We start from the raw sequence: 576,716 nt of genomic DNA on the forward strand, positions 1-576,716 counted from the left end.
TGCTTATCAGCCTCTCACCTCCCAGCACATACAGCTCCCTCAGATTTCTACCCCCCCCCCCCCCCCAAATGCATCACACTGCACTTCTTCGCATTGAATTTTAGTTGCCAGACATTAGACCATTCTTCTAACTTTTGCAGATCCTTTTCATGTTTTCCACTCCCTCCGGGGTGTCCACTCTGTTACAAATCTTGGTATCATCTGCAAAGAGGCTAACCTTACCTTCTAACCTTTCAGCAATGTTGCTCACAAACGTATTGAACAGAATTGGTCCCAGCACCGATTCCTGAGGCACTCCACTGCTCACCTTTTCCTCCTCCAAGCGAATTCCATTAACCACCATCACCCTCTGGCGTCTGTCCGTCAACCAGCTTCTAATCCAGTTCACCACTTTGGGCCCTAACTTCAGCCCATGGAGTTTAAGAGCCTCCTATGAGGAACTGTGTCAAAGGTAACTTACAGTATTGTGTAAATTACATGCATAAGGGAAGGCTCACCTACTGTATGTCCTGTCCTTGTTCCACCCCTATATATAACATCCCTCCAACTTTTACAAATACCTGTCTTATATGTTAAACAGGTACTGTATTAGCAGAATAGTGTTTAGGTGCCATGCTAGCACTTGTGTAGTTTTATGTCCACAAGTAAGAGTATTCTAAATATTTAGCTTCCTGTTAGGCTAAGGATTACCTTTTAAATAATGCAAACCCGGTCCTATTGAAAATAGCTCACCTTGATTAGGTGTGAGCTAAATCTAAATATTATGACGGAGGCAATGAGGTTTAGCAGAGTTGAAAGGGAAGGGTAGAATTAGGTGAAAAGCAATATTTAGACCAAAATCAAATAAATCAAAATCAAATAGATTACTTTGTTTCCATCTGTAATACCTGTGGGATTTTAGCACAAATAATAACATAGTAGATGATGGCAGGTAAAGACCTATATGGTCCATCCAGTCTGTTCAATAAGATAAACTCATGGCATGTGGTATAATTGGACCCCCTCTGAACACTACCAAAGGATTTCTCTTCAGTTATAACAGGTATTTTGTATTATATTGTATATAGTTGTTTGAAAGATATTCTTGTGGCACACAAGTCTTATGAAGACTTTATCAATTTAGATTTTACTTCACCTCCCCTGAGGAAGCTTATGGTGAAACACAAATTTGTGTTGGGACATGACAATATGAATACCTGTGCTTCCATATTTTGTAATATTTTTTGCATTTTGTAATATTTTTCTTGCTCTGTGCTCTTTATATGCTTAGGTTCAAATATGTTATTGTTATTGACATATGTACCAGTCAGTCAATAGCACCACTCTTAATTAATATTTCAAAGGATGCATAAACTATGCCTACTATGAATTAGCTGGAGACAAGTTTTTCCCCCGCTATTAGAGCAACCTTTGTAAAATTTATAAGATCCTCAGCAGCACCACTCAGGACTCAATATTATTCATCGTCCTAAGCTTTACGTGTCTAATCGTCATTGGATCTAGTACTTAAACCCTTTTCTTTTATTTTTACTTTTAAAGAGCGTAACTTCTAATTTATTCCATTCAACTTTATCAACCCACGTCATCACGTTGTATTTAGCCAATGAGGTTCCTCTAGCTATTTAAGTTAAAAAAACGCCGCCGCCATTCCTGTGGATAAGATGTGGTCACAGATACGGGTGGCATTTGTTAGGTAAATGGAAGATAAATAGGCATGATCCAGTAGAAGGTTGTATTAAGCTGGCAATTTTAAGAGCGCAATGTTATTAATACGAGGGTTGTGTTTCTAGGGATCAAGCCTTGAAAAAGCTATCTAAGCGAAACATGTCAGCACAGACATCCCTAGCTGGAGATCACTAGACCACAAGTTAAGTATTAGCCTAAAAGCATTGAAACATTAGAAATTGAAAAATAAAAAAGATATTTAAATATTGATAAAGTTGAATGGAATAAATTAGAAGTTACGCTCTTTAAAAGTAAAAGAAAAGGGTTTAAGTACTAGATCCAATGGCGATTAGACACGTAAAGCTTAGGACAATGAATAATATTGAGTCCTGAGTGGTGCCGCTGAGAATCTTATAAATTTTACAAAGGTTGCTGTAATAGCGGGGGAAAAACTTGTCTCCAGCTAATTCATAATTGACATATGTACAGTGTCTATTGTATTTCTGCTTTGTATTTCATTAATAAAATGTCTTTGGAAAAAAGAAAACAAAAGCAAAAAAACTTAACCTTCAAATAATGGATATGGAATTGAGAAAAGCAGTAGCTTTCTTTTTGAGAGCAGTGTTGTTGGGTTTTTTTAGCAAAAGACATTCCTGACCTACAGTTAGATAAGTACACTTTCGATTTCAGTCTTCTAGGGTGTATATCTGGTACTCTGGTCATGAAACACAGAGGGAAAATGACGTGGCATTCAATAATAAGCTTTCAAAGATGGTACAATATTATCAGTGATATAGACATGTCAATCCATCTGCAACGATAAAACATGGCATCAGGCAAGAATGCATCTTGTCACCCTATCTGTTCAACCTGTATGGTGAAACCATCTTCAGAAAAGCAAATTTGGAAGAAAAGAGTGTCAGTTTCCAAGTTGGTGGCCGAAATATAAACAACCTGCGCTATGCAGATTATACAACGCTCATCATTAGCAGCAAAGAAGACATGCCATATCTACTGAGAAAAGTCAAAGCCGAAAGTCATAACATGAGATTAGAACTAAATATAAACAAGACGAAGATCATGAACACGGAAAATGATGAAGATTTTGAGCTTGAAGGCAATAGAATAGAAGTTGTAAAGGATTTCAATCTCCTGGGCTCTTTTGTAAACAAAGAAGCAACTAGCAAGGAGGAAATACTCTGCAGGATAGCACTTGGTCGCTCTTCAATGAACACTCTTGACAAAGTATTCAAAGGCAAGGAGGTAACACTCCAAATGAAGATTAGACTTGTCCATGTACTCATTTGCTTAGTGGTCAGTTACGGATGTGAAAGCTGGACACTAAAGAAACAAGACAGAAAGAAAATTGACTCATTTGAGATTCGGTGGAGAAGAATTTTAGGCATGCCATGGACTGCCAGAAGAACTAACTAATCGATTTTGGAAGAGATCAAACCGGCTTTGTCACTCTAAGCCCAAATGATGAAGTTACGACTGTCTCATTTTGGTCACATCATCAGAAGAGAGAGATCACTGGAGAAGGACATCATTTTTGGGAAGATCGAAGGAACCAGGCGAAGAGGGCGACCTGCAATCAGATGGCTGGATACGTTGAAAATAACCATATGATGCCACTGGAGGACCTCTCCGGACTGGCACAAAACTGATTTCTCTTTAGATCTGCAATTCATCAAGTCGCTAGAACTCTAGCAGGAGTCGATGGCACCTAACAACAACAGAGTGTATATACTGATTTAATGTGCTGTAATGTATTACACGCTGCCCTCTCATTCACTGATTATTTTTATTTATGTATTTAATTTGTTTTCTATCCCATTCTCCCCAGTGAGCTCAGAATGGGTTACATGTTAACACACCAAAATTACATAGGCTAATGCCAGAACAAACTAATCCTAATAACACTCTATCGGAGGCTAGAACAAGTTTGTCTTAATTCTGAATAGGTTATATATTAAGGAATTTTAGTAAGTGTAATATATACTTTCATTCTTTTTTATATTCCATGCCCTGAAGAAGCTCTCTTCATAGTGTGAGAGCGAAACGGAGATCTTCCGTCGCTGGTTTTGAGGCCGGGTAGAAAATCACACCCGAGCTAAGTACTTTATACAAATACTGTGGCCCTGTTAGGGACTTATATACTTTCATGCTAGTTAGGTAAAAGTCCTTTGGCATTTATTTATTTATTCATAAATAATTAAATTAGGAATTAAGTAGCACTCAACAAGAGACCCTTTGGACCAATGATAGCTCGCTTTTTGGCTAGTAAGCCTAGACAAGTTCAATTGGCTACTAGCTGCGAGCACTTGAGATCCATAAGTCTCCGATAGAGTATTATTAGGATTAATTTGTTCTGGCATTAGCCTATGTCCAGGTAATTTTGGTGTGTCTTACATGTTAACATACATAATATACATGTGGCACTTTTGAATTACTGAGCATATTATACAGAGGAAAGGCGGGAGAGGGGAGATATGATAGAGACGTTTAAATACCTACGTAATGTAAATGCGCATGAGTCGAGTCTCTTTCATTTGAAAGGAAACTCTGTAATGAGAGGGCATAGGATGAAGTTAAGAAGTGATAGGCTCTGGAGTAATCTAAGGAAATACGTTTTTACAGAAAGGGTGGTAGATGCATGGAACAGTCTCCCGGAAGAGGTGGTGGAAATAAAGATTGTGTCTGAATTCAAGAGGGCCTGGGATAGGCATGTGGGATCTCTCGGAAAGAGAAAGAGATAATGGTTACTGTGGATGGGCCATTTGGCCTTTATCTGCCATCATGTTTCTATGTTTCTATATGATCAAATTATAATTTTAAAATATTATTTATTACATTTTTCCCCTATACATTTTTTTCTTTTTTATATAGTAGGTAGTAATGCATATAACATAAGCATACTTTATCTTAATCTGTCTTTGCCATTTTCATAGCCCAGAGGCTCAGATTCTATAATTGGTGCCCTTGTCGGCGGCCATTATAAAAGCAGCTGCCGATCACGCATCAATTATGCAATGGCACCGGGCACAGAATTGCACCTACATTACTGGTGCCTACCTATAATGAGAATCGCACCTCTGTAGGCACTGTAGGCCACCTAATGCCACTTCTGGAGTTAGTCATGCCCACAGTGATGTTAGGTGGCCTAAAGCATCTACAGAGGTGCAATTCTGATGCCAGTAGGTACTTTGAAACTCAGTTAAAAATGTTGTTTGGGCGTCCACCAATGAATAAAAACTGGCACCTTTTGGAGAATCTGGACCAGACTGTACAAGTCTACCTGGCACTGATCTTATTTTTCAACTACTGAAGTTGCCCTTGAAGTTCACTCAGGCCCATCCAGATCTGTCTAGCTATAATCAAGGTTAACAAAACCCAAGTCTTTATAGAACAACAGCATCAACTGAAAAAAGACAAGTTCTATAACATGAATGTTAGACAAACTATGCAGCGCAGCAACAAAAGAAGAAACCTTGTTTAAAGCATACAATACTTTGAATTTTAATTTGTGTTAGGAAGAGCTCAGTGCAGGATTGAATAGTCAGATAAACGAATTAACATTCAATACGTCAATCTGTGTGTCGGCACAGCTCAACACACCTCACCATCATAGAGTCTTCCAGGTGAGATACAAAATGATAAAGTGCAATAGCACTAAAAAATGTGAACATTCATAATGCTGCGCTAGCACAGTTTGTAAACTGCACAGTCCTGAAAACTGAAATGAGACACAATTACTTATCTCAGTGGGAGATCCGGACACCCTCAGGGCTCCCAGAAATGTTTCAGGACGAAAATCCAATATGTGTGGTGATAATGCACTGCTTGGAAGTGAAATCAAACTCAAAAAACAAGGCACAAATGTAGAAGTCTGCCCAACTACAGGTGCTGCCATCTAAGCACTGCTAAGTTTTATTTTGATTCCATTCTCTCTCCGCATAGAAATCCTTTGTGTTTATCCCATGAATTTTTGAATTCCTTTACCGTTTTTGTATCTGTCACTTCCCATAGAAGATCAGTGTAGGTATCCACCACTCTGTGAAAATGTACTTCCTGACGTTATTCTTATATCAACCCTCTGCAACATCAATTTATGTCCTCTGGTTTTCCTGCTTTCCTGTCTCTGGAAAGATATGTTTGTATATTGATACCTGACTGAAAATGTTGGGATGATCAAGACAAGGCTTTGTTATAGTTAGAACAATGGTATTTTATTTCATTTTAATACTTTTGAAATGAATGGATTAAATGCAGTGATTAAAGAATGGTTTGAGGTTTTATTATTTTTTATTTTAGTCTAATTTTTTTCTCTGATTTGATTGGTTCAAAACATAAAGTCTTTTTCAATTTCATATAGAGAGTTTATACATGACTACCGGTACTCATCATTAGGTGTCTTTTTGCAGTTGGGGGGTAAAGAAGGAAGGCTACTTGCTACCTTTTGCCATAAATGGTGGGAGGGCCTGGTAGTTTCTCAGTACATTTAGAAATCTTCAGGTTATTGACCCTTGCACTCTCTCCACCACTGTTTCACCCTTCCTCTCAACCCCTATGCTACACAAGTCTATCAATGAAGCTCTTTCCTCCTATAATACCATTCTCTCTATATCCTCGCTCCCCCCCCCCCCCCCACTTCACATTCTGTAAGGCACATCAAAACCCAGCCCTGGCTGACCTCTAAAATCTGCTACTTATGTTCCTGTGCCAGGTTGGCTGAATGTCCTTGGCTGAAATCCCGCACTCATGCTTATTTCACACATTTCAAATTCCTCTTGACCTTCTTCCAATCTGCTCTTTTACTTGCCAAACAAAACTACTGCGCCCATCTGACTAATTCTCTTGGCTCCAGCTCTCACCGTCTCTTTGCCACATTGAACTCTCTACTCAAAGTGCCTTCACCTCCAACCCCTCCATCACTTTCCCCCAGACTATGGCTGAGTATTTCTATGGCAAGATTAACCTTGAGTTCTCAGTCAAACCACCTCCATCTCTCCCTCCCCCAGCCCACTCTGTCAACCTTCCCTCAGTCCCAGCCCACTCTGTCAACCCTCCCTCGACTTCTGCTGCCTTTTCTTCCTTTCCTGAAATCACTGAAGAGGAAACTGCACATTTTCTTTCCTCCTCCAAACTCACCAGCCGCTCCTTTGATCCAAACCCATCTTCAGCATTCTCTCCTATTCTATTCTTATTTATTTATATTCCACACTAGTCTCAGTTAACAACAATTAAAAAAATATTTTATCCATACAAAATTATTCATTTAACAATCATTAAAAATAAAAAGTTGTTAATTTTCTAAAGATATAATAAGAAGAAACATTTCTTAGTGCAGATGGAAGATCATTCCAAAGCTTTGTTACTATAAACTCGAAATATTTGTTTATCAAAGATTTCAAATAGCCAAGCCTCAATGACTGTTTATACCGGGAGGTAGATCTATTTATTGGGAAAGTCATATACTTAATTAAACCTTCTGGTCCCATTCCCTGCAACAATTTATATATAAGTATAACCAATTAAAAAATTTACTCTCTTAATCGTCAACCAATGTAATTGATTCATAAGAGGAGTAACCCAGTCATATTTTTTTGCTCTTAAAAATCAAACGCACAGCCATATTTTGAAGCAATTGCAGCCTATTTTTTAAATTCAGTGTAACACCACAATATAAAGAATTATAGTAATCCAACTGAGGCAGTAAGATAGTTCTTACCACAGTTTGAAAACTCTCTAAAGCTAAAACAGAATGTATTGCCCATAATTGGCACAAACGAAAAAAGATTCTCTTTATCAGTCCGTTTATTTGATTCTCAAATGTCAAACCACAACCAAAATAATTCCCAATCATAAGAATTTCTCCAATACTCAGTACTATTTTCTGACCAATAAACACACTTGGATTACCAAAACAAAATAATTCAGGGTTCTTTTTACTAAGGTGCACTTCGCCGTTTTAGTGTGCGCTAAATATTAGTACATGTTTAACGTTAATGTGTTCATTGTAGTCTATGGACGCGCTAGTGTTTAGCGCGCGCTAAAACGGCTAGTGCGCCTTAGTAAAAGGACCCCTTAGTTTTTTGTTTATTCAGCTGTAAGAAATTATTGACTGCCCTATTATCCATTAATATAATTACCATTTGAACAAATCTCAAAGCCTCCTCCAGATTATCCAAAACTGGACTAAGGATAAAAATATCATCAGCATAAGATTAAATAAAAATGCCTAAATTTGTCAACCATTCACCAAAAGCGCTCATATACAAATTAAAAAACAAAGGAGACATAGGTGACCCTTGAGGAACACAACTTACATTCCAATACTCTGAATTTACATTAATCATTTTAACATAATACTTTCTTGGCCTACTGTCATCCCTTCCATCTGTCATATTCTCAATCTATCACTTTCCATTGCAACTGTCCCTGATGTCTTCAAAACGTGCCATAATTACACCACTCTTAAAAAAAAAAAAATTCTTCATTGGGTCCTACCTGCCCTTCCAACTCCATCTCCCTCCTCTCCTTTTCCAATCTACTTGAACGTGCTGTTCACCACCATTACTTTGATTATCTGTCATCCCTAGCTGTTCATGACCTATGTCAATCAGACTTTCACCCTTAGCACAAAACTGCCCTTGCTAAAGTCTTCAGTTCCTGGTCAGATCCAAAGGGCCTCTCTTTTATCCTCATCCTTCCTAATCTCTCCACTGCTTTTAAAACTGTAGACCTCAACCTTCTCTTTGATACCATGTCCTCTCTTGGATTTCAGAGTTCTGTTCTTTCATACCGTGTTTCCCCGAAAATAAGACAGTGTCTTATATTAATTTTGGATCCAAAAAATGCACTAGGGCTTTCTTTCGGGGATCTTATTTTTTTTCAAGTACAACAATCATCTCTCTCTTCCTCTCCTCCACCCCAATGCTTCCTTTTTCCTTTCTCCCCCCATCCATGTGCAGCATCTTTCCTCCCCTCTCACCCATCCTCTTGTGCAGCATCTTTCTATCCCTCCCTCCCTCCCTCCCATCTCCCTTTGCAGAAGAACCCCACCAACCCTCCCACCGTGAGACTGACATACCTCTGCTCCAAGGCCTCCTAAAGCAGCAGGGGTTCCTGAATCAACGAGTCCGATTTTTTCAGCAAATCAGGTAGCAAAGATGGACTCAGGGAGTGTTGGGGACATTTGGGGAGGAGGGCTTTGGGAGGTCAATCTTGTCTAGGGCTTCTTTTTGGGATAGGGCTTATATTAGGAGCATCTTATAAAAATCATGCTAGGGCTTATTTTTGGGATAGGTCTTATTTTCAAGGAAACAGGGTAGTTCTCTTCTTATTTCTCACATTATGCCTTTAGTGTATGTAGTGGTGAATCTCCCTTCCACTGCTATCTCACTATCTGGACTCTGTCCAGGGACCTCTTCTTTTCTCTACCTATACTCATTCCTTTGGTGCTCTGATCTCATATGTACAAAAAAATCCCACTCTAAGGTGTGCAGAATGAGAAAGGAGGTTAAGAGTCTTGGAAACCTGCTTGGGTTCAAGTATAATTACCCCATGTCAAGACTCACAGGTTCTGAGTCTCAATCATCAAGACTGCATTATTTCACTTTAATATGCGTCCTTCCTCTCTTAGGGTCATCATGATTAAATGGCCCTATGAGAGGAAGGACGCATATTAAAGTAAAATAATGCAGCGTGTCCTATGATCCTTTGAGAAAGCCACCTCGGTGGTTAAACGGGTCCCGTCGGGCTACTTGGAAGTCAGCATATTGTGACCAATCAGGCTCCGGGCCTGCCATGGTCCCTGTTAAATCTGGGTGACGAGAAGCCCAAAAAGGGGATTTCCAAGGCCAGCTCCCAGTACCAGTCAGACCAGCTTGATGATGTCATAGACCCAGAATGGGGGGACAGGGAAACCCTACCCAGCAGAGCTAGAAACATAGGTTTTAAACCTATTCCTGGGAATAGGGAGCAATGCTATTTCCCTAGTGTCCACCAGGGGAGCCAAAGAGAGAGAGACCCAGGTGAGATCCAGCTTAGCCAGGGTAGGGCATGGCTCTCCACATGAAGATATAAAAAGGATGGAGTTGGTCCAGAGGAAGGCTACTAAAGTGGTATGTGGTCTTCATCATAAGGCGTATGGGGACAGATTTTAAAGGAAAGGTGGGAGAGGGGAAATATGATAGAGACATTTAAATACCTACGTGGCGTAAATGTGCATGTGTTGAGTCTCTTTCATTTGAAAGGAAGCTCTAGAATGAGAGAACTTAGGATGAAGTTAAGAGGTGATATGTTCAGGAGTAATCTAAGGAAATTATTTTTTACAGAAAGGGTGGTAGATGCGTGGCTCTGTCTCCTGGAAGAAGTGATGGAGACAGAGACTGTCTAAATTCAAGAAGGCATGGTACAGGCAGGTAGGATCTCTTAGAGAGAGGAAGAGAGAATGCCGCCCACCCTCCCCACCGGTGTGCCGTTGATCAGACCTACAGATCAGTTTACAACAAGAGTTAGCCTGGGCATTTCCAGGGAGAATACATGGTTAATAGATGTACTATGCGTCGGGATCTGTGGAGGGTCGATCAGGTTTAGTTAGATCATTTGACAAATTTCTTGAATAGAAAAGTTTTAAGTTCTTTACTAATGTTTTGTAGTTGGGAGTCATATTCAGCAGATTGGAGAGGTGGCAGTCTAGTTTCGCTGCTCTGGTGGCTAATAGCCCGTTGTATATTTTTTTGCTTTGTATACCTTTGATTGCGTTTTCCTTGGTCTGGATATGTTTTTCCTGATTAGGCGGTTGCTCAGATAGCTTGGTCCATTTCTATTTAGGGCTTTGAATAGGGTGCAGTAGAATTTGTATTGTATGCGTGCTTGTACTGGGAGCCAGTGTGAATTTCAGAAAGCGGTGGTAATGTGGTCATATTTTTTCAGCGAGTAAATCAGTCTAAGAGCTGTATTTTGGACTGTATAATTGTTTTAGCATGTTGATTGGGCATGATAGTTATAGGATATTACAGTAGTCCAGGAATCCTAGGATTAGCGCTTGTACCAAGAGTTTGAATTGTTCGTTGTTGAAGTATTTTCGGATTTGCCTTAGGTTGCGTATGGTTGCAAATGCCTTCTGGATCGTTTTGCTGATTTGAAGTTGCATGGTGCAGCCTTTGTCTATCATTATTTCCAACAGTTTTAGGTTGGGTTGCATGGGTATGTGATGGAGTCTATTTCTAGATTTGTTATGGTTGGGGCTTTGTTTTTTTCTAGAACTAAGAATTTGGTTTTGTCTTGATTCAGCTTTAATTTGTGGTCTCTCATCTATTTTGACACTGTTTCTAGTGCAGTGTGTATTTTGTTTGTTGTGTTGGGGTTGGTTTGGTCGAAAGAGAGGAGGATGGTGATGTCATTTGCATAGGGTGACGGGATAATCGCGTGCCAGACGCCAGCGCGCTGACAATCCAGCGCCAACAATTCGGCGGAAGACAGAAGCGCGCGGGGGAAAAATAATTTTTAAAGAGCTCCGACTGGGGGTTTGAGGTAGCAACCCCCCACTTTATTGGTTAGTGTTCTCGCTGCCCTTGCGGGGGGTATGGGGGGTGAAAACCCCACATTAGAGAGAAAACGGAACTTTTCCCGAAAAAAATCAGAAAAAGTTCCGTTTTCGCTATAATGGAGGTTTCCAACCCCCCGAACCCCCCTCCAACAGCAGCGCGAACGCTAACCAATAAAGTGGGGGGGTTGCCACCCCAACCCCCCCCCCGTCGGAGCTCTTTAAAAATTACTTTTTCCCGCGCGCACTTCTGTCTTGCGCCTAATTGTCAGCGCTGGATTGTCAGCGCGCTGACGGCTTGCGCTCCACTGTCTATGAACCCTGCATAGCTGTATGAAATTATGCCGATTTCGTCTAAGCGTGTACCAAGTGTGGCTTTATAAAGGTTGAAGAGTGTTGGGGATAGTGGGGAGCTTTGGGGGACTCAGCAGGGGTTGTTCAAGGATTCTGACTGTTCCTTGTTTGCTTTAACTTTGTATTTTCTTGAGTGGAGGAATCCTTAAAACCAATTGTAGACTTTGCCTGTGATTCCTATTTCCTCCAGTGTTTGTAGTAGGATGTTGTGATCTACTAGGTCAAATGCCGCTGTGAGATCAAATTGTATGAGTAGCAGTTTTTTTGCTTTTACTTAGGTGTTGCTTGGCTGTGTCTAGGAGGGAGACTAGTAGTGTTTCTGGACTGTAGCTGCCTCTGAAGCCTGATTGTGAGAGGTAGAGTATGATGTTTTCTAAGTATTTGGTGAGAAGTTTTGCTACGAGGCCTTCCATTAGCTTGACGTATAGCGCTATTGAAGCTATAGGTCTATAATTGGAAGGCTGATCTGTAGCTCCCTTTGAGTCTTTCAGGATAGGGGTTTTGATGATTTCGGATAGGTCTTGTGGAAATTGGCCCTCTGTGAGCATATAACTGATCCACCGCATGAGGTGGGTGTGGAATTTAGTGCTGGCTGCTTTTAACAGATATGGGGGGATAGAGGTTGAGGTCGCAGGCTGCATGATTAAATATGTTGTAGAGTCTTTCTAGGTCGGGCCATTGTAAGTTTGGGAAGCCTAACCAGTTTCTGTCTGCTTCATAGGCCTCTTTTTCTAAGGGTGGAAGTGAGATTTCGTCAAGTTGGCTTGGGGTCCCGGTGAAAGTGTTTCTGGCGGTTGAAATTTTGTTTCTGAAGAATTCAGCCAGTTGCTTTGCTGTGGGGGGGAGGGGCAGTTTTGGTGGCTAGGTAGGGTTTGGTGTCTGTGAGTTCCTTTAGTAGTTTGAAAAGTTTTTTGTTGTCTTGGATTTCTGTGCCTATTTGACTGGTGTAGTATGATTTTCTTTTTTCTTTTAGCTTTTGTTTGTATTGTATTCTCCAGGTTGTTTTTGTGTGTTCTTGGTTGTCTTTTCTTCATTCTCTTTCAAGACATCTGCATTGTCATTTGCGTTGTAGTAGTTCGTTGTCAAACCATTTGTCTGAGCCTCTGCAGATTCTGTTTTTTATTTGCGGTTGTGTCATGTCTTCAAGGATGGATGTGCTTAGAGTGCACCAGTAGTTTAAGAAATCCTTGGGGTTGCCATTTTGGCTCATGGTATCTACTTTGTTCCAGAATTTAAGTGAGTTGATCTTTTTGTGTGTTTCATATGTTAAGCTTTGGTTATTTTGTTTGGTTTTCAGTTTGTTTGGTTTTCAGTTGATTTTGAAGGTGTACCTATAGTGGTCTGACCAGAGGTTGCGAAACCTTGTTCCATTTGTGGTGAGTGTTTGGGACATGAAGACTGCTCTCTCTGTGACCTTGGACAAGTCATTTAACCTTCCTTTGGCTCAGACATGAACTTAGACTGTAAATCCTCTGTAGAAGGAGAAATCCAGGGCATTGCTAGTGCATTAGGCATCTGAGGGATGGGATTATTGAACAGAAAAAAAAACTCTGTCTAAAATGGTGCCTATAAATGAAATGGTTTGAAAGGCATTGAGTATCTCAGAGTTAATAATGAAGCCCAGGGTTTGGAGTAGGCAGAGACTATCTGGCTCCTGAAGCCCATAGCAAGTTTCCAGATAGCTTCTAGGAGCCAGTCATCAAGATACAGAAAGAATAGGTGGCCTTGCTTATGTAGGGCAGCCATCATCACAAGGCATTTTGTAAATACACTGAGAGCCAAAGAAAAGGCCAACAGAGGGACCCTAAATTGAAAGTGGTCCACATGAAGGAGAAAGTGGAGGCTGGTAGAATGAAGGGAAAATATTCATCTTGAATTTCTCCTTGCAGAGAAAATGGTCGATGCCTCTAAGGCAGTGTTTCTCAAACTTTTTTTTAGCTCCAGCACACTAAATGAAGCAAATGTTTTGAAATTATAAAATTACAAAACCAACAAAAAAATTAAATTTGAGAGTTATTTATCTAAAGTTCTTTATGCTCTGTATGGGTAATTGTAACAACAGTGAAACTAAAGTAGATAGAATTGCTAATCAATGCAATGGATGTGCTTGTTTTTGAGTGTAAATTAACTCATAATGTGGCTCAATAGTCAACAAGCAAACACACATTTCATCATCCACCATCTGCAGTCATTCTCTCTTTTTCAATTTAATTTCTGTCAGAGCTGAAAATCCAAGTTCGCAAAGATAAGAAGATCCAAGCGGTAACAAAGCCTTGATTGCTTTGTTGCTCAAGTTAGGATAAGTACTGCATTAAAAAAATAAAACTGATATTACTTGCTTTTAGTTTTTTTGTGTGTTTTTTTTTAATCTTTATTCATTTTTAAGCTTTTAGTTTTCAAGGACCAATCACTTCAAAGAATGATGCTTGTCTCGGCAGTTGTATCCTTATGCACACAGACACTCATAACATTAATACTCTTGCATATGTGACATACATGTCATCTATTCTATTGTATACTTATGGAGGAATTTGTAAATTTAAAGTAAAATTCTGGAATCTCTCGTGGCACACCCAGAATCTCCTTCAGGCACACCAGTGTGCCGCGGCACACAGTTTTGAGAGACACTGCTCTAAGGCCTAGGATGGGGTACATGCCCTCCCAATCTTCTCAGGAATGAAGAACTACCTGGAGAAGAAGCTACAATTCTTCCTGTGGGACAGGGCTCTATGGCACTGGACATCATCCTCTGGCAACTGGATGACAGCAGCCCCCAAGAATGCAGAGAAGAGATCCCAAAAAAAGAGGTGTGGAGGCAGGTGTCAGGTCAAAAGCGCACCAGGACAAAGGCGCGCCCAGACAATTGAGCGCAGCGCGGAGGCGCACGCCGCAGAAAATTACTGTTTTTAGGGCTCTGATGGGGGGGGGGCGTGGGGGGAACCCCCCCACTTTACTTAATAGAGATCGCGCCGCGTTGTGGGGGCGTTGTGGGGGGTTTGGGGGGTTGTAACCCCCCACATTTTACTGAAAACTTCACTTTTTCCCTGTTTTTAGGTCATGCATTGTCATGATGAATGTGGATCGTTTCCAGGTTCTTTTTCAGTGTCTTCCTCCTAATGGCTTCTCTAATCTTCTTGAGTGTTTCAATGTACTGCTCATTGGTCACGGTACTGCCACGTTCCAGAAAATCAGGATGAATGACATTATTGTAATCCCAAAAAGCAGCCACCATGACTTTCTGTGCTGATTTATGACTTGATCTTCTTAGGCCTTGGAGAAGAGATTTGACACCATTCCATGGACTGATTCTTCATAGAATCACTAATAAAACCAGAGAACCGGCTTTCATCGATAAATTATTCATCCCTCATGCTCCCTCTAGAATTTTTAGATCTTCCTCCCAAAACTTATTTTTTTGTCCCCTTGCTCAAGATTATCACTCGCCGTACAACCTCTTTTGCAATAACTGCCCCCCTTACCTGGAATTCTTTGCCCCTCCCATCACAGAGAGGAAACAAACTTAGATAAATTTAAAAGAGCTTTGAAATGTTTCCTATATAAAGACACCTTTGAGCACTGACGCTAGTCCACCATCCTCAAATTTGTAAAAGGCAGCTTCGAAGATACCCCCTCCCTTCCTCATGTTCTTTCCCTTTTTTGTCTTTTCTTGACTTTATCATAATTCAGCCCTCTTCCTTTTGTTTCCTTGTTCATCTGTCCTTGTCTTTGTTATTTGTTTTGTATTTTGAATTTATAAAGCCCCCTTTTTTATTATTATTGTATATCGCCTAGAATCTAAGATAGGCGATTAATTAAATTTTATTAAACTTGAACTTGATTTCTGGATCATAAAGATATGCCCACGTTTCATCTTAGTCTGCTGTTGAGACAGACATGGGAGAGGCCACTGCTTGCCTTGGATTGATGGCATGGAATGCTGCTACAATTTGGGTTTTTACCAGGTACTTGTGACTTGGATTGGCCTCTATGAAGACGGGATACTGCGCTAGATTGACCATTGGTCTGACCCAGTAAGGCTATTCTTATATTCTTATCTTCTGTCAGAAAAAAAGTGTATTCATCGGCTTCAAACACTTCCAGCATATCCTTCAAATTGGGTGTCAGAAGCCAAAGTGCCCACCTTGCACACACTTTCTGATATTCTAAGGGCTCCTTTTACAAAGCCACGTTAGCGGTTTAACGCGCGTAATAGTGCGCGCTAATTTGCCGGCCGTGCTAGTTGCTATCACCTCCTCATGAGCAGGCGGTAGTTTTTTGGCTAGCGCGGGGGTTAGCACGCGCTAAAAAGGTGCGTGCGATAAAGCCGCTAACGCGGCTTTGTAAAAGGAGCCCTAAATCTTCCACCATCTTCTTTATGGCTTTGTGACCACAGATAAGTTGTGCAGCAAGCTCACAGGTTGTGACTCATCTGTCCATGCACATCAATTTGTCCACTCGCCTATGATTCATGCCAGTGGTCAGAGTTGATGGTCTCTCACTGCGTGGTTTGTCTTCAGTGCTGGTTTCTCCTTCTTTAAACTTCTTTATCCATCTGTGCACATTGCTCTTATAAATGGTGCCATCTCCATAAACATTCTGTAGCCTTCTGTGGATGCATCCTTCCTTCGTGAAGAACTCAATGATGGCACTTTGCTTCTGCTTGGAATCCATTACTCACTTGCAATGAAGAAAAGGTTTCTGAGACACCCGTGTAGAGGTAGAATTGCTCTACCAACACGTGCATTTTGAATGACCTATGTCAGTTAATTTTTTTAAAAAAAAGTTATGCCCGATTTTGCATTACTTTTGGTACAAGCCTCATTTAAACAAGTTTAATACTTTAAAAAAATATATATTGGATAACATTACATTACATTATCATTTATATACTGCATAACCTGATTTAGTTCAATGCAGTTCACAACTTTAAGAATCTGAGACAATCTCAGGAACTACAGGTTTTAAGGGCTTTACGAAAAGGGCCAAACCAGACCTCAAACAGAGCTCAAAGAGCAGTTGTTCCAAAATAAAGGGGCACATAGAAAAGGTGTAAGCCCTCCAACATGTATTCTTAATTCAGTGCACTGAGGGGCTTCTAGAAACTCTCCAACTCAATCAAAGAGTATAGACATCAGAACAATGGGAGCCATAAGTGTTATAGCACGCCTAAGATTTTCCTTCTCTCCCTCCCTTGCAAGGTGTTTATTTTCTTTCTTTCTTCCCTCAAAACATCAATGCTACAATTCTAACAAATGAGGCTTCACAGTTGTCCAGTAAGAGGCCTTAAGCATCCGTGCATGTACAAGGCCTGCTGACTTTTGCCCTTCTAAAACAGAAAGTTTAGAGGGGGCGGGAGCTGGAAAGCTTATGTGCCAATACTCAAGGATCTATGCCAGCTGGCCTGATACCTGTGCTGTTATGCTGATTGTAGTGCCCTCATGTCAGAAGAGGGAGGTAAGAAAATACATACTTTATGGGGGGTGGGGAAGGAGAGAAATGCTAAAGGGGAAACATAGGGAAGGATAAATGCTGGGTACCATGGGAGAGGGGAGAACTATGGAATGGTATGGAAGAAAAGGAGAGATGCTGGGGTTGGAGCCCTAAAAAAAAAAAGGCAATCTGCTACCCCTGTCGAAGAGGACAATTAGCAGATAGGAAATCCATTTCTGAAGCAAATAGATTGGTCCTAGTTATTCAGTACCTAAAGATTCAAAAACAAATCACTGTATGTTTAAGACAATCAAGATAATAATTCTTCTGATGAAAGAGATGCTTTAACAGTCACTGCCACCCCCACTTAGGCTTCTTTAATTAAAACTAAGGGATGAAGATCCAGAAGACTGGATGAGAAATTAAACTCTGAAAAAAAAAAAAAAATTCACCTATGGCAGTCTTAGAAATTAAATCAAATTAGGACCACAAAGTTGTCCTAAACACAGAAGTAAGACTGATCCACTGCCCCTTTTCATCTCATCCTGAAAATGAGAGACTGTTAGTTCTGAAATTTCTGCCAACAGGCCTGGAATAAAGTTTGTTGAACAAAGGCAGAATGAATCTGCAGAATTTTGTTATAGTGCTATCCTTAAAAATGGATTTATGTAAGCATTTTGAGTCGAGTTGTGCTTAAATATTTATATGACAGATTGTAGAGATATCAGGCACCTAATGTCCTGCGTATATCTGTTCACCTAATAAGCTAATCCAAATACATTTATCATCCTTAAACAAATATAGTAAAAGACAGAAAGGCCATTTGCATAAGGGAGTGAGAAAATTTATTTAGCCAGTGCTCGTATATATTCAAAATTTTGTTCTTTAAGGATTTGGACAGTGTTCAAGTACATGAGATCAAACTTGCCAGTGGATACCTCTTCATACAGACAACATAAAAGAACTGAGCGTGCTCAAGGAGTCTCAAGCATCGGCAGCTGGAGGCACGTAGCTGAGTTCCTCTGTCCTGCAGCAACACAAGAAGGAAGGGAGGGAGACTTGGGCAGTGGCTGGCAGGACTATGGCATTTCCACCAGCCATTAAATGGGTGCTGCAGTTTTGAAGGGGGCCTGTGTGTGTGTAGGGGGGAGGGGGCATGGCCACCCTCCTCCTCCTGGCTACACCACTGCACTGTAGTTGTCTTGTCATCCACATTTGGGGATGGTCTAAGGCCTCTAGGAAATTCTTTTCAGATTTTTCTCATCTCTGATCTTCCAAACTCTGCTTCAGGTCACTTAGAGGAAATGTGATTAGAATGTGGTCAGCCTATGATAGAAGTGTTATTTCAATACCACTGTGTTAGAATACTAGCACAGCATATATATTATTTAGGTGTGTATAATTTAGGTGTGATCACTTATACTGGACATGGAGCTGGTGTAAATGCTTGCATCTTGATTAATGTAACCCCAGAGTTAATTTTTTTTTTTTTTTAAAGGTGCCTGCCTGTGAATCCAGAGCCACAAAGAGCAGGTTCCAGGGTCTGAAGAGCTTGACACTGGTGAGCTACGATTTCGTGGTTATAGGTTGTGGCTGGAGGCTGACTGGGGTAGGAGCTCCGGGCTGCATGAGAAGTGCTGGGGATGAGGCAGAGCCGCAGTACCAGGGAGTATGGGGCAGGTTCTGGCAGTGCAGGGTGACCTGAGGCCTTATCAGGGCATCACCAAGGAGATTTTTGGAGTCTAGAGGGAGGGAGAGAGTTCCAAGGCAGTGAGGGAACAGAACACTGGGGAAGCTCTAAAGAGTTCCTTGAAGATCTACAGGCTAGTCTCAGTGCAGGTTCGAGTCAGCTATGCATGCAGGCGCATTGAAGAGTGCCACCAGGCATGCGAGGCTGCCGGTTCATGGGCAGAGCAGTGCAGCAGAAACAAGTGCTGATGCCTGAAGAACTAGGGTCCAAGTCAGCTTCATAGACCCTATCAAGGTAACAGGAATTTATTCTGAATTTTTCTTCCTTGTTTAAGGTAGGTTGGGGAATGTTTAAACAAATAGACCAATTGAGGGAGAAATCTGCTGCAATTTGCAGCTTGAGCTGAGCAAGGCTGATGGAATCCTTAGGGTAGGGTTATCATATAGCTCCAGAAAAAGGAGGACAGATTGAAGCATCTAGGGTTTATTTCCATTGAAAGCAATGAAAGTAAAACCCGGATGTCTCAATCCAACCTCCTTTTTCTGGAGCTATATGGTAACCCTACCCTGATTTAAAAACATAAGAATAGCCTTACTGAGTCAGATCAGTGGTCCATCTTTGGTATTAGTTTTCAAGGACCAATCACGTCAAAGAATGATGCTTGTCTGGACGGTTATATCGATGCTCATAACAGACATTAACATAGCATTGACAGACTCTTGCGTATGCGATGTACATGTCATCTATTCTACTGAAGGGAATTTTTAAAAATAAAGTAAAATTCTGGAATCTCTTGTGGCACATCCGAAATATCTGCGGGGCATATCACTGTGCCGTGGCACAGAGTTTGAGAGACACTGCTTTAGACAGTATTAGTTTCAACATAATAACTAATACCAATTGTCTTTACAGCTGTATTTTACCAAATTGGCTAGGCTTCAGGCGCCATCTAGTGGGAATTGTACAGAAAACAAATCTCTTAAGACATCCATGGGGATTCAATCCTAAGTGTTTGCATTTTTAATGGCTATTACATTTCTCTAACCTTCAACACAGCCCTATATATTTAGATGGACTATCAGAAAATTCCAAAGAGCCAACCAATGTAGGTAAAAAGAGTTTCTATTTAAACCCACCTTTGGCTCAATCAGTCCATCAAGTGCAATAACCAAAATATAACATAAAGTCTCCTTAATCACAACACAGAACTGTTCCCATATTCACAAATATGGCAGTAAAGAATACAATGCTTAGTTTATATATCTGCTCTGTCTATTTCTTCACAAATGGCTGGTATTGTTCCCACAGTATGTCAACATCACAAAGGCCCGGATTCTCTATACAGCACCAATATCAGCGGCCACCTAAAAAAGCAGCTGCCGATCACATATCAATCATGTGATGGCACCGTATAGAGAATGGTGCCTCCGGAAAACATAGGCACCGGACATGTAGGCCAGTGTTTTCCAGGTCTAGATTTCCGGCCCCTATCTTTGGCATAAAATCACGCATACTAATGCCAAACATCAACCCCGCCCATAACCATGCCTCTTGTGATGTCTGGCACCAGTAAATGTCTGCATAGACGTGATTCAGGTGCCTATGTTTTTTTCTTCATTAGTTTTTAATTACTGTACCGTTAATGGCCAATTAAAACACTTAACTTAGACGCTGTTTGGGCACCTTCAGGTGCCTTCTGATTAGCGCCAGGCCAGTCAAAAATAACTGCTGGCTCTGTCCATGCAGCACACATATAATCTGGCAGCAGGCTTTCAATCCAATTGGAGCTGTTATAATCTTAATTGCCACATTTGGGAATATGGACACAGTTCTGCATTCTCTTTAAGGACACTTCATGCTATCTGGTCAATATTCAAAATGATTTAACCAGATGGAAACAGCTGCTGACCAGTTAAACTGCTTGTTGGTGGCAGTCCAGTCATTTTGGTTATCTTTCCTGAAAATGACCGATTATTGCCTAAGTGAGAACCGACTATGGGGGAGGGCAGGGAGAAAGAAAGACAAAGAAAGAAAGGGGGCAGGGAGACAGAAAGAACGATAGAATGAAAGGGAGAAGGGGGCAGGGAGAAAGAAAGAAAAGGGAGGGGGCAGGGAGGGAGGAAGAAAAAATTGGTGGAGGGAATGAGGTTTGGAAGAGAGGAAGCATACAGGAGGCTGAAAGAAGGGAAGAAATATTGGACGCACAGTCAGAAGAAGAAAATGCAACTAGAGACTCATGAAATCACCAGACAGCAAAGGTAGGAAAAATGATTTCATTTTCAATTTAGTGATCAAAATGTGTCCATTTTGAGAATTTATATCTGCTGTCTATATTTTACACAATGGCCCCCTTTTACTAAACCGCAATAGCGGTTTTTAGCGGAAGAAGCCTTTTATCGTTGAGAGCAGTGCGGGGCATTCAGCGCAGCTCCCTGCGCTAAAAAAACACTATCGCGGTTTAGTAAAAAAGGAGGGGTATATTTGTCTATTTTTGTATAGTTGTTACTGAGGTGACATCGCATAAAGTCATCTGCCTTGACCGCTTTGAAACCCCCCCGGAATATAATGCTGGCCTACATTATAAGTAGACGCGGCCGCTATACTTATCGCGGCAAGGGATCTCTCTGCCGCTATAAGTATAGCGGGCCGCGGCCCCCTGACCAGGAGGGTGCCCAAACCCTCTGCCCGAAGACGCCCCCCCCCCCCGACACTACCGACCGCCCCCCCCCGACATTACCGATCCCCCCCCCGACAATATCGATAGCTGGCAGGAGGATGCCCAATCCCTCCTGCCCGAAGACGCACCCCCCCGGCGCTAACCCCCCCCAAACCTCCACTCCACCAAACCTGTTCTTAGAAGGGTCTTGCACGTCTTGAGCCGGCAGGCACGCCTCGTCGAAATGAAGCGGGCCCGCCCCTTCCCGGCCCATCCCGCCGAAGCCTAAGGCCTGATTGGCCCAGGCTCTAGAAGCCTGGACCAATCAGGCCTTAGGCATAGCGGGTCCGCCCATCCCCACTTAATCTAAGGCCTGATTGCGCCGGGGAGGGGGTAGGAAAAACAAGGAACATGAATATAGAATGTTAGGTGTAACATTGGGCAAATGCGAACAAGAAAGGGACTTGGGGGCACTGATAGACAGGACCCTGAAGCCGTCGGCTCAATGCGTGGCGGCGGCAAAAAAAGCAAACAGGATGTTGGGCATGATAAAGAAGGGCATCACGAGTAGATCGGCGGACGTCATAATGCCGCTTTATAGAGCAATGGTCAGACCACACTTGGAATACTGTGTCCAACACTGGTCTCCATACCTTAACATTACATTACATTACATTAGGGATTTCTATTCCGCCTGTGCCTTGCGGTTATAGGCGGATTACAATATAGAAATATCTGGGATATTCCAGTAGAGTTACATTTCAGGATAAGAGTAAGTTACAGGAACAGTAATGAGATATAACCCTGCTGCAGAAGGTGCAGAGGCGAGCCACGAAACTAGTCAAAGGTATGGAGAATTTGAGCTACAAAGAATGCCTCAGAAAACTAGGACTGTTCACCCTTGAAAAGAGGAGACTGCGAGGGGATATGATAGAGACTTTTAAAATATTAAAAGGATTTGACAAAATAGACCAAGAAACAGCATTATTCACTTTTTCAGATGTGACATGGACAAGAGGTCATAGACTGAAACTGAGGGGCAGCAGGTCCAGGACAAATGTCAGGAAGTTCTGTTTCGCACAGAGACTGGTGGACGCTTGGAATGCTCTCCCGGAGGAGGTTGTGATTGAGACTACCGTTCTGGGATTCAAGCGCAAGTTGGATGCACACATCACATCGCGGGATAAGGGAAATCAGGGTCTCCAACAGGGATCACCTAGCTTGGCCTCCGCATGTGTGGGTTACTGGACTAGATGGACCTAGGGTCTGATCCAGTGAAGGCGTTTCTTATGTTCTTATGTTCCATCTCTCCTTCCCTCCCCCCTGTGGTTTTTAGCATCTCTCTTCTCATTTCCTCAACTAAGATCTGATATCTCATTCTCTTCTCTCTGTTCCCTTTCCTTTTCTTCTCTGGTCTTCCTTCTCTTTTTTTCTGCCTCCATTTAAATTAAATTCTTTCTTACTATTCAGTCCTCAATTTCCCTCTTTTCACTGTGTCAGCTTGCCACTCCTTTCCTTCACCTCTCCAATATCTCACTATCTCCCTTTATCTCTTCTTTCCATTCAGTATGAGAATGTGTTCTTCCATTTAGCATTTGCTCTCCCCTCTCATCTCAACTGACATCCGTTTGCCCTCTTCTCTCTCTCCCTTCTCCCCACTTCCATCATCTGCCCCTTCTCTCTCCTTCTTTCCCTCCCTCCAGCCCAGGCAGTTCCATCATATTATCCTACTCCCTCACCTTCTCACCGCTGCTGCTGCTGCTTTCCTACATGCTCCTGACACTGACGGCATACAAGTTCTCCCCACTTCCATCATCTGCCCCTTCTCCAGTCCCCACTTCCATCATGTGCCCCCTTCTCCAGTCCCCACTTCCATCATCTGCCCCTTCTCCAGTCCCCACTTCCATCATGTGCCCCCTTCTCCAGTCCCCACTTCCATCATCTGCCCTGCCCCCTTCTCTCATTCCGTTCTTCCCACTTTCATCATCTGCCCTGCCCCCTTCTTTCTCTCCCTTAAGTTCTCCCCACTTCCATCACCTGTCCAACTGCCACCTTCTCTCTCTTTATCTCCCTCCAGCCCAGGCCCATCTCCCTCCCTTCCCCTCAGCTTCATGGGTCACCACCATGGCACTCACTTACCTTTCCAAATGGAGACGGGCCCCGGCATCAATGGCGTTGTATTGGCAGTGACAACCATTATCTTGCAAGTGGTGCTGCTGCTCGGCCAAAGCTTCCCTCTAATGCGAACCGCTCAGGCAGAAACAGGAAGTTGTGTCAGAGGGGAAGCTTTCGGCTGAGCGCCACTTGCAAAATAATGGTTGCTGACGATGCCAGGGGGGAGGCGAGCACTGTATTGCTGATCTTACTTTCCTGAAGTAATGGTCGATGCCGGAGGGAGATCCATCACCATTTGAAAAAAAAAATAATTACTGAGTCATCTGTTGTTTGTCCTTCTTCAGCGGGTCCCCCTGACAAATTTGGGCCCTAGGCACTTACCTAACGTTTAGGCGCCAGTCCGTACAGTTGTCAATCAACCACTAGGCATCCTTTATAAAATCATGTCTAGTGGTGCCTAGGTGTCCTTATTGAGGTAGGCACTGGCCTAATTTACCGGCACCTATCTCACAGGCCTAGAGATGCTTAAGTTTATCATGCCTATTCTCCATTCCTAACCATCCCTACTCTTCAGTTAGGAGTCGTTAGGCATTGGAGGTCGCCTGGACTTAGGCATTGATAGGCACTGCCTGGATATCTATGCATAACACTTAATTATCAATTAAAACAATTTTTTAGTATAAATCATTTTTATTAAATAAATAAAATAATGTAGTGTACAATATATAAACAAGTGAGTGCAATCATGTATAACATATAAATATAAATACAAAAGTAAACAATTCATAGAGTAATGAAATACACTATATTTCAAATACAATTATAATAAAAGAAAGACTATGGGCTCCTTTTACTAAGCTGCACTAGCGGTTTTAGCACACGCTTAGTGCGCGCTACATTGCCACATGCGCTAGACACTAATGCCACCATTGAGCTGGTATTAGTTCTAGCTGCATAGCGTGGGGTTAGCGCGCGCTGATATTCTGCGTGCGCTAAAAACGCTACCGCAGCTTAGGGCTCCTTTTACTAAGTTGCGCTAGCAGTTTTAGTGCACGCTTAGCGCACGCTCCATTGTCACGCGTGCTAGACGCTAACGCCACCATTGAGCTGGTGTTAGTTCTAGCCACGTAGCGCGGGGTTAGCGCGCGCTAATATTCTGCGTGCACTAAAAATGCTACCACAGCATAGTAAAAGGAGCCCTTAGTAAAAGGAGCCCTATTTAACTAATTTCCCTCTCCCAACCCCCCCCCATTCCCCTTCCCAAGACTGCATAAAAAAGAAGAAAAAATAAAAAATAAAATTAAGATCTACTCAATAAAACACGACTTCGAGCTGCAGGTGTCAATGTATTTAAAAAAGTTTGCCAAATTATAGTCTTCCCTGCTTCATTTTCCAATCAGAAACAGACATAGCCTCCATACATACAAGAGGTTAAAATAATTTTTTATAATCAGTCGTTAGTGGCGTGACCAATTACTATGCCAATTATCCAATTTTTTAAAAAATGAAGTTACTTAAGGATTTATAGAATCAGGCCCTAAAGGCCTGTTTCAAAGGATTTTTGATGCCAGTGATTTCCACTTAGAAGGCTTTGTTTTTGGGTTGTTGTTTTTATAATTGAAACATCAGTATGATTTCTCCCTGAACTGGAAAATGATTGTATAATCTGTAATTTTTTGTGTGAAAAGTAACAATTCTATCCTAGTTTGAAAAGCATTGTAGTAATTGGGAGAAAATTAAGGTCTTTTTTTAAAACATCATTTTGTGTTTCTGCCAATGCTATGTCAGATAAATTACATAATAACACAGTAAATGATAGCAGATAAAGACCTGAACAGTGCATCCAGTCTGCCTATTAGTTACATACATTATAAATTCATTATTAAATTGTCTTTTTTTTTTTTCTTTCTTTCTTTGATATTTCTGGGCCATAGATCATAAAGTCTACCTGGTACTGTCCTAGGGTTCGAACTACTGAGTTGCCATCAAAGCTCACTCCAGCCCAGTGCTGGACCTAGGTAGGGTATGTGACACCCAGAGCCGATCATTTTTTAACACCCACTCCCCTCATATAAAAAATATTTTTAGTAATTTTATTTATTTATTTTTATATCCCATCCACCTCAAAGAGCTCAGAATGGGTTACAGTTTAACATTCATCATGTTACAATATAACATTAAATAGGGTTACAACCTCTCCAACCTTACGCCAGCGCTGTGGTGTAAACAAAAAAGACTTTTCCTCATTCTTGCTTGCTAACACCAGCCCTGGCAGGATACACATTTCAAATATGCCATATTGTAACCACAAAAGAGAAAATAAAATTATTTTTTCTACCTTTTGTTGTCTGGTCATTTTATTATTCAAATCATGTTGGTCCTAGGCTCTGGTTTCTTTTTGGCTTCTGTTAACTTGCTCACCAGGGTTTCCTGCCCATTTGGTGTTTTTTTTTCTTTTTCTGTGCTCATCATCTATCTTCTGTCTCTGTACCTTTCCTTCCACTGCCATATCCAACATTTCTTTTCTACTGTCTACCATCTCTTGTTCTCTCTGCCTTGTGCCCTGTGTCAAACCTCTCTATTCCCCTCCATGCAGCATCGCTCTCTCTCTTCCTCCCCTCCATTATTAGGTGCAACATTTTTTTCTCTCTTCCTATACACCATCTCTCCCTGCCCTCCACCCTATGCCCATCATTTCTCCCTCTCTCTTTTCCATGCATGTCTCCCTTCCCTCCACCAGCATACCAGTTGTCCAGAAGAATGTTCCAGCTATTGGCCTATTGCAAATATTCTGTTCCAAGCTAAACTAACAGAAAATATAATATTCAACCAACTGATTCCATTTTTTTTAGAAAAGACCAATGCTATGCATCCCAATCAAACAGTTTTCAAGCCATACCATTCCACTGAACATTCACTCCTGGGCATTCTAACCTCAATCAGATACTTCCTAAATCATACAAAATCAGTTCTCTTAATATCATTAGGCTTAACAGCTGCATTCAATACTATTGATCATTCATTAATAAAGAGACTTAAATCATGGGGAATTTCAGGAACAGCTCTGGCATGGTTTGAATCGTAATTTGCAGATCGTATATATCAGGTTAACTTCTTTAACTCAACTTCTAAACCCTATGCTTAGAACTTTGGTACCCCAGGGATCTGTACCATTACCAATGTTGTTCAATTCTTTTTTGGTTCCTCTACTGACTCTTGTCCAATCCATTGGTTTTACAGTCTGCAGATGACATCCAGTTACTTCACCCGATTCAAACTCAGAACACACAAGATATTCATGAAATTCATCAAAACCTAGATAAAATTAGTCAATGGCTCTCTGATCATTTGCTTTCATTAAACATTGGTAAAATCTTCAATTCTGATGTCAGAGAGAAGGTTGCGCAGCTACGCAGCGTGTGAGTCGCTGCCTATGTCCCTGCATGGAGTTGCTGCTGGAAGAGGATGGAGCAAGTCTGGCTCTGAAAAAGTAACAGGGATGGCTTTGGGAATGGGGGGGGGGGGGTTGCAGTGGCCATTCAGATAGGGAGGGGGGATCGCTGGCTATGGCTTCAGCAGTGGGAAGATAGGGAGGGATCCCCTGAAGCAGATTCAGCAGTGGGTGGGCAGGGAAGGATCCTGGAAGCGGTGGCCAGGGCGTGTACTCTCAACAAGTGGCCCTCATACCCCCAAGGGTATGCGTTCCGCGTGTTGAGACGTATTTTTCAAGAATGAACATTTGTGCTCTGCCAACATTGGGCAAAAAATGCCTTACGTCCAAATCAGACTTAGACATATGTTTTGATTATGCCCCTCCAAGCAATTATATATTATAGTGATATATATTAATGAGTATAAAGAAACAGATATCTTTCAGAGGAAATATATGACAATCGGATTTATTTTCCCTATAAACAAGGTTAATAAGAATAGGCTAACCAGTTTGTCAAACATGAAGCCAGAACGAACAAGAGTGTCCCACTTAATTTAAGTGAGACTATCAGTACATGAAATCCATCTCAATGAGATTAAATATCCAATATATTTATATCAGTATGTATAAACAAGATAGAATAAAACAGTGAGATTAACCCATTTTAATCTGTTGGAACCAGATGCAAAGAGTTTTGGATTCATTATAATTATGTGACCCGCATTCGAGTTGGATAAAATCATCCAAATCGTACTCCTATATCTTTTATATCTTGACACAAGGATAAAAAGGTTGTCTTCATAGCAGCTAAATCTGGTACAATCATAAATTTGCAACCTTGGTTGAGTAAAAAAAGATTTGTTTTTGACTGCCATGAGGATCTGTAAATGGGTCTTGGATATTTGGTGCCAGATTGCTGTTTGGAAGGAGAGAGATGGGCTCTCTCAATTTCCAGTGGTTTGGAAAATTCAGTGTGTCCAAAATTTTTGCCAGGCAATTTTCCAGGTATCGTATGATGTCAATTCCTTCTGCATCCTCGAGAAGCCCCAGAATGTGGATCTAATTTCTGAAACTACGGTTTGCTAAGTCTTATAATTCCTCTTTCAGTTTGCTTATCCCCACTGTGTTAGCTCAAATACCAGGTAGCTCAGACTCCATCTTGCTAGTACAATTATTGCGAGCTTCCAATATTTGCTGAGTAGAGGTGATTTGTAAATGGATGGTTTCAAATTTCTGTCACATGTCTGGTGAAATTGCCATGTGATTATGTAACAATTCTTTAATGCCACCACGTTCTTGCATAACTGGATCTTCATCTAGAATGCCATGGCCACTGGACTTTTCAGGTGAGGGAGGATTTGATTTGAGTCTTCTAAGTTTCCAAATTTATTAATAGTTTGATATACCGACCATTGACAAGTATCTGGTTGGTTTACAATGCTAAAAAAAATAATAAAGTATAAAATTCTAAAATAAAAGAGTAAAATAAAAGAAGGGTGGGGTAGGAGCGGGGTTGAAATGACTAGATTGACATAAATGATACAAGAGGAGTTTGAGGTGGAGAAGATTTTGCTGTTTATGTGTCAAATTTAAGTGTCTTTGTGTCAAGTTTATGTGTCAAATTTAACATAAGAGTTGCTGCTGCTGGGTCAGACCAGTGGTCCATCGCGTCCAGCAGTTGGCTCACGCGGCGGCCTCCAGGTCAAAGACCTGTGCCCTAACCGAGACCAGCCCTACCTGCGTTCGTTCTGGTTCAGCAGGAACTTGTCCAACCTTGTCTTGAATCCCTGGAAGGTGTTTTCCCCTATAACAGACTCCAGAAGAGCATTCCAGTTCTCTACCACTCTCTGGGTAAAGAAGAACTTCCTTACGTTTGTACGGAATTAGAAACATAGAAACATAGAAAGATGACGGCAGATAAGGACTACAGCCCATCAAGTCTGCCCATACCATTGACCCCCTTTTAAGTCTACTGGCCCCCTTAACTCTACTGACCTTCTCTATCCTAGCAACCCTATTCATTGGTATGACCCTCGCAGTGATCCCACATAGGTATCCCATTTATTCTTGAAGTCTGGGATACTGCGGGCCTCGATCACCTGTACTGGAAGCTTGTTCCAATGCTCTATCACTCGTTCCGTGAAGAAGTACTTCCTGACGTCTCCACGAAACTTCCCTCCCCTGAGTTTGAGCGGATGTCCTCTTGTGTTCGAGGATCCTTTGAGAAGAAAGATATCATCTTCTATCTTGACCCATCCCGTGATGTACTTAAATGTCTCAATCATGTCTCCCCTCTCCCTACGCTCCTCGAGAGTATAGAGCTGCAATTTGTTCAGTCTTTCTTCGTACGAGAGACCATTTAGCCCCGAGACCATCCTGGTGGCCATCTGCTGAACCGACTCAATTCTGAGCACATCTTTACGGTAATGTGGCCTCCAAAATTGCACACAGTATTCTAGATGAGGTCTCACCATGGCTCTGTATAATGGCATCATGACCTCAGGCTTCCTGTTGACGAAACTTCTCTTGATACAACCCATCATCTGCCGTGCCTTAGATGAAGCCTTCTCCACTTGAGTAGCAGTCTTCATGTCTGCACTGATGATCACTCCCAAGTCTCGTTCTGCCGTAGTCTTGGTCAAAGTTTCTCCATTCAAGGTGTAAGTTCTGCATGGATTTCCATTTCCGAGATGCATGACCTTACATTTCTTGGCGTTGAAGCCCAGCTGCCAGACAGAGGACCAACTTTCTAAAGTACGGAGGTCCTGTTCCATAGTATCAAGTTTCAAGTTTATTAAATTGTTTGATTAAACGCTTTTCCAATTTCAAAGCGTTTTACAAAATTAAAAACAGAGTTAAAAACAAAACTAACTTATACATAATGTTATACTACACAAACTAGAGTAACATCTTTTGGACAAAAGAAAACTGGAAACAGTGGGAAAATAGGGACGAAATACAATTTTTGTTTAAAGAGAACATATAAGGAAAACACATTAGGGAGGTAGGGAATATAGAAAGGCCTAAAAAATGTCATTATAGAAGTATAAAGGTATATATTTAAGGGAAAAGAAGTTAACTGATATTATTGCTCAGGAATTAACTGATATAATTAAGAAAGAGAACTATCAGTTAAATGCTTCTTTAAAAAGAAGACATTTTAAGTTCTTTTTAAAAGTTTGCAAATCTTTTTCTAATCTTAAATACAAAGGGAGAGAATTCCATAACATTGGGGCAGTAACAGAGAAAATTGAAGCACGGCGGGTTCCAATAATTTTCAGTGAAGGAACATTAAGGGTAGATTGAGAGGCTGATCTGAGAACTCTGGATGAACTGTAAGGAATCAGGAGCCTATCTATAAAAGCAGGAGTATTGGTTTTTAATGTATTATGAACTAGAAGAGCTAATTTATAATTAATCCTGTAAGATATAGGCAGCCAATGAGCATTTTGTAATAGAGGTGTGACATGATCAAACTTTTTGGAACCTGTAATAATCTTTATTGCAATATTTTGGATGAGTTGAAGACGTCTTATATCCTTTTGGTAAGCTCCTTTTAATAAGGAGTTACAATAATCTAATTTTGCGATAACTAAGGAGTGAATTAATGTATTAAGGGAAAATGAATCGAGAAGTGGGGCAAGCGAACGGATCATCTTTAACCTGTAGAAACAATTTTTAACGAGAGCACTGATGTGTGCTTGGAAAGTGAGATTGTTGTCTATTAAGACTCCCAAAATTTTTGTGTTAGTTGTTTGATTGAGGGGCTTATTGTCAATTATTATTGGATTGGTAAGTTGAACTCCTTCTTTCCCTGAGAAAAGCACAGTGGAAGTTTTAGTTATACTTAGAGATAATTGATTGTTGTTTAACCATTCGTGAATTTTGGCTAACTTATGATTGATTTCTGATATGTCATGTGAACTGTTGGGATCAATAGTGTGCAAAAGTTGAAAATCATCTGCATAGGCATATACTGTAAAGCCTATGGATTGACAGAGTGTTAAAAGTGGGGCCAAGTAAATATTGAACAGTAATGGTGAAAGTATGGATCCTTGAGGTATTCCATAATTGTTTTGGTACGGCTTTGAAAAAGCATTGTTGAAAAACACAGTGGAAGATCTTTCAGAAAAGTAAGATCGAAACCAATCTAGTACTTGATCTTTAATGCCAATGGATGAAAGGCGCTGTAGTAGTAAATAGTGATCGATAGTATCAAAAGCTGCAGCTAAATCTAGAGAAATGAGTAGCCGTTTACGATATTGCATAGTTTGGCGTCATCAGCGAATAAGATTACCTTACCTTGAAGCCCTTGAGTCAAATCCCTAATGAATATGTTGAAGAAGAGTGGACCCAGGACTGAGCCCTGCGGCACTCCGCTGGTCACTTCCAACGTTTTGGAGAGGGTACCGTTAACCATCACTCTCTGAAGTCTGCCACTTAGCCAATCTTTAACCCATGCAGTTAGTGTTACTCCTAACCCCATTGATTCCATCTTGTTCAGCAGTCTGCGGTGTGGGACACTGTCAAAAGCCTTGCTGAAGTCAAGGTATACGACGTCTAAGGACTCTCCCGAGTCCAGCCTTCTTGTTACCCAGTCAAAGAAGCTGATAAGATTGGACTGGCAGGACCTACCCTTGGTGAATCCATGTTGACTGGGGTCACGGAGATTCCCCTCATTCAAGAACGTATCTAATTTATGCTTAATTAGTGTTTCCATGAGTTTACACACTATTGAAGTGAGACTCACCGGTCTATAGTTCGCAGCCTCAGCCTTGCAACCCTTTTTATGGAGAGGAATGACGTTGGCTGTTTTCCAGTCCAATGGAACTCTGAAACGGGTCTTCCGCAATTTGTTTTGCCTTCAACTGTGGTCCGTGTCCCGGTGCCTCACAGGTGAAGACTGAGCAGAAATATTCATTTAGTATTTCGGCTTTTTCAGAATCCACCACTGCGTAGTTTCCGTCCGGTCTTCTAAGGCGTACTATGCCGTCTGTGTTCCTTTTCCTATCACTAATATACCTGAAGAAAGATTTGTCCCCTTTTTTAATGTTTTTGCCAAAGTTTCTTCCACTCGAAGTTTGGCCTCCCTAACTGCTGTTTTGACCGCTGCAGACCTGGTCTTATATTCTACTTTAGTTTCCCTTCTCTGCGTATGTTTGTATGAAAGAAATGCTGTTTTCTTCTCCTTAATGAGGTGCGAGATCTCCTCAGTGAACCATTGAGGTTTATTGTTTCTTTGCCGTTTGTCTACCGATTTTATGTGGCGATTAGTAGCTTCGTGTATGGATGATTTCAGGTACAACCACATAACTTCCACATTACCAGTCTCTGCTTGGTCCTGCAGCGTCTGATGAACGAAATCTCCCATGCGTGTGAAGTCGGTGCCCCGAAAATTAAGTACCTTTGTTTTTGTGATTGATTTAGGGAATCCTTTCCTAAGGTTGAACCATACCATGTTATGATCGCTGGAGGCTAGCGTATCTCCTACCGAGACCTCTGAGACGCTTTCCCCGTTGGTGAGTACCAGGTCAAGGATCGCCTGGGTCCTAGTGTGCTCCGCTACCATCTGTTTTAGTTGTGCACCATTTATGGAGGCCAAAAGCCTCTTGCTGCTACTGGTGGTTGCTGAAAATGTGTTCCAGTCTGCATCAGGCATGTTGAAGTCCCCAAGCAGTACAGTGTCGCCCCGTAGAGTGATATTCTCTATGTCTTCAATTAATTCCATGTCCATGTCTTCCATTTGTCTTGGGGATCTGTATACCACACCAAGATACAGGCATTTATTGCCACCTCTTGCCAGGTTAACCCAGAGGGACTCCCCGGTGTATTTGACATCTGTGATCCTGGTGGTTTTGATGTCTTCTTTAATGTATAGTGCTACCCCACCACCTAACCTGCCTTCTCTGTCACGACGAAGTAGATTGTACTCCGGTATAGCCATATCCCACCCATGTGAGTCCGTAAACCATGTTTTGGTTATTGCCACCACGTCTAGGTTGGCATCCCTTATTTCAGTTTCCAGCTCTAGAATTTTATTGCCTAAACTGTGAGCATTAATATACATGGCCCTCCACACATTGTGTTTGCTAGGTCGCTGTAAGGCGTTATCCACCTGAGTCTGTGTGGCTCCTAGAGAACTGTTTGCTATGTGTGCCCTTACCTTGGAAGCAGAGTGTCGACTCATCCCATCAAGATAGTTCCTTTCCGCACCAGTACATGAGTAGGTACCCTCCCCCAACTTACCTAGTTTAAAGCCCTACGAAGCAGGCGGGCTAGTCGGTGTCCGAAGATGTTCTTAGCTCTGCTGGTCAAGTGGAGTCCGTCTGGTCCCAGAAGTCTTTGTAACGCCTCTCAATGATTCAGGAATCCAAAGTTCATATCCCGACACCATCCTTGTAGCCATTCGTTGGTTCTTAGGATACATTCATCTCTGGCTCTTCCCTTGCCTCTGACTGGGAGGATTGAAGAGAAGACCACCTGCGCACCCATCTGCTTCAGCCTCACATCCAAGGCTCCGAAGTCTCTGGCGATGGTCTCCTGGGTGTTCCTTGCAGTGTCGTTCGTACCTATGTGGATAAGAAGCATAGGAAAATGGTCATGAGGTGTGAGTAGTTTACCCAGGTTGGTTCAAGGCGGATTACATAAAGTTTTCAAGAGGTTTACAATAATTGTGACATAGCTCTATCCCCTTTTAACTTCAGAGAGTGCCCTCTCGTTCTCTCTACCTTGGAGAGGGTGAACAACCTGTCTTTATCTACTAAGTCTATTCCCTTCATTATTTTGAATGTTTCGATCATGTCTCTTCTCAGTCTCCTCTTTTCAAGAGTGAATAGGCCCAGCTTCCCTAATCTCTCATTGTACGGCAATTCCTCTAACCCCTTAACCATTTTAGTCGCTCTTCTCTGGACCCTTTTGAGTAGTACCATGTCCTTCTTCATGTACGGTGACTAGTGCTGGACGCAGTAGTCCAGGTAAGAGCATAGCATGGCCCGCTACAGCAGCATAATAACCTTCTCCGATCTGTTTGTGATCCCCTTCTTATTCATTCCTAGCATTCTGTTCGCCCTTTTTGCCGCCACTGTGCATTGTGCAGACGGATTCATTGATTTGTCGACCAGTACTCCCAGGTCTCTTTCCGTGGGGTCTCTCCAAGTACTGCCCCAGACATCTTGTATTCGTGTATGGGATTTTTGATACTGACATGCATTACCTTACATTATCCATGTTGAACTTCATTTGCCATGTCGCTGCCCATTTCTCGAGCATGGTTATATCACATTGCAGATCTTCACAATCCCCCTGCATCTTCACTGAATAACTTTAAATCGTCTGCAAATTTAATCACCTCACTCGTTGTACCCATTTCCAGATCGTTTATGAATATGTTGAAGAGCACGGATCCAAGCACCAAGCTCTGTGGCACCCCACTGGTGACATTCTTCCAGTCTAAGTATTGTCCATTTACCCCCACTCTCTGTTTCCTATCCGCTAGCAAGTTTTTAATCCACGTGAGTATTTCACCTTCTATTCCATGGCTCTCAATTTTTCAAAGTAGTCGTTCATGCGGAACCTTGTCGAATGCCTTCTGAAAATCCAGATATACAATGTCGACCGGGTCACCCTTGTCTATCTGCCTGTTTACCCCCTCGAAGAAGTACAGCAAGTTCGTCAAGCAAGATCGTCCTTTGCTGAAGCTGTGCTGACTGGTCCTCATAAGATTGTGTCCATCAAGGTGATCAATGATGCAGTCCTTTATCAGCGCCTCTACCATCTTTCCCAGTACCGAGGTCAGACTCACCGGTCTGTAGTTTCCCGGATCTCCCCTCAAACCTTTTTTGAAGATCTGCGTAATATTCACCACCTTCCAGTCTTTCGGAATCCTTCCCGATCTGATCGACAGATTGGCCATAATAAGTATTGTAGGCTTACATGGAAATATGCAATGTTACTACTTCTGTAATAAAGTGAGAAGAGGTATAATCACCAATGATCTATAGAGGAAGTGGGAGCTCCTCATTCAAGTGGCCAGCATGCTTTAGCATTTGCTGGAAGTCAGAAATGTCAGTTTCATGCCCTATTTTGCCCAAAACAATAGGAAACACCTCCCCCCCCAAAAAAATGTTGTTTATAGTTCACACTCTCTGGAACATGTGCACTATTTACAAAGAGTGTGCACTATTTTTCAGTACTGCTCACTATTGGGAAATATTGTATGCATGTGTGCACTACTGAAATAAAGTGCACACTCTTTTTTAAAAGTGCACACGTAGAATATCGCCTTAATTAAACAATATTAAAAGGAAAACAACAAAATAAAAATTTTGTAAACATGGGAAACTAAACACAAAAAAATATTCTGGCTGCACAGTCCTATCATGCAATTAGGGCCGGATTTTATAAATGGTAATCTAATTTGGCATGTTTGTCAATCAACTGCTAGGCTCCATTTATAGAAATGAGCCTAACAGCGCTTAAGCAGTCTTAGGTGCCAGTAGGCGTTAAATCCTTAGATGCACTGCTATTTAGACCAGGGACAAACATAGATTTCTTGTTTTTCTTGTTACATAGATCTTTTTGGACCCCTGTTTGTTTACAGAAATTGGATAGTTCTCAGTCTAACAGATGTTGGCACTGTCATCTCAATGTAGGGACATTGGATCATCTACTGTTCTATTGTCCCTTGATACTTAAATTTTGGAGATCCATTTGGGGTCAAGTGAATAAAATATTGGAAAATCCAGTGGCATTGATGTACGATACCATGCTATTTGCACGTTAATGAGGGATAAAAAGTCCAATATCTTCCCATAATAATAAACTTCTCTTTATTATGACGGGAGTTGCAATACAACTTATTTTGAAGAACTGGAAAAACTGGAACCAGTTAAATTATAATTTCTGGTGGCAATCTTTATGCCACATTTTTAAAATGGAATGTATGATTGCTATATAGTAGGGTCATTATAGGAAATTTAAGGAAGTTTGGGAGCCATTGACAAAATTCTGTAAGAAGTGATTACAGATTTTGCCCTTTGAACATACACATCCAGGGTGGGGAAATACTTTTAATTTAATTATGGTTGAGTACAATTGTTGGGTATATAGAAGTGGGGGGAAGGTACATGTATTTGTTATGAAATATAATTTGATGGAATTTAAGTGCTGTTAAAGTGTAAAATGTCTGTATAATATGTTGCACTTATTTTAAACTTTAAAATGAATATAGATATTTTTTTTTAAATAAAATAAATTAACCCCCAACCCCCGCACCCCCTCCACTTTTACAAAACCGTAGCACGTTTGTTATAGCTCTGGCTGCCATGGTAACAGCTCCGATGCTCATTGGGTGTTGGCGCTAAAAACCACACTATGGTTTTGTAAAAGGGGGGAGGGGTAAGTTAGGTGCCTAGATCAGCAAGGCACATCGATCTAGGAGTGTAGCTGTAGGCATCTTTTATAGAATCAGGGCCTCAGTGCATTAGTAACTGCATTAATGTTTCCAAATATTAACTCCAAACAAACGAGACTGTGGAAACTCAACGTCCTCGAACTTTCAGTTGTGATTTATTCAAAATATTCTTGATAAAATCAATATAAACACTGTCTGCATTTACAGTGAATGGACCCTGTCCACATAAATTGAGTTTCCATAGTCTCGTTTGTTTGGAACTGTTCTTCTTCCTATGTGGAAATTTGGGTCGTCTTGTATTTGAGTGGAATATTAACTTCTACTCTCTTACTGAACAAGTACATTCTCCTTTATATAATTGGGTTTGTTTATTATTATGATTTATTTACCCCATTTTTGAAGAAAATCACTCAAGATGGTGTACTGCCTGAATGTTGTGATGTGTCATTGCTAAACTGTTGATAAGAATGATTGTCTGTTAGTGTAAGAAAAGTAAAGCAGGGACAACTCATTTTTTCCACAAGAACCTGTTACATCAGCGGTCTGAAGACAAGCAGCTTAAAAATAGATTCCATAAAATATTCAAGCAGAAAAGTCTCCTTTCAGGGAGAAAACATGATGTATACTCCAATTATGAAGCTGAATAATCCATAGAGAAATTATCTCTTCCATTTGCTGCTTGAGAAAGTAGCTGACAGCAAAATCAGAGCATACTCATGTGTAAAAAGGGGGAGATTTGGAAACATCAATACCTTGGAGAGGTTATTAAATCTTAGCAGCACATGAATCTGTCTGGTTTGGGCCTAAAATCTTTAAACTTTGGCTTTATGTCAAGAACTGTTTACCTTCCCTCAATATTCCTTTTGTTTCCTGTCTTCACACCTACAACATCTCAAATCTTGATTGTTTCTCAAGCTGGTCCTAGAGTATCCCATAGCAGGTTTAGTTTTCAGGATTACCATGATGAATATGTACAAGATAGCTTTGCATACAGTGCAGGCACTGCATACAAACCTACCTCATGCATATTCACAGTGATTACCCTGAAAATCAGACCTGCTAGGAGATACATCCAACAAACTGCTAAGGCCTGTCACTTCTATCTCTACAACATCACCAAAATGTGCCCCTTTCTCTCTGAGTACACTATCCAGACCCTCGTCCACTCTCTTGTAACCTCATGCTTAGATTACTGCAATCTACTTCTTTTTTTAAAAAAATATCTTTATTCATTTTTAAGCCATACATAAGTGCAACATATTATACAATCATATTACATTATAAAGGCACTTAAAATCAATCAAATCTTAATCTATGACAAATAAATACATCACCCCCCAATATTCATATTCAAAAATTGCACTCAAATTAAAAAATTTACAAACTATTTTCCAACCCTCCCTCCCACCCACCCACCCTGGACGTGCATGACCAAAGGCCAAAATCAATAATCATTCTTTACAAAATTATGTCAATGCTTCCAAATGTTCAGAAACTTTTTTAATGTTCCTATTGTATAGTCATAGTATGTTCCATTTTAAAAATGTGACACAGAGACTCCCACCAAAAGGTATAGTTCAGTCTATCCCAGTTTTTCCAATTCCTTAAAATAAGCTGTATGGCAACCCCTGTCATAATAAAGAGAAGCTTATTATTGTGAGATTATATTTGGCTTTTATCTCTCATCATAGTGCCAAATAGCACAGTGTCGTATGTTAGTGCCACTGGATTTTCCATTACTTTGTTTACCTGATCCCAAATGGATCTCCAAAATTGAAGTATCAAGGGACAATAAAATAATAAATGATCTAATGTCTCAGGTTCAAGATGACAGTGCCAACACCTATTAGACTTGGAACTATCTAATTTCTGTAACCGAACTGGGGTCCAAACTGCTCTCCTTCTAACTGGACTCCCACAGTGCTGCCTTTCCCCCCTGCAATCTGTGCAAAACACTGCTGCACCACTCATCTTCTACCAACCTCACTACACTCATGTCACCCCTCTCCTTAAATCATGTCACTGGCTCCCTATCCGCCTTCGTATACAGTTCAAACTCTTATTGCTGACCTACAAGTGTGTTCATTCTGCTGCCCCTCAATATCTCTCCTCTCTCCTTATACATCTCCCAGAGAATTCTGTTCCTCAGATAAGCCACTCTTAGCCTTCTCCTCCACTGCCAGTTCCAGGCTTTGTTCCTTTCATTTAGCTGCCTCCTATGCCTGGAATAAATTACCCGAGTTTGTCCGCCAAGCCGCTTCCTTTACCTTGTTTAAAAGCAGACTGAGAACCCATTTTTGATATAGCCTTCAATCCATAACCCTACTCCCCGCTGCCCACCAATCTAGCCAGCAGATTAACCATTCTCTTTAACTGTATCCATGACATCCTGTTGTCCTGTCTTGACTGTTTAGATTGTAAGCTCTTTCGAGCAGGGACTATCTTCTTTGTGACTTTGTACAGCGCTGTGTACATCTGGTAGCACTATTGAAATAATTAATAGTAGTAGTAGAAACGATAAGTGTGAAAAGCATAAGATCCAGCATCTAGCATTGACCCAGATAGCTAGTCTATATATTCAATGCCAGTGCCCAAACATATCCCAGTATCAAATATCTGGGTCTAATTTAGCTGGTGATGGTTAGTGCTTTCATAAAATGCTGAGCACCATTGGATCAATATGGAGGAAAAAATTTTAAGCTCCTACTTTTGGGTGACTTTTCAGCAGAAAACTTAGGCTCCAATGCTTGACTGAAAATAAAGGACAAACCTAGCCATAGAATCCTGACTTTAGGATCTCAACTTTATTTTTATATCAGGCCTAAATATTAAGCCTAATACTATGCATCTGCTATTTGTGCAGGTGACCACAGAAAGCAGCGTGGGAGCAAAACATGTACTTTTGAAAATGCCACAGATGCATTTTCCTGATCACACCCAAGGGAATGTCTCTTTGTTAACTCAGCTAAAATAGGCTACTTATCCAAGAAAATTGCTTTGAAAATTAACCAGTATAGATTAAATACTATGATTTCCCTTTGTATGATTTATTATGAAGTGCTTCTTGCATCTCATAAGAACATAAGAGTTGCCATACTGGGAAGACCAAAGGTCAATCAAGCCCAGTATCCTATTTCCAATAGTGGTCCAATCTAGGTCACAAGTACCTAGAAAGACCCCCAAAGAGTAAAACAGATTTTATGCTGCTTATCCTAGGAATAGGCAGTGAATTTTCACAAGTCCATCTTAATAATGGCTTATGGACTTTTTAAGGAAATTATGGAAATGTTTTTTAAAACCTGCTAAGCTAACTGCTTTCATCACATTCTTTGGCAACAAATTCTAGAGTTTAATTGCACATTGAATTGGAGAATAAGATGTACAGCATCAGCATCTATGAGACAAACTTGGTTCTTTTTGTTATATAGAATATTTTGGACCCCAGTTCATTTACAAATGTTGGATAATTTAAAGTCTAATAGATGCTGGCACTGTCATCTTAAAGTAGGAACACAGGATCATCTTTTATTTTATTGTCCATTGATACTCAATTTCTGGAAGTCAATTTGGTGCAAAATCAACCTGGTATTAGGTATCTCTATTCCATTGTCGTATGATGTGGTTTTATTTGGGCCATTGTTGAAACTTAATAGTCCAATTGACAGACTTATTATTATGACTGGGGTGGCCATGCAATTAATAACTAGAAATTGGAAAAATTGGGATAGGATGAATTTTTCTTTTTGGTGGGAAACACTTTGTTTATACTATAGATATGAAAGGATGATAGCAGAACAATCTGGAAATAGTAAAAGGTTCAGAAAGATTTGGAGTCCATTGAAGGTATTTGTCAAGCAGCAGAATGATTAAATCCTTAGTTCCTAGATTTACTTAGATTCTACACACATCCAGGTAGGGGGAAGGGAAAGGAGGTGGAGGGGATAGGGTAATTTATTTCAGTTGTTTGCAAGAATATAAGTGCAGTTATTTGATATTTTTGAATGTATAATTGTTGCACTTTTTATAAGTTTTGAAAATCAATAAAGATTAAAAAAAGTGCAGAAATGTATTCCATGCTACTGGCTTCCTATAGATTGTGGTCTGGAAAGTATGTGAACTCTTTTCAAGAAATATATCCAAAAATTCAATTTGATGACAATCATATGAAATTTTAAACTGCAGAGAGGGATCCAATGAATTCAACCATTCCACAGGGGTGGAAGGTTTTACAAGCTGTTGTTCCGTCCCTGTCCACAAGAACAGGACATCATCCAAGAATCTGTGCCAGGGGTTGATAGATTGAAAAAAAATGTAGAGGTATATAAAAATTGTTCCTCAAAATTCACCACACACAGGGTAGCTAAAGAGGGCGCTAGAGTGGCTCCTATAGCCACTCCTCCCACCTGTTAGAAATATTTTCCTTCAAAGGAAAAGTACGGTAATTCTGTGTACTCACCCATTCTGCCAGTGCTAGGGCAAAGTGGTGTGCCCTGAAGAGATTCCAGGTGTGTCATGAGAGATACCAGAATTTTACTTTATTTCTAAAAATTCCCTTTAGAAGTATAAACTAGAATAGATGACATTTATGTCGCATATGCATGAGTCTGTCAATGTTATATAAGCATCTGTGTGTGTAAGGATACAACCGCCCAGACAAGATTGGTCCTTGAAACCGCCCAGACATGATTGGTCCTTGAAAATGAACAGCAAGTAATTATATTTTTATTTTTTAATGCAGTAGTTATCCTAATCAAGGCTTTGTTATCCTAATCAAGGCTTTGTTACCGTTTGGATCTTCTTGTCTTTGCGAACTTGGATTTTCAGCTCTGACAGAAATTAAATCGGAAAAAAAAAGAGAACTGCAGATGGTGGATGATGAAATGTGTGTTTGCTTGTCAACTATTGAGCCATGTTTTGAGTTAATTTGCACTCAAAAACAAGATCATCCATCGCATTGATTAGCAATTCTATTCTATCTACTTTAGTTTCACCATTGTTACAATTACCCCATACCCATAGAACTTACTCAAAGAACTTTAAATAAATAACCCTCAAATTTAATTTTTTGTTGGTTTTGAAATGTTATCTTTTCAATTATAATGTGCTGTGAAAATTATTTGCATGGTTTAGTGTGCCAGAGCTAAAAAAAAAGTTTGAGAAACACTGGGCTAAAGTATAATCTGCTGATTAGGTTAAGAAGAATACCCAAGCGGAGATGTTACGTGAAAGATTAGTGAGTAGGGTTATCCTAGGGGTGCGATTTGCCAGGCATATCTTAGAGCACAATTTGTTAATAGAGATCTATTGATGGAGGAAAGGGTTCAACAACAGGAAGATATTTTAACTTGTGTTCTGCAAATCAATTTGCAATTTGGAACATAATGGAATTATACCCCTGCTTCTCTCATTTTCTGATGATAGCATATGCCAGAGCAGCCACAATTGGAGAGTGGTTGGGACATTTAAAGTTTGGGGGAAAAAAAGGATAGATTGGTGGAAGGTAATTATGGACATGATGTATGTGGTAATTGTCAATGGTGTGACTGCACATTGAAAGGAAGTGAATGGACAGATTCCCAAACTAAAAGAACAGTGTGGGGCTGGGGTAATACAGATTGCAATACAACTCAAATAACTTATATTATTGAATGTCCCCATAGATTGGTTTATATGGGTTGCACTAGTCGGCCCGTAAAAATAAGACTGAATGAGCATACATCTCGTATAAGGGGTGAAGTTTTACAAGCACTCCTCTCACAGCATTGGAAAGATAAATAACATGGGATTAAGGATATCCAATGGAGAGTGATTGACACAGTAAAGCAAGGGAAGGAGGGTGACAACTGGGAAAAGTGGTAACATTTTGGATATACACACTAAATACTGTGACCCCGTTAGGGTTAAATTTGGAGATTGAGTGGGCGTCAGCTGTAAATTCTGAACATCAGCAGATACTATCAGCTGTTCGCCTGCTCCTGCCTTTTGCCTACTCGCACCGTAACTGACATCTCCAGGGCTCCCAGGACACCACTCTTCCTCCGGGGCTCGGCGTGTGAGTGAGCTCAGCCCCCCAGAAGCAGCCGGGAACCCTCCTGAACTGCGGAAGTTGAGCCGTTCGCCTGCTCCAGTCTTTTGCCTGCTTGCACCGCAACTAACATCTCTAGGGCTCTCATGCCACCTCTCTTCCTCCGGGGCTTGGCGTGTGAGCGAGCTCCACCCCCCAGAAGAAGCCAGGAACCCTCCTGAACTGCAGCAGTTGAGCCATTCGCCTGCTCCTGCCTTTTGCCTGCTCGCACCGCTACTGACACCTTCAGGGCTCCCAGGCCACCTCTCTTCCTCCGGGGCTCGGCGTGTGAGCAATGCTCCGCCCCCCAGTAGCAACCGGGAACACTCCTGAACTGCGGCAGTTGAGCCGTTTGCCTGCTCCTGCTTTTTGCCTGCTCGCACCGTAACTGACATCTCCAGGGCTCCCAGGCCACCTCTCTTCCTCCGGGGCTTGGCGTGTGAGCGAGCTCCGCCCCCCAGAAGCAGCCAGGAAACCTCCTGAACTGCGGCAGTTGAGCCATTTGCCTGCTCTTGCCTTTTGCCTGCTCGCACAGCAATAGACACCTCCAGAGTTCCCAGGCCACCTGTCTTCCTCTGGGGCTTGACGTGTGAGCAAGCTCCGCCCCCCAGTAGCAGCCAGGAACACTCCTGAACTGCGGCAGTTGAGCCGTTCGCCTGCTCCTGCCTTTTGCCTGCTCGCACCGCAACTGACATCTCCAGGACTCCCAGGCCACCTCTCTTCCTCCGGGGCTTGGCATGTGAGCGAGCTCCGCCCCCCAGAAGCAGCCGGGAACCCTCCTGAACATGAGAAGCCCCTGGCGCAGACACACACCCAGCTCCTCAACCCCATCATCTCCATCACCCCATCACCGGAGAGAAGCCGGCCGCTGAGCTGACGCTCGCCCCGCCGCTGGCGGCGCCTGGCCCAGACTCCAGCCGACCCTTCTGAGCAACGTTAACCCGGCGAAGGCTCTGCAACCGCTGGCTTCGGCCATGGAGAGGAGCGTCCCCCACAGCCACCGCTGCTACCGCGAAGGGGAGGCCATGGTTAGCCCGGATGGCATGGTCGCCGAGGAGCCGCGCACAGTCAAAATGGCACAATACCTGTCCAAAAAGAGACAAGTTCATCAGGTTTGGCATGCAGGAGGAGGATGTGAACTTCTCGGTCGAGTTGAAAAGCAGAGACACTGGATCTGGGGCTTCCGGTGTGTTGGCAAGGATCGGATGATACCTGGTGAAATTTGGCAGCCTAGCAGTGAAGTCATCTCAATCTGGACTTTAATCCGACTGTTCTGATTTTTATTTTTATTTTTTTCCAGTTTATGTTTTATTGTTAATTTTATTCATTGATTTGCCCCTTGTTTTGCTTTATTTTTAACATTTAAATTTCTCCAAAATTCTATTGCTCAACGGTTCCCCCTTTCTGCAGCTATTCCTATCTCTCTTCTTTTCTACCTTTCAAAGTCCTTAGATCAATGTAGTCTTGTTAGAATGTTTATTTTCTTATTTTTTCTTCCATTTCTATTTCTTACTTTTATTACTCAACTAATTGTTATTTTTCCAGGTACTTTAGTTAGATTGTGAGCCTTCGGGCCAGTAAGGGAATTTCAAAGTACCTATTCTTTATTTATTTATCTTATTTTTATTGTATCCTTTAATGTTTATTTCTCTGTTAACCTATATTACTTATAATTTCAATGCACCCTATTGTCTATTTTCTGTAAACCGCTTAGAATCCTAATCGGAGTTTAGCGGTATATAAGAAATAAATTACATTACATTACATTGTTTTAAACCAGGTAGGCTGTGTGATTGGTGCATGGTTTAGTACATCACAGATCAGGTTTGAAAAAACTTAGCAATGGTGTGTCGTGGCCATTTTGTTTGAAGCAAATAGGGGTAAATGGATTATAGATTACTGCACAAGCATTTGACCTCCATTTTGTTACTCCTAACCAGATAAGAACATAAAAACATAAGCAGTGCCTCTGCTGGGTCAGACCAGAGGTCCATCGTGCCCAGCAGTCTGCTCACGCGGCGGCCCATCAGGTCCAGGACCTGTATAGTAATCCTCTATCCATACCCTTCTATCCCCTTTTCCTTCAGGAAATCATCCAATCCCTTCTTGAACCCCAATACCGTACTCTGTCCTATCACACCCTCTGGAAGCGCATTCCAGGTATCCATCACCCTTTGGGTGAAGAAGAACTTCCTAGCATTGGTTCTGAATCTGTCCCCTCTTAATTTTTCCAAATGCCCTCTCGTTCTTGTAATTTCTGAAAGTTTGAAGAATCTGTCCCTCTCCACTTTCTCTATGCCCTTCATGATCTTGTAAGTCTCTATCATGTCCCCTCTAAGTCTCCGTTTCTCCAGGGAATAGAGCCCCAGTTTCTTCCAGAGTTTTCTAGAAAAGATGACCTTTTGTTATCCATGCCTGAAGACCGCAGAGTTCAGCAGCCCTGTGGCTCCCCTCTGTTCCCTTTTGTATGCCAGGATGGTCAGACATTTTTCCATCCTGTAAACTCGCAGATTCACTGGAACTCCCAAAAAGATATAGCAACATTAGAAAAGGTCCAAAGAAGAGTGACCAAGATGATACAGGGGATGGAACTCCTCTGGTATGAGGAAAGACTAAAGATGCTAAGGCTCTTCAGTTTGTAAAAGAGACGGGAGAGAGGAGATATGATCAATGTCTACAAAATCCTGAGTAGTTTAGAATGGATACAAGTAGATCGATTTTTTTACTGCATCAAGATTTACAAAGACTAGGGGACACTCGATTAAGTTACAGAGTAATACTTTTATGTTCAAATCTTTTTATTGTGATTGCAAATAGCAAACAACCAAGAACAGGGCAAAGTCAAAAGGACCATCCAGCAACAATACAGCAAATTCAGATATGTAGCCATTAAAACATAAATAGGAAACCCCACCCCACCACACCCCATCCCTCCACCCCAACCCAGCTAGCAAAATCCCCTAGCGTAACCTCCCCACCCACCCCTCAAAAAAACAGACAGAAGAGATCCAACAGGTATCTCACATCCCAAAGGCCCGTACTCTTGTGACCTTTGGTATCTTCAGTGAGGATTCCCCCCCCCAATAAAAAAGGTGACTGCAGTGACTGCAGTGACAGCAGGCACATAGCACAGCAACAAAGCTATGCCAGGTGATTCAAAAGGAGACTACGTCCTCGGGGAGATAAGGAAGCCGAATAGACTCTCCAAACCAGCAGAAAACTACGCCGTTGACAAAGGCAACCAACCGCCTCTCTTGCCTCCCATGTGGCCAAATGGTGCACCAAAGATCTCCAGTTCCAAAAAGAGGGAGGCTCAGAAGCTGTCCAGGATTGCAAAATGCATTTGCGAGCCAGGAGACATACCTTACGACACCAGTGGGGACCCCCCTTAGGAAGGCCATGAAATGCCCCAGGCAGGTCAAGGACCAATTACTCTACAGTACCCTCAACCGGACATAAAATTAAGCCCCGTAAGTAACAGACAATAGACGTCCAAAAAGCCTGGATAGTCCAACAATCCCAAAAGGAATGGGCAAAAGTGTTAGGATCCCGACCACATTTCAGACAGAGAGGGGAATCAATAACCCCCAGTTTATGCAATTGTACCTGAGTAAAATAGGCCCTATAAATCACCCTAACATAACACTCACGAAACACCTCTCCAGTGAGCAAGCGAGGGACCCCCCGCAGGGCCCGCAGAACATTCCAATGACTGAGATCCATATGAAGCTCACGCCCCCAGCTCCCCTGTATCCGTGAAACATCTTTGGGGTCAGCAAATGCCCAAAGTACCTTATACAATACTGACACCGAAGTAGAGCAAACCGCTACCCCTTCAAAGAAATCCCAAAGACGCACTCCCAGTGGCTGTGCGATCCGTTCCTGAGGAAGGGAGAGAATATAGTGTTTAACTTGACAATAGGCAAAAGTATCACCCCAGCACCCACCCAAACGGTCCCCAAAAGCAGCAAGGGGCTTCAAACAGCCCTCCTCCATCAACAGGGGCTAGAATAGTCTCCATCAACGAGACTAATTCCATGAGCAGCCCAGCTAAGAAAAGCAGGGTTATCCCGGCCCGGCTGAAAGGCCAAATTCCCGTGAAGGGGCAATTGATTCATCACTCGTGGGTCCCCTCCCAATCTACAGATCAAGTTCCCCCACACCACGCGCATTGATTTCAAAAGAACAGAAGCACGGAACACAGCGGGGAGCTCCTTAGCAGGCAAGAGACTAACCAAAGAATGAGGTGCGTAAAAAGCTCTTTCAAAATCCAAAGCGGTAAGAGCTGTTAATGTAGCTGGTTTTAAAAAAAGGTTTGGACAAGTTCCTGGAGGAAAAGTCCATAAACTGCTGTTGAGACAGACATGAGAGAAGCCACTGCTTGCCGTGGATCGGTGACATGGAATGCTGCTACTATTTGGTTTTTTGCCAGGTACTTGTGACTTGGTTGGCCTCCGAGAAGATGGTATACTGCGCTAGATGGATCACTGATCTAATCCAGCAAGGCTATTCTATAGTTCTTACAACTAAATGGAATGACAATTGTCTAATTGCAGAAAAGGCACTGATGTCAGTTTGCAAACAGATGTTGTCAAGTTTCATCATTCAGAAACCATATTTAGCACAGAATATGGCTCTGTAATGAAACCCTTGACTAAAGCTTTGGACATTCTTCAATGTGAAACTAAAGCATTCATGGCCTACCTTGTGCCCACTCTGGTACTGCTGATAGAGAAATGTGAAAGAATAAGGGTTTATCTTCCACTAATACTACATTCCACTGCCATACAGCAGAGGCTGCCAGCCCAAGGCTGAGTGGACTACATGTCCCAGACCGCATTGGGCTTAACAGCTCAGTGCTGAACCACCTTAACAAGGTAACCCTCCTGAGGCAGAGGACAGGACTCAGCAGGGAGGTGTTTATCTGCCACAGGAGAATCATTCAAGGAGGTCCCAGAGTGAGAGGAGGCTTCCAAATCTAGAGGCTGATACAAGCCTCAAGAGACATTCTCCAGGAGAGTTCCCTAGCCATGGGTTAAGGGGAACCTTGGGAAGTTAAGACTGGAAAGGACTGTTTGAAGAAGCTGACATTGTGAGACTATTGATACTTGGTTGGCTGAGGTAAGCCCATCTTATTATTCTGAGAACTGTAGAATGTGTTCACGGGTCTGGCCGGGACTGTTTATTTGAAGAGAAACTACTTCCCCTAAACTTGTGAGGGAACTGGTTCATAAGAGTGTGTAAATAAAAGCTTTTCCTTATACCTTCCACGCATGTCTATGCTGTGTTTCAATACATGGGTCCAGGGCTCCAGGAAGGTCTGGACTGGACTCTGCCTCAAGGAACTACAAGCATTTGAGAAAAATAACACACTTCAGACCTTTCAGACTTTAGTAAGAGGATTACTAAGTGTCATACAGAAGTACTTTGAAGAGCAGTTAATGGATGAGGAACTTATAGCAGCTGCAATATTACATCCAAAGTTCAAGACTGCATGAATCAAGGACCTTAAGTAGAAATGGCTAGGAATGGATTTTCGGTTGAAAAAAAAAAAGAAGTCCAAAGTTCAGTCACAGTTAATGCTACTGCAGATGCTACATTGGCTCAGACACAGTTGGACATGGATGATGATTTCTTCACTTTCAAAACTGCAGACACCAACACCATAGGTGGCGAAGCTATTCTGTCTGCCTGTGTGAACAGTATAAATTCTGTGGCAGAACTTGTTGGATAACCTGTTCTCAAAGACACCTTTTCAGAACTAAACACGGCTTTACCAGCCAGTGCTATATGTGAATGTTTGTTTGGTGTTGCTAGATAGTTGCTTAGTCCAAAAAGAGGTAAAATGACTGATTTAGGGTTACCGTCTGGCTCCAGAAAAAGGAGGACGGAATTAGACATCTGGGTTTTACTTTCATTGAAATAAGGAGGACAGACAGACAGACATCTGGGTTTAATTCCATTGAAAGCAATGGAAGTAAAACCCGGATGTCTCAATCCGTCCTCTTTTTTCTGGAGCCATACGGTAACCCTACTTGTTGAATAGCAGCTACTGGTGTGTCTTAACTTAGCATTTGACAAAAACTCATATAAGGAGGACTAAAATAATGTGTCCAGCCTGTTCAATAACTTCATCAAAAATAGAAAAGAGGCAATCAATCTCAACTTAATAAGAAAGAAAATGTATCAACAAAAATAGAAAAGTCACTCCGTATACCTTAACATACCTCGGGTAGCCGAGCCTGTGGGAACCAGCAGGAGAGGAGCGTGGGAGCCCTGCTCCGCCCCCCCTCCCGAACCCGACGCCTCAAAGCCGCCGCACCCCCGGAGAGCAGCCTTCTTCTCTCGGCCCCCGCACTGTTGCCAGCGGGTAGCCGAGCCTGTGGGAACCAGCAGGAGAGGAGCGTGGGAGCCCTGCTCCGCCCCCCTCCCGAACCCGACGCCTCAAAACCGCCGCACCCCCGGAGAGCAGCCTTCTTCTCTCGGCCCCCGCACTGTTGCCAGCGGGTAGCCGAGCCTGTGGGAACCAGCAGGAGAGGAGCGTGGGAGCCCTGCTCCGCCCCCCTCCCGAACCCGACGCCTCAAAGCTGCCGCACCCCCGGAGAGCGGCCTTCTTCTCTCGGCCCCCGCACTGTTGCCAGCGGGTAGCCGAGCCTGTGGGAACCAGCAGGAGAGGAGCGTGGGAGCCCTGCTCCGCCCCCCTCCCGAACCCGACGCCTCAAAGCTGCCGCACCCCCGGAGAGCGGCCTTCTTCTCTCGGCTCCCGCACTGTTGCCAGCGGGTAGCCGAGCCTGTGGGAACCAGCAGGAGAGGAGCGCGGGAGCCCTGCTCCATCCCCCTCCCGAACCCGACGCCTCAAAGCCGCCACACCAACGGCGTGCAGCCGTTCGGCGTGCCGTGCGCCTTAGCACGCGCCTTTGCGAAGCGACTGCGAGCGACTCTTGTACTTGGTGAGCCAGACCCCATCACCCGGATCCCAGCATTACCTAGGGCTGCCATCTCATCTCATTTCTTCTCTCGGTGAGAGAGCATTATTTGCTCTCATCACAATCGCCCCCCCCCCCCCCCACGCGGGGTGCTGACATCACAGACTGGCCTAGACACAGCCTGGTCACCCCACACTATTGCGACGGGTCTACCGATACGATTCTATCTGGCCTTCCTGCAACGCGGAACCTGAGCTGATAGGGCAGGGCATCATTTTACAAAAGTACATAGTGTTTTTTGCATTGTACCGCCTTATTCGTTAGAACCTAGAAAAGTTTACATTGTACTGCCTTGCTGCACTGCGTGAACCCGCTTAACCTGCTCAACCTGTTTAACTTTACATTGCTTTATTGCATCACTGTAACCTGCTCAGCTTTGTACTGCCTTAGCGCACCGCTGTAACCTGCCCAACTTTGTATTGCCTTATTGCACCGCTGTAACCTGCTCAACTTTATATTGCCTATTGCACCGCTGTAACCTGCTCAACTTTGTATTGCACCCTTCCCCCCGTCTATTCCCCCCTCAGCCTCCCCCCTGGCTACTACCAAACCCCACTACCTTCCCCCCCACGAGCGTGTCACCATGGCATGGCCAAACACCCCTCAATGTGCAGCACTACTTCTACTATATCTCATCACCCTCAGGATCTGCTCTGCAGACCCATCACACGCCACCACCATCCCTGTCCACTTCTCCCTATATCGCCCTTTAAAACCCAAAGTACCTTCGCTCACACCCCACACCCCACATTTTCACCCTAACACGATTCCACCCCCAAACCCGCCACCCTCCCGCAAACCCACCAAACCCTGCTCAAAAAAAACAAAACCTAGAACACTAAAAAAACTGGCCTACTCCCACTATGCCCCAGCCAACCACCCAAACCACCAGAACCTACTAGGTTTCTACCTAAATATTAGATCCATGAGGAACAAAGCCATTCTAATTAGAGACTGGCTGACTGATACCAACCCCGACTTTGTCCTACTCACCGAAACCTGGCTACTATCAGACAAGGATATTATAATCAAAGATTGTCTACCCGCAGGATACAAGATCCTCTCCCTGGCCAGAACTTGGGGAAGAGGAGGAGGTCTAGCAATAATCTTCAGAGACCAGCTTAATTGTACTGTACTTAACACCAAATCCTCTCCCAATGCAGAAATACTAGCCATCTCACTCACCTCTAAATCCCTGGCCTCCTCGCTAACTATCACTCTATTCTATATCCCGCCCAAAAAATGGTCCCTAGCCAAAGAGGACCTCGCTGATTCCTTATTAACTAATTATCTAACAAGTCCTTACAACCTTCTATGCGGAGACATCAACATCCACCTGGAGCAAGCTGACCAACCAGAAGTTGCTGACTTCTGGTCACTCACCTCCCAACTAGGCTTCTTCAAACCCCCCCAATCAAAACTCACCAAAAGGGCCATCAGCTAGACCTGGTCACTTTCTCCTCCAACGAGCCGACCAACCCAAAAATATACTGGAAACAAGCCAACTGGACAGATTCCCTATGGTCTGACCACAGACTATGCGACTTTTCCATGGGCTGCCAACAAAAACATTCAAAAAACAGCAAAACAAGAAACATCACAACCCACACTTCCAGAGGATTGATAGACCCAGCGGAATTCTGGTCTCGCTACGACACGCACACAAAACAAAACGAAGAAACAGATCAACTCATGTCCGCCTGGATTATTGACAGCACAAACATTTTAAATGAAATAGCCCCTATAAAAACCCGCCACATCAGAACCACAAATCAAGAGGGATGGTTCGACACAGAGCTGCTACTGTTAAAGAGGGACCTCAGAAAGTCAGAAAGATCATGGATAAAGTCAGGAACCCAGGAACTCAGAACTGCCTGGAGACTCAAACTAAAAACCTACAAAAACCTTACCAAGGAAAAACGGAAAAAATTCTACTCCCACATAATTGGTAACATCACAACCAACAGCAGCAACCTCTTTAAACTCGTCAATAACCTTTACAACATCGAAACACTTACTAACAACCATGAAGAATCAACACTAACCGCCAACACCCTAGCGGATTTCTTCAACTCCAAGATCCTAAAACTAAGATCATCATTACCCACCATGACCAATCCCCTAGAGCTCTTTCCCATCCTCCCTGACATCGACATAGCTAAACCAGACCAAGGGTCTAGATCCGACTTAAACTGGAACCAATTTACCACAATCGACTGGAAAACCTTCAACAAATATTATAATAAATACACCAACTCCTTCTGCAAACTAGATACCTGCCCCCCAAATGTAATGAAAACGGCTCCGATCCACTTTAAAGCAAACATGCTATTATGGGTCAACTCCCTACTATCCGCAGGAAACTTTCCTCCAGAGCAAGGACATATCTTAATAACCCCAATCATAAAAAGCATAAAGGAACCTTCCAACGCACCTTCCAATTATAGACCAATAGCTAGCATACTGCTATTTACCAAAATTGCGGAAGGGGCAGTAAAAGCAGAACTCTCCGCATACCTGGAAAAATTCAATATCTTAAGCGACAATCAATCGGGCTTCTGCACGGACCACAGCACAGAGACCATTATAGCCTCCTTACTTGACCACTTGCACATACTCTTCAGTCGGGGCTCCAGCGCCCTGATCTTGCAATTTGACCTAAGCAGTGCGTTTGACTTAGTTGACCACACTATTCTCCTGGAATGTCTGGCCCACATTGGCATCTCCGACCTGGTCCTCAGCTGGTTCCAAGGGTTTCTACGAAACAGATCCTACAGGGTACGCAAAAATGACAATTTCTCCTACAGCTGGGTTAACTCCTGCGGCGTACCGCAAGGCTCCCCCCTGTCCCCCACCCTGTTCAATATCTACCTCGCCTCCCTCAGTAACCTCCTTCACAAACTCAAGCTCAAATTCTTCATCTGTGCAGATGACATCACAATTGTCATCCCTCTAACCAGTCTATCCCAGGAACTTCTCACCTACATAACTAGCATACTCAGTCAGATAGAACTCTGGATGCTCTCCTTCAGACTAAAACTCAACCCGGACAAAACAAAATTCTTCCTAGCCACCCCCAAAGACAAAATCAAAGACACCACAATCCAAGTGAAAGGATTGGTTTTCCCACTCGAACAAACATTAAAAATACTAGGAGTCACGCTTGACAAACATTTATCCCTAGAAAATCACACCGACCTCACTGTCAAGAAAGGCCTTTCAGCACTCTGGAAACTCCGTACCATAAAGAAATACTTTGATGACACCGCATTCCGCCTACTAGTTCAATCCTCCATTCTCAGTATACTGGATTATTGCAATATCATTTACCTAAGCTCCACAAAGAAAGTCACCAGAAGACTAAAACTGATTCAAAACACAGCCGTCCGCCTCATTTTCGGCCTGAACAAATGGGAACACATCACTCCCTTCTACCACCAACTGCATTGGCTACCTTTCGAATCCCGAGTCCTTTTCAAGTTCGCCTGCATCTGCTACAAAACAGTATTTGGTCTTTCACCAAAATACCTCTCCCCCCATTTCACTATGTATTGCACCAATAAGAAATCCCGCAGAATTCAGATGTTTGCCTTCCCCTCCATAAAATTATGCCAGCTCAAAAGATTCCTCGACAAAACCTTCGCCTTCCAGGCGGCCAAGCTGAACCCTTGGCTAGCCCAAATGATGCTAGTGGTCCCGACCTACCTTGACTTCAGACAACTTCTCAAAACACACCTCTTCCGCGAACAGGACCCTTAACCCTTATTCCCCGCTACAATCCTACCCCCCCCCACCCCTTCCTTTCTCTCCCCCTCCCCTCTCTTGGCTCCCTCTCCCTCCCTTTTCTCTTCCAATCCAACTATGATAAACATCTGCTAAAACCCCAATACTTCCTTCCTCGTTGCTTGTAATTCCGACAAAATTTTGTAAATCCGTGTTCAGACCGGATCCTAATTTAATTGATGTGAACTGCCTAGAACTCTTTGGGTATGGCGGTATATAAGAACTTAGTAATAATAATAATAAAAATATACTGATAATGCTTCTTTTACTGTAATTGAAACTTATGCTCAGAGACATGAAGGCGAAGATACCGCCTCACCACCCAATCATTGCTTTGTTCAATACAGTGTCAAGATGATGATATTAATCACTATTGGATTTTTAAAGGCCAAGCTGGCTACAACTTTATCATCTTATATATGTGGCTTAAGGAGATAAAACTTAGCTTCGGAATTCACGTTTCGGTCCTGCTTCAGGGAACCGATGTAACTCTACTGCACCCCTCAACATTGGGTAATGAAGTCTCATGTAATTTCAGAAAATCGTGTGCTGACCGCAAAGTTTTACTCCTTCTTAAAAATCTCCTTAAGCCACATATATAAGATCAGAAAGTTGTAGCCATCTTGGCCTTTAAAAATCCAATAGTGATTAATATCATCATCTTGACACTGTATTGAACAATGCAATGATTGGGTGGTGAGGTGGTATCTTCGCCTTCATGTCTCTGAGCATAAGTTTCAATTACAGTAAAAGAAGTATTATCAGTATATTTTGTGTTGTTAAGGTATACGGAGTGACTTTTCTATTTTTGTTGTTCAATAACTTCAGCAGACATCACACATTACTTCTGTTTCTTTTCTTTAGGTAACAGTAAATAAGGGATCACTGGGGTGAATGAAGATTAGAGTTAAAAATAGCAGTTTTTTATTTTCCTCAGTGATTTAGGGGAAGGAACCTATTCCAACAAAATGATTTTCAGCTTAGGCTCACAAACAGCTTAAACAAGCTTGTTAATAAGGTTGATATTAACATATGATCCTTGCAAATTATTGAATCAATGTCTTTCCACTGCATCAGGAGTCCCTAAATTCTAACCTTTAAAAGCAAAACATTTAGAAACATAAAATTATACCTGCAGAGAGCTAGACATATTACTAGTATTGCTTCTTAACCTACTAGATGCTGTACTCCAACTTGTTAAGAATACTTTTTATTTTGTAATGAAAAAGTAGCTTTAAGAGCTGCGCTTTTTCATTTTTACTTGAATATTTTTTGGGCAAGACTTTCTACTTTTACTTTACTACTTTTGAAGCCAGAACTTTTACTTTTAACTTAAGTACTTTTATGTTATAACATTTTATTGAAGAAATCCAATAAATATACAATAATACAAAACAATAAAATAGTCATTACATTTAAATTTACCATATTAATTTTCCATCATATGTCTATCATTCCTTCAAAATAAATTTCCAAATTACCTATTACATCTCTCAATACTGTTTCCTTCCCCCCTATCCTTTCCTCCCATTCACCTCAGGCTGTGGATCATGAAAGGTCTATGCTGGCAGTGGGTATGTCCAGTGGTAATCCCGAGGGGAGAGAAGTTCTAGGAGGGTTATAGCAAACAAATAGATAACAGACCCAACTGCCAACAGTTAGACATTTATACAGTGGTGGGCAACGAGGGCCGCAATCCAGTTAGGTTTTCAGGATTTCCCCAATGAATATGCAGGAGATCTATTTGCATGCACTGTCTCCCATGGTATGCAAATGGATCTCATGCATATTCATTGGGGAAATTCTGAAAACCCGACTGGATTGTGGCCCTCATTGCCCAGCCCTTACACCAGCCTCTGACATAGTGTCAGTGCTCATGCCTAATCATGACTATCAAACTCGGACAGATTACTAAACTTGAGCAGGAACTAAAGTGCTCATGCCTGACATCAGGTGAGAAACTGCAGATTTATTTTAGTATTCTGCATTGAAATGTCATTATAGATTTCATACTTAGGCCCAGATTCTATAACCGGCACCCATCATGTGTCAATCATGTGATGCGCCGGGTACAGAATTGCACCTCTGGCAAAGACAGGCACTGGAAATGTAGGCTAGGGTTTTCCAGGCGCCTACCTTCAATGTGAATCGCACCTCCATAGGTGCATTAGACCAGTGGACTCCAACTCTGTCCTGGAGGACCACTAGGCCAATCGGGTTTTCAGGATAGCCCTAATGAATATACATAAGAGAGATTTGCATATAATGGAAGTGACAGGCATGCAAATCCGCTCCATGCATATTCATTAGGGCTATCCTGAAAATCCGATTGGCCTGGTGGTTGAGGACCACTGCTTTAGACTGCCTAATTACTATCTCGCACCTCATTAAGGAGAAGAAAAAAGCGTTTCTCTCCTACAAGCGCACGGAGAAAAGAGAAGCAAAGGTAGAATATAAGACCAGGTCTACAGCGATCAAAATGGCAGTTATGGAGGCAAAACTTCGAGTGGATGAAATTCTGGCAAAAAAACATTAAAAAGAGGGACAAATCTTTCTTCAGGTATATTAGTGTCAGAAAAAGGAACACAGGCGGGATAGTATGCCTTAGAAGACCGGACGGAAGTTACGTGGAAGCAGATTCTGATAAAGCCGAACTACTGAATGAATACTTCTGCTCAGTCTTCACCTGTGAGGCACTGGGACATGGTCCGCAGTTGAAGGCAACACAAAGCACAGAAGACCCATTTCAGAATTTTGAGTTCACACCAGGTGAAGTTTACAGTGAACTGGCAAGACTCAAGGTGAACTAAGCCATGGGACCAGACAATTTGCACCCAAGAGTGCTCAGAGAATTGAGCGATGTCCTGGCGAAACCGTTGGCTGAGCTATTCAATCTCTCCCTAAGTAAGGGGAAAGTTCCCCTGGACTGGAAATTAGCTAATGTCGTTCCTCTGCATAAAAAGGGTTGCAGGGCAGAGGCTGCGAATTATAGACCGGTGAGTCTCACATCAATAGTGTGCAAACTTATGGAAACACTAATTAAAAGCAAATTGGACACGATCTTGAATGAAGGGAATCTTTGGGATCCCAGTCAGCATGGATTCACCAAGGGTAGGTCCTGCCAATCCAATCTCATCAGCTTCTTTGACTGGGTAACAAGAAAGTTGGACTTTGGACGTCGTGTACCTGGACTTCAGTAAAGCTTTTAACAGTGTCTCACACTGCAGGCTGCTAAGCAAGATGGAATCGATGGGGTTAGGAGAGACACTAACTGCATGGGTCAATGATTGGCTGAGTGGCAGACTTCAGAGGGTGGTGGTTAATGGTACCCTCTCTAAAACATCGGAGGTGACCAGTGGAGTGCCGCAGGGCTCGGTCCTGGGTCCACTCCTTTTCAACATATTCATAGGGGATCTGACTCAAGGGCTTCAAGGTAAAATAACACTATTCGCAGATGACGCCAAACTATGTAATATAGTAAGTGAATGCAGTTTACAGAATTATATGGCGCAGGACCTGCTTACATTGGAAAGTTGGTCCTCAACCTGGCAGCTAGGCTTCAATGCTAAGAAATGTAAGGTCATGCACCTCGGAAGCGGAAATCCATGCAGGACGTACTTCTTGAACGGAGAAACTTTAACTAGGACTTCAGCAGAACGAGATTTAGGAGTAATCATCAGTGCAGACATGAAAACTGCCAATCAAGTGGAGAAGGCTTCATCTAAGGCAAGGCAGATATTGGGTTGTATCAATAGAAGTTTCGTCAGCTGAAAGCCTGAAGTCATAATGCCGTTGTACAGGGCCATGGTAAGACCTCATCTGGAGTACTGTGTGCAATTCTGGAGGCCACATTACAGTAAAGATGTGCGCAGAATTGAATCGGTTCAGTGGACGGCCACCAGGATGATCTCGGGGCTCAAGGGTCTCTCGTACGAAGAGAGACTGAACAAATTGCAGCTCTACACTCTCGAGGAACATAGGGAGAGGGGAGACATGATCGAAACATTTAAGTACCTCACGGGACGTGTCAAAGCGGAAGATGATATTTTCTTTCTCAAGGGACCCTCAGCCACAAGAGGGCACCCGCTCAAACTCAGGGGCGGAAAATTTCATGGCGACACCAGAAAGTATTTCTTCACAGAGAGAGTGGTTGATCATTGGAACAAGCTTCCAGTGCAGGTGATCGAGGCAGACAGCGTGTCAGACTTTAAGAATAAATGGGATACCCATGTGGGATCCTTACGAGGGTCAAGATAAGGAAATTGGGTCATTAGGGCATAGACAGGGGGTGGGTAAGCAGAGTGGGCAGACTTGATGGGCTGTAGCCCTTTTCTGCCGCCATCATCTTCTTCTTCTATGTTTCTGGCATTAGCCACACCCACAGTGGCATTAGACAGCCTAAAGCACCTACAGAGGCGCAATTCTGGCGCCTATCTTTTAGGCACTGGTAGGCACCTTGAAACTCAGTTAAAATCATTGTTTCAACAGTGTTTTTCATCGAGCTTCAGCACCAGTTAGAGAATCCAGGCCTTAGTGTGCATTACCTTGGTGCTTAATGACGTTTGTTGTTTGTCTGTCTTGATTGTTTAGAGTGTGAGCTCACTCAAGCAGGGCCTGTCTCCTTTGTGACTCTGCATAGTGCTGCATACGTCCGGTAGTGCTCTAGAAATAATTAATAGTCATCGTAGTAGATGGAGATTGGACATAAAGGTCCAGATTCAGTAACGGACGCGTATGTTAGGCACCGCTAGGTGCCCTAATCATGGATGCTCAGCAAAGTCTAACTGTGAGATCTGTGCATAACTTTTTTTTATGAATTGACATGGTAATTGAGCGTACCAGTTTTCAGCTAATCAAAAAAGAAATGAGTAATTAAGAGTTCTGCGCCACACTCTTAGGGTGCCTAGTGATGCCTAGGTGGAGGTGCTCTCCGACACCTATCTGAAAAGTAGGTGTGGTTAGGGGCAGAGAATGGACATGGTTGACTTAGGTGTTGCTAAGTAAAACCTGGCCTAATATACAGGCACTTACCTCTAGGACACCTAGAGATGTTTAAGCATGTCTAGGCACCACGTATAGAATCCTGCCTAGTGGTGCCTAGCGGTTGATTGACAACTGCGCTGTGGCACCTACAATAGGGACACTTAGGTGCTGTGTATAGAATCTGGCCCAGATTGTATATTGCGATTATTGCATGATAATTAGTGTGTGCTAGCTGCAAAATGTGTAATTAACATAGATGCACTTAATGCAATCCCAAGAGGTACTTATGAGGTGCATTTGTGCTAATCATGCTTGACATTAATGAGGTTAGGAACTCGTCTGGGTAGTAACTACAGGCAGATTGCTGGACCCCCTTCCCCCCCCCCAACAGTTACTGCACAATTGCAATTGGCTTTAACTGCATGTTCAATTTGACTGTTAATGCACGTTTAATGCAAACATTTACTGTAGTTCAGTTACAATGCCTCTTAATATTTCCAAAAGGATGCTGTAGCTAAGTACGTGTTTCTGTGAATATTTTTAACTAAGCAAATTAAGAACTGAGGCATCAGTTTTCAAAGAGCCATGGAGCATGTGCTGCAAAATCTATGTCTCTTAAATACAGCCCATATCTAATGGGTCGTAGTTCATTTACAGGTAGTTCTCTGCCTGATCTCACCAAATGATATAAATGAGTCCAAACGTGCAGTCTTGTTTTTCTATGACGACACTATGGGCTCCATTTACTAAGGTGCGCTAGCGGTTTTAGCGTGTGCTTCAATACCGCACGCGCTAAACGCTAGCGCCTCCATAGAGCTTGCGCTTGTATTTTTCATTTAGCGCATGGTTAGGGCGTACTAATCATTAGCAGGCGCTAAAAACGCTAGCGCACCTTAGTAAAAGGAGTCTTATGTTGAAAACTTGGAATGAGAAAATGAAACTATTGTGCTAGTGTCAATATAAGCAAATGAGTAAGATTAATTGATAATTGAGGCACAAAAGGTATTAATATGCAAAGCAAACAAATAGAAACTATTATCGAAGCGGGACATGGTATTTCACATATATTTCACAACAAACACATTTAATACCACTATCTGAAACATTATTATTTAATTATTTGTCACTTGCTCACTAGTGCTCACTAGTTTGCAAAACACATTCATTTTCAAATATTATATCATCTTAGATTCATTCATTTATGTTCAATAGGACCCCTGATGAAGGCGTGTTATCCGAAACACGGACCGTGTCGGGTCCCTTGGTTGGTAATGAGGTTGTAGATTTACTGCATTTCATTGACGGTATAATAAACAATGCCTGCATCCTGTACATAGTCTGCAGTTTTGGTTTTGGTTTTCGTTTTGCTGCTTGGTTCACTGCAGATTTGGTTGGATATTTTCTTTTTTGTGGTTTTCCACATGAAACTGAACCATTTTTCACTAGTGCTTTTTTAAACTATGACATCTCTAAAATTGACATTTTTTTTAAATTTCAGATTGTCATGAATTATCCTAACCACAGTTGTCTGGCTCATTCCTGCTTCTCTTGCTATTTGGGAAATTGTTCGGTGTGTTTGCAGCAAGTTCTCCTGGCTCAGTACAAGAGCGCATACAATGTCAAAGTGCTTTTGTGTGTGAATTGAGCGTGGCCATCCACTGCCTGGTTTACAATCCATAGTGCTCATTGCTCGGATCTTGCATAGCAGCACATCAAGGCCATTTTTGTTCCAACCTTTCTGTGGGAACTCTTTCAACAATCGTCGACTGCTGTAACCTTTTAGCAGTACCAAGTTCTTTATCAGAATTTGGTCTTCAGCAGCGAAAACCATTTTGATACAGAAACTATTTACAAACTATCATCTGCTTCTGTGCGTACCCCATACAAACACTTCATTTTCACAAGGTAGTGTTGTGGTGCGGTGAGAAATATTTACATTTTACATCAACTTCATTTAGGACATGGTGTTCTAAATTTCATAAGAATTGGCCAAGTTCTGTGGAAAAAACGACAAAAAACAATTTGGTGTGTTTTTTTTTCAGTTCATAATCATACCAGCAGATCAGTTCACACAAGATGTCTTCAATATGATACCCACTTGCAGTGGCTTACCAAGGGGGGGGGGGGCAGGGGGTAGTCCGCTCCGGGTGCACGTCCCCAGGAGGTGCACAGCTGGCCACTCTCCCTATTCTGTCACTGCTGCTTTCCTTAACCAACAGCAGTGGCAGTAAACAGGGGTGTCTGCGGGTGGTTACTCCGATTTTGTTCAGCTTCTGGCCGGCTCCCCTGCTCAAAGCCTTGGGCGTCGGCTCCTCACGTGATCCACAGCTGCATCGGAAGCGTTCCCTCTGACATCACAAGCATTGGAGAAGGGATGGAGACAGAAAAATGGAGAGGGGGTGAAGCTGAAATGAATCATGTGCAAAGGAGAGAAGGGACACAGGATATACAGTTTATTGAAGGGACATAGAGAGAGGGAAGATATCATATGGAAGAGAGAGAGGGTAGACAGTAGGTGGAAGGGGCAGAGAGCGTGTGAGCAGTAGATGGAAGGGGTAGAGAGAGAGGGCAGAAGCTGGGTGGAAGGGGCAAAGAGAGGGCAGATGTTGCATGGAAGGGAGAGAGGACAAACGCTGTATAGAAAGAAGAGAGCAAAGAGAAGATGATTAAAGCAGAAACGACAAAAGGTAGAAAGATTTTTTGTTGCTATACTTAGAATCAAGTAGTATTGTAACTGTATTGATAAAAGTTTATAAATAGGAAATGGAAATAAGGGAATTTTTTGGACTAAACCTCTTTCCTCAGGTCAGGACAGGATACCATAACAGCTGTATACTGTACTGTTCTGAAGAAAGATTTGGCCTCTGAAAGCTAATTGAAAAATGGATTAGTCCAATAAAATTGTATTTTCTTATTTCTCATTATTTGTTTTATTTTTATTTGTTAATTTGTAAAGTGATGACTGTTATGTATCAGTTTTTTCAAATTTACATCTACTGTCTTTATATTTTGCACAGTATTAGGGGACATGTGTCACTGTTTTTGTGGTGTTGTGGTGTTGCATTGTATGCAGAGTCTGGTTTCTTGGCGGTTCAGTTTAACTTTTGTCTACATATTTCTATTTTTAGTTTGTGATTATTCCAGATTGGGCAAGGGTATATCTCTGTTCTGTGTGTATGAAAAGGACATAGTTTTCAGTTGGCATTGACTGCAGGATCAATTGACTGTGCGGGATCTGGCTTGTTTAGTTTTACAATGTATGGGTTGGTGTTCTAGTGCTCACTGCAGTGTTTAAGATGCTGCCTTTTCCTAGGTACACTCTTGTGCGATATGTGGATTGTTACTAAAAATCATATTTTTCATATAGATGGGGGGGGGAGTGTCAAAAAATAATGGGCCCCGGGTATCACATATGCTAGGTATGCCACTGCCCACTTGTGACTCTGGGCAAGTCACTTAACACTTCATTGCCCAGATACAAAATATGTACCTGTCTACAAATATGTAAACTGCTTTGATTATAACCACACAGAAAAAGTGATATATCAAATCTCATCCCATCTGGTGAAGGACATAAGAAGACTTGAAGAGGTCCAGAGGAGGGCGATGAAAATGATAGGGGGTTTGTGCCAAAAGACGTATGAGGAGAGACTGGAAGCCCTGAATATGTATACCCTAGAGGAAAGGAGGGACAGGGGAGATCTGATGCAGTAGTTTAAGTACTTGAAAGGTATTAATAGAACCAAATCTTTTCAAGAGAAAGGAAATTAGTAAAACCAGAGGGCATAATTTGAGGTTGAGGGGTAGTAGACTCAAGAGCAATGTAAAGAAATTCTTCTTTACGGAGAGGGTGGTGGATGCTTGGAATGCGCTCCCGAGAGAGGTGGTGGAGAGGAAAACAATGACAGAGTTCAAAAAAGCATGGGATGAACACAGAGGATCTAGAATCAGAAAATAATAATAAATATTGAAGAACTAAGGCCAGTACTGGGCAGACTTGCACGGTCTGTGTCTGTATATGGCTGAGGAGGGCTTCAATGGCTGGGAGGGTATAGATGGGCTGGAGTGAGCTTTGATGGAGACCTCAGTAGTTGGAACCTAAGAACAGTATTGGGCAGAGTTTTGGATTCTTGCCCAGAAATAGCTAAGAAGAAGAAGAATTTTTTTTTTTTTTAAATTGAATCAGGTTGGGCAGACTGGATGGACAATTTGGGTCTTTATCTGTTGTCATCTACTATGTTACTATCTCCTTTACCTTGTAGCATATAAATTAGATATTATTAAATTTGCATTTACTAGTTACTACTACTACTACTATTAATTATTTCTATAGTGCTGCCAGAGGTATTGTGCAGTATATTACCTAAAAACCCAAAAATAAATAGTTAGATGCCTATTACACCCTATTTGCATACCCTAGAAATTGTCAGTTGCTATAAAATATGATCAAACATAAAATACATTTCCAAAGGGGGTTTATATTACCATTTATTTTTTTGGGGGGGGCTTGAAAGAAAACAATTTGTTTCCTTATTAGAGAACAAGAAAAATTCTAAGAAAAGAATTGCTGCAATCTGTCACAAACAGCTTCAGCTGTCATGGTAACCAAAGTTCCAAGAACCCAAGGAAAAAAAGACCATATCGAGAACAAGGAACTACAAAGAATAATTACTTAAACCTATTATTCGTGTCCTCCAAAGATACTACATTTACTGGAGTCACACTGATAGATCATGTGGATTTTTCAGCATAAAGTATTATGGAAGTCTTTAGAGCTTGTGGCATTGGAAACTATTTACCTATGAACTGCACCACACCACAGGCCCAGACCAAGTTATAATAGTTAAAGAATACTAATAAAAATAGGGAAAAATGATGGAAGACTTCCCAAAGAGAAGGATAACTGTAATGTGCAGCACTATTTTATTTTTATTATATATCTTTATTAATTTTTCATTCTAAACACAGTACATAAGGGAATACATACAAATAATTTGAAAAACAGCACTTACATCCATCAATAAATACATGAGAAACCATTTTCTCCCTCCTCCCACCCACCCTAATTCCAATGTATTCAATTAAACCATACAACAGTACATACATGAAATTAATAAAATCCTAATATAATATCCCTCTCCCTCCCACCCACCCCCCTTCCCTGGATGTGCAAATCAAACCGGTAATAGGGGAATAATCCATTTAATTAATATTAACAAAATTGGTCAATGGACCCCACGTCAGTTTAAACAACTTATTACCCATTCGTTCAGAATTCATTTTCTTGTATTTATAACACAAGCATAATGAATTCCACCAAAAAGTAAAATTTAATCTGTCAAAATTCTTCCAATTTTTAGTAACCATTTTCATGGCTACCCTAGTCATTATACCAAGTAATCTGCTTTTATGTCTATCTAGAGGAGGTGTAGGAGATAACAATGTCCCACAGATTACCACTTCATACGACAGCAGAACCACAGTCTCCAAACTGTTCAGCACTATTAAAAATACTGTTTTCTCACAATAGTAATTGTAGATTTTTACAATATTGTAGCATGTTCTATGAGGATTAAATGACAAGGAGTGACCTAGTGGTAGAGCTTCTGCCTCAGCACCCTGAAGTTATGGGATCAGATCCCTTCACTGCTCCTTGTGACCATAGGCAAGTCACGTAATCCTCCACTACTTTTTTCATGTTTGTTCTCTGGCCTTTGTGCACCTACAGTCGTATGACTCGGGATCTTCTCATGTGCTCTCAGGTTGAATATCATGTTATGCTGCTATTTTGCTGAAGAGTTTTAGTGATGAAATGTAGTGTTTGATGGTGCCATTTTTATGTTTTTATCATATAACTTATTTTTACAAAGGACCTGTTATTTCTGAGCTACAACGTCACAGTTTGGTTTTATTTATTTACTAGCTGATGCCCCAGCGTTGCACGGGTATTTAATTATAGCAATAAGACAGTAAATGGATTGAAATAAAGATACTTTATAGTGGTGAATGAAATTATTTTTTTACAGCTTTATAAAAAGTACAATATTCAAATTATAATGTGAAATATTTGACAAAATGAATACAATACAACTAACACAAAACTTGATTAAAAACAACATTTTTAGTTTCACCTCCAGGAGCAAGAACATATAAATTCTTGGGTGAACCCACCCTTGATCAAGAAACATAGAGTTGACCATGGGAAAAACAGGGGGATCTAAAATCCACTCCACAGTATGTAATAGTCTGTCCCTGTGATTTGTTGATTGTGATAGAGAAAGCAAGTCTCACTGGAATTTGCAATCTCTTAAACTGAAAAGGAAGATCTGTTGGAATAAGTGGCATCCAAAAGTTTCAGTATTGATTTAAACAACTCAATATGTGGAAACTCAGGTTGAAAAGAAACTCCATGCAGTTTTTTCCCGGTTCAGAATGGAACCTGTGTTCCTAGTTCAGCATATGTGAGTACTCATGTAATGTAATAACATTATGAACTGGGGTGCATGAAGGAAACAGTTACAAACACAGTTAGAACATACAAACTCTATATGTATGGTGTCCGTGGTAGAATAGAAACGATGTCCCTAGTGGTTATAGTGTCATAGAAAGTGTTTTATAGTTTGAATTACTGTGAGAATGGCAGCTTTTTACATTTTTTCCATTGACATGAATGGGTGAAATCTGATTTTCTGTTTCTAGCTCCGCCCACGTGTGCAGGTGGGCTGCGAGACCCCCAGAACATATCATCCCAGGTAGTGAGGGATCTGCATACCAAGTTTCGTTCAAATCGGTCAAGCCGTTTTTGAATTACTGTGAGAATGGCAGGTTTTTACAATTTTTCCATTGACATGAATGGGTGAAATCTGATTTTATGTTTGTAGCTTCGCCCACGTGTGCAGGAGGGCCGCGAGACCCCCAGAACATATCACCCCAGGTAGTGAGGGATCTGCATACCAAGTTTCGTTCAAATCGGTCAAGCCGTTTTTGAATTACTGTGAGAATGGCAGGTTTTTACAATTTTTCCATTGACATGAATGGGTGAAATCTGATTTTATGTTTGTAGCTTCGCCCACGTGTGCAGGAGGGCCGCGAGACCCCCAGAACATATCACCCCAGGTAGTGAGGGATCTGCATACCAAGTTACGTTCAAATCGGTCAAGCCGTTTTTGAATTACTGTGAGAATGGCAGGTTTTTACAATTTTTCCATTGACATGAATGGGTGAAATGTGATTTTATGTTTGTAGCTCTGCCCATGTGTGCAGGTGGGCCGCGAGACCCCCAGAACATATCACCCCAGGTAGTGAGGGATCTGCATACCAAGTTTCGTTCAAATCGGTCAAGCCGTTTTTGCGTGATCGCGGCACATAAGAACATAAGAACATAAGAACATAAGAAGCGCCATCTCCGGATCAGACCTTCGGTCCATCAAGTCCGGCGATCCGCACACGCGGAGGCCCCGCCAGGTATACACCTGGTTTATTTATAGCCACCATATCTTTATATGCCTTTCTCAAGGAGATATGCATCTAGTTTGCTTTTGAAGCCTGGGACTGTCGATTCCGCAATAATCTCCCCTGGGAGAGTATTCCAGATGTCCACCACTCTCTGTGTGAAGCAGAACTTCCTGACATTAGTCCTGAACTTGTCCCCCCTTAGCTTCATTTCATGTCCTCTTGTCCGTGTCAAATTGGACAATGTAAATAATCTTCTCTGCTCTATTTTGTCGATTCCTTTCAGTATTTTGAAGGTCTCGATCATATCCCCCCGCAGTCTCCTTTTCTCAAGGGAGAACAATCCCAGTGTTTTAAGTCGATCCTCATATACCAGTTTCTCCATACCCTTCACTAGTTTAGTTGCTCGTCTCTGCACCCTCTCCAGCAGTTTTATATCCTTCTTTAGGTAGGGAGACCAATGTTGGACGCAGTATTCCAAGTGAGGTCTGACCATTGCCCTATAAAGCGGCATTATTACTTTCTCCGATCTACTCGAGATTCCTTTCTTTATCATGCCCAACATTCTATTTGCCTTCTTTGCCGCTGCCGCGCATTGTGCCGACGGCTTCAGGGTCCTATCTATCAGTACACCCAGGTCTCTTTCTTGTTCACTTTTTCCCAGAGTTGCACCTGTCATTTTGTACTCGTATTCCTTATTCTTACTGCCTAAATGCATTACCTTGCATTTCTCCACGTTGAACCTCATTTGCCATTTCTCCGCCCATTTTTCTAACCGACACAAATCGCTCTGGAGTTCCTCACTATCCTCCTGCGATCTGATTGCCCGGCAGAGTTTTGTGTCGTCTGCAAACTTGATGATCTCACTGGATATTCCGTTTTCCAAGTCATTGATATAAATATTAAAAAGGATCGGCCCAAGTACCGAGCCCTGGGGTACACCACTAGTCACTTTCTCCCAGTCAGAGAACTTCCCATTTATGCCCACTCTCTGCTTTCGGTTTTCCAGCCATTTGCCTATCCATCTTTGTATATCTCCCTCTATGCCATGGCTTTGTAGTTTCCTGAGAAGTCTTTCGTGTGGAACTTTGTCGAACGCTTTCTGGAAATCCAAGTATATTATGTCCACCGGCTTTCCACTATCAATTTGCTCGTTCACGGTCTCAAAGAATTGGAGTAAATTCGTCAAACACGATTTCCCTTTCCTGAATCCATGTTGACTGGGTTTCATCAAGTCGTGTGTGTCCAAGTGCTGAACTATGCTATCCTTGATCAGTGATTCAATCATCTTGCCGGGGACAGACGTAAGACTCACAGGTCTATAGTTGCCCGGTTCTCCTCTCGATCCTTTTTTGAAAATTGGTGTGACGTTTGCTTTCTTCCAGTCGTCTGGTATCTGTCCAGTTCTGATTGACAGGTTTGCAAGTTTTTGCAATAACTCTCCGATTTCAACCTTCAATTCCTTCAAGACTCTCGGGTGAATTTCATCTGGTCCAGGGGATTTGTCACTTTTAAGTTTGTCGATCTGGTAGTATATCTGATCCAAGTTCACTTCAACTGTGGTGAGGCTGTCCTCTATTTCTCCTGTAAACAGTTTCTCCGCTTCAGGTATTGTTGAGGTGTCCTCCTTCGTAAAGACGGAGGCAAAGAAGGAATTTAGTTTGTCTGCGATTTGTTTATCTTCCTTGATGTACCCTTTTATTCCCTTGTCGTCCAGGGGTCCCACTGCCTCTTTTGCAGGTTTTTTCCCCTTCACGTATCTAAAAAAGGGCTTGAAGTTTTTGGCCTCCCGGGCTATTTTTTCCTCATAGTCCTGTTTTGCATCCCTCACCGCTTTGTGACATTTCTTCTGCTCATCTTTATGTTTGTTCCAGGCTTCGGTTGTCTTCGTGCATTTCCATATTTTGAAAGAGTCCTTCTTTTCTTTTATGGCTTCCTTCACCTGTATGGTAAGCCATGCCGGTTCTCCTTTGCCTTTAGTTCTCCGATCTTTAGAAATCCTCGGAATGTAGAGATCTTGTGCTTCTGCAATAGTATTTTTCAATAGGCACCATGCCTGATCTACTGTTTCAAGTTTGTCCACCATCTTCTCGAGTCGTTTTGTTACCATGGCTCTCATGCAATCGTATTTACCCTTTTTAAAGTTTAAGGTGGTGGTTAAGGTTTTGGCATGTTTCCTTTTCCCGATGTCCAGTTTAAAGTTGATTACATTGTGATCACTCGTTCCCAATGGAGCCCTGACTTCTACTTCTGTTATCGGTCCCTTGAGACCATTTAAGACTAAGTCCAAGATGGCGTCGCCTCTTGTCGGCTCTTTTACCATTTGCTCCAGGAAGCAATCCCCTAGCACCTCCAGGAACTTGGCCTCCTTGCCGCAGTTGGAGGCTCCTAGTTTCCAGTCTATTCCTGGGAGATTGAAGTCTCCCAATATAACTACATTGCCTGTCCTGCATACTTGTTTGATTTCCTCCATCATTTCTGAGTCAGTGTCTACCGCCTGTCCTGGGGGACGATAGTAAAGGCCAATTTTTGTATCTGCGCCATTTTGACCAGGAATTTTGATCCAGAGGGACTCCAGCTTCTCTTTCCTGTCTGTTGTAATCATTCCAACAGAATCTATTTCTTCCTTAACATATAGGGCAATACCTCCACCTTTCTGCCCTTCTCGATCCCTTCTATATAGTTTGTATCCCTGTAGTACTGTGTCCCATTTGTTTTCTTCATTCCACCATGTTTCTGTTATGCCAATGATATCCATGTTCTCATGTCTTGCTATCATCTCTAGTTCTCCCATTTTGTTTCCTATACTTCTAGCATTTGTATATATGCATCTAAGTTCCCTTCGTGTTACCTTATTGGACCTTCTACTCTTGGCTGTCCTTACAGTTTTATTTACGGTATCCTTTACTGCTCCTGTGTTATCTTCCATGTTTGCTGTGTGGTCTTCCCCTCCTGTGTCTGAGTTGTCCCTTCCTGCTTGTTCTCCTTTGTTAGCTGTGAGGTCGACCTCTCTTATGTATGAGTAGTAGTCCTTTGTTCCTACGTCGGGGCATCCTGTTGTCCATACCATCGACCGGTGGTCGACTGTCGGCTTTCCCCTGTCCTTCAGTTTAAAGCCTTCTCTATTGCTTTCTTCATGTTGCCTGCCAAAACTCTTGCTCCTTCCTTGTTGAGGTGTAGTCCATCCCTTCTGTAGTACTTGCTTTTTCCCCAGAACGCCGTCCAGTTTCGCACGAAGTCGAAGCCTTCGTCTTCGCACCATCGTCTCATCCAGGCGTTGATTGCTTGCAATTCCCCTTGTCTCTTTCCATCTGCTCTTGGTACAGGGAGGATTTCAGAGAAGGCCACCTTCACCTCCCTGATCTTCAGTTTTCTTCCGAGTGAGCGGAACTGACCCTTCATCTCTTCCCTGTCATACTTCCGCCCGCTCACATCATTTGTTCCCACGTGGATAAGCACAGCGGTGTCCACTCCCCCTGCGCCATCTATGATCCTGGAGATCCTGTTGGTCACATCCTTTACTCTTGCTCCAGGCAGACAGGTGACGACTCTGTCCTCTCTTCCTCCTGCGGTGTGGCTGTCCACGTGTCGTATAATGGAGTCTCCTACGATGATCCCCATCTTCTTTATTCGGGAGTTCCTTGGGGTGCGTAGGTCTACGTCCTTGGAGTAGTGCCAGTCCTCTTCCTCCAATGATACTCTTGAAATTGTTCCCTGTTCTTTGAGCGAGGGGACATCTTCCTGTGCTCTCACTATTCCTCCTGGTGTGCGGTTTTCTCCTACCTCGTCTTCGCTTTCTTCTGTGTTTGCATACATACCTCCGATTTTATATATATATAGATTTAACTGGTTGTCCTGTATTTATATCTTTTGTTCGTTATGAATATTTTTAATAGTTGTATCATCACTGTCTTTTTATTTGTTCATTTTGATTGCCTCTTTGGTATCTATTATTTATTTGTATGAATTGTTAATGCATTTTTCATATTTATTGATCATTTATATTTATATTGTATGATTAAATATCTCTATTATGTTTTTATGTCTAGTGACCCCTGATGCAGGCGTCTTCTAGTTGCCGAAACACAGTGCTGTGTCAGGTCCACAGCTTATATATGTGTCCTTTATTGAAATAAACAAGATCTTTTTACATCAGTGATCTTCAGTGGTGTTCACTGTCCGTTCCCACTATCTTCTGTGTTTTTATCCTGTTGGACTTTTGGTGTTCATCTGTGCTTTACATATACTATATACAGGTATTTTTCTGTCCCTAGTGGGCTCACATTCTAAGGTCCTCTTTTACTAAAGTGTGCTAATCAATTAGCGCATGTTAATTGAATTAGCGCATGCTAAACACTAATGCGTGCATGTTAGTCTATGGATGTGTTAGCGTTTAGCGTATGCTAATTTGATTAGCGCACGCTAATTGGTTAGTGCACTTTAGTAAAAGAGGGGGTAAGTCATGTTATTGGGGTAATGGAGAGGGGGTTAAGTGACTTGCCCAGGGTCACAGAGAGCTGCAATGGGGAATTGAACCTTGTTCCTCAGGTTCAGAGCCCACTGCACTAACCATTAGGCTACTCCTCCACTAGTGTTTAATAAGAACATAAGATTTACCACTGCTGGGTCAGACCAGTGGTCCATCGTGCCCTGCAGTCAGCTCATGTGGCGGCCTTTAGGTCAAAGACCAGTGCCCTAGTTCAGTCTAGCCTTATTTGTGTATGTTCTGTTCCAGTAGGAACTTATCCAACCTTTTCTTGAATCCCTCAAGGATGTATTCCCCTATAACAGCCTCCAGAAAAGCATTCCAGATTTCTGCCACTCTCTGGGTGAAGAAGAACTTCCTTACATTTGTATGGAATCTTTTCCCTTCTAACTTTAGCGAGTGTCCTCTCGTTCTCTTCACCTTGGAGAGGGTGAACAATCTCTCTTTCTCTACTAAGTCAATTCCCTTCAATATCTTGAATGTTTCAATCATGTCCCCTCTCAGTCTCCTCTTTCAAGGGAAAAGAGTCCCAGTTTCTCTAGCCTCTCATTGTACGGCAACTCCCCCAGTCCCTTAACCATTTTTGCCGCTCTTCTCTGAACCCTTTCGAGTAGTAGTACTATGCATGAGAAATGTGTGCACACAGGAAAAATCATTTTCATAAGCATTTCAGGGGTCATGTAATATATTGCCATAAATAGGGTAAATTTATGCATGTACAGCCTGTTTGCACACAGAGGATGTGTTCCCACAGCAGGACTGGAGAAAAGTTTATATTTACATGCATACTTTTCAAAATTCAAATGCTTATATTATTCCTGAAACTTGTGCATGCTAAAGATCTGGTATAAATGTACGTGTATAGTTTTTCCTGGAGTAACTTTCAAAGTGGAAGATATAAATGTAATGTTGCTTTAACAATGTAGAAAAGTCAGAACAGAGAAACATATGTGGATATTGAACCCAAAACAAGCCCAGTTCCTTTGCCAGAAGGAATCTAGAAACAACACAGGAGTTGACTAGATTTCTCTTCAAGAGAGGAGGAGTTTACAGTTTGAATCTTTCAGACAATGTGATCCAGTATTTAATATAGCACAGTACTGGGAAAAGGGGAGTCTGTACTCATAGGGCTCTCAAACTTAAAGTAAAAAAAGAGACTCTGTTATAGACAAAAACAGAACCATATCATCCTCAATAATCTTCAAAACTTCATGTATCCTCCACCAGATTTTGTATGGAAACTCAGCTGCCCCCCCCCCCCCTCATCCAACTATTCTCTACTGCTTGGTCGACATCAAGAAGAATCCTTAACAGAATTCAACTAAACATGCCATCCACAAAATACCTCCACTACAAGCAAATTTTCCACTCTCTGCTAACTTATCTGGGTGTAAAAACCTGAAACTACCTCCCAGAAGCAATCAGGAAGGAGACAGACTAAACCGCATTCAGGAAAAACTTGAAGACCTACCTCTTTGACAATTAACTGTTTCAGCTCTGTATAGCACTGCCTCCTTCTAGGCCCCTCTCCTTGCTTCTCCATGCACCATCCCCTACTCCTTTTCCTTCTCCCTCTTGGATCTGTCACCTTGAGCTTGTATAGGTTTGTGCAAATCACAAATGGAAGATTAGATTAGATAGAACCATGGTGTTTCAGGTACCAAGAGTGTCCTAAGAACTATAACAGTTTCAAAACTTGCCCATCAGGCTTTGGAGCTGGTGCATTGGTCACATTTTGCTTTGGTAATTCCCCCCCCCCCCAATTTTCTTTCATTCAGCTTTTTTCATTTGGTTTTAGTGCATGTTATTTGCAAATACGCATCTGAAAAAAAAAGTGAAAAGAAAAACCCACCATAAATTTCACCATCTAGAAGTGAAGCAACAGGAGCTTTTTCACCACCAAGACAGCCATAAGGATCTATGGAAGCGGGCGTTAAATTTCTGTTCCAGATCGGAGCCAGGGGACACAGACCCCTTACCTTGATTTTTCTTATGGGTGGGGCTTATGCTCTCTTTTGTTGTTTCTTCACAGGGTAGCTGCACTTGTGAGTGTGTGTGCATTTGGGTGTTTGGTTGTCTGGGGGTATGAATGTGGAGTGTTTGCTGGCTGTAACAGAGTCTCTTTTTTTACTGTGTCTGTGAGTTTGGGGTTTGTGTGTGTTTGATTGAGGGGTTTTGTACTTCAAAAATGTCAATTGTGTTGGGCATTCAGTCATTGGGTTCCTGTACTGTGCACCATTTGCTGTCATAGGTTTCAAGTGTTGTTTTCTCTGCCTGCTATGTTTTTCTATGCTTGTCACGCTCCTGATTGTATGTTCCCTTTGCAATTGCTAATAAAGACATTTCAAAAAAAAAAAAAAAAGAAGTGAAACATGCCTGTTTTGTTGCACTTTTTATTTCATATTTCCATCTATGAGGAGATCCTACAACATTCGAGGAGTCTTATATGTGTCAGTTTAGACCAGTATTGCAAACTGTGTGCCTCTTGAGATTTCAGGTGTGCCGCAACCTACTGGCGATGAGGAGACAAATAAGCACCTTCTTGTTCTTATAAAATGGACTTGGAAGCCTGAAAACACACTTAAACCAGACACCCCTTAAGATTACCCTTCACAAGTATAGATACTGAATTTGTCAGAGTTTAGGTGTATAAACCAACCAACCAACCAACACCCGCAGCTACTTTTCACAATAGAAATAAAATATTACGAAAAGACAAAAATAAGAGATGCCTTCCTCTGCTATGCATTACTAAGGCGTTTTTCTTTATTGACATCACTCAGTGCAACAATTTTGTTCACAAAGATGGTTACTGTGTTTCTATAAAGCCATGCCTGATAGTAGCAGCCAGTTTTCCATTCTTCCACCTGTTTCTTGAGATACCATGTGTGGGAGTGTGAAAGTATTAATTCAGAGGGTTTTGATATAGTGTGATTTGATTCGTGTTTTCTAAAAGGATTCTTAAAAATCTGCAGCTCCTTATGGCTGTTTTGGAATTCAAAATGTTTCGGCCTATAGATTAGAAACACTATTAATATTATTAGTCTAGCAGATATGCCATAAATACATGATGATCTAAGGCCTAGATTTACCCAATTTATATAGACATGTGCAAAGCATTAATGAATAATGAGAAGGATAAGTACTTATTAAAAATCCACTTAGTTAATATATATTTATATATACAATATATATATATCTATAAGGTTTTTATATACCACCTATTATCTAAGTGGTTTACAATCATTTTTCCTATCTGTTCCAGTGGGCTCACAATCTATCTAATGTACCTGGGGCAGTGGAGGATTGTGTGGCTTGCCCAAGGTCACAAGAAGCAGCACAGGATGTGAAGCCACAACCTCAGAGTGCTGAGGCTGTAGCTCTAACCACTAGGCCACTCCTGCTGGGGTCTTTTAGATAACTGTGTATCACCTCTATGTAATGAGATAAGTAGTTGATTTTTTTTTTACAGTATTTGAATAATTTCTGTATGCTATTGAAGTCTTTTTAACCACATCTCTTGCATTGCACAGAGCTCTTTAAATTGAGTTACTGTCTTAGTAAATGGGAGATTTTTTTATGCCAATGACATGCTCTTGACCCCATATATGCACTGCCTGATCTCTGGAGGGTAGTGGTGGGATTCCGAGGATTTTTCCTCCCACTTTGACACAGAACCTTTTGCTTATTCAGAGTTATGTGGTACATTAGCTTATTTTAATCATAACAAACTTTTGCACACCTTTGATTTCTGAATCTATGACCACTAGGTCGCACATACATTACTCTGTAGCAGGGTTTTCTCATTGATATTGATGATTGCTATTATTCTTGGATCTGACATTCTTATCATCTTAACATCCATAGGGAACTAGGGTAACTCCCTATTATCTTCCCGAGAATGCTCAAGACTTGACTTGATTAGGAAGAAGATAATTTTGTAAGCATGTAAGTATGCCCCTACTAGCTAAAACACATCTGATAAACAGAGTGCTTTCTTTTAATTGGTAATGTGAGATGCATATATACTTCTGAATTTGATCTTTGAAAATACAACTATTGAGGGCAATTTCTAAAATGATTTACCCATGGAAATAGTTAGTTGCCCATGTGAATAGCCCAGGTAAACAACATAACAGGGCTAAAAGTATGAATGGGAAATATTTGTGGCATTTTTGAAAATGTAACCTCCGAGACAGGCTGAAGTTCAGTGGCTTCAGATGAACCAGCTTGAACCGGCCCCAAGCTTCCTGGAAGATCAGGAGGGAGAAGAGGGGTACGATCAAGGGAGCTCAATGACGATCCTGATATTGATTCATGAGTATTACTCTTAAACTTTGGTGGCTCAATTAAAGTCAAATGCTTATCCATGGGACCAGATGTTATCGGGGTTGACACATGGATCTTACCCTTATGCTAATAAGATAAATGAAAACATGCATTAAATAATATTAATATCTCAAGCTTCTGTTAGTCCAGTGGCTCCCCATGGCTCAGAGGGGTCAAACATGCCCCTTAGGGCATGCCCCTCTGGCCACACCCTGCAGCAGTGCGCCTGTGGCTGCGCACCACAGGAGTGAGTGCATATTTCACTCCAAGGCTCAGGACCATTCCGCCATTTCAGAAAACTAGTCAAAACCAACCTGTTTAACCGATTTGTAACCAAGAAGTCTTAAAGACTTTCCCCTGTATTCTACTTACTTGTACTTGACGTCCCTACAATATGACTTTCACTCTGTTTCTCTTCCTCCCCACAAATATGCATGTATTCTAAGACATCACTGTTATTCTAAAAATTCATTGTATTCAAGGACTTCATTGTTATGTCTTCGCTGACTGACCAGCTCTTCTTATTGTAAACCGCCTCGAACTACTTTGGCTTTGGCGGTATATAAAAAATAAAATTATTATTATTATTTCTTTTAGGTATAACAAGAAAAATTAGGTAGCTAGTATTACTTTCTTTCTTTCTTTTTCAGTTCAATAATTTTATTAAGTTTCTGTGATACAGTAACAACAGGTACAAACAAATAACAATCAGAACCTCTAAAGTACAGAACATAGCAGGTATGAGATGTATATACAATAAAAGAAAAAATCAAGATTCCAGTGGTATCTATAGTCCAGAGGGATAAACGAGTATAATCTATGATGCAGCTAAGGGGATATATCAGTGAACTGTAAGCTGTATAGCAGGGGTGTCCAACCTGAGGCCCGAGGGCCACATGTGGCCCCATGAAGTATTTTGTGCGGCCCCGGTCGAGAGCAATGCAGTGTTTTCCTCTGCTGCCTCTGGGTGTTTAATATCTTGCCGGCTCCCTCCTCTGTCTTCCTGCAGCATTTGTGCGGCCCCAGAACCATTTTTTTTGGCCAGAGCGGCCCAGGGAAGCCAAAAGGTTGGACACCCCTGCTGTATAGCAATCTGCAGAATAATGTGCAACTTAATCTGCAGAGTCTAAGGGGGAAAAGAAGACAGTAAGTCAACCAAATAGCTATCTTGTAATCTTCTGGATATGACCAGAATCTCCTCTTATTGTAATCCACCTAGAACCGCAAGGTATTGGCGGAATAGAAGACACCAATGTAATGTAATGTAATAATGACGGAATTGAGCCCATATTTCCTTGTGTCTATGCATAGTACCAGAATATTCCATCAAATGATACTCGCAGGTAGATATGAAGCTTACTTGATTCCACCACTGAGATACTGTTGAACATGCTGTAGTTTCCCAATGAAGAAAAACAATTTTGATAGATGCAGCAGGTAACTAATATTACTTTCTGATTGAAAAGCTCAAGAAGCTCTTAAAGCTTAGAGGTAAATATGTAAACCTCTAGATAAAACCTTGTTGATTATATGACTGGTTAAATGCAAAAGACATAGTTTTGACAGCGTAATTAGACCAAGAAAAATATATGAACTAGCTAGCATGGATCTTCAGTGCTAACCAGCTAACTTATACCCCTTAAACTAGATGAATTACTTACTGACAAATTTAGCAATGTGCATTAATTTGAAACATGGTAAATGGATTAATAATAGGAAGGAACCGTATATGCTGGGAGGAGAGAAGCTGATATGCACGGACGGGGAGAGGGACCTCGGGGTGATAGTGTCCGAAGATCTAAAGGCGAAAAAACAGTGTGACAAGGCAGTGGCTGCTGCCAGAAGGATTCTGGGCTGTATAAAGAGAGGCGTAGTCAGTAGAAGAAAGAAGGTGTTGATGCCCCTGTACAGGTCATTGGTGAGGCCCCACTTGGAGTATTGTGTTCAGTTTTGGAGACCGTATCTGGCGAAAGACGTAAGAAGACTTGAGGCGGTCCAGAGGAGGGCGACGAAAATGATAGGAGGCTTGCACCAGAAGACATATGAGGAGAGACTGGAAGCCCTGAATATGTATACCCTAGAGGAAAGGAGAGACAGGGGAGATATGATTCAGACGTTCAAATACTTAAAGGGTATTAACGTAGAACAAAATCTTTTCCAGAGAAAGGAAAATGGTAAAACCAGAGGACATAATTTGAGGTTGAGGGGTGGTAGATTCAGGGGCAATGTTAGGAAATTCTACTTTACGGAGAGGGTGGTGGATGCCTGGAATGCGCTCCCGAGAGAGGTGGTGGAGAGTAAAACTGTGACTGAGTTCAAAGAAGCGTGGGATGAACACAGAAGATTTAGAATCAGAAAATAATATTAAAGATTGAACTAGGCCAGTTACTGGGCAGACTTGTACGGTCTGTGTCTGTGTATGGCCGTTTGGAGGAGGATGGGCAGGGGAGGGCTTCAATGGCTGGGAGGGTGTAGATGGGCTGGAGTAAGTCTTAACAGAGATTTCGGCAGTTGGAACCCAAGCACAGTACCGGGTAAAGCTTTGGATTCTCACCCAGAAATAGCTAAGAAGAAAAAAAATAAAAAATAAAAAATTTTAAATTGAATCAGGTTGGGCAGACTGGATGGACCATTCGGGTCTTTATCTGCCGTCATCTACTATGTTACTATGTTACTATGTCAACATTTACCACATATTTTTGTATCATATTTAATCCAAATTTTGTTTTTTTCCCATGCCAACAGTGTGCACTAATATATCAATAACCACATGATTGAGAGGGACATGTCAAAGGCAGAGAGTGGGTGATCCTGCATTAAGCATTTAGGCCCAGAGTGTTATCGGGCCTACACCCGCCCAAACTAAACCCGATTCTGTAATCAACGTCCATGTTACAGACGCCAGTTACAGAACCGGGTTACTTTAGACTTACGCTATACTTAATCGCGGCAAGGGATCGCCCTGCCGCGATTAGTATAGTGGCTGCAGCCGCCAGTCTCCTCCTCTCCCTCCCCCTAAATCAGGGGGTCAAAGTCCCTCCTCGAGGGCCGGAATCCAGTCGGGTTTTCAGGATTTCCCCAATAAATATGCCTGAGATCTATTTGCATGCACTGCTTTCAATACATATTCATTGGGGAAATCCTGAAAACCCGACTGGATTGTGGCCCTTGAGGACCGACTTTGACACCTGTGCCCTAAATGAACGAAGCAGGAGGGATGCCCAATCCTGCTGAAAGACCACCCACCCACCCATGATGATTGCCGGCAGGAGGGTGCCCAAGCCCTCCTGCCGGTATAACCCCCCGATGATCGCAGGAGGGTGCCCAACCCCTCCTGCCAGTAGGCCCTCCCTTTTCCCACAGATCGCCAGCAGGAGGGTGCCCAATCCCTCCTGTCGGACCCCCATGAGCCCCCTGTCAGACACCCTCAATGAAATCCCCTATCCCGCCTTCCTGGACCCCCTCCCCGGGCTCACCTAGCAAGTTGGCTGGCCGGCTGGGTCCTCACTCCAGCCGGAAAGCCCACCTCCATCCAAATGAGGCGGGCCCGTCCCTCCCCTGCCCAACCCACAGGAGGGGCCTTAGGCGCCTGGGCCAATCAGATCCTAGGCTCCTGTGGGTTGGGCAAGGGATGGGTGGGCCCGCCTCATTTGGACGGAGGCGAGCCTGCCTACTTGCTGGTAGGCGCCTAGGAGCAGATGCCTACCTCGAAGTGATAGGCGCTTATTGAGTTAGGTGACTACTAGCTAATTAATTTTTAAAATCATTTTTTTATGCCACTTTCAGTTAACAGCACCGATTAAGCCAATTAAAAAACCCTTAAGTTAGGCACCTAGGCAACATGGTAAGCTTTTAAAAATAGCTGTAGGCTAATAATGGCCATTGATCAAAAGTTCCATTAGAAACATAGAAACATAGAAAGATGATGGCAGAAAAGGGCTACATCCCATCAAGTCTGCCCACTCTAATGACCCACCTCATTAAGTCTGAGTGCTAATGACCTAGTTCCTTAACTCGACACTCGTAGGGATCCCACGTGAATGTCCCATTTATTCTTAAAGTCGAGAACGCTGGTGGCCTTGATCACTTGCACCGGAAGTTTGTTCCAGTGATCCACCACCCTTTCTGTGAAGAAATACTTCCTGGTGTCACCACTAAATTTCCTTCCTCTGAGTTTGAACGGGTGCCCCCTTGTGACTGAGGGTCCCTTGGGAAAGAATATGTCATTTTCCACCTCGACACGACCTGTGACGTACTTGAATGTCTCAATTATGTCACCCCTTTCCCTGCGCTCCTCTAGAGTATAGAGCTGCAATTTGCCCAGTCTTTCTTCGTATGAGAGACCCTTGAGTCCGGAGACCATCCTAGTGCCCATCTGCTGGACCGACTCAGCTCGAAGCACATCTTTCCGGTAATGTGGCCTCCAGAATTGCATACAGTATTCCAGATGAGGTCTCACCATGGTTCTGTAGAGTGGCATTATGACTTCAGGTTACCTAGCCACTTATAAAACCACCAATAATTACACTGACTTAATATACCGACACCTAACATTATGACGCCTACAGGAACCTAAGTCAAGTTAGATGCTGCTTTGTGCAATTCTACAAACGGCATCTAAATTTGATGGACATGCGTTAGGATCTGTTTATAGAATCTGGCTCTAAGTGTGACTTGTATAATGACGGATCCATGCAGAACCACTGTTATATAATACTACAATAAGTCCACAGTTTCTCACCTCACTTTAGGTATGAGCACTTATGCCATGTCAAGGGTTGGTGCAAGTGCTCATGCCTAACTTCTAGCAGTTAGGTGTATATCTATTATGCACTAAAACCTGCACCAACTGCTTACTACAGTTTTGGTTTTTTATTTTAACGTATGCATGAACAGAAATAACAAGTATACAAAAACTTGTTAGGTAGCACGGTTTTGTAAAAAAGTTCCTGAGACAGCAATGCTGGTTAAATATCTGAAAGCTATCAAACCATAAATAGATGCCCAGATACAAAAGGAAAACGATGATCTAGAGCAGGCTTGTCCAACTTTTTTCTATCAGGAGCCACAGTTTATATTTTGTAACATTTGGAGGGTCAAAACATGAATCATCGTATTTTGCCATATGCTTTGTCAAATAGTGGCAAAATACAACAGTGTGTCATCATCTCCCAGGCAGTCTCTTTCTCTGTGTCTCATCTATCTGCAGCCTTCATCCAGTCTACTTGCTTTATCCAGTCTCTTTCCCCTCACTTGGTTTCAGTTGCAGAACAAACAATGGGCTTCTTGCTTTCCCAGCAAAACTTGGCTCGCTGCAAGTCTTAAGTTGCATGGCACTGGAAGTTCAGATTCAATCCAAACTTATGGCACTGCTAAGACAAACTTACAAAGATGAGTCATGGTGGGAAAGCAGGAATCTTCCCATAGGCACTAGTGCTGTGGGTGATAAAGCACCCTCAGTATTCCTTCCAGTACTACCCAGACATCAGTACTGAAATCTTCCCAATGTAGAACTCCAGGGGAAAGCAGGAAAAAAAGGCAGTGCCTTTGTAGCTATTGCTTCTGCCTCCCCCTCTAGTCCATTGGTCAGCGAGGCCAAGAATTACTGGGTAGGAATACAGTACTCCCTCATGAATTCGCCGTCGGCAGTCCCGGTCATTCATGGTATTTTCCGACCATGAATGACCAGGCAGGAGAGGGCAGCTGGAGTGCCGGCGAGTGAAGGAAATCACTCGCTGTATGCTCCGACCGCCTCTTCCTGTACTAAAGTCGGGCCTTACCAATCAGGAGCTGTGTGTCAAAGCAGCTCCTGATTGGTGAGGCCTGACTTTAGTACATGAAGAGGCTGTCGGAGCATACAGCGAGTGATTTCATTCACTCGCCGGCACTCCGGCTGCTTTCTCCTGACTCTCCAACTGCCATCTCCTGTCTCCCCTGCCTAAAAACCGTATTCATAGCTTTTTGAAATTTGCGGGGGGTCCTGGAATGGAACCCCTGCAAATTCTGGGGGCATACTGTACATTATATTGTTAATTGAGTTGGGTCAGGTTTGGGTACCTGCTCTTTTCTTCCAACTTTGCAGTCACAGGGATAAATAAGGTATTTCATTAGAAGGATGGGGAAAGGTAACGAGGTTGCGGAAGCACTGAATTCTATGAACTGGTAAGCTCCTTTTTAAAACTTACTTTCTCTTGGCAGCTCTGGTATTGAGAGGGGATACAGTCAGGGATTGACCTGAAGGGGAATGGAGAGTAGTACTGTTCCAATTTCTCACAAAAATAAAAAAATATTATTCTCCATTATATCTCACAGGAGGTAGAAAAACATAGCACAGCAGTAGCAGTAGGAAGAGATGGCATGAGATCGTTGACAAAGTTGGAGTGATGGGGACATAGGCTCCAATTCACTAAAGTCAGCAATCATCACTAAACCTGCTCATAATGACCCTCCCCCAGCGATTATTGGCATCTGAGCCAATCAGGGACTTCCTTAGGAAGGAGCCTAAGGAAGTCCCTGATTGGCCTTTTGTTTTGGCCAATCAGAGACTTCCGTAGGCTCCTTCCTAAGGAAGTCTCTGATTGGCTCAGATGCCTCAGGCCCCTCCCAAGGGGAAGCGGGTGAGTCGGCTGGAGTCTTCATGACACAGGGCTGTGGGCATCCCTCCTGCCGGTTTTTTCGGGGGAGCAGGCGGGCAGGGGAACGGTGGCTCAGGGGGCGGGCGATTGTCAGCTTTTTTAATGGGACAGATGGTGCGCATTTAAGTCAAGGAGAACATATGTCCCATTTTTGAAAAAAGCAGAAGCCCTGACAGCAGTGAGAGGCTGCTTTTCCTGTCACTATTGTCAGGGCTCTGTGCATGTCTCAATTGCTCACTGAGCGACTGAGTTGGTGGGTTTGCATGCAAATGATTTGCACCTCCGTGCAAATCATTTGCATGCAAACTTGATAATGAATCACTCGCTGTTTGAAAATCGGCCAGAGAATCAGCCAACAGCGAGTGAGTCACTATCTTTAGTGAATCTAGCCCATATTGTCTCACAAACCCTGTGTGTTTCTTGGTTTGGCTCCCTGGCGTTCCTTGTGTTTAATTGCTAAATCCTTGTTCTTGGCTCTTAGTAAACTCTGCAGCCATCACCCAGACCTCAACTTGGCTCCCTGAGCTGGAAGATTGTTCCTTAGCCACAAGAGCAATATTATGTAGGCAGCCCAAACAGTGCCTTAGTATGAGTGCATACTGCTATGCCCTGGGCTGCTGGAATGTTTTCCCACTTGACATGTAATCTCTGAGGTTTCAAACTGTGATTCTTGCTGGGTGAGCATGTGGCAAAGAATGTCATGTAGACTCTACAGCAGGGGTGTCAAAGTCCCTCCTCGAGGGCCGCAATCCAGTCGGGTTTTCAGGATTTCCCCAATGAATATGCATGAGATCTATTAGCATACAATGAAAGCAGTGCATGCAAATAGACTTCATGAATATTCATTGAGAAAATCCTGAAAACCCGAATGGATTGCAGACCTCAAGGAGGGACTTTGACACCCCTGTTCTACAGGCAAAGGGCGGTCATTGGCCTGGAATCTGAGAGTACTCGTAAAAGAGGAAGTGCCACAGTGCAAAAGGGGATGGGGTCAATATGAAGTCACAAACTGAAGATGAGTTAAAATTTTAGAGGAAAGTAAGAAGTGGGAAGCAGTGAAGGGATGGATGAGCTAAACCTGTATCTAAAAGCAACTGGCTAGGGGAAAGTACATTGGAGCTTGCTGGGAAGTGTAGGGAAATAGAAGTTTGGGTCAAGAGAAAATGAAAATCAGAACAGGTTAAAAAAGATTTAGGGAGTGGAGCGGAAAGAGAACTATTAAACTCCCTGCTCCCAAATATAAAGCATCATTTAATTTAATCTTATCTATTGTTTTGCCTTTTGTCTTTGTTTTGTTCTATTTCTATCATTTAAATTTCTCCAGAATTCTACTGTTCAACGGCTCCCCCTTCTGCTTCTATTCCTTTCTCTCCTCTCTTCTACCTTCCAAAGTATTTAGATCAATGCTGTATTGTTAAAATGTTTATTTTATTTTTATTTTTCCTCTAACTCTACTTTTCACTTCTCTATTACCCTCCAGGTACTTTAGTTAGATTGTGAGCCTTCGGGACAGTAAGGGAATTTTTCAAGTACCTTTCTTATTTCTAATCTTAATGTATATTTTCTGTAAACCGCTTAGAACCTAACGGATGTAGCGGTATATAAGAAATAAATTACATTACATTACATCAAATTATGCCTGTGAAAAAAGAAGAAAAAATTAAAAAGTGCAGAGGGAGTAGGGAGGGAGGGAAACAGGACAAGGAGAAGCAAGGAAGAAAAAGAAATTAGGGGAAAGTGAAAAAAAAAAATTGAAGGAAAACATTGTGGTGTAGTTGATGGGTTGAGGGACTGGATGGAGAAATATGCTGTAGATAGCCTGAATGGAGAGACAGAGAGATAGAATGTGATGCTGACAAGCTGTGAGGGGAAGGAGAGAGTGGCAGGACCCTAGTGTTTTATTTGTCTACATTACCTGCAGGCTGGTCATTCAATAACAAATCCATGGAATCCACAGAATAGAATAGATGTATTTTGGCTTTCTTTGCTTGGTAAGGGGAGATTTGCTGTGAGTTTTGAATTGCGCACCCCCAATCATTTTCAAAAGTTTGCTCCTATGTATCTTACTATAAGCTACATGAATTACCAAGCTTCAGAGGGCCAGAAAAAAGCACATGGAGGACTTCTGGCCTCAGGGCCATAGGTTGGACAAGCCTTGATCTAGAGCAGTGGTTCTTAACCTTGTTGGAGGTACTGAACCCCACCAGTTTCATATGCGTGTTCACCGAACCCTTCTTTATTGGAAAAATAAAATATGATTTTTACAAATTCAAAACATAGGTATACAGTGAGGGGAAAAATAATATCAATTTTGAAAACAAAAAGTTCTCCTATATTTCGAATAATAATAACATAATAATGAAATTTACTGCAAATCAGTGTGACTTCTGCTGTTGATTGATAGATCAAGAAACCGAGTACACGATCAGTCTTGATCAAAATCACTGAATAACTGATAGATGATTGAACGTGACCGAAGCGCTATATGAGTCGGAGGTGTGTTTTGACCTCCGCCGAACCCGTGAGACAGACTCACCGAACCCCTGGGGTTCGGTCGAACCCAGGTTAAGAACCACTGATCTAGAGACTTGCTAAAATCATTCATTAGTAAAGAGAAATACAGCTGCTATATAGATGGTTTTTCATATTTAAAAAATAACATTGCTTTATTTAACACCAATGGGACAAGAAACCCCTGTGCCACCAAGCCCGCAATAGCCAGCTGGAATCTTGCTTAGGTACTGCTGATGGTAATCTTCAGCATAGTAAAACCCTGTAGTCTCCAGGATTTCTGTTGTGATTTTCCCATAACTGTTTTCAGTTAAAACCTGCAAAGAAATTATAAATCAAAATTGAATTAATTGTCCTTAGGCATTTCAATAAGAAGAAATAGAACATGGTAACATTTCTTTTAACAGAAGGCAACACAGTTAAAGATTAACATCAGCCATATGATTTACTAAATTTTCATTGCCCTTGGAGGCCAGAGGTATGCAATTTTATTTAGGAAGTTTGTATTAATGAAACTAAAACCATCCAAAGTAAAATAAATTAGACGTCCTATCGAAAATGCCCCTCCATATGTCTAAACTCATCCTACAGCACATTATTTTTTCTTTTTTCTAAAGAAATATAACCTCAAAATCTTACCACACTATCTCTATCATACTTCTCCACACATACGCTCTTAACCCTCAAAAGAATCACAAAATAATATTAAATATTGAACTAGGCCAGTTACTAGGCAGACTTGCATGGTCTGTGTCTGTGTATGGCCGTTTGGAGGAGGATGGGCAGGGGAGGGCTTCAATGGCTGGGAGGGTGTAGATGGGCTGGAGTAAGTCTTAACAGAGATTTTGGCAGTTGGAACCCAAGCACAGTACCAGGTAAAGCTTTGGATTCTTGCCCAGAAATAGCTAAGAAGAAAAATTAAAAATAATAAAATAAAATAAAAATTTTTTAAATTGAATCAGGTTGGGCAGACTGGATGGACCATTCGGGTCTTTATCTGCCGTCATCTACTACGTTTTACTATGTAACCTGATTAGGAATTTACTTCTGAAATTCCCTTAGTAATGTGATAACAGGATATTTTATCCCACTAGCAGCACATTCATTTTTCCACATTTTTTGTGTGTGATAATTTGATAGTGAATGTTCAACTCTATCGGCCTCTTTTACAAAGCCGTGCTAGCGGCTGTCCTGCGCTAACGGCCCCAAAGCCCATAGAGATTTAAAGGGCTTCAGGGCTGTTGCTGCACGGCTCTGTAAAAGAGGCATTATGTTCATTTAGTTCCCTTATATTCAGCGGTCTCAAACGCAGGGCCACATTTTGGATTTGTAGGTACTTGGAGGGCCGGAGAAAAAATAGTTAATGTCTTATTAAAGAAATGACAACTTTGCATGAGGTAAAACTTGTTATAGTTTATAAATCTTTTCTTAATTGCTTCTGATAATTTCAGCTCTACACAGCTGAAATTTAATTTTAATTTAATTTAATTTAATTTCTTATATACCGCTATACCGTGAGGTTCAAAGCGGTTTACAATAAAGATGCATTAAAGATACAATAAAATAAAAATAAATAAAGATAGGTACTTGGAAGTTCTCTAACTGTCCCGAAGGCTCACAATCTAACTAAAGTACCTGAGAAAACAATTATTAAAAAAAAAAAAAAAAAGTTTAGATAGTTTTTCACTTTCTGTATGGTGCACTGCTTTCAGCTGTGTAGAGCTGAAATTATCAGAAGCAATTAAGGAAAGATTTATAAACTATAAAGAGTTTTACCTCGTGCAAAATTGTGATTTAGATTCTAAAATATCAAGTGCAAGAGACAAGATTTTGGTGTAGTCTTCTAGGCTTTTTTGTAGAGGGGAGAATCAATATCCGACTTGTGCCTGGAAAACTTGTGCCTTAAGGCCCAAATTCTGTAGCCGGCGCCTAATGTTAGGCACCTATTTTGGAGGTCCCCAACTAGATAGGCGCCTATCTAAATTGAACAACAAGCTCAATTAAGCTTTTTAATCAGCACTAATTGAAACTTAGGCACCAAAAAGCGATTCTGTAACAAGGCACCTCAAAAAATTAGGCGGCCTTCAAAAAAAATAGGCACTATGCGTGCTAGGCGTGGACATGGCTTTGTATTAGATGCCTTGTTACAGAATCGCTGTTCTTAAGTGTGCTTAAGCGCTCACATGGGTACCTAACTTTTAGTTGTGCCTAGAGCTGGCCTATTTATTGGACACCTCCAAAATAAGTGCCACTCAGTGTGATTCACTAAACAGCACCCAATTTTACTTGAATTGCACTGAACGATTCCTAATTCAGCGCCTAACTTTTGGACACTTCTTATAGAATTTGTCCTTAAGTGTCTGGTGGTTGCGTCCGCAACCTCCTTCAGCTCTCACCTCCTCCAGCACCGGACACAACCGCCATGTTACATCAAGCAGTCACCGCCAGGAGAGGTGCCGATTTTCACAAGAGTTCATAAAATTATGTACACACGCACAAGCTGCACTGCCTCCAATGGTTACCTTACATTCTGGAACATTGCCCGCCTCACTGCTGTAACCTCATGCAAGCGCTTTCCTGTGTCCGTACGCGATTGTCCTCTCCACTCCACCTCACAATTGCATACAGATGCAGGAAAGCGTTGCGTGAGGTTACAGCAGTGAGTTGGGCGACGTTCCAGAACAATGGTAACATACCGAGGGCCTTAAAATAGTACCTGGCAGGCCGCATACGGCCCCCGGGCCGTAAATTTAAGACCACTGCTTATATTCATCTCAACGTGATTAGGTATTACCCCCTATAAGTATCACATTGAGATTTTGTTCCCTTTTACATTTTTTTCTTTTCCATGGCACTCCATCACCATAGAAATCTTACATATCATGATACCATTTTCTCAACATTTTGTTAACATCACTTCTATGACAAGTAACATATTACAAAACTTTGACTCAACAATAACAAATCTTCTTTTGTGTTTGATTTTCATATCTTACAACTAGACAGTATTTTCTGATTAGTACCTTATATTTATTTGTCTCTTTTACCCATACCAAAGTGGGCCAGACTTCTTTGGCTCCACTTTTCTCCACATTCTTGACTTGGAAGGACCTACGCCTAGGTCTTTGATCCCCTGAATCAAATTCCCTAAATTAGGTGAGGGAACAGGTTTGGGTTCACAGCTCCCAGGGCTAGTCGCTTCCCTGGTCTCCCATCTGAAAGTTCTCTCCTCTTGCAGCGAGAGGTCTACAGTCCCAATGGGGCTTTCTCACTGAAATAATTTCCAGTTGCACAGGTGACAACAAAGCTTATGGTGGATCTCGCCACTCTAGGTGTCACATCCCCTGCAGATAGTCTGGTCCACTGGATGACCGTCCTCCATGGAAATCTCCCTCCAAGCGAGTTGTCGGTGTGCCATTTCCCACGGCGTTGGATCAATCAGGGCCCTCTCACCTCTTTCTCCTTCACTTTCCACATGCAAACTCGATCTCAGGGTGGGGTTCTGGTCTACCATTTCCTCTCTCTCACCAGAACCCTCTCCAGAGTCCACAGACATCATCATATATCTCCTACAGATATATAACTCTGGGAGGGCAACTCCACCTTCTCTTCCCTCTTTGTGTCGAGTAGGTGGGAACGGGCGCCATTTTAGTTTCATTACTTTCCCGCCCGAATGCTGGCCTGCTGGTACTCACAGTTTTCAGCAGGAGCTCTTTCCACAATCTCTCCTGGCAGTTTCCAACGCGGAGGCAAGTCAGTCTCATATGCCTCTTCCTCTGGCATCTCTGCTCCTCCATCTCTCCAGAATCTGCCATCCTTACGACCCATGTTGGGTGCCATTTTTGTAGCCCTGGCTCTGCCTGCATGCGGCCCACAACTTCCTGTTCTGCACAAGCAGGACACATCTTGGGGAAGACTGAGGTTCCAGGGCAGCTTCTCTCAATTGCTGCGGTTTTTCTGCTGGCAATGATTCAGGTAGGTTAGTGAGCACCATTGAACCGCCGGGAGTGGGAGAGAGAGAGAGGAAAGCTGCAGGTCACCTATGTCGGGCTGTGCTGGGAAAAAGGTGTTAGGCCATGGGACCCAAGGAACTGTGGGCACAAGGCAGCTGGCCTGTTTGCCCCCTCCTCTCTAATGCTGGCCCTGACTGTAGCTCAAGGTAAGCCAGCATTGACATATGGCAACTTGCACATAAATATGCTGCTTTATTGTACGCAAAGGATTGCATGTTGCCTCATCTACTCAGTCTATAGCATTCAACGCACATACGAGTATGAAAATGAAGCCACATGGCTTGTGTAGGATCCATAATAAAGTAATGCTTATTATGCTGACCTAACAATAAAGAAAAATGAATGCATTATAACTAAAAGGAGTAATTTTCAAAGGTTTTTCCTTGAGTAAACAAAGTTTAGCCTTTGGAAAAAGTCCTGTTAAAAATTGCCCAACCCATGTACATAATGGAGGTAATTCTATAACTATCATTTACAGGAGTAATCAACATGTAAATGTTAGTGAGTACTTCATAGAACTGCCCATGTTAGTATTTTACTGGTGACTAAAAAGAGGAATAACCAAATTGGAGAAAGTATATGCAGAGCTTACTATTTCAAAGCAGGTGTAAATGGGGTGACACAGCCCCGTTTCTAAGACTGGCCTAATTTGCAAAGGGAGCTTCCTTTAGGTTATGGGAATATTGCCCCCAAAACATATACCAGATAGATACTTATTTTTAAAACGATCTTCTCAAAGACATAGTATAGGTTAAAATTATAAAAAGGAAGGGACCCAGGAATTCATGTGTTTGGAGTCTGGAAAGCCATTCCTTTCAGCTCACAATCTCAAGGGATCACCCTGTTTGCCCTTCCCTTCTTACAGTCTATTATAGAAAATATTTGGAACTTGTATTATGCTGTTCTCTATATACTTTACAGTATAGGTTTTCAAGAAGTGGTCTGCGTACCTTTTGAGGCATGCAAGACATCAGCAAGGGGTATGCGGCACCCAGCAAGATAGAAAAACTGCCATTGTTAAGTGCTTGTTTTCTGCTGCTGCTAGCCACTCACAAGTGCTCCCTGTCCTCCCTCCCACAGTTCATAGAGCCCCATATAAGAAACGGGGTGGCTGGGCCTCCCCAGCCTGAACAGTGACCTTCTTCTCTCCTGTTTTGTGACTAGACTAGGTCAGTTTTGGAAAGTACATCTGCCAGAGCTGATTAGAGCTTGGAGATGCTTGGCTGAATTTGTTTGACCTAGCTTGGAGAAGCTGAGAAACATTGCTTTGCAGAAGCCCTGTAATACACATTTATTATTTTGAACACATTCAAAGTCAGAAAATAATATGACTTTTATGCATGGAAAGTCTAAATACTAGTCAGAGGGCTTAAGATATAGACTGCCTGCTGACCGGTTACATTAGTATTCCCAAAATGAATGTAAATAATTAATGTATGCAGCTTTTAAGTAAAACCATTATTCAAAAAGAAACTGTAAAAACCTTCCTCATTTACAGTAATCTTAAAGTGGCATATAAATCCAATCTATATCAGGCAAAAAGGGTGATTACAACGTCTCTTTAATAAGCATGCTGAATCTGTAAATTTTAAAAAAATGTATGCCTCATTCAATTATTACAATTTTTCTCCTTAATAAAAGATAATGAAGTAGCTCTTTACTGATAAAATATGAAACTGATAGATAATGCACTTGAACATGTCTTATGTGTACAGGAAAGATCTTTCTGGTTCATTTTATATATTTACAGAAAGTGGGTTTTTTTTATTCCTTTTATAGCTTTAACAAATATAAGCTATAAACAACAGATATGATCTTGCAAAAAAAAAAAAGTGATGCTGGACTATTTCAAAATACAAATATTCAAAGTATGAGCTAAACAAAAGAACTAAAGGAAGGAGAAAGATCTCATATTGAACCCCATTTAAAAAATCATGTACTTTAAAACATGGATAATCCAATACTGGCTGAAAAAAATCTTCTAGTGCATTTAGGGCAAAACTCAAAACAAAAGTAATTTAGTGCAAAAAACTATCATAATACTGAGACATCTTATTGCCTTCTAATACAATGCTCTGCTTATTTATAGAAAGAAAGAGAAACATAGAAAGATGACGGCAGAAAAGGGCCAAGGCCCATCAAGTCTGCCCACTCTATAGACCCTCCCCTTAAGATTAGCCAATGTTTTGCCCTGACCCACGTAGTGATCCCACAAGGGCATCCCATTTATTCTTAAAATCTGGCACGCTGCTGGCCTCGATTACCTGTACTGGAAGCTTGTTCCATTGATCAATCACTCGCTCCGTGAAGAAATACTTCCTGGTGTCGCCGTGAAATTTCCCGCCCTTGAGTTTGAGCGGGTGCCCCCTTGTGGTTGAGGGGCCTCTGAGAAGGAAAATGTTATCTTCCACTTCTATACGTCCAGTGACGTATTTAAACGTCTCAATCATGTCTCCCCTCTCCCTGCGTTCCTCGAGAGTGTAGAGCTGCAAATTGTTTAGTCTTGCTTCGTATGAGAGACCTTTAAGCCCTGAGACCATTCTGGTGGCCATCCTTTGGACCGACTCAACCCTCTGCACGTCTTTGCGGTAATGTGGCTTCCAGAATTGCACGCAATATTCCAGATGAGGTCTCACCATGGTCCTGTACAGTGGCATTATGACAGCAGGCTTTCTGCTGACGAAACTTCTACGGATGCAACCCAGCATCTGCCTTGCCCTTGAGGAAGCCTTCTCCACCTGATTGGCAGATTTCATGTCTGCACTAATGATTACTCCTAAATCTCGTTCCGCTGAAGTCCTGGTCAAGGTCTCCCCGTTTAAGGTATAAGTTCTGCACGGGTTTCTGCTACCTAAGTGCATGACCTTACACTTCCCAGCATTGAAGCCCAGCTGCCAGGTTGAGGACCAGCATTCCAATGTACGCAGGTCCTGCGCCATGCTATCTTGTAAATTGCTCTCGCTTACCATATTACATAGTTTGGCGGCGTCGGCGAATAATGTTACTTTACCTTGAAGCCCTTGAGTCAGATCTCCTATGAATATGTTGAAGAGGAGCGGACCCAAGACCCAGCCCTGCGGCACCCCGCTGGTCACCTCCGATGTCTCAGAGAAAGTACCGTTAACCATCACCCTCTGAAGTCTGCCACTCAGCCAATCATTGACCCAAGCCGTTAGAGTCTCTCCTAACCCCATCGATTTCATCTTGTTTAACAGTCTGCGATGTGGGACGCTGTCAAAAGCTTTACTGAAGTCTAGGTACACTATGTCCAGTGAATCTCCTTCGTCCAGTCTTTTTGTTACCCAGTCAAAGAAGCTGATGAGGTTTGATTGGCAGGACCTACCCTTGGTGAATCCATGTTGATTGGGGTCCCGTAGATTCCCTTCGTCCAAGACCGTGTCCAATTGGCGTTTGATCAGTGTTTCCATAAGTTTGCATACTATCGATGTCAGACTCACCGGTCTGTAATTTGCAGCCTCTGTCCTGCAACCCTTTTTGTGCAGAGGAACGACGTTAGCTGTTTTCCAGTCCAAGGGGACTGTCCCTGTACTCAGTGAGAGATTGAATAGCTCGGCCAACGGTTCTGCAAGGACATCACCTATCTCCATGAGCACTCTGGGGTGCAGATTGTCCGGTCCCATGGCTTTGTCCACCTTGAGTTTTGTTAGCTCAAAGTAAACCTCGCTGGGTGTGAATTTAAAATTCCGAAACGGGTCTTTTGTGTTTGACTGTGGCTTCAATTGAGGGCCGGACCCTGGCGCCTCGCAGGTGAAGACCGAGCAGAAGTATTCATTCAGTAGTTCAGCCTTTTCGGGATCTGATTCCGCGTAATTCCCGTCCGTTTTTCTCAGGCGTACTATCCCGTCTGTGTTTTTTTTCCTGTCACTGATATACCGGAAGAAGGATTTGTCCCCTTTCTTAATGTTGTTTGCTAGAGTTTCTTCCACTCGAAGTTTGGCCTCCCTGACTGCCGTTTTGACCTCTGTGGACTTGATCCTGTGTAGCAGTTGATCTTCGCTTTTCCCCGTGCGTTTGAAGGAAGCAAATGCGTTTTTCTTCTCCTTAACGAGACGTGAGATCTCTGTGGTGAACCACTGGGGTTTGTCTTTTCTTCGCCGTTTATGTGATGATTTTATGTAACGGCCGGTTGCCTCATGTATGACAGATTTCAGGGATGACCACATATCCTCCACATTCCCTGTCTTAGTTTGGTCCTGGAGTGCCTGATGGACGAAAACTCCCATGCGTGCAAAGTCTGTTCCTCGGAAGTTGAGTACCTTTGTTTTAGTGTTTGATCTATGGAAACCTTTCCTCAGGTGGAACCATACCATGTTATGATCGCTGGAGGCTAGCTTATCTCCCACAAAGACTTCTGAGACACTTTCCCCATTGGTGAGTACTAGGTCAAGGATCGTTTGGGCCCTGGTGGGCTCCATTACCATTTGATTGAGGCGTGCTCCCCTTATGGAGGCTAATAGCCTCTTGCTGCCGCTGGTTGTTGCTGAAGGTGTGCTCCAGTCTACATCCAGCATATTGAAGTCTCCCATTAGTACACCGTCCCCCCGTAGAGCGATATTTTCTATGTCTTCGATTAGTTCCGTGTCTTTGTCTTCCGGTTGTCTTGGAGGTCTATATACTACACCAAGATACAGGCATTTCTCTCTCCCTCTGGCCAGGTTCACCCAGAGGGATTCCCCGGTGTATTTAACGTCCGTGATTCTGGTGGTTTTGATGCCTTCTTTAATGTATAGCGCTACCCCTCCGCCTAACCTGCCCTCTCTGTCTCGACGAAGTAAACTGTAACCCGGTATAGCCATATCCCACCCATGAGAGTCCGTGAACCAGGTCTCGGATATCGCCACCACATCTAGGTCGGCATTCACTATCTCGGTCTCCAATTGCAGAATTTTATTGCCTAAACTGTGTGCATTGACATACATGGCCCTCCATCCCTTGTGTTTGCTAGGGCTGTCATGCGTATTATGGGTGCTTACCTTGGGCTCAGAAGAGCGGTTGTGTCTCGCCTCCACAGGATGATTCCTTACTGCTCTGGAATGTGAGTGGATACCCTCCCCCAACTTACCTAGTTTAAAGCCCTGCGAAGTAGGCGGACTAGACGGTGGCCAAGTACGTTTTTACCTCTTCTGGTCAGGTGAAGTCCGTCCGGTCCCTGCAGTCCCTGGAGTGCCTTTCCGTGGTCTAGGAATCCAAAGTTCATCTCTATGCACCAGTTGCGAAGCCACTCGTTGGTACGTTGGATGCGTTCTTCCCTGGCTCTTCCTCTGTCTCTAACTGGGAGGATGGATGAGAAGACCACCTGTGCACCTGTTTGCTTCAGCTTCCTACCCAGGGCTCTGAAGTCATCGGGTATGCTCTCTGAGGTGTTCCTTGCAGTGTCGTTCGTACCTACATGGATAAGAAGCATAGGGAAATGGTCATTAGGTTTTAGTAGTTTATTGAGACAGGTGGTGACGTCACGAATCCTGGCTCCAGGGAGACAGCAGACCTCCCTTGACTGCAAATCTGGTCTGCAAATTGGACCCTCGGTTCCTCGCAGCATGGAGTCCCCAATAACTACCACTCTGCGCTCCTTCCGGGGGGGCTGATCAGCGTGTTTTGGAGTCCAAGTTGTGCGCTGGGTGTCTACCCGAGCCTCTTCCGCTACCTCCTCGGTAGTAATGTCCTGCAAGACGTGGTATCTGTTTTTCAAGCTAAGTTGTGGTGAAGAAGTAGAGCTACCCTGTTTGGGACAAGAAGAAGAAAAAGGAAGTGAGAAAAGGGGGGGGGGGTTTCTGTGTTTTCCCGTGGAGGAGGTTACCAGCTGCCAGGGGCCGGCATCCCCTATCATTTCTTGCACCCCGATCGTGGAATTTAAAACTGGAGACTTGGGTGTCTCGAGGATGGATCCGTCATGGGTCAGCTCTGTCAAATGGGAAATCTCCTTGATGGCTCCGTCGATGAAGGCCTCGTCCTCCCTGATGCTCCTTAAGCGCTGCACCTCCTCCCTGAGGCTCCATAGTTCCTGTAGGATATCTTTGTTCAGCTGCTCCATCTCCTCTGTCTGAGTAGAAACTGTAGCGTGGTTTGGGGGGGCGGCCTCGGTCTGCACAGCAACCTCTGCCCTCCGTCCAGTGCCACCCTCCTCCTTCTGCACCATCCCCTGGATCCCACCGGACGTTGGCGTGATGAACTGGATGGTAGTCTTGGTACTCCGCGTCCTCCCTGCCATATCCAAAGATAGAGAGATTAGGTGTAAAATAGAAAAGTAATGAGAATAGGGAGTTGGAAAGAGAATAGAGCGTGTCGGGAGAAGACTATCTGCCTGGATGAGAGTGTGTAAGAAAAGCGTATGTGGAGAGAGTGAGTGTGTATAAGAGTTTAGAGTGTGGAGGAAATGTTTTTTTTTTTTTATATATGTCCACTGCCGTGTGGAATGGAACAGTTAAACATAAATCATTTGTTTGATAGATGCCATTGACTCATGTTCAAGTCCTAGTGACTTGATAAACATCACCAAGTTTTCATGGAAGAATACAGAAGCAGATTACCAGGACTTTCTTCTGCACAGTATAAATTTGATGTTGTCGCCTTTGTCACATCAAATGCGATCCTCCGCCTCCAACACTGCCCATCTGCTGTTACCCAGATGGGTGGTAGTACATTGTTAGTCTGGCATCTCCGCTGAAACCTTTCTGCCTTGGGAGGCTCTGCTGGTAGTGAAATTACTGATGGCATAGCTTTCAGCTACTCGGATGCACACAAGCTTCAGTGGCACGACAAGCCCATGCACCAGGACTGGAGATCATTTGTTTACTCTTTCAAAAGTAAAAAAAAACATAAAAATTAGTGGACACACCATGAAGTTTCTAAGTAGTATACTTAAAATAAATAGGAAATAAGTTGTGGGTTGAGATATGCCTTGTACCAAAGTGGTACTGGCTCCTCATACTGATAGCCACAGCAGAGGACAAACCCACAGAGGTTCCAGAAGGCCTCTGAGAAGATCTCTTAAATACTAACTCAGTCAAAGTTCCAGGCTGTCCAGGGGGCTTACTGCCTCACAGGGAACCCCCCAGAAGCAGATGTTCTCCAACTGTCTGCGATCTCCCGCCGCAAGGATGTCCCCACAGGGAACCTCCACAGCACAAGGGCTGACTCACAAGGGAAATACCAAAAACATTACTGTAACTATCCAAAGAATACACGAGCAGAAGAAATAAGCTCTTACAGGCTTGGTATGTAGAAAGCAAGACTGGAATGTACTGGGCATGCTCCAGGATATGCTAGGAGAGGGAAGAGTTATGGCTTCAATAATCTGAAGCTTTCTACAGTGCTTGGCGGTCAGAGATGCATAAAACCCACTGGTCCCAGAATAAAGTGGGATTGCACAAGAATGGTATTGTAAATAATTCCCTATATCCTATGAAGAAATTAACTACTTCAAGTGTTCATTTTAATACATAAGAACATAAGAACATAAGAAGTTGCCTCTGCTGAGTCAGACCAGAGGTCCATCGCGCCCAGCAGTCCGCACCCGCGGCGGCCCATCAGGCCCATGACCTGTACGGTGATCATCTGAACCCTTAAATCCCCTTGGTCTCTATCTAAACTCTCTCTATATCCCATCTCTACCTCTATCTGTATCCCTCAATACCCCTATCTTTCAGGAATTTATCTAATCCTTCTTTAAAACCCTGGAGTGTACTCTGTCCTATCACAGCCTCTGGCAGTGTGTTCCATGTGTCCACCACCCTCTGAGTGAAAAAGAACTTCCTAGCATTGGTTCTAAACCTGTCCCCTTTTAGCTTCTCCGAGTGCCCCCTTGTACTTGTGGGCCCCATTAGTCTGAAGAATCTATTTCTGTCTACCTTCTCGATACCTCTCATGATCTTGAAAGTCACTATCATGTCTCCTCTGAGTCTCCGCTTTTCCAGGGAGAAGAGCCCCAGCCTTTCTAACCTGTCTGCATATGAAAGGTTTTCCATGCCTTTTATCATTTTCGTCGCTCTTCTCTGGACCCTCTCAAGCATCGCCATGTCCTTCTTGAGGTACGGCGACCAATACTGGACACAGTACTCCAGGTGCGGGCGCACCATCGCTCGATACAGTGGCATGATGACTTCCTTTGTCCTGGTTGTGATACCCTTCTTAATAATACCCAACATTCTATTTGCTTTCTTTGAGGCCGCTGCACATTGTGCCGTTGATTTCATTGTTGTATCCACTATTCATCTTGACTGACGTCTGTTCCTGAAAAGTGATCCCATTGGATTACAACTATACCCCTGCAGGGGAGAAAACAGAGACTAGGAAAGCTATAAAGAGTGATAGCCTTGGAAATAACTTACCCTCTGTCCTTGCCCTACAAGACTGATCATCTATTTCAGGGGTGTTAAATTCAATCAATAAGGGGCCGAAATCTAAAACACGGGCTAAGTCGTGGCTCAGACCCCACCCAATCTCCACCCCAGACCCTGCCCACAAAACAGTACTAATTGTAACCATTTTTTCTATTCAGTTTTCATATATACACACAATATAATCTTATTAACAACACATAATGGGAAACAAATACATTTCTTCCTGAACAGTGCACAATATGGACAGCAGATATAAATTTTCAAAACTGACACAATTCAATCACTAAATTGAAAATAAAATCATTTTCCCTACCTTTGTTGTCTGTTGATTTTGTTTTTCAAACCATCTTTTCCCAATCTCTGGCAGCACTTCCTTCTTTCTGTGCTCTTAACTGTGTATCCAGGGCCACCTTATCCATTTGCTGTTTTTCTCTCCTTCACTTTTTGCCAAACATCCATCTTTGGTCAAAGCATTTTCTGACTTCTTCTAGTTTTCACTAGTAACATCCCCGCTACTCCAAAAGGAAACATCCATCTTTAGCATTAACTTTTAGCATTCAGTTTTCTTCAATTTTTCTGCTTTCTTCTCAAAATAATAATAATTTTATTTTTATATACCGCCTAACCAAAAAATGGTTCTAGGCGGTTTATAACAAATAAGCACAAATCTTACAGTGGAGAGTAATTTTAAAAGGAAAAAACAATTCAAAACAAAATGTACAATAAATAAGAATTGGTCCTACAGTAGAAAATCTATCTACTTTTCCATGTCATCCCTTCCCATCTATTCATGTGTACCATCTCTTCCATCTTTCTTCTCCCCTATTCCCATCTATCCATAAGAAGCATTTCTTGTTATCTCTTCCCTGCTTCACCCATTGCTGTGCACCATCTCCTCCCTCTGTCCCCCCTTCCCCTCCATCCCTGTGCACCATCTCATCCCTCTCCCATGGTCAGACAACTCTGTCTTTCCCCTTCCCCCATATGGTCTGGCATCTTTCTTCTCTCCTTCCCATAGCCTGGAATCTCTCTCCTCTCCCATGGCCTGGCATCTCTCTCTCCTTCCCTCCCTCTTCCCGAGGTCTAACTTCTCTCTCCTTTCTGTGGTCTGGCAGTTCTACTCCCTGCAGTATGGCATCTCATTCTCCCCTCCTTCCCTTCCATTCTGTGGTCTGGCTTCTCTCTCTCCTTCCCATTCCAATGGTCTGACAACTCTCTGTTCCCCATGCATCTCTACCTCACTCCTCTCCCACCACCATCTTCAATAATTCTCTCTTCCTCCCTCTCTCTGCCCAACAATTTTCCTCTTTCTTCATCTCATCATGTGCACCATCTCTCTTTCCCTCTCTCAGACACCCAATTCTACCTTTCTATTCCCTCCCTCACCTCAGAATCTCTATCCCTCACTCTCTCCATTCTTCCATTCTATGGCTCATGCTCCCCTCTCTCCTTCCCTTTATTCTATGTCTCAAGTTCATGCCTCCCTGCCTCCTTCCTTCTATCATTTGTCTGAAGTTTGTGTTCCCTCTTTCTCGAGTCCCAACATGCCCCTCTCCTTCCCTCCATTCTGTGCCTCAACTAGGTGCCTCCCTCTGGCGGGTGTTTACCTTCTGGCCGGCTCCCTCCTCCTCACTGTCACAGTCGTTTGTGTGCATAAAGCTGCGGGTGGCAGCTCCTACGCGCATCTCGTACCTGAACCAGAAGCTTTCTCTCTGATGCCACAATGTCAGAGGGAAGGCTTCTGGATGAGGTGCAGGATGTGAAAGGAGCTACCACGCACAGCTTTGTAAACAGAAATGACTGTGGCAGTGAGGAGGAGAGAGCCGGCCAAAAGGTAAAACACCTGGGGGCGGCAATGAGGAAAATACCACATCGCCCTCAAGCCAGCCCACAGTCACCATGAACCACATAAAACGGCCAGGCGGGCCTTGTGTGTGTGTGATCTATTTGTGTACCCCCAAAGTTTGCCTTTGAACAGCTGTCTGTATGGGAGTCCTTATATACCCTATGAACTACAGAAAAAAAAACCTTCTTTGGCACATTATAAATATTGCAAAGAACACTAGCAATAAATTTGAGATTAAAATGATACTCAACATACACTGGATTAGATTGAGGTTTATGGTTTGCAAAAAAAAAAAAATGGTGGAGACACTAGCTCAGGAGAAATCCTTGCTAATCTGATAAAGGTACAGAAAAGAATATCAATCAGATTGATGATGGTTTAGGACAGTGGTCTTTGCTAATTTTAAGTGAGGGCCATTTTTGGTCCAAAAGGGCTAAAGGAGAACCAACAAATATCTTCCTACTTGGGGCCATGACACTAATAACGCTTCTTGACATTCATTCTTGCCACAACACCAGGCCTTGGTCACACATGCGGAAAACAGATAAACCCTCTGCAAATACATGACCACAAATCCAAAGTCCTAAAATACACAAATGAAACCCTAAGATGCCAGACTCTGCATCTAGTACAATACCAGAGAAATAGAAACAAATTCATTTCTTTCCGAACAGTGCAAAATATAGATAGCATATATAAATTCACAAAACTGACATATTTCAGTCACTAAATTGAAAATAAAATCATTTTTCCTACCTTTGTTGACTAGTGATTTTATTTTTCTATTCATCTTTTCCCAGTCTCTGGTTGCATTTCTTTCTGTCGGTAGTTTCACTAGTTTCCAGGGCCTTCTTATACATTTGCTGTTTTTCTTTCCTTCACTTTCTGCCCTACATCCATCTTTGGCATTAACTTTTAACAATTAGCTTTCTTCCATTTTTCTGCTTCCTTCTCAAATATATCTACTTTTTCATGTCTTCCATTCCCATCTATCCATCTGCACCCTCTTCTTCCTCTTTCTACCCTTCCCCTCCATTCATGTGTACCACCTCCTCCCTCTTTCTTCCCTCCCCTATTCCAATTGATCCATAAACAGCATTTCGTCCCTCTCTCCCCCCTTCCCCTCCATCCCTATATACCATCTTCTACCTCTCTTTCCCTCTCCAATGGTCTGACATTTATCTTCCTCCTTCCCCCTCCTATGGTTTAGCATCCTTCACCTCTGCTTCCCCTAATCTAGCATGTCTTTCTCCTCCTTTACTTCCCTCCCCTCCCCAGGTGGTCTGGCATCTCTCTATCTTTCCCTTCTCCCTCTCCCTACCTTAATCTGGAATCTCTCCCTGCTCTTTCTCTTCCCTGGTCTGGCAACTCTATCTCCTTCTGTCCCCGCTCCAGTGGTCTGACATCTCTCTGATTCCCTTCCCCCCCTTTCTGTGGTATGGTATCTCTCTCCCCTCCTTCCGTTTTCTGGCATCTCTTTCTCCTTCTCTCTCCCCTCCCATGATCTGCAATCTCTATCCTCCCTTCTTTCTCTGGAGGTCTGGCATCTTTTTTCCCTTTCTTCCCTATACCCAAAGTCCAGCATCTCTCTATTACCCTCCCTAAGTGATTCCCCTTCCCCCGGCGGGATCCGGTGCTTGCTCACAATTCTCGTTCTCAGCAGCAATGCTCTTTCACTCTTTGGGCCCCGGTAGTGTGAGTGAAGTAAACACGCTACCTATGTGGGGACAGCAAGCAGTAGCTGAGGGAAAGCTTCTGGGCTGCTGAAGGCAATGTGTTTAAGTCACTCATGTTGCCAGCAGCCCTAAGAGTGAAACATCAAGCACCGAATCCCATTTGGGGGGGGGGTATGTCTTTGTATAGGTGGGTGGGCTGCCCAAAAGGTCTCCATGGGGGACCTTGCACTGAAGACCACTGGCCTAGGAAATAACTCACTTTTCTAAGTAACAGTAATAAATGATTTGAAGTATATTACCAATGACTGTATTAGACAAGATCCTCTCAAGTATGTGGTTCAATTTTTGCTTTTTAGGCCTAGTTCACTATGGGAAAAATCTTACAGAAGACAAGATGTAATTGGATATACTTATTACTGCTAAGGAAATTACACCTGAAATCATCTTTTATATCAGTAAATTTCCCAGGTTTAAATGAACTTCTAACTAAAATTCATATGAAACAAAAAAGCCCTATAGTGCAAAATTATGGAGAGTATATAATTGTAGTTATAAATTAGCAAGATTACTGTACTCACTGTAGAGTACACTAAAGAGTAATTTTATTTTAACCATTGATAAGTAGAATTGATTCAGCCAAATAAGTGGGTGGCATCATCTAACAGCACCAGGATGGTACAGCTTTTCCAGAATTCAGTACTAAGTGCAAAGTTCTGAGCACCAGAGCCAACCCAACCACTAGGTGGACTAGTTATCTGTCTAGGGTGATAAAGTTTAGGGGGTGGCACTATAGCAAGAGAGGCCCTGCTCCTGTCTCTTTTACATTATCATAACTGTCACTCTACCTCTGCCTGTCCCTGCAAGGCATCTGAGCACAGGTGCAAATTTGAGCTATGCTACGTCCTGCTCCATCTGATCTTCTACTAGAGGGGGCAAGCCCCAGCAGAGCTTCTGCACACCTACACTCAAATGCCTACACTCAAATGGCATTCACTCCAATCCCTATCACAGTAGCCAATGAGACTTCTTCATTTATCTTGCTGCCTCTGTCAGAGCAGCCACATTTGTTCCTGCAAAAGGTGATTAATGAAGGAATGAAGGATTACTTTTGTAAAGATCTACCATATGAGTAATATCAACAGTCAAGTGTAATGCCATCTCAATCAATAGGCAATACTCCTGTGTAGAGAGACACGTATTCGTATCAAGACACGTATTCGTATCAAGACCTGATAGTTTCTGTACTGTCTATATCACACTCACAAAGGCTCCTTTTTGCATACTCAGGGAAGCTACTCTCAACCTGAATGATCAAATCAAATGATTATTCTACCTCAATCTCATGAGGTTCCAAGTGATATTCTGTACCTTTCGAGTATTTGTATATCTTCATCAGAATTGCTCTATTTTACTTCAGATGGACATTCAAGTTACCATATGTGGGCATTTTCTCAGTTCTTGTATAAATCAAGTATATGAGTGTCTATGCTAAGATGTGTAAGCAAAGTGGACTCAATTCCCCAGAAAGCTTTGCTTCTTCCAGAGAGCCAGGCTGCAACCAGAGAGCTTAAGACCACCCTTTTTTTTTTTAGTTTCTAGGAGAGAACAAATATGACTATATGGTTGCATGAAAACTTGGGTCTCACCAGGTTTTCACTCTTTATTTCCACTAGCCTAATACAGCTTAGGCTCAATATCTATGTCTTGAGCACAGTGTTATTTCCCACAAGGTGTGTGGACACACTCTCAGCTTCCCTTTGAATAGGATATGTTGGTAGAGTAAGAAGATTCTGTAACAGTTGGACTGCCTTGAAATTTTCAAATTGTGAGTGTTTATTCTTTACTTCAAGTTATTAAAGAAAAGTTGTTTTACATGGTCTAAGTCACAAAAACCCACCTAAACTCACAAGATAAGCACTGCAAACACATAACACAGACCCCCACACACTACCCCAGTGATCATATGGTCTAAGTCACAACGTCCAAGTTCCGTCGATCCTGGGCTGTATAACTTTCGGTTATACATGCTGTATGATTAAGTCTAAGCCAGTCCACGTCCTGCCCAACTCCCGCCCTCGACACGCCTCCCACAACGCCCCGTTTAGCTTTGGATGTTGAGCGGCACTATGAAGGCCTAGGTCGTTTAGAAATACGTCCAAAGCACGTTTTTATTTTCGGCACTTGGACGTTTTTGAGAAATGTTCGTCCAAGTGCTGACTTAGGCCGGTTTTTGGATGTTTTTCTCTTTCGATTATTAGCCCCATAACGTCCTTACTTTAGGAAATTGCATTGGCTTCCAGTTAAAGTGAGAATACTTTTCAAATTTGCTTGTAATAGTTATAAGATGCTGTTTGGTAATACACCATGAAACATTTCAGATTTTCAGATAATGAATGCTGTACAAGTGGTTGTTCTTTATTCTCTTTTCCATCCTTAAAAGGATGTACATATAAAAATTTTTTTGAAAGAACCTTATCTTTCCAAGCTGGTAAATGGAGTACCGGTAAAACTTTAAGTGGTTTGCTTGTGGCTGTGGCCGATGTCAATGGTGCAATAAAACTATAGAGGGTAGCACTTGGGTAGTTCCCAATAAGGGATATATCATCAAGGCAAAAAGTAACACCAACTGCAATACTACAGGGGTAATATATGCAATGGTTTGCCCCTGTTTATTGATATATATAGAACGCATCAGTAGGACAGTGAAAACCAGATTGAACGAGCATAAATCTCGTATAGTTACCCAGAATGAGCAAGCACCATTGGTACACCATTGGACACATAAGCAGCATACAGTTGACGATATGAAATGGCGTGTGATTGAATCAGTGGAGGGGGGGAGGGAAGGTAATATGGAACAAGTTTTAAACTTTAAAGAACAGGGCTGGATTCACCGATTGGGTACAGTGGCTCCAAAAGGCCTAAATTCTGAAGTCGAATGGGCCACATTGATCTAGTTCCTCTATGGGGGAGGGGCGTTAGTCACTGGAGGAAGTACTATAAAAGGATCTCTTAAGTGAGCCGCCTCCATCTTGCAAAAAACTTTGAGTAAGATGGTGGACACAATGGCTCTGGTAAACATTGACGGGGGTTAGTGTGATAAGGTGGAAGGTATTAGGAGTTTGAGTTGAGTTTGTTTAGTATGATATAAAGCATTGAAAACTCTTTTTAATATTTTACAGGGGGATCCTTGATAAAGCAAATTGTTGTGAAACATGTCAGATCATATAACCCAGTAGCATGATAAGCTAAGGGGTTCATAATAAAAAAAAAAAGTCTAAAAAGTGTCCTAAATGGCAACTTGGACGATCAAAAAGCCTGATCGTCCAAGTACCCATAACTAAAGCTGATTTTTAGACGTATCTAAAAACAGCTTAGGCCTTTACCCTTCCTCTAAACGCACAGAGAGAAAAGAGGCATGTTTAGAGGAGGGGAAAGGGCGGGCAGTGGGCGGGAGGTGGGCCGACCTACACGTAGGTGTACAACAGGTATAACCAAAACCGTAGGCAGGTTGCCTAGTCGGCACTTATACCTTTTTGATTTAGACGAAGTCAAACCAGGTCTAAGTGCCAAAAAAGGGGCCTCTGAGCTGATGGCCACTGGCGCAATCAGTTCAGCGGCCCGGCAACCTACCCACCGCAACCATTGCGGCAGGAGAGATGCCTCATCTCCCCTACCGTTATGCGATCACCCCTCTACCCTAACTGCCGTGATCCGCGGCAAGAGAGATGCCCAATCACTCCTGCCGCGGGTTGTGGCAGTTCGGGTACAGGAGTGATCGCATCGCGGCAGGGGAGATGGCCAATCTCTCCTGCCACGATACATCACTCCCCCCCTGACGATATCAGGGCAAGAGGGAGCCCAAGCCCTCTTGCCCTGGCGATCGTGCCCCCCCAACTCGATATGGCCAGGAGGGAACCCATGCTCTCCTGGCCCCGGCGACCGCCCCGACTGGATTGGGACAGGAGGGAGCCCAAGCCCTCCTGGCCCCAGCGACCCCCTATCCCCCACCCCCCACTACAACACGGGCAAGAGGGATCCCAGGCCCTCCTGCTCTTGACACAACCCCCCTCCACCCAACGACCACCCCCCGAACCCCCGATTGGTCCCCCCTGCCGACCCCATGACCCCCACCCCCACCCCTTCCCCGTACCTTTAACGTTGGCCAGATGGATGGGTGCCAAGCCCGCCTGTCCGGCAGGGCAGCTGGGTCCAGAATGGGGACGGATTGGCCCAGGCGGTAGAAACACCGCCCACAGGTGGGGCCTGAGGCACCTGGGCCAATCAGAATAGGCCCGGGAGCCTTAGGCCCCTCCTGTGGGCGGGGCCTTAGGCACATCAGGGGCCTAAGGCTCCCGGGTATATTCTGATTGGCCCAGGCACCTCAGGCCCCACCTGTGGGCGGATTTCTGCCGCCTGGGCCAATCCGGCTCCATTCTGGACCTGGCTGGCCTGCCGGACTTGGCACCCGTCCGTCAGGCCAACGTTAAAGGTACGGGCAAGGGGTGGGGGTGTGGGGTCAGCGGGATCCGGAAGGTTCGCCCCCCACATTTCGCCCCCAGCAATTCGCCCCTCACATTTCGCCCCCCGGATGTTTCGCCCCCACACATTTCGCCCCCGCACATTTCGCCCCCCGGATGTTTCGCCCCCACACATTTCGCCCCCGCACATTTCGCCCCTGAGCGTTGGATTATGTGTACTGCACATTTCGCCCCTGAGCGTTCCTCCGTTCTCTCTCTCTCCGTACCCCACCCCCAATCTCACTTACCCGAAGCAGTAGTGGCAGCCTGTGAGCAGAGGCAGTGCCGTAAACAGGCTGCTTTCGGCCAGCCCTGGCAGGGCCTTTCCTCTGCCGTGTTAGTCCTGACAACACCCACTCCCGCAGCTAAAAACGGATCGGCTGGCAAAAAATCTGACTCCTCCCGGGATGACGACCAAGTCATAACACTAGTTATGAAAATGTTTTATAATATAAGACAATTAAGAACTATTCAATTCTCACTAGATCCCACCAGCTTCTGAATTATTACACAAGCTATCCTACTGCCTCTCATGGACTACTGTAACTCCCTATATGAAAGCAAGTCTACAAAGCTCCTGAAAAAAAATACCCCTATAATTACTGCAGAACACCGCTGCAAGGCTGATATACGGGGCTAAGAAGTTCAACAAGGTTACACCACTGTTGAAAGAATTACACCGAATGCCCATTCAAAGCAGAATCAAATTTTTGTTTTGTCTTTAAATCACTATTTGGACAATGCCCCAAAGTAATTAGCAAATGGTGGCCACTTCTACAAAATTGGGATAATTCAATTACCTGGGAGCAAAAACTAGGAATGAATTACTAGTTACAATTAGATTTTCACCTACCTACACTATCTTTTGAAAAGGAGAAGAATCTACCTGTTAGAAAACTGGCCTCTGGGATAATCCTAACAACCCCTAACTCTAAAGTGGTCTGGCAACTGCTCAGTCCTCATGTAATCCAATTGAACCAACTCCTGGACTATGGGCTAGATTCACTACACCTACCTTTGCTGGACGATCCGTGGCCGAGTCTTCCTGGGCGATCGATTCAGCAAGCCTCCTCATGCAAATTAATGCAATCGGAAGCACGCCCTACAGTGACTGAACGATCGCGATGCATTCGCAGACCATCTTCTTTTCCTGTAGATGGTCTGCGCATGTGTTTGCTCTCAGCACAAGCGTGGGAGGGAGAGGTGGGATCGTGTTGTACAGTCTTCTACTGTAAGGCTGTATTGATAATAAAGCTGGGAGCGGAGGTTTTTAAAATACAGGCACACTTGAAGGCGCACAAGGAAGTCCTCCGGTAAGGGAGGGCTGACACAGAAGAGTACACTCCAGCCCTTGTCTTCCTCCCTGCCCCATGAACACGGGTTGGTTGCCCTAGAGCGGTCGTGTGACTCTTCTCACGCTAGGGAATGGGGAAATGCCAGGTCGGGGCATCGTGACACCGCACGCTGAGATCAGCTGGGGATGGTGGCGAGATTGTGATCCTGATTTTTTTTTTTTTTTTTTAGTTTATCACCAGCATCACATCCATCCCGGACTCGCTGGGAGGCCCCTTTGCCAGCGTGCTGTCCTCGCTGCAGAGACCCGGCATCCCCAAGACGGCACTCGTCAAGAGCAGCATGTTTTGAGGGCCGGCAGCAGGGCTTCGGTGTTGGACTATGAGGGCGCGGGGCGCCGATCAGGAGCTGTCCACGGTGCCGGCCGCTGCCTCGGAGCTTGGGCGCCCACCACAGACTGTCTCGGCTCCTTCCACCTCTCTCTCCTACTCCCCCCCCTCCACCATGGGGCTTTTTTTTAATGCATTTGTTCTTTCATGACAAATATTAGTTGAATGCAGGGGCGAAATGTGCGGGGGCGAAATGTGCGGGGGCGAAATGTGTGGGGGCAAAACATCCGGGGGGCAAAATGTGTGGGGGCGAAATGTGTGGGGGCGAAATGTGTCTGGGGGCGAAATGTGGGGGGCGAAATGTGAGGGGCGAATTGCTGGGGGTGAAATGTGGGGGGCGAAACTTCCGTGAACCGGGGTCAGCCGGTGGGGTCACGGGTCAGCAGGGGGAGGCCGATCGGGGGTTCAGGGGGGAGGTCATTGGGGGAAGGGGGGTTGTGTCGAGGGCAGGAGGGCCTGGGATCCCTCCTGCCCGTATTGTAGTGGGGGTGGGGGGTAGGGGTTCGCCGGAGCCAGGAGGGCTTGGGCTCCCTCCTGGCTCAATCCAGTCGAGGGGGTCGCCGGGGCAAGGAGAGCTTGGGCTCCCTCTTGCCCCGATGTTGTCGGGGGGGGGGGGTGTTTGCGGTTCAACAGGGCAGGAGGGCTTGGGCACCCTCCTGCCTGGATCGTTGTGGGGGGGAAGGGGGGTATTCTGTAACCGGTGTTGTTTTTGACAGACACCGGTTACAGAATCCAGCTTTTAGGCGAAGGACTGGCTCCTCCTTCGCCTAAAAGCCCTTGTGTTGGACGTTTGGGGTTTAGGCATTTTTTTGGTTAATTAAGGGCAAAAAGTGTAGACGTCGTGGGGGTGTACTTGTAGATGAAGTGGTGATCTGGGCGTTTAGTAGAGGCAGACCATTATCAAAACAAGGACGTTTGTTTTGGTTTTGGACATTTTCCCTGCTTCTGCTTTGAACGTTTAAGGACTTAGGCCAAAAGGGGACTTAAAAGTTTTTTTTGATTATGCCCCTCCACGTATGTAACTTATTTGAAAATTTTTAAATAGAATAATCTCAATGAAACTTCTAAAAAGAGCACGATGGATAAAAAAGTTAAAAAGTTTTTAAAAAGTTTACTTAAATAATTGCAAAAAAAGAATATGAGCCAATGAGGAATGAAAACACCAGTATTCCCACCGATATTGAACACTACTAAGGGTGGAGGAGGTATACCTGAGGCTACATTTTGTTACATTTGAAATATATGAGAGTATGTTTAACAATTTGTAATTCTACGGAGGGGAACGCTGGATATTTTGGAGGTTGGGTAAAGTATTGGAGAGTTGTGTTATATGATTCCCAACCATAAATGAAACAGATTTAAATAGTGCCATCTTTAGTGTGAGTGCGCAGTATAAAAATAAACATTTATTATTATTATTGTGTGTAATACATTCACAATATCTGTGCCATTAAAAAAAAAAAAGAAAAGAAAGCCAAAAAGCCTCAACAGCTTTGGGGCTTCTCCTGCCACTCAGCTTTTCGGGCTTCCCGAAACATGTGCACATGTGTCAGTTGCTCTCACAGTGACTGATTGGACGGGGATTACCACGAACCTCCATACAAATAATTTACATGGAGGTTTGTTGGAACATCAATTGCTGTTCCAGAGTTGGCCAAGTAATCGGCCACAGTCTTAATGAGCGGACTTTGGGCAAAGTCACTTCACCCTCCACTGTCTCATGTATAATTTAGATTATAAACCTTGCAGGGAATGGGTCTATCAACTATATTGAATACGTAACTCATCTAGAGGTCAGATTTAGAAGATGAGTAATTAAAAATGAAACTACATTCAGGATGATCAATCAAATACACCTACACACACCTCCTGGTCTTGCTCTCCTTCTACAAAAACTTAAGGTGATCCTACTTCAAATTTCTACCAAGCTATTGGAATCAACTACCCCACAGATCCACTGAAGGACTCCTGAACTTTAGGAAAGCAATAAAATGTACCACTTCACCCGATCCCCCTGCCGAGTGCTAAATGAGGAACAATAAAGAAAAGATGTACTGTTCCCTTAAATAACTAGATCCTCTGTCTAGACCAGTGGTCTCAAACTCAAACCCACTGCAGGGCCTCAGAAAAAAATAGTTACTGTCTTGTTAAAGAAATGACAATTTTGCATGAGGTAAAATTCTTTATAGTTTATAAATCTTTCCTTTTGGCTACGTCTTAATAATAATATTGTAATTTATAGCGAAAGAGACATATGATCAAGAAACTGTTTTATTTTACTTTTGTGATTATGATAAACGTACCGAGGGCCTAAAAATAGTACCTGGCGGGCCGCATGTGGCCCCTGGGCCGCGAGTTTGAGACCACTGGTCTAAACCAATTCAGATCAACATATTGTAAATAAATAAACTGTACCCTGCCTTGCCTGTATTCTATGTATGTTAATCTATCATGACTACATTCTATGCATGTTAACCTGTAAACCGTTCTGGGCTCATTAGGGAGAATGGGATATACAAGGGTCATTTCATAAATAATGACATTATTTTTTTTTTAATTTACATGTGTTTTTTTTCAAGTATTTCTTTACAATCCTTCAATATAATAATAATAATAATAACTTTATTCTTATATACCGCCAACAATCTTGCGACTTCTAGGCGGTTTACAATGAAGAGAAACTGTACAGACAGCGAATTACAGAGTATAGCATTCAACATCAAGTGATAGTAACAGGAGAGTTACAGGGCTGTGTATTACATGGTTTCACAATGAGTAGCATTATACAGTCGACGATAGTCTCCCTGCTTTGCAATGACCGAGCCGGAGGCGCCCCCCCCCTCCGGACTTCTCCCCCCACGCTAATGCCCCCCACGCTAACACCGCCCCCTGCGCTACCACCCCCCCCCCCCCCGATGACCCCCCTAACCCTTCCAACTAACATCTAAATTGTTGGCTGGCCGGCCGGGTCTTGCTGCCATCCATCCGGCATGCCCGCCTCAATGAAATGAAGCGGCCCGTCCCTTCCCGGCCCATATCCGCTAAGCCTAAGGCCTGATTTCGATGAGACAGGCCTGCCGGCCGGCCAGCAACAAGACCCAGCAGGCCGGCAAACAATTTAGATATTAGATGGGGGAGTTAGGGGGATCATCAGGGTGGTGTTAGCATAGGGGGGCATTAGCGTGGGGGGGAGTCTGAAGGGCACCCTCCTCTAGGTGATCGGGGTGTTGGGTGGGCAGCCTTCCGGCAGGAGGGGTTGGGCACCCTCCTGCTGGCGATCGGGGGGGGGGAGACAGGTAGACGTGGCCACTATACCTATCATGGCATGGAGATCCCTTGCCGCGATAAGTATAGCGGCCACGTTTACTTACAAGGCCTACATTGTAAGCATCTCTCCCTCTACTAGGAAGACGCGTGGGGCCACCTAGGTTCGCCTAAGGCCCCTAGGCGAGCTTAGGCGGTCTTGCGGGCCTCCCTAGGCTCCCGGAGGCGCCTTCAATATTGGTGGCCTGCATTTAAAAAAAAAAAAAAAAAAGTGTGTTCCGATTGGCTGATTAGACAGCTGTAGGGCGCCTACAGCTGCCTAAAATTGGGATGCACTTTGTAGAATCCGGGCCTCAATACCTGTGAAATGTGTGAATTAGTAATTACTCCTGATGTGTTAGAATTAAGCGCAAGTTTTACTGTTTACTTTATACCAGCTCAGGACCAGTATAAAGATACAATGTGGGAGCAATGGGGTCATCTTAGGTAAAGTGTTCATGAAAATGAGGATGTATATCAGTACATGCTGAAGGGCTAAACTGCAGCACTACAGCAAGTGGAACCACCTTAAGCTAGGCTCACCATTTTCCATGATAACAATATTGAAAAATGAGATGGAAGAGCAGCAGATTTGTGTGGGAGAGAGGTAACTTTGGATCTGAAATGAGAGTAGCTCTAGCCTGTCACTTTTTCAACTAAACTATGAACACACTTGTTCTGTAAAAATATTAAATGCCTTGTACAAAGTGAAACAGCCATAGAGAAGGACATCTTATTGTCAAGACAGCTTTATCAATACAGCTCCGGTAGTAAAAAAAAGAATGTGAAGCCACCATATATTGCTAACTGAACACATGAGACAAAAGACAAAAGGTGAAAAATGCAGAGAATGCAGCTCTCTATTCTGAAAGGAACTGGCACAGACAGCATATATCTCCTTCCTGCCAATTCTCAAACAGTAGCAACTTGGCAACAGCTAGGAAGCCAGATGTCGTCCTCATCTGGCTGTCTTGGCTTGGTAATTTGTTTCAAATGAACAGCAAAACAGAGGGAGAGAGAGGGAAAAAATAAATACCTGAGAATCTTCCACCACAGCTCTAATGGAAAACAAGAAATCCTAAAAAGACCAGAGGCTTGCAGCATCCCAGATCTAGACACTATGTGCAGGAATGAATCTGCATCAACTTGTCGCAAACACATCTCATGAAATTTACTGCAATAAATACCATAATTTAGTGCAGATGCCACTTTGGCAATTAAGGGGCCCCTCTACTAAAGAGTAGTAAGTTTTTGCACTTATCACAATTTATCAGCAAAAATTAAGCAGCAATCAGTGCAGTAATTGTTGGGGGTATGCCCAACATGTCCTCTGTAGTTACTACAAGTTAAAGACTGCAGTTAGCATGGGTGTTGTACATAATGCCTCTTCTTAAGGAAATGGTGATTGTTCCCTCATTAACTGCACAAGTGTGGTATATATCATGCACTAATTGCAGTGTACAGACCATGCTTATTCTCTGCCTAGTTCTCCCCTCCCCAACACAACATGCAATGGACATGTGAATTAGTGCATACTATCATGCCACCTTTGTAACAGTTATCACACTAGTGTTGTAACAGCGTGCAGTAATTCACACATTACAACGGCAGTGCTATAACTAGGTGCCTCCATTTAAGTACCCTGAGGGTGGCCAGTAGGAACTTATTCTATTACAGAAACTATAAATAGTGTGTAACTCTTAGGCGCTGTTCGGCACATTTGTCAATCAACCGTTAGGTGCCGTTTCTAGAATTGTACCTAGTGGCAGCTAAGTATTCTTAGGCACTGACAGGCGTTGAATCCTTAGGCACACTGCCATTTAGACCAGGGTTTTCTTGGTCTAAATGAGTTCACCTAAGTCAGGGGTGTCCAATGTCGGTCCTCGAGGGCCGCAGTCCAGTCGGATTTTCAGGATTTCCCCAATGAATATACATGAGGTCTATTTGCATGCACTGCTTTCATTGTATGCTAATACATCTCATGCATATTCATTGGGGAAATCCTGAAAACCCGACTGGATTGCGGCCCTCGAGGACTGACATTGGACACCCCTGACCTAAGTCAATCCACACCCAAACCTCACCCTAAACCTGCTCCAACCACACCTTTACAATTCCTAGCATTCTGTTTGCCCTTTTTGCTGCTGCCGCACATTGCACGGACGGCTTCATCGACTTGTCGATCAGAACTCCCAAGTCCCTTTCCTGGGAGGTCTCTCCAAGTACCAACCCGGACATCCTGTATTCGTGCATGAGATTTTTGTTACCGACATGCATCACTTTACACTTCGTTTTGCATGAGACGCTTTGGCTCTAGTTGAGTTGAGTTCAACGAGACATTACTTTCTTTTTCTGAATTTTGGTTAAATCCACGTGGGTGGCAGTATTCTTCATACCATCATTCATGATTCTTAAGACTCCTGAGGCAGGCCTATTGGCCAAAACATGTACATGTCGAGTCATTGAATGTATCATTGCGATATTGGAGAAATAAAGATCTTCACATTATCAGATGAGTTGGAGGACACTATTTTAGTGCACATCATTCTGATTTGGACAATTCCATTTTTTGTTTTCTTACATTTGTGTTTGTGATTTTGTTTTCCCCTGGTTTGTTCTTTCTCACTTTACACTTATCCACGTTGAACCTCATCTGCCATGTCGATGCACATTCCTCGAGCCTGATTATGTCACGTTGCAGATCTTCGCAATCCCTCTGCGTCTTCACTACTCTGAATAACTTCGTATCGTCCACAAATTTAATCACTTCGTTCCTATGTCCAGATCGTTTATAAAGATGTTAAAGAGCACGGGTCCAAGCACTGAGCCCTGCGGCACCCCACTGGTGACGCTCTTCCAGTCTGAGTATTGTCCATTTACCCCACTCTCTGTTTCGTATGCTCCAGTTAGTTTTTAATCCACGTGAGTATTTCACCCTTGATTCCATGGCTCGCAATTTTCCGAAGTAGTTGTTCATGTGGAACCTTGTCGAATGCCTTCTGAAAATCCAGACATACAATGTTGACCAGATCACCCTTGTCTATCTGTCTGCTTACTCCCTCAAAGAAGTGCAGCAAGTTCGTCAAACACGATCTGCCTTTGCTAAAATCGTGCTGACTGGTTCTCATCAGCCCATGTCTGTCAAGGTGATCAATGATGCTGTCCTTTATCAGTGACTCTACCATCTTTCCCAGTACCGAGATCAGACTCACAGGTCTGTAGTTTCCCTGATCTCCCCTTGAACCTTTCTTGACGATCGGCGTAACATTCCCCACCTTCCAGTCTTCTGGAATCTTTCCCGATTTGATCGACAGATTGGCTATTAGTTGAAGCAGTTCAGCTATGATCCCTTTCAATTCCTTGATGACCCTCGGATGGATGCCATCCGGTCCCGGAGATTTATCGCTCTTAAGCCTATCAATCTGCCTACACACCTCCTCTAGACTGACTGTCAATCCTGTCAGCTTTCTGTCTTCATTTCCAGCATATAGCCTGATGGGTTATGGTATGCTATGTACATCTTCTTCGGTAAATACAGACGCAAATAATGTGTTCAGTTTGTCGGCAATTGCTTTGTCCTCTTTTAGTGCTCCCTTTATTCCATGGTCATCCAACGGTCCCACCGCTTCTTTTGTGGGTCATTTCCCCTTAATATATCGAAAGAACGGCTTGAAGTTCTTCCCCTCCTTAGCTACTTTTTCCTCGTAGTCTCTTTTGGCCCCTTTTACCACCTTATGGCACCTGCGTTGATGTTGTTTGTGCTTGTTCCAGTTTTCGTCTGTTTTTGACCTTTACCATTCCTTAAATAAAGTTTTCTTGTCTCTGATCGCTTCCTTCACCTCTACAGTGAGCCACGCCGGTTCTTTGTTCTTTTTCCTCTTGAATCCCTTGTTGAAACACGATATATATAGATTTTGCGCTTCGGTGACTGTGTCCTTAAAAAGGGACCAAGCTTGCTCTAGCGTTTTTACAGTGCTTATCCTCTTCTTAATCTTCTTCCCTACCATGAGTCTCATCTCTTCGTAATTTCCTTTTCGGAAGCCTTTTCAGAATTCCCTTTTCAGTGCCGTGGCTGTCGTTTTGGACCGATGTTTCTCCCCTGCATCCAGATCAAAGCGGATCATAATGTGATTGCTGCTTCCCAGCGTCCCTTCTACTTCTACATCTTGTGCCGGTCCTCGCAGGCCATTTAGAATTAAGTCCAGAATTGCATTTCCTCTAGTATTTTCCTTGACAAGTTGTTCCAGGAAGCAATCACCTACAGCATCCAAAAACTTGGTCTCTCTAATGCAGGCAGAGGTGCCTAGGTTCCAGTCTATTCCCGGATAGTTGAAGTCACCCATGATAACTGTGTTGCCTCCCTTGCAGTTGCGTTTAATCTCGTCTGTCATTTCTCTGTCAATTTCTTCGGACTGCCCTAGGGGTCGATAGTAGATGCCGATCTTCGTTTCCAGGCCATTTGTTCCTGGAATTTTGACCCATAGTGACTCCTGTGTCATAATTTGTATTATGGAAACATAGAAACACGACGGCACATAAAGGCCAAATGGCCCAATGTAGTCAGTCCATCCACAGTAACATTATGAAGTATTTATGTTGAGTATGTAAGTATATTTTAATCTTGTGGGGGTTTTTTCTTTCTTTCTTTCTTTCCTATTTTTAATGGAGTTGTTTTCATTATTTAAGATTATATTGTAAATCGCTTTGATCTCATTTGTAGCCTAAGAAGTGTAACACCATTTTCAGGTCTTGGGCCTAGTATAAGAAAAATCATTTCCCCTTCTGTTTCTGTTTATTAAGAACTTTATATACCGCATAACAGCCTAAAAAGATCTAAGTGGTTTACAAAACACAATTCATATTCATCAGGAAAAGAACTCCATTAAAAATAGAAAAGGAAAGATTAAGAACAAAAGTTAAATTTTTTTTTTTCATAAAATATCATAGCAAATATCTCAACAGTAACAATTCTAATAGTAAAACAATAAAAGACAGATCACAGTCCCAAACTCTGTTCTAAGTTGAGAAAGCCGATTGGAAAAAATGTGCTTTAAATGTCTTTTAAAATTTATATACGATTCTTCTTTTCTCAAGCCTATCGGAAGATTATTCCATAACCGTGGAACTAAATAAAAAAAATGCATAATCTCTAGTTGATGCAAGATGTGCCTTTGAAATATGAGGAACGACTACCCTATTGTCATTCAGAGATCGTAATAAACGTCTTGGGACATAGAATAGCACCAAATTAGAAAGATATGAAGGCTGTAACTGGAATAATGCTCTTTGTGCTAACATTAAGGGCTCTTTTTACAAAGGTGCGCTAGTGTTTTTAGCGCACGCACTGGATTAGTGTGCGCTATAGCGTATGCTACCTGAAAAACTACCGCCTGCTCAAGAGGAAGCGGTAGCGGCTAGCGTGCACTATTCCATGTGTTAAGGCCCTAACGCACCTTTGTAAAAGAAGCCCTAAGATCTTAAATTTGATCCTAAATTCCATTGGTAACCAATGGAATTTTAAATACAAAGGTATCACATGATCACGAATAAACGCCCGACCTAGTAATCTAATTGCAGTATTCTGCACTGTTTGCAAACGCTTCAACTGTCCCAACCTAACACCTGCATATACTAAATTACCATAATCTAGCTTTGACAATACAAAGCAATGAATTAATGTATGCAATGATTTCTCATCCAAAAAAATCTCAAATGGCTCTAAGCTGTCTTAGTGCCCCAAAACCTTTAGCAACCACGCTCGATACCTGTTCCTGAAAATGTAAATTCTTAAAAGACACCAAAATATAAGTTGGGCGTGCCCTAGGGCATTGCAGGAAAGTTGACTCCCTAGACTCTATGCCAGAAAAAATATATATAAACCTCAAATCAAAATTTTTACACAAGGAGTACCCTCAGCATGAGTTTGAAAGCTTTAAAGAATGGCTCAAAGAGCAACTCTGATGCTTAGAATAGCAAAGCCAGCAAACGCGGAGCAGAAATTACTACTCCCGCCAGTCCTGGGTGCTCCTGTGTACTTTAAAGTGCAAGTTAAGTGCCAACAATGTACAATAAATAAATATATATAGGTGGAAGACAAAAAGTTCACTGTCCTGCAATGCCCCAAATGCCAAACCCATTGACCTGAACAGAAGATATAGTAACTTGTCCTTTCAATTACTTAGCTAAATAAAGGTTCTGTGGTCAAATAGTAACAAGGAGAGTCCAACTTTTTCTCAGTCAAAGACCAAAGTTAAAATACAGTCCTCTTTCAATACGGCTCAACCCAGCAGGGTTTCAGGGCAATAGCCCCTTCCTCAGGAACTGAACAGGCCAACACAACTGTAGTATGCTTAACCACGAAAATGGACTAAGTCCTCTTGAACAAATCCAAATAAACAAACAAACAAATAGAGGACTAATAATAACAAGAATTCTTGCTATTCTATACCGCTCTCAGAAACCTGTAATGTTCAAAACACATCAGTGTCTAGACACCACTCGTACAGGTAAATGGTATCTTTCATTGAGCCGGTATTTTTATGTGCAAAGCTACAAATGTGCAAAAAGCTGTATTAAAGTGCTACGTGAAATAAATAACTTTAAAAGGTATCAAAAATTCGCACTTAGCTTTTGTATGAGCTTGATTTGTAGTAAATCATTGTAGTTAACAGAAAATGGCTAAACGCCCTACGGGACCCGTTTCGCCACAATGAAGGGCTTCTTCGGGGGTCTTGTATTTATGAATGTGCAACTTTGTTTCGGTTGACACGTATCAAAAAAATGGCGCTGTAGGTCAGAGTGATTCCAGGCAGGCAAATTTTGGTTTGAGGTTTATATATATTTTTTCTGGCGTGGAGTCTAGGGAGTCAACTTTCCTGCAATGCCCTAGGACATGCCCAACTTATATTTTGGTGTCTTTTAAGGATTTTCATCTTGGGATTTTTCCTGAAAATGTAAATGACAGTCAATTATAACCCCCAAATATCTGAAACTATCTACTAGTCTTATACTGCAATTATTTAAGGAAAAATCTAGTTGAGGTGTTGCTTTATCTCCAGAAATACAACATGCTAAGGGGTCTTGGACATATTTAAAACCATTTTATGATCACTCAACCATTCTTCTATTCTATTTAAGCTAGCCAAAAAAGAACCTAGATCTAATGTAGTAGGATGTCATCTGCATAAATATATGTACTAATCCCTAATTCCTGAATTTATCTTGCCAAAGGGCTTAGGAAAATATTAAATAAAACTGGCGATAGGGCTGATCCTTGCGGTACCCCACAATCTAAGGCTCTATCCTGAAATATTGATCCTTCAGTGACTATTCTAAAAGTACATCAAGTTTCAAGTTTATTTAAAATATTTGATCTGATCGCAAAATCCAAATTCAATGCGATTTACATTTAGTTAAAAATTAGGTTAAAAAAAACCAAAAACAAAAAAAACAAAACAAGACAATTAGTACTATTTTAACAAAACAATACATATAAAAAAAGGGAGGGAAAAATCTGAAGGATTAAATACAATTTGTAAACAAATAAAAAGGGGTAGTAATAAAACAGGAGGATGGAGAAGGTTACCCACTTAATTTTCGCTTACCAGCACTACGTCCACGGAGAAATGTTGAAAACCAATCCCAAACTATTCCTGTTAAACCAATCTCTTGTAAAAAACTTTAATAGAAGACCATGGACCACTAGATCAAACGCTAAACTCAGATCTAATGAATCTACCATTGCAAAATCCCCCCCCCCTTCCAAGATAGAATGAACCTCACTAAGAAAGCCTGCTAACACTGTCTCAAGTACAATTCATTGACCGAAACTCCACTTGCCTTGGATTAAGTATATTTGTTGATTTGATGTAAGACACCAGCTGTTCCAGAACTATCCTCTCTGTTAGTTTTGCTAAAAAGCAAAGATTAGAAACTGGTCTATAGCTAGCTGTATTCAACATATCCAAATCTTTCTTCTTCAAATTTGGTTTAATAATCACCTTTTTCCAACATACAGGTAACACTCCACTATTTAGACTATTCTGTATCATTTTTAAAGCTAAGGCCATTAGACCATGTCTAGAACTTGAGAGCCATTTTGAAGGTACTGGATCTAAATCACAAAAAGTGACATGCATTGTACTAAATAATTTTTCCAGTTTAGTTAAAGATGGTATTTGGGAAAACTGACCAACTTGATTTTCCTAGAGATATACTTTTTTCTTTTGAATCAGTCCTCAATAGCTCAACTTCACTGATTTGCAAATTTTTCAACCCTGATTGGAATTTCAAGCTGTTGTCTGTTAGCCAAGTAAACCTACTGCCTGAGGAATGTTTAAGTTTTAAGTTTAAGTTTATTAGGATTTTATATACCGCCTATCAAGGTTTTCTAAGCGGTTTTACAATCAGGTACTCAAGCATTTTCCCTATCTGTCCCGGTGGGCTCACAACCTATCTAACGTACCTGGGACTATGTGTGATAAGAAAGATCCAGCATGGACCAGTGTTCATCAGAGCCTGGCAATCTTATCTCTAGGACAATTTATGATGACAATGGATATTGGGTAAATAATGCAGGACATTTCGGTATATGAGAAAAAAATCTGCCTGGTAACAAAGACTTTATTGGTCAAAGATACCTTTTTGGCGGGGATCAGAAGACAAGAAAAAGGATGTGACCAGTCTCGGAGAGTTGGTCATTGGGTGTGGAAGAGATAACGTCAAGATTGTGCTGGAGAGAGAAAAGGGAAGCTGGAGTAACAGCATGTGCCTTACCAGACCTAAGATCACAAAGAGTTCCCTTGGCTGTTCACCTGGACTTTGGAACTTTTTCTCTAACTTGTTGAGATTGATATCAGCTGATCACCCAGGCTGAGCCAAGCCCTGTGAAGTTTGCCGTGTGCTGAAATTCTACAACTGTCCAAGGAATTATGGTCCCTCCTGGCTCACTGCCCTGGATTGCAGACCAGGAATGAAGATGGTGAGCAGGTTAACCTTTTACAGATTACAGTTTACCTATGCATGTGACAGGCAGTTTACAGGACTTCATCTGTGATTTAGCCATTTGGAAAGCATAGCTGTTTATCTCTCTAGGACAGGGATGAGCAACGAGGGCCGCAATCCAGTCGGGTTTTTAGGATTTCCCCAATGAATATGCATGAGATTAATTTGCATACAATGGCGGCAGTGCGTGCAAATAGATCTTATGCATATTCATTGGGGAAATTCTAAAAACATGACTCTTTTCAAGGTAAATTAACACTATTCGCCGATGACGCCAAACTATGTAATATAGTAAGTAAATGCAGTTTACAGAATTATATGGCGCAGGACCTGCTTACATTGGAAAGTTGGTCCTCAACCTGGCAGCTAGGCTTCAATGCTAAGAGATGTAAGGTCATGCACCTCGGAAGCGGAAATCCATGCAGGACGTACTTCTTGAACGGAGAAACTAACTAGGACTTCAGCAGAACGAGATTTAGGAGTAATCATCAGTGCAGACATGAAAACTGCCAATCAAGTGGAGAAGGCTTCATCTAAGGCAAGGCAGATATTGGGTTGTATCAATAGAATTTTCGTCAGCCGAAAGCCTGAAGTCATAATGCCGTTGTACAGGGCCTTGGTGAGACCTCATCTGGAGTACTGTGTGCAATTACAGTAAAGATGTGCGCAGAATTGAATCGGTTCAGCGGACGGCCACCAGGATGATCTCGGGGCTCAAGGGTCTCTCGTACGAAGAGAGACTGAACAAATTGCAGCTCTACACTCTCGAGGAACGTAGGGAGAGGGGAGACATGATCGAAACATTTAAGTACCTCACGGAACGTGTCGAAGTGGAAGATGATATTTTCTTTCGCAAGGGACCCTCGGCCACAAGAGGGCACCCGCTCAAACTCAGGGGCAGAAAATTTCATGGCGACACCAGAAAGTATTTCTTCACAGAGAGACTGGTTGATCATTGGAACAAGCTTCCAGTGCAGGTGATCGAGGCAGACAGCGTGCCAGACTTTAAGAATAAATGGGATACCCATGTGGGATCCCTACGAGGGTCAAGATAAGGAAATTGGGTCATTAGGGCATAGACAGGGGGTGGGTAAGCAGAGTGGGCAGACTTGATGGGCTGTAGCCCTTTTCTGCCATCATCTTCTATGTTTCTATGACTGGATTGCGACTCTCATTGCCCACCTCTGCTCTAGGAGATCTTAGTATATGCTGTGTGCTATATATTTAGTTCTGGTGCTGAGGGTATTCCAGTAGCTACCACTGGTTTAATTATTTAGATAAGCCTAGCTATGTGTTCTTTTCTCTTAGCAACCTTGTTTCTTCCTAGTCTATTCCAGTACTATAATTTGTGTACATGTTTCAGAGTTACAGTATTTTGTTCACTTATAAATAGTTACCTTTGCATGCATGTAACTGAGCTGTGCTATTCCTGTGTACATGTGCAAGTTTGTTTTCTGTAGGGAAAACCACATAATAAAGACAATTACTTTCAGGGCAGTGTGGTCATTGCCTATAAGTGAATAGACAAGCAAGTTGTTCTCTGGGACTACTGGGTTTAGTGCTAAGATAAAATAAACCCCTAGACAGAAGAGATTTTTATTATCAGTAATTGCATAGCACTAATCATCCTACAGAGGTATATTAAGAGTTTTTAATAAACATAAACATAACTCTTATGCAGTATATTTGTGGGTAAGTGTGCACCTAATAAGCATATGTACCAGCATTCTAAATATTTATATGCACAATAGATGTGTAAATGTTAGCGCCAATTTATAGAATAGTCCTTTACCTGCTTAACACACTTCAAAATCCTGAAGGGCATAGAGAAGGTAGACAGGGACAGATTCTTCAGACTGTGGGGAACCACAAGTACAAGGAGGCACTCGGAGAAATTGAAAGGGGACAGGTTTAGAACAAACGCTAGGAAGTTCTTTTCTACCCAGAGGGTGGTGGACACATGGAACACGCTTCCGGAGGTTGTGATAGGCCAGAGCACGCTACAGGGGTTCAAGGAAGGTTTAGATAGATTCCTAAAAGATTAGGGGATTGAGGGGTACAGATAGAAGTAGAGGTAGGTTATAGGGATAGTCAGGGACCACTTCACAGGTCATTGGCCTGATGGACTGCCGTGGGAGCGGACCGCTGGGCGCGATGGACCTCTGGTCTGACCCAGTGGAGGCAACTTCTTATGTTCTTAAAGGGCTCCTATGAATTTTAGGATACTGTAAGAAGAGAATGTACATATGATTAATTAATAGGCTTATGCTGCACAAATTACTACATTAGCACCTTTTGATATCTGGCCTCACCTGGGCAATATTTGATGGCAGGTGAAATCACCACATTTGCTCACAGCCAAAAGGATTTGATGTTAAGTGGTTTTGATTTGGTTTTTTTAAAAATGAATAATTTTGTTAGTGAAGTATGAATCTAAATATTTGCAAACATTTATATTCCATCAGTTAATCCCATTCCTCTCATGGTTCCTGTCTGTACCAATGAATGTAGCTCACTGGCAAACCCTTGCCTGTTTTCTCATCTGACAGTTTCTGAGTGTTTCTGAACCGATGCTACTGAAGCACAAAATGTTCCACGTGTTTAGGACCCCAGGAGAGTGACCTTATAGAAGACACAGTCCATACTGAACACAAAGTGTGATAGCAATAGCTCTTCTGTGTGTATGTTTGCATGCATGCATGCACACCATAGTACAGTATGTGTGATAAGAAGGCTGTTTGATGTAGGAACCTGCCAAAAAATCCCATTTTTGTCACCATCTGTTATGAAGGGAGCAAGCACCTGTTGTGAGCAGCTGCCGAACCCAGAATGTAGGTATGAGAAAAATCAGTTTCACTCTCAAGTTGGCCTGCTGCAGGTTAAACATGGCCCATGCGAACAAGAATGCCAAATGTTTTCTTTGTAAGCGCTTCCTAATTAGGAAACGGATATTGTCCTAAAATCTCTCCTTCCAAAAGAAAAATAAAAAACCTGTCACATTTTGTCTCTAGGCAGGAAGTTTAGAGAATCATGTCTGTTTTCGATCATTTATTTCATCCTGTACATATTACAGTAAGAAAATATTATTTCTTTTTCAAAAAAAACATCTCTCATTCTGTATCTATGGCAACATTTCTTATATTTATTTATTCAATTTTCTATACCGTTCTCCCAGGAGAGCTCAGAACGGTTTACATGAGTTTATTCAGGTACTCAAGCATTTTTCCATGTCTGTTCTGGCGGGCTCACAATCTATCTAATGTAGCTGGGGCAATGGGGGGATTAAGTGACTTGCCCAGGGTCACAAGGAGCAGTGTGAGTTTGAACCCACAACCCCAGGGTGCAGAGTCTGTAGTTTTAACCACTGCACCACACCTTCCCCCTACCACTACATACCATGAAACAAAGTAGACCAGCATCCTATATTGCAGAAAAAGCATTAACTCTTATTATTGCATACAGTGTTTAGTTGTGATTGAAAGTTTTCTTTTTACTTCATTTACTGAACTGGATAAATTCTTGTGAAAGACGTTAGATGGGATCAGTACAGGACTGAAAAATAAACATTCTTGGGAATCAGGTATCTGAGTATTATAAGAAGGGATTTGACTCCAATTTTATGGAACTGAATCAGGATTATAAATTTGAATGGATAAGAGAATAACATGTTGCCTTGCAGTACATTTGAGACTGAGATCATATTCCACATATCCTGGCTTAGGAATGTCGTTTATTATTGCCAAGATGTGCACAAAACTAACCAAGCTGGAGACAATGATGAACCACCTCATCTGAAAATATAGAGGAAAATGGTAATCAATTTGTTTTTCTTACTTCAAACTCAACAGATTTTCTTCAGGAGTGTGATTTTCATTAAAATTGAGGGGTTGTGAGGCAGAAATATGAAGTTTAAAAATGGATCACTAAAAATCCAAGATGGCCACCACCAGGAAATTCACTTCTAAAATGCCTCTTGGAGACTGAACTAAAGGTCTAAAAACAGCAATTTATAGGTTTTGGGTGTGGGAGACCTGCCCCCTACTCCCAGAAAGTGTTGAAAACCATTTTTTCAGGACCCCTCCCCCCTTCACCCATAGGAAGCAATAGGGCTGTACTTACATTCTCCAAAGTGCCTGACTGTCAGCTCTGTCAGTGCAGCTGAAGTGAAGGGAAATTAATATCTGCCTCAAATTTTTCTACTAACAGTCCAATCTTCAGGATCTTCGGGATGCCAGTAGGATGGACCCCGACTGAGAAATCCGCCCCCACAAAAACTCCTCTCACACCCGGGGGCGGGAAAACGCAGCTTGTGCTCTGATACCCCAAGGGCACACAGGGCCCAAAAAGCCTACACTTAAATCTCTGGCAAGGTCCGAAGACAGCACACAGCACATAGCAGGCTGGCTCCAAAAGATCACCTGAACCTTCCTGTGGAGTAGCAGTCCGGTTCTGTGGAACTGCATCCCTTCCCAGGCAGAGGGTAGGGTTGAATAGTCATTTTTCTCAATGGAGGAGAATAAACAGTGGAGTGCCACTGGGACCGTGCTATTTAACTTATTTATAAATGATCTGGAAATTGGAATGATGAATGAGGTGATTAAATTTGCAGATGACACTAAACTGTTCAAAGTTGTTAAAACACATGCAGATTGTGAAAAATTGCAGGCAGACCTTAGGAAGCTGGAAGACTGGGCGTCCAAGTGGCAGATGAAATTTAATGTGGACAAATGCAATGTGATGCACATTGTGAAGAATAACCCAAATCACAGTTACTGGATGCTAGGGTCCACTTTGGGGGTTAGCACCCAAGAAAAGGATCTGGGTGTCATTTTAGACAATACGATGAAACCTTCCATCCAATGTGCTGCGGCAGCCAAAAAAGCAAACAAATTGCTATGAATTATTTAAAAAGGGATGGTTAACAAGACTAAGAATGTTATAATGCCTCTGTATTGCTCCATGGTGTGACCTCACCTAGAGTATTGCATTCAATTCTGGTCTCCTTATCTCAAGAAAGATATAGTAGCACTAGAAAAGGTTCAAAGAAGAGCGACCAAGATGATAAAGGGATGGAACTCCTCTCATATGAGGAAAGACTAAAAAGATTAGTGCTCTTTAGTTTGGAAAAGAGATGGCTGAGGGGAGATATAATTGGTCTGCAGAATCCTGAGTACACTAGAACAGGGTACATGTGGATTGATTTTTCACTCAGTCAAAAATTACAGATTAGGGGGACACTCGATGAACTTACAGGGAAATACTTTTAAAACCAATAGGAGGAAATATTTATTCACTCAGAGAATAGTTAAGCTTTGGAACACATTACCAGAGGTTGTGATGAGTGGATAGCGTAGCTTGTTTTAAGAAAGGTTTGGATAATGTCCTGGAGGAAAAGTCCATAGTCTGTTATTGAGAAAGACAGGGAAAGCTACTGCTTACCCTGGATTGGCCACTTGAGAACGGGCTACTGGGCTTGATGGACCATTGGCTATTCTTATGTTCAAGGTACCAAAGCCACCCCAAAAAATGACAAACTTTAGCAAAAAAGTAACAGAGCTCTCCTTCTCAGGCCTTCTTCCCTGCTAGCACCCCCTACTGGCATCTCAGGGCCCATCTGGAGGGCATCTTCATATGGGATGATGTCAGGCATATGCGTTATGTCATCATGGTGACGTCCTCACACTTCTGGGTGCCTCAAACTGTGGCCACTACCTTTAGTGTACCCCAGCTCGAGAAAGTTTGAGAGACACTGCCTTACAGAATACTGACTCACACTCATCTATGACAACACTTCTTATACCATTAATGTGGACAAAGTAGACTATCAATGGGCTTGCACAGGAGGGAGGTTTAAGTGCAATGTGGGTGAGGGTGCACAAGTAGATTACAAAATACTATAATTTACGCACAAATGTGACAAATATTGCTGTGGATATCTACACCTGCCCTAGGGCTCGTGGAAATGTCTATACTTTCCACTTACATTAGTATTTTATAAAGACTGAAGTGTGCTAATTAATGGATAAAGTGACAGATAGCAGCTAGTCTCCTAGCCTAGCTAGTCCTGGCTCTGACCTCCAAAAACTAGTTCTACGAGTATAACACTTATAGTAACCCGGGTTACACATATAACAAAGAACCTTCTGTAAGCACATAGGTATGAAATTATATGATATTCTGAGACAATTTAACATAATATATCTTTTTAAAAATATATTATACTATTCTTTGTCATATGTTTTTTGATTTTGTATGAAGCATTTCTTTTGTTTTAGTATATGTCCTAAAATATTTCAACAACTGACATATTTCACAATGACCATTAGCCACAGGCTGATGATTGTTTTTGCTAAAACAGGTCACACGGTCGGTAAACTGGGTGGAAACAATTTATGAAAGTTGCCGTGCTTTAAAAAGCATTCCTCAAGTGCAAGCATAGGATGAATCAGCAGTGATGATGGATTTGATTTCAATCATTATGAGTGTTTGTGTTGAGGTTTTCTTCTTCTCTGTTTGTAATCAGACGTGGCCCTTTGGAGTGGATTTTCAAAACAACTATCTGGATAGCTAACTTGAGAAATTAGGCAGATAAATATAACTGATTAAAAGTTGCTCTTTCCAATTGGCTAAATTTGTCTGCAAAAAGATCATAAGATGCAAAAATTTGCAGGCTTATTTACAAAAGTGCATTAAAACCTTACATTAATGTGCAATTGGTTACACCTGTTACTTTGGTTACCATGGTATTCACTACTACTACTAATCATCTCTATAGTGCTACTAGACATATGCAGTGCTGTAAATCAAAACATAGAGCAGACAGTCCATGCTTAAAAGAGCTTATAATCTAGTCCAGGGCTGCCCAAGTCCGGTCCTCGAGATCTACTGGCAGGCCAGGTTTTCAGGATATCCACAATGAATATGCATGAGAAAGATTTGCATACCAAGAAGGCAGTGAAGGCAAATCTCTCTCATGCATATTCATTGTGGATATCCTGAAAACCTGGCCTGCCTGTAGATCTCGAGGACCGGACTTGGGCAGCCCTGATCTAGTCAATACAGACAAACTGGAAAAGAAGGTGCATCAATACCACAGTGCACAAGTGGGGGAATTACAGAGGGAATGATAATACAGATATTTGTGCTTAGCGGGTAGGGAAATTAAAGCGGGAATGATAAGACAGATATCGGTGATTAGAAAGCAGGTTGGAGTTTGGAATTGAGAGCACCTTCAAAGAAGTGGGCTTTGAGTCTGGATCTGAATACTACCAGAGACAGAGCTTGATGTACAGAGTCGGGCAGTTTGTTCCAGGCATTCAGTGTAGCAAAGTAGAAGAGATACTTATCTGATAAGCAGAGTGTTTGTGTGTGTGGGGAGGGGTGGGGGAAGGGGGAGAGAGATGAGAGATACTGAGAAGCTGCAGAGTGAATACACTTGTAGGTCAGTAACAGGAGTTTGAACTGTATGTAGAAACAGACAGGGAGCCAATGAAATGACTTGAGGAAAGGGATAATGGTTTAGCTGAAGGCCAGTGAGAAGCAGGTTGCAGTAGTCTAGGTGAAGGGTTGGCTTTTAGTTATATTGTAGAAAAAGAAATGAGGTTTTGGTAGTCTGTTGGATATGTGAAGAAAAAGAGAGTCAAAGATTACCACAAGGTTAAAAGCCGACAAGACAGTGAGGATGAAGGTTTTATTCACAGAAATAGAGAAAGGGGGGCGAGGAGAGATGGGTTTAGGTGGAAAGGTAAGGGAGCTCAGTCTTGGCTATGTTTAATTTTAGATGGAAATGAGACATCCAGGTAGTGATGTCAGAAAAGCAGATTGAGACCCGAGACTGAAAGTCGAGATTTCAGATGTAGAGATAGATCTGCAAGTCGTTGGCATAGGGGTGATACTGAAAGCCATGGGAGGAGATTAGAGCATCAAGGGAAGAAGTGTAGAAGGAAAAAGGAAGTGGTCCAAGGAAAGAGTCCTGAGGTACATCGACAGACACTGGGATGGCAGTGCAATGGGAAAGATAGAAAGAAAAACATATGATAACAGAGCCCTGAAATCTAAGAAAGAACAGCATATCAATGAGTAGGTAGTAATTTACTGTGTCAAAAGCTGCGGTGAGATGAAGAAGGATGAGGACGGAGTGCAAGCCTTTGGATTTGGCCAGGAGCAGGTCATTGGAGACTTTCGCAAGGGCAGCTTCTGTAGAATGAAGAGGTTGAAAGCCTGATTAAAGTGGGTCAAGGATAGCTTGAGATGAAAGAAAGTCAAGACAACGGCGGTGAACAGCATGTTCAAGTAGCTTGGATAAGAATGGGAGGAGGGAGACAGGATGATAGTTGGAAGGGCAGGTAGGGTCCAGCAAGGGTTTTTTTAAGGAGTGGTGTAACAACGGTATGTTTGAAGGCATCAGGCACAGTTGCGATGGAGAGTGATAGGTTGAGGATACAGCAGATAGAGAGGATGACAATAGGAGAGATGGTGGTAAGTAGATGGGTGGGGGATAGGATGAGTTTGGACGACAAAAGAAAATGTGCAATTTCCTCTTCAGTAATTTTAAGATAGGAAGGTAAGGTGGCAATGGAGGGGGGACGGATTGGTAGAGCAGGCTGGGAGAGGTGGTTCGGTTGGGAACTCAAGGTTAATTCTGTGAACCTTGTAGAAATACTAAGCCATATTCTGGGGTGAGAGCAGTGACATAGCGAGGGTGAGAGGCACCCGGGGCAATGGTCCCCTCCCCTGCCCTCATCTCCATTCTTCCACTCCTTCCCCGATCCCATCTGCCGCGCGTGCCCCCTTCCCTTGTACTTCTAGTTGAAGTTGTTGCTTACAGCGTTCAACAACGTGCTCCTCACAACCCCTTCAGCTCTCCCTCTGATGTCACTTCCTTTGCACGGCATCTGGAAGTGATGTCAGTGAGAGAGCCGACGGGGTCACAAAGAGCATATTGTTGACGGCCATGAACAACTTCAACTAGGGAGAAGGGAAGAGGGTGCACGTTTGGAGGGGAGGAATGAGAAGAGGCGGGGGGCATAGAGGAGGAGGGGTGTCAGTGCCCCCACAAACATGGTGCCCAGGGCAGACCGGCCCCCCTTTTACTATGCCACTGGGGAAGAGTGATGGAGGAGTTGAAAGTGGGGGGACCTTGAGTAAGGAGTTTAGTGTGGCAAAGAGGCAGCAAGGGTTTGAGCCAGGAAAGTCAGTCAAGTGTGTGTAGTAATCTTGTTTGTCAAGTGAGAGAGTGGATTAGAAGGCAGTCAGTAGGAATTTGAAATGAATGAAGTCAGCATGAGTACGGGAATCGAGCCAGAGCCATTCAGCAGACCTAGCACAGGAGCATAAGTAGCAGATTATAGAATTTAGTCAGGGATGGAATTTGGGATGCTTTATAGAGTGTGGAGTAGGGGGAACAAGGGTATTTAGAAAAGAGGAGAGTGTGGTGTTATAGGAGAATACAGCCTTGTTTACAGATTTGTATAGTATAGTGCAGTGGTCGGCAAACTGCAGCTCTTTAGCCACTTGAGTGTGGCTTGCGGCTCGTCTAGAGCAGGGGTGCTCAACCTGCTTTCCTTCCCACTGCCTTCCGCAAAGCCACCGCCATTGGGGAACAGGCTGCCACTGCCGCCGTCAGGGAATAGGCCGGCGCCGAGTTCCGAGCTCTCTCTGCTTTGCTTCTCTGCGGGGCTGACCAACTCTCGCCACCCGAGAGTCAATTCTAATTACGGAGAGGACGTTCTGGGCCAGCCAATCGCTGACTGGCTAGCCCGGAACTTCCTCTCCGATGTTAGAATTGATGTCGGGTGGCGAGAGTTGGTTGGCCCCACGGAGAAGAGAAGCAGGGAGAGCTCAGAACTCAGCGGCGGCTTGTTCCCCGATGGCGACATTGGCAGCCTATTCCCCGGTGGTGGTGGCAGCATGTTCCCCAATGGCGGTGGCTTGGGGGAGGGCAGGGAGAAAGAAAGAAAGAAGGGAGACAGATGGAAAGGGGGCATGAAGAGAGAAAGACAGAAAGAATGAAAGAAAGGGGGCATGGAGAAAGAAAGAAAAAGTTGGGGGAGGGAATGAGGTCTGGAGGAAAGGAAGCATACAGGAGGCTGAAAGAAGGGAAGAAATATTGGATGCACAGTCAGAAGAATAAAGTGCAACCACAGACTGATGAAATTACCAAACAAAGGTAGGAAAAATGATTTTATTTTCAATTTAGTGATCAAAATGTGTCCATTTTGAGAATTTATATCTGCTGTCTATATTTTGCACTATGGCTCCCTTTTACTAAACCACAATAGCAGTTTTTAGTGCAGGGAGCCTATGAGCATTGAGAGCAACGCAGGGTATTCAGCGCAGCTTCCTGCGCAAAAAAAACGTTATCGTGGTTTAGTAAAAAGGGAGGGGGTATATTTGTCTATTTTTGTATAGTTGTTACTGAGGTGACATTGCATAAAGTCATCTGCCTTGACCTCTTTGAAAACCCGTGAAATATAAATGATAATTAACATTTTCTCTGCATACAGTGTGCTTTGTGTTTTTTAAAATTTTATTGTTAGTAGATCATTTTGCTGACCACTGGCCTAGGTGAACACCTGCATATTGATTAAAAGGTTTTTTCCCTCTGGGGTGGTTTAGAAATTAAAGCAAATAGTCCCAGGTCAATCCCCACCCCCAAAATCACATTATCCTTTCCCAAACAGTAGCCCCTGGCAGCCTTATTTCTTATCAATAAACCCTGCCCCCAACAATCTTTTCAAAAAGACTTCCCTCTGACATATAGTAACTACTGTTCAGGCTCCCTTGAAATCTGCTATGCCTAGCCAGAGGAAGCCTGGATGCACTTACCATGCTGTTAAAACATTTACAGTACAGCAAGGAACTTTTCTGTGTAGTAACTTTATAGGTACATGGTGTGCACACCCCAACAGTTTTATATAAAATATAGTAGGATATATTCTTTACAAAAAAGTAAAAGTAGAGGGAGAGTGCCTTTCTGAACCACATTTCTTAAATAGCTGATTTTTAATTACAAATAACAAAAACGCTAGTTGAATGGAATAAATTTCTGCCATGCAGTCACAGACAGCAGAAGGAACACTGGTATCTCTGTATTATAGAAGGAGAATAGAAATAAAGTGGAGCTATAACAGCTGAGATCAAGCTTTTGGAGCTAGCATATCTGAGCAGATGGTGGGATGAAGTGTAAGTGTTCCTTTCTGATTTAGATTTTGCAGCAGAAATATTAATGTCAGAATGAACATGAGAAAGAAGCATGTCAATAGTTCTGGGTCCTTTTGCTTGAGACGCTTGGCTGTATTCATATGAATATGACAATATGCCTATATATTTTTTTATACACTACAATAATTGTATGATAAAAGTTACTTTGCAGAGTCTTCCTTATCATTACAGAAAGCCATGGTGCAAAAAACACCTGCCATAAAAGACATAATATTTAATGCTATCCTCATTCTAGAAAGGGTTCTATTTCAAAACAGAAAAACCACTTTGCTACTATGAGATGCAATCAGTATTAGTCAAGATATATTTATTAGTCAAGATATATTGTTTAGTAGGAGTTACCAATTCTCAGTTCTAATGTCCCTTCCTACTGATTTAGAACGAAGAGGATTATTGTTTTTTGAAGCACTTTCGTACAAATTTTGTCCTAAAGTACTTGACAAGCAGAATTTTTGATGGCATAGTATTAGTGCAAAAGAAAGACAAAGGGATGAGAGATGATAGCAAGAACAGTGAATGACACAGTGGTCAGGTTAAGATCTCACAAAGCTCTTAAGAGTACTGCTCATAGGCACAGCATGAAAGAAAACCTTGTGTGATTCTATAGGAGAAATGTTTTGAGTTCTGTGCACATGCACACTATCCCCCTCTTCTACGAAACTGTGCTAGCAGTTTCTAGTACAGAGTCACGCTGCTCCTGACGCTCATAGGAACTCTATGAGCGTCGGATGCAGCGCGGGCCATTCAGCGTGGCTCCCTGTGCTAGAAACTGCTAGCGCAGTTTCGTAGAAGAGGGGGTATGTCAGAGAGAAATGGACATATACAACAGTGTGGAATCCATGATAAAAAAATTCCATGTGTGAAGGAAAGGAATATCCAGGTAGGGCTATACTACTGTCTTCTGGGACAGAAAAAGCAGACAAATGAAGAAATGTTTTCAGAGATTAGGAAAGCTGGCAAACTGGGCAACAGTATAATAACAGGTGGTTTTTCAATTACCTGATAGAACAATACTTAAAGGATAGAGTGGTAATAAATCATACACAAATCAAAGACCCACCTCCTTCTATACTTATTCATAACAATGGAGGAAAACAAGACCTCGGTCAGTATCAAAGCATGCGGCTGTGTACTGGACCCTATTGAAGAAAGCACATTGGTTGGCTACACAGAGATAAGTGACTCTCTTGTTTCTGGACTTTGAGTCAAGTTGTGGCTTGTATATTGTAGATATAAGTGGACTGTGTGATTAATGTGTTTTGTAGGTCTTGTACAGGCAGATGATTAGAGGGTTGGAGAATATGGAGTTTCATGCAACCAGTGAAAACTTTGGATCTTGATCACAGTGTGTAAGAAGAAGTATGAAATGTGAAGTACAAAGAATTCAGAATTTTCCTATTGGCTGAGGCACTATGGCATGTTGTTGTTTTATACAATGAGTGGAGTTTTTTTTCTGACCAGTGAATGAGGGTAAGCCTGCTGTTTATTGAGAGCTGATGCTTGTAAATAGCAGTGCTTTGATACTGACTGAGGTCTTTTTCTCCATTGTTTTCAACAAGTATACGAGATCCTTCTTTCAATAGAAGGGGGTAGGTCTCTGATTTGTGTATGATTTCAGTTACTCCAACACTGACTAGGTAAATGTTACATCAGGGAGTGCAAGGAAGGTAAAATTCCTAGATGTCAAAAATGACTACTTCTTGGAGCAACTGGCCTGGGAACTGGCAGAGGGGGAGCAATTTAGGTTTGGTCCTTACTGGAATGCAGGGCACAGTACGGGAGGTAATTGTGTTGGGAAACTGTGATAAAGTGATCAAATTTGAGCTGATATCTGGACTTATGTCGCTAAAGAAATCTACTGTTGAGGTATTTAATTTTCGAAAGGGTGACTACAATAAAATGAGGAAATTGGTTAAAAAGAAGCTAAAAGGATTGGTGGCAAAGGTTAGGAATGTAAACCAGGTGTGAGTGTTATTTAAAAATACCATCGTGGAAGCCCAGAGCAGGTGTATTCCATGTATTAACAAAGGTGAAGTGAAAGAGGCTATTAGAGCCAAAAAGTCATCCTTTAAAGAATGGAAAAAGGATCCAAATGAAAACACTTATTTTTTTATAATCTCACTGCCCGCTTCCAAAAGTGCTTAATGTGCCAAATGCAGGGTGCTCTATTCTCCGCTCCACCACCAACTTAGGCTAGCCACCATTTCGCCAAAGGCAGCTTCAGGGCTGGGAACTCCTGTCACCATCGGTGCTTGAACTCCCTAGTATCCCACACCTTTTTGAATTCCATCACCGTTTTCATCTCCACCACCTTCAGGAGGGCATTCCAGGCATGAAAAAGAATTTCCTAACATTACTCCTATGTCTGCCACCCCGCAACCTCAATTCACGCCCTCTAGTTTTACCATTTTCCTTTCTCCGGAAACGATTTGTTTCTATATTAATACCTTTCAAGTATTTAAACATCTATATCATATCTCCTCTGTCCCTCCTCTCCTCTATAGTATACATATTCAGGTTTTTCAATCTCTTCTTGAATGTCTTGTGGCACAAGCCCCCATACCATTTTTGTCACTTTTCTCTGGACCACCTCAAGTTTTTTTACATCCTTAGCCAGATATGGCCTCCAAAACTGAACACAATTTGTATCATTTGTCTGACTGTGGATTATGAAGGCCTTGCTCCCACACAGCTCATGCACACTGTCACAGTAGGATAGGCATATGGGATCTCTTAGGGAGAAGAGGAAATAGTGGATACTGTGGAAGGGAAGACTGAACAGGCCATTTGGCCTTTATCTGCTGTCATGTTTCTGTGTTTCTGTATTCCATTTAAAATATTCAAAATAAAATGCTTTTCTTTCTATCTTTGTTGTCTGGACATCTTATTTTTCCATCATGTTGGGTCCATTTTATTTTTTTTTGTTGTCTTGTCAGTTATCTGTTAATTCTTCTTCAAGCGGCTGCTGTCCAATTTGGTTTTTTCTCTCTTGTCTATTCCCTCCTAAGGATTGGCCAGGTGCATGCAAATTTTTTTCATGTGTGCAACAAATTCTAAACTAGAGAGTGACGTGGGGACAAAAATTCATCCCCGTCCCCAAAGTGAAGTGCATTTTTCATCCCCGACCCCTCCCCATTGTTTTCATCCCTGTCCCTTCCCCGTCACTGCAGTCTTAATTTGCTTTCCCACATCTCCCCGCTCAAAGCAGAAACATGATTTTATGCAATTTTATGAGCCTAGGGAATTGCAAATACAGTAAAACCTTGGATTGCAAGTAACTTGGTTTGCAAGTGTTTTCAAGCAAAACATTATATTAAATTTTAACTTGATATACAAGCAATATCTTGTAATACAAGTACAGTGGTGCCTCACACAACGAACTTAATTGGTTCCAGGAGCAAGTTTGTTATGTGAAACGTTCGTTATGTGAAACGCGTTTTCCCATAGGAATACATGTAAAAAAAAATAATTCGTTCTGCAGCATAAAATATGCTAAGATGACATAAAAAAAGATAAATTTTTGGTTATTATTTTTATTTAGATACATCTAAAAACATAATTGTTTTTTAAAACAACACACATTTTTTAAATTTAAAGACAGACTAAGTAGAGTCTAATTTTACAGTGAGAGAGGGCAGAGTCTCAGCGGCAAAAACTGGGACTTAACTGTTCATTTTTTTTTTTTTTCTACCGTGTTTCCCCGATGATAAGGCAGGGCCATCAAATAAGACAGCCCCCCCTTTTTAGAAAAAAATGTAAAATAAGGCACCCCCCCGCAAATAAGCCACCCACCGATACCTGCGCTTACCCGAATCGGGTGGTACGGTGGGTGACTCCGTGTGGTCCCTGGCACCCCCGACACGATCGGGGCAAGAGGGAGCTCAAGCCCTCTTGCCCCCCCGACTCCCCGACACGATCGGGGCAAGAGGGAGCCCAAGCCCTCTTGCCCCCCGACTCCCCGACACGATCGGGGCAAGAGGGAGCCCAAGCCCTCTTGCCCCCCCGACTCCCCGACACGATCGGGGCAAGAGGGAGCCCAAGCCCACTTGCCCCCCCCCCGACTCCCCGACACGATCGGGGCAAGAGGGAGCCCAAGCCCTCTTGCCCCCCCCCCCGACTCCCCGACACGATCGGGGCAAGAGGGAGCCCAAGCCCTCTTGCCCCCCGACACGATCGGGGCAAGAGGGAGCCCAAGCCCTCTTGCCCCCCCGACTCCCCGACACGATCGGGGCAAGAGGGAGCCCAAGCCCTCTTGCCCCGCCGATTCCCCAACTCCCCGACAATATCGGGCCAGGAGGGAGCCCAAGTCCTCCTGGCCACGGCGACCCCCTAACCCCACCCTGCACTACATTACGGGCAGGAGGGATCCCAGGCCCTCCTGCCCTCGACGCAAACCCCCCCTCCCCCCAACGACCGCCCCCCCCAAGAACCTCCGACCGCCCCCCCAGCCGACCCGCGACCCCCCTGGCCGACCCCCACGACACCCCCAACCCCCTTCCCCGTACCTTTCTGTAGTTGGCCGGACAGACGGGAGCCAAACCCGCCTGTCCGGCAGGCAGCCAACGACGGAATGAGGCCGGATTGGCCCATCCGTCCCAAAGCTCCGCCTACTGGTGGGGCCTAAGGCGCCTGGGCCAATCAGAATAGGCCCGGGAGCCTTAGGTCCCTCCTGGGGGCAGGGCCTGAGGCACATGGTCGGGTTGGGCCCATGTGCCTCAGGCCCCGCCCCCAGGAGGGACCTAAGGCTCCCGGGCCTATTCTGATTGGCCCAGGCGCCTTAGGCCCCACCAGTAGGCGGAGCTTTGGGACGGATGGGCCAATCCGGCCTCATTCCGTCGTTGGCTGCCTGCCGGACAGGCGGGTTTGGCTCCCGTCTGTCCGGCCAACTACAGAAAGGTACGGGGAAGGGGGTTGGGGGTGTCGTGGGGGTCGGCCAGGGGGGTCGCGGGTCAGCTGGGGGGCGGTCGGAGGTTCTTGGGGGGGGGGCGGTCGTTGGGGGGAGGGGGGGTTTGCGTCGAGGGCAGGAGGGCCTGGGATCCCTCCTGCCCGTAATGTAGTGCAGGGTGGGGTTAGGGGGTCGCCGTGGCCAGGAGGACTTGGGCTCCCTCCTGGCCCGATCGTGTCGGGGAGTCGGGGGGGCAGGAGGGCTTGGGCTCCCTCTTGCCCCGATCGTGTCGGGGAGTCGGGGGGGCAAGAGGGCTTGAGCTCCCTCTTGCCCGATCGTGTCGGGGAGTCGGGGGGGGCAAGAGGGCTTGGGCTCCCTCTTGCCCCGATCGTGTCGGGGAGTCGGGGGGGCAAGAGGGCTTGAGCTCCCTCTTGCCCCGATCGTGTCGGGGGGGCAGGAGGGCTTGGGCTCCCTCTTGCCCCGATCGTGTCGGGGAGTCGGGGGGGCAAGAGGGCTTGGGCTCCCTCTTGCCCCGATCGTGTCGGGGAGTCGGGGGGGGGCAAGAGGGAGCCAGGCGGAGAGAGGGCAGTTAAGCGCAGTGCCTGCGCGGAAGGATGCAGCTCGGGCGACTTCGTTGTGTGAAACGAAGTTCGTTGTACGAATCAAGACATAAAGTTCGTTGTGCGCAGCGTTCGCTGTGCGAGGCGTCCGTTATGCGAGGCACCACTGTACATCCAGTATACACTCATCACAACTGAGCCGATGGTTCTTCTCTTTCTGACGCTGCAGGAGTGTAGTGACTGTTCTAAATGAACGAGGTCTTGCAATACAAGTACATATAGTATTTTGTTTTAAAGTTTTTGGGTTGTGGAACGAATCGTCTGAGTTTCCATTATTTCCTATGAGGAAATTCAATTTGATATACGAGTGCTTTGGATTACAAGCATGCTTCTGGACCGAATTATGCTCGAAAACCAAGGTTTTATTGTAAATATTTTAAGTATATATATATATATATATATATATACTCTGCATTCTTTCCCTACTTATTCGCATGTAGTTTATAGCTACTTTGAATAAAATTCAGATAATGGATGTTTAGCTTATAAAGAATACTGCTCCCCCCTGTATTAGCACCACTCTTTAAAAACATCCATGAGTCATGTAACAAGGACCTACTTAGGAAAGCACAGCATCAAACACAACAATGAATACTAAAACATCAATAAACCTATTAGAAAACTAAAAAAAGCCAGATTAGTACAGATCCATCCTGCACAGTTAATGCTAAAGACCTCAAAGTCATATGTGCAGAAACACAGAAAGATCCTCACACAGTGTAGAATAACTAAGCACAAATCAAAAATAGAAACACATGGAAAAATATTAAATTGAGTCCCCAAGAAGCCACAATGCAACAAAGAGAAAAAGTGCAAAATATAAAGATAATAAGTGTAAATTTCAAAAACTGGCATATTAGAATCATTACCTTAAAAGTTAACACCTGTTGTGGATCTCTCCCTCCTTTTCATATCCTCCCATAGAAACATAATGGCAAATAAAGGCCAAATGGCCCTTCCAGTCTGCCCATCCACAGCAACCACTATCTTCCCCTCTCCAAGAAATTCCACATGCCTTTCTCTCTTTCTCCCCCTCCCAACATCTCTCTTCCCCCATGCAGCATTCTTTTTCTTTCTCGACCATGTCCCACATTTCTGTCTCTCTTCCACTATCCACCATCTCTCTCCCCCGCTTTTGTGCCCTGGGTCAAACATCTCTCTCTTCTTCCTGTCCACCATAATTTTTAACATTTCTTCGTCTCTCCCCATGCACCCCTATTCCCCAGAATTTCTCTCTCTTGCCCCTCTCCTTGCAGTCTTTCTCCCTTCCTTGTACCCCACAGTAACATTTTCCCTTTCTTGCCCCTCTCTACCACTTTGCAGTTTCCTTCCTATCCATCCCCCACCACATTTACAGCTAACTTTCTTGCTGGCAATGGGGAACAAGCTGGGCTCCCGCGGTCCCTGCACCTCCTTCTTTTCACTCTCCAGTGGTGGGCTTCAACAGGTCAGAATCAGTGGCAGCCATTGCTACAGGCTGCCTGCTGGTAACCTGGAAACCTGTCCTCTGTTGCATCTTGCCTGGGCAGAAATGGAAAACTGTAACAGCGGCAGAGGAGAAGCTTCCAGGTTACCAGCAGGCAGCCTGTAGCAATGCCTGCTGCTGACTCTGACCCATTGAAGATGGCCAGCAAGAGAGAAGAGAAGGAGATGCCGGGATCGCAGGACCCTGCTTCCCTGAGGCTCTCTGATGCTGGGCGGGCGAGCTAGCGCATGTGTTAGGTTGCCAGGACAGCCCATTGCTACACCCCTGCCCTCCTTCCTCTTCTCTGCCTGCCATCCAGCCATCACTTACCCCCTTTGATGCAACCCCAATTCCACCCAGACCTCTGTGCTGTACTTACCATCCAGGTCACTAGTGCCTGGCAAAAACCCAAAGAGTAGCAACATTCCATGCTACCGATCCAAGGCAAGCAGTGGCTTCCCCCATGTCAGTCTCAATAACAGACTAAGGACTTTTCCTCCAGGAAATTGTCCAAACCTTTCTTAAAACCAGCTATACTAGTCACTCTTTACCACAACCTCTGGCAATGCGTTCCAGAGCTTAACTAGTCTCTGAGTCAAAAAATATTTCCTCCTATTGGTTTTAAAAGTATTTCCCTGTATCTTCATTGAGTGTCTCCTAGTCTTTGTAATTTTTTACAGAGTGAAAAATCAATCAACTTGTACCCGTTCTACTCTACTCAGGATTCTGTAGACTTCAATTCCCTCCCCTCAGCCATCTCTTTTCCAAGCTGAACAGCCCTAATGTTTTTAGTCTATCCCCATACAAGAGGAGTTCCATCCTCTTTATCATCTTGGTTGCTCTTCTTTGAACCTTTTCTAGTGCCGCTATATCTTGAGATAAGGAGACCAGAATTGAACACAATACTCCAGGTGAGGTCGCACCATGGAACGATACAGAGGCATGATAACATTCTTAGTTTTCTTAACCATCCCTTTTTAAATAATTGCTAGCATCTTGTTTGCTTTTTTGGCTGCTGCCGCACATTGGGCAGAAGGTTTTATCATATTATCTAGAATGACACCCGGATATTTTTCTTGGGTGCTAACTTCCAAGGTCGACCCTAGCATCTGGTAACTGTAATTTGGGTTATTCTTCCCAATGTGCATCACTTTGCTTTGTCCACATTCAATTTTATCTGCCACTCAGATGCCCAGTCTTCCAACTTCCTAAGGTCTGCCTACAATTTTTCACCAACTGCTTGCATTACAACAGATTACCATCCTAACCCACCTCTTCTTGTTCCATAGTCTTGCAAAATAAAATATGAGATTAATTGAAGTGTCATGTTCTTTCAGAGTCACCAACACTTCACAATAATAAAAAAAGGAATGACAGAAAGAACCTGAATAATTATATGAATAGTTCTTTTTTTTCTTTACAAAGTGATTGTCTCACGGACATAAATCAGAAATAATGGGGACAATAAGCATTTGCTCTTGCAATTTAGTTCATGTGCAGAGGTTAAATCTAAATTATAATGGAAACCACAGACTGATTGATACTACTCCTTGTTATTATACAATTTAAGCTTCTGTGATCAAAAGATATGGACGTTGTGCCAATGAATAGCTTTACAGGTATATTGTGCCAATAAGTAAATAGCACAACATACTTCTGAGATGAGATAGTGATATTCCTGGAGTTACCACACAATTCCTTTCACTCTGCATTTGTATTGTAGCACATAACATCTGAAAAGCCACTTCAGGCTTTTCATCAGGATGATAAGAGGGCAAGAGGTTTATTTGCTTTGTTTGCCACAACAGAAATCCTCTAATCAATGGCACGCTCTTGTTGAAATGTCTGTTCTCAGAGTAGAGATGGGAAGAGTTTAACATTCCATTTGACCTCACATACTTTAACATTTTCATTAAAAGTAAGCCAGAAACTATTAAGGAATAGGAAGTACTACTGATAGTTCCAACATATTGTTTGCAACTTCTAAAGAATGATTGTTCAGGTTTGCAGTACTGTAAGAAACTATAATTTCTCTCTAGTGTCAACAAGTCTGGGATTAATTTGTTGGTTTAATAATAACTTCCATGACTGCTGGATCAGTCATCGGCTGACGGTTGGCAAATTATCTCATCACCCTGTGCCTCTGTCTATTCAATTTTAATTAGTAAGAGTTATAATCAATGTTTCTTGAACTTTAATTGCTGGGGGTGATGTGCTGATGTCATAAAAACTATACACATATATGAAAGTACAATAAGGCAGCACATCTCATTCACTGGAAATACTACAGGGATATTTATTTATTTACATTACATTAGTGATTTTTATTCTGCCATTACCTTGCGGTTCAAGGCGGATTACAGAAGAGGATTTCAGAATTACAGAAGAGGTGTTACAGAGTAGAGCAGGTTGCTTCAGAGGATTGAAATGTTTCATTCGGTGTTAGTTAGTCTTCATGGATTTTTTTAATAGCAGGGTTTTTATTTCTTTTCTGAAAGTTTTATAGTCTGGGGTCGCGATTTGTAGATTGGAGAGTTGGTGATCTAGTTTTGTTGCCTGTGTGGCTAGTAGGCCATCGTACAGTTTTTTCCATTTGATGTCTCTGATTGGAGGCAATGTGAATGGTGTCTGGGTTCTCCTGTGTCTGGTTGTGGTAGTTTGGATTAGGCAGTTGTTCAAGTAGGCTGGGCTGTCACCATTTATGGATTTAAATAATAGACAGTAGAATTTAAATAGTATTCTTGCTTGAATTGGGAGCCAGTGTGAGTCGAGGTATGCCTCAGTGATGTGGTCGTGTTTTCTTAGTGAATAGATTAGTCTCAGGGCTGTGTTTTGTACTGTTTGTAGTTTTTTTTAAATCATTGTTGTGGGGCAGGGAAGATAAAGGATGTTGCAGTAGTCAAGGAGACCTAGGATTAGGGACTGGACCATGAATTGGAATTGTTTTCTGTCAAAGAATTTTCAAACTTGCCTTAGGTTTCTCATGATCACAAATGATTGCTGTATTGTTTTGTTGATTTGTGGTGGCATGGTGCAGCATCTGTCTATCGTCATTCCCAGAAGTTTTAAAGTGGGTTGAATGGGGTATGTGATTGAGTTTATTACTAGGTTTGTTATGGTTGGGGTTTTATTTTTTTCGAGAAGTATGAATTTTGTTTTCTCTGGGTTCAGTTTTAGTTTGTGGTCTTTCATCCATGTTGCCACTGTTTCAAGAGTTCTGTGTAGTGTGTCTGTCTTGGTGGGTGTTGGCTGATCAAAAGGAAGGAGAATGGTGATGTCGTCTGCATAGCTATAGGAGGTTAAGCCTATTTTGTCTAGGCAGGTGTCGAGAGATGCAATGTAGAGAGTGTTGGGGATAATGGCGATCCTTGGGGTATGCCACAGGGGTTGGACCACGGTTCTGACTTTTCTTTGTTTGTCTTTACTCTGTAGGTCCTGGATGGAATCCTTGAAACCATGTGTGTACTTTGCCTGTGATTCCTATTGTATTTAGTATTTGTAGCAGGATGTCGTGGTCTACAAGGTCAAATGCTGCGGTGAGATCTAGTTGAATAATCAGCATTTTTTTGCCTGTGCTGAGGTGTTGTCTAGCTGTGTCCAAAAGGGATCCTAGTAGTGTCTCAGTGCTGAAATTGGTTCTGAATCCAGACTGTGTAGGGTGGAGCAAATTGTGGTTTTCTAGGTAGTTGGTGAGGAGTTTAGCTATGAGGCCTTCCGTTAGCTTGACATATAGTGAAATTGAGGCTATGGGTCTGTAGTTGGATGGTTGATCTGTTGCTCCTTTTGGTTCTTTTAAGATTGGGGTGACGATGATTTCAGAGAGGTCTTGTAGGAAAAGCCATCTGTCAGCATGGTTTATATCCATTGCATGAGGAGAGTGCAGAACTTTAGGCTGGAGGTTTTTAATAGGTATGGAGGGCATTGGTTGAGGTCGCAAGCTGTGTGGCTGTGTTTTTTATAGAGTTTGTTAAGGTCGGACCATTATATTGTGGAAAAGTGGGACCAGGTTCTCTCTGCTGCAGCTGATTCTTTTTTTGTGGGGGGCATTGTGATCTCTTCTAGGTGGGTTGGAGTTCCTGCGAAGTTTGTCCTGGCAGTTGTAATTTACTTTAAAAACTTCTACCCCGCCTACAATTAAGCAGCTTACAAAATTAAAAGAAAGGCTTTCCACACATATATGCCAGTATACACACATAAAATGCTGCTTATAAAGTTACCAAAACTTAAGGAATCCTTAACTGGGTGGTATAAATAACCAGTATACAACAGATGACAATAATCCACTCAAATGAAAAGGTCTATATTTAATAGACTATTAACCATTCTTATTGGACCTGTTAATTAGTCATATTTTTGAACATACTGTTTATGCAGGTAAAGGCCTCAGAGTTAAGGAGTACTACGCTTATAGTCTCATCGACATTCACTGCCAGCGTAGATGTAATCAGTGTACATACTCCATCCTTCAATCACTAGCCAAAAACCTGCTTAGTGCATTTTTACTATTCATGTTTTACTTATAATCTTTTTATCCTTTTTTTTTTTTAAACCTTTTTTTAAACTATAACTTGTGACTAATTCCCTTCACAGTAAACCTCTGAATACAGACCACTTCAAAGTTTGAAAAAAGCTAACGAGAGTTTACTTATCTTTAGTCTTTTTGGTTTTTCATGTTCTGCTTTCACTCATAAGTTTCATTTACTCTGTGCCATCTCAGACTAACGGGACCAGGACCGGAGCTATTCCATGCTCTTGGAACCAGGGCTGGAGCTGACGCGGCCGGCGTTTCGTGGACCGTTAGTTTGTCCACTGCTTCAGGGTCAATTTCAGGGCACAGTGGTATTGCCTCTTGATATTCTGTCAGAAAATTTCAAATACTATTGAATATAGACCTTTTCATGTGAATGGATTATTGTCATCTGTTGTATACTGCTTATAAAGTTACCCCATAAGTAAAATTACACATAATGACAAAAATATGCATACTTGTGCATAACTCAGGTGTAGGTATGCTTGGAGGTGGAATTTGGGAACAGCATGGCAGTCTCTGTAAAGTACACACATTCATGTGTACTATATGCATGTACATTTATACAAGCTTCTAAGCTGGTAGAAATGTACATGGCTTCATTACAGTTGCAATTTTTGCAGCTTTTGTGAAGCAGTTTCAGAGAGACACATAGGTGCCTATGTAACTTTATAAATAAGATTATAACAGGCACCTTCTTGACTTTCCAGTTGTAAAATTACCTTCTATGGCCTTGCTGAGCCAGGAAAAAATTTGTTGGTATACCAGTGCATAGTAAGGCCTGCTAACTAGTGTCCTCCTCTAGATGGAATTTACATCAGGGTTTTGCTTGATTGTCTGGGGTGAAAGAGTTCTTTTAGGTGTAGTTATTCTGCAAAAGTTCCACATACCGAAATTTGGTTAGCATTTGTTTAGTCTCAAGAAAAAGTTTTTATCCCTGAGTGCCAGCCTATGAGGCACAACTTTGATGGGACTTTAACAACCAAAATATTCTTACAGTCTCTGAATTTCCCAGAGCTTACTCTCAGTCTTTTAAATCCAATAACAGTGGTAAATCACAATCTGTGTTATGTGACCTTGCTCACATTTGTTGTTCCTGTGAGTAAATATGCTCCCCTTTATCTTGAGAGTAGTGAGAGCTCCTTCATCTCCTCCTTCCCCCGCCAGTGCTGTGATAATCTTAATGAAAGTTTCCCAGGCCAGCCTATAGACCTTATTGAAATTTCAATCACAGCTCAGACAGACACATAAATTTGTGTATTAGATGTGGCAGAAAGCACCCTAGATTTGGGGAAGATTTTCTTATTTATTAAAATATCATCCTTCCATTTTTCTAAGTTGGTTTCTAACTTGAATTCAATCTGTTTTGAAATTAGGTCAATTCCCTTCTATTTTGGGAGACATCTTATTAATGTTAATTCTTAAAAATCCATTAGGAGGAAAACGAGAGCTCTCCAAATACAGACAAATAGCAAATATTCCATTATTCACAAAAGCATTAGAGGCTCTAGAAGCATAATATTCGGCACTCTTCCCAATCTGTATTTTTGGAAATGCTTTAGCGCAGAAACTCTTCTAAGTGCATTAGCAAATGAGCTGAGACTCTTATTAAGTAAAGGGTATCAAGCAATAATATTTGATCTACCAGAGATTCTCTTACATATGCTGAGCAAAACTGGGATAACTGGAAGGGTACTCACATGGTTTAATATTTTTTTTTTCCCAAGCTGAATACGAGTCTGAATACATAGAGTAAAACAAGATAGGGAATTCCCTGTCTCATTCAGGAATAGCTACTTGTGGAATCCTTCAGGGCTCTCCATTCTCTCCAAATCTTTTTAATATCCTGATAAATTCCCTTGGAAAGGCTCTACAAAACTTACAGGCAAGCTTGCATACTTATGCAGATGATATTACACTTCTCATTCCAATTTATTCCTTATCCACATTCATACTTAATGATATTATGTCCAATGATCAGCACTGTATATATGCTGTTGAGAATTGGGCTTTACAATATTGTCTGACATTAAGGGCTCCTTTTACTAAGCTGCAGTAGCATTTTTAGCGCGTGCGCTAGACGCTAACGCTTCCATAGAGCTGGTGTTAGTGTTTCCGCGTAGTGTGGGGGTTAGCACACGCTAATCTGCAGCGCGCGCTAAAAACGCTACCGCAGCTTAGTAAAAGGAGCCCTAAATGTTGATAAAACAAAGCTACTATGGTTAGGTCCCTTGCTGAACATATTACCTGACACCAAGATAGTCTTCAGAAATAACACTTCCTCTTTAAGAATTCTAGGGGTTATTCTTGTCTTTTGATACTCCCTGACTGCTCCTTCAGAGTACTCATCCCTTTGACTAATTCTGAACTTTAAAGACTTTTGTAATGTTCCCCAAGAATCAGTCCTATCTCCACTAGTGTTTAATATTTTTGCACAATATCTTGCTTGTTTTTACCCAATAGCCCTATATGCCAGATCTTTCCATCCTTCAGTCTAGTCTTGATAAGGTTGATCACTGGATAAATGAAAATTGCTTGGTCCTTAATCCATTTTAGTCAGTAGCTCTTTGAATCATTCAGCTGCCCCTATTCTCCAGAACATCCCCTTGTTTTGGTGGAACCTCTCAAATATCTTGGAGTGCTTTTTGAAGCACAACTCTCCTTTGCACCACAGATCATCACATCAGTGGTCAGTGGTTCTTGTCCTTAAATACCACGTGTCCTCCATCCATATCTGGATACTGAAGCATACACCACCCTTCTTTATGCCTTTGTCTCTTCTAATACACTCCTCAGGAACTGCCATTCATTATTTTACGGTGCTCACTGCTTTGATCATGTTTCACCCTTACTGAAATAGTGCCATTAGCTCAGTTCCATATAGAATTCAGTATTTTACAATAACTCATATAGTCCTTTATTCAGAGACCCTATCTTACCTCTCTTCACTTCTCTTACCAGCCACCAAACACTCTATGTTCCTCCACTAGTAATCAGTTATCAATCCCTTCTTAATTCTATAGGTTACTCTCTTTTTTTCTTTGTTGCTTCTTCCCTTTAGAATTTCCTCCTGCCCACTCTTAGAGCTGGATTTTAGGCTTGAGTAAATTGCTTCGATTCATGTTTTGAAAGGTGGAATATCAAGTCCAAATAAACATAAACATAATTTTACTAACTAGGAAAGTGTTCGGGAAATTTCATGAATTGCAGAGAATTTAGGATCATTAGGACAAAAGCTTTAATCCTCTTACAGATTGATTATTGTAATAAACTGTATGCTAGTGGAGCTGAAAAATTGAAAAAAAAATGTCTGCCAAATAGAGCAGCTAAATTGCTTTGCTGTGCTCACAGATGTAACACCACTTTTTCAGAGGTTATATTGGGTTTCTTTGGAGGATAGAATAACCTTTAAATTATGTGCTATGATATTTAGAATTGCACATGGATTAGTCCCGTTATGCAGTATAGCCTGGATTCTCTATAGCAGTGGTTCCCAAGCCCTGTCCTGGGGGGACCCCCAGCCAGTCGGGTTTTTAAGATATCCCTAATGAATATGCATGAGAGAGATTTGCATACCTGTCGCTTCCATTATATGCAAATCTCTCTCATGCATATTCATTAGGGATATCTTGAAAACCCGACTGGCTGGGGGTCCCCCAGGACAGGGTTTGGGAACCACTGCTCTATAGGGTGCTGATATTGGCGGCCACCTAAAAAGTGGCTGCGGATTGCATATCAGTCACGCGATGGCACCCTGATCGCGCCTCCATGAAAAGACAGGCACCAGAAATATAGACTAGAGTTTACCAGGCCTACATTTCCGGTGCTTATCTTTGCCATGAATCGCACCTACGTAGGCACTTTAGGTTAACTAACATCACTTACGTCATTAGCCACGCCCATAGTGGATTTAGGTGGCCTAAAGCGCTTATGTAGGAGCGATTCCAGAGGTGATTTTTTTTTAGGTGCTTTGAAACTTAATTAAAAACATTTGAATGGCGCTTTTAACTGAGTTTAGGCGCCTAAAAAATTGGCATTAGTTAAGAGAATCCAGCCCTACATGTTTTCATTACTGACTTTCTCCCTGTCAAGGAAAACATTATGCAGAAAAGTTTTCACTTAACTTTACAACAATAAGTAATTGGAAGTATAAATTGATTTTTTTCCCCTCCTCATTTTCATATAGGCAGCTAAAACCTGGATTCTGCTCCCAAAGGATATAAGATTTGAATCACACTATGGGGGGAATTCAGGTAGTATTAGGGCTTACACACTTTTAATGCACTTTAAGGGAATTGCATGTTAAATTCTAAAGTCCATTTTATATTTATGAGCTTTTAGGGCCAGATTCTATATATGGCACCTAAAAAATCAGCACTAATGCAACAGTAAGAATGATTCTTTTAAAGGCGCATGCTACATATTGAATGACACAGTGGCATTTATGGTGCACACGAGATGGCACACAGTGCAAAAGCAGTTGGTGCATAACTTTCCTGTGCAGCATTTACAGAATCAAGCCGATTTTGCACGCTGAATTGATGTAAGCATGTATGGACACCATGATGTCATAAGCACAGGGATTTATTTGATAAAATGGCTACATGGCGCAGACAGCCAAAATTTTCATTTGGAGACACAAAGCTGCTAGCCATATGAGGAAAGAAAAGTGCTATTTCATCCTCTCAGGCCAAAAGAGGACTTATTTAAAATATAGGAGGGCCTGAGAGAGACTAACAGAGGAATACAATGCCCAAGCCTCCTTTCTTAGAGATGTAAGTATAAAAATTGCAAAGTACTGTACATACTTTATCCTCATGATTGTATTGGTCAGCTGGCCCGGGGCAGTACAGGATGGGATGAACTGATTGCTGGGATCTGAACCAATTACTCCTGAGTGACAAGTTTGCTTTCTAACCAATAGGCTACCTTCTTACCTGTGTAGCGCTAACTCTTAGAACAGTAAAGCCTGCATCCCTGAGGAGGGAAGTATAAAACTAGTGATGGGACTTGAACCCCCACTCCCCAAAAGAAGGCAGACCCTCTTGCCACTAGGCTAGCTACCTCCTTTCCTGCTTAGCAATGCTCTTACAACAGTGAAGCCCATTTCCTTGAAGAGAGGTGTAAAACTCCAGCAGTCCAGGGGAATAGAAACCTGTGATAGGACTTGAACCCACCCCCAGTGAGAAGGCAGGTCCTTTTACCACTTGGCTAACTACCTCCTGCGCATTACCTTATCAGCAATGTCAGGTATTATCATAGCCAGTGGAGATTCCTTAGCAATGGAGTGGCGGGTTCAAACTTAGATTGAATAAAAATCAGACAAGTCAATGTATTCTGTAATGTTTGTAACCTTTTAAGCAATCCTTCTGACAATCCTATCAAAAGTGAATTACAGTAACCAATATGTGCTAAAGTTACAAAGGCATTAGTATTAAAGTTAGCTCTAACCCTATTTACCTTTTTTATGGAATCAAATATCCCTAGTATTTTTAGTTGTTTTTCTATCTTAAATGATGCACAAGTGTGCTTTCTATATTTGATTTAAATGGACCCTCTAATATCAGGTATTTAATCTTATCATTATTCAACTATCTAAAAGCTGATGTTCATTTAGGCAAAATATCTAACCCTTTAATTATTAGATGATTAATCTCAGCCAAGGAGTCTTTAAAATGTAGAATCAAAGGCATATACAACTGTGCTTATAACTTTACATACCCCTGACAGAATTTAACTAAGATATTTACTATTTGTGGAAAATACGAGTGATCAGACTAAAGACATTTCTTTTATTTTTAATGTGTTTCTAATTAAACCATTATGCATCACAGAATAGTACAAGCATTAAATAAACCATAGCAATACATAAAGGGCATAATAAAATGGTCCTGTTCAAAAGTTTACATACTTATCTGCCACGATTCCCTCCCCCCCCCCCCCAACTTCCTGTTTCCTCCTGGGTGGATCACAGCACAGGGAAAGCTTCGGGACAACGCCAGCAGCTTTAGAGAATGGCTGCCGCACCAGAGCCCTCTGAAAAAAAGATTTTGACTTTGAAGGGAGATCGGGAAGGTGAGGGGAAGGGAGATGGACAGATGGGGAAGGGATGCCCGAACCGCAGGTCCCCTGGAGCTGCAAGGCCCAGGGCAGCTGTCCTGTTTGTTGTCCCCTAATACTGTCCCTGGTCTAACATGAATTGTATGTTTGAGTTCTCTCCAAAGTGGCTCAATGATGTTGAGATCAGGAGACTGTGAAGGCCACTCTAGAACCTTCACTTTTTTCTGCTGCAGCCACTAAAGGTTCAACTTATGGTTATATAATCTGGACCTATATGCTCCATCTCCTCTGGAAAAAAGCCTGTCTCAAAAGCATAATGTAAACTAAGATATATAAACTCCATGAATATAGTTGAGACATTTTTCATCAGAAAAGCAAGACAACTGTACAAAATACAATAAGATAACGCTTGTTTTTTATAGCTGACTTCAAGTCAGCGTAACTAGACATAGGGCTCCTTTTACAAAGCCGCACTAGCGGGGTTAACGCGCGCGACTTTTCATCACGCGCTAACCCCTGCGCTGGCCAAAAACTACCGCCTGCTCAAGAGGAGGCGGTAGCGGCTAGCGCGTCCGGTGGTTTGGCGTGTGCTATTACGTGCGTTAAACCGCTAGTGTGCCTTTGTAAAAGGAGCCCATGGTGAATGAGGACCAAATTCTGTCTAATAGTATCCTATCTAACATGGCATCAGAAAAAAAACTCTGTATCAGATGAATTCTGACAGTTTAAAAAAGATCTAATTTTCTCTATTTTGGTTTTTTAAAAAGTAGCCAAATCATCTGGAGATGGAAAATCATTGTCTGTGCTAGATAGATCCATGATTTTAGTCATTTTATTCAAAATTTGATATAATATTTCCATATTAAGCTTCTCACTCCCAAATAAAAACATAAGGGCCTGATTCTTAAAACGGCATCCCGATTGTAGGCGGCGGTAGGCATCCTACTACCGTCCAATGGACCAATAGGGATACACTTTAAAAAAAAAAAAAAATCAATGCAGCGAACGCCTACAATGTAGGCATCTGACTCACGCCAACAGCCAGTGTAGGTGTGGCTTAATCCAGAAGTGGTACGAGTCAGATGCTTTAAATCTAGGCCTGTAAAACACTGGCCTGCATTTAACGTGTCTTTACAAAAAAATAGATGTGATTCTGGACGCAGCGCCTACCGGTGATTGACACGTGGTAGGTACCTGTTTTGTAGGCGCCTACTGTGGCAGGCGCCATATCCAAAATCAGGTCCAAAATATATTTGTTTTAGACATTTAAGAGTCATTTGTAATTATTTATGGATTGCCTCTAGCAAATCCTATCCTCATTCAATGTTTTATGCGACTCTACAGGGCCCTCCACAGAGCCATGGATTAGAGATGGAAGCATGGCAAGATGCTGGTGCTCAAAGGCAGAAACAGAAGATTTTGCTCCGTCTGACTATTTTGTGTTTCCAAACCTTAAGAAGGTACCTTTTTGTAGTTTTATAACCACACTCAAAGCAGTTTACATATAGGTACATCAAGCATTTTCCCTATCTGTCCCATCTAATGGACCTGGGGCAGTGGAGGATTAAGTGACTTGCCCAGGGTCACAAGGAGCAGTGCATAGTTTGAACCCACAACCTCAGGGTGCTGAGGTTGTAGCACTAACCAGTACACCACATTCTCATTTGAAAGGACAACAATTTTTGAGTGATGTGTAGGTGATTACAGCAGCGGAGCAGTATTTCAGTGACCAGACATCAGAGTATTTTTTGGGAAGGGTTACAGAAACTTCAGACACGATGTGCCAAGTGTGTTGAACTTAGCGGTGAATATGTGGAATAATTTGCAAGTTTCATGGCTCCATGCCATTTCCTTCTTGGCTGGGCTGAGAACCTTTCAGGGCCCCCTCGTATAAAATACTGAGTGGAGTGGAGTGGAGTGGGTAGATGCGAGTTGCTTGTTTACTTTTTCCAAAAATACTAGGACCAGGGGGCATGTAATGAAGCTACTAAGTAGTAGATTTATTAAAACATGAGAAAATATTTCTTCACTCAATGTGTAATTGAACTCTGGAATTCATTGCTGGAGAATGTGGTGATAGCAGTTAGATTAGCAGGATTTTAAAAAAGGTTTGGATAATTTCCTAAAACAAAAGTCTATAAACCATTATTGAGATGGCTTGGAGAAATACACTGCTTATTCCTAAGATAAGAGGCATAAAATCTTGGGATCTTGCCAAGTACTTGTGACCTGGGTTGGCCACTGTTGGAACAGGATACTGGGCTTGATGGACCTTCGGTCTGTCCCAGTATTTTTTTGTTTTTATTATGTACCTAATATATCACCCCCCCTCTCTTTTATGAAGCCCTGTTAGACTTTCTTATCACCAGCCGCAATGGTATTAGCTCCGATGGTTATAGAATTCTTGTGAGTGTCAGAGTGATAAAAAAAGCCTAACACAGCTTCATAAAAGGGGGGATAATTATTTGTCTTTTATTGAATTATTCAAAATTTCAATAAAAATAAAATAAGACCTGCAGTAAAATAGTGTGTGTTAATGGTGTTAGCATATATTAACTACTCTAATGTGGTAGTGCATGATAGTATTCTAATTGTAAATTTGGGCACTTAAGTCAGTAAATCTTTTAAGGGAATTTTTCTGAGAGAGGGTCATTTTACTATGTTACTACGTTACTGATTTCACTGCACAACAAAGTTTTTGCTTCCTGAACACTGCTGGGTGTTTCTTATAGAATTTTGGGTGCTGATCATGAATATTACATCAAAAATTACCCATCACGTACCATTTCAGAGAAATCTTCAATTTTGTCGTGATTTTTTCTTATATTTGGATGCAAACAATTTTTTCTCCCATAAGTGTCTTATCAACAACGGTTTGTGCCGCCTGGGTATGTCCATGCATAAAATCTAGCCAGGTTGGAAGCTGTTTTATGGAAGATGACATCCTGGGCATGTCTGGGCAGGTCTGAACGAGCTTGCGCTGTCTCACCATGCTATAATGGTGGCTTCCATACACCGATCCTGCTCATTTGGTTAATATAGATAGTCCGTGTGTGTATATAGTATCAGTATAGTAAAGTATAGTAGTATAGTAGCTGTAGCAATATAACAGTAAGTAAGCTTGATGCTATAGACGTTTTGGTGTCGGGCAATATGTCTCGTCGGTGTCGTAACAGCCGCGACACATTCTGCTATATCTGTGGGGAATATACACTTACGCCTCAGAGACGTTCGATGACTGCCCTTGTAAAGAAAGCCTATCATCTGTATTTTGGCTGCAAAATAGGTGATCAAGACAAGCAATGGGCGCCTCACATTTGCTGTGCGACATGTGCTGTTAGTCTGAGAGCCTGGCTCAGAGGTACTCGAAAGACGATGCCATTTGCTGTTCCGATGATATGGCGAGAACAGAAAGACCATGTGACGGACTGTTATTTCTGTTTGACTAATGTGTCTGGTTTCTCTGCCAAAAACAAGAAGTCAATTGAATATCCTAATCTGCCTTCAGCAATGAGACCCATGCCACATGATGACAGTCTTCCAGTTCCGAAACCACCAGAGGATTGGACCTTAGACGAACCAGATGAAGAAACTGCAGTGCAGGGTTCTAACAGTGACATTGACCCGGATTTTGAACCATCCTCATCAGGCGATCCACATCTGATAACACAGTCCGAATTGAACGATTTGGTCAGAGATTTGGGTCTGTCAAAAGCAAAAGCTGAGCTGCTAGGTTCGAGACTGCAGGAATGGTGTTTGCTATCACCAGGTACGAAAATTTCTGTGTTTCGAGACCGGCATCATGATATAACCAAATTTTTTGCACAAGTCGACAGTCTCTGTTTCTGTTGTGACATTGAAGGATTGTTCTCGGTCTTTGGTTGTGATCACAACCCGGAAGAGTGGCGTCTTTTCATTGATTCGTCAATGTTAAGCCTGAAAGCTGTTCTGTTGCACAATGGCAACGTTTATCCTTCAGTACCTGTTGGCTATGCAGCACATATGAAAGAAACATATGAGAATATGGAAATGTTACTAAAGTATGTCCAGTATACCAGGTATAACTGGAATATCTGTGGAGACCTCAAAGTCGTTGCTCTGTTACTAGGACTGCAGCTTGGCTATACAAAGTACTGCTGTTTCATCTGCGAATGGGACAGCCGAGACAGAGAGTCGCACTATTCTAGAAAGAACTGGCCACTCCGTAAAAAGTTAGTTCCAGGACAGAAAAATGTAGCACATGAATCGCTTGTTGACCCGACAAAGATATTTTTGCCTCCTCTTCACATTAAACTGGGACTCATGAAGAATTTTGTGAAAGCAATGAACAAGGAAGGGGAAGGTTTTCGTTATTTAAGACAGATGTTCCCAAGAATAACTGATGCCAAGATCAAAGAGGGTATTTTTGTTGGCCCCCAGATCAGACATGTTATGAGTGACAAGCGATTTGAAGATCTGTTAGTTGGGCCGGAAAAAATTGGCTGGAAAGCCTTGAAAGACGTTGTTGACAATTTTCTGGGCAATTACAGAGCCCCAAACTACATTCAGCTGGTAGACAAACTTCTCAAAGCATACAAGAGAATGAAGTGCAATATGTCACTCAAGATTCATTTCCTCCATTCACACTTGGACTTCTTCCCCGCAAATCTCGGTGCTGTGAGTGACGAGCACGGTGAAAGGTTTCATCAAGACATAGCTACGATGGAGAAACGATACCAGGGCAATTGGAATCCGTCAATGCTTGCCGACTATTGTTGGATGCTACAACGTGATGCACCAGACACTGAATATAAAAGAAACTCGGGAGCAAAACACTTTTAATTCTGTTTCATTTAGTCGCTTGTGCGAAACGTAAACTTGACTATATATTTTATTGTCAGTAAACATAAAAATGTCTATTTCTCATAGTTCTTACGTGATGCAGTAAAACCAAAACCATATTTGAGCATACCAAGTTGGTACCTGTCATAATCACCAAAAACTTTTCAGGAATCAAGACTTAACCAAAAAATTGTTGTGCAGTGTTTTAGGACATAATAATAAAGTGGATGAAGTCTTTTTTTTTTTTTTTTGCTTTAGCTGCTGCTCTGTGGACCGCGGATAGCCAAGCCTCGTGCGCGTTCCTGTTTGCCTGGAGAGGAGCGTGGGAGCACTGCTCCGCCCCCTCCCGAACCCAGCAGGAGACCAACGACTTCAAAACAAGCCGCGCCATCAGAGCACAGCCTTTTTGCTTTAGCTGCTGCTCTGTGGACCGCGGATAGCCAAGCCTCGTGCGCGTTCCTGTTTGCCTGGAGAGGAGCGTGGGAGCACTGCTCCGCCCCCTCCCGAACCCAGCAGGAGACCAACGACTTCAAAACAAGCCGCACCAACGGCGTGCAGCCGTTCGGCGTGCCGTCGAAGGCGCAAGTCAAAGGCGCGTGCGCCTTAGCACGCGCCTTTGCGAAGCACCTGGGCGAGGCACCCGCATAGGAGGCCTTTGATTCCAGCACCCAGAACCCTCCAACCCAAGCCTAGACCACTGAAAATACGTAGCCGACCACAGGTCCCCACTACAGGCACACACATCGCAGCCAGACCGAGCCACAGCTGGAGCAACCTACAAGTGAGCTCCTTCTCACGGGACAACCCCAACAAGACCAACTCGCCAGACTCCAAATCCCACGGAGCCAGACTTGATAGCCTAATCGGATAAGTATCACTGCTGCGTTACTGTTAGTCACTGTATTTCCTTGCTAGACCTTTGCATACTGTAACACGAAACAGCACACAGCCTATTCACATCACTCAACAGCTGCCTACACATCCTCATATACAGTTTACGCAAGATAAGAATATCGTAACCAGTAACCCCCCAGACTGCCTAAATACTATGTCGGTTTGTACTCCGCAAATTGAATGTTTTTGACATTGTTCTGAACTGTATTGGATAATTCTGTAAAACATTACATTGCACTGTATGATTGGATTTCACTGTATTGTACCATACTCTACTGGTCTTTACCATACGGTTCGTGACCTACGAAAACCTGTTCTCTACAAATACTCCCCATCTAATCACACTACCCTCGAAATACCAAGCAACTAATCAAGATAAATAACGCTCCAAACGCTTACAGCGCCCCATCCACTCACTCATCGCCCCACTACGCCCCCCCGCAAGCGCTCAAATCATATCCATTGCGGTTGGACGAGCCTTTCACAATGGCCTGGCCAAGCACAAAACGATGCATAGCACTATGCCTACTCTACCTGCTCACTACTAGGTTCTGCATCGCAGACCACTCTAACGCCTCCCCCATCCCCATCTATGTCACAACATCAGTAAAACCCAAACCCCTGACTTATACTCTCCCCAACGCACAAGACCACCCTCACACCAACCCGACCACTATCCCCCCTCACCCCAACTAAACCCCACGCAAAAAAACCACGAACCCTAAAAAAACTGACGTACACCCACTACTCCCCAACCAATCACCCCAACCAACAGATCTTACACGGTTGTTACCTAAATATCAGATCAATAAGGAACAAATCGACTCTGATCAAAGATTGGCTGATTGAAACAAACCCCGACTTCGTCCTTCTTACTGAAACCTGGTTGCTATCTGACAAGGACATCATCATTAAAGATTGCCTACCCCCAGGATTCATGATCCTCTCACTAGCCAGAACTTGGGATAGAGGCGGAGGACTTGCAATAATCTTCCAAGACCAACTAAACTGTACCACTCTCAACACAATATCTTCGCCCAATGCAGAAATTCTAACCATCTCTCTAACGCCAAAATTACTGTCCTCCGCACTAACCATCACTCTATTCTACATCCCTCCAAAAAAATGGACCACGTCCAAAGAGGAAACGCGGAAACGCTACTAACCAATTCATTAACCAGTCCTTACAAACTACTATGCGGGATATTAACATCCATCTCGAACAAACTGACCAATCAGAAATCTCGGATTTCTGGACCCTGCTCACCCAACTAGGCTACGACAAACACCCCCCTATCAAAACCCATCAAAGAGGTCATCAACTAGACCTGGTGACTCTCTCCAACAAGGAACAGATCAACCCCACTTTTTACTGGAAACAAGGCAACTGGTCAGACTCTCTATGGTCTGACCACCGTCTATGTAGTTTCACCATTGGATGCCAACATAAGCACCCCAAAAATAGCAAAACTAGAACTACTAAAACCCACACTACCAGAAGAAAAATCGATCCTACGGGGGGTCATGTGATGGCCGGCACCTGATCGGACGCCTGGACGCGGAACTCCGTCCTCTCTGCACCGTTCGGCTCCCCTAACGCCTGCCGCCGCCGAAATTTTTTTGATTGTTTTGGCTCCCTTGAACTTTGTACTTGATGTTCTTCTCGTTTGGTCACACTTTGTATCTTCTCGTATGCATTGATCCTTCAATAAAAATATTTTCAAAAAAAAAAAAAAAAAAAAATCGATCCTACGGAATTTTGGTCCCAGTTCGAAATCAACACCAAGCCAACCGAAGAAACGGAACAACTCATGAGCACCTGGATCAAGGAGAGTACCAATATACTAAACGAGATAGCCCCCATTAAAACACGCAGAATAAGAACCACAAACAAAGAGGGCTGGTTCGATTCAGAACTACGGCTATTTAAGAAGGATCTCAGAAAAGAGGAAAGACTATGGCAAAAATCCAGAATCCCAGAACATAGATTGGCCTGGAGACAAAAACTAAAAAAATACAAAAACCTCACTAACGAAAAAAGAAAAAATTTCTACTCCCATAAAATCGGTAACACTAAAACCAACAGTAGTAACCTCTTCAAACTGGTCAATGACCTATACAACATCGAGACCTTCACTAACACACACGAAGAATCCACCCTAACGGCCAACACACTTGCAGTCTTCTTCAACTCCAAGATTCAAAAACTAAGGTCTACACTACCCACCATACCCAACCCCCTCGAGCAGTTCCCAATTCTCCCAGACCTGGATATATCTAACCCTGACCCAGGAACTAGAACAGACCTAAGCTGGAAACAATTGACTGGCACACCTTTAATACCTATTACAACAAATACACACACTCCTTCTGCAAATTAGACACATGCCCTCTGAACGTCATGAAAGCAGCCCCGCCCCACTTCAAAGCAAACATGATGACATGGGTTGACTCCCTTCTATCCACAGGAAACTTCCCGTCCGAGCAAGGTCACATTATGATCACTCCAATCATAAAAAACGTAAAAGAACCACCAAATTCCCCAGCTAACCACAGACCGATCGCAAGCATCCCCCTATTTACTAAAATAGCAGAAGGGTTGGTAAAGGCAGAACTCGCAGCATATCTCGAAAAATTCAACATCCTAAGTGAAAGTCAGTCAGGTTTCCGCGCAGATCACAGCACGGAAACCATCATAGCCTCCCTTCTCGACCACCTCCACACGCTCTTCAGCCAAGGCTCAAGTGCCCTGATAATACAACTTGACCTGAGCAGTGCTTTCGACCTGGTCGACCACACCATTCTCCTAGATTGCCTGGCCCACATCGGCATTTCTGATCAGGTCCACAACTGGTTCCAGGGGTTCCTAAGAAATAGATCCTACAAGGTCTGCAAAAACAACGCGTTCTCATACAGCTGGGACAACAGCTGTGGGGTCCCTCAAGGCTCGCCGCTGTCACCCACCCTGTTCAATATCTACCTGGCCTCCCTAGGAAACCTCCTACACAACCTCAAGCTCAAATTTTTTATATATGCAGATGATATCACAATAGCCATCCCACTAACCAATTTCTCACAAGACCTACTTAACCACATTACAAATATTCTTAACCAGATTGAACTATGGATGCTCTCTTTCAGACTTAAACTCAATCCCTATCAAACAAAATTCTTCCTAGCCACCCCCAATGACAAAATCAAAAACACTACAATTCAACTGAAAGGAATTACTTTCCACCTTGAATCCACCCTAAAAATTCTGGGAGTCACTCTGGACAAAAATTTATCCTTAGAAAGCCACACGAACCTCATGGTCAGGAAAAGCTTCTCCGTACTATGGAAACTGCACACCATAAAAAAATACTTCGACGACACCTCTTTCCGCCTACTGGTACAATCCTCTATCCTCAGCATTCTTGACTACTGCAACATCATTTACCTTAACACCATGAAGAAAACCACCAGGAGACTAAAAATAATCCAAAACACCGCAGTGCGCCTCATTTTCGGCCTAAAGAAATGGGAACACGTCACCCCCTTCTACCACCAACTACACTGGCTGCCTTTCGAATCAAGAGTCCTTTTTAAATTCGCATGCTTCTGCTACAAATCGGTAAATGGTTCTTCACCAAGCTACATCAACCCCCACTTTAACCTCTATCACATAAACAAGAAATCCCGTAGAACTCAACTGTTCGCCTTCCCCTCGCTTAAACTCTGTCACCTTAAAAGATTCATAGACAAAACCTTCGCCTACCAAGCAGCCAAGCTCAACCCATGGCTGGCCCAAATGATACTCGAGGCCCCCTCCTACCTCGACTTCAGAAAATCACTCAAAACCTATCTATTCAGCAAACAAGACCCCTAATGGCCCCTCCCTTGCATATTTACACTTCGCCCGCCCCTTCCTCCCCCCCCTGCTCTCCTCCCCCCTCATAATAGCTTCTCTTCCCTTTCCTCAACAAGCTCTCTCCATACCCTGTCAATTTCGGTTTTCCTGTTACATTGTTGTTAATTTCTTCAACAAGCTCTCTCCATACTCTGTCAATTTCGGTTTTCCTGTTACATTGTTGTTAATTTGTTTGTAAATCTGCGTGCAAACGTAGATCCTAATCTAACTGATGTAAACCGCCTAGAACTCACCGGGTATGGCGGTATATAAAAATAAAATTATTATTATTATTATTATTTTATTAATAAACTTGTAAGTAAGCTATAGAGATGAGCAGAAACCCTTTCCCCATTATTGGTTTATTGCTTTTAACATTTTTTTTGTATGCATGTGTGTTTGTAGGATTGATGAAAACAGCACCTTGGAAGAAGGGAAGGAGGCATACACAATTAACATCAAGTTTCCTCTCCTCTACTGGTGACTCACCCACATCTTTCAGTTCATTCTTTCAAGTCTCTCCCACTCTCCAAATAGCCTCCCACTGCTTGCCAAGCAGTCATAATCTATAATTCATCAGCATGCCAAGCATCAAACAGCTGCTGCTCTTTTTATGTATGAAAATGTCTTTGGACCAACAACAATTGAATGGACCCTGTACTTAAACACCACCTGCCAATAAAGAGAACCTGGCTATTAAGACTGCATAATAAACTGCACTAGCTATTTATCAGTGCACCTTTTAGATTGGAAATCTGAGCAATACTCTAATAATGAAGTTAAATTTTGGGAAGGCAACTCCCGTTGGACCTCTCTAGGAGGGTATAGATCCAGAACAAAGAAACACAAGATGAGTTATTTCTTCATAAAGGGGGTAATTTATAAATGATTTGAGCATGTGAAGTAGTGTTTTACACACTCAAGGAGGTGCTTATAAAATTACCCCCACACGTACGTGCATAAATGCAGAAACTAGGAAAAAAGCAATATACATGTAGACATATTCCTGAAGGCAGAGAATGGGCATGTATCTTGTGAAATACAATAGCAATCTATACACAACAGCTCCACTAAGCTTACTCAACCCTAGAGCTATTATACACCACTTCAAACTAAACAGAGGAAAAAGCCTCAGGTTATGAGTGGGCTGTACTATATTACAACTCCACTCACCAACATCATAGGCATAAAAAAACCTCTGAATGGCTAAGCCAGCTGACTACAGAAATTTTTGATTAGTGCAGTGGGCTAAGAACCTGGGGAACTGGATGCAATTCCCACTGCAGCTTCTTGTGACCCTGGGCAAGTCACTCAACTTTCAAATGCCACAGATATAACTTAGATTGTAAACCTACTAGGAACAGCAAGTATCTGCATATAATATATGTAAACTGCTCTGGAGCCATTCTATGTCAAGTGGTCTAAGCTAGTGGTTTCCAACCCTGTCCTGGAGGACCACCAGGCCAATCAGGTTTTCAGGCTAGCCCTAATGAATATGCATGAGAGAGATTTGCATATAATGGAAGTGACAGGCATGCAAATCTGCTCCATGCATATTCATTAGGGCTAGCCTGAAAACCCGATTGGCCTGGTGGTCCTCCAGGACAGGGTTGGGAACCACTGGTCTAGGCCTCTCCACTTGACCATCCCAGAAGATGAGGAAATTTTTACTGAAAGTACAATAGGACATGCAATGAATATGTGCAAAGTCTTAGAGCAGAATCTCAACTTCTTCTAAAGTTAGCGGCCACTTTTTTCATTCCATGGAAGATAGTGAAATAATGTCAACTTTTGGTTCAGGTTGTGGAAAGGATAGTTGTTTGACCAAGCTAAAAATCATATTTCTTGTAAAACGTTTTGTGCTGAATTCAAATATACTACTCAGATCATTGATGCATTCTTTGGTGTATCACTGGGGGACCACAAAATTTATGAAAAATTTGTCATGGAATGCACAGGCAAATATTTGACACAACATAGCTCCTGAACAGAAAGCACAACAGGGCTCAGATTTTAGGTACTGGAAGAGATTACAGCCAGTTAGTGCCCCATAAGCTTTTAGGCACACTGTGCTTTTCTTTTATGAGATAAATCTTTTAAGATTATTGAAAAAATGTTATGCAAATCTTTACCTATATTTAAAGTCATATATATATCACAACTATATATCCTTCAATCTCTTTCTTGCACCATTTGAAAGAGCAATGTTTTGTCTACAAAACTCACTGAGCCACATTTTTGACTCGCTATTCCTAATAGCTTAAAATAGGCCTGAAAGTACACCTTGGTTTCAACCTACCGTATTTTCACGCAAATAACACGCACCCGTATAAAACGCGCACACGTGTATAGCGCGCAGAAATCACGATGATAAGCACAAAAACTTTGGTATAACGCTCTCACGATTATACCGCGCATGCTGCCCGACTCTCCGTTCACCCCCCTGACTTCCGTGCACTGCCCCGCCTCTCCGTGCGCTGTCCCGACTCTCCGTTCACCCCCCCCTGACTTCCGTGCACTGCCCCGACTTTCCGTGCGCTGTCCCGACTCTCCGTTCACCCCCCCCTGACTTCCGTGCACTGCCCTGACTTTCCGTGCGCTGTCCCGACTCTCCGTTCACCCCCCCTGACTTCCGTGCACTGTCCCCCCTTGAAGGTCTGTCCCCATCCTGAAAGCCTGATGCCCCCCCCCCGACGTCCGATACATCCCTCCCCCCGAAGGACCGCCGATTCCCCAACAATATCGGGCCAGGAAGGAGCCCAAATCCTCCTGGCCACGGCGACCCCCTAACCCCACCCCGCACTACATTACGGGCAGGAGGGATCCCAGGCCCTCCTGCCCTCGACGCAAACCCCCCTCCCCCCAACGACCGCCCCCCCAGCCGACCCGCGACCACCCTGGCGACCCCCACACCCCCCTTCCCCGTACCTTTGGTAGTTGGGCCAGAAGGGAGCCCAAACCCTCCTGGCCACGGCGACCCCCTAACCCCACCCCGCACTACATTACGGGCAGGAGGGATCCCAGGCCCTCCTGCCCTCGACGCAAACCCCCCTCCCCCCCAACGACCGCCCCCCCCCAAGAACCTCCGACCGCCCCCCCAGCCGACCCGCGACCCCCCTGGCGACCCCCACGACCCCCCCACCCCCCTTCCCCGTACCTTTGGTAGTTGGCCGGACAGACGGGAGCCAAACCCGCCTGTCCGGCAGGCAGCCAACGAAGGAATGAGGCCGGATTGGCCCATCCATCCTAAAGCTCCGCCTACTGGTGGGGCCTAAGGCGCGTGGGCCAATCAGAATAGGCCCTGGAGTCTTAGGTCCCACCTGGGGGCGCGGCCTGAGGCACATGGTCGGGTTGGGCCCATGTGCCTCAGGCTGCGCCCCCAGGTGGGACCTAAGGCTCCAGGGCCTATTCTGATTGGCCCACGCGCCTTAGGCCCCACCAGTAGGCGGAGCTTTAGGATGGATGGGCCAATCCGGCCTCATTCCTTCGTTGGCTGCCTGCCGGACAGGCGGGTTTGGCTCCCGTCTGTCCGGCCAACTACCAAAGGTACGGGGAAGGGGGGTGGGGGGGTCGTGGGGGTCGCCAGGGGGATCGCGGGTCGGCTGGGGGGCGGTCGGAGGTTCTTGGGGGGGGACGGTCGTTGGGGGGGAGAGGGGTTTGCGTCGAGGGCAGGAGGGCCTGGGATCCCTCCTGCCCGTAATGTAGTGCGGGGTGGGGTTAGGGGGTCGCCGTGGCCAGGAGGGTTTGGGCTCCCTTCTGGCCCGATATTGTCGGGAAGTCGGCGGTCCTTCGGGGTGGGGGTGCGGGTGGTCCTGCCGGGGGGGGGGATGTATCGGACGTCGGGGAGTCGGCCGGGCAAGAGGGCTTGGGCTCCCTCTTGCTCCGATCGTGGATGCGGGTGCGGGTGGGAGCGCGTGCGAGCGGTCGTTCGGGGTGGGGGTGCGAGTGGTCCTGCCGGGGGGGGATGTATCGGGGAGTCGGCCGGGCAAGAGGGCTTGGGCTCCCTCTTGCTCCGATCGTGGATGCGGGTGGGAGCGCGTGCGAGCGGTCGTTCGGGGTGGGGGTGCGAGTGGTCCTGCCGGGGGGGGGGATGTATCGGACGTCGGGGAGTCGGCCGGGCAAGAGGGCTTGGGCTCCCTCTTGCTCCGATCGTGGAAGCGGGTGCGGGTGGGAGCGCGTGCGAGTAGTCGTTCGGGGTGGGGGTGCGAGTGGTCCTGCTGGGAGGGTGAGTCGGGCGGGGTGGGAACTATGTTTTAAAACTTTTGTATACCGCGCTCACGCATATAACGCGCGAGGGGTATGCGCGGTAGGTAAAAACGCGTATAACGCGCGCGTTATATGCGTGAAAATACGGTACATTTAATGTTAAAATATGTTGAAGATGTAGCTAGGCACTGGAATAATGAGAGAAACTTTGAATTGGAAATTTACAGCTTTCTAATAACTAATTTTTTATTAGGATGAAAAATGAATATGATCAAAGAACAGTATGGTGAGGAAAGAGTAACAATTTCAAAGTCAAACCATGCTTCACAATCACTTCAAACGCTGCTCATCATGCAGCTAGCCTGAGTATAATGCATTGAATTTGTTGACAATATTGGCCAACACAGTCCGTGAATAGCTGTATTGCCTTCCTGCTGAGGTTGGAGCTTCAAGAACCATAAAAATATGTTCTTCTGAAACCCACGCAGTATCTTTTTTAATGGGCCAATGAAAAGATTGGGCAGGGCAGGGCCTCGTAGATGCAAAAAGTTAATTAAGGCATCATTGTGTTCTGAGGAGCTTTCAGAAATATTTCCAATCCATCAATAACTGTCATACATGCAAGCAACATGCAAGGCTGCAGGTTCACATGTTGAATAAATGGAGCATTATCAGCTTTAGTGTCCATTTTGATGGGCCATTTACAAGAGTATGTGTAAGAAGTGGATGTCGTAACCTGAGTTAGCATGGCAAGCCAAACAAGCTTAGCTGCACCATGAAATTTCACACCTCTAGCTCATTTGCATATTACACAATAGGATGCCAAAGATGACCTTTTTTACCATTGCATGTACGCATGGGAATAATGTATGCACTTGAGACCTAACTTCTGGTCAAAGCAAGGCAGGGTTAAATATGAAACAGAATAGTTTTTGTAGCAAAAAAGATGCTCTTTCAAGTGATATAAAACATTTTAAAAAATGGACGATGTACAGTTCAGATATTTTCACCCCAAAAATTGTCAAAATTTGAATAAAGTACTAATATTATTTTGTGTAATAATATCTTTGCTTCCAATTAGCTGCAAAGCCTCTTAATGCAAATCCTATGTGCATGTCATGCAGGGCCGCCATCAGGGCAGTACCACCAGTCCTGCATTCAGGGGCCCGGAGCTGACAGGGGGCCCGGGCTCCCCCAGGGTCCTAGGCCACAGTCTAGGGGGAGGGGCGGTCCGCCCCACGTGGACAGGAGAGAGCTGGACCGGGGACCCGCGGAGTTCAATACATCTCGAGCCGCGAGGCTCGTCTTCTGTTCCTGCCTGCCTTGCCGCTCACATATAGCCGATCGCAAGTGTTCCCCGATGTCAGTGCTGACGTCGGAGGGAGGGCTTAAGCAAAGCCTGCCCTCCAACGTCAGCGCTGACGTCGGAGAATACTTCCGGTCGGCTATTTGTGCGCGGCAGGGCTTGCAGGAACAGAAGACGAGCCTCGCAGCTCGAGATGTATTGAACTCCGCGGGTCCCCCGTCCAGCTCTCTCCTGTCCACGTGGGGCAGACCTCCCCTCCCCCTAGACTGTGGCCTAGGACCCTGGGGGAGCCCAGGCCCCCTGTCAGCTCTGGGCAGGAAACAGAAAACAAGCCTCGCGGCTTGAGCTTCGTTTTGCTGAGAAAGTTGCAAAGATGGGCTGGGAGGCAAACGCGGAACACAAAAGGGGGGAGGGAGTGCGTTTTGGACACAAGGCATGAACTTGGGAGAGAGGAAGGGAGGGAAAAAGATGCTGAGGTGGGGGAGAGAATGGGTTTTTGGACACAGAAGGCATGGACTTGGGAGAGAAAAAGGGAGGGAAAGAGATGCTGAGGTGGGGGAGGGAATGGGTTTTTGGACACAGAAGGCATGGACTTGGGAGAGAGGAATGGGAGGGAAAGAGATGGTTGTGTACACGGAGAATAGAAGAAAGGAGAATTTTTGGTCATAGGGAGTGAGTGAGGTACAGAAAGTGGCATACCAGGGTGGGGGGGGGCGGTCCGCCCCGCCCCGGGTTTACGTCCCAAGGGGGTGCACAGCTGGCCACCCTCCAGTGTTCTCCCTAGGCCGGCAAACTGCGGCTCTTTAGTCACTTGAGTGCCACCGCCGCCATCGGGAACAGGCCGGCGCCAAGTTCTCCCTGCTTTTCCCTGTGGGGCCGGCCAACTCTTGCCACTCGCGTCAATTCTGATGTCGGAGAGGACATTCTGGGCCAGCCAATCGCTGCCTGGCTGGCCTAGAACGTCCTCTCCGACGTTAGAATTGACGTCGGGTGGCGAGAGTTGGTCGGCCCCGCGGGGAAGAGAAGCAGGGCGAACTCGGCACTGGCCTGTTCCCGATGGCGGCAGTGGCAGCCTATTCCCCAGTGGCGGTGGCAGCATTTTCCCAATGGTGGTGGCATAGGGGAGGGCAGGGAGAAAGAAAGAAAGGGGGGACAGGAAGCCAGAAAGAAAGAAAGGGGGCAGGGTGAAACAAAGAAAAATGGGGCACGGAAAGAGAGAGAGAGAAAGACAGACATACAGAACGAAAGAGGGTGTGGAGAGAGAAAGAAGGGGGCAGGGTGAGAGAGAGAAAAACAGACATACAGAAAGAAAGGGGGTATGGAGAGAGAGAAAAAGAAAGAAGGGGCAGGGTGAAACAAAGAAAAAGTTTGGGGAGGGAATGAGGTCTGGAGGAGAGGAAGCATACAGGAGGCTGAAAGAAGGGAAGAAATATTGGATGCACAGTCAGAAGAATAAAGTGCAACCAGAGACTGATGAAATTACCAAAGGTAGGAAAAATGGTTTTATTTTCAATTTAGTGATCAAAATGTGTCTGCTTTGAGAATTTATATATGCTGTCTATATTTTGCACTATGGCCCCCTTTTACTAAACCGCAATAGCGTTTTTTAGCACAGGGAGCCTATGAGCGTTGAGAGCAGTGTGGGGCATTCAACTCAGCTCCCTGCGCTAAAAACCGCTATCGCGTTTTAGTAAAAAAGGAGGGGGAATATTTGTCTTTTTTTGTATAGTTGTTACTGAGGTGACATTGCATAAAGTCATCTGCCTTGACCTCTTTGAAAACCCACGGAATATAAATGATAATTAACATTTTCTCTGCGTACAGCGTGCTTTGTGTTTTTAAAATTTTATTGTTGGTAGATCATTTTGAACTTGGCCACAAAGGTAAGGGGGAGGGAGGGAGGGGAACTGCTGAAAGACATCTAGTAATCCTTTAAGGCTTGACTGTGCAGGGAATTTAATCATGTTTTGTTATGTGACTGGCATTATTTAGACTTTAATTTCTATGAATGAATAGAATGAAAATGATATAAATTACTTGCTTGTTTTTATGTGCGTGTGCTGAAGGAAAATGGAGAGAGAGTGGGCTGAGGACGCTGAAGGGAAATGGGGAAGAGAGAATGGGGAGAAGACGCTGATTTATAAATTGACAATTGTACAGAATATTGTTTCTTTTTTATATTCATCCATAGCTGCATGTTAATGATGTGCTCATATGCACTTATTTATCATCATAACATATACATCATCATTAACATGCAGCTGTGGATGTGTAAGGACAGGCTGAGGAGGATGGATGGGAAGGAAGGAAGGTGCACATATCAACATATCGTAAATTTTTAACATGCATGATGCAGCTATAGGCAAGCAGAGGAGGATGGGATCATACAGATGTGTATGTTCAGATATGTGCTCAGATGTGTAGTTTTTTCTGATATATTTATTAAGCTTACAGTATTTATAAAAACACATTTAATACTTGTTACAAAAAATATTGTGCAATTGTGATCTACTTCTGGCCTTCAAAGGTTAAAAGAAATCCTTAACTGAGATTTTACATTCAAAAGTGAATTATAGCTACTAGCACTATTATTTATTAGTTATTTATTATGCAGATGTTTGTTAGTTTGTTATTAGTTCAGTATTAGACATATGTTAGTTTAGAATAGATAGGTATAGATTAGTTTAGTTTAGGTTAGGTTAGGGCCCTGCTGAAAGAGTCTACCTTGACGTGGTTGCAGGCTTACAAATCTTTTGGTCAAAGAGTGCGGCGACAGAGAAAAGTATGTGTGTATTCGGCCCATGGAAGAAGGGGAGTCGGGGGGGGGGGAAGGGGTGCGTGGGGGGCCCAATAGGATTGCTCAGTAAGGGGCCCAGAAATTTCTGATGGCGGCCCTGATGTCATGTGCCATGACTGCTGGTACAGTTGTGACTTGATTTGAAATACAGGTCAGGAGCAATAAGCCAAAGTGGGCATTACATTTCTTTTATAACATATTTTGCCTACTTTGCTGGCTCATAAAAGGGAAGGTAAACTAATGTAGCATTCTAAACTTTACACATGAAGTTAATGCCAGGGGTTGTATTAATATGCAAAATTTCAATTCTCTTTGAGGCTTTGTTGAGCTGTAGTGGCTGGACAAATTTGCAATTTCATGTTATGCAGAGCACAGAACTCCAAGAGTGGCCTACATTCGACAACCTCTAGGTCTCAAATCAATAGAGATCCAGCTGAAAAATATTACCGTATTTTCGCGGATATAACGCGCGCGTTATACGTGATTTTACGTACCGCGCATACCCCTCGCGCGTTATATGCCTGAGCGCGGTATACAAAAGTTTTTAAACATAGTTCCCACCCCGCCCGACGCCCGATTCACCCCCCCAGCAGGACCGCTCGCACCCCCACCCCGAACGACCGCTCGCACGCGCTCCCACCCGCACCCGCATCCACGATCGGAGCAAGAGGGAGCCCAAGCCCTCTTGCTCGGCCGACTCCCCGACGTCCGATACATCCCCCCCCCGGCAGGACCACTCGCACCCTCACCCCGAAGGACCGCCGACTCCCCAACAATATCGGGCCAGGAGGGAGCTCAAACCCTCCTGGCCACGGCGACCCCCTAACCCCACCCCGCACTACATTACGGGCAGGAGGGATCCCAGGCCCTCCTGCCCTCGACGCAAACCCCCTCCCCCCAACGACCGCCCCCCCCCAAGAACCTCCGCCCGTCCCCCAGCCGACCCGCGACCCCCCTGGCCGACCCCCACGACACCCCCACCCGCCTTCCCCGTACTTTGTGTAGTTGGGCCAGAAGGGAGCCCAAACCCTCCTGGCCACGGCGACCCCCTAACCCCACCCCGCACTACATTACGGGCAGGAGGGATCCCAGGCCCTCCTGCCCTCGACGCAAACCCCCCTCCCTCCAACGACCGCCCCCCCCCCAAGAACCTCCGACCGACCCGCGCCCCCCCTGGCCGACCCCCCCACCCCCCTTCCCCGTACCTTTGGAAGTTGGCCAGACAGACGGGAGCCAAACCCGCCTGTCCGGCAGGCAGCCAACGAAGGAATGAGGCCGGATTGGCCCATCCGTCCTAAAGCTCCGCCTACTGGTGGGGCCTAAGGCGCATGGGCCAATCAGAATAGGCCCTGGAGCCTTAGGTCCCACCTGGGGGCGCGGCCTGAGACACATGGTCGGGTTTGGCCCATGTGCCTCAGGCCGCACCCCCAGGTGGGACCTAAGGCTCCAGGGCCTATTCTGATTGGCCCACGCGCCTTAGGCCCCACCAGTAGGCGGAGCTTTAGGACGGATGGGCCAATCCGGCCTCATTCCTTCGTTGGCTGCCTGCCGGACAGGCGGGTTTGGCTCCCGTCTGTCCGGCCAACTTCCAAAGGTACGGGGAAGGGGGGTGGGGGGGTCGGCCAGGGGGGTCGCGGGTCGGTCGGAGGTTCTTGGGGGGGGGCGGTCGTTGGAGGGAGGGGGGTTTGCGTCGAGGGCAGGAGGGCCTGGGATCCCTCCTGCCCGTAATGTAGTGCGGGGTGGGGTTAGGGGGTCGCCGTGGCCAGGAGGGTTTGGGCTCCCTTCTGGCCCAACTACACAAAGTACGGGGAAGGCGGGTGGGGGTGTCGTGGGGGTCGGCCAGGGGGGTCGCGGGTCGGCTGGGGGACGGGCGGAGGTTCTTGGGGGGGGGCGGTCGTTGGGGGGAGGGGGTTTGCGTCGAGGGCAGGAGGGCCTGGGATCCCTCCTGCCCGTAATGTAGTGCGGGGTGGGGTTAGGGGGTCGCCGTGGCCAGGAGGATTTGGGCTCCCTCCTGGCCCAATATTGTCGGGGAGTCGGCGGTCCTTCGGGGTGGGGGTGCGAGTGGTCCTGCCGAGGGGGGAGAAGAATCGGACGTCGAGGGGGGGCATCAGGCTTTCAGGATGGGGACAGGACTTCAAGGGGGGACAGGCAGATCTTCAAGGGGGACAGGCAGACCTTCAAGGGGGACAGGACTTCAAGGGGGGACAGGCAGACCTTCAAGGGGGGACAGGCAGACCTTCAAGGGGGGACAGGACTTCAAGGGGGACAGGCACGGAGAGGCGGGGCAGTGCACCGAAAGTCAGGGCGGGTGAACGGTGAGTCGGGGCAACCAGAGGAGAGTCGGGGCAGTGCACCGAAAGTCAGGGTGAGTCGGGGCAACCAGAGGAGAGTCGGGGCAGTGCACCGAAAGTCAGGGTGAGTCGGGGCAACCAGATGAGAGTCGGGGAGGGCGAAAGGAGAGTCGGGGTGGCCAGAGGAGAGTCGGGCAGCATGCGCGTTATATGCCTGAGCGCGGTATAGAAAAATTTTTGTACATATCATCGTGATTTCTGCGCGCTATACCCCTGTGCGCGTTTTACAATGGTGCGCGTTATATCCGCGAAAATACGGTACATGGTTTCATTTGAGGCTATAGGGAACATCCACACAAAATTTTATTCCATTTGAAGGAGGTCAAGTGGGGATGATTTTCAATAATGGACCACTTCACATGGAATTACCCTTTGGTTGAATCCACAGAAAGGCAGTATATTAAATTCATGATACTTTACCTTTACCAGGTACACTACTATCCTATAATGGAATCTGGATGCCCAGAAGTAGTTATCGAAAAGGCTCTCACCATATGGCATCTTTTCCCTTGTTCCCACACCCTGTAGCTAGCATATTTCCATCCTCCCTCCATCCTGGCCCTGCCAGGTATGACATCTTTCATTTCCCACCCCTCTCTCTTTCTCTCCCCTCGCCCACAAGTCCTGCATCTGGCCCTCTCCCTTCCACCGGCACCCGCAGCAGCGATTAAGACAGGATGCCGGTGTCAGGGCCTTCCCTCTGTGAGTCCTGCCTATTTTGTTTCAACTAGAGACAGGCGGGAATCACAGAGGGAAGGCCCTGATGCCAGCAGCCTGTCTTAATTTCCGCTGCTGCCGAAGAGGGCCGTGGTGAAGGGGATGTGGTGTAGGTGGAAGGGAGAGGGACAGATGTGAAGATTGCTGGAAAAGGAAGAATACTGATCCTGGACGGAGCCCTCAAAAAGAGAACAAGTCCAGGGAAACTCGGACACCTGGTAACTCTATCTGAAAGGAAGTACCTACTTACAGAATAACCCCCAAAGTATCCTGTATATTATATAGACATTTTTTTCTAAGAAATAAAGCATTGTTATCCATGGTTTGATTCTTCTTTTGATAAGGGTTATTCTATAGTCTTGGAAGAGAGAGTTTGCAAGTTCCTAGTCTCTGCTGATACATGCCCCTTCCAAAATGCACTTACTACTACTACAGTACTACTGTTATTATAGGTGCCAGCTCTGCCCAATATTTTCCCCTGTAGCTCTGGAATCTGTGGCAGCAAACTCTCTGCTGCAGAGCTACAAGAAAACTCAGGAAGGAAGTGTTTCTGTATCCTAGCTACTAGTGCTGTCTGATTCGCCGATTCAAATCAATTTGTTGTCTGAGAAAATCAGACTCACCGATTCAGCAACCAACACCCCCGACCCAGAACACCCCGGTGAGACCTGACATACCTCTAAGGCCTCCTAAAGCAGCAGCAGCAGAAGCAGTGCTCTGAATGGGCTGATGCCCTGCCAGGGCCTTTCCTCTGCCACATCACCTACCATATCCAACATTTCTCCCTCTCATCTCCCTCTCCCCCATGCATCTCCCTCTCCTCTCTCTATAACCAATTTTCCTTTCTTCCTTTCTCCATGTGCCACCATCTTTCCCTCTCACTTACACACTCATACCCAATTCTCCCTTTCTATTCTCTCCCTCTTATGTCCCAACTTAGTGCCTCCTTCCTCCCTGTCTTCTGTGTCCAATGTATATGCCCCGTCCCTTCCATCTATGTCGAGTTCGTGCCCCCTCCCTGCATGTAAGTAGCTGCCCATCTGTAGCAGCTACCGCTGCATATGGGGATCCTGCCTTCTTGCCCACCCCCTGCCACTGCTAGGGATTCCTCCCTCCCTCCCTAACCGTCTCCCCTCCCCTCCACAGCTGACCCAGTTCTTGTTTGAGCCACACTCGCTCCTTCTGTCTGCAGTGGGGACGACATAAGCAGCGATTCATACACTGCACGTGGCTGACCCACAAGCCTTCTCTCCTACTTCAACTATGACGTCGGAGAGAAAGTTTCTGGGTTAGCTAATTACATGTGTGGATCGCTGCGTGCGTCATCCATGCAAGTACTGTAGTGCTGTTGAAGACCGAAGGAACGAATGCGGCTCGAAGAAGGTGGTAACTATGTTGGCTTCAGGGGCGGGGCAGGCAGAGATCGCCGGAAGTGGCTTCAGCGGTGGTGGTGGGGCGTGGGTAGGCACGAGTGATCCCCGGCAACCTCTACATACAGACAGGAATTGGTGGCCAGGCCATGTATCCCCAACAAGCGGCCCGCACACCCCCAAGGATACGCATACTGCATGTTGAAAAACACTGCTCTAGAGCATGTGCTGATGCTTGTACCTGCAAGTTAGGCATGATTTATGCTACTCATGCTACATGTCTTTATAAAATTGGGCTTATGTAGATACCTACTCACCATCTTAAATATGATGTTCTATAATAACATTACCCTCTACATATGTATGTTGTGTAGGTCATTGAAACAAATTCCTACTTTCATACATTTTGAATAGTATTTTTTTAGACAGCAGAAAGTGAAAAATGTACAAAGATGTGAGGATTTTCACAAGATATTGCAGATACCGTAGATAGAAGTACAGTTACTAAAGATAGATAGTTTCTCAATAATATACAACTGCCATAGAGATATGGAATTGCTTATTGAGACGTACTCTTGATATTATCACACCAATTAAAATTATAATAGTGAAACAATTAAGGAAAATCCCATGGTATACTGATGCATTACATAAGCAGAAAATTGAAGTGCAAGCCTTAGAAAGAAAATGGAGAAAATATCTGGATAGCTTTGCTAGAGAGGCTTATCGAATAGGTAGGGAATCATATCATATTGCAACTATTAATGCTAAAAATAGACTTATAATTGCAAGATTGAGTCAGTAGCAAATAGAACTCATGATGTTCTCTTGAAGTTAACAGATTCTAATACTATAAATTACGATTCATGGCCATCTTTAGATGCAGAAAAGGCATTTGATCGAGTGGAATGGACATTTATATATCAAGCTATGGAATGGTTTGGTATTGGTTCTGGATTTATTCGGATGATTCAAACCTTGTATAGCTCCCCCTTTGCCAGATTATATATTAATAATAGCTTTTCAGAACGTTTTCATCTGGAGAGGGGAGTTAGGCAAGGATGTCCATTATCTCCTTTACTGTTTGATATTGTTTTGGAACCCTTGTTATTAGCTATTCAACAGGTAGAAGAGATTCAGGGTATTCCTTATGCAGGTCGGGAATATAAAGTCTCTGCTTATGCAGATGATATTTTGCTTCATTTGAGAAATCCAGAGAATACCATTCCACATTTACTGGAGTTGATTGATAAATTTGGGAAGTTTTCAGGATATAAGATAAATTGGAGTAAATCAGAGTTTCTTCCTTTAAATGTTAACTGTTCCAAAGGTTTATTTGACACATTCCTTTTCCTTTGGAAGGAAGGTGGTATAAAATATTTAGGAATTTGGATACATAAGACAATGGAAGAAATGATACAAGTAAATGAAAAGGCTATATTATTAAAGATATCGGAAATGTGTGAGCATTGAAACACACTGCATTTATCTTGGTGGGGTAGAGTGCAGGCAGTAAAAATGATGATTTTGTCTGTAGTTTGTTACCAAATGGGTATGATACCGGTTTATTTTCAGGGGTCTTTTTATAGAAAATTGAATAGTATTCTTATCAAATTTATTTGGCTGGGTAAAAAAGCCAGAATTGCATTAGTATCTTTGCAAAAACCGATTGCGGAGGGTGGGGTAAATTTTCCCAATTTTTATAGGTATCATCAGGCCTATATAATGCGCCAGGGAATGTATTGGATCCTCCTCAAGCTCATGGAACATCTTCCAGATTGGTTATACCTAGAATTGAAAATTATGTCCCCAATGAGATTATCCCATATATTGAGTATCAGAATACCAACATATGCTAAAAACAACATAATTGTATTGGATACATGGAAAACAATTAAATTTATTAATACACTTACAGATGTTCCTATAATCAAATCTACTTTACAGTCCTTATGGTTAAACTCCAAGATTCAAATAGGTGGTGCTGGGATCGCCTGGAAGAATTGGATGCAGGCAGGTATTCGGACATTACATGATGTTATATCTAATGGAAAACTGCTTGAATTTTCACAGCTGCAACAATCATTTGCCATTTTAAAATCTCAACAATATAGATTGTTGCAGTTGAAGCAGGCCATTCAGAGTGGGTTCCCTGAATGGAAAAATTTAAAAAAAGATCTAGTAGGACATCAGGCCGCCCAGTGGTACAAATTGATTTCTGAATTATTGAATAAAAAGCCAAAAAAATAGTCTTAGAGACATTTGGAGCATCGAGATAAAGCAGTATATTTCTGCATCTCGATGGACATGAATTTGGTCTTGGAGGCTAAGATGTACAGTGTCAGCATCTATGAGACAAACATGGTTATTTTTGTTACATAGGAATTTTTGGACCCCAGTTCGATTACATAAACTTGATAGTTCAAAATCTAATAGATGCTGGCATTGTCATATCAATATAGGGACATTGGATCATCTATTGTATTTTTGTCCAATGAAACGTGGAGGGGCATAATAAAAAAAACCATCTAAGTCCCCTTTTGGCCTAAGGCCTTAAACGTTGAAAGTAGAAGAAGGGGAAAATGTCCATAATCAAAAAAAGTCCAAAAGGAGTTTTTAAAAAAAATAATGGCCTGCCTCTACGTTCAGCTGTTTAAACACCCAGACCACCACTACATCTAAACTTATACCCTATAATCAACCTAAAAAAGCCTAATGCCCAAATGTCCAAAACAAGAACTTTTAGGCGAAGGAGGAGCCAATCCTTCACCTAAAAGCTGGATTCTGTAACCGGTGTCTGTCACAAACAACACCGGTTAGAGAATCCACCCCAAACAACCCCCCCCCCACCCCACGACATCGGGGCAAGAGGGAGCCCAAACCCTCCTGCCCTGGGCACCCCCGAACTCCCCGACGACATCGGGGCAGGAGGGAGCACAAGCCCTCCTGCCCCGCGATCCACAAACCCTCCGATTATGTTCAGGGCAGGAGGGAGCCCAAGCCTTCCTGCCCCGGGCACCCCCGAACTCCCCGACGACATCGGGGCAAGAGGGAGCTCAAGCCCTCCTGCCTCGGGCACCCCGAACTCCCCGATGACATCGGGGCAGGAGGGAGCCCAAGCCCTCCTTTCCCGCGATCCCCAACCCCCCGATTACGATCGGGGCAGGAGGGAGCCCAAGCCCTCCTGCCCCGCAGCCCCCCCGATTACGATCAGGCCAGGAGGGAGCCCAAGCCCTCCTGGCCTCTCGCCCCCCAACCCCTACAAGAATGGGCAGGAGGGAGCCCAACCCCTCCTGCCCTCGACACCACCCCCCTAATGACCGCCCCCCCCAACTCCCAATCGGCCCCCCCCACTGACCCGCGACCCCCCGACCCCCCCGCCCCACTCCCCTTCCTCGTACCTCAAAACGTTGGCCGGATGGACGGGTGCCAAGCCCACCCGTCTGGCAGGCCAGCCGGCTCCGGAATGGGGCCGGATTGGCCCAGGTGGCTGAAACCCCGCCCACAGATGGGGCCTGAGGGGCCTGGGCCAACCAGAATAGGCCCGTTAGCCTTAGGCTCCTCCTGTGGGCGGGGCCTTAGGACATCTATCTTTTTTAGCCATTTTCAAAAATAAAAATGGCCACATGAAAAACACACAAAAGCAAGTTTTGTAGACATACCCAACTACCTTAGCTGATCTCGGCAGAGGAATCCCTATCAGCTGAGCTGGATTCCTGCTGGCTCAGCTGATGGAGATTCCCCCTGCCAGGATCAGCTGAGCCACAGAGCCTACACCCTTCTCTCTGACATCTTCCAACATCCCCCTGACATCCCCAGACTCCCCCCATATTCCCCCTATATCCCCCAACATTTCTGGATCCCTTCATCCCTGGACCCCCCATAACTTCCAAAGACAAAATGGCAAGAAGGAAGCCCACTCCCTCCTACCAATAGGGCTGCATGCTGAGAATGATAGGCCTTCCCCCTCCCAATGCATCTTTGGAAGCAGTGGGAGGGGCCTAAGGCCCTGATTGGCTCAAAATTGCAAGTTTCCTGAGATGATTGCAAACTCGGTCCTTCTCTCCATTCTGGAATCCTGGCTGGTGAGTGAGCTGTCGAAGCCTTTGGCACTTGGTCTGGCCCAGTTTGAGCAAGTTCATTGTGTGGAGCCCTGTCCTGGCAAATTCCTTAACTTGGGAATCCACCTTAGCAGCAAATCCCGTTTGCTTAATATGAGATTGTACCACCTCTGGAAGTTGAAACAATTTATCTACATGTTCAGTCAATTTTTCCTCTAGGGCACTAACAGCCTCCCATACCTCCTCCAGTGTCAGTTTTTCCGGTCTTCTCTTCAACCTAGTGGAGCTCTCAAGTCCAGCAACTTTGATTTTGGTTGCCGCAGATTCTGACCTCTGGAGGTTCTCAGGCCATCCTCCTGTTGCTCCCTCACAGTTTTCCTCATATGGTTGCTCCACCACAGCAAGCGAAGAGAGGAGTGATGTCACAGCAAGGAAGCTACCTTCAGCAACCTCTCTGGTATGCATGGGGCTTCCCATTGACTTCTCTGCTTCACTTCCGGGTTGAAGTGGTATCTCGTGGTCTTCGGGGATCAGCGTGGTATCCATCACGGAGCTGGTGAAATCCTCTGTCTGCTGCTCACCTCCGCTTCGAAGATTTTCTTTAACCATTGCCAGTAAGAGGAAAATTTCCAGTGGACTGAGAACTTTTCAACACCCCCTCATACATGTATACTCTGACAGTTAAAGTAGTCAATTCTCAAAAGCAAAATATAAATCCCAACGCTTGTGTTCACTCAAAATCAATGTCTTGATGAATCAAACTTGCAGTTTTATCGCAGGAAAATATAAAAATTGTTTGGAAATTAACAGTCCAAAGAACAAAGAGCAATGCTGCCATCCATCATTAATTCTACTGGTCACACATCTTAGGATCACGTATTAAAAAATAGGCAACAAAGCCTAGTGCACCTTATATAAAAGAAATCCAATTTATTTGATCATTTGTGACTGGGGATTTTCAATATATATAAAGCTTCAAAGATTCTCCAGTTAAGTTAATGTGCAAGTTTGTGCAAGACTATCATGCACGCGGGGTATAGCAGACCATAACATGTGTTTAAAGCTTCCACCTATAGTTGCATAGCTAAAATTTCTTCATGTCTCTTTGCACTAGTAAAATCTTGCACAGTGCTGAATTTATAACCACGTCCAGGCTGCTTATAGAGCTTGCACTTAGGTGAAATAGAACAATTTTGCAATAAGCCTTGGTTGTGTTGTATTCTGATGTCTACTAGCAAAACTCTGTGTGAAAGCTAAGACTCATCTTGACAGCAGATTCTCCAAATAACTGATCTCGAGAAGAGAAGATTGCGAGGGGATTTGATAGAGACTTTTAAAATATTAAAAGGATTTGATAAAATGGACCAGGAAACAGCATTACTAACATTTTCGGAGGTGACACGGACACGGGGTCATAGCCTGAAACTGAGTGGCAGCAGGTTTAGGACAAATGTTAGGAAGTTCTGTTTCACACAGTGAGTGGTTGGCGCTTGGAATGCTCTCCCAGAGGAGGTTGTGGCGGAGACTACTGTTCCAAGCGCAAGTTGGATGCACACCTTCTTGCAAATCATATTGAGGGATACGGGTAATCCCGGTCTCCAAAAAGGAGTACCAAAATGGGCCACCGCGTGCGCGGATCGCCGGACAAGATGGACCTCGGTCTGATCCGGTGAAGGAATTCTTATGTTCTTAAGTACCTCTGTGCCTTCTGCAAGGCCTAGTAGCTTGACTTTGTTCCAATGACTTCTGTTGGCTAAGTCATTTATATCACTCTAACTGCATGATAGTCTTTGCATTTTGCTGTGTCTGCCAATCCTGTTTTTAAAATTTATAATACTGTCCTAGTTGCTCAATGTGATTTTGCCAATTTTCCACCTGTTGTGTTAAGTGTTTCCAGATTCCATTTCATATCTCTAAAGGCATCAAGCTGTTGCTGCATCATGGCTTTAATATCTAGCAATTCCTCCATTATATTAGAAGCCAAGACCTGTTCTTGAATAGCTTAATGGGGATACTATACTGGAGAAGGACAGTAAACCTTAACTTGGAGTCGCTGCTGAGTCTGAACTGCTGGTACATTCTGGAGGTGTTAATATCACCATAGAAATCTCATCCTCTTCACCATGTGCAAATGAAGTAGTGGATAGTTCCAGACATATCTAGATCAGTTACAAAGTAAGAAGGCTTCTTACCATTTAATTTCCCGAAAAAAAGAAAGAAAAAAAGAAAATGTAACAAAGTTCATCCATTCTTTTTCTCATCAATAAAGTCTTTCTGGAATACGTGTTCTGTAGTGCTTCTTCAATAAGGAACTTCTCACAATACTAAGGTCCAATGTATGAACTGTTTGTTCTTGTGAAAAAATTACATAACTACAATACAAAATGATAAAAGATTACTCATGCTCCAAAGGTTATTTATTTAAAAAATTTATCATGCACTCTAAAAATGGTTACACTGAACCACAGTGAGCAGCAGTGATTTTCCAAAGCAGATTCAGAACTGGAGTTTGTTGACTGCAGCAATCCACATTCCATCTTCCTGATAATTAGATCTAAAGTCTTGTAGAAGAAATGAGCTTTAGGCTTTCCAGGGTGTATTCTGAAAAATTACAGAAGCTTTCAAGAAAAGAAATTTCACTATTTTTTAAATTGTATAAATGACAACAACAAATACTCATTTCACTACAAAATCAAGTGGTGATTGAAGAATAAAAGTTTTCCCAAGACTTTTTAAAAAATATTCTTGAAATGATTTCACTCCAGGCACATTTGGTATTTGCTTAAGCTCTGTATGATTTTCACACAAAAAAAGAGATGCTTATAGATAGTTGCTATTCCGGAGGCGTTATTTTAAGATGAAACAATGTAAATTTTGATTTGGATGGCAGATGGTTGGCAGTTCAGTGTTTGGCAGACCAACTGGTATGGTATGTTAGAAAGTCAGAGCAGCAGGTAGTACAGCTAATCTGAAAGGACCACAGATGCTCTTAAAGGAGAGGGGGAAGGGCCCAAGCTGGATCAGAAATTAAAAACAGTAATCAGAGCTCAGAGGCAAAAGAAACCTGACGGTAATTAGCTTTACATTTTCTTCTTTAACTCAGTACTTTTTCATGCATATTGTGAAAAGAGGGACAAGGCATGTAGCATTAATTCAACTTAAATTATAATGTGGAGGGGCATAATCGAAAGGGACGTCTAAGTCCGTTTACGTCCAAAGTTAAAAAGAGCCTAAAACACATTTTCGAAAGATACATCCAACTTTTTTTTACTTTCGAAAATCGTCTAATTATATGTCCTGCCGATTTGATCGCCAAGCTGCTAAATCATGTATTTTTAACTATAGACTGCTTCATAGATTTGAAAAAAGCCAACAGAACATTACTTATCTTCGATATTCTATTTCTTTTGCTTTTTGTTTTTTTAACTTTCTAATTTAACTGTGCCGTGTCGGGCTTTCTGGGCCAGGGCCGGGGTTGTTCCATGTCCCGGAACCAAAGTCAGGGCCGACACGGCCGGCGTTTCGCAGACCGCTAGTCTGTCCACTGCTTCAGGGCCAGTTACAGAGTACAGTAGTATCTGTGCCTCGAAGGTTCCAACCTCAAGGGACACGATCTATGGCTGCCAAACTTATTTGTGTCACCCCTGGACACGGCAAAATGCAGATCACTTGCCCCCGGGGTACAGAAGCATTGTGTACGGCTAAGGGAATGGGCTAATCCGGATTTGCATTTCGAAGTGTCCAAGGGTGACGTGAATAAGTTTGGCAGCCATAGATCGTGTTCCTTGAGGTTGGAACATTCGAGGCACCGATCTTTGTAAACCGCATAGAACTTCACGGCCCTGCGCTATATAAACTGTTATTATTATTATTACTACTGTGTCCTGTAAGTGGCCCTGAAGCAGCGGACAGACTAGCGGTCCGCGAAACGCCGGCCACGGCTTTGGTTCCTGGACGTGGAACAACCCCGGCCCTGGCCCAGATAGCCCAACACGGCACAGTTAAATTAGAAGGTCTATAGTTAAAAAGACATGAGATTAGCTAATAGTCACAAGTTAGTATTAAGAAAGTGTAAAAATGATATATAAAAAATTAAATAGTAAGAACAGAATGAGCAGGTTTTTGGCCAGTGATTGAAGTACGGAGTAGCTCTATGCATAGCGTCTACCCCGACAGTGCAAGTCGATGTGACAACAAAGCGTAATACTCCTTGATTCTGAGGCCTTTTCCTGCATAGTAACTCTTTAGTAATTATACAGTCACTACGTTTGAAAAAAATATGTTCAAAAAATACGAAAAAAATATGATTAACAATAGTTGGTATAGACCTCTTCATTGAAGTGGTTTATTTGACAGTTTCTGTATATTGATTATTAGTACCACTTAGGATTTTCCTAAGATTATAGGCCGATATTTAGTGCCAGCAATTGCATGACTAAGAATCCATATTTAAGGAAGCTTTTAGTGCGGTCATATCTGACCACTTACCTATTCAGGCAATAGCATTGAACATCACTGGTACCTGCATAACTCCCAGCATCTCCCTGACTCCATTCACAACTGTCCTTCTACTGCCTGCATTCTACTTGGGCGGTTTGAGACAATATTTAGTGACACTGTTTAATTAAGTACTGCTGAATATCAACACTCAACCCACTCAACTTGGTTTAAGCGAGCAGAAGCCTCTCCTACCCATTGATTTTATAATTTACAGTGGTTTTTGTATCATCAAGTATTACTGTTTAGCACTGTCCTTGTAAAAGCAGGTTTGCACGAGAAAAAATAGTCAAGACGCTTAAATAGATGTTTCCATTTTTTTTGTCTGATGGGATATAATAGTGTGACAGATTTGTCAAATAAGCAATTGAAGCAGTGCTCTGACTCAGAGACATTTCAGCATAAAGCTAAAAACAGTCTATAATGGTAACTATAAAGGCTCTGGGAAGGATTAACTTTATGGTATGGCCAGGTATGTGGATGGAGTACCTTTGATAAAAACATAAGAATAGCCTTACTGGGTCAGACCAATTGTCCATCAAGCCCAGTAGCCCGTTCTCTTGGTGGCCAATCCAGCTCACTAGTACCTGGCCAAAACCCAAAGAGTAACAACATTCCATGCTACTGATCCAGGGCAAGCAGAGGATTACCCCATGTCTTAATAACAGCCTATGGACTTTTCCTCCAGGAATTTGTCCAAACCTTTCTTAAAACCAGCTATGCTATCTGCTTTTTACGCTATCCACGTTTACCACATCTTTTTATCCCCTGACAAGCAGGCAGCATATTCTCATAGAATGTTGATGTCATCCATGGAGCCCTGTACGGACAATGAAAAGTGTACTGTCACTTTAAGCTTCAATGAAGCTTCGTGACTACTTGTACTGCGCATGCAAGAGTGCCTTCCTGACCAATGAGGTCATCAGTTTTTCATTTTCCGCAGCGTAAAGATGACGTATCTGGACTTCATCCAGTCAAGTTTGCCTTCCTGGTTTGATTTTTCTTTATTCTTACTGCTATTTCCATTTTTTTTTAAGTTAGTGTCTATACGATGTTGCTTCATATCAAAATTTTTTAACCTGTTTCTAACTTCAGGTCTATTGACATTTTTCTGCCTTCAGCCTTACCGAGGGCATCAAAAGGATTCAGGCAGAACTTTCACTTGATCCTCGGTTCCCTCCTTGTCTTCAAGACTTCTTCCTGGCTGCAATAGTTTTTCTCCATTGTACTCTTTTTCTGTCTGGAAATTCTCCTGATATTCCAGGGCTTAAAATTGAAAAATTAAATTACAAATAATAAGTTATATCTCTATTAGGCCTGGACCTTGGGTACCCTCATCCTGCTGTTACAGCTTATTTTTCCCTCGATACAGATCCTATTTTATGTCGATACCAGTGGACATCGACGTCGGCATTGATATCATTCTCAAGCATCATCTTCATACTCAACATGAGAAACCTCGACAAGCATCACATGCATCAATAGCATCAATTCACTCGATGCATGCCTTACATCAACACCTTCCAAACTTCTCTGACTCACTTATATGAAAAATTCATCCAATCCTTAAGCGCTCAAGAACAGCTATATGGGAGTTCAGATTCCACCATTTCATTCGAAATTGGTAGTAGTGGTATTCTTCATTATTCCCTTCATAGCTTGACTTTTATAACTTTATAACTTTACTTTTTAGCTTTACTTTATAGCTTGTCTAACTTTATAACTTTACTACTATTTATTGCTTATTATGTTCAATTTTCTTTATTTTTTATCCCAACTCTTTAAATCTTTAAATCAAAATAACTTATCTTTTGTCATTTTTGTTTCCCCTTCCCGACGCATCAAAACCATCATTCTTTGATGCAGGCTGTCATCTCTGAAGCATGCCTCTTCAACACGCTGTTGCACCTTCATAGCACATGATATCAGTACATCCACTCCAGCATGTGCAGCTGGAGCTACACTATGGAGGGGTGGCTGCGATGCTGTAATGCTAATTGGCATCAATGCCCTTCTCATCTACATCAGTGCTGGCCCAGCTTGAATATAGTTTATTAAGGCCTTATGGTACTGGATATCACCCTCTCTGTCATAAATCGAGATTCATCGATGTTCAGTACTCATTATTTCTCAGTATCAATCAATGCTTGGTACCAATGATACTCTCATAGCCTGCCCACCTCCCCTAGTTGACTTCTTCACTTGGGCATAGAACTGACGACCTCACAAACTGGCATCGGGCGGGAAGGCACTTGCGCATGTATGGTGCAGGCAATCACAAAGCTTTGTCGAAGCTTAAAGTGACAGTACACTTTTCACTGTCCGTACCGGGCTATGTGGATGACATCACCCATTTGTGAGAATATCTGCCTGCTGTCCCTAGATAATACCTGTTACAGGTAAGTATCTGTGCTTTCTTGTGTAATGCAAGTACCTGTTTTCAAGAGTCCAAAAATAGAGGCATTGAAATCTGCAGCAAGGCAGACGATGAAAAAGAGAATGGATCTCACATTGAATAAAAGATATGTTTCATCCCAGACTGGGCTGCATCAGGGGCTACATTCAGTTGAAAGAGTGTCACTGTCATGTATTCTAACAAAGCAAGCTGATACTCAGCATAGATCAGTCATCATTCTCTCCAGGTGCAGCTAATCAATGGAAATGCTGCTTGAAGGATTAGCTGCACATTGTGCTGCAGGCACCTGGAGAAACAGATGATTGATGTATGCCGAGTATCTGCTTTTGTTAGAATGCCTGACAATGGCACACTTTCAATTGCATGTAACCCCTGATTCAACCCAGTTTGGGGCGAAACGTGGCCCAGGTCAGTTGATTATTTTTTAACTGATTAAAATAAAATTCATCTTTTATTCAATCTAGTACCTCTTTTCAAGTCATGACAAATTTTTCTTTCACTACACTGAATATCTTGCAAGAATCCTTTTTATGACAGTTGTAAAATGAGAAAACCCTATATTGACAGAAATTCACTATCCAAAGATCCAAAAGCCAAGGGTGGAGGTTGGAAGGAATTAAGTGTTTTGGTGATATACTGTTGTCTTTAACAATCTTGCACTGTTTCTAACCAGTTCTTATATTTACACATAAGCAATGGTTTTATGGATGGTCATTTACATTTCTAGGACAAATAACCACAATGCCACAATAGATGTACTTGCAGTACCTGCAGAAGTTCAACTTGAAATTGCACAGGAGCCCCTTTGATAAGCAGGGGTCTTAGTGAATGTATTTCAGTCTATCAAGCACCAATAAACCATAAATGCTAAGTAAAATTATTTCATAGAGTAAAAGAACATTCTAAATATTATCTACCAGAGCACTGGTAGATTCTTATAAGACAATAGTAAAATTTCCAAGTAAAACAGCAGAAAAATTCATTCTGTGTTGACTTATTTTTAATTTTTTTGTTTTACATTTTTTTGATTCTCATACATTGGACTGGTGGTAATTTTCATCCCTAGAGCTTGATGCATGCTTGATTCACAGACTGCAGCAGCATCTCTGCACCAGATGGCACTGAGCTAATGAACACAAACTCATCACTTTTACTCACTGGGGAAATGTGCAGCTCCATCTGATTTGTATTTCAGTGTGTGTGTGTGTGTGTGTGTTTTTTTCTTATAGCATTTTGCAGTTACAAAATGACACTTCGGTAAGCACTAAAAGGACATTGTTTACCCCCTAATAGGATCCCATTACTACAGAAGCACATTGCTGCAGATATGCTGTTTCCTCTCAAATGTCCTCAACCAAAGCACTAGGTAAACAATAAAAGTTCTAAGAGAGATCCCGTTTAATTTGTTTTGGGTTTCTCATGAAAAGACATATAGAACCATCTTTCTCTCTTTTGTTCTTCTCTCCTCTTTGCAACATTGAGGGTTTGGTTCCAGAATGATACTACCAGAAACGAAATCCCTGCTTTCAGCCAGGGAGGACTGCATGAGCAAATAGCAGTGTAGGCTTTCCCACTTTCTGCCAGTGTTCCTGCTCTGGAGAAAAACCAGCAAGAAGAATGTTGTGCTCTTCTCCAATGCCAGATCTTTAGCTAAGACTGACTATTATAGTGCAAATTAGAACCAGTTACAATGAGGGCTACTCTCAAGTCATTTTTTTAAATTTTACTTAATAGATCATTAAAAAACACACATTAACTTAAGTGTGAACAAGAATAAAAAGAGATGATACCCTGGAGCTGGGCTGCATCAGGTTACAAAAGTAAATTATATGATGTAGTAGCTTGGACGGATAGGACTAGTTCATAAAAGAGATCATTAAGACTAATCAGGGAGTTAAAGGGATACAATTCAAGTTGTAGAAATCCATCTAATAGTCATGTGTAGGGTTACCATATGGCTCCAGAAAAAGGAAGACAGATTGAGACATCCGAGTGTTATGTCCACTGAAAGCAATGGAAGTAAGGAGGACAGAGACATCTGGGTTTTACTTCTATTGAAAGCAATGGAAGTAAAACCTGGATGTCTCAATCCATCCTCATTTTCTGGAGTCATATGGTAACCCTAGTCATGTGAAGACAAGTGTTTCCTGTGTGCTGCAGTGCTTTAATTTTCTGAGTTCCTCACCTGATTCAGAAATAGTTCCTTGCCTAAAGTAAATGTTTTAAGGAACATTGACCACTCAAAGGTTTAACTATATTCAGAATGGCAGTGAAACCTTATGGTAATAGGTCTATTAAGTTATTCTCTGCAATATTAAGTCATTCTCTGCAATGTTCTACATTTGTAACAAAATTATTATTTGAATTTTATGAACATGAAAATGCTGTTCTTTTCATGTAATATCTGAAGGGCAATCATGATTTTAATAAAATATAAGAATTTAAAATATTTTAGTAGGCTTGTCTGACATTTACAAATGTAAATAGTGGGTTTACATGTGTAAATGGTAAATTATAACTACATAGCTATTTTAGAAAAGTCATCACCCACATATGTATGCCCATGGCTTATTCAGCTTTTAAAAGATGGGGGAGCATGTATTGAGTGTTGTCTGGACATATCTGAAAAGTATGCATGTATTTCTTATTTTGTAAAGGAAATATATTCCTGCTTAATAAAACCTTAGATATCATTTATACTTGCTCTTAGGAATCCAAATCAACTAAATACTTGTTTGAACCTGGAGTTTAGAGGAATGAAGAAGGGGCAATTGTGCTTAATTTTCTGGCATTAAAAACAGTGTGAAAATGTCAGATGTAGAAGCCCTCTTCAGTGATATAGCAAGGGTGAGAAGCGCCTGGGGCAGTGGTGCCCATCCCCCACCCATCTCCTTACGCTCCTTCCTCACCCCCTCCTGTTGCATGTGTGTCGTTTCCCTTCCCCCATACCTCTGTAACGTTCTTTGCACAAGCAGCAACCCCCAAGCTGCTGTCGAACCAGTATCAGCTCTTCTTCTCACGTCACTTCCTAGGCATGGGTCCAGGAAGTGATGTCAGAGGAAGAGCCAACGCTGGTGTAACTGCAGCTTTGGGATTGCTGCTCATGCCAGGAACTTTATAGAGGTATGGGGGAAGGGAAGCGGCGCATACGTGCAGTAGTGGGGAAGGGGCAGGGAAGGAGCAGGGGGTGGAAAGGAGGACAGGCACCTGCACCCTCACCAAGACGGTGCCTGGGGCGGACTGCCCACCTCTCCCACTTTCCCATTACTACACCACTAGCCCTCTTACCAAAGAAAAGTGTGTACTAATGGAATTAGTGTACATGCTAAGAAGCTTCTTACCATTTAGCACACATTAATTCTGTTAGTGTGTATTCTTTTGGAATCTTGCCAGGTACTTGTGACCTGGATTTGCCAATGTTGGAAAAAGGATAGTAGATAATTTACCTCAGACTAATTCAGAGGTTTGAAAAGAGGAGATATAAAAGAAGATGAATAAATTTTCTGCCTGTAGATAAGGTGATTATATACTTTATATACTTTTTATATGAATTACTTTATGTGTGTTCCTCCACTGGGTTAACAGCAGTCCTAATAATGTGGACTAGAAATTTATGTTGGTGTATGATTTCTTTTTGTTTCCTGGAACTGTTTTGTAATTGCTTACAGTTTTTATTTGTTATAATAAATGAATAATCTTATTTAAAAAATGATAGTGGGTTTAATTGACCTTCAGTCTGTGCTAGTATAGCAACTCATATGTTCTTATGTTGTTATGCAATAAGCTTTAATAAAAGTGCCCCTTAGAGGAGTGGTCTCCAACACGTGGCACCAGCTGTCCATTTTTGTGGCTTTCATATTCCATGATCCCTATTATTACTGCAGGTAGAGAAAAAGCCCCATACAGCTCCACTAGGTCATATGTGCCTGCATGGCCATACTGACAGGTATGCACACATGCAAATAGTGGTCAACTCACCTTTCCCCGTATATGCGTCTGCATATACATCAATGTGACCCCACAGTCACACACAACCCAGTGGAGTTCGTGAGGCCTTTTCTCTACCTGTGGTAGTGGGAAAACCTCCTTACAGTGCACCTCTGCTCCAGCTCAGCCCCCCCCACCCCCCCAATCTAAGCAAAGTAGAATTACAGGTTTACTGGTTGCTAGTGATCATATATCTCCCATTTTAATATTTGTTTGAAAATTAGAAAAAGGTTTGTGATACTTTGCACTAAGGTTGGCTTATACACAGCAATGGAATTTAGTGGCTGTGTTGTGTGCAACCTCATCACTTGTGTTTGGTACCAATCATTTTGAGGTGCTAGCATCGCTGGTTATAAGTTTGGAAGGCAAACATGCTACCTTCAATTGACAACTGGCACATAAACTGACAACTGGCAATCAAACTCAAAAATGCAAACCTCTTTCCATACTGATGCAGACTGGAAGCTAAGAAGAGTAAATAGATCTAGAACAGGTATATATGTCTTGGCACTGATATCATTATCCTGTCTGTAATGTTTGAAATAAATTATCCGTACTGTAGCTCAGTTCTGTGGCTGATGTGTTTGGTTCTCAAAGAAGCTGGAAGTCTTGGCAGCCAATTTTAACATGGAAAGGGCCTGAGCAGGAGTGAGTGGGGATCACTCCTGCCCCAGTGTGCCACTAGACCACAAGGGAAGCAAGGTGAGGCCTGGGGCTGGGAAGGGGCTATGCCCATTTGGGTGGGGGAGGGGAGAAGGAGAGGAATGATGCCTGTTTGGAGATAGGGCAGACATGTGCATGCTATGGTGGTGGTGGTGGTGTTCTGCTGGTTTGGAGGGTGATGGTGGTGTGTGCTGTTGATGGCAGAAAATCTCTGCCAGCTCGGGAGGAGGTGGGGTAGGGGTGGGGGGCTTCTGACATCTGTGCAAAAGGGACATTCAAGTTCAAGTTTCAAGTTTTATTTTAGTTTGATGACTCGCTTATTTAGTTTTACCAAGCGAGATACAACATTAATAAAAAATATAAGCATATATTGAGACATATCATTTAAAATATAAAATAATTGGTTAGAGTAACCAACAGACTTACAGACTAATCAATAAACAAGGTAAAAAGGGACAGAACTACAATTCAATGCTTTAAATTACAGAGGAGAACCATAAATGGAAAGAACATTAGGGAGGGAAAAGCGGAAACCTGGAAGGAGACTAGTGTAAAATTTGAACATAATTTAAAGATTAAAAGCATCTTTAAAAAGGAAACTCTTTAAATTAGTGTTCTTCAACCGCCAGTCCGTGGACCGGTGCCAGTCCGCAGAAATTTCTTGCCGGTCCGCAGGTCCATGGTGCAATCGATGCGGCGTTGTCTTCAAGGCAGCTCCCTCTTCCTCAGTGCACAAAGCCATGGGCAGAGGCTCCTACGTGCGTCCTGCACCTGAACTGGAAGCCTTCTCTCTGATGTCACAACGCCAGAGGGAAGGCTTCCAGATGAGGCATGAGGAGCTGCTGCCCACGGCTTTGTGCACTGCAGCACTGAGGAAGAGGGAGCCGGCCCGAAGATAACACCGGGGGCCAGGCCAGAAGGCAAGGCACAGCATGGTGGGAGGGAGACAACAACGGTAGGGGGAATGATTTTATTTTTTAATTTAGTGATTTAGTGATTGATTTACATCTGCTGTCTGTTCAGGAAGAAATGCATTTGTTTCTTTTCCTCTGGGGTTGAACTGCATGCAAAGTCTTGCATCTTAGGGTTTGTTTGTATATATTAGTGCTTTTAGTTTGTGGTCCCATATTTGCATGGGGTTATTTGTGTTCTGGTAGGAATGAATGTTGAGAAGCATACAGTGTGTTTTGTGTAGTTTATTTTTGTTGTTAACCATTGTGTGTTGTTAATACGATTATATTGTGTGTGTGTGTATATATATGAAAAATGAATGGAAAAAATGGTGTTACAATTAGTACTATTAAGGGGGCGGGGTCTGAGGCAGAGATTGGGTGGAGATAGGCAGGGTCTGGCCCATGACTTAGCCCAGTGCTCTTCAACTGCCGGTCCACAAAATAATTATTTTATTTCCGCCGGTCCATAGGTGTCAAAAGGTTGAAGAACACTGCTTTAAGTTACTTTTAAAATGACTCAAATCATTTTCCTCTCTTACATGCTGAGTCAAAGTGTTCCAAAGTTGCATAGCCATCACTGAAAACATATCATGTCATCGGGTTCCAATAACTTTCAAAGAGGGAACTACTATGAGCTTTTGATTAGTGGACTGGAGAGAACGCGACGTACTATAAGGGATAAGTAATTTATTAATGAAGAGAAGGAGAGAGGGTGGATGGTTGGGGAAGAAATGATATAATATGAACCCTTGGTTTATATTCAAGATACCATTTTCCCCTAAAAAGCTGGGCAAAAATGGTATCTCAGTTTATATTTGCATGGGTTTATAGTCAAGTATATTTGATAGATTATTGATGGCAATATTTATGAAATTTCCCAAAAAAGGGACTTTAGAAGCTCCAAAGCGATGCATCTTTGTGATGCGGTAAAGCATGAATTGTTTGCCTCCTTTCATAAACTCTTATTACTCTGTTTGAATAAAGGACTTATGCAACCTTCAAAACCCGTTTACTACAACAGGTTATCAAATCTTACAAACATTCTATTCAAATTTCCAAAATCAACAGATAATTAGCATACTGCTCTTGAGGAGAGAGAAATGAATTAAACACTTTCTACTGAATATAGACTTTTGTTCATGAATTATAGATTGCAGATTTTATGGCAAACTCAAGGGCATGCTGGAGGGGCTTTTACAGAACAGTTGCTTTATTCGGTACACTGCTGACAGTGGCATCCGCTAGGTAGCAATACATCTAAACTGTCACACTAGAAATCTCTAACTGTAAAGTACCTCTTGTAGTATTGTATTGTTGTGTGTCTGTTAACCTGACATAAAATGGCTTGTTTCTTCTCAGAGCCCAGGTTGCATCTTATCATTCTCTATCTCTGATCCTAGTCTGGTCCACATTCATGAAGTGCATGCCTTGCAAGAGAGCAATGAGGGAGTGCTTAGATTAATTTAAATTAACAGAAGTATTATAATCATTTACTTAACTGTTTCCTTGGCAGCATTTGTAAACATCTGCCCCCTTCCCCCATCTCCTCACAGTATGCTAATCACCCACACCTTGGTAATTGATGTGTTCTTTCTATGTGGTCTCAACATCAACACTGAATTTATACTGAATGAACCAAGGCACATTCAACTGATGGCATATTTCCCATGACTTACCATACTCTACCCCAGTACACATGAACACAGAATTTCCTCTCCATTTTAGAAAATCAGTTCTCAATACAGGGAGGATAGTTCTCAAAAGCATTTATGTAGAACTTTACCTGTGGAAATAACCACTTAGAAAATAGTATTTCTGATATACATATAGGGATAGGGATTGGTTTGCACTTCCATACATACTTTTAACCCAGCAAATTTGTGTGTGATAAAGGGCAGCATAAATGTAGGCCCACAAATTCTGTAGGGTAATTTTCATAGCAAAAGTAAGTGCATACTTTTCTAAAACTGTACCGACGACCACACAGGGAAAATAACAGGCCACCTAGGCTATCAAAAGAGGTTGCTATGAGATGGCAGGTGAACAGATGGAAGGGGACAAGCCTTGAAAGAGCCTTTTGGCAAAACATGATATCATGGCAGGAGTCCCCAGTACCTCACTGGAGATCTATGATAAGTACTTGATTTTATTTATGAATTGTGGAAAGTTGAAAAATGAAATTAAAGTGATGAAAATATTGTCTTATGATGAATCTGACTAGTTAATTCTCAGTGCTGACAATATTTGTCATCTGATAGCCACTGAGGTCGACTTTATTTTGATATGAGTGGATTAGTGGGAGGATTCTGTTGAAAATTGGACTTTCCGATTAATCCTCTGTATTATTCTTAATTGAAGAAGTGTTGTTTATTGTGAAGTGTTTTATAAAGGCAACATATATGCCTACATAAAGTTATTGTAGGAAAAGTAGGCACATATATTTACAACTGCTCAGGCAGATATAACTCTGTATATGTGTGTGCTATCATAATGGAAGCCTATGAATGTATTTTAGACAATATGGAGATTTCAGAAGAAGCCACCTAGGGGCAGCAAACATAAGTGTAAAAAGTGGCATTTTAATCACTTACATGTGTAAGTGGGCATTCACATGTGTAATAAGCTCTTATAAAATTCCAACCAGTGTAAAAAAAAAAAAATTATAATCACTTTGTTTGAATTGTTCCCAGAGGTGGAGTTTGGGAAGAGCATACACATACACATTTAAATTATAAAATACAGTACTATAATTTACATACATTCTTGTTACCATCTGGTTACCCTTTTTATTGTATAGGAACTGGACTTTGCTCTGATACCAGAAGTCAGTATCATTGCTAGACAAATTGCCTATTAACGGCAATGAAAATTCAGACAAAGATCTTGCAAAACACACAATTATGAAGGGAAATATTTATAAAAAATTTTTAACGAACTGTGATATCAAAGCTTATCTGCAACATCGAAAGCTTCAACTGTTATCCAAATAGCTCTTCCATGCATTTGTGAACAAGTGCAATGTGCTTTTATACAGTACTGGTCTTTAAGCCCGTTACATTAATGGGTGCTAGAATAGATGTGTGTGTCTGTCTTTCTTTCTCTCTCTCCTTGGCCGCTTTCCGTCTGTCTTTCTTTCTTTTATTCTTTCTCTCTTTCCTCGGCTGTCCACCACCACCCCTTGCCTGCTCCCCCTGTCCAGCAATAGCCCTTCTCCCTTCCTTTTATCTCACCCCCCAGTCCAGCAGCACCCTTTCCCTGCTCCCCCTGTCCAGCAGCAGCCCTTCCACCTTCCTTTTACCCCCCTGTCCAGCAGCACCTCTTCCCTGCTCCCCCTGTCCAGCAGTAGGCCTTCTCCTTTCCCTGCTCCCCCCTGTCCAGCATCAGCTAGCCTGGGCAGCCTCGGGGCTTTTGCTAGGCCGGCCCACCTCGCATTATTGAAGTGGGCCAGCCTAGCAAATGCCCCGCGGCTGCTGATCGGGGGGTGAGAAGAGGCTTTCCGACAGCGCAGGAGTCAAACCACTGCTAAAATCACCGTCGCAAGCCGCCTCACGCGCCAGAAATCAAATTCAGCACGGACGGACACAGCACTGTGGCAGGATCACAAAACCCTAAGTGCGCATGCGCGCTTAGGGTTTTATTATAGAGGATAATTGTGTTACTTACATCATGCCCATAGCTCTTTTTAAAGAATACTTATAGTAAGGATAAGTTCTCTAGTCTCTGTATTATATACAATTCACATTATAATACCAATAACTCCTACATCTAAGCATATGCTGGTGTCAAGTAGATGTTAAAACTAAACTAAAAAAAGAAAATATGAAATGAAATTCATCCCCTCCCCAACCAGTCTGGCGGTTTTTGTGCTCTGTGTTTGATTATTGTCCTTTAACCACTTCAGACTTATAGATAAAACTAATGACATTGACCTTGAGGCCTTCCCAGCCACACTACTAGTATACCCAGCTGGCAGTCAGCTTAACCTCTTGAACTCTATCCTCTGCACCTGACCCTTGACACAGCAGGCCTTTTCTTCCTCCTGTCCATCTACAGCCATTGGAGGCACACTGGAGAGGCGGCTGCCATAGCAACTGCAGCACTGCTGCTCCCCAGCACACTGAACAGATGTCACATGGGCCCCAATGAATATAAAGGGAAGGGGCAGAGAGAAACAAAAATCACACACACATTTATAAGTAAATGTTTCCATCAGAAGGAGTGAGTCACAGATTGCAAATATCTGTGATATCAGTGCTATTTTTATGCTTATATTCTAAAATCCTCCTCCCCTTTTTCCTCCTCACCATGAAAAAACAGATTCTTTGCCTTCCCTTGCACTGGTACTTGAATTTCAAGAGCTTAGGTTAGAAAATGAAATTAAAGTTTTTTGTTCCCATTCTTCACACGAGTGACTATTTTATTACAATATCACAAAATTCAGCTGTGACTTAACTGAAATCTTGCCTGGGTTCTTCAGACACTGACACAAAAAGGGAACAACACAAAATTAAAAAGGACAGAAAACAATCTCTTTAAGGATTGATGTGCTCCATTTTAAAGCTATTATACAATGCAGTGCATCTAAATTCTACTGTTAAGATGGGATTGGACCATCAAAGTTATCACTCCCACTTGTTGTCCTGCCAAAATCAGGCCTTTATGGTTTTAGGGCGTGCAGGAGTAGCCTAATGTACATTAGAGCAGCAAGTTGAGAATCCCACTGCAGTTCTTTGTGACCTTCAACAAGTCACTTAACCCTTCATTGCCTGAGGTACAAACATATTGCGTGCCCTATAGGGACATAAAAATACTTACTTGTGTACCTGAATGTAACTCATCTTGAGCTACTATTGAAAAAAGATGTTTGCCAAATCCAAATAAATAAATTGCAAAGCTGAGTGTTATGGTTTAAGTGTGCAACAGTCTAGGAAGGAGAAAAGACTAGGCTGCTGAGGAAAATGTAGCAGATAAGACAATGGTACTCATCTATATTAGCATCTAAAGATGGGGCTTAAATGATTTTAAAAGTCTGTACATGAAACATCTATTTGCCAGCCCAATAAAAGGTATCACACCTTTCAAAAATTCCAGAAGTTTTGGGCTTCTCAAGTCTCCTATGTGGGAAATTCTCTCCAGATGTGGAAGATGGAATAAATGATTGCCTGCTCATTCTTTACTAACTTCCTTATGAGTATGTCAGCAGCATGGGCCACAGGGACTCTAAGCACGTACAGCTTTGCTAGTCCTCATGTCCTCTTTCCTATCCCAGAGTAAGAATGATAAAATAGATGGCTCTGTGTGTCTAACAATGATTTTCAAGTCTTTGTTCTACAAGGACTAGGGAGGTGGAGGGAATGGGAGGAAAAGGTGGCAGAATGGGAGGAAAATCTCCCTCTATCCAAATGATTTCCCTTTGACAGCACTGGATTCTTCTGAAACCAATATGACTAGAACTTTATTCCCAATCATTAAAAATACATTTTTAAAAAATGATATCTTTGCAACATCTCTGATTCCTGACAGTTATAAGAACATAAGAGTTGCCATATGGGACAGAGCGAAGGTTCATCAAGCCCAGTAAAACAGATTTATGCTGCTTATCCTAGGAATAAGAAGTGGATTTTGCCACGTCCATATTAATAATGGCCTATGGACTTTTTTTTTTTAGGAAGTTATCCAAACCTTTTTTAAACACTGCTAAGTTAACTACTTTCACCACATTCTCTGGCGATGAATTCCAGAGTTGAATTACACATTGAGATGAATGATCCAAGATGGAGGCAGCTTAACTTCGGCGTCTTCACTCTATCTATTGCAGGAGCTATTCTTTGTTTCCTAAGCTCTCTCCTTTTGTGGCGGTATGTTGCATTCAAAACGAAAGGCAACTGTTCGAGCCGAGCCCCCTGCGGCTTGAACATCTACCCCTACACAGCGCTCCATGCTGGATTTCGGCGGAGCCGGTTCCCTTGGTGACATCGGAGGAATGTTTGGCAGTACCCCGACCAGAAGAGAGGTTGGGGCCTTGGACTGGGAGGTTTCTTTCTCCTCCCCCATGTTCGTTCCACCGCCATGCCCGGAAACTACTGCAGCTGAGCAGGAAGTATCTCCCGTTATGTCTTCTATGAGGAAGACACCTGCAGCAAGGGCTGTAGTCACGATAGAACCTCCGGAGGTAGGAGAAACCAGGGAGGTTTCTTCTCAAAGCAGAAAATCGTCAGTGGTGTCATTAGAGAGCATTTGGGAGCTCTCATGAAGATCAACTCTACAGTGAACAAATCTTCTCAAGAAATTGTGATGCTTATGAATACTGTAAATACTCTTTCTGAAAAGCTCCAAGGCACTACAGAACATTTTAATGCAGAACTTAATCAGGTTAAGAGTAAGGTGACGGACCTACAGACTCTATCCACAGAAATGTTTAAGGGCAAAATTAATCTAAATAGGAAAATGGAGCAACTGGAAAATTACAAAAGAAGATTGAATATGCGCATTCTCAATTTTGCAAGATCAGTGGGAACGTCCCCTATAGAAATGTTTAAAAAAATATCTTATGGAAATTTTGAAGTATTCCTCGGACCTAATTCCACCAATTAATCGAATATACTATATTCTCCAAAAGAAGGAAATAGGGGCCGCCCCTGATCAAGGAGCTGGAGCTAGGGATCTAATGAATCTCACTGAAATATTTGAAACTTCTGTTTCAGAGACCACAGAGTGTGCTACTTCACTAATTTCCTTTGTTTTTGAGCAAGACGCAAATTCTTTCCTACGAATATATTTCCGGAATTCTCAAACTCTATTTCTGGGGAAAAGAGTCTGGGTCACGAGGCAAACACAAGAGAGGCAAAAACTTTTCCTGATAATGAGATCTGAAACTCTGACAGTTGCGGCAACTTTTCTCTTAGCCTACCCATATAAATGTTTAGTAAAGTACCTTGGAGCCAAATATGTTTTCTTCGTGCCTGAACACTTGTGAGCATTCCTTGATATGAAGAAGTTGGGTACTGTTAGAATTTAATGTCTGGAACACATACTATGTATTGGGAATCTCTGTTAGGCCTTTTCCTTTTATCTTATGATTCTTAATGATATTAATTTCTCTTCACTATTTTTTCGGATCCTTCCTACTCATTTATAGTGGTCTAAGAAAGTTTATTTTATTACCTTTGGACTTTTGATACATTATAGAGTTATTTCATCTGTTTTTCTTGTACAAGGATATCTTGTGAATTAAGTGAAAATTCAATAAAGAATAAATAAATAATTAAAAAAAAGAATCACACATTGAGTGAAGAAATATTTTCTCCGCTTTGTTCTAAGTCTACTATTTAGTAACTTCATCGCATGCCCTTCTAGTTCTAGTATTTAGGAAAGAGTAAACAAGCAATTAACATCTACCCAATTCCACTCCACTCAGTATTTTATAGACCTCTATCATATCTCCCCTGAGCCATCTCTTCTCTAGACTTATTCCCATCTCTAGATCATTGATAAATATATTAAAAAGCAGCTGTCCCAGCACAGACCACTGGGAAACCCCAACACCCACCCTTTTCCATTCAGAATACTGACCATTGAACCCTACTCTCTGTTGTTTCTTTTTTATCTTTTAACCAGTTCTTAATCTATTATAGAACATTATCTCCTATCTAATGCTCCCTCTAAGCTGAGCGCATGAGCGATCGCTCACTATTTTCAATGGCGTCGCTCATACGTTTTCTCGTGTCGCTCAGCTCGTGTCGCGGGCGGAGGTGAGAGGAAGCTGTGGCGGTGGCGGTCTGCCCTGCTCACCTTAGTGTATTTAAGTGGAAAGATGCAGCGGCGGCTCCTCTCAAGATCCCCGACTGCATTGGACTTCCGATGCAGGTGGGGATTCGTGAGAGGAGCCGCTGCCACGTCTTCAGTGGCATACCAAGGGGGGACGGTCCGCCCCGGGTGCAGCCTTAGGGGGAGTGCACAGCCGGTCAGGTCCGGATCTAGCTGGTTGTGCACCCCCCCTAAGGCTGCCGTCGGAGAGGAAGTTCGGGCCAGCCAATCACAGAATTGACGTCGGGGGAATGCTGGTCGGCCCGACGGTGAGAAGCAGAGAGCTTGGGGCAGCCGTGGCTTGGGGCCTGTTTCCCCCGATGGTGGCAGCAGTGGCTTTGTGGAAGGTAGGGAGAAAGAAAGAAAGAAAGGGGGCAGGCAGGGAGACAGAAAGGAAACAGAAAAAAAGAAAGGGGGCATTAAGAGAGAAAAAAGAAAGAAAGGGCAGGGAGAAAGGAAGAAAAAGTTAGGGGAGGGAATGAGGTCTGGAGGAGAGGAAACATTCAGGCTGAAAGAAGGGAAGAAAGATTGGATGCACAGTCAGAAGATGAAAGTGCAACCAGAGACTCATGAAATCACAAGACAAGGTAGGAAAAATGATTTTATTTTAAATTTAGTGATCAAAATGTGTCTGAATTTATATATGCTGTCTATATTTTGCACTAAAATTATGTCTCCTGCTGTAAACACTGCGTTCTCTCTTGGCACGACTCTCATTGTAAACCGCTTTGAACTTAGGGTATAGCGGTATATAAGAAATAAAATTATTATTATTATTATTAAACTGCAAAAACTGCTATTGTGGTTTAATAAAAAGGAAGAGGGGTATATTTATCTATTTTTGTATGGTTGTTACTGAGGTGACAATGCATAGAGTCATCTGCCTTGACCTCTTTGAAAAAAAACCAGAAAAGGAATGATAATTAACATTTTCTCAGTGTATAGTGTGCTTTGTGGTTTTCAATTTTATTGTTGGTAGATCATTTTGACTTGGTCATTTTAAAGTAGCTCGCAAGCCCAAAAAGTTTGGGCACCCCTGAGCTACAGCGTTGAAACTGTGTATTTCTATTTTATCCCCCCTTTTACAAAACTGTGGAGCGTTTTTTAGCGCCAGCCGTGGTGGTAGCAGCTCTGATGCTCAGAATTCTATGAGCGTCAGCTGTTACCACCGTGGCTAAAATCCACACTACAGTTTTGTAAAAGGGGGAGGGGTTAGTTTGTGATGACATATTCCATACTAGGCGAAGGTGTTTTCTGTGTTCTGTGTGTTCGAAAGACATGGTTTTCTGTTAGGATTGACGGTGTAGGATTGATCTGTGCTGGTCTGGCTTGTTTAGTTTTACAATGGGTGTATTGATGTACTGCTCACTGCAATATGTAAGATGCTGCCTTTTTCTAGGTACTCATGTGTGACGTGTGGCTTGTTACTAAAAATCATGTTTTTCGTACAGATGGGGGGTGCCAAAAAATGATGGGCCCCGGATATTACATATGCTAGGTACGCCACTGTATGTAAAGATACCAGAAAGCTGGTGAAGCAAAAACTTTAAGTAAATTGTTATTCTTCTAAGTTTTGAGTATTTAACCCTCCCACAATCTCACGGGCACTCGTCCTCCGCGCCTGCTCATAAATTTGTGGAGTATGTAACGTCGCTCATGCATATTTTTTTTTGCACACACCTCATCAATCCTTAGAGGGAACGTTGCTCCTATCCCATGACTTTCTAATTTATCAAGAAGTCTTTCATGAGGTACTTTGTCAAATGTCTTTTGAAAATTCAGATACACAGTGGCTTACCTTCATCCAAATGTTTATTCACCTCTTTGAAAAAATGTAGTAGATTAGATATGCAAGATTTCTCTTCACCAAATTGATGCTAGATTTATCTCATGAATCCATGCCTATATATATGCTCTGTAATTTGCCTGACACTTACCTCAGCCTCACTGGTCCATAATTTTCAGGATCACCTCTGGAACCTTTTTTAAAAATTGGTGTTACATTGGCCACCCTACAGTCTTCTGAAGCCATACAGGATTTTAAAGATAAATTACAAAATCACTAATAATAGCTTTTCAAGTTCATTTTTCAATTCTATCAGTACTCTGGGATGTATTCTATCAGGTCCAGGTGATTTGCTACTCCTCAGTTTGTCAAATTGCCATACTACATCCCCCAGTTTTATAAAGATTTATTTTTCTGACTCATCAGCATTGAATACCATTTCTGGCACTGGTATCTCCCCAAAAATCAAGAGAATTTAAATAAATACTATTAAATCTAAATTAATAAATTAGGTTGGCGGAGAGTAGCGAAGACTCGCTAAATTTGAAAGTGCCCAACACTGGTGATAGCGATGGGCACATGCGCAGAAAAAACGCAAAAAGAAAAAAAAAACACAACAACATCGGGAGAGATGTTCAATCTCTCCTGCTGCCAACCCCCCTCCCCCGCAGCGGGAGAGATGCCCATTCTCTTCCGCTGCATCACAACACCCCTCCTGCAGTGGGAGAGATGCCCATTCTCTCCCGATGCCATACAATACCCACCCCCAGCAGCGGGAGAGAATCCAAGTCTCTCCCACTGCATCACAACACCCTCTCCTGCCTCCGACTCCTCTCCCCCTACCTTTAATTAGATGGCTGACCCGCCTCTTCCAAAATTGGCTACCCCCTCCTCGGTGCATCCAGGGGTGCACTGATGAGGGGCCTGAGGATCTGATTGGCCCATAGGAGGGGCCTTATACAACCTGGGCCAAAAAGAGCAGGAGAGCATGGGAATCTCTCCCACTGCTGGGCAGAGAGCCGGGGGGGGGGGGGGGGGGTGTAAATTCGCTTGGCAGCAGGAGAGAATGGGCATCTCAACACCTCCCCTCCACTTCTGACCTCTCTCCCCCATATCTTTAATTAGATGGCTGACCAGAGAGATGACTATTCCCTCCAGCCAGCTGGCCTGCCTCTTCCAAAATGGGCCTTCCTCTCCTTCATGCATCCTAGGATGCACCGAGGAGGGGCCTGGGGCTCTGATTGGCCCAGGTTGTTTAAGGCCCCTTCCATCGGGGTTCGCTTGGCAGCAGGAGAGAATGAGCATCTCTCCCGCTGCAGGGGGATGGGTGTTGTGATGCAGCGAGAGAGAATGGGCATCTCTCCCGCTGCTGGGGGGGGGGGGGGTCGCTTCTCAAAACAGATTTTCTAGCAGTCTCCGACACTGCCATGCTGGGGTTTTAAACAGTGCTGTCACTGTACCGGCACCCCTGGACCAGTCGCTGATTTTTGTCGCCAAAAGCCGATGCCGCTCTTGGAGAATGGCTCGACGATTTTAAGGAATCCACTGGAGTGCTCATTTTAATTTTGAAGAGCCCATTTTCATGTCAGTGTCGGAGACTCCTAGAAACCTTGCTAAAAACAGAGATAAGCTGTTTTGATAATCTGCCGCTAAAATGCATGCAGGCTAATCCGTCGGAAAATAGTTTATTGATGGCATTAAAGTTTTGAGAATCTGGGCCTCAGTTTCTAGAATAAATTAAAAATCACTGGATCAACAAAATTTACTATACCAAGACAGTGGGCCTTTACTGTTCTCTGAATAATACAAAAATGTAATTCAGCAAATATCCTTTTAAAAATTTTATTCTTTTGTTTTTGTTATGATGAAATAGCATCTCTGTCTTTTTAGTATATGCACCTAAGTTACAGATGAGAAAACAGTTTAAAGCACTGTAAATTAACATAACTTGCGCAGTTGATTGTTCATTATAGCCTGAAGTCTGTCCACTCTAACAGGGATTAGGCTCCAGTGAAACATACTGGAAGGAATTACAGTGTCAGCATACCCTCATTACAGTACATTATGAAAGGTTGATCACTGCAATCAGAAGGATTATGGATTGTGACCTAGACTGCACATCATTTTTTCACAATTGTTCTTGATCTCTTCTGTTAGTTAGAAGGCTATACAGATTTCATTCTTTTGCAGCTGAGCTAGCTTGCAGTACATGAATGACTTTTAACCAGCGACAATAAATAGAATATGAGAGAGAAAGAAAGAGGACAGACCATCCTGAGTGGCAGCAAAGGGCGCAAGGGAGATGGGGTACAAAAATTGCTCTATGTCCACTATCTCTCCTGCAGTGGCAGCAGCACAGTGGGTGGGGTGGGGACATTAGGAGGCATGTTACACAGGACATGTTCCTGCTTGAGATGCTGAGAGATCTGTTCCGATTTTTTTTCTGAGGAACTGAACTGTCAATAGGAACGGTGCTCCAAATTTAAAATATATTCTATAACTATTTCAGCTAGATGTTAAAATTATACAATAAATCCCATGTTCCTTTTGGCATTTATCTGCCAATATGTTTCTATGTTTTTACATTGCTTGTGTTTTCAAAATATTCTTTAGCCACAGAAAAAAGTGTCCTGATCATGGTGGAAACTAGTTACCGCTATTGGTAATTAAAATTAATGAAGTGAAACAATGGCTGATTCCCCTTCCAGATTTAGCATGTGAAATGTGTCTAAAAGTATATTGACATGCCAGGTCACAGATGGCCTAGGATGCACATTTATTTGGTATTTTTTTCTATCCATAAATAGGAATGACAAAGGATAATGCTCTTATTTTCACTGGCATATTCTTCAAAAAAAAATGCAAACAGATCATTTTTCTTAATTTTATTTTGGAAATTTACAATTCCAAAGAAAGGAAAACAAGGTAATCTAAATTAAAAAAAGAAAATATAAACCAAACAAGTGTACACAAAATAAAAAAAACCCAAGCCTACATCTACAGGAGAAAAAACTGCACACAACAACAAAATTTTTGAAAATTTAAAAGGTCCTTTTACTAAAGTGTGCTAAGCAGTTACCATACAAATTAACATGTCTTAACTACTTCCACCCAAATTTGTCAACTGTTACCACAGTGGCACAGTGACTTGCACATACTAATTCATGCTTTACCTCCATGGTGAGTTAGAGAGTGGGAGCTAGGTAGGTCATGGACAGAGAATGGGTGTGGATTGCATACTATAGTTAGTGTGCCGTACTTACCACACACTAACCATTATTTTTGCATTTAGTACATGTTCTCTCAGGGTATCCTTAAAAGGAGGTATTAAGCCCCCCCCTATAAAGTGTGCCTAAACTTAGATGCCTACATTGGCATGCCTAGCTGATGTAGACATCTAACTTAATTGTATAATAAGCTAAATTAGCACTGATGATCGATACGTAACACCTCTTAATTGGCACTAAGTAGAGTTAATTGAAAGTTAGACACCTAATTTGTCGGACCGGGCATGTTGTCGGCCGGTCGGGGGAAAGCGCCACGAAGGTAAGGGGATCTGGCCGGCTCTGCACCCCTCCCTAAGGCTGCCCCGGGGCGGACCTCCCCCCCCCTTTGGTACGCCACTGCCTTGAATTTTTCCTACCTGCCCTGCCGCAGCACACAGCCGACCGGATGTCTTCCCGATTTCAGCGCTGACGTCGGAGGGAGGACTTTGCTTAAGACCTCTCTCCGTTAGCACTGACATAATGGAAGACTTCCAGGTCGGCTGTGTGCTGCGGCAGGGTAGGTAGGGAAAAGAAGACGAGCCTTGCGGCTCGAGTGCATCCAACCCCGCAGGAACCCCGTGACCATAGGGGGCGTCCCCATGGGATCCCCGTGACCCGAAGGGGGATCCCCGTGACCCGAAGGGGGAACCCGCGGGATCCCCGCGGATTCCCGTCGTCCCTGTTCCCGTGCATCTCTCTACTTGGGACTGATCGCAAGTTTGTCACTGAGGAAATTGTTGCACATACTTTGTGTGCTCTAATATGTCCAGGTGGCTGCTATTTGTGATGTGTGATGATGAGGTATGTGCGATGGTTGAGGTACCTGGGAAATCTGAACTTGATGCAGGAAACTGAGGCAATATCCCTGAGAAATTATGTTTAGGACCCATTTGTCCATTGTGATGGCCTGCCATGTGGAAAAGAAATAACTGATCCGACCTCCCTCTGGCAAGGGATCAAAAACTAGGATTAGACTTAAGCGCAGGCAATTGAGTGCTGGAGGACTGCTTGCAATTTTTCGGCTGTTGTTTTTGAGCAGGGGTGCCCAACGCGTCGATCGCGATCGACCAGTAGCTCAGGAAGGCAACTCGAGTCGATCGCACTCGTGTTGCCGTCCTGATCTACGGGCCGATCAGCCTTCCTCTCCAGTGTTCTCCTTAGGGCCTTTTAGCTGGGCGGTTTGCCCAGCTGTCATCTGCCGCTGCTGAACATTAAAAAAAAACCCAAAAAAAACGACTTGGAGATTTCAGCCCCTAGTGAACTTATGCTCCGGGCTCTAACGTGTGCGTGCCGGCTTCTCTTCTCTTCCCTCCGAAACCGGAAGTTATGTCCGGGGGGGGGGGGGGGGAGAAGGGAAGCCGGCATGCACATGTTGAGAGCCCTGAAGCAAGCGTTCGCTACGGGCTAATGCGAGAGACAGGTTAGTGAAGCATTTGTTCTTCTTCCTGCCGGGTCCTGCCTACTTTCTGTTTCCGCGAAGGCAGGACCCGGCAGCATTTCCCCCAATAGGTTGATCACGATCTTGGGCTGATCAGCCTTTCTCTTCCCGACGGCAGAATTGACGTCGGGGAGAGGAATGCTGGTTGGCCGAAGCAGGGAGAGCTTGGAGCCTGTTATTGGTGGTGTTTGGGTCCTGGTCCCCGATGGTAATGGCAGTGGCAGTGGCTTGGGGGAGGGCAGGGAGAAAGAAAGAAAAAGGGCAGGCAGGGATACAGAAGGAAAGAAGAGAAACAGAAAAAAATGAAAGGGAGGCAGAGAGAAAGAAAGGGCAGGGAAGAGGAAGGAAAAGTTGGGGGGAAGGAATTAGGTCTGGAGGAGAGGAAGCATACAGGCTAAAAGAAGGGAAGAAAGATTGTATGCACAGTCAGAAGAAGAAAGTGCAACCAGAGACTCATGAAATCACCAGACAAGGTAGGGAAAATGATTTTATTTTAAATTTAGTGATCAAAATGTGTCTGAATTTATATCTGCTGTCTATATTTTACACTAAGGTCCCCTTTTACTAAACCGCAATAGAGGTTTTTAGCGCAGGGAGCCTATGAGTGTCGAGAGCAGCGCTGGGCATTCAGCGCAGCTCCCTGCGCTAAAAACTGCTATCGTGGTTTAGTAAAAAGGGAGGGAGTATATTTGTCTATTTTTGTATGGTTGTTACTGAGGTGATAGTGCTTAGAGTCATCTGCTTTGACCTCTTTGAAAAACCCTGGAATAGGAATGATGATTAACATTTTCTATGCATACAGTGTGCTTTGTGTTTTTTTAAAATTTTATTGTTGGTAGATCATTTTGACTTGGTCATTTAAAAAGTAGCTCGCAAGCCCAAAAAGTGTGGGCACCCCTGTTTTTGAGTATAGGTAGAGAATTACAAACACTGAAGGTTAGATCTATTGTAGGGAACACGGCGACACCTAGGATAATACTGTTGGAAAAACTGTTGATGGTAGGTCCTGCGATAAGAGGTGGAGGGTGTAGGCTGGCAATATTTTTGAGATTGGTCAGAGATGTGTGCTGAGAGCTCATGGATAGCTATGGAATTGTTTTTGAACTGTGAGACTGTATCTTTGACCTTTTCGCCGAACAGACTATCTCCTAAGCAGGGAGCATCTGCTAGCTGTTCATGGAGGTCTTCTCTGAGATCAGCAGCCTTGAGCTACGCTGTGCAATGCGTTGCAATCGCAACTGCTGCTGTCCTAGATATCATATCATAAGAATCAGAGTAGATTTTGGTTAGGTGATAGGTCGATTCTTGAAGCGCAATGTGGAGGCTTGCTATAGTTTTTTGAAGGGAATTTTCCAGCTGTTGTAGAACAGAATGTTGGAAATGCAGTATTTGGAGCGGATGGGCTCTGATCCTAGAAGAAAGCATAGATCCCTAATAAATCTTCTGTCCTATGGAATCAAGGAGATGAAAGTCCTTTCCTTGTGGCGGGTTGAATTGGGATTTGATTGTTTTAGCTTTTTTAATAGCTGACTCAGAAACCATTGAATGGCCAAGAGCTTTTGCACTTTGTATTTTAGGTCTAAGTGCTTAGAAGCAGTGGATACTGATTGAGGTTTCTGACAATTGGCAAGTTGAAGATCCTGAAGTACTTGATATCCTGGGAGAGCAATAATTTCCTTTGATGAAGTCTGGCAGAGTAGAAGGATGGCTTGAAAATCTTTCCTGTCTGCAGGAGCAATAGCTTGGTTGAGGCTGAGAAGTGTTGAAACTTTTTGTAAGAATTTCAAACAGGAACACTGTATTCCTCTGTGTGCTCTGGTTGAACAGGCAGCTGAACAGGAGAAAGTAAATCAAAGTCTGTGGTGACAGCATTATCAGGGTCAGACCATGCCGCTGGAGAGGCTGCAGCCTGAGGTGGGGAAGAACAGATAGAGGTGCATGGGTTGTTCTATTCATAGAGGAAAATGCTGCACTGAAACAGGAGGTGGCAGGGGTGTAGGAGCTTCCTGTAGCAGAGCAGCACTGTCTTGCATGAAGCGGAGAAGCAGGAAAAAAGCTGAAACAGACTGGATTAGTTTAGTCTGCTGAGAGGCCTCTTGTGCGAAGTGAGGCATAGCTGATTGCTTTGGAGGATCCTGAGTTAGAGGGTCCTGAGGAGCATGACTCTGTTTTTCCCTGGCTCTTACATGGATCGGGAGGGAGGGCAAGAGGGCCTGATTTAATTAACTTAGAAGATTTACCTACTGTTGAAGAATGCTTCCGTGCTGGAGTGGGAGAGGACCGTGGGGCCGAAAATGGGCCCACAGGAGCCTTCCCAGCTGCTTCCTTACACTTTAGAGAAGGAGCCAATCCCTTCTCTGAACGCTGCAGCACAGCCGTTATGGCCGGAAGAAAGGGGATAGTACATTTTTCAGCTATTGTTCTGGTCTGCTGAATCTGCCATTTTGCCCTTCTCTGTCGACATTGGAGATGTCTGCTTTTCTCTCCCAGCGGTGCCAAAACAAGGCCCTGGGGGGAGGTAGCAAGCAGCACAGTCCACAGCCTTGGCGATGTCACTTTGCCATTGGTGCGAAGAGCTCCTGTTCACTGCATCAGGCTCCAGGAAAAATGCTGAGGAGCCTTCACAGTCCTAAAGTGTGTCAGATTTGCCGCCAAAACAAAGATTCAAATAATTATATTAAGGGGGTTTGGTATAACATCTGAATTGGATAGCTGTAAAGTGCAACTTTTGAAGAACTTAATAATAACTGTTAAAACAATATTATATAATTGGAAAGATTTCTCTTAATTGGATTATAATATGTGGTGGAATATGATGAGCTTATACAGTAAATATGAGAAAATATATGCAGTAAAGAGTGGTAGTTTGAGGATATTTTAAAAATATGGGACTGTTTACTAAAGTTTAGTGAATAATTGAAGCTAGGAAAAGTTTTAGTAATGTATGACATGTAAGGACTGATTTGTTGATAAGTTTGTATTGTTTTTATGTTATATTGGATTACTTCTTGTTATTAAAAAAAACCCTTTAAATCAAATATTTAAAAAAAAAAAAAAGATTCTGGCTGTATGTTTTCTTGATTTCCTTTTTTTGTGAGAAGTAAACTTTCTTTTCTCATGTTTTTTTCTCTCAAAGTCTCTGTTGAATGGAGTTTTGAATTTAAAGTGGAGATAGATTTGGAATATATTTATATGTCCTTCTCTCTCTCTCTTTTCTTTTTTTTTTTATGTGTGTAAGAGAGAGGGTAGAGCTGTGATCTTACAGGAGCGGTAGAAGAAAAAATTGACATGCGAGTGGAGGAGCCACTGAAGGCAGAGTCCCCTGTACATACCCAGTAAGCCCAAAAAGCTTACTATAGTTAGGGGAGATTACTGACACACAGGCTCAGTCAGAGGACTTCACCAACAAGTGTGCCTGCATCTCCCTTGCTTATCTTCAGATAATTTTTTCATTTTATTTCTATATTCGAGTTCTACTTTTCAAAACTAGTCAAAAAATGTATTTAGTCCACTAAAAAACATGTTATCTTCTGTTTTATTTCTATTCATTATCTTAAAAGTGAACTTACATGGCTACCACATCATTTTATCCTTTTCCTGTTTGAAATGTAGTGTCAGGTTCATGCTATATGAATTATATTCAAAACATCTGTAAACCGTCTACATAAAACTTAACTATCAATGATAACATACTTAATAGAAGACAACACACAGTAAAATTATTCCCAAAGTAGAAGGCAAGAATGGCTAAACAATATGGTGCCTTTAGAATATTTTCCAAGCTTACTGCTATTTTCAGATTCAATTTAACATCAGTCCTACCTTCTGGTAATCCTCTTTGGACTTCAGAGCAGTTTCCATCTGTTCCTTAGAAAAAGTGAAGATGGCCGAACGATACATTGTGCCAACATCATTCCCCTGTCGCATTCCTAAAGAGGTACATAAAAACAAAAGTTCTATATCAGACACAAACATGGACAGGGTAGCTATACAGTCCACAGGTAACCTCAGTGTGATCTGATATAGGTGCACAACAGGAAAAAGCTACTGTGCTTCGCAGAATTTGTTTTTACAATCTGCTCAGGAATGGAAATGTTGTGAAACTTAGCTGACCTATGTCAAATGATCGATATCCTAACTCAATCTAAAAACTTGAAAGAAAGCTGTTTTCTCTGTAAACTTTGCAGTATTCCACAAGTATATGATGGGAAAGTAAAAAGAGACTAGGTTCTTACCGTGCTATCTTTCTAGTAGATAGGTGTGTCATTCTGGACAAGTGGGTAATTTCTCTGTAGCTATGAGCCTTACAGAAGGAATCCATTCCAGATTTTTTCTGAATCCCTCCTACTTCACAAAGGGCTCTTCTGCCCCCTACAGTTAGTTTCAAAGCAAGTAAGTGCTCATTATTTGCTTTAAAACTAACTGTAGGGGGCTGAATCTTCAGGCTCACAGTCTGACCGATGCCTGACTGAGCCTCCACCCCTGCGGACACACAAAAACTAAGGAGGGAGGAAAAACGCATCCGTCACCCTGCGAGAGACTGCGGCCAAAACCCTGCAAGCAGTAGGTGAGCAAGCTACAAGGGGATGGTTCTGAGCTCCAAAAATGCTTCTGCAGGCTGGCTAACAGGCACCAACAAGGGATTAGCCTGTCAGTTGCAGACCACAGTCTGCTTCTTCTCCATGCAGGCAGAGCTGCACCCTTGACTAGGGGAGCTCCTAGCATCGAAAACTGAAGAATCCCCCCCAACTAAAATAAAGAAATAAGCAGAGTAGAACAGAAACACTTTCAGGCTCATATGCAAAAAGAAAAAAACTGTAGGAGGCAGCAGAGTCCTCTGTGAAGTAGGAGGGATTCAGAAAAAAATCTGGAATGGATTCCTTCTGCAAGGCTTGTGGCTACAGGGAAATTACCTGATTATCCAGAATGACACACCTATTGCACTAGAATATTCATTCTTTCATCAATAAAAAAATTGTCTCTTAATCTATCATTAATTTTGAAATACTTTAGGCAGTTTCATTTAACAAATCTCCAAACTAAGAAAGCAAACAGAATGTTAGGAATCATCAGGTGTGATAAATGGAGTATGCCTGCTATTAGTGTCCCAATGATAACAGAGCCATCTGAAGCTGACAAGCCATACTCCACAGTTAAAAACAGGAATTGTTAAAACTGGTGTTGTTCAGTCTAAAACCACCAGAGGGAGAAAGAGTGCAAATAGCCCTGTCATACAGTGCACACTAATGCTGCCCGATTCATGATTCAAATCGATTCATCGATTCACATTGGGTGAATCAAATCAAATCGATTTGTTTTAACAAAAAACCGAACTCACCGATTCAAGTCGGCCCCCTTACTTTCCCTCTGCCACCGGAGTCCGTCCATCTAATATAACTTCCGGTTTTGCAAAACCGAAAGTTACATCAGAAGCATGGACTTGGCAAAGGGAGGCTAAAAAGTAATAGTAAGTTAAAAAAAATAGTAATAATGAAGGGTCCAGAGAAGCGTGCATTTTGTTTCAGGCGTTCTGGCCATTTTCCGTCCCGGTTTGATTTCTGATCATCCCCCCCCCTTTGCGGGAAGAGCGGATTGCGGGGAAGGGGGAGAGCATGCCTGCCCTCCCCCAGCATAAGCCTGAGAACCGTGCCAGCCGATCGTCTTCCACCTTTTAGCGGCTGCTCCCAGCCAAAGTGAGAAGAAGGACCCAGGGAGGGGGGCAGCTGAACCCCCCCCCCCCCAGATGCGCGAGGATATCGACTGTGGCAAGTGCTGAGACGACATGTTGTGAACGGCTCTGATGTTGGCCTGGGATTCCCCCCGCAGAACCTGGCCCGTGTGGTGGTGTGGGAGTGGCTCTACAAGCATGGCCGCTGGCGACCTTACTCAGTCACCATGTGGCACCACATCGAGAACATGCTGAAGGAGTATGTCCGGGGCAGTATGGTGCTGGGCAAAGTGGACCTGCAGCTGGTATCCTACGTCATTGACCTGCAGTCCATGCACCAGTTCCGCCAGGACACGGGTGAGTGAACGAGGGGGCTGCACTGACGGGCATTTTGCCTTAAGGGGGCGAGGATGCTTCCCCTGGCACTGCTGACCAGCAGGTATCGATAGCATCCTCACCTCAGCAGTCTTGTACTCCCATTCTCCCTCTTGCTGGCTCCTCTCCAAGCACCCAGCAGTGAAATTTCTCACCATTCTCCCTCTCACAGCCAGTTTGCAGCTTCTCCCTTTCCCCATCTCCCACTTCTGTCCCAAATTCTTCAGTCCGAAATCCAAGATCCTGCTCTCTCTTCCCCCCTACATCTCTCCTCACATGCAGCATTTCCCTTCTTTTGCCCCCTCCCCCTCCATAGTCCAACATCTTAATGAGCCATAGGTATAGAGTGCCTTCAGTGACTTTATGACGATCCCCCTCCATAGCATATTTTAAAAATATATATACAGTAAGCCAGAACAGGGCTCAGGAGAGGAAGGTGTCAAGAGGTGGTGGGGAAGGAGGGAGAGATGCAGGATGAAAGGGTAGTTAAGAAAAGGAGATGGTAAATCTGGGGATGGTGGGGTCCATCGCTGCAGCTGCGGGGATGGAGACAAAAAAGGAAAGATGTCAAACCTCCAGGGGAGGGAAGGAAAAAAGAAGGGGAGGACAGAGATAGAAGATGGATGGTTAGCAGGGAGAAGAAGAAAGGAGACCCTGGCAAGCAAGTTATCAGAAGACAACCAGAGCTTGAGACCAACAAAATTTGAACAATGACCAGATAACAGAAGGTAGAAAAACTAATTTTATTTTCTGTTTTGAGATTACAATATGTCAGATTTGAAATGTGTATCCTGCCAGAGCTGGTGTTAGACTGCAAATGTGACTTAGGATTTAACAGAGAAAGGAAAAGTATTTTTTGTTTACACCACAGCGCCAGTGTGGGTAGGAGAGGGAAAGGGGGTGAAGAGGCTATAAAATAAACCCACTAGGGTGTTTTAAAAAAACAACAACACCCAATTGGGCAGGAAAATCGAATCGAATAGAAAAATCGATTCAATAGGCTGAATCGAATCAAATCGAAATATTTTTTCCTGAATCGGGCAGCACAAGTGCACACGTCCTTCTAAGGACTGGCCCTTTAAACACCAGGAGAGGAATTACAGAGTCACGAGACAAACATCCACACCTGGGGGCTGGGGCACTAGATTCTTAAACATGAGGGCTACACTCTTAGAAGAGGGTAGAACGTCCCAAACGGTGGGAGACACCCAAAAGTAAAGCAGAGGAACCTTAGGGCTGAGTGGCCAGAGTTCATGGATCTGCAAGAAGCAAGAGCAGAGACTACAAACTTAGGGCTAGATTCACTAACCTGCCCGTTTGTGACCAATCCATGTCCAATCTGGGCAGGTCCGATGGGTTCTGCAAGCAATAATATTTTAATGGGGGCGATCGGAGGAAAGCCCCATCCGCCAACACAGATTGCTAGATGGTCTGCGCATGCGTTCATGTTCATTTTTGCTTCGTTTTTTTGTGTTTGGGGGAGGGGCCCGACTCTCCTGCTACCTACCATCAATTGTCTTGAAGGGCAATCTCAGGCAGCAGCAGCAGCCTCTTTAAAAGGCTAAAAACTCACTGGCCCTGCTCTCCTGCTGTCTGCCGCCTTCCCTGCAGTGCAAGCCAGCAGGTTTAAAAGTGGGCTGCACTGCGTAGTGCTTTAAACACGTGGGCTCGCACTGCAGGGAAGGAGGCAGAGAGCAGGAGAGTCAGGGCAGCAGAGATCAGTCTGGGCGGCAGAGAGCAGGGGGAATTTGGGGCAACAAAGTCGGGGCTGAAACGCAGGAGAAGGGCCAAGAGCAGGGTGACACGAGGAGCTAAACAATGTGGCCAACAGCCACTACTCCCCCCCCCAGGGCTTCTGCAGAGTAAAGGCAGCCAGATCGGGGGAACAGGGAGCAGGGCGGCAATGGAGTAGGAGAGTGGGAAAAGACGTTTGCGACTGGTCCCCAGCAGTCGCTTCTTGGGTTGATAGGCCAGCCCAGTCAGTTTGCAAAATTTGTTTTGTGAATCGGGTCCCTGCCTACTTTGCATGCCGTTCCCCTCATTTGCATGTGCAGATCGGAATCGGATCGGGCTGCAGTAAAATCGGGTCACAAACCGATCGATACACAATCGGTTTGCTTTGTGAATCTAGCCCTTGGACAGCTTACAGAACCAGTTCATGGAGATATAGTTCTACCCAGACCAACAAGAAATGAAGATTTGCTGAGCTCTTAAGGGAAGTGGAACTATCACATTACAGAACAGGAGGAAAGTTTGTGGAGTAGTTAAAGTTTGTTCATAAACAGGTTTTTTTCAGCTAGTAATCTCTGCAAGATACTTTTTACTTGAACTAGAGACTGCTGTTCAGAACTGGTTGGCTAGTGAAGTCTGCTTATGGACAGTTAAAGAGTTTTTGCTGCCGTTTATTTATGTTTGTTCCTCCTGCAAGTGCCTGGGGAAAATGCCTTGTATTCTGCTGAGGTGGGAAATTAGTATAAAAATGCCAACATACAAAGCAGCACTGGCCAGCAAAGTAAACAGGCTAGCACAGTGCTTGACACTGGGACTGGGTTGTGCAGTGGAACACAATGGTGGAAAAGTTTGAGGAAAATTTTGTTTTTGATATGAAGGCTGTAATGGACTGTCACTTTTTGCTGCAGAGTAGGGAGAACCAGGACCTGTTTGGTTTGTTTGCTCAAGAGCTTAACTTGCCTTTTTTGTTGTTTATTTCTGCAAGAGGCATGCTGTGAAGCTAAGCAGAATATCAAAAGGATTTGCTAAGGCACAGAAGAGTCTTGGAATGCTGTTTGCTGGTGTCATCTGATTTCTTTAAGCTTGAACCATTGCTGTGAATAATATGTGGGGAGCATTCTGACGCAAAGAACTGTATTTTTGCTTGTTTTGATTCCATGCATTGAAATGTTTTCTTGGTGGCTGAGAAACCAAATTTGAACTGTTTATTAATAAAGTATGGTTCTTATTCAGCTCCAATACCTGTGTGGTGTTAATTTTTATGTTCCTTGGTCTCCATAACTCCAGTGCACCCCCAAGAGGTGCGCAACAAAACTGTCACATACCACCCAAACACACTCTGACCTAAGGGTGGCTGTGACACAGGAAAGGAATAGAAAACAAAGATGAAAATGATTGTTGCTGTTTTCCGGGTCTCGCCGCATCTGGTTCAGAATCCATTGTGCTGCTGGTGTATTTATATGGAGGCGTAGGAAGGCTAGCTGGGTTAATTTTTGGCCTCTCTTTTCCCATAGAGTGGAGAATGCTCTGGTGAGTTTGAAGATGTTCTCCTTGTACAGCTGGGTTATATGTTCTCTTAGGCTTCCGCAGCTGGCATCATGACCCAGAAAACAGCAACAATCATGACACCAGCCACAGAAGCCTAAAGCCCCCTTTTATAAAACCGTAGCAGTTTTTAGCACTGGCCATGGTAGAAACAGCTCTGAGACTCATAGGAATTCCATGAGCATTGGAGCTATTACTGCCACAGTGGGCGATAAAAACTGCAATACAGTTTTGTAAAAAAAAAAAAAAAAAGGGGGGGGGGTTAGAGAACAAAGATGAAAATGTTATAATGCCTTTGTACTGCTCTATGGTACGTCAACACCTCAAATACTGTGTGCAATTCTGGTTGCCATATCTCAAAAAAGATATAGCGGAATTAGAAAATATACAGAGAAGGGTGACAAAAATGATTAAATGGATGGGACAACTTCCCTATGAGGAAAGGCTAAAGCTTCAGCTTGGAGAAGACAAGGCTCAGGGAAGATATGATAGAGATCTATAAAATACTGAGTGGAGTGGAAAGGGTAGATGTGCATTGCTTGTTTACTCTTTCCAAAAATACTGGGACTAGGAGGTATGTGATGAAGCTACTAAGTAGTATATTTAAAACAAACCAAATCAAATATTTCTTCACTAACATGTAATTAAACTCTGAAATTGGTTGCCAGAGAATGCGGTGAAAGCAGTTAGCCAAACCTGTTGGGTTTTTGGTTTGTTTTTTTTAAACCCTGCTAAGCTAATTTCCTAAAACAAAAGTCCATAAGACATTATTGAGATGGCTTGGGGAAATCCACTGCTTATTCCTAGGATAAGCAGCATAAAATCTGTTTTACTTCTTGGGATCTTGCCAGGTACTTGGGACTTGGGTTGGCCACTGTTGAAAACAGGATACTGGGCTTGATGGACTTTTGGTCTGTCCCAGTATGGCAACTTTTATGTTCTTAGCTAATCAGAGCTTGGGTGCTTCATAATAGCTGAAGTAGTTGGTTTATATTAGTGATGGTAGCATTACTGACATTACATGCTTCATGAGATGATTTGCTGTACTCTTTCTGAATAAGAATGTACCAAAGGGACAAAACTCTAAAGGTTGCCAAAAGATAGGTAACAAAATGCAGCACACTAATTCTATGATGGCATCTGGGTGCCCATAAGTTTGTATTTATGCACCAACATTTAGGCATGTCCACTTAGCCATGTCAATGGCAGGCATAAATGCTAACCCCTGAATGCAGCACTTAAAGCAGCTGTAAGTTATTAGCATAAATGTGGGACCCCCTCATATGCCTCGCCTATGCATGCACCCTTGCATTTATCTGCTGAATTGCATGCCAAAGTTATAGAATATCACTTAGGCCCTGATTCTATAAAAGACGCCTAAAGTTAGGTGCCTAGATGGCATATCTAGCCGATATAGGCACCTACCTTATTTAATAAGCTTAATTGGCACCAATAATGAGCAATTAGCAGCATAGAATTGGCAAAAATTAAAATTGTGTATTAGGCACCTTACTCAGTAGGTCACTATGACTTTCAGGTAGGTGCCTAGGCCAAGGCACTTACAAGAAAGTGGGTGTGGTTAGGGACAGATCATGGGCGGATTTGGGTGTGTTTTTCATGTAGGCGACTAAACTGGACTTAGACGCCAGTATTTAGGCCAAGAAAACCTTCCTCAAAATCCAAAAAGTCATCTGGGTAAGCCTCTTTAACATTATCTTCCAGGCAACTATCAGTGATTCCAACATTAGCAGGTGAAATCTAACTCTGGGCTAACCTGAGTTCCATGCTGTTCAATACTTCTCCTGGCTCTAGGCATCAGTCTCTCCTCACAGGTCCATCCTTCTCTGTGGATGTTTCTGTGGCTCACCTCCATACAGGGAGCTGCTTATTTTTATAGGAACCCTGATAGGCCCCAGCTGTTGTTTGTTCCCTAATGTGGTGTCCTGGAAGTTACCTGGTGTTGCTGAGAATCTGATCCTCCATAGATGTGTTGTGATTCACCTGATTTAACTTACCCCTAGGAACTGCCTCTCGAGTGCCATTGGTTCCTATAATGTTTTGTTACCTTCTTTCTCAACCACAGGCAGGAGAACACAAATGGGAACACTGCTGCCCAGGAGTACTTTTCTTATGGATCTTTCAGGGTTTAGGTTGGGGAGCAGACTTCATATGACTTGCCTTCTCTGTCTCTAAAGTCACCCTGTGACAATATATATACCAGGGCCACATGTGGCCCATCAGGTACTATTTTGAGGCCCTCGGTATGTTTATCATAATCACAAAAGAAAAATAAAACAGTTTCTTGATCATATGTCTCTTTAGCTACAAATTACAATATTATTATTAAGACTTAGCCAAAAGGAAAGATTTATAAACTATAAAGAGTTTTACCTCATGCAAAATTGTCATTTCTTTAATAAGACATTAACTATTTTTTCTGAGGCCAAGTACCTACAAATCCAAAATGTGGCCCTGCAAAAGGTTTGAGTTTGAGATCACTGATATATACATATATATATATATATATATATATATATATATATACATACACACACACTACTACTACTACTACTACTACTGTTTATAATTTCTATAGCGCTGAAAGGCGTACACAGTGCTGTACACATTTAACATTCAATAGACGGTCCCTGCTCGGAAGAGCTTACAATCTAATTTGGACAGCCAGCCAGGACATCTTAGGGTTGGGGAGATTCTGGTAGAACGAATGATACAATGGATATAGGTATCTGACAATGAGTGGGAGTTAAGAGTTGAAAGCAGTTTCAAAAAGTAGGCTTTTAGCTTGGATTTGAATACTCCCTCCTGCCCCCTCGCCCCCAGAACTCCTGCAACCCATTGAAGACTGAAAGGAAGGATGCCCACTCCTCCTGCTGCCACCCCTCCGAAACTCTCTGGAACCCCAGACAGCCTGAGAACCTTAACACCACCAAGACCCCCGACACCCCACCCCCATACCTGTTAGAAGAAGGTCCGGCCAATCGGAGTCTTAGGCCACTCTAAGAGTATCCCAGCATCCACTGGAAAGGAGGCCTAGGGGCCTTAGGCATCTGAGCCAATCAGGGCACCCAAGAATGCCCCAGGAAGGAGAAGGCCCACCATTTTGGAATAGCGGACCTGGTAGCCAGAGGAGGTAAGCATTCCTCTGGCTGGACTTTCTTCTAATAGGTATGGGGGATGGGGGTGTCAGGGGGTGTTAAGATTCGTGGGTGTCAGAGGGTTCTGGGGGGTGGCAGCAGGAGGAAGTGGACATCCCTCCTGCTGTGTTGCTTTGGGGGTGGGGGTGGGGGAGGGGGGTTAGCAACAGAAGGGATGGCAAGGTATCCCTCAATCAGGCAGGTGTGATTCCCTAACTGGCGCTAGTGACATGGGTGCCGGTTAGTGAATCGGGGGGGGGGGGGGGGAGAGGGGAGGGGGGGTTAGGCATCTGTTCATTACGGCAGACAAGATTCTGTATAGGGCACTGGTGTGCAATTTTCAGCTGCTTCTTAGGTGGCTGCTGAGACCAGTGTCCTATACAGAATCTGCTCCTAGGTGCTCCCATATTATTTTTTTGTGTGTGCCATGCACTATAGGAAGATTAGCGCACAATCTGCATTATAAAAAGGAAAAAAAAACAACTTTCATGTTGCGGGAAAGTCTTGCATTACAACATACTAAGCCCGGATTTCACTTCACCTTTGTAGAAGGACACCTCAGTTCACTAACTGGGTAAATGACCTGGATAAAGTTAGGACAGGGAAAAAGGCTGTTTTAGCTTTCTCCGGTTAGTTATTTAGGTTTGAATATTACCAGTGGACAGGTTATAACTGGATATTCAGCACTGACCAATATCCAGATACTGGAACTGAATATCTAAGTATATTAAAAAAAATCATGGCATCCAGCATTTATATCAAACACTGACCACCAGAACTACCAAAGGGATTCTATTTTGGGTGCAAGATCCTATGCATTTTGTTGTTAATAACTGCTACAATAAATGAGGTGGAAGATTTTTTTTTTTTAATTGTACTTTCCATCCTAAATTGAAATTTTCCATTCATCCCATAGAAGGAGTCTTGATCCCTAGACCTTATATAGTACTTGCACAGTTTTTACCTTCTTGCCATAAAAAAATAATAAGATCATTCTTCAAGCTATCCATTCTCCAAGGGTCCCAGATATAATGGAGAAAAATGACTATGCTTTATTCCTCTCTTCTATAAAACTCTAATTCTTTAAAGGGCAAAGCACAAGCTATTTCAGTTAATTTCATCATAAAGTTTTTCTAGTGATTTATGAAGGCATTTAATTTCCAGTCTTTCATTCACTAAATCCAACAAACCTTCCGTATTGATTGCTCTTTATATACAGTATATACATATATATATTTCTTGATCAATACATACTGAAGAAAACTCTCATTTAAACTACCATTCAGATAGTCATTTAGTGAAAATCATTTGCGCTATGACATGTATCCTCTGGATTTCTAAATGATTAAATACAAAAATACTCAAAGTAGCTAAAGGGAAATATTTAACTTACTAGAAGTCAATGTAAAATATTTTGAGAAATTCAAATACTAAATATACAACTTTGAAGGTTGCCAAACTTTGTATTTTTTCATTTTTCAGGAAGGCAGAGAAGGTGATGTAGGATAAGCTAAAGACTAAAGGCCCGTTTTACAAAGCCACAGTAGTGATGCTGCCAAGGTAAATGCACCAATACCCATAGGAATTGAATAGGCTTTGGTGCATTTACTGCAGAAGCATCGCTACCGTGGCTTTGTAAAAGGGGCCCTAAATTGTGATTTCTAGAGACAGTTAACAGAAACCCCATCTCCAGAAGCAATCCACTTAACTTCCCTGTGTTGATTCAGACTGTTTCCATTCTTGAATTAAAATAAAATGTATTTTTGGAGATCATTCAAAGGACTGAGGTAAACTACAGTAGATAACTTCCCCTGAAACAAAAAATACAATGACAAAAATGGACTCTAATTATAAATATTAGGGGGCAAATTTAAAAACAACAATTTTTAGCAATAATTTTTAAAGCAAGGCTCTAATTTCCTGCAGCTTTATATACCATATATATCTATATATAATTATTATATAAGCCAGCTACATGTCTTCCCTTGGTGCTCTAATCTCCCTCCATGTCTTTCAGTATCACCTCTAAGCCGATGACTCACAGATCTATCTCTGTACAGACATTCAGGCCTGAGTTCCAGCCTGCCTGTCTGACATCGCTACCTGGATGTCCCACCACCATCTAAAAGTAAACATGACCAAGACTGCACTCCTTATCTGTCCTCCGAAACCCATCTCTCCTCTCCCCCAACTCTCTATTTCTGTGGACAACACCCTCATCCTCTCTGTCCCGTCAGCTTGCAAACTCAGGGTAATCTTGGACTCATCTCTCTCCTCTTCATAAATCCAACAGATCACCAAAATCTGTCATTTTTTTTTCTACAACATCGCTAAAATCTGACCCTTCTTGTCTGAGTGCACTGCTAAGACCCTCATCACCTCTCACCTAGACTACTGCAACCTGCTTCTAACTGGCTTTCTGCTAAACTATTTCTCTCCCTTTCAATCTGTCCAAACCTTTGCTGCATGCCTAAGGTGACCATACATCCCGTCTTGAATGGGACTGTCCCCTTTTTAGATCTCCTGTCCCGTTGTTCCCATACACAGCTTTGGGACACTGAAATGTCCCATTTTCAGGGACAGCGTCCCGAAGCTGTGTGTGGGGACAACGGGACAGGTGATTGCTTCCCCTCCCTCCAGCGCCGAAGCCTGCCCCCCCTGGACCGGCCCCCACTGCTGCTTCCTACCGCCGCTTCAAACACCCCCCAGTCCACCGCCACTGCTGACTGCCGTAACTAAAGAGAAGGAAGGTCCAGGCACCAGCCCACGTCGGGAAGAAGGTTTGTGGGTCGGCGCCTGGACCTTCCTTTGCTTTAGTTGCGGCGGGTGGCAGTGGACCGGGGGGCTGTTTGAAGCGGCGGTAGGCAGCAGTAGCAGGGACCGGTCTGGGGGGGCAGGCTTCGGCGCTGGAGGGAGGGAGGGAGGCAGGCTGACTTTAGCGCTGCAGGGAGGTAGGCTGGCTAGCTTTGGGGGAGGGGGTGGTACAAAGGCTGGAAGGCAGTGAGGGGGACATAGAAAGGAGCACTGGGGGCACTAAGGACATAGGATCAATAAAATGACATTTCCACTCTTTTTTGAGTTCTTGTGTTTGTGGATTTGACTCTCCTGTTTCTTATCCAGGACAAACAGTAGCTTTCACCATGTCTATCTCAATAGCACATTAAGGAATTTTACTCTAGGAACCTGAACAAATCTTTTTTTAAAACCAACTACATTAACTGCTCTTACCATATCCTCTGGCAATGCGTTCCAGAGATTAACTATTCTGTGAGTGAAAAAATATTTCCTCCTATTGGTTTTAAAAGTATTATCCCTGTAACTTCATTGAATGTTCCCAGTCTTTGTAATTTTTAATAGAGTAAAAAGAAATCAGTCCACTTGTACCCATTCTACACCACTCAGAATTTTGTAGACTTTAATCATATTTCCCCCCTCAACACTCTCTTTTCCAAGCTGAAAAGCCCTAACCGCTTTAGTCTTTCCTGATACAAGAGGAGTTCCATCCTCGTTATCATCTTGGTTATTCTTCTTTAAACCTTTTCTAGTTCTGCTATAATCTTTTAGAGATAAGGAGACCAGAATTTAATCCAATACTCATAAGAACTTAAGAATTGCCATACTGGGACAGACAAGGTCCATGAAGCCCAACATCCTGTTTCTAACAGTGGCCAACTCAGGTCCCAAGTAACTAGCTACATCCCAAGTAGTAAAACAGATTTTATGTCGCTTATCCTAGGAATAAGCAATGGATTCCCCCCAAATCATTTCAATAATGGCATATGGACTTCCCTTTTAGGAAATTATTCAAAGTTTTTAAAACCATACTAATTTGACTGATTTCCTCACATTCTCTGTAGCAGTAGCGCTCCTCTCCCCCGTACCATATCTCCCTCCCATCTGAACCGCGAGACAGAAATAAATACCTTATAACAAACTGGCAGCATCGGCAGCAATGTAGACAGGCTGCTTTGCAGCCTTCTATCGCCCAGCTGTTCCTCTGCCTCATCACTGATGATGTCATCAGCATCGCAGCAGAGAAACGCCCGGGCAATAGAAGGCTGCGAAGCAGCTGCCAGTTTGTTATAAGGTATTTATTTCTGTCTCGTGGTTCGGATGGGAACATAAGAACATAAGAATTGCCGCTGCTGGGTCAGACCAGTGGTCCATCGTGCCCAGTAGTCCACTCACACGGGGAGGAGGGGGGATAGAATGAAGGGAGATAGGATGAAGGGAGGGATAGAAGCTGCAAGAGTTCTGCTGCACAAGGGATGAGAGGAAAGGAGGGATAGAAGCTGAAAGGGATGAGAGGGAGGGATAGAAGCTGCAAGGGTTCTGCTGCACAAGGGATGGGACCGAGGGAGGGATAGAAGCTGCAAGGGATGGAAGGGAGGGATAGAAGCTGAAAGGGTTCTGCTGTACAAGGGATGGGACCGAGGGATAGAAGCTGCAAGGGATGGGAGGGAGGGATAGAATCTGCAAGGGTTCTGCTGCACAAGGGATGGGACTGAGGGAGGGATAGAAGCTGCAAGAGATGGAAGGGAGGGATAGAAGCTGCAAGGGATGGGAGGGAGGGATAGAAGCTGCAAGGGTTCTACTGTACAAGGGATGGGAGGGAGGGATAGAAAGATACTGTACAAGGGGATGGGTAAGAAGGGAGGAAAGATGCTGTACATGTGGGGGAGTGAAAGGAAATAGGAAGAATTGGGGTGGAGGAGAGGAAGGGAGAGATGATCATTGTACATGAAAAAAATAAGATATCCCTGAAAATAAGACCTAGTGCCTTTTTTGGCCCATAATTAATATGACAGTGTCTTATTTTCAGGGAGTAGCAGTATCTATATCATATGTAATTTTGGGATCACTATTCAAAATGAATTAATCAGTTAAGAGCGGTTGATACCTGGTTAACTCATGTTGAACAGGCCATGAGGGGTTTAATCAGCAGCACCTACTCAGATAGTGCTGCTAAATATTTCCTCTAGCTGTGAAAGCTAAAATCATCTATTGTGTGGGTGGCTGGAGGTGAAGTCATTACTTAACTGGATAAGTGCTAATATTTAGCCCTTAACTAGTTAAGTTAACCAGCCAAATAATGCAAACAGTAATCCTATTTCAGCAACCCTATCTCTGGCTTGTTTAATTTAAGGGGTTAATGGCTGAATATAGGTATCTAGTTAAGTTCTGGCCAGTGGTTCATATCCAGATATTTAATGTTGGTATCTGGACATGGCCCAGCAATGAAAATCCACACACAATTTTGATAGTGGTAATCAAAATTTATATAAAATGTTAACTGTTGCCAGCTGAATATTAACCCCAATATATTGCTGGCATAGAGACTTTAATCATCTGCAGATGTCTGTTATTTTCCTTGTATTGCCTCTCCTGTATGGTTAAATCAATTTAAATATTAACCCCCTAGTGTTTAATTCTTTGCAAATTATAAATTCCTCATACATCATCTACAAAAAAACCCACCAAAATCAAAAGCCTTAAACTAAACAAAAAAATCCTGGTCCTTTAAAACTACTGAATGATGCAAATACCTTCAATTAAAAAATTGCAAAATGCATGCCAGGCATTAATCATTCAAGTTCAAATACATGAGCATAGAGATATTGTGCAAATAATTAGGAGTTCTAGGGAAGGGGATATACATTGATCATAGTTAGGGTTACCATATGGCTCCAGAAAAAGGAGGACAGATTTAGACATTCAGGTTTTACTTCCATTGCTTTTAGTGGAAGTAAAATCCGGATGTCACAATACGTCCTCCTTTTTCTGGGTTCATATGGTAACCCTAATCATGGTAAAAGAGTGGTTAACAACCTAAATTATATAGCTACTAACATGATGTAAAGAGGGAATACCTCATGGATTAATTTTGTCTAATAGGATTTGGTCATAATAAAAATACAAAATGTAATGCCTTCTAAAAGTACAAATGTTGTTATACATTTTAAGGAACAAACACAGAAAGACTGTGTTACTGTAATACAAAGAGCATGCTTGTGTTGAAAGGAAGCTTTCATTACAGCTGTTGACAAGCACCAAGGAGATGTCTACAGCTTTAAACAAACAGGAATCTCCATGGCAACCTACATTTTCAGTAGCATCTTAAGCTGCTGAAAACATATTAAAACGGATCCTTTTTTACTTCAAAAACAAACTCTTACTACAATATATATTTTTTGCTGTGAGAATTGCTATTCTGCAGCCCCTGGAAGAAGCAGAATCTGTTCCCATCTTCCAGGATACTAACAGCATTTGGATGTATTTAATTTAAACAAGGCTGGCCCAAGGATATCTGACATTCTAGGCAAATCTTCAGCCATAGTCCAGCATCTCCCCTAGTTGGTCAACAAATCCCTTTCCCTTCTATAAAACCTCACCCCACCACCACCAGGTGGCCAACATCTCCCCTTCCCCTTCCTACACTGCCTCTGCCAGATCCAGCATCTCTGGTTCCCCTTCTTACTCCCCTTGCATAATCTCTGCTTCCCCATTTTTCTACCCATACACAATCTATTCCCCTGCCCTTTCCTATCCCCTCTCCAGCATCTAATCTAATCCTTTGTCTTATATACCGAATCATCTCCTAAAAATAGGAGCTTGATTCGGTTTTCATTATTAGATCACAAAGAAAAATCCATTAACTTTCATTGGAGATATAACCTAAAAAGCAATGAAACATAGTAGTTTTTAAGGTTTTGCAAATGATCTGAAGAGATAAACATGATCTAATTTGAAGAGGTAGTCCATTCCATATCGCAGTTAGTAAGTATGGAAAGGAGTGTGAAATTTTACTAACGGTCTTGATTCCTCTTAATGATGGAAAAGAGAGCTTGTACATGAGTTATTCGCGTGTCTGAAGATCTCATGGTGTTTAGAGATAAATTAAAACTGAGTTTGCAAAAAAATAAAAAAAAAACTGGACAGAATTCAAATTCTCATGGAAAAGACGTTTGGATTATAAGAAAGCAATAAATCTATTTTAAGTAATGGACATCAGTATGAGCCTAGATGGTGCCACACGAAGGATCATTTGACTCAGGCAGATACTCACCAGCGAATAGCACTAGACTTAAAGTCTAAATAAGGACTGCCCCATACATCACATCGTCCATAAATATATACAAATTTCAACAAACATTTTCTCCAGTGGAACCGACCATAAAGTCTCTCCCAAGACTAAAAATTGTATAAAGTGCTGGAGTCTAGAAAATAAAGTGCTAAAAAATGTACAAAAAAGCTTGAAAAAAGTAGTAAAGTGCAGGTGCAAACACTTGAAAAACTATCGGATTAGACCCAATCCATAAGTGGTATCTTATTCCCATGAAACCCTGTAAACAAGAAAAATCTATATAAAATTAAGTCATGCAGTAAAACATCAACAGTTTCATGGGTTTCATGGGTGTGATTGTATGTGATGATCTTAAGGTGGCCAAATAAGTTGAAAAGGTGATGGAGAAAGCTAGAAAGATGCTAGATTGCATAGGGATAGGTATGGCCAGTAAGAAAAAGGAGGAATTGATGCCCCTGTATAAGCATGAGCCCACCCTTGCATTTTCTTTTCTTTGCAAAGGTACTGCAGCAGATCCCCTGATGAAACCTATCCAGGTGAAACGGAGGCCTCGTTGGGAACAGTAATGCAGTGCTGTTAACTTCCGTGTGGCATTTGCTATTAAGATAAGTGCTCCTTTAAAAATTGGTGCTATCTTACATTTAAATCAATTACCTGAAGATATTATTATATTGGTTATTTATACTAAGGGGCTCATAATCGAAAGAGAAAAACGTCCAAAAACCGGCCTAAGTCGGCACTTGGACAAACATTTCCCAAAATCCCTCCTGATGTTGTTCTTCCCTAAATGTTTTTTCTTTTTGGTTATTTTATTTTAAATAAATGTAATTTATCCTTGTATTCCTTATGTATCTTCAAATAACTACAGATAAGATTGTATGTTTTTATTGTTTAAATGGTTGTTATTTGTCCCCCCAAAATTACTATTGTTAAACGCATTGAATTATTTGATATTGCGTTCAAATCAAAACCCTAATAATAATAAAACTTGAATAAAAACGGGTTTTGGACATATTTCTAAACGACCTAGGCCTTCATAGTGCCACTGAACAACCAAAGCTAAATGGGGTATTTTGGGAGGAGTGTCGAGGGTGGGAGCTGGGCAGGACGTGGGCCGGCTTAGACTTAGTCGTACAGCATGTATAACCGAAAGTTATATAGCCCACGATCGATAAGCACTGTAAACACATAAAACAGACCCCCACTACCCCAGTGATCACCGACCCCACCCCCATAAAAATATTAATCACACCTTTAAAATTCAGCCTCCAGACTATCATCACCTGGCCACCTGGCATAGGAAAGCTTAGTCGTCCAACACAGTCAGCTTAAGTCGTCTTGGGGATGGGTTAGGGACCCATAGAGAGGAGTACCCATGCCCATAAGCCCCTGTAATCACTACACTGATACTTAAACATGTGTACTCCCCTATACACCCCCAAAACCCTTTTTTACTGGCATAAAAGTGGCTCCTGCAGCCATAAGAGCTATTGGGGTGGTAGATAGGTGGGTCTAGGGGATTTTAGAGGTGGTTTGGGGGGCTTACCATTATCTATAAGGGAGCTGTAGTGAGATGAAGACATGGCACCCTTTTTGTGAAGTTCACAGCAGTGCCCTGTAAGTTACCCCACTATTTAGGTGTCATGTTTGGGTGTTCAGTCCATCAATTTGCAGACCCCTCTCACGTCCAAGAGGGCTGGTTCTAGGCGTTTTTGACTTGGACGAAAAGTTGGATGGAAATGTGGTATAAAGATGGATGATTTAGCGACTTGGATGATCAGATCAGCAGGACGTATAATTAAATGATTTTCGAAACCAAAAGAATTTTGGACGTATTTTTTGAAAATGTGTCTTGGGCTGTTTTTTTTACTATGGACAACTTGCGAGTTGGACGCAAACGGACTTAGACTTCCCTTTCAATTATGCTCCTCTTAAGAATTGGGGGTTTTGACCTATAATTGAGCCTATGACCAGAATTATTAATTTTTATAAGCAGTCACGCTGTTTGAATTAAGGTCTCTGAGGTCTTTTCTCTCCTTATGCACTAAAAATCACTAAGTTTATGCTCTTAAGCTGATGTTATTGTTTCTTACTAACAGACTTAAAGATCTCAATCTGTATACTTTGGAGGAGAGATATGATAGAGATCTTTAAATACCTATATAATGTAAATGCACATGAGTCGAGTCTCTTTCATTTGAAAGGAAGCTCTGGAATGAGAGGGCATAGGATGAAGTTAAAAGGTGATAGGAGTAATCTAAGGAAATACTTTATTATAGAAAGGGTGGTAGATGCATGGAACAGTCTCCCGGAAGAGGTGATAGAGACAGAGACTGTGTCTGAATTCAAGAGGGCCTGGGAAAGGCAAGTGGGATCTCTTAGAGAGAGAAAGAGATAATGGTTACTGTGGATGGGCAGACTAGATGGGCCATTTGGCCCTTATCTGCCATCATATTTCTATGTTTCTGTGGAACTAAACTGAATTGCTGACAGGAAGAATTCCACAATAGATGGCTGAAAGAGCATTTTCGATAAAACGTCTGGGAAAGGCATCCAGAAATCCAGTGGAGAAAATGTCCATTCTCAAAACAGCAAGATGCCTATCTTTTTATTTTTTGAAAATGACCCAAGTAGACATTTTGGTCCTTAGTACGTCTATCTTTTTGATCATTCTCAAATATACACACATCCACATGAAAAACACACAAAGGAAAGTTTTTAGAACTCAAGCAGCCAGCATTCTATTCACGGAGAGCTAAGCACAGCAGAGAGGTACTCTAGGGGGTACTGCAGTTACTGTCATATTTCAAAGTCCCAGGCACACATGTCACTATAAACTGCTTATATTGAATAGTGAGCCCTCCAAAATCCATCCAAAACTTACTGTACCCACCTGTACACCACAACAATAGCCCTTATGCCTGCAGGTGTCATCTTAATGTAGGTACAGTAGGTTTTGGAGGGCTCACCACACAATATAAGCAAGATATGGCGATATCTGTACCTGGAACTTTTAATGTGAAATTCACTGCAGTAAACCTTAAGAGTGTCCTACTGCTCTCTGAGTTAAAATATCACATTACTATCTGAAGCTGCTTGGGCTAAAAACTTTTCAGCACCCCTTCGTAATACAGGCTAGAATGTACTGTGGTTTTTTTAAAACATCTTTGGGTGGAGGAAGGGGGTTGGTGACCACTAGGAGATTAAGGGGGTGGGGTCATGCCTTAATTCCCCCAGTGGTCATCTTGTCAGTTTGGGCACCTTTCTAGCATTTAGACGCTTTTAAAATAGATCTAGCTCCAAATGCCATAAAAAAAAGCCCCGGCCCTTTTGTTAAAGGTTTGATTATGCCTTACGAGGGTCCAAGTCCTAAGACCGATCTAAGCCCATACAAAACACACCTCTAACATGCCCCCTTAAGATTTGGATGCACTGGAGACAAAACAACTTGAACGTTTTGACTAGTAAGCCATCCAAGTTCTGGTTTATGCTATCTTTTGGACATCTATCTTTTTTGAAAATAAGCCCATTAGGATAGTGCATTAAAAAAGAGAAGTAAAGCCCATTTTTCCCTTAGATGTTTCCCTTGTTAAACAATGAATTATGACACATAGGTTCACAAAGGCAGTGAGAATAAAAACATTGTGAAGCTCACTTCTGCCATCTAGAGTTAAATGTTTTAATTTTCATTATACAGCTATATGCAGGGAAAATCAAATTAAAGTTGGAAAAAAGAGATTATGTACTTATCCTAGTAAGTTCTTTTCTTGTAGATAGGTGAGATAGGTTGTGTCCCAATGGCTGCGTACCATTTGCAGAAGGAATCCACTCCAGATTTTTCTCTGTGCCTCTGCTGTACTTCACTGTGGTCTCTAGCTCCACCTACAGTTAGTACCCAAACACTGAGAGCCACTAATAAACATGAAGTACAGATATCCATGGCAATCAAGCTCAGAAACAACTGTTCTGCTCAAGAAGTAACATGAGAACATCAACTGCAAACAGCCAACAAAGACCTCAAAGAAGCTCAGCAACTACTCCAGCAGAAAAGAGAAATGTATATACAGTATTCTTCCCAGTCCTGAGAGCTGACAGGCATCCAAGAAACAACTTGGAGAAGCATAAACAGACTGAGACAGTAGAGAGGTGCAGGAAGGACAGGGCAGGAGTCTAGAATGTCTCACCTATCTATTGAAAAAGAGCTTACCAACATAAGTATATAATCTCTTTTTCCAGTGCAATAGGTGAGACATTCTAGACAGATAGGACATAGAAAAGCAGTCCCCAAAAAGCTAGGGCAGGCTTGCTATGCTGGCCTTTAAGACTGATGACCCAAGATCCTGTCCACGGCTGCACTAGAGCGTCAAGACCCTCGCTTCTGGGTTCTGATCATCAACTGAAGAAATAATCCACTTTCTTGTTCTTTGCCATGGCCATGAGGACAAAGTGAGGCTGACCCCCAATACTGCACTATGGTTCAGAATGCTGCTGAAAACAGGGTTCACTCACCCGAATCCAAAGTCTGTCTGCTGAGGAAGTCAGCTTGAACACTGTCAACTCCCATCACATGAACTGCTGAGGTGACATTCCACCCACAGAAAAAGAAGGCGGGCTTCCTGAGCCAAAGGGGTGCTCTTGGTCCCTCCCTGATGACTGAAATAAGCAAATTCCCCTACAGCCAAGTAAAAAGAAAAACCTGAATGGCTATCTCACTAGTAAAAGAACAGGTGAGTGAGAAGATTAGGGATGTAGTTATTTCATGCCTTCAACTTTTTTGATAAAAATTGAAGTAGAGTACTTGGGTTATCATATGTTTGGGTAACATTCTGCTAAGTTACCTGCATCCTGGCAGGATAGAATAAGTCATATTGAGTACTAAAGGCTTTGAGTTTGTGACACAGATATAAAAAAGATTTGCACTTTTTAGCCTTGGGACCTGAGAGAACAGGCACAAAGAAAATTTTTCTTTCTTCAAACATAAAAGGCGCTTTAGCTTTTGCTGTAGGCAGAATTTGTAGAGTGGATATCTTAATACTTTGAAGAACAACAGCCTAGGCATGGAACTGTTAGAGGACTGTTTAGAAGGGGTTCTATGAGAATTTTCAATCTCCATGGTAGGTAAATGGTTATGTTAAGAAAGCTCGGAAGGAAAGCTTGTAAGAATAAAACTGCATCAGTGCCTTCTCTCATTTCAGGGAATCCAAGCATACAGATGCTATTTCTTCTAGTTCATGTTGAAGAAGATACATTTTATTCAAACGCCTCTGTATGATTGCATGTTGTTCATCATGTTCGACCGATCATTCTTCAAGAAGTTGAATGCACACATTACACTGAGCAAATTGAGTAGTAATGGCTAACATTTCAACTTTAATTTCGGATGTGGTCTGAAAATTTTGCTTCATGATCTCCCACAGCACTTTAATATCTTCAGCCAAAGATTCTTGTGAAAGTTCAAGGCAGTCAGGCAGTAATGGTGCAATCGAGGCCTTTTCCGGCATGGGTAGGTCTTTTTTAGATCTCTTTGAAACTAGATGAACATTAAAAGTATTATCGGGTTTGGTAAATTTCAATACCATGAGATCTCTGCTAACGGAAGAAGTCGAGGAGGAGAACTACAGAGCAGAGTAAGCCGATATTATTCATTAAACACAAAAGGCCAGATGGAGAAAGCCACTCACATGTCCATGCCAAATGTGATCGCATGATCACTCCCCGGAGTGAAGTACATTTTTTCTCACCTGAATAGCTATGAGCCTTTCTGGGTTTGAAGAAAGTGGTTTCTGGGATTGTTTAGCTGTAGCTAAATAGCTATTTAGAATATAGTAGGACATATTTCCTTTATATTGATTTTTCCTTACTTATGGTTCTCTTCACCTTTTATCGGCCCTTTCCCCTCCTTGATAGAAGAAATGTGGAAATATCTTTTATTGTAGTTTTCTTTAAAAAAATTCCTTCTGTATTGCCTGAGCAAGTGTAATTCTTGTGAAAAATTTGAAATTTCAATAGGTATAATATCAAAACAACAAAAAAAAGAGATAAGTAAAACTCAGAAAAAAATTAACTTAAGGCATAAGAAGGATGTGATCTTTGATGTTTTTATAGTCTTTGAGAACTTTATAGTAGCCTTGTGGTTAATGTAGAGGCCCAAGAACCAGAGGAACTGGGTTTGATTGCTTGTTCCTTGTGACTTTGGGCAAGTTACTCAATCCTTCATTGCCCCAGGTACAAATTTGTTCCCATATATAATACAATATGTAAACCTGTATACAAAATAATATGTAAACTGCTTTGACCATAACCACAGTATTTCAAATCTGTGGAGCAGGGAAAGGCTTGGGTGGACCAGAAGCAACAGGAGGAGGAGTGAATGTTCTCTACTCTGCTCCAGGCTCACCACCTCCCTTCCTCTTTCCTGCAGTCAACTTGGAGGGGAATACAGTAGGATGGCCTTACTGCATTGGATACTAAAAATAAGTCATCCCCCATAAATTAAGCCCTACTTTCACTGATAACTGAGGTCTTTTCTTCCCAAAATATATTAAAAAATTCAAAAATAAAAAATTCCTTATATTGTTGATTGGAAAGTATTTTGTAACCTTGATTGATTAACCATCTACAAGGAGTCCAAAATGCTGCAGTGCGACTCCTAAAAAACTTTGGCCCTTTTGACCATATCTCCCTAGCACTGATCCAGGTCCACTGGCTCTCAATACAACAACGCAATACCTTCAAACAACTAGTATTAGCGTTTAAACGCTTCCACGACATGATACCTGACTATGTAGCAAAGAAACTCCCAATATACCACTCTCAATGGGAACTCAAACTTTCCAACGCTCCAGCAAAGAGCTTCCACAGGGACACAGCCTGAAAGCGATCATATTCCTATAGCATATCTAAATTATGGAATTAACTCCCTCCTGCCATTAGGGCAATTGATAACCTACTGACCTTCCAGAAAGCAGTAAAGACGCTTTTCATGAACCGGATCACTTCTGGTCTCAACCTTTGACAGACCTTGCTTCAACGTACCTTACCTCAGAACACCTGTGTCAGGTAACCGGTGACGGGTCAAAAGCGCGCGAGGACAAAGGCGCGCCGACAACTGAGCTTGGACAACTGAGCGCAGGGCTTAATCGCGCCGAAGAAAACCCATATTTTAAAGGGCTCTGATGGGAGTGTGGTGGGGAACCCCTCCACTCTACTTAATAGGGATCGCGCTGCCTCACGCTGCCATGTTGGGGGTATGTGTGGGGTGTAACCCCCCCCCCCCATTATACTGAAAACTTAACTTTTTCCCTAAAAAACAGGGAAAAAGTTAAGTTTCCAGTATAATGAAGGGGTTACAACCCCCCCAAACGCCAGTGCGATCTCTATTAAGTAAAGTGTGTGTGGGGGGGTTTCCCCACCAACACCCCCCCTTTGAAGCCCTTTAAAATATGGTTTTTCTTCGGCGCGATGAAGTCCTGCGCTCGGTTGTCGGCGCACCTTTGTCCTCGCGCGCTTTAGACTATGAACCCAGCTAACCAGTTCTTCTACCATTCCAAAAATCAATTAAAACCTCCCTATTCGACAAATTCATCGACTAAAACAGACCACCCTCTCTCACTATGATATTCCCCTCTGTAAACGCTATTTCAATCTCTCAGGAAGCTCCAATTTTCATGTATTCTTTACCTATGGAACTCCAATTAGTATGTAACTTTTCTATTTTTAGGATCCTTGTTATTCGCTGACTGTCCAGTCTTCTTTCAATGTGAACCGCCTAGAAGTTCCTTCACATGCTGAGGAAAGCTAGATCCTACTTCAGCCAACAACACTTTGCCATCCTTGTCCAATCCATCATCCTCTCCAAACTAGATTACTGCAACGCCATCTACTTAAATCTATCAAAAAAAAGTATTCTAAGACTCCAGCTAATCCAGAATACTGCAGCCAAACTGATCTTCTCAAAACGCAAGTCTGACCATGCCTCCCCACTCCTTGCCAAACTTCATTGGCTCCCAATAATCTCCAGAATCCATTTCAAATGTTCCTGCCTGGCTTTCAAGATCATTCACGGAATCCTGCCTCCTCTTATCCCACTGTCTTTCAACTCCTCCAGTCCCGACTCCTCCAGAACTGCCCAAAGGCTTAAACTAGCCTTCCCCTCTCCACGCGGCATCCACTATTCAGGCAAACTGGGAAAATCCCTTCTCTTCAAAATCACAGGTCTTTGGAACGACCTCACCACCCCGCTGCGGAACCTGAGCTCCCTTCAGTTATTCCGCAAACAACTGAAAACCTGGCTTTTCAGCAAATTGTAGCTCTATCCTTCCCCCCTTTCTCTCCCCCCTTCTACACATAAGTTCATGTAATCCTTTTTCTTCTTCTCTATCCACTATTTTAAGTTCTTGTAAACCGTGTCGAGCTCCATTTTCATGGAGATGATGCGGTATATAAACTTAAGGTTTAGATTAGATTAGAAGTTGCTTGACTATGGCGGTATAGAAAAATAATGTTATTATTATTATTCACTGCAGATATGTTTATACTTATTCATGACTATGATTTATTTTCTTAGATTCTGCAAAGCATATATTCTTAATCAAATTCTCTATAAGTTGTAAGTTTTGATTCTATAGCTTTGTGTTTTGATCTTGATGACACAAAGTTGTTCAAAGTTGTTAAATCGCAAGAGGACCTTGTCAGACTGGAAGACTGGGCATCAAAATGGCAGATGATGTTTAATGTGAGCAAGTGCAAAGTGATGCATGTAGGAAAGAGGAACACAAACTGTTGCTACATGATGCTGGGTTCTATATTAGGAATCACTGCCCAGGAAAAGGATCTAGGTGTTATTGTTCAGGATACGTTAAAACCCTCAGCTCAATGTGCAGCGGCGGCTAAGAAAGCAAATAGAATGTTAGAAATTATCAGTAAAGGAATGGAAAACAAAGATGAAAATGTTATAATACCCTTGTATCGCTCTATGGTACAGCTGCAACTTGAATACTATGTGCAGTTCTGGTCACTGTATCTCAAAAAAGATATAGCAGAATTAGAAAAGGTACAGAGGATGACAAGGAAAATAATAAAAGGTTTGGGACGACTTCCCTATGAGAAAAGGCTAAAATGACTAGGACTCTTCAGCTTGGAGAAGACACAGCTCAGGGGTGACATGACAGAGGTCTATAAAATACTGAGTGGAGTGGAAAGGGTAGATGTGAAATGCTTGTTCACTCTTTCCAAGGGGGCATGTGATGAAACTACTAAGTAGTAGATTTAAGACAAACCAGAGAAAATATTTCTTCACATAACATGTAACTAAACTCTGGAATTTGTTGCCAGAGAATGTGGTGAAATAGTTAGCTTAGCAGGATTTTAAAAAGGTTGTATAATTTCCTAAAAAAGAAGTCCATAGGCCATTATTGAGATAGCTTGGAGAAAATCCACTGCTTATTCTTAGGATAAGCAGCATAAAATCTGATTTACTACTTGGGATCTAGCTAGGTACTTGGGACCTGGGTTGGCCTCTGTTGGAAACAAGACAATGGGCTTGTCCCAGTTTGGCAGTTCTTATGCTCTTAAGTGGTGGTCTATTTGTTGTTGATTAGTGATTGGGGGGGAGGGGGGGAAGGAGGTTTGCACCTGGGAGCATTGGATATTGTGGGGTAGATAGGATTTGTAGTGGGGTGAACAAGGGAAGATTGGATATTTTGGGGGAGGGAGATTCAGAAAGTTATCAGGAGTCATCAGGGAGAAGCAGGACTGATAGGGGCATCCATAGATGTGCTAGGCCTGTCCAAACCACTCCTTCTCACCACATTCTGGCAGTGTACATATGGTGATCAACAACACATATACAGTAAATAGCCCCTTTGTAAAATGACTTAGTTAACATATTTATGTTAATCTACTACTACTATTAAATATTTCTATAGCGCTACCAGACGCACGCAGCACTGCACAGAGTCACAAAGAGTAAGAAAACAGTCCCTGCTTGAAAGAGCTTACATTCTAAACAGGCAAGACAGACAAACAGGATCTACCCATATAAAAGCTACTCTTTAGCAGTGGGAATGCATCTACAATAATGGCCTCTATTTCCTTTTTTTGTATAATGTTCAAGTAGCAAAGTCAGGAACTTCACATCAATCTTAGACTCAGGAATTCTTGTTCCACCACTCCTCCATTCCTCCTACCACCCCCCCCTCCTCCCGGGCTTAGTAGACAATCCTTAAAGATCCCTTTTCTTTTATGGGATATATTTTGTTTTGTTGAAATGGATCTTATTATTTCCATATTTAAGTAATTTATTTTGTATCTTGAATTTAAAGTACTGTAAAACAGTGGTTCCCAACCCTGTCCTGGAGGACCACCAGGCCAATCGGGTTTTCAGGCTAGCCCTAATGAATATACATGGAGCAGATTTGCAAATCTCTCTCATGCATATTCATTAGGGCTAGCCTGAAAACCCGAATGGCCTGGTGGTTCTCCAGGACAGGGTTGGGAACCACTGCTGTAAAATCTCTCTCATGCATATTCATTAGGGCTAGCCTGAAAACCCGAAAGCCTGGTGGTTCTCCAGGACAGGGTTGGGAATCACTGCTGTAAAATATGATAAATAATGAGAAACAAGTAATAAACATTAAAACCAAGAAATGAGAGAAGATACTGGAAAATATTTTAGTGGAGGACTATTGTTAAAATTTTAAGGAACTATAACTATACTGAATATATTGTACTTGATTTTCCAAGTACAGTATATTCAAGTGTCATTTCAACTGACAGCCTTTTTTCCAAAAGCAGTTGAATCATGATAATTCTACATTAATGCTACCATATATTATTGTTAAGAACAATAGTAATACTTTTTAAACGTATGTTCATTTTATCAATAAAGAATCTTTCCATAAGTTGCATGAAAAACAGCAAAGGAAATATTAGAGAACAGCTATAGTACATGATGGTACATATGCTTGGAAGATGTTAAGAAATGTATTTTAATTTTGAAACAAGAGAAGAGCATTTAGGGAAATCTGTAATAATTGCACACAGTAGGACTTTTCCATTGTCTCTGCTATCTCCCTGTGGGAATTTTTCTACCACAGACAGCTGTAAAAGTGGGGAATGGGAGGGGTGTTCATTAGTTTCCATACCCTCATTTTTCTCTCTTTCTCTGTCAATAAATGTCTGCAATCATATTCTTCAGCTCCTGTGTGATTACAAGGTTCATCTCCTCCATGTAGCTCAAACACTAATTATCCCAACTGTAATTAGTAAGATAATTAAATACTGGCCCAGTCATCACTCTACCTTGTGTAGGGTCATGATTCTCCCAAAAGACCTTGAGCAGTTTCTCAAAGCTGATGTTTTCTGGCTGATAGACTACTCGTACGACTTCTGCATGCCCAGTTTTTCCTTAAAGGGTATAATAAAAGTAAAATTGTCATTAAATATCAACATAAGGCTTTTAAATACAAGCAAAATATAATGCAAACTATTAAGCATGGGTAAAAGTAAATCAAATTATATTTTTGGTTTTTTATATACAGACTTTACTTTTTAAAATTCCAATCCCTGTTGAATGATTACTGTACAAGATTATATAATATCAAATCCCACTCTAAAAGTTGCAGTATTTTACTCTGAAATCACCGGCAGGAGTAAAATACTGCAAGTAAAATGTGCCACAGATATTATGCCCTGAGGCAGCAGATACAATAAGACGAGTCCACAAAATGCTAGCTACGTCGGCTTCTCTTAGCAGCACAGAGCGTATGCTATCAGAGAGAGAGTTGTGAGATGCCAAAAATTATAAAAGATAAGTGAAGCTACTCTCTTTCTAAGTGCAATAATCTGCTGGTACTTTTTAGTTGTGGGTCATCCCAAAAGTGGCTATAGTAAAGATAAGAAAAACATAAAAGACTTGTTCAACAAATCTCTGGAGACGGGAGTGATTAATGGGGATTGGAGGAGAGCGGATGTGGTCCCTATTCATAAAAGTGGTCACAGGGATGAAGCAGGAAACTACAGGCCGGTGAGCCTCACTTCAGTTGGAAAAATAATGGAAGTGTTGCTGAAAGAAAGGATAGTGTAGTTCCTTGAATCTAATGGGTTACAGGATCCGAGGCACAGAACGAAACAGGGGAAACAAAATGACAGGATCCGAGGCAACATGGCTTTACAAAAGGTAAATCGTGCCAAACGAACCTGATTGAATTTTTTGATTGCGTGACCAGAGAGCTGGATCGAGGACATATGCTAGATGTAATTTACTTAGATTTCAGCAAAGCCTTTGATTCAGTTCCTCATAGGAGGCTGTTGAACAAACTTGAAGAGCTGAAGTTAAGACCCAAAGTGGTGAACTGGGTTAGAAACTGGCTGCCAGAGGGTGGTGGTTAATGGAAGTCTCTCGGAGGAAGGAAAGGTGAGTAGTGGAGTCCCTCAGGGCTGGGGCCGATCCTGTTCAATATGTTTGTGAGTGACATTGTTGAAGGGTTAGAAGGAAAAGTGTGCCTTTTTGCAGATGATACCAAGATTTGTAACAGAGTAGACACCGAAGAGGGAGTGGAAAATATAAAAAAGGATCTGCAAAAGTTAGAGCAGGGGTAGGGAACTCTGGTCCTCGAGAGCCGTATTCCAGACGGGTTTGCAGGATTTCCCCAATGAATATGCATGAGATCTATTTGCATGCACTACTTTCGATGCATATTCATTGGGGAAATCGTGAAAACCCGACTGGAATACAGCTCTCGAGGACTGTAGTTCCCTACCCCTGAGTTAGAGGAATGGTCTAATGCCTGGCAACTAAAATTCAATGCAAAGAAATGCAGAGTAATGCATTTGGGGATTAATAATAGGAAGGAACCGTATATGCTGGGAGGAGAGAAACTGATATGCACGGATGGGGAGAGGGACCTTGGGGTGATAGTGTCCAAAGATAAGAAAAATTTTAAAAAGTGAAAATAAAAATAAAATAAATATAATACAGTTGGGGTTTCTTGCCAATGACTGCAATGAGGAGCAGATTTGGGGCTCCTTTTACAAAGGCATGTTAGGGCCTTAATGCGCAGAATAGCATGCGCTAAAATGCCGCACGCACTAGCCGCTGTCACCTCCTCTTGACCAGGTGGTAGTTTTTCGGCTAGCGCACAGTAATCCGGTGCATGCGCTAAAAACGCTAGCGCACCTTCGTAAAAGGAGTATGTAATCTAATACATTATAACAGTGTTTTGAAGAATTTGCTGTGCGTATGGCTCCAGTTTCTGAGGCTTTTTTCCCCCCGGATATAAACATAATGATATACTGTGTTTAATGTTATGAGCTAAGGGACCCCTCAACTTTTAGAGTGGGATTTGATATTATATAATCTTGTATTATTTGGACCACTTGGTCTGACAGTTTTTCTTGAGTGCTTTATCTGGATGATTACTATAACCATAGCAGTTTTGAAGTAGGATATCTCATAGCATAATTGCCATATATGTTAGCTTAATGTGCTACAATGCTTCCATAATATGTAAACAGTATATCCCGCAGTCAGAAGTAAGATATTGATAAAAATTTCCACTGTAACCTTCAATGTCCTTGTTGAATGTCTGGTAACCAATGGCATATCTGAAGCCCTAAAAGAGTTTAAATAAGAAGTAAAAGGGTAAAAAGGACATTGAAAGTCCATAATATTTAAGCCATAAAACAATTAGTACCGCAAGCAAATTTTTCTTATTACAATAAGATACATATGTAAGTTAAGCACCATGAAAGACAGCATAACATTTTCAAAATTATATACTTGGAGGGACATTTTCAATAGGGTGTCTAAGTCTGAGTTTGAATGTTTTGGAAAAGGCGTCCAAAAATTCAGTAGGAAAAAATGTCCCATTTTTGAAATCGAAAGACATCTATCTTTTTTTGTTCAAAAATGATCTATCTAGACCAGTGCCTCGCAAACTTTGCGAAGCAGCGGCATATTAAACTGGTAGACGCAGCTCGAGGACATCCGGAAGTGCGCACATAAAAACATAAGAAATGCCTGCACCGGATCAGACCTGGGGTCCATCCAATCTGATGATCCGCACACGCGGAGGCTCAGCCAGGCGTACCCTGGCGAATACCTTAGTCACTCGTATCCCTCAATGTGTCCTGCAAGAAGATATGCGTCCAATTTTCCGTTAATTCCTAGAATGGTGGTTTCCTCTACCATCTCTTCCGGGAGAGAGTTCCAGGTGTTCACCACTCGCTGTGTGAAGCAGAACTTTCTGACATTTATCCTGGCCGTGTCCCCTCTCAGCTTCAGGCCATGACCTCTGGTCCGAGTCTGAGTCACATTTGCCAATGTGAATAACGCTGTTTCTTGCTCACCATCCTTTCCCCCTGCTGGTAAGTAAGCTTGCTCCATTTTGTCGATTCCTTTTAATATTTTAAAAGTCTCTATCAGATCCCCTCTCAGTCTTCTCTTCTCAAGGGTGAATAATCCCAGTTTTCTGAGGCGATCTTTGTAGCTCAAGTTCTCCATACTTTTTACTAGCTTCGTCGCTCACCTCTGCACCCTCTCCAGCAGTGTTATATCCTTCTTCAGATATGGAAACCAGTGTTGGCGTGAAGGCCCTCCAGATGGGGCCCTGAGCTGTCAGTGGGGGGGGGGGGGGGGTGCTGGAAGGGAAGAGGCATGGAGAGGCGCCGGGGAGGCATGTCCTGTAGGTTGTCAGCCAGCGCCGGTGCCTCTTCTCCTCTATATTCTACTCCCACGGCGGTCCTTAGGTCAAAGACCAGTGCCCTAATTGAGTCTAGCAGGAAGTTCAGCAGGAACTTATCTAACTTTGACTTGAATCCCTGGAGGGTGTTTCCCCTATAACAGCCTCTGGAAGAGTGTTCCAGATTTCTACCACTCTCTGGGTGAAGAAGAACTTCCTTACGTTTGTACGGAATCTATCCCCTTTCAACTTTTGAGAGTGCCCTCTCGTTCTCCCTACCTTGGAGAGGGTAAACAACCTATCTTTATCTACTAATGGCCTCTTTTACAAAGCCACACAACAACAGCCCCAAAGCCCTTTAAATCTCTATGGGCTTCTGTGCCGTTAGCACAGCGCAGCCGCTAGCATGGCTTTGTAAAAGAGGCCGTAAGTCTATTCCCTTCATTATTTGAATGTTTCGATCATGTCCTCTCTCAGTCTCCTCTTTTCAAGAGAGAAGAGGCCCAGTTTCTCTAATCTCTCACTGTACGGCAACTCCTCCAGCCCCTTAACCATTTTAGTCGCTCTTCTCTGGACCCTTTCGAGTAGTAGTGTGTCCTTCTTCATGTACGGCGACCAGTGCTGGACGCAGTATTCCAGGTGGGGGCGTACCATGGCCTGGTACAGCGGCATGATAACCTTCTCTGATCTGTTTGTGATCCCCATCTTAATCATTCCTAGCATTCTGTTTGCCCTTAAGCACTTAAGCATGCTTATTGCAGGTTAAACAGCACTGAATGGTGCAGTAAGGTATCCTTCCATAGTTTTGGGATTGGTGTACGATGCCCAAATGCTAAAAAATAGAATTTATTTTTATCTCTGTGGTATCTGAGGGGTGGAGAGTAGTCATGTTCTGTGCTGTGCTAATAAATTAGTGCAGCTACATTGCCGCCTTGGATGATCTCTTCATAAAGGTGATTAATAAATCCCAATAAATAAATATCACAAACTAAAAAGAAAATCTATCACAAAATTATAAACTAAATATTCTTAAACTAAATTGCAAATGTATAAAGAGAACTCATCTTCAACTGAAGGCCTTGAGGGGGAAGGGATTCATCAAGGTATCTTAGTACTGCAGGTTACTGAATCCCATCCAACAGGAATAACATGCCCTGCAAGCCACTTCTGGGCTACAGGAAAAATGCTGCTTGCGAAGCATTGGGCTGCATAAAGCCACAGCCCAATGCTCCCAGGTTGCCAGTCTAAAGTTCCTCCCCTCCATGACTCAACCCCCCAATGCTGCCCCTCTTGTGACCCAACTCCCAATGCAGACCTCCCCCTGTAGCCTCCTGACCCCCCACCCCGTGGCCTGAAACCCTACCAGAAACCCTACCATACCAATCTCCCATGGTCCCCAGGAGTGATGGGTAAGATAGATCAACACCAATTTTGGAAGGATGATGGGTTTTTGGCTTGTGATTCTATTATATATTTGACTGAAATAATGTCAGCAACAAGTTCTTAGATAAAATTGTCTCAATTAAGTGAAAGAAAATATCATTAGAAAATCAAGAGAAATGGTTTGATCATGAATTACTGTTACTTAAGCAACCATGGAGGAAGGAGGAATACATTTGGAGGAAGACTATAAGGCCAGAATAGTAATAAAAAAGAAAGAACATTATTCTAAAATTTTAGGTGGTAAGAGCCTGGATATAAAGAAGTTGTTCTATTTATTGTATTTGTTGAAGAAGGTTGATGATCTGCTAGAAGGTTGTTTCTATCTGGATTCAATACCCTTCACCACCTATAAAACAGGAAACATCAATTCCCTGTATTTTTTTCCCCATCCAAAACACAGGACTTACCAGGATAATGCAGGATGTGTCAGGATCCTGCAATTCTGACCCCAGGAAGTGCTGTATCCCCCTGGATTCAGCACCCTTCACCATCTATAAGGCAAGAAACATCCATTCCCTGCACTCCTTCCACATCAAAAGCACAGGATCCTGCAGGATGTGTCAGGATCCTGCAATTCTGACCCCAGGAAGTGCTGTATCCTCGATTCAGCACCCTTAACCACCTATATGGCAGGAAAACATCAATTCCCTGTACTCCTTCTCCATCAAAAGCACAGGACTTACCAGGATAATGCAGGATGTGTCAGGATCCTGCAATTCTGACCCCAGGAAGTGCTGTATCTCCCTGGAATCAGCACCCTTCACCATCTATAAGGCAAGAAACATCCATTCCCTGCACTCCTTCCCCATCCAAAGCACAGGATCCTGCAGGATGTGTCAGGATCCTGCAATTCTGACCCCAGGAAGTGCTGTATCCTCCTGGATTCAGCACCCTTAACCACCTATATGGCAGGAAAACATCCATTCCCTGCACTCCTTCCCCATCAGAAGTTCAAGTTCAAGTTTATTATTTTCTTAATTAATCGCTTAATCAAATTCAAAGCGATGTACATATTAAAAAGATAGTCAATAAAAAACAAACAGTACAAACTATAAATAATTACATTGGGTAATACATATTTACATTACATAAGGTAAGAAAGGTATTGAAATACATTTGTTAAGTGAAAGCAAAACAAAGGAAAAATACAATAGGGAAAACATTTAAATAGTAAGGTGTAAACTATTAAAATTACTGATTTTAAAAAATTATTAAATTAAGTATTAAAAGCATCATTAAAAAGAAATGTTTTTAAATTACTTTTAAATTTTACCAAGTCTTGCTTGTTTCGTAAAAAAATTGGAAGAGCATTCCAGGTCTGTGGTGCTGTTACTGAAAATATAAACTGCCGTCTTACCAAGATCCTGCAGGATGGCAAAGGCACGCAGGAAGCAGGACTAGTATAATTGGACAGGGAGAATTTGATAAAAGAATCCACACTTCACCAGTACTAAATAACTCATCCAGGACAGAAATGGAGTTCTGAACTAAAAGATTACTTTTAAAAAAAATTACATTACATTACATTACTATACATTAGTGATTTCTATTCCACCATTTCCTTGCGGTTCAAGGCGGATTACATATGAGTTGTCAGGACATTTAGGAGTTGTCTGGACATTTTCGGAGGTGCTAAAGGGTGAAGTGTATTGCAAATGGGGCTTGAGATGGTTCTTGCTGTGTTAGTTTGTCTTTATGTAGTTTTTGAATAGCTGGGTTTTGAAGGTTTTGTAGTCTACGGTTGATATCAGTAAATTGGAGAGTTGGTGGTCTAGTTTTGCTGCTTGGGTGGCTAGGAGGTCATCGTACATTTTTTTTTGTTTTACGTTTCTGATTGGAGGGTGCGTGAATGGTGCATGGGTTCTCCTATGTCTGGTTTTTGTGGTTTGACTTAGTCGGTTGTTCCAGTAGGCTGGGCTGTCTCCGTTTATGGCTTTGAATAGTAGGCAGTAGAATTTGAAGAGTATTCTTGCTTGTATTGGGAGCCAGTGTGAGTGGAAGTATGCTGCTGTGATGTGGTCATATTTCCTCAGTGAGTAGATAAGTCTTAGAGCTATATTTTGTACCGTTTGTAGTTGTTTTATCATGGTTGTGAGGCAAGGGAGATAGAGGATGTTGCAGTAGTCTAGTAGACCTAGGACTAGGGATTGGACTACTAGCTGGAATTGTTTTCTGTCGAAGAACTTTCAAACTTGTCTTAGGTTTCTCATGACTGCAAATTATTTTTGTATTTTTTTGTTGATTTGTGGTTGAGACTCAAAATAACTATTATCAGAGAACAAAACATAACTAAGACACATGAAGAGCAATTGTATAACTGGGTGCCTGATTGGAATCTATTCTGTAAAGGAAGGTAGGCACTTACTTTTTCTTTACAGGATATTAGCGTTACAGCTTAAATACGTGCTTAAATGTTAAGAGTCAGACACAGAGCCAGTGTGTTAGCACCTAAATACCACAGATACATGTGTAACTTATAACCATCTATAAGTTACGTAAGTTACATGTTCAAGTTACACATGTAAGTTATAGACAGTTATAAAATTCACATATGGTTCCAGACTTTTGCACACCACTGTAAACTGATTTTACCACATTCTGTGTCAGTGAATTCCAGAGTTTAATTACATTTTGTGATGTTCACTATATGGATAGCAGCATTTATATATATATATAAATGTTGTGGCTATTGTTTTATAAAAATGTTGCCTAAAGGGGTTTAAATATTGACCTGATATTTACTAACTTTTAAATAAGCATATTCAAGATTGTCATTAGAAGTCAATATTCAATATTTCTACTCTGTATTACTTCAGTTCTACACTGTTAATCTGGAGCAACAATAAAGTCTTCCAGTACATGATAAGATATTATTGCACTGTTAAGAAGGCTCTTTGCCAACAGCTAATTGTTTGTTTATCCTGTATCTATTTCCCACTTAGAAAACATAACCACTCTCAGAGGATTAGCACCAGCAAGCAACAGGGATCCCAGTTTTCTCCTAAAGACAGTAACTGCTGAGATAACACAGCAGAATAAACAGTTACACATTTTGCTGATAGTTTATTAGAGTGAAGCGCATTTTGGATTCTTCATTCCAAGAAGACCTTACAGGATTGGTTTGTTTGGATAACGGATCAAACCTTTCTTGAACCAATTAAGATCTCTGGATTTTAGAAAGGTAAAGGTCTGCTGCAAACCATGCATTCAGGAAGGCAAATAGTGAATTCCAGTTATGAGATTTGCACTGGATTTTAATTTTTAGGGTGCAATAACCCAGTGAATGACCTACAAATTTGAAAGAAATCCTGGTAATTTTATCAAACACATTATACAAGAAAATGTTCAAGAAAATGATTGTATTGTTAATTTATATACATTTGCTTACACTGCATATCAATTATATTTTGAAATATAAATGGCTCCTTTTACAAAGCTGCACTAGCGGTTTTATCGCACGCACCGGAATAGCACACCCTAGCCGGAAATCTACCGCCTGCTCAAAAGGAGGTGGTAGCGGCTAGCGCGTGTGGCAATTTAGCACGTGCTATTCTGCACGTTAAGGCCCTAGCATGGCTTTACTAAAGCAGCCCAAAATTTTAATAAACAATTTTTAAAATGAAATGAAAATGTTCATGTACAGTTCCAGTAAGGAAATGGGCAAGGGCTTCATAATCCTGGCCATTATACCTTTCCTTTTTTTTGTTGTTCAATAATATTTATTAGAATTTTCAGAAAACATAGCATAATACAGGGAATAAGTAACAGGAAGGAACATATATGCTCTCTTGCAGGATTATTACAATGCAGATAAAGGGTGTGATAAAATTATCAGATGTATGATATCAAACGACTATACATTTCACAGAGTGACCATTATTAATTAATTGGTACAAAAGTCCAGAACTTTACTCCAAGTCTTATTGAAAGATGAGAAAGTATTCATTGTCAGGGCGACAGATTTTTCATATTTAGCGTACAGAGAAACAGTATTCCACCATTCAGTATAGTTTAAAGTAGTAAAATCTTTCCAATGAGAAAGTATCATTTTCACTGCTATTAAAAGAAGAGATCGTAATAGTTTATCTTCATATTTATCCAGACTCGAGGACAGAACAGAGCCTCCTAAGATTATTATGTTAAAGGACAATTGTTCTTGTATTGACAAAATTTGACAAATAGTAGACCAGGTTTCAGCCCAAAAAGATTTTAACAGTGTACAATGATATAACATGTGATCTAATGTACCAATTTGGGCAGAGCAAGACCAACATAATTCTGATTTGAGTGGGGTAAGCTTAGATAATTTGTATGGGGTCCAATATGCCCTGTGATACAGAAAAAGAACCATTTGTTTGTGAGCAGCAGCCTGTAATGAACTAAAAGAATTGAGCCATATAGTTTCCCATCATGCTGGGGTCAATGAAAGTGAGAGGTCTTTGGACTGAGGAGTAGTGGCTCGTGGCCAGTAGGGGGTGATGTGTGTGGGACAGTAATGGAGTGGATATCAGAACATGATAGTGCAGTATTTTTGTAGAGTTTTTCTACACAAGTGCCTGTTTTTCGTATGATTCTGGGTAACTCTAGTTAGATACAAGCATATGTGTTAGTTAAGGCCACGCCCAAATAGAAGCATACGAAAAATGGGTGACTAAAATCTGAATATGGATGCAGTCAAAGCCAGAAAAACACACTACAGATTAATATTGAGGGACGGTATAATAATATTATTTTTATGTACTTTGCTATTGGGCTAGATCATGAAGGAAACCAGGATATACAGGGACTCCATTTTGGGTTCTTGTGTCTTTGGAATCCATTTTGTGTTCAGTTTTCTCCAAGTCTTTGTTTAGGCTTCCTAGCATCGTGGTGTTAATTGATACCAGATGTGCCTTAGGCTGGCTAGGATTAAGTATCCCAAACTAAGATATAACAGGCATTAAATATGAGTGAACCAAGTTATGAATGTATGGAATGCTTGGGCCCAAGCAAGTATGAATGTGTGGATATGAAAGAATTGGTATTAAAAATGAAATGGAAGACACAACATTCAGAAATGGTTAACTTAATGTCAGAAACTGCTGTTCCAGTCTCTAACATAGGAAGGCTTCTGTGTGCAGATCAATGAAATCTGATTCTGTAACAGTCTCTAGCAGGGAGAGGGGGAAAACAGCCCCTCCTTCTCGTCCTCCTTCTCCTTTATTGTAATGACAAGCAGGCTGACTAATTTTCAGCACTATTTGTAGGTAACACAAAAGCAGGTTTAGAACTTTTCAGCAGCTTGTTTGATACATAGACAAATTGTCTGAAATAAGTTTTAAGAATGATAAAGGAATATTGGAAATGTTATAAAATGTTAATGTATATTCAGAAATGAATGTAAACAAACAAATGTAATTTCTGAAACTTTTTTCTTTGTCTAACTTTAAACACCTCCTTTGTTAATTTTGATTGGCTGTCAAACTGATGATGTCATACTGAGCCAAAGGTATATAATGAGAGTGTTTCGAAATATTGAACTGAGCTCGTTATCAGAAGGCCAGCATTTTGGCAACTATAATGACCTCCCGCTAATGCAACGGCTAACGCAATTATGCGTTATTCTTTTGTGTCATGATTGAAAAAATAAAAACAACAATTATATTTTGGTAACAAAACCTTTGCATTTAGCGTCATTTAGCATGTTTTTTAATTATTTTTCACACCTTGAGCTTCATGAGTGCGCGGCTTCCCATGCTCAGGACCAGACATCATATAGTGCTACTGGGGAGGGAAATTTATGTTTTTTCAATAGTTTATACCAGGCAGATGCTTCCCCTTTTTTGAGTCTAAATAGAACATACCACAGTAGTATTGATGTTACTTCATTCGATATAAGTTGTTTTTTCATGAAGGATTTAACTGATTGTTGTAATTGTAGCCATTGATAAAATTGATTAGATGGTATATGGAATTTGTCAGCTAAGTTAGCAAAACTCATCAACTTATTTTCAGTAAGTAATTGAGATATAGACCATAAACCGTTTTTGATCCATGATTTCCATTCAATATGTTTACCTTGGATTTGTACTTGTAGGTTGAGCCATATGGGAGAAGCTGTAGTAGAATTCCATTTATGATCTGCAATAGTGTCAGTTTCATTGATTGCAACCACAGTAGAAAGTAAAATGGGATTATTTCTAACAGAATCTGAAGACATGAAAGGTAAGTGACGTAGAAATTCTTTATTGTATAATTTATGTTCTAATTGTAACCAGGAAGGGAGCTGTTTATCATCTGGTGTTATCAGCCATTGGGAGCCTTGTCTCATAAGAATGCTATGTGATATTCGTACATGCTGGGAAAGTTTACTTCTCCGTTATTTTTTGTGCACTTTAACTTCTTGAGTGCGATGCGGGGATCTTTGTTCCATAGAAATTTGGATAGAAGAGATTCGATTTTGGAGTAGGCTTTTAGTGGAAGTAAAAATGGTATCATAGAAAGGATATATGTGATTTTAGGGGCCAAGACCATTTTGATAGAGTCCAATCTCACCCACCAGGATAACTTCAGAGGAGACCATTGTAGAGCTATAGGCTTGATTAGGTGAATGATAATATCCAATAGTAAGGTACTAGTTTCTTATATAGTAGTTGCAAACAAAATTCCCAAATATTTCAACTTGTTTGGTGTATATTTAAGACCAAAACAAGATATAATGTCTCCACATGGATAGTCCATCCGTGGCAATACTTCCGTCTTTGTACTATTTAGTTTATATCCCGCTAGAGGCACATAAGAGTCTATAGTGTTGATAATATGCGGTATTGAGTCCAACGTAGCGTAGATTAACACATCGTCTGCATAAGCAGAGAGTTTGATCTCTAAATCTTCAATTTATATTCTAATAATATCATTATTAGACCTCAATGCTATGAGGAGGGGTTCCAAAGCTATGTTAAATAAAAGAGGAGACAACGGGCAGCCTTGTCTCGTCTCCATCGATGGTTTGAATGAGTCTGAGAATAGCTCATTAATGCGAAGTTTGGTAGATGGACTTGAATAGAGAACTTTAACCATTTTGAAGCCAAACCATTCCATCACTTTGAACAAAAAGGACCATTCTACTCTATCGCATGCCTTCTCTGCATCCAGAGCAATAACAACTAGAGGATCTGGTAGAGCCGAAGCTTGGTGAATCACATGAGTGAAAAGTCTAGTATTATCACTGGATATTCTGCCTTTCTTAAAGCCATTTTGATCTCTGTGTATGATTTTAGGTAGGATATTATTCAGTCTATTTGCTAGCAGTTTGGCATAAATTTTGGCATCCACATTAATTAGTGATAATGGTCTCAGTTTTGTACTAGTAGTGGATCCTTCCCTGATTTTGGTAGAACAATGGTTAAGGCTTCAGTGAATGTTCCTCCAGCTGCTCCAGTAGCAGCAACATGTGAGAAGTAATCTGTCAGGATAGGTAGTAGATCAGCCATAAATGTAGAGTAAAATTCAACTGTCAATCCATCAGGACCCGGTGATTTATTTTTTGCCATATCCAGAAATGCTAATTCGATTTGTGACTACATAATTGGTTCGATTAAGGAATCCTTTTCCTTTCCATTAAAGTAGGGTATGGCAAGTGCTGAAGAAAAGGGTCAAATAGATCCTGGTCCAGTCTCTCAGACGAACAGAGGTCATTATAAAATAAATGAAATTGAGCACAGATTTCGGCAAAAGATGTTACAGTGTAACCAGATGCATTCTTGATGGCTAGTATCCTTGTTTTTTCCGAGCAAAGTTTTCGATAATTTGCTAGAAGATGGCAACATTGGTTCATAGATGAGTAGTATGTTGCAGATTTGAAAATATTTCTTTAGCAGCTGTAGTGCTAAGGGCTAGGTTGTATTTGTATTTCACTTTTTGAAGAGCTGTTAGCGTCGCTTGGTTAGACGTGTCCTGTGAGTGGAGTTTTTCCAAATCTTGTAACTTTTGTTCCAATTGTTGTTGAGAAGTTTTATTAATTTTATTAAAATGGCATGAGCAAAACAACCCAATTCTGGCTTGGATGGTTTTTAAAAATGCCCCTCCACATGTCTTTATAAAATAGGTTCCCAGAATGATCCCCAGTAGTGCACATCTGATTGTGTATTGCATGCACAGACATATTTTACAAAATATATACATATATCACAACTTTGCCTTTTCTCTGCTCAAACTATACCTCTAGTAACACCCACACACAGAAATATGTTTCTACTGACATTTGTACTTGTACTCAGATCCATGTAATTTTATAGAAGCCATTTCTACATATAAAACATGCTTTACATGGTAAAAATGCTTCATAAAATTACCCCCCAAAAGGACTAGTTCTGGCCGAAATGAACACTGGAAAATATATTGGTCTTAGCTAAGTTTTCTCCTCATAGACAAAGAATGGGGGGAAGGGGGTTAGCTAGTAAATCAGATCCATTGTTATCAATGACTCCGTAATTGAAGATGCAATTTCTGTTATGGCTGAGTAATACAAAGAAAGAAACTACAACATTCAGTACATCAATTATCAAAATTGAAGGCTATGCAAATTAAAGTCCTCATTATCTGAAACTGATAAAAAAAATTCTCAAAGCACTTTTAAAATTCCTTCTATGACAAAAACATACAACTGTTTCTAAGGTCATAAAATCCATTATGCACAAGCACTGGTATATTCTACAATATCAATCAACCTTGATAACATAGCAACGCTTCAATTTTTCATATAAAGAAAGGCAAAAATCTAAAAAAATGTTGCAGACAGATCTTGTGTATAAATACTGCATTGCTCATTTTAAGTGGATCAGCCTATGAAAACTCCAGAAACATTGTGCCAGAGGAATCTATTGAGGAAAAAAAATGTTAAGTCCAAGGAATGGCAGAAGTTTAAGAAAAAAGATAACTGATGATACTGAGGCCCTGATGCACAAAAGCTTTCTGTAGCAGTAAGGCTTGTTAAAGCAGTCTTAACTGTTACGGCAAGTTCTCCTGCCGATGCACAAAAGAGTTCTCCATGGCTGCTACTGATCTTCGTAGCAGCCACAGAGAACTCTATGCAAATGCATCACAAGGAGCTCGTTAGTATTTAAATAAACTCTCCTTGCGATAAGCAAAAGGGAATGTGCCCTTCCCCCTTTTAGGGCTGCTATTTTCTGGCAGTGCTGGAGTTGCCAGTAGCTGTTGTGTGTGTGTTGTGCACGCACATAACAGCTGCTCCCCTTTAAAAAAACAACAACACCGTTTTCCTTCCCTCCCAGCTGATTTTCGGCTTCCAATACTAGCTTCTGTTTTGGAGTCAGTAGAGGAAACCTTAATCAGCTGATTTGTGGCTTCCCCTGCTGGAAGGGGAAGCCATGAATCAGTTGGGAGGATTTTCCTCCGAGTCCCTCCACTGATCTCCACAGCCCTTAGCCCAGCACACCAAAAAAACCTTGGTGTTCTGGTGGGCTGAGACCCCCAACCACTCCCTTTTGCCTCTGGGCCTGCCTCTTCATCCTGGGATGCACTGGGAGTGGTCTAAGGCTCTCATTGGATCAGGCGCCCAAGTGCTAGGGTTTTTCAGCTTGGAGAAGAGATGGCTCAGGGGTGATATGATAGAGGTCTATAAAATACTAAGTACAGTAGAAATGGTAGATGTGAATTGATTAAGAACATATGAATAGCTTTATTGGGACAGACCAATGGTCTATCAAGCCCAGTAGCCTGTTGTCTCTCATGGTGGCCAATCCAGGTCACTAGTACCTGGTCAAAAGCCAAAGAATAGCAACATTCCATACTACCGATTCCCCATGATTTAATAACAGACTATGGACTTTTCCTCCATGAATTTGTCCAAACCTTTCTTAAAACCAGCTACGCTATCCGCTTTTACTACCTTTGGCAATGCTTTACAGAGCTTAACTATTCTCTGAGTGAAAAAATATTTCCTCCTATTGGTTTTTAAAGTATTTCCCTGCTGTTTCATCGAGTGTCCCCTAGTCTTTGTAATTTTTGACGGAGTGAAAAATCGATCAACTTGTACTCTTTCTACTCCACTCAGGATTTTGTAGACTTCAATCATATCTCCCCCTTAGCCTTCTTTTTTCGAAGCTGAAGAGCCCTAACCTTTTTAGTCTTTCCTCATATGATAGATAGATCTTGTATTCAAATGGGGAGATTAGAAGAACCTTTGGTTATACACTGTATGCAGGCATGACATGAATTTACTATGTTGAAATGTATTGTCTTGGAGAAGTGTAAACTGCCCTCCAGAAGAGGTAATTGGAGGAGATTCCTGTGTCAAAGAGAGCAACGCTGGATCTACAACCTTAACAGAATAATACCAGAGGGATTAAACAATAGAGTCGAATGGTCCGCGCTCTTTTGAGTTGTCAGAAGATAGGACCCTGAAGATCATTTCTGTATGAGCCTGAGGTGAATTTGAACAAGTCCTAATGTCACCGCCATGCTGAATATGGATTGGCTGCCAGTGGTTGGGAAGGTGGAGCACTGAAAGACAACTTTAGTCCTTGCCTTGGTGTCTGAACTCACCAGTGCCATTTTTCAAAAATAGAGTTTGTAGAAACTCGGGTGTGATATAGCGCATGGAAGCGCTGTCTCTTTTCGATGGTCATTAGTCCCCTGATACAGCCTTGGCCGGCAAAACGGGGATTCCCTGTTGGGTGTTTGAACTAAGAAGAAACAGCACAATTTGGATGACATCAGAGAAGCCAGACAGATAAGTTTTTCTGCTATGTTGGTGCAGTGCCTGGTGTTATTACCCATGTTTATAGACCACCTATATGGCCAAAAAGGATCAAAGCAGTTTACATCATAACTTAATTAAATTTGTAAAAAGAACTCCATTAATCAATAAAAAGGAAAGAAAAAAAGGAAAAAAATTGACATTTCTAAAACATATTATCATATTACAATTGTTGATGGGTTGGATGCTGATTGAACTTGTATACTTCTAAGTAAACAGTTTGTTGGATATAATTACAGAATTATTACCTGTGGAGTTTTTTTTGAGCCCATGAAGCATTAACTGAGGCTTTTTTCTCCACAGAAATTGTACTCTATTAAGAACAGTATATTATACTGCAATATTCTTTATGTCTGTATCGAGTTATACAGGGTTCAATGGGGTAATCTACATAGTGTCAAGCATAATCTTTTTTCTTTTTTTGTAATTGAAATCACCCATTATAATACTGTTGCCCAATTCTCCAGCTTTCCTAATCTCTGAAAACATTTCTTCATCTGTCTGCTCATTTTGTCCCTACCTTTATATTCCTTCCTTTCACACATGGAATTTCTATCCATATGGATTCCACACTGCTATCTATGTCAGGCAGAATGTTTATTTGATTTGATTTAATTCCCTCTTTAACATATAGCGCAACCCCCCCTCCCCAATTTGATCTACTCTGTCCTTGCGATATAATTTTTGCCCAGGTAATACAGTGTCCCATTGATTTTCCTACTTTCACCAGGTCTCTGAGATACCTATTATATCTACCTCATCATTCAGTGCTATATACTCTAACTCTCCTATTTTATTTTTTTAGGCTTCTAGCATTTGTATACAGCCACTTCAAAACATGTTTTTTTCTTGTAACTACAGACTGCTGAGAAGACAGGGAAAATTTGGGTCACTCACTCTGCCCTCCTCTTAAACCCTCCTAGCTTTCTTCCACCATTATTGAAACCTCTCTACTGGGACTCCCTGAATATCCTGTTTCAATAGTATCCTTCAAGGATACCTCACACCGAACCATCAACTCCTGGGCAACTGTCGGCTTTCCCCCTCATCTCAGTTTAAAAGCTGCTCTATCTCCTTTTTAAACTTTAGCGCCAGCAGCCTGGCTACATCCTGGTTAAGGTGGAGTCCATCCTTTCGGAACAAGCTCCCTTTCCCAGAAGGTTGCCCAGTTCCTAACAAATCTAAACCCCTCCTCCCTGTACCACTGTCTCAACCACACATTGAGATTTAGGAGCTCTGCCTGCCTCTTGGGTCCTGCACATGGAACTGGGATTGTTTACTCTTTCCAAAAATATTAGGACTAGAGGGAATGCGATGAAGCAACTTAGTAGATTTTAAAAAAACAGAGAAAATATTTCTTCACACAATGTGTAATTAAATTCTGGAATTCATTGCCAGAGAATGTGGTGAATTGGGATTGGATAACTTCCTAAAAGAGAAATCCATTGGCCATTGTTGAGATGGCTTAGAGAAATCCAGTGCTTATTCCTAGGGTAAGCAACATAAAATCTGTTTTACTACTTGGGATCTAGCTAGGTACTTGGGACTTGGGTTGGCCACTGCTGGAAACAGGATACTGGGCTTGATGGACCATCAGTCTGTCCCGGTATGGCAATTCTTATGTTCTTAAAAATGGCCAATTAACCCTACCCTCTGTTTTCTGTCACACGATCACACCAGATCATTCAATCCCATTCTAACACTAACACCATTTTAAAACATTTTTTTAAAACCCTTACATTTATTATTTTAAAAAACATCTAAACCAACTCCTCTGGGATAGCAACTTGAAAAGCTTGAAAAAGTAAGATTTAGGAAGGCGCTTAAACCGTGGTAATAATTCCTTTTCTCAATGAACTCATGTTGGAAAGCATTCTAATCTAGAATCCTTCAACTCTGGTACCTTGAACAAACAAGCTCCTCCAGGACACAAGTCTCTACCAGGCTGGTAAGGAACCAATAAATTTCTTTATTTTTCAATGTAATAAATTACATTACCTTGTCTACTATAACAGATGGGCTGATATCCAAGTAGTTATGTGGTTAACATTGTATGCAGGTAATGCCAAAAGTTACACAGTTTAAATCTGGCAGTATTTGAGGAAAGCTATAGGCAGAATAAAAACACAAACAGATAACTGCAATATTCAGCCACTAGGAGGTTACGTTTCTAAAGGATTTTGCCAGTTTATGTGTACCAAATGCCTGTTATAAACTTGCCCCTGCAGAGATGTATACCCTGGAGCACTGGTCTTGACCTTGGGGCCGCCGCGTGAGCAGACTGCTGGGCAGGATGGACCATTGGTCTGACCCAGCAGCGGCAATTCTTTTATTCTATGACAGATGCCGTGCAGAGCGGCTAGTAAGCTATGTGCCGTCAGTTAGGCATGAGCACATATGCCTGATCAATAGCAAGCTTATAGACATCTAAATGTTGCATTTTAGCACATAATTTATAGTATTCTATTAGTTGCACGCGTAAATGTGGGACCTGTCTGTGCCCTGCACATGTATATGATTTTGATGCCAAACACCCGTACTACCACAAAAGCTTCACAGCTTACATTAAAAAGTGAACTTAAAAGTTTTCATTAATTTTAACTGTGTAATAAATTACCGTATTATTCATATACTAGTCTTTTAGCCCGTTACATTAACGGGTGCTAGAATATATGTCTGTCTGTCTTTCTTTCTGTCTCTCTCTCTCCCTGGCCCCCTTTCTTTGTCTGTTTCTGTCTCTTTCCCTGCCCCCTGTGCAGCAGCAGCAGCATTTCCCCCTACCCCCCCTCTCTTCCCGTGGTCTGGCCTGCTCTGTTATTCCCTTAATCACCGAGGGAAACTCTCTCATCACTTCCTCTTATCAATAGTTTCTCCATGGGTTTAGCTGCAGAAGACAGACAGGAAGAGAAGGAAGGAATACCAAGGTGCAGGAGGGGGTGGACCCAGTAGACATCAGAATAATGAACTTCCCTACTGTGTGATCCTGTGTGAGTAGATGGTGCTGCTTTATTAGTAAAGTTGGGCTGGTTTTATAAAGCCTGATGTGGGAGAGAAATTCTTGGAGCTGAATTGATTGAGAGACTGAATGGTCATAGTGGAATACCTCCCCAGCCTACCAGGATTAAATTCAACCCCGGCCTTTGCCCTATTCACCTTGACTTTATTTATTTTTTAACTCTGGTCCCACTCAATGCAGTTGAGGGTGCCAGCTGAACCCTTCCCTTATCTTTGAAGTCCCCAGGGCAGCAGTATTTATTTTATTTTCTGGCCAACTTCCTTGCCAAATTTCAAAGTGGCAGGCAGCGGTGGCTCCTCACCCGATCCCCACTTACTGGAGCTTTTCACGGTGGCGGCTCCTCTTGAGCTTCTCCGAGGGCTGGCTCCCATAAAAATGTTGCCCTGCTGTTCGGTGCCACGGCGGCGGCTTCTCTCCAGAGGCGCACTGGCGTCGGAAGCCTTGTCTCTGACGTTGTGACGACGGAGAGGTCTCAGACGCTGGTGTGGCTCTTGGGGGGGGGGGGGGGCTGCCACCGCGGCTTTGAACGGAAGGGTAGCCGGATGCGGGAGGAGCCGCTACCTTGGGGGGCTTTGGTGGGAGAGTCATCCGGACGCATGGACCGAGCAGCCCGGGCCTGGTAGCCCGCTGGGAGAGAGAGATGCCTGGTAGCCCGCTGGGAGAGAGAGATGGTGGTAAGCCCGATGCTTGTCTGGCATGCATGCGCACTCTGCCGGCCACATCCGACAGATCAGGGATCAGGGAACACGGCTTATGAGTGTGCATGCGTGCTTAGCATTTTATTATTATAGATGTAAATTTGTGCTCAAAAAAGTTGAGAGACTGCCTCAATCCAACATATCAAAGGCACTAAAACTTTAATGATAGCATTTAAAACATTGTTAGTGCAAAAGACATTTCAATGTTCCAAGGCTGGTATCTCAGAAAAAAAATTAAATGGTGCACTTATCTGAAAAATTGCTTTAATATTCTTCAGTCAAATGGAATAGCCACAGGTGGGCCTTTGCTCACCCAAAAGTTTGGCTCCCTTGTTATAGCTGATGGGGAGCCAGAGGCCAGGCACAGGTGCAAAGACAATTCTGCCAACTGCAGAGAATAGGGTAGGGATGTGTTCTGGCCATCGAAGGAGGACCTTTTCAGGTTCCGCATCTCAGGTACTTATTATTTCAGTTCAGGTTTTCCTGCAGGGTTGGGGCAAAAGTGGTGAGCAGGGGGTGGAATTGTTTGCTCATTCACCTTGGGCTCAGGCCCTCTCAAAATGTCGTCCAGCTGTGCCACCCATGACAGACTCAGCCTCTCCCCATTTAACTGCCTGCTTCCAGCAATCATGTCTTTAGCCTCTTCTCTATTACCCAGCCACCCTAGCAGCAGCTCTGGCATCACATCCCTTCCAGCAATAGTCTTTCTCAATCTCCTCATCCCCCTCTGGTAGCCTCTCTCAATTCTTTACCCCCCAAACCAAGTTGTAAGCTCTCTCAATCCTTCATTTCTACCCATTCCCCTACCCCAAGTGGTAGCCTCTCACAATCCCTCATTCCTACCTCCCACCTCCTAATGGTAGCCCTCCTCAGCCCCTTACTTCCTCTCTCTCCTCAGGTCCATCATTTCTCTCTTTCATTACCTCCCCTCTCCTTCACCCTTGGGTCTAACATCTCTCTCTCCTTCCCTCTACTCTATCCATCCATCTTGGAATACCTTAACCATGTCTTCTAGGAGGTTCCTATCAGAAGCAGCAATTCACTGACACTGCCGGCAGCCTGCTCAAAACCAAATATATACTGGACCCCAGCATATATTTTATTATAAAGGACTTTCTTTGCCTGTCACGTTTCATTTATACATATGTGTACTTTTAACTTAAATTTGTTGACATTCTAATAAACTACAATTGTCTTTATAGTAGTTTGACCTGTGTCCCTTCCCCACTCCCTTTTTTTGCTCTTGCAGAGTTTAATATACATGTGTATACTGACAATTAATAGGATATAATGGCAATGCTTATGTTGGCTATGAAGTAGTTGCTGATGAATTTGTGGACATCAACAGGAAATTATTTTTGGTTTTTAATGGTTTTATTATTTATATAATTGAGTATGTATGTTTTAATGTACTACACATAGATATTTTGATATATGAGCTATAAATACTTTAAATAAATGTATTGGAGGAAAACAGAAGAGGACAGTAAAAGAGGGAAGGGGGATATGGGCAATGAAGAGAGAAAAGGGACTCAGAGTATGGAAATAAAAAATAAATTTCAGGAAGGATAGGCAGAGAGACAGATGTAAGGATGAATGGGGGTGTAGAGGGAGAGAATAGAGAGAATCAAGGAACAGAGGAAGTAGTTTTATGAAAAAGGGAATCCTGGAATGGGAAAAGAGAGTTAATAGATCTTGCACACTCAACATGTAATTAAACTCTGGAATTCATTGTTGGAGAATGTGGGGAAAGTTAACTTAGCAGGGTTTAAAAAAAAAGGTTTGGATAACTTCTTATAAGAGAAGTCCATAAGTCATTATTAAGATGGATGTGGGAAAATCCAGTACTTATTCTTAGGATAAGCAGCATAAAATATGTTTTACTCTTTGGATCTTGCCAGGTACTTGCGACCTGGGTTGGCCACTGTTGGAAACGAGATATTGGGTTTGATGGACCTGTGGTCTGTCCCGGTATGGCAGCTCTTAGGTTCTTATGCACACCCCAGAGCCAATTCATCTATCCTCTCAAATCCTATAACTGCACAGTTCAAAGCAGTTGGGCCTGAGGATGCAGAAGGGAAAGATGCGACTCAACATAACACAGCTCTCCTTATCTTCCTGATACTAATTAATGCAGAAGAGTTTTTAAATGCACCCCAATCTCTGTCCACTTTGTCCTTGGTCCCTTGTAGTGGGTTCACATGAATCAGAAAAGCCCATTGTCAAAGCTGGATTTTCAACTCTTCCAGCAGCCACAAATTGCAGGAAGCATGTGTATAAGTACTACAACACAAATGGACGATAGACCTTTATATGGATGACATAGCTACTGTATATGAAGTTACCTTTGTATAGACAGCAGTGGGACTTATATGTTTATAAGAGTGGAACCCTTGGTATGAGCAGTAGGCAAGACTTGCTTGGAGGCGCAGTACATATTAATTTGTTTGGTCCTGAAGAACAGGAGCAGACTTTCTCTCCAAGTTCTAACCTGGGAAAGGACATTTATTTCCTCCATGTCTTTATACTTTCCATTCACGTCCAAAAATGAGTACAATCAGAAGAGTTATGATGAAAAATATGGCTGTGGATTTTAAGCCAGCATGATAACAACATAAGTTAAACATCAGTGCCAGTGTGTTTAATGTAGTCTATATATTCAGCACCACTATCCCCCTTATTATAAATCATTTGAAAAGATTTTCAAATGAAAACAGAGGAAGACTTTACTTGTGCATGATAAATAAAAGGAAAATGCCCTACCTGAACAAACATCCTGATAAGAAGGGTTAGCGGTATAGCCTCCTGCATAACCAACTTGAGTGGAGTAAACACCTTTCTGCTGCCAGAATTTCTTCTCAGCTCCCCAGAAACAGCCCATACCTGGAAAGAAAGTACATAATAGCATGAAGACAGAAGATGACAGCAAAAAATATTATAAATGTCTGTTTTTTTGCCCAATGTCTTGTTTGTTGCAATACAGTGGACCCCCAGCTGATATCCGTCTAGATTGAAAAAATGACAGCAGGTAAAGACAGTCTGTCTATTCGTCATCAGCTCAGCTTTGCTATTCCTTCTTTTTCAGAGATCTTCTGTAATTGTCCCATGTCTTCTTGAATTCAGTTAGGGAGAAATTTTATAACTGGGCACCAGAATAGGTGCTGAGAAGCAGCGTGCTAAACATTAGGGGCCATATTCTATAAACGGCATCCCGATTGTAGGTAGCCAATCGGGATGAACTTTTTCTCAAAAAAAACCCCCAAAAACCTGAGGCAGGCCACCTACACTGTAGGTGTCTGTCACAGTTGAGGGAGGCACGTAGGGACGCTTAAGCTCAGCCAAGGCTGGGTGTGGACGTAGTTTTGCCCAGAAGTGGCCTCAGGCAAGCTTAAGTGGCCCTAGGCATCTGCCTAAGGCCGTGATAGGTGCCTGAAATGTAGGCCATTGAAATGTTGGTCTACATTTCAATTAGATGTGGTCGCTAAACTGTTCACAGCAAGGAAATCTCCATGCTGTGATCAGCTGAGTGGCCTCAGAACCCCACCACAAGTTGGCTGGCAGGAGGGATACCCACTCCCTCCCGCTGCCACCCCCAAACCCCCCCCCCCACACACACACATACATACTGTCTGCAGCAGGAGGAATGTACACTTCCTCCTGCAGCAAACCGCAAAACAATCTCTGGCAGGAGGAATGCCCAATCCCTCCTGCCAGTACCCCCTCTACAACATCCTTGGCAGGAGGGATGCCCAGCACCCCCCCAAACATCCCTGGCAGGAGAAATGCCCACTCCCTCCTGTCGGCACCCCCCCAACCCTCCCTGAAATCCTGACCCTCCCACCCCCGAAGCCCACCTGGATTCCCCCCCCATACTTTAAAAGCAAGGTCGGCCAGAGGGATGCTTACACCATCTGTCCAGCAGGCCCGTCTCTTCAAAATGGAGGGCCTTCCCCTTCCTGGTGCATCCTGGGATGCACTGGGGAGAGGCTTTAGGCACATGGGCCAACCGGAGTCTTAGGCCTCTTTCCCAATGCATTCTGGGATGCATTGGGAGTGGCCTAAGCATGGGCGGTGGGGCAGTATGCAAATAGAAGCTGAAATGGAGAGGAAAGGCTAGTTTGATTTCAACAGGAGTTACTAAAAAATGGTTGGTGCCCCTAAACCAATCTCCAATGTGATGCATGCCACAGCCCCAAGAGAATCTTTCTAAGCTAAGTAGGCCCGAACTGCCTTTGATCTTGGGCAGGGATAGAATTGCTAATGGTAGACAGGCTCTCTTCCCTCACCATAAAAATGTTGTAAGCACTTTGTTCAGTACCTGGAGGTGTGAGGTAGAAAGTGTCAGTGGGAGAATTTGTAAAACATACAGCCAATGAGGTATGATTAACATGTTAAAGAGTGCAATATGACCCAGTAGTGAGAGAGGGAAATGATGCAAAGCCAGTAGTTGATGTGTGGTAGCCTTAGTCATGGACCTATGTTAATGCCGTATAATGTGGTTAAATCCTGAGGCAGGTAGGTGCCCAGGTATTTTATCTTATTTTCCGCCCAGAGCAAAGGAATGCGGCCCTCCCACGCTAGATGTATGGAGCTCTGTAAGTTTAAAGTGAGCCCTGAATAGAAACCGATTTCATCAAGCACACTGAGCACATGAGCCAGGGAGGTCTGAGGTTGGGATAATGTCAGTAACATGTCATCAGTGTATGTTGAAACTTTTAGAATATCCGATCCCATGCAACTGCAAATCAATAAAACAATACAGAAATAATTTGCAGTTATGAGAAACTTAAAACAAGTCAAAAAATTATTCGAGAAAACAAAATTTCAGCTCATAGTACAATCACTAATACTAGGACTACTAGACTATTGCAACATCCTCTATCTCCCGTGCCCTGCTACAATAACAAAACAACTACAAACAATTCAAAACACAGCTCTAAGACTCATCTACTCATTGAGGAAACACGACCACATCACAGAGGCATACCTCAACTCTCACTGGCTTCCAATTCCAGCAAGAATACTATTCAAATTCTACTGTCTACTATTTAAAACTTTAAATGGGGATAGCCCAACCTACTTGAACAACCGCCTCATCCAAACCACCTCAACCAGACATAGGAAAACTCACACCCCATTCACACACCCGCCAATCAAAGAAGTTAAACGGAAAAAACTATATGATGGCCTCCTAGCCATTCAAGCAGCAAAAATAGACAACCAAATCGCCAACCTTTTGATAACGACCCCAGATTACAAAACTTTTAGAAAAGAAATAAAGACTATACTTTTCAAAAAATCCCTGAAAAAGTCCTAACCTCTCAAGCTTCCTCCTTTCATCCCTCTAACCCCCCGAACCCCCAAATCAACCTGCTCTACTCTTTTTTTCCCCCAAAAGGACCAGAAATCTTTTTGTAAAACACCCTCTTTAATTCTTTTGTAATCCGCCTTGAACCACAAGGTAATGGCGGAATAGAAATCCCTAATGTAATGTAATATGTCAGTATCCAACTGGAGCATACGTAGCAGGGGTTCCAAATAGAGTACAAATAAGAGAGTGGATAACAGGCAACCCTTATGTGTCCCACGGTAGAAAGAAAAGGTTTCAGTTCAGGTTCCATTAACTAGAATATGTGCTATCGGGTTTGTGTATAATAGCTGAACTGCTGCATAGAACCAGCCATCCATACCCACAAATTTCATAGTAGTAAATAAAAATGCCCGGTTAACTTTGTCAAATGCCTTTTCGGCATCTAGGCTGACCAACATTCCTGGTATCTTCTCTTTCTGGTCAATTGACATAACTAAAAGCACTCGCTGCACATTGAGAACTTAGGGCCAGATTCTGTAAGGGGCGTCTAAATATTAGGCATCATTTAGATATCCAGGAGCAGAATGCTGAGCGCGATTCTATAATGCATAGACGTACTATAGAGAATCACGCTCAGCGGCGCTGAGTGAATCTAAGCGCATCTATATTGTTAGATATCCTTTCCAGAATCGCCTTTTAGGCGCTGCATAGACATCATAATAATGTCTAAAAAGTTATCGTGTTTTAGCATTATTACATCAATAGAAGAGTGGTTTTATGCTGTTTTTTGCCGAGGTGAGTTGGTTAAGCTGAAGTGGCGTGAATTGCAGTGGCAAATTGTTGTCGGTATGCAGCACAATCTTGTCTTCCAATACCAGTCTTTTCTCTTTCTCCTTTTTCGAGGATTTCAATGTCATCGGCTCAACTAATTGCTCCAAATATTTGTCCATAAAGAGGTCAATGATTGACTACTGTGAAATAAAGCCACTCCGATGATAATTGATGACATTATTTAGAGTTGAGGAGCAGGGACCTGAGAGCTGAACTAATGCACATCCGCTCGGTTCAGTGCATCACATGATCTCCACACTAGCAATTGTTGAAATTTTTGGTTTCTTGTGAGGGAGGTCTGACTATGATTGTAGTTCTCTTTGGTTAGCATGTAATCTGTCTGTCACTGTATAGGATTCATCTGCTTTGTAGTTAGGGCTTTTTTTCTATAGGTATGTGTTCTGCTCTACTCCAGCAACAGTGTGGACTAATGAATGATATTTATTTCCTGTATTAAGGGGTTTCCCTTTTTATTTATGTCTTGTTCTGATTTTTTTTCCAAGTATATGCTTTAATATTATGTTGAATTCTAAGATAAAATACCAAAATTTTTTTTTTAAAAAAAGCAAGGGTAATAATTGGGATATATATATATTTTTTTAAATCTTTATTGATTTTTAATCTTAAAACAGTGCCAAACAAATAAAAGAACAGTAGATATTACATACATTGCACTATTATCTGTACAGGTAACATATATATCATTCCAGATTTTCAGATTTCCTACATTTAATAATAACATAATATAACATAATATATAATATAAATGAAAAATAAAGTTACCTAAATGTCACCATCAAAATTTATTTCCTTCCCTCCAACCCCCCTCCCCCATGGATGTGTAAAAGCACATGAACAGAAAGAAAGAAAATAAATATACGTTATTATAAGAACATAAGAAATGCCTTCACCGGATCAGACCGCGGTCCATCCCTGTCTGGCGATCTGCGCACGCGGCGGCCCATCCAGGCACTCCTTTTTGGAGACCCGGATTTCCCGTATCCCTCAACGTGATTTGCAAGAAGGTGTGCATTCAGTATTTTGAATGTCTCGATCATATCCCCTCGTAGTCTCCTTTTCTCAAGGGAGAACAACTCCAGTCTCTTAAGTCTTTCCTCGTAATCCAGGTTCTCCATACCTTTCACCAGCTTTGTTGCTCGTCTCTGCACCCTCTCCAGCAGTTTAACATCCCTCTTTAGGTATGGAGGCCAGTTAATTAAAATGTTGGATATTATGCCAATATTATTCCCTACATTTTCGGCATCTACCTTTGCTGGAGGCGTGATTCTCTAAATGGCGCCATCATGCAATTGATACATGCTCGGCGGCTGCTTTTAAATTCCACAAATTTAGTCAATGGGCTCCAAACTTTATTAAATACACCACTAAATCCCCTACATTCTGAATTAATTCTTTCATATCTGTATGTAGTGCATACATTCACTCACCAAAAAGTGTAACTTATTCTGTCATGGTTTTTCCAGTTACTCGTGATCAATTGAATGGCTATGGTCATTATCATAAAAAGACGGCTCTTATATTTATCTAAAGTGGGTTTCACATGTAGTAATGTACCACATATAATGGCCTCATATGATAGTGAAACATTTGACTCTAGAACCAGATTTATTTGTCCCCAAATGGACTTCCAAAATATAAATATAAAAGGACAAAAATATAACAGATGGTCCAAAGTCCTTATATCAATATGACAATGCCAGCATCTATTAGACTTAGAACTATCTATTTTATTTAACCGAACTGGGGTCCAGAAAATCCTATGCAACAAAAATAACCATGTTATTGGGATGTTTTTATCTGGGCAAACAAGAAAAATGTCACCAAATGGTTCCACAGTAGAAAGCAGATAACCAAAAGATAAAACACTGTGGTAACGATGATCTTGATAAACAGTTTATTGTGAAAAAGTCTTCACAAGTAAAAGCGGTGCATGTATGTGAAAAATCCAAGTGGTACACAGTATCAAATCTGTAGTATGGACTCAACCAGGGCTGGATTAATCAATAGGCCCAGTAGGCACGTGCCTAGGGCCCGAAACTGTGAGGGGGAACCGCTGAAGGAGGACGACTCATCTTGCCATTTTTTTAAACAGCAACAGCCCCCTTCCAGCATCAATGGCAATGGGCCCCCCCTTCGTGACAACGGGGCCCCCCACAGCAATGGCAATGGGGCCCCATCCATTACAGGAAGGTCCCGCGACGACTACTTCTGCTGGTCCATCCCCCTCCAACGCCACTTACTTGCTCCGGAAGAAGTGACGTCAGAGTGGGATGGACCATCAGAAGCAGTCATCGCGGGACCTTCCTGTAACAGATTCGGCCGCATTGCTGTTGCTGTGGGGGGTAACCCTTTCCCGTCAGCTGTTCTAATGCTGCTCTTTCTTTGTTTCGAATTTAAAAAAAAAAGAAATACAAGTGGAAAGAAAGAAGCAAATAAGAAAACAGATAAACGGGGGTGGGACAAGGGTGGGCTAGGGGCATGGCATGGGCGGGGTGGGGCAGGGCCAGAGGGGCCCAGTGTACTTGGGTGCCTAGGGGCCTTCGAAGAATTAATCCTGCCCTGGACCCAACACAGTCCATATTTCAGTATTAATCAACCTTCTTCTGGGGTCCATTCTTATTAAACCACAAAAAATAGAAATGTTTGAAAGCATCCAAAATACAGTGTGATGAAAGTTGGAGCGCTAACAACGTGGTCCAAGTCCAGCAATTGACAATCTGAAATGGTTTTTATCTGGACCTATTTCAATCACGACTAAGTCACAAAAATATGCTTTAACTGACCAGTTAACCCTGAAGGACTTAAGGCATGACCCTCTCCCCTCGCCACTTAATTCTCCAGTGCTTATTGATCCTCTCTTGTGATAGAAATTGTGAACCTTCCAAAACCTACAAATATCAATTGTACCTTAGATAGGAGACAGCTGTAGACCTAAGGGCTTTTGTAGCAGTATGGTATAATAGGTTTTCCTAGAGGGTTCACAATGCATAGAGGGGATGGGATTTGATATACAGGCAGCCCCTGGGTTAAGAATGAGTTCTGTTTTTAAAACTGTTCTTATGTTGAATTTGTATATAACTTGGATCATGTGAGAATCTGTGTGTATCTATGTTCTCCGATACAGTACACAGTCTATAAAAACATTAAACATTAAAGAATCAGTCCTCAAAATAAAGTACTGTAGTTTAAACAGAAAGAAAAAATATGTACTTGTTTCTCTTCACAAAAGTGACAGAGAGTGTGTCCTATACCCTGCCCGCAGCTGACCTGGAAGCCTTCTGAGAATAGAGTAGTGGAAACCTTTCTTTTTCCCTCCCAAAATCTGATCCTAGATTTCTTCCCACCTTCTCCACCTCCTTGGGCCCCTCTTGCATCTCTTTCCATCCATCCTACTGTTCCCTCTCCACCACCACATCCAATATTTCTCCCTTTCATCTCTCTGTTCCCCATGCATCTCTACCTCACTCCTCTCCCACCATGCCCAACAATTCTCCTCTTTCTTCAGTTCCTCACGTGCACCATCTCTCTTTCCTGCTCACTCAGGCACTTATGCCCAGTAATTCTCCCTTTCTATTCCCTCCCACATCTCAGCATCTCTTTACCTCACTCCCTCCACTCTTCAGTCCTATGTCCTAAGTTCAAGCTATCCACTCTGCCTCCATTCTGTGTCCCAAGATCATGCCCCCTCCTTCCTTCCTTTCTTCTTTCCATCCTTTCACTGAAGTTTGTATTCCCTCCTTCTGAGTCCCATCGTACCCTGCTTCCTCCCTCCATCACTTCTGTATCCCAAGTTTGTGCCTCCCTCCCGTGGCTGTTTACCTGTTCTAGCCGGCTCCCTTCTCCTGCTGCACTTGTTTCCTGTTTGAAAAAAGCTATGTTCAGGATGAGAATTTTAACATTTACAGCAAAATGCTTATAATTGGACTTGGTTGTCATATCAAAAATTCCCTTCCAGATTATTATGTTATGTGGGTTAAAGTAATCAAACCCATATGGATGGCAGTATTCTATAAATTTATGCATGCAATCAGTGTGTAAATTTAAGCAACCAGTTATGGAATGAGAGGGATAGTTCTGAAATACTCTCAGTTATAAATGCTGATGTCACTATAAAATCTTATCACATATTAATTTAAAAACCTTTTATATTCATTCAGTTTAGTATATGAAAATATTCTTCCATCTTATGATTAAAAGTGCTGCCATTCTATGTTATTATTTAAACCATTAAGTTCTACAGTTTGTAAAATAAATAGTATAGAGTCCACAGTGGAGTATATTAGATCATCCACATAAGCTGAATATTTTACAAACCATCAAACAATACTCTGCTATATCTGGAAACAAACTAAATCAAACTAAAACTGAACTGATGCCAATCAATTGCCAGGAGGCTTCAAGAGGTTGCATCCAAATATCACTTTCAATGGGCAACATCTCAACTAAAATATCTGGGCATCCTTGTTGGCCCAACCATCGAAGAAACTCTGCAGCTTAATGAAGATGCTCTAATCAAAGTGACGCAGAATCTAACAAAAAAATGGTCACCTTTGCGAATCTCCTGGTGGGGTAGATTAGAGTCCATCAAAATGATGATTGCACCTAAAATCAACTACATTCTTCAGATGATACCTATAGAGTATATCTAAACTTCAAGGCGTACCACAAACTAGAGAAAATTTTAATATCTTATTTGTGGAACAACAAACCGCCACGCATCTCACTTAAAAAATTAAAAGCTAGCAAAGCTGCTGGTGACATAAACTTTCCTAGTTTTCAGGATTATCAAGCTCAAACTGGTTTACTAACATCAGAAGCAAGGCTGATTGCCCTGATTGGATTCATACATGAAATGTAACAAGTATCCTTTATGTCTTCTTCCATTTTCGTCCTTTGAATCTGGTTTTGTTAAGAATCCCTTGCTCCATAGTATTTCACAGGCAGTGAAAAATATTGAAGCTTGCCTATCTACACTGTGGAAGACTACTCTCTCAACACCCATATGGAACAATAGAAATATCAGAATACAAGGGAAGACTGCACTTGCCACTTTAGCAAAAGGCTGGTATATGGGCAGTAGAACAACTAAAGAAAGACAACAAAAGGTTAACTTTTCAGGATTGTGACAAATCCAAGTCCATTTCTGGTTTTGTCCCAAAGATGGGGAGGAAATTCACTAAACCCCGATGCAGGAGAGCTGATCAAGTTGAAACCCAGACTACAGAATTAGCTGACTACTACTTAGCCAGAGAGATTGCATCAGATGAGGAATGGCAGGAAAAGGACAGGCTGAAAAGCTTTACCCAGTTTAAACCTGTCCCTGACACTGCCAGATTACTACCTTTCCAGCAGCCTGTCCCTTTGAAAGCCAGAGCTAGAAAGAAACCTGTTTGTAGATAAACGGAGTCAGCTAGTGTATGGAGAGCCCTTCCTCCACCCAGGCTCAGAGGAGAGAGTCTCTCCACAGCTTAAAACAAGGCTGTCCAGAGTAGGAAGAGTAGAGAGGCAAGATGGAACGGACAAGAGCCAGGAAGAGAGTGAGATTCTCTCTCACCAGCCAAAGGAGGCTGGAGAAACAGAGTGGCATATGGCAGAATCTCTGCACTGAACCAGAACATTGGCTCTGAATTAAACTTCTCTATATGCTGGGCTGTTATAAGTTTTTCCCTTATAGTGCCTGTGTTTCTGAGCACTAGTTTTGCTTATAAAGAAACAGCTTATTTAAAGAAGGGTTATGCTAAAGTGAACAAGCAAGAGCAAAAGTGGAAATGTCCAATCAGAATGGTGCACAAAAAGTGTCTTTCAACTCATCTGATAAATCCAAATGTCTTTATTCATCCAAAATAACTCATTCATCCAAAGTAACTCAATGACTCAACATGATCATGTTTTGGCCACCCGGCCTGCATCAGGAGTCTTAGGAGTCTTTGGGTATCAATTGGATAAATATGCTCTAAAACACAACGATCAAACCGTTGCTCCGAATCGTGTGACACTACAAACCAACACAACCTTGCAGTGACTGGTACAAGCTATGGCAACATGCTATTTTCTCTCGACCCAGTGAGATTGTCCTGTGCCTTGAGTAGGCCTGAGGAGGGCCAGCTTATTTACCTGGACAGGTAGATGTGGTGAAATGAGCAAACATGAAATAAAAAAATTCAGCCATTACACTTTCTCACATTGTACCAGGATTCACTAGTTAGAAAAACCTGTTGATAGATAGGGCCTAATTCAAGAGCAGGTGAAAATGTGGTATTAGTGGCTATACATAAATATATGAAACTAGAAAATATTGGATAAGCCAGAATATCATAATCATAATCAGAGAGGCAAAAGCAAAAAATGGGAATCTATTTCACACATGTGTTATGTGCTTGAAGGAACAGGAAAGCAGACCGGGCATCAGTGTGATTGATGGATCACAAACTAAAACTAAATTCTGAAAAAACAAAATTCCTTTTGCTCGAAAAAGCCCAAACTCCTACCATCACTGAACTGAAAATCAAAAATACCAAATACCCAATACAACCCGAACTAAAACTCCTAGGAGTTACGATAGACAGATGTTGCACAATGCAGCCCCAGATCAACAAAACAACCCAGAAAGCTTTTCTAACCATGAGAAATCTCCGTAAAATCAGAAAATTCTTTGACCAAGAACAATTTAGACTAATCGTCCAATCCCTAGTCTTAGGTCTGCTGGATTATTGCAACTCCCTATATCTTCCTTGTCCAGCCACTTTGATAAAACAACTCCAGACCATACAAAACACCGCCCTCAGATTGATCTACTCACTCAAAAAATATGATCACATAACAACTGCCTTCTTAGACTCTCACTGGTTACCCATACAAGCACGAATCCAATTCAAATTCCACTGCCTGATATTCAAAGCATTACACGGCTCTTCCCCCTCCTATCTAAACAACCTCTTAAACCAAATCTCCACCTCAAGACACAGAAGAACCTCGAACCCTTTCGCCTTCCCCCCACTCAAAGGCACACAATGCAAAAAAATGATTGACAACCTTCTGGCAACACAAGCAGCAAAAATCAACCATTCCATCTCCAATCTTATGACAATATCAGACAACTTCAAAACATTCAGAAAAGAAATCAAAACCCTGCTTTTCAAAAAATTCATCCAAATATCTTAACCCCTCCTCTTTTACCTCCAGAAGATTCACCTACCTTCAGATAACCTTCCCCCAAATTACCCACCTTAACACCTTCCAATTAAATAAATACCATAAATAGATTGTAACCTACCCTCTCTAACTGCATTCCATATGTATTTTTCATACAGTTCTTCACTGTCAGTTTAATTTCCATCCTATAAGTTCACATAGAATTTTTCTTTTTTCAACCATTTTTTATTTTCTCTTCTTTATTAATTTCCAGGTACTTTAGTTAGATTGTGAGCCTTCGGGAAAGTAAGGGAATTTTTTAAGTACCTTCTTACTTCTCATTTATAATCTTAATGTATATTTTCTTCAAACCGCTTAGAACCTAACGGATGTAGCGGTATATAAGAAATAAATTACATTACATTACATAGCAAATTTACCCCAGATGGCAAAGCTTATGTTTTATAAGGCTTCTTTGTTCTGAAGAGTGTCCAGCCTGGACTAGGCTGGTCCTCAGGGAAGTTACAGGCAGACAGGAGTTGGCCTCTGACCTGGTTGCCTACATTCCAAGGGGCCCTGATTTTGAAGTGAGAAAAACAAATCAAATCCACATGTGTATCATTGTATGTATAGATCAAGAATTAAGTTTTAGTAAGTCTGTAAGTCATTAAAACTACACAATAGGAATTTACTTATATAGCTATAGGTAACAAGTGTAGATTAGGATACATTTTACTTTGATTTCATATATTTGAAATCTGAAGAAATTCTGAGAAGAATACATCTGGGATTTAACCTCTGACCTTAAGCAACTTTTTCTACTCTGTGAAACTCTGATGGGAGGAGGGTTAATCCCTCCTTCTCTCCTTCTCTCTCTAGTTTCAGTTAGACAAAGGGACATGAATTGCAGCACAGAGATGCAGGTTGATCTTAACAGGAAAGGATTTAAAAGCTGATTAGTTTTGTGAGTACATTACAATATCTGTCTATGTATTTCTTCTTTATAAAATATGTAAGCTTAATATGAAAATGTAACTTTTTAGGTATAAGAATGTAATTTTTAGGAATGCTTTTATGACACATCCATATGAAGGTATAGAAGCCAGCCTTACATGGAAGCAAAAAATTTGGACCAGTTAGATTGTAGCGAAGGAATGTCATCATTTAGGATATATATGGATGTGTAACTGGTAAAACATTAGAATTTGTTACTAGCAAGTCCAGCTTTTGGCTTCTGTAATAATTCTCATGATGTAACTAACCTTATGATTAATCATATCTGATAATGAATAAATAATATTTTTGCTTTTGGATAAACATTTGCATCATCTCATTATTCTTGTACATTTTTACAAACCTAGAGTAAAGCTAGCAGCTTAATGCTTACGAGTAACGCTTATGTGCAATTACCCTGCTCACCCAGCGGCACTAAATCTACCTGGCAATATGATCTTCAAGTGGATGTCTCTGGAAAACAGTGGGAACATATTTGGTCTTCAATTCACAAATCCTTAAAATCAGCAATTACACAATTTATGTATTTTGTATTTCACAAAGCCATTTGGACACCTTACAAATTGTCAAAAATTAAGAAGGACTGCTCAAATAAATGTTGGTCTTGCCATATAGACATTGGTACGCTATCCCACTCACTTTACTATTGTATCCAACTACAAAAGTTTTGGAGATGCATTTGGCAGACTATTTGCTCCCCATTGAACATAAATGAACCTCTGACTCAGGATCATACTGCTGGGATGTCATGGACTGATACAACCAATATCAGAAAAATTCTCAAAATTACTGTGTATCCTTAACTTGGCTATCAAAGTAATTTTACAACATTGGAAGTACACATCGATGGTGGAATATATTACCTGGTGGAACATGGTTTGCATAACTGCCAAATATGAGCGGGTAGCTGCAGAAAAATCTAATGCACTCTTTTCTTTTATCAAAACTTGGGAACCACTTGATTCCTATAATAAAACGCCTGAATAGGTTTTGGCTAATATAATTGAGCACATTCACCTTTTCTTGGCTCTAGTGTACATCCACACTGCAATCTCCACAGTATCGTTTCGGTACTTTTTCTGATCATTCACAATATTACTACTGTCATTGTACTTAACTTTTTCTGTTCTTTTTATTTTTTGTAGATATGTAACTTCTATACTGATAGCATACCCATTGTAAAATCAAACATATGTATGAGCTGAAGGTTTCAATGTATCCTCAACAATGTCACCTAGAACCTTTTCCTGGGCAATGGCTCCTAACATAGAGCCTTGCATCACGTAGCCATACTTCGGGTTCCTCTTTCCCATATGAATAACTTTGCACTTGTTCACATTAAATGCCATCTGCCATTTAGACGCCCAGTCCCTCAGTCTCACAAGGTCCTGTTATGATTTTACAACTTTCAACAACTTTATGTCATCAACAAATTTAATTATCTCACTAGTTATTCCCAGCTCTAGATCATATATAAATATGTTAAAAAGCAGTGGTCCTAGCATACACCCCTGAAGAACTCAACTATTTACCCTTTTCTACTGAGAATATTGACCATTTAAACCAATTATTGTTTTCTGTCTTTCAACCAGTTCTTAATCCATAATAGGACATTACCTCTAATCCCATGACTCTCTAATTTCCCCAGAAGTCTTTCATGAGGTACTTTTTCAACTGCCTTTTGAAAATCCAATTACACAGTTTCAACCGGCTCATCTTTATCTACATCAGTGGTTCCCAAACCTGTCCTGGGGGACCCCCAGCCAGTCAGGTTTTCAAGATATCCTTAATGAATATGCATGAGAGAGATTTGCATATAATAGAAGTGACAGATATGCAAATCTCTCTCATTCATATTCATTAGGGATATCTTGAAAACCTGACTGGCTGGGGGTCCCCCAGGACAGGTTTGGGAACCACTGATCTACATGTTCATTCACTCCTTCAAAGAAATGCAGTAGATAGGTGAGGCAAGATTTCTATTAACTAAATCCATGTTGCCTTTATCTCATTAATCCATGCTTATGTATATGTTCTGTCATTTTGTTCTTTATAAGAGTCTCTACTCACTGGTCTATAATTTCCCAGATTACCTCTGGAACCCTTTTTAAAAACTTGGTGCCACATTGGCCACCCCCCAGTCTTCCGGTACTACGTATGCTGGATTTTAAAGAAAAATTACAAATTACTAACAATAGCTCTGCACATTCATTTTTTTTTAAATTCTATCAGCACTCTGGGATGTATACCATCCAGTCCCAAGTAGTGAAAAGATGAATCGGCCCACTTCAACGGAAAGGTCCCCCCCAAGACCTCTGAAGATGTTCAGTGGAGGCTAGTGCCTCCGATTTCTTCAGATTCAGAGCGAACCCTGAAAAATCCCCATATTCCCGAACACTCTCCAAGAAAGTAGACAAGGATCGGTGTAGGTCAGTCAAAAAGACCAGGTCATCAGCAAAGGCCGCAACCTTAAAATGAGAGGCACCTTGCTAAAGGCCGCTGATGTCTACGTTAGATTGCAGCTCCTGATCAAAGGATCTAAGTAAAGCGCAAACAACAATGGCGAAAGAGGGCAGCCCTGACGAGTGCCCCTATGAATCGGAAAGAGGGTCGAAAGGCCGCCATTCACCGAAATCCGTGCTGTTGGGTCACTATACAATGCCTGGATAGCATTAAAGAAAAAGGGGCCCATCCCATACGCACGCAACACAGCAAAGAGAAACCCCACTGCACCCGGTCAAAAGCCTTTTCTACGTCAAAGCTAACAAATAAGGCGGCTTTCTCCAAGGCCTACAAAATGCTGGCCTACATTTCTGATCTTTACAACTAGACACAGCCAGCTGAGCTGATTGCAACAAGGGAATCCCCGATCAGTTGAGCCGGCAGGACTTCCCAAAGCCGCGGCTTCAGAGAATCCTGCCAGCTCATCTGATCAGGGGAAAATACCCCTGCCGCAATCAGCTGAATCTCCACAACACCCCCCCTCCTGAAATCAGCAGGAGGAATGGCCACTCCCTCTGCTGCCAACCCTCCTGCCAGAGTGCCAAAACCCCTATCATGTATCGACAGGAGGGATGCCCACTCCTTCCTGCACTAACACCCCTCCATCATGCATTAGCAGGAGGAATGTTCACTCCCTACTGCCGCCGAGACCTAAGACTCCAATTGTCAAGATACCTAAGGCTACTCCCATGAGCATGGGTATCCCCAAAATCCCAGCTGATCAGGGCTTCCCTTGCCGCAATCAGCTGATGGCAAAGGATTCCTCCGCAAAGATAGGTGGTTGAGTCACCTATCTTTGTGATCAGGCTAAGGCATGATTCTCTAACTGGCTAAGGCATGATTCTCTAACTGGCTAAGGCATGATTCTCTAACTGGTGCCGATTAGAGAATCGGGGGGGTTAACGGACAGACCCGATTCTGTTTAGGATGCCAGTACATGATTCTCAGCCACTTCTTAGCCACTAAGACCGGTGTCCTATATAGAATCAGCCCCTTTATATTTCTCTATAGGCAGCCAATGAAGTTTCTTATAGAATACAGAAATACTATTGTATCTCCTTAGGCCATATCACAATCTCACTGCAGTACTTTCAATCAACTGCAATTTTTTAATGCCATTTTTGAGTTGAAGTTCAAATACAAAGAATTATAATAACCGAGTTGAGATAATATTAACGTTTGTACTACCAATGCAAAGTGATGTTAAAAAAAATAAGATTTTACTAATCTCAGCTGTCTAATTACATACATGGTTTTCTTCTATAAATTTGCAACTTGATCCCTGTAAGTCAAGGAGGGGTCTAATATAACCTCTAATATGTTGGTTTATTTTTCAATTTTAAGAGAAATTCCAGATTCCAATGTAATCGATGTAGGGACCAAAAACAACTGATTATTAAGTCATAAAACTTTTCACTTGTTTGTATTTAAATTTAGTTTGCAGGACAGAGCTCATCTTTCAAGTTGTCCGTCAAGTCCCTTCCCTTCCCTTATTTTAAAGCAGACTGAAAACTCACCTTTTTGATATAGCCTTAAATCCTTAACCTTACTCCTCTGCCTTCCAACCCTGCCAGCTGATTAACCGTTCCCTTAACTGTATCCATGATATCCTGTTTGTCTGTCTTGGCTGTTTAGCTTGTAAGCTCTTTTGAGCAGGAACTGTTTTCTTCTTTGTGACTCTGTACAGCACTGCAAACATCTAGTAGCGTTATAGAAATAATTAATAGTAGTAATTTTCCAATACAATCCCTGCAGTAGCCCTATCCATTGGAATTAACCAAAAAATATCATCAGCATAAGAGAGTAACAGATCGTCACCTGACAGAACCAATGTCTGCACAGAACTCATAAAAATATTAAAAAGTACAGGAGAAACAGAAGATCCTGTGGAACTCCACAAAAAGAGTTTCAACTTTTAGAGAAAACTCCATCCTTGATTATACAATAGGTCCAATTTTAAGAAATTCCTTAAACCATTTAATAACTGATCCATACAAACCCAAATCACAGCCCTCTTTTACTAAGCCGCAGTAGAGGTTTCTACCACAGCCTGGAGCACTAAATGCTCCGACACTCATAAGAAGCATTTAGCACTCTGGGCCGCAGTAGAAACCTCTACCACGGCTTAGTAAAACGGGGGTGGGTGGGGGGGGAGAGGTTAATCACTAATATTTAGTGCACGCTAAAACGGCTAACGCACCTTAGTAAAAGGACCCCTCAATCTTAATTTTCTCATTAAAAAGGGAAGTGTTTGGCATGTTTATTTTTTGAAAATTCACTAGTTTTTAATATGAAAACTTCATTTTTGTAATCAATGCATATCAACATTGCGGCACAGTATGATAGATGTGCATTAACAGAAGCAAAACTACTTGCTTTTTTTGTAAATTAATCTTCCTTTCAAACAAATCTTTGTAGTATTTCTTTCTGATTTTACTTTGGTTTGCTCTACCACTTCCCTAACTCCTCAGGATGACTGATCAAGATGAGTCATATTCCCTTGCTGGCTGAGTGAACAGAATTTAAATATTTTTGTGATATATATATGTGGTGATAGGGAGTTTCCCCTGAAGCATTTATTATCACATCATTGATATTCACTTTAGCTGGTAAGCAACTTGAGCCTCCCATGCTGAAATGCCACTGACATGTCATGAGATCAACCAGTGGTCTTATTTGTAATGATATTTTGAATAGTTATTAGGGCATAACATGGTTTTCAAACATTATAAAGCCTTTAACGTCACAAACTTTGATGAAGTTTAATGAATGTCCGTCCACCTACCTATACAATTGTTGGATTGAACAGCAATTGTACTTATTTTTAAAAACCATTACTGTATTTCTTTGATGCTTTGTAAGCTGTCAAAACACAATAATTTGTATTAATGGTAAACATTTGTTTAATGCACTGTTTCCTGGCTTATGTAATCCTTAAAGGTGGCAGAATAATAATTAACTAAATTATACATCATTCAGGAGAAAGGACTCCCAAAGTCAAATCAAATTGATGGTCTTGCACTTGCATTTAATTACTGTAGCTACTGCTATAAATGAATCTTGATAATTTAAAATTTGCTTTGTTGAACAATAGATGGTAAGAGTAAAAGGTAGAAAAGCCTTTACCAGAAGAAGTAAAGAACATTTTCTGCTACAGTACATTTAAGGAATATAAAGATTGTTGCAGTTTTTATTTAAAAATGAAAAGACTGGATTCTTTTATTTTACTGCATACTTCTCAATTATATCAAGCTTGCAAAAGTTAAAATTCTTAATTTAATTTAAAAATGTATAAACCACCCTTCATGATACATCAACAACACAAGCAAAACAAAGAAAACCAACAGAGCTTGCAGTGAAAATGCAAAACGAAACCAAAACAGAACTGCAGGACAATGTACAAGGTTCAGGAATTTAATTATATAATACAAAAAAAATCTTTAAAACATATACAGCACAACATTAATAAACATATCCCCAAAAAACTGGTCCTAATATACAAATGGACTGGACCCAACACGGTCCGTGTTTCGAAGAAACACACCTTCCTCAGGGGTCCTATAAAGAATAATGTTGTAAACAAATGTAAATATAAATAACACTTTGCAAATGACATACTATACCAAAAATAGGTGTATAATGCTATGATTAAGAAAAGACGTCAATTGTGAATACAGCAGGCAAGTGATAAAACATATAATAAAACATGGAGAAATAAAGAAGAAAAATATGCTCATTAGATAGAACTTAAAAGACAATGATAAGGAAAAGGATGTGAGACACAGAAAAGGAATGGAAACAGAATAGAAGACAAGCACCAAAACAATGTGATAAAGTGACTGTGAAAAGACAGTAAGAACAGAGATCATATCTGAATATAAATATACGTACCCTACTGATGGCATGTGATATATCAGAAAACAGATTGGGTAGAATAAACACTATGGGGTTCATAATAATAATAAAAAAAAAAATTCAGAAGAGATGTGTTTGATTGGATTACAATACTACTGTAGAAGGGTGAATTTCTGGTAAATTTAGGTTATATTTTAATTATACCCATAACCAAGAATTCAAAAGAGTCTTTAGCCCTCATTAACTGGAGGGACTAGTGAGTGTTGAATTGAGAAAGTATCTAGATAGATTCTCCATATTACATCCATCCCAATCAGGATTTCATTCCTTCCATAGCACAGAGAGAAAACAAAACTAGCCATAGGGTTTAAAAATTGATCTAAATCTGTATATCCCCTTCCCCCTAATATTTTTGCATTTAGATTTATGTATTTAGATTTAGCTCACGCTTTTTTTATTACTAGTTATAGTGATTTGTATCCAGGTTCAATAGGTATCTTCTTATCTATAGAGGGCTTCCAATCTATCAATACCTTTTACTAAGCTGAAGTAAAAATTGGCCTTAACATGCCCATATGTAGGTCTTTCCCGTGTGCTTAGGCCATTTTTACTGCAGCTGTAAATTTGAATTTTTTGTATTAATGGTCATAAACTGTTACCATTAGCATGCAGCCATTTTGAAAAATTACTGCATGTACACTTACTACTATCCATATTTTAAGCAGTAAATGTTCATGAGCTATCATGCACTACCTAATTAGCCTATGAATGCCTACTCCCATCCCTTGACACGACCCTTCAAAAAATATTATTAGCATGTGGTTAGGCAGTTACTGCAGGATGTCTGAACATGTCCTGCAGCATACCATTTTAAGCTGCATAAGGCATGTTAAAGGGCCTTAAGTTTTGTTATGTTTCTTTTTTGGATAACAGAGCTGCAATTCAACTGTATTCCCTTTTCTTATTCCTGTTTTTCTTTACATTCAGTTCCCCATGGGATAGGTCTTAGATCTCCTGTTTTTGTGGTCTAAGTATTTCAGCTGTAATTTAATTACTTTACTTAATGTACCAAGTGTATCTTGGGAATTGCTTTGTATTGTATATCTCTTTACAGCCTAATGCTTTCTGTTAAGCTATTTCTTGATATATAAATTAAATGTGCAAATAAAAAAATGAACTTTATGGGACTCTGATTACAGTGACACTGCAATGATTTTTTTTTATTTGATTCGATATGGTCTGAATCTTTCTCAGTAAGATAATACATAGTTTTACTGACATTTATCCTTCACTTTATTTCATACTTTAACATTGGTTCGGTTGCAACTTATTATCTTCAAATGAACAATTACACTACCATATTATAGTGTACTTAATACAAGAGTTTATGTATCACTTTGGCAGAATGTAAAAATACAATCTTGGCTATATGGCTGCAAGACAGAGAATATCCAAATGGAACATAGGGTTTTTTTTTACTAAGGCACACTAACCGATTTAGCGTGCGCTAAATGCTAACGCGCCCATTATATTCTATGGACGTGTTAGCATTTAGCGTGCACTAAATCGGCTAACGCGCCTTAGTAAAAGACCCCCATATTTATTTAAATTTGGCTTAAACCTTTTTCAGCTGTAGCTTAAGATGAGAAGCATTCAGGTACATTTGTCTGCTCTTCTATTTTGGATTTTTTTCTGTCAAACTTTCCTAACAGACTTAAGCACCACAATAGGTCAAGGATCATGTAAAAGTAAAGTAAGCATAATCTTATGATTTCTAGAAGGCAAATTACCGTACTTACTATAAAGAACTTTTAAACAATTTGTCACTTAGGGGGGGCAGTTATCAAGGTACATTTTACTGTAGCTTAAGTTTTGAAGAGAGTCAGCAACCAGCAGTAGCTTGTTACAATAGATGAGTTACTCACGTAGTATATGCATAACACTGCCTGTGAGTCACAAAAGCCTGGTGCTCCCAGGTACTTCTTACAAGGGCTGACCAGCAAGTTCCCCTGAGATGTTATGTTAATCAGGTTTTCTAATCCGCCTTTACCTATTCAGTTCAAGGTTGGATTACATTACAAGAGATTGAGTCAATTACCAAGAAGTTACAATGGGCAGTTTAACACAGACATTCAGTAGGGTTGCTCGTACAGGTAGATACAGTTAAGGTCATAGTTACAAATGCATAGTTATAAGTACAAGTATGTCATTGTTGGCTTTTTGATTTGTCCCAGGAGTTGCATTAGACAGTTTAAAGATGGGCTTTTATAATTGCTGGTTCAGTTACTACAGGGTTGGCTCCTAGTCTTGGTACAGAAATGCTTTTAAAAGTTTTTGGAACCCAAGATAGTGGCCACAAGATCGTAATGTAAGTGGTAGCTGGTTCCAGCATTTTGCTAATTGATATTGGATGGATAAGATAATTTGCCTGGTAGACTTTATATTGTTGTATGCTGGGAATTTTAAGTGGAAAATATTTATGGTGGATTATCTGTTGGAGGTACCCTAGATCAGTGATTCCCAACCCTGTCCTGGAGGAACACCAGGCCAATCGGGTTTTCAGGCTAGCCCTAATGAATATGCATGAGAGAGATTTGCACCCTAGATGATGTGTCTTTGAATTGTGAAACTAATTTTCCAAATCGCGTAAACCAGTGGTGTCCAACCTGTGGCCCGAGGGCCGCATGAGGCCTCGTATTTTGTGTGGCCCTGGTCGAGGGTGATGCAGTGTTTTCCTCTGCTGCCCTCGGATGTTTACCGTCTTGCCGGCTCCCTCCTCTATCTTGCTGCAGCATTTAAGCATTTGTGTGGCCCCAGAAACATTTTTTTTGGCCAATGCAGCCCAGGGAAGCCAAAAGGTTGGACACCCCTGGTGTAAACACAAGCAGCAGAAATCGTTATCAAGTTTGATTTCTGCTGCTTGTGTTTACGTGACTTGGAAAATAAGCTTCACAATTCAAAGACACATCATCCATGATTGGACCCTTGAGGAAGGCTTGTTAGCTGAAACACAGTTCGTGTCAGGTCCGTTGTATTTTTGTATGATCTATGTGAACAAGTATTTTATTCTGTTTAAAGATTTTTCTGGAAAGAAATAAAAGGAAAGTCAAAAACATTGTGTTTTCTACAAGATTCTGGATCTATAAGCTGTGATGGAAGAAGAGAAGTTGGATATAGTGATGATCACAGAGACATGGGCAATAATCTGATACACCTAATTCTACTCAATTCTACTTCTGTTAAGCAAACCAAAATTGAGGCAACTTCAAACCCTTGAGGAAAAGTTAAAAGGCAGAACTAACCACACCTTCTAAGGCTATGTTACCTTTAGATGCCCTTGACATGATTGAGATGCTTGAGGAACTAAAAAGTATTAAAGCAACGATTGCAACAAATAGTGAACAGATGACAAACCTAGAACAAAAGATGGATGAGGTAAGCAGCAGTGTGGGGCAACTAGAAACAAGAGTTAGGAAAATTGAAATGGAGCAGGTACAATTTAAAAATGACCATAAAACTATTCAAGACTTTGGAGAAAAGGATGGTGGATATGGAAAACAGATCAAGAAGAAATAATTTAAGAATTTTGGGTTTGGCTGAGGGAATTGAAGGGAAGAATGTGGTAGCCTTTTTGGAGGAGAATATATCAAAGATACTCCCCATTAAACTAAAGGTCCCCCTAGAGATTGAAAGGGCACACAGAAAACCAGGTAGAAGGGCTAATGGACAGTCAGGTCCTAGACCACTACTTTTTGTGTGTACTGCATTTTCAACACGTTATAGAAATATTAAAAGTTGCAAAGGAAAATAGAAACCTAACTTATAAAAACTCAAGGATTCTTTTTGTTCTGGACTTTGCAAAGAAAACAGCAAATAAACGCAGACAATTTTTGGCAATAAGATCAAAATTACAGGAGATTGGAGCAAGATATGGCCTCTATTATCCTGATTTAATGCAGATCACATACAAAGGTAAAACTTTTCAATTTGAAGATCCTGACAAACTAAAATAATTTCTGGAGCAGCAAGAAACACCAATGAACTGACTTAACTGTCCTGTGAGTTATGGGATGGCATTGGAGGAAGTGTCTAATATGTCTGAACAAAATCTGATTTTTTTTTTTTTAACAGCACAACTAAAATTTATTGACTATTTGTTTTAATAACAACTAACGGTTACTTTAGACTTTCAACTGTCATGGAACAGAAGATCCTGAGGACATTACAATTACCTTTGAATAAGCTGCGTGATTGGATAAAAATTGATCTGTGCTTCACTCTTAGCGAATTTCAGGTTAGAATAAGTTAGTTCCCTCATATTGAGCATTCTCCAATCAGAGTGCACGTTTGGAGGCTGAAGATGTCAGAGGAAGGAAAGGGAAAAATTTTCAACCACTACAAGTTGTGCGTGAGAGAGTTCTAAACTTCCAGTCCGAGCTGAAATTCTGCTAAGTGACAAAGAGATTTCGACCACAAAGAGTAATAACCCTCCCACCAACGAGGACTATCCCTCCAAAGCCCCTCTGCAGCCAAGCTTTTCTCTCTGTCTGGAGACACAACCCCGTGAGAGGCCAAAATCCGTCATGCACCAAGAAGCTCCTAACTGTATACCTCTAGTGTCAGGAAACATCGGGCCTGTCTCAGATGCACATGATTTAAGCGGCACTTTGCATGGACATCGCTCCTGCAGACTATATACGGGTCGGTGGGTCCGGACCAGCCGGCTGTTTTGGAGCCATCAGACAAGTATGCCCTTCTCATGGGATTTCATGTCTGCGCTGAGCCCATGGAGACTGAGCCACAGGAGACCATGATAGATATGGGCGATCAAAAAGCTGAAGCTATGAGAGACGGCGATCTAGGAGTCGTTCCTTTGAACAAGACTACAGATGATCCTATAGCCTTAGAAACAGTCAACCTTCTTGATGACCCAGGCATAGTAGAAGCCATTCTGACAATGACAGGTTCAGCTGACGAAATCAATCTTACTCGAGATCAAAATACAATTCAAGATCACGATCCAAGTCCTATCCAAAGAAAGAGATGAAAGCAAAATTGCGTTCTGGCTCTCGCTCCCACTCCAGGCCCAGAGGAGCAGCAAAAAAATGATTCTAAGATGCATTATAAAGGCAGTTCAGGATTTGAAAAAGAATCAAGGAAAAAGACACACAAAGATCTAAATCATGATCACGATCCCAATCTAGGTCTAGATTCAGATCTATATCTATATCTAAATCAAGATCAAGATCTTGGACTAGTCACAAGTCCAGTGGCCACTGACTCTATCCTTGTGTGTTTGGCAGGCATAATTCACTTACACATAATTCAGTTATTAAAAATAATGGCACTGTTTCAACAGTTGTTTTTTTTTTTCTCTTGAATTTCTGGTCATTAAAGTCCAAGGACACCTTTAGTTGTGGCATGTTATGTATTTTTCCTGTAACTTTTTGTGAAGCACATAGAGGGGTGGTGTGTCAGGTCCCATCCCCCCCTGTGGATGGATGAGTCAGCCAGGGATAGGGCTGGTACGCGCTGGTCCCGGGGGTGGAGTGTTGAGGTGGACAGGACAAGAGCTGTGACACTGGTTTGCTCTTGCAGGCCACACGGGAGTTCTGCATTTGGGACCACATACTGGTTTGGAGATCTTGTCATGTAGAAAAAGAAATAAAAAAAGGGCATTGTCTGGTCCTCCAGCAGATCGGTGGTACAGTTGTATTTTAGTCATTTGTAGTGTTTCTGTAGCCATGTGTGGACCATTTCCAGCACTGAGGGATGTGCCCGCTCCTCTCTACAGGAGGCAGGGGTCTGGTATGGGCACAGGTCACAGATGTGCCCTGGGGCTGCGCGCTAACACCACTTTTCAATCGGTGGTTTTTGGGGGTTTTTTTGCCTTTTGGGACATGAGGCCCTGTGGGCGCTTGGCAGGATGTTCTGGGACTGTTGAAGTTTTGTGGCATCCAGTGTTGGCTCATTGCCAGGACTCACTTTCCTGTGGCCAAGCAGATGTGCCTTGTCATTCTCAGCTGTATCCGTGCCCTTGCCCTCCCCCCACCCCTTTGGCAGCGGCGGCTCGGGCACTGGCTGGGCTCTGTTTGCTCCTCCTGTGTTCAGTGAAATACTCACGTGGATTAAAAACTGGTTGGCGGATAGAAACAGAGAGTGAGGGTAAATGGACAATACTCGGATTGGAAAGCGTCACCAGTGGAGTGTTGCAGGGTTCGGTGCTCGGACCCGTGCTCTTCAACATATTTATAAATAACCTGGAAATTGGTATGACGAGCGAAGTGATAAAATTTGCCGACGATATGAAGTTATTCAGAGTTGTGAAGATGCAGAAGGATTGCGAAGACCTGCAACAGGACATAAACACAGTCGAGAAATGGGCCGCGACATGGCAAATGAGGTTTAATGTTGATAAGTGTAAGGTGACGCATGTCGGTAGCAAAAATCTTATACACAAATACAGGATGCCTGATGCAGTACTCAGAGAGACCCCCAGGAAAGACTTGGGAGTACTGGTTGACAAGTCGATGAAGCTGTCCATGCAATGCACGGTGGCGTTGAAAAGGGCAAACAGAATGCTAGGAATGATTAAGAAGAGGATCACAAACAGATCGGAGAGGGTTATCATGCCACTGTACCGGGCCATGGTACGCCCCCCACCTGAAATACTGCATCCAGCACTGGTCACCATACTTGAAGAAGGACACGGTACTACTCAAAAGGGTCCAGTGAAGAGCGACTGAAATAGTTAAAGGGCTGGAAGAGGTGTCGTACAGTGAGAGATTAGAGAAACTGGGCTTCTTCTCCCTTGAAAAGAGGAGACTGAGAGGGGACATGATCGAAACATTCAAGATAATGAAGGGAATAGACTTAATAGATAAAGACAGGTTGTTCACCCTCTCCAAAGTAGGGAGAATAAGAGGGCACTCTCTAAAGTTAAAAGGGGATAGATTCCGTACAAACGTAAGGAAGTTCTTCTTCACCCAGAGAGTGGTGGAAAACTGGAATGCTCTTCCGGAGGCTATTATAGAGGAAAACACCGTCCAGGGATTCAAGACAGACAAGTTCCTGCTAAACCGGAACGTATGCAGGTAAGGCTAGACTCAGATAGGGCACTGGTCTTTGACCAAAGGGCCGCCGTGGGAGCAGACTGCTGGGCACAATGGACCGCTGATCTGACCCAGCAGCGGCAATTCTTATAAAAACATAAACTAGGAGAACGTTTCACACTCATCTGGGAACGTTTTTGGAATACGATGACTTCTGCTGCAAGAAGCCGTGTTTTGAACTGTTGACTGTGTTCTATTGATATGCAAACACTATTAATCATTTGAATGTGTTTTTGGGAACTCCGACTTGTCCTGGGGGGGGGGGGAGGAAAGGAGATGATGGGGGTTGGTAGGGATTGGGCTAGATTTGGATAAAATGTTGTTTGGAACATTGATATATGGTTGAATTTTGGTACCTGTCTTTTCTGCTTGTTCCAATAAAAATTATTATACCATAAAAACATAATAACATAAGATTTGCCGCTGCTGGGTCAGCCCAGCGGTCCATCGTGCCCAGCAGTCCACTCGCCGGTGCTCCGGCTGCTCTCTCCTGCCTCTGTGGCTGCCCTTTCCTGCCCGGTCATTCGTGGTCGGAAAATACTGCGAATGACTGGGACCGTGAATCGCCGATAGAATGTTGGAATGCTACAGAGAAACTATCATATATGGAAAAAAACTATCACACCTGAGTCACATGTAAACCACACAGAAATCCTCACCAAATATAAAATAAGGGATCCCAAATTAGAGATAGAAATATGGAAGCAAAAATTGAACTGGTAACCCCAAATTCGGCATATATTGCAACACTGGAGAAACAAATACAAATGTATTTCCTTTTGTACTGAGCACAGCATATAGACATCTACAGCGCATATTTCCCAACCCTAATATATTCCAGTTAATAAATTAAAAATACTTTCTTCCTTTTTCTATCTGGGCATTTTTTTTTTTCATTACGTTAGGCCCAGTTTCTCTTTTCTCCTTTCCTGTTTCCTGCTAGTTCTGTTTCCAGTGGCCATATTCCATTTATTTATCCTCTCTCCTCCTGTCTTGTTCCAATCCCTTACTGCACATACTGATCTTTCTATTAAAGCTCTCTCCTAATTTTTTTTCTTTTCTGTCTCTTTCCATTCAAATTTCACCCACTTGCTCCTTTTCCTCTACTTATCAACTTTCTAACCCCCTTTCTCATTCCCTAGCTCTCACACTTCCAATCTTACTCATGTCTCATCCTCCTATTCCCTTTTAATCTGCTCCTCAGTGCCATTTCTACCCTCTGAACTCTATCCTCCTATTACTCATTTTCTATGGCCTCTCCCACATGAATCCACCATTCCTAGCATCTCTTCTCTATCCCTTGCTTTACCCTTGAAACTAAGCATCTCCTCCCTCTCTCTCCTCTTCCCCACCCTCTTAAAGCCTGATCTCTCCCTCACTCCTGCCATCCTTCCCCCAAATCTCACATCTGTCTTTGTTACCCTTTTGACTTCCCTTCTCTTGAGTCAGACATCTATCCCTCCCCCCTCCCTGAGTATGACATTTCCATCGTTCTCTTCCACTGCCGAGTTCATCTGTCCTTCCCCTAAGTCCTCTGCCCTCCTCTAAGTCCTCTCCACTTCCCATTTCAGCTCTCACTGAGCCTTCTCCCCATTTGCATTCCAACCTCCTCCCTGTCCTCATTCTCGAGTGGCCTTTGGTATCTTGCCAATCAAAGTCTTAAGACGCTCCCAGTGCATCCCAGAATGCAATAGGAAGGAGGCCTAGGACTCCGGTTGGCCCAGGCACCTAAGGCCTTTCCCTGGTGCAACCAAGGATGCACCAGGAAGGGGAAGGCCCGCCACTGTGAAGAAGTGAGCCTGGCAGCTGGAGGGAGTAGGCATCCCTCTAGCTGGCCAAACTACAGAAGATACTGGGAGGTGTTGGGTGGGTTTCAGGGTGCTGGGTTGGGGGTACGGGTTTGGAGGAGTAGTGTCATGGGTTCGGGGAGGGGGCTGCTGGCAGGAGGGAGGGAGTGGGCATCTCTCCTGCCTATTGTGGGTGGGGGGTTGTTTCAGGGGTTCCGGCAGGAAGGAGTGGGCATCCCTCCTACTGAGGGACTTCGATGGGGGGTTTGGGGCATAGAGCAAGGGATTGGGCATCCCTCCTGCTGTGGATAGTGTCGGGTGGGGGTTCAGCAGGAGGGATTGGGCATCCCTTCTGTCATTGACAGTGTCGGGTGGGAGTTTGGGGGGGTGGCAGGAGACAGTGGGCATCTCTCCTGTCAACCGACTTGCAGTGGGGTTCGGGGGTTCCTTGCTGTGACCGCTCAACTGATCGCAGCAGGGAGATTTCCTTGCTGGAGTCAGCTTAGTGACCGCTTCTATTTGAAATGTAGGCCATTTCCAGGCAATACCACGCCCAGCCTTGGGTGAGCTTAAGCATCCCTAGGCATCTCCCTGCACCCATGACCGATGCCTAAAGTGTAGGCGGCCTGCCTCAGGGGAGGGGAGTTTATTTTAGAAAACGTGCATCCCGATTGGCTGGTTAGACAGCGTGACACCGTTTATAGAATTTTCCCCATGCTGTCTACTGTATGTTAAATCATGCACTAGCTGCCTAATGCACCTTAGTAAAGGAGCCCTATATTGAATTAGTCCAATAAAAGCGTATTACCTTCTATTTTTTTTATTGACCTTCATTTGCATGCTGAAAACAAGAAATGTGGTATGCATTTCCTTTTTGTTGAATGATTTTTACTTTTAGGTAGACATCTTACCGAATATAACCATCTGTGTTCCCTCTGGAAAAGGTTCGACCATTGCATTTCCATTGACATGATGTTTAGCTGTGAAAAAAAAAAAATCAGTTCTAAACACAATATATCAATTAATGGTACAGAGTAACTGTTATATTTAATATACCCACATTAACTTAAATAGGATACAAGTCTTCTAGTTATAGAGAAAGGCTCTGATTTATTGTTTATTTCGCCCACAGACATTGACATTTGGTGATTACTCTAACATAGGCACTAACAATGTTTAGATGTTTAGAAAAATGGTATGTATGTGTGTATGTACACTTATCTGCCAAAAGTCCACCGAAGAGCTATTCTATAATACACTTAACTTACATAACATGCATTTGCACAAGGAGTGTATGCATAGGTGGAATCTTTTCAAGGATAAGATTCACACATAACTTAGAGAACACCATCATGCCAACTCTATGGCTGGTGAAAGTACTCATGCCTAACTTTTAAGCATGTACCTGTATACTTGGATAGGCTAATATTCTAGAAAAAAAACCCTGTGTGCCTACATATGTTCTTTTAGAGAATAGATTCCTATTGGGCACCCTACAATCTAATTATAGATACCCTGTTATAGAATGCCCTTATAAGTATGGTTCTAACATTTATACATCAGAAATGCATCTAAATGATTAGAATGCTAGTGTATAGGTTTTTATTTGTGCACATACACAAAAAATGCTAAAATCAACCTAAGATCTATTCTGTAAATACATACATATTTTATAGATAGGCCACGCATGGGTAGAATCTGGATAGAGTATGGGAGGGCATACACTTATGAATGTAATTTATAGAATACTATAAGTTACATGCTTATCTCTGGCATTTATATCAATTCTATGGCTGACATTTGAGGAGACACATGTAAGTAATTGAATATAGCACTACAGAGTTCCCTGATGAAGCCTTCGGTGAAATGGATTCTGTCGGGATAAACAAAGATAAATGCTAACTTTTGAGAATGCATTTTGTTTAAGAAAAATAGTTATATACCTAAGTGGATTTGTTTCTACATAAGTTTTTAGAGGTATTTTGCCAATGAAAGAAAAAGGTCCTAAGGAGTGAAAGCACATTGAATGGTTGCTACACAATCAGGACGTCTGAGCCTTTTTCCTCCTTGTTTACATTTTACTCAATGCTGCTTTAAGATTCCGCTATCTGTGTTTATATATATACAGTGCTCCCCCGGTCATTCACAGTCGGTGATTCGCGGTCCCAGTCATTCGCGGTATTTTCCAACCGCGAATGACCGGGCAGGAGAGGGCAGCCAGAGAGGCAGGAGAGAGCAGCTGGAGCACTGGCGAGTGAAGGAAATCACTCGCGGTATGCTCTGACTGCCTCTTCCTGCACTAAAGTCGGGCCTCACCAATCAGGAGCTGCGTGTCAATTTTTTTAATGAGAACAAAAATCTTCCATGTTGTTTCTTGGCATGGGCTATTTTTAAATTGCTCACTATTGCAGGATTGACAGGACCAGGAGGAACCCACCGAGAAATACTTTTAATTCGAGAGGTATCTTCAGAAGTAGATTGATCTTTAAAAAAGACTTTTAACCGTAAAGTACAGATGAATCTCTTAATGCATTCCATGATTGAAAAAATATCTGTTTGAAGATTAGTTTAGGGTACCTAAATTAATTAAAAGATTACAACATAAAAATCAATCGTTAAACTAAATTTCATAGAGTATATTTTAATAAGGTTATTTGACAATAAAGTTTGATTAGTAATTTATTAGTAAGGTAGGAGGTGGTGGACATAGATGATAACGATATACAAGACAGGAACTTGGAATGGTATACATCATAAGAGGTTCCAAAGATTGACGTCTGTATAAATGATGATATGTCCACCATGTTTTCACTTTAATACTCAATAAGGAAATTAGCGATATTATTTTCATACTATATTAATATATAATACACATTATGAACTTAGTGATTCAGATATAGTTTATTTGTTGATATTATGGCTTAAATTAGTTTTGAAACTTAACAAAATTTATTAGTTTCTTTAAATCTTATAAAATAAGGCCAGGTAAAAAGGTACATGGTAACATGAGCACAAATATTTTAGGGTAAATATTCCCAGTCAAGGTTGCATCAGGAGTCTGAAACAATTTAACAGCGCTCCCTCACACTACAGAATACTATGTCTCCAGCACAGCTTTAAAAATGGTGCCAAGGTACATGAGACAGGTCCCTCTTCTCATCAATAGATCCACCCCCAACAGATACGTCATCATTCCAAGAGCTCATTCACACTCTGCCTTAGCAGACTTGACTAGTAGAATGCAGACCATGAGGCTTAACAGTATCAAGCTACATATCCAGTGTTGTTCTGACGCAAAAATCTTCTCTAATCTCTTCTCCTCAACGATTGTTCACATTTTTCTTTCTACCTCGGCGCCATATGTAAAGCTGTGCTGGAGACACAGTATTTTGTAGCATGAGGGAGTGCTGTTAAATTGTTTCAGATCCCTAACGCAGCCTTGACCGGCGAAACAGGGACTCCCTGTTGGGCATTGAGTACCAGCGACAGTAATATTGAGGAACACAGCAGCTAAGAGTCTTGGCAAAGAACGTCACTGGACCTGGAAGGGCAGCTAAGTACTCAATTTTGTGACTAACAGTGCTGTTAACTTTACATCATGTATGCTAATTGAATTAAAGAAGCCATCTGAGATTTTAAACATCATAATCTACAATAATTGCAGGATTTTACACCCATTAAATACGGATGATCCCAAGCCACAAGTCTGCGACTAAAAAGCTGTTTGATTATTTTCATCTAATTTCTATGTATTTTGGTGTGCTAAAAACAAATAAAATATTGAAAAAATTCCTAGACATCATGATTTGCCCCAAAATGCAAAATTGTCTTCAAATTTATCAATTTTTTTTCAGTGGCGTATCTAGCATATGCAACACCCGGGGCCCATCATTTTTTGACCCCCCCCAATCTGTACAAAAACATGATTTTTAGTAACAAACCACATGTCACACATGAGTACCTAGGAAAAGGCAGCATCTTACATACTGCAGTGAGCAGTACAACATCAATAAACCCATTGTAAAACTAAACAAGCCAGACTAGTACAGATCAATCCTACAGTAAATCCTAACAAAAAAACATGTCTTTCGAACACACAGAACACAGAAAACACCTTCGCCTAGTATGGAATATGTCATCACAAACTAATCCCTCCCCCTTTTACAAAACTGTAGTGTGGATTTTAGCCATGGTGGTAACAGCTCTGACGCTCATAGAATTCTGAGCATCAGAGCTGTTACCACCACGGCTGGCGCTAAAAAACGCTCCACAGTTTTGTAAAAGGGGGGGATAAAATAGAAATACATAGACAAAGGTTAAATTGAACCAGTAAGAAGCTAGACTCTGCATACAGTGCACCACAGAAACAGTGACATATGTCTCCTAAAGCAATAAATAAATAGAAAATTTTTTTCTACCTTTGTCTTCTGTGGTTTCTGCTTTCCTCATCTTCTTGTAACTCTCTTCCTTCCATCCACTGTCTGCCGTCTCTCTTCCCCTATATGGCATCTTCTCTCCTTCTGTGCCCCTTCCAGAAACTGTATGCCTCCCCCTTCCATCTCTTCTTTAACCCCAATTGGTCTGGCATCTCTCTCCTCTCCTTCCCTCTCCCACACCTCTCCTTTGCAATCCCTTTCTCTTTTTTCCCTCATTTTCCTTTTCAATTTATTTTCTGCATCTGTCTAGATTACGTTCTTACTACCCTCTCATCAATGTCCTTTTTTACTGTCTACCTAAAGCTTGCCACCTCTTTCCCTCACCCCTCCAGTGTTTCCCTAGCTCAATCCTTTTCTCCCCATCATGTGCCCTCCTTTTATTTATCCTCTCCTTCCATCATGTACCCTCTTTCTCCAACCCTTCCATCTAGTACCTTCTCCTCTCTCTGTCCACTTCCATCCAGTGTCTGATCCCCTCTTTCTCTCCTCCCATTTCCTTCCTGCATTTGCTCCCTTATCTCTCCCATCTGCACTTCCATCCAGCATAGGCTCCCCACTACCATCCAATGTCTGCCCTTTCTCTTGCCATCCACCCCTCTTCAATCAGCATCTGCCTCCTTTCTCTCCCTCCAATATCCTTCCCCCTTATGTCTCTCCCCTTTTTCTGTACATCAATTCTATCAGCACCACCTTTCCATACCACCCTGCCCCCTTTCTTTCCCTCCACCACTCTTCCATTCCAGAAATCCTGCTCCTTTCTCTCCCTTCATGCAAGGTCCCACGATGATTGTAGCTGACGGCTGCCAGTCCACCCCACTCCGACGTACTTTCTCTGGAACAGACTCAGCAGCCGCATGCTGGAAGGTCCCGCGATGACTTGTCTGCTGACTCTGCTCCAGAAGAACTAAGTTATGTCGTAGGGGGTGGACCTGGCAGATGCAGGGAGTTGTGGCAAAGTCCCGCAATGACAGCGTCTGCCGGGTCCACCCCCTCCGACGTAACTTAATGAGGCCTCTGAAACAGATGAGTCCCCTGTGGGCATTATAGTTGGCCTAGATTGAATATGCTTATTCATTGGTTCAACAGTTTATGGGGTACTAGTCTCTTTGGTTTTCCCTTTTCGCTTCACCATTATCACATAGAAAATTTATACCTCAGGCTCCAGATTCCAAATTTCCTCCTTCAACTCCTTTCTGGCTCTTTTCGGCTTCTAAGGGGCTCCCAGGAGGGCCAATCATGCCACTGGCATGTCATGATTTTATCCGCTGGTCCCAGCAGTGGCGTACGATGTCAAACGCCATCGCCAAATGCTGCATCATGCTGCTGTCTCTGAAGTCCCAGTAGATGCCTTCTCTCCTGGGCCACTGGCGTGCCAAGATTTTATCCGTTGGTCCCAGCAGCAGCATACATCAAATGCCACCACCAAACGCTGAATCATGCTGCTGTCTTTGGTGTCCCAGTAGGTGCCTTCTCTGGCTGCTGCTATTATTTCTTTGACTATTTCATTTTACTAACCACTGCCAGTACCTATTCACTATGAGAGGGGTTAATCACAGACATGGCCTCACTCTGTACAGAATCCCCAATCAACTTGTTTATATTGTCATCATCTGTAAAAATTAAGAATAGGATTAAGGACTGGAGTCTCCTCTTTGGTAATAAGCAGCCCCAGATTTAACTCTCTGAACATACTTAGCACAGGAACTCTGAGTAAAGGTCAGAATATCAGCTGACAAAGGAAGTAAAACTAATATCGTTGGCATAGAGATAACTATGAGCTTTAATTTTTTTTAGTTCTGTGAATTCTAAAAAAAACTAATTGTTAAAACTAAAGGGGTTAACGCCTGATGTTCTAGGTCTGTGGTTCCCAACCCTGTCCTGGAGGACCACCAGGCCAGTCGGGTTTTCAGGATAACCCTAATGAATATGCATGGAGCAGATTTGCATGCCTGGCACCTCCATTATATGCTGATCTCTCTCATGCATATTCCTTAGGGCTATCCTGAAAACCCAACTGGCCTGGTGGTTCTTCAGGACAGGATTGGGAACCACTGTTCTAGGTCACTGACATCAACTGGATGAAAAGTCAACTGGATTCAGTTACTGGGCAACGGACACAAGAGCAACAGATATCGGGAACAGCAGACAATAGCTGAATTTTTTTTACATTTCAGGGGAAAAAGCAAAATGAATAAAAGAACAATTTTTTAAAAAGATTAAAATTAAGAAAAAACACACACTAGCAAAGGGATCCTTTTACTAAACTATTCTGAGCTCCCTTGGAAGAATGATAAAGAAAATTGAATAAATAAATAAATAACTGCTGTAGATCTTTTTACCAAAGGCCAGCGAGGTAAGTGCTTATTCAATTCCTATACATGTCGGAGCATTTACCTCACCAGCCTGTGGTAAGAAGCTCTACCACAGTTTAGTAAAAGCCAGTGAAAATAGGCATTGAAAACAAACATCAGGAACAACAGATTTTCAGATCAATGGACACTGCCTCCCCACGTATATTCATTGTTCTGAGGATACGTTGTGCTACAGAGCATCTGGGAGAAACAGAGCTGACTAGGAAATTTACTGTTCCAAATGAGAGAAATATCTGAGAACTGGCAGGAAAAAACCTGCCAGAGAAGCACAACAGTGATTTGAGTCTGTTTCTCAGCTCAGCTGGCAGGCAGCCCAGAAAAGTGTCTGAGAGATTACCAGAATCTCACGACTGATCCATGAAAGTCAGAGTATACCTCTGGAAAAAAAATTTGTGAAATATTAGTTTCAGTTTAAAATAAATTTTCTTTGCATATTGTTATACTTATTAATCATTAAATACATATGTCTATGTGTGTGTTTATATATGAGGGGGTACTGAAAAGTTCTCAGCTCAACTAAAGATGAGAATGACATGGATATGGTTCAATCAATGATCTGAAATAATGTCAAAACATTTAATTTTGTTTCTGCAAATTTACAACAAAATAATACTCTTTTCAGCTACAGTAGAAAGATAACATTCCAAATTTAGGAAGTTGATTGGTTGGGCTGAGAATTTTACATGGGCCCTGATGAGCCATTCATTCAGATACGGATTTAATCCCGAGTCTGCCCAGGTGGGCTGCCACAATCACCATCACCTTGGTGAAAGTCCAAGGTGCTATTGCCAGTCCAAATGGCAAGGCTGCAAACTGGAAGTGCTGATGTAAAAACATGGATCATCAAGTACTTTCTGTGCTCCAAAAAACAGGACTATGAAGATAGACCTATGCCAGATCTAGAGAAGCCAAAAATTCCCCCAGCACTACCAAGGCAATCACCGATCTCATCATTTCCATTCTGAAAGAAGGAACTTCGAAGGCCGCATTGACCCAGGATTGGTCTTCAGCCTTCAGAGCCTCCCTTTGGCATGAGGAAATATATCAAGTATATGCCAGAGCCCAAATCAGGCTCTGGAATGGTCTCTATGGCTGCTATATCCAGCAATTTCTGGACAGTGGCTCTGACTTTGGCCTCTATGACTGGTTTCCCTGCTGGAAAGTCCAGAAAAAATCCTGAAAAGGATCAATGGAACTCAAGCTTGTACCCATCCCACATATCCAGCACCCAGTGATCTGTTGTGATGTCTGCCCCCTCCTCCAGGAATGCCAAGAGCCTTCCTCTGATCTGAGGAGGATTAATTGATGTCTTGGCATCATAACTTTTTCCTGGGGGTGGAAGAAGAGCATGTACCCAATGATTACAGGTGCCTGCCTTGGCTTGAAGCTCTGGTAGGATCTCTGACCCAATGGAATTCCAGAGAACAGATAATACTTCTTGAAGGAATGAACAGTAGAATGCCCTGGTCCTCTGGAAGACCAAGGCCTGCTGTCAGATAAGAACTTAAGTTTGTGGTCCTACACATTAGCCATTAAGGTTGCCCAGTCCTTTCCCAAACTATAATTGCCCCTGAAAAGACAATTCACTGAGGGTCGCTTTGGACAAAGAATCACCAGACCACTATTTAATCCACAACATCTGGTGCACAGAGATAGAGTAAGCCATTAGCTTGCTCACCACTCCAAATAAGTCATACAGGACATCGGCCATATAGTATACTCCAGAAATCAAAAATGGAATATCCTTAATCATGATAGTGTCAGGATCATGACGCAGCTTGGAGTGAAAAGCTCTAGCGACAAAAGACACCACTGCAGCCACAGAATCAAAAAGCCTTTACAGCACAAAATTGAACCAGCAGTCTTATGTGTCCTTCAGCACCACACCGTCTTCACTGGGGAGAGAAGTGTGCTTGGCAAATAGCCACCAAGGAATATACCTTTGGAGAAATAAATCGCTGAATGAAATTCTCCACCATCGGATAAAGCTTGTATATGTCCTTGGCCACTCTCAGATGACTCTCAGTTATCTCCCAGTGATTTGTGAGCATCTTTGCAATGTCCAGATGGTCAGGAAAGGAGGAAGACTGTGGCTTTGTGCTACTCATAAGAGAACACTACGCTGACGAGAACTGATTAGCATCCAATTTTAACTCCTGAAGAGAATCCAAAATTATCTCTATAAGTGTAGAAGGTTTAAAAAATCTCTGCATAGTGGGATCTTCCCAAAAGATCTGGGGTATCTTCCAGATCTGGGTCTGTAACATCTACAAGAGCAACTAAATCTCCCACTATGGAGGTGCCTGTCTGAGAAAGAAAAGGCATGAAAACATCATCCAGATCATCCAAGTCATCTGCTGGACTGTCCCTCATCTGCACATGGCGCAGCTGTTGGGAACCAGCGTCCTTGGGGAAAGGGACACTGGCGCTAATAGGAAAAATATGGAAAGCAGATCTGGCAGATTTTTTGGCCTAAATAAGCCTGAAATAGCAATATTAATAAAATCCAGAGGAGAACCTTGACCCTGAGGGGCAGACACTCCCTCTGAAACCTACTTATAGCTCTTGGAGCCAAATCAAGGCTTGAGCTGCCCTCCGGCCATAGTTTGGACTTTTTAGACAGAGTATGAATGGACTGAGTGCCAGAATCCCCCAAAGGGGCAGGGGGGACTAAAGCCGAGGCTTCCTCTTTCCCTCACACACCGTGCAACACATGGAACATGAATGCTCAACCCTCAAAGTATCCTGCCCTGAAGAGTCTATCTAACCTGTTTTCTTGCCAAAATGAAGTGTTTTGAAGCAGATACATTCAAGATGGCTGCCACAGAAGCCATTTTTTTTTCCAATAAAATAGCTTGGGAAAACCAATTTAAGCCACAAAACATGGCAATTTTAGGATTTAGGGGTGGAGGGACCTAGGGCTAATTCCCAAACCACTGAAAAAACAAAATTGGAGAGCCTCCCCCAAAATTAATCTCACAGGCAACCAGCCTGTTACTCACTGTGCCATGCTGTGTGCTGGGAGCTACAGGAAAGAAGCTGGAACAGCTTTCAGGCCTCAAGAAGCATGTAACATAGAAACATAGAAACATAGAAATAGACGGCAGATAAGGGCCACAGCCCATCTAGTCTGCCCACCCTAATGACCCTCCCCTACCTTTCTCTGTGAATAGATCCCACGTGTCTATCCCATTTGGCCTTAAAATCAGGCACGCTGCTGGCCTCAATCACCTGTAGTGGAAGACTGTTCCAGCGATCAACCACTCTTTCAGTGAAAAAGAATTTCCTGGTGTCACCACGTAGTTTCCCGCCCCTGATTTTCAACGGATGCCCTCTTGTTGTCGTGGGACCCTTGAAAAAGAAGATATCTTCCTCCGCCTCGATGCGGCCCGTAAGATACTTGAACGTCTCGATCATGTCTCCCCTCTCTCTGCGCTCCTCGAGCGAGTATAGCTGTAATTTGTCAAGCCGTTCTTCATATGGAAGATCCTTGAGTCCCGAGACCATCCGGGTGGCCATTCTCTGCACCGACTCCAGTCTCAGCACATCCTTGCGATAATGTGGCCTCCAAAATTGCACACAGTATTCCAGGTGGGGCCTCACCATGGATCTATACAATGGCATAATGACTTCCTCCTTACGGCTGACGAAACCCCTTCGTATGCAACCCATTATTTGTCTTGCCTTGGATGAAGCCTGCTCCACTTGATTGGCAGACTTCATGTCCTCACTGACGATCACCCCCAAGTCTCGTTCTGCTACCGTTTTTGCTAGGATCTCGCCATTAAGGGTATAAGACTTGCATGGATTTTGGCTGCCCAGGTGCATAATTTTGCATTTTTTGGCATTGAAGTTGAGTTGCCATGTCCTAGACCAGCGCTCCAGCAGGAGTAGGTCGTGCATCATGTTGTCGGGCACTGAATCTTTGTCTGTTGTGCATTTGTCCACTACATTACTTAGTTTGGCGTCATCGGCGAATAATGTTATTTTACCTCGAAGCCCTTCTGCCAAGTCCCTTATAAAGATGTTGAATAGGATTGGGCCCAAGACTGAGCCCTGTGGCACTCCACTGATCACCTCCGTCATTTCGGAGGGGGTGCCATTCACCACCACCCTTTGAAGCCTACCTCCAAGCCAGTTCCCAACCCATTGCGTCAATGTGTCACCTAATCCTATAGAACTCATCTTGCCCAGCAACCTGCGGTGTGGTACGCTATCGAATGCTTTGCTAAAGTCCAGGTACACGATGTCCAGGGACTCCCCAATATCCAGCTTCTCCGTCACCCAATCAAAGAAGCTGATCAGGTTGGATTGGCATGATCTCCCCTTAGTAAATCCATGTTGTCGGGGATCCCGTAGATTCTTTTCATCCAGGATTTTATCCAATTGGTGTTTGATTAGAGTTTCCATTAGTTTGCTCACTATCGATGTTAGACTCACTGGTCTGTAGTTTTCTGTCTCCATCTTTGAGCCTTTCTTGTGGAGTGGAATGACGTTAGCCGTCCTCCAGTCCAACGGGACACTGCTTGTACTAAGGGAGAGGTTGAAGAGCGCGGACAGTGGCTCCGCCAAGACATCACTCAGTTCCCTAAGCACCCTGGGGTGCAGGTTGTCCGGCCCCATTGCTTTGTTAACCTTGAGCTTTGACAGCTCACCGTAGACACTGCTGGGCGTAAACTCAAAGTCACTAAAAGGGTCAACTGAGCCAACCCTTGTCTGTAGCTGAGGGCCAAGCCCCGGCGCTTCTCGGGTGAAGACTGAGCAGAAGTATTCATTTAATAGTTGGGCTTTTTCCGAATCCTTATCCACATAGTCTCCGTCTGGATTCCTAAGACTTACAATCCCGCCTGAGTTTTTTCTTCTGTCACTGATATACCTGAAGAAGGATTTATCTCCCTTCTGGATGTTCTTTGCCAGAGACTCTTCCATGTGGAATTTAGCCTCTCTGACTGCTGTTTTGACGGCTTTTGATTTGGTCAGGTAGTCTGCTCTAGAGTCCTGCTTCCCTGATTTTTTGTAAGAGATGAATGCATTTTTCTTCTCCTTGATGAGGTTTGAGATCTCTGCAGTAAACCACTGTGGCTTATTGTTCCTTCGCCGTTTACTTACTGATTTAACATAGCGGTTTGTTGCTTCTTGTATGGTGGCTTTCAAAGTCAACCACATTTCTTCCACATTATCAGTTTCAGCTTGGCTTTGTAGCGCCTGGTGAACGAAGTCTCCCATTTCTTTGAAATTTGTGTCCTTGAATTTGAGGACCTTGGTCAGTGTGGTAGATTTAGTGAAACCTTTCCTGAGATTGAACCATACCATGTTGTGGTCACTGGAGGCCAATGTGTCGCCCACCGAGACCTCTGTGACACTTTCTCCATTGGTAAGTATCAGGTCCAGTATTGCCTGATCCCTTGTTGGTTCCAACACCAGTTGCCTGAGTCTTGCTCCCTTCATAGTGTTTAATAGCCTCCTGCTGCTTCCGGAAGCAGAGGTAAGTGTAACCCAATCCACATCAGGCATGTTGAAGTCACCTAGCAATACTGTGTCCCCACGCAAGGTGATATTTTCTATATCTCCGATTATTTCCATATCCAGGTCATCCTGTTGTCTTGGGGGTCTGTAAATTATGCCAAGATACAAGCATTTGTCTTTCCCTCTGGCCAAATTAACCCAAAGGGATTCCCCAGTGTACTGGACATCTGTGATTCTCGTGACCTTAATGTCATCTTTAGTATATAATGCTACACCTCCTCCCATTCTGCCCTCCCTGTCCCGGCGAAGCAAGTTGTAACCCGGTACGACCATATCCCACCCGTGGGAGTCTGTGAGCCAGGTCTCGGATATCGCCACCACATCCAGGTCGGCATTCCTTATTTCTGTTTCCAATTCCAGGATCTTGTTTCCTAAACTGTGTGCGTTGACGTACATAGCCCTCCATGTTGTATTTCTGTTATGTCTCAATGGGGATATTTCTGCTTGAGCTATTTGAACACCTTTAGCATTGTTTGCGTTATTTGTGCTTTCCTTAGGCCCAGAACTACAATGTGTATTCCCCATATACCCAGAACTACAGTGTGTACTCCCCTTAGACCCAGAATTACAATGTGACCCATAAATATGATATGACCCTACTCCCGACTTGAAAGTGTGTGCACTCACCCCCGACCCAGAATTTTGGTGACTACTTACCTCAGCCTCAAAAAAGTATTGGCAGTTTAGCTCGCCAGGTATGTTGTTTATGCCTGTACCCTCCCCCGACTTACCTAGTTTAAAGCCCTGTGGAGAAGGCGAGCTAGACGGTGTCCAAGGACATTCTTCCCTCTTTTGGTCAGGTGTAGCCCATCATGTCCCTGTAGCCCTTGCAGTGCTTCTCCATGGTGCAGAAACCCGAAGCTCATCTCCTTGCACCATCCTCGCAGCCAGTCGTTCGCCCTCCGTATTCGATCCTCTCTGGCTCTGCCCTTGCCCTTCACTGGGAGAATCGAGGAGAAGACTACCTGCGCATCCATCCTCCTCAGCTTCTCCCCCAGGGCCCTGAAGTCTTCAGGTATGTTGTCCGGGGTGCTCCTGGCGGTGTCGTTGGTTCCGACGTGGATTAGAATCATGGGGAAGTGGTCTCGGGGCTTGATGAGTCTGTCAAGGCAAGCAGTGACATCCCGGATCCTGGCCCCTGGCAAACAGCAGACCTCTCTTGATTGTAGGTCTGGTCTGCAGATTGGTCCCTCGGTGCCCCTCAGCAGTGAATCTCCGATGACCACCACTCTGCGCTTCCTGTAGACTGCTGGTATCTTCTGACTGCCTTTCGTACCAAACGTTCTGGTTAGGGACCTACACCCCTCCTGGAACCCGTGTATGCTAATGGGTGGAGGAACGCAGTCAGCCCCAATCCTGGATACACTGCCATGGAGCCACTCAGCCTGCACTCAAACTGGAGTGAGCAACACTCCCAAGGGAATGGTCCCTAAGCCTAAGTGGTTTTTAATTGCTGTTTTTATACAATTTGTACTGTTTGTATCTTATTCAATTGTTGTGAACTGCTTAAAACTCTCGGGTATGGCGGTATACAAAAATAAATTTATTATTATTAAGCCCCGATTTGTGAAGGCTGGCTGTCCAGGTAGGTGCACTGCAAAGCAGCCAACCCCGGATGCAAACTTTGCCAGTAAAGTCTGCAATCTTCCTCAGCCAGAGCTGTCCCATGGGAAACTTTTGTAACATGAAAACACAAAGCAGCAAAAATACTGAAGGTGAAGAAAAAATAAACATGAGCAGAAAAGACTAGCTCCTACTGTCTCGCTTGTAGGAAGACAACTGGAAGTTAGAGGGCAGTTCTGAGGTAAGAGGGGAAGATCAAAAATATGTAAATGAGGCTTCCTACAAGAGATCTCATGAGATGGGATACATGACCTATTTCTCCAGTTATAGAGTGGGATTGTACAAGAATGTTGATTTAAGTAAAGTTGAATTCTATCAACCATTGTCCGGTCCAGTATAGCATGGCAGGTCAAATTGTTAGAATTTGTGATATATCAATTTTCTGATTATATATTTTTCAATGGTTGTTTACAGACAACCCAGCAGGATTTCCACTATTCCACAGCACGGAAACCTTATTGTTAATTTTGGTCTCTGAAATTACAAAAATTATGAGTTTTGGTAAAGAAACATTTCAGTTTCAATTATATCTGCAGCATTTATATTGTGTAAAAGGAGCAAATTCAAATTCTGATTTTTGGTTGGCAGATTGTGGGGTTCCACAGGGCTCACCAATTTTGCCCTTTGGGGAAATGGCTGACTAGTATAGGAATATTTGTCTTATCTTATGCAGATGATATTTTTATTTTGAGTCCAGCTTTAGACAATTTTGAGGAGGATTTTAGATTTATTCAGAATACAATATAATTAGTTGATAATTGGAAATTATTAATTTTTTAAGACTGAATAAACAGAAGACCAAGGGCTCCTTTTACAAAGGTACGCTAGCAGTTTTAGCACGTGCTGCTACTGCCTCCTTTTAAGCAAGCGGTAATTTTTCAGCTAGCGCGCGTTATAGCGTGCACTAATCCAGTGTGTGCACTAAAAATGTTAGCACACCTTTGTAAAAGGAGCCCCAAGTTTGTTTGTTTTGGCAATCCAGAAAGTTTTATGGGTATAATAATAGTATTGTCTACTGGTGAAATACTTATAGTTGAGAAGAAATCTAGGGTTCTGGGTGTTATGCTGGATTGTTAATAAATTAAGTAAGGGGGGTGGTTTCAATTACATCAACTACGTGTAATATATTCTGTCCTTTCTACTAATAGTTTTCAAACAATAGTTAGGGCAATTACTTTATACCAGTTAGATTATTGTAATTCATTGTACTGTGGTATTACACTGAAGTTGAAATATAGGTTGCAGTTGCCTCAGATCACAGGTGCACGTCTGTTATTCAAAGCTAAGAAATATGATTGGGTGACTCAATTTTTAAACTGCATTGGTTGATGGTTGAGAAGAGAATGGATTTTTAAAATGGTTACACTGATATATAAAATGTTATATGGTATGGAACCTGAAGGTTTAGTAAGATATTTATCCTTTCCAATAAGTAGGATTGCTTCTTGTTTCCAGCATTCTTTGAAGCTCAGTTATTCAACAAGTAAATATATTTGTTTGAAGACTTCGATGATTAAATCTTTTGAATATGTAGGAACCAAACTTTGGAATGATCTTCCCACTGAATTAAGGAAAAGTTTCTTGATATTATACTTTTCAAAAAAATTTTAAAACTCATTATTTTAATTGATTTAATGTAAATTTGCTGATAATTTTGATGCATTATTTTCAAATATCTGCCTAGATGTACGTATCTTTTTTAAATATTGTTATTTGCCTAGAATCTAATTGAAGATTAGAATGGGTTATAAATGTTAAATAGAATAGAACAGGTAAAGGCAGAATAGAAAACTTTGCACTACATAACATAAGGTGCCACAAAGCCTATATGTCATTTTAAAAATGCTTTAAAATGGTGTTCTTTAAAAAATACTGAATAAGACATCTTATCATGTTATACCCTTTTGTAAGCTAGTTTTCTCAAGTAGTACAGCTCAGAATATATATTCTCAAACATTTAAACTAAAAAAATTAAGAAAATTTTTTGTAATGCAAACCTGTAACAGGTTTTATCCAGGGACAGCAGGCAGATATTCTCATAGATGGGTGATGTCATCCACACAGCCCCGGTATGGACAGTGTAAAAGTGTACTATGACACAGGGACAAATTTGTCCCCGTCCCCACAGGAACTCAATTTCCCCATCCCATCCCCATGAGTTTTGTCACCGTCCCTTTCCCTTTCCTGTAAGCTCTGCCTTAATTGCACAAGCCTCGAACACTTATGATTTTAAAGTGTTTGAGACTTGTGCAGATGAGGATAGAGCTTGCAGGAATGGGGCAGGGACAGGAAAAGAGCTCGTGGGGATGAGATGGGAAAATGAGTTTCCATGGGGAAAATTTGTCCCTGTGTCATTCTCTATGTACTATCACTTTAACTTCTTTAGAAGTCTCAAGACCGTCCATACTGCACATGTGTGAGTATCTTCCTGCCTGACGTCAGCTTGCAAAACCATCAGCTCACTAAACAAGCTAAGAAGGGTGGGAGGGTTGTGATAATATCTGCTTGCTGTCTCTGGATAACACCTGTTACAAGTAAGTAACTACGCCTTATCCCAGGAAAAGCAGGCAGCATATTCTCACAGATGGGACTCCCTAGCTACCACGAATGGCGACTAAATAGAGAATAAATTTTGTAGAACTGTTTGGCTGAACCGACTATCCCATTTGGAATTAGTCTCCATATAGAAATAGGATGTGAAAGTATGGTTTGTGACCCAGAATCTGCTTCATAAATGTCCACAATGGGAGAGGAACGGAGTGAACTACTGATACTGCCATTGTTTTTACACTTCCAGTAGCAGCCTAACCCGAGCATGGCAGAAAGATATTACAGGAACTCCTAGTCGGCTGGAATTGAAGGACAGGAATAGATGAGTTGCAGTTTTGAAAGGCTTAGTTTGATTGTTGACAGTAAGCTAAGGCAAGTTTATAGTCCAATGAGTGGAATACAGTTCTCCCAGAATGAGAATGTGGTCTGGGGAAAAAGGCAGGTAATTCTATAGACTGGTTGCGATGAAAATTTGAGGCTGCTTCTGGTAGGAAGTTGAGACAAGTGAGAAGAATATCATGAGAAAATGTTGTATAAGGTGGATCAGGTATTAGAATTTGGAATTTACTGACTCAATGCGCAGAAGTGATACAAAGTGAGAAGACTACTGTCTAAGCGAGATGCTTCAGAGATGAAGTCTTAAGTCTTTCAAATGGAAGCTTCATTATATGGAGAGGATAACATGTAAGATCCAAGTAGCTGGAGAAGGTTGGATTGGAGGCTTTGACAGCATGAGCCGTTTCATGAAGTGAGAAAGCAACGGATATGTAGCCAGAAGTTTAGTGCTCAACGTCACATGTAAGGCACCGATAGTCTTGAGATAAACACATAATGAAGTGTTTTTGTTCATTGTCTTTTTTTTTTTTCTTACTAGTATGAGAGAGATGTAAAAGATAATGCAATACTGATGATATAGGACAGGGGTTCTTAACCTGGTGTCCTTGGACCCCCTAGGGGGTCCATGGATTGGTTTCAAGGGGTCCATGAGGGTCAAATAAAAATTAACATTTATATTCACCATACATCCCATTATTGTTGATTTTTTCACAGATAACGAGAGAATAGATGTAGTAGTGGTAGTAATTATAGTAAAAAACAAAGTAGTAGTAGATCTGTTTTAATTTGCACTAGAGGATTGTATTTCATAATTATGAGTGGCCATTATTTTTTGTATAAAAGGAGTGTTTTTTTTAAGATTGTTTTTGTTTTAGTTCAAAATATTTTTTTTTGAGTTTAGTATAAAAAGTACAATAAATGTTAACAAGGCAAGAAATCAAAACCCTACTTTTCAGAAAATTTATCCAGATATCTTAACCCAACCCTTCCCCCTCCTCCTAGATAAATTCTCCCCCAAAACCTCCACTTAAATAATCTCTTCCTCCCCAAAATACCAACCAAGTATTCAGATCCCTGAAATGTAACGTAATCTTATTTGTACTCTAACTGTAATCTATTTGTTATATCACACAGTAACGTACAGTCAATTTAATATCCAATTTGCAAGTTCTTCCAGAATTAATCCAGGTACCTCTCCTCCTTTGTAACAAAAAAAAAAAAAAACCCCAAAAAACTTTTGTAACTTCACTGGAAATGTCCAGTTAGCTCTTTTGTAATCCGCCTTGAACTGCAAGGTATAGGCGGAATAGAAGTCCCTAATGTAATGTAATACCGTACCAATGCAAAGATTCACAAAATATTATCTAAATAATGTAATACAGCAGGCAGACCTATCTATAAGGAGGAAAGTAGCAGCACAACATGCAGCCAAAAGTACATGTAATATCCAAAACACAGAGCACAGAGAGACACTGGAGCCATACACCTACAGGAATACTGGGAGTGAGCCATAAAGTAAGAGCCAGGTTTAGATGATGACATCCATGTTTCAGCACATGAACTGAATGTCGTCAGCCTGTGTTGCAATAGGAGTTAACCGGTCTCCATATTTTAGTATAGGAACTCATGGCCTTATGTTTTTCTGCTATAACACTTTCATATTTTACTGTAAGGGTAGCGTATTCCACCATGTGTTGTAATTCACCTTAGACATGTCTTTCCAGCAATGTTATATGTTTTTAAGGGCTAGAAATATCAATATGTTGAGCAGTCGCGCATTATGATCAGGCAGCGCATGCGGGAGGCCATGATGACCTAGTATAATAATGCGTAAACTCAGAGGTTCTGACATGTTTAAGATTTTAGAAATAGTTTCCCATACTTTATTCCAATAACCTAAGTGTGCACAATCATAGATCATATGCATTAAGGTGCCCTCCTGCAAATTACAAGACCGACACATGGGAGAAAGACCAGTAGAGATTTTTGCTACCTTAATTGGGGTCACTTTAAAGTTTAATAATACTTTGTGTATGTCACATATGTATGAGACAATCAAATCTTGATAAAGTACATTATATTCATTGCAAGCAAAGTTGTGTTTATGTGAATATTTCTGGGGAAGAGGGTCCATAGCTTTCATCAGATTCTTAAAAGGTTAAGAATCACTGATATAGGACATATGTTTAGAGCTAAGTCCTGTGACATAGTAAATGACAGCAGATAAAAACCTGAACGGTCCATCCAGTCTGCCCATTAGTTATACATATTATAAATTCATAATTAAATTAAATTGTCCTTTTTCTTTGATATTTCTGAGCCATAGACTGTAAAGTCCCTTAGGTCCCAACTAGAGAATGACACGATGGTTGTTACCCGTGGTTAACCGCAGCTAACCGCGGGTAACCCAGCCAAAACAGTGACCAAAAAAAAGGACACCGCGAGATCGGGGACAGGGCCATTCACCGCCCCGTGGAGCAGTAAATGGTGAGCACATGCGGTGAACGAGCATGCGGTCCGGCTGCCCTCTTTCTCCTATCGGCCATCCGGCCATGCATCTCCCTCCCTCCCTTACCTTCTCTTGTGGCAAAACTGGCGATTTCTATAAGGCTATGCGCTGTATTACAGCCGGAGCCTTGAAGTCGCGTCACATTGCCTGCTGGAAAAGTCTCCTCTGACACAACTTCTTGTTTCCAGTTGAATCGGAGGAGACTTTTCTAGCAGGCAACGCGACACGACTTCAAGGCTCCGGCTGTAATATAGTACATATCCTTATAGAAATCACCAGTTTCGCCACAAGAGAAGATAAGGGAAAGGGAGGGAGGGAGGGATATGCATGGCTGGCTGGTGGGAGGGAACTGCTGGACTGCGTGAAGGGTGCTGGGGGTGGAGGGATGGAGAGGAGGAGATGCTGAAGCAGCCTGAAAGGAACTGGTGAAGAAAGAGAGGGGAGAAGACGCTTGGAAATGGGGAAGAGAAAGTAGGAAGAAGATGCTGGGAAATGGGGAAGAGAGAGTAGGGAGAAGATACTGGGAAATGGGGAAGAGAGAGCGGGGAGAAGTCGCTGGGAAATGGGGAAGAGAGAGCGGGGAGAAGACGCTGGGAAATGGGGAAGAGAGAGCGGGGAGAAGACGCTGGGAAATGGGGAAGAGAGAGTGGGGAGAAAACGCTAGGTAGAGAATGACACGGGGAAAAAATCTGTCCCTGTCACTGCCCCGGCCCTGGCCCACCGTCCCCTTCACAGCCCCATCACCGCCATTCCCTTTACTGCCCTGTCACCGTCACCACCATCCCCTTCACCGCCCCGTCACCGTCACTGCCATACCATTCACCGCCGCGTCACTGTCCCCACAGCATCCATACAAGCCTCAGTACTGCAATATTTAGCTTATTCCTTCCTTATAAATCAAAGTTCTGGCTGCTAAACTGGAGAAAGATGTTCAGCTGGCAGGGCTTTGTTTATTAATTTTTATCAATGCAACTAATATACTACTTTATCCTAAAGCAAAAAAAAGAAAAAGAAATAGAATTTTTTTTTCTACCTTTGTTGTCTGGTTTCTGCTTTCCTCATCTTCTCATTCAATTCCTTCCATCCACTGTCTCTCTTCTCTCTGCGTTTTCCATTTGCTCTGTTACTGTGCGTCTCCCTTTCTCCCCCCCTCTCCAAATTGGTCTAGCACCCATCTTCTTCCCTCCACTCTCCCCATAGTCTGACATCTCTGTCTTCTTCCCTGTCAGCATCTTCTCCCCACTCTCTCTTCCTTATTTCCCTTCAGCGTCTTTTCCCAATCTCTCTTCCCCATTTCTCTTCAGTGTCTTCTCCCTGCTCTCTCTTCCCTATTTCCCTTCTGCGTCTTCTCCCCAATCTCTCTAACCCCATTTCCCTTCAGCGTCTTCTCCCCGCTCTCTCTTCCCCATTTCCCTTCAGCGTCTTCTCCCCGCTCTCTCTTCCCCATTTCCCTTCAGCATCTTCTCCACACTCTGTCTTTCCCATGTCCTTTCAGCATCTTCTCCCCACTCTGTTTTACCCATTTCCCTTCCGCGTCTGTTCCTCTCCACCCCACCTTTCCTCCCTCCCTGCCCCTTACCTTCGTGACGCTTTCACCCCCTCCTTCCCCCCGGACAACAGGCCCGGTCCAACAACTGTGCTGACAAACCTCCCTGCCCTTTACCTTCATGGCCGGCGATTTCTAAACTGCCTTCTTACAGCAGTCAGAGTGTTGAAGTTGCATATGGCTGCCGGCAAGGTCGTCTCTGATGCAACTTCCAGTTCATGAAAAAAAGGGGTTACATGTTCATACTTTTTCAAACTGAAAATAAGTCGAACCGCTGAGTTCTCAACAATAAGTAATCTGCGCAGGTTTTTGTGTGTACCAGCCAGATGGACAATATTACAATAGTCCAGTTGACTCAAGACTAAAGATTGAACCAGCAGTCTAAATGAAGAAGCATTGAAATACGCACTAATAGTCCGCAATTTCAGAAGGTAAAATGTGTCCACATGAAGCAGCAATATCATCATGTGGAGAGTTGTGCGTAGGAAGTTATAGTGGTTGACACTGGAACAGAGAGATGGAAGTTATACTGCATGGGGAACCACGCTGTAAAGTGTCAATACTGTAGATTGATAGTTAGAAAAGATCTTTCACTCTGAGTCAAGACAACTGGAAAGTTTGAAGAGAAATGTGTTCCTTAACATCGAACTGAAGAAGGAAAGGTAACCAAGATTGTCACAGTCACCGTGAAGCCATGAGAATCATGGTGGTTGGATTCTGCTTAAACTTGAATAAAGATTTCCAAATCATAAGGATTGGAGTGAATGCATGTAGGAACTTGTCTATGCCGTCTGGAAGAAATATGTTTTAGGCATGAGCAATTAGGAAATTACACTTACTGTTCAGGAACAAAAATCCTGTTACATAGTGTTATATACTTTGTATATTTTACTGCAAGATCTATCAGTTAGGACACTTTTTGGATGTCTTTCTGTTTTGAATATGAGCCCCTTAATAAGCTGATATATATATCGTGTTTCCTCGAAAATAAGACCTACCCTGAAAATAAGCCCTAGCAGGATTTTCAGGGTAGGTCTTAATATAAGCCCTACCCCAAAAATAAGCCCTAGTCCAAGGATTCGCCGGCAGTTCCCCTTCTTTCCTTCCCATCCCTTGTGCAGCAGAACTATTGAGCAAGTACCCCCCCCGATCATCACCCCCTGCCGCCAAATCCCCATCCTTCCCTCCCTCCCTCCCATCTGAACCCCGCCGACCGCAAGCAGTAATGTGTCAGAGTGAATTCATGCGTGGACAAGACCGAAGCAGCCTGTTTAGAGTGCTACTGGCCCAAAGCTGCTTAGGGAGGTATGTAGGGCTAGCTCGCGGTCGGCGAGGTTCAGATGGGAAGGAGGGGAAGGATGGGGGTTCGGTTGCGGGGGTGGGTGCTTGTGGGGTGCTCGTGCAAGGGTTCTGCTGCACAAGGGATGGGAGGGAAGGGAAGTTGGGCAAGGGTCCTGCTGCACGAGGGATGGAAGGGAGGGGAAGAAAGATGCTGCACATGTGGGGGAAAAAAAGGAAAAAGGAAGAATTGGGGTGAAGGAGAGAAAGGGAGAGATGATCATGTACATACCCCGAAAATAAGACAAAGTGCATTTTTTGGGCCTAAAATTAATATAAGACACTGTCTTGTTTTCAGGGAAACACGGTACTGTGTATCAACTAGAGTTGTACTTCTACACTACAAACGGTTGTCCTTTCTATCAAACTGGATTTTAAAAAAATAATTATATGAAACCATAATAATAGTTTTACTTCAAACACCGTCTTCTTTTGACAAGCTGATTTATGCCATTGATATTTTTTGTTGTTGTTCATTTGTTTTACTTTTTATAACCACAATTTGAAGTTATCACTCAGAACACTCTATTGATTCAGGCTTCGTTCTTGCAAACTGCTTAAAATTTCAGCATTAAACACAGATTTCCATTACTACTGATCTAATAAGTCCTATTCTCAGTTGGGCTATCAGTAACTCAATAAGTAATTACAATTCACCTTAGTGTGTTCCAGTCCATTAGATCAATACTGATGACTCAGAAGAGGCAGTGCACGTGGACTAGAATACTGATACAAAACAGGAGGCAGTGGCAGGGAAATGCTGTTACTGTGACTCAAACTATTATTGATATATTTCTAAAATGAACTATGCAACAAACAGCATAAATAAAGTTGTGTTCACAAGCTTCAGTCAATAATCTTTCTACAACTGGAAATAAAAATAAAACTGACTCAGACCAAAGGCAAAGAACTGTCATGTATTCATTTATTATTGAGATTAAAAACAATTTTTTGCAGAGCAGCATGCAGTTTGGAAACGATTAACAGACATAGGTATTCTTCTTTCTGATATGCAGTGCTAATACCAATATCACATTACACCAATGACATTCTCAAAGTATTCCAGTTGTTATAGCATGGAGTATTTCCCTAAACTTTACATCCCTAAAAAATGGGTATGGCTAGGGGCAGCATCAGGTCCGAAGAAGGAAGTTAGGTGATTAGTGCTGAATTTCAACTCTAGGCACCTGAACTTTTATAGTGCTAGAAAAGAAATCCTAAATAGGCCATCTAGTTCCCCCTCCTATCTCATAAGCTTAAATATGTTAAGCCAATGATACCCTTAGCTTCTCTGTCCCTTCACTCTCACTGCATTATCTAAGTTAAGCTGGGGTGGATGGCATGCCTGAAATTGGCCCTCCATTCTTCTGCTCTAATAAACTGAGTAAGCTGCTAGCAGCTCCCTCCCCATGGCCAGTCCAACTCATTAGGCAAGACTAGGTAATTGGGGGTTGGGGTGGGACATGCGGCAGCAAAGACCAGCTGCAAACAAAGCAAAAAAAAAAAAATAGTCCTTTGCAGCAACACAAGCTTAGAAGAACCATCAGCCAATATTTATTTAGTTTGATATTTAGCCTGTCCCAGAATGGGTTACCAAATTAACACAAAAAACAGGGAGGAATGGAGGGTAGTATAATACAAAAATTCAAAAATATCACTCCAAAACAAAAGCACCACACAAGCCAAGAAAGCTTGCTTATTACTTAAGCGAAAGAAAAGCCTCAGACAAACGGAGAGGTGTACCCACACTCTTCCACCAAAGCATCATAGGCAAAAAACTTTCGCACAAGTTTAAAGTTAGCAGGTGGGAGTAAAAAATAGCCGATGATTAATGATTAATGGTAAAAACCACTGAACACAAACAGGCCAGGCCGATGATCGTTTCGTGGCCGATAACCACTGCTTCAGGGCCTTAGCACCAAATCCAGGCTATCAGTACGCAGATCCTAACTGCTGCTTTCATACATACATACATACATAATCAGATAAAACAAATAATTTTACAAACATAATCATCAAATAAAGCTTAAAAAATATTAATAGCTCAAACCCCCCCCCAAAAAAATCTAGCAATCTGCAGGAGAAAGAGACTTTATTCACACAAAAAAAACAACAACCCAAAAACCCCACCTATGTGCACGTTCAAGACAAAAGGATTTAGCAAAGGGAATAAAAAAGTCTCTCCTTGAGAACATTAAAAAAATGGCTAGGAACATAGAGTGCTACTGGAGCTTTTGTAAATCAATACACATGGAAGTGGTTTACTTCCATGTGATAGATGCAAAATCAGCTATTCTACTGTACATATATGCCCCGGACCTCCCATATAAAAGCTGCCAGGTTTGTGCTGTACAATGAAAAAATGCCACACACAAATGATTAAAAACAAATGTAGTAAAGGAAAAGTTTTATGTGCTCATAATACTGAGATGAAAAAAGAACTAACAGGTGGCACCAAAGAACCCTCTCAACACTTTTAATCACTGCACAAAAGAGTTATAAAATAAAACAAGTCCATAAGGTGTCAACTCAAACAAAGGGCCCCTTTTACAAAGCAATAGCAATTCCCCCATGGCAATGCACTTAAGTCCATTCAGTTCCTAAGGGCTTCAATGCATTTTGCTGCAGCAGAATCGCTACCACAGCTTTGTAAAAGGGGTCCAAAATGATCCCCAAAAAAACAATTGCAGAGCTATTCTTCAAATGTCACACACACACAAAAAAAAATCTAAATATCACACTTATCTCAAATAAATGATCTCAATCATAGGAATTTAGGTCCCCAACACAAACTATGGGCTCCTTTTATCAAGGTGCACTATGGGGGTTAGCGCGTCAGACATTTCATCACGCGCTAACCCCCGCGGCAAAGCAAAATACTCGTCAATGGAGGCGTTAGCGACTAGTGTGGCAGGCGGTTTAACGCGCGGTATTCTGCGCGTTAAACCCCTACCGTGTCTTGATAAAAGGACCCCTATGTCTCACAATGAGCTGTTTTAGGGAAACCATTCACACAGCACTGAAAAGCTTTAAACATCAAAAAAACCTCTAACCCGGAACTTCTTTGGATAAGCCCCACCTTACTTCCCAGGATTCCTGGAGCTAGATTCACAAACAAGTTGCTAGTGCGCCTCCCTGCAATACATTTGTTTCTAATCACTTGTGTGGGGGGCTTTCATGTTTATGTATATATATTTTTGCCCTGTTTTGTGTGGTTATATTTGTACAATAGCTGCTCCCACTTATGCAGCCATTGTTGCATCTCGGAAATACTTATTGTACTTCTGACATATTTCCAGTTATACCTAACCATTCTTGGCCCAATAATGTAATTGAAATATTTTACTATTGTAATTGGCAATATCTTTCTGTAACATCGCTGTCTTTGTACAGTCTCTTCCTCTGTAAACCGCTCTGAACTGCTTCTGGTATTGTGTTATCTATAATAATAAAACACTAAGCACACATGCGCACTCGCGCCGCGTGTTCCCTGAGATCTGATCGTGCTGTGGCAGCACGAGTGCGCATGCGTGCTTCCAGGATGCACAGTGGTGGCTGACGGGAGGAGGGCTGTCGGCGGAGGGCAGACACCGAACCCCCCTCCCCAGGACGAACCGAGAAACGGAGCTGGGCTGGCCTCCGCGATAGACCCAAGGAGCCCAGCAACTTTACACCCCGGCTCTTGCGCTGACCCCGCCGCCCGGGACCCAAGTCCTTTGCCGCCCCCCCTTCCGTTCCCACGGTCCCGACTACGAACCTGGCGATTCCAGTGGCGTGTGCAGCAGTCTTCACACGCTGCTCTGCCGCATCTCTGATGATGTCATCAGGGACGTGCCAGAGTAAATCAGGGCAGTAGAAGAGCCCGAAGCAGCGTGTGAAGACTGCTGCACACGCTGCTGGAATCGCCAGGTTCGTAGTCGGGACAGCGGGAAGGGAAGGGGGTGGGCGGTAAGGGACTAAGGGAGCCAGACAGACCGCGGGAAGGGAAAGGGGGGTAGAGGAAAAGCTACTACTGCTGCACAGGGAAGTGGTGTGGTGGGGAGGCTGCTGCATAGGAGGCAGGGAGAGAGACAGATAGATAGACAGAAAGACAGACAGACAGACAGAGGGAGGAAGGGAGACAGAAAGAAAAGAAGAAAGACACAGGGGCAGGGAGATACACAGAAAGACAGACAGACAAAGGGGGCCAGGGACAGAGACAGACAGAAAGAAAGACAGCGGGAGGGAGAGAGAGACAGAAATAAAGACAGACAGACATATATTCCAGTACCCTTTAAAGTAACAGGCTAAAATACTAGTACAAAATAAAGTTATTATTATTAATATATACCTGCAGGTATTTTAAAAGAGACTTTGCACTGGATGGAAATGAGCACATCATAACTTGGGCATTTCAATACTAATCTCTGTTTTCTATGTAAAATGGACATTATAGACATCCAGTATATTGAAAGAATAATTTGGAGAGTTAAAACAACTCTGCCTCAACAGGTCAATAAATCCAATAGCACTGGTAATCTTACTGATAAGCAGAGTTGTTTTAACTCCTCAGATTATTATAAAGTGCCTGATCCAAGTCAAACTCCAGCTGAAGCTCCCTCAGTTCTTATATGTCTATTAATTGCCTCTCAATAATAAATTATTTTTCAACTGTACCAGCCATGTAATTCAGGGTGCCAATAAAGTCACAAGGGAACTGCTTAAAGTAAATAAATGTAATGAATGATCCAACCAGACCACTAAGCATATAAGTATGTTTTCTACTTTAAACTTACAGACCATAGCACTACACAAAAAAGGCCAATACATGATCTGTTAGAAACTGGCTCTTGACAGGGCAGACGTTTTTATGCTAGCTGTAAAGTGTCCAGATAGGGAATAATCAGTGGAGAGTGACACAGGGACAAATGTGTTCTACATTATGCACAGAAAACCAAATATCACCTCAATACTACTGATATTTTAGTCCAGCTCTCCCACAAATTTTAGTTCTTATTCAGTTCACAAAATTGCAACAAATAAAGCAAGAAGTGATTAAAAAAAAAAAAAAAATTGCAAGCATATCAAGAACAGCCTTCAGAATATCACACACGAATAACTTAGTGCTTTTTTTTCAGTGTGAAGCAAAACCAAACAGACAATGTCCATTTCAAAGCAACAATACAAAGCTAGAAAAGAAAAATTCAAACAAGTACAGCCCTCAGAATATCAAATGCAAATAATTTAGGCCCCCTTTTATGAAGCTGTGGTAGTGATGCTGCTGCGGTAAATGCATTAAAGCCTATAGGAAGTGAAGGGCTTTGGTGCATTTACAGTGACAGCATCGCTACCACGGCTTTGTGAAAAAATGTTTTTCTCTCAGTCATTTCCAAGAACCTTGAAACCTATACAGGCAACCCTTAACATTAATCTATAGGACATGGCTTATTGCCTTTTCAGGGAGAAACCAAACAGTTTAAACCAGGGCTGCCCAAGTCCGGTCCTCGAGATCTACTGGCAGGCCAGGTTTTCAGGATATCCACAACAAATATGCATGAGAGAGAGAGATTTGCATACAAAGAAGGCAGTGCAGGCAAATCTCTCTCATGCATATTCATTGTGGATAGCCTGAAAACCTGGCCTGCCAGTAGATCTTGAGGACCGGACTTGGCAGCCCTGGTCTAAACAGACAAAAGAATCAATGTCCACTATAACTGTTCAAGTTTAGCACTAACTGCCTCTTTTACAAAGCTACGCTAGTGGCTGCCGCACGGCAACAGCTCCGAAGCCCTTTAAATCTCTATGGGCTTCGGGGCCTCTAGCGCGGCTCTGTAAAAGAGTCCCTAAGTTTTAGAAATACTCTTGTTTCCAAGCTACTAAACAAACTGGAGTATTACAGAATGATTCTATGAGAGCTGTTTAAAAAGCAATAAAACTGCCTCAGTTTTTATTTTCAAGAAGTAGACATGGCAACACTGTGCTAGTTCTTGTGACGTTCATACATCAACATTTCTGAACCTGCAATTAGACTGCCTTAGTCTTCATTGTTAGGTCACAGCAAGAGGAAGAACTTTGTACATTTCATCATGGCAGATGAGGAAGATGGGTCTGTGAGAGTACGCCAGAGGTGTATGACTGAATTTAGTGATAAACTTGGAAAGAGCAGTAATGAAACTCTTGAAACGTTACAGCAAGCATGTGGTGGTGAAAGAATTAGCTGTGCTGCATACTTCATTTGCCATAATGAAATGTATGAAATTCTTCCTTTAGCAACAATGAAGAATATGGCAGTCCAACTGAAGTTTCAGAAACATCAATGTATGAGATGAGCACAGCATTGCCACCTCTACTTCCTGGAAAGAAAAACAGAGGTAGTCTCATCATTTTTCAATCAGCCCTCATACGTAGACATTCAATGTTATCAGAATAGCTGGCCTCTTTCACATAGACCTTCACCAAGAATGGGATAAGTATCTACAAACTAAAAATAAAAATATGTAGACAAAAGTTAAACTGAACCACCAAGAAGCCAAACTCTACATACAATGCCAACACCATAGAAACAAAAACACATATCCCCTAATACTGTGCAAAACATAAAGATAGCAAATATAAATTTGAAAAAAAATTACAAATAACAATCACCACTTTATAAATTAACAAACAGAAATAAAATAAAAATTGGAAAATAAGATAATCTCATTTTATTGTACTAATACTTTTTTCAATACGCTTTCAGAGATGAAAACTAGTGCTGCCCGATTCACAATTCAAATTGGTTCACCGATTCACTTCGGGTGAATCGATTCAAATCGGTTCAAAACAAAAAAAAAATCAGCTTCCCGATTCGCCTGACCCTCCCCCATCGCCCCCTAAAGCAGGAGCGACAGCGCTACTCTTGCTGGCCGGCCTCTGCCACACCTGCTTTAGAGGGGAAAGGGGAGGGTCAGTCGGGAAGTGCTGCTGTCGGCTTCCCCCCCCCCCCCCCGGCGTCCGGCTTCTACACCCATGGCCTCCCACTTCCCCCTGGCCTCCCCGCACTCTTTACCTTCGAGGAACAACCTGCAAACAAGATCGCGGTGCTAGCGATCTTTGTACTGCTGGAGCTGTTTCCTCTGTCACGGTCCAGCCCCCCCATACCACAGCCGCGCGCTCCTGCTGGAGACCGCACGCGCGAAGGACTCACGTAACAGCGCCAGTCCAGGATGGAGCAACAGGCTGGGCAGAGGAGAAAAAGGGTAGGCTCGCTCTCTTCCTTTCGCTGATTGTGAAGGGGGGGGAGCTAACTTTAACTTTTGTCCTCTCTTGTTTCTCAGCCGCTGCAGCTCGCACGGGGACAGTCCTTTCTCAGACTTAAAAAAAAAGTGGCGGGGGAGCTTGGCGGTAACTTGCGCGCCTGGCAGTAGCTGCTCAGGGGGGGTTTGCACGAGACCCGCTGCTCGCCTCGGAGCATCTCCTTCCTTGCGGTATTGCAGTTCGTGCTCTGATCTTCAACTCTGTCGGGTGCCGAGATGCTCATTGCAATTAGGAAAAAAAATGCATGGATTTAATACTTGGTAAGTATAGCTGCAAACTTGGCTGAACTAGCACTCTGTGGATTTGCGCATAGTTTTGGAAAACTATTATAAATACTTGTTGACAAAGTTTTGCACATTAAAGTTTGGCAGTAAAAGGAATATAAGACTTAACTTTTAGACATTTTGGGGTGGGGGTATTTGCAGTTTATAGAGATAAAAAGTTAAAATAACTGTATGTGAACTTTTTTTATTGGACTTATTCCATTCTTCAACTAGGTTTTAGGAACTAAAACTCCCTTTCACAGGACAATTTTCAATTTAAATATAAAAAACTAAAACCAAACCAAACTAACCTCCCAAATAATTATCCATCCTGGTACTCCCCCCCTCCCCCTCCTCACACTAATTCAGGAAATACTAATGCTACTCTTTGGGTTTCTCGAAACTAATTCAAATTAAATTAAAGGATTATAAGTAAAGAAATAAAGATTCAATAGAGATTGGTAGGTGGTGCACATAAATTATAATAATATACAAGACAGGAACTTGGAATGATGTATATCATAAGAGATTCTGAAGACTGATGTCTGTATAATTTATGATATGTCCACTACAAGTTTCATTACTCAGAGAGGAAATAAAAAACACAAGTGAGACACACAAAATAGTGAATATTAGGAATTAATAAATAAGCAGTTTATTTGTTATTATAACATTTGAATTAGTTTCAAAAATTCATCATTACAATTTGTTCCTTTTGACCATCTGAATAATCCTTTTTTTTTTTTTTTTGCTATAAACATTTTGATACATGGGTTGATGTTTTAAGGCTTTATTCTTTAATATCTATACTCTTTCTGCCAGGTACTTGTGACCTGGATTGACCACTGTTGGACACTGGGCTAGATGGACCATTAGTCTGACCCAGTGTGGCTGTTCTTATGACTACTATAAGTTTGTACCTGCTGCATTGTACTGTATGAGGATGTTAATATCAAATCATTTGGCAGTACTTGACAGAAAAGGTGATAGATTGCAATGCCTCATATCAAACAGCCGTTGATACTACAGACTCTGGATCGCTTTGCATCCGATCGCCAATTCACGACCTTAGAATTACATGGTTCTAACTGTACCGCAGTTAGAACCTTGTAATCCCATGCATAGACTAATTTCTGTACATAGAACCATGTAATTTCTTATGAAATGAAAGAACGGTTAAGTTGCAATAAATCCTCGTGAGTGTTGTAACATCTACATGTCAGATAGAACCCGGAAGTCATCGGAATTAAAAATGCTGAAAATTGATACTTAGAACCCTGTAATTCTAAGGTCGCAAATTGACGATTTGGATGGGGGCCCTGCAGAGTGAATGGATGGAGGAGTGTCTGACCTTCAAAGGCATGATGTGTCTCTTCCCCACCCCTGTGACTCAACCACTGCCATACCCGCAGATTAGAGGAAAGGGGCAGAGACCTCAACGATATTGGAAGGTGTTATATCTGGGCTCAAGATTGGCGGAGTCTTTTCCCCGAGGACACTGGTGAAAGAGAAGAGCGCAGGGGAGTTTGGAAGCATAACTCCACCTAAGGTGCTGACATCAGAGAAGGGGCGGGACCGCGACAGAGGAAACAGCTCTGAAGCAGTACAAAGATCGCTAGCACCGCAATCTTGTTTGCAGGCTGTTCCTCAAAGGTAAACAGTGCGGGGAGGCCAGGGGGGAAGCCGGCCCCCAGTGGGAGGCCAGGGGGAACACGCAGGCCTTCCGGGGGGGAGTGAGCAGTCCTTCGGGGTGGGACAGGCCTTCAGGGGGACAGGCAGGCAAGCTTTCAGGTGGTGGGATGCAGGCTTTTAAGGGGGGGACAGGCCTTCAAGAGGGACAGGCAGGCCTTCAAGGGAGGGGGACAATCCTTCAAAGGGGGGAGGCAGGCCCTCAAAGGGGGGGGACAGGCCTTCAGGGTTGACAGGCAGGCCTTCAGGGGTGGGATGCAGGCCTTTAAGAGGGGGACAGGCCTTTAAGGGGGAGGACAAGCATTTAAGGGGGGACAAGCCTTCAAGGGGGAAACAGGCCTTCAGGGATGGTGGCACAGGCCTTCAGGGATGGTGGCACAGGCCTTTAAGGGTGGGGTGCAGGCCTTCAGGGGGGGAAAGACCTTAAGGGGAGGGTGGCCCTGGTGTAGAAGTACACGGAGGGAGGGAAGGGGGGTTTAAAGAGATGTGCATATGCTGGACTTTGGGGAGGAAAAAATGGGTCTGAAAATAGAGGAGAGGGAGAGGGATGATGGACAATGGGATTTAGGGAGGGAAAGAAGAGATAGAAGATGGATGGTTAGTAGGGAGAAAGAAGAAAGAAGGAGACCCTGGCAAGCAAGTTATCAAAAGACAACCAGAGCCTGAGACCAACAAAATTTGAACAATGACCAGACAACAGAAGGTAGAAAAACTAATTTTATTTTCTGTTTTGTGATTACAATATGTCAGATTTGAAATGTGTATCCTGCCAGAGCTGGTGTTAGACCGCAAACGTGAGCTAGGATTTAACAGAGAAAGGAAAAGTCTTTTTTGTTTGTTTATTTTGTTTATACCACAGCGCTAGTGTGGTTAGGAAAAGGCAAAGGGGGTGAAGAGGCTATAAAATAAACCCACGAGGATGTTTGGAAAAAAAAACAAACACCCAATTGGGCAGGAAAATCGAATCGAATCGAAAAACCAATTCAATAGGCTGAATCGAATCGAATTTTTTTTTCCTGAATCGGGCAGCACTAATTAAAACTTCCTTCCTCGGATCAGTACAGTATATTGTTATTATGGCATCCTGTCCTGATCAGAGGAAAGTTAATAACAATGTATTAAAATTAGCCCAATAGTTTACTTTATTTCCATTTTCTGTATATAAACATTTATTAACACAGTATATGCAGGTATAGGGCCAGGACAGCTGAAGTGCTTACAAACAGTGCAAAATGCTAGCTACGATTCGATTGTTAGGCTATGTATATATTCGTGATCATGTGACATCTTTGTATCTGAAATTCCATTAGTTACCAATGGAATTTAGGATCAAGTTGGCACATCGAGCACTATTTCAGTTACAACTATCATATCTTTCTAACTTGGTGTTATTTTATGCCCCAAGGCGTTTATTACAATCATTGAATGACAATAGGATAGTCGTTACCCATATCTCGAAGGCACATCTTGCCTCAACTAGAGACTGCTTTTCTATTTAGTTCCACGGTTATGGAATAATCTACCTATAGAATTGAGAAAAGAAGAATCATATATAAATTTCAAAATTTTTCAATTGGCTTTTTCAAATTGAAGAAATGAGTTTGGGACTGCAATCTGTATTTATGCAGTGATCGATTTTTTAAGATAATTTTCAGTTTGTTAAATTAGTTAATTTTTATTATTGATATTTTGATTGTTATAGAATTTTATGAATTTTAGAAAAAAAAACCTCTTTCTTTTATTCGTTCCTTTTTTATTCTTAACAGGAGTTCTTTTTTAATTGATTTGAATTTTATAATGTAAACCGCTTGGATCTTTTTTGGGCTGTTATGCAGTATATAAAGTTTTTAATAAACATAAACACTCCATTTCCTCTCATGTACTCTCAGATAGTTCATTGATATTTTGGATGCCATTTAATGTGTTTTGGGATGGGGGGTTGGGGGAGGGGAGAAGCCTGGACCAAAAAGAACAGACATAGGTATGGTTACATATGGCTCCAGAAAAAAAAGATTGATTGAGACATCTGGGTATTACTTCTATTGAAAGCAATGGAAGAAAACCCAGATGTCTCAATCTATCCTCCTTTTTCTGGAGCCATGTGGTAACTCTAGACATAGGGGGGATAGAGTTGTATGCCAAGTCAAAAAAGATATTCTGGAGGACTGATTGGCCAAAACAACTATCTAAAGAGTAATGGGAACAGATGTCCTGTTGCAGCCTTACAAATTTCCTCCTTGGACTGGGCTAATTCTTAGCTCTGATATTATGAGCTTCAGCATGCCCATCAGAAGATTCAAGCCTGCCTGGGAATAAGTGAAAAAAAATGGGAACACAAGGACATGGTCTTATCTATCACAAGAGGAAATGGAACTCCTGGGTATGAGTTTTATAAAGAATGCCAGGTGTGGAAAACATGCCAGAGCTCCAAAGTTGTTCTGTGCTAATATACACTTGAAATCCCATCTCAGAACTTCAAACAATTTGCTCTTCAGTGAACATATTAAATTAATTTGTAACCATCAACAAAGACCAGTGTTTTACAATGACACCAGCAAGATGACTACTGTGTTAATGTTGCTTTCAAAGACAAATCTGTTAGCTTTGAACTGAACTGAAATTGACGATTTGCAATAAAAAAAAAATACTTGTTAGCTCTGGACTAGAAAAAAAACACAAGATTTTTGCTTTCAAAAACCAGACCACTGGAAAACTCTTCATAACTGAAAGTCAACAGAGTGAAGAAGTAGCCTAATGGTTAGTGCAATTGCTTAAGAACCTGGAGATCTGAGTTTAATGCCCACTGCATCTCCTTGTGACTCTGTGCAAGTCAACTAACTTTCTGTTGCCCCAGGTACAAAATAAGTATCTGTATATAATATGTAAATCATCTTGATTGTAACCACAGAAAGGGGGTATATTAAATCTAGGGTTACCATATTTGTGAAGACAAAACAAGAGGATGCATGGCTCCATTCCTAGCCATCTCCTAGGCAGCTACTGGCTGTGTGCTTTTTAGTCTTCAAAACCACTATTTGCTACTTTTTAATTGCCCTAAATTATTTGCTACTCATAGGGCTCCTTTTATCAAGCCACATTAGCACGCGTGACTTTTAATCACACGCTAACCTCTGCGCTGGCCAAAAAACTACCGCCTGCTCAAAGCAGGCATTAGTGGCTAGTGCGGACGGCGGTTTAATGCACGCTATTATGTGCGTTAAACCGCTAGCGCGGCTTGATAAAAGGAGCCCATAGCCTCATTAGCTTTACTTGCCTTTTTAGTGCTTATGATGGCTTTTTGGTAGACTGTATCATGTTCAATTGTCCTTAATTGTCTTGGCTTGCTTCATATTGAATATATATACATCTTTTCTATTCATATCTCAATCACCTGAGTAGATTTTATTAATATTCGTGTATTCATTCATGTCTTTTGAATAATAATTTAATTACGTTTTTACTTAATTTATAGTTCCTCCTTTATTGGCTTTTTGCTTTTTCTCTTAATGTTTTTTTTTAATGTTGCTTGTTTTTGTTCAGGTTACAATGTTTATTCATATATATGCTTTGAATTATGTCATTTGTACATTTTTAGCCTGTAATGTTTTTTTTGTACATTTATATGCACATTTCTATGATATTTTTGCATCATGTTGTTCAGTCATGTTCTGTTTTATAATTATGTTTTTAATCATGTTCTTAATCATGTTTTTAATTCTGTTCAATTCTGTTTCAACATGGTCTTTTAGACTCTTGATAAAGGCACGTATGCCGAAACACTGCCAGTGTCGAGTCTTTGAGTTATTGTGACATATTCATCAATAAAGTGACTTTTTGAACTATACAACCTTGGCTGGATTTCTGACATCTTGTCTTCACAATTTCCTGTTGTGTGTGCAGTCAGGGCCATAGCAAGCTATAATTGTCCTCTGTGGTGTTCCCATCCTTTCTTGCGCTACCCCTACCCTCTCTCTTTCTTTTCCACACAGAGTAAGAATTTTCCAAGTACCATATCCTTAACAGTCTTGTTTCAGTAATATTTGTATTGTAGATGTACAGGTGGATATCTAGTTTAGCAAACATTGCCTCCCATTTTACAAGCTGTGAATCCTCTGGCTAAGTTTGAATAGCCTATGTAAGCAAAAGAAAGAGGGTAGTGGGAAAATAACATAACATTGTACTTATAAACCGCATAACCATAAGTTCAATGCAGTGAACAAAAGATTAAAAATAACATAACCTAAGGATGATTTAAATTAGTTCGCTAAATATTTTGAAAAAAGATGAGTTTTCAATTGAGTTCTAAAGTGCTTGTAAGAGCAAGCACTACGCAACAGTGGCCTAAATTCCCTGTCATAGAAAGCAACCTGAAATGCTAGTGTATGTTCCTAGAATTTCTTGCTCTTACAACCTTGAGCAGACAGAAAATTAAACAATGCATGTGATTCTCTCCTATGTTTATGGAATGCTATGAGAAATCTATCGGTCATATAGTTTGGAGCAATACCTTACGCAACTTTGTAATAAAGAAAACCCAGCTTAAACAAAACACACGCCTCCACTGGAAGTCAGTGCAACTTACGGTAGAAAGGAGTCACATGATCATATTTCTTTAGACCATAAATTAATATGTCCCCCTTATTTTAAATCAGTCTAAGCCTAGCCATCTCTTTCTTGGTACATGTCAAATAGACACTAGTCGAGAAGACTTAGAAGTAACAATTGAACTAAAAGTTTAAAGGCCGGAAACTCAAAATATGATTTTATGGAATACAGCTTCCACAATGTGTAATACCCCTTTTGCACCACAACATCTACTTGCTTTATCATGGTCCAATATTTTAATTCTTGAATTGATTTTATAGAGTGTAAGAGTCTATAGTAATTGATGGGTCATGTAAAATTCTAGGTGGAGAAGCAACAAAGAATTTGGAGGAATTTATAGACCTTAGTAAGGAAAACAATTAGCTGCACCTTCTACATTGGATTATCACTATGTTGCCACTTGTGATTGTGCTTTTTCCATTGCAGAGCCAATACTGTGGAATCAGCTTCCTGGGAATCTAAAGTTATGTGATAATGTTCTCCAGTTCAGGAAGTCTTTGAAGGCTCGTTATTTTGTACAAGATTTTAAGGAATGAGACTTGTTTGAAGTTTATTGTTGTGCTTACTGTTTTTTATGTAATCCATTTTAGTCAAAAGCAGGATATAAATGTAATAACAAGAAAAAGCTCAGTTACTTACCGTAACAGGTGTTATCCAGGGACAGCAGGCAGATTTCTCTACATGTGGGTGACGTCATCAACGGAGCCCTCTAGCGGACATTTTCGCAAGCAGACTTGCTCGAAGACCTTCAGGCTTGCAATTAGCCCGCGCATGCACGCGTGCCCCTCCTGCCCTGCATGCGTCTCCTCAGCGTGTCCTCAGTTCAGATAGCATGCAAAGAAGTCAACCATGGGGAGGTGGGTGGGTTTCGAGAATATCTGCCTGCTGTCCCTGGATAACACCTTTTACGGTAAGTAACTGTGCTTTATCCCAGGACAAGCAGGCAGCATATTCTCTACATGTGGGTGACCTCCAAGCTAACTACAATGGGATGGAGGGAAAGTTGGCAATTTAGGAGAACAGATGCTGCAAATCAGACTGGCCAAAGCGGCCATCACGCCTGGCGAAAGCATCCAGACAGTAATGCGAGGTGAACGTATGAACCGAGGACCAAGTGGCAGCCTTACAGATTTCCTCGATGGGAGTCGAGCGGAGGAAAGCAACAGACGCCGCCATCGCTCTGACCTTGTGGCCTGTGACTTGACCCGGTAGGGAGAGATCAGCCTGAGCGTAACAGAAAGAGATACAAGCGGCCAACCAGTTAGAAATGGTCCGCTTAGAAACAGAGTGACCCAAACAATTGGGATCGAAAGAGATGAACAGTTGGGGAGCAGTACGGTGAGGAGCGATGCGCTTCAAGTAGAAGGCCAGCGCATGCTTACAATCAAAAGAATGCAGAGCCGCTTCTCCCGGGTGAGAATGGGGCTTTGGAAAAAAGACAGGAAGAACAAAAGATTGGTTAATGTGAAAATCAGAAACAATCTAGGGTAAGAACTTAGGATGGGTACGGAGGACCACCTTATCATGATGGAAGACAGTGAAAGGTGGGTCCGCTCACTGACCCGACAGGCAGAAGTGAGAGCAATAAGGAACAGAACCTTCTAAGTAAGATGCTTCAAGTGAGCCCGCGCTAGCGGCTCAAACGGGGGTTTCATCAATTGTGCAAGGACCACGTTGAGATCCCAAATCACTGGTGGAGGTTTAAGGGGCAGATGAACGTGGAAAAGTCCTTTCATGAAGCGGGAAACCACAGGATGAACAGAGATAGGCTTCCCGTCAATCGGCTGATGAAAAGCAGCAATGGCACTAAGGTGGACTCGAACCAAGGAGGACGGGAGTCCAGCGCCAGACCAGTGTAACGGATAATCCAGGTCAGCCGATAAGGAGCCAGATAGAGGCACCAGCTGTTGAGTAGCACACCAGGAAGAAAAGCGGGTCCACTTCTGTTGGTAACATTGGCGAGTGGACTCCTTCTGAGATGCTTCCAGGACATCCAGAACAGGCTGGGAGAGCTGGAACGAGGGTATTAAGTCTAGAGGAACCAAGCTGTTAAGTGCAGAGATTGGAGGTTGGGATGAAGCAGAGAACCCTGACTCTGTGTAAGCAGAGATGGAAAAACAGGCAGAGGAAGAGGATCCCTGGAACTGAGTTGCAACAGAAGGGAGAACCAAGGCTGTTGGGGCCACCGAGGAGCTATCAGAATCATGGTGGCATGCGAAGACTTGAGCTTGACGAGAGTCTTCAGAATCAGAGGGAATGGAGGGAACGCATACAGGAACTCGTTCGTCCAATCCAAAAGGAAGGCATCCGTCTCGATCCTGAGAGGGGTGTAAACCTTGGAGCAGAAGCGGGGCAACTTGTGATTGTGGGGGGACGCGAACAGATCGACATCCGGAGTCCACCAACGAGCAAACACCTGACACAGGGTTATGGAGTGGAGAGACCACTCATGAGGCTGCAGAAGACGACTCAACTTGTTTGCCAGACAGTTCTGCTGGCCCTGAATGTAGACAGCATGAATGAAAATGTTGCAGCGGATGGCCCAATCCCAGAGCCGCAACGCCTCCTGGCACAGGGGCCTGGACCCCGTGCCCCCCTGTTTGTTGATATAATACATGGCGACCTGGTTGTCCGTGCAAACCAGCACCACTTGGTCGCGAAGTAGGTGACAAAAAGCTTTCAGAGCGAGGAAAATCACACGAAGCTCCAGAAGATTGATGAGACACAGGTGGTCAACCCGGGACCAAAGACCCTGGGTGTGCAGACCGTCCAGATGAGCTCCCCAAGTATAGGTCGACGAGTCTGTCATGAGGACCTTCTGCGGAGGATGAGTATGGAACAGAAAACCTCTGGAAAGATTGGAAGAAAGCATCCACCAACGGAGAGACTTCCTCAACAAAGGAGTCATGACAATGCATCGAGAGAGAGGATCCCGAACCTGGTTCCACTGGGACGCCAGAGTCCATTGAGGAATACGGAGGTGAAGTCTGGAAAAAGGAGTCACGTGAACCGTGGAGGCCATGTGACCTAGGAGGACCATCATGAGCCGAGCCAGAGCCGAGTGCAGATGGGTCACCAGTCGGCACAAACGGATAAGGGCCTCCTGATGAAGCCGAGGCAAGAAGGAGCGGATATGCACCATGTCCAGGACCGCTCCGATGAACTCAAGAGACTGGGACGGGCAAAGGTGGGACTTGGGAAAGTTCACCTTGAAGCCGAGATTCTGAAGGAGCAAGATCGTCTGCTCTGTCGCTCGCAGGATTTCGTTGCGAGAAGACGCCTTAATCAACCAGTCGTTGAGGTAGGGAAACACCTGCAGGCCACGGAGGCGCAGGGCTGCAGCTACCACAACCAGACATTTTGTGAAGACCCTCGGAGAGGCCGCCAGGCCGAAGGGAATAACATGATACTGGAGATGGAGATCCCCCCACCCGGAATCTCAAATACCGGCGAGAAGCCGGGTGTATTGGAATGTGTGTGCATGCCTCCTTGAGGTCCAGAGAGCACAGCCAGTCCACCTTGTCCAAGAGGGGATAAAATGTGGGAAGGGTGAGCATTCTGAACCGTTCTCGCATCAGAAACCTGTTCAGAGCACGGAGGTCCAGGATCGGACGCAGATCCCCCGCCTTCTTGGGTACCAGAAAGTACCGGGAATAAAATCCGGAGTTCCTTGGGAACCTCCTCGACCGCCCGAAGTCGAAGAAGGGGCCTGTGCTTCCTGCAGAAGGAGAGGAAGCTGAGATTGAGCAGAAGGAAACTCTCTTGGAGGCAGGTCCGGGGATACGCAACTGAAGGGGAGGGAGTATCCCTCCTTGATGATAGACAGCACCCAACTGTTGGTGGTAAGATTTTCCCACTGGGCATAGAAATGATGGAGACGACCCACGATGGGGAAGGGGAAAGGCTCCGGAAGGAAGGGAGCCCAAAGGCTCGGACTGGAATTGTCAAAAAGACGGCCCGACCTTCGCTGGGATCGACGGCTGAGTTTTAGGTAGCCGTTGCTGCTGCTGTTGCTGCGGAGGCCGTTTCGAAGGAAGCCTAGAGAAAGCAGGAGTGGATTTCAGTGGATACCTCCGAAGAGGAATTTTATATTAGCCTTAGGTTTAAGTTTCACCAGAGATGCAAAGGACCGCTCGTGGTCCGAGAGGCGCTTCATAGCTGCCTTGATGGACTCATCAAAGAGCTCATGACCCACACACGGGAGATTGGCAAGACGATCCTGTAGATTCGGATCCATATCCACAAGTCGGAGCCAAGCGAAGCGACGCAAAGCGATCGCAAAAGCTGTAACTCTCGAGGACAATTCAATGGCGTCGTAAGAGGCCTGAAACATAAACAGGCGGAGCTGGGAGAGGGTCTCCACGAGGAGATGAAACTCCTGACTGCTGAGGCTCCAGCATGACCTCCTGGAACGAGCAGAGGGCATCAATACAGAACTGAAGGTAGGACGTGAAGAAGAAACTGTAGTTAAGGACACGGTTCACCATCATCGAGTTCTGATAAAGACAGCGACCAAATTTGTCCATCGTATGGCCCTCCCTGCCAGGGGGAATGGCAGCATAGACCTTCGAGGGATTAGACTTCTTCAAGGAAGACTCAACCACCAAGGATTGGTGGGAAAGCTGAGCACCCTCAAACCCCTTAACCGGGGTAGTCCGGTAACGGGACTACAACTTGGAGGGGATGGCAGTGACAGCATAAGGTTTCTCCAGGTTCCGGAGAAATGTTTGCCAAAGAACCTGATGCAATGGATGGCGAAGAACCTCAAGAGGCATATGGTCAACTCCCAGTTCCCCCAAGTATTCCTGGGTAAAGCGGGAGTCAGACTGAAGAGCTAAGTTCAGAGCTTTGCCCATGTCAGAGATAAAACGAGAAAAGGAGGAGGTCCGAGAAGAGGAATCATCCTCCAGAGGAGACTCCGACCGAGATCGGGGTGCAGACAAGAACGAGGGAGAAACCTCCCTGGAATAGTAAGCCGGAGCATCAGAGTCCCGTGAATGGGAGACTGAAGAGGTTCGACTAAGGCTCTGCAGGATCCATGGGGCCAAAGAGTTGGAGAATCTTGGCCACCCTTCGACGAAGAGCCTGCGGCTGTAGAGTCGCACAACGGGGACACGACTCAGTGCGGTGCTCTGCACCCAGGCACTCAACACACCAACGATGGGGGTTGGTGATGGAGATAACCCGGTTACACTGAGTACAGTTTTTAAAGCCCGAATGAGGCTGGGACATAAGAAAAAGTACGGCCGCAGCCCCGCGAGGCCAGGCATCCAGAGGACTGGGAAAAATAATAAAGACGCGAGCACAGTGACTTAAATAAAAATAATAAAGAAAGCCGCGGTGCAAGATGGACAATGAGATTGCGCGCAGCAAGGGAGCAGTGCTTCTGGCTCAGCAGAAAACATTGAACTGAGGACAAGCTGAGGAGATGCATGCGCTAGGCAGGGTGGGAGGTGCACACGCGCATGCGCGGACCAATCGCAAGCCTGAAGGTCTTCGAGCAAGTCTGCTTGCGAAAACGTCCGCTAAGGGGCTCCGTTGATGACGTCACCCACATGTAGAGAATATGCTGCCTACTTGTCCTGGGATAATGCAAATCTTCAGCAGCCTCTGTCCTGTTAGTTATTTAGGTGCCATTGACTCGTGTTCGAGTCCTAGCGACTTGATGAATTATAGATCTATAAAGAGATCAGTTTTGTGCTAGTTCGGTAAGGTACTCCAGCGTCATCCCCATGGTTGTTTTCAATGTCCAGCTATTTGATTGCAGGTTGCCCTCTTTGCCTGGTTCCTTCAATCTTCCCAAACATGATGTCCTTCTCCAGTGATCTCTCTTTTCTGATGATGTGACAAAAATAGACAGTCGTAACTTCATCATTTGGGCTTCGAGTTACACAGCCAGTTTGATCTCTTCCAGAATCAATTTGCTAGTTCTTCTGGCGGTCTATGGCATACATAAAATCCTTCTCTAGCACCAAAGCTCAAATGAGTCAGTCTTCGTTCTGTTTTGTTTCCTTAGTGTCCAGCTTTTGCACCAATAATTGACCACTGAGAAAATGAGTGCATGGACAAGTCTGATATTCATTTGGGGTGTTATTTCCTTGCCTTTGAATACTTTGTCAAGAGCTTTCATTGAAGAGCGACCCAATGCTATTCTACGGAGTGTTTCTTCCATGCTAATTGCTTCTTTGTTTACAGTGTCTATTCTATCACCTTCAAGCTCAAAATCTTCATTTTCCATGTTCATGATCTTTGTCTTGTTTATGTTCAGTTCTAATCCCATTTTATGATGGGAGGGAAGTGAGTCCATGCTAGCACATGTGCTAAAGAGGAACTGGTGGGCAGGAGACCCAGAGAGTGTGCAGGAGTGCGTTGAAGCAAAGATAGGGCTAGGGAGAGGTGGCTGGTTGGCGTTGGGCTGGGAGGCCATGCATTCACGACTAGTGTGCACATGCAAAAGGGGGTTGCAGGCTAGAAGGGGCCCCAGGAGAGCTTTAAATGTAGTGTTTTGTGGCAGAACCTGGCCAGTGCAGGGTCAGGTCCTAGGATAGCTGACTGGCCACAGGAAACTGCAGGCTGCACGTGCCATACATGCATGGGGCTGAGATGAGTTCAAGGAGAGGAGGGGCAGAACATGCCTGGGCAGGGCCTGAAGTTCCTCAGATGCAGGAAAATCACATCCTCCGATTGGCTGACTTGCCCAGCAATGGGGGGATGGGGGGCAGCTCACAGTAAAATCTCAGCAGCTCTCAAGCTCTAGGCACAAAAGAGGACAGAAGCCATAGGTGAAGAGATGGTAGGGAAAAGCTAGGAGAGGTCCAGCCCTGTGAGCGCAGCTGACAGAGCTGGGAGAAGGACTAGCACTGCATGAGTGACTGGGAAATGTCTGAGGAATTAAAGCCTGAGAAAGAGATCCAGGAGGAAAGTGGCCAGCAAGACCCTGAAATGGGGTGGGAGAATTCTTCTTGCCAAGACCTCAATGCTAAGGAAAGCATGGACCTGTGCTAACAGCCAAATGGCAGGTTAGAATATTTTTCTGCTTTATTCTTTTGGACATTATTCTATGCTGCATGTTTTGGTTTTTTTTTCCTGAGCCACCTGGGCGTGGCACTGAAGGCTTTAACTTTTGAAGAATTTAAGTTTTGAGCTACAGTACAGAGTTGCTGCTAGCCAGGAAAAAAAATTGTGTTTTTCTTTTTTCCTTATGCAAACTGAGCACTAAGGTGGGGACTGGGACCATTCATACAGTTCTAACCAGGACTTTATGGACTACAAAAGAAAAAACCCATTTTGGTGGAGATATTTTGTTTTTGTTTAGGCCATCGGACTTAATTGAGGAAAAGTACTGTGAAACATTATTATCCTGACATGTTTGGTGTGAGCCTGCTAGAAAGCCTCAGAGTATTCCACAACAGTGGGTGTTGTTTGACTATTGTTTTTCTTTGGATCACACACCTGCATATTACAGCAGGGTACCTTGGCTGGTTGTCATGTGACCAGTTGAACATCCTTGCCACAGTATATAGACACTTCAAATTGTGTTTTGTCCCTGCATACACAGGCTGCTTAGAAGTTGATGGAGATAATTTGTATCCTTTACTTTGCTCTCCTCTTATACACTCCTAGCTTCCTTTCACCATTGTTAAGACCTCTCTACTGGGAGTTCCTAAATGTCCCGTTTCAATAGCATCCTTCAAAGATACTGCACACTGAGCCTTCTAGAGGCTACCTGTTAATACTGTAGGCTACGACAATTAAGTTATTAAGTTTCTATCTCTGGTAGAAAGTTCAAGCTTAAAACTATGGGAAAAACTATGGAAACTAGCTAATAAATAAAGTTTTTTTTAAAAAAATTCAAACTGTTTTTAGCAGTAAATCTAGACTTTCTCTTTTATCCACAATCTTTAAATCACTAAAGCACAGAGCAAAATTTTCATCCTACTGCAGTATGGGACCTGCAGCACTGATTTCAATGGATAAAATTCTGAGCTACAAATACTACACTGCTTTGGGATGTATGGTAAGTTTTAAACCAGGACCAGCTAAAAAGTCTCTCTCCTAGAATGCTTCTGGCAGCTCTGATTTCTATTTGTTATAAGTATTCTCCTTTTCTGTACAGTATGGGGCTCATAATCGAAAGAGAAAAACGTCCAAAAACCGGCCTAAGTCGGCCCTTGGATGAATATTTCTCAAAAACGTCCAAGTGCCAATAATAAAACTGGGTTTTGGACGTACAGTAAAACCTTGGTTTGTGAGCATAATTCATTCCAGAAACATGCTTGTAATCCAAATCACTCATATCAAAGTGAATTTCCCCATAGGAAATAATGGAAACTCAGACGATTCATTCTACAACCCCAAAACTTTAATACAAAATACTATACGTACTTGTATTCCAAGACCTCGCTCATTTAGAATAGTCACTACACTCCCACAGCATCAGAGAGAGAAGAACCATTGACTCAATTGTGATGTGTGTATACTGTAAGTACTTGTATTGCAAGACATTGCTTGGATATCAAGTTAAAATTTAATAAAATGTTTTGCTTGTCTTGCAAAACACTTGCAAACCAAGTTACTTGCAATCCAAGGTTTTACTGTATTTCTAAATGACCTAGGCCTTCATAGTGCCACTGAACGACCAAAGCTAAACGAGGCATTTCGGGAGGCATGTCGAGGGCGGGAGTTGGGTGGGACGTGGGCCGGCTTAGACTTAGTCGTACAGCATGTATAACCGAAAGTTATACAGCCCACGATCGACGGAACTTGGATGTTGTGACTTAGACCATGTAAAACATGGTCTAAGTCACAAAAACCCACCTAAAGTCACCAGATAAGCACTGCAAACACATAAAACAGACCCCCCACACACTACCCCAGTGATCACCGACCCCCCCACCCCCATAAAAATTTTAATCACAACTTTAAAATTTAGCCTCCAGACCATCATCACCTGGCCGCCTGGCATAGGAAAGCCTAGTCATCCAGCACAGAGGCGTCTTAAACCGTCTTGGGGGTGGGTTAGGGACCCATGGAGAGGAGGACCCATGCCCATAAGCCCCTGTAATCACTGCATTGATATTGAAACATGTGCACTCCCCTATACACCCCTAAAACCCTTTTGTACTGGCATATAAGTTGCTCCTGCAGCCATAAGGGCTATTGGGGTGGTAGATAAGTGGGTCTAGGGGATTCTGGAGGTGGTTTGGGGGGCTCACCGTAACCTATAAGGGAGCAGTAGGGATGAGAAGCCATGGTACCCTTTTTGTGAAGTTCACAGCAGTGCCCTGTAAGGTACCCAACTGTTTAGGTGGCATGTCTGGGTGTGTAGTCCATCATTTTGCAGACTCCTCCCATGTCCAACAGGACTTGTTCTAGGCGTTTTGGACTTGGACGGAAAGTTGGACGAAAATGTGGTATAAAGATGGATGATTTAGTGGCTTAGACGATCAGATTGGCAGGACATATAATTAGACGATTTTTGCAATGAAAAAAAAGTTGGACGTATCTTTCGAAAATGTGTCTTAAGCTCTTTTTAACTTTGGACGACTTGCGAGATGGAAGTAAATGGACTTAGACGTCCCTTTTGATTATGCCACTCTATGTGTATTTACTTGGTTAAACATTGAAAATTTGCATAAATAAAAAAAAGATGATGAGCGCCTGAGCTTTGAGGAATAGAAACAACAATTTGGATTAGAAAATAGAGAAAATAGATACCTATTGTATTATTTACAAGTGTGACAGTACTTGACAATTGGGAGTAGGAAGGTAGACTTGTAATCCACAATATAGTATTGTTCAAAGTATCTTCTACAACCCAGTATAAGACATATTCACAATTAAGACATTTCTAATTAATCTAATCTTCCATTTGTGAGTCGCACATACCTATACAGGCTCAAGATAACAGATCAAAGAGGAAGGGGAAAGTAGTAGGGAAAGGGGCATGGAGAAGCAAGAGGAGGGACCTAGAAGTAGGGGGTGCTATACAGAAACTAAGACAGTGGTGTCTAAGAGGTGAGTCTTCAGATTTTTTTTCTAACCCCAATTCTGCCAGATCCACCCAAAAACTGAAACTTTCCTTTCCCTCTCTAAAAGGCGTTTCACTTGTAGGAAAACTAGGTTCTTCCCTCCCTTTCAGAATCACTCAGCTCTGAAACAACCTTACCTCCCCTCTTAGGAATCTGAGCTCCCTCCAACTCTTCCGTAAACATCTGAAAACCTGGTTATTCTCAAAAATGTAACTCCTCCTCCCTCTCTGGTTATTCTAGTCCTCTAAATTTTCTCTTCATTTTGCCTCTTCCCTCCACTGGAGTTTCTTTCTACCCTAACTCTTGTTAACCGTGTCGAGCTTTACAAATGTAGAGATGATGCGGTATACAAACCTAAGGTTTAGATTAGATTAGATTAGATTAGATTAGACTTGCAAAGAATTCTATAGTACATTCAAAAGAGGGAAAAGGGGATTGTCAAGATATTGGTACATTCAGGGCTGACACAAGGGCCTTTATGAAAGGATGGGTACAAGATCTGGGAAGGCATATTCTACCTAAAGAGTGGTAAAAAAAATATATATATTTTTGTAACTGGAAATCATTGAATAGCTATCAGCTTAAGTACACAGTATCATGCTGTGGAGGTAGAATATGGAAGCATTACAACAGATTGCACATTTTATAGCTGTTACATAGTATGTCTTCATACATCTCCTCACCTCCTGTGAAAGAATTAGTATACTAGATTCATATAACTTAATAGCTTAAGATGACACTTTCCTGTTAAGGTTTCCTGAGTTTGTCTGCTACCATGGCCTCTGTATAGTAATAATGCAGGTATATTAATCTTTGTTTTTGTGATTCTCTCAGGAGATATTTCACATCTGTATGTTTGTTTCTGGGGCTAAGTTTTCAGTTTATGTGAATGCAGTACAAACTTGGCTGTCTTCCAGAACCTATGTAGGTTTGTTCAGTTTTTGGCTCAGGTCCATCAGCAACTCTCACAGTCAAATTACTTCTTGTCTAGCTTGTACAGCTGTTATGTATGCTGCTTCTTTTTTGCTTGACCAAATAAGTCCTTCACCACCTAGAAAAAGATATCTGCTAATAGACTTTCTATCGCAAATATCTTATTACGTATCTGCAACCAGTAGGTATCTGAGAATTTGGATATATATTTCTACAAACAGTGATTCAAAGGGGGAACTTGCACAGATTTGAAAGAATCTGGGGACCTTCTGAGTGTTGGGTGCAGGTGAAACTGATAATGTCAAGAATTTGGGATGCATGGGGAAAATTAGAGAAATCAGACATCTAGCAGCTTCCTACTGCTAATGGTTAGAGAATTCCAGGTGGAGGAGGATTATTGTATGAAATGATGGAACATTCTTTATTTATTTAGATTTATTAACTGCCTTTTCATGAAGAGATTTGCCCAAAGCAGTTTACAATTCATTGAATAGTAATCAGGTACTCTTAAGTATTTTCCCTATCTGTCTCAGCAGGCTCACAATCTAACTGTGGTATCTGAGGCAATGGACTGTTAAGTGACTTGCCAGAGTCACAAAGAGCAGGCTGGGATTGAATGCACAACCTCAGGCAGCAGCTCTAACCACTAGGCCACTCCTTCATGTGAAGTATAATATTTGTAATTAGAGTTTAAGCCTGTTACATTAACGGGTGCAAGAATAGATATGTAAACTTTTAGCATAATGGGGCACTGAGGCCTTTCTTTCTTTCTTTGCTTCCTGCTCCCCCTGTCCAGCAGTAGCCCTTCTCCCTTCCTTTTACCTCCCCCCTGTCCATCAGCACCCCTTCCGTACTCCCCCTATCCAGCAGTAGCCCTTCTCCATTCCTTTTACCTCCCCCCTGTCCAGCAGTACCCCTTCCCTGCTCCCCCTGTCCAGCAGTAGCCCTTCTCCCTTCCTTTTACCTTCCCCCTGTCTAGCAGCACCCCTTCCCTGATCTCCCCGTCCAGCAGTAGCCCTTCTCCTTTCCTTTTACTTCCCCCTTGTCCAGCAGCACCCCTTCCCTGCTCTCCGTGTCCAGAATCCACTAGCCCGGGCAACCTCAGAGCTTTTGCTAAGCTGGCCCGCCTCGCATTATCCAAGTAGGCCGGCCTAGCAAAGGCCCCGCGGCTCCTGCCACTGCTAGTCCAGGGGTAAGAAGAAGAGGCATCCCGGCAGTGTAGGCAGAAGGCAGGAAATCAGCTAAGGTAGGCACGGGTGATCGGCGGCAAGCAAATTATTGTACTGCGCATGCGCGGCACGGAAGCACGGCACACGGAGGCACAGAGTTTCAAGTGCGCATGCGCGCTAAGGGTTTTATTATAGTTGATTTGTTGAAAAGAAAAATTAAGTTCTTACCTCGATAATCTTCTTTCTTGCAAGTTGTTTACAGAAAATTGTCAATCATGTTTTCAACTGCACCTCCTTCCTAGGAAGCTGCTCCTGTCCCCTAAGTCTGTACAAGAACAATCAAGTAGCACTGTAATGAAGACATGGAGAAGAATCCCTGATAATACAATTCTGTTCAACTGTGTACAAAACATTACCAATAAACATTATAATATTCAAACAGTTACTATTAAACAGATACAAAAACATGTGCAACCAGCACTAATCTTATATAGAGCTCGAAGCTATGCGCATGTCCCGTTATCCAGCAAAGAACTGAAGCAGACTATACATTCTCGTGTTCTTTTTTTATTATTTTCTCAGCTCACCTGAAAAACAAAGATTTCTCCAGCTCCAGACTGATTTTGAGGCAGAACGCAGGCAAAGCCCACATACAGGATGGAGCTGCAGGACCACTAGACACATCTACAAGAAAGATTATCGAGGTAAGAATCTAATTTTTCTTTCTAGTGCAATGTGTCTAGTGGTCCTGAACCATAGGGACATACCAAAACAATCCCCAGAGTCTAGAGCGGGCCCAATGAGCCTGTCTTCAGAACAGAAGACCCAAAAAACAACATCTTTCTTGGCTGCTACGTTCACCCTATAGAACCTGGTAAAGGTATGGAGGGTAGACCATGCAGCCACTCTACAGATCTCCTCAGGCAACAGAGCCCTAGTCTCCACCCATGAGGGAGCAACTCCTCTGATAGAGTGAACTGTCAGTGCAACTGGCAGCTGCTTACTGCTGCCCACATACTGTTACATGGCTAACCCCTGCCTAGACTTGCAGGCGGCTTAGCGCTGTGTTACTCCGGCCTGTCAGCGTGGCTTTCTCAAGAAAAAGGAAGGCCTTTCAGGTTTAAGCAGACTTAGGCCTCTGCCTAGTCTGCCCAGGCCACACTGAGCCAAAAATACACATCAAAAGATGGGAGAAGCAAACCAAGCTTGGTTAAATCAAAAAGTATTAAGCTTTATTTTGGTACATTGGCTGAGCACTGTCAGCCTTAGTCATATAATGCATAAATCACGAACAACCAAAAATAGTTCAAGTACTTGTCAGCAAATGACCATAGTTCAGGTAGGCATTCCATGTAACTCCCCTGGACTTTATATTAGTAAAGCAGTCCTCTTCACCAGGGTGCAGGTAAGTGGCAAATTATTTCACAGCTCAACAATGCCATGAAAATAAATCCATAAGGAAAACATAAAACATGAACAAAGTATCCAAAATAAGAGAGCAAAATCAAACCTCAGCTCTGGGGTTCCTGTTGCTGACTTGATTTTACTGCTGCTGCTTTCAGCCCTGCTTGCTCCAAACTCCGTTTGCTTAAGGAGCTTATCAGCAGCAGCTGAGCTTTAACAGCAACGCGGAACAGCAGGGTGTTACAGGCATAGTATACTTGCTGTAGAGGTTCTTATCACAGGCACTTAATAAGTTTAACTGCACAGCTTCTCAGCAAAAAAAACAACAAAAGATAAGTCCCAGAATAGAGAAGCTTTTCTCCTGCCTTGCTTAGGGCTAGATTCACTAAACCTCCAAACCGTGCACGATCCGTTTCCATTTGCATGCCAGCTGACTAATTCAGTAAAGGCCTGCATGCAAATTGGGGACGATCGTTAACACGCCCCCCTACCCACGGCCAGAGCGATCCCCGCTCATGCACATATCCTGACAGTAATGACAGGAGAAGCAGCCTCCTGTCACTGCTGTCAGGGCTCAGCCCAACCTAGATCTCTTGCCTGCTTCCGGACTCTCCTGCTTTCTGCTGCCGTTCCCTGCAGTGCAAGCCCGTGGTTTTAAAGCGGGCCTGCACTGCGGGCACTGGGATCTTTATACTGGTATGGCACTTTCTGCTGAATAACTTTAGGCTCATACCCTTCCTGCTCTACCTCACTGTCTGAGGGGTAGTCAGCCATTTCTATCTCATTGCTTTTAACCTGGTCAGCTCTCCTGATCAGGGACCATGTTCTGCTTTTATCAATTACATGGACAAAGCTGGCCATAGGTTTGTCACAATATGCACAGGAAATGGCCATCTTAAGCCATCTGAAAATAGACAACAATCTCCCTTCCATGACATGACTGATCAGAACATAAAGGTAATCCAATATGTGAAACTCATTGGTAACTTTGAGATACTGTAGGAGTGCTCACTTGGCATGCAGCAAATACAATGTCCTGTCCTTTTTTATTCTACCCTGTAGGGTGAAAAGCGGGCAAACAGGCTTCCTGATTAACGTGGAAGGCCGAGACAACTATCGGTAAGAAGTATGGAACCATGTGTAAGGAGAGCCCTGTTTTCGTAATTTCGAGGAACGGCTCCCTGCAGACAATAGCCTGCAACTCAGAGACTCGTCCTGCTGATGTAATTGCCACGAAGAACACTGTCTTGACCATAAGATCCAAAAGGGAAGCCTCCCATGAGGCCCCATTTGGAGGTCCACTGATCTCCTGCAATACGGTATTAAGACTCCAAGAAGAGAAAGGAGAATGAACAGGAGGACGCAACTGAAGAGTCCCTTTAATGAACTGGACAACATCTGGGTGCGAGGCCAGGGATCCTCTGTCCTGCATTTGGAAACAGGAAAGGCCTGCTATTTGCACTTTCAATAATTTGACTTGCAGACCCTACTGAAGTCCCTCCTGCAAAAAGTTCAAGACTACCAAAATTGGAGCTCATAACGGCACACCAGCACTGAAAGGACTTCCAGGCCTTAGTATAGACTTCCACTGTCAATGGCTTCTTAGCTCTAAGCAAAGTAGTTATAAGTAAAATCGAGCAGGTAATCTTTTACCCTTCCTTTTGTTTCAAATTCCTACCCTGTTATATTTACTTTATAATTGTATTTAATCCATTTTATTTTTTCCTTGTGTTTGGTTGATATATAGTTGTGTAAAGCATTGTCTTAGTAAAATGTTATTCGTTTTTATGTCACCCTAATTTGCAACATTTTTTGTAAATCGCACTGAAGTAAGATTTTGCGATCAAATCAAAATTTTATTAAACTTGAAACTTGAATAACCCTTGCTTGTCAGGGTTGCCCGCTCAAGAGCTATGACATAAGCTCAAAGTGTTCCAGATTCTCAATAGGGACAGGTCCTTGATTGAGAAGTTCCACTTGGACTGGCAATCTGATGCCTTCATCCCTCTCAAGGCGGACTAGATCCGCATACCACTGCCTGCAGTGACAATCAGGTGCCACTAAGACTACCAACCCCAGATGACATGCAATCCTGCGAATGACTCAACCAAGCCTGGACCACAGGGAAAACACATATAAGAGCTCTTTCTCCGGCCACTGTTGGACTAACACATCCAACCCCCTCACTTCTGAGCCGTAAAAGTGAGTCATCTTTGTGTTAATGCCAAGGCCATCAAATCCATTTGTGGAGGCCCCTACCGCCAAACCATAGTGTTAAACATCCAGAGGGACAGAGGGCCTTCCCCTGGGTTAAGCATCTGCTGACTGTGAAAGTTCTGGACACCAAGTTTCAAGTTTCAAGTTTATTAGTTGGCTTGTTGAATCGCTTAATCGGACTTCTAAGCGATGTACAGCAAAATATACATTCTTAAGGAAACAAGAACATTACATACACTTAATTAATTATAATATAAACAAAAGGTATGAGGGGATGAAATACATTTTTATAGTAAAGAAAGAACATACAGGGAAAATACAAAAGGAAGTTGGAAGACAAATAAAAGCAAAATAATTCAGTAAAATAACACTATAAAATAAAATTTCTAATTAATTTGCAAATGCATCTTTAAACAGAAAGGGGTCTGCTATCTGGTAAGGGGTCTGCTATCTGGTAAGGCCTTGGGATGACGGTCTGCAACACTTGCCATCAGGTCATCCATATCCTTGCCAAATAGCATCTGCCCCTGAAAGGGAAACCTGCTCAGCATGGCTTTAGAGGCAGAATTTACTGCCCACTATTTGATCCAGAGCAACCATTGAGTGGAGATCTCATAGGCCAACACCTTGCTCATAACTCTGATATCATACAGAGCGCCCAGATAGGAACATTTGGGGATCCTCATTGTCCTCGGGTCTGAGGCTCGAGACAGGCAGGTCTGACAAGCACATGCCACAAAGGAAGTCACAGCTGCTGCTTTAATCCCTAGGAACAAGACTTCAAATTGCCACTTGAGGAACAAGTCCACTTTATGGTCCTGAGAATCCTTTAACATCACACCTCCTTCACTAGGCAAGGATGTGCATTTGCTGACCTATGCCACCAGCAAATCCATCTTTGGTTGAACAAATAGCTGCTGGAAATCTGGAGCCATCGGGTAAAGCTTAACCATAGCCTTAGCCACCCACAGGAACCCCTCTGGAGACTCCCAGTGGTCCGTGACCAGTTTTATGATGTCTGTGGCCCCCATGCTTCTGCATTTGGACAATGCAACTTCAAAGGGTTAGAAAGAGTCTCTTCCCTTGGAAACCCACATTCTGTGGATCCCCAGCCATAGAGGACTTGGCCATCCAGCAGAATCCTGGCATGATAAAGGGGTAGGAAGACCTGAGGGGCCCATCCCTCTCAATTTTAAATAAAATCAAGGGGTTTTAAGGTAGATGGAGGCTTTAGAAAAAAAAGATAGTTTAAAATCCAAAATGTCTGCTGCCAGCAAAATTGTGCTAAAAACAGTCCTTGGAGATTTTCCTGAAGGACAAAAAACATAGGAAAAGCAGTTTTGAAGAAAAGGGTCCTAAGTTCTGGGTGCAGAAATTTTCAAATTTAACTTCTGTAGACCTCCCAATTTTCACCATAGGTTATAATAGCCTTATTCACTGTGCTATGTGGTGTCTGCCTGCTTCATCATAGGGATTCAGCTAGAACAAATGGAGAAGAAAGCTGCCTCACAGATTCACTGGATGAACCTGGTCTTCGGGCTGCCAGTCAATCTGAGGTCTGACTGAGCCTCAACACCCAGAAAATCTTGTCGTGAATGGAAGGGAGGGGGAGGGAGGGAGGGAGGGAGGACCACACAACGGCCTATTATTAATCTCAGCCAAGCTGAGAAGGAACCAAACAGCCTGTACTCAAGCTCCTGAATAAATCAGAGATGTGAGCAGCTACACAGAGGACGGCCTCTGAGCTTAAAAAAAAATAAAATATAAAAGCAAACTGGCTAGCTAGGTGTCCCCCAAGGGCTGATCCTGATAGCAGCAGGCTTCAGCAGCACAAGTCTGCGTCTTCTCCCAGGCAAATGTCCATACAAGTGAGAACCTCTGGGCACCAAGCCTCTAATCGAACACAGAAAAATACCCCAAAATAATAAAACCACAGAGCAGAACAATTTGTTTTCAGAATATACAGTAAACTGAGGGGGTGGGAGCAGCTCCCTGGAAAGGAGGTAGAGTTGAAAAGATGATTGACAGTTTTCTGCATGCAATTTGCAGTTTCAGATGCAAAACCTACTGTTCAAGACCACTAGACACATTACATTAGAAATAAAGAATATTTTTTTAAAAAAGGAATGCTGACATGCTGGGACATAATAAGATATTTAAATTAGTTTGGGGTCCATTGACGTCTTTTGTAGATTTGCTATAGTTGTCCTTTATCTTTATTTTCTGTTGTTTTTCGCCCACACATCCAAGGGGGGTGGGAGTGGGAGGGGGTATATCTTTTGTTTTGGTATTATTCCTGATGGTAATGATAGATGGGGGAGGGTATTTTTATCTTTAGTATAGATACTGATTGATTATAAGTGCTTGGTTGATTATCATTATTTGTATATAAATTGTATTGCACTTTTTGTTGGCATTAAAAACTAAATAAAGTAAAAAAAAAAAAAAAAAGGACGTGATTCCCTTCAAATATTGATCATGTAACCAGAATAAAAAGATTAAAACCCACATAGAGGGAAGCCCTTGTTCCTGGTGGTTAGGTCTGGCTGGAGGGGCTCTGGATGGGGGCCAGAGGCTTTGTTGTGGTCCTGCCATGACCCCAGGGTAGCCCAGAGTTGAATCATGGGTACTTCCAACATGCAGGAGACAGGGCCCAATGCAGGAGGTAAGCAGCAGCTCATTCTCCCGGCAGCCACAATACTTGTTATTGCTGAGTGCCAGCAGTAGGGAAAGGACAGGGAGAGAAGTGAGTCCATGCTAGCACATGTGCTAAAGAGGAACTGTGGGCAGGAGGCCCAGAGAAAGGCAGTCACAAATCCTTTATAACTTCTATTCTATCGCCTTCAAGCTCAAAATCTTCATCATTTTCTGTGTTCATGATCTTTGTCTTATGTTCAGTTCTAATCCCATATTATGACCTTCGGCTTTGACTTTTCTCAGTAGATACAGCGGCCCTGATTCTACAAAGTGCGTCCCGATTTTAGGCAGCTGTAGGCGTCCTACAGCTGTCTAATCAGTCAATCGGGATGCACGTTTTTAAAAAAAATGCTCCCCAGGCAGGCCGCCTATATTGAAGGCACCTCCGGGAGCCTAGGGAGACCCGCAAGACACCTAAGCTCGCCTAAGGGCCTTAGGCAGGCCTTAGGCGAACCTAGGCGGCCCTACGCGTCTCCCTAGTAGAGGAAGAGACGCTTACAATGTAGGCCAACAAAATGCTGGTCTACATTGTAAGTAGACGCGACCGCTATACATATTGCGGCAAGGGATCTCTCTTCCGCTATAAGTATAGCGGGCTGCGGCCGCCTGTCCAATTGCCGGCAGGAGGGTGCCCAAACCCTCCTGCCAGAAGATGCCCCCCCCCCGACACTACCGATCGCTGGCAGGAGGGTTCCCAAACCCTCCTGCCGCCCCCCCGATACTACCGATCACCGGCAGGAGGGTGCCCAATCCCTCCTTCCGGAAGACGCACCCCCCCCCCGCTAACATCCCCCAAACCTCCCCCCCACCAAACTAACCTTTTCTTGTTGGCCAGACTGGACTTGCCCGTCCAGCCGGCAGGCCCGCCTCGTCGAAATGAGGCTGGCCCGCCCCTTCCCGGCCCCTCTGTCCGAAGCCTAAGGCCTGATTGGCCCAGGCTCTAGAAGCTTGGACCAATCTGGCCTTAGGCATAGCGGGTCCGCCCATCCCCACTTAATCTAATCTAGGCGCCTGGGCCAATCAGGCCTTAGTGGGGATGGGCGGACCCGCTATGACTAAGGCCTGATTGGTCCAGGCTTCTAGAGCCTGGGCCAATCAGGCCTTAGATTAAGTGGGGATGGGCGGACCCGCTATGCCTAAGGCCTGATTGGTCCAGGCTTCTAGAGCCTGGTCCAATCAGGCCTTAGGATTCGGAGGGATGGGCCGGGAAGGGGCGGGCCCACCTCATTTCGACGAGGCGAGCCTGCCGGCTGGACAGGCAAAACCCATCTGGCCAACAAGAAAAGGTTAGTTTGGTGGGGGGGGGGGAGGTTTGGGGGCTGTTAGCGCGGGGGGGGGTGCAGAGGGGGTGCGTCTTCCGGCAGGAGGGATTGGGCACCCTCCTGCCGGTGATCGGTAGTGTCGGGGAGGGGCGGTCGGTAGTGTCGGGGGGCATCTTCCTGCAGGAGGGTTTGGGCACCCTCCTGCCGGCAATCGGACAGGCGGCCGCAGCCCACTATACTTATAGCGGCAGAGAGATCCCTTGCCGCAATAAGTGTAGCGGGCGGTGTCTAATCTAACCCAATTCTCTAACCAGCGTCTGTACCATGGACGCCGGTTACAGAATCGGGGTTTAGTGTAGGCCCGATTCTGAATAGGATACCTCTCCCGGGCGTCCTATACAGAATCAGGGCCAGCATGTCTTCTTTGCTGCTAGTGATAAGCATTGTATCATCTGCATAGCGCAGGTTGTTTATATTTTGGCCACCAACTTTGAAACCGACACGCTCTTCTTCCAAATTTGCTTTTCTGAAGATGGTTTCACAGTACAGGTTGAACAGATAAGGTAACAAGAAACATCCTTGACTGATGCCACATTTTATTGGAAACTAATTAGTGTTGCCGTATTCAATTCTCACTATAGCTTCTCTTCTCCCCCCTCCCATGAACGCCATTCATCAGGTAAGTTCCTCTTATTTGTACCCTTCTCCCCCACTGCGAACTACAGCCTCCATCCCTTTTTTCTTGCTGTGTTGTATGCCTGGAACAGGCTGCCAAAGTCAATACATCATGCTCTGTCTCTGGCGGTATTGAAATCCAAGCTAGAATTCTGATAGAAACCCCCCATGTTCTGTCTGTCCAAATTAGATTGTGGGCTCTTCAGAGTAGGGACAGTCTATTGAATGTTAAATGTATAGTGCTGCATGTGCCTTTCAGTGCTATAGAAATGATAAATAGTAGTAGTAGTAGTAGTAGTATTGGAGATGAGAAATTTATTTGAATTCAAGAAAGCTTGGGATAAGGAGTAGAGTGGCCTAGTGGTTGGAACCCCTGCCTCAGTACCCTGAGGTTGTGAGTTCAATCCCTATGCCACTCCTTGTGATCCCGGGCAAGCCACTTAACACTCTTGTCCCAAAAACAGCAGTTAAATTTTTAGATAGTTTTCTATGCTGTTTGTCTGTAGGGTGGGATTAGGGTAGAATTATGATTTGGATGTTTTCTCTAACGCGATGGAACATTACAGAAAACATTTAGGGCAAAACTTGGATGTTTGAGGCTAAACCTCTCCTTAATGAATAAATGCTAAAAAGGTGTTCAAAATGACCATATGACTGCTGGAGGCATGAAGGCATGGCCCCCTCTTACTCCTCCAATGGTCACTACCCACCTCCTACCTAAACTAAACTAAACCTTAAGTTTATATACTGCATCATCTCCATGGATGTTGTGGAGCTCGGCATGGTTTACAAGAACTTAAAATATAAGAAGAGAAGGAAAAAAAGGTTTACATTAACTTATATATAGAAGAGAAGAGTAAGGGGAGATAGAATTACATTTTAGTGAAAAGCTAGGTTTTCAGTTGCTTGCAGAATAATTGGAGGGAGCCCAGGTTCCGCAGCGGGGTAGTAAGGTCGTTCCAAAGACCTGTGATTCTGAAGAGAAGGGATTTTCCCAGTTTGCCTGCATGGCGAATACCGTGTAGAGAGGGAAAGGATAATTTATACCTTTAGGTGGGTCTGATAGAGTCAGGACTCGAGGAGTTATAAGATAGTGGGATTAAGGGAGGAAGGATGCCGTGAATGATCTTAAAAGCCAGGCAGGAGCATTTGAAATGGATTCTGGAAATCACTGGGAGCCAGTGAAGTTTGGCTAGGAGTGGGGAGACATGGTCAGACTTGCGTTTTGCAAAGATCAACTTGGCTGCAGTATTCTGGATTAGCTGGAGTTTTTGAAGACTTTATTTTGATAGGCTTAAGTAGATGGCATTGCAGTAGTCTAATTTGGAGAGGCTGATGGATTGGACAAGGACGGCAAAATATTGTTGGCGAAAATAGGATCTTACTTTCCTCAGCATGTGGAGGCTGAAAAAGCATGATTTAGCCAAGGAGTTGAGGTGGTCATTGAGGGAGAGAGAAGAATCGATAATGATGCCAAGGACCTTGCTTGAGAACTCAAGCTGCAGTGCAGCGCCTCAGGGTAGTGCGAAGAGGGTGGGCAGGTGTTCTGATTTTGTGCCGTGCCAGAGTAATTTTGTTTTTGATTCATTCAATTTAATCTGTACCGAGAAGGACCAGGAATGGAGTCTCATTATGCAAGCGGTAATGTTCTCGTGGAGGTTGGTGAGGTTCTGGTCTGTCTCAAGGAGGACAAGGATGTCATCAGCGTATGTGTAGATTGTTTCAAGGGGGGATAATTGGAGGAGTTTCAGGGAGGACATATAGATGTTAAAGAGAATAGGGTATAGGGGTGATCCCTGAGGGACACCGCAAGATGGTGTCCAAGGAACGGACATGGTGCCATTTGTGTTGACAGTATAGGAACGAGAGCGTAGGAAGTTTGAGAACCACTCTAGGACGGTGGATTCAATTCCTATCTCCTCCCAAAGATGGGAATGAAACAGTACATACAAGCCTGTATGACAACTTCAGATGTTATAGCCTTTTAGAGCAGCCAGCAGGTCTCTGGAGTAGCCTAGTGGTTGGTACAGTGGACAGCAGAGAACGGAGCCCAAGCTCATATCATACTCTAAATAGTACACTTGTAGTAGTAGTACACTAGTAGTAGAAAAAATGCGCCATCCAAAGCCCACCCAAACCTACTGTACCAACATATAGATGACACCTGCAGACATAAAAGCTATTGTTACAGTTGGCTACAGTAGGTTTTCCGTAATTTTGGGAGGGTTCACCATACAATGTAAGAGGCTTATGGTGCGATATGTACCTGGGACCTTTTGTGTGACATTTACTGCAGTGTTCCCTAGGGTGTCCTACTGCTCTTCCGGGATATGGCCAGTCTACTAAGAATATTGGCCCCTCCTACGTACCAATGGCTGGCTTTTGCGTGTTTTTCATTTGGACTTTTTTTTCCCAACAACGATTCAAAAAGATAGATGCACTGAGGACAAACATATCTAGGAAATGGCCCTTTTTAAACAGATAGTGTTTCTGGTTTGAAAATGGCCATTTTCTCTACTGGATTCTTGGGCTTTTTTTTTTTTTTTTTGCAAAACATCCAAAATCAGATTTAGATGTCATAATGAAAAAGCCCCTCCAAGTTTTCTGATTTAATATGAATATTATGAATAATATGAATATTATGAATATTACTGAAAAATAAAACTAAAAAAATAACAGAATAAATAGAACTGTGGAGGGGCATAATAAAAAAAAACATCTAAGTCCCTTTTAGCCTAGGCCCTAAATGCTGAAAGTAGAAGAAGGGAAAATGTCCATTCTCAAAAAAAACATCCAAAAGGAGTTTTCTTTTTTATAATGGCCTGCCTATACGTTAGCTGTTTAAATGCCCAAACCACCACTACGTCTACACTTACAACAGAATAATGAACCCCCAAAAAACCTAAGTCCCAAACGGCCAAAATCAGACCTTTTAGGCAAAGGAGGAGCCAATCCTTCGCCTAAAAGCTGGATTCTGTAACCGGTGTCTGTCAAAAAGAACACCGGTTACAGAATCCACAGCCCTCCCCCCCAGTAAGGATTGCAGCAGGAGAGATGGCTCATCTCCCCTGTCGCGATAACGATTCCGATGTGCCACCAACCGCAGCACTTCAGATCGCTATCGCGGCAGAAAAGATAGCCAATCTCTCCTGCCGCGATTGCTCCCCCCCCCAACACGATCGGGACAGGAGGGAGCCCAAGCCCTTCTGCCCCGGTGACCCCCCTCCCCCCACCCCCACTAAAATATGGGCAGGAGGGATGAGCCATCTCTCCTGCCATGATCGTTGTTGGGAGGGGGAGGCAGGATGCCGGGGCCTGTTTTGACTTGGTCTACGTCAAAACATTTAAGTGCCAACTAGGCAACCTGTCAAAAGTTTTGGTTATACCTGCTGTACGACTAAGTGTAGGTCAGCCTACCTCCAGCCCTTTCCCCTCCTCTAAAAACGCCTCAGCTGGTTTTAGATAAGTCTAAAACCATCTTTGGTTATGGGTACTTGGATGATCAGGCTTTTTGATCGTCCAAGTACCCATTTAGGCCACTTTTTAGAAGTTTTTTTGTTTTGATTATGAGCCCTATAGCATTCTGGATATTTTACTATGGAAGACCACATAGTGCAGTGGTCTCAAACATGCAGCCCTCCAGGTACTATTTTGAGGCCCTAGGTATTTTTATTATAATCACAAAAGTAAAATAAAAGAGTTTCTTGATCATGTGTCTCTTTAGCTATAAATTACAATATTTAAAACTTAGCCAAAAGGAAAGATTTATAAACTATAAAGAGTTTTACCTCATGCAAAATTGTCATTTCTTTAATTAGACATTAACTAGTTTTTCTGAGGCCCTCCAAGTACCTACAAATCCAAAATGTGGCCCTGCAAAAGGTTTGAGTTTGAGACCACTGATATAGTGTTACTGCATGTGTCTGTGCTAATGACAAAAATGAGCAATGCAGTATACATTTTCTCAGCAGCATGGTTCAATCTGTGACTGCCCAGCAAACAAATAATTTCATTCCTGGAACAGTGCTGGGAATATTTATATAATTAAATATCATCTGTTTCCCCGTTAAGCCCTGGTTCTTCTTGGCTGTTTTTGTCAATTCCTTTTGTGCAGGAATTGTCCAATAAATGAGCAGCCACCCTGATGGATTTTCTTCATTAGATGCTTGGGATGATGAGTCCCCAGGCAGGATTTAATGTGATTTAGAGAGCACAAAGAGTCAACCTTTTTACGAGACTGGAATGTGAGCAGAACAGAGCAGGTTTTATTGCAGATGCAAGCTGTGTTACTAATAATAATAATTTGAATTTTTTTTCTTTTGGCAGAATAATTTTGGGAAAATGGAGTAGGTCGAAACAAATCCACAGTAATTTTTTTTCTTTAAATATTAGATGTTTGCTTTCCCTTTATTTTTATTATGCTTTCAAGTACCTACATAGGATTTTAATTGCTGCAAAGTGAAAATAGCTCATGATTATTAAGATGTGTTCTTCTTGAGGATTCATTAGATGGTGTAGGTAATTATCTGTGTTTATAAGAAGGCTGCTCAGTAAGCCATTTTAAAACTGTATTCGCTGAGGTGTATTCACAGCAGACCTATACTTCATTTACCACACCACACTCAACTCTGAAGTATTTCCACATTCCTAATCCATAGCACACAATTTGGAGAAATGAAAGAATGAAAGCTTAGATAGAAAGATTTAAATGTAATATCAGGAAATGAAGGTCATTATTCAGCATGTTAAACTGCAGTCAGCATTGAAGGGTTAACAAATCAAAACAGAAAACTAGGTATGTTTGTATTTATTCGCAACCAAACTGAATTATTGTAATATTGTATATGCAGGAATTTCCCAAGCCCTTTTACGCAAGCTTCAGACTCTTCAAAATTGTACAATCGGAGGACAAGGATGCAGAATTAATCGAAGACATTGAGAATATCACCTTACGGGGGGACGTCGTTCTGATGGGAGACTTTAACATGCCTGATGTAGACTGGAACACACTCTCAACGAAAACTTGTGATAGCAGGAGGATATTAACATCCATGAAGGGAGCACGGCTCAAACAAATGGTACTAGAGCCCACTAGAGCCCAGGCCATCCTGGACCTGGTACTTACGAACGGGGAAAGCGTCTCGGAGGTCTCGGTGGGAGAAACGCTAGCCACCAGTGACCATAACATGGTATGGTTTAACCTTAAGAAAGGCTTCCCCAGGTCACAAACAAAAACAAGGGTACTCAATTTCCGAGGCACCGACTTCACACGCATGGGTGATTTCGTCCATCAGACGTTGCAGGTTCAAGAAGTAACTGATAATGTGGAAGCTATGTGGTCAACCTTGAAGTTGACCCTTCATGAGGCAACTGAACGCTACATAAAATCGGTAACCAAACAGCAAAGAAAAAAGAAACCCCAATGGTTCACTAAAGAGGTCTCTTACCTCGTCAAAGAAAAGAAAAAAGCATTTCTCTCATACAAACGCACGGGGAAAAAAGAAGCAAACATTGAATATAGGACAAGGTCTGCAGCGGTCAAAACAGCAGTCAGAGAGGCCAAACTTCGAATGGAAGAAACTCTAGCGAAGAACATTAAAAAAGGGGACAAATCCTTCTTCAGGTACATTAGCGACAGGAAAAAGAACACAAACGGGATAGTACGCCTTAGAACGCCAGAAGGAAACTATGTGGATACAGATTCTGATAAGGCCAAACTACTGAATGATTACTTCTGTTCAGTCTTCACCTGCGAGGCATCAGGGCAAGGGCCACGTCTGGAAGCAAAGCAAAGCATGGAAGACCCATTTCAGAATTTTGAGTTCACACCAACTGATGTTTACAGAGAACTGTCAAGACTTAAGGTGAACAAAGCTATGGGACCGGATAATTTGCACCCAAGAGTGCTCAGAGAGCTAAGCGATGTTCTGGCGAAACCGTTAGCCACGCTCTTCAATCTCTCCCTAGGTACGGGAAGAGTCCCCCTAGACTGGAAAACAGCCAACGTTGTTCCTCTGCACAAAAAGGGCTGCAAAGCAGAGGCTGCGAATTACAGGCCAGTGAGTCTCACATCAATAGTGTGTAAACTCATGGAAACCCTGCTTAAAGGTAAATTAGACACAATATTGGATGAGGGAAATCTGAGGGATCCCTGTCAACATGGATTCACTAGGGGCAGGTCATGCCAATCCAATCTTATCAGCTTCTTTAACTGGGTGACAGGAAAGCTAGACTCGGGAGAGTCTCTAGACATAGTGTACTTGGATTTCAGTAAAGCTTTTGACAGTGTACCGCACCGCAGATTATTAAACAAGATGAAATCGATGGGGTTGGGTGAGAAACTAACTGCATGGGTCACTGATTGGCTGAGTGGAAGACTTCAGAGAGTGGTGGTCAACGGCACCCTCTCTGAGACATCGGAGGTGACTAGCGGAGTGCCGCAGGGATCAGTCCTGGGACCATCCCTTTTCAACATATTCATAGGGGACTTGACCCGGGGGCTTCAGGGTAAAGTAACACTGTTCGCTGACGACGCCAAACTGTGTAATATAGTAAGTGAAAGCAATCTCGTGGATAGTATGACGCAAGATCTGATCACGTTAGAAATCTGGTCCTCGACATGGCAGCTGGGTTTCAACGCTAAGAAGTGTAAGGTCATGCATCTTGGCAGTAGAAATCCATGCAGAACATACACCTTGAATGGAGAAGCACTAGCTAGGACTTCAGAAGAACGGGACTTGGGAGTTATCATCAGTGCAGACATGAAGGCTGCCAAACAAGTAGAGAAGGCCTCATCCAAGGCAAGGCAAATGATGGGATGTATCAAGAGAAGCTTCGTCAGCCGCAAACCTGAAGTCATCATGCCACTTTACAGATCATTGGTGAGACCTCATCTGGAATACTGTGTGCAATTCTGGAGGCCGCATTACCGTAAAGATGTGCTTCGAGCCGAGTCGGTCCAGCGTATGGCCACTAGAATGGTCTCCGGACTCAAGGGTCTCTCATACGAAGAAAGACTGGGCAAATTGCAGCTCTATACTCTAGAGGAGCGCAGGGAAAGGGGTGACATGATTGAGACATTTAAATACGTCACAGGTCGTGTCGAGATGGAAAACGACATATTCTTTCCCATGGGACCCTCGGTCACAAGGGGGCACCCGCTTAAACTCAGAGGAGGGAAATTTAGTGGTGACGCCAGGAAGTACTTCTTCACGGAAAGGGTGGTGGATCATTGGAACAAACTTCCGATGCAGGTGGTCAAGGCCACCAACGTGCTCGACTTTAAGAATAGATGGGATATCCACGTGGGATCCCTACGAGGGTCGAGCTAAGGAACTAAGTCATCAGCACTCAGACTTAATGGGGTGGGTCAGTAGAGTGGGCAGACTTGATGGGCTGTGGCCCTTTTCTGCCGTCACCTTTCTATGTTTCTATGTTATGTCATGTCAATATATACACATCACTCCCCTACTCAAAGTGCATCATTGGCTTCCGATTGAATACAGAATTAAATATAAAATACTTTTTATTACCTTTAAAGCACTCAGGATAGGACTTTCTACCCATCTCAATTCTCTGACCATACCAGCTTGGTCACTTCGTTCTCTGAATGACTACCGATTAGTTATCTCCAGCCCGGAATTTTTTAAGAGCAAGATATTAAGTTATCAACCAACAAGATCATTACCTTCCAAAAATTCTGCATTGTTGAAAGCAAATGTTAACCCAAAATATTCTGAAACCAATGCAAAGACCTTTTCATGTGCAGGAGTAAAATTGTGGAATATCCTTGTAGGGCAAATTCGAAAATGCAGTGATAGGAGTTCTTTTAGAAAATTGCTAAAAACACAATTATTTGTAGATGCATTTCTCTGAATATTGATTTTTCTGTTGTAAGAACTGAATTTTTCTGTTTCTATGGTCTCAGTTTGTTTTAAGAATTTATGTATTTAACCATTTTGTAAACCGTTTTGATATAAAACGGTATAGAAATTTGTTAAAATAAATAAATATTCACTCCACCTTTTGGAATGACAAGTGCCTTGCTCATAGATGAGCAATATGTTTCAGAGAGCGCTGACCCGCATTTTGCCTTAAAAAGCTCACCTGCTCCCTAAGGAAAGGGTTGAAACAGATACTCCGTCAAAGAGGTGGTGCTGTTAAGCAAAGCTAAGTACACTGTTGCTAATCTTATGTGTATTTAGCTGATTAAATAAATAACTGAATCGATAAAAAATTAAATAAGTAGCAAATGTATAATCACAAAGAAGAATGAATGAATTAAAGAAATATTTATTAATTATTATAAACCAATGGGACTAATGAGGAGTCCATCCAGCTTGAGTCTGTAGACCCAGCTGGTTTTCTGAAGACCCAATGGTTGAATTATTGCAAGTTTGCACAGACTTTGAAAATTAATTGCACTTGATGAACATATATATATATTGACATGACATAAGAACCTGATTGCCCAATTTTGAAGAGTCTGAAGCTTGCGTAAAAGGGCTTGGGAAATTCTTGCATATGCAATATGACAATAATTCACTTTGGTTGTGAATAAAGCAAGAATGAGGGTATAGAATGTAGAGGCATCCAGTGGATGTCTAATGGTGCGTAACCATCAAAGTGTGAAAATACACGATTTGTTCAATGTGGATATCTGTGAAGAAAATGTTAAATTAGAATCAAATAGTACATGTAAATAACAAAATGTACTAACCAGAGAAACTTTAGTGTTAAGGAGAAAAAAAAGTCACCCTCAGGATGTGGTAGGTGGCTTGAAAGCCAACAGGCCACAGTCTTTTCAAGGTTAAGAATTAAATGGTGCTTATGTAGCCAGACAGAAATTCAAGCGAAACAGTTTTATAGTAGTTGCAGATCAGGTTGTATGGGTGTTGTAGGATATAAAATTAGAATATTGTCTGTGTAAATGTGAAAGGATAAGTTTGAACATTCCTGTATTAATAAGGCCAAAGGAGTGATGAATAGATTAATATAGGTAAAAGTATAGACCCTTGTGGTACTCCACAGTTTAGTTTTTTTACCTCTGATAAATGGTTTCAAGTTTATTATAAATTTGATATACCGCTGAAAAAGTTGTCTAAGCGGTATACAAAAGAAAAATATAAAATCATCAGGGTGACATGACTGAGACATGAACAATGACAAAATACCTAGACACATGAGGAAAAAAGCGGGGAAGGGAGGGAAATACAATTTGCAATAGGACAGTGAGATTAAAAAAAGTCAAAACAATGGGAGGGATAAGTTCTTCCTTTATTGTTGGCATTTGGGATGGAGATTTACAAATCATAGGCATCTTTAAATAAGAATGGTTTTAAATTTGCTTGTGTCACAAACCTATTTAGTTGATAATGAATGGTGTTTTCTCCAAGCTCTTTCTGCCTGGCAAATCTGACGTTTGAGTGCAAGGCCTTCGTTATACTTCTCACAGGATTATTGAAGAAGCAAAAGAAAAGACTGCAACTAATACAAAATACAACAGCAAGCCTCATTCTACAAATCGAGGTTTGATCACATCACACCACTACTGATCAAACTACATTGGTTCTCTGTGGCAAACTAATCGAATTCAAGACATGCTGCCTAGCTTTCAAGACTCTATATGAAGAGTCCCTCCAAAAGCTTCCACAGATATACAGAATTGCTTGGAAGACCGACCAAAACACAACACAAACTGCCTGACATTATCCTTCCCATCTCTGAAAGGAATTAAGTATAAGAGTATAAGAGCCAACATAACTCCTTTGGATACCAAGTTCCAAAAATATGGAACACACTACCAACAGAGACGTGTACTGCCCCCACATACGCTCTGTTCCTCAAATTCCTAAAATCATGGCTCTTCCAAAAATCCTTGCTAGGACTATAACTCGACCCAAATCTGAACACACACATGATTAACAACATGAAAATACTACACACCAATCCACTACACCACACTGACACCTGGAAGGAATAAATTAATTACAATACAACTCATATAGCATCAACCGCTACTATCATCACATTGTATGCTGAGAAAATCTATGTTGATTGCATGTCACTAATGCTGAACCGACTGCTACTGTTATTACATTGACCAATTATACAGCTACTGTTATTACACTGACCAATTGTACCACTACTCAAGACTGATGTAATGGCAATCAGTACAATTCTAGCAATGATCATGGAGGTGGTTTGACCTTAAAAAGGTCTGATAATGAATCTGGACACAACAGGATGAGCAGTTAGATGGGCTGTGAAAAGCATTGATAGCACTAAGATAAACTTGAATAGAAGTGGTCTGGAGGACTAAATTAGATAAATGTAGAAGAAATCCAATACTGCAGATATAGAGGTGGATACAGCATCATGATGACGAAAAATACACCAAGTAGAAAACCGTGTCCATTTCTGCTAGTAACACTGCTGCATAGACGGTTTTAATGACACTTCTAAAATACGTCTGACAGGATGAGAAAGATAAAACTCAGTCCATGTCAACCTGAGAGGTACCAAGCTGTCAGGTGTAAAGCCTGTAAGTTGAGAAGCAGAAGAGATGGAAAAGTCTGAAGAGGCATTGGTTCCTTGATACCGAGCTGAGGTAAAAGGGAGAACCAAAGATGTCTGGGCTACTGAGGGCCAACAGAATAATAATAATAGAAGTTTATATAACGCAGGACCGTGAAGTTCTATGCGGTTTACAATGATTATAAGGTATTACAGATTGAGTGGAATAAACAAAGTTCAGAGTTGGTGAAAAACAGTTCTAAAGATCATTTGTTGAGGACTAAGATTGTATAGATCAGTTACCTAAGTACTTCAGGAACAGATGTGTTTTTAGGCGTTTCCTGAATTCCCTATAAGTAGTAGGCACGAGCAGTTGTTCCAGGTCTTTACCCCATAATGCTGCTTGATGAGAGAGAAGATGTTGGTGATGACTTTTAAATTTACAACCTCTAACCGGTGGAGAAACAAAGTTCGGATGTGAGGTTCTCCTGAATCTGTTGGTTGTGAAGGAGAAAAGGTCTGTTATATATTTAGGAGCTAAGCCATAAAGTACCTTGAAGCAAAAACAACTAAACTTGAATTTCACATGTGCCTCCCTCCATTGACAGCCAGTGCAGAAGTCGGTAGGAAGGTGTCACATGATCAAACTTCTTCAGTCCGCAAAGTAACCTAACCACTGCATTTTGTACCAGTTGCAATTGCTGTTGCTTATATAATGAAATGGCATATGACATCTGAAAATGGAAATAATTTTATTTTATACTTCTGTGGTGCTAAACAGTTAATACAAATGCCACTGCAATAAATACATTTTCAAATGTGTTCTGCAATGCATGAAATTTCAGCTCATTACATATAAATAGATTACTATAATGCATAATAGAGTAGTGTTCACAAGGAAATGTAATGGAAAAGTTTTGCTCATAAAGAAAAAGCTTTGCTTATATCAACTCAGGTGTCAGGTAAATTTTATTCTAGTCAACACTTCCAAAATAAAATTTATGCTACTCTTTTAAGTCTTTCAATCTTAAGTTCTCTAGACAGAATGCACTCATTAATGTAATGGTCTGATCTTTGCCACCATTCCATCTTTGTGAATTTCCTCAAAGGAAATGATAATTCTTTTGAACTTTAGAAGCTATTATAAATGTTTATCTTTCAAATTCTAACCTCCCTCTTTTCACTTCATATTACTATATATGACCCCCCAGTTGGTCTATAGTACCAGTTTTCCCAGCTCTATTTTGGCAGATTAATTCTATTAAAATTCATGATTAAATGTAAACTAGTTTGTGGTTAGCGGTAGAGTTCAGAAGTGTTCAGCTTTGGTTTGACATTATAGAGAAAACTGTTTCTATAAACGTATTGTAGAGTTAAAGAACCACCTAACCTTTATATTAATCGAGGAACTAACTAAACCTGCAATATCATTATATATATTCCTATAACACAACTTTCTGAGAACACATTTGCCACTCACAATATTATTTTGATTTCATATGAATGAATGGTCAACAGTGTAAAAACATATAACAGGAAGGAAACATTTAAGAACTTGAATACAAACATAAAAGTACCACCATCATATGAAAACAGTAGACACAGTGGGTTCTTTTCTAATAGATGTTGTTAGATTTCAGTATGTTAAGCTTTTTGTAAACCTCCATTAAAAAGCTTTTATGATTCACTGTTCCAGTTTCCATAGAAACAGTACATCATAATTTATTTGAGAACATAAACCCTTTCCAACACGTTTGGAGGTAATTTTCCCGCAATGACCTCCAGATAATTAATATGACTGATGGACTCAAGCTTTAAAAAAAAAAATAAAACCAAACCTTTTCTAAAGAAACAAACAGGAAAAGAAAAAGGAAAAAATAATGTACCTGAAAAAGTTGTCAGTACCTTGTGTGAGAATAGAATGAAAAGTTGGCCTTGATCATTTAATCTTCCCTAAGCAGCATTTTTAAATATCTTCTTCAAACATCTGTATCTGTAAACAAAGACCACTATATATTTCTATCTCAGTATGCCGGAAAAGCCATCACAGTACAGCCTTGCTGACCCAACAGTAAACCACAGCACTCAGTTCTCAGATTCACTGTGCTAAGAATGTGAATTCTATGAGAAAATCAATCAACTGTTTATGCTTTTATTTATTTAAAATTTAATATACCACTATTTCTGTCACACAGCTCTTGTTTATGTTTATTATGTTTACTTTAGCAGGTTCAAGCTAAAATCTATCAGGAACTAGTAGAAAGGGAAAATCACTATAATGATAGGACAGTTGCCATTTATACTTACAAGAGTGGAGCTAAAAACAAAGTATAGATAGAACAGAGGACTGAGTATGTGGACCCTGCATCTACAAGCCTTTGCTTCAAGACCCTCCTTGGCACCGCACCCACCTACCTCCTGAAACACCTCACCCTACAAGATAAACTGTCTATCTCACAGAACATTAATGTTCACATTTCCTTCTCCCAAAGGATGCAAATTCAAAAGATTCCTCAACAGGACACTCTCCTTTCAAGCAGGGATCTGGAAGAACACCTTAAGCGACCTAATCCTGAACACACAAACATACCATTCATTCAGAAAATCACTAAAACCCCACATTTGACAAATTTATCTGGTCCTTCTATTCCGCTCATCTCTTACCTCTTCTAATATGCTCCTTCTTCCTACCCTACCACCCCATTCAATCAACTGTCTTCCACACCTTCCCAAATCTAACTGATGTAACCTCGCTGTCCTTACAGCATCTCTTGTTGTTCTTGTATACCGTCTTGAACTGAAAAGGTATGATATATAAATAGAGCTATTATTACCCTGCTCTATAGGGAAGGAACGGGACCTAACCTCATTGATTAATATGCAGTCTCTAGGAGAATTAATATTGCATAATTGGGCCCCAAATGAGAAAGAATCTCAAATATGAATTGCCACGAGACCTTGTCAAATGCCTTCTCTACGTCCAGGCTGACCACAATAGAAGGGGCAATTCGTGATGTTGACAATATGGTATAGCAAAGAGTAATTTGCGAACATTTAAAACAGACTGATGGCCTCGGACGAATCCAACTTGCTTTTCCCCTATCAGACAAGGCAATATTGCAGCCAGCCTAGATGCCAAAACAGCAGATAGCAATTTGATGTTAGCATTAATTAGTGAGATGGGCCAATAGGATGGCACCAATTCATTATCAACTTTTGGTTTGGGCATCAAGGTTATCATAGCTACATTCTCATGGCATGGGAAGGCACCCTCCTGCAGAATTATGTCATAATATGATAGCAGAGGCCTTATAAAATAACATTTGGTATGCTTCTGAGTTACCTAAACTCTCATTTTATTCTGAGTTATACAAACAAGAGTTCTCGAAGATTACATCTTTTCGCCTATCCCTTAGTAAAAGTTTGCCAGTATAAAAGGTTTTGTGAAAGAATTTTTGTCTTTCAGGCAGCTAAATTAAATATTTGGTTTCCCGGTGTGTGTTAGAAGCCTCTTCTTACCTGGATTATTTAATAGGCCAGGGTCTTAATACTTATTTATAATTTTATCAGGCTTTGTAAAATTCTCCGCATTCTTTTACACTGCATGCATTTTATAATTTATGTATTTCTTCCACTAGATGCCTTCAATTGCTGTCTTTTTAAATAACTTGTACTGTTTGTATCTTATCCAATTGTTGTGAACTGCTTAGAACTCTCGGGTATGGCGGTATATAAAAATAAATTTATTGTTATTATTATTACTAAGAAAGCCTTTAGGAGTTTGTAAAATTCACCCATTAGAGAACCCATCAGGGCCTGGTGCAGTACCCAATTTTAATGAATGGATGGCCTGTTGGAGCTCTTTTGCAGTAAATGGAGAATTTAGATTGGCCAATTGATCCTCTGTAAATTGGGGTAAATTAGTGCGCCTGATATATTTATTGACATCTACCACAGGGCCGCCAGCACCGTGGTTGCCACATGAGAGGAATCTTTGAGGGCTGACACTCGGTTTTCACGTTCCCCTGTATGACAAATGGTGTCAGCTAGCAGGGATTCAAGGTGGCCCATTTGACCAGATAGCTTTTCCAGCTGGGGTACCAGAGCACGAGACACTGCGCTCAATAATTGGGTAAGTTGACTGTGAATTCTGCAGGAGTTGCCGTTGGCACCACCGCCAACTTTTCGGCCTGCTCTCTGTTTGACTCCTTGGATTTTTTAGTAGATTTACCAGAGATCCCGTTACCAGAATTGCTGAGAAACCTGTCCATAAGGAGAGAAAGTTTGGAGGCCATTGTCAAGATCCAAAAATTTAATAAATGCAGCCAGATGATTAGCGATGTGAAGTAGGGCCTGGGAGCAGTGCTGAAACACATCTGCACTGCTCACATCATTACGTGATCCCCCAACAGGTACTTATATTATTTACAGGTACTTATTTTGTACCTGGGGCAATGGAGTGTTAAGTGCTGCAGCAGGAATTGAACCCAGTTCCCCAGATTCTCAGACTGCTGTACTAATTACTAGGAAATAACATGACATCATCAGCATAAAAGAAAAATTTTATATTAAAATCTTAAATAAGTGTGGTCAGAAGACTAAGAAAAACATTAAGGGCTCCTTTTACTAAGCTGCACTAGCAGTTTTAGCACGTGATAGTTGCTAACGCCAGCATTGAACTGGCATTAGTTCTTGGCGCACAGCACAGAGTTAGTGCGTGCTAAAAACGCTAGCGCACCTTAGTAAAAGGAGCCCTAAATATGAAAGATGGCATTTTAGAGCCCTATGGACCACTGCAGGGAAATGGTAACTCTGAAGACAAGAGAGGGAGCTATTTTAGATTTGTTCCTTATAGGAATGCAAGGCATAGTACAGGAGTTAACTGTGTTGGGTCCACTGGGAAACAGTGATCTTAACATGATCAAATTTGAGCTGATACCAGGAGTGATGTCGCAAAAGAAATCTACTGTAGAGGCATTTAATTTTCGAAAGGGTGATAAAATGAGGAAAATGGTTAAAAGAAGCTAAAAGGATCAGTTGCAAAAGTTAGGACTGGAAACCAGAAGTGGATATTATTTAAAAATACCATCGTGGAAACCCAGACCAGATGTATTCCATGTATCAGCAAAAGTGGAAAAAGAAGGAAATGAGAGCTGGCATGGTTAAAAGGTGAAATGAAAGAGGCTATTAGAGCCAAAAAAACAACCTTGAAGAAAATAAGAAGAAACACAAGCAAGTTAGATGAAAAGCACTGATAAAAGAAAGCTAAGAAAGAATATGAAGAGAAACTTGCAAAAGAGGCAAAAACATAACAATGTTTTTAGGTACATCAGAAGTAGAAAACCTGTGAGGGAATCCATGGGACCGTTGGATGATGAAGGAGCCTGCCTGGATGGTGTGCAGTGTTGGATGACCTTTTGTGGCCTGCCTCTTCTTCCTGGTTTCTTTGGCTTCTGCTCTTGGAACCAGATTGCAGCCGTCTATTTCTTCACCTCTGGCAGAGACAGCCACACCGCCCACCAACACTTCTCTGTGTCAATCCTTCCTTGCAGATGTGGAGCTCTATTGGACCGGATTGATGACTGGACTCAGCACCAGATTGGAATTTATTTTGCTCAATCTCCAATCTCTTAAACTTATTTGTATATTTTAATTTTATTTTTATTTCTTTATACTTTTTTCTCTTTTTTTATTTGAATTTTTATTTGAATTGTACCTTTCCTTCACAATTCTTGGAATTTTGTTATATCTTTTCTATTTTAATAATTGTTTACTCAGGTACTTTAGGTAGATTGTAAGCCTCCAAAACAGATAGGAAAGTTCTAAGTACTATATTTTATTGTAAACCGCTTAGATCTGTAATATGCTTAAGCGGTATATCAAATGTTAATAAAACATAAAACATGCAAAAGGGGCGCTCAGGGAAGATAAGACCATAGTGGAGAGACTGAATGAATTCTTTGCTTCGGTCTTTATGGTAGAAGATGTAAGAGATCTACCTGAACCGGAAATGGTTTTCAAGAATAATGATTCGGAGGAACTGAAAGAAATCTCGGTGAATGGAAGATGTACTAACCCAAATAATCAAATTAAAAAGTGATAAACCACCTTGACCATATAGTATACATCCCAGGGTACTAAATGAACTCAAACATGAAATTTCTGACGTGCTGTTAGTGATCTGTAACCTGTCACTAAAATCGTCTGTAGTACCTTAAGATTGGAGGGTGGCCAATGCTATGCTGATTTTTAAAAAGGGGTCCAGGGTTAGATCTGGGAAATTACAGATAAGTTTCAAGTTTATTAAAAATTTGATAAAACGCTAATCGTAAATTCTAAATGTTTTACAGTAAAAATTTAAAATGGGCTCCAGTTAAACTATTAATAACATAATTTTACTTTAGGTAAGTGGGGAGAAATACAATTTGAAAAAAAGAAAGAACAATTAGGACAATAACACGGGGAAAGGGAGAAATCAATTTTAGTATAGAAAACAAGCTTAGAAAGTCCCATAGATCAATTAAAAGTCAAATGCGTCTTTAAACAAGAAGCTTTTGAGGCCACCCTTCAATTTATCTAAATTCTGTTCGGACCTTAAATATAATGGTAACGAATTCCATATTGTTGGAGCAATCGTTGTGAAAGAAGAATCCCTATAGATACTAATGATTTTTAGGGATGGAACATGAAGAAGATGCTATGATGCAGATCTTAAGGTTCTCGGAGGATCATGTAAACCTGACTTCAGTGCCGGGCAAAATGGTAGAAACAATTATAAAAAATAAAATTGTGGAACACGTAGACAGGCTTGATTTAATGAGATCTTGCCTCACCAATTTGCTTGACTTCTTTGAAGATGTGAATAAACATGTGGACAAAGGTGAGTCGTTAAAGAGTCATGGGATAGTGGCAGAGTGATGGGATAGGTGGCAAAGTTCAGTTGTGGATTAGGAATTGATTATCGGACAGAAAACAGAGGGTAGGGTTAAATGGTCATTTTCTCAATGGAGGAGAGTAAACAGTGGAGTGCCGTAGGAGTCTGTACTGGGATCAGTGCTATTTAACTTATTTATAAATGATCTGGAAATTGGAATGAGTGAGGTGATTAAATTTGCAGATAACACTAAACTGTTCCAAGTTGTTAAAAAAAATGCAGATTGTGAAAAATTGCAGGCAGACCTTAGGAAATTGGAAGACTGGGAGTCCAAGTGGCAGATGAAATTTAATGTGGGCAAATGCAAAGTGATGCACATTGGGAAGATTAACCCAAATCACAGTTACCGGTCCACCTTGGGACCTTAGCACCCAAGAAAAGGATCTGGGTCTCATTGTAGACAATATGATGAAACTTTCCATCCAATGTGCGGAGGCAGCCAAAGAGCATACAAGATGTTAGGATTTAAAAAGGGATGGTTAACAAGACTAAGAATGTTATAATGACTCTGTATTGCTCCATGGTGCGACCTCATCTGGAGTATTGCGTTCAATTCTGGTCTCCTTATCTCAAGAAAGATATAGCAGCACTAGAAAAGGTTAAAAAAAGAACAACCAAGATTATAAAGGGGATGGAACTCCTCTCATATGAGGAAAGACTAAAACGGTTAGGGCTCTTCAGCTTGAAAAAGAGACAGCTGAGAGGATATATGATTGAAGTCTACAAAATTCTGAGTGGAGAGGAATGGGTACAAGTGGATCGATTTTTCACTCCATCAAAAATTACAAAGACTAGGGGACACACAATGAAGTTACAGGGAAATACTTTTAAAACCAATGGGAGGAAATTTTTTTCACTCAGAGAAGCTCTGGAACGCGTTGCCAGAGATTGTGGTAAGAACAGATAGAGTAGCTGGTTTTAAGAAAGGTTCCTGTCACTGTAGACTGGAAAGGCTCCCAGACTCCTTGAAACTGTTTCCATTTCAGAGAGTCCCAGCTCTGAGTCTTGCATTTCTTCATGGTCAATATAAATATCATGTATTGTCTCCATTGCAAAACACTGTGACTATCAGAAGAAAGCCAGTTAATTAATATGGACATAAAAGCTAATAGACTGGCCCATCTCAAAAATTATTTTAGTCTCTTCTTGGATGATGTTGAGATGGTGATATCACCCAGTATAAAAGCAGATTTTGGATAAATTGGCATTGACCAAATAGTTGAGATAAAGATAAATGGAGCGATACAGGGGCATTATAACATTCTTTGTCTTGTTAACCATCCCTTTTTTAATAATTCCTAGCATCCTGTTTGCTTTTTTTGGACGATGACGCACATTAGGCAGAAGGTTTCATCACATTGTCTACGATGATACCCAGATCCTTTTCTTGGGCGCTAATCCCCAAGGTGGACCCTAGCATTGCCCTTCTTCAGAATTTGGGGCAGATCACCCACATAGAAACCCTAACCTAAGGGAAGATGAGTGTAAATGAACTTATCTAGAATTGCTGCTCTTGGGAAGATGAAAATATTGGCATTTGGAGAGGGCAGCAATATCTTAAGGGAGAGGGTATGTGACAGGACTAGAGGCTTGTTATTACATTACATTAGGGACTTCTATTCCGCCTATACCTTGCAGTTCAAGGCGGATTACAAAAGAGCTAACTGGACATTTCCAGTGAAGTTACAACAGTTTTGGTTTTTTTTTTGGGGGGGGGTTTGGTTACAAGGGAGGAGAGGTAGCTGGATTAATTCTGGAAGAACTTGCAAATTGGATATTAAATTGACTGTACGTTACTGTGTGATATAACAAATAGATTACAGTTAGAGTACAAATAAGATTACGTTACATTTCAGGGATCTGAATACTTGGTTGGTGTTTTGGGGAGGAAGAGATTATTTAAGTGGAGGTTTTGGGGAGAATTTATCTAGGAGGAGGGGGAAGGGTTGGGTTAAGATATCTAGATAAATTTTTTGAAAAGTAGGGTTTTGATTTCTTTTCGAAAAGTTTTTGAAGTTTTGAAGTTATGTAAGTTTTTGAAGTTATGTAAGTCACTGGCCATAGTAGGGAGCTCAGTGTCCATGGGTGGCTGATAAAGGGGTGGTATACGTCAATGAGCCCTTAATGGGAGCTCTAGAGTCCTGATTCAAGGAGGTGGACCAAACAAGGCAAGGACTGCATCCAAGGGGAATACAGTTCCCAGGAGGCTTAGGGGCTAGAAGCTAATTCTTTGCAGCTCTGGGAAGTGGGTAAAACCTGGAATCTTCTGGAGGAAGGGCAAGCAGAGCCTTCCAGTAATTTCAGGGAGGGGAAGGTCACAGAAAAAGATTCATGAAGCAACCAGGGCTGGGTCCCTGAAAGGAGTTGCTCAAGATTTTTTTCAACCCTAGATTAAAGCAGGTAGACTTGAGGAGGGGACATGAATGGAACAGCCTGAGCTCACAGACAGATGAAGAAAGGAAGTGGATGAAGAGATCCTTGTCAATCCACAGTTATGCAAGCAGCAAATAAGTCTTGGCAAGACTGGGACTATGGGCAGAAGTAGTCAAAAGATAGCACAACAATGTAGAAGTAATGTAGTAGTGCTTGAAGTTTTTTTGTTTTGTTTTGTTTAGTGTTTCCTTTTGGTTATCAGATGGGGGTGGAGGATGACATGGAAAGTAAGGGTGTAAAGCAGTGGTTCTTACACCTGTTCTGGGGACCCCCAGCCAGTTGGGTTTTCAAGATATCCCTAATGAATATGAATTCAATAAGAAAAAGAAGCTACTTAACTCTCTCATAAACTGCATTAAATACTTATATATTAAATTACAAAACTTATTATATATTTGTTTGTAATTACACACATACCGTGTTTCCCCGAAAAAAGACTCACCCCGAAAATAAGCCCTAGCATGATTTTTGGGGTAAGTCTTAATATTAACCCGACCTCTGAAAATAAGCCATAGTCACCGGCAGTAGCACTTCTCCCTGCCCTTCCATCTCTCTCCACCAACTGCAAGACCGAAATACCTTGTAACAAACGGTAATGTTAGCAGCAATCTAGACAGGCATGCTGGCTTCTCTCGCCGGTGCGTTCCGTGTGCTGCGTTGTTGATGACTTCATCAGTGATGCAGCAGAGGAACACCCAGGCAGGACAAGGCAGCGAACCAGCCTGTCTAGATTGCTGCTGACATTGCTGTTTGTTACAAGATATTTCGGTCTCCCGGTTTGTGGGGAAGAGATGGAAAGGTCAGCGGCAAGGGGTGCGCGGCAGGGAGGATGGGAGGGAGGGCTAGAAGCTGCAAAGATTCTGCTGCACAAGAGATAGGAGGGATAGATAGAAGCTGCAAGGGATGGGAAGGAGGGGAGGAAAGATGCTGCACATGTGGGGAGAGAAAGGAAATAGGAAGAATTGGAGTGGAGGAGAAGAAGGGAGAGATAATCATTGTACATGAAGAAAATAAGACCTACTCCGAAAATAAGACCCCAAATGAATATAAGACAAGGTCTTATTTTCGTGGAAACACGGTAGTTCATTTTAGAAATATATCAATAATAGTTTGAGCCACAGTAACAGCATTTCCCTGCCACTGCCTCCTATAATGCAAGATAGTATTCTGATTGGTTTCCTTTCGAAAAACACAAGTCACTAGCAATGTTCCCTCTAAGGATTGATGAGGTGTGTGCAAAAAAAAATGAGCGACAAGTTACATACTCCACAAATTTATGAGCAGGCGCGCATGCGCACTCCTATCTGCGTGTTCTGTGAGGTGTAGGTCCGTGGCCGTAGGAGTGCGCATGCGCAAGTCTCCAGCCTTACTGGTATGTTCATGCAGTTCTTCGGTCTGCCCTGCTCCTTGCCTTAGTGTATTTTTAAGCTGAAAGACGTGACAGCTGCTCCTCTCACGATCCCCACCTGTGTCGGAAGTCCGATGCAGTCGGGGATCTTGAGAGGAGCCGCTGCTGCATCTTTCAACTTACAATACACTAAGGCGAGCAGGGCAGACCGAAGCTTCAAAAAACATTTCAGGCGGCGGTGCGGAGCGGCGGATGGAAAAAACAAGGCTCCGAGGAGGACGCGCAGGCACGGCTTCGCCTGAGGAGAACGACAAGCGCCGGACTCGCACCGCTTCCGTCCCCTTTAGCGGTGCTGCGCCGCCGCTTGGCCTGAGCCGCCGCTTCCTCTCACCTCTGCCCACACTCGATTCCAGTCGCGCCCACTGCGTATTTTAGTGAGCGACACGAGAAAAATTACGAGCAACGCCAATGAAAATAGTGAGCGATCGCTCATGCGCTCAGCTTAGAGAGAACATTGGTCACTAGTTGATTTTGATTCCACCTTATTTGATTAGCCCCAAAATTAATTGTAATAGTTGAAACTGTTGAGCGAAACACAGGCTGGTGTTGAGTGGGACTTTGATATGCTCAGTGAAAGATTTATGCTGGAGGTGGATTTGAATATATTTTAAAAGGAACTGATAAAATATCCACATTTTATGAACATTGGAACAAATCTGTTCCTTAACCAGATTAGACTACCGGTAGACAGCTAAGGATTTCATCAGATGATAAGTGAACTATGAGATAAGGAGTTTTAAGTATTGGAGGGGTTGTTCTCATGGGGTGGGTAGATGAAAGTGTATTAGGTAAAAAAGTATATTAGTGTGTATTTACAATAAAATATATAATTAGTAAGTTTTGTAATTTAATATATAAGTTTTTAATGCAATTTATGGGAGAGTTAAGTAGCTTCTTTTTCTTATTGAATTTGTGATATTGGAAGTGAAAAAATTATTAGAAATCCCTAATTTATTTGATTTAATGAATATAAATGAGGCAAATTTGCTTATAATAGAGGTGACAGGCATGCAAATCTGCCTCATGCATATTCATTAGGGATATCTTGAAAACCTGACTGGCTAGGGGTCCCCCAGGGTGTGGAGGCAGATAAAACAGAAACACTCCTAGTATGATTAGAAAGTAGAGTGCTGGGGTGTGAAAGGGATGTTAAGTGGGCTCATTTCCATATATGAATAAGGCTAAGTGGACTATCTTTTTTCAAGCCCTGTTCTCCAGTCAGGAAGGGAGGACAAAGGGAGCTACAGGCCTAATAAAGGTATACAGAAGACTCCAAGAAGTCACAATGAATGATGGGCTCAAGAAGTGGACATTAGTACGAAGTACAGTGCCAATTGAGGATTATCTCTGAGCTTCTTTTTTTGGAAACAAGGACTTGCAGGGCTGACAGCAGCTGAGGTATACCTGAAGGCTGCCTGAGGTGCTGCTGAGCCAGTCAGGGTTTGACAAGGTCCTGAAAACATTCATCCAAGTGGGATTGGTGCTTGATCCAGATGAGGTCCTGCGGTGTCAACTCCCCAACTTTTGAGAAGTGTGCCAAGACCTTACTACAGTTTGTACACTAGTACTCTAAAAGATTTGGCATGCATACATGCCATTACAGAATATTAGCTGAGTGCCCTGATTTTAGGCTCTTAGATTTTAGTGTCCTTTATTGAATTGTCGCCTAAATGGCCAAGTATTTTCTGGATAAAAAGAAGCTGGATTAGGGAGGAGCAGAGATAGCACTGGAACTACAGATAGCTAAAATATTCAGCCACTATCTGGATGAGTTATCTGGACAGTGCCAGCAAGGTGAATGCTCAGCACTACTAATTATGCTGATAATAGCACTGAATATATGTATTAAGTTAAGCTCCAGCACTTAATCCACTTATTGCATGGACTGAATATTAGCCCAATGATTTCTAAATCATTCTTGAAGTAATTTATGTAATTCTTCTACAGGTCTCCAAGCCCCTTTCCAATCATGTGAAAACAGAATTACAAATGATTTATCTAGGAATAGGATATGACTGGTTCATGCAGTCTATAAGAATCAATTGTATGTGATGAACTTTGTATAATTTAAGAATGTGGGAGTGTGTGGTGCAGTGGTTAGAGCTACAGCCTTGGTACCCTGAGGTTATGGGTTCGAATCTCTCACTGCTCCTTGTGACCCTGGGCAAGTCACTTAATCCCCATTGCCCCAGGTACATTAGATAGAGTGGAAACCTACTGGGACAGTTAGGGAATAATGCTTGAGTATCTGAATAATTTGTAATCCGCATAGAATTGTGGGATATGTGGACTATAATTTTTTTTTTTTTTAAAGAAAGCTTTGTTAAGCAATTGTTCCAAGGTTGGATGAACTGCAGTGGACCTTAATAATTCTGAGGTAAATTTTAAGTGGGAAGCTGAATAAATAATTTGAATGTCTAATCTAGATGTTTCAAAATATTCATAGAGTATATTCAGCAGCACCATAGTTCTTATTAAGCACCACTATTCAGCAGCTACACTTGGCCGGCTCTGCCATGGATATTTAACAGTACTTAACCGGACAGTGCCCTTCAGTATCAGCTGTGCAGGGACAGTTTGGGGACGGAGTTAGAACAAAGATTTATCCAGTTAGTGGCAATTTTCGTTTGCTCACTGGAGAAGTGTCCAGATCAGTGGCATGCAGTGACATTTATAGCAGGGGATTATGAGCTAAACCAGGGGTGACCAACCTCAGCCCTCACTCAGTTAGGTTTTAAGGTTTTCCACAATAAATATGCATGAGATCTTTTTGCATACAATGAAGGCAGTGCATGCAAATAATCTAATGTATTTTCATTGAAGAAATCCTGAAAACCCGACTAAATTGAAGCTCTCAAGGACACTCCTGTGCTAAACCAAGTTTAAAGTGCTTACTGTTTGTGCTGAACGATGTCACAGAAAGAGACCAAGATGTCACCTATAACATGTTTTACTTTCTTTTTCATTTCTGTATTGATGTAAAGAAACTTAAGTTCTGTATCAGTGCCACCTTTCCAAAATCTATATTTCAGAGTTATACAGTCTGACATTTATGTGATGTAGAACGGCAAATTCCATTAAAAATACTTTGAGCAGGACAGGGGAGTGGCCAAGATGGCGGCGCGTTAGCTGCTAGCGTTAGCACTCCATCTTGCCATTACCAAGATTCTTCATTTGGCATAGCATAGGCAGGCTACACCACCTCATCCGCCTGGCCCCCAGGACTTTAACAGAAGGCACAGAGACAGAACCTTGGGAATAACAGGCCACAACTTTATTAACATTATGCAGGAAATAACTCCCTAGGAAGCACCCAAGCCATAAGCCCTCTAGGCCCCACTCCCCGCCCTGCAGCGGAGGAGCATGCACTTTTAGCCGCTTCTATGACCTGCCATCCTCGTTTTCCAGCGAGGCCACTGCCTCACTCCATCAGTCCACCTGCCATTCAAGCCAGCGAGGTGGACATGCCTTGACTGTAGGCTGTGACAGGGAAGCTCCTGTCACAGTGAAAACTACTGCTAAAACTCCCCAGAATGCAGCACAGGGCTCTGTAAAACCCGGCATGGAGCCAGGACAGCGGGCTCAGCCAAAAGAATACAAGCCAGGGCAGGTCCCAGCACAGCTGAAGAGCCAATTAGGGAAGGCTCTGAAAACCACTAATTGCCCCTATCACTCCTTTCCAGAGGTCAGGGAGAAACCTGAGACCAATTTAGAGAGGGGTGGAGTCAGACCCGGGAGTTTGCCTTATAGGCAAAGTAAGTTGGCAACTGAGGAAGAGAAGGGAGAAGGAGAGAGCGAGAGAAGGAGGACACAGCTGTCTCTGATGAGAGAAGCCAAATCACTCAAGGAGTTTCCAGGTCACAGAGGGTGCCTAAATCCCAGCCTGAACGTATGGCAGGAGGCCAGCACCTAAGGAAAGGTGGTACAGCACTTGGGAGGTACAGTGACTGGCAGCTTAAACCCCAGAGAGAAAGGCTGGGAAATTATCCCCAGGGAAAGGCTGCAGGTATTTTGGCAGACTTGCAGAGAGGGGGATGGGAAGCACAGCCTGGGAGAAATGAGGAAACGTTAAGCCAGAGTTCCCATGAGGGTGAATGGGAAATGTGCAGTGTCCTGAGTGATAATATAAGTGAGGAGGACATGGACCTGGGGGAATACAGTATTTGAAAGTCCTCAGCTAATCTCAAGAAGAACGTTCTCCCATTGTTTATTTATTTCATACGGAAGCCAGAGAAGGGCTGGCAAAGCTAATGAGGTGATAAAAATGTGTTAAGAAGATAAAGAGAGCCGAGAGGGGAAAAGGCTTGACGCAAGCCGTGCTCAGCTAGAAAAGCCAGAAGGTGTTAAGATCCAGGGAGATCAATGAATCCCAGTGGGGATACGAGCCAAGGAAGGCATTGAACTGATATAATATTTTGATGTTATAGTATTTTTGCTTTTGATAAGGAGGTGCAATCCAGCTCCTCAGTAAAACACCTGAGACTCACCTGGACTGTAATATAATAGTGTGCAGGATGCACCCAAAGGACTGTAACCAACCAAGGTGAATGTTTTCTTTTTGCTTCTGTTTTCTTTTCTTTGTACTTTGGGACACTAATAAACCTGGTACTGTTTTTCAAGGAATCCAGTATCCGGGTCTTCCTTTCACCACCATATAAAAGGCGTAGTAAAATTCTTGCTTGTGGTCCGGGCCGGTGTTTCCCACCTACTCAGGGACGGGCCCGGCCACAAGAAGTTGGTGGCAGTGGTGGGATCGCGCCGCCCACAGGTTAGTGGAGGAAGTACGCCCAAAGACTTGAAAAAAGAAAAAACACCAAGGAAAAAAATAAAAAAAACACACGAACTTTGGTTTTGGTTTTTTTTTTGCAAAGCAAACTGCTGACCTTTTTGAGGTGAAGACTAGTGCCAGAAAGTACTGTGTTCAAAGGCTGGCAATACAGTATTTTGGAATTGTGGAACAATTCGAGTGGGTTTTTTTTTTGAAGCCATAATTTTTACTAAACCTGACTTTATTTGAGCCGTGGATTACAAATACCCAGAGGCAAAGCAGGAAGAAGGAGCAGCATCCGGTGCAGTGTGGTTCCTGGTGGAGTACAAGGCAGCATCAAGGCGTCCAGAGGACACAGTCTGCTGAGGAGTGGAGTGGAGTCCGGAGGAGCGGTTCCAGGTTCCTGAGTTCCTGGTCGGAGGAGTGGCTGGGGAGGCCCTAATATCCCAAGGCTGAGACACATCAGTCCCTAAGGTAACGGTGCTTAGGGGTGGCTGATGTGGATTGGTGGGTAAGTGGGACCAGAGGCTCGGGGCTAGTGAGGGAAAACCCTAGCAGTGAAAGTCCATACTTGGGTTCCTGTTCTCTCTTGTTTGTATTCCAGGATGGAGGCGTCTAAGTTCCTGACTGGTCTGGAAGGGGAGATGCACAAAATGCAGCAGCGTTTTCAGGAGATGCTGCAGTCGCAGGCAGAGCTCTGGAAAGCAGACCACCAGGCACAGCAAACGCGGCACACGGAACTTTTGCAGCAGATGTCCGCTCAGATACAGGCCCTAAACAACCTGGCACAGAGGCCTGCAACACCGGTAGCCGGCAGCGGTGGTGGCGTCGTCGGGCCGGTAGGCGCTTCTTTTGGGGAGATGATAAGACTGCATAAATTAAATGTAGATGATGACATACAAGACTATCTAGTTGGTTTTGAAAGGGTGGCCATGGCTTCGCACTGGCCAGTGGACCAATGGTCTGTAAGACTGATACCATGTCTAGGGGGTAGAGCCTTAGAGGCTTATCAGACTTTGAGCGCTGAACAAGCAGCTAATTATCCCATACTAAAGCAAACTTTGCTAGATTATTTGGGGAATAGCCCAGGCCACTATCGGAGCCAGTCACGGGTAACCCGTTTGGCCCCGAATGAGTGCCCTGGAGCCTTGAAACAAGGCCTGGAAAGATGTTTCAGGAGGTCTGGGGGAAGGTACCAGGGGCGGGCCAGGGTTAAGCTTGTGGGTAAGTGTTTTGCCTGTGGTAAGCCGGGGCATTGGAGAGTGCAATGCCCAGTCAAGAGGAACCTGACAAACAAGGTTGGGTCCTCGGTCCTGGGTTCCCAGAAAGAATGTATGGTCTGGATAAAAATAGAGGGAATTCCGGTAGTAGCCCTAATAGACCCTGGGGCTGATCAGTCCATACTGGCCCAGAAGGTGTGGCGAAGAATCTTAAGAGCCCGAGGTCAGGAAATTGATAGACCCCAGGGACAAAAGGAGATACAATGCATGCATGGGACCTCCTTAACCTATGAAATGAAGGAAGTATGGGTAGAGTATCACGGGAGAGAGGATGCTCTGAAAATGGCCCTGATGCCTAGGCCCCCATATGATGTGATCCTGGGACGGGAATGGCCCTACTTCGGGGAATGCTTTGGCATGCGAGGGGTGATGGCTTCCCCATTGCAGGAGGAGAAGTTAGCCCAGATCTTCCCCCTGGAAGGTGATGTCCTGGAAGAACCGTCCCATAAGAGAATTAAAAGCCGAGTGGAGAGGCGGGCAGACAAAAGATCTTGCTCTCAAGGCAAAGGAGGAGGGAGTCACTTATCTTGGAGACCCTGGGTGCCTTACGAGGTGGCCCAACGATTCCCTACTCTAAGCCGGGAACAAAGGAAAGATCCTTCGTTAAATCCGGCTATAGAGCAGTGGGAAGTTGCTGGGGAGAGGGCTTGTGCGTTCCAGGTGGTAGGAGGACTCCTCTATAAGAGAGGATGGAATCCTAGGGCCCGAAAAGCTCAAAGGCGCTTAGTAATACCGGCCAGCTTTAGGAAACAAATATTTTGGTCCATCCATAGGGACCTAGGGAAGGAGCATTTGACCCAAGACCTGACCATTAAAGGGATCCAAATGAAATTCTATTGGCCCGGACTAGCCCGAGAGGTAGCGGCCTGGTGTAAGGAATGTCCGAGGTGTAGTCAGGGCGGAAAGAGTCCGCCAGCAAATCCTGAAGAGGTAGGCCTGAATAGGGACATGGGCGGAAAGAGTCCGCCAGCAAATCCTGAAGAGGTAGGCCTGAATAGGGACATGGGCGGAAAGAGTCCGCCAGCAAATCCTGAAGAACATAAGAACATAAGAAGTTGCCTCCACTGGGTCAGATCGAGGTCCATCTCGCCCAGCGGTCCGCTCCCGCGGCGGCCCATCAGGTCTGCGACCTGTGAAGTGGTTTCTGACCACTTCTGTAACCTACCTCAAGTTATATCTGTACCCCTCTATCCCCTTATCCTCTAGGAACCTATCCAAACCCTCCTTGAACCCCTGTACAGAGTTCTGGCCTATCACATTCTCCGGAAGCGCGTTCCATGTGTCCACCACCCTCTGGGTAAAAAAGAACTTCCTAGCATTTGTTCCAAACCTGTCCCCTTTCAATTTCACCGAGTGACCCCTAGTGCTTGTGGCTCCCCACAGTTTGAAGAATCTGTCCTTATTCACTTTCTCTATGCCCTTAAGGATTTTGAAGGTTTCTATCATGTCCCCTCTAAGTCTCCTCTTCTCCAGGGAGAACAGCCCCAGCATTTTTAACCTGTCAGCGTATGAAAAATGTTCCATACCTTTTATCAGTTTAGTCGCCCTCCTCTGCACTCCCTCGAGTATCGCCATGTCCTTCTTGAGGTACGGCGACCAGTATTGAACACAGTACTCCAGGTGCGGGCGCACCATTGTGCGATACAGCGGCATGATGACCTCCTTCGTCCTGTTTGTAATACCTTTTTTGATGATGCCCAGCATTCTGTTTGCTTTCTTTGAGGCTGTTGCACATTGCGCCGATGGTTTCAGTGATGTGTCGACCATCACCCCCAGGTCCCTTTCAAGGTTATTCACCCCTAGCAGTGTTCCCCCCATTTTGTAGCTGAACATCGGGTTCTTTTTCCCTACATGTATGACCTTGCATTACTCTACGTTAAAACTCATTTGCCACTTTTTTGCCCAGTCTTCCAGTCTCGTTAGGTCCCTTTGCAGGTCTTCACAGTCTTCCGTGTTTCTAACCCTGCTGCAGAGTTTGGTGTCATCAGCAAATTTGATAACCTCACATTTTGTCCCTGCCTCCAGATCGTGAATAAATATATTTAACAGTAGAGGTCCCAGCACCGACCCCTGCGGAACTCCGCTCATGACCCATTGCCAGTCTGAGTATTGGCCTTTTACTCCAACCCTCTGTTTCCTGCCTGCCAACCAGTGTTTGATCCATCGGTAGATATCCCCTTGCACCCCGTGGTTCCACAGCTTTTTAAGTAGCCGCTCGTGAGGTACCTTGTCGAAGGCTTTTTGGAAGTCAAGGTAAATGATGTCTATGGATTCCCCCTTATCCATCTGGCTGTTTATTCCCTCAAAGAAGTACAGCAAGTTCGTGAGGCATGACCTTCCCTTGCAGAAGCCATGCTGGCTCGCCTTCAGTTGTCCATTGTTTTCTATGTGTTCGCAGATTGTGTCCTTTACCATTGCTTCCATCATCATCTACGAGCCAAGGAAGGCATTGAACTGATATAATATTTTGATGTTATAGTATTTTTGCTTTTGATAAGGAGGTAGGCCTGAAGAGGTAGGCCTGAATAGGGACAGGGGCGGAAAGAGTCCGCCAGCAAATCCTGAAGAGGTAGGCCTGAATAGGGACATTAGAGAGGTTCCCTTGGCAAGGGTTACACCGGACAAGGAGAAGCCCATTTTAAAGGTTATGCGGCTGTCTCCCAAGGCTAAACTGCCAGTCCGCGGGACGCCAGGGTCTGTGGGCTGGGACTTAAGTAGTATCCAGGAGATAAAGGTGCCAAAAGGGGGCAGGAAGGTCGTGGATACTGGCTTAGTGATAGCTCTACCAGGAGAATGTTATGGGCGCATTGCGCCACGATCGGGTTTGGCCCTCCGGCATGGCATACATATAGGGGCTGGAGTGTTCGACCCGGATTATCGGGGAACCCTTAAGATTTTGGTAATGAATCTAGGGGAGAAAGAATATGGTATAAAGGAGGGAGATTGTATAGCTCAATTAATATGTGAGCAAGTGATGATTCCGGAACTGCGAGAGGAGGAGATAAATACTGACACTGCTCGGGGGGAGCAGGGCTGGGGCTCCTCAGAGGAGAAAGAAGGGGTGGTGAAGAAACCCATAACCCAAAGAGTTCCGTCTCGTTTAGGGGAAAAGTCCTCTAAGAGTTTAAAGGGAGAAAGTACCGATAGGGGTTTAAGTAGGGGGGTATGTGACAGGGAAGCTCCTGTCACAGTGGAAACTACTGCTAAAACTCCCCAGAATGCAGCACAGGGCTCTGTAAAACCCGGCATGGAGCCAGGACAGCGGGCTCAGCCAAAAGAATACAAGCCAGGGCAGGTCCCAGCACAGCTGAAGAGCCAATTAGGGAAGGCTCTGAAAACCACTAATTGCCCCTATCACTCCTTTCCAGAGGTCAGGGAGAAACCTGAGACCAATTTAGAGAGGGGTGGAGTCAGACCTGGGAGTTTGCCTTATAGGCAAAGTAAGTTGGCAGACTGAGGAAGAGAAGGGAGGAGGAGAGAGCGAGAGAAGGAGGACACAGCTGTCTCTGATGAGAGAAGCCAAATCACTCAAGGAGTTTCCAGGTCACAGAGGGTGCCTAAATCCCAGCATGAGCGTATGGCAGGAGGCCAGCACCTAAGGAAAGGTGGTACAGCACTTGGGAGGTACAGTGACTGGCAGCTTAAACCCCAGAGAGAAAGGCTGGGAAATTATCCCCAGGGAAAGGCTGCAGGTATTTTGGCAGACTTGCAGAGAGGGGGATGGGAAGCACAGCCTGGGAGAAATGAGGAAACGTTAAGCCAGAGTTCCCATGAGGGTGAATGGGAAATGTGCAGTGTCCTGAGTGATAATATAAGTGAGGAGGACATGGACCTGGGGGAATACAGTATTTGAAAGTCCTCAGCTAATCTCAAGAAGAACGTTCTCCCATTGTTTATTTGTTTTATACGGAAGCCAGAGCAGGGCTGGCAAAGCTAATGAGGTGATAAAAATGTGTTAAGAAGATAAAGAGAGCTGAGAGGGGAAAAGGCTTGACGCAAGCCGTGCTCAGCTAGAAAAGCCAGAAGGTGTTAAGATCCAGGGAGATCAATGAATCCCAGTGGGGATACGAGCCAAGGAAGGCATTGAACTGATATAATATTTTGATGTTATAGTATTTTTGCTTTTGATAAGGAGGTGCAATCCAGCTCCTCAGTAAAACACCTGAGACTCACCTGGACTGTAATATAATAGTGTGCAGGATACACCCAAAGGACTGTAACCAACCAAGGTGAATGTTTTCTTTTTGCTTCTGTTTTCTTTTCTTTGTACTTTGAGACACTAATAAACCTGGTACTGTTTTTCAAGGAATCCGGTATCCGGGTCTTCCTTTCACCACCATATAAAAGGCGTACTAAAATTCTTGCTTGTGGTCCGGGCCGGTGTTTCCCACCTACTCAGGGACGGGCTCGGCCACAAGGCGTAGCATGCTCTATCCGCGAGAGTCCATTCTCAAACTTGGCCAGAATTTTCAGGGCTCGGGTGCATCCGCCACAACCTGAGGCAATTGTCTTAGGTCCCCATAGTCACCCTTGACCCCTCCCCAAGAAAGGTTTTTCCAAGGCCTCTTGGAAGTCATTAATGAGTTGGTCGGTAGCTATGTCTGACAATAGGGTCCAGTCTGGAAGGTAATGTCCAGTGAGGATGGGGGGAGTCCCACTCAGGCCAGATCTTTCTTCCTCCCAGGTACTCAATCCATTGGCTTATCTGGCGATTTACCTTCTTTAACCCTCGGCTCCATAGCCTTGACACACCTGGCTCTGGGCGGGGAATGATGTCTGACCAGAGGATCTGTGTGTCCTGAAGGAGGAGAACTAGGCTGAATAAGTTTCTCTTAGCATTGGAGATGAGCCGTTTGCATGAAGATGCTCCGATGTCATGGTCCCCCAGGTGTATTATCATTGCATGAGGCTGAGGATTGTCCTTTAGGAGCTTGCAAACGCAAGGAAGGAGTTGATGCCATCTCATCCTGGGGGCACCCACCCAGAGGATGTCCATCGTTCCTGGGTCAAATCCAAGGCTTTTGTTGTTAGGACATTCAAGTAGCCTGTCCTATGCTCTCAGATTGTGGTCTTGTCCAATGATCCAAATTCTGCGAGTTCCTGAAAGAGATAAAGCTACTGGTTAGGTGAAGTAGAGGAGGCAGCTCCTGTAGGGGGGGGGGGACCTGATGTAGCTGCAATACGCTGAAGACTTCCAATGGCCCAGGCCTCTGATTGCTGCCTTGGGAAGACCATGTTGAAAGGCAGATGTGGCAGCTCCAATGCGGAATGAGTGCATACCGAAGCACTCAGGATGCTGCCCCACTGCTGACAGAGTCCTACGAAAAACAGCAGTGAATTAAAACTTTGTGAGCAGGCTCGCATCCTGGTGAATCAGCAAGATATGCCTTTCTGTTGGGCGGATTGCCATAAACTTCCGTAAGTTATCCACAGGGCAAACTGATTCCTGGGACTCTGTGCAAGGTGATCATCTGTCCTTTGCCCCTCTGGTCCGTCTTGGACCTGCTGATGCGAATGGAGATTGCTTCATCCAGGAATGCGACGTCCTGGAGACGGAGGCCTCCCGTCAGGCGCTGCCTAGATTTCACGGTCCGCTCGCTGATGTGCAGGGCTACAAAGAAAGCCAGGGAGAAAGCTGTTCTGAAGAGGCCTACTTCATATTTCAATGAGCATATACCCCCCAAGGCACTCCAGAGGAGCTGAAGCAAGGCGTGGGTAACTGGCAGACGGGAGTCTAATGGAACTGGAATTTGCCTGGCCCAATCTTTAAGCAGGGACTTTACCAGGAACCTGGCCCATGGGTTGCCCCAACCCAAGAGTTTGGAGGAAAAGGCGAAGCCTGCCAGAAGGGAGGAAACTCTTAATCTAAAGATGCTTCTGCTGAATGCATCCGCGATGTAGTGCACGATGAGTCTCTCACTCACTAGTCCAGAGATCCAACCCAAGGAGCGGAGGTGAGCAGCCACTTTCTGGTAAGCGTTTTGGTATGCCCCTCCAGGTGGCTGGCTTAAGTGAACTAGAAATCAGCAGGACATCTAGCTTCCACAGCTCTTCGAGGATCTGCGTCGGCTCCTCTTCTGCTGCTGGAGCAAGCTGACGAAAGAGAAGCAATTGTTGTCGTGAGAGAGCATCTGCTATTTGGTTATCCACTCCTGGCATGTGCTTTGCTCGCGCTGTTAAGATTTATTTGTAGACAGCACAACACCAATGCCCAGACTAGCTCCGTCACACGAAGGCAATGGGCTCTCTGTTAATGGTTTCAACTACTGCTGCGTTGTCTGACCAAAAAACTACCCTCCTGTTCCCCAACTGGGGAGCCCACACATACAAAGCTGCAACTATGGGGAAGAGTTCAAGGAAGGTGATGTTTCTGGTGAAGCCAGAATTCTTCCATGACTGGGGCCATGGGAAGGCAAACCAGGCTCCGTTGCAGTATGCACCACATCCGAGAGGAGTCAATTTCAATTCCGAGAAAAGTGATCCTCTGAGAAGGTCCAATGGTCTTACTGGTTGCAATAGGGACCCCAAAATCCCGGGCAACCGCCTTGAAGATTTCTTTGCAGATTCCTGAGTTTTGGGGGCCCACGAAGAAAAAGTCATCGAGGTAATGCATGATGCTAGTAGCTGGCGATTGCTGGGAAACTACCCAGTGCAAGAAGGTGCTGAAGGTTTCAAAGAGGTTACATGAAACTGAAAATCCCATGGCCATGCATCTGTCAAAGAAGTAAGAACACGCACAGGAAAAACCAAGTAGAGTAAAACAGGAAGGATGAATGGGAAGCAGCCAAAAGGCCAATTCAATGTCAACCATAGCCATCCACGCTCCATGACCGGCCTCTCTGACCATCTGTACTGCTGAGTCGAAGGACATATACTGAACGCCAGAGGCACTTTCGGGAATGCTATCGTTGACAGAAGAGCCCGGGGTGTAAGACAGGTTGTGGATTAACTGGAACTTTCCTTTTTCTTTCTTTGGGATTGCAGACAGCGGGGACACAAACATCCTTGAGAAAGAGGGGTTGGTAAAAGGTTCAGCTATTCGACCAGCTTCAATCTCAGTTGATAACTTATCGGCAATCACTGAAGGATGATACAGTCTGCGAGGTACATTGGATAGGGGGGAAGCCCGAGAAATGGTGCCCTCAAAAGGGATGCAGAAACTTTCCGTGAAACCTTGCAACAATAACTGTGCCTCTGGTTGTCTTGGGTATTGGTTCAACCAGGATAATATATTTTGAAGGAGGATCAGGGAAAAGACCTTTTTGAAAGTATCAGGCCCTACCACTTGGTCCTTGCTGAGGTTGAGATTTCTTGGGACACATGGATAATGGGTGCTGGGATCCACAGCTGCCGCACATATGAACTACTCTACACTAACATGTTTATTCAAGACAAACTAAGAAAAATACATAAAAATGAGGCAAATTCATCTCAAAAAGAATATAAATAATTAAAATTTAGGAGAGAGATCCAAGATGGCGACGGAGTAAGTCGCGTCGGCGAGAGGCTCCTGCACAATTGGCAAATTATCTATTACTTGCCATTTTCCTGTTCCTACAATGCCGAAGCGCAGGGGAAGACAGAGGGGCGTTCTTCCGGCTTTCTCTGCCTCTTCGCCGTCGATGCAGACGGCGATTACCAGCTTTGCCGTCCCAGTTGGAGCGGGCGTGTCCGCTGACCGAGGGGGGCAGACCTCGATCTTGGAGGGCGAGACTTCGCTCAGCCCGATGGGACCTGGAGTTCCTCCTCGCCCCGGGACGGTGTTGGGAACGTTGTTGGCAGCACAGGAAGCCCCGGAGTTGTTTCCTCCGGAGGTGCTGCCGATTTCCCCTCTGACCCCGGATGAGATGCACAGCTTGTCGGCTCGTCTGCAGCCGACAGTGGAAGATGGAGGAACAGTATCCTGTAATGCTACAGAGAAGGAGAAAGTGGAATCCAGTGGAGTGATTCCAGGTACAACTTTGCTTCCTCCTTTGATAAGACCTGATGTTATAGACATGGAGGCTATTTGGAGTGGCTTGGAATTACTGTATAAGGTATGCTCTCAATTCGTCACTTCAGCCCAGAGTACCAACATACAGTTTAAGACTTTTGATGAGAAACTTCTAAAACAATCCGATAGAATAGACAAATTGGAAAAATCTGTGACTGAAGCGAAAGCTTCAATTAATTTACAACTGAAGGATAAAAATTTACTTGTTAGAAAATTGAAAAATTTGGAAAATGCTAACAGGAGTCTGAACCTTAGACTTTTAAATTTTCCTATTTCCAAATTCCAATCGGCAAGAGAACTGTTTCATTCTTTCTTGAGACTAGTACTTAAATTTCCTGAAAACAATTTACCACCGTTACATAAATCATATTATTTAAATATTCCTAAAGAGGATAACGGAAAAGGAACTGTAGCAGGAGATTTAGACCTCACAGCTATCCTGGAAACATCTCAACAAGAAGAAATTATGGGAAGAGCAACTTATTGGTAACCTTTGTTTTTCAACAAGATAAGGAAGCAGTTCTTCGTCTATTCTACAAAACTGACAATTCAGAATTTCATGGTTCAAAAGTCTCAATCTTTCCTGATGTATCAAAATGGACTCAAGATAGACGAAATAAATTTTTAACTTATCGTCAGTCAATTTTGAGTATAGGAGCAACTTTTCAGTTACGTTTTCCCTGTAAATGCTGTATTACCTACCAAAATAATAGATATATATTTTATGAACCTGATCAGTTGAAATTTTTTCTTGAGGGTAAGGCAGCTGGTTAAGCTCCAATTCCCTCCATGCCTTTTCTATTAACCAGGATGTTAATTTAATTTAATCCAACTGTTTGATCTCCTAATTTAATTTGAATGAATATTTCTTGAAAAACCAACTTCCCTTGGAGGTGTAGGATTCTCTCTCCCTAATTTGTGGACTATGAACTTAGTTAAATCTGTGGAATTTTTGACTTATAATTTATGTTATGTTTCTTCTTAAATGTTTATTTCTATCACATTGTTGTTTAACAATTTGTAAAACTATAAATAAATAAATAATAAAAAAAAAAATTAAAATTTATATGAGATGCATTATAGTTCAAACAAACTAAACACAGGGATAGAATATACATCAATATATACAAATTATAACCAAATCCTGACAGAGCACTGTACAGAATCAATCCAAAGGTCACAGCACACTCTAGAAAAAAAACTTCAAATGGCTTCACTATGGGTTAAACATAAGCCATGGAATTAACTATGATATATAAAACATAAAATAATCACATAAAAATTTCATAAAATGCCTATACTTTACTACATTAAAATATACATGCAGTAATTAAGATGACAATTCAATCCTGCATCATCAATGAATCAGAATTTATTAGAAAAAAAATTACCACATCATTGCTTCTCAAAATAACATGAAGGTTTGTACACAGACAAAGAAAAGTGGAAGAAAGATCACAAATATACTTAAATATAGACAGTTGGTTTAAGGAATGGAAAAGGTCAAAAACAGACAAAAACTGGAACAAGCACAAACAACACCAACGCAGGTGCCATAAGGCGGTAAAAGAGACTACGAGGAAAAAATAGCAAAGGAGGCGAAGAACTTCAAGACGTTCTTTCAATATATTAAGGGGAAATGACCTGCAAAGGAAGCGGTGGGACTGTTGGATGACCATGGAATAAAGAGAGCGCTAAAGGAGGACAAAGCAATCGCCGACAAACTGAACACATTTTTTGCATGTTTTTACCGAAGAAGAAATACACAGCATACCCATCAGGCTATATGCTGGAAATGAAGATGAAAAGCTGACAGGATTGACAATCAGTCTAGAGCAGTGGTTCCCAACCCTGTCCTGGAGGACCACCAGGCCAATCGGGTTTTCAGGTCAGCCCTAATGAATATGCATGGAGCAGATTTGCATGCCTGTCGCTTCCATTATATGCAAATCTCTCTCATGCATATTCATTAGGGCTGGCCTGAAAACCTGATTGGCCTGGTGATCCTCCAGGACAGGGTTGGGAACCACTGGTCTAGAGGAGGTGTGTAGGCAGATTGATAGGCTTAAGAGCGATAAATCCCCGGGACCGGATGGCATCCATCCGAGGGTTATCAAGGAACTGAAAGGGACCATAGCTGAACTGCTTCAACTAAAAGCCAATCTGTCAATCAAATCGGGAAAGATTCCGGAAGACTGGAAGGTGGCAAAGGTTACGCTGATCTTCATGAAAGGTTTGAGGGGAGATCCGGGAAACTACAGACCGGTGAGTCTGACCTCGGTACCGGGAAAGATGGTAAAGTCACTGATAAAGGACCATATCATTGATCACCTTGACGGACACGGGCAGATGAGGACCAGTCAGCACGTTTTTAGCAAAGGCAGATCATGTTTGACAAACTTGCTGCACTTCTTTGAGGGAGTAAACAGACAGATAGACAAGGGCAACCCATTGTATATCTGGATTTTCAGAAGGCGTTTGACAAGGTTCCGCATGAACGACTACTTTGGAAAATTGCGAGCCATGGAATCGAGGGTGAAATGCTCACGTGGATTAAAAACTGGCTGGATCATAGGAAACAGAGAGTGGGGGTAAATGGACAATACTCGGACTGGAAGAGCGTCACCAGTGGGATGCCGCAGGGCTCAGTGCTTGGACCCGTGCTCTTCAACATCTTTATAAATGATCTAGACATTGGTACGATGAGTGAGGTGATTAAATTTGTGGACGATACGAAGTTATTCAGAGTAGTGAAGACACAGGGGGATTGCGATGATCTGTAATGTGACATAATCAGGCTCAAGGAACGGGCATCAACATGGCAGATGAAGTTCAACGTGGATAAGTGCATGTAGGTAACAAAAATCTCATGCACACATACAGGATGTCCGGGGCGGTACTTGGAGAGACCTCCCAGGAAAGAGACTACCCTCTCTAACTGAATTCCATATGTATTTTTCGTACAGTTCTTCACTGTCAGTTTAATTTCCATTCTATAAATTCACATAGAATTTTTCTTTTTTCAACCATCTTTATTTTCTCTTCTTTATTAATTTCCAGGTACTTTAGTTAGATTGTGAGCCTTCGGGACAGTAAGGGAATTTTTTAAGTACCTTCTTACTTCTCATTTATAATCTTAATGTATATTTTCTTCAAACCGCTTAGAACCTAACGGATGTAGCGGTATATAAGAAATAAATTACATTACATTACATTACATTGAACTGTGAGTTTGTACTGCTGTTTTGGTGTGTTTTTTGCAGTGTATAGACTGTGGACTTGAATATACCGGTAGTCTATTTTTTGTAGGTTATGGTGCTATTTGCACGAGGATGGCCCTGAAGAAGTAGTGTCTAGGCTACGAAATGATCATAGGCTGGCTTGTGACAGATAATTTAATTTGCTACTTTTTTTGTGTGTGGATTGGAAATGCGTTCTTCCTCTTATTTTGAAACTAAACTTAAGCATATTTTGCAGAGGGTGCCTACTTATAGCAACAAAAGTTTTTTTCAGCCTATGATGGATGGATGGCGGTGAGGGTTACCCCCACCTATATAACTGAGGCTTTTTCTTTCGTTTTGCTATGAAAGCAGAACGGTGTGTTGCTATGAAGGCAGCTGGTGTGTTTAGTAGTTTTAAATATTTCTGGTGGGAGTTTTATGTTCTGTTTGTGTGGCATTATTACCCCCCCCCCCCAGCCTCTTTTTTTCAATACTATTTATTTTAATGTCATTTGAAGAGCATCTTTTTTGCTACATACGTCATGTCACCCTGTTTCATCTTGCTTTGGTCAGAATTAAGGTCCCAAATGAGATGGCCGAGGGGACATATGATTGAAGTTTCCATAACCTGAGTGGAGTAGAACGAGTATAAGTGGATCAATTTTTCACTCTGTCAAAAATTACAAAAACTAGGGAACACTCGATGAAGTTACGGGGGAAAACTTTTAAAACCAATAGGAGAATTTTTTTTTTTCACTCAGAGAATAGTTAAGCTCTGGAATGCATTGCCAGAGGATGTAGTAAGAGCGGATAGCATAGCTGGTTTTAAGGAAAGTTTGGACAAGTTCCTGGAGGAGAAATCCATAGTCTGTTATTGAGAAAGACAAGGGGGAAGTCACTGCTTGCCCTGGATCAGTAGCATGGAATATTGCAACTCCTTGGGTTTTGGCCACCGTGAAAACAGGCTACTGGGCTTGATGGACCATTGGTCTGACCCAGTAAGGCTATTCTTATGTTCTCACACTATGTTATACAGAGTCATCTTTGACGCCCTATTGTGCAACCACAAATGAGCTAGAGATGTGACATTTTACAATGCAGCTAAGCTTGTTGTGCTTACCATGCTTTTAGCTTATGACACATCTTGTTTTGGCATGTACTTTTGTAAATGACCCCTCATAATGGACTGTTAAATTGTGCTGTGTTAATTACTGCATGCAAGCCTAGACATGTAAAAGTATCCCCTTCACAACAAACAAATTAAACAGGAATGAGGACAGCATCAAAGAGTGGGAAATCCAGACAATAATGAGTATGGCAGGAAAAATCCCAACTTTTTGCTCCATATTCTGCCACTGGGAGCTTGTAGAGGGATGTTTCAAATCCAAGGCTCTAAAATTATTTGAGTTCCTTTCCCCCATCTCCTCTCCACTACCATCCAGAAACTGTAGGGGTAGTGTATTCCCAATAGATAATGAAAATCCAGAGTACCAAAGATTCAACACCTTAACAGGCTTAGCCAATGGTACAAACTTGTTCCATGCTCTCTGTGAGGACTGCAAAGATCCAAGGCAAATGTCATGACAGAGAAATGACCAGGGGAGACAAACAGACATGAGAACATTATTCAGATTCTTCTTGGTATGCAATGAATGGCAAATGGGAATTGGAAAAGAGGGAGAGAAACTGCATTGGTTTCAGTTCTGAGCCTTTTCTTGGTGCTGATGAAGCTGAGAATTAGGAAGGGATACACTGTTTTCTGAGATGAAAGGGGAGTCAGAGAGGGGAACCCAATAGCTAGGATATAAAAAGAGGATAGAACTAAGACACTACTGAGGCAATGCAGTAGTAATACTGATCCACCAGGGAAGATGCTATGAAGATCACGTACACTCCAAACTCCTGGTGATGACAGCTATTGAGGGCAGCAGACATCTAAGGCTTTATGCTGCAGCTACAGCTCTCTGAACTAATTCAGTCTCCAGGGAAATTAATTCCAATGTCCCCTTCACTCCTCTCCAATGCAAGAAGCAGAAAAAGTAGAGGGGCATATATTACCTGTCTATCTAGATGCTTCCATCCTGCTTTTCAGTCAAAGAAAGAAAGTCACTGGGTACTGAAAGAAACAGGAATACCATTTTGCACTATATAATAATAATAATAATAATGGATAATTCCATCCTGCTTTATCCCTAAATATAGGTTCAGAGCGAGTTAACAATAAGAATAAATTGAATCAGAAAATTACATTTTTTTTTTTCATTCTTAATTTTTCAAATCACATACAAAAGTGCACAGAATATATAATCAATTAATACAATAATCAGAACTTACATCCAAACAAATAATAATATAAAGTACATTTCCCCCTCGCACCCTCCCTGGATGTGTGTAAAAATCAATTAGGAATCAAAGGCTTATTTGTTCAATCAATTTTTTACAAATTCCGTTAATGAACCCCAAGTCTCTTTAAATTTTTTATAATGTCCCAGTTCTGAATTCATTCTCTCGTATCTATAAAATTGACACCGAGTTTCCCACCAAAAGTTGAAATTCAGTCCGACCCACTTTTTCAAATTTTCATCAACTGCATAGCTATCATTGTCATTATAAGAAAAGTCTGTTCTTGCTTGCAGTAACTGGACTCTTAGGTTTTAATAAAGTCCCAAATAACACTATGGGCTCCTTTTACGAAGGTGCGCTAACAGTTTTAGCGCACGCTACATGCTAACGCCTCCATAGAGCTTGCATTAGTATTTTTCATGCCGCGTGGGGTTAGCACGCGCTAAAAACGCTAGCGCACCTTAGTAAAAGGAGCCCTATGTCATAGGACAATGGAATCGAAGCTTCCAATATCATGTTGGTTTTGCCCTAAATAGACTTCCAAAAATTGAGTATCAATGGACAATAGAATAGCAAGTGATCCAGTGTCCCAATATCAAGATGACAGTGCCAGCATCTATTAGATTTTGAACTGTCTAACTTTTGCAAACGAACTGGGGTCCAAAAAATTTTATACAACAGAAAAAAATCAAGTTTGTCTCATAGATGCTGACGCTGTACATCTCATTCTCCAAGTCCAAATCCGTGGCCATTGAGTAGCAGAAATATGCTGCTTTGTCTCAATACTTCAAATGTCTTTTAGACTTGTTTTAGGTTTTTTATTCAAATATTCTGATATTAATTTATATCACTTGGCGGCCTGGTTCCCTTGCAAATAATTCATCTAAACTTACTATAAGAACTTTGAAAACAAAAAAAACTTCAAAGATTTACGAAACTGAAAATAGAATGAACATAAATATCTTGTGGTAATGCATTCCAATGCTTTACCAAAAAGATATGATAGAGGTCTGTGAAGTACAACGGGAAGATGAAAATCATTTGTTTACTCTTTTCAAAAATACTAGGACTCAGGGGCATGCAATGAAGCTGCTAAGTAGTAAATTTAAAACAAACCAGAAAAAATATTTCTTCACTCAGCATGTAATTAAACTCTGGAATTCATTACCAGAGAATGTGGTGAATGCAGTTAGGGCTCCTTTTACAAAGGTACGCTAGCGTTTTTAGCGTACGCACCGGATTAGCGTGTGCTGTAGTGCGCGCTACCTGAAAAAACTATCGCCTGCTCAAGAGGAGGCGGTAGCAGCTAGCGCGCACTAAAACCGCTAGCGTGCCTTTGTAAAAGGAGCCTTAGTTTAGCAAGGTTTTTAAAAGATTTGGATAATTTCCTAAAAGAAAAGTCCATAAGATATTATTAAGATGGATTTGGGAAAATCCACAACTTATTTCTAGGACAAGCAGCATAAAATCTGTTTTACTCATTTGGGACCTTGCCAGATACTTGGGACCTAGCTTGGCCACTGTTGGAAACAAGACACTAGGCCTGATAGACCTTTGGTCTGTTCCAGTATGGCAACTCTAAAAATAACAACCCGAAACAGGTGGTATAGAGAGGTAATAGGGGTCTCAAGTGCTCACAGCTATAAGCCCGACATACATTTCAACACTAATAACTACAAAGTGATCTATCATCGGTCCCATACATAATGGGAGAGTATTGCATAAGAAATTAAGATCATTAAACTATTTAAAAGTATAAAAACTTATAAAAATCATTTAAAAAGAGAGTGTATGGGGCCAATGATAGCTCACTTTGTAGTTATTAGCCTTGAAAAGAATGTCGGGCTTATAGCTGTGAGCGCTTGAGACCCCTATTACCTCTCTATACCACCTGTTTCGGGTTGTTGTAGACTTGTGTTTTAGCCAAGTCTTAAAGATTTCAGTGTGCTTCACAAGAGTTTGGAGAACTTTAAAAATAAAACAAAAACATGAAATAAACAAGATTTACTCTATAAACATCATCCTGAATCAATTGTAATCTGGTTGATTGTTTTTCAGTATCACAAACATATGTATAACATATCGCAATAATCCAGCTGTGATAAAATCAATAGTTGTAAAAAAATTTTTAAAATGACTAGGAAGAAAATACAAGTGAAGCAATCATGTTTCATTTTGAAAAATGCCTTTTGAGAAAAAAAATGAAATCTGATGATTCATCTCCAAAGCAGAGTCCAAAATGATCCCACACATTCTAGAAGTTAGATCTAATTGAGTACCATCATAACAAAAAATAAATTTTGGTATTTTATCCGCATTTGCAGTAAACCAGTGTTTCTCAATTTCTTCAAGCCAAGTACCCCCTAAGCCTAACAAATACCAACTGAGTACCACCGCCCCAGACCCACCCAAATTCTGCCCCTGACTCCACCCCCATAATAATAGTACTAATTGTAATGCAATTTCTTCCATCTATTTTTCATATACACACAATATAATGTTATTAATTCATAATGGTAACCACATAATTTTAAAAAAAACCCACAAAGCACGCTATATGCAGAGAAAATGTTAATTATTTATATTTGGGGGGTTTTCAGAGGTCAAGGCAGATGGCTTTTAAAATATGCAATGTCACCTCAGTAACAACTATAGAAAAATAGACAAATATACACTTCTCTCTCTGAATCCGCGGTTTCAGTATCTGCGGATTCGGTTATTCACAATTTTTTAACAAAAAAACTATTTTCATTTTTTGGCTAATTTTAAGCAGTCCAAGCCTCCCTGGAACCTTACCTGGTGATCTAGCAGAGAAGCAGGGCAGGAGCGCTCTTCCTATGCTCCTGCCCCATGCAGAACCATCATCAGAATGACTGCCATGAGTTCCCAAGACTACAATGCGAACTCACGGCAGCCATTCTGATGATGGCTCTGCACGGGGCAGGAGCATAGGAAGATTGCCCCTGCCCTGCTTCACTGCTAGATCACCAGGTAAGGTTCCGGGGATGCAGGTGGGTCAGAGCCGTCTGAGAAGTTATTCGCGATTTTACACACTTCACGGTCTGGCTCTGCACCTAACCCCTACAAATACCGAGGGAGAAGTGCAGTGCAAAATATAGACAGCAGATATATATTCTCAAAACAGACACATTTTGATCACTAAATTGAAAATAAAATAATTTTTCCTACCTTTGTTGTCTGATGATTTCATGAGTCTCTTGTTGCACTTCCTTCTGACTGTACATCCAATATTTCTTTCTTTCTTTCTGCCTCCAGCACACTTCCTCTCCTCCGGACCTAATTTCCTTCCCCAACTTATCAGAGTCCAACTTTTCTTCCTCTCTCCTCCACCCTTTTTGACGTTTCCCTCTCTCTGTCTCATTGTCTATCTGTCTTGAGAGATCCAGACATCTCTCCCACTCCCTCTACTGCCACATCCAACATTTCTCCCTCTCTCATCCCCCAGATCACGTGCAGCATTTTTCACCACTGTCCACCAGTCCATGCCCATTTCTCCTTCTATCACCCCTCTCCAACACCATGCCACATCTCTCCCTCCATCACTATGTCCAACTTTCCTCTCCATTGCATCCCCTTCAATCTGTCCTTCTGGTCCTTATCCACCACCATATCCAACATTTCTCCCTCTCATCTCCTCTCTCTCTATATGCTCAATTTTCCTTTCTTCTTTTCCCCATGTGCACCATCTCTCACTCACACACTCATGCCCAACAATTATCCCTTTCTATTCCCTCCCTCCTATGTCGCATGTTCATGCCCCCCTCCCTTCCTTCTTTGTCCTGAGTTTGTGCCCCCTCCACACACCCCTGCTGAAGCCGACACTGCCGACTTTGATCGACTAGCAATTTAGGCCCACAACTGACTTAGACGTATCTTTTGATTATGCCCCTCCATGTGTTGTGTGTTGGAAATCATATAGTAAGTTTAAACTCGATAAGAAGTCAGATAACTGAGAGCTCACCATATATTCTACCAACTTGGTGAAGAAAGGTATACTAATTATAGGTCAAAAGTTAGCAATCTGAGATAGATCCAATTTAGCACTTTGGTACTAGATTCAAAACAGTCCCCCATAGATAGCAAAAACCATCTTCAAGTTATAATCAGATTGACACCCCCCCCCCCCCAATTTTTTTAAAATAAAATGCAAAGAAGGATTTTTCAACAAACCAGCAGGACAGATATCTAATGAACAAAAATTTGTGGCTAGTCGTCCGAGTAAAGGATTCAATGCATAGGCAGAGATTGGCTTAAAAAATTGACCATTCTCTTTCTACAGGCATAGCAAATAAAGAAGCATCATGTATTTGTTTAACAAAAGTAGACACTTCTATTGTACTAAAAAAATGGTATGTATCAGTTGGAAAACTGTAGTCTTTGTGATATATATTTATGTAGCGTCTCTTAGCAAACCATACAATAAAAATAAATTATCACAGAGGCTTTTCCTTTAATCTGATCTGTATGCTTTGAGCTACTGAGAGAAGCAGCCATCAAAATATTACTAATATGAGGTGTTTACTTCTTGTCACATAGAAGCTGGATTATTTTCACATTATATTCTATTTCACCCATAAAGAGGCAAAGGTGCTTACAACAATACAGTATAAAACTGTCATTCTTGATAAAATGCTTAGAGTTTTAAAAAACAAAATGACAAAAACAATGTCACACACAAAAAGACAATATTCAAATCATCAGATATTGGAACATCAAGGAATACTTGCCCTGTAGGTAAAATGCTAATAAGCATTCATTATCAGGGATCATGCTTGCTTTGAGAATCCAACAGTATAATATGAATTATGCAAACAGTCAAGCAAAAAAAAAAAAAAAACCTGCACAGCTAATATCTACAGGCATGAAACAAAAGCGCAGTTGGTAGTGTGTTCAAATGTCCTTGCTCTTGCACACGCATCACTTGTCTCCATTAAAACTAGAGCCTCCGACTCTTACCTAAGCCACACTGAAGTATTATTGTCTTTATTAGTTCTCTTTTAAATAACTGAAAACTGCTGCAGATAATAGAACAGTTGTCTAAATAACCATCTTGGATATGCTGGAAGCAGATAGCTCAGCCACTTTCATTTGGAGCTCCGACTGAGCTGCAGCCTTGAAAAATTAGACTTCATTTTGGATGGTAATAGCAGTCTATCCAAAACAATGTAATCAAGGCCTCATATGCACCTATAATTTAATTCCTGACATACGCTTGACAGCTATTTATTGTCTGAGGCGGGGGGAAGGGAACAGAAGACGACGAAAAATAATATGACTCCCCATTTTACTGGCAAACAAAACAGCTTTTACATTTAAAGGCAGTGCCTTTGTGAAAATCACAAAACAGCAATAATCAAGGGGTTTACATATGTCTTGTCTTAAGCAATCAAGGCACAGAGTTAACAGTAAGCCATATTCAAATGTGCCAATTCCCAAACTGCCCACCACTGATGAGCCAGCTGTGTGCTGCAATTGTCACATTTTAATTTAGGCTAAAAAAAAAAAAAAAAAGAGGCATCCGAAATCCACACTGGATCAACATAATTATTCACAGCAGGATGCTGCAGAATTAATTTAGCCAATGAGAATTATAGTTGGGGGCTGGTTATGCATAAAGATGAAGATGAAAAAAGGGGAAGGAAAGAGAAAAATAAGGGATACCGAGAAAAATCTGCTTGAATAAAAACCACACTTACATCACATTATTAATATTTAGATTACTCAGAGGTACTGAGTTGCAACAAAATTGCTTTTAGATGACAGATATGGTACAAATGCTTCTTGTAAAAACACAGGAAACTGTCTAAACATTTTTCAGGATGGTCATGTGATGCTTAAAGACAGACGTGTTTTGCACAAGATTAGATACACTGCTCAATGACAGAGCTGAGTACATAGACCGCACGTTCATTATTATTTTGACATGTCTTCCCCACAACGGAATTCCTTCCACCTCCAAACATTTATGAGATTTCTTAATAAATAAAAAAAAAATCTCTCAAAAGAAGGATGGAGGCTTAGCCTGATGGTAGAACTGGAAGAAAAATAATGCCCTCCCAACTTTGATTTGTGAACAGCCTCCAGACTCTATCTTGTAGAGATCATTCAAGTGCTCACTCTCTTAGTTGGAGGGATCCTAATGATCTAGCCTTCCTTCCATCTAATGGCATCTTCTAAACAGGGAACCTTGGAGCAAGCCTGGTCACAAAATTAAATGTTGCAACAGTGATATAATATTTAGGGAGCATAAGAAAGAGAATGAAAAAAGGAAACATGTTAATCAAGGTAAAGCAGATTTATGTTGAATAACAGCTCAGTTCTGATGTTTGTGCATAGCAAAGAAACAGGTAATGATAATTTTCCCTTTTGTGGAAGCAAGCGTTGCGCTAAAAGGATGCTTTATTTACAGACTGTTTACATCACAGATCAACAGTATTCTTGTCTGCACAGAAGAAATGTAAACCCATACAAACAGCATACAATAAATGGAAAGCCTGCTTTTCCAGCTGAGAGAAACTTACAGTAAGATTCAGATCACTAATGCTTAAAGTCACATAAAATTGCACAAATTGTTACAGTATTTTTGACTTTTGATAATGTTTGATCTAAGAATTGCCAATGAAGAATTATAATTTTAATCAGAAAGATATGGAGCCCCATGATGAGAATGGGTAGAAAAGTAATTACAAACAGGTTCCTATAGTAACAGGAGAGAAATTTATGCAACAAACTGAGATGCTAGCCTGGAAAAATTATCACACAAAATATCCCTTTTCTGAGAACATTCTGTTATTCCTTTTGAATTAAAATTTGAGGCCGTTGCCTATAGTATTTCTTATTTATCTATCCTAGTATGTATTCATTTAGTCCAGGGGTCTCAAAGTCTCTCCTTGAGGGCAACAATCCAGTCGGGTTTTCAGGATTTCCCCAATGAATATGCATGAGATCTATGTACATGCATCACTTTCAATGCATATTCATTGGGGAAATCCTGAAAACCCAACTGGATTGCGGTCCTCAAGGAGGGACTTTGAGGTCCCTGATTTAGTCTGATGTATCTATAAAACAAAATCTGTAGCCTCATTAATTAATTAAGGCTCACCAACGGAAGGAGGCTTGCCTCAGAAATAAATGTTCTAAAATGAAACAACAAACTATAAAGACTAAAACGGCACAAGAGAAGAGTCAAAGAAAAACAGAGAGCAAAATATTGTTCTTTGATTATATAAGTACAATTGGCAAGTTTTCAGCTCTATATTCTTTGAATACAATATAATTTTATTCATTTCTACTGTGCCAACTGAGAAATAAAAAATATCCGCTATAATAAAACCCTAAGCGCGCATGTGCACTTCAAACTTTGTGATCCCTGCGTTCCTGATCTGTAGCTCTGTGCCTGTGGCATTTTGTATGTGGCGGTTTTCTGGCTCCTACTGCACATGTGGAGGCACACAGTTTGAAATGGCAACATCCACAGCAGCGACTCCCCCTCCTGCCCTCACTCCACTCCCCCCTCCTGCCTTCACTCCACTTCATCCTCCTGCCCTAACTCTGTTCTTAGAGGACCACGGACAAAAGGAGGCAAAGAACACGCCAGCGACTCCCCCCTCCCACCCTCACTCAGTCTAAGAGGACCACGGACGCAAGGACTGAGAGAAGATAAGGGAAAATGGGTACTTCTGCAAATGTTTAGGCCTCAACACAAGGCCGAACCTGCAACGGAATCAGCCGCGGTTTGGGAGCAGGTATTGATCGACAGGGGGAGCAGGGAAAAGGTGCGGCTGGACAGGGGGGAGGTAGAAGGAAGGGAGAAGGGCTAATGCTGGACAGGGGGAGCAGGGAAGGGGTGTTGTTGGACAGTGGAGAGGTTAAAGGAAGAGAGAAGGGCTGCTGCTGGACAGGGGGAGCAGGGAAGGGGTGATGCTGGACAGTGGAGAGGTAAAAGGAAGGGAGAAGGGCTGCTGCTGGACAGGGGGAGCATGGAAGGGGTGCTGCTGGACAGTAGGGAGGTAAGTAAAGAAGAATTTTTCACCTTACTTCATATATGAACACAAAATTTTTTTTCGTCCAAATCATGCTGCAATTGCTTCTTTGGCATTCAAGTTGTTTATATTTTTCCTTGGGTTCCTTGAAAAAGACCCTCGAAACATGGTCCAAGTTGGGACCTGTTGAAACATCTAAAAGTTAAGTGGGAACTTTTCCTTTTCTTGCCATTGAAAAAACACATTTATTGTTTGAATAGCACGTTTATTTAAGTTTCTTCACTAAAGTCATACACAGTGATGAGGCAGTGGGTTCAGCTATAGGAGCTATGGCTCTTGGTCGGATTACACAATATCTGAGTGTATGTTAAAACTCTACTCTTCTATTTTCTAAGATATATTACTCAATTTGTATATTTTCGCATTGAGGAATCTTTATTTATTAGCATTAAGCTTATATTATAGGCATAAAAAGGCTTTTATAACATTGTGCAACCACATATATGAGTGTGCAGTATAAATGGTAGTATTTCCAGAGACATAGGCCCCCTTTTACAAAGCCGCCCATTCAGTTCCTACGGGTGTCAGAGCATTAACCATGCCAGTCCGTGCAGCCGGCTTTAGTAAAAGAATGGGATAATTTCGGAAGAGTGAATTGTGGTCTATGCATGTATTTTATACAATATGGCCCTGAATGTATAATGTCCACCTAAAGTTAGGCACCTACATCTGTATGTCTAGCCGATGTAGGCACCTAATGTAATGGCGATGAGTCAAAAGCACGTGGGACAATCGCATGCTGACAAAGCTGCTCGGACAAATGCACGCAGAACATCAGCGCGCTGGATTAAAACTTAACTTTAAAGTGTTCTGAGGAGGTGTGGGGAGGGAACCTCCCCACACTTTACTTAGAAGTGTTGCCGCTGCCATTGGGGAAGGGAGGAGGACCCCCCCCCCACACACACACACACACACACACACACTTAGACAGGAAAGTGTAATTTTTCCCTAAAAAAGAGGAAAAAAATTACGCTTTCTTCTGTAATGGGGGGTTCCCCACACACACCTCCAATGGCAGCGGCAACACTTCTAAGTAAAGTGGCGGGATTCCCCCCCAAAAAAAAAAATCCAGTGCGCTGACACCCTGCGCTCATTTGTCCGTGCGGTTTTGTTGGCGTACCGTTGTCCCGCGCGCTTTAGTCTATGTACCAACATAACTGAGTAATAGGCTTAATCATCACAATACTTTGCACTTAACATCTCAGAATTGACATTAATTGAAGTTAATTGAAAGTTAGGCACAAAATTTACTACATGTGATACTTTAAAAGTTAGGTGCCTAGTGCAAAGCAGATAGTTAAAAGTGGGCATGCTTAGGGGCGGATAGTGGATATGTTTTTGAGTTAAGTGTCATTATTTGCCTAACATAGGCACAAGCATTTAGGCCAAGAAAACTCTGGCATAAATAGGGTGTGCCTAAACGTTGTGATACTTAGTGATACCTAATGCCACTTAGGTGGTACTAAGCATGATTCTATAAAGGGTGCCTAACTTTTATAGAATTGCACTTAGTGCTGCTCTAGTTGGCGCTGATTTTCAAGGTGCCATACACAGAATAAGGACCTACCTATATACAGACTATATGCGCAATATTACACTTTCTTCAGACAAAGGGTAAATTTGTGAATAGGTACTTGCATGCTGTTGAGGCTGGATCTTGGAGCCTATTTTCTAAAGGCACCATTTTTAGCCTTCTTCATAAAGGAGTCCTGTTAAACAATTACCCTACACACACAAACACACACATGTTTGAAGCACCATTTGCACAGTAATATTATAAAATACTAGTACTTATCTGGGACTTGAGTGTGATCATATGTATTGATCTTAAGGTGACCACACAGGTAGAAAAAGTGACAGCAAAACCTAGAAGGATGTTTGATGGGAGAGAAATGGCCTGCAGGAAAAAGGAAGTGATAGTGCCTCTTTATAAATCTCTGGTGAGACCTCATTTAGAATACAGTACAGTTTTGGAAGCTGCACATTCAAAAATTATAAAAAGAAAGAAGTTGGTCCAGAGGACAACTATTAAAATGGTCAGTACTCTTTATCCAAGTGTATAAAGACAGATTTAAAAGTCTAAATATATATTTTTGGAAGAAAGGTAGGATAGGGGGGGGGGGGAGATACAAGGGGGTGCTGAAAAGTTCTCAGCCCATCCAAGACGAGAATGACATGGAGCCATGAAACTTATTCCACATATTCACCCCTAAGTTCAACACATTTAGCACATCGTGTCTGAAGTTTCTGTAACTCTTCCAAAAATAATTTGATGTCTGGTCACTGAAATACTACTGTTCTGCTGCTGAAATCACCTCTTAATCACTCAAAAATTGTTGTCCTTTCAAACTCTTTTTAAGGTTAGGAAACAGAAAATAGTCAGATGGAGCAAGATCTGATGAGTAGGGTGGATGGTCTATTCACTGAAACAAGAACAAAAAAGAACTGCAGAGAAGATGTACATGAAGCAGCCATTTTATTCAGTTAATAAATTGTTGAGCGAAACAAATCCACCTTTGCTCTAGAGCAGTGTCTCGCAAACTTTCTGGCCAGCGGCACACTACATTCAGTGCCCTGACTGGAAGGCACCCAGACATTGACGTGATGACATCACACGCGTGCATGACATCATCGCGTCGACATTCACACATGCATGGAGACCCGTCTGGCCGCGACCCCGCCAGTGGAGGGATCCGGGAGGTGCGGGAAGAAGAGGAGAGACACCGAAATAGAGAACGTAGGGAGAGAAAAGGCAGGTTTAGAAGAAAAGATAAGGAATTCTGTCTTGGCCATGTTTAACTTTAGATGGTGATGAGATTTCTATGTAGCAATGTCAGACAGGTAGGCTGAGACTTGGGCCTGGACTGCGAGTTGTCACTACAGAGATGGTACCAGAAGCTGTGGGAAGAGATTAAGAGCTCCAAGGGAAGATGTGTAGATGGAGAGAGGTCCCAGGAGAGAGCCCTGAGTTACACCGACCAATAATAGAATGGCAGTGGAAGAGTATCCTCCAAAGTACAACCGAAAAGTGTGACAGGAAAGGTAGGAAGAAAACCATGAGATAACAAAGCCCTGAAATCCAAGTAAAGACAGTATATCAATGAGTAGGCGGTGATTTACAGAAGTGTTCTTCAACCGCTGGTCCACGGTGCGATCGATGCGGCGTTATCTTCAGGCCAGCTCCCTCTTCCTGACTGCCACAATACACAAAGCTCCGGGCAGTGGCTCCTACGCACATCCTGTGCCTGAACCGGAAGCCTTCTCTCTGACGTTGCAATGTCAGAGGGAAGGCTTCCAGATGAGGCGCGAGACATGAAAGGAGCTGATACCCGCGGCTTTGTGCACTGAGTCAGTAAGGAAGAGGGAGCCGGCCCGAAGATAACACCGGGGGGCAGCATAAAAAGGCCAGGCAGGAACAGGCCAGAAAGTAAGGCACAGCATGGATGAAGGGAGACAACAAAGGTAGAAGGAATGATTTTAAATTGTGTCAATTTTGAGAATTTACATCTGCTATCTGCATTTTGCACTGTTCAGGAAGAAATGCATTTGTTTCTTTTTCTCTGGAGTACTGGATGCAGTCTTGCATCTTAGGGTTTGTTTGTATATATTAGTACTTTTAGTTTTTGGTCCTGTATTTGCATAGGAGTTATCTGTGTTCTAGTAGGAATGAATGTTGAGAAGCATACAGTGCTTTGTGTAGTTTAATTTTGTGGTTAGCCATTATGTGTTGTTAATAAGATTATATTGTGTGTATATATGAAAAATGAATGGAAAAAATGGTGTTGCAATTAGTACTATTATGGGGGCGGGGTCTGGGACTGAAATTGGGGGGAGATGGGTGGGGTCTGGCCTATGACTTAGCCTAGTGTTCTTCAACCATCGGTCCACAGACCGGTGCTGGTCCACAAAATAATTTTTTTATTTCCACGGGTCCATAGGTGTAAAAAGTTTGAAAAACACTGATCTACAGTATCAAACGCCATAAATATGAGGGACGTTCAATAATTTATCTGCATAAATAGGTGTGACAGGGTAGAGTACCTTTCACTGGTCAGCGGAGGGAGCCTGAGAGTAGAGCTGATTTGCAAAGGAGCTGAAAGTGCTGCTGAGAGCTGTCCACTCACCCTGAGAAGATTGTGGTGCTGAAAAGAACAGCTCCCAGTACAGAGAGCTCAGAAGGAAAGATGCCCTGAAGGCTACTAATGACTGGAACTGATAGGGGGCCTGGTGCAGCAGAGCAGAGTGGCCAGGCTGACCAGTCCAGCCAGGAGGGACTGGTGCAGCTGAGAAAGGAAGTCCGGTGGAGGGAGGGTCCGTAGGGACCTATACACTGGCACAGAGAGAGAGAAATCTGACCCTTTGTGTGCTGGCCAGTCCTAACAGGGGCAGATGGTGTAGCAGAGAAGCCCAGTGATGGGAGGGTCCACCAGTAGAGAGAGAGAGACAGAAGTAGCTGGGGACCCAGTAGAGTCTGGAGTCGAAGGGCTTAGGCTTGATGACCAGAAGTGGGACCGGTGAAGGAGAATCCAGGAAGTCTCCAAAAACCCTAAAATGTCATCACGGGACCTACAGCAGGCTCTTGCTACTGTTGATGTGAAAGTGCATCGGCAAAAAGACGACCGAGGGGCTGGGAGAGCCGTCAGTGTGTGTGTGTCAGATAAGATGACTGGGTGACGAAGCAGCTAGGAGTCCTCAGTGTGTGCGTCAGTGAGAAGACAACTGAGGGGCTGGGAGAGCCTTCAGTGTATGTGTGCCAGATAAGACAACCGAGCGACAAAGAGCTGGGAGAGTCCGAGGATCCTGGGAGCATTGACCCTGAAAGACTGAACTCTGAGGACTTTAAGAGATCAGACTCCACAGGTAACTCTTGAGGGGAAGAATGCTGGTAAGCCTGGTTCTAAGAGAGAGGTTGTAGAGGATCAGCATTAAAGATTGTTTATGGTAAGCCACCCCTAGCTCATTTCTTTACTTATAGCAACCTTCTTGCCTCTGGAATAGGGCATTAATTTGGTAGGATTTTTCTGCCCTATTCTTTTTTTTTTCTTCTAGAAGTAAGTTCTGCACCACAGTATGGCTGGGAAACATCGTATCACTAAAGCTGCTGCTCAGGTTACAACTTCTGTCTCTGTGCAGACAGAAAATGTTACTTAGGCAGAGGGAGTAGTTCCATGTACAAGCTGTCCTCATGAAGGAAGTAAAAGAACTGAGAGAGGAGGTGGCAAGATTGAGAAGCATCCATGAGAATGAGATGTACATCGATGAATGGTTCATGAGATGTCAAAGATTTCCAGTGGGGAATATGAGGCTGTGCTGAGGAAAGACAGCTGGACTCAGATTATGGAACTGTGACTAGCCCCTACCGGTATGCTGTCCTGGAAGTGTAGGAGATAAGAGCAACCCAAGGAGAGGAAGGACCAGAGCTTGAAATCCCCAAAACTACTGGATCCGTAACCACTAGAATGAATAAAAAAACATTTTCATAACAGTTTGTGTTCACCAGTCTCATTAAGACAATTCCACTCCTTATTTTATGCAATCCTTAGAGGGAGCATTGCTGGTGAGAGTGCTATATATGTATTGATAATGAGCCAACTGGATTATTGTAAATCACTATAAATAGGCTTACCAAAGAAAGGGATTTTGCCATCTCCAGTTAATCGAAAACATGGCAGCTAGATTAATCACTGGTACTGGAATACATGATCATATTTGACTTGTTCTTAAATCCTTACACTGGTTGGAAAAGAAAGTGATGTAATTGCAGGTAAACAACAAAATTTTTCCTTGATTTACTCATGAAACAAAAAGATATCCACAAAAATGTGTATTCTGAGGAATAAATTAGGACAACCCCACATATCCTCCCACTTAAAGTGGCTCAAATCACTCACAGGTGTATCACATCAGCTGCACATGATTAGAACATCGTTACTCAGCATTTTGAAGGATGTTTGCCCTACTTAAACCTCAGACATTTAGTTTGGTGTACTCATGACTGCTGCAGTGAGAGTGAACACCATGCAGTGGTGAGATCAAAAGAGCTGTCTGAGGCCTTCAAAAAGAAGATTGTAGCAGTTTATAAGTCTGGTTAGGGATTTAAAAAGTTCTCAAAAGAATTTGACATTAGCCATTCCACAGGCTAGAAAATAGTGTATCAGTGGAGGACTTTTCAAACAATTGCCAACTTGCCCAGGTCTGGCCGTCCAAGCAAGTTGACCCCCAGAGCAGACCACAAGATGCTAAAAGAAGTCTCCAAAAACCCTAAAATGTCATCACGGGACCTACAGCAGGCTCTTGCTACTGTTGATGTGAAAGTGCATGCCTCTATAATCAGAAATAAACTGCACAAATTTAACTTGCATGGGAGGTGTGCGAAGAGGAAACCTTTGCTCTCTAAGAGAAACATCAAGGCCAGACTAAAGTTTTCCAGAGAGAACGTAGACAAGCACCCAGACTTCTGGAATAGTGTTCTATGGACAGATGAGTCTAAAATTGAATTATTAGGACACCAGAAAAGAGGACATGTTTGGCATACACCAAATACAGCATTTTGGAAAAGAACCTCATACCAACTGTGAAACACGGAGGTGGAAGTGTCATGGTTTGGGGATGCTTTGCTTCAACAGGACCTGGCCAACTCACCATCATAGAATCTACCATGAATTCTACCTTGCATCAGAGGGTGCTTGAGGAACATGTGAGACCATCTGTAAGACAATTAAAGCTGAAGCGGAACTGGATTCAGCAACACAACAATGACCCAAAACATACCAGTAAATCCACCAAGGACTGGCTGAAAATTAAGAAATGGAAAGTCCTGGAGTGGCCAAGTCAAAGCCCTGATCTTAATCTCATTAAGATGCTGTGGAGTGATTTGAAACGGGCTGTACATGCAAGAAACCCCTCAAACATCTCACAGCTGAAAGAATTCTGCATTGAGGAGTGGGCCAAACTTTCCTCAGAATGATGTCAGAGACTGGTAGATGGCTACACGAAGCATCTCACTGCAGTAATTTCAGCCAAAGGGGGTAACACTAGCTACTAGGGTATCCTAATTTATTCTTCAGTTAGAATACACATTTTGTGGATATCTTTGTTTCATGAGTAAATCAAGGAAACCTTTTGTTGTTTACCTGCTATTACATCACTTTCTTTTCTAGAGATAAATAAAAAAAAGATTTGACATTGATATGTGAATATTTCTTAAGAAAGAACTGAATATTTCATGGGGTGTCCTAATTTTTTCACATGACTATATATGTTCTGAAATACCAACAATCCCATAAATAATTTAGAAATTAATGCTTGTAAAATGTAAAGCTAGCTATCCTCTTCATAACCTCTAATTTCTTATTATGTCCTTCCCTCATTTATTGAATTTACTTGTAAACCGTGCCGAGCTCTATCTTTATGGAGATGATGCGGTATACAAACTTAAGGTTTAGTTTAGTTTAGTTTAAAATGGATGCTCTCACCACACATAATCCCGTACATACCTGTTCCCCCCCCCCACCACCTCCACCACCACCTTTTAGAAAGCCACAGGTAACTGCCTCGAAGACCATATGGATTTAAAGTACTTTGGGGGGTTTGCTGCACAGCACCTCTAGCGTAGCTTTGTAAAGGGGGGGGGGGGGGTATTATAGACTATGCTCTATTAGGGTTGTCCAGAAAAACCTAAAGTTGGTTGAAGTTTTTCCCATGAATTTGATTGTGCTTGATCAGAAAATAATTTATTTAATTTTTTAAAGCCTATTCCGTGGTTCCTCACAGCCACTATTACATAAAGCTCAATTTTTCTTAAAATGTGCTATTATTTTTACTTAATGGAGCAAATTTCTTAGTATTACACCTGTGGAGGGACATAATCAAAAGAAACGTCTAAGTCCATTTTGGGCCTAAGTTGCTAGTCGCCCAAAGTCGGTATTGTCTAAAGTCCATTCCCAAAAAATACGTCCAAAATATTTTTATTTTTCAAAAATCATCTAAGTATACGTCCAGCCGTTTAGTCGGTCACACCGCTAAGTCATCTATCTTTATACCCCATTCTCATCCAAAAATTCGTCCACATCAAAAACGCATAGAACAAGACCTTTTGGGCATGGGAGGGGCCAGCAAAGTGATGGACTGGACACCTAGATATGGTAACACAGTAGTAGGGCACCTTACAGGGCATAGCTGCGAACTTCACAAAAAGGGTGCCATATATACCTCTCACCACAACTCCCTTATAGGTCATGGTGAGTCCGCCAAAACACCCCCCCAAACCTACTAGACCCACCTGTCTACAACCCCAATTGCCTCAATTGACTACACAATCTAAATTAAAACCATATTCTGAAAAAAACAAGATTTTCATGGCAAGTTCCAATAACAAGATCGTGAACACCTCCTTAAGATTAAATGGGACAGACTACCCAATTAACCTTACAACCAAAATCCTTGGCGTCACCTTGGACCGACGCCTAACTTTTGAAGATCACACTAACGCTCAAGTCAAAAAATGTTTTCTCACTTTATGGAAACTTCGTACCATTAAACATTATTTCAATTTCTTCTCCTTTCGACTGCTGGTTCAATCTTTGATCTTAAGAACCTTAGACTATTGCATTATATACTTGGGATCTTTCAAGAAAACCATCAAAGGACTGAGAATCATCCAAAATTCTGCAGTCCATCTCATCTACAGCCACAAGAAATCGGACCATGTAAGCCCGTATTACAAAAAACTACACTGGCTGCCTGTGGAAGCAAGGGTCATCTTTAAGTTTGCTTGCCTTTGCTTCAAAACCATGACAGGTTCATCCCCAACCTATCTGTCTCATCAGTTCGAATAGCACAGTTACTTACTGTAGCAGGTGTTATCCAGGGACAGCAGGCAGATATTCTCTACATGTGGGTGACGTCACCGATGGAGCCCCCTAGCGGACATTTTTGCAAGCAAACTTGCTTGAAGACCTTCAAGCTTGCGATTGGCCCGAGCATGCGCGCGTGCCCCTCCCGCCCGACCTAGGGCATGCGTCTCCTCAGCGTGGCCTCAGTTCAGATAGCTAGCAAAGAAGCCAACCACGGGGAGGTGGGTGGATTGTGAAAATATCTGCCTGCTGTCCCTGGATATCACCTGTTCTGGCAAGTAACTGTGCTTTATCCCAGGACAAGCAGGCAGCATATTCTCTACATGTGGGAGACCTCCAAACTAACCAAAATGGGATGGAGGGAGAGTTGGCAATTTAGAAGAACAGATTTTGCAAAACAGACTGGCCAAAATGGCCGTCATGCCTGGGGAAAGCATCCAGACAGTAGTGCGAGGTAAACGTATGAACCGAGGACCAAGTGGCAGCCTTACAGATTTCCTCAATCGGAGTCGAGCAGAGGAAAACAACAGACGCCGCCATCGCTCTGATCTTGTGGCCCGTGACTTCACCTGGCAGGGAGAGACCAGCCTAAGCATAACAGAAAGAGATACAAGTGGCCAACCAGTTAGAAATGGTCCGCTTAGAAACAGAGCGACCCAAGCGATTAGGATCGAAAGAGAGGAACAGCTGAAGAGCAGAATGGTGAGGAGCTGTGCGCTTCAAGTAGAAGGCCAGCGCACACTTATAATCAAGAGAATGCAGAGCCGCTTCTCCAGGGTGAGAATGGGGCTTCGGGAAAAACACAGGAAGAACAATGGATTGGTTGATGTGAAACTCAGAAACAATCTTAGGCAAGAACTTAGGATGGGTACGGAGAACCACCTTATCATGATGGAAGGCAGTGAAAGATGGGTCCGCCACCAAGGCTTGAAGCTCACTGACCCGACGGGCAGAAGTGAGAGCAATAAGAAACACAACCTTCCAAGTAAGATACTTCAAGTGAGCCCATGCTAGCGGCTCGAACGGGGGTTTCATCAATTGTGCAAGGACCACGTTGAGATCCCAAACCACCGGTGGAGGTTTAAGGGGCAGATGAACGTGGAAAAGTCCTTTCATGAAGCAGGAAACCACAGGATGAACAGAGATAGGCTTCCCGTCAATTGGCTGATGAAAAGCAGCAATGGCACTGAGGTGGACTCGAACCAAAGAAGACTTGAGTCCAGCGCCAGACAAGTGTAAAAGATAATCCAGGACATCAGATAAGGGGGCAGACAGCGGCTCCTGCTGTCGAGTAGCACACCAGGAAGCAAAGCAAGTCCACTTCTGATGGTAACATTGGCGAGTGGACTCCTTCTGAGACACCTCCAGGACGTCCAGCATAGGTTGTGAGAACTGGAATGAGGGCATTAAGTCTTGAGGAAACAAGCCGTCAAGTGCAGAGACTGTAGGTTGGGATGAAGAAGAGATCCTCGACTCTGCGTAAGCAGAGAAGGAAAAACAGGCAGAAGAAGAGACTCTCTGGAACTGAGTTGCAACGAAGGGAGAACCATGGCTGCCGGGGCCACCGAGGAGCTATCAGAATCATGGTGGCACACGAGGACTAGAGTCTGATGAGCATTTTCAGAATCAGAGGGAATGGAGGAAACGCATACAGAAACAGGTTCGTCCAATCCAGCAGGAAAGCATCCACCTCGAGTCTGAGAGGGGTGTAAACCCTGGAGCAGAAGCGGGGCAACTTGTGATTGAGGGGGAATGCGAACAGATCGACGTCCGGAGTCCCCCAACAAGCAAACACCTGACACAGGGTCAAGGAATGGATGGATCACTCGTGAGGCTGCAGAAGACGACTCAACTTGTCCGCCAGACATAAGAACATAAGAAGTTGCCTCCGCTGAGGCAGACCAGAGGTCCATCTCACCCAGCGGTCCGCTCCCGCGGCGGCCCATCAGGCCCACTGCCTGAACAGTGGTCTTTGACTAATTTTATAAATTACCTCTAATCCTATCCCTATAACCTTAACTCTACTCCTATCTGTACCCCTCAATCCCTTTGTCCTCCAGGTACCTGTCCAGACCTTCTTTGAAGCCCTGTAGCATGCTTCTGCTTATCACATCCTCCGGTAGCACGTTCCATGTATCCATCACCCTCTGGGTGAAAAAGAACTTTCTGGCATTTGTTCTAAACCTTTCCCCTTTCAATTTCTCTGAGTGCCCCCTTGTACTTGTGGTTCCCCATAATTTGAAAAATCTGTCCCTGTCCACTTTTTCTATGCCCTTCATGATCTTGAAGGTTTCTATCATGTCTCCTCTAAGTCGCCGCTTTTCCAGGGAGAAAAGCCCTAGCTTTTTCAGTCTGTCAGTATATGAGAGGTCCCCCATACCCTTTATTAGCTTAGTTGCTCTTCTCTGGACTCTCTCAAGTACCGCCATGTCCTTCTTGAGGTACGGCGACCAGTACTGGACACAGTACTCCAGGTGCGGGCGCACCATTGCACGATACAGTGGCAGGATGACTTCCTTCGTCCTGGTCGTGATACCTTTCTTAATGATACCCAACATTTTGTTCGCTTTCCTTGAGGCTGTGGCGCACTGCGCCGACGCCTTCAATGTTGTGTCTACCATCACTCCCAGGTCTCTTTCAAGGTTGCTCACCCCTAGCGGTGATCCCCCCATCTTGTAGTGAACATCGGGTTCTTTTTCCCTACATGCATGACCTTGCATTTTCCTATGTTGAAGCTCATTTGCCACTTTTTGGCCCACAATTGTGCTGGCCCTGAATGTAGACCACTCGAAGGAATATGTTGCGGCAGATGGCCCAATCCCAGAGCCGCATCGCCTCCTGGCACAGGGACCGGGACCCCGTTCCCCCTGTTTGTTGATATAATACATGGCGACCTGGTTGTCCGTGCGGACCAGTACCACTCAGTCGCGAAGCAGGTGACAAAAAGCCTTCAGGGCGAGGAAAAATCGCTCAAAGCTCCGGTAGATTGATGTGACAAAGGCGGTCGGCACTGGACCAAAGACCCTGAGTGCGAAGACCGTCCAGATGAGCCCCCCAAGCATAGGTCGACGAATCCGTTGTGAGGACCTTCTGCGGAGGAGGAGCATGAAACAGAAAACCTCTGGAAAGATACTGCTTCAACAAAGCAGAAACTGCTTCAACAAAGGAGATACGACAATGAGTCGAGAGACAGGATCCCAATCCTGGTTCCATTGGGACACCAGAGTCCATTGAGGAATACGGAGGTTAAGTCTGGCAAAAGGAGTCAAGTGAACCGTGGAGGCCATGTGACCTAGGAGGACCATCACAAGCCGAGCCGGGGCCAAGGACAGATGGGCAACCCTCCGGCATAAGTGAACAATGAAAGTGTCGATGCCAAGGCAAGAAGGAGCGGAGACGAGCCGTGTCCAGGATCGCTCCGATAAATTTCAGAGACTGGGACAGGCAGAGCTGAGACTTGGGGAAGCTCACCTCGAAGCCGAGGCTCTGAAGGAGCAAAATGGTTTGATTCGTCGCTCGCAGCACTTCATGGCGAGAGGACACCAGTCGTCGAGGTAGGGAAACACCTGCAGGCTGCGGAGACGCAGGGCTGCAGCAACCACCACTATACATTTTGTGAAGACCCTTGGCGAGGCCGCCAGGACAAAGGGAAGAGCATGATACTAGAGATGGAGATCCCCCACCTGGAATCTCAGATACCGGCGAGAGGCCAGGTGTATCGGAATGTGCGTGTACGCCTCTTTGAGGTCCAGCGAGCACAGCCAGACCCCCTCGTACAAGAGGGGGTACAACGTAGGAAGGGTGAGCATTCTGAACCGTCGTTCCCTGAACAGAAACTTGTTCAGAGCACGGAGGTCCAGGATCGGACGCAGTTCCCCCGTCTTCTTGGGTACCAGAAAGTACCGGGAATAAAATCCGGTGTTACACTGGTCCGGGGGAACCTCCTCGACCACCTGAAGGCGACAAAGAGCCTGAGCTTCCTCCAGAAGGAGAGGCAGCTGAAGCCAAGCAGAAGGAAACTCTCTTGGAGGCAGGTCCGGGGATATGTGACTGAAGTGAAGGGAATACCCTTCCCAGATGATAGAAAGCACCCAACTGTCAGTGGTAAGACTTTCCCACTGGGCATAGAAATGATGGAGACGACGCCCGATGGGAAGGGGAGAAGGCTCTAGGAGGAAGGGAGCCCGAATGCTCGGACCGGAATTGTCAAAAAGACGGCCCAGGCTTCGCCGGAGCTGATGGCTGGGCCTTAATTTGACGCTGCTGCTGTTGCTGCGGCCACTTTGAAGGAGGCTGAGAGAAGGCAGGAGTAGATTTCTGTGGGTACCTCCGGAGAGGAATTTTGTATTGCCGAGCCGGGGGGGCCTTCGGTTTAAGATTCACCAGGGAGGTGAAGGACCGTTCATGGTTCGAGAGATGCTTGGTGGCCGCTTCGATGGAATCATCAAAGAGCTCATGACCCACACATGGGAGATTGGCAAGACGATCTTGTAGATTCGGATCCATATTCACAATGCGGAGCCAAGCAAGGCGACGCATGGCAATTGTAAAGGCCGTGACCCTCGATGACAACTCGAAGGCATCATAGGTCACCTGAAACATATAAATGCGGAGCTGGGAGAGGGTCTCCTCGAGGAGACTAAACTCCTGATGCCAAGAATCTGGCACAGCTTCCCGGAACGAGCGGAGGTCATCCACACAGAACTGGAGGAAGGACTTTTAGATAAAATTATAGTTGAGGACACGATTCGCCATCATTGAATTTTGATAAAGACGGCGACCAAATTTGTCCATCGTACGGCCCTCCCTGCCCGGAGGGACGGCGGCGTAAACCTTCGAGGGATTAGACCTCTTCAAGGAAGACTCAACCACCAAGGATTGGTGAGAAAGCTGAGAGCTTTCAAATCCCTTAACCGGGATCGTCCGGTGACGGGACTCCAACTTGGAGGGAATGGCTGGGACCGCATATGGGGTCTCCAGGTTCCGGAGAAAAGTCTGTCGGAGAACCTGGTGCAATGGCAACCGTAGCGCCTCACAGGGCAGATGATCAACACCCATTTCTGCCAGGTATTCCTGGGTATAACGGGACTCAGAGTGGAGGTCCATGTTCAAGGCCCTACCCATGTCAGAGATGAAACGAGTAAAGGAGGAGTTTCGAGAAGAAGACACATCCTCTTAAGGAGACCCTGAGCGAGATCTGGGGGCAGCCAAGAAAGAGGGAGAAATTTCCCTTGAATAGTAAGCCGGGGCATCGGAGTCCCGCGAATGGGAGACCGAAGAGGCTCGACTAAAGTGTCTGAGGGGCGTCGAGGAACGATCCCGTGCCAGATGGACCGGGGAAGACCCTGGGGTCCGAGGAAACAACTGGCGAAGCCTCAGAGAAGACGGGGCAAAGGAAAATTCCTCCACCAGTTTCGAAGAAGACCCCTTAGAGGCTAGCAGTCGCCTCAATGGGGAACATACACTAGAGTCCAACTCGAGGATAAACATGTGCCTGGAAGGTTTTGCGGTCGGAGACCTGCCCCAAAGGGGCGGAGAAGACCGGGGCTTTTTAGGAGGGGCAAGCCGCGACATAGTAGCAGGGGAAAAACGGCCCCCTGGCCTGGACCCCCGAAAAGTCACAGGTGACTCGGGGATGAAGAATCACTTGAGGGAACCCGGCGAGTCTTGCGGGCATGGCCTCGAGATACGAGGGGACGCTCAGGCTGGTCAGACCGAGACTAGGTTGAGACCAAGGTCAGAGGCGTCGAAGTCAGGACCAGTTGGTTCATCACCGAGGAAAGCTACGTGGTATGTATAGCCTTAAGCATGTTCTCGAACATAGGCACCGAGACCCAAGGTGGTTGGGTCTTAGGTGCAGCAGTGCGCTCCTTCGGGGGCGACCTCTAGGAAGAGTATTCCCTACGTGAGGAGGCACGCTTAGAGTGATGTCTTGACGACGACGATGAGGCGGCACTGACATGAGACTCCAAGGTAGGCTTCTTTGCCGGCTCACCTGAGGAAAGAGGAGATTACCCGAGGCTGGAGTAGCAGGAGAGGCCGACGGGGACTTTGAGGCCGAGGACTTCGAAGCTGAGGTACCCAATGAGGGTGCCGATGCCAAGCTCGAGGCCTGTTCCGCAGGATCCATGGGGCCAAAGAGTTGGAGAATCTTGGCCACCCTCCTACGAAGAGCCCGCGGTTGCAAAGTCGCACGAGGACACGACTCATCGCGGTGCTCTGCATCCAGCTACTCTACACACCAACGATGAGGGTCGGTGATGGGGATAACCCGGTTGCACTTAGTACAGTTTTTAAACCCGGAACGAGGCCGGGACATAAGAAGAAAATACATCCGTGGCCCCGCAAGGCCAGGCGGCCAGAGTAAGACCGGGAACTCGGTCAAAAATATACGACCTGAAAAAAACGAAAAAGAAAGGAAAACAAAGACGCGGGCACAGCGATTCAATTGAAACTAACCAAACAAGCCGTGGTGCAAGAGGGACAACGATATGGCGCGAAGCAAGGGAGCAGTGCTTGTGGCTCCGTGGAAAACAGAGAACTGAGGCCATGCTGAGGAGACGCATGCCCTTGGTCGGGTGGGAGCGGCACACATGCATGCGCGGGCCAATCGCAAGCTTGAAAGTCTTCAAGCAAATTTGCTTGCGAAAACGTCCGCTAGGGGGCTCCGTCGGTGACGTCACCCACATGTAGAGAATATGCTGCCTGTTTGTCCTGGGATAATCCCAGACACAACCAATACACTGTAGCGTGGCCGGCTCTTGGGCCTAGTGGTAACTGGCACACGCCTACAATATCACCCTGGCGTGCCTCCCCAAGAAGGAGGAAGCCCTGTTGGGAATACCTTACTCTGTATACCAAAAATCAGAATGGCACAGTTCACATAAGTTTTCAAAAGAAAGAAATTACATTTATTGATTATTCAGATAGGGCAAAACCAAAAATGCAAGAAAACAAAAGTCCAAAAGCAACTATACTGTGCCCCCAAAATAATATGGTTCTCACCAGCCTGGTTTGGTTCATGGTCCAGTGTTTCACTTATGTCCCAGGTAAATCCTACTTTGAAGTAGTAATAATAGCCCAAAGTATAAATGAGTCTCAGGAAAGTCTTTAGTCCAAACATAAACTCAGAGCTGTATAATAATGCAGTGCTTCTCCCTCCTCTCCAAGCATTAAGGAGTGGAAGGTTATGGAATTTGTCAATTCAACTCCTTGGCAAAGCAAAGCACAGAAAATATAACCCATAAACACACTACTTGGATGTCAAGAATGCATTACCAATTACCTTAAAAAAAACCCAAAAAACTCTGTAGAGTGATGATGTTCTAATGTTTATTAGAAAGTGTCAAAGTTCCAAAGGTACACTGAAATCATCCACATAAAATAAGCATTGTTCACACAGCAAGCCAGCCAGCACATCAAAAATCCAAAAAAAAAACCCAACTTTGTAAGGCAAACACACAGCCAGATCAGCTCACTTCCATGACTTCTGGAAAAGCAAGCTCTGGTAGAGAGCTCCATTCCAAGTCTTCTAATACCTGGTTCTCCTGTGTTTGCTCCTCTGCCTCTGGGTCAATCATTTCCACATCCGTGGATTCCTGGGCTGGTGGAGGTTCCTTCCACCTGGGAACTTCCCTGGACTTCCTCTCTCTCCGGGACAGCCAGCTTTCAACTGTTCCAAATCTGCTGTGCCCTGCCCAGCCCTACTCGGGGGTAGGGCTTTCTTCTGCTGAGGCTGCTTGCCTTCCACCCTGTTTGGACAGTCCTTTCCAAGATGGAGGATTTAAAGGGGCACTACCTGTTTTCACAGGGCTATGGTCTAAGCTCTATTCAAACACAGCCTACGCTTCCTGATCTAGTTCCTCTCTGGGAGGCACATAGTGATCAGCCCTGACTAATTTCACCGGGTGATTTTTAAGGTTTTTCATTGGCACAAGACCGGAACTGGGATCGGGCTTGTGACAACACGCAGTGCCTACTTGTTCGCTTTTCCATCCCTAAAGGGCTGTACCTACAAGAGATACCTTGATAGAACATTATCATTCCAAGCAGGCAAATGGAACAAATGTTTAACCAACTTCATCTCAAACACACTTTCATACCAAACTTTTAGAAGTCAATTAAAACTTATCTCTTTGACAAATTTCTCTGACCCCACTTCAACCTTGATATACATCCAAAACACTTCCGGATAAACTTGACTAACCTTAACATGCCAATGTAATTTTGAAAGTTCTCTGTAATGTCACTGTCTGTATACAATCTCTTCCCCTGTAAACTGCTTTGAACTGTTTGTGGTATGGCGGTATATAAAAATAAAGTTATTATTATTATTATTACTTAAGCCGCCTCTGTGCTGCTATACTAGGCTTTCATATGCCAGGTGCTGATGTTCTGGAGGCAAGAAAAACAAAAGCTTTTTTTTTAAAAAAAAAGTTATTCTAAATATCATAAGATTAGAGTCTTAGCTGATCTAATATAAGAGTTTCACTGAGGCCTTGTTGCAAGGATTTGAACAGCATCGCAAGTTTTATCCTGACTATCTGAAGAAGACATTAAATGCTATAGTCAAAGGACCCCTTAGTTTTTTATCTTAAATTTTCCCGGCTTACTATTACAGTTTTCATTACAAGAGCGGCCAAAAACAGCCAATCACACCTGATCTCCACTGCTCCATTTTTAAATATATTTAAAGAGTGTTCCAGCTGGAAGATTAAACGGAGATGACATTTCCAGCAGTGCAATAGAAAGATTCATGAACATAAAGAGAAACTAAATCAGAGAGGAAAACATTGCTGATAATGTTGCTGGGCCACATAATATCAGAAACAGCATTGTAAAATCTCACTTCCCAGTAATTCCTTTCATAAATTTTCTGCATACTGTACATCTTTCAACTTCACATTTAAACTAAATGGAAAGTGCTTGGACATCTCTCACTACAATTAGGTTTTACTCTCTCTGTTTACAGGTTGCTAAAACATTAGTGACACATTTATTTAAACCCTGCCATAATATTTTGTGACAAGGCTATGGCATGAGATAACTCAACCAGTGCTGTTTTCTATGACTTCGAGAAAATGCCATGCCGGAATGACACACTATGAAATAATGTATGGCACATAACATTTGCTTTCGGTGTTTCATACCATAGCAATATGGAGATAATTTTTAAAACAACATTTTCTGCATCTAAAGTATATTTTACACCTGGAAAAGGAATTTATAAAACTGTTTGGCTGAATACACACATATATGTATGTGTGCCAAGACAGCACATACTTATATAAGAGAAATGCATAGGGCGCATTTTTTTAAAACCTATCCATGTGTAAATAGTTGCATCTACATAAAGCCACTATTTACATATAGAGGAGGCTGAGAAGAAGAATTTCAAGGGACATATTTTGGGGATGGTTAGGGTGAAATGAATATTTATTATTATTATTACATAGAAACATAGAAATTGACGGCAGATAAGGGCCACGGCCCATCCAGTCTGCCCACCCTAATGACCCTCCCCTGCCTTTACTTTGCGAATAGATCCCACGTGTCGATCCCATTTGGTCTTAAAATCAGGCACGCTGCTGGCCTCAATCACCTGAAGTGGAAGACCATTCCAGCGATCCACCACCCTTTCGATGAAAAAGAATTTCCTGGTGTCACCGCACAGTTTCCCGCTTCTGATTTTCCACAGATGTCCTCTTGTTGCCGTGGGACCCTTGAAAAAGAAGATATCCTCCTCTGCATCGATGCGGCCCGTGAGATACTTGAACATCTCGATCATGTCTCCCCTCTCTCTGCGCTCCTCGAGCGAGTATAGCTGTAATTTATCTAACCGTTCTTCGTACGGGAGATCCTTCAGTCCCGAGACCATCCGGGTGGCCATTCTCTGGACCGATTCCAGCCTCAGCACATCCTTACGGTAATGTGGCCTCCAGAATTGCACACAGTATTCCAGGTGCAGTCTCACCATGGATCTATACAAAGGCATAATGACTTCAGGCTTACGGCTGACGAAACCCCTGCGTATGCAACCTATGATTTGTCTTGCCTTGGAAGAAGCTTGCTCCACTTGATTGGCAGCCTTCATGTCCTCACTGACGATCACCCCTAAGTCCCGTTCTGCTACCGTTCTTGTTAGGATCTCGCCATTAAGGGTATAAGTCCTGCATGGATTTTGGGTACCCAGGTGCATAACTTTGCATTTTTTGGCATTGAAGCTGAGCTGCCATGTCTTAGACCAGTTCTCTAGTAAGAGTAGATCGTGCATCATATTGTCGGGCATTGAATTTTTATCTATTGTGCTTTTGCCCACTACATTGCTTAGTTTGGCGTCATTGGCAAATAATGTTATCTTGCCTGGGAGCCCTTCTGCCAAGTCCCTTATAAAGATATTGAATAGTATCAGGCTCAAGACAGAGCCCTGGGGCACTCTGCTGATCACCTCCGTCATTTCAGAGGGGGTGCCGTACACCATTACCCTTTTAACCCTACCGCTAAGCCAGTTCCCAACCCACTTCGTCAATGTGTCGCCCAATCCTAAGGAACTCATCTTGCTTAGCAACCTGCGATGAGGTACGCTATCGAATGCTTTGCTAAAGTCCAGGTATACGATGTCCAGGGACTCTCCAACATCTAGCTTCCCCATCACCCAGTCAAAGAAGCTGATCAGGTTGGATTGGCAGGATCTCCCCTTAGTAAATCCATGTTGACGGGGATCCCATAGGTTCTCTTCATTTAGGATCGTATCTAATTGGTGTTTGATAAGAGTTCCCATTAGTTTGCTCACTATTGATGTGAGACTCACTGGTCTGTTGTTGCTGCTGCAGGAAGAGTTCTGGGGCATGCCGACAGCAGAAGTCTCATCTGGTGGACACTGTTCCGCGGCTGCCGGAACATTTAAAATAATAGCGACCCGGGGTGGGGGAGCAGTAATGGGGAAGTCCGGAGCTGCAGGGTCCTGCTTGGAGGGGGAGGGAGGGAGGAAGAGGAACCGAAGCATCGCCAATTTGGGGGGAGGCCACTGCCCCTGTGGCCTCCCTGTTCCAACACCTATGCAGCATGCTTGAACATTTAAGCTAAGTATATAGTATTTTTCAACTTATGGATATCAGCAATTTTATTGCATCTGTGCTGTCTGAACTTTTTCATCTCTGAACTGAATATTCTTTTGAACTGAACTTTTCTAACTTACATCAATTAGATGTTATGATTCTACGGAAAACTCACTTTTTGAATTTTTATTTTGTGCTTGACTTTGCACTTAATATGCACACATTCCTGGGATGTTTTACAACTTGTTACCCGTTTGGATAAATGAGAACCAACAACCTGCCTTAACAGGGGTTCCTGGGCAGTGTTGTTAAGACTGAGGACCCTTTACACATTTATTTAGTGGATTAATGAGTATTATATATTGTGACCAGGCAGACACGATGCCTGCCAGGGTCCCTGTTAGTTCAGGAAAAAAAAGTAAAAATGAAAACCCGAGGTGGAATCAGGAAGGTCCATGTAAATCCTGAGACTGATAATTTAGCCTGTGACCACCAGAGGGAGCCTGATTTATGTAATGAAGAATTAGGTGATTCATCCCCGAGCTACCACCGGGGGAGCTCAAGAGGCCCCTGGAACACTGCTGAGTCACCCAGAGTAGGGCGTTGCCCCAGAGTACTTAAGCCAGCAGTGGAGAACAGACAAGCAGGCCAGCTAGGGAGAGGGTTTAAACCTTTTCTCCCTAGAGAGTCCCCTGGGCCAAGCAGGAGCAACCAACCTTCACCCATGGAGCTGCTAGAGGCTGGACAAGCTGAGGAGCTGTTATTTCCAGGAGAACAGCCCATGGAGTATGAGGAGAGTCTGACAGAGTATGCTCCTGATGTTTCTGAAGCCATGCAGGTGGGCTGGGCTTTCACCTATGAACAGTGAGTTGTGAGTTTTGCTCTGAACTGTTTGGGGACTATTTTTGTTGTGCAAGCTAGGAGGGTGATTTGTTGGGAGAGGTTTTGCTAACACCCTGGGAGGGAATTTTTGAAAGCCTGTCTAGAGGCTTTATTGTGCAAAACCTGACACTCTCCTGTCCTGGCAGTGAATTGAACTGGCCAGAGGCTTTAATGAACTTTGAGCACTAGTGCTACTGAATAAGTGCCATGAACTGTTTTTTTTTTGTGTTTTTGAAACTGCCTGCCTGGGAGCAGTCAGAACTAGGTCTGAGGAGAGCTGAACTCTCAGACACAGCTGAGACTAAATCATTGCTGAGAGCAAGCCAAGGACTTTATTGTATGCTGTTTGTTGGCTTGCTTATTTTGATATTTTGTTTGCTGCTGTTTGGGAACATTCTGACAAGTTTGGCAGCTGTATCATGAACTACTTACCTTCAGGAAGGAATGAGTAAAATTGATTTATTTCCTATGAACTTCAATTGTTGTGTTTTGTTTTGGGATTTTTGGTTCCTGTTGAAAACAGTTCAGTCCTACAGGGTGACTCCATTTCGGGTCACACGCTGGTGTGCTATTTTGTAGTAACCACTGAGAGTGCTATTGAGCCCTGTCCTGGGCTTCCTTTTTCTGAAATAATTTTGGTTTTCCTAGCCTCTCAGATTGAAGGATTTTCTTCTATATTTGATCTACTTATCTTTCTAATTTGGGTTTGTTGATATAAAGTGAAGCTTATCCTTAACATGGTTAGAAACTTCGTCAAATCTAGCATCAATCATTTGGTTTAAAGTTTACCTCAATGGCACTGTATAGCCTCCATTCAAAGTTCATGAACAATGAAGAAAGCCTTCATCCTTTACAATACTAAATGGCTGCATATCTTTCACAACGAAGTAACAAAGTGCATTATCAATCCTTTTATTTTTTTAAATTTGCTGACTGTAGTGGCTTTTGGAAGAAGGATGAAACCATAACTTTGGATTGTGCAGATAAAAATTTAGGTATAGAAGCTTTATGTGCTTTTCTAGCAATGTCACTGTCTTGTAACTCAAGATATTTTGCTTTATGATGTCTTCCAACATGCTGCCACAGATTATGGGTGCCACTGCTGTGCCTAACTTTAACTTTGCAAAGCATGTATCTAGCCGTGTACTTGAAGCCTGCTTGTCCTGGGATAAGATCACATAGACCAATGATTAATAGGAAGAACAACAAAATTTCTTTCTTTGGCTGCTATGGGTCATCCTTGGACTGATCAAAAGTTTTTTTGTATCCAATATTCCTCATCAACTTGAATCATCAGAAAAAATATTAGGGATTCAGTTGAACAGTCAGCTTTTAATGGAGTTACAGGTTAACAGTGTAGTCAAAAGTGCATTTTAGTATTAAAAAAATTCAGACAAATATGAACTATCTTTAATTGTTCAGGCATTAATACTTTCTAAATTAGACTACTGTAATTCAGCTCTAGATGTGGTAAGTTAAGCAGAGGATGTGGTAAGAGCCAATAGTGTAGCTGGTTTTAAGAAAGGTTTTGACAATTTCCAAAAAAAAAAGTTCATAGTCTGTTATTGAGAAAGAAATGGGGGGAAGACACTACTTGCCCTGGATCGGCAGAATGGCATGTTGCTACTCCTTAGGTTTTGGCCAGGTACTAAGAACCTGGATTGGCCACTGTGAGAACAGGCTACTGGGCTTTATGGACCATTGGTCTGACCCAGTAAGGTTATTGTTATGTTCTTATGGTCTTATATTTTTTATTTATGCAAAACCTGCCAATTCCTTTCCACTGTAGCTGCCGGAGAAGGAGTTGTAAAACCAACAGCTTCTTTACTCGCAGCATCAAGGATAGATTCCTCAGGCCTTCCCTCCTCTCGGTTCTCTGCAGTAGCAGCGACTTCCACTCTTTAGTTGAACTCAAGGCAACCCTGTACTTGTGCTGGACACGGCAGTGTGAAAGTTGCCTACAAGGATAGAGAAACATTGTGTCCCAAAGAAGAGACCAGTTCTCCCTGACCACAGGACTTGACCACAGGACATCTTCTGGCTTGACCACAGGACATCTTCTGGCTTGACCACAGGACATCCTCTGGCTTAGCTTTTGCAGAGCAGGTCCAACGGCATCGAAGAAAAGAGGCAAATAGAAGGTAATTTCCAGCTCAATCTCTCAGCGTCCAATGCCATCAGCAGTGAATCCGCCATATTGATCCACTTCCCAGTCACTTTTCTTTAAGTTAGAGAAAATGAAGTTGCTTATCTGGGCTTGCACTTTAATAAAAGGTCCAAAGTTAACAAACCTCCTTGAGATATAGTTAAGTTTTTGTGATAATGATTCTGCTTGAAATTTTCATTCCATTAACTATGGGATCATAGTTATTGAGCTGACCTGCTGTGAAACTCTCACATAATAACACCAAAAAAATCTATCATCATGAGCAAGTTCTCCTTTGCTTTGTTTTTTTACTCCTCAATATCTGTATCAAATATGCTACATTAAAACTGTATTGGGGTTTCTAATTTTAGATTGTATCTCATTAATCTGTTGTATAGAATTCTAATGCACATTTCTACATGTCTTTACATATAAAAGTATAGCTTAATAAAAGGAATCAGGCATTAGCTAAAACCTAATCCCTATTTCTTTCCCTCCAGAGTTTTACTTCAAGGGTCGACACAGGCTGCGTTATAATAAATACATACTAATGAGACAGTCAGAACAGAATTAAATACAGATTATTCCCGTAAAATCAAACAGCTGAAATTCAGACAACTTATAATTAAATGAAGACCTTAAACATATATATAATATTACAAAAAAATTATCCAAAGCAATCTAAATTATGGCACTGGAATTAAATATCTGAAAATGGTGAAATAATGACAGCTTAAATATTTCTTGCACCTCACAGACACTGAGATCAAACCTATTCCTTGAAGTAGCTGCAAATTAGCTACTTCTTATTTTAGTCAATAATGGTGCACATGGATGGATATAAAATCTTTATGCGAGAAAAGAGCATACAGTAATTTAGAAACATGATAGGCAAGGAAGTTCGCAAAGATAGTTACAGTAAAACAAAATGTAACTGACTGAAAAGCATCAGTAACAAGAACATGAATATACAGTAGCATAACCCAACACCTCTCCTTCCCCCCCCCCTTCAAAAAAATTCATACAAACCTTTTATGAAGAATACCTTTTAAACTTAATATATGAAATATTTATTTCAAAATGAAGGAATTTTTATCTTTCTGCTCAGTTATTCAGTATGATGAGTCAAAGTAAGTTGAAGAAAAAATAATAATTTGTACATATACCAAGGATAAGAGTTCCTAATTTAGCAGCAGAAAAGAAGATAAAATAAATCAATATATTTCTACTTAAACAGTCTTGTCTTCCTACAACTACACAAAGATATTGTGTCCATAGGGAAAAAAAAGTGTATATACAAAAAAAGTGACTCAGAGTTCATTTGGCTATTTCATCTGATAGTTTATGTTTTATTCCTGGAACTAACACATTACAGAGCTGGATGAATCATTGCTTTTCAATAATTTATACAATAAAGACCCTTATGTTTACTATACTTGTTTTCATTTATCGTTATATTTCCAATTGTTTTTTTATTTTTTTATTAGACTATGTTGCTGAAAAACCTAACTTGTTAACAATTTTTCTTGATTTGAAATAGCAAAGCATATCTCAAGTTTTATTGTGAGTTCAGGTGTCCTACAAATGTTTTTCTGAAGCTTCTGTCTTTAGTATTACCAGTCAAACTTTAGAATTTGAAGGTCTATCTAAATGACATCTTCTATAAAACCTCCCTTATAAAATCATACACACAAGTGAAATTGACCACTAAAGAAACTATTAATTTTCATCAGTAATCTTTTTTTTTTTTTTTTTTTAGGAAAGTAGCATGTTTACTACCAAAAGTGGAATCTCTAAAATTATTTAGTTGCAATTACTTTTTGTTACATTATATTCATTGTTAAAGCAGGAGTGTGATACAACCAGCTTTGGGCCTAATAAGTATAATGCTAGCATTTACTGTCGAGATGACTGAAAACAAAGTCTAATGTCTGTACAACTGAATGTTTACTACTTTTCAAGTGAAACCATATAGATTTTGAACTCAGGTATTCTTTACACAAGGCTCCAATAATTATTGATTTGCTAAATCTAACTAAAAGATCATGAATGTCAGACCAACTTTACCGTTCTCCCTTCCAAAGTTAATTCAGAGCTAATTAGAAACTGGAAAGTTGTGATTTTCTTATCCACTGTTCACTCATTTTCCAGCATTTCATGTCACCATTATGAAATAGCACTTATCCATTCTCAATATGGCACACTTCTCATATTACTATTTTCTAATGCGTTTAAAACTAAAATCTGAAAATACAGCTTCAATGCATGTACACACAGATACAAGCATACAGACAGACACAAGAAAGGAAATGCTCACGTCTTGTTTGCCCTTCAGGCGCTGTCTGGGTATCTTCTGCTTGCCCTGCTGGTCTTCACTGTTGTCACTAACTGCAGGGGAATGTAGCTTTTGGGCACCATGAAATAGCAGCAAAAATAAAAAGCTGTTGTTTTCAGATCATATTTTAACTCTGGGCTAGAAAGCACAACTTGTTTCATACTGTCATTTCCTAGCTGGGTCAGAATCAAGGTGCCAGATGCTCTCTTAACGTTAACGCTTTAATATAGCTTTTAAAAAAAAACAAAGGAGAAGAATTTTCGCGCTGAATTCCAAAAGCTACTTTCATTTTCTTTCAAAACAACAAGTATTCCTTTTATCTAGAAATGCGCCATGGTCTTCCAAATAATTTCTGGACTTCTCTTAAAATGTTTTCATGCATCAAATAGAAATCATCATGTTTTCCATATCTAAGGACATTGGATGCTTCATTAAAAAAATGCCTTTATTTCTCTTAGCTCACTAACCATCATTGCAAATGCCACCACTTTTAAATAGCCCAGATAGACTTCTAAGTTTTGAAAACCAAAAAGTTCTGAGTTTTCTGTACCCCAGAATGGTTTTCTTTCCTCAAGCTCAAGCCGAGAAAGCAGACAAAAGAAGCTGATTTGACTGAGCCGTGCCAAGTCTTTTTTCCTTTCCTCCGCTCTCCCTCTCTCTCTCATTCCCAGCATGGCAACCTTCCCCAGCAATCTTGGCATAGCTCCAGCCTGTGCCAGTCTGTCTGAGTCTTCACTTCCAAAAGATGCCTTTTACAGATCAATTAATACATTTAACGAGGAGAGAGAAAAAAATCACGAGAAACTGTAGTTCAGCATCCATAGCCCAGCACTAACAGCCACTTTGCCTGCCAAATTTCCTCTACCTGTCATAATGATTACAGATTATTAAAATTTATTTATTTATTTTAGCTATTTGATCATGGAGTACTGGAAGCCATTCATTGCTTGGTGATTTGAAATTTTTCTGAAAATGCCCATATGTTACACATCCACAAACTGCAATAAACTAAGATTCTTTTTTTGAAGGGAGATGGAGAGGAAGAAAACTGGGTGTATAACTTTACTTACTGCAAGATACTTCTTACACTGTTTGTTGGCTTCCCAGTCATCCTGCAGAGAATTATGGAGGAATCCTAGAGTAAGGCAAACCAAAAAGTAGCATTTTTTTTCCACTTTCAGAAAATTCTGTGCAATAGCAAAAAATGTATGCCTCCCAAGTAAAGCACATTTGCTTACATGTAACAGATGTTTTCCAGGGACAGCAGGCAGATATTTTCACAGATGGGTGACGTCATCCACCAAGCCCGGAACAGACAGTGCAAAAGTGTACTGTCACTTTAACTTCCTAGAAGTTTCAAGACTGCCCGTATTGCATATGCGCGAGTGCCTTCCCACCCGATGTCGGCTCGCAGGACCATCAGTTCAGTGAACAAGCTAAGAAGCCAACTAAGGGGAGTGGGAGGGTTGTGAGAATATCTGCCTGCTATCCCTGGATGAAAACAAAAACTGTGGATACAGATGTTCTGGAGATAATTTATTAAACACTGACATATAAAACCATGAAAATTCAATTAAAAAAGTACAATGATAAAAAATACTGTACGTTACGTTAGATACATTGTGAGCCCACCGGGACAGATAGGGAAAATGCTTGAGTACCTGATTGTAAAACTGCTTAGATAACCTTGATAGGCGGTATATAAAAACCTAATAAACTTGAAACTTGATAAAAATCCAACCGGACCCTACACGGTCCGTGTTTCGGCGAACACACCTTCCTCAGGGGTCCAATGGTTTGCAACCTCACATATAAAGAATTGGACTGAAAACAGTCTATTATCTTTAAACATGTGAGCAAAGAACACTGCAGACAAGCTGAAGTAGCAAAAAAATGCTAAGAGAGTTTTATATATCAGTGTTTAATAAATTATCTCCAGAACATCTGTATCCACAGTTTTTGTTTTCATCGGTGGATTGTTTTCACTGTGGATCATTGGGTCTCCCCATTTTTCTTTGTTGTGCTATCCCTGGATAACACCTGTTACAGGGAAATAGCTGTGCTTTATCCCAGAACAAGCATGCAGCATTATTCTCACACATGGGACTCCCTAGCTATTATGAATGGGATGGAGGGAAGTTGGCAACCTAATAGAATTTTTTATTTTTTTTTTACTGTTTGGATGAACCGACTATCCCATCTGGTACTGGTCTCCAGACAGAAATGGGAGCAAAAATATGGAGTAGGGCCTTAAAAGTCTGCTTCATAAATATCCACAATAGAGGAGAAATGGAATAAACTAATAAGGCTGCTACCATTGTTATTTCAAGCTTTGGAGCACTACTGTCCAGGGGCAACCCAACCTGAGCATGGCAGCAAGCTATACAATCCGTCGACTTTGAAGAGATTAAGTTCTTGATCACCAAAGGTCCTAGTCTGTTGGTATTAAAGGACAATAACAGATGAGTTGTAGTTTGGAAAAGCATAGTTCAATGTAGGCGGCAAGCCAAGGTATGTTTACAGTCCAATAAGTGAAGTACAGTTGACACTGGGAGAGAATGTGGTCTGGAGAAGAAGTTCGGTACGTCCATAGAGGGGCTGAGATTAAAATGTTTATGTTTATTAGTACTTATACACCGCCCTTCACAATAACATTAGAGCGGTTTATAATTTTAAACTCAAAGAAAAGGAACTCCATTAACAAAAAAAAAGATTTAAAAAAACCACAAAACAAGATTAAACAAATATGCCCCCATTAAAAAATTAAAATATAAAATCATACAAACCTGCAGTCTAGAATCCCTCCCTAAGATCCAATCCAAAAGATCTTATTACAGTAAGTAATGATAGTCTTCTAAGGGTATGCTAAACAAAATGGTGCAGAAGCAAAAAAGGCAGAATTCCATGTTGAAGTTAGCCTTGCCAACTGTTGAGAGCTGGAAGACCGTAGGGTTCTAATTGGTGTATATGGTACCAGAATCTTTGATAAAAATTAGGTGTACCTAAATGTCAAGATAATGTTTTGTGCATCAGTTGAAATTTTATAAGCAACCAATGTGCTCCTTCAAAAATGGGGTCACATGGTCATATCTGTGAACATTATTTAGAACCCTAATGGCTGTATTTTGTACTTTCTGTAATTTTTTGGAGCAACTTTCAGAAGACCAGAATAAATTATATTTCTGTAGTCTAGTTTAGAAATTACTAAAGCATGAATTAGAGATTCGCAACTTATCAATATAAGGATTAATGGCTCAGATCTGATGAAGCGAGGAAAAACAAGATCTAGTCACAGAAGATAATTGTTTACTGAATGATTAAGATACATCGAGATGCACACCCAGGTACTTCATGGTGTCAGATAATATAATGGGATTACCTCGCAAAGATAGAGTGATGGAAGGAGAGATCGAAGTACCTGTGATCCAGATTCCAGTGGTTTTTTTTGTTGAGTAAGAACAACAACTCTATCTTGAGGAAATGTTGAGTAAATTGGATCATGTATTAGAAGAGATTGGAATCCACTGGATGTGTGAACAGAAGAGATTCAATGGGAGAAGACTACTAGCTAAGTAATGTGCTGTAGAAAATGAAGTCATAAGTGCTTCAAATGAAAACTTCAACTTGTGAAGACCCTGTGGATTTGAAACAACTGGAGAAGGTTGGATTAGAGGCTTTGGCATCATGCAACCCTTCAGGAAGCAATTATTAACTTTCCCCTCCCTGTTTACCCTCAAGCTCATGTTCATATTTGTAATTTGTCTAATGTTCACATTTCACCCCCTCCCCTACAAAAATTTATTTTAACCTTTCATTTTTAGCATTGTAAACTGGCCAGGTGCACGTCGATAGTCGGTATATTAAAATTAATTAAACTTGAAACTTGACATGTATCCAGACAGTTGGTACTCAAAAGTATTTATATGGCACTTAAGATATGAAATATAGTGCTGAAAGGCACTTCTAGGGCACTGATAGAGGTTAGATAAGAACATAGATAAGAACAAGGCTTTTGCTCTGGCCACAGCACCGAAACCATCATAGCCTCTCTACTCGACTATCTGCACTCACTCTTCAGCCAGGGTTCCAGCGCCCTAATCTTGCAACTTGACCTAAGCAGTGCTTTCGACCTAGTCGACCACACCACTCTCCTAAACTCCCGTGCGCACATCGGCATCTCCGGACAGGTTCTTAGCTGGTTCAACGGGTTTCTAAAAAACAGATCTTATAGAGTGATCAAGAACGACTCTTTCTCCCACAGTTGGGACAATTCTTGTGGTGTTCCCCAGGGCTCACCACTTTCCCCCATCCTATTCAACATATATCTCGTCTCCCTGGGAAACCTCCTGTACAGCTTCAAGCTCAAATTCTTCATTTATGCAGACGATATCACAACAATCATCCCACTAACCAGTTTCACCCTAGAGCTGCTTAACTCTATATCACACTTACTCAGGCAGATAGAACTCTGGATGCTATCCTTTAGATTAAAACTAAACCCTGACAAAACTAAATTCTTCCTGGCCTCCCCCAACGATAAAATCAAAGATACCTCAATTCAAGTGAATGGATCGGACTTCCCCCTAGAACAAACCCTAAAAATACTAGGAGTCACCCTAGACAAACACCTTTCCCTTGAGAAGCACACCGATCTTACTGTCAGGAAATGCTTCTCGGCGCTCTGGAAACTCCGCACCATAAAAAAATACTTTGATGACAACTCATTCCGACTGTTAGTACAATCCTCCATTCTCAGCATCCTCGATTATTGCAACATCATTTACCTAGGCTCCATGAAGAAAACCACCAGGAGACTAAAACTGATTCAGAACACGGCCGTCCGCCTTATATATGGCCTAAACAAATGGGAACATATCACCCCTTACTACCATAAACTGCACTGGCTACCATTTGAATCCAGAGTACTATTCAAGTTCGCATGCCTCAGCTACAAAACGGTGTTTGGTCTATCCCCAAGCTACCTCATCCCCCACTTTAAATTAGATCACAATAATAAGAACTCTCGCAGAATTCATCTATTCACCTTCCCCTCCCTAAAACTATGTCAACTTAAACAATTCGTCGACAAAACCTTCTTCTTCCAGGCGGCCAAACTAAACTCATGGCTTGCCCAAATTATACTTGATGCCCCCACTTACCTGGACTTCAGAAAAAAACTCAAAACTCACTTATTACATAGACAGAATCCCTAACTCTCCCACTCGCTTCTTCTACTCCCTTCAATACACATGAACCTCCACCTTCCCCCCCTAATGTACCCTCCAAACCAACTAACTTCACTGACCGGTTTTTTTCCCTCCTATTGTACACTCTTGTATTTTCCTATTGTACTCCATTGGATATTCTGTCAACTTAAATGACATGTTCATTCCAAAAAATGTTAATTCCCAATGGTATCTTCTTTTGTAACATTATTAATTGCTGTGAACCGCCTAGAACTCTCTGGGTATGGCGGTATACAAAATAATGTTGTTATTATTATTATTATATTGAAGTGTTGTTCATTGTTGTCTCCTCAAATTCTGAACTTTTTTTAAGCAATACCAGTATGTAAACTGTATGCATATGATGCGGTAGAATTATCATGTGGAGAGTTGATTTAGAAGTTATGGTGGTCAACACTGGAATAAAGAGATGGAAGTTTTCACACAAGGGAAGTCAGGAATGAGGCTTTAAAGTGTCTACAGTAGATTGGTAGGCAGAAGAGATCTTTCACTCTGAGTCCAGACAATTGAAAGGGAATGGGCTCTCTAACATTGAACTGAAGAAGTAAAGGTAATGAGGGTTGCCTCGGCTGTTGTAGAGACATGAGAATCATGGTGGTTTAATCCTGCTAAAATGTGAATAAGGAGTTCCATATTAAAGGGATGTAAGGGATCATGTAGGAACTGGGTTGTCCAAGCTGGAAGAAATTCAGTGGAATCCAAGCGATGAGGTGAGTGCAGATTGAACATAGTTGTGTAAGGTTGCAATTGTTAGCAGAGAGGAAGATACTTAAGCATGGAGATCCCCAAGTGAAGTAGATTTGACAGAATGGAGATGAAGGAAAACACCACTCGTAAGGCTCAAGAAATGTGATGAAAATGACTGTTAGAGTATTCTGTCGCTCTGCTAGTTTCGAAGAAGAGACTTGTATCACCTCTTGACATGAGGAGAAGGGTCTGCACCCCCTTGGCTGATTATGTAGCAGATGACAAGTAAAAGTAGGAGGAGCAAGAATACTCTGTATGCTGATGCTAGGCCAAAGGGTAGCTCTCTGTATTGAAGATGATGTGTTCCTATCTGAAAGCAGAGGTACTTCCTGGGCTGGAAGAATGAGAATATACATGTAGTCTTCCTTGAGACCCAGAGAGAAAAGCCAGTTGCTGTGCTCTAAAAGCAAATAGAAAGTATGTACGGACAGCATGTGAAACTTTTGTTGAAGAACTTGATAAGTGTTCAGAGGTCAAGGAATGAGCGCAATCTTCTGGTCTTCTTTGGTATGAGGAAATATATGGAGAACACCTGGCCCCTCTGCTGAGGAGGTACTGGTTGATAAAAAACAGCTGCAGAAGGTCTAAGATTCTTGTTGAAGAATGGAGGTCTGCTGAGAAGTGAAAGAGTACTTTCTTGGAGGCCTGTGCAGAGGTATGCTGTGAAGATGAAGACTGTAAAACCTGTAAGGTCCAGTAGTTGGTGATTATGGTCCAACGATGTTGATGAGAGTCAGACGGCCCTTGATGGAATGAGGAGTAAGGTGAAATGACAAAACTGTGGCCAGAATCTGGATAAGAAAGTAATAGAAGCACCGGTAGTTCAGTGGCCAATTGAATTGCCATAGGTAACGACGCATTTGTCAACCAGACTGCAAAGTAGGATAACAGAGTAACTCTGCAAGAGTGGAGCGGTGCAGGCATAAGAACTAAATATTTTGCATAAAAAAGTAGTTCTTTATGTAGAAGGTATGTTGGCCAACTCAGAAATCACAGGTATTGCTTGTGTCTTTCAGGAGACTTGGAGAACACTGCTACTGATTGTGCTCCCGGAGGGATATGTTTATTTATTAGGCATCTATTTATTCATTTACTATTTTATTTAAGTTATTTATTCTTTATTCTTCTTTTTCTTTTTAGGATGTGAAGAGTATGGAGGTCGAGAATTGACAGATAACCTCTTACCTGATATGAGAATGGAACTCCTCGATAGTGTTGATGTCAGAAATTAATAGAGAACTTTCCTTGTTTGAATAGAGTTCTGGTAAGGGAAGAGTGTATCCTTAGTTCACCCCAGTGAAGCTGATCAGCGATAGGGGATAGGGTGAGTTAACCTCCAGTGGGTGTGAATAAAGGTTGTAGGACATTTTAGGATGTGCCAAGTTGAGTGAACTTTTATTAAATAGGAGTTTGAGATGTTTGAGAGTGTTGGCATCCAGGGCACTTTGGAACCAGAGTTGAGGAAGATGTTGATGACATAGTGTAGCACCTTTGAAACGATGTAGTCAACTGTTGAGGATCATGTGACTTGGGGGCTGAGGGACAGGACATACAACAACCTTGCCTGGTGATCTTCTGCATAATTTTTCAATGTGATCACCAAATTGTTCGTCTCCCATACAAGGGGAATTAGCAAGGCAGTCCTGAAGAGTGAGTTTCAAGCCTGATTCACGAAGCCATACTTGTCATCTCATTGCAATGGACAAGGCTGATGCTCTGGAAGTTACATCAAAAGCATCAAAGATTGATCTTGACATGAATGTCCTGGTCTTAAGGAGCTCAAGTGAAGTCTGCTGAAAGTTAGGAAGCTGGTCTACAGGAATGAATTATTCACAATGAGACAGACGTTGAACTAAGTGCTTAAAAAAATGTTATATCCCACGCTGCTCCCTATGACCCTGGGCAAGCCACCTAATCCTCCACTGCCCCAGGAACAGTAAGCCCACCAGGACAGATAGGGAAACATGCTTGAGAACCTGCATGTAAACCACTTAGGCTATAAGTGGTATATAAATAAATATAGAAAGCATAGTTGAGGATGCAGCTAGTAAGCATCGTATTTTGAAAGAGCTTACAACCAAACATACCCAAAGAATGACTTCCTGTACCTGGAGGTGCAGTGGCAAATGATCTGGAGCTCGACGATCTCTTCAAACCCATTTCAACCAGAAAAGATTGATGCTGTAATCATAACCTATTAAAACCAGGATATGACTGCACCCTGTAAATTTGGAGGGAGCCACTGGAATATGCAGGGGAGTCTCCCAGTTCTTCAAGATGAAACCCCTTATAAGGTCATGAATTGAGAGTTTTAAACATTCCCTTGTGAGCTGCTAAAAGTCAAGTGCAGCTCTTGGTTCTGGTTCAGATTCCATATCCACAGAAATAACAATATAAGAACATGAGAATAGCCTTACTTGGTCAGATCAACAGTCCATTAAGCCCAGTAGCCTGTTCTCATGGTGCCCAATCTAGGTCACTAGTACCTGACCAAAACCCAAAGAGTAGCAACATTACATGCTACTGATCCAGGGCAAGCAGCGACTTCCCCATTTCTGTCTTTCTCAATAATAAACTATGGACTTTTCTTCCAGGAAATCGTCCAAACCTTTCTTAAAACCAACTAAGCTATCCATTCTTACCACAACCTCTGGCAATATGTTCCAGAGCTTAACTATTCTCTGAGTGAAAAAATACTTCCTCCTATTGGTTTTAAAAGTATTTCCCTGTAACTTCAAGTGTCCCCTAGTCTTTGTAATTTTTGATGGAGTGAAAAATCAATCCACTTGCACCCATTCTACTCCACTTAGAATGTTGTAGACTTCAATCACATCTCCCCTCAGCCATCTCTTTTCCAAGCTGAAGAGCCCTAACCTTTTTAGTCTTTCCATCCCCTTTATCATCTTGGTCACTCTTCTTTGAACCTTTTCTAATGCCACTATATCTTTCTTGAGATAAGGAGACCAGAATTGAACGCAATACTCCAGGTGAGGTCACACCATGGAGCAATACAGAGGCATTATAACATTCTTAGTCTTGTTAACCATCCCTTTTTTAATAATTCCTAGAATCTTGTTTGTTTTTTTGCCCACCGCCAGATATTGGGCGGAAGGTTTCATCGTATTGTCTATAATAACACCTAGATTCTTTTCTTGGGCGCTAACCCCCAAGGTGGAGCCTAGCATCCGGTAACTGTGATTTGGGTTATTCTTCCCAATGTGTATCACTTTGCATTTGCCCACATTAAATTTCATCTGCCACTTGGATGCTCAGTCTTCCAATTTCCTAAGGTCTGCCTGCAATTTTTCACAATCCACATTCATTTTAACAACTTTGAACACTTTAGTGTCATCTGCAAATTTAATCACCTCACTTGTCATTCCACTTTCCAGATCATTTGTAAAAAAGTTAAATAGCACTAGTCCCAGTACAAATCTATGCGGCACACCATTGTTTACTCTCCTCCTTTGAGAAAATGGCCATTTAACCCTACCCTCTGTTTTCTATCCGATAACCAATTACTAATCCACAACTGAACTTTGCCACCTATCCCATGACTTTTTAATTTTCTCAGGAGCCTTTCATGAGGAACTTTGTCAAATGCTTTCTGAAAATCTAGATACACTACATCAACCGGCTCACCTTTATCCACCTTTATTCACACCTTCAAAGAAGTCAAGCAATTGGTGAGGCAAGATCTCCCTCGGCTGAACCTATGATGAGTCTGTCTCATTAAATCATGTTTGTCTACGTGTTCCACAATTTTATTTTTTTATAATTTTACCCGGCACTGAAGTCAGGCTTACTGAAGTCTGTAATTTCCCAGATTTCCCCTGGAACCCTTTTCAAAAATCGGCGTAACATTGACCACCCTCCAATCTTCAGGTACTACAGATGATTTTAGGGACAGGATACAGATCACTAACAGCAGGACAGAAATTTCATGTCTGATTTCCTTTAGTACCCTGCGATGTATACCCTCTGGTCCAGGTGATTTATTACTTTTTAATTTGTCGATTTGGCTCAGTACATCTTCCAGATTCACCGAGATTTCTTTCAGGTCCTCCACATCATCACCCTTGAAATCATTTATGGTTCAGGTAGATCTCTTACATCTTCTTCCGACCGAAGCAAAGAATTCATTCAGTCTCTCCACTATGGCCTTATCCTCCCTAAGTACCCCTTTTGCTCCTTGATAATCTAACGGTCCCACAGATTCCCTCACAGGTTTTCTGCTTCTGATGTACCTAAAAAAATTGTTATGAGTTTTTGTCTCTCTGGCAAGCTTCTCTTCATATTCTTTCTTACCTTTCTTTATCAGTGTTTTGCATCAACTCTCCTGTGCTTGTGTCTCTTCTTATCTTCTTCATTCAGATCCTTTTTCCATTCTTTAAAGGATGATTTTTGGGCTCTAATAGCCTCTTTCACGTCACGTTTTAACCATGCCAGCTCTCATTTTATCTTCTTTCCACCTTTGATGATACATAAAATACATTTGGTCTACTCCTTGTTTACAGTCCTAATCTTTGCAACTGATCCTTTTAGCTTTTTTTTAACCATTTTCTTCATTTTATCATAGTCACCCTTTTGAAAATGAAATGCCTCTACAGTGAATTTGTTTTGCCATGTCACTCCCAGTATCAGCTCAAATTTGATCATTTTCTAATAACGTCCATCTCAAACTCCTGTTCGGGATGTTCTGACTTGAACGCCCTTTTGAAAATGTCCCTCTATATATATATATATTAAAGGTCAATCAGGAAGGAATATCTCTGGAACAATATCCTCAGATATTCACAGGTTTATTTGGGTTTTTTGTAAATCTCTTTATTGAGGATCAGAGTGCAATACAACTGCAGGAAAACATATAAAACTGTAACAAACACAATTAGAACACCTTAAGTAAACAAGAAAAAGACAAAAATTATCATTATCATTCTAAGTACTTCAACCCCAGTTTTAATTTTGAACTCCACCTATCCCTCCCCAGCTTTCCTCCTCCCTCGAACATGACAGTTCTCAATATCATAATTAAAAATGCTAATAATCGGCAAAAGTCAGCATCCCAACTAATTGCTTGAAATGAAAGCAAATGTTGGAAATATTGTATAAATAAGCAGCCTTTTACAGAAGGAAATGCAAATAAAGTTGTGATACTTTTACAAGATCTAGACGTTCATTGCATAAAATGGTCATTAAAGTAATTAATTGCCAAACCGTGCAAGACCTTATAACACAGACATCCAAACTTAAAAAATACTCTTGCCTCAATAGGAAGCCAGTGAAACTTGCGATAATAAGGTGTCAAGTGGTCTGACTTTTTAAGATTAAAAATTAAACTAATTGCTGTATTTTTTATTATACATAATCTGCAATGATTATTTTGATAACCAAAAAGATAGATAATATAGCAGTAATCTAAAATACTTAAAACTAATGACGGCAACAGTAATCTGAACAGGGTTGCATCAAAGTAAGATCTAGCAGTTGGCAATTTCCAAAGCATATAAAAACTTTTTCGAACCAAAATATCAGTTTTCACTTTCATTGACAAATTCCTATCTAAATGAACCCCCCCAAATTCTAACAGTGGAGTTGATTGGATAAGCAATTCCATTTAAAATTAAACTATCTTCTGTATAATTGGTTGTAGTAGCAATAAAAAATTTTGTCTTGTCAGAACTGAGTTTTAGCTTAAATTCCAATATCCATTGTTTGACATTGAGTATTACAGTATTAATAGTCTGCATAGCTTGAGATAATGTGGAAGAAATGGGAATCACAATGGTGATGTCATCAACATAATTATATAAATTTATACCTAGACCAGATAATTTATTCCCTAAAGAAGCCAAATAGATATTAATGGAGAAAGTGGAGATCCCTGAGGGACTCTGTATGAATTACTCCATATACAAGAAAATTTGTCACAAGAACGAACTTGGTAGGAACGGAATGTTAAAAATCTTTCCTTCTAATTCAATAAAAGGTCAAGTCTTGAACCACTGGGATATAACAAAGCAGTCCCTGGAATCTAGGGTGGGACAGATGAACCTGCTGATAGCACTGAAGCTCTGAAAGCAGTATCAGTCTTGCTGCTACATCCATCCTGTAAATTTTTGTAAAAGTATGGGCACTGTATTGGGGTCCACCCAGGAGGAAGCTATGCTCCTAGTGGAGTGGGTCTTCAGGGAAGTCGGAGGTTTCTACCACTCCTGATATATGCCAGCGAAATGGCCTTTCAAATCCATCTGGAAATGATTGCTTTTGAAGCTGGCTATTCCCAGGGGCTAATGCCTGCTAAAACAAAGAGATGATCTAATAATCAAAACTCTTTAGTCACTTCTAGGTAATGCAGCAATACTCTGTGCATGTCCAACAATTTCCTGATCCTGTCTGTCTTCTAGGATCCTGAAGATGTACATGCAGACAACAAGACTTCCTGGTTGACATAAAAGCTGGACACAACCTTCGGCAAGAAGGACAGCACTGTATATAGTATTATTTCCATTTTTGAACTTTTGAAGAAAGGTTTCCTGCAAGTTAGAGCCTGCAGTTCTGATACTGTTCGTGCAGCCGTGATAGCCACTAAAAATGCTGCTTTCACAGTGACGTCCATTATTGATGCTTTCTCCAACGGCTCAAATGGAACTCTGGCTACAGGATGAAATTCAGATTCCACTTCAGAAAAGGGTGCCATATTGGCGGATGCAGACGTAATGCTCCCTTCAAAAATATGGATACAATCTACACATATGCGGATGACATCCTTGTCCTCCTTGAGTCAGATCAGAACCTCACCAACCTCCACGAGAACATTACAGCTTGCATAATGAGACTCCGCTCCTGGTCCTTCTCGGTACAGATGAAACTAAACAAATCAAAAACAAAATTACTCTGGCTCGGCCCAAAATTCGAACACCTGCCCACCCTTTTTGCACTACCCACAGGCGATACACTGCAGCTTGAATTCTCATCCAAAGTCTTTGGCATCATTATTGATTCCTCTCTCTCCCCAATGACTACCTCAATTCCTTGGCAAAATCTTGCTTTTTCAGCCTCCACATGCTGAGAAAAGTAAGGTCCTACTTCAGCCAACAACATTTTGCTGTCCTTGTCCAATCCATCATCCTATCCAAACTAGATTACTGCAATGCCATCTACTTAAATCTATCAAAAAAGTCTTCAAAGACTCCAACTAATCCAGAATACTGCAGTCAAATTGATCTTTTCAAAACGCAAATCTGACCATGCCTCCCCACTCCTTGCCAAACTACACTGGCTCCCAATGATCTCCAGAATCCATTTCAAATGTTCCTGCCTGGCTTTTAAGATCATTCACGGCATCCTTCCTCCCCTTATCCCACTATCTTTCAACTCCTCCAGTACCGACTCTTCCAGAACCGCCCAAAGGTATAAACTAGCCTTCCCCTCTCTACGCGGCATTCACTATGCAGGCAAACTGGGAAAATCCCTTCTTTTCAAAATCACAGGACTTTGGAACGACCTCACCATCCCGTTGAGGAACCTGGGCTCACTCCAATTATTCCGCAAACAACTGAAAACTTGGCTTTTTACCAAATTGTAACTCTATCCTCCCCCCTTTTCCTCCTCCCTTCTACACATAAGTTACATGTAAACCTTTACCCTTCTCTACCTATTATTTAAGTTCTTGTAAACCGTGTCGAGCTCCATATTCGTGGAGATGATGCGGTATATAAACTTAAGGTTGAGGTTAGATTAGATTAGAGAGGCCAATGTTCTTTGTCGGTACAATGTCTGAAGCACGAGGGACCCACGATTTGTACTTTGAGGGAATCCACTGCTAGGCCTTTATCATGTCCTTCCTGAAGAAATGCTAGCGCCACTGCAATTTGGTCCTCATTCTCTTGTGCACCCCAATTCTGGAAACCCTTCCAGACCTTAACACAGGGAAACAGCATTGTCTGCTTCTTGAACCTAAGGAGACTTGCAATGACCACTTCTAAATAGCCTTTGCATGCTAAAACTGACCCCAGAGCAATGCTTTAAGACAAAGCATTCTGGATTTTCCAGGGCAATAGCGCCCTGTGTTAGCAATCCTGGATGGCAAGGAAATCTGAGACCCTGGTCCCACTTTAAATGGACCAGATCCGCATACTATAGCTGTCACGACCAATCCAGTGTCACCAGACCTACCTATCCCTAATGGTCCATTATCCTTCTACCTATCATGAGCCACAGAGGAAAGGCATACAGTAGCCCCTCCCGGGGCCATGGCTGCATCAGAGCTTCTAAGCCATTGCTTCCTGGCTTGTATCTTCAACTGAAGAACCAAGCTGCTTTCTTGTTTGATGCCAATGCTATGAAGTCAATTATCAGACTTGAGATGGTGTCAAATGCCTCCTAAAATAGAGCCCATTCTCTGGGATCTAGGGTCTGGTGGTTGAAAAAATCCATCTTGTACACTGTCTACTCCTGTTGCATGTGCCCCTAAGATTGTCAACAGATGACTCTATGCCCACTGAAATAGTATTTGGGCTTCCAAGTGCAGAGGAGCACTCTTAGTGCCTCCCTGCCAATTGACATATGCTACTGCCGTTGTGATGACCAAGAATATTTGTACTTCTTTGCCCTGTAAGAAGTTCCCTAATGCCTGCAGTGCCAGGCAGATAGCCCTCAGTATCAACCTGTTTATTGGCCACTTCCTCTGTGCGAAGGACCAATGCCCCTGCACCAGGCGCCCCCTTGAAATGTGCTCCCTAATCAAAAAAGGCTGATCACTGTCACCAGCTTCACTCAGATGGAAATGTGAAGTGGCATTCCTCGGGTCAGACACTGTGGCTGTAGCCACCCGTCCAGGCTGTAACACACCTGTGCTGTCCAAGGAAGTGGCATCTGTAACGCATCCATTTGCAGGGACTAGCAGGATAAGAGTGCCTCCTGTAGGGACCTGGCATAAGGGACTACATCATCACTGCTACCCTTAAGGCCAGCACTTGCAATTACTGCCAAGCTGTCAGTGCTTGCAGCTACCTGTTCAACTAGGTGACCTTCAGTCTGCAGGCCTTGTTCTCCTTTGTATTAAAAAGTATTCCCCAGCCTAGGATCTGGAAGAGCTGGACCACAGGATTTGCTGTTCTTCTGCCCTCGGTCAGCCAACTCTCCTGTTATAGATGTACTTGTATTCCCTCCTTGTGGAGGTAAGCTGCCGCTAAGACCATCACCTTGGTTCTTGGTACTGTAGCCAGCCCAATCAGAAGAGCAGAAAACCTGGTGTTGTTCCATAATATGGAACTTCAAAGATTTCCTATGGTCCAGAATGATGGGAATATGTAGATAGATCTCTGTTAGACCTAGAGAGGCTAGAAGCTACTCCAGAACCACTGAGGCAATGACCGACCTGCCTGTTTCCATGTAAATCGCGAGCATTTGACTTAGTGACCAGAATTAGTCTCTACTTGTCTGAGTCTCTTTTGGGCACAATGAAGTATATGGAGTATACTGTCCAATCCTGATTTTTCACTCGGTACAGCTTCGATAGCTGTCAGGTCTAATAGTCTCTGCACTGTGGCTTGAACCTTGACTTTTTCCGGTCTTGCCACTGGGGAGTCTACAAACAGATCTGGGAGGGGATGGAAGAACTCGAACTTATACCCCTCATGAATAATGGTCAGCACATGTGGTGACTTTCACCTATTCTTCCCAATAAGCCATTAACCTGCCTCTTACCCTGGAGGTTCCGCCTGTTGTCTTGGCAGAACTGCTTTTTTGTTTTTTCTTTTAGGGGGTATCTGTGACATGGGTTCCGAAAGACTGGTGACATTTAGCTCCCCCCAAATCTCTGCCCTGGGCTCTGGAAGGATCTTTGGGCTAAAGATCCCACTGTGTACTGATGAAAGTGCCTAGAGCCATGAAAATTACCTCAGACCCCCTAGGGTACTTTGGTCTGCTATCTGATACTTAGGTTTGTGATCCTGTACGCAAGCCACCAGATCGTCCAGCCCCTTACCAAACAATAATGACCTTTGAAAGGCAATTTGCTCAAAGCTGCTTTAGAGGCAGAATTTCCCACCCACTGTCTAATCCACAGCATTCTATGGGTAGAGATAGCCTATGCAGAGACCTTGCTGAGTACTCTGAACAGATCACACAGTGCGTCTGCCACATAATCTACTCTCTCCATCAGGAATTGAGTTACTGAATCATTTTTCCCTGCCAGAGTCTGATGTAACTTAAACTGGCACATCCGTACAATGTAGAACACCACTGCCGCTGCTTTTAATCCCAATGCTGTGCCTTCAGATTGTCTCCTATGGACAAAATCCAGCTTGTGATCCTACGTATCTTTTAACATGGCTCCCCCTTGACTGGGGAGGGAGATATGCTTCATAACTTGTGCCACCAGGGAATTCACCTTATGTAAGATGAAAAGCTGTTGAAATTCAGCATCCATGGGACACAGCTTTGTTATGGCCCTTGCTACTCAGAGAGGACCCTCTGGAGCATCCCAGTGTTCCATAAGCATCCTAGTGATGTCCAGGAGTCTGAGCTTTAGTGTTGCTCATAAGTGAGCACTGGGCCATAGAAGACTGGGGCTGCTCTATCTTTAATTCTAAGAGACTCAGTGATTACCTCGAAGAGCCCTGAGGACTTAAAAAGCCTGTGCGCCATCAGGTCATCTCCTAGATCCAGGGCCACTGTCTGGTCAGACTCCTGTATCTCCAAGCATGAGGCCGTATCACCTGCTAATGAGGGCTCCCACTGGGAGAGTAGCAGCATAGAAACCGAATTCTCCTCCTCCCAGTCTTCATCAGACTGGACCCCCCCATAACAACTCGAGCATGGCTTTGCTGTAAGGCACATGCGCTCTAAGTGTGAGAAATCCCCAGCACTACAGATGACAAGACCTCCGAGGGGTTAATGCAGCCGCTGTAATTTAAGTATGTTTCATACATCATGTTAATAAATTCCAGAGCAAAACCCTGGCCAGGATGTCCCGAGGGACCCTGCTAGCTGTCTCTCCTCCTGGGATTTCCCGGTAATAGCATGGTTGCACTTCGCCGGGGCTGCTCTGTCAGGATTTCCCAGCTCTAGACAGGATTTCTGACCTGGACTCAGACTATCTGGGATCCCAAACCGCCAGATGGACTAAAGGAGGCTAAGCCCATGGCTCCTGCCCCCCCCCCCCATCACGTGCTACACTGCACATGGAACACGGATAATCCTTGTCCAGTCATCCACCGCAAATCCAGCATGAATTCAGAGTACCCTGGCCTGAGGAAGCCAAGCTATCTAACCTGGTTTTGAGGCAGATAGAGACTTTTATTCAAAAATCGGGAAATCTAAGATGGCCACCAGGGCAGCAGTTTTGGTATTGAAAATGGCCCATGGGAGCTATACTGGAGGTCAAAAATAGTGATTTTAGGATTTTAGGGGTAGGGGACCCTGGCTCTTGCCCCAGAACCCCAGAAAACTCACTTTTGGAAACACACACACCACCACCACCCCATTTTGTTTTATGGACTGTAAGCCCTGTACTCACTGTACCATGCTTGTGCTGGAAGCTGCCTAGGCTGACACTGCAGCCAGCTGAAGGGGAGATCCTCTGCCTCAGGCAAGCCTGGAAACCGGACTGCTTGCTTCTTCCGACTGCCTCTCAATCCCTCCAGTGGGACTTTTTATTTCAAATCATTGAAACAAAAAATGTGGAATAACTTGTAGGTTTCATGGCTCCACATTATTCTCTTCTTGGTTGGGCTGAAAATTTTTCAGCAGCCCCTCATACTCTAATCTCCTAATCCTTGAAGACTTTAACCTTCACATGCCCATTTCTAGCAGATTTATCCTTACAACAATTGATCCCATGCCCTATTCATCAAGCAGGTCACACTTCAGATCTGGTTATTTCTTCTGAACAACCACCCTCTTACTTAGGCTCCATCTCATGTCTCCCTCTTTCCTGGACTGATCACTACCTGATTTTCTTTCCTATTACAATCATAAATCTCCTCAATCAAGAAGCTTGCTCTCAGTATCAAATAGTGCTCCTGACACTTTGATTCTGCACAACAGCCCTCCCTCTCTTCATCTTTCCCATAAAATTTTTCATCCATCTGATCAGGCCGATATATGGACTTCCGTCTTATCTGACGCTTATCTTCTGAATCCGTTGACATTTCTGTTGATATGTGAACTACTTTCCAAAAGCAAATACCTACCTCACTTGTTAAGATTGCTGCATCCATGCATACAATATTTTATTCACTAGATCCTCTCAGTGGATCAAACTTCCCAATCTTGGTCCAATTTCCTTTCTATTAAAAATAGTAAACCACAGTCTTTTTTTTTTTTTTTTGTTCTATCTTTATTAATTGTTAACATCTTACAGAAAATACAGCACACAAATAGTATAAACATGTGTAAACATACATTAGAAATTCTTAGTGAGAAACATGTCATTATCTACCCATACCTTCCTCCCTAACCCAAACCCCCACCGAATCCCCCACCTTACTTCCCATATGTCTGGCAGGTCAATCATTCCATTAGACGTGGAGGGGCATAATTTAAAAAATGTCTAAGTCCCCTTTTGGCCTAAGGCTCTAAACACTGAAAGTAGCACCTAAAAGCTGGATTCTGTAACCTCCTACCCACAATGTACCCCCCACCCCCCTAAAATACGGGCAGGAGGGATCCCAGGCCCTCCTGCTCATGACACCCTCCCCTGTGACTGCCCCCCCAAAGTACTGATTGCTCCCCTTCAAACCCCCGAACCCCTCTAACCCCGCGATCCCCTAACACCCCACCCCCACTTAACCTACTTGAAGTTGGATGGACGGATGGACGGGTCCCAAGCTCGTCCACTCGGCAGGCTCACCATCCTCCGAATGACAAGCCTAGGGCCTGATTGGGCCAGGCGCCTAAGGCCCCGACCATAGGCGAGAACAGAGGAAGCCATTCAGAAGTGGCGTGCACCCACACAGCAGCACACTTGTGCGCCTCTGGCCCCGACGTGCCGGTAATCAGCAGGCAGCCGTCCTGCGAAGCACCAGCAACTGGTACAATTAGGAAGTGTTGCGGATCCAGGCATTAGCGCGCTTGTGCGCCGCTGGCCCCAAAAATTTAAAGGTACCCCGGAGGGGGATATTTGCTTCATAAGACGCACCCTTATTTACACCCACTTTTGGGGGGGAAAAAAATGCGTCTTATGGAGTGATAAATATGGTACTTCTCTCCTGCCGAACTGAAACGCTTCAGTTGCTACCCCCCTTCCTCCAGGGTCCTCGGACAGGTTATAACAAATAAACTATTTCACAACAGCAACAAAAAAGAAAACATGCTGATTCCCACAGCTGAGCTTCAGGCATTTCCACGTCTGGGTTCTCTGAGTATCTACTGCTCCTCTCTAAGACCCCTTGGAAGCACCTACCTGGATTTTTATGTCCCCCCCCTCCCCTCAGTGTAGCATGTGGAACCTGCTGGAAAAACCCTCTCTCTCCTAAGGGGTGTGTCCTGTGTGTGTTCCTTCCACCTGCTTGCTTTTTTGGGCCAAAGTGTATCTTCCTTCCCTCTTCCCCTGGAAACTTCTACCATATTTCTATTCTCCCCCCTTTTTCCATTTACAGTTCCTGGGAGAACTAGGGTCATTGAGCCCAGGAATATAGATTACAGGATGGGCATTATTTACAGACGTCTGGGTCTCAGGCTCATTTACACTACCCCTGCCTATGACAATATATAAGCTGACAATATTTTCCTGTTACATACATTGCACAGATTCATTCCCTTCCAACATCTCTTTGGCACAACATTACCTTGACTCTGTGGCTACTTGACTGTCATCCCACCAATTGGTATTAAACAATGAAAAAACTGTAACATACTGGCTAGTCAGTCAGACACCTTCCTTTTTCAAGAAACCCTATTTCTCTCCTAGAAACTACCACTACTCCAGTTGACCATTTTCGTTATCTGGGAGTCTTGCTCGATTCCAAATTGACATGTGCCCCTCATGCTTCTGCCTTTTGCAAAATAGTTTTTTTTTCTACTGAGAAAGTTACATACTATATGCCAATACTTCCAAGCCCTCCTTTCATTCACTAATCCTAGTTTTACTGATTACGCAGTTAGACTACTATAATATAATAATTTTGGGTGCAAATAAATCCATTATTAAGAAAACACAGACATTACAAAACACTGCCATCCACCTCTTAACTCATTCATGATCCAATGAGCATGTTACATCCTTACTAAAACAGCATCCATTGGTTTCCAGTAGCTTATTGGACTCAATACAAAGTCCTCATTCTGGCTTTTAAAGTCTTTAAACAGAACACTCCAGATTACTTGTCATCTCTGACCATCCCTTATTCTCCAGCCCATATTCTTAGCTTTTTATTTTTATTGCTTTTAACAAACAAGTTACACCACTTGTTAATGCAATACAGGGCCTAACAATACTATAAAGTAAACATTTTTAGGAAAAAATTCTAAAAAAATAAAAGGAAACCTAGGCACTTCCTTAGACTACAAAAAATTTAGAGGGGGAGGGTGAACTGAGAGAAAGATTTGGGAAAATCATTACTAATTAACATAGATAAAGACAAATAGCAAAAACGGATATATCTTGGGCATTCGCATTATTTCATTTCTCTTTATACAGTGTCTAATGTTATCTTCTTGAGGTCTAAAAAAAGACCTCAGGTGTTCATAATAATAATAATAACTAGTTTATATACCGCAAGGTCGTAAAGTTCTATGCAGTTTACAATAGTTTAAAAAAAAAACCAATAAAAGAAGTTGAATAGAACTAAAAAAGTTAAAAGTCAATAATTAGAGACACTAAAATGATCAAAATAGTGCATAGTAAAATTTTTACGAATTAGCTGCCTAAATACTTCCAAAACAGATATGTTTTTAGATGTCTCCTAAATTCCCCATAAGTGTCAGTAAGCAAAAGCAATTGTTCTAAATCATTATCCCATAACGCTGTTTGATCTGAAAAAAGATTTTGATGATGTTTTCTAAGTTTACATCCTCTAATAAGCGGAAAAACAAAATTAAGATGTGAGTTTCTCTTATGTCTGTTGGTTGCAAAAAAGAAAAGCTCAATTATATATTTGGGAGCTAAACCAAACAAAGCATTCAAACAGAAGCACCCAAACTTAAACTTCACCTGCGCCTCCATTAGCAGCCAATGCAGTACTCAATAGGAGGATGTTATATGATCATATTTCTTCAACCTAAAAATCAGCCTGACCACCGCATTTTGTATTATTCTCAACCGTTGCATATTCTTCTGGGAAATTGCCAAATAGGCAATATTGCAGTAATCAAGCTGGCTTAGTATAAGAGACTGTACCAAAACTCTAAATCAGGGGTAGGCAATTCCGGTCCTCGAGAGCCGGAGCTAGGTCAGGTTTTCAGGATATCCACAATGAATATGTTTGAGATAAACTAAACTAAACTAAACTAAACCTTAAGTTTATATACCGCATCATCTCCACAGAAGTGGAGCTCGACACGGTTTACAGGAATTAAAAACAAAGAAAGGAACTCCAATAGAAGGAAGGAGGGCTTGGTAAACTGGAAGGAGAGGGGGGGAGGGAGGGGGTAGTTACATTTTGGAGAAAAGCCAGGTTTTCAGATGTTTTCTGAAGTGTTGGAGGGAGGTCGAACTCCGAAGGTGGGCAGTAAAGCTGTTCCACAGCTCGGTGATCCTGAAGAGGAGGGATGCTCCAAGTTTTCCTGTATGGGAAATGCCATTTAGAGAAGGGAAGGATAGTTTGAATTTCTGATCTGGTGGAATGAGTACTCGAGAGCCAAGATAGAGGAAAGAGGGGAGGAAGGATGCCGTGAAGAGATTTGAAGGTAAGACAGGTGCATTTGTAGCGAACCCTGAGGAAGACTGGGAGCCAGTGAAGCTTAGACATAAGCGGGGAGACATGGTCGAATTTGCCTTTTGCGAAGATTAGTTTAGCTGCGGTGTTCTGAATCCGTTGAAGTCTGATAAGACTTTTCTTTGTTAGGCTAAGGTAGATGGAGTTGCAGTAATCAAGTCTGGAAAGAATGATGGATTGGACAAGGACAGCGAAATGTTGCTGGTGGAAGCAGGATCTGACTTTCCTTAGCATATGAAGATTGAAAAAGCATTTTTTTACTAGGGAGTTGATGTGGTCGTTAAAGGACAATGTAGAGTCAATGATGATTCCCAGAACTTTGCTAGAGTGCTCAAACTGCAGATTGGTGCCAGAGGAAAGTGGGATGAGGGAGGGTAGCTGATCCAATTTCGGGCCAAGCCAAAGAAGTTTTGTTTTGGTCTCATTTAGTTTCATTTGAACGGTGAGAGCCCAGGATTGGAGATTTGTTATGCAAGTTGAGATGTTATCAGAGAGGTTGGTGAGGTTAGAGTCAGTTTCAAGAAGGACAAGGATGTCGTCGGCGTAGGTGTAAAGTGTCTCAGAGGTAGATAGTTGGAGGAGTTTCAGGGAGGACATATAAACAGTGAAAAGAATCGGGGATAGAGGTGAACCCTGGGGGACTCCGCAGAGCGGTTTCCAAGGGGAGGATGAGGTACCATTCATGTTAACGAAGTAGAAGCGGGAACGTAAGAATTTTGAGAACCAATCTAGGACTGTGGAATTTATGCCAATTTCGGAAAGTTGAAGGATTAGTATGCCGTGGTGGACAATGTCGAAAGCTGCAGAGAGGTCGAATTGAAGAAGGACAGCGAACTTGTTGCAGGAGTGGAGTTGTTGGACCTTTGAAATTAAAGAGGCTAAAAGAGATTCAGTGCTGTAGTTGGGTCTGAATCCATGTTGGTATGGTAGGAGAATGGAGAATCTCTCAAGATAGGATGAGAGTTGGGTGGCTATGATAGATTCCAGCATTTTGGTCAGGAGAGGGATGTTGGCTATTGGGCGATAGCTGGAAGAAGTGGAGGGGTCCAGATCAGCTTTTTTCAAGAGAGGGGATAAGGAAATGTGTCCCATTTCTGTCGAAAATAGGCCTGAGAGCAGGGCGGAGTTTAAGAGTTTGGTGAGAGATGAGATGGCCTGTGCTGGAATGTTCTCATATAAGTAGGAGGGGAAAGGATCCAAGGTGCAGTTGCAAGATTTTAACTTGAGGCAGAGTTTAGAGACTTGGGAGTCGGAAACGAGCTCAAAGGCGGTCCAGGATCTATCAGCTGGGATATGGTTGGCCTCGGTTAGATTAGGGGAGGAGGTAGTGAGCACCAGAGAGTTGTAAGCGGGGGTTGGGGGAAAGGAGCATCGTAAGGTAGTCACTTTCTCATTGAAGAATTTTGCTAGATCGTTAGCAGATGGAGAAGAGGGGAGTGAGGAGGAATCGTGTTTAGAGGATATGGAACGCCAAATGTTGAACAAAGTGTTACTTTGGTTGTTGGAGCTGCAGATTTTGTTGCCGTAGTAGTTCTTCCTTGATTTTTTTAATTCGGTGTTGTAGAACTTAATGGAAGTCCTCCAGGACTGTCTGTCGGTGGGGGATTTGGCCACTGCCTCCTTGAGATGCAAATCTATCTCATGCATATTTATTGTGGCTATCCTGAAAACCTGACCTGGCTCTGGCTCTCGAGGACCAGATTTGCCTACCCCTGCTCTAAATGATGCAAAATCAAAATACACCCTAACAGACCGAAGCTTCCAAAGCGTAAAGAAACTCTTTTTGACCAAAGAGTCCACCTGGTTCTTCATAGTCAAGCCCTGGTCCAGTATTATTCCCAAAACCTTAATGGTACATTGAATAGGATAGCTGAATTTATTTATACACAATGATGTTTTAGTATCAAAGGGGCGCAGTGAAGCTACAAAAAACTTTGTTTTTTCTGAGTTAAGTTTCAGTCTAAATTCAGCCATCTATTGCTCCATTAGACCTAATACTTCTGTTGCTTTAGGAATAACTTCAGAAAGAGAAATATCTTAGGCCTACATATTTGATTACACATTTGCGTGGGTTTCCTCTCTCATTGCCAGGAATTGCTTTCTTCTCTCCTGGGTAGATTTAGTTATGTCCGGATATAACCATAACCTCTGTCCACAATAGTAAGATAATGCATTTTTAAAATATATCTTCATAATAGAATTCAAATCTTGCTCAAAGACAAAATTGACTATAAGTGTAGCCCATTCCTTGACTTGGAAGAGGGAGTCCTCTAGGACTGCAGTGATATTATGCAAATCTTTCATCAGACTGTATATCGTTCACTGGACATAAATCATTTACTTGATCTCCTGTTTCCGCCTCCAAGGATTTGGAAGCAGGCAAATAATAAGCTTTATTTATCAGGGGAATAGCTTCCAGCGGATAATTTACATTTTCCAAAAGATATTTTTTGAAGACTTCTACAGGTGACAAACCCAAAATGTTTGGACAATTGAGTACGCTTAGATTCAAACGTCTATTATAATTCTCAATTTGCTCTATTTTCCTTAATGTAGATTTAGATTTGCTTAATGTAGATTTAGATTTGCTCTATTTTCCGTAATGTAGATTTAATCACTTCATGTATCTTTCAGTGAGGTAGTCTCAGTTAGAATTTTTTCCATGTAGTCCCTGTGAACTTTTATCTATGTTTAGTGAAAAGGCATCAACTTTAGAAACCAATACCTCAAGATCCTGAGCAGTCTTCCAAACCGTCACATCTAATCTCTTTATAGTCTGAAGCAGTGTCCCCAAAGTTATCGCCGATTCTAAAGTTGGATTTCCAGCTTTCTCAACGTCTTCGCCTCCAAAGCCAACTCTGGGGTCTACTCCTCCACTATCCCAGGGCTCGACTCTGGTGTATGCTCCTCCGCTGGACATATAGGAGCATTAAGAATCGGGGGAGACAAAGATATCTCCCGTTCCTCTAGGTCGAGTGCTCCCACGCTCAACCCCGACGCAAAACTCAACCCCCAACTTTCAGCCCGAGGGTTGGCGGTGGCTGTTAGCCTCTCCAGGAACTGGGGAATCGTTTGTTGGAATGGGGTGGATGAATAAGCCAGCATTGCGGCCCTCATAGACCCCTTCCTCTTAGCATGCAGCATTTCCTCAAAAACAAGAAAAAAGAAGAAACCGCCAGGAAACTTTTAAAAGGTAAGCCACTGAAGAAAACACGGAGTAGCACAAATGCTGTAAAGCACTGTCGGCCATCTTAGTTCCCCCAACCTGTCTATTCTTAGATTTTGAAATGACCACCAAATGGTCTTACCTAGACTCCAACTTTCACAGGTAGTTTCTAGTTGTGCCAGTGTCTTCTTTTCGCAGCCCTCTTCCTCTGGAATAATCTGCCACTTACCACTCGCACAGAAGAGCCATTCAAAACCTTTAAAGTCTTTTTGAAAACCTGACTCATTGAGCGAGCCTACTCTTCCTAAGCAGACTTTGGGCTGTCGCCTGATGCTCACCCGTTTCCCAATGGGGCTGACAATTTGTAACTTGGTATGAATGTAATTTCTGTCCTATATACATGTTGGAGTTCCTTTACCTACTTGATTTTAGTTTGTAAACCGCTTAGTTTTGCCTGTCAGTTTTTAGCAGTATAGTAAATGTCGAATAAATAAATAGAAATAAATTATGTTGTTTTAATGATTTATCACTAGATAATGAATACAAAAATCATTAGCCTATAAAATTCTTGCAACCAGGAATTGTGATCCAAAATCATAAGAACCCCTGAATTAAGGGAGAAAAATAGGCAACTTCTTATAAGGAAATACCAGGATTTATGGCAGAATTTAAGGTTATGTTATACAGATTTTTCTATTCTGCCTTTACCTAATTAGTTCAAGAACAGATAACAAAAAGAAAACTGGACCAACTTGTCCAGGAATTACAAAACTGGAGTCTAAGATTTATATTACAAGATTAAATTCAGTTAAAAATCATTTTGAAAAAAATTGATTTGAGCAGTTTTCTAAACCAGAAATAATGCCACAAAAATGAAGTCCCAAAGGAAGCTGATTCCAAAAACTAACAAGTTGATATTGAACTGACAAAGAGAATTGTTTGATAGATTTCACTCTTAGCTGTAGGAAATTTTAGTTGATAAAGATTTTTCATTTCATATTTAGAAAGAGGATTATGCAATAAAATCATTACATTAGTCCAATATTTTGGAGCATTACCTGTCAAGATCCTGAAAACTGTGACTCCTAACTTGAATTTTAATCTAGATGCTAAAAGTAACCAATGAAATTTGCTGAAATTTGCTCTAATAAGGTTGTAGAGCTCAAATTTCCATAAGCCAAATATCAGTCTTACAGTTGACTTTTGAACCATTTGTAATTGACTGATATGAGACTTGGAACAAATAACCAATCCTAAATTACAGTAATATGTTCTGGACAAAATCAAAGATTGAACAAGAATTCGAAAAGGTTCCATCTCAAAATATTTCCTATTAGATCTTAATTTCTTTAATATCAGATAAACCTACTATGCCCACCTATATATTACCTCAACAGCGCTTATGGCTGCAGGTAGCACCTATATGGCAATATAGTAATATCTGGAGGGGTTTTAATAATAATAACTTTATTTTTATATACTATAGTACCAAAATATAGTTCAGAATGGTTTACAATAAAAGAGACTGCATACAGACAGCGATATTAGAGAGAACAATTCAAAGATACATCAATAAAGATATGAAATTATACAAATTTACAGTTTTGATGGGTGCACATCTTTCACCATGAATGCAATGGCTAGACTGGCTTATGGGCCTGGGTCCTCCTCTCTATGGTTCACTAGCCCACCCCTCAGAATACATAAGACATCTCTATGCAGGTCTATTAAGTTTTCCTATGCCAGGTGCTGATGTTCTGGAGGCAGGTATATACTTTTTTATTCTGATTTTTATGGTGAGGGGGGGGGGTCAGTGATTAATGGGAGAGTGTGGTGGTCTGTACTTTGTCCCTGCAGTTGTTATCTGGTCACTTTGGATACCTTCATGGCACTTATACCTGTTTTTAGATCGCCTAAGTCACAACGTCTAAGTTCCGTCTATGAAGTCTCATTGAACTTTGATTATCGCTGCAGGACAACCAAGTCTAGGTCAGCCCACATCCCGCTTACCTCTTGCCCTAACCACTCCTTCAAAAATGTTCCTTTTTACTCTGGGCGTACAGCAGCACTGAAAAGGTCTAAGTTGTTTTTAGATACATCTAAAACCTGCTTCGATTATCGGCACTTGGACGACCTGTCTTTTTGAACGTCCAAGTGCCGATTTAGGCAGGTTTTTAGACATTTTCGTTTTGATTATGTACCTCTTATTATCCACCTAAAAACTAGGTGGCTTACAATAAAAAAAAACATCCAGAATCACCAACAGACATATACAAAATTCAAAAACCATCAGTTACATCAATAAAATGAACAGGGCATCTTTAAGATTGATCTAATACACAAGTATTCTAGATTCAATCAACCCTTACTTCAATGAAATGCCTGGACATAAAGATGCCTTCAATAATTTCCTGAAACTAAGTAAATTCTCATAGAAACACAAGTTTCCAGAAATACCATTCCATAAAAACGGACCAGCAATCAGCAATAGAGAAAGAAGATTTTGTTGTATTTTTTAAAATAGCATCTATTAAAAATGAAGATACTGGCAATATCACTCTTACATCATCAGCATATTTTATATTGTATTGTGTTTATTTATTATTCGCCTTATACTAACCGAAGGACAAATGAACAGACATAACAAATACCATTACAAACATCAAACCATACAAAAATACAATAAAAACATAAAACAGTTAACAGCAATCATCTTCAACATACACAGCATCCTCCCCACAACCACAACACAGACATCTGTTCTTCAACCATATTTCATTTTACAAAAAAGATGGCGTTTCAGAAATCTTTTAAATGTCGCCATATTCTCTTGCTGCCATATATATTGCAGAAGCCTGTTCCATTCCTCTGGACCAAAAGATACTGGGTATATGAAAATTTGTTGTCCTTTTTAACAATATAACAGAAACTCTTCAGTATAACAGAAAACCATTCAGTCAGAAAACCCTGAAAACATGTCAAAATTAAAATCCCCATTAACCAATCAAAATCCACTAAGTCAAAAAGCACTACTTAGGTCAAATTGAATCACTATAGCACAATGGCCCATACACAATAGTTCTTTACCATATGCAATTAATGCTGAGCTTACCTTTTCCATATTATGGTTTTTCTATACCCCGATTAGGAGGGTGTGAAGAATGTTAAAATGTTGAAAAGACAGCTATCAAGTTGTTCCAAAACATAGCCCTCCATAACTTTAACAAATAGTGGAACTAATGCAACTGGGTGATAATTACTAACCCGAGACAGACCAAGGGCTCCTTTTATCAAGGTGCGGTAGGCGGTTAACTCGCGGAATACCGCACATTCAACCACCTGCCGCGCTAGTCGCTAACGCCTCCATTGACAAGGCGTTAGGTTTTTGGCTTGCTACGGGGGTTAGCGCGTGATGAAATGTCCGACGCGCTAACCCCCATAGCGCATCTTGATAAAAGGAGCCCCAAGTTTTAAATTGTTAGGAATTGCAATTAAGACAATTCCATTTCCCCCAATTTTAGGTGGTTATTTATCCATTGAGTTAAAAGTCCAATAAAGTTGAAGAGGCTGCCTTAAGTAAATAAGGTGAACAGTTATCTAACCAGCAATAAGCCATATTTTAAGAAAAGTCGTATTATGTCACAAAACTTAACTTTATCAAATTATGACCAAATTATATCTACTGGAATTCCCTTATTTACATTACTAAAATAATCCAAATCATTATCAAGTAAAGGTATGCTTTGGATTTTCTTTTATTTCTCTTATGCTTTGGATCTTCTTTTATTTCTCTTATGCTTTGGATTTTCATTTTAAAATAGCTAAATCAAATGCTGATGGAGTAACATAATCATTTTCATCTATCAAATAGTTCACATTAGTTAGCTCTGAATGGATTAATATTACACATACCATTGCAAGAATGAACCTCACTTCATACCAAGGTTTGTCAGATGATCTCAGTCTCTCAGATTCACTGCTTGCGCTCATCACATTTGCATTTTGCCAAAGGGAGCCTCCTTCTGGAGTTCTTAAGTTGTAATATATACAGGATACTGAAATGCATTTGGAAATTCTTTTTAATCACGCTGATGGTGACAAGTGGGACAATTTCTTATTCTTTCTACTATATTTTCTTGGTCTCTGATTACATCTGTTGGCACTTGAAGATCTTCTGTTTCTCTACACTTAGTAATGACAACAATTTGAAGTATTCCATATAGCCCAAAGAATTTGCAGTTTCCTCTGTCACAATGAAGTGAAACTACATGTGTGGTAAAGCTAGAAATGGTTTATATGCAAACCAATAACATGAAACCTCTGAAAAAAGATAAGTGCATTGTAAAAATCTGGCTCCTTTGTAGATTTCCCTGGGCTGCTTTTGTATTTCATTTCAAAGAGAAAATATTGGAGGGTGGGGGAAAACATAAAGAGAGATGCTTTAATAAAACTGCTAGCATCCGAGATTCTAACCATGTGGAGTTTTTTTTAATTCAACAAAGGACTACTGGTAAATGCAATCATACAATAAGCTAATTTTCAGTTTATAGGATATTAGCATTTGGGGCCTTTTTTTATAAAACCGCACTAGTGGCTGCCGCGCGGCAACAGCCCCGAAGCCCTTTAAATCTCTATGGGCTTCGGGGCCGTTACCACGGCTTTGTAAAACAGGCCCTTAGTGTGAAGATAGCTTTTTTGTTTATATCAGAACATCAGAAATACCTGCACCGGATCAGACCTGGGGTCCATCTAGTCCGGTGATCCGCACACGCGGAGGCTCAGCCAGGTGTACCCTGGCGAATATCTTAGGCACTCGTATCCCTCAATGTGTCCTGCTAGAGGATGTGCGTCCAATTTTTCCTTAAATCCTAGAATGGTGGTTTCCTCCACCACTTCTTCCGGGAGAGAGTTCCAGGCGTTCACCACTCGCTGTGCGAAGCAGAACTTTCTGACATTTGTCCTGGCCATGTCCCCTCTTAGCTTCAGTCCATGACCTCTTGTCCGAGTAACTGTCTTACCTCCAGTAACTGTCTTACCTCCAAATAGTCTCTGGAAATAATTACATTACTTTTTTGTGTTGCTCATGTTCCTTCTTCAAATCCAATACACATTAAATTTTTAAAAAATACTCATTGTGTTGAGGGAACAAAAAAAGGAACTCCCTTTACAATTTAAAAAAAAAACCCTAAGAGAAATAGAATTACTTCCATCACTCTGTTCTCACAGCTCTCCGAATTTAAGGTGTAAAGCCACTGCAGCAGTATAAGGCCTTATTAAATAAAATGTTTACAAGGGGAAAAATATCTTTTCAAATAGGGTCTATGCAATGCATCACGCTGGGAAGCAGCAATAAGTTGAGAAGCCCAGGAGAACCCCTTAGCTTGCAATATCCTTAGTGCAGTTTCTGATAATATAATCCCCAACATCAACTTCAGTTTAAATTTAGCAATGAATTTGTGGCCTAGCATATGTATAGAGTCCTACACTAAGGGCTCCTTTTTCAAAGGTGCGCTAGCGGTTTTAGAGCGTGCGCTAGCCGCTACTGCCTCCTTTTAAGCAGGCGGTAATTTTTCAGCTAGCGCGCGCTAATCTGGTGCGTGCGCTAAAAACGCTAGCGCACCTATGTAAAAGGAGCCCTAAATGCTCACAACTAAGTCACAAATAAATAATAATGAGTAATTTTTGAATCTCATTGCTCAACCTAAAATGATTTTCTTCAGCTGAATTAATTATTATATACTGTATGTGCTACACAATTTTACATACATCTTCAATACAACAAGGACTACACTTCTCCCTCGTCATTCGCGGGGGATACGGGCAGAGCCAGACCGCAAATGCCGAAAAACCGTGATTATCTGTCTCTGACCCACCCCCACCTCCCTGCTGCCTTCCCAGCCTTACCTGGTGGTCTAGAGGGCTTTCGGGGCAGGAGCGATCTTCCTACTCTCCTGCCCCGTGCAGATTGCCATCAGGAAATGGCTGTAGGTCTCGAGAGACTACGGGAACTCCCAGCAGCCATTTCCTCATGGCGATCTGCACGGGGCAGGAGCATAGGAAGATTGCTCCTGCCCCGAAAGCTCTCTAGACCATCAGGTAAGGCCGGGAAGGCGGCAGGGAGGAAAAAAAGATGGATTTTTTTTACATTAAGACTGTTTTTTACAATTTTCCCCCTCCCCAGAAAAAATTGCGATTATATGAAACCGCAAGTGCAGGAACCGCGAATGGGGAGGGGGGAAGTGTAGTTCTATGGATTAAAATTACTCTCAGATGTTATGCTGTACAGTGAATCTACTGTTAGCTCCCATTTCTAGCTTCCAGACTTTTTTTTTTCTTGCAGTCAAGAGACTGACATTTGGGTGAAGTTTCTGCTCTTTAAGTAATGCTGTTTCCCAGCAACCTGCACTCTGTTGCCAGGGAGAAACCCTGCGGAGAGTTACCTCAGCTATCAAGCCCACCACAATTCTGAAGGGTATAGATTTGTGCAGTCTCGCTTTATACCACTACACATATTGGAGTGTGAAAAGAATTCTAAACAGCCTGCAAGCAACTCCAGCCAGTAGAAGGAGTGTTTGTTGAGGCGCTGCTGATGGATGACGTAGCTTTTTCTGAAACACTGTGCTTCATAGGTGATAAGGAAGCACAGGTTTTCAGCAATGCAGCTTCATGCAATATGAATGTAAGAGCGGCTAACTATGCAGTCCTGGAAAATGTACACTATATTCCTTGCTCTTACTGGTGTATGTAAATAGATGAAGCTGGTAAGCAACTGACTATATTTTACATTTAAAATAGCATTTGAAACTGTGTGGCTCTTTCACACTTAGCTCGCTTCAGTAGATGCACAATGAGTACATTATCAGAGTTGTATTGTCATATTTTAATTTTTCTTCTTTCAGATTCAGAAAGCCCAAGCAGCCCAATTTGTCAACTTAATGGCTTCTGTTTCTGCAGGCAATATCAGTCAAAATGAAAATACTAATCAGCTGAAGGTTATTTTGTTGTATTCAGTAAACTGCTTATTAACCAATTTATTTTACCAGTGTAATCTAGAAAATTCTCAACACTCAGGGCCAGATTTAGTAAATGAATTTTCTTATTTTGTGTCTATAGGAAATAACCTTAGCAGATTTTGAAATGCAAAATAATACATACAAAGTGAACAGAAAAGATTTTCAGTGGAACAGAGCATGTGTCATGCTGGGTCAGACCAAAGTCCATTGAATCCACTGAATATCTACTAGTACTACTACTATTTATTATTTTTATACCACTGAAATGCGTACACAGTGTTGTACATATAACATTCATTAAACCAGTGGTTCCCAATTCTGTCCTGGAGGACCACCAGCCAGTCAGGTTTTCAAGATAGCCCTAATGAATATGCATAGAGCAAATTTGCATGCCTTTCACCTCCATTGTATGCTCTCATGCATATTCATTAGGGCTATCCCAAAAACCCGAATGGCTGGTGGTCATCAAAGACAGGGTTGGGAACCACTGCACTAGACGATCCCTGTTCAGAAGTGCTTACAATCTAATTTGGTCAGACAAACAGGACATCTCATGGTTGGGGAGTTTCTAGGAGGAATGATATGAAGGATATATGTGCCTGATAGTGAATGGGACTTAAGATTTGAAAGCAGCTTTTATGAAGTGGGCTTTTAGCTAGGATTTGAATACTGTTCCAGGCATACGGTGTGGCAAGAAAGAAGGGACGGAGTCTGGAGTTGGCGGTGGAGAAGAAGAGCACAGATAAGAGGGACTTACCCAGTGAACACAGTTCACCAGGAGGAAGGGAAGGGGAGGCAAGTGAGGAAAGATATTGAGGGGCTACAGAGTGAATGCACTTGTAAGTCAGTTAAGAGGAGTTTGAACTATAGCCAATGTGACTTAAGGAGAGGGGTAATGTGAGCGTGGCGGCTCTCGCAGAATATGAGTCATGCAGCAGCATTTTGAATGGATTGAAAGGGACATTTTGGGTTTCTAAGCAGTAGCCCAGCATATCCCAAAGCTAAATATACATTCCGTGTTGCTCACTTCCAGGAATAAGCAGTGACATTTCTCATCTTCAACTGGCTACATTTGTTCTTGGACTTTTCTTCCAGGAACTTGTCTAAACCCTTTTACAGTAAGACATGCTGGATGCCCTTTTATGTCCTCGTGCAACAAATTCTATAACTTATGTGAAAAAGTTTCTATAATTTGTTTTTAATCTACTACCTGCTAGTTTCATAGATTTGCTAAAAAAAATATTTTATCCTCTTACTCATTGCAATGCAGTGCACTAAACGGAATACTGTACAATAAAACACACACAAAAAGCACAGTTACTTATCATAACAGGTGTTATCCAGATATACAGGCAGATATTCTCACATGTGGGTCTCGTCACCGATGGAGCCCCGGTACAGACACTTTAAAAGTGCATCGCTACTTTAAGACTTTCAGAAAGTTCGCAATAGCCCACACCGCACATGCACGAGTGCCTTCCTGCCCGACGTAGGCATGTCCCTCAGTTCAGTAAGCCAGCTAAGAATCCAACCCAGGGAGGTGGATGGGTTGTGAGAATATCTGTCTGCTGTCCCTGGATAATACCCGTTACAGTAAGTAACTGTGCTTTATCCCAGGACAAGCAGGCAGCATATTCTCACATGTGGGTGACCTCCAAGTTAACCAGAATAGGATGGTGGGAGTGTTGGCCTTTAGGAAAATAATTTTGTAATACTGATTGGCCGAAGTACTCATCCCTTCAGGAGAAAGTCTCCAGACAGTAAAGTGAAGTGAATGTGTGAACCGAGTACCAGGTGGCAGCTTTACATATTTCCTCAATATGGGTAGATCGAAGGAAAGCTACTGAAGCTGCCATAGCTCTAACTTTATGGGTTGTGACACGACTCTCCAGTTGCAGTCCAGTCTGAGCATAACAGAACGATATACAAGAAGCCAACCATAACAAACCTAGAAATAAACTCCATCATATATCCCATACAACCAAACCTAAAACTGCTGGGAATAATGATAGACAAAGGCTGCACCATGCAACTTCAAATCAACAAAACGGTTCAGAAGGCATTCGCAACCATGCACAACTTAAGACAAGTCTGAAAATACTTGAGCAACGAACAATTCAAACTCATAGTACAAGCGCTAATCCTAGGACTCCTGGACTACTGTAACCTACTTTACCTGTCATGCCCTGCCAACATGCTAATACAATTACAAACAGTCCAAAATACAGCCCTAAGACTAATATACTCTGAAAAAATACGACCACATTACCTCTGCTTTCCAAGACACACACTGGCACCCAGTACAAGCACGCATACAACACAAATTCTACTGCACCCTATTCAAAGCCCTAAATGGAAATGGACCAAGCTATCTGAACAACTGCCTAATCTGGAAAAACATATCCAGACCAAGGAGAACTCAAGCACACTTTACCCACCCCCAATCAAAGGCATGCAAAGCAAAAAAAATATATGATGGTCTACTAGCCACCAGAGCAGCAAAAATAGACCACCACCTCTCAAATCTGCTGACCATGATGCCCTTCTACAAAACATTCAGGAAAGAACTGAAAACCATACTATTCAAAAAATTTGTCAAATGATCTAACCAAACCGTATTGACCATTCCCAGATCCCGACTCATACTATAGCTATCAACCTTGTAATCTCCCTGGGAATGCCCAGGCTAATTTCTTGTTGTAAACTGCCTAGAACTGAAATGGTAGGATATAAGACATCAATGTAATGTAATTTAATAAGGAAGCTATTCCATCCCCATCATCATTTTGGTCACCTTTCTTTGTACCTTTTCTAGTTCTGCTCTATCTTTTTTCAGATGGAGCAATCAGACATGCACATAAATAATCAAGATAAAGTTGCACCACATATCAATAAACAAAGGCATGAGCCCCATCACTTTCCAAATAATTCCTAAGATTCTATTCTATTTTTTTTTTTTTTTTTTGCCCCACCACATACTGAACTGAGAATTTCAATTTCCTGTCCACAGTGACTCCAAGATCCATTTCCTGGTGTTGACTCCTAATATTTGACTAAAATTATGTACCTATAGATATATGCATTGCTTTGTATTTGTCTGCATTACATTTTATTGCCATTTAAGGGATAGGAACACAGACTGAAATTTGATTTCATGATATTTCAGAGCATGGAAATAAAGACTAACAAAGTGTATGGTTCATACTTATTACTGAATAGCAATACAATTCTTGACTAGACTTTAATGTTATTCTATGATTATACAATATAAACATTTATCAATACTGTATATTACCAATCTTTTTTCAGACAACCACATGGTCATGATGGAAGCATTCCAAGCAATCCTGCCATTGTGCATCAGTATGACTTGCCTATATATATATTCAACCAGGATCACAACCCCATACAGGAAACTCTGCTAAATAATTATGTATTTTTGCAATATGATGGTCATCATTGACTAAAGCATGTTAGCTTCTTAACCTGGGAATTATCATCATGTGCTTATAATTGCCTATGCAACCAAAGACTATTTTTAATTGCTAAGGTACTAGTTTGTTGTAGCAATCCAATTTGAGATTCTGATTTCTTTAATGCTTCTTCTAACACATTAATTTTCTCATTCATATTTTCCATTTTAGACGCTACTTGATCTGAAAAAGCACAAAGCTTTTGTACTGGACCCTGTAATAAGGCCTCTTAACCACAGTCCAAATATCCATAAGAGTAATATTCTGAGGTATTTCCTCATTAGACAGATTTGCAATAGGAAACTCAACTGGCTGCAATTTATTATCTACTAGTGAGGGTTCTAAATGTGGTTGCTGTAATATTTGGTTTGATTTTATTTTGAAGGCTGACAGTGGGGACTTATGCTGTTAGTTCTCACAGAAACACATTTTTGAGTGGTGTTATCTAATGCTGTTATTTTGTGTCTTATTTTAGAGGTTTTACTGGCATTTTAGATTAATTTCTTTCCAGCTTTCACCTATTGGTGATTCATTTTTCTAAGGCTGTAATTTTTTTCAAAGCTAGTTTGGTTTTGTAATTGTTTTATATGTAGGTATGCACCCTCATTTTCCATGGCTGGTTTAGCCTTGCATTTTTTTCAATAGCTGGTTTCATGTTTGCTCCCTATAATATGGATTCTTACCTTTGTCAGCAATGCAACTATCTGTATTAATGTGCATTTTTTACCCATAGGTTTTTCTTGCAGTCCCTATGTCCTTTATAGACAAGCAGTCAGTTCTTATGTCCTTTATGAACAAGTAGCTTATATATTGATGATTATACATATACTATCTCATTATGATAATTTTCTGTTTTGTTATTGTTTTCTAGTTTTATTAACCCCTGATGTAGACCTTAATGTGGGCATAACATGGCCTGTGTCAGATTTTATGTGATGAGTTTTATCTGATGTCTGCACAATAAAATTGAACTTGGTTTCTACACATCTTTTTGGTTGTGCTGCTTTTAGTTGACTAACATTTTGGATTTTGCAGACCTCCTGCCCTGTTGTTTTCTAGGGCCCTAGAGGTGATGTCAAAGGCGTCAAACACTGATCTAGCCATGAACTTTCTAGTTTCTAGAAGATCATGGGTAGTCTTTTGAAATTCTTCAAGCTGGTTTCCTGGAATGTATTGCTCATAATGTGATAATTGTTAAACTAGTTGTTTAAAGTAAAAGGTCAGGATAAGGCTGGTTAACATGGTATGTATTCTGGAAGAGGCTGCGGCCGAACTTGTCCAGGGTACGGCCCTCTCTCCCTGGAGGAACATTGACATAAATCCTGGTACTGGAAGATTTCTTGAGAGCTGACTCAACTAAAAGGGAGTGATGCTGTAGTTGAAGTTTGTCAAATCCTGGACATGACTGGACTCTATAAAGGGAGTCTAATTTTCTGGGTGCCACAGGAATAAACAGAGGTGTGTTTCACAGTTTTTAAACATAGCATCCCTCATCAAGTTATGGAATGGAAATATCAATCTTTAGGGATTTGCTCAAAGTCTAAGGCATCAAAAAGCTCAGCTCTTGGTTTGCATTTGGATTCCATTTTGACTGGCAGAGCTTGCCCCATCTGATGAATGAATTTTGTGAAAGAGAGACTCTCTGGTGGGGACCTCCTTCTGGGCCAGGGGTGTCAAACTCAAATCACAAGAGACAAGAAGGCTTAGTTTAAAGAATAGAAAAGGTCAAAACGGATGAAAACTGGAAAAAGCACAAGCAACATCAAAGCAGGTGCCATAAGGCAGTAAAAGGGGCCAAAAGGGACTACGAGGAAAAAATTGCCAACAAGGCGAAAAACTTCAAGCCATTCTTTCGATACATTAAGGGGAAACGACCCGCAAAGAAAGCGGTGGGGCCATTGGACGACCATGGAATAAAGGGAGCGCTGAAAGAGGACAAAGCCATCGCCAACAAACTGAACACATTTTTTGCGTCTGTGTTTACAGAAGAGGATATACGCAACATACCAGAAGCTGACAGACTATACCTAGAAAACGAAGACGGGAAACTGACTGGGTGGACGGTCAGTCTAGAAGAGGTATGCAGGCAGATTGACAGGCTTAAAAACAATAAATCCCCTGAACCAGATGGCATCCTTCCGAGGGTAATCAAAGAACTGAAAGGGGTTATAGCTGAACTGCTTCAACTAATAACCAATCTGTCGATCAAATCGGGAAGGATTCCGGAAGACTGGAAAGTGGCGAATGTTACGCCAAACTTCAAGAAAGGTTCGAGGATAGATCTGGGAAACTATAGGCCGGTGAGTCTGACCTCGGTAGAGGCGCTGATAAAGGACCACATCGTTTACCACCTTGATGGACACAGTCTGATGAGGACCAGCCAGCACGGCTTCAACAAAGGAAGATCTTGCTTGACGAACTTGCTGCACTTCTTCAAGGGAATTAACAGGCAGATCGACAAAGGTGACCCGGTCGACATTGTATATCTGGATTTTCAGAAGGCATTTGAAAAGGTCCCGCATGAATGACTACTTCAAAAATTTGCAAGCTATAGGATTGAGGGTGAAATACTCGCGTGGATCAAAAACTGGTTGGCGGATAGAAAACAGAGAGTGGGGGTAAATGGATAATACTCGGACTGGAAAAGTATCACCAGTGGAGTACCGCAGGGTTCAGTGCTTGGAACCGTGCTCTTCAACATATTTATAAATGACCTGGAAATTGGAACGACAAGCAAGGTGATTAAATTTGCAGACGATACGAAGTTATTCAGAGTAGTGAAGTTACAGGAGGATTGCGATGACAGGAACAGGACATAAACACGCTCGAGAAATGGGCTGCGACATGGCAAATGAAGTTTAACGTGGATAAGTGAAAGGTGATGCATGTCAGTAAAAAAAATCTTGTACACGAATACAGGATGTCTGGTACAGTACTCGGAGAGACCCCCCCAGAAAGAGACTTGGGAGTATTGGTCGACAAGTCGATGAAGCCATCTACTTGAAATGATTAAGAAGGGGATCACGAACAGATCGGAGAAGGTTATCATGACACTGTACCGGCCATGGTGCGACCCCACCTGGAATACTGCGTCCAACACTGATCGCCGTACTTGAAGAAGGACACAGTACTACTTGAAAGGGTCCAGAGAAGAGCGACTAAAATGGTTAAGGGGCTGGAGGAGTTGTTGTACAGCGATAGATTAGAGAAACTGGGCCTGTTCTCCCTTGAAAAGAGGAGACTGAGAGGCGACATGATTGAATCGTTCAAGATAATGAAAGGAATAGACTTAATAGATAAAGACAGGTTGTTCACCCTCTCCAAGGTAGGGAGAATGAGAGGACACTCTCTAAAGTTAAAAGGGGATAGATTCCGTACAAACGTAAGGAAGTTCTTTTTCACCCAGAGATTGGTGGAAAACTGAAACGCTCTTCCGGAGGCTGTCATAGGGGAAAACACCCTCCAGGGATTCAAGACAAAGTTAGACAAGTTCCTGATAGACCAGAACGTACGCAGGTAAGACTAGACTCAGTTAGGGCTCTGGTCCTTTATCTAAGGGCCGCCGTGGGAGTGGACTGCTGGGCACGATGAACCACTGGTCTGACCCAGCAGTGGCAATTCTTATGTTCACATAAGGGGCCGAAATCTAAAACACAGGCTAAGTCGTGGGCCAGAGTTTTTATTAAGATACTTACTCCCTCCTTTGCTGACGCACAGTGTGGGATGCTCACAGGACTTCTGTGAGTGTCAGATCAATCAAAGCCACCGGCGACAAAACCCACGCTGCATGTCAGCAAAGGAGGGGGTTAGTCTTAGTAGAAGTATAGAGATACAACCTCTCCAATCACACACCAGCTACAAAATAAATAAAAAGGACTTTTCCTCTCTTTTAGGTCCTGGTTCACGCTTGCTGTCTAACACTAGCTCTGGCAGGATACACATTTCAAATTTGACATATTGCAATCACAAAACAGAAAATAAAATTATTTTTTTCAACCTTTTGTTGTCTGGTCATTTGGCTTTAAGGCCCAGTTTCTCTTTCTGATTTTGTCTATCTTCTAATTCTCTTTCTAGTGTCTGCAGTCCATTTTTTTTCTCCTCTCTTGCTCCATTCCTTGTCTCCAACATATTGATTTTTCCCTTTCAACTTTTCTCCTTTTTTTCTTTTCTGCCTTTGTCCACTCAAATCTCGCCCTCTTTCTCATCCTTCTTCTTTTTAAATTTTCAGCTACCTATCAGTTTTCCATATTCTCTTATTCAGTAGCTCTCTCATTTCCTATCCCACTCCTTTCCCACCTCCCATTTCCTTCTATCTCTCCTCCTCTCTCCTCTTGGTCCGACATTTTGCTCCCTCTCTTTTCTGCTGTTCTTCTTCCCTCCACCCTTGATGTTGAACAATGAGATGGAAGGAAAAAAAAAACAAAGACATGCTGCATTTCTCTCTCCCTTCCACCCCCAAGCCTAACATTTCTCCCTCCCTTCCATCTCCAGATCCAACTTCTCTCCCTTTCTCTTCCCAACTGCCCCCATCCCATCTCTTCCCCTGTCTGCCTGCATCCCTCCCTCCCCCCAGGTCCACCATTTCTCCCTCTCTCTTCCTAATGGTTCTCCCTTCAAGTATATTTTTCCCTCTTCATCCACACTACCCCAGGTCCAACCTCTCTCCCTTCATCTCACTCTCCTCACAGCCCACACGCACTTGGAAAGACTCTAAATATACAACTTCTTAGCTCCGTGGAAAACTAAGGAAAAATTATGTTCTTACCTTAATTTTCGTTCCTTTAGACGCAGCAGATGAATCCAGAGACCAATGGGATAGCACATATCTACCAGCAGGCGGAGATAGAGAAACTGATTAACAGGTGGTCCTATTGGCTGGCACTCCTCCTGTATCTCCAGTATAGCTCCTTGCCCAAGCATCCGTAACCATCAATAGGCATAGCATGTAAAAAAAACCCTTCTTTCCCATAACAAATCTCAAAAGCAATAATACAGAATACAACCATCAATAACAACAAACTTTAAAATTTGCAAAATAAAAAACTGACAGACAATATCCAGAAAGGGTGGGGCTCTGAATTCATCTGCTGCGTCTAAAGGAAAGAAAATTAACAGATAAGAACAAAAAATCGAGACCCAGTCAGACCCTCTAGCAATGGAGGGAGGGTGAGGCAGGGATCTGGGGGGGCCCAGGTGTAACCCCTAAAGCCGGTACCATTCAGCCGGACACCCCTGTCTCACTGAAGAGAAACCTCAACAGGAGAAATAGAATGGCAGTCTCACTGAAGAGAAACCTCAACAGCAGAAAATAATTTTCCAGTCACAGCCAGAATTCAGGAGCTAGTTGAATAGCAACCATCACCTGCTGGGAGATAGAGCATACTGGAGATACAGGAGGAGTGCCAGCCAATAGGACCACCTGTTAATCAGTTTCTCTATCTCCGCCTGCAGGTAGATGTGTGCTATCCCATTTGTCTCTGGATTCATCTGCTGCGGTTGCTAAGGAAGAACTGATCGTTCCGTTGGGCAGGAAGAAACTTGTCCAATTCTGCGCAATACAAGCAGTCTTGAGACTTCTAAAGAAGTTAAAGTGACAGTACACTTTTGCACTGTCTGTACCAGGGCTCCGTGGATGTCACCCATCTGTGAGGAATATGCTGCCTGCTTGTCCTGGGATAACATCTCTTTTACTATTCCATATTCACCACCTCATCTTTTGTGTTCTGTTAACAATTCAATAAATTCTTACTAATACTAAATTCACTCAGTTAGACTTTACCAGATAACATGCCTTCTTTTTTGCTGCCCTATTCCTTGGAATTCTCTTCTGTTGCACATTTGTGCTGAGCCATCATTGAAGAACTTCAAAACAGCAATAAAAACCTAGCTGTTCACCCAAGCATTCAATCCCTCATAGGGTGATTGCTGAGCCACTGGCTATCCTCCTCTCTATCTGCCCTTTCTTACTGTCTTCTATTGTTCTGGAATCTGGAATTCTTGGCTTTTGGTTGAATGATATATTCTATCCTATCAAGGCATTGTAGTTCTTTTTTACTGCTTTTTTGTTTTTAATATTCACTTCAGAATTATAAAGTGCCTAGACCTGCCAGTTAGTCCATAGTGGTTTAGCAAGTTTTAATAAACTATAAACTAAACAATAACAGGCTGCCAGGCTTATACCAAATGCAGGAATTTTATCTCAGTATGACCACCTTCTTCTCAGAACCAAATTTAGATTAAAGGCACCCAAAGACAACTGGGAACTGGGAAATATCTTATATTACCCCTGCTCAGATCTTCCCTTCTCCAATTGTCTTTTTACCTCTGCTGCAGTAAGGCCATAGTGGAGAATGGCCAGCCACAGAGCAGCAGATCTTTTCCTTAACCCTTTCAGGACCATAAGGATCGTAGGCCAATTTTTGTGGTTTTGACGACATTTTTATGGTAAAAAGGGCTTGCAGATGCCAAAAAATTGATTTTTTTTTTGTGAAATATCATTATTTTTATTTAAAAAAATCACACTTCTGGCTTATGGACAGTGTGGCAAGTGAATCTTCTCATCAATCTAGCAACGACGCTAATGAATGAATGTCGGAACCAGTTTGTTTACATAAAGGCAGTATCATATGGAATCCGTACATATCAAATTTAGAACTGTAGACTATCCCAATCAAAATTTATAGGATTTTAAAGTTATGGGACAAATATGTCCCTTGGTCCTGAAAGGGTTAAGTAACTTTTATGTGAATCTGCAAGCTCTCCAACACCCCAACCACTCCTTCCACGTGGGCTTCCTGTCATCTGAAAAACTCTTCAAGGTACCACAGGGCCTGTCAGTGCTGGGGCTTGAAAGTTGGATCTTCCAGATATGTCCAATTCTGAGTGTTTCCACCTTAAACAGTATGCAGATCTGCCTTTTACCCCACAGCCAGGGACAGACTAAAGGGTAGGCCCAATAGGCATGTGCCTAGGCCCCGGCATTATAGGGAGCAAATAGGGCAGCTGCCCTGGGCCCCATAGATCCAGGGGGAACTGCGGTCCGAACTGCTTTATTAAAAAGCTAAATTTTCCTTTTCATAGGGGCCTGACAAGGCAGTCGTTCTCACAAACTGCCGGGGCTGCCCTGAAGCTTTCCCTCTCTGCGGCGATCTGCCCTATCAGAAACAGAAAGTTGCGGCAGAGGAAAACTTCAGATCAGCTGCTGGCAGCTTGTGAGAAAAGCTGCCATGTTAGGGCCCCTCTGAAAAGGAACCTTCCGGATGACACTGCCCGCACTTCCGCCACACATGCCTCCGCTCAGGTCAGAAATGTCACAGCACATGGCGCAGATGGCGAGTAGATGAGACCCATCCCCACTGGCTCTCGTGGGCTCGAGTCCTCCAGTGCACCCTCCTTCCTGCTGCTGATGGGGCTCCCGGTTCGGATCTACGCAGGGAAAGGAGCTTTAACTGACGGGAAAATAAAGGATCATGGGGATGGCAGGTACGTTTCACTTAAAAGCAATCTTCTACAACTGCCAGCAAGTAGAGGGATTGCAAACCCTATACTACTTCCATACTCTGGCGCTCCGAGTGGTACTAAAGCCCACAAGTGGTCAGCAGGGTTGGCTTCTGCACTTCTGTATCGACTGCATGTGTCTCTGTCTCCCGATAGAAGTAATAACCCCTTTGCAATGTCTTCCCCCTCCCCCCTTACATGTCTAAATTGTTTAGCCCCCTGTTCTGATGTAGAGATCCCCTTGCTCCTGGCTAGGATACATAACTGCATGCCATTCCCATGTGTGTGCAAATAAAAGGCTCAGTAATGAGCATCCTCTGGTGTGAAAGTTAAGAAAAATCAGCATAGGGAATCACAAATCTGGAGTCCCCAAATCCGGGCTGGAACAGAAGAAGGGCATGGAGGGAAGAGAGGGAGGAAGAGATGCCAGGGCATGTTGGGAAGGAGTAAGGTATGCAGACCAAGGAAAAAGGAAGGAGGAGATGTCAGAGCATGGAGGAGGAGGGTGAGATGGAAGAAAAGGAGAGAGATGCCAGGGAATCAGGGAAGGGGACAGAGATGCCATACCATGGGATGGGAAGGATAGAAAGGAGAAGAGAGAGATGCCAGAACATAGGGGAGAGAGAAGTGGCAGAGCTGAAATGAATCATGTACAAAGGAGATAAGGGGCACAGGATAGACAGTTTATGGAAGGAGCATAGAGGGAAAGAGAGAAGATGCCATATGGAACAGGAAGAGAGCGGACAGTGGATGGAAGGGGCTGATGCTGCATGGAAAAGAGAGAGAGGACAGATGCTGGCTAGAAAGAAGAGAGTGAAGACAAGATGATTAAAGAAAAACGACAAAAGGTAGAAAATATTTTTTTTTTGTTGCTTTAGAATAAAATAGTATTGATAAAACTTTTATAAACAGAAAATAAGGTAATCTTTTTTATGGGACTAATTTTAATACATTAGTTTACTAACTTTTAGAGACCAAAACCCCCTTTCTCAGGTCAGGACAGTATAATGTAACAGCAGTATACTATATTGATCTGAAGGAGGCTCTGGCCTCTGAAAGTTAATTGAAAAATGGATTAGTCCAATAAAATGTTATATTCTTATTTTCAATTTTTGTTTTATTTCTATTGTAAAGTGGTGATTATCAGATTCTTCAAATTTACATCTACTATATTTAGATTTTGTAGAGTATTAGGGAACTATGTGTCATTGTTTCTGTGGTGTTTCACTGTATGCAGTTTAGCTTCTTGGCGGTTCAGTTTAACCTTTATCTACATATTTCTATTTTTAGTTTGTGATTACTTATTCCATACTGGGTGAGGGTGTATCTGTGTTCTGTATGTATGAAAGACGTGGTTTTCTGTTAGCGTTGACTAGCCTTGTTTGGCATAATGCATCAAGCATGGTTCTTGGGAGCACTCGATTTGAATTTCCTTATTGTCTGTCGATCTTCTTTTGTTTCATGTTGGATTCTTTGGTGGACTGCTTGCCTGGTTATTTTGTTACAAGTTAACATACATGGAGTGGAACATACTAGAGGAGTTACAGATTTGGTTGTTTATACATATATATCGGTTACAGTTAGTCGACATAGAGTGAGGCAGTTGTGAGGCGTTGTAAACTTGGTTATTAATATAGACTTATATTTCAGATAGTATTACTGCTTTACAATATATTTGAACACTGGAAAGAGTTCAGAGTTAAAGTCCTGGGTAAGTAGGTGGAAAGGACGGAAGGGGGATTTGTTCAGAGATGTTTAGGGGTTGCATAAAAGAAAAAACTGTGCACTAGTGTGCTAATCTTTGTTTGTTTTGAATTTTAAAAAGAAGTAAATAAATAAATAAGAAAACAGATAAATGGGGGCAGAGCAGGGGTGGGGTGTGGGCAGGGGCGGGGCAGGAGGGCCCAGTGTACATGTGTGCCTAGGGGCCCTGGAAGAATTAATCCTGCCCTGCCCACAGCACTTATACAGACTAGATCCTTCAGGCCCATGCCAGATCCATTTCACATTACAAGGCCTTGACCAATCCCCCCTCCTCCCTTTCTAAAGCCACCTCAGGGACCAGGTCTATTCTGTTCTCATCCTCTGAATCTGCTGGAATCACAGCTCTCTGGTCTCTCTTAGCAATTCAGGTGTCTGCTTAAAAGCCAGATCCGCTCAACAGCTTTTAATGAGGAAATCACAAGACTCAGAGGACCTGGCTTTTACGAATCCCCCTCCCCTGACTTAAATTGTATCCTCCACATAGTTTCTGTGCCTTTTGCGTAGGTGTCATGAAGTATATACTTGACTCCACCAAAAATGGTACCCCAGCAAGCTAAAAAGCTTGAAAACTTAAAGCTTCATCTAGCTTGAAAACTTTTTTTTACTCTCAGAAAACTCCTAATTAGCTAGATAATAAAAGCCTAAATTTACAATTATTAAATATCTAGAACTAGAAGCCCTAACTATGTCTAAATCTGGGTTTGCTTTTTCTATAAAGTTTATAGAAGAAGCAAACTCAGTGAGTACTATCAGGGTATTTTGATATTCTTTCTCCAACTAAAAAGTTATTTCTAGAAGTAAATATTAAACGTATTATAAAGCTAATTTAACATAGATCTATCCAGAAGGGTTGCAGAAAGATGTTTTTTATAAGCTTGTGCATGTTTTAAATTGGTCTTATTATATGTATTTATTTGTATTTGATTTTTATTACTCCCTGGACCCTCTTGATTGTTTGTTTGTTTTAAAAGGTGGCAGTTATTAAGAAAGTAAAACTACTGCTATTTGGACCATAACAGTACCATTTTTAAGATATATAATGATGAGTACAATTACACCAGTTTTATACTGGACTACACGTCTTATAGACAACAGAAAATGCTGCCACAACACAGACCTCAGTAACAGGTTTCTTTCCTTATTATAAACACTGTACCAGCGTACTTGAAATTCCAACAAACAAGGCGCGAGTTTAAAAAAAAAAAAAAAAAAAAGAGAGAGAGAGAGAGAGAGAGAGCAACCCAACACTGCAGTGCGCAGGCGCCGATCTCCTCTTTCCATCCACCGCCAGCGGCCGAAACTAGTTGCTGCAGTTACTTGCGCATTTCCCATAGCGTCAGGCCCTAAAGAAAGCTGTGCAGAAGGTGTGAGGAGAGGAGGAACTTTCGGTGTTTTAATTTATGGGGGTGGGGGATGGAGCCGTTATTTCTTCCGTTTAACAGTTTGCCATGCTAGGCACCTACCTGATACTTGCATCTTACGACTGCGGTCGGACAGAGCCTCTTCTTTGGTGGGGAGCTTTGCTTTGGAAGCCATGTCTCCCATTAGCCTCCCACGAGGCCACAACGTGAACAAGAGCCGGGAGCTGATAGCGACACGACCAGTCACCATGTAGGGGAGGGGGGTGCACTATACGACGGGGTACTGAGCGGCCTAGAGCTGGGCTCCAACCTGTGTTTGGAGGGGGGGAGGGGGGTCGGTGGGACGATTGGAGAGCGCGCGCGTTTCCTTTTTGCTCTGCGCTTGTGCTGCCTCGCGCGCGACTGCTGAAGTGGCGAGAACGGGAGCTTGAGATCGCGGCTTGTGCAATCGTTGCAGAACCGGTGGCTTGCAGAATCTTTTCCGGAGTGCACGACTGCTACTCATGCAGTTCTCCGTTTCCCAGGGTATGAGAATGATTGCGTTTGCCGTGTCTGTTTTCAGACTTTAAGGCATGCCCTTAGATTAGAAAACAGCAATACTTCACGACTATCGGGAATGCAGTTCTATGTCCTCTAAATGCCTTTTGATGCTCCGGAGCCTCTGAAAGGCACGGCAGTAAAATCGTTTCAGAAAAATATTTAACTTTTTTTTTTTCTTTCGATTTATGTAATCAGATTGCAGTGTATAACATGTTCCTAAACCTAGGACACCTAGCCAGGATATCCATAATTAATTTGCATGGAATGGTATATGCAGATCTTTCATGCATATTTAACCTGACTGGCTAAGTGTATCCTAAGGGCTGGGTTGAGAACATCTGGTCTATTTTATAATCCAAGTAGGTCTCCTCTTAAAATGTGGTAGGCTCCTGGTGAGGCCTCCAGTATGACTTATTAATTTATACTGTACATACCAGTGCAACATGGTTGGAGAAGTTTGATCATATATGTCAGTTATGCAATGAAGGAAGTGTTCTTATTTAATGCCCCTTTGGTGTTACTACTACAGTGGTGTGCAGAAGTCCTGCATCACTTGACCTGGTTGATGTGTTTTAAGCTATGTAACCATTTGTTATGTATTATCTTATTTAACACCATCACCCCCCTTTTTTTTTTTTATATATTTTACAAAACAGCATATTTTTTCACGCCAGCCACAGCGGTAACAGCTCTGATTCTTTTAGAATTCCTATGAACATTGGAGCTGTTACCGCCGTGGCCAACGCTATAATCCGTGCTATGGTTTTGTAAAAGGGGGGGTTAATTTTTCCATTCCACTATTATATGTTAAGTTACTGTACATGTATATTTGATTAAGGTATGCCTTTAAATAAATTTTCAGTCCAGAGAAATTTTGTTGAATATTGGCAATGATAATGTATTGTGCTCGTATGGCTGTATGATATTAAATAGTAGTAATAGATCCTATTACTATTAGTTTTACTTTTATTTCTATAGTTAGCCCTGAAGAGGGCTGTTTTGTCCTGCCTACTGCTTTTATAAGAACATAAGAATAACCTTACTGCGTCAGACCAATGGTCCATCAAGTCCAGTAGCCCGTTCTCACTAGTACCTGGCCAAAACCCAAGGTGTAGCAATAGTCCATGCTACCAATGCAAGGTAAGCAGTGGCTTCCCCTGTGTCTTTCTCAATAACAGACTATGGACTTTTCCTCCAGGAACTTGTCCAAACCTTTCTTAAAACCAGCTATCCGCTCTTACCACAACCTTTGCTCTTGCGGACAAGCCAACACCTTTCGGCCATAGAGTGGACCCGCTTCACCAGATGTTTGTGTGTGATAATCCTTTTCCAAGCTTCAATCATTGACACAATCAGCTCTTGCTTTGTTGTTGGCTGGGTTTTGTTTTTTTTTATATTTCTAGTGACAGCTTGTGTGACAGGTTCTCAATTGGATTGAGATCTGGTGACTTGAGTAGGCCAATCGGTTGTCTTCACTCTTTTCTGTCTCATCCATTTGAGTACAGTTTTTGATTGATGACATGCTGTATTATCTATTTTGATGATGACATGCTGCCCGATTCAGGAAAAAATTGTCCTCCGTTTCCCTTTCCCATCTCTCTCCTCTGTTTTTAGACCCATTATTTCTTCCCCCTCCCTCCCCGACCAGTCCAGTATATGCACGTTTCTTTGACCCCCCCCTTCCCTCCCTCTGTACTTTTACACAAGGGCCCCCTTCCCCCTGAAGGCCTGCACGTTCCCCCAGCTTCTCCCTTGCTAATTACCGCAGCCTGCAGAGAGGATCGTCAGTGCTATATTGATCATTGCAGGCTGCCGTCGTCCTCAGGTAATCACCAGGAAACAAGTTCTCTGCTGAAGGCAACGTGTTTCTGTGGGATTTCACCACGTGCCACCATACATCTACATACCATGACCTTTGTAGGATGCTTAACTGACAGGTTAAGACATTCAGGCTTGAATTCTCCTGGATATCTGTATAAGTACATTCTGCACTGATCACCCAAGATGCAGAAAGTGTTCTCATCACTAAATAACACCTCCCACTTTTTTGTCCACTCACCGTATTATGCAATCCAAGCTATCACTTTCTTTGCTGCACAGTCAAATTTTTTTTTTCCTAGCTTTACACCCTCTCAAACCAAATTTGAGGCACCTATGCTTCACTCTGCTTGTACTAACCATGGCTAAGCACATATTCTGCTACTCTCTCAGCAACTGCCAAGAGATATGCATCTCAATACTCAGTCTTGTCTACCTTGGTGGACCATTTCTGTCCTCCCCTTCCATTTCCCTTCCCTCCTCCAGAGGTCTGGCATCTTTCTTTTTTTTTTCATCTCCATCCACAGAACCACCTTTTCTTAACTACCCTTTCATCTAGCATCTCTCCCTCCTTCCCCACCACCCCAGGGTCCACCATCTCTCCCTTTCTTTTCCCAACTACCCTCCTATCCAGTATCTCTATCCCCCCCTCCACACCATCCCTTGTGTCCAACTTCTCTCCCTTTCTGTTCCTTCCCTCCCTAAATCCCATTGTCCATCATCTCTCTCCCGCACCTCTATTTTTAAACCCATTATTTCTTCCCCCCCAAAGTCTGGCATATGCACATCTTTTTGAACCCCCTTCCCTCCCTCCGTGTACTTCTACAACAGGGCCCCCCTCCCCTGAAGGTCTGTCCCCCCTGAAGGCCTGTACCCCCATCCCTGAAGGCCTGCCTGTCCTCCCTGAAGGCCTATGCCACCATCCCTGGCCCGTCCCCCCCTTAAAGCCCTGTTCCCCCCTTAAAGCCCTGTTCCCCGTTAAAGGCCTGTTTACCCCTTGAAGGCCTGCACCCCCCAAGGCTTGTCCCACCCCCCCCCCCCCCGGGAAGGCCTCCCCGAACTGTTTACCTTACAGCTTCAGCCGAAGATCGCGGTTACAGCTTTTTGCACTGCAGTGCTTTGAGCTGTTTCCTCTGCTGCGGTCCCGCCCCTCCTCTGACGTCAGGTAAACGGTTCGGGGAGGCCAGGGGGAACACGGATGCCTTCCCGGGGGAGAGTGTGCACAGTCTTCCGGGGGGGAGTGTACACAGTCTTTCAGGGGGGGGGGGCAGTCCTTCAGGGAGGCCAGAAGGGAAGCCGGACGCAGAGCTTCCCGACTGACCCTCCTCCTCGCCCTGTAAAACAGGTGCGGTAGTGGAAGCAGCGCTGCCGCTCCTGCTTTAGGGGGAGAGGGTCCGAATCGGGAAGCTGATTTTTTTAAAATTTAAATCGATTCGAATCGATTCACCCGAAGTGAATCGGTGAACCGATTCGAATCGTGAAGCAGGCAGCACTAGCTCACACCCAACTGATGGAACATAGGTACACAAATTTAGGTATTCAATAACATTCCGCTTCCAAAGTTGAACATACAGATTTATATATTCCACCAGTTAAGCAACTACAATTGAACGTGTCCAGAGCAAGCATGTTCTCCTGTATAGGACCACAAGCGTGGAATGAGATTCCGACATACTGTATATACATGAGCAGGGAAATCTTTATAATTTTAAGAAATTGAAGAGGTTTCTGTATTGCAGGATGAAGTATGAGAACTGAGCTTTTATACCAGGACAAGCATGCAGCCTATTCTCACATATGGGTGACATCATCAGCGGAGCCCGGGTGCAGAAGCTCGCAAGCAGACTTGCTTAAAGAAACTTGAAGTTTCGAGTTGACTGCACTACGCATGTGCGAGTGCCCGCCCAGCGCAGGGCGCGTCTCCTCAGTTCTCAGTTTTCCACGGAGCCGACAAGTCCATCTTTGACTCTCTGCGTTTAACTTCGTGCCTTCTCTGAACCGCGGTTTGTATTTTTTTCTTCATGAATCGCTGTTCTTCCTTTATTTCTAGTTTCAAAAAATTTTTTTTTTTTTAATCTTCCGTCCATTTGCCGGGGCAGGCCGCTCGGCCGCAGCCCAAGGGCTTCGATCTTGCAGCGGCTATTTTTCCTCCTATGTCCCAGCCGGTCACGGGCTTCAAGAAGTGTAGCCAGTGCCAGCGTGCGATTTCCCTTGGGCCGGAACATCACCCGAAGTCGTGCAAGCGCTGTGCTACTCTTCAACCTCGAGCCCTTAAACGTCATCACCTTTTTGGTGAAGAAGCTGTTCGGCCTGGATTCATCTCCCAGAGTGTTCACCAAGTGCCTGGTAGTGGTAGCACCAGCTCTACGGAACCATGGTCTTCAGGTATTTCCCTACCTCGACAACTGGCTCATCAAAGATTCAACATCTCAAGGAGTTATTGTAGTGACCCAACCAACTACCTGGTTCCCACAAAGTTTGGGATTTGAAATCAACTTTCCCAAATCCCAACTTCAGCCCTTGCAGAATCTACAATTCATTGGAGCTGTTCTGGACACTGTCCAACTCAGAGCATTCCTCCCACAACAACGTCTGGAAGCTCTTCTTCAACTCTGTCATACAGTGTCTTCCTGGTCTTCCATCTCAGCGAGACAAATGATGGTACTCCTAGGTGACTCCTAGGTACTTCTCCACAGTACACATGACTCATTTTGCCAGACTTCACCTCAGAATTCCTCAGTGGACCCTGACATCTCAATGGACACAGGTTTGCGACCTACTTTCTCAACTCATAAGTCACTCCTTCATTGAAGCAGTCTGTCCGTTGGTGGATGCTCTCTTCCAATCTCTCCAGAGGCTTGCTTTTTCAAACGCCCGCCCCATCAGTAGGTCCTCATGACAGATTCTTCGACCTACGCTTGAGGCGCTCATCTCAATGGTCTCCGTACACAAGGTCACTGGACCAGTACGGATCGTCAGTGTCATATCAATCTGTTGGAACTCAGAGCGATCCTCAAGGCTCTCAACGCTTTTCAACATCTTCACAACCAGGTAGTCCTCATTCGGACGGACAATCAAGTCGCCAGATATTATGTCAACAAACGGAGGGACGGGATCTGCCTCCCTTTGTCAAGAAGCTCTGAAGGTTTGGGACTGGGCAATCCGCCACAACACCTTCCTCAATGCTGTCTACATCCAAGGGGCGAAGAATTGCTTGGTAGACAACTTGAGTCATCTTCTGCAACCTCACGAATGGACACTCCATTCCTCGCCTCTTCATCACATTTTTTCACAGTGGGGAACACCTCAGATAGACATCTTTGCAGCTCCCCACAACTACAAACGGCCTCAGTTCTGCTCCAGGGTGTACTCTCCTCATCGCCTCGAGGCAGATGCTTTTCTTCTGGAATGGACGAATCTCTTCCTATATGCATTCCCTCTCATTCTCAAGACTCTGGTCAAGTTGAAGAACGATCATGCCACCATGATTCTGATTGCTCCTCGGTGGCCAACACAACCTTGGTACTCCTTTCTACTTCAACTCAGCAGCAGGGAGTCATACCTTCTACCAGTTTTTCCTTCTCAGCTTACACAGAGTCAGGGATCTCTGCTTCATCCCAACCTGAAGTCTCTACACCTGACAGCTTGGTACCTATCAACATGACCCCTCTTCAGTTTTCTCAATCTGTAAGAGACGTTTTAGAGGCTTCTAGGAAGCCTACCACTAGACAATGCTATCACCAAAAATGGACTAGATTTTCTACATAGTGTTTTTCTCATGATAAGGAGCCTGAGCATTCCTCCTTATCTTCTGTTTTGGATTACCTTTTGCACTTATCCACTTCTGGCCTCAAGTCTACATCGATCCGAGTCCATCTCAGTGCAATTTCGGCTTTCCATCAGCCTATTGAAGGAAAACCCTCTCTGCTCATTTGGTGGTTTCCAGATTCATGAAAGGACTTTTCAATATCAAACCTCCTCTCAAACCGCCTCCTGTGGTTTGGGACCTCAATGTTGTCCTTGCTCAACTGATGAATCCTCCGTTTGAACCAATTGACAAGGCTCATCTGAAATATCTCACTTGGAAAGTGGTGTTTCTCATTGCCCTCACTTCTGCTCGATAAGTCAGTGAGCTGCAAGCCTTAGTTTGCTGATCCACCTTTCACGGTGTTTCATCATGATAAGGTGGTCCTACGTACTCATCCAAAATTCCTCCCTAAAGTGGTATCGGAATTTCATCTCAATCAATCTGTTGTTCTTCCAGTGTTCTTTCCGAAGCCTCATTCTCATCCTGGAAAAGTAGCTCTTCACACTCGGGGCTGTAAATGTGCTTTGGCCTTCTATTTGGAACGTACCAAACCACACAGAACTGCTCCTCAACTTTTTGTCTCCTTTAATCCAAATAAATTGGGACATCCTATCTCTAAGCGTACCATCTCCAACTGGATGGCTGCTTGTATCTCATTCTGCTATGCCCAGGCTGGATTACCCCTACACAGTAGAGTCACAGCCCATAAAGTTAGAGCAATGGCAGCTTCAGTAGCTTTCCTCAGATCTACACCTATTGAAGAAATTTGCAAGGCTGCTACTTGGTCCTCGGTTCATACTTTCACTTCTCATATTGTCTGGATGGACTGTCCAGACGGGATGGACAGTTTGGCCAAACAGTGTTACAAAATTTATTCTCTTAAATTGCCAACACTCCCACCATCCCTTTTTGATTAGCTTGGAGGTCACCCATATTTGAGAATAGGCTGCCTGCTTGTCCTGGGATAAAGCACAGTTACTTACCATAACAGGTGTTATCCAGGGACAGCAGGCAGCTATTCTCACAACCCACCCACCTCCCCTGGTTGGCTTCTCTGCTAGCTATCTGAACTGAGGAGATACGCCCTGCGCTGGGCAGGAAGGCACTCGCGCATGCGCGGTGCGGTCGACTCAAAACTTCAAGTTTCTTCAAGCAAGTCTGCTTGCGAGCTTCCGATTCCGGGCTCCGTTGATGACGTCGCCCATATGTGAGAATAGCTGCCTGCTGTCCCTGGATAACCCCTGTTACGGTAAGTAACTGTGCTGTATGGTAACTTTAAGTGTTGATCGCTGGAATGTTCTTATTGTCTGTGTTTAGTTCATACTGTATGTAAAGATGTTATAACTGTGTATATTTTTGCTGTGACCTGCTTTGTATAAAGAGGGATATAAATAAACTATAAATTATTGTGCCTAATTTCTGGGAATGCTCTTGACTGCCCCTCCCATGCCCATATTTCCTTTTGAGTTGCAAGCTAAGAAATTTATAGAATAGGGTATTTTGTAAAATAGGGCAGATCTGCATGTAGCTCCTAATTACTGCTAATTAAGTGCTTCTTAATGTTAATAATTGAATTTTAGCACTTATTTGACTAATTTATGCACTGATCTGGGACTGCACCCAAATTTGGGCAACCTATACAGAAACTGCGGGTTAATAATATAAGGTAGATATCCTAAATTGTGTGGAAGCTTTAGAGGCAAATGCCCCAAAAGCAAACACACTAGCTTTGCATTAATTTTTGCATGTAGCACATGGTATGTGAAAAACATTACCACATTTTAGTAAAGGGGCCCCTGTGTTGTTTAAAAAATAGTAATTGATTTATCATCCATACCCAAATTTGGCTTAACTTCTTTCAATATGTGAAGTGAAATAACTCTTGCTTTTTCCAGAAAAATGGTGACTATGCCTTGTTTGTGTGATGGAGGCTATATGATGGTAAACTGGACAGATATTGGCCCCCAAGGATGAGATCAAACTGAGAGCTAGCTCCAGAAACAGAAATCAAGAGCTTTAATCCAGAAATAGAAAACCTCTTTTTATTAATTAATATCTGAATTCTTGAATAAAAAAACAAAATCTAGTCTTAGAGAAATTTGGAGCATTGAGATAAAGCAGTACATTTCTGCTTCTCAATGGTCACAAATTTGGTCTTGGAGGATGAGATGTACAGTGTCATCATCTTTGAGACAAACCTGGTTTTTCTTGTTACATAGATCTTTTTGGACTCCTGTTATGTTACAAAAGTTAGACAGTTCTAAATCTAATAGATGCTGGCATTGTCATCTGGACATTGGATCATCTGTTGTTCTTTTGTCCTATGATATTCAACTTTTGGAAGTCAATATGGGGACAGATTAATATCATACTGGAATCATCAATTCCATTGACATATAAGGTAGTCATATGTGGAACATTATTGCATATTAAGCCCCCCATGGACTGCTATAAATGCCGGCTTTTTCTAATTATGACCGGGATAGCCATGCAGAAGATTCAATGATGACGCTAAACTAAGCAATGTAGTGGGCAAAAGCACAACAGACATAAATTCAATGTCCGACAACATGATGCACGACCTACTCCTGCTGGAGCGCTGGTCTAGGTTTTGCCAACTCAGCTTCAATGCCAAAAAATGCAAAGTCATGCACCTGGGCAGCCAAAATCCATGCAAGACTTACACCCTTAATGGCGAGATCCTAACAAGAACTGAAGCAGAACGAGACTTAGGGGTGATCGTCAGTGAGAACATGAAGACTGCCAATCAAGTGGAGCAAGCTTCATCCAAGGCAAGGCAAATCATAGGTTGCATACGCAGGAGTTTCGTCAGCCGTAAGCCTGAAGTCATTATGCCATTGTATAGATCCATGGTGAGGCCCCACTTGGAATACTGTGTGCAATTCTGGAGGCCGCATTACCGTAAGGATGTGCTGAGACTGGAGTCGGTCCAGAGAATGGCCACCCGGATGGTCTCGGGACTCAAGGATCTCCCGTATGAGGAACGGCTGGATAAGTTGCTGCTGTACTCACTCGAGGAACGCAGAGAGAGGGGTGACATGATCAAGACATTCAAGTATCTCACGGGACGCATCGAGGTGGAAGAAGATATCTTTATCAAGGGTCCCGTGGCAACAAGGGGGCATCCGTGGAAAATCAGGGGCGGGAAACTGCACGGGGACACCAGGAAATTCTTTTTCACTGAAAGAGTGGTTGATCGCTGGAATAGTCTTCCACTTCAGGTGATTGAGGCCAGCAGCGTGCCTGATTTTAAGGCCAAATGGGATAGACACATGGGATCTATTCACAGAGAAAGGGGAGGGTCATTGGGGTGGGCAGACTAGATGGGCCGTGGCCCTTATCTGCCGTCTATTTCTATGTTTCTATGTTCTATGTAACTCGTAATTGGAAAAATTATGATCGCCTCAATTTTCCTTTTTGGTGGGCAAATTTATGTTCAAGTTATAGTTATGAGAAAATGAATGCTGACATGTTGGGTCATAGCAGTTTATTTAAATTGGTTTAGGGACCTTTGACATCTTTTATTTCTTCATTATAGTTGTCTTTTGTCTTTAATTTTTGTTTATTTCCATACATATCCAGGGGAGGGTGGGGGGGATACTTTATCTTAATTTTAGCCCTTTGAATACATACATCCAGTTGGGTGGGAGGAGAGTGGGATTACGTTACTACTTTTAAATAGGGAAAGTTATTGAAAGAATCTATGTATTTGTTTTTGTGACTAGTTATTGGATGGGTGGGTGGGTTTAAATGCTCATGTATGTCTGTAAAATGAATGTGCTTTTCTTGATTTATTATATGTTTATATACTTCTGTATTGCACTGTTGATATATGAAAATCAATAAAGATTAAAAGAAAAGAAAACCTCTTTTTATAGGAGAGCTCTGAGAAGAGACAACACATCTTTCTTATTTCAGCATGATCCATTTGAGGAATCTCAAAGGGAATTGTCTTAGAAGAGAAAGGAGAAGCTTTGCTTGCCAGAACAGAAGGAACTTAGGTTATCAGATTGCTTGTAATAGCCCTGCAGAAATAAGTCTGTAGCAAGCAGAGTGATAAGAATTGTTTTGTTGAACTGGCCTCTGTTACCATGAGACAAAAATGATTTCATTGAATGAGAGCTAGAACTGTTTTGTTGGATCAGCCCTCTGCTGGCAAGATACTTGCTCTGTTTTCTATGGGCCTGAGGAAAGGCAGTACAGAAATAGCAGCCAGACTCCTCCATCAGAGAACACGATCATGATATTTTTTATCAGCATTATCTGAAATAGTTAACTCTCTGCAATATAATTTTGTTTTATTGCTCTGGTACCATGTATTTTTTCTAGCTTCATTTTATTCCCTTTCCACATTTATATTTGATCACATGAAAACCTGTCCTCCCATCTATGCTTCCATGTTCCAGAATTCAAACATTAATAGTGTCATTAGTGAAGGCATGTTTCCTATAATTAGGTCTTCTGGTTTTCAGGGGTTTTAATTTGGCAAGTCATAAAACCCCTCAGAAGCTCCAAACAGCACCAAAGTCAGCTGCAAGTACTTGTGGTAAAGCATCCAAAGACCATGGCTTCTGCTCTTATACTGCAAATATTGGAAACTACGAAAGGATACTGGCACTTCCCCAAGCACTCTAAGGTTCCATACCATGCCAGATTAAAGTCTGCCTATAATGAGGTTTCATAATAATCTAATACAAAACAGAAAAACAAGGGTCAATTGGAGCTGTGAATATATATGTGCCTTTCTATATGATTGTGTTTGAGGAGCTGGGATAAGGAGACACTTGGGCATCTATGAATTGAGATAAGCAGCTAATAAAATGGAAATATATAACAACTGAAATTAGCTGTCTGATATAATTAAATTATGACAGTACCTAAATGAATATAAGAATGGAAGTAACGGTGATTTATCAAGTGGAATATATGGAAATGTTAACTGCTGTGTTATATTCATATGTGTTATAACTTTCAAGAAGGAAAATGGTGTTTCAACTAGCTTAGGTGTATAATAGGAATGAGGGGTTCAGTATTTTATTCAGAAGAAATTTGTGTTTAAAACCACTTGAATATAATTGTTTGGTTAATGTAGAAACATATAAACATGATGGCAGATAAAGGCCAAATGACCCATTCATTCTGCCCATCTGTAGCACCCTTCCTGTCACTAAGAGATCTCACGTGCCTGTCCCACACTTTCTTGAATTCAGCCACAGTCTCTATCACCTCTACTGGGAGACTATTCCATCCATCTATCACTATGTCTGTAAAAAAGTATTTCCTTAGATTACTCCTGAGCCTATCACCTCTTAACTTAAGCCCATACCCTTACTCTGGAGTTTCCTTTCAATTGAAAGAAACTCGATTCATGATTATTTATTCCACATAGATAATCAAATGTCTATCATATTTCCCCTTTTCTGCCTTTCCTCCAAAGTGTACATATTGAGATCTTTAAGTCTTTCCCCATATGCCGTAAGACATAGATCACAATATTCTAAATGAGGTCTCACCAGAGTCTTATACATAGCCATCAATATCTCCTTTTCCCTACTGGCTATTCCTCTTCCTATGTACTCAAATATTCTTTAGCTTTCACCATCACCTTTTCAACCTGTTTGGCCACCTTAAGATCGTCACATACTATCACATCCAAGTCCTGTTCCTCTTTAATGCACAAAAGTTCTTCACCTCCTAAACTGTACTGTTCCCTTGAGTTTTTGCAGTCTTAGCATTAAATCTTAGCTGCCAAATTTCTGACCATTCCTCAAGCTTCACTTGGTCATTCCTCATGTTATCCACACCATGAAGGGGCGTCTATTCTATTGCAGACTTTGGTATCATTCGCAAAGAGGCAAATCTTACCTGATAGCCTTTCAACAATCTTGCTTTCAAAAATGTTATAAAAAAATAGGCCCAAAGACTGAACCTTGATACACACTACTGGTAACATCCTTTTCCTGACCCGGCAGAGGCACTGCTTATGTTCTTATGTTCCTCCAAGCGATCTTCACTGACCACTACCCTCTGTCGCCTTCCACTGAACCAGTCTGTCACTTTGGGGCCCTTTCCGAAGGCACTCGGTTTATTTATTAGATGCCTGTGTATAACACTGACAAGGACTTTGTTAAAATCTAAATACACCACATCTAACATACTCTCCAATTTTCTGATCACCTAGTCAAAGAAATTGATCAGGTTTGTCAGACAAAGACCTGCCTCTAGTGAATCCATGTTATCTCATTTCCTATAATCCACTGGATTCCAGAAACTTCATTCTCTGTTTTAAGTGTTTTCATTAATTTTCTTACCACAGAAGTCAGACTTACAGGTATGTAGTTTCCTACTTCTTCCTTACTTCCACATTTGTAGAGAGTGACCACATCAGTCCTCCACTCCCAACTCTACAGAATCATTGAAAAGGTCAGCCAGTGGAACCTCCAGAACTTCCCTAAATTCCTTCAGTACCTTCAGATGTACACCATCCAGACCCATTGCATTGCCTACCTTTAGCTAGTTTCTCATGAATACAATCCTCTGAAAATCGATCAGGGTCTACTACATCTCTAGCCCTATTTGCTTTTGTCTTCTGCATTCCCACTTCCAGTGCTTCAGATGTGAACATAGAAATGTTTGCTAGTCAATTCAGTCTTATCTTTATCAGTTTCTACATATTCCTCCCCATCACCTTGAGTTTCACAATGCTACTTTTGCACTTTCTCCTATCAATATACAGTGGTACCTTGGATTACGAGCATAAAACGTTCCAGGAGCATGCTCGTAATCCAAAATGCTCGTTTATCAAAGCGAGTTTCCCCATAGGAAATAATGGAAACTCGCTTTGATAGGTTCCCACCCTCCCCCCCCCCCCCCGAGGCCAGCAGCGCTGCTCCCCCCCCCAAAAGAACCGGCATTGCTCCCCCCGAAGGCCCCCCGCAAACCGGCACCCTCCCCCCTACGATCCGCACACACCCCCGCCGCCATCGGGCCCCCCCCCCTGCCGCGACCTGAGGTCCCCCCAACCCACCCGAACCCTCTTTTTACTTTGCTGTAGCCTCTGCACCGGCACCAGCATGTCTTATGCGTGGTGCTGGTGCCTGAAGATGTGCTTCCTGTGCTGGGCCTTGAGAGTTCACGTTCGACGTGAACTCTCAGGCCTTGAGCATGCACACAGGAAGCAGATCTTCAGGCACCGGCACCACGCACAGGACATGCTGGTGACGGTGCCGCTGCGGAGGCTACAGCAAAGTAAGAAGAGGGTTTGGGTAGTTTGGGGGGACCTCAGGTTGCGGCGGGGGGGGGGTGCCTGATGGCGGCAGGAGGGAGGGTGCCGGTTCACCGGGGGGGGCGCTCGCAAATCGAAGTGTGCTCGGTTTCTGAGGCGCCAAATTTGCGAATGTTTTGCTCGTCTTGCAAAACACTCGCAAAACGGTGCACTCGTAAACCGAGGTACCACTGTATCTTTTAAAAATGTATTCCCCCCACTCCCATTGTACTGTGTTGGCTATTTTTTTCTTCCATTTGCATTTTTGCTTTCCTGACTATTCAACCAGCCTCTTAACATTTCCAGATATTTTTGCTTTACGTACTCTTTCTGCAGTCTTTTGTAGTTTGACAGCTATCTTCTTTTTTTCTTACCTTCTCAGCTACTTTTGAGAACCAAAGCAGCCTTCTCTTCCTCTTACTTTCGATACAAAATAATTTGTTGCCCAAACAATAGCACCTTTAAGTTTTGCTCATTGCTTTCCTACTTCTTCAAGATGTACCCCTCCAGACAATTCCTTGATATAGTCCCCCATCTGAACAAAGTAAGGGTTGGGGTTTCTTTAGTCTAGACACTAGAGCAGGGGTGCCCACACTTTTTTGGCTTGCAAGCTACTTTTAAAGTGACCAAGTCAAAATGATCTACCAACAATAAAATTTTTAAAGCACACTACACAGAGAAAATGTTATTTATATTCAGGGGGGGTTTCAAAGAGGTCAAGGCAGATGACTTTAAAATATGCAATGTCACTTCAGTAACAACTATATAAAAATAGACAAATATACCCCCTCCCTTTTTACTAAACCGCAATCGCAGTTTTTAGCGCAGGGAGCTGCATTGAATACCCCACGCAACTCTCGACACTTGTAGGTTCCCTACGCTAAAATCCGCTAGTGTGGTTTAGTAAAAGAGGGCCATAGTGCAAAATATAGACAGCAGATATAAATTCTCAAAATGGGCACATTTTGATAACTAAATTTAAAATAAAATCATTTTTCCTACCTTTGTTGTCTGGTGATTTCATGAGTCTGTGGTTGCACTTTCTTCTGACTGTGCATGCAATATTGCTTCCCTCCTTTCTGCCTCCTGCATGCTTTGTCTCCTCCAGACCTCATTCCATTCCCCAACCAACATCTCTGTCCTTCCATGAGTCCAACTTTTTCTTCCTTTCTCCCTGCCTGCCACCTGACACACTCCATTCCCTCCCCCTTTTCCTTTGTCTCTCCCTGCCCCTCCCCTTTCATTCTTTATGTCTCCATGCCCCCCTTTCTTTCTCCCCAAGCAACCGCTTACATCTGGGAACAGGCCCCCAAACTGCCGCTGCTGCCGAGTTTTCCCTGTTTCCTGATGCCACAACAGGCCAGCAGCCTTCCCCCTGATGTCAATTTTGACATCGGAGAGGAAGTTCCGGGCCAGTTCTTGATCATATGTCTCTTTAGCTATAAATTACATTATTATTAAGACTTAGCCAACTATAAAGTTTTACCTCATACAAAATTGTCATTTCTGTAATAAGACATTAACTGTTTTTTTCTGAGGCCCTCCAAGTACCTACAAATCCATAATGTGGCCCTGCAAAGGGTTTGAGTTTGAGACCACTGCTATAGATGGTATAAATTTGCATTGAAGGATTGGCTTGGATTGCTCCCACTACTGCCTGGAAGTGAAAGCAAGATATGATACTACTTGTGCTAGCGTCTGTTATTTACATTACAGGCAGTCCCCGGGTTAAGAATGGGTTCTGTTTTTTTAAACCGTTCTTAAGTTGAATTTATATGTAACTCGGATCATGTACAGTCTATAAAAACATTAAACAGTCCTCAAAACAAAATACTGTAGTTTAAATAGAAAAGATAGGTTTACACTTACTTTTGTTCTTCATCCGTCCAACTGTTCCCTCTCCACCACCACCACCACATCCAACATTTCTCCCTCATCTCTCTCTTCCCCATTCAGGCCTCTCCCACCACCATGTCCAATATTTTTTTCTCCCTCTCTATGCCCAATTCACCTCTTCATTTCCTCACGTGTACTGTCTCTCTTTCCCTCTCACTCAGGCACCCATGCCCAACAATTCTCCGCTTCTTTCCCCCCCCCCCCCACACACACACACACACTTCGGCATCTCTTTTCCTCACTCCCTCTATTGTTCCATCCTATCTCCCAAGTTTATGCACCCTCCCATTCTTTGAAGTTTGTGCTCCCTCCCTTCCTTCTGTGTCCCAACGCAACCCTGCTCTCTTTCTATGCCAATGCGCCCTTTCTTCCTCCCAGTCCACAAGGGGTCAGGCTGCTGGGTCAGCTACTTCTAGGAATCACGGCCCTGGCTTTTCAAAGAGAACTGCAATGGAAGGAGGGAGCCGGCCAGAACAGGTAAACACCCATTGGAGGCACGAATTGGGGATGCAGAACAGAGGGAAAGATGACTTGGTGCATGGAATGGAGGAGGAGGGAGCCGGCCACAGGAGGTAAACACCTTGGTGCATGGAATGGAGGAGGAGGGAGCCGGCCACAGGAGGTAAACACCTGCGGGAGGCATGAATTTGGAATGCAGAATGGATGGAAAGATGAGGGGTGCATTGGGACAGGGAAGGGTCTTGAAGAGGGAAGGGAGAGAGGTGCTAGACATTAGGGATTAGAGGAAAAGGGGAGAGATGCAGCTAAAATTTAATGCTAAGAAATGCAAGGTCATGCATTTATTTTATATACCACTTATATCCTAAGTGACATTTAGGTACTTTATCATAGTTCCCTATCTGTCCCGGTGGGCTCAAACTCTAGTGTACCTGGGGCAATGAGGAGATTAAGTGACTTGTCCAGAGTCAAGGAGCCACAAGGGATTTGAACCCACAACCTCAGGGTGCTAAGGCTGTAACTAACCACTACACCACACACTCCCATGAGGGAACAGTACAGTTTAGGGGGTGTATATTTTTCATTGTTCATGTACACGGGCTTTGTGGAATATATCATAAATGTGTATATCTCAGTCTGACCCATGTCACATCCCCAGCATGCCTTTTTTTTTTAATGTGGATATCTCAATGTCATCACCATATCCATTCATCGATACTGTCCCAAAATCACTGAAAAGTTCTCAGCCCAACCAACAAAGTAGAAACCCCAGATGGTGTGAATAACACAAGGAAAGACCTAGTAAAGCTTGAAGAATGGTCTGAAATTTGGCAGCTAAGATTTAATGCTAAGAAATGTAAGGTCATGCATTTCAACTGCCAAAACTAAATGGAACAGTACAGTTTAGGGAGTGAAGAACTTTTGTGCACAAAAGAGGAGCGGAACTTGGGAGTGATAGTATGTTATGATCTTAAGGTGGCCAGAAAGGTAAAAAATGTGACAGGAAAAGCTAGAAGTATGCTAGGGTGCATAGAGAGAGGTCTGCCTTTATCAGATCAGAAAGATCTAAGAAAAAGCATCAGTGTTCCAAGGTCTTCTCTTTACAAACATTTAAGTTTTTCCTTTAAATTTATCTAAACTTGCTTCCTCCCTAATGTAAGGGGGTAAAGAGTTCCAGATAAGGAGAGCAGTAACAGCGAAGGTGGTTGTATGGCGAGTGCCAAAAGTCTTAAAGAGTGGGTACAAAAAGCAAGTTTTGAGAAGACGATCTGAGAATTCTACACATAGAGCTTCTGAAATAATTGCCATAACCATATAAATGTTCTGTTTTTTTCAACCGCATTAAACCTAGGAAGACAATTTTTTTTTTTTTTAGGTCAATGTCGAGAATTTAGAGCCTCTAACAAAGCCGTTTAGTGCATGCCACTGGGGTAGTTGCCCTGAAGCTCATAGCAGCCATTAACATGGTGTTGTAAAAGGGAGGGGTTAAATAAGTTTAATATATAAAAAATTAAATAATGTTAACAACAATGCTAGAATTTAAAATTTGTTAATCCAAGAATAAGCCACCATAAAACAAAAATAAATGACATTATGAAAGGTAACATAGAAACATTACGGCAGATAAAGGCCAAATGGCTCATCTAGTCTGCCCATCCACAGTAACCATTATGTCTCTGAGAAACCCCACATGCCTATCCCAGGCCCTCTTGAATTCAGACACAGTCTCTGTTTCCACCACCTCTTCTGGGAGACTGTTCCACACATCTACCACCACCCTTTTGTTTAAAAAAAAAAAAAGTATTTCATCATCCTATGCTCTCTCATTGCAGTTTCCTTTCAAATGAGAGACTTGACTCATGCACATTTATGTTATATTATGTTAAATGACTATCATATCTCCCCTCTTATGCCTTTCCTCCAAAGTATACAGATTGAGATCTTTAAGTCTGTCCTCATTCGCCTTATCACCAAGACCACACACCATTTTAGTAGCCTTCATTCCTTATTGCTATGAGGAGAAGCTCAAGGGCAATATTAAATAAAAGAGGTGATGGGGGGGGGGGTCTTCTGTCTTGTGCCTCTTGAAGGATAAAAGAGTGCTAATAGTTTATTATTGATTTCGATTCTCATAGATGGTGATTTATAGAGTATCTTTACCTTTGTAATAAATTATTCAGGAGAAACAAACCAGTGAAGCACTTGAAAGATAAAGGACCATTCCAAACGGTCAAATGCTTTTTCAGCATCTAACCCCATAGCTACAATCAGTTGGGAGATATATTGAGCTTTTAATAAGACATTTGCAAGCAGCCTAGTACAGTCACACAATAATCACCCATGCATGAATCCATTTTGATCAGAGGGAATTAGACCAAGAACTTTTTGAAGTTTGCTAACTAATACTTTGGCATAAATTTTCACATTAACATTGGTAATTGAATAAGGATGATAATTCTAAACATTCAGTGGGCCCTTTCCAGGCTTAAGTAATATAATTATGGTGGCCTCCATAAATGTTATTATTAAACTACACTTTCGACCTGGTTTACAGCACAGTACAACTAATCATGAAAAACCAATGGAACCTATTAAGAGAAATACTGATGTTATCACAGGCACCCGTTTCTATAACAAAAAAAAGCGGGTAGCCCACCAAAAGCACTCCAACACCGCTTCTTCCGTGAAAATTATCAAAAGGAGGAAAAAGCCTCAGATCCCCCCCTCCACCAAACCGATAACTCAGGGCCTCCATAAATGTTCCATTTAGATCAGTGGTCTCAAACTCAGACCCTTTGCAGGGCCACATTTTGTATTTGTAGGTACTTGGAAGGACTCAGAAAAAAAATAGTTAATATCTTATTAAATAAATGACAATTTTGCATGAGGTAGAACTCTTTATAGTTTATAAATCTTTCTTTTTGTCTAAGTCTTAATAATAATATTGTCATTTATAGCTAAAGAGACATATGATCAAGAAATTTTTATTTTACCTTTGTGATAAACATACCAAGGGCCTCAAAATAGTACCTGGCGGGCTGCGGGCTGTGAGTTTGAGACCACTGATTTAGATGATCTTTTCGTATCAGATAATTTAAAAAGCATATGTGGTAATAGAGTATCTTTAAAGTGTGAAAGAATTTCGTTCTTAGACCATCTGGCCCTGGAACCTTTTTCGTGGCCATGTCTTTCAAGGCTGCTAAAACCTTTTGACCATCAATGGGTTTCACTAATAGCTCAATTTCTTCTGCTAATAATGTTGGATGGTTCAGATTATTTAAAAAGGATTGTGGATCCTGACTATCATCTACAGTAGTTCAAATGAGTAGAGGAGGTTGTAAAACGAATGTAATAAATTCAATATGTTTGTATCTTCCATTAAAATGTTGTCATCTGCACTCTTTATATAGCAGGTATGGTAGATTTATTAGCCTTTACTTTCAAATATTCAGCTAGCTGGTGTCCACTTTTATTATTAGGTAACATGCTGCACAGCATAACTCATTTTACTTGCTGCTTTGCTCAGGGTAAGGTTGTATGAGTATCTCATGTCCTGTAATTGTTTCAAGATCTTACAGTCTGATGGTTGATCACGATGTACTATAGTCTTTCAAGATTTTTAATGTTACAATGGGTATTGAATGCTATTATGATACCTCTAATATAGGCTTTAAAAGAATCATGTGTATTTGTCCATGAAATTTTAGTCATCTGCTTTATTAATGTGAAAAAAAAAATCAGTTATTGGTTAGAGCAGCTGCCTCAGCACCCTGAGGTTGTAAGTTTGATTCTCACTGCAGCTCCTTGTGACTCTAGGCACAACACTTCATTGCCCCAGGTGCAAAATAAGTATCTGTCTAAAATATGTAAACCATTTTGATTGTAACCACACAGAAAAAGCAGTATATCAAATCCAATCCACTTTACCCTTTTTAATATGGTCTTGAAAACCAGGTACCCGTAATAGGGAAGCATTAAATCACCATTAGCTTTTCCATAATAGGTTTACCCATATTTTTAAGCTGTAAAATTACAGGAGTGTGATCCGAGATAGAAATTTGTTTAATAGTAGAAGATTCAATATTTTGAGCTACTGTTGAGAAAAAAGTCTGTTTTAGAGTATGATATACAGTATGTGGTGGTCAATAAAAAGAGTAACCTCTCTGATGGGTGTGTAATCCTCCATGGGTCAATAAGCTTGAACTCCATTAAAAGATCTTGCAGTTTATGCCATGATTAAGATTTGTAAGAAGCATTGGATTTCCTGTCTAATATGGGATCTTGAATGATGTTAAAATCACTTCCAGTGATAGGCAGTGCCCCATCATTTACAATAATTTCAGCCAAATCCTTATAAAATACAGGGTTATCTACATTAGGACCATAAAGATTTATAATGACTATTGATGCAGCATTAATTTCTAATATTGCTTTAATATTACTAAATCAACTACAGTGAAGTGGATAAAGTAGTAAGTGTTTGATATTAATATTGCTTTAACCCATCTTCCATAAGTATTGGTGGTATGGGGTAGTAGACATATCGAATCTATTTCTGACTCAAATGTCTACACCATTTTTCTTCCCTCAACTGGGAAAAATACAACTGGTAAGGACTATTTTGTTGCTAACTTCAATGGCTCTGAAGGTGAGAGATGCATTTCTAGTAATAATGTTATATCAGGGTTGTGTTTTGATATACAGTAAAACCTTGGATTGCAATTAACTTGGTTTGCAAGACAAGAAAAACATTTGATTAAATTTTAACTTGATATACAAGCAATGTCTTGCAATACAAGTACATACAGTATACACACGTCTCATCATCACAACTGAGCCGATGGTTCTTCTCTGACGCTGCAAGAGTGTAGTGACTGTTCTAAACAAGCAAAGTCTTGCAATACGAGTACATACAGTATACATGCATCACAACTGAGCCAATGGTTTTCTCTCCGACGCTGCAGGAGCATAGTGACTGTTCTAAATGAGTGAGGTCTTGCAATACAAGTACGTATAGCATTTTGTATTAAAGTTTTGGGATTGTGGAACGAATCTGAGTTTTCATTATTTCCTATGGGGAAATTCGCTTTGATATTCGAGTGCTTTGGATTATGAGCATGCTTCCGGGACGAATTATGCTCGCAAACCAAGGTTTTACTGTATATTCTAATATTTTTTTAATGTTTTATTGGATTATGCAGCCTTTTAACATTAAAGGTTATGCAATTTAAAGCCAATTTTTAACCTTGGCTTAACTGAGGTTCCACTGTCATTAATGTACAAATGACAGCTCTGTAAAACAAAATGTTATATTTTAGAGATTAGAATAGTTTAAATGCTAATCTTTGTAAAATGTCTTACTCGGGTAGATGAATTATTCTATGTGCCAGATGAACAGCAGTGATTGTGTAGATGGATTAAGAGCACAATTCGTTGTTCATGTGCACCATTGTAACCATCATACAGAGAAGAAAAGAAAAAAAGAACAGAAATCATGAAAAATAATAAAAATGATCACCACTGTAATGACTACAGCTCTAAACCCATGTTGTGAAACCTTTAATCTCCACAAATTGTAGGATGCGACAAGGAAGGGGGAAGAATGAGATGATGGGGGTGGGGGAAGGGTTCAGGGCTGTCTAATTGAAAGATGCAAAACCAGCTGGATGAAATTGGTGTGGAGGGCTGAATTAGTGGCGCTTTCTGAGAAAGGAGCAGATCATCAGGCAGCACTGCTTCCCCCCAATGCTAATGCATGCGCATATAAGCAATAGCCAACCAGGCAAGACTGCTGACATAGAGTCACTAAGGTCATTCAAGAGCAGATGTCATCTTCATGGAAACAAAGTAGTGAAATGAACGAGCCCTGATGCCAAATGACTTTTAGTCACTCTTAGTATTCATGTTCTGATATTAAAATAAATGTGTACAAAAGCTGAAATCATAAATGTTAAGTAGAGCCCCCCCTCCCCCCCAGCTTCTTCCTTCAAAGGAGAGCAATAGCAATATAATCAACCTATTTGCACACATGAAATAGGTACTTAAAATGAATAGAACTGCACTTATCTGTCATCAGCATTGTGGGTTTTTCAATAGTAAATAAGTCTGCATATCAAATATTTTGCTTTTGATTCTTGGTTGCACTGTAGATATTAATTTTCCACAGAAACTTCATCTTAGACATATCCTTTGGTGCTGCAAGTTTAGCCATTGTGCCTCTTTAGAATACCTTTAAAGACCTTTACATTTCAGAATAACAGAGTTCAAGGTGAGGGGTGACAACTTTTCTGCTGTGTTCAAGTGCCCCCCTACTTTTTATTTTTCAGAAGGTGTCCTGACTTTCTGATATACTTTGGCTTTTCTCATATCATACACCTTTTCTGATTTTTGTCCCTGTTCTTTGTAAACTGCTTAAAATAGTCCTATTAAATATGAGTTTTAATCTGCAACACTTCACTTCTGTTTAATTTGCCACAGTTTTGTTTTCTAAGCATTAAATGAAAGGGGAAGGACATTCCGATCAGCAACAGTGGCCTTTTAATATGGAAACAATTGATTCTATTAAGATTTGGTAATATTTGTCTATTTGTGTGAGTAATGTATACGAGACCATGGACCAATTTCACTAAAGTGTAATCAGGTTAATCTTAAAAACAACAACCCTGGATCTGAAGAAACCCAGCAACTACAGACTTCCCTTCATCTCCAAGATCCTTGAAAAAACCATACTATCGAAACTCTAGGCCTTCGTTGACAGATGGAACACCCTCTCCCCATACCAATCTGGCTTCAGAAAAGTCCTTAGCACAGAAATGGTCCTTGTAGACATTATCAATGACTGCTGTAGCATACTAGACAAAGGAAATGATGGGCTACTGGTCCTTCTAGACCTCAGTGCCGCCTTCAGTACCATCGAACTCCTGGAATCGGCGATCAAGCGCTCTGGTGGTTCTCGTCATTCCTGAGTCATAGAATCCAAAGCATTCTACTAAGATCTACTGTATTGCGACCCAAACTGATACAGTATAGAGTACCACATAGTGCTTTCGTTTCCTCTCTGCTTTTCAACCTCTATATCAGACCAATGATAAACATCACCTTAAAACACCACATAAAAATCCACTCGTTTGCCAATGACACAACTGTACCTACCAGACTGAGACACAACTGCCTCTCATAAATAAAAAGCTGGATGTCTCAAAACAAGCTGCAACTAAATGCAGTGAAAACTGAGCACTGCTGGATATGGAGAGATGACCCTCAGCTCGCTCACTCATTGATCTCTTGAGAATCAGCCACCCTGATGGCCAAAGATCCTTGACAATGGCCTCTCACAAAATGACCATATGTCCCAAGTAGGATCTGCCTCGATCTACTACCTCCGGCAACTATGGAAAATCAGACAATACTTCTTGGAACTGGACTTTTCTTAACTACTCTACACCTTCGTCCTCTCCCATATGGACTACTACAGTGCGCTCCTAAATGGACTCACTACAAAAATCTCCATCAACTACAATGAGTACAAAATGCCAACATCTGACTCCTGAAGAATCTCCACATATGAGTCCTGATCACCCCAGGATTACGTGCTGCCCACTTGCTGCCGATCAATAAATGATGTACAGCTCTCCTTCCAGATTTGAGGTGTCCCTACTCATGAATTCAGTTATTCACAATTTTTTTTCTTCTTTCTGCCAGCTGCCCGAACCTCCCCGGACCTTACCTGGTAGCCTAGCGGTGATGCAGGGCAGGAGCGATCTTATGCTCCTGCCCCTTGCAAAGCCATCATCAAAATGGCTGCCGTGAGTTCCCATTGTAGTCTCGAGATTACAAAGGGAACTCATGGCAGCCATTTTGATGACAGCTTTGCACGGGGCAGGAGCCATAGGAAGATCGCTCCTGCCCTGTGTCACCGCTAGACCACCAGGGGGCAGCAGCCGAATAGCCAGTGAAGACCTCCATGTAGCTAGCAAGGAGCTCCACGTAGCTAGCACATAGCAAGGAGTGGCGCACAGCTCAGAGCAAGGAGCAGCAGTACTGCTGGCAGAAAGGGGAAGTGGATGCTCTAATTACCAGTGGCCAAACAGCCTACCACAGGGAGAGCAGAGGGGAGGTCTAGGACACAGGAGGGAGGTGGGGTGGGTCAGAGCCGATCCCAAAAATTATTTGTGATTTTTCCCTATTCGTGGTCCGGCTCTATACCTAACCCCCATGAATACAGAGGGAGAAGTGTATATTGAAAGGCCTAGTAATGGCCTGCAAACTCTTCCATGACATGGTTCCTGCCTATATGGCCTCCAAACTTCCACCCTATGACCTGAATCATCCACTTCGCTCGCAAGAAGAAAAGTATGCAGAGAAAATGTTAATTATCATTTATATTTTGGGGTTTTTCAGAGGTCAAGGCAGATTACTTTAAAATATGCAAAGTCACCTCAGTAACAACTATAGAAAAATAGACAAATATAGTGCAAAATATAGACAGCAGATATAAATTATAAAAACTGACACATTTCGATTACTAAATTGAAAATAAAATCATTTTTCCTACCTTTATTGACTGGTGAGTTCATGAGTCTCTGGTTGCATTTCCTTCTCACTGTGCATCCAATATTTCTTTCTTTCTGCCCTACTGCATGTTTCCTCTCCTCCGGTCCTCATTCCCTTCCCCAACCAACATCTGTGTTCCTCCATGAGTCCAACTTTTCTTCCTCTCTCCACCCCTATTGACAATGTCTCCCTCTCTCACTGTCCTTTTGTCTCTCATTCCGTCCCTTGCTGCAAAGGGAGTGGGGAAAGAGAGAGATCTAATGTGGATGCCCAGTCTTCCAGTTTACTAAGATCCGCCGCCTGCAATTTTTCACAATCCGCATGCGTTTTAACAACTTTGAACAGTTTAGTGTCATCTGCAAATTTAATCACCTCACTCGTCATTCCCATTTCCAGATCATTTATAAATAAGTTAAATAGCACCGGTCCCAGTACAGACCCCTGCGGCACACCACTGTTTACTCTCCTCCATTGAGAAAAATGACCATTTAACCCTACCCTCTGTTTTCTATCCGATAACCAATTCCTAATCCACAACTGTACTTCACCACCTATCCCATTACTCTGAAAATCTAGATACACTATATCAACCAGCTCAATTTTATCCACATGTTTATTCACACCTTCAAAGAAGTCAAGCAAATTTGTGAGGCAAGATCTCCCTTCGCTGAACCCATGTTGACTCCGTCTCATTAAATCATGTTTGTCTACGTGTTCCACAATTTTATTTTTTATAATCGTTTATACCATTTTGCTTGGCACCGAAGTGTAATTTCCCGGATCTCTCTTGAAGCCTTTTTAAAAATCAGTGTAACATTGGCTACCATTCCAATCTTCAGGTACTACAGACGATTTTAGCAACAGGTTACAGATCACTAACAGCAGGTCAGCAATTTCATGTTTGAGTTATTGTAGTACCCTGGGATGTATACCATCCGGTCCTGGTGATTTATCACTTTTTAACTTGTCAATTTGGCTCAGTACATCTTCCAGATTCACCGAGATTTCTTTCAGTTCCTCCGCATCATCGCCCTTGAAAACCATTTCTGGTTCAGGTAGATCTCTTACATCTACTTCCGTAAAGACTAAAGCAAAGAATTAATTCAGTCTTTCCGCTATGGCCTTATCCTCCCTGAGCATCCCTTTCACTTCTTGGTCATCCAATGGTCCCACAGATTCCTTCACAGGTTTTCTGCTTCTGAAGTACCTAAAAAAATTTCTATGAGTTTTTGCCTCTTTTGCAAGTTTCTCTTCATATTCTTTCTTAACTTGTCTTTATCAGTGCTTTGCATCTAATTTGCCAGTGCTTGTGTTTCTTCATATTTTCTTCATTCGGATCCTTTTTCCATTCTTTAAAGGATGTTTTTTGGCTCTAATAGCCTCTTTCACTTCACCTTTTAACCACGTAGGCTCTCGTTTCCTCTTCTTTCCACCTTTGCTGATATGTGGAATACATCTGGTCTGGGTTTCCATGACGATATTTTTAAATAACATCCACACCTGGTTTATAGTCCTAGCCTTTGCAACTGATCCTTTTAGCTTCTTTTTAACTATTTTCTCATTTTATCATAGTCACCCTTTCGAAAATTAAATGCCCCTACAGTAGATTTCTTTTGCGACATTACTCCCAGTATTAGCTCAAATTCGATCACGTTATGATCACTGTTTCCCAACGAACCCAACACAGTTAACTCCCATACTATGTCTTACATTCCACTAAGGACCAGATCTAAAATAGCACTCCCTCTTGTCGGTTCCCGGACCAGTTGCTCCAAAAAGCAGTCATTTATGACATCTAGGAATTTTACCTCCCTAGCACTCCCCGATGTAACATTTAACCAGTCGATGTTGGGGGTAATTGAAATCAAAGAAAAAACAAAAAATTATGCTTGACACAATGTTGGTGATCCCTCCATTGACCACTGTGTATTACAATACAGGATATAAGAAAAACGCAGTCTATTGCTCTCAGCTTAAAACAGCATAAATATATGTGGAGAAAAAAGCCTCAGGTAATTCTTCATGAGCTCAAAAAAACACCACAATAATGTATTCTGTAAATCTATCAAATTGTCCATATACTGTTTCATCCACAGGATCAATCAGCATCAAAAACAAACATTATAGTGTAATAACACCAAGCACTTTCAAAACTAAGCAGAAAAACCTATCTGTGTTCTTCATCCAGCCACACTGCTGCTGCTTGTTACACACATCAGTAGAAACATAGAAACATAGAAACGGAAATTGACGGCAGAAAAGGGCCACAGCCCATCGAGTCTGCCCATACCAATGACCTACTTCCTGACTTTTACTCCCCTATAGATCCCACGTGAATATCCCATTTTCTCTTAAAATCTGATACGCTGTTGGCCTCAATCACCTGCTAGGGCAGCTCGTTCCAATGATCGACCACCCTTTCGGTGAAGAAGTACTTCCTAGTATCACCTTGAAATTTCTCTCCCCTGATTTTCAGTGAGTGTCCTCTGGTTACCGAGGGCCCTGTAAGACTGAAGATATCATCTTTCACCTCTATACGTCCCGTGATATACTTAAAGGTCTCAATCATGTCTCCCCTCTCTCTTCGCTCCTCCAGTGAGTACATCCGCAGTTTTTTTAGCCTTTCTTCATACGTGAGATCCCTGAGCCCCAAGACCATCCTGGTAGCCATTCGCTGTACCGACTCAATTCTCAACACGTCTTTCCGGTAGTGTGGTCTCCAGAATTGAACACAATACTCGAGATGAGGTCTCACCATGGATCTGTACAGTGGCATTATGACTTCAGGTCTTCTGCTGACAAAACCCCTACGGATGCAGCCCATCATTTGTCTTGCCCTGGACAAAGCCTTCTCTACATGATTTGCAGCCTTCATATCATTGCTAATGATCACTCCTAAATCACGTTCCACCGCGGTCCTGGACAAGGTTTCACCATTTAGTGTGTAAGTTCTGTGTGGATTTTTTTTTTTTTTGCCTAGGTGCATTACTTTACATTTTTTAGCATTGAAGCCTAGCTGCCAAGTTGATGACCACTGCTCCAGCTGCCGTAGGTCCTGTGTCATAAAGTCAGGCACACTGCTTTTGCCTACTATGTTGCACAGTTTGGCGGCGGCGGCAAACAGTGATACTTTTCCTCTAAGCCCTTGGGTCAAATCTCCTATGAATAAATTGAATAGAATCGGCCCTAAGACGGAGCCCTGAGGTACTCCACTCGTCACTGCCGATGTTTTGGAGGGGGTACCATTTACATCACCTTTTGAAGCCTACCATCTAGCCAATCCCTTACCCATGTAGTGAATGTATCCCCTAATCCCATCGATTTTAGTTTGTTCAACAGCCTGCAGTGTGGGACGCTATCAAAAGCTTTGCTGAAGTCCAAATATATCACATCCAGGGACTCCCCGGCATCTAGATGAATGGTCACCCAGTCAAAGAAGTCAATCAGATTAGATTGGCAGGACCTTCCCCTGGTAAATCCGTGTTGGTGTGGATCACGTAAATTTTCCTCGTCTAGAATTTTGTCGAGTTTCTGTTTGATCAGTGTTTCCATGAGTTTGCACACTATGGATGTAAGGCTCACCGGTCTGTAATTTTCTGTCTCTGTTCTGCAGCCCTTTTTGTGGAGTGGAATTACGTTAGCTGTTTTCCAGTCTAGGGGTACTTTTCCCGTGCGCATAGAAAGATTGAAGAGCACGGTCAGTGGTTCAGCCAGAACTTCACTCAGCTCCCTGAGTACACTGGGGTGTAGATTGTCAGGTCCCATGGCTTTGTCTACTTTGAGTCTTGAAAGTTCGTGGTAGACGCCACTGGGTGTAAACTCATAATCATGAAGCAGGTCATTTTGGCTGTCTCTTATCTGTAGTTGTGGACCAGCTCCCAGTGCTTCACAGGTGAATACTGAGCAGAAGTATTCGTTTAGCAGTTCTGCCTTGGTATTATCAGATTCTGCGTAGTTTCCGTCTGATTGCCTAAGGCGTTCTATCCCATCTTTGTTTCTCTTCCTGTCGCTAATGTACCTGAAGAAGGATTTGTCCCCTTTTTTAATATTCCGTGCTAGATCTTCCTCTGTTCGAAGTTTGGCTTCCTTGACTGCCTTTTTGACAGCCTTAGATCTGGCCAGATAGTCTTCTTTTGCCTCCCTTTTCCCAAGATGTTTGTAAGTGATAAATGCTTCTTTTTTCTTTTTAATGAGGTCCGAAATTTCCTTGCTGAACCATTGTGGTTTTTTGTTTCTCTGGCGTTTGCTTACTGTATTTATGTAGCGGCTAGATGCTTCGTTCAGGATGGATTTTAGATTTGACCACATAGTTTCTGGATTGTCAGTTTTTGCATGGTTTTGTAGCTCCTGATGGACAAAGTCTCTCATGTGGTCGAAATCTGCACCCCTAAAGTTGAGGACCCTCGTTGCTGTGTTTGATTTAGAGAAGCCTTTCCTGAGGTTGAGCCATACCATGTTGTGGTCACTGGAGGCCAGCGTGTCTCCCACCGATACTTCCGAGACACTGTCTCCATTTGTGAGTACCAGGTCCAGTATTGCCTTTTCCCTGGTGGGCTCTAATACCATTTGTTTGAGTTGTGCATCCTTAATGGAGGTTAGTATTCTTCTGCTACCACTTGTAGTCGCGGTCAGGGTGTTCCAGTCTGCATCTGGCATGTTGAAGTCTCCTAACAGTACTGTGTCACCACGCAAAGTGATGTTCTCTATGTCCTCAATCAATTCCTTGTCTTTGTCTTCCTGTTGTCTCGGAGGCCTGTATATCACACCGAGGTAAAGGCATTTTTCTTTCCCTCTGGCCAGGTTTACCCAAAGTGATTCCCCTGTGTATCTAACCTCTGTGATCCTGGTAGTTTTGATATTATCCTTAGTGTATAGTGCTACCCCCCTCCTAATTTGCCCTCTCTGTCTCGACGAAGTAGATTGTAGCCCGGTATAACCATATCCCACCCATGTGAGTCTGTGAACCAGGTCTCGGATATCGCTACTATGTCAAGGTCAGCATTCCTTATCTCTGTTTCTAGTTCCAGGATCTTGTTGCCCAAGCTGTGTGCATTAACATACATTGCTCTCCAAATTTGTGATGAGATGCCTATCCCCGTTAGTGTGACTCCTGTTTTTTTGTGTATACTATGGGCACTTATCTTAGGCTCAGAAGTGTGGGTTTTACTTGTTTCCCCAGGGTGGATCCTTGCTGCTCTGGTATGTATGTGTGAACCCTCCCCCAACTTACCTAGTAAAGCCTTCCGAAGTAGGCGTGCTAATCGATGTCCAAAAACTTTCTTGCCTCTCTTTGTTAGGTGTAGTCCGTCAGGTCCCTGTAGTCCTTGTAGCGCCTCTCCATGGTCTAGGAATCCAAAGTTCATCTCTAAACACCATTCGCGAAGCCACTTGTTGGTCCGATGGATACGCTCTTCTCTGTCTCTGCCTTTGTCTCTTACCGGGAGAATGGATGAGAAGACCACCTGTGCCCCTGTCTGTTTCAGCTTTCTTCCCAGGGCCTCGAAGTCTTCAGGGATGCTGTCTGATGTGTTTCTGGCAGTATCGTTGGTACCTACATGAATGAGAAACATAGGGAAATGGTCAGTAGGTTTCAGAAGTTTGTCTATACTGGTGGTGATGTCCCAGATCCTGGCTCCAGGGAGATAGCAGACCTCCCTCGCCTGCAAATCTGGTCTGCAAATTGGTCCTTCGGTGCCTCGTAGCATCGAGTCTCCGATGACCACCACTCTACGCTCCTTCCGAGGGGGGGTGGGGGGGTCGAGCAGCGAGAGCTGTAGTCGATGTTCTGTGTTCGGAATCCTCCTGAGCCCCCTCTGTTTCATCCTCGACAGTTCCTTCTTGAAGGACATGAAATCTGTTCTTCAGGGAAAGTTGTGGGGTTGGTGTAGAACTGCCCTGTTTGAGAGAAAGAGAAGAAGAATGTGAGAATGGGGGTGGGTTTCTTTGCTTGCCAGTAGAAGAGGTTACCAGCTGCCAGGGACCGGCATCTCCAATTATTTCCTGTATTCCGATCGTTGAATTTAGAGCTGTAGGTTTGGGAGTGCCAAGGATGGTCTTGTCGAGGCTTCGTTCTGTGATATGAGACAGTTCCTGGATGGCATCGTCGATGAAGGCCTCATCCTCCCTGATGCTACTCAGGCGTTTCACCTCCTCCCTGAGGCTCTGCAGTTCCTGCATAATCTCCTCGTCCGCTTCTACCTGTCTCATCTCCTCTGTCTGCGTAGAGACCGAAGCATACTGTGGGAGGGGGGTGGCCTCGGTCAGCACTGAGACATCTGTTCCCCGCTCAGTGGCACACTCTGCCTTCTGTGTAGAGTCCTTGGCCATCCCCCGGGTCTCTCCAGATGCTGGAGTGTTGAAATTGATAGTAGTCTTGGCGCTCCTAGTTCTCCCTGCCATTTCAAAAATGAAAAGAAAAAAGAAAAATAAATAAATAAAGGAATGTGAGTCAAGGAAAGAGTGTGTTTGCCTGAGTGCTTGCTTGCGTGTAATAAAGGGGAATATCTGCTTTCGTGTGTGGGAAGAGAGGGGTGTTTCTGGCTCAAAAATGGAAGGGCTCTGTTTAGAGAGGAGTGTGTCTGGATGAATGTGGAAGGGCTCTGTTTAGAGGCCCTTCTTGAGGCCCTTCGCAAAGGCGCTCTCGCTAAGGCGAGCGCCTTTGCCGCTTGCCTTCGCCGCGCGCCGAACGGTTGCGCGCCGTTGGCCCGCCTCCTTTTATGGAGGGGCCCGGCGCCTACTGCTGATGCGTTGGGGGGGTGGAGCTACTCTCGCCGCTTCCCCGATGCTAAAAATAAAAGAAAAAAAATCCAAGGCTTTTGCCGCTCGCCTCGCCTGCTCAGCACGCCTGCTGGGACTCTCCGCCTGTCCCTCTCAGCCCCTCGCCTGGCGTTTTGTGCAGTGGCGGACCATCGGCTCGCCTCCTTTTATGGAGGGGCCCGGCGCCTACTGCTGATGCGTTGGGGGGGCGGAGCTACTCTCGCCGCTTCCCCGATGCTAAAAAGAAAAGAAAAAAAAATCCAAGGCTTTTGCCGCTCGCCTCGCCTGCTCAGCACACCTGCTGGGACTCTCCGCCTGTCCCTCTCAGCCCCTCGCCTGGCGTTTTGTGCAGTGGCGGACCGTCGGCTCGCCTCCTTTTATGGAGGGGCCCGGCGCCTACTGCTGATGCGTGGGGGGGGCGGAGCTACTCTCGCCGCTTCCCCGATGCTAAAAAGAAAAGAAAAAAAAATTCCAAGGCTTTTGCCGCTCGCCTCGCCTGCACAGCACGCCTGCTGGGACTCTCCGCCTGTCCCTCTCAGCCCCTCGCCTGGCGTTTTGTGCAGTACCCCGACAGGGAATCACCATTTCGTCGGTCAAGGCTGCTTCAGGGGATAAGCGACCACGCTACAGCGCTCTCATATGCTGCAGCCAATGTGGGTTAATCCACACTCGGTTTCAGGAAAAATGGCGCCTCCAAGGAAACCTCACACCCACCTATCCACTCCCGGGCGACTGTCAGCTTTCCCCCACATATCAGTTTAAAAACTGCTCTATCTCCTTTTTAAACAGCACCAGTAGCCTGATTCCATCCCGGTTAAGGTGGAAACCATCCTTTTGGAACAAGCTCCCCCTTTACCAAAAGGTTGCCCAGTTCCTAACAAATCTAAAGCCCTCATCCCTGCACCATCGTCTCAACCATGCATTGAGACTTTGGAGCTCTACCTGCCTCTGGGTCCTGTGCATGGAAGTGGGAGCATTTCTGGAGGATCTGGATTTCAGCTTTCTATCTATGAGCCTAAATTTGGCTTCCAGAACCTCCCTCACACATTTTCCTATGTCATTGGTACTTACGTAGTACCAATTGGTACCAGAACAACTGTCTCCTCCCAAGCACTATCTAAAATTCTATCTATGTACAAAAATAAGTTCTAAAATGTGACCTACTGAATGAGTTGGAAATGACAGGAATGAAACAGAGAGAGTTAACCACAGACACAGAGCAGAGGGGGGGGGGAGAAATGCTAGACAGGAGGAGCAGACAGAGATGGCCTGGATCAGGGAGAGAGGGAGAGAAGCCATGGAGGAGAGGACAGGGATGGGCATGCGGTAGGAAAGGAAGAAAAAGAGAAGAAGTTGGACAAGGGGAGAGACAAGGGCACAAAGAAGAGTTGCTGGGCATGGAAGGAGCATAGGGACAAGGACACAGAGGGGTGATGTTGGATATGGAACGGGGTAGTGAAAGAGAAGGATGCTAGATAGAGTATAATGGGGCACAGAGGAGAGATGCTGAATGGGGGTGATAGGGACAAGGATACAGACAAGAGATGCTGGGCAGGATGGCTAGATATGCAGAGGAAAGATGGAGGTGGACAAAGAGACAGAAGAAGTCTCAAAAGGAGGGAAGGAAAAAAAAAAGAGAAAAGCTGGAGACATTGGAACCAAAGCACAGCAACAAAGGCAAAAAAAAGTATTTTTTTCTGAATTTATTAATTGTAATATGTCAGCTATGGGAAATCTTGCATTTCAGTTTCTGTTACTATTACCATGGCAGGTTTTCTATATAGGTCTGGAATGTGTTTGCTTTTTGCAGAGTTTGCACCCTGTCCCTCCCACATCCCTCTCAACTTAGAAGAGATAGTGTTATAGGGATCTCATCTTAATTTTTTTTACCGGGGCCCTATGCAGTCCTAACTACATCACTGTTTGGTTCCATGAGTCTTTATTCACAGTTACCGAGGCTTCCTCCCACCTCCACTTCCTCTCCATCTCAGCCCAGTTCTCACAGCCATAGTTCATGGCTGGTTGACACAAATTACAGATCCATCCAGAATCCAGTTAATGTGGACTGTGAGGGCTTAATTGAATAAGGGTTTTTTCATGTATAAAAGCTTTAACATGGTAACAGGGTCTTTTTAAACCTACCTTGGTGGTTACATGCATAAAAGTACATCGGACTGAATTCTATTATTGGTGCCAAAAGTTAGGCACCCTTTAGAGAGTAGCACTTAAGCCCAGGAGCTGCGCATAACTATAGGTACGACCATTTGCACCAAGAAAAATATGGTGCAAAACTATGCCTAAAGATAGGCGCAAATGCCCCTCATTCTATAATTATGCACGTAACTTTGAAGAATGTCCCCAATCTACCCGTGACCTTCTCATTTCTGCACCCCCTTTTTGGCACCCTATGTAAATTGTAGGTGTGGAATGCATACATAAATTAAACTAATGCTAATTGCATGTTAAGTCAATTATCAGTGCTAATTGACTTGTTATTCAATTATGTTGCACGCACAACACAAAAGTGCCATTTATAGAATTTGGGGGATTGTTGCCAAGTACTTTTATGTGACCCTCCAAGTAGGTGTTATCTGTAGGAGTTTGGACAGAACATGGGAAGAGTCATAATTTATGCGCATTCTTTATAAAAGTTGCATGTACCTTCTGGGGGATAGCCTATAAACAGCGTCGAAACTTAGGCACCAGTAGGTGCCTACATTAATCGAAAAACACCATTGAAAATGGTGAAAAACAGTAACATTAAAGTGCCTACCAATAGCATCCATATAGGTGCTTTACGGTGCTTAATGCCACTATAGGTATGGCTAACGCCGAAGGTGGCATTAGGCGCCATAAAGTGCCTATGTGTCATGGTTCACATCAAAGATATGTGCCGGAAGCGTAGGCCCGGAAAACCCTGGCCTACATTTCCGGCGCCTATCTTTCGCAGAGGCGTGTTTCTCTATAGGGTGCCATCGCATGACTGACACACGATTGATGGCTGCTTTATAGGCAGCCGCCGATATCGGTGCCCTATGGAGAATACGGACCTCTGTGCTAACATTTACGCCTGCTGCTGAGCAGGCATAAACATCTATGGCTTCAGTCCTCATAGCTCTGATTTCTGCCCGTTGACTCCTAGTATATTATAAAGACACAGAGCTAGCAATAAAATAGGCATCTGCTTGACATCCAAACCTAGGCAACCGGTTATAAAATTGCCCTCTAGGTCTGTGTGAATGAGTGTACAGTCAGGGCCAGTTTTAGACAGGCTGGGGCAGAGGGCAGAAATTAAGGAGGGTGCCCCTGAACCCCTCTCCTCTCTGCGCCCTCCCCTGAAATCCTCATCTCCCACTACTACCACACATAAAAAACCCCGATATCCCTGTCTCCCATTACTACCACACATAAAACCACTTTATTTATTTATTTTTTTCTTGAATTTGCCTAATAATGTACAAGATAACTCTTGCCAGAGTAATACAGAAAGGAAATAAAGATTCAAGAATATTTGACCATTAGGTAACAAAACAAATCCTCCTTAGACCACTAATAATAATAATAATAACAACTTCAAAGAAAGGAATCAGAAAATGGTGAAGAGAACCCTCATCAAAGTAAATGTCTAGAAATTGATTTAACAGACAGATCCATCAATTTAAATTGCTGTGTTACAATTGCTATACTCCCCCTGTCAACAATTTCTTCATATCTATAAAGGCACGTAACTGCTCAGATAGAAAAAACATACTTAATCCCCAAATATTTAATAATACATTTGCAGGGATAAGCTAAAAGAAAAGTTGCCTCCAGAGTTATCACTTCAACTCTCATAGCGAAGAATAATTTCCTACGCTCCTGTGTTAGTCTCGTAACATCTGGGTAAATCCATACTTTTTTCCCCAGGAACAATACTTGAGAGTTACAAAAGTATTGTCTAAATCAGGGGTCTCAAAGTCCCTCCTTGAGGGCTGCAATCCAGTCGGGTTTTCAGGATTTCTCCAATGAATATGCATCAATGCATATTCATTGGGGAAATCCTGAAAACCCGACTGGATTGCGGCCCTCAAGGAGGGACTTTGAGATCCCTGGTCTAAATAATGCAGATACATCCTCCTCAAATTCGAAAGATACCATTAATGTAACTCGCTCTGATGCCTCAGATATTGAAGTTTCAAGTAACTCTAAGATTCAAAAGTTCACCATTGTTTGGATTTTGAACAACTTCTGGTGTAGTTCCCATGACCTTTTTTGTGGGAATATAGTAAATGCAGTTAACAGGCAAAATACTCTCAGAGGGATATTTTAAAGTTTCAATCATAAATTTTCTAAACATTTCCATGGGGGTCACACCTAATGACACTGGAAAATTCAAAAAGCGAGCATTAAGTCTCCGATTATAATTTTCTAATTGTCCTATTTTTCTGTTCTGAAGAATTTTATCTTTAATAATTCCAGAGGTCAAAGATTGGAGATCTTCCACTTTTTCTTTCACCTGTTTAACTTCTAATGTAAACTGTTGTGTAGTCTCTTCAAGATTTTCTGCCAGGGTATTGACTGTACTCATGAGTGTTGTAAGCTCCTGGAAGGACTTGTCGACTGAAGAGTTAAGCTTTGTGAGAGCATTCCATATGCTCCCTAGAGTAACCACCGGAGATGATATTGCTGGGGAAGAGATAATCGCCTTCCTCTCCAAATCTCGTTGATCCACAGAGATTTCCACTGCTTCTGCCCCTGCAATTGGGGGTCTCCCTCATGAGAAAGTCTTTGCGGGGTTCCTTCAATTCAGTAACAGGATACTCTGGGTGCGGTGGAGGCACAGCTGCCAGAGGGGAGAGAAAAATCTCCTAGTCCAATACCTTGGCAAATCTTCCCTCCAAGGAAATGTCAGATACTCCTCCGGTACTAATCTGGAACTCCCAGGTATGGCAGCAAATTCCAAGATTTAATGTTGTGTAGGGTTGATGTCCAGAGTGCAGTGGAATCAGTCCGGATCGTCCCCTTATGCTTAGAGTGCAGCATTAATGTTTTTTAGGCAACTTTGAACTTCTCTGCAGGTCGAATTCAGAAACGCCGGCCCGGGGCTGCCGCCATTTTGATTCCTCTCTGGCTCTTTGGAAAGGACCACCCACACATAAAACAACTTTAAATGACTTCTTTACACACAAAACACAGACAAACCTTTCTCAAAATACAGAACAAGGGATCACAAATAGAAACTGAACTGAGAGCCCCAAGAAATTAAACTTAGCAAGTATTACAACACTGGAGATATAAAAACAGATATGCACTTATTTATTTATTTAAAAAAATTTAATATACCACCTGCTGTCACAGCAATTTCCAAATAAACATACATAAAGCAAAAACAATACAAATCATTCTTCAAAATAATATCAACACAAATAAAAATAAAACCTACAAATTTTTCAGTAAGGTATTTGAAAAATGTTACAAAAATGCCCAAACAATGTTAGGAAAGGCAAAACAAAAGTATGCATCTACAAACAGCTTTCTGTACTGAGCATACAGGGATCCCAGGCCCAGGTCCACCAAAAATTAGCCATCTCCCTTGTTGTGGCTGATGGGGATCCCAAAACCATGCCAGTTGAAGACCACCTTCTCTAGTCTGGCAGCCAGTAATCTCCAAGCTTTGCAGCTAGCAGCAGTGTTTCTGAGCTGCCACCAGCTGCAGAGCTTGAAGAGTTTTGACCTTGGAGCTAGAGGAAGCGATCTTCAGCAGCAGGGCTTTGGGAAGTCCATCAACTTAGGCATTTCTATTATGCATTTGGTAGGAGGCATAGCAGGATGGAAATTTAGTGCTCACTCACTTTTGGCTCAGGGCCATTGCCTACCCCAACCCCTCACCCCCTATCAGCTGCCTGGTAAGCCACTGAACACAATAAAAATATCTGTGATGCACATATCCCAAAGCTAACATATTCCAGGTAATGCTGTATATTTAAAATAAAAAAGCAACAAAACAACAAAAGAACCAAAGGTCCAACTTCGTCTGCAGTGAAAAAACAGACCAGAGTGAACAAACCAAAACTGCAGACTTGTACACGGTGCAGGCAAATTTTATTTTGACAAATAAATCTTAACTAAAAACCTTTTACCAGACACTTATTTCTACCTTTGTTGTCTGTATATTTTATTTTTCCATCATTTTGGTCTTATTTTGTCTCTTCTGTTTTCCTAGAAATTTTTTCCTTTTGTTACCAAACTATACTTGTTCCAAGATGGACAACCCTTTTAAAAGATGAATGTAAAGCATGAGAAAATGCCTGATCATAGTAGGTTGGCATTTGGAGTATAATTCCCCTCTTTAAGCTCCCCTGAGGCACTGGATTTCAGATTCTGTGGTACATCTGACCTCTTGACTCCTGCCAGTGGCATTACCTAGCATATGTGACACCTGGGGCCGATCATTTTTTAACACTCCCTCCTCCATATGAAAAACATGGGTTTTAGTAATAATCTACAAGTTGCAAAATAAGAGTGTACCTAGAAAAGGGCAGCATCTTACACACTGCAGCAAGCACTAGAACATCAGTACACCCAATGTAAAATAAAACAAACCAATGCTAACAGAAAACCATGTCTTCCCCAAAGCCTCTCCTCTGATGCGATTCGCCCAGGCGGAAACAGGAAGTCACATCAGAGGAGAAGCTTCGGGGCAGTTGCATGCAACTTGTGAGAATGGCTACAGTGTCACTGCCCCTCTGACAGAGAAAAATTTTATTTTGAAAAGCGACCGCGAAGATGAGAGAAGGGAGGAAGATGGCCAGACAAGGGGAAGAGATGCCCCTTGGAGCTGTGGGTCCCAGGGCAGCTGCCCTGTTTTCCCTCCTCTAATGCCAACCCTGTCTACAGGGAGTTATCGTTCCCCTTCACCAAAACTCCTTCACAGTTACAGAACTATTTTTAACCCTTTCCTCCAGACAAGGGGGAAAATGATTCAGCAGGGGTAGAGCTAGGATGACATGACTCAGGAAGGACTCCTTCAAAGTTGCTACAAGCTGGGCTGCAGTATCTGAAGGCAGTGGCGTATCTAGCATATGTGATACCCGGGGCCCATCATTTTTTGACCCCCCCCCCCAATTTGTACGAAAAACATGATTTTTAGTAACAAGACACACATCACACATGAGTACCTAGGAAAAGGCAGCATCTTACATACTGCAGTGAGCAGTACAACATCAATACACCCATTGTAAAACGAAACAAGCCAGGTATAAAAATAACATCAATGGAGGTAAGCCTCGAAGAAGTATATAGGCAGATAGATTAAAAAGTGACAAATCTCCGGGCCCGGACGGAATCCACCCCAGGGTTTTGTAGGAACTAAAGGAGGAAATAGCGGAGCTACTAAAGCAGGTTTGTAACCTATCCCTGAGTACAGGCGTGATCCCGAAGGATTGGAAGACAGCAAATATTACGCCAATCTTTAAAAAGGGAGCAAGAGGTGACCCGAGGAACTACAGACTGGTAAGTCTGACTTCGGTTCCAGGGAAGATGGCGGAAGCGCTGATAAAAGACAGCATCGATGAGCATCTAGAAAGAAATAAACTGATGAAAGCAAGCCAGCATGGCTTCTGCAAGGGAAGATCATGCCTAATGAACTTATTACACTTCTTCGAAGGAATTAACAAACGAATGGACAAAAGGGACCCCATAGACATCGTATACTTGGATTTCCAAAAAGCCTTTGACAAGGTACCCCATGAACGCCTACTACAGAAACTGAAGAGCCATGGGGTGGAAGGAGACGTACATAGATGGATCAAAAATTGGTTGGCGGGAAGGAAGCAGAGGGTAGGAGTGAAGGGCCACTACTCTGACTGGAGGAGGGTCACAAGTGGTGTTCCGCAGGGGTCGGTGCTTAGACCGCTGCTGTTCAATGTTTTTATAAACAATCTAGAAACAGGGACGAAGTGCGAGGTAATAAAGTTCGCAGACGACACCAAACTATTTAGTGGAGTTGGGACAAAAGAGGACTGTGAAGTTTTACAAAGGGACCTGAACAAACTAGAAGAGTGGGCGGCGAGAAGGCAGATGAAATTTAATGTAGAGAAATGTAAAGTCTTGCATGTGGGAAACAGAAACCCAAAGTACAGCTATACGATGGGAGGGCTGGAATTGGGTGAAAGTACCCTAGAAAAGGACTTAGGGGTAATGGTGGACAAGACAATGAAGCCGTCGGCACAGTGCGCAGCGGCCTCAAAGAAGGCAAATAGAATGCTGGGTATTATCAAGAAAGGTATTACAGCCAGAACGAAAGAGGTTATCCTGCCATTGTATCGGGCGATGGTGCGCCCGCATCTGGAGTACTTCATCCAATATTGGTTGCCGTTCCTAAAGAAGGATATGGCGTTACTTGAGAGGGTCCAGATAAGAGTGACACGATTGATAAAAGGCATGGAAAATCTTTCATATGCTGAAAGACTAGAGAAACTGGGGCTCTTTTCAATGGAAAAGCGAAGACTTAGAGGGGACATGATAGAGACTTACAAGATCATGAAGGGCATAGAGAAAGTGGAGAGGGACAGATTCTTCAAACTTTCGAAAACTACAAGAACGAGAAGGCACTCGTAAAAATTAAAAGGGGACAGATTCAGAACCAATGCTAGGAAATTCTTCTTCACCCAAAGGATAGTGGACACCTGGAATGAGCTTCCAGAGGGTGTGATAGGACAGAGCACAATATTGGGGTTCAAGAAAGGATTAAATAAATTCCTAAAGGAAAAAGGGATGGAAGGGTATAGATAGAAAATACTATACAGGTCCTGGACCTGATGGGCCGCAGCATGAGCACACTGCTGGGCATGATGGACCTCTGGTCTGACCCAGCAGAGGCAATGCTTATGTTCTTACTAGTACAGATCAATCCTACACCGTCAATCCTAACAGAAAACCATGTCTTTCGAACACACAGAACACAGAAAACACCTTCGCCTAGTATGGAATATGTCATCACAAACTAATCCCTCCCCCTTTTACAAAACTGTAGTGTGGATTTTAGCCACGGTGGTAACAGCTCTGATGCTCATAGAATACTGAGCATCAGAGCTGCTACCACCATGGCTGGTGCTAAAAAACGCTCCACAGTTTTGTAAAAGGGGGATAAAATAGAAATACATAGACAAAGGTTAAATTGAACCAGCAAGAAGCTGGACTCTGCATACAATGCAACACCACAGAAACATTAACACATGTCTCCTAAAGCAATAAATAAATAGAAAACATTTGTTCTACCTTTGTCTTCTCTGGTTTCTGCTTTCCTCATCTTCTTGTTACTCTCTTCCGTCCATCCACTGTCTGCCGTCTCTCTGCCCCTATATGGCATCTTCTCTCCTTATCTCCAGAAACTGTATGCCTCCCCCTTCCATCTCTCCTTTCACCCCCATTGGTCTGTCATCTCTCTCCTCTCCTTCCCTCTTCCACACCTCTCTTCTGCAATCCCTTTCTTCCCTCATTTTCCTTTTCAATTTATTTTCTGCATCCATCTAGATTATGTTCTTACTACCCTCTCATCAATTTCCTCTTTTACTGTCTATCTACAGCTCGCCACCTCTTTCCATCACCCCCTCCAGTATTTCCCTAACTCAATCCTTTTCCCCCATCATGTGCCCTCCTTTTATTTATCCCCTCCTTCCATCATGTGCCCTCTCTCTCTACCCCTTCCATCTAGCTAAAGAAGCACTGCCTGGGCTTTGCAGTCCCCAGTTATGTCTCTAGCAGGATATATATTTCAAATCTGATTTATTCTAATGACAAAATAGAAATAAAATTATTTTTTTCTACCTTTTGTTGTCTCTGGTTTCTGCTTTTATCTTCTTTTCACTCTTTTCCTTCCAGTGTCTGCCCTGTCTCTTCAATCCAACATCTGCCCGTTCCATCCACTGTCTGCCCTTCCAGAAACTGTCTGTCTCCCCCTGCCATCTCTCCTCTAGACCCCCCTCCCCCTTTGGTCTGGCATCCATCATCTCCCCTATGTTCCCTCATGGTCTGGCATCTTTCTCCTTTCATCTCTCTTTCACTCCCCCCTGTGGTTTTTAGCATCTCTCTCTTCTCATTTCCTCCACTCAGATCTGATATTTCTGTTTCCTTCCCCGTTCTCTCGCATCTCTTTCTCCTCTCTCTCTTCCCTTTCCTTCTCTGGTCTTCCTTCTTTATTTTCTGCCTCCGTCTAAATTAAATTCTTTCTTACTATGCAGTCTTCAGTTTCCCTCTTTTCACTGTGTCTACCCACAGCATGCCACCCCTTTCCTTTACGCCTCCACTATCTCACTAACTCTATCTTCTTCCCCATCCAGCATATGTCCTTTTCCTTTATCCCTCCTTCCATCCAGTATGTGTTCTCTTTCTCCACTTCCATTCAGCATTTGCTCTCCCTTCTCCCCACTTCCATCATCTGCCCTCTTCTCTCTCTCCCCATTTCCATCATCTGCCCCTTCTCCCCACTTCCATCATCTGCCCTCTTCTCTCTCCCCCTTCTCTCCACTTCCATCATCTACCCTCTTCTCTCTCACCCTTCTCTCCACTTCCATCATCTACCCTCTTCTCTCTCCCCCTTCTCCCCACTTCCATCATCTGCCCCTTCTCTCAATCTCTCCATCCACCACAGGCCCATCTCTCTCTCTTCCTCTCACCTTTCCGATTTTGGCAACAAGATCGGCAATGCCCCCCAGGAAGTTCAGTCAGAGGGGAAGCTTTTGACTGAGCACCGCGTTGCCAATCTGAAGTTCTGTTGATGCTGGGGGAAGAAGGAGGCCCGTTGCCGATATTAAGTGTCACCACGGGGAAGGGGGCGTTGCCAATCATGAATTGTGTTGCGGGGGGGCACCGATGCCGCTCATCGCCGTTGCAGCCCAGATGCTGCCAATGGACCCAATGCAATCTTGCCAGCCCTGCACGGACCGGCACTAGACGAACGGGACCTGGCCGGCTGTGCACCCCCCATAAGGCGTGCACCCGGGGTGGACTGCCCCCCTTGGTACACCACTGTTTGAAGGAAAGCCCTGGGAAGAGGAAAGCATCCCTCAAGCATAATCCTTTATTGAAAGCTTATAAGAAGTAGAAGCTCCACTGAGGTAGGCCAAAGTTATCTTGGAACCCTGCTGCATTATTCCTTTTGAACATGGGCTAGGGTAGGGTCAATTACACAGCAAATGAAAAGACAGAACTTTAACCCAGAGACTCCAGTCCAGAGACAAGCTGTTTGTGCTGCCTTTTGAAAGACTGATTTTTTTTATTCTTGCATGTTTGTTTCTCCTTACTTATGAAAGCAACAGGTTACCTGTACATCAATAAACTGCTTTTGTTTTACTTTTAACACACTGCCTCACTGCAATAAATGAAGACTCCAGACTAGTGCTGCTCGATTCACGTTTCGAATCGGTTCACCGATTCACTTCAGGTGAATCGATTCGAATCGATTATTAAAAAAAAATCGGATTCTCAATTCGGACCCTCCCCCCTCGCCCCCTAAAGCAGGAGCGACAGCGCTGCTCTTGCTGGCCGGCCGCTGACACACCTGCTTTAGAGGGTGAGGAGGGAGGGTCAGTCAGGAAGTGCTGCTGTGCTGCTGTCCGGTTTCCCCCCCTGGCATCCAGTTCTCCCCCGGCATCCAGTTCCTCCCCCCGGCGTCCGGCTTCCCCCCCCCAGCGTACGGTTTCCTACCCTGGCGTCCGGCTTCCCCCCTGGCCTCCCTGCACTGTTTACCTTGTAGTTGCAGTCTAAACAGAAGATCACGTTTATAGCGTTTTTGCAAACTGCTATTAGCTGTTTCCTCCGCCGCGATCCTGCCTCTGACGTCAGAGGAGGGGGCGGGACCGCAGCAGAGGAAACAGCTAAAAGCATTTTGCAAAGACGCTATAACCGCGATCTTCTGTGCAGACTGCAACTAGAAGGTAAATGGTGCGGGGAGGCCAGGGGGAACACAGAGTCCTTCGGAGTGGGGGGTGGAACAGGCCTTGAGGGGGGGTGCAGGCCTTCAAGGAGGGAACAGGCCTTTAAGGGGGAGAAAAACCTTCAAGGGGGGACAAGCCTTCAAAGGGGAACAGACATTCAAGGGGGGTCAGGCCTTCAAAGCGGGGACAGGCCAGGAATGGTGGCATAGGCCTTCGGGGGGGACAGGCCTTTAAGGGGGGACAAGCCTTCAAGGGGGAGACAGACTTTCAAGGAGGGAACAGGCCTTCAAAGCGGGGACAGGCCAAGGATGGTGACGTAGGCCTTTAAGGGGGGACAGGCCTTTAAGGGGGGGGAGACAAGCCTTCAAGAAGGGGACAGGCCTTCAAAGCGGGGATAGGCCAGGGATGGTGGCATAGGCCTTCAGGGGGACAGGCCTTTAAGGGGGGAACAAGCCTTCAAAGGGGGGTCAGGCCTTCAAAGCGGGGACAGGCCAAGGATGGTGGCATAGGCCTTCAAAGGGGGACAGGCCTTCAGGGATGGGGGGACAGGCCTTCAGGGGGAAGTGCAGGCCTTCAGGGGGGAACAGACCTTTAGAGAAAGGGGGGCCCTGGTGTAGAAGTACACGGAGGGAGGGAAGGGGGGTTCAAAGAGACGTGCATATGCCGGACTTTGGGGGGGGGAAGAAATAATGGGTCTAAAAATAGAGGAGAGGGAGAGAGATGATGGACAATGGGATTTAGGGAGGGAAGGAACAGAAAGGGAGAGAAGTTGAACACAAGGGATGGTGTGGAGGGAGGTATAGAGATACTGGATAGGAAGGTAGTTGGGAAAAGAAAGGGAGAGATGGTAAACCCTGTGGTGGTGGGGAAGGAGGGAGAGATGCTGGATGAAAGGGTAGTTAAGAAAAGGTGGATCTGTGGATGGAGACGAACAAAAAAGAAAGATGCCAGACCTCCGGGGGAGGGAAGGGAAACGGAAGGGGAGGACAGAGATGGCAGATGGATGGTTAGCATGGAGAAAGAAGAAAGAAGGAGACCCTGGCAAGCAAGTTATCAGAACACAACCAGAGCCTGGGACCAACAAGATTTGAATAATGACCAGACAACAAAAGGTAGAAAAACTAATTTTATTTTTCATTTTGTGATTACAATATGTCAGATTTGAAATGTGTATCCTGCCAGAACTGGTGTTAGACCGCAAACATGAGCTAGGATTTAACAGAGAGAGGAAAAGTCTTTTTTGTTTGTTTACTTTGTTTACACCACAGCGCCAGTGTGATTAGAAGAAGGCAAAGGGGGTGAAGAGGCTATAAAATAAACCCACCAGGATGTTTGAAAAAAACATCCATTTGGGAAGGAAAATTGAATCGAATCGAAAAACCAATTCAATAGGCTGAATCGAATCGAATCAAAATTTTTTTTCCTGAATCAGGTAGCACTACTCCAGACCCACCTCACTCACGTTGCTACAGTTTGGCTATTAGCCATTAGTACTGTGTGTTGCACAATGTTTCCATGTCCTACCTGTCTGCCTTGGGGAATGGAAGCCCTAACCTTAGAATCAAATCCAGATCCCTCCATGTTGCAGTGTACACAGCATTGCCATTGGCTCAGTCCAGGAATGCTGATGATTTTTACCTGATTCAAAGCAAATATTTTCACTTGTCAATTTGAAATATAACAGAATATTGATAATTCAATAAGAAGGAAAGGCATTGTTTCTGAGCAGAGCCTGGACAGTTGAGAGGTCTGATTTATTATGGGTCAGAACTCCTGGAGTGAGATCAGGCTATAGATCTGTACTGATGAGGGAACATAAGAGCAGTTAACCTCTATAAAGCCTAGGGCCTGGTTTATATCACCAGCTACAGCGAGTTTCATTCAGTAGATATTTATGCACATCACAAAGCCTCTCCTTAATCCCCAGAACTGTAGTAGGTGTGCTTATGGGAAATCCGTGTGTTATTAATATGCTAGCTGTATTGAAAAACCCAGAAGAATAGCCTGGCAACAGGAATCCTGCACATGAATTGCTTTCCACTTGTAGGGTCTGTGCAGTATTGTCTGCCATTCATGGTCTTGCTCACTATATCCAAAAATAATGATCCGCTGTACTTATAAGATGTCAAGTACACAATGATAGGCAGTCACCAAGGCCAGCACAGTATATGAAATATTTTATCATGCTTTATCCAGAAATATTTCTTTTACAAATGCCATACCATAACAGTGTCTTATATCCTGCAATTCTCCACAAGGAATCTATGCAGATTACAATAAGCATTGAATCTAGTTCTTCAAGTTACATTTTTTAAGTCAGATCTTGTGATGTGAAAGAGATGAAAGATAGGAGGTTGGCTACAGAGAGAAGAGGTATGTCTTTAGTTTCTTCCGGAAGTCAAGATAAGTGGTGGGTTGTCTTAGGTATGTTGGCAGTTTGTTCCAGATAAGAGGTCCTTGGTATTCAAAGGTAGCCTCAAACATCTTCTTCCGTCAAACTTGTTGAGGTGATGGGAAGGATAATTTGAATCATTGCAATATTCATAAATTGAAGGAGTGTTGGACTTCCACTTTTGAGTTTTCTCCTTAGATCACTTTGTGAACCATGCAGGCTATCTTGAATTGGATTCGCTTTTCATTGGCAGCCAGTGTAATTAAAGGAGAAATGGAAGGAGAAAAGGACTCAGAAACAATGGCAGATGGCAGTTAGGGTTGCAAATGTAAGCATTCTATAATATGGTGCCTAATTTCTGGGAGCGCTCCTGACATGCTTATGCCCCTCCCATGGTCACACCCCCATTGGAGCTGCATGCTATGAAATTCAGGCATGCATGTTACAGAATAGGGTGTAGAACAGATCTGCGCTTAACTCCTACTTACTACCAATTAAGTGCTTGTTAACACCAATCGGACTACCTGATACATTACCCATAGTACTGTAACATGATGATAACTTTAGATAATAATAAGATACCATCCATTACATTCCTAGTAATCAATTCAATCACATTCCCCATGCAAACCACTCTAAAACTACTGGGAATGACGATTGACAGGTGCTGTACCATGCAACCACAAATCAATAAAATAATACAGAAATCCTTCGCAATCATGAGAAACCTAAGACAAGTGTGAAAATTCTTCGACAAAACTCAATTCCGGATCCTAGTCCAAGCCCTAATGCTGGGTCTCCTAGACTATTGTAACATTCTCTATCTCCCCTGCCCCGCGACCATGATTAAACAACTGCAAACAGTCCAGAACACAGCCCTGAGATTCATCTACTCTCTGAGGAAACATGACCACATCATCGAGGCGTACCTCCACTCACACTGGCTACCAATTCAAGCAAGAATACAATTCAAGTTCTACTGTCTTCTATTTAAAACCATGAACGGCAACAGCCCAATATACCTAAACAACCGTCTAGTCTGAACCACCTCAACCAGACAAAGGAGAACCCATGCTCCATTCACATACCCCCCAATCAGAGAAGTCAAACGGAAAAAACCTGTCTAATGGCCTCCTGGCCACACAAGCAGCGAGATTAGACCACCAACTCTCTACTTTGCTGATAATGACCCATGACTACAGAACATTTAGAAAAGAAATAAAAACTATACTATTTAAAAAAAACCCTGATACCCAACAATCGAAAACAACCTAATGCCTCTCTACTCTCTAAAACAACCTAACGCCACAAGAACCACCTCATCTCTACGAACCAATCTAACTATTCTCTATGAACCAATCTAACTATTCTATAATTCCTCTGGAAATGGCCAGATAGATCCTTTATGTAATCCGCCTTGAACCGCAAGGTAACAGCGGAATAGAAATCACTAATGTAATATAATAATATGTACAACTTATGTTAAAAATTATCTATGATTTGTTGGATTACCCTATACTGTTGTATTATATTGAAAACTTCAGGTAATATCTATAAACTCCTTGTTAACGAGCTCTACCCTACATGGGTATTGTGCCACTTGTAACCTGCCTAGGAGTCAGATTTGTGAGAATTTGGCAGTATATAGGACTGCCAAATCCTAACTTGGGGAAGTATATAGGACTGAACATAATATAACAATAACTGTTATTGCCTAATTAGTCAATTAGTTTACATGTGGACCTGTGATCCATGCCCAAAATTGTGTGAAAAGCCCATTTTTGAATGAAAATTTTTTTATAAAATAGCTTCCTAAACGTGCTAAGTGGAAACATATTTAGCACCCAAAAGACTACAGTGTACAGCAGTTCCAACAGTAGTCATAAATCACGGTCAGCCTCACTATCCCCTTTTACAAAACCATATCTCTTAGGAATTCTATGAGCATCTGAGCTGTTACTACCGTGACTAGTGCTAAAAACACTAGTGCGGTTTTGTAAAAGGGGGGATATATTTATTTTTATTTATTGATTGTCAAATTTGATATAGAGGCTCATTTTCAAAGCACAAATGTGTCTAAGTGCTTTGAAAATGAGCCCTATAATGTCTAGCAACAGATCTCTAACCAGTTTACAATAATAATAATTAAAAAATAAATTCAAAGCCATACATAAAAGAATCATAAAATAATAATTTAAAAAGTAAGTTATATCCTTACATAAAATTACAGATACAATTAAGTACAATTGTCATTAGTAATATTCCAAAAAACCCTAAAGAAACATCCAAGCCTTAAGCTGCTTTCAAAACTTCAGTAAGTTTATATCCAAAGCATAACTGAAGAAGCAGTTTACATAAAAACACAGATACAATTACCTGTAAGTACAATTGTCACTAACAATATTGGATACGCAATATAGTATACATGTACCTTCTTCGAGAACTCTGAAAATAGGTGTTAGACTCTTGACAAAAAGCACTCTCATGTGGAAACACTGGCCGTGTTGAGTCCAGATGAATAAAGACTTCTGCTAGACAAAATATACTCTGGTTGATAGCATCGCTTCTTCATGACTTTTGAATTTCCACTTGTTTCACTCCCTCTGCCCAAAGAAAGTGCACTACTGCACGTTGTTCTTCGATGGTGCAATCTTGCAATGGAGCTTCCATGTTTCTGCCCTCATGGCTGCCACAGAACTAAAGGATGAGTGCTACACTGTGCGTGGACAAACTATCCAACAGGCAATATATGAGTACATATGTTGCATTTCGCTAGCTCTTTTCCAGTTATCACATAATTTAACAATTGCCTTTAATTACTGATTCACCCTCATAGTTGTTCCACTCTGACCTGAATAATAATCCTGCTGTTTATTTTTCAAGGCTACTTTGTAATCATGCACCCCTTTTAAACGCCAAGGTGTTCGTGAAGCTACAGCTTCATTTAGGTTCTAATCTCCTATAGCGCCACTTTTACTGAAGAAGCTCTGAATCAAACCAATTACCAGCATAACAAATACACATTTTTTGCAATCTACGTGGAACAGTCTCACCCAGTACTACCATATTAGTCGATAGCCAGTTAGAAATAAAAGAGGACTTCTCTATATCTTCTCCCTTAACACCTAATTTATCCGAAGACTTTAATGGATCAATTTTACCTCATGAATAAATTGGCTATAAGCTTCATAAGCCTCGGCACCCAGCACAATTGTAATTAGCTCTGGATATTCAATGCCAGTGCCTGGATATGGCCTGGCATTTGAATACCTAGGGTAAATTCTGCCCGCAGTGGTCAGTGTAAAAAAAAAAAAAAGTTGACTACTTTGGGTTCAATATCAACTGGACAATATTTAGTAGGACTATATTTGCATATATCAGATCCTGCATATGCCACTTTATCTCCTGAATATTTAGCATGGATACCCTGAAACCCCCAAATAGCTGTACAAGGCCAGTTCAAGAGCTATAGCCCCCAAGCTATTTCAGCTTTGCACCCTCCCCAATCAAGACTTTGATAATAGAACTCAACAATCATGATCAACTTCCACACCACAAGGTTGTAAAAATGCATAATTAGGCAAATACATTACAAATATTAAACTTTGCTTTGAGTGTGTATTTGGTTTTTGAGTTTGCTTGGTTATTAGAATTTATTATTTTGCTCTCAGTACAAGTATTCTTTGCTGCTTCACCGCCCCCCCTCCCCCCAGAGGCTGCCTGCCACCCTAGACACCCTAGGTGACTGCCTAGTCTTGCCTAATGGTGAAGCCAGCCTTGTAGTTGTGAAGATGCTGGACATGTTTTGGAAGTCTTCCCATATCATATTTTTACTTCTGTCCCTTCTACAAATGATCTCTACCTTTGTCTCAGTCTGTCATCTCTCCAAGTTGTATTTTCACATGTCCCTCTTCCTTTTCAGGTCTGATTAGACCTTATCCAAAAAGCTATCAGTTATGGATACGATACTGTGTGTAATTTCCATTCTTACTTTGCATTTTTGAGAAATAGGTATAAACAGTTTATGAGGTTTAAAGTTCATTCTCTGCAAAACAAATAATTCCGAGATAAAATGTCAAATTTTACATTGCACAAATTGCTGTTTTAAGCACAAAAGAGTACAATTTTGCATGACATAAACAAGTCCATTAACATAAAAATTGTGAAGATTATTGGTACTTTTTGTAAATTTTATATAGTGCAACAGATGCTGTACTCATGGGAGCCTTAATGGTAAGAGTTTTCTGTCATGTTATTCATGCATTGCCACTTTTGTATACCAGTGACCTCCGGAGAGGTACTCTTACTATTGTAAATTCTGCAGAACCAGCAGTGACAGCCAATCAAATGACTTTCTTGCTCAGTGCCTGAAGCATGCATTTAAACAAAAGGGTACTTCAGGTGCTAAATTCATATACAGCATAGCAGTGAGAGAAGTGAGAAGTGCAAAATACTTCCATTTTTCATTTTTCAGCACGTCAGCAGCAAGATGAAAGTGTATTTTTTCTTTACCCTTTTAGTTGGAGCAGTTCTAATATATTACCATTGTTCTGCAAGTTGTAGTCTTAAATATTGTGGTGCAGAATTCTAGCAATTCTATGGATCCTACAGGTTCTTATTCTGTATCTATTGTCCACATATGTTCTTGATAAGAGCTTCATGACCACATTGGTTCCTTCAATTTGTATTCAAATGATTTGTTTGGATAATTTATCCAAATAAATCATGACTTAAAATTCTTTTATCTTTCGCATACTGCTTAAATTTTATCTGGACAATTCTTTCTCTCACTCTTTCTCATCCTGAGGGCACTCAGTTTATTTATTAGAGACCTGTGTGGAACACTGTCAAAGGCTTTGCTAAAATCTAAATACACCACATCTAGCGCACACCTTCTATTGAATTCTCTGGTCACCCAGTCAACAAAATTGATCAGATTTGTCTGATAAGACCTGTTTCTAGTGAATTCATATTGCCTCAGGTCCTGTAATCCACTGAATTCCAGAAACATAACAATTCTCCATTTTAAAAGTATTTCCATTAATTTATTTACCACAGAAGTCAGACTTACCAACCTGCAGTTCCCACCTTACTTCCACTTTTGTAGAGAGGGAACACATCTGCTTTCTCCAGTCCTCTAGTACCACTCCCAGTTCTAGAGAAGCATTGAAAAGGTCAGCCTTATCTTTATCAGCTTCTACTTATTCCTCCCCTTCACCTTTGAGTCTCATAATGCCACTTTTGCAATTCTTTCTATCACTAATATATCTAAAAAAATGTCTTGTACCTCTGTTTTACTGTGTTGTCTATTTTTTTCTTCCATTTATATCTTTTCTTCCATTTATATCTATGACTTCCCAACCAGCCTCTCTTAACTTTTCCAGATATTTTAGCCTGTCTTCCTCTTTCTGTGATCTTTTGTAGTTTATGAAAGCTAACCTCTTTTTCCTTACATTTTCAGCTGCTACTTTTGAAAACCAAAGTGGCCTTCTTTTCCTCTTATGTTTACTTACTTTCCTTGCAAATTATTTGTTACCCTTACAATAGCTTCTTTCAGTTTTGCCCACTGCTTGCCTACTTCTTCCAAATGTTCCCATCCAGACAACAATTCCTTGACATAATTCCCCATCTGAACAAAGTTGCTTTTATAAAAAAAAAAGTTTAGAACCTTCACTTTCAAATGAGCCTTTTCTACACCTGTCTTAATATTAAACCACACTATATAGTGCTCATTGGATACCAGATGATCACCCACTGTAACAAGAGAAACACTTTCCCCATTTGTAAGTACTAAGTCTGTACTGCTAGGGGACTTCAACATGCCTGATGCAGACTGGAACACATTTTCAGCAACAACCAGCAGCAGCAGGAGGCTTTTGACCTCCATAAAAGGAGTACATCTCAGACAGATGGTAACGGAGCCCACTAGGGCCCAGGCGATCCTAGACCTAGTACTCACCAACGGGGAAAGCGTCTCAGAGGTCTCGGTGGGAGATATGCTAGCCTCCAGCGACCATAACATGGTATGGTTCAACCTTGGGAAAGGATCCCCTAAATCAATTACAAAAACAAAGGTGCTCAAATTCCAGGGCACCGATTTCGCACGCATGGGAGATTTCGTTCATCAGACACTGCAGGACCAAGCAGAGACCGGCAATGTGGAAACTATGTGGTCGTACCTGAAATCATCCATACACGAAGCAACTAATCGCTACATAAAATCGGTAGATAAACGGCAAAGAAACAACAAACCCCAATGGTTCACTGAAGAGATCTCGCAACTCATTACGGAGAAGAAAAAAGCATTTCTTTCCTACAAACGAACGCAGAGAAGAGAAACTAAAGTAGAATATAAGACCAGATCTGCAGCGGTCAAAACAGCAGTTAGGGAGGCCAAACTTCGAGTGGAAGAAACTCTGGCAAAAAACATTAAAAAAGGGGACAAATCCTTCTTTAGGTATATCAGTGATAGGAAAAGGAACACAGACGGTATAGTACGCCTTAGACAACCGGATGGAAACTACGCGGTGGTGGATTCAGAAAAAGCAGAACTACTAAATGAATATTTCTGCTCAGTCTTCACCTGCAAAGCACCGGGACACGGACCACAGTTGATGATAAAACAAGACGTGGATGACCCGTTTCAGAATTTTGAGTTCACACCTGGGGATGTCTACAACGAACTGGCAAGGCTAAAGGTAAACAAGGCCATGGGACCGGACAATTTACACCCAAGAGTGCTCAGAGAATTAAGAGATGTTCTGGCAGAACCGTTGGCAGTGCTCTTCAATCTCTCACTAAGTACGGGGAAAGTTCCGTTGGACTGTAAAACAGCCAACGTCGTTCCTTTACATAAAAAGGGTTGCAAGGCTGAGGCTGCAAACTATAGACCGGTAAGCCTCACCTCAATAGTGTGTAAACTCATGGAAACACTAATTAAGTATAAATTAGATACAATCCTGAACGAGGAAGATCTCCGGGATCCCAGCCAATATGGATTCACCAAGGGTAGGTCATGATAGTCCAATCTAATCAGCTTCTTTGACTGGGTAACAAGAAGACTTGACTCAGGAGAGTCCTTGGATGTCGTGTACCTGGACTTCAGCAAAGCGTTTGACAGCGTCCCACACCGCAGGCTGCTGAACAAGATGAAATCGATGGGATTAGGAGAGACTCTAACTGCATGGGTTAAAGATTGGCTTAGTAGCAGACTTCAGAGGGTGGTGGTTAACGGTACCCTCTCTAAAATGTCAGAGGTGACTAGCGGAGTGCCACAGGGTTCAGTCCTGGGCCCACTCCTCTTCAACATATTCATTGGGGATCTGACTCAAGGGCTTCAAGGCAAGGTAACCTTATTCGCTGATGACGCCAAACTATGCAATATAGTAAACGGCTATAATCTACAGAATGCTATGGAGCAGGACCTGCATACTTTGGAAATGGTATTAGCCCTAGCCCGTACCACATAGCCCGACTGTGGATCAGTCCACTGGGGGCCTTCCAACGTGGAATTGCACCACTGGCACAGTCGGGCTATGTGGTACGGGCTAGGGCTAATACCAATTGTAAGACCTCTAGGGTGGTTTATATAATAGTATGCCCATGCGAGTTAGTATACGTGGGGCGTACTAAGAGGGCGATTAATATTCGCTTAAACGAAAACAAATCACGTATTAATACGGCAGCCGTTCAAGCCCCCATAGTCCAACACTGTATCGATAGGGGTCATGGGGTACAACAACTTAAATGGAGAATCATTGACAACATCGATATGACAGAGCAGGAAGGGGATTGGGAGCGGAGACTCAACACACTTGAGCAACGGTGGATTTACCGTCTGAACACCGTGGTTCCCACTGGACTAATAGTGAGCTTGAGTGGGCCTCGTTGATATAACTTCTGGGCCCTGGGTTCATGTCCTCCACTTCATCCTTAATATTAATGTAGCCATCTTTGATCCGTTAAGGTTTAAGGTAGTTGCTCCGGCGTCTGACGTCATCATTCCAAGTTTTTTGGGGATGGTGACGTCGGGGGCTGGAGCCTATAAAATAAAATGATCAAAAGCTGTACCGCCATTTCATTTTGTACGCAATGGTCGGTTGAGTAGTATAAAGAGGTAAGAGGGGAGATTTGGGATAAGTTTAATATTTGTTTATGCTTAGCTGGATAATACTCTTGTTAGTAAGCATGTGATATTATGGAAACTCAGGTTTGGGTTTTTTTCTACAGGGAGTGGGAACCTTGATAAAGCCCTCCGAATTGCACGGGCGAAACATGTTGGTGCATGGTGCAATAACCCCCCCTGAATAGCGTCTTACTAAAAGCTAAGTACTCTCAGTATTTATATTAAGTTATTTATTGAAAAAGTTGAAGTAGCATAGACTGGATCCAATGACGAGTGGGAGCGTAAAGCCCAGCACAATGAGAGAGTTTGAGCGCGTGGTGGCCCGCTGAGGACCAGTGAACATTGAGTTTCAATTAAATTATTGTTGAATAAAGTACATTAAGGTTGTGGGATAACATCTTGCAGTTGATTTCAATTCATCAGAAAAGCATGCACACTCTCCATGCAATGTGTGCAGTCTTTCCAAAAGAGCATGAGCTTTTAGCCACATTGCTCCCATTATGATGTAATAAAGAAAAATCCTGAAGGCATGAACATTCCCAGAAACAGCACAGAAAATGGCACATCGTGGAAATTTGAGGGATGCACATCCCTAGTGGCTAATACCAAGAATAATGATTGTAAAAGATGTACCAAGTTTTAAGCAGTGGCCCAGGACTCCCAGTTCAAATCCCACTGCAGCTCTTTGTGATTTTTTTTTTTTTTTTAATTTGTGAGCCCTTCAAGGACAGAAAAAATACCTACTACATCTGAATATATACCACTTTAATGTTCTTCAGGCTTGCAGATGGTATAAGAAATAAATTTTTTTTTTTAAATTTAGTACCTTGAACATCCATAATTCCTGACGCTGTCATGGAGTCTGGTATCCGTAAGGGGGTGACTTTCACTAGTCCCTTCAGTGGAGAGCTACTTGACTGGAGCACCTGTCTGTAACATAAATGTGCCAGATACCAGATCTAAATACAAACATCCTTCTTTCTGAAATCTGAGGGCTCCTTTTACAAAGCCACGGTAGAGATTTCTACCATGGGTCGGCGAGGTAAATGCTTCAACACTCATAGGAATTCTATGAGCTTCAGAGCATTTACCTCACCAGCCTGCAGGAGAAACCTGCACTGCAGGTTTGTAAAAGCCAGTGTAAGTTGTGTGTCTATACCTTGGCACCTCCTTAGTCCCACCAAAAACAAATCCATTCCACGCAATGCTCTCTCTAAGGATTGGCCAGGTGCATGCAATTTTTTTCTCATGTGAGTGACAAATTCTATAAAAAACCTTTTTTTTGTGTGAGTAACAAGTTCTGAAGGCCAACAATTTTGCAGATTTGCAAGTATTTTTGTGAGCGTCCATGTAAAATCTGAGCAACACTCCTAGAATGTATTGCTCACATACTCGACTTAGAGGGAACATAGATTCCATGCATTCCTAACATAAGGCCATTCTGCAATTTTAGAATTCCATATTCTAGCTTTTTAAAATCAGAATATGGACATTCATACAATACATTACATAAGTATTTATGAATCACTAATATAACCCAATGCAGTTTCCAAATTAATGAGAGGCTAGCCATCACCAGGATTACAATTCTTACATTAAAATCAAAAGTATAATCTTACATTAGAATCAAAGCAATAAAAACTGACTTTACAATCAAAACATAAAAGGATAGTAGATCTGCTCATTAGTTATCGTGAAAGAGAAAGGGATAAAATCATAAAAAGCCATATTTGAGTTTAGGAAAGCAATTACACCTTTGTTTTATAATATTTTTGAGCACTCTGTATTATTAGCCCCATATCAGGGTTTAGTCATTGAAAAACCTTGCATCAGCCAATCTATTCGTACTTTCTATTCTCCATGGCTGGCATATTATAGAGTTGATTTGCCATGGAAATTTTTCATCAAAGGCTGGCTTGTTCTTTTGATTAATTGAAATTTAGCAAATGCAGTGAGTGAGTCAATTGTTCAGAATTCTGCTGAAAACATAGTGGGTGGAAGACAAGAAAGTGAGAAATCTGAAGATCAGAGGTCTGTTATGTTACATTTTTTGCACAGCACAATAGTACTTCATTATTTACATTATGACTTGTATAAGATGCCCCTAAGAGATGAGGTGTTCACCATATATCACACCACATTGAATCTGTGACCCCCAACAGTTAATAAATTTCTATAACTAAAATTATTGTGCTTGGTGTGCAAGCCTTCAGTTTATATACCTTGGCATCTAGCCCTCAGCAGCTTCAGCTTGGTTTGATAATGAATATAGCCTAATAGGCAAATCATTCATGCTCACTATCCATCATATATGGCTCCCTACAACATGCAATAAATGTGAAGCATGGAAAAACAGTGAAAATTGACTAAACAATATCAGTTTTTACTTAATAGTTCATATGGTGAAAACCAAAAAGGTCCTTAAATAATTGCAACAAAACTTCAAGTAAATATCACCAGTCTCTATATCGTCCATAGCAACTAATTATATCAGCAGCTACCTTAATCTGATTCAGACATTCAAATACATGAAAGGTATTAACGTAGAATAAAATCTTTTCTAGAGAAAGGAAAATGGTAAAACCAGAGGACATAATTTGAGGTTGAGTGGTGGGAGACTCAAGAGCAATGTAAGGAAATTCTCCTTTACGGAGATGGTGGTGGATGCCTGGAATGTGCTCCCAAGAGAGGTGGTGGAGAGGAAAATGGTGACGGAGTTCAAAAAAGCATGGGATGAACATAGAGGATCTAGAATCAGAAAATAATAGTAAATATTGAAGAACTAAGGCCAGTTCTTGCATGGCAGACTTGCATGGTCTGTGTCTGTATATGGCCATTTGGGGGAGGATGGGCTGGGATGGTTGGGATGGTGTAGATGGACTGGAATGAGCTTTGACGGAGACTTCAGTAGTTGGAACCTAAGAACAGTACCGGGCAGAGCTTTGGATTCTTGCCCAGAAATAGCTAAGGAGAAGAAGAAAAAAAATAAAACCCAACAAGCTTTTAGATTGAATCAAGTTGGGCAAACTAGATAGACCATTTGGGTCTTTATCTGCCGTCATCTACTATGTTACTATGTTACATCATATCCATGTAGGAGAAGATTCTACAGAGCTCTGTTTCAGAAATATCCTTCTTCAGGATCCATAAAGTAGGAGAAACAACTGAAAACATAGTCCTTGTAGAATGTGAGCATACCTTAAGATATGAAGGTACTACTGAAAGATGTGGGAAGAAGCAAAGGATACTCATTGGAGAATAAGAGATGAGACACTTGCACAAAAAGAGAGGATGGTAATAATAATCATCTTCCAAGTTATCCAGTATTGCACTGTAACTTTGGCAAATCTAACCTGTAAACTATCTGTGTGTCAAATTAGGATAAAACTTGTACTGAAAACCTTGTACTGTAAGGATAATTATGGCAAATTTTAACCAGTAAACTGTATATTATGTATATTAATATTAGACCCTAGTATGTACCAAGTTAGGATAAAAACTTGTATCATAAACTTGTACTGAAATTATGTATGTTTAATCTGTAATCTGTTCTGAGCTCTTTGGGGACGGGATAAAAAATGAATTAAATAAATAAATTACATGATCAAACTTTCTTGCATCATATATTAATTTAACAGGCATATTTTGAATTAACTCTAGTTGGTGTCATTGATAGTATGGTATGTTATAGAGAAAGGAAGTACAATAATTGGCTGAATGAGATGGCAAAGTGAAGGTGTGTCAAAGAGAGATCTCACAAAGCTCATAATTGAAGCCAATTTACTAATTAAGTTAGGCGGCTAAATTTAGGTGTATATTTATTTAGGCACCTATCTTTAAGTGCCTCTTATAGAATTTCCTCCTTAGTGCCCTTTGTTGAATTCACCCCTACATTAGCTAATTGCCACTATATTGGTATTAAGTACCAATAATTGGTATAAACAAGCACTAATTAGCTCTAATTTGTAATTACATTCATAAAAGATTTAGGCCCCCATTTTATAAACATAGGACCTGATTCTATATATGGCACCTAAAAATTAGGTGCCGACTAGTGTGGCACTAATGGTGATTCTATAAAAGATAGGCACACGTTATAGAATCATGCTTAGTGTCGCTTAAGTAGGTTTAGGTATTGCTAGGTGCCTTACTTTAGGAGGATCCTATTTATGCTATCGGTTTCTTAGCCTAAATGCATGCACTTAAGTTAGGTACTTACCAGCACCCAAGTCCAAAACAAGTGCTTACATGCAAAAAACACCCCTAACCATGCTTATTTTGTAATAGGCACCATGGACTAGGCACCTACCAAGTTAAGTGCCTAACATCCAATTAAGTGCAATTTACGTCAATTTCAGGATACTAATTGTAAATTATCGATGCCAATTAAGATTATTAAACAATTAAGTTAGGCACCTATAACGGCCAATATATGTGCCTAATTTTAGAATCAGGGGATAGCGCCTAATGTCTAAGGTGCACAGCTTCAATTGGGAGAGTCGTGGCGGGTCAGGGGCCTGCCAAGAAATTAGGCTCTAAGTTATAGAATTCTGTCAGTTATGCACATGACTGCCATCATGTGGGTGCAAGCATTTACAACAGCTCTTGACATAGCAAAAGTGCACGCTGGAGAAAGGCGCCAAAAAGCAGACTTACACTAGTGCTCGATAACGGCAACTATTGCATTATAGAATTGATGCTTAGCTAATTTTGCATTTAAATTTTAGCATCCTTTACTGAATTGGACCTTTGTGTTTAATACCTCTAAAAAACCACTTGTTTGGGGTTGGATGTAATAAGGAAAGTCTATTTGTTAATCTCACCGAGACAGGATCAGAATTTTCCTTGGATATAGTCAATTAAATCCTTGTGAATTGTTTTATGACCAAGAGGGGATTCATGAAGAACAGGTGAATTCAGTTATTAAAAATACATTTTATGTTTAAAGATCATTTACCCATTGAAATTGTTTATTGGATTGAAAAGCATTACAGGGTGTTGCACAACCTTTATTATTAAGTTCTTTGGATTATTGCAATGCTTTTTACATAAGAATATAAAAATAGCTTTACTAGTCACACCAACGGTCCATATAGCCCAGTAGCCTGTCCTCAAGGTGGCCAAACTAGGTCGCTAGTACCTAGCAAAACGCCAAAAAGTAGCACCATTTCATGCTACCAATCCAGGGCAAGCAGTGGTTTCTCCCATGCCTGTCTCAATAACAGACTATGAACTTTTCCTCCAAGAAATTGTACAAACCTTTCTTAAAACCAGCTATGTTAAGCACTCTTACCACAACCTCTGGCAATGCATTCCAGAGCTTAACTAGTTTCTGAGTGAAAAAATATTTCCTCTTATTGGTTTTAAAAGTATTTCCCTGTAACTTCATTGCATGTCTCCTAGTCTTTGTAATTTTTGACAGAGTAAAAAATTATTTCACTTGTACCCGTTCTGTACCATTCAGGATTTTGTAGACTTCAATCATATCTTCCTTCAGCCATCTTTTTTCCAAGCTGAAGAGCCCTAACCCCTTTCGTCTTTCCTTATACGAGAGGAGTTCCGTCTTCTTTATCATCTTGGTCGCTCTTCTTTGAATCTTTTCTATTTCTGCTATATCTTTTTTGAGATAAGGCAACATTCTTAGGGGTCCTTTTACAAAGGCGCGGTAGTGGTTTAACACGCGGAATACCGCGCGTTAAACCGCCTGCTGCGCTAGTACCTAATGCCTCCATTGGCGAGGCATTAGGATTTTAGGCTGCCACAGGGGAAATGTCCGACGCGCTAAGCCCCGTAGCGCGCCTTGATAAAAGGAGCCCGTAGTCTTGTTAACCATTCCTTTTCTAATTCCTAGCATCCTGTTTGCCTTATTGGCCGCAGCGGCACATTGGGCGGAAGGCTTCAGCGTATTGTCTATGATTCCACTCAGACCCTTTTATTGAGCGCTGACCACCAAGGTGGTCCCTAGCATCCAATAACTATGCTTTGGGTTATTCTTCCCAATGTGCATCACTTTGCATTTGTCCACTTTAAATTTCATCTGTCATTTGGACACCAGTCTTCCAATTTCCTATGGTCGGCCTGCATTTTTTTCATAATCTGCAGGTGTTTTAACAACTTTGAACAGTTTAGTGTCATCTGCAAATGAATAAGTGATCAGCACAGCTTGAATGGCTGCTAATGAGGAATCTCAGTCCTCAAAAAAATAACTTCATTAGCGTATTGTCGCTCTTTTTGGAAGTTTTTGCCAATGATGTGGTGGTGGTTTGATCTTTAGCTCTGCCGACAAAACCTGAGGCTTTTATTCAATTAGAGTGGAGTTTTTTGCAATTATCAATTTACTTTTTTCCACTTCACCAAATTTTGAATTTAACATTTTATTGACACTTATTTATCCTACTGTAACTCCAGAAACAAACGTAGATTCTTCTTCTAAAGCTGACCAGAAGCCATGTTAGTTAAGGGTATACCCTGATCTATAGTTTGGGAACTTGGGGTAGCTTGAATGCACACTTTAGAAGAAAGAAAGGATGCCAGGTTTGAAAATGGCAAATAAAATTTCTGAGATAGGGAGAAACAACTGAACCCTGAGTCATGGAATCATGGCCAGCAATGTGCATACAAAAGAACTCTGCTGAGCTTGGAGAAGCTCTTTAGAAACTATTGTCCCTGTACTAGTGTGAAAGGAGAGTGGATACAGATCCTCACTAGATACAGCTACCCAGAGAGGTGAAAGTAAGCAAAACACGTTATATGCATTCAAAAGAATGTTAAATCCTGTTCCTTTCACTGGCTTGATAGACTTAAGAAACTATCCTGGAATTCAATTGTGTTCTTTCTGAGCCCTGTGCCTGGCAGGGCCCCACAGTCTCAGTGTGCACTAGTCTTTGTCTTTAAGGTTAAACAAAATTTGACCTGGTACTGGCCTGGCCTCCAGGTTTAGGAGTTCACAAGCGTCAAAGGTAAAATTTAGCCTACCTGCATTAAAATCCCGCTGCTTGCACATCCGAGGTGAAGGCAAATGCTAGAGGGCTGCTTTTGACTTCTTTGAGGCTCTCTGATTTGCCCGTACTCAGAGTTTTATCTGACTGTCTGAACCATGCCCGCTCTACGCTGCTTCAGCTGAGCCATACTCTTTCTGCTCTGGACTGCAGGATTTAATGTGGCTCTGTGAAGGAGTGTTGTTAAGGGAAACCGGTAAGTTCCTATACACTCCATTTCTATCCCTATAAAGAGTAAACTGAGGTGATAGTGGAGTGGCTACCCAGAAGAAAGGGAAAGGGGTACGATTTGATATACCACCTTTATAGGGTTACAATCAAAGTGTTTTATATATTAATTATTTATATTTTTATCCCATCCTCCCAAAAACTCAGAACAGGTTACAATAAGACATTCACAATGCAAGAAGGACATGAGGGGTGCAGACAGGAGTATACATATATGGATAGGTAATTGGTTCTATAGTCATGGAAGAAACTGGCTGTAGGAGTGTTCCATTTTGAGTGATCTTCCTGGGGGGATGCTGAGTTGTCTTTCTGAGTCAGAGTGGAGAGAGTGGTTCCTTTAGCTAGGAAGTAGCAGAAAAGTCTAGGTGAGTGAAAGTGTGAGAGACAAAAGAGCTACAACTAGTTTAGGAAAATCATTTTCTTTTACTTTAAATTGGTTTATTTCAAAACTTATACTATCCTTTCAATGATATATGAGTTCTGTTTTCAAGTTTCAAAGAGGAATCCTGTGAATGATGCATGCCTTACATAGAGACTTGCAGAAGACATGGTATCTCTCTTTGGTTTCTTTGACATTGTGTAGTAAGTACTTCAATAGGATCCACACCAGAGGCCCTAAGAACTAAGAGGAACCATTGTGAGTAGGCCATCGGAAGATCTTAACTTACCTTGATCTTTTCATGATCTAATCATTCTAATAAGGTTGCATTCATTAGTCTAGCTCAATATGATTATTTTGAATCTGAATGTGTATTTCAATTTTATTCTCTTGTGACTGATCCCTATTCCCTACAAAAATGGATTTTAGGTTGCTTTTACAATCAACCTTGTAAGAAAAAAGTAATGATGAGCTAATTGTTAACTACAGGATCTCTTTATTCGTGGTCCTGCACATCTATTAAACAAATATGCATGAATTTGAAGTAAATATCAATTTTAATGGGTTACGTTAGACCATAGCACGTTTGAGCCTCAGACCCATCAAGACCAGCATTGGCACTTTACAGCCAGCAGGCTTGAATATTCACATTGAATGGAATGCACTTTTTCTAATTCTAGAGGAACACAAACAAGAAAAAACAAAAATCTTTATAGCAGCTATAAATAGAAACACAAGAAGTGGAATCTTAATACTGTTTAAACCTTAGTCATCAAGAGTACCAAATGCAATAGAAAAGTCTCTATTTTGAAGTCTTTGTTCTTGTAAAACAGGCTTTTTTGATGTGGACACTCGTTTGTCTTTTGGGCAGAGAAGTGAGCTGCAGAGTCACATTGGGGGTAGCATCTTGGACTAGCTGATAAAGGAGTCTTCACTCATTGACTGGGCTTGCATGGGATGCTATGGGAACAGCTGAGGCCAGCCGTATCACAAGTGCAGTGTTCTTCATATCTGGACTTTAATATGCATTAATTTGGGGGATAATGACTTCTGTTGGATAAAAGGTATTGATGATTCTTTGTCAAAGTTCATGAATAGTAAGGGTGGTATGGCGATGGCACATGAGCTGTTAACAGCCAGTTGTGCCAGGTTATATAGATCAGATGGGTTTCACATGTTTGACATTGGTCTAGACATATTTTTGAAGTACAATGCAGGATTTACTGCAAGCAGTGGTGGACAATTGGGTGGTCACAGCCTCAGTTGGGGGGTGGAGCAGTGATAAGCAGAGCTATCACTGCTTTGGTGGGAGCAGAGGGCCTTGAGCATGAAGGCCTACAGGAAATGCAATGGCTTAAAGTGGGGGTGATGATGATTAAAGGCTTGGGGGTGCCTATGTGTCTTTATGAAATTACCATGTCAGTATACATTTGAGGAGCTAAGTAGGTGGTCACGATTCAATCTGTGTGGATATAAGTGAGGTCTATAAGCCCTGAAGGAAGACTTAGTACCGTGAAACGTTGGCAGCATATGAGACTTCTAAATCTCTAACACAGTTTTTTTAAGTTGTTAAAGAATCTCAGTCCTATCTTTATTAGCGTATTGTCGCTCTTTGGCAGCATATGAGACTCCTCTAAATCTCTAATACAGCTTTTTAAGTTAAAGAATCTCAATCCTCAAAAAATAACTCTATTAGCGTATTGTTGCTCTTTTTGGAAGTTTTTGCCAATGATGTGGTGGTGGTGGTTTGAGCTTTTGCTCTGCCGATAAAACCTGAGGCTTTTCTTCAATTAGAGCTGACTCTCAGCTTTAAACAAGTGGAGTTTTCTGCAATTATAGATCAATAAAATGTTAAACATATTTCTGAACTTTCAACTTTTTAACAGTTAGCTCTCCAGCGCTCACGCTGAAGCAGAAATATTTTACTTTTGGAGGCAAAGCCTAATGGTTAGCATAGTGGACTTAGGAACTGGGTTCAATTCCCACTGCAGCTCCTTGGTGAGTCTGAGCAAGTCACTTAACCCTCCATTACCCCAGGTACAAAAATTTACATTGTGAGCCCACTAGAGACAAAGAAAATACTTGTATATAATAAATGTAACCTTTTTGGTTGTACCACGGAAAGGTGGTATATCAAATCCACGATCCTTTATTTCAAATATCTTTTGCAATTCTACTAATCAGTCCTATTTCTCATCCCTTACCTTGGTACTAATTTTAACTTAAAAATGATTTTCTTTAACACATTCAGTCCACAGCTTCCCTTATTTGGAAGTGAGACGTCAGCACCTTGGACAGCGCACTATGCACAGACTGTGCTTCAACACATAAAGAGGTTTCCCTCACATGATGATGCAAAAATGATGCAAGAGCAGCAACCCGTAACAAAATCCAATGCCCACTCCAGTGACCAACTGTTAATCTGCTAGCTGCCAGTTTAGAACTTATTAACTGCCCCAGAGTACTAGTTCTCTATTTCTATTGGCCCCTGTTTTCAGCTCTAACCAGACTGCTAGCAAACTCTTATAGCAGACATAATAGGGATGTGTAGCCCACTGTTGTCATGATCACTGCTATTATATACTTGTTTGTTGATAACAGATTTTCATGATGAGAGTCTCTCCTAAGGCCCTTTACTTCTCCCTATTTTTTTTGCAGTTCAAATATTTTATTGATTTTAATATACAGCTAGAACAAGAAATGTTAACAAGGCAAGATACAAATAAGCTGTACAAAATAAGGAATCTCAAAATGTTGATGAATAATACGATACAGCAGACTGAACTATGCCTAACTAACAGGAAAGTGTCAGCACAATCTGCAGCCAACATTGTCCACAGTGAACCAGGGCACAGTAGAACCAGGGCACAGTAGAACCAGGGCCCTCAGCTGAAAAGCACACCCTATCTCACTGCTCAACATGGGTACATATAGTAAGCCGCGGTCCAACATTTCCTCTGGCCACCATTCACCACTACAGTCCTTCTTATCAATGGCATCAGCAAGAGAAATTGCTGCAACTCCTGCTCCAACTCCACCATAGCCCCAAGCTTTAAATTTAAATTTATATCTACTTCCTTACAATAATGGTTGTATGTCCAAGCACTGTTATTGCATATTATACCACTATAGAGTAGGTTGCCAACTCATATTTGTGCAGTCCAGGGCAGCCCACTCTATTCACCCTACCCTAGAGATTATCTTGGTCTCATGTTCACAGAACCAGCACAGAATGCTAAAATGAAGGTCCCGTGTTGTGACTGAATCTGAACATTTTTATGGCAACTCAGGTAGGGATTTCTGCTTAGGTTTGAGTTTCTAAAATAAATAGAATCTTCCTCATGACTGAACCAAAACATTTTTCAAGATGTAGTCATGTTTTCTTAGCTCTGTTGGATTTAAAAATGTCCAGAATCATATTTACAGTGTAACAATGCTCCAAAGTCTATATGAATAGCAAACAAACGCCTACCTGGCCATTGTTATTACTGAAATATGGTCCATCTAGGATTTTGTTAAATCCTGCACGGTAATACTTTACTGTTACAGAATAGAACTCAGGTACCTTGCTGGCACTTTCCCAACTAAGAATAAACTTATGCATGTAACTGTTAGCATTCCATACATTTATGCACAGAGTAGGTACACAAATGTAGGTGTCTAAAATATAAAATTTCAAAAAGCTCCTGGCTCTCAGAAAATGAGTCAGATCTCTGGCGTGGCAGACTTGTAGGAGCTGAGGAAGATAGAGAAGTTTGTAGAGGAGGCCCACATATATAGCTAGCCCTATGCTGCTTTGAAGATCAGCAAAAGGAGAGCATCAACTTGATGTGAAAAGAAGTGATCCTGTAGTTAGCTCCTATCTTCCAATCAATGTAGCATTCTGTTATACCAAAAACTTATCACACAGGTAAGATACTTCTATGGTCTGTCCCTAATCATGGCTGAAGAGATTTGGAACAGCTGGAGTAGGCTTTGTTGCCAGCTTCAGTTGTTGGAGAGCAAGGCTAGAGCTAGGCAGACTTCTAGGGTCTGAAGTTGGTAAGGACAAATCAAGTATGCATATGTAATATCACATCGTACCATATACTATATCTTGTTGGGCAGACTGGATGGACCATACAGGTTTTTATCAACCATCATCTACTATGTTACTATGGGGATTATTTTTTTAAAAAGTGCATATAATGACATGATGGGAAGATTGACACACATCTGGCCACAAAACATCTAAAGCATATAATCAAAACACAAAAGAAGTTTCTCATGGCACTAGTCAACAAAATCAAGAGAGAAAGGGGATGGATCCAGCCCCATTCCACTAGACAGCAGGAATTATCTGCCAGGTAAATCCTGGAGAAGGAATGGGGTCCAGGGATAGAAGGAGGAAGGGATCAGGGAAATCAGAATAGGAGACATCAGAATTGAGAGATTGGGGTGGCTTAGATGGCTGACATGGTAACAGATGATAGATTGTAACCAGGAGAGCATGCAGGAACTCACCTAAGAGCCAGCAACCAACACATGCCTAAATAGCCATAGATATTAAATGCCAGTGCTTAGACATGGCCTGGCATTCAAATCCAGATCTAAAAAAAAAACAAAAAAAAAACCACCCCACTGACCACCAGCAGTTGAATATTTGGGGGGAGGTATCAATATAGAGATAGTCATGGTTAATGGGACAGAGCTAACATGGATGTTGCAAAGGAAAATCTTGCTTCATTAATCCGCTACATTTCTTTGAAAATATGAATAAATGTGGATTAAGAGGAGTGAGTTGATAATAATACAATTGAATATTTAAAAGACATTTGACTCCTGGGGAAATTAAAATAAGAACGTAAGAATTGCTATACTAGACTGATGGTCCATCAAGCCCAATATCCTGTTTCCAAAAGTAGCCAACCCAGGTCCCAAGTACCTAGCTAGATCTCAAATAGTAAAACAGATGTTATGCTGTTTATCCTAGGAATAAGCAATGGACGTCTCCAAGCCATCTCAATAATGGCCTATGGACTTCTCTTTTAGGAAATTATCCAAACCTTTTTAAACCCTGCTAAGCTAACAGGATAGGAGATAGTTCCTACAGGGAATTGGTAACTGGTTAAAAGAAAGAGTTGAGTTAATTTGTCAATTTCTCAATGAAGAAAGGTGAATAGGTGAAGAGAATTAGGTAATTGTACTGGGACCCATGCTTTTAAACATACAATTCCCTAGTCCACTCCACCTATTCACCTTTCTTGTAATATATGATCACCTCCACCTATTCACCTTATAATATATGATCAAGAAAAGGGAACAATGAGCGAGGAGATCCAAATTGAAGTGTCACAAAATTATTCAGTTATTAAATCACAAACAGATTATAAAAAATTGCAGGATGTCTGGAAGATTGGGCATCCAAGTGGCAGATGAATTTTAATGTGAACAAATGCAAAGTAATGTAAATAGGAAGAATAATCCAAACTATAGCTACATTTCTTTGAAGGGATGAATGAACATGTGGATAAAAGTGAGCCGGATGATATTGTGTAGTTGGATTTTCGAAAGGCATTTGACAAAGTACCTCATGCAAGACTTCTGAGGAAATTAGAAAGTCATGGAATAGGAGTTAATGTCCTATTATGGATTAAAAACTTGTTGAAAGATAGAAAAGGATAGAATAAGATTAAATGGTCAGTATTCTCAATGGAGAAGGGAAGGAGAATTACTAAAAATATGAGAAAATTGTTACTATCTTTGGAACAGAGGGCGATGTATAATTTACCTTCGGTACTGGTCAGTTTTGATGCTGAAAAGGCATTTGACAGGGTAAGATGGGATTTCCTATATGATACATTGCAAATGTATGGTTTTGATGGGTTTTTTTGTATCTGCGGTCCATGCTTTGTATGCACTTCCACAAGCTAAATTGGTGTTAAAAGATTTTGAAACTGTTAAGTTCTCTATTTATAGGGAGATGAGACAGGGATGTCCGTTATCTCCGTTATTATTTGTACTTACTTTAGACCCCCTTATTAGGGATATATATGCAATGTCATCTATACGAGGGATTGATATTGGAAACACAACTGTTAAACTTTCGGCTTTTGCAGATGATATTTTAGTATACCTCATGGATCCTTTGTTTTCTTTATCGGCATTATTGGAATTGATTAAAGAATACGGTGATTATGCAAGTTTCCGTATAAATTTGGGTAAATTTGAGGCGCTTGTGTCCTCTGTGGCGGTAAAGGCTTTATGGAGGTTAAAGTTTCCATTGACTTGGGCACAAGGGCAATTTATGTATTTGGGGACAGCAATGACTATGTTGACTTTTCAATTATATCGTCTTAATGTGGAAAGGCTTCAACAGAATATGGAAATATTGTTGGATACCTGGAAGATGTTGCCCTTTTCTTTAATGGGTCGCATCTGCTTGGTTAAGTTGTTTATGTTACAAACTTTGCCGTTATGTTTACTCAAGAAGGATTTAAAGATCTTTTATTAAGACAGAACTTGAGAAACAAGATATTTTGAAATTATATTTCTTGAAAAAACAAGAGATGTCCAGATGTCTCTAGACAAACCCAGTTTAAGAGGAAACAGTTCCTTCAGCTAAAGCCTAAGGTTTTGGCAGTCGGAGCTACTTTCTTTTTAAAATTTCCATGTAAATGCCTAATTTCATATGGAAATGATAAATATGTGTTTTTTGATCCAGCCCAGGTGGAAGATTTTATCAAAGAAAAATCTTTATTGAAAGTTTAATTCCTTATATTTAGTTTATTTTTGGAGGATGATGTATAATGTATATAAATAGCCATTTGCCTGTTCCTAGATAGTAGATAGAAAGATTTGCTTTGATGTTTTATTTGTACTGGCGATCAGCTTTAATGTGGACTAGGATATGGTTGAATTAGTTTCCTTATATATTATGTTAATTCCCATTTGGGAATTTACAATTTGTATTTTTTGTGTTCATTCATGTATGTTTGTTACAAAGATATTGTAATGAATAATCCAATAAATAAAGAAAAAAAAAAAAACAAAAAAATTACTCATTTCTGTTGGGCTGCTAAGAAGCCTAAATTAAAGTTGACATATATGCTGGGTAATTGGAATAGAGGGGGGTTGGGTTTACCGGATATGCAGATTTATAATTATGCATTTTTTATGTTCAAATCTATTTTATTAAGCAGAAGGAAATACAACAGCAAGAATAACTATGGTTTACATTTTCATCAAACAACCACGGAGAGCTGGACTCTTATGCCCTCCCCGGACCCACCTCACCCCCACCCCACAGCAAAGAAGCCCCAACCCCCCCGCCCTCCCGTCCCATCCCCCCACAGATACAGAAACTCAGAGGCAGGGATCAGCAAAGACACTGAGAAGCACAGAATCAAAGGTGAAGTCGATTCAAAACACGGCTACGACTCTCAGGAGTCAAAATGTTCAAATACGGAGTCCAAGTGTGAACAAAGTCTCTGCTCCGGCGTCGAGAAGAACAGGCCAAACGGGCCTCCCAACCCAGCAGTTCATGAAGGCGATTCCTCCAATACCAAAAAGAAGGTGGTTCAGAGGAAAGCCAGCAACACAAGATACATTTCTTCCCCAAGATAAAACATTTACTAAGAAATAATTTTTCATAAGAAGTGTACATATTCAAGAAAGAGAAATGGGCAAACAGCATAGACTGCACGGAGACTGGCACAGGGGTCTGCAACAAGCCATGTAAAAAGGAAGCCATGTCCGTCCAGAAGGTCTGAATCCCCTCACAACTCCAAATACCATGAAAGTAAGAATTTACCTCCACCGAACAGCGGATGCATAATTGAGTATCAATACAACCCATATGGTACGCCTGATTCTGGGAAGCATAGGCCCTCAGGACAGTGCGAAAGTGACATTCACGCAACTCAGCACTATGTATCAAGCCCACAGTTCGATTCAGGGTTTTTAACATAAAATTGTCCCCCAAGTCCTTACCCAAGTCCCGCCGCCATGCCTCCAAAATACCAGGGAAAACCCTAGGCGGGCAAAGAGCCAGGATCCGGCCATGCAAAGCAGAGATAGAGACCCTAGTATCAGGATCTGCAGCCAAAAAAGTACAGAGCTGGGTCCCAAAATCCCCCTGCAAGGAAGTTCCCTGGAGGGAAGCCACATAGTGACTGAGTTGACAATAAGCAAATGGAAGGCCAATCTCAGGGACCCCCCCTCCCCGCCAACTCAGCATATGATAAGAGAGACCCATCATCCCGCAGAACATGCCGCAACTGTTACACCCCCCGCGCCCTCCAACGACCAAACACAGAAGGTCCAACCCCCGGAGGGAAAGCTAAATTCCCCGCCAATGGTAGAAATATACTAGTATGAGAGTCCTGATTCCACAACCGAAGGATTTGATGCCACACTGTCCACAAGGACCGAAACAAAATACTACGCTTACAGGGTCGCGGCAGTGTAGACAACGGGGCATGGAGGAGATACAAGAGATGAAGAGGGTAGAAATGATCCCGCTCCAGGGAAAGATCCGTATAAAAAGAGGTACCCAACACCCAATCACTAATATGACGAAGCAAACAGGCCTGGTTATAAACCCTGATGTCAGGCACCCCCAAACCACCCCCATAGGCAGGCCCCACCAACAAGGACCATTTCAGTTTAGGTCTACGTCCACCCCAACAAAACCGGATCAATAGGGAGGTGAGGGAACGAATATCCTTCTGCAACAAAGAAAGGGATAGAGTCTGAAGAACGTAAAGCCACCTCAGGAAAACAACCATACGAAATAAATGAATTCTTCCCAACAGAGACAGCGGCAACGCCTGCCATTTGGCTAGCAACAGTTTAGTCTCCGCCAGGAGTTTATCTATGTTAAGACGATACAGTTGGGCCACATCCATAGTCAGCCTGATCCCCAGATATCTAAAAGAAGAGTCAGCCCAGCGCAGTGGGAAACTATCCCCCCAAAACCGCTGAAGATGAACCGAGGAAGCCAGCGCCTCAGATTTCGCAAAATTCAAGGCGAAGCCAGAGAAATCTCCATATTCCCGAAGACTTTCCAACAATACTGGCAAGGATCGCTGCGGGTCCGTTAAAAAGACCAAGAGATCATCCGCGAACGCCGCCAGTTTAAAATGGGAATCTCCCAGGACCAATCCCCGAATATCCGCATTTGCCTGAAGCTCCCGAAGTAGAGGATCTAAAGAAAGCACAAAGAGGAGCGGCGACAAGGGGCAGCCCTGGCGAGTCCCTCGGCCGATAGGAAAAAAACTCGAGCAAGTCCCATTAACTAAAATCCGCGCCTCAGGATCACTATACAGTGCCTGGATTGCACCAAAAAAGAAGGGGCCCAAACCGTACGTCCTCAGCACCGCAAAAAGGAAACCCCACCGCACCTTATCAAACGCCTTCTCGGCATCAAAACTAATGAGCAAGGCGGGGCTACCGTCCTGTCCCACCCGTTCCAACGCCAACAAGATGCGCCGGATATTCTTAGCTACCGGCCTATCCCGCACAAACCCCACCTGAGAGTCTGAGATCACCGATGGCAAAACACGCGCCAGGCGGTTAGCCAAAAGTTTAGCCAAAAGCTTCGCCTCATAATTCAACAACGAGATAGGACGGTACGATTCAGGCAAGAGAGGGTCCTTACCAGGCTTCGGGAGAACTATAATAGACGCTAGATTTACGTAGCGAGGAAGAAAGCCCTTAGTAACACTCAAATTATAAACCTCAGCCAGCACTGGCGCTACGTCCGTCACCAACAACTTATAGAACTCACTCCGAAACCCATCCGGGCCCGGCACCTTGCCCAACGGACTGACCCCTATCGCCCCTTCCACCTCCTCCGCGGTGATAGGAAGATCCAAAACGGCAGCATCCCGCTGAGATAAACAAGGCAAATCGAGACTGTCTAGATAAAGTTGCCCATCCATAAGCTCGGGGCCTTGATCTGTATACACCTCAGCAAAAAACTCCCGAAATAATTCACATATCTCCTCCGGCCGATGATGCAGCACCCCAGAGGAGCCCCGAAGAGTCGTTATGCTCTCAGGTCCACCCCTCGGATGCGCCAGGCGGGCCAACAATCGACTACTCTTATTCGCAAACCGAAATAAAGAAAACTTAAAGTACTCCCTCGTCCGCAAAGCCCGAAGATGCAACAATTCATTCAGTTCCTGTTGGACCTCTAAAAGCTGCGCCCGAAGCTGGAAGGAAGGCGCCCTGCCATACTGGCGTCTCAACACAGTCGCCTTCCGCTCCAAGGCCAGAATCTGCCTATACTTCAGCTTCGATTCCCTGGCCACATAAGAAATGACATCCCCCCGTAAGACAGCCTTAGCCGTCTCCCAGTAGAGAATGGGATCATCACGATGCTGCCGATTATTAACTTGAAAATCACGCCAGCGCTGTATCAAAAACTCGTGAAAACGGGTATCCCTATACAGGTAGCAGGGAAATCGCCAGGACCCTCTATTTGTCCAAGAGTCTCCCCAGGTCCACCGCAATCCCACCCAAGCATGATCAGATATTTCAATGGGGCCCATATCAACCCCCACTACCCGGGGAAGCAGCGCGCGAGAAATGAGGATAAAATCAATTCGGGAAAGCGTCCCGTGCGCCCTGGATAAGTGGGAGTAATCCCTCTCCAACGGGTGTAACACCCGCCACACATCCAGCAACCCCAGGGTGGATTCCAAAAGTTGACCACCCGTATAAAGTTTGGAGGACTCTCTACCCAACGAAGCTGAGCGATCCAATTTTGGATCCGATACCTCATTAAAGTCCCCGCCCACCTGCATCGGAACATCTCCAAACTGCAAGAGTTGATTGCGACGCCCCCTAAAGAACCTGACCGAAGGATTGTTAGGAGTGTAAACATTGCAGAGCAAAAGTGGCCGATTATCCAGTAACACTAAAGCAACTATGTAACGCCCACTAGGGTCGCGGAGCACTTTCTGAGTGTGCATGCGAAGACCCTTTCGGATCAAAATAATAACACCTCCCTTTCCCCCCACGGCGGGCGCCTCCAAATAGGAGCCCACCCACCAGGTACAGAGCTTGGCATGTTCCACTGAGGATAGACGGGTCTCCTGTAAAAAGGCAATAGAGGATTTAGAACGATTCAAACGCTGCAATATTTTGGAGCGCTTAATGGGGGAGTGAATCCCCCCAACATTCCAAGAAGTTAAAATGTATTCCAGAGCAATCCACTCAATAGCCTAATCACACAAAAAGAAAGAACCAGTACAGTACCAGAGAAGCGTCCCAGCCACCGCTCCCCCGGCTTCTCACTACCTCTGGCCCCGAGAATCAAGCCATACCCCTGCCACCAATTCAATCCCCTAGCACAGAACCCCTTAACCCCCCCCCCCAAATTCCCCAAAAAGCCCCACCACAGAAACCCTGAAACCCTTCGAACCCCCCCCAGCCTCCCCTCCCCACCCCTCGAGCCCCTCCCCACAACCGCCCCTCACCCAATCTACACCCAAGACACCCCAATAAGGGCATCACTTCCAGGAAACCAGTTACACCTCCCACGGGAATAATGACCATTACCCCCCGACCCACAAACCCCAAAGTTCAGAGAATAATAAAAACAGCCTCCATCAACCAAACCCCCCAGGACACTCAACCCCCCCTCCCCCTTCACGAACACCACAGCCACACCACCCACCCGCAAACACCCTCTCCAAGCCAAATCCCCAATGCTCACAGAACCAGAAGGGCCAAGCACAGACCCTAACTAACAAAGAACAGGCAGGTCAACCCCCCCTTTCCTCACACCCACTAACCAGGCAGTCCTGCAAGAAAACATAGAAACCCAACTCTAAAGGAGAGGAAAGAGACCCCCAGTCCCAACTCAAACCACAGATCCGGCCCCAGATATGGGTCTCCTCAGTCCACAGCCGCTCCCTGCGGTGGTTCTTCAGGCAACATCTCCGCCACAAAACGCTGCGCGGCCTCCAAGGTGTCGAAATGATGAGCTCTACCCAGATGTGTCAACCTCAAGCGAGCCGGGTACTGCAGAGAAAAAGCAATGAGGCGCTGGATGAGACGGGTGCATAACGGTGAAAACCTGCGTCGTGCCTGAGAGACCTCCGCTGAGTAGTCCTGGAAGCAAAGTATGGGCTTGTTGTCATACAAGAGCTTCTTGCCCTGCCGCAACGCACGCAGGACCTCCATCTTATGATGATAATTCAGGATACGGCAAATGACCACTCGAGGTCTGTCAGCATTCTCTCTCCGCTGCCCCAAGCGATGCGCCCTCTCCACCCGCAAAGGGCCCGAGGAAGATGATAGAGACAAAGACTCTGGCAACCAGCGTTCCAACAGCGCCCCCAACTCCACGTCCCGCACTGATTCAGGCAGGCCAACAAACCGAAGGTTATTCCGGCGGGACCTATTTTCCAAATCATCCACCTTGGCGCGCAGCGCAGCCAACTCTGAAGTGTGGGCGGACTGCTCCTGAGCAAGCTGCCTGACGTGATCCTCCGCAGCACTCACCCTCTGCTGAGTCTCCTTGACCTCCGACGTGAGGGAAGCAAAACGCTGGTCCAGCGTGTCCAGTTTATCAAGGATGCGCTGCAGTTTGTCCCCCAGAGAGCTCTCGAGGGCCGCTTGAACCTCCGCCGTAACTGTGGACACCCAGGATGAATGCGGAGCCTCCGGCGATGGGGGCGCCACGGGGTCCGCCAACTTGGCCTCTGGCAGCTTACTCCGCTCCCGATCCTTCCGGACCGTCTTGGTTGCCATGGCGATCCTACTCTGGCTCCCCGATTTTACCGTGCCACTAGGAAGCTCCCCAACACAGGGAGAGGACCGCTCCCGGAATCCGGCCTGCAGGGGAAGAGCCACACCTTGCTCCGGGGTCAGAGTCTCAGCCACCTGCCTTCCACTGCACCACGTGGCCCCCGGGAGACCTGAGATTCAAACAGCAGGGCTGCAAGGAGAACGGCTGAAGAGTCGTGCAGCGCCCCCAGTCAACTCCCCAGCACGGGGAGACGACCGCACCCGAAGGCGGACCTGCAGGGGAATAGCCGCGCCGTCCCAGCAGAGTAAACTCGCGGCTGCACGCTACCCGCGGCGCCACGTGGCCGCCGGCCGTCTCGACAAAGGAAGGCAGAGGCGCGGAGGAAGTTTTTCTTAGCGGCTCCGCTTCTTCAGCAACCTTCCCAGTGCCGGCGACGACCCGAATCAGGGGGAAAATTGCAGTTTAAATGCCGCGCCGAGGTTAGGTGAAGCGGAGCTGTAGCAACTCACTGTCTACAGCTCCATGTTTCCGCCGGAAGTCTCATAATTATGCATTTTTAATTCGTCATTTGGGTGATTGGTTAAATATGACAAGCATTTATACTCAACTTCAGATGGAACAGGAGTTTTTAGCTCCTTATGATATATTTGCATTACTACATAGTATGCAAAATGCTTTACCATCTCTTATTTGTTCAAGTGTTGTATTTAATACTTTACAGACGGTATGGCGTTGGTTTGTGCAATTATTGAGAGGGAATCCAATGGTTACTGATCTCTTGCCTTTGCAGGGTAATCCAGCTTTTCTTCTGGGTAGAGACTCTAGGGAGTATAGATTATGGGGTGCAAGAGGAATTTTAAGATTGGAACATATACTGGGAAATGAGGGGGAACTATTGACTCATACTGAATTGTTGGCTAAGGTGGGAGAGACTTGGGGAGCGCAATTTGCATGTATACAAGTGGAACATTATGTGAGATCCCTTGACAGAGTACAGTTGAGTTTGCATTTGGGTGCTAGATTGAGAGAGTTGTTTGCTCAAGAGGAGGGGATGTCTCTTTTGGTGTCTTGTATTCATTATATTTTGCAAAAATTACAACCAGACAAGGACTATCAGAAAATTCGGGAGAAATGGGAGAAAGAATTACAGCTTAATTTGAGACATTGGGATGTTGCCCATATTTTAAGAGTGACACCTGGGGTGACATCATGTTTATGGTTAAGAGAAACGTATTATAGGGTTACATTACGAGCCTATTATACACGAACACAGTTGTTTTATAGTGGAGGTCTTCCTACTCCTTTATGTCATAAATGTGGGAGGTCATGCATTTTGGTTTTGCCCCATAATTCAGCATTTTGGAAGCGAATAATAAATTATATGTCAAAAATAATTGGAAGATCATTGTGCTGTTCTCCTTCTTTCTTTATTTTGGATTTGCCAGAAGCTCTTGGCCATTTACCTAAAGGAAATAGAGTGTTGTGTAGGAAAATGAGTCTCTTGGCTAGAAAATGTGTACTACAATATTGGACGATCCCTGATCCTCCGAGGTTTTGGCATTGGCGGAATCAATTACATCAGTTGGCCATTTAGAAAGCTAGAGATGCTGGAATTATAAGAAAGCGAAAGATGTTATTTATACAAATTTGGGATTCATATTTGCAAGATTTGCATCCTAAGGGCCGTAGTGCGATTTTAAGTTGGATATCTTAATTGGGCTTTTATTTAGTTAAATGAAGAGAGTATCATTGGGTAGAAAGTACTATTGGATGGGGAGGGCTGGGTGTAGAGAGGGACGGTAAAGGTCCACATATAGATAAAGTGGGGGTTTATTGAAATTGTCTTTTATTATGTATATATCTACCCTCACTACACCAGCAATAACAACTATGCTACCAATGTAACCTCCACTTACACACTTCTTGTAAACTGTATTTATCCTTGCCCCGAAATTATCTATTTACCACTCTAATTTATCATCGGTTCCTCCATTGTAACCCGTTTATAAATCTTTTGTAAGCCGCCTTGAACCCCAAGGTAATGGCGGAATAGAAATCCCTAATGTAATGTAATGTAATGTAATATATTATATTTTAATAGTTGATGTATTATTGATGTGGTTTGATGTTGTATTTGTTGTATTTGATGATTTTTGCATCAATAAAAACTGTTTGAATCTAATTGTTACAACATAACAAATTCAGGCAATATAGAAAATATAAAGAAAGTACTTCAAAATTAAAATATTAATATTAACAAGTCGGGTGCTCAATACAGCGTCTGCTAGTAGAAAACCTCAGCGTTTCCAGATGACTCCACGCAGTTCCGCGGTATGGCTTCCCTTTTATGGTGGAAAAACATAGGCTTAACAGCTGATTTCAGCCTTCCTCAGGTGCCCAATACAGCGCCTGCTAGTAGAAAAGCTCAGCATTTCCAGATGACTCTACCAGACATGCCTAACTTTTCATGAATTATTTTCCAAACTGTACTTGCCAAGATGCCCATTTCTTCAGCTATTCAGGAGATCTTAATTTATTTGTCTGACAAAATTAAATCCTCGACTTTCTTGCACATTTCTGTGGAAGTTGCTTCCACAGGCCATCCAATGCAAGGGTCATCTTCAATGGACTATCTACCCCACTTAAACAGCGCGCTCCAATATTTTACTTTTTAGGATGATGGGGCAGACTCACCATAAATGACAGTCATGTGTTTATGGATCTTCTTTGGCTTTTTCCCTTCTTTTATGATAAATTTTATTACTGAACGGTGCTCCAAATCTAGCAGTTTCTTCTCCTGTCATACTGTCTTTTGGAATGTTAGATTCACACAAAGCTGCAACTGTGCATGAGTAACCTTGAGACACGTCACAAATGTGCAGACTTATTTCAACATGCTTGATACTTTCATACTCAGGTAGATAATGAATGCCCTTCATATTTGAAGTAGATTTCCATTGTAGGAGTCACCACCAAAAAAAAGGATTTAGGTGTCATCGTTGATACACTGAAACCCTCAGCCCAATGTGTGACAACAGTTAAGAAAACATATAGAATGTTAGGAATTATCAGGAAAGGAATGGAATACAAAGATGAACATGTTATAATGCCTTTGTATCACCCTATGGTATGGCCGCACCTCGGGTGCTGTGTACAATTCTGATCACCTTATCTTAAAAAAGATATAATGAAATTAGAAAAGGTACAGAAAAGGGTGACAAAAATGATACAAGGGGTGAGATGACTTCCCTATGAGGAAAGGCGAAAGCATCTAGGGCTCTTTAGCTTGAAGAAATGGCTCAGGAAGAAATGAAATAGGTCTATAAAATACTGAGGTAGTGGTAGATACGAATCACTTGTTTACTTTTCCAAAAATACTAGGACTAGGCGGCATGCAAGGAAGATATTAAGTAGTAGATTTTAAACAAACTGTAGAAAACAATGTGGAATTAGACTCTGGAATTCATTGCCAGGGAATGTGGTGAAAGTAGTTAGCTTAGCAGGGTTTAAAAAGTTTGGATAATTTCCTAAAACAAAAATCTATTAGCCATTATTATGATGGCTTGGGGAAATCCCCTGTTTTTTGGTAGGATAAGCAGCATAAAATCGGTTTTACTTCTTGGGATCTAGCTAGGTATTTGGGACCTGGGTTGGTCACTGTTGGAAACAGGATGCTGGGCTTGATGGACCTTTGGTCTGTCCCAGTATAGCAATGCTAATGTTCTTATGTTCTAAAGTAGAAACGGAAAGGGAGGGCAAAAGTATAATGGAGAGGGGGAAGGTAGAGCAGTGGAAGGTGGGGTGAAAGGGGGAAATAATATGGAAGGTGGAAGTGCAGTGAGAACACCCTAAAAAGCATATTTCATACCTGTAAAACCTCTGCATCCTATCCCTCAACTCCTAATCTCTAAACATAACATTCCCACAAAGGGGATAGATTCCATACAAACATAAGGAAGTTCTTCTTCACCCAGAGAGTGGTGGAGAGCTGGAACGCTCTTCCGGAGGCTGTTGTAGGGGAAAACACCCTCCAGGGTTTCAAGACTAAGCTGGACAAGTTCCTGCTCAACTGGGACGTACGCAGGTGAGGCCGGACTCATTTAGAGCACTGGTCTTTGACCTGGGGGCCGCCACATGAGCGGACTGCTGGGCAGGATGGACCATCGGTCTGACCCAGCAGCGGCAGCTCTTATGTTCTTATGGTCTTAAATACTGTACCCCCATAATACACCTTCAAACAGTCTCCAACCCCATACTTCCCCACTGACCCATTCAGACATACATCATCTGCAGAACCCTCACATAACTCCCTGTCCCCAGTATTTCTCACATAACTGCCACTTATCCTAATACACATATTTACACCATCTCCATAAAAGCACACATATGCAACAGAGATACACAATTCATATATGCCAACAGTCGTCCCCCCCCCAACCCCATATACTTCTCTTCACTCACCCACATAGCACCTGCCTTTCTACCAAGACATGTCTCTTCTCTTCCAGTCTCCAACAGACGTGCCTGAAACAGAACAAGGTAAAACATGCTATTCTGTCATAATGGACACAGGGTTTCAGAACTGTGTGTTAGGATGTAATTATTTATATTTGTCAACGATCCATTGGCCATAAATTTTCTGTCCTGAATCTGAGTGACTGTAATGGATATCTGTAGTAAGATCAAAAGCTTACTTCTGGTTTATAAATTGAAAACAATTTGAGCCTCTGGTAATAAAACCCAACTAGCTGTGTTACATTAGCAGGAATCTTTAGAGCTGTGCATATTATCCTGCATAATTATATTAGATAAAAGGAGAAAATGTGTTAGACTTTTCCTGAAATAGAATTCAGTACCATTGTTATTATAACTGTGCTTCAGCATAAAACCAAAGGTGAGTGCAGAACTGGGCACGGTCAACATAACATAGGATTTGCATCCAGTAATTAAATTATCACAACCCAAGTAGCAGGCAGAAACATAGAAACATAGAAACATAGAAAATGACGGCAGAAAAGGGCCATAGCCCATCAAGTCTGCCCACTCCAACAACCCTCCCCTAATCTACACTCTATCACTCGTCCCCAATCTGCCCTCCTCTATGCTACCCTCGTAGGGATCCGACGTGGGCGTCCCATTTATTCTTAAAATCTTGTATGCTGCTGGCCATGATCACCTGCTCCGGGAGCTCGTTCCAATGGTCCACCACTCTTTCAGTGAAGAAGTACTTCCTGGTATCCCCATGAAATTTCCCCCCCCTGATTTTCAACGGATGTCCCCTTGTGGACGAGGGCCCTTTTAGAAGGAAAATGTTGTCTTCCACCTCTATTCGACCAGTGATGTACTTAAACGTCTCTATCATATCTCCCCTCTCCCTACGTTCCTCGAGAGAGTATAGCCGCAACTTGTGCAGCCTGTCTTCATACGAGACATCCTTGAGCCCCAGGATCATCCTGGTGGCCATTCGCTGAACCGACTCAACTCTCAGCACATCCTTACGGTAGTGCGGTCTCCAGAATTGCACACAGTATTCCAGATGAGGTCTCACCATGCTTCTGTACAGCGGCATAATGACCTCTGGCTTCCGGCTAACAAAGCCTCTACGGATACATCCCAGCATCTGTCTAGCCTTAGATGAAGCCTTCTCTACTTGATTGGCTGATTTCATGTCTCCACATGCCCTGAAACTCCTAAAATCTAACATGGCCATATGTTTGCCATAGCAGTAATTTAGGGGCCCTTTTATTAAGCTATGCTAACTGATTTAGCATATTGTGACCAGCCAGGCTCCATGTCTGCCATGGTCTCAGTAAAATCGCATAGGACAGGTAGGGGTAAACCCAAAAAGAGGATTTCTCAGGCTAAACCACAGTCCCAGATAAAGCACCCTGAAGTTTCAGAAAGGATAGGGACAGAGCCTGATGACTTTTCTGACCCAGAATGGGATGATATGGAAACCCTCCCCAGTCACACCACACCTTTAAACAGACCTAGAAACATAGATTTTAAGGCAGGTTCTATTTGTAGAAAGCCCTGCAGTTTCTCTAGTATCCTCTGGGAGAGCCCAAGAGAGCCTCAGGTGAGAGCAAGCTCAGCCACGGCAGCGCATGGCTCTCCCCATGAAAAGCCTGCAGATTACTCTGAGAGAGAGGATAGGGAAGATGTACAGACCCCTCTCCAAGGAGGAGGTTGCCAGCTTAAGCCAGGGTAATGGTTTAGACCAGGGATCTCAAAGTCCCTCCTTGAGGGCTGCAATCCAGTCGGGTTTTCAGGATTTCCCCAATGAATATGCATTGAAAGCAGTGCATGCACATAGATCTCATGCATATTCATTGGGGAAATCCTGAAAACCCGACTGGATTGCATCCCTCAAGGAGGGACTTTGAGACCCCTGGTTTAGACCCAATGGAAGTGAAGGAGGCTGGTTCCACTCCGGATTTTGCAGTTCCAGTCCTGGAGGAACTGATGGAGCTGATGCCAGAGGAACTAATTTCAAATTCAGAGCCACAGTTAATGGATGTGAGTTTGGCTGCCAAGCACCACTAGGAGCAGTGCTGTGTTTTGGGACACTTGGAGCTAGTACTGTTTGCTACAGGTTTCTTTTTGGAATATTTTTCTTTTTCATTTATTTACTAAGGTGGACTGACTATGGTGCGAGAATTAAGTGCACTGTGTTTAAGAAAAGCCACAATAGTTTTGAACTCTGTGTGGGGGTGGGGCACCGGTTGATGCCTCGCAAAGGAAAAGAAAAAGAACTGGGGGGGGGTCTTCTTGATCATTGCAGTCTCCTGGCTGTGAAGATTTTATTTTTTTCTTCTTGTGCAGCCAGAGTTTATAGGAAGCTGAGTATTGTCTTTTTGGAGGGAGAGGTTTGCCACTTATCTGGGAGGGAAACTGTGAAAGCTGCTTATTAGGGTTGTTGGTTTTGGGGTTTTTTTTTAAAGGCAAACTTGAGGTAATTCTCCCGGCCCCAGCACTGCTGTTTCAGCTGGAGGCTTCCGTGTTTCTTTTGATTGTTTGACTGCATAGACTATTACAGCTTGGGAGCTGAACTTACCTGAAACCTGCACTGGGAAGGTAAAGGGGAAAACTTTGAAAATAAACTGTTGATGAGAGAAAGTAAAGCTTTTGCTGAAAAGGGAAATCCTGGAAGTTGCACAGGAGTTTTCCCTGTAATTTTCAGGCGGTATCCATCAAGCCCAGACTGCATCATTTCCATGGACATTATGCAACCTTTCCTGAAGGTATGCCTGGACATGCCCACACTATATCCAGCAAGGTATAACATGAGCAATAGGCCTATATTAAAAATTAGGCTAAGAATTAATTGCATTAGCCTGAAAGTATAACAAGAAATTGTAAAAATGTACTCTTTTTTGTTAAAATGGTATGTGATACATAATTTTAAATGTGATTTTCATGATCAGCAGCCAAAAATCTGTAAGATACACCTGAAAGTTTTGAAGAAGCAAAAACTTTGTTGTCTAGTGCAGTGTTCTTCAACTTTTTGATACCTATGGACCGGCGGAAATAAAATAATTATTTTATGGACCGGCACTGGTCCGCAGACAGGCAGTTGAAGAACACTGGGCTAAGTCATGCCCAACTCCACCCCAGACCTCGCCCCCATAATAGTACTAATTATAACACCATTTTTTCCATATATACACACATACACATAATGGTTAACTACAAAATTAAAATAAACAAAGCACATTGTATGATTTTCAACATTCATTCCTACCAGAAAACAGATAACCCCATGCAAATGCAGGACCAAAAACTAAAAGACTCTGTAAGCAGAGAAAAACAAACAAATGCATTTCTTCCTGAACAGACAGCAGATGTAAAATCACTAAATAAAAAAAAAGCATTTCCCCTACCATTATTGTCTCTCTCCCTCCATGTGCTTTGCCTTCCTGCCTGCCCCCTGGTGTTAGCTTCAGGCCGGTCCACAGTGCGATCAACGCAGGGTCTTCGGGCCAGCTCCCTGAGTGCTGCATTGCACAAAGCTGTGGGAAGCGGCTCCTCACGTGCGTTCCTGCCTCATCTGGAAGCCTTTCCTCTGACATTGTGTCGTCAGAGAGAAGGCTTCTGGGTCAGGCGCAGGCTGAGGGTAGGAGCCTTTTCCCATGGCTTTGTGCATTGCAGCACTCACGGAGTCAGCCCGAAGATGCCGCATTGATTGAACCGAGGACAGGCGGCTACAGAACAATTTCTTGGGCCCGATGGAGGTGCCGGCCCAATGGACTGGCAGAAAATTTCTGTGGACCAGCACCGGTCCACGGACTGGCGGTTGAAGAACACTGGTCTAGTGCATTGATTGAACCATATCCACACCATTCCCTTCTTGGTTGGGCTGAGAACTTTTCAGCACCTCTTTGTAGGTTGAGGCTCAGCAAGAAAACAGGAGCAGGCCATCTCTTTTGCAAACACCAAGAAGAGGTCTTTGAAGTCCTGAAAGCTCATGTGTTACAGTCGTCCTTGTCGTTGGTCCTTTAGAAGTATAACTGGATCTTACTTGTACCCTACCTTTACCATGACAACATTGCATACGGCCTTGTTCTTTTGCATTTGGTACTAATAATGTTGTGGTTAACTACTAAATCCATCATGCGGCCTAAAGAGAACTCCCAGGTTTCTATTTAAATGGCTGGGGGAATTAACTGGAAAGGGGGGGGGGGGGAGAAAAGGGAAAGAAGCAAGAGACAGTCCTGAACATATACCTCAGAAATTAAAGAAGCTCTGACCTCCTGCTCTTCTCTGAACCAGGGCTTTTTTTCAGGGGGTTCTCAGTGGTACTGACTACTGGCACCTTTTTAACTGCTTACTAACCCATGGTCCCACAGTATTGGTAAAAGAGCCTCTGCTCTGCATAGCCCAAATGCACACACAGAGTAGGCCTGCACTGGGGAAGCCACAGGTCCATAGGAGAATGTGAAGACGTATGCTGTAGCCAGAGCATAAGAGCTCAGCCCCTAAAGAAAATGTAGGAGACACAGACTTCAGAGGCTAAGCTGTCCAGACAATAAAGGTATAAAAAATACTTCAGTTATGGCATAGTGATGTGAAATAGGTCAGCTTTGGGAATATGAGTGTGCAGCATCTCTGTTATCTTTGCATTCTGCACAGCACAGGAGGAAATACATTTCTGTTTCCATTTCTCTAGTGATTTATTGCCGGCTGGAACATCCCCCCCCCCCTTTCTTGAGGTTTCCAGTCTAGTTTTTGTCTCCTCAGTTCTATTTATTATTTATTACATGAGCTTGATATACTACCACTGGCATTAAAACATAGCATGTACTTTACAATAAAAGAGACAACAGTGAATGACTAGAGAAATAAAAGCTAAGGACTGATGGAGAAGAGAAAATGAGAAAGAAATGGGAAGAGATAGGGAGAAGGAGGGTAGGCAACAGGCAAGAAGGGAGGGTTTTTAAAAATATATTTATTTTAGGCATTTATATACCACCTATCAAAGTTATCCAAGCAGTTTACAATCACGTGTCCCCAGTGGCTTAGTAAGGGTAGAAGGCACCTGTGGCAGTGGCACCCCCTGTGCCCCCATGCCCTCCTCTCTGCACCCCCGCTCCTTCCTGACCCCCCACTCCACACTCGTGCTCTCCCTTCCCCCCATAAATCTTCACCAGCATGAGTGGCTTCTCCAGCATGCTCCTCACGCCAGCGTTGGGTTTCCCTCTGTTACTTTCTGGCCCCATGACCCGGAAGTAATTCAGAGGGGAACAAGGCTGGTATTATCAACAGGCTGGAGAAGTTGCTCATGCTAGCGATGATCTGGTCCAGAGCCCTGATGCAGCTTGTGGGCGAAACGACAGCTAGCTTGATGTTGGCAAGGACGGGCGGAGATGCAGTAACATTTCAAACACCATTAATCGACCCTGCCTGCAGCTAAGTAGCTTGAATTTTGTTTTCCTGTTCTGAACTGAGTGGAGCAACATTTGCGGGACAGGAGGGGATCAAGAGCCGGTGAGGAACTTTTCAGTGCGGTTGCAGAAGCTTGCAACGCACGGGGATCTGAGGCTCTCCCCTAATTAAACAGAAGGTTCATGCAGAAAAAGTTCAATGAATGTGTGCTAAACATATAAATATATTTTGAGAAAGGTATTGGATGTAGGATTGAGTGGCTTGCCCATGGTCACAAGGAACAACATGGGATTTGAACTAGAGAATGACATGAGGACAGAATTCATCACCATTCCCATCCCTGTGGATAAGTTTCCAAGTTTATTAAAATTTTGATAAAACGCAAATCAAGATTTCTAAGCATTTAACAAATTGTATTAAAATAAGGAGAAAACACTGAACATATAAATACCGACTAAACAATACATCACCAACATGGAACAATAGGAAAGTGGGGAGAACTACAATTTAAGAGTAAAGAAAACATAAAGGGTAAATAACAATAGGGAAGCAAGGGAATAAAGATTATTAGATAGCCTTGGCTATTTCCAAGTCTATTCAGCAGTTGTAAGCATCTCGGAAGAGGTAGCCCTTTAGATTTCCCTTAAATTTGTCTAGTTTTTTTTCTGCCCTGATATAAAGTGGCAGGGACTTCCATATTGTAGGGGCCGTAACTGCAAATGAAGTAGCCCGATGCGTGCTGATGATTTTCAGGGATAGTGTATAAAGATGATGTTGAGATGAGAATCTTAGGACTCTTGAAGGTTCGTGTGGAATAAGGAGCTTGTGAATAAAGGAAATCATCTCGTGCAATTCTTTAGTGTCTATCTCAACCTCAGTCCTTCTACACCGGCATTCATTAATGAAAGGCTCAAGGGTTAGTGGTTGTGTCCATTCATATTCTGATTCTTCCCTCTTTCCTTAAAGAAAGACATGGAGATGGTTTCACATGGTTATCCATGGGGACGGAAGCGGTAATGAATTCTGTCGCTGTGTCATTCTCTAATTTGAACCCACAATCTCAGGATGTTGCTGAGGCTGTAGCATTAACCACTCTGATACAATTGCTAAGGCCCTAGGTAGCAGAGTCTTCCATATTGAATACTTCATGTCATTCTGTGTTTTGTGAAGCTCTATCCCTATTTTGCACATGTGATGGTGGGGATTTTTTATTTTCGTTTTTAACATTTGTTTTTAAATTTATTTTATTTACTGTAAACCATCTAGAAATATCTTGATGGACGGTATATCAAGAAAATAATAAACTTGGAAACTTGGAGACATTTTGTGGGGGTAGGACCCTCAGCGTTGCCAGAGGATGTGGTAAGAGCGGATAGCGTAGCTGGGTTTTAAAAAAAAAAATCTTTATTGATTTTTAAAACTTTGACAATGCAATACAATTATCTGAAGATAAATATTTCAGAAAACGCATTATTAAACATACAATTTATACTTATAACAATCATTTTCTCCCCCTTTTCCCAAATTTAATACAAGAAGACAAATTATGTAATTATAATATTATAATTAAGTATTTTTATAATCAAAATATCTTTCCCTCCCCCCACCCTCCCCTGGATGTGTAAGGAATTCTATCAGCCTCAAAAAAATATAAATAAATAAATACATTACAATTATTATGATGTTACAAATATAGTCAATGGGCTCCACACTCTATTAAACCCCAAACACTGCATTCATTTTCTCATATTTATATGTGATACAAACATTTGTCCACCAAAATGTGTAATTTAGTCTGTCATACCTCTTCCAATTATGTATAATCAATTGGATAGCTATTCCCATCATTATCATAAAAAGATGACATTTATATTTATCCAAAGAAGGCTTGACATGTAAAAGCGTACCACAAATTATGGCTTCATATGTTAGGGGAATTGCTGAATCAAGAATAAGATTAATAGCGTAGCTGGTTTTAAGAAAGGTTTGGACAAGTTCTTGGAGTAAAAGTCCATAGTCTGTTATTGAGAAAGACATGGAGGAAGCCACAGCTTGCCCTGTATCGGTAGCATGGAATATTGATACACCTTGGGTTTTGGCTTGGTACTAGTGACTGTATTGGCCACCGTGAGAACGGGCTACTGGGCTTGATGGACCATTGGTCTGACCCAGTAAGGCTATTCTTATGCTCATATGTTCACTGTCCCCTAAGGATGGCCCTGCAGATGAATACTAGGATACTGCTCTTATTCATTATTGTACAATGTAAAAAAAAAAAAAACAAAACAAAAAAACCCAAATGGAGAAAAAAAAACCCTTCAAGTAAAGGGAAATTGAAAATAGAAAAAATAAGCATGAAAAATGCTGTAATCCCTTTCCCCAAACTTATATATGTGAAACAGTGTCTCTATGCTATAATAGCAGGAAGCTTGGAATATTGATACGCCTTGCACTAATTCTCTGTCTTCCTCCAGGTTCTGGTACAGATGCTTCCAGCCTCAGTGCAAGTGTCTCTGCTTCTGGCATCCTCACTATCTCGTGGTCCTCAGACAGGTCAAGGAACTGACCAAGGTGGTATCTAGATTTCTTCAACCAAAGGACCTACAAAAATAGAACAATAAATATGGAAAAATATCCATGGTGATCTTTCTGAGGTCAGTACGTTAGTTTCCTGATCAAAATATTCATCCCGCTACATTGCCTGGGTTCCTTTAGTATTCTGGCTTTTAGATACTGCATTATTCTTTCTTTCAGTAGTGTTTATTAGTACCTTCTCACCACTGATGTCAATCTAGCAAATCTGTAGCTTTCTATTCCTTTTTTGTTCCTATCCTTATGGAACAGTATTAAATGTAATCTTTTCCAGTAATAAAATGAAACCACAAGGGATGCATTCAGTGCCTCCTTAATCCTTTTAGTATTTTGGAATGTACTCCATCAGTTCCCATTGCTTAGTCTACTAGTATTTCTTTAAATGCATTAAACTTCAGATTCTATAAAGATCACCCACATTTTTGCACCAAAATGTGGGCGCGATCCCGAGATGCACGTGCAACTTAACTGATTAACAAGCCAATTAATAACAGTAATTGGGGGCTAACAATCAATTGTTGATTTTAAATGGTTGTGCGCTATCCTATAGCACTAGGCATCCAAATCTCATACTGCATGGCCATTGGACGGGCATGGGTAGGTAAGGTGTGCATGGAGTATATCGAATACTGGGGATACGTGCTTAAATCAGGTACCAGGAATTTCATCTGGTTTCAGCAGAGTAAGGGCTAGATGCACTAAAGTCAGTGATTGTCGCTAATCCTGTTTTCACAGCTTTAGCGACGATTTCTTTTACTGACCCAATGCACAAAATGGCTCACCGCGTGTTTTTCCCCTTGATCGCCCATTTTCCGATCCGGCCATGCAAATTAGCTAAAACTCCATGCAAAGTAGCCAAGCGATTGATGCACTACATCACTTGGCTATGCAAAAAAAACAAAAAAAACCCAGAGGTTTTAGCTATCGGATAAAAACGACAAATACCTGTGTTACCAACAGGTCTGCCGGGTTTTTTTTATGTTTTCAATGGCACAGATATTTTACACATGCAAAATATCTGTTACCCAAAAAAAATAAAAAAAGTCCCCCACCGATGATGACAGCTCTCCCAAATGACCCCCGATAAACGTGGCAACGGGAATCCCACTCCCACGAGAAAATTGGCAGGAGGGATGCTCACTCTTTCCTGCCAATGGAGACCCTCCTTCCTCCCCCCAAATAGGCAGGAGGGTTGCCCACTCCCTCCTGCCACTGGAACAGAAACTGAGGAGGCCACCTTTCCATTCTCAGAACAGCTGTCACTGGACCCGAGGTTTCCAGCTACTACTGCAGAGTGGACTGCCCTGATGAAATCAGGCCATCTGATGGCCCCCTGCTGATGGCTGGCATAACACCAGCCCCAGCCCCTCTTCCACCTAGTCCTGTCTGGCTTGGGCATGGTTTTATGCAGCTGTAGTGCTGGAGGTGGAGGATGAGGGTGTTCATTCAATAGGGGCCTGGATGGGATCCACAGCTGTAGTGAGGTCCTGCTCAGCCGTGCGGCATCCTAGCAGCTGGCGCAAGATGTGTTCTCCATGCAACTCCTTCCTCATAGGAAACATAGAGAAAATGGGGAACAATACATACACATAGATAGAAGATGTATGGTAAGCATGGAGAAAGAAGACATGTCAAATGGTCAGGAGACCCTGACAAGTGAGTTAAGAGAAGACAAAAGAAAGCAGAGACCAGCACCTGAGACTAACATGATATGAAGAATAAAATGAGACAACAAAAGGTAGAAAAAAATAATTTTGTGATTTTGTGATTAGAATATATCAGATTTAAAATATGTATCCTGCCTGTTTCTGGTGTTTGCACATGAGTGTTGCTGTGATCCTGGGGGCATAGTTTTACACTTACCTGTGTAGGCTGCTGCATATGGTTCACCAGGTTTTCATGGACACATGGGGGGAGGGGGCAGGTGATGGTGGCATTTAAAAAGATGCCTTCTGTAGTGGAGGCACAGGAGCACCAGGGCCTAAGTCTCTCAGGGAGAGAAATTGGACTCCCTCCTGATGGACATGTTCCTATCTCTTGACCCTCTCTGTCCTGCCTCTATCTCTACCTCTCTTCTTCCTCCTCCTCCTCCTCCTCTCTCTCTCTCTCTCTCTTCCTCCTCCTCTCACTCTCTCTCTCTCTCTCTCTCTCTCTCTCTCTCTCTCTCTCTCTGTACCTCTCTTCCTCCTCCTCCTCTCTCTCTCTTTCTCTCTCTCTCTCTGTACCTCTCTTCCTCCTCTCTCTCTCTCTCCGTACCTCTCTTCCTCCTCCTCCTCTCTCTCTCTTTCTCTCTCTCTCTGTACCTCTCTTCCTCCTCTCTCTCTCTCTCTTTACCTCTCTTCCTCCTCTCTCTCTGTACCTCTCTTCCTCCTCTCTCTCTGTACCTCTCTTCCTCCTCCTCCTCTCTCTCTCTCTCTCTCTCTGTACCTCTCTCTCTCCTCCTCTCTCTCTCTCTCTCTCTCTGTACCTCTCTTCCTCCTCCTCTCTCTCTCTCTCTCTCTCTCTCTGTACCTCTCTCTCTCTCCTCCTCTCTCTCTCTCTCTCTCTGTACCTCTCTCCCTCCTCCTCCTCCTCTCTCTCTCTCTCTCTCTCTACCTCTCTCCCTCCTCCTCCTCTCTCTCTGTACCTCTCTTCCTCCTCCTCCTCTCTCTCTCTGTACCTCTCTTCCTCCTCCTCCTCCTCCTCTCTCTCTGTACCTCTCTCCCTCCTCCTCCTCTCTCTCTGTACCTCTCTCCCTCCTTCTCCTCCTCTTCCTCTCTCTCTCTCTCTCTCTCTCTCTCTCTCTCTCTCCCTCTCTCCCTCCTCCTCCTCCTCTCTCTATACCTCTCTCCCTCCTCCTCCTCTCTCTATTTATCTTTCACATTCTCTTACACACTTTCCTACTCACTCTCATACTCTCCTTGCTATCTGTCTCTATCCCTCCTCTACATCCACTACTTCTCCTCCTCTCTGTAACTCCTAACTCCCACAAAGAAATGTTTCTCCATTTGTAATGCTATATATACACATTCAGCATGTTGCAGAAACGCTGTTTCACCACCATGCTACAGTCTTGATGTCATCACTGACATTCTTCAAACCCAGTAATAAAGCAAATGTTTTTTATGGGGTAGTTTTATGTGGCAATGTTTATCAGCAATACAATGATACCATATGTAGAAGCTGATTTTCCAGTAAATTTCAAAACACACCATACATTTTTATTTATTTATTTATTTTACTATAGCTGTTATATTTTAGATGTCTTCCAGATTTAGACGTCATATTGAAAATGTCTTTCTTTATATCTTGTTTTTCCTTACTCTGTATTTTATTTATGTTCTTTAGGCACATAAATTTGTTGAATATTTGAGAAGAAAATCGATTATGTGCTTATTTTATGCACACAAAATGAATGCTTGCTGAGGAACAAAATGAAATTGAAACAAATGTATGCCCCTAAATTCAAATGTGTTCATTTCACAGGCCCTTCTTTCTTTGCTTTCTGCTTTAGGTCCATCACTGTGATTTCTTGTCTCAATAATAATAATAACAGTTTATATACCATTGGACCGTGAAGTTCTATGCGGTTTACAATGATTAAAAGATGCTACAGATTGAGTGGAATTAACAAAGTTCAGAGTTAGTGATCAACAGTTCTAAAGATCATTTGTTGAGGACTAAGATTGTCTCAACACCAAACAAATGTCTTTGTTTAAGATCTCCAGCTGGAAAAACTCGGATTTGTGAAAAGCTCAAATATATTGCAAATACACTTTCACAAGAAAAATCTGAAAGATGTCATGTAAAACATGAGCAGCACTGTTTTGGTTCAAATAAGGGGTGCCATAAAAAATGGAGGAAAAAGCCTCAGACTAAAGCCCTCCCACCTCCACAAAGGTGGTTAAAGATGGTTGGGTGGGTAACCTCACTGGTAAAAAACCTCCATTGCACTCCCAAAGTGTAAAAACCTTAAACAGGGCTGTCTGTGCTGGATGATGGAAGAAAGAAACTTTCAACTTATCTTCTGTTGATCGGTACGCCAACGGTGGCCAGCGTTTCACGAGTCTGCTGCCTCAGGGTGTAACGAATCCGATCAAGCTTTAACCGGGACGCCGAAACGCATCTCCTGTGTCTTTTTCCTCCATTTTTTATGGCACCCCTTATTTGAACCAAAACAGTGCTGTTCATGTATTACATGACATCTTTCAGATTTTTGTTTAAGATCTCTACATTCTTCTGAATACCAAACCAATTTAATTCTTCTTTTGGTTTTCTTCTTTTATATCTAAAGAAAGTTTTAGCCCGTTCCTTTATTGATTGGGCTGTATAATTAGGATGTCTGCTTATAGGTTTTAATTTATAAATACCAATAAAGTTCACCTCTCTTCTAGCTTTCTCAGCATTGATGACTCTTAAGGGGTCCTTTTACTAAGGTTCAGTAGCAGATCTAGTGCACAGTAAAGGCCAAATTCTATAAACTATGCCTAGCTTGGTAGGTGCCTAGGAAAACATTATCTACTCCATGTCAATCGAAGTTAGGCACCATTTATAAAATGGTGCCTAGCACTGCCTAAATTGACTTAGGCACTGGTATATTAAGCCAGGGTTTTCTTTTGGCACCTAACTGAATCCATACCCAAACTCCGTCCCGAATGCACCCCAAACCATGCTTACTTGCTGCTAGGTGCCAGTAGGTGATAGGTGCCAGTGGCGTAGCGAGGGTGACCAGCACCCCTTCCCCGTACCGTACTTCGGCGCGAGCAGCGAAGACCTTGCTGCCCGTGTTGGCTTCGACGCTCTCTCTGATGTCACTTCCTCCAGGAAGCGACGTCGGAGAAAGTGCCGAAGCTGACGCGAGCAGCAAGTTCATCGCTGCTTGCGCCGAAGTTAAAATGGTATGGGGAAGGGGCACGCGGGGCGGAGAGGAGGAGAGGTGCTGGCGCCCGGAGGAAGACCATGCCTGGGGTGGATCACCCCCTTGCACACCCCCTTACGACACCACTGGTAGGTGCTTCGTTGTAGATACCTACATCTAAGTGTTAGGCGCCTACCAAGTTAGGTGCTGTTGGCAAATTAATTTTTTGCAATTGTTTTTTAATGGTGCTTTCAATTATCAGCACCAATTAAGCCAATTAATAAAGTTAAGTTAGGCACCTAGATTGGCTAGGCACCTAACCCTAGGCGCCTTTTATAGAATCAGAGTCTAAATGCCATGCGGTCCATTTTATATCTATGGGCTGCCTGGCACATAGCGCACATTAATTCTAAGGAGTAAATTCTATATAAGTTGCCTATATAATTGGTGCCTGAAAAATCAGTGCTTAGTGTTATTCGCTATATCATTTCTGGAGTTGGGCACAGTTTATAGAATCACACTTAGCACCCATCTGTGCGATTAACATTTAGGCACAGGCATATAGGCTTGGTTAAGATGTGCATGGATCAGTCAAGTTCTATAACTCTTAAGAACACCCACAACCCACTCGTGATCCTCCCCCGGCCACACCCCTTATGAGATCTGCACACTAGAATTTACTCGCACCACTTTATAGAATATACTTGGAAAGTTTTGCACATATATTCTGATTAATGCCAATAATTGCTTGTTAATGGACAATTATTGTCAATGATTGGTTTAGTAACCACTTTTGTTGCACACACAGATTTATTAGCAAAACTTTGGTCATAGAATCGGGAGGTAAATCTTTTAATGCACCTTAGTAAAAGGACCCCAAGTGATACAAACCTATTTATTTGGTTCCACAAGAAAAGGTATCCAGCAACAGTACCTCTGTTGCAAAATCATCAATTCTTTGTACCCTGGAAACCCCAAATTAGCTGGAATATAAACCCCCTAAATGTAGAATTTATAAACATCTATGAATTGAAGCAATGGCATAGCGAGGGTGAGAAGCGCCCAGGGCGGTGGTGCCCCTCCCTGCCCTCATCTCTGCCCCCAACTCCTTCCCTGATCCCCCTGCAGCACATGCCCCCTTCCCTTCCCCCGTAACATAGTAAATGATGGCAGATAAAGACATGAACGGTCCATCCAGTCTGCCCATTAGTTATGTCCATTAACAATGCATGATTAAATTAACTTGCCTCTTCATTGATATGTCTGGGACATAGACTGTAAAGTTTACCTGGTATTGCCCTAGGTTCCAAAAGCTGAAGTTGCCAAATGAGCTCACTCCAGCCTATCCAAACATCCTGTTTGCAGGATATCTACCAGAAAGTCTGACCAGTAACATCCTCATGTTCCAGCCCATCCTACACCAAATCACCACATATGGGACACAGACCGTGCAAGTCTGTCCAGTACCGGCCTTAGCTCTTTAATTTACATTCTTCGTTTTCTAATTAGAGATCCTCTGTTTATCCCACGCTTTTTTGAATTCCATCCTCTCCACCACTTTTGAATTCCGTCCTCTCCATCACTTCCCTCGGGACGGCATTCCAGGCATCTACCACCCTCTCCCTGGAAAAGAATTTCCTAGCATTGCTCCTGAGTCTTCCTCCCCGCAGTCTCAAATAATGCCCTCTAGTTTTATCATTTTCTCTTCTCTGGAAAAGATTTGGTTCTATATTAATGCCTTTCAAGTATTAAAAGTTTGTATCATATCTCCCCTGTCCCTCCTCTCCTCCAGAGTATACATATTTAGGTCATCCAGTCTCTTTTCATACTTCTTTTGGTTCAAACCCCTTACCATTTTCGTCGCTTTCCTCTGGACTGCGTCAAGTCCTTTTTATATCCTTAACCAGATACGGCCTCCAAAACTGAACACAATACTCCAAGTGCGGCCTCACCGACGTACCTCTAGTTGTTCACCGCTGTGAGCAACAAAAACTTCAATGTGCTCCTCATGACCGCGTCATCTCTCCCTCTGATGTCACTTCCTATGGGCGGCAACCGGAAGTGACGTCAGCAGGAGAGACGGTGCGAGGAGCATGTTGAACTTGTTGCTCATGGTGGTGAACAACTAGAGATACGAGGGAAGGGAAGGGGGAGCGGACATTGCAAAGGGAGAAGTGGGAAGAAGCGGGGACAGAGAGGAGGAGGGGTGCTGGGGTCCCTACCAACATGGCAATTGGGGCAGACCATCCACCCCCTTACTATGCCACTGAATAGAGGATGTAGATCTAACCATCCCTTTGAGTCTTTGCCCACTTCACTGCTTCACCCTTGTTTCGCTGGATAATTTTACCTGTCTTCCTCCTCCTGTCTCTTTGTTTTCCCTTTTCCTCCTACCCGTTGTTGATCCATAGTGAGATATTTGGATAACAAGAAGCATTAATCAGATTTATTCTTTTACTACTGTAAAATGAGCAAATGTAGGTGCACTCTAGCGAGAGAAAACAAGAGAGAGAATTTATTACCAACAAGTCTTCTGGGACTTTGGTGCTGAGTTTCTATTACTGCAAAAAAAAAAAAACAACCAAAAACCAAGAAAAGAAAATCATTAAAGTAAAAGGGTATTTTAGTTTGGGAATATACAGCATTACAGTATACAAAATACTTTTCTTCATATACTATTATATTTTCCTGAAATAGAATCTAATCATTTTCTTTTTTTTTGCAGAAACCTGCCATAAGCAAACTGCACTAACTCCCTAGACTCAAACGCTTTTCTTCAAGCATTTCAGTACATTTTGAGATTATGCACCTATGAAATATAATATTTTAAGTTTACTCAGAAGCATAAAATACAATCTGTGTGTATGTGAGAGAGAGAAGAAAAGGGCCCTGCTTGGCATCCTCCTTTTTTAAAATTGTAGTTCAAGTCTTTTCACTTAACTTTTAAGAACACACACAAATAACTAGTTACACTAGCTATTTCCCTGCCCCTGGAGGGCTCATAATCTAAATTGGATGGTTAAGTGATTTGTCAGAGATCATAAGGGGCAGCGGTGGGATTTGAACTGGGCTTCCCTGTTTCTCAGCTCACTGATCTAAGGACTTGGCTCCTCTGAGTCCTAAATCTAGGCATTCTTTTGCATGAATTCCCTACTGGAATCAGAAAAATGGAAATATGATCATCACTGATATTTGTTTACAAGCACTGGAGCAAACTGGACTAAATAAAAACACTGGGATTCTTTTAATAATAAATCTGAAGTAATATTTCTATTAGCAGCATCCACTTTAAGCTTTGATGAAGGCAGGTAAATAGAAAGAAAGAAATGAAAATAGAAGGTGCAGACCAAAAAGAATACGAGGGAGGCGCTGAAAAGTTCTCAATCCAACCAACGTCCTAAATTCTGAGTGTTATTCTGCCACTGTAGCTGAAAAGAGTGTTATCTTATTTTGTTAAGCGCCAATGTGCAGAAACAAAATTCTATCTTCTGACATTGTTTCAGATCATTGATGGAACCATATCCACGTCATTCTCTTCTTGGTTGGGCTGAGAACTTTGCAGCACCCCCTCATATATTGCTTAAATGTGGGCACACTAACAAATAAAACTGATCTATAGCCTTTCAAATTCCCAATTTCTCAGCTCTTACAATACAAACTACAAATGGAGTGAAAAGCAAGAATAAGCCAGGCTATATTTTTTCTCTTATCAAATAATAGTTTCCAGGGTAACAAGGCAATGTATGCCGATTTTGTTAATGCCTATAGATTGGGTGAGACAGCACAGACCGCAGCAGGGAGAAAAGTGAGCTGTCTCCAGCCCTTTTGAATTAAAAAAAATACAGCAGTGAGGCTTTCCTGAAAAACTGAAGAGAGAGCCCTAATTTCCAAATACCGCAGACCCATGCCAGAGTTAGGCATCCTCATCTCATTCTGAACCCTGATTTCCACTATCAGAGAGCCGTAGTTTCAATTTTACTCTCTGTCAGTCTCGGCCTCCATCTGCCAAAGAAATTAAAAATATCCCATCATATTTCTTCTCTTTCCTTTTTGCTTTCATGCTTTATGTGATAGAGCTTAGTGACAACCGAGATTACAAGTTCTGTATTTCATTATGGTCCAGATTATATCTTCATGTGCTGAAAGGTTCTCAGCCCAACCAACCAATTTCCTACATTCTGAGCTACATTTTGCCACTGTAGCTAAAAAAGAGTGTAATCTTATTTCATTAAGTGCCAGTTTGCAGAAACAAAATTCTATGCATTGACATTGTTTCGGATCATTGATTGAACCACATCTGTATCATTCTCTTCTTGGTTGGGTGAGAACTTTTCAGCACTCCCTCATATATATATTTTGAATTCAGTCCACATTTGCTGTTCATAGCAAATGAGGTCTGGAAAATAATCGCTGAAATCAAGACATTATGTGGGTGGAATAACTCGCTCTCCTTTTGTGCACGTCTCCTACTGTTTGGGGATGTTATATCATTCTTGCAGTAGTGAGCCCCCAATCTTATTAAAATGTTCATCTGTACTGTGTGCATCCAGACAGCCCCTGTGGCCACAGCCAGCAAAAGGAAAATAGATATCTACCACACAAAAAAATAATTTCATAATCCATGTCGCTTTCAGCCCTTCTGCATTTCGGCTTCCAATCCTTTCCCCTCACATACAGTAACCAAGAAATTCACTGCCACATTATGCCTTGCACAAGTACAGTTGTTTACATCTGTAACTATCCCTGCAAAAACTGGTGTATTTCATCCTGACCTAGAGGCAAAAAGCCCACTGAAGTGACCAGTGCTTCCCGAGTGTAGGTCAGCATGCTTTATAAATCCCATACCTAAACCATCTGCTGTAGCTGCAGTATGCAAGTGGAATCGGCTTATGTGCTCAGCATTCCTCGTGTTATCATCAATGCAAAGGGGAATAGCGAGGGAGTGGAAGAATTAGAAATTTACTGATTTTAAATTTACCTCATTCATTGTATTTATGTTTATTTTTTTTGTCTTATTACTACTACTTTTTGCTGTTAACAAAATGGTAAGTTTTATATTGAATTATACCTGCTGTACACCGCCTTGGGTGAATCTCTTCATAAAGGCGGTTAATAAATCTCAATAAATAAATACATTTTAAAAAATGCAGGCAGAAACTGAACTGGAGACTCTAAGAAGCCCAACTCTGCATGTGATGCAACACTGGAGAAATAAAAACCAGAAGTACATTTCCGAAAGATACTACAATATTAGAGGTGCACATTTCCCAGAGCTGAGAGCCAAAATGAATACAATGAGAAGGAAAAGCTCCATGTGATCCTGGGGAAAGGATTGGATACTTTCTATATCAGAACGCGTGTTAACATTTAAAAGTTATTTTAGATGCTCTTGGTTTGGATATTGAATTAGAAGCTTATAAAGCGCAGTTGTTGAAAAATTTTTTAATTTTAACTATTAAATCTATATTATCAAAATGGAAATATTTTTCAAAATTGGATTATAATAACTGGTGGAATACAGTGTGTTTATATGTTAAATATTTTTTTTAAAAACTGCTATTTGGAGAGGAATCTTGGGGAAATTTAAGAAAATATAGGAACTTTTATGTAAATATGGGGATTAATGTAGGTATTATATAAGATAAATACAACATCCCAGGACTAATTATAACTATAATAGTTATTTTGATAATTATAATTTAGGTTGTTTGTACATGTATAGTCTTCTTGTATTTGTTTTATGGTTTGTATGTTTTAAAACGTCAAATTATTCTAAGGAAGTAAACTCCAAAGAAGAGATACTACAACATGGCCATCGGCCATTTACAGTGAAGTATCTAACTTGTATTTAACATGTGAGGGAACAACCAGAAGGTTTGCTTGAGACATCTGGGAAAAAAACACACTCACCATCCCTGTAGCAATCCTGCCATAACAAAGCAGCACTAACTCCCCAGACTGAAACAGGGATAGACTTCTCGATGAAAAGGCAACACTGCAAATGTTACTACAGGTTCTACAAAATCAAGAACTCTCCCCCTCCTTTAGGAAATTCTGATGGAAAAGCAAGACAAGTTGCACACAAAACCTACACATTAGCAGAATGCCTCGCCTCGGTCGCACCCCGAGAACACAGACAGGCTCTCACCAAACACAAATCAGAAATAGAAATGGCAAAAAATAAAACTGAGAACCCCCCCCCAAGAAAGCAGACCACAACACCAAAGAGAGAGAAACAGCAATGTACAAAATAGAGAGAGATCAGAGATGCATATTTCCCACAGCTGACAGAAACAACTTTGCTCAGGAGGGGGGGGGGGAGCTCTAAATACCCTCAGGAAAACAGAAAACACGGCAGCAATCTCCACCAAATAGATGGTTTCAGGACCCTAATGGGCTGTAGTTGTGCCCAGTGGGACTCGCTCGCTGCCCCCCTCCCCACCCAGCCCCCTTCACCACTGTTGATGAGAGATAGTGGGCTAGGAGCAATTTTTACCACCTCTCCCTCCCCCCACATATATGTCCAGTGCAACCACACATCTTGGTACTGCAATGGGTGATATCATGCAACTAAACTAGAAACACAGCTTCATTAGAGACAATGCTAAACTTCTCCGTAATCTAGGAAGTCTACTTATATTGTCCTTTCTGTACACTGTCAGGTTTGTTTATCTGTTTGTTTTTACCATTACTACTATTGGGTTTTTTTTCTTATTTATTAATATTTTTTTCATTTACATATGTAAAAAAATGTTTGGAGAACCCTTGATACAGAAAGACAATTAGTCTAAAACCAATTAAACAAGAAATAAAGCATGCACATTCACAATCATGTCCATAAATTGAGAGAGATCAAAAAGAGAAATCCCTGGAAGTGTGAGACACAGGTAAATGTTAAAAGGAAATGGAGTATATTAGGATGACTCCTGTTCCTCTACTATATTAGGAAATGTCACAAAGCCTAAGATAGGATATTTGGCCAAGCACAAGGGGGTGCTGAAATATTCTCAGCCCAACCAACCAACTTCCTAAATTCTGAGCGTTATTTTGCCACTGTAGCTGAAAAGTGTTACCTGCCAATTTGCAGATTTGAAATTCTCTGTTTTGACATTGTTTCAGGTCATTGATTGAACCATATCCAAGCCATTCTCTTCTTGTCCGGGCTGACAACTTTTCAGCATACACCCCCCCCCCCCGTAGTTCTCACTAGAGTCCAATTCCCTAGCTCTGGGAACAGAAGCTTTTTAATTGATGGAAAGTTATAACTGTCCCAGTGATCATTTTATCTCAGTGCAAGGGAGTCTTTCATTTTCAGAGCTAAGGGATTGGCTTAGTGAGAGCTAAAAAGGCCCGATGTAAAATCTTTTTATATATTATAAGATAGTTACATGGAAATCGAACACCGCCTTGGGTGAATTTCCTCAAAAAGGCAGTAAATAAAGCCTAATAAATAAACTAAATTATAAAGCTCCACAGCCATAGCAAGAGCTATGTAAGCAGCACAGCTTCACAGAGAGCAACCATGCAGGGACACAAAGATTGCTTGTAGCCCACGTCGCCTCTCACTGACAGCGGTGAAGAAGGCGTGATGGGGAAGGCACTAGTGGGTGAGTCGCACAAGGCTCAACTATCACTTGGAATGGTTCTGTCAAGCTTCAAATCTATAGCTTGTGCATTCTGGTGTAGAAGGAGGACATTTTTCTCATGTCTTGTTGAGAACAAGTGAGAATGGCTCTGTCTCAGTCTTTCTCTACAGACTTCTCCTAAACCCAAGCTAGCAGGAAAGGCAGTGGTCTCTCTGCATTTCCCTATATATACCAGCTGACAAAATGTGCCTTGCCCAGGGGAAACACCTTTTAACTTGAGACCTAAAAGGTATTCTTCAGAAGTTCTTTTTTTCATTTGTTTGTTTTAATTTCCTTTTGAATACAATTGAGAACAAAAATACTCAACACATCATCCAAATAAAGAGAAAAAAAGCACCTATATTTAAAGTTCATAATAATGGGGAGAAAGAAATAAATTAATTCATATTAACCTTGCCAATGAAAACTAGGAATCTAACTTCCACAGTAACCTGTGATACTTAAAGCCCCAAATACCCCCCACCAAAACACACCAGGAGTTCCAGATTCACTCAAATTTCCTTATCAGATATGAGGAAGAAGGGTTTACCTTTGAAAGCTAATCACAAACTACATAAGTTAGTCCAACCTTTTCTTTATCAGCTTCTACATATTTCTCCCCTTCATCTTTGAGTCTCACAATGCTACTTTTGCACTTTTTCCTATCACTAATATATCTAAAAAAATGTCTTGTCTCCCCGTTTTACTGTTTCGGCTAATTTTTCTTCCGTTTGCATCTTTGCTTTCCTGACTACACGACCAGCCTCTCTTAACTTTTCCAGATATTTTTGCCTGTCTTCCTCATTTTGCAATCTTTTGTGGTTTATGAAAGCTTACCTCACATTCCTTACCTTCTCAGCTACTACTTTTGAGAACCAAAGCGGTGTTCTTTTCCTCTTACTTTTACTTACTTGCCTCAAAAAAAAGGTTTGTCGCTCTTCCAATTACTCCTTTCAGTTTTGCTCACTGCATTTCCACGCCCAGTCGTTCCCATCCAGATAATTCCCTGACGTAATCCCCCATCCAAACGAAGTTAGTTTTTTTTTTAAAGTCTAGAACAGGTGTTCTTCAACTGCCAGTCCATGGACTGATGTCGGTCCGCAGAAAATTCCTGCCGGTCTGCGCAGGGCCAGCAAGATCAGTGCGCAAAATTCCTGCCAGTCTGTGCAAGGCCGGCGAGAGCCTCCAACTGTAGCTTCCTCCCTTCCGCTCCCCTCCCAGCAGCTCTCAGTACTTGCCTGTAGCAGCGATTCACTTAGGCAGCCTTGGGGCTTATGCTGATGGCCCACCTCTGATGATGCAACTTCCTCTTTCCTCAGAGGCAGCATGACCCATCAAAGGACCTATGGCTGCCTAAGTGAATCGCTGCTGCAGGCAAGTACTGAGAGCTGCTGGAAAGGGAGCGGAGGGAGGCAAGGAGGGGAAGGAGAAGAGGAAGCCACAGTTTGAGGCTGGGAAGCTGCTGGATAAAGGGAGAGCTGCTACTGGACCTGGAGGGAGGTAGAAGGAGAGATGCTGCTGGGAGGGAGAGGAAGGGAAGGGTAGAGAGTTACTGTTGGATAGGGGAAGGAAGGAAGGGAGAAGGGGTACTGCTAGACAGGAGAGGAGGAAAAAGGGAAGGAAACAGCTGGCAGGGAGATTAGAGGAGGGGAAGGGGTTAGGGTGGAATGGAGAGATCAGATGAGGGAAAGGGGAGAGCAGGAATGAGAAAGTAGAGAGAGATTGATGCTGGGAAGAGGGGTCAGCAGAGAAATAAGGAGAGAGGGACAAAGATCCTAGATCTGGTGTCGGAGGGATAAAAATGAAGAGAGCAGTGAAGCTGGATGGAAAGGGGAGAGGGGCATAGAAAGAAGACAGATACCATATGGAAGGGGGAGAGGGCAGACAGTGAATGGAAGGGGCAGAGGCTGGATTGAAGAGACAGAGAGGGCAGATGCTGGAAGGAAGAGAGTGAAAAAAAAGATGAAAGCAGAAACCAGAGACAACAAAAGGTAGAAAAAAAATAATTTTATTTCTATTTTGTCATTAGAATATATCAGATTTGAAATATGTATCCTGCTAGAGCTGGTGTTAGACATAACTGGGGACTGCAAAGCCCAGGCATTGCTTCTTTAGCTACCAGATGGCTTAGGGCTGTCTCTGACCAGGGAGCAGTTGCCCTACTTTTACTCCCCTAACACTATTCCTGTCATGTGTGACTGTGGTATTCTGTTAGCATGATATTTCTGTGTAGCATTCTATAATAATTTGGCTTATTCAGTTTTCTTGATAGTACAGGGGATATATGTGAAGGGGAGGGGAGACAGGGGTTTTGTTGATCCTTGCTCTGTATTATTTGTATTTATAAACTGATAATTATACAGAATATTATTTCTTTTTATACTTTTATAAAATACATTCAATATAAAATCATAACTGAGGCTTGTGCGGATGGGATCAGATGATTTGCAGGAACGGGGCGGAAATGTTTTTATTTCAGTCATAGTAGTTTGCCGGTCCACAAAATAATTATTTTATTTCCACTGGTCCATAGGTGTAAAAAGTTTGAAGAACACTGGTCTAGAACCTTTGCTTCTGAATGAGCCCTCTCTATACCCATCTTAATATTAAACCGTATCATGCAGTGATCACCGGATGCCAGATGATCACCCACTGTAACATCAGAAACACTTTCTCCATTTGTAAGCACTAAGTCAAGTATGACCCCATCCCGCATGGGTTCCATTACCAACTACTTCTAGAAGACCCCACAATAGGGATACCCCAATCAACATCCGGCATGTTAAAATCACCTATTAGTAAAACTTCCCTTTTAGATATATTCTGAATGTCTACTATTAAATCTCTGTCCATTTCTTCCATCTGTGAAGGAGGCTTGTATATCGCACCAATATAAATATATTCACCATTTCCTCTTTCCATATTTATCCACAGTGCCTTTTCCTTGCCCTGTAGATCCTGCAATTAATATGATCTTTAAACATATAACTCTATTCATCCTCCTTTTCTTCCTACCCTGTCTTTCCTGAACAGATTATATCCCGGTATAACTACATCCCAGTCATGGTTCTTTGCAATCACACTATATCCAACTCATCTTCTTCCATCACAGCTTCTAGATCAAAAATCTTGTTTCTCATACTACAAGTATTTATACTGCTTTCCAGACATTGCCCCTTTTTCCCATCCATGTAGAGGTATTCAGTGATTTACTTATCTGAGGGCTTATACTCACCTGGGGGATTTGATGACCCTGCCCCATCACTTCTAGTTTAAAGCCCTCTTCAATAGATTAGCCAGCCTGCTGCCGAAGACATTTCTTCCCTTCTCTGATAGATGCACACCATTCCTGCTCAGAAGCCCTTGGAAAATCATCTCATGTTCCAGATAACCAAAACGCTCTTGAAGACACCATTCATGTAGCTACACATTCATCTCCAGGATGCAAGTTTCTCTAGCCTAGCCTTTACCCTCAAAGGGGAGGATGGACGAGAATGCCACCTGCGAACCTGACTACTTCACCTTCTCTCCCAGAGCCACAAAGTCACTTTTAATCCATTTGCAGGGGAACCTGGCAGTTTCATTAGTGCCAACGTGGATGAGCAGCATTAGATAATAATCATCAGGCTTATGAGTCTTGGCAAGCTCTCCGTAACATCTTGGATTTTGGCACCAGGCAGACGGCATACCTCTCGTGACATCATGGATGCTTCTATACCCCTCAGAAGGGAATTACCAACTGCCACTACCTTACGCCTCCTAGTGGTCACAGATCCAGTAATTTGGGGGATTTCAAGCTTTGGTTCTTTCTCTCCTCGGGATTCTCTCATTTCCTCCACTTCCAGATCTTCTGGCCACAAAATAGCTGGACATGATGAAAATATAGTCTCATAACTACATTTAAATCTTTTTCAAAGACGAATAAGACCAATAGAGCTGATCTTATAAATGTTTCATTAATAGAATCTTCCAGTATAGCTGATATATTAGTAACATCAATATGGGAGTCTTGTCCCAGACCTCCTTCAACTCTCCCTGGGCTTTCTTTGAAGAACCCAGTAAATAGTAAATTATATTCACAGGGGGAATAGCTTCAGAAGTAAAATTTAAAATTTCCATCAGGTATCTTTTAAATATATCTAAAAGAACCACTCCTGGAGATTTTGGAAAATATAGTAGTCTGAGATTTAACCATCTATTGAAGTTCTCAATCTGTTTAATACATCTATAAATCGCCATTTTATCCACTGCCACTGTGGCCTTAAATTCTTGAAAAGTCTTAAAATAATCCTGTATCTGTTTAACCTGGACAGTGAAATCATTTTTAACAACAGCAAGAGACATCAATTCTTTTACCTTATTTACTAGTACAGATACTTCACCAGTGGATTTACTCTTAATAGACTCCAACTTTTGAAGTAATTTCCAAATCAAGTCAAGCATCTCCTTGGGAGCTTGAGATCCTTCTTCAGCTCTGGTATTGACAATCTGGGCCAGAACTTTACTCTTAATAGCACTCTCCTTTCCAGCACTCATCTCAACCACTTTTGTAAAGTGTGCACTGCTGCTTTGGGAGGAACATTTGGATCCGGGGGGATAAAGATGTTTCATACTTTAGCAATGAAAAAAAGCAAAATTCCCAAACCCCAAGAAATGGAACTGGATAAGGGGGAGAGACAACCCAAAGAATGATTACACGGCTTTAGTTAAAACAGCCCAATAATATGGTTTCGAGAGATTGGGAGAGCCCTCAGTCACACAGCCTCCCTCCGGAAACCCCCAGAAGTAATGGCTGTCACTGGCTTACACCCAAAAGGGTGTTAACTGTGAAACATCCCGGGCTCTCTCCGTGAGAATTTGTGATAAATGTGCACACAAATAGTGCTGAAAGTGCAAAAAAAAATCAAAAACACACTCTACAATTCAATAAAATTGTCTCTAACCCTTATCCAGGGGGCCAAGTACAAAGTTCAAACGTCCAAATCCAACTAAGCAAAAGCCAACTGGAAGTACTTAGCTTCTCTGTGGATGATACAGCCAGCGAATAACAAATTTGCATACAATATTGTGCATACAAATCTAACTCATGAATACTAATTGTGGATAAGCTGAAAACCTAACTGGCTAGGACTCCCCCAGGACATGTTTGGCAACCCCTATTAAAATGTCTATTAAAATATTTTTTGCAAAGTTCACTGAGAGTGGACACTCCAAAGGGAATAGAAACCATGGGAAAAGCTCTCCAAACATTAGAAGAATGGTCAAAAGTCTGACAGGTAAAATTTAATGTAAAAAAGTGCAGATTAATGCACTTGGGGTGCAGAAATCCAAAGGAGATGTATGAGATAGGAGGAGATAAGCACAGCTCAGGAGAGGGACCTTGGGGTGGTGGTGTATGAGGATCTCAAGACAGCAAAACAATGTGACAAGGCAATGACCACAGCCCTCTGCTATCTATTAAGAACATAAGAATTGCCGTTGCTGGGTCAGACTAGTGGACCATCGTACCCAGCAGTCCGCTCACGCGGTGGCCCTCTGGTCAAAGACCAGCACCCTAACTGAATCTAGCCAGTGGCATACCAAGAGGGGGGCGGAGGAGGGTCCGCCCTGGGTACAGCCTTGGGGGGGTGCACAGATGTATGATGCTGCCTTTTCCTAGGTACTCATGTGTGACGTGTGGTTTGTTACTAAAAATCATGTTTTTCGTACAGATGGGGGAGGGGGTGCCAAAAAATGATGGGTCCCGGGTGTCACATATGCTAGGTATGCCACTGAGTCTAGCCTTACCTGCATACGTTCTGGTATATCAGGAACTTGTCTAACTCTGTCTTGAATCCCTGGAGGGTGTTTTCCCCTATAACAGCCTCCGGAAGAGCGTTCCAGTTTTTTACCACTCTCTGGGTGAAGAAGAACTTCCTTACGTCTGTACGGAATCTATCCCCTTTTAAGTTTAGATTCTGCCCTCTCGTTCTCTCTTGGAACCTTGGAGAGGGTGAACAACCTGTCTTTATCTACTAAGTCAATTCCCTTCATTATCTTGAATGTTTCGATCATGTCCCCTCTCAGTCTCCTCTTTTCAAGGGAAAAGAGGCCCAGTTTCTCTAATCTCTCACTGTACGGCAACTCCTCCAGTCCCTTAACCATTTTAGTCGCTCTTCTCTGGACCCTTTCAAGTTGTACCGTGTCCTTCTTCATGTAAGGCGACCAGTGCTGGATGCAGTATTCCAGGTGAGGGCTTACCATGGCCCGGTACAGTGGCATGATAACCTTCTCCTATCTGTTTGTGATCCCCTTATTAATAATTCTGTTCGCCATTTTCGCTGCCGCCACACATTGCGCGGACAGCTTCATTGACTTGTCGACCAGTACTCCCAAGTCTCTTTCCTGGGGGTCTCTCCAGACATCCTGTATTCGTGTATAAGATTTTTGTTACCGACATGCATCACCTTACACTTATCCATGTTAAACCTCATTTGTCATGTCACGGCCCATTTCTCGAGCATGTTTATGTCATGTTGCAGGTCTTCGCAATCCTCCTGCATCTTCACTACTCTGAATAACTTCGTATCGTCCGCAAATTTAATCACCTCGCTCATCGTACCTATGCCAGATCGTTTATAAAGATGTTAAAGAGCACGGGTCCAAGCACCAAGCCCTAGGGCACCCCACTGGTGACGCTCTTCCAGTCCGAGTATTGTCCATTTACCCCCCACTCTCTATTTCCTATGCTCCAGCCAGTTTTTAATCCATGTGCGGGCTGTTCCTCATCAGATCGTGTCTGTCAAGGTGATCAATGATCCAGTCCTTTATCAGCACCTCTACAATCCTTCCCGGTACCGAGGTCAGACTCACCGGTCTGTAGTTTCCTGGATCTCCCCTCGAACCTTTCTTGAAGATCGGCGTAACGTTCGCCACTTTCTAGTCTTCCGGAATCCTTCCCGATTTGATCGACAGATTGGCTATTAGTTGAAGCTATAGCCCCTTTCAGTTCCTTGATAACCCTTGGATGGATGCCATCTGGTCCCAGGTATTTATCAATTTTAAGCCTATGAATCTGCCTGCATACCTCTTCTAGACTGACCGTCAACACTATCTGTTTCCCGTCTTCGTTTCTTGTTTTATTATGGAGAGTCATGTGATGTGCTGAGTGAAGCAGGATATGTTTCTGCTGAGTTTGAGAAAGACCACATGTCTTGCTTTCACCTTAGTGAAAGGTAATACACACAAGAAATTTTTGAGTTGTATACTTTCTCATCGAATAGCTCAATGGTGGTCTGTGTTTCTCCCTCTAGTAAACAATGCGTCTTATTTAAATTTTAGATGCATGTTAAAAATGGTTTTATTTACTAAATTTCTGGAAAATCAGTTAGTGTATATTGATGTAGTACTGTACTTAATGATGTCAGATTTATATTTTCATTGTTTTTGTACAACTTGACTCTTTTGTAAGTCACTGTAAATGGTAAGGCTCAGCGGGCTATACATAGTTTTGTAATATTCTCTCTCTCCCTCTCTCCTTGCCCCCTTCTGAGTGTGACATTTCTCCCTCCTTCCAACACCCCCAGTCTATCTTTCCTTCCTTGCTTGTTTTCTCTGCCCCAGCTCATCTCTACCCCGCCCCACCTAAAGGACATCACCGGCAGCAGCCAATCACATATGCTACCCTACCACTGGGACCAGCATCTCATCTCTACTGTGGCCCTCCTCTGTGGAAATGGAAGTTACATCAGAGAGGGTGGACTGCAGAAGAGAGAAGATGCCAGTGCTGACGGCAGGGCAGTATATGCAATTGGCTGCCACTGGAGATGTCTAGGCTGCCACTGGAGACGTCCTTTGGGCCACAAATGAAGACGATGCTGGGCCACCAATTTTTTTGAGGGGGGCCCATGGCTCCTGTGGCCCCCACATTCCAATACCTATAACATAGGCAACTGATAAATAAAAAAGTGACTGACTAGGTTAGAAACTGGTTAAGTGGAAGAAGATAGAAAGTGGTGGTACATAAATGGAGTTCACCTGGAAGAAAAGGGTGTTACCAGTGGCATGACACAGAGATTGGTCCTTGGTCCAGCTCTTTATAACATTTTTGTGAGAGATATTGCCAAAAGAATGTTGGGTAATATTTGCTTCTTTGCAGATGATGCAAAACTCTGTAATAGGGTAGACACTCCTGATGGTATAAATAGCATGAGGCGGGACCTAGCTACTACTACTACTTATCATTTCTATAGCATTGAAAAGTGTACGCAGCACTGTACATTTTAATGTCCAATAGACTGTCCCTTCTCAGAAGAGCTTACAATCTAATTTGGACAGACAGACAGGACATCTCAGGGTTGGGGAGTTTCTGGCAGAAGGAATGATACAATGGGTATAGATATCTGACAGTGAGTTAAGAGTTGACAGTAGCTTCAAAAAGGTGGGCTTTTAGCTTGGATTTGAATACTGCCAGAGATGGAGCATGATGTATTATCTCTGGCAAACCAAAAACTGTGGAGATAGATGTTCCTGATGAAGACTTTTATTCAAATAGAAGAGTCAAAAAAAAATATCCACAACTTGGAATAGGGGACCCAACACGGTCCATGTTTCGACCTAAGTGTCTTCCTCAGGGGTCCAAGTGTGGTCTCAACAAGACTAATGTAGATAAAATCCTTCAAAGTCTACTTTTGAAGCAGCTGATGACAGCACCAGAATGAGGCTTCGATCGTAGGCTGGCTGCACATAGTTTTTCCTGAAATTGCAATTTAAGTTTGTAATTGCTGCTAGCACAGTTTTGCACAGTGGAATTAGAAATATGATTGATTCTCATGTTTTTCTCTTTCTTTTTTCCACTTTTCAAGATATATACAGTATAGTAGCCACAAAAGTTTTTTCTGCCTATGTTGGATGGATGGTTGGGTGATTTTTCCCTCTCCTGTATAACTGAGGCCTTTTCTTTTGTTGGCTTTCATATGGTATCAGAGTTCAGTGCTTGTTGCTGGGTGTTCAATTCTCTTTTGTGGAGATTTTGTAAAAAGGTATTTTCATTTATAAGCATACATTCCCCCTCTGCCTCTTTTCCATCCAAGCTATTCCCTTGGGTGTGTCTACAAGCAGCTCATATACAGTAAAAGCAGGCACATTCTTTTCATGTGCTTGCTCTTTATATATGTAGACAGTGAGGCAATTCCATAAAAGCCTTTTTTGTGGCTAAAATAAGCTCTTTAATATTGTCCCCCACATGTACATTTTAGAAAAAGCCTATTTCTGCATATGAAAGTCCTACTTTGGGACTGCAGTTTGTATAATGTTGTGATTTATCTTAATAAAAAATTTTTTAGGGTATTAATTGTTTTAATTTAATATTAATAAGTTAAGGGACTTAATAAGATTATGTATTTAAAGAAAAAAAATATTTTCTTTTCTTTCTTTCCTTTTTCAAAATTGTTTGCATTTGTACATTGTAAACTGCTTTTATCCTTTTTTGGGCTGTATATGCGGTATATAAAGTTTTTTAAATAAACATAAACATACTTTGCCTGCAAAATGACTTTGAAATTACCCTTCATATATTGTGCAATGATTGGGACTCTTTGCTCTTGTCCCTCTGTAGCATCCTCAGCCCCAGCCCCCAGCAGCAGATGCTTGACCAGGAGTGGAATCAAGTATTTTCTTGGGCAGTATACAGCACCAGGGTTGGATTTGCCACTAGCCAAGCATCAAGCACCTTCCCTCTAGTGTGGCAAAAGGCTACTTGCAAGCAACATCAAGAGAGAAGTGGACAAGTTTTTAAACTAGGAAGAAGGGGAAAGCTGACAGTCGACCGAGAGAGAGAGTCGATGGTTCGGGAACCGGAATACCAGGAGGATACCGTGCAAGAAGATAGAGGGAAAGACTCACTGGATTACAGGCAAGATAGATCGAAAAGGACACAAGAGGGAAGGAAATGCAAGAAACGAACAGGCCGCAAACTCAAATGTATGTACATGAACGCAAGAAGCCTTAGAAATAAGATGGGTGAATTAGAAGCCATGGCACAAAAAGATAACGTTGATATCATAGGCATCATGAAAACATGGTGGACTGAGGAAAACGTCTGGGACACTGTGCTACCGGGATACAAACTATACCACAGAGACAGAGTGGCTCAAAAAGGTGGGGGCGTTGCCATATACGTCAAAGAGGAAATTGAATCTACTGGAGAGAACACGCCACAACTGATGGATAAATTAGAGTCTCTATGGGTCAAAATTCCAAAAACAAATAGCCTGGAAATGAAGATAGGCATCTGCTATTGACCCCCAGGGCAGTCTGAAGAAGTTGACGGAGAAATGACAGATGAGATTAAAAGCAATTGCAAGGGAGACAACACAGTTATCATGAGTGACTTCAACTATCCGGGAATAGACTGGAACCTAGTCACCTCCGGCAGTATTTGGGAGACCAAGTTCTTGGATGCTGTAGGCGATTGCTTCCTGGAACAACTTGTCAAGGAAAATACTAGAGGAAATACAATTTTGGACTTAATTCTAAATGGCCTGCGAGGACCGGCACAAGATGTAGAAGTAGAAGGGACGCTGGGAAGCAGCAATCACAATATGATCCACTTTGATCTGGATGCAGGGGAGAAACATCAGTCCATGACGACAGCCACGGCACTGAACTTCCAAAAAGGGAATTACGAAGGGATGAGACTCATGGTAGTGAAGAAAATTAAAAAGAGGATAAGCACTGTAAAAACGCTAGAGCAAGCTTGGTCTCTTTTTAAGGACACAGTCACCGAGGCGCAAAATCTATATATATATCAACAAGGGATCCAAGAGAAAAAAGAACAAAGAACCGGTGTGGCTCACTGTAGAGGTGAAGGAAGCGATCAGAGACAAGAAAACTTCATTTAAGGAATGGAAAAGGTCAAAAATGGACGAAAACTGGAACAAGCACAAACAACATCAACGCAGGTGCCATAAGGCGGTAAAAGGGGCCAAAAGAGACTACGAGGAAAAAATAGCTAAGGAGGCAAAGAACTTCAAGCCGTTCTTTCGATATATTAAGGGAAAACGACCCGTGAAGGAAGCGGTGGGACCATTGGATGACCATGGAATAAAGGGAGTGCTAAAAGAGGATACAGCAATTGCCGACAAACTGAACACATTTTTTGCATCTGTATTTACTGAAGAAGATGTACACAGCATACTGGAACCCATTAGGCTATATGCTGGAAACGAAGACAGAAAGCTGACAGGATTGACGGTCAGTCTAGAGGAGGTGTGTAGGCAGACTGATAGGCTTAAGAGCGATTAATCCCTGGGACCGGATGGCAGCCATCCGAGGGTCATCAAGGAACTGAAAGGGACCATAGCTGAACTGCTTTAACTAATAGCCAATCTGTTGATCAAATCGGGAAAGATTCCGGAAGACTGGAAGGTGGCTAATGTTACGCCGATCTTCAAGAAAGGTTCAAGGGGAAATCCGGGAAACAACAGACCTGTGAGTCTGACCACGGTACCGGGAAAGATGGTAGAGTCACTGATAAAGGACAGCATCATTGATCACCTTAACGACATGGGCTGATGAGGACCAGTCAGCAAAGGCAGATTGTGTTTGACGAACTTGCTGCACTTCTTTGAGGGAGTAAACAGACAGATAGACAAGGGCGATCTGGTCGATATTGTATATCTGGATTTTCAGAAGGTGTTCGACAAGGTTCCGCATGAACGACTACTTTGGAAAATTGCGAGCCATGGAATCGAGGGTGAAATACTCACGTGGATTAAAAACTGGCTGGAGCATAGGAAACAGAGAGTGGGGATAAATGGACAATACTCGGACTGGAAGAGCGTCACCAGTGGGGTGCCATAGAGCTCGGTACTTGGACCCGTGCTCTTTAATATCTTTATAAACGATCTGGACATAGGTACGACAAGTGAGGTGATTAAATTTGCGGATGATACAAAGTTATTCAGAGTAGTGAAGACGCAGGGGGATTGCGAAGATCTGCAATGTGACATAATCAGGCTCGAAGAATGGGCATCGACATGGCAGATGAGGTTCAACGTGGATAAGTATAAAGTGATGCATGTCGGTAATAAAAATCTCATGCACAAATACAGGATGTCCGGTGCAGTACTTGGAGAGACCTCCCAGGAAAGGGACTTGGGAGTTCTGATCGACATGTCGATGAAGCCGTCCATGCAATGTGCGGTGGCAGCAAAAAGGGCAAACAGAATGCTAGGAGTGATAAAGAAGGACATCACGAACAGATCAGAGAAGGTTATCATGCCGCTGTACAGGGCCGTGGTGTGCCCTCACCTGGAGTACTGCGTCCTGTACTGGTCGCCGTACATGAAGAAGGACACGGTACAACTTGAAAGGGTCCAGAGAAGAGCGACTAAAATGGTTAAGGGGTTGGAGGAGTTGCCATACAGCGAAAGATTAGAGAAATTGAGCCTCTTCTGCCTCAAACAGAGGAGATTGAGAGGGGACATGATCGAAACATTCAAGGCACTGAAGGGAATAGACTTAGTAGATAAGGACAGGTTGTTCACCCTCTCCAAGATAGGGAGAACGAGAGGGCACTCTCTAAAGTTGAAAGGGGATAGATTCCGTACAAACGTAAAGAAGTTCTTCTTCACCCAGAGAGTGGTAGAAAGCTGAAACGCTCTTCCGGAGGCTGTTATAGGGGAAAACACCCTCCAGGGATTCAAGACAAAGTTAGACAAGTTCCTGCTGAACAAGAACGTGCGCTGTTAGGGCTAGCCTCGGTTAGGGTACTGGTCTTTGGCCAGAGGGCCACCATGTGAGCGGACTGCTGGGCATGATAGACCACTGGTCTGACCTAGAAGTGGAAATTCTTATGTTCTTATGTTGTGTGGATAGAGGGAGTAATGGTATGGTTCAGACACTTGAAAGAGCCCTCTCCTTCCATTCCCCTTGCCAAGCCTTTCAGCACTTTTGCCTCTACGTCTTTCCAGGCCAGGCTGAAGCTTAAACAATTCTGGGCCCTGAATGGGCCTGGAGGAGATAGGACAGTGTCAGCAGCAGCCCAGAATGGGAAGAGAAGGGGGGAGCTACTGGATACAGTTTGGAGATAGGTAAGGAACTATGAAATGCTGAAGATAGGATGGAGGTAGGGAAGGAGATATAAGATGCTGGCCACCTTGGGGGAGGGGGTGGCGGGCAGGGGAACAGAGACAAAGGAAAAGTACTGGTATCCTTGGAAAGGTGAAGGGTTGATGCTGGTAACTGGTAAAATAACAGAATTATCAAAAATGTACAGTATATGTAAACTAAAAATACTAAAGCGAAAAATCCTCTAAATCTTAGGGGAGAAGTAGAGAGGAAAATGAGATGCTGGCCACTTGGGAAGAGATAAAAGGGGGAATGACCCCATGCTGAGTCATAGCTTTGTGGTGGACATTAAGAGCTCTTCTAATCTATTATTTAATAAAATTGTTTGAATCTCTTCAGACCTCTTCCTCCTTTTTTGGAAAACCATTTAACTGGCCCTATGTTTCTTGACTATACAGGTCATTGGTGAGGCCCTACTTGGAGTATTGTGTTCAATTTTGGAGACCATATCTGGCGAAGGATATAAGAAGACACGAAGCAGTCTTGTGAAAGGCAACAAAGATGATAGGAGGTTTGAGCCATATGATGTACAAGGAGAGATTGGAATACCTGAATATGTATACTCTAGAGCAGTTGTTCCCAAACCTGTCCTGGGGGACCCCCAGCCAGTCAGGTTTTCAAAATATCCCTAATGAATATGTATGAGAGAGATTTGCATATAATGGAAGTGACAGGTATGCAAATCTCTCTCATGCATATTCATTAGGGATATCTTGAAAACCTGACTGGCTGGGGGTCCCCCAGGACAGGTTTGGGAACAACTGCTCTAGAGGGACAGGGGAGATATGATACAGGTATTAATATAGAGCCAAATCTTTTCCAGAGAAAGGAAAATGTTACAACTAGACATAAATTGAGGTTGTGGGGAGGTAGACACAGGAGTAATATTAGGAAATTATTTTTCATGGAGAGGGTGGTGGATGCCTGGAATGCCCTTCCAAGAGAGCTTATAGAGAAGAAAACAGTGACATAATTCAAAAAAGATTGGGATGAACATAGTGGATCTCTAATCAGAAAATGAACCAAGGCTGGAACTGGGCAGACTTGAATGGTTTGTGTTCTGCATATGGCTGTTTGACTTAGGATGGGTTGGGGAGGGCTTTGATGGGAACTCCAGTAATTTGGGATGGTCTAGATGGCTAGAGTGAGCTTCGACAGCAACCCCATTACTGGGCAGACTTCTATGGTCTATAACCCAAAAATATCAATGAACAAAGACAATTGAACTTAATCATGGATTTGTAATGCATGTACCTATTGGGCAGACTGGATGGACCATTCATTATCTGGTGTCAGTTACTATGTTACTATATTACTCCAGTGAGCCAATAGAGAATGAGCATACTGAGGAGCCAGTGTAGAGTAGCTAATGACACCACCACTTCATAGGTGCCATGCAAACCTAATGATTCCAAAAGGGTACCAATGCAACAGTTATGACTTATGCAGAGCCAGATTAAGACATATCTGACAGGACCCCTCCCCCCAAAAAAAATCATTGAGCTCTAGGCTCTAGGCATGTACCTAGTATGCCTTCATCTTGCCCTTTTGTTAATTTCTCAAGTTTATGATAATGTTCAAGGGACTAACAAGAGAATTATAGAAACATCATGTATGAATCCAGTTCTCTTTGGCTCCATGATAGCTAATATTCATTAGGCAACTACTACACTCTATTCCCTATAAGAAAGAAAGAAAAACATATAAAAGGTATAACAGTTTGATAATGTTTTCTAAATCTAAAATAAACTCAGCTGGGTGATTGTAACTTGGTATGATCTGAACATAAACTTGAATTTTTTAATGAGCTAAATCAGTGGTTCTCAACCCTGTCCTGGGGAACTCCTAGCCAGTTGGATTTTCAGGATATCCCTAATGAATATGCATGAGAGAGATTTGCATATAATGGAGGAAACAGGCATGCAAATATGTCTCATTCATATTCATTAGGGATATCCTGAAAACCCAACTGGCTAGGAGTTCCCCAGGACAGGGCTGAGAACCACTGAGCTAAATCCAAAAAATTTAAGATTAGTAATATTTACTCTAACTAGAGCTTCTGGTCTCCTGAAATTCCATGGCTGTGGTAAGGCCACAAAACCTATCTTTTGCAAAAAAAATTCACATGTTCCAGAGGAATCCCTCTGAAATTATGGAAAAGCAGAAGAGTACACACACACACACCTTTCCCCTATATGGCAATTTGGTAGAAGGAGATGGTGAGTGGTGGCAGCATTTTATGCCATATTATCTGCTTCTTCTTGGCCCTTGAGTCCAACTAGTGCTTTAAAGCAGGTGACACATCTTCCAGAACCCCACTCTCTGGGCCCTGACAGCAACAGGAAGCAGACAGAACATATAGCACCAGTCTCCTTCTACCAGCTGAACAAGAGGATCAGCCAGAGCTAGTCAAGCAAAGGAAAGGAGAAGATTGTTATGGGAGAAGAAGGAGGTGGGAAACGGCAGCAGAGGATCAAGTGGAGCTGGGCAAATAAAGGAAAGGAAAGGAGAGGATTGGGACCCAATGTGGGAAGGAAAGGAAATGGAGGCAGAGAATCAGCCATATCTGGGGAAGTAAATTAAATAAGAGGCTTGGGAGAGGGAAGGCCAGCAGTGAAAGAAAGAGTAAAGGATCGTCTAGGGTTGGGAGGGGAGTGAGTGGAGAAATGGTCTAATGGCAAGAGGAAGGGGCTGAAAACCAGGGAAGCAAATTTCAAATTCTGCTTCTTCTGATGCATCTTGGGCAAGTCACTTTGTCCTCTTTATCCCTGGCATCAAGTAGATTGTAAGCCTTTCCTGGTGTAGGAACTACCTATTCAGTGGTGTGCAGTGAGGGCTTTCAGGGGATTCAGTGCTTTTTTATTTACTTTTTGCTTGATGCAGTTTGATTTGTTGAGTAGGCAGCCTGCTCAACCAGTCAACTGAATCAAACAAAATGTAAACTCCCCCAAGAAAGCAGGGCTCTTGGACTGCAGATTTTCCAAACCCCCTGAAGGCCCTGATAGTACTGATCTGAATTTGTTTGGCTGAGCAGCATCTGCCTGTTTCCTGCTCGACCAATCAAATTAAGAGCAGGGCCCTCAGGGCTTTTAGGGGTAGGGTAAATCCCATGAAGACCCTGACCACATGCCGCTGTATCCATTATAGCTGAATTGTGTGATTAGCTTAGGTCTTTTGACAGCCACTGTGCGCCCAGAGTGAAAAGGGGCATTTTTTGAGGAGTGGTTAGGGTGGGAGGTAGGCGAGATGTGTGCCGACCTAGACTTAGTCGTCCTGCAGCGATAATCGAAAGTTCAACGAGACTTCCTAGACGGAACTTATACGTTGTGACTTAGACGATCTAAAAACAGGTATAAGTGCCCAGAAGGTATCCAAAGTGACCAGATAACCACTGTAGGGACAAAGTATAGACCCCCACATACTCCCCCAGTGATCACTGACTACCACCCCCCACCACCACCATAAAATTTGGAATAAAAAAGTACATAGCTACCTCAAAACATCAGCACCTGGCATAGAACAGCCTAGTAGAGCTGCACAGAGGTGGCTTAAGAAGTCTGGGGAGTGGGGTAGTGAACCATAGAGAGGATGACCCAGGCCCATAAACCACTCTAACCACTGCATTCATGGTGAAAAATGTGAGTCCACCAAAATACCCCCAAACCCTACTCTACTGCCATAAGGGCTATTGGGGTTGTAGACAGATAGGTATAACAGGTAGGTATAATAGGTTTGGGGGACTCACCATGACCTGCCAGGGGGTTGTGGTGAGATGTTTATGTGACACCCTTTTTGTGAAGTTCACAGCAGTGCCCTGTAAGGTGCCCCACTACTCTGTTGCCATGTCTGGGCGGCCAGTCCATTACTTTACTGGCCCCTCCCACATCCAAAAGGTCTTGTTCTAGGCGTTTGGAACTTAGATGATTTTTTGGACGAGAATGCAGTCTGGACGATCAAATGACTGGATGTAGAAGGAGATGATTCACAAAATATATATATATATATTGGATGTATTTATAAAAAATGGACTTTAGACGCTGCCGAGTTTGGACGACTAGCACTCTAGGCCCAAAATGGACTTAGACGTTTTGGATTTTTTTTTTTTTAATTATGCTGCTCTACGCTTACTGCATAGCTCTTGTGCACATGCATCAGGCATGTTCCTCCCCCCTTAACTTCCCAATGCTCAAAGCTAACAGCATGCAAGTTTAGGTACCATATGTAGAAAATGTGGGCTTTTATTCTGCACGTTTTTGTTTGTTACCATGGAACATATCGTTGGCATTTCCCTATGGCAGGGGTAGGGAACTCCGGTCCTCGAGAGCCGTATTCCAGTTGGGTTTTCAGGATTTCCCCAATGAATATGTATGAGATCTATCTGCATGCTCTGCTTTCAATGCATATTCATTGGGGAAATCCTGAAAACCCGACTGGACTACGGCTCTCGAGGACCGGAGTTCCCTACCCCAGCCCTATGGTATGGCCCCTTTTTCAGTGCTTTACTAGTCTGCCAAGAAAATGGGGCCTCTTTAGGAAGGTTGCAATGTCTAGCCCATGCCATGAACAGTTCACAGAGATATACTACATCCCAGCCTGCAGCAGGGACCAAAGAGCTTGCACACCCTGCTTTCGCTCTGATCGTGTGCGTCATTTTCGCCCGCAGTCACCCTCTTTTACTATGGCGCGCTAGCCGATTTACCACCCCAGTGTTTGCTAAATTGTGCTGTCACTGGAGATCATTAAATCCGGGAGAAAGGATAAAATGCTTAATCAAATATCCCACAGATCCATTCGTGATTCCAAAATAATACAATACATCGTCCAAATAAGTGGCATTAATTTCATAGATTGCTCATTAAAAAAAAAATTTGAAGGGCGACCATAGACTTAAATGATCCTAAAGTCTCCACAAGTGATTTTAGTCAGGGCACACTGCCATATTTGTAACATCCCAAATTTTTAAACCGTATATATAAGACATCAATAGATCAAATGTGTCAGTGAAGAAAATAATACACTTAACTTGTGGGGTCCCGACACGGACCACATTTCGCAAGGGCTGCTTCAGGAAACCACATCACAAATGTGTTTATTTACCTGGGTCAGGCTCTGAAAGCAAAATAACAGAATTATCAAAAATGTACAGTATATGTAAACTAAAAATACTAAAGCGAAAAATCCTCTAAATCTGAGGGGGGGATTGAGATTAGTAAATCAAAGGCTAACCTTTTGTGACTAACACAAAGCTCTCCGTGTACAGCATAAGTTTATGTATTTTTTTTTTACTCAGGGCTATTGCTTGGAGAATGCATAGACTGGGGCCAAAAAGCAACACATTTTTATTGCTAGAAGTTTCCTGCTTTGTTAAATAAGCACGTAGGACTGGGTGCCTTTCCCCCTGGTCAGCTGTTTGTGGGGATCCCAGCTTGAGTTAATGCTTCACTCCCGTTCAGGTACTCCAGGGATCTCTTGAATTATTAGGCCTTCAAAGAGAACGCTGCATTGTTCTGAGAGGAATCAGAGCAGATGTCGTGCCATATGGGCCATAAGAATTGTGGTCAAGCAGATTTTGAAGAGTTTTACAATGTCATTTCTTGCCATGTTAATATTTGGGAACGGAGGGGGCACATGCTTATGGGTCATCACTAAAGTTTGAGGATTTATTTTAGAAAATCATTGCATGCTTCAAGCACATAATCAGGTTTCACCAGAAATCCCCTTCCCCTTTATAACATCTTTCATACTGTATATGAAAATGTTCAGAGATGAGTGTATTAACGATTATCTTAGCATTAGTTCTTATCTGTGTTTAGATTATGAAGATCCCCCATGTTTTTTCAACAGCAATAATAGTGTCATTAAGAAATTCTTTTCTTTGTTTTTAATCCCTGAGCATTGAGGTCAAAACCAATGTGAGCCTACACACAGACCAAACTGAAATAACTAGTATTGATACAGTTGTATAATTCACTGCCTCACAGTGACAAATATGCCATAAGGGAAACATGCATAGTACAAGTGAAAGTCATAATGTTCTGTCCCAATTCTTGCTCAGTGTTCATTTTGTTCTGTGAGGAGTTTATTGTTTTTTTGTTTCACCATGTTAATTACTATTTACTAATATTTACAGTGCTTACAATCTAGTCATCAAACGGGGCAGACATGGGTGCGTTACAAGTAGAGAGTTGCGCGGGGACAGAAATCCCACCCATCCCCGCCCGTTCCCACCAGCATCCTCTCCGTCCCCACCCGTCCTCACCAGGATCCTCTCCGTCCCCACCCGTCCCTGTCAGGGTCCTCTCCGTCCCCACTCATCCCCGCAAGGAGTTACCTCCATCCCCGCCCGTCCCCATAAAAAGCAGCAATTACTTCTGACGGGATCATCAATTCCACAGTTTCTTTTGTGTTTGCGCTGCTGTTTTCCTTGTGGAATCTCTTTGGTGGAACCCTTTTTTTGTTTTCTGTTCAGGTGATTAACTTATAAACCCCCTCTTTTACTAAGGCTGACGTGTCCATTATATTATATGGACGAACCCTGCTTCCAAAGCCTTCCATCCCCGTGGGAGTCCCGTGGGCCAGAGGGGGGTCCCCGTGGGAGTCCCATGGGTTAGGGAGGGATTCCCGCGGGACCCCTGCAGGACCCGCGGGATTCCCGCGATCCCCGTTCCCGTGCAGACCTCTAGTTACAAGCGAGTCAGGTTAGGAGTTAACCTTGGAAAAGTGGGCTTTTAGCCTCGATTTGACTACTGCCAGGGACGGAGCTTGACGGACTGACTCAGGCAGTTTGTTCCAGGAGTATGGTGCGACAAGACAGAAATGAATGTAGTCTGGAGTTGGCAGTAAAGAATGTATCACTATAGGAACTAGCTGTTTTGCGCCATCTAATCTCTATAAAGCGAGTAGCAAAGGCACGTGGTTCACAAACCTGGACCTTGTTCCCTTTTTTGGGTGTTTTTAGTAGGAAGTGCATTTCCATCCCTGCCCTTCTACAATACAGTGGAAGAGTGTGTGGCATAAATGGGAGCCCGAGACCCTGTGTCAATGGGCGGGAGATAACATGGGGCTGGTAGGCCCTCGTGTCGCCCATCGGCCGGGGTGGATAGAGGGCGGGGTAGTGAAGAGAGGTATGATAGGTTAGAGGGCCTGTCAGGTAGGGAAGTTTTGAAGAGAATGGAGGGAGGATGGGTGGCGCGCGGGGGAGAGATTTTAAGGAGGGGACAGTGGAGGACTCAGCCGTTCAGGGTCCTCCAGGGCGGTTTTCCCACCCACCCTCCCGTGATTTAGGCAGTGGGTGGTAGCTCGGGGGGGCGGATCTCCTGAGCTACTGGGTCATTGGGGCTCATCAGGTGATGAGCGGTGGGCTGGTGGGTCAGGTGACCCGGATAAAGGGGCATGAGGGACATACCACCCCTCTAACCCTTGCTGAGGTGGCGGGGTCGAGGGCACTGAATAATTTTGTAATTGGATAGCTCGGGAGGAGCTCTTTGTTTTCATGTTAATGAAAGTTATGATATGTTAAAGTGCTAAGATTAATAAACTGAGCTGCAGCTAATTTTCCATCAAAGAAAGTCTCTACTGTTTTGTGGTAAAGTTAAGGGAAGAGTCTTGGGGCAAAAGGGGGTGAGATTATATGGGGACAGTGGGGCCTATCCAGATCCCGCTGTTATGGCTAGAGCTACAGTCTCAGCACCCTGAGTTTGTGGGTTCAAACCCTGTGCTGCTCCTTGTGACCCTGGGCAAGTCACTTAATCCTCCACTGTCTTAGGTACATTAGATAGGTTGTGAGCCCACTGGGACAGAGAGGGAAAATGCTTTAAGTACTTATATGTAAAACTGCTTTGAGTTTGGTTGTAAAACTACAAAAAGGCAGTATACAAATCCCAATCCCTTTCCCTACATATGCATAACTTTCAAAATTACTGAGGTGATTTTCAGAATTGTAAGGGTGACTTTTAAATGTAAACATATAAATTCCACAGCATTGGAAAAATAGGTGTGTTTGTCAACTCTCTTTCCGGTGCTATGGAATTTAAGCATAGTGTCACTCCCCACTTCTAAGTCTACCTAAGCTTGCACTTCCCAAATTGCATGGGGACATGAAAGTATTTGACCCTAGCACCATGCTGTAGTTCACTTCCAGGCCATGTGTAGCACTGTTTGCGACACTGATGTCGTCTCCCACCTTCCATCAAACCAAGTTATAGCATCCTTGTGCAAGCTAGAGCTGCTACATTTTACTGTCGTCATGACCATGACCTCCGATTGGGCT

The 576,716-nt window shown here is 42.6% G+C and overlaps 1 protein-coding gene and 1 pseudogene across 3 annotated transcripts; one reads left to right on the top strand and one right to left on the bottom strand.

Moving 5' to 3' along the window:
• Positions 1 to 83,664: 83,664 nt before the first annotated feature.
• Positions 83,665 to 457,102, bottom strand: MSRA (methionine sulfoxide reductase A). 3 transcript variants are annotated; one of them, XM_033937806.1, is made up of 6 exons: positions 456,607 to 457,095; positions 280,576 to 280,644; positions 252,864 to 252,983; positions 230,805 to 230,909; positions 203,768 to 203,874; positions 83,665 to 83,854 (listed from the first exon to the last, which is right to left on the bottom strand). In XM_033937806.1, the coding sequence occupies exons 1-6, from the start codon at positions 456,752 to 456,754 to the stop codon at positions 83,693 to 83,695; spliced, it is 711 nt and encodes a 236-aa protein (XP_033793697.1). In that variant the 5' UTR covers positions 456,755 to 457,095; the 3' UTR covers positions 83,665 to 83,692. The 3 variants fall into 3 exon arrangements, with proteins under 3 accessions (XP_033793697.1, XP_033793698.1, XP_033793699.1); XM_033937808.1 differs by lacking the exon at positions 83,665 to 83,854 and adding an exon at positions 140,612 to 140,990 and having other exon boundaries at positions 456,607 to 457,099; XM_033937807.1 differs by lacking the exon at positions 280,576 to 280,644 and having other exon boundaries at positions 456,607 to 457,102.
• On the top strand, positions 274,084 to 276,045 carry LOC117356662 (annotated as a pseudogene).
• Positions 457,103 to 576,716: the final 119,614 nt, after the last annotated feature.

This window comes from Geotrypetes seraphini, chromosome 3 (genome assembly GCF_902459505.1).
Source record: "Geotrypetes seraphini chromosome 3, aGeoSer1.1, whole genome shotgun sequence".
NCBI classification, from domain to species: Eukaryota; Metazoa; Chordata; class Amphibia; order Gymnophiona; family Dermophiidae; genus Geotrypetes; species Geotrypetes seraphini.

What these genes read in the sequence shown, in the direction of transcription:
- MSRA (XM_033937806.1), bottom strand. Translation starts at nt 456,754, where the DNA reads ATGGTGACTGGTCGTGTCGCTATCAGCTCCCGGCTCTTGTTCACGTTG. An exon ending in TCGTAAGATGCAAGTATCAG is followed by an intron (nt 280,645 to 456,606) that starts GTAGGTGCCTAG and finishes TTTTTTTCACAG; the next exon opens with CTAAACATCATGTCAATGGA. An exon ending in GAATCATGACCCTACACAAG is followed by an intron (nt 203,875 to 230,804) that starts GTAGAGTGATGA and finishes GTACCTCTTTAG; the next exon opens with GAATGCGACAGGGGAATGAT.